At 38.2% G+C, this 576716-nt stretch overlaps 8 protein-coding genes, 6 long non-coding RNA genes and 3 pseudogenes across 40 annotated transcripts in view; 9 read left to right on the forward strand and 8 right to left on the reverse strand.

Moving 5' to 3' along the window:
• Positions 1-6480: 6480 nt before the first annotated feature.
• LOC140642316 (uncharacterized) lies at positions 6481-15652 on the forward strand. Its single transcript, XR_012038794.1, has 4 exons — positions 6481-6652; positions 10848-11025; positions 13709-13973; positions 15439-15652. It is a non-coding gene; the product is annotated as an uncharacterized lncRNA (long non-coding RNA).
• A 57097-nt stretch (positions 15653-72749) lies between these two features.
• Positions 72750-78914, reverse strand: LOC140600303 (uncharacterized). The gene is made up of 2 exons (XR_012003566.1): positions 73588-78914; positions 72750-72992 (listed from the first exon to the last, which is right to left on the reverse strand). It is a non-coding gene; the product is annotated as an uncharacterized lncRNA (long non-coding RNA).
• Positions 78915-80308: 1394 nt separating this feature from the next.
• REL (REL proto-oncogene, NF-kB subunit) lies at positions 80309-123981 on the forward strand. 7 transcript variants are annotated; one of them, XM_072768479.1, is made up of 12 exons: positions 80309-80551; positions 90240-90382; positions 90877-91025; positions 95806-95897; positions 108209-108349; positions 109656-109760; positions 110330-110542; positions 111103-111171; positions 111289-111360; positions 112719-112970; positions 121361-121396; positions 123869-123981. In XM_072768479.1, the coding sequence occupies exons 1-12, from the start codon at positions 80542-80544 to the stop codon at positions 123931-123933; spliced, it is 1347 nt and encodes a 448-aa protein (XP_072624580.1). In that variant the 5' UTR covers positions 80309-80541; the 3' UTR covers positions 123934-123981. The 7 variants fall into 7 exon arrangements, with proteins under 7 accessions (XP_072624580.1, XP_072624581.1, XP_072624579.1 ...); XM_072768480.1 differs by lacking the exon at positions 123869-123981 and adding an exon at positions 123288-123458; XM_072768478.1 differs by lacking the exon at positions 123869-123981 and adding an exon at positions 122750-122899.
• Positions 123982-123985: 4 nt separating this feature from the next.
• On the reverse strand, positions 123986-198084 carry PUS10 (pseudouridine synthase 10). Of its 12 annotated transcripts, none has more exons than XM_072768486.1 (20): positions 197065-197443; positions 196727-196962; positions 196256-196545; positions 192783-192923; positions 189620-189883; positions 188796-188882; positions 154306-154340; positions 150053-150164; positions 147690-147751; positions 147360-147405; positions 145154-145218; positions 143736-143821; positions 142522-142647; positions 136590-136646; positions 135644-135720; positions 135495-135550; positions 134333-134450; positions 130336-130478; positions 127644-127743; positions 123986-125498 (listed from the first exon to the last, which is right to left on the reverse strand). In XM_072768486.1, the coding sequence occupies exons 4-20, from the start codon at positions 192906-192908 to the stop codon at positions 125460-125462; spliced, it is 1599 nt and encodes a 532-aa protein (XP_072624587.1). In that variant the 5' UTR covers positions 192909-192923; positions 196256-196545; positions 196727-196962; positions 197065-197443; the 3' UTR covers positions 123986-125459. The 12 variants fall into 12 exon arrangements, 11 of the variants coding, with proteins under 11 accessions (XP_072624587.1, XP_072624583.1, XP_072624585.1 ...); XM_072768482.1 differs by having other exon boundaries at positions 196256-196582; XM_072768484.1 differs by lacking the exons at positions 196256-196545; positions 197065-197443 and adding an exon at positions 197527-198082.
• On the reverse strand, positions 154566-157550 carry LOC140600304 (ribonucleoside-diphosphate reductase subunit M2). Its single transcript, XM_072768473.1, has one exon. It carries the CDS (start codon positions 157499-157501, stop codon positions 156320-156322), a length of 1182 nt encoding a protein of 393 aa, XP_072624574.1. The 5' UTR covers positions 157502-157550; the 3' UTR covers positions 154566-156319.
• On the forward strand, positions 173165-185236 carry LOC140600484 (annexin A2 pseudogene; annotated as a pseudogene).
• Positions 197610-222294, forward strand: PEX13 (peroxisomal biogenesis factor 13). 2 transcript variants are annotated; one of them, XM_072768494.1, is made up of 5 exons: positions 197635-197784; positions 207439-207541; positions 217904-218598; positions 219111-219236; positions 221533-222294. In XM_072768494.1, exons 2-5 carry the CDS (start codon positions 207525-207527, stop codon positions 221829-221831), a joined length of 1137 nt encoding a protein of 378 aa, XP_072624595.1. In that variant the 5' UTR covers positions 197635-197784; positions 207439-207524; the 3' UTR covers positions 221832-222294. The 2 variants fall into 2 exon arrangements, with proteins under 2 accessions (XP_072624594.1, XP_072624595.1); XM_072768493.1 differs by lacking the exon at positions 207439-207541 and having other exon boundaries at positions 197610-197784.
• Positions 217920-234609, reverse strand: LOC140600309 (uncharacterized). The gene is made up of 3 exons (XR_012003568.1): positions 234349-234609; positions 220844-221049; positions 217920-219390 (listed from the first exon to the last, which is right to left on the reverse strand). It is a non-coding gene; the product is annotated as an uncharacterized lncRNA (long non-coding RNA).
• Positions 234610-234748: 139 nt separating this feature from the next.
• SANBR (SANT and BTB domain regulator of CSR) lies at positions 234749-288874 on the forward strand. Of its 4 annotated transcripts, XM_072768497.1 has the most exons (22): positions 234783-234881; positions 238239-238397; positions 241835-241892; positions 242569-242755; positions 243567-243660; positions 245596-245834; positions 249591-249649; positions 251855-252015; positions 254704-254790; positions 254901-255011; positions 257091-257214; positions 261230-261382; positions 267818-267963; positions 268947-269046; positions 270275-270307; positions 271177-271276; positions 281222-281313; positions 282949-282977; positions 283056-283129; positions 283799-283887; positions 285820-285911; positions 287017-288874. In XM_072768497.1, the coding sequence occupies exons 4-22, from the start codon at positions 242638-242640 to the stop codon at positions 287051-287053; spliced, it is 1938 nt and encodes a 645-aa protein (XP_072624598.1). In that variant the 5' UTR covers positions 234783-234881; positions 238239-238397; positions 241835-241892; positions 242569-242637; the 3' UTR covers positions 287054-288874. The 4 variants fall into 4 exon arrangements, with proteins under 4 accessions (XP_072624596.1, XP_072624598.1, XP_072624597.1 ...); XM_072768495.1 differs by lacking the exon at positions 241835-241892 and having other exon boundaries at positions 234749-234881; XM_072768498.1 differs by lacking the exons at positions 234783-234881; positions 243567-243660 and having other exon boundaries at positions 238269-238397.
• Positions 287466-323288, reverse strand: LOC140600313 (uncharacterized). Its single transcript, XR_012003569.1, has 2 exons — positions 322618-323288; positions 287466-289459 (listed from the first exon to the last, which is right to left on the reverse strand). It is a non-coding gene; the product is annotated as an uncharacterized lncRNA (long non-coding RNA).
• On the forward strand, positions 293606-325684 carry C11H2orf74 (chromosome 11 C2orf74 homolog). 4 transcript variants are annotated; one of them, XM_072768503.1, is made up of 5 exons: positions 323325-323489; positions 323585-323778; positions 324033-324146; positions 324243-324420; positions 324693-325137. In XM_072768503.1, exons 2-5 carry the CDS (start codon positions 323684-323686, stop codon positions 324735-324737), a joined length of 432 nt encoding a protein of 143 aa, XP_072624604.1. In that variant the 5' UTR covers positions 323325-323489; positions 323585-323683; the 3' UTR covers positions 324738-325137. The 4 variants fall into 4 exon arrangements, with proteins under 4 accessions (XP_072624603.1, XP_072624604.1, XP_072624602.1 ...); XM_072768501.1 differs by lacking the exon at positions 324693-325137 and adding an exon at positions 325191-325684 and having other exon boundaries at positions 323327-323489; positions 323563-323778; XM_072768499.1 differs by lacking the exon at positions 324693-325137 and adding an exon at positions 325191-325684 and having other exon boundaries at positions 323328-323489.
• Positions 310053-310152, forward strand: LOC140600584 (U6 spliceosomal RNA; annotated as a pseudogene).
• Positions 325685-335097: 9413 nt separating the features above from the next.
• On the forward strand, positions 335098-339959 carry LOC140600315 (uncharacterized). The gene is made up of 2 exons (XR_012003571.1): positions 335098-337121; positions 338702-339959. It is a non-coding gene; the product is annotated as an uncharacterized lncRNA (long non-coding RNA).
• Positions 336240-341938, reverse strand: LOC140600314 (uncharacterized). The gene is made up of 4 exons (XR_012003570.1): positions 341794-341938; positions 341321-341480; positions 337869-339954; positions 336240-336576 (listed from the first exon to the last, which is right to left on the reverse strand). It is a non-coding gene; the product is annotated as an uncharacterized lncRNA (long non-coding RNA).
• Positions 341939-356961: 15023 nt separating this feature from the next.
• Positions 356962-360246, forward strand: LOC140600319 (activator of 90 kDa heat shock protein ATPase homolog 2-like). The gene is made up of 4 exons (XM_072768513.1): positions 356962-358360; positions 358484-358641; positions 359033-359134; positions 359842-360246. The coding sequence occupies exons 2-4, from the start codon at positions 358570-358572 to the stop codon at positions 359902-359904; spliced, it is 237 nt and encodes a 78-aa protein (XP_072624614.1). The 5' UTR covers positions 356962-358360; positions 358484-358569; the 3' UTR covers positions 359905-360246.
• Positions 360247-360725: 479 nt separating this feature from the next.
• The window catches only part of USP34 (ubiquitin specific peptidase 34), a 244806-nt gene continuing 28815 nt past the window's right edge, over positions 360726-576716 (reverse strand). For 2 of the 3 annotated variants that reach the window (XM_072768504.1, XM_072768507.1), the window contains exons 2-80: positions 566352-566439; positions 553888-554308; positions 548027-548077; positions 547718-547867; positions 524117-524184; positions 520863-521055; positions 518987-519048; positions 509561-509642; positions 509388-509480; positions 493967-494092; positions 493662-493791; positions 492973-493008; positions 492520-492650; positions 491432-492042; positions 488917-489131; positions 484708-484823; positions 484489-484616; positions 479217-479306; positions 476669-476764; positions 471631-471713; positions 468943-469097; positions 467904-468017; positions 466289-466388; positions 465777-465936; positions 463016-463142; positions 462772-462919; positions 456350-456450; positions 455940-456149; positions 452462-452587; positions 451341-451463; positions 451123-451206; positions 450499-450585; positions 442114-442314; positions 439689-439771; positions 435562-435602; positions 435303-435427; positions 433920-434072; positions 432396-432500; positions 430662-430717; positions 430445-430565; positions 422306-422489; positions 421682-421845; positions 418335-418400; positions 416437-416583; positions 416297-416353; positions 416125-416202; positions 415617-415711; positions 411549-411721; positions 409997-410150; positions 408596-408674; positions 406643-406696; positions 406440-406535; positions 402609-402673; positions 402442-402517; positions 402301-402348; positions 402107-402172; positions 399404-399484; positions 397422-397507; positions 396491-396659; positions 396312-396386; positions 395040-395191; positions 391514-391562; positions 391329-391433; positions 391206-391250; positions 390360-390464; positions 388819-388966; positions 383541-384175; positions 381260-381417; positions 378954-379032; positions 377281-377407; positions 376328-376435; positions 375080-375184; positions 374838-374962; positions 373707-373830; positions 365671-365750; positions 363276-363416; positions 363025-363168; positions 362142-362301; positions 360726-361965 (exon numbers count right to left, since the gene is read on the reverse strand). In XM_072768504.1, coding sequence (XP_072624605.1) covers positions 361358-361965; positions 362142-362301; positions 363025-363168; positions 363276-363416; positions 365671-365750; positions 373707-373830; positions 374838-374962; positions 375080-375184; positions 376328-376435; positions 377281-377407; positions 378954-379032; positions 381260-381417; positions 383541-384175; positions 388819-388966; positions 390360-390464; positions 391206-391250; positions 391329-391433; positions 391514-391562; positions 395040-395191; positions 396312-396386; positions 396491-396659; positions 397422-397507; positions 399404-399484; positions 402107-402172; positions 402301-402348; positions 402442-402517; positions 402609-402673; positions 406440-406535; positions 406643-406696; positions 408596-408674; positions 409997-410150; positions 411549-411721; positions 415617-415711; positions 416125-416202; positions 416297-416353; positions 416437-416583; positions 418335-418400; positions 421682-421845; positions 422306-422489; positions 430445-430565; positions 430662-430717; positions 432396-432500; positions 433920-434072; positions 435303-435427; positions 435562-435602; positions 439689-439771; positions 442114-442314; positions 450499-450585; positions 451123-451206; positions 451341-451463; positions 452462-452587; positions 455940-456149; positions 456350-456450; positions 462772-462919; positions 463016-463142; positions 465777-465936; positions 466289-466388; positions 467904-468017; positions 468943-469097; positions 471631-471713; positions 476669-476764; positions 479217-479306; positions 484489-484616; positions 484708-484823; positions 488917-489131; positions 491432-492042; positions 492520-492650; positions 492973-493008; positions 493662-493791; positions 493967-494092; positions 509388-509480; positions 509561-509642; positions 518987-519048; positions 520863-521055; positions 524117-524184; positions 547718-547867; positions 548027-548077; positions 553888-554308; positions 566352-566439 — 10601 coding nt within the window. In that variant the 3' untranslated portion in view covers positions 360726-361357. The remainder of the gene's footprint in view (positions 361966-362141; positions 362302-363024; positions 363169-363275; positions 363417-365670; positions 365751-373706; positions 373831-374837; positions 374963-375079; positions 375185-376327; positions 376436-377280; positions 377408-378953; positions 379033-381259; positions 381418-383540; positions 384176-388818; positions 388967-390359; positions 390465-391205; positions 391251-391328; positions 391434-391513; positions 391563-395039; positions 395192-396311; positions 396387-396490; positions 396660-397421; positions 397508-399403; positions 399485-402106; positions 402173-402300; positions 402349-402441; positions 402518-402608; positions 402674-406439; positions 406536-406642; positions 406697-408595; positions 408675-409996; positions 410151-411548; positions 411722-415616; positions 415712-416124; positions 416203-416296; positions 416354-416436; positions 416584-418334; positions 418401-421681; positions 421846-422305; positions 422490-430444; positions 430566-430661; positions 430718-432395; positions 432501-433919; positions 434073-435302; positions 435428-435561; positions 435603-439688; positions 439772-442113; positions 442315-450498; positions 450586-451122; positions 451207-451340; positions 451464-452461; positions 452588-455939; positions 456150-456349; positions 456451-462771; positions 462920-463015; positions 463143-465776; positions 465937-466288; positions 466389-467903; positions 468018-468942; positions 469098-471630; positions 471714-476668; positions 476765-479216; positions 479307-484488; positions 484617-484707; positions 484824-488916; positions 489132-491431; positions 492043-492519; positions 492651-492972; positions 493009-493661; positions 493792-493966; positions 494093-509387; positions 509481-509560; positions 509643-518986; positions 519049-520862; positions 521056-524116; positions 524185-547717; positions 547868-548026; positions 548078-553887; positions 554309-566351; positions 566440-576716) is intronic. The other variant, XM_072768505.1, reaches the window with a different exon arrangement.
• On the reverse strand, positions 501328-501417 carry LOC140600586 (U6 spliceosomal RNA; annotated as a pseudogene).

Below are 576716 nucleotides of genomic sequence, written 5' to 3' on the forward strand. Positions count from 1 at the left end.
CTTTAGTTTTAAAAAACAATGTATGTGTGTTCAAAATAACTACCTAATAAATCTCCCAAAGCTTAGAATTTAGGTTATGATAATAGTGGTAAGTAGTGCAGGTGATGGAAGAAAACAGGTCTCAATAATGGTAACTATTTCCTTTGGATTTTTTAAAAGAATTGTACAAGATCAGATTCTTACCAAATTCTTTTTTTTTTTCTGGATTTTTCTGATAAACTTTTATATTTGAAGTTAGTTGAACAGACGTTTATCATCAGACTTGCTACAAATTTTAAGCTACTGCTGCATTTTAGCGAGGACTCCCATAATTCCCTTATAAAGTACTTAGGTCTTTGAGGTACATGGTGCTACATCACTCCACAGTATTCTGTAAAACGAACGCTGCAGCTGCTGTTCCTTTCTAGAGAGCTGTTGGTGTAGTTCATATTAATATTTCCTGCCTTTTATTTGGATTGTCTTATTTCTTAGTTGTACACACAAGCCTCACTTGTCTGGAATAAGTAATCAAATAAACTTGCTTTGCTAAATAGGTGTGGATGATTGACATTATTTGGGAGTAACTCAAGACATGTTAGTTTTCTCAAACTGAGAGCCGTTTGGTCACTTACCACCCAGACTCTAGCAGATAGTGGTATTCAGCATCTGCTTAATATGAAAGCAAGCCTCATACTCCATTTGTCTCACAAACATTAAACGTTAGCAAGCAGTAGCACATAGTAGCATCTATCTCAAGTACTAGGGGCAAAATCTTTCACTCTGGTCAACAAAATGCAACCAGAATTCTCTAATGGCTGGACAGAGGTGCATTTAGCAGTCAGGCCTTGGGAACTGTCTACAGAAGTACAAGCTACATAGTATTTCGTTCTTGTTAATTTAACAGAGACTTGTTTTTAGCCAATCCACATATCTTGAATACTAGTACTGAGTAAGATTATTAGCTAGCCATCCGTGGCACCAATGGAAACACATTTGGCATGAAGCTAATTAGCAAAGCCTCCTGGATTTATTGAGCTATGGATAACAGAAGAGCTTCTAGTAGTCACTTGAGACTAATACTGTCTTCTTGCTTGGACTGCTAGCCGACCATCCCTGGAGTGAATTTATAGAGCCTTTACACAGTTACCACTCTATGCTGAAATGTTTTTGTTTTATGGTGAAATGTTTTAAATTAACAGGTGCTTTACGGATCCCAATGCATTAAGGTATTGTGGCAAAATGGAAGTTACTGCTTTTAAAGCACATGTTCTAAAAACTATCAAAGTATATGATCCAGCCAAACTTTTACTTACTAGTCCTCAAAATGGCATACTTCCAAAACCTTGCTTGCCAGTCTGATTGCTGACCTTTGGGGCCCAATGGCTGTATAAAGCCTGATAACCTGGCCAAAGTAAATCACTCTACCTTCCGAACATGTTACTTCTACCTTTTAATGTTTCAATTATTCTAACTCATATAATGTTCAGTTGTTTCCCTTGAAGAGGCTGTAGGCTCTTTACCTAAGAATCTTGATGTAGTGGGTGCCCAGAAGATTCTCAAGAAAACACAAGCCCTGGTTGGTTGGTTGGTTGGTTGGTTGGTTTTTTAATTTGATTAAGAATATTTAGAAGAGAGACCTGATGAAGGATTTAAATCAGAGAGGCAAACAAAACTGAAAATCATTAAGACACATTTTACAAACCTTTGTAACTGTCATGCTTAGTAAGAAACACATTTTACATTGCAAATCAGCACCTGGATACATACATACCTGAATGTTTGTGTGTATATATAATTTATATATGTATGTACTCACATATATAATTAAATTTCACACACACAAAATGCTTTCCTTATTAAGTGTGATACAGGTTATTTTTAAGTGCTAGTGGTGATTTCGCTAAGGATTCATAACCTCTCCTGAGTCAACACCTACAGTTTGAAATACACTGCACTAGAAGTTCTCTCTCCAAAAGTTCATTTCAAACTTTATCGTCTTTCTTGATTCAGTCTATCTGTACTGGGTGCAAGCTGTTCTGGTAAAATAGTACTGAAAGAACAGCATAAAGCATATGGGAGAAGTAGATGAAGTACAGATACTCATTTCTCCCAAGGAAAAATCTTGCCAACAACAACTTTGTATCAATTGATAATAAAGAAAAAAATGAGAAGCCAAAAATCAGAGCAAGAGTTGGGCCATCTGGCTGGTATTTATTTTAGTATTGGTCAGTTGACCTCACCTGGCCTAGGAATGCCCTCAGTCCCTGGAGGGTGGCCTGGGATGAACTGAAGAAGGACAAACATACCTCACTTACCAAATGTCACTCAAGTAAGGTGCATAAGTTACTCGTTTAGAAACTTCTATGTTATGGTGCTGGGAGAGCTGGACAGCTATCTGCAAAAAAATGAAACTGAACCACTTTCTCAAACCATACCCAAAAATAAAATGAATTAAATAAGGCCTAAATGTGAGACCTGAAACCATAAATCTAGAAGAAAACATAGGCAGTAATCTCTTGGGCATCGGCCTTAGCAACTTGTTTCAGATAGGTCTCCCAGCAAGAGAAACAAAAAGCAAAAGTAAACTAATGGGACTACACCAAACTAAAAAGTTTTGACACAGCAAAGGAAACCATCAAAAAAAAAAAAAAAAAAAAAACACAAAAAGGCAACTTACGAAATGGGAGGAGGTATTTGCAAATGACATATCCGATAAGATGTTAATATCCGAAATATATAAAGAACTTGCACAACACCAAAAATAATAATTCAATTTAAAAAATGGGCAGAAGACCCAAATCAACATTTTTCCAAAGACATAGCCAACAGACACGTGGAAAGCTGCTCCACATCAGCAATCCGCAGGGAAGTGCACATTGAAACTTTACCATGAGATACCATCTCACGCCTGTCACACGGCTGAACTAAACAGACACAAGAAATAAGTGTTGACAAGGACATGGAGGGAAAGGAACCCTTGTGCGTGGAACTGTTCGTGGGAACGCAAACTGGTGCCGTCTCTGAAGAAAGAATGATTTGTTTGAAGATTCCTCAAACAATTAAAATACAACCACCATATGGTCCAGGAATTCGGCTCCTGGATATTCACCCCAAGAAAATGAAAACACTAGTTCAAAACAACATATGTGCCCCAATGTTCATTACAGCATTATTTACACTAAGCAACTCTGGAAGCGACCAAAGTATCCATTGACAGATGGATAAAGAAGATGTGGTCCATGTACACACACACACACGCACTGAAATATTACTGAGCCAGAAAAAAAAAATGAAATCTTGCCATTCATGACAACACGGATGGAATCTAGAGAGTGTTAGGTTAAAAGAAATAAGGCAGAGAGACAAATAATGATTTCACTTATATGTGGAATCTACCCCCCCTCAAAAAAAAGGGGCAGAAACAGGCTCATAAATACAGAGAACTGGTACTTGCCAGAGGGGAAGGGGTGGGAGTGGGCAAAAGTGGGTGATGGGGAGTGGGAGGTCCAGGCTTCCAGTTATGAAGTGAGTCACAGAGATCAAAAGTATAACATAAGGAATATGGTTAATGGTGTGGTTGTGACGTGTGGTGACAGACGGTAGCTCCACGTGCCACGCAGGGGACCTCACAGACTTGTCGGATGACTATGTTGTATACCTGAAACCAGTGTAACCTTCTGTGTCAAACTATACTTCAGCAAAAATAAATGAATACGGGGCGCCTATGGCTCAGCGGTTGAGTGTCTGCCTTGGGCTCAGGGGGTGACCCCCGGGTCCCAGGATGGAGGCCCACATTGGGCTCCCTGCGTGGAACCTGCTTCTCCCTCTGCCTGTCTGTCTGTCTCTCTCTCTCTGTGTCTCATGAATAAATAAATAAAATATTTAAAGAAAAAGAAAAAGAAATACATACTTCTTTGACAGAAAAAAAAAAATTCTATTTACACAGCTGTCACATAATATCCGAACATGGACCAGGAACTTGAGACTGCAAGAGAATTGGGGTAAAATAGTAAAAGTATTGCTATCTCCTGAGAAATTTTAGACCTTCATTATGAAAACGTTTACCATTTACTAAGCATTCAGGATATGCCTTTTAAAATATCGGGGCACTTAATCTTTGCAGTGATCCTATGAAATAGCACTCTTCATTATTTTACAAACGAGGAAATTGAGGCTTAGAGAGATTATGCGATCAGCTCCGAATTGCATAACTATTAATTGGCAGACTCAGGAAATATGACTCAAAGCCTAGTGTTCAACTGTGTCTCCCACTTATGAAAGAAGTTGGAGGTGTAAATCCAATCTCTGCCTCCTAGCACTCTTCCATGGAGTCTGGAACACTCATTCATTCATTCCTGATTTATTGGAGAGCGAGCGAGCCAGCACGGGGAGGGGCAGAGGGAGAGGGAGAGAAGTAGGCTCCCTGCTGAGCTCGGAGCCTGAGCTGGGGCTCGATCCTCCGACCTGAGATCCTGAGCTGAGCCGAAACAAAGAGTCAGATGCTCGCCTTATGGAGCCACCCAGGAGCCCCAAGTCTGGAACTCGGGATGTTTGCCTGGCCAGCAGCAACCCGGCCACCTGTGCCAACCTGCAGGGACACTGGCCTCCCGGCGACAGCCCTTGGCTAAGGCGAAGAAGCCCAGTTCTGGGCCCACTGGCCGCTTGCTTCTGGGTGGGGGACACCCAACCCCTCTCTCCCCTCTCTGCTCTCACCCGTCGGAGACACTTGCCCTTCAAACCTCACAGGGAAGCTGCAAACATCAAAGTATTCAGAGACCAGCAAGGTTCTACCAATGGGATGGACAGACAGACAGGTTGTCCCAGAATAACCTCTGTGCAGCATTCCTTAGGTTGGAGCAGGAGGAAAATGGAATTGGTAGAGCCCAGCGGGGGGGGGGGGGGGGAGGGCTCAATCCTGGGACCCCAGGATCATGACCTGGGCTGAAGGCAGACGCTTAACTGACTGAGCCACCCAGGCATCCCTCAAGTAAACTTTTCTAAATGACACGTTAATTTCAGGGAATTGAAAAAAAGCTAAATGAAAATGAAATATTCTAGAGTATATCACATGGCTTGGTTGCGACCCTTCACGTAGTCATGATGATGTAAGTAGAGAATATTGAACTCGCCCCAAACTGCATCTACAGTGGGTGGAGAGTGAAATCCTCATCTTCGGAGGCGGTAAGCAGAAAATATCTAAAACTGAAGTCTAGAATCGTGTAGGCACCTGATTTAGAAATAACAGGAGAAAAGTCTTAAGAATTTGAAATTTTTGAATTTTCTGCTCTGGGGAGCAGAAATCAGGAATGGGAGGAGGAGGAGGAGGAAGAGGAGGCTTTTTCTTTTGTGAAAGGAAGACTTAGGAGAACTTTTGGACTCTCCCTCCGGGATGCAGTAAGAGGACATCGTAGGCCTCGGAACAGACCGGACCTCAGCTGGGTCCCTCCTGCTTGGGGGACCTAAGACTTAAGTTCTGGGGAGTGACTTAAGTTCTTTGGGTTCCAGGTTGCTAACCTGTCAAGGGGGAGCATGAGCCCCTGGTTCATAGGCAAGGAGGGGTGAAGGCTGAGGGGCTCTGCGGTCAGGCTGCCTCGGCCCTGAGTGAGGGGAGAGAGAGCTCGTGAAAATTACTTGGTTTCTCTGCACCCGTCCTCTCTTCTGGAAAGTGGGGATCACGATAGAACCCGCCTCCCAGCGCCGCTAAATGGACTGGGAGACGCAGTGCAGAAGCCCCGGCTGTACCCAGCCGGGTGGGTGCGGCCCAGGCACTGGGTCTGCACCACAACCCATCCGGCCCCCACCTCCCAGGATGGGGTCCCGGGCACCTGGGCGGCCCAGGGCGTGACCCCGGGTCAGGGATCCAGGCCCCATCAGGGGCCTCGCCCTCTGCCTGTGTCTGCCTCTCTCTGTGTCTCTCAGGAATAAATAAAATCTTTTTTAAAAGAAAGAAAAAGAAAAAAGAACGGGTGTTCAACTTGGAGAGCGCGTGTAGGACTCCTTCAACTCTCCAAGCTTTCCCGCTTTCCCCGATCCACTTACAGATGAGCACAGGCCAGGCTGAAAGGAGGCCCCATCAGGGCCCCCCTGTCTGCGGGGCGCACCCCCCCAGGCCCCACCGGCCTGCCTCTGATGTCACATCAGACTGGATCCGTCAGACCGGCCACAGGGGGCCCGGAAGCCACCCCATCCCAGATGCCCCGGCCCCTCAGGACCCCCACCTCCCTGGGAGCCGGACAGGCCGGGCCAACCCAGATCCCAAGTCACTTCCTGCCAGGGCTTCTCAGCAATTCAAAGAACTTCGAAGTGCCGGTTCTTTCCAAACAGATTGGTTTCTTGAAACTCACGAGAAGTCAGAGACCAGAGAAGAGGGGATTTCTGAGAGCCACCCACTAGGATGGCAACTGGTACTCGGTAGTTTCAAATATTAAGCAAAGAAGAAACAATCGGCGTTGATGAGGCCGTATCTAATCTCCCTGAGCACAGGAAGTGCAGGCGAGCCAGCCCGATTTGTAGGAGGCCTTGAGGTTGCACAAAGCAGCCCTCCTCCGGCAGGGCCCACTCACTGCCTGCAGAGACAGGACGCTCTGCCTGCCTCCAGCTGAGCACACCAGAGGGAAAGCACCAGCAAATTCCCTGTGAGCTCTGAGCCAATCGGCTGCAACAGGGTCACCAGGTGAAGGGGATGGGGAAGCGGGACGGAGGGGAGAGGCGCTGACATGGGTCTGACCAGGCTAATCTGATGGGCCCAGCGGGAGACAGCAGCCAGGAGGCCCTTGGTGCCTCAGTGTTCACAGAGCCCCTACTAGTCCCTAGACATCGAACTAGGCATCCGGGCCGCGGACAAGGATTTTAAGCTGGTTCCCCCCACGGCCGGACCCTGCAGACCAGCAGGGTAGCTGGCCGCCCCCGGGAGCACAGGTGGTGTCAGGGAAGGATAACCTCCTGTTGTAGGACACCTGGGGCTTGGGCGGGCAGGCGGCCAGCTGGGGGAGGGGCGAGGGCGGAAAGAGATAAACCTCCCGTGCAAAGAAGAGGGTTCTGGATAGTAGGTGTTGCTGGAGGGGGGTGTGAAAGGCGCAGTAGGTGCATCTTCAGGAAAAGGTGTAAGCAGCTGGAAATGTAGGCAGGCTCCTCCTGGGGAGGGAGAGGGCGAGGCCGGGGGCTGGGGCCTGGTGGCTACCGTGGGCCAGGGGGGTAAGACGGGGAGGGATACGGGCCCGGAGCCCAGGAGGGAGGCCTTGTCTGGATGTCCAGATCTCACAGTGGGGCGGGGGCTGTCTTTAGAAATAGTTGTTAGGGGGCCGTGGGCCTCACGAGAGGGGTTCTCCTACTACAGAGGCAGGGAGGGGGCGGCTTATCTGATGGGTCAGCAGGGGAAGATACCAAGCTGGCCTGGCCCCTGGGGGTTCAAGCCCTGGATCTGCTTGGCCCCACGCTGAGAGGCTCCCCTGGGGCTGCAGCAGGTTGGTCTTTAGACTGAACCACTTGGAGCAAACCTAAACCCACAGCCTCCAATCAGCTTTATCCATAACAGGTAACAGTGAATGTCTTGATCTCCATCTCGTCTCCTACAGACTCACTCGGCTGGGAGAAAGTGTTATTTGCGGAAATCACTGCCAGACGCTCAAACAATATTTTTAAAAATATTTTATTTGAGAGACAGAGAAAGAGAGAATGAGCAGGAGGGGGAAGCTGACTCCCCACCGAGCAGGCTCCCCGATGCAGGCCTCCAACCCAAGATGCTGGGATCATGACCTGAGCTAGAGGCAGACACTGAGCTGACTGGGCCCCCCAGGTGCCCCCCAAACAATATTAATGTATGTTTTGTTTGCTGCACTTTCCCATGGCCTGTGTTCCAAGCAGGTGGTCAGGCCTGTAGGACTCCCTTTCCTGACATGTTTTTGCAGGGTGGAGAAGCCATCGCTGGTTGTCTGTGCTTGGTGTCCTGGGGAGGGCGCTGAGAGAGAGAAGAGAGAGAGAGGAGAGAGAAGACAGAGAGAGAGAGAGAGAGATTGAGAGAGAGAGAGAGAGAGAGAAAGAGGAGAGAGAGAGAAGACATTGGACCCTGGGGCTGAGAGGAGAGGAAATGTCAGGTCCCTGAGGGCTGGGGTCTGGATGCTGCTGTGTCTCAAGCCTCCAGAGAGGGCGACTGACCAGTGTCACTAGGAAGGCTGGACCCTGGGCCCAGGGGCACTCACTTTGCCAAAGATCCGTCTGTCCCAAGCAGCGAGGGTGCTGGACCTGGAGGGACCATGTGGCTGGACCAGGGAATATCTCAGCCACCATCAGCCCCAGCCAAAGAGCAGTGGCTTCGCCTAGAAGGGCCTCACAGGAGGAGCGAGCCCGGTGACCCACCCCCTGCGAGGAAGGGTGGACCTAACAGTTCTGAGACTCATTCCCTGCCAGCTCAGGAGGATGGGGCTCTGTGCAGATGGACGCGGAGTGAGACAGCCACGAAGGGGGCCTCCTTCACCTGGCAGGTGGGCCACTAAGATCCACCACCCAGCCAGTTGTCGTGGGGCCACGGCGGTGCTGGGAGCACTCAGGGTAGGGCTCCAGGAGCCAAGCCCGGACCACCTCAGACTCGGGGGTAAGTGAGGAAAGAGGGGCTGACAAGGTGCAGCTGGCAGGGGCCCAGCCGCCCGCAAGGAGGGCGACCAGCAGGAAGTATGCAGGTGTGGGCCAAGAAGGGGCTGGAAGGTGGCCCCGCCAGCTGGCCTTAGGGGGACCTCAGCAGAGAGGGCCACGGAGGCGGAAGCAAATGCAGGGGAGAAAGGTCATGTTCTCAAGAGTGGGGAGGATCAGGGGTCTAGGTCACGGGGAAGAAGGAGATTCCTGAACCTGCCCTCTGGTGGAGGGGGAAGAAGCCAACGGAGCAACGGGAGAGACTCCAGAGCCGGATGGAGCAGACGGGGCGCTTGCCCAGGTTGGGAAGTAGCCCAGGCCACACGTAGGACGGTGGAAAGGAGGGGGCAGGTGGCCGTCGGCAGCTTCTGAGACAGTTGCCCAGTGACTGCTTGTGTCACCCCCTCCCCTCCACGGGGGCTGGACTCGTTGACTCACTCCCAACAAACGGAAGCTGTGCAAGCGACGGCTGCCACTTGTGATGTCAGGTTATAAAAAGACTGCGGCCTCTGTCCTGGGCCCTCTAGTCTTGCTCTGCCCCAGATTGCTTCTCCCGGGGGGGGGGCGGAGCAGCTGCAGCCCTCTGTAGGGGCCCCGGGCGGGAGACCTCAGAGAGAGCATCCTCCCTCCGGGCAAACACTGAGGGGACTGCAGCTCCAGCCACCTGATTGCAATTTTACGAGAAGGCCTGAAGGAAAGGCGCCAACTAAACCACAGCCACAGCCGGTGTCCACAAACCATAAGACAACAAATGTTGCCTCGAGCCACAGAGCCTGGAGTGTGGCAGTAGATAACTAACAAGAAGCAGAAGGTTGGTATTCGGGGAAGACAGATATCTGGGGGAGCGTGCACCCAAAAGCCTGTTTTCTGTGCTGAGAACAAGCAGACACGAGGAACAGAGGTTTGCCGTGGCCTCTGGAAGACAACTCAGCTGGCCAAGGATGCAAGGGGTGGACCACCGCCCTTAAAGACCCAACTGAGATGGGCAACAGCAGAGTTGACGCTGCCGCCACATGCAGTTAAGGAAATGTTGTCCAGCTACCTCCGCGCCCTGAAATAGGAGGGACAGAGGTGGTCGAAATGACCAGGCCTGGGAGTCGATAAGATCAAGGAGTAGAAAGCCAAAGAGGCGAATTGGTTGAAGATGCTAGCAAGAGATGGGCTGCAGGGGGAGGAATCACATGGAGGTGGGGAGCGGGGGGGGGGGGGGGGGGGGGCGCAAGAGGTGCTTGGAAGGTCATGATTAGCCAGGCAGAAAATGGGGCGCTGGGTGGCTCAGGTCATGATCCTGGGGTCCTGGGATGGAGTCCCACATTGGGCTCCCTGCAGGAAGCCTGCTTCTCCCTCTGCCTGTGTCTCCGCCTCTCTGTGTCTCTCATGAATAAATAAATAAAATCCTTTTTAAAAAGTGGCAGTCTCCATGAAGCCGATGAGCTGATAGGGTAAAGAGTTAGAAAAGCAAAAGGCCCCAGGCCTGGGTTCAGAGGGGAGCGGTTCTAGGTGACCAGATGACTCGGGGTGCGCCCATGGGTGCAGGTCTGTATGATGGAGTGCCCTCTGCCAACTGCCCCTGTCTGACTCAAGCCAATCTGGGTGGCCCCTGAATGCCATGCTTTCCCCACAAAGGACTTCTGTGGCTCTGCTCTTGCCCTATCTGCCAGGATTACCCTCCATCCCACCCCCATTTGTCCACCTCCCAACATAGCCCATTTATTTTACCCCGGCATGTTCCTTTTCAACTCTCAAGCTCCAGCTCATGTTCTGCTCCCTCAGTGAGGGCCTCACAAATCTCTCCAGTCTGAACCAACCTCTCCCTACCCCCAGGCCAGTGTTGCGCCTGTTACCACCCTACGGGATTGACATAGGTTATCATTAGGTTGATGCGGTTTTCAGTTTTCTCCGCTGGAAGATACACCCTCGGAGGGCAGATAGTGCGAGCCAGGATCTTTAAGTAGCTGATGTTCCTAGCAGAGCGGCTGATTCACAGTCCGCGCTCAGCTCCGAGCTGCGTAAAGTAACTAAACGAAAAGGGCGAAGACACTGAGCAGACAGTAAGTCTGCCTGAGGAACTCCGAGATCAGAAAGGCAGTGGCGGGAGGGGAGCTGGTCTCCTGAGCACTTTATCTGCCGTGCATCTGCCAACACTCCCGACAACCGTGCAGGGCAGACCTTCCATGGTTTGGGAGACGGAGGCTCAAAGGTTCAGACCCTTGTCTGTGACTTAGGTCTTCACTCCTCCCTAGGTTCTCAACGAGTTTCAAGACCAAGTTCTGCAACCATGCTGACGACCCCCACATTTCATCTCCAGCCCCACTCCCAGCTGCCTGTGCAGCATCTCTACTGGACTTCTGAATCCTTACCATAGTCAAAACCAAACTGATTCCTCCCATAATATGTCGCCCCCTGGTTGTCCTCATCCTGGTAAGTGGTGACTTCCCTCTACCAGTTAAGACTAAAAAGCTGACTCCTCTCTCCACGGACCCATACGCAGCCATGCACAGCCATCCTATGCCACCTGTCAGCTCCGCCACCAAGGGGTGTCTAAGTTCCGCCACCCATTCTCGCTTCCAGGCCCTGCCCGCAGCCCCCAGCACCACCCACCTGGACCATTGCAAAGTTCCTTCCTCCTCCCTGCATCCACACCTGCACCCCTCAGCCCCTTCTCAACACAGCGCCAGGGAGGATGTTCCAAACGTAATTACAACTGCTTCGCTCTTCTGCTTAGAGCCTCCGAGTAGGGCTCCCATTGGAGTGAGGGCGCAGATGTGCACGAGGGCCAGCAGGTCGGCATGACCTGACCTCCTGGCAGCCCCTGCTCTGATTGTTACAGTAGCTTTTTCAGAATTTAATTCACATATATCTGGGTTACTTAATATGGACAATTGTATGGATCACAGCACATTCACAGAGTTGTGCAGCCATCCGCTCAGTGAATTTTGGAGCGCTTTCCTCCTTTCAAAGAGAGGTCCTGCTTCCTGCAGCCATACTCCTGTCTCCCCTCTCCCTGGGCCTCAGCACCCTTTCTGTCTCCCTGGATTGGCCTACTGTGATATTTCCTACAGATCTGTCTGGGTTTTCTCTCCTGCTCTTGCTCCCCTCCCCCCAGATACCTCCTCCCTTTTCCTCCCCCACCCCACCCCCACTTGAATACTCCCCGCTTGCTCCTTCCACAGGGCCTTTGCACGGCAGTTCCCCTCCCCCACCACTGCACAGCCACACCTTCCCCTCTAAAGGTCTCTGCTCAAGTGCTACCTCCTCAGGGAGGTCTTCCATGGCCTCTACACAGAACAGCCCTTCCACCATTCCCAAACCCCCACACTCAGTTTTTTTCCACTTCACTCAACATTATAGATAATATATATCATAATCATATATATCATATACTTGAAATGTATACTTTTAAATTATGTCCCCCTGACACCCATGGAACAGAAATTCCAGAGGCAGGGATGTTAGCACTTCTGTATGCTCGGTGCCTTGAGCAGTATGGGAAGCGTACTTTATAAATATTGTCAAATGAACAGCAGATCTAGGGTTTGAACACGAGTCTCCCAGACTTCAAAATCTATATCCTTAGACATTATCCACTGCACATCTTAGAGAATGGGAAGGAACTGAACGGGTGGCACAAGGCAGAAAGGTCTACCGCCCACGTCAGTGTGGAGGATGCTGAGGTACATGGCCCAGCTCTCCCGTCAGGATGCGGCCTGCGTTACCCCTGCTGCGGGGAATGTTGGCAGCTGGCCGCCCACAGCTGCATCTTCAAGGTTTGCCCTGACATAAAGAGGCCGCCTCACCCAGGGCCACTTCCCCTTTCCACCACAGCCTGTGACCAAATGGTCAATGCAGGGGTTAGAGCCTTCCCTGAACTCTGTTTTTAAGCCATCCTATATGATCCCGTAATGCCACTCCTGGATATTTATCCAGAGCAAACTAAAACACTAATTTGAAACGATATATACACTCTTGTGTTTATTACCGCATTATTTATAGTAGCCAAGATATGGGAATAACCCAAGTATCCACCGAGAGATGAGCAACAGATAAAGATGTGAAATATATATATATAATAATATAAATATAAATAAATAATATAAATATATAAATATAAATAAAATATTTATTTGTATTATTTTATATATGTGTGTGTGTGTGTGTGTGTGTATATATATATATGGCAAAACAGAATATGACTCAGCCATAAAAAAGAATGAGATCTTGCCATTTGTGACAACAAACTTTGTGACAAATGGATGGACCTAGAGGGTATTATGCTAAGGGTAATAAGTCAAAGACGAATACCATAGGATTTCACTCGTCTGTGAAATTTAAGAAGAGAAAAAAAGAGACAGACAAAAACCAGATTCTTAAATACAGAGGACTGGTGGTTGCCAGGGTAGGTGGGTGGGCGGATGGGTGAAATAAGGGGATTAAATAGTACACTTACCAGGTACCCGGATGGCTCAGTGGGTTAAGCCTCTGACTTGATTTTGGCTCAGGTCATGATCTCAGGATTGTGAGACTGAGCCCCTCATGGAGCTCTGCACTGGGTGTGGAGCCCATCTAAGATTCTCTCTCTCCTCCTTCTCTGCCCTTACCCCCCACCCCTCAAAAAAGAGTACACTTATCATGATGAGCACTGAGCAATGTATAGAATTGTTGAACCATGAGAGTGTACAACTGAAATTCATATAATACTCTATGTTGAAAACTTTTTAGTTGAACTATTTGAGAGAAGGAATGGGGTGGAGGGGCAATGGGAGAGGGAGAAGCAGGCTCCCTCCCAGGACCCTGGGATCATGACCTGAGCTGAAGGCAGAGTCACCCAGGTGCCCCTAAAACCTTTTTTTAAGTGTGGCCTATACATAAATGGAATGTTATTCAGACAAAAAGGAATGAAATTTTGATACATACTACAACATGGATGAACCTTGAAAACCTTTTGTTAAGTGGAATAAACCAGACGCAAAAGGAAAAAATAATAAAAAAGGAAGGACCATCCTAGCTCAGAGCTCCTTGTGGTATTGGCTGAAGCCTTTGCCATGACCGCATCGAAGTTCAACTTTTCCCTGTGTCCATCCTGCTTCCTTCCCTCCCCCCACAGGTGTCGATCTTGAGAGCACTCCCCAGCAAGCCCTGTGCGCACCAGTCTCACGGAGTCTACTTCCTGTGATGCTCGGAACAAATCATCCAGTGGCTTTATAGAAAGACTGAAGGATCACTGGGAAATTGGACACAGAACAGATAAGCTGGGCCCCTGAAAATCACACCCACCCAGCCCCAGATGAACCAATCCTACCTATATCTGCACGAACCCGGCTGTCATCATATCCCTTTTACCAAAAGAACATGGAAAGGAAGAAAATGTGGTATGCACAGCCCATGATTCCTTCCACAGCCCTGGGGTGTCCCTCACGTGATAGACAGCCCCATCTTGGTTAAACAGACCTGAGCTTAGACTGTCTATGCTGTGACCTCACCCTGCTGAGCCAAGTGTACAATGACTCATAAGTCATCAGGCTCAATCAAAATTTCCTCTTGGCTACATACCCCGCCCCCACCCCAAGGCCAGTGGTTATCACCACCTCCCCCTTCTGGAGCCAGGCTGCTGAGTGGGAGAGAAGTGGGAAGGAGGAAACAAGTCAATTAAGAAATGACAACCCCAAGGGGGCAGCAATATCCCTGCCTCAAGTCTAGAGAGGAACAGGCGAACACTATTAAAATCCTACTCGCCTGTCAACCTTTTAGTTAAATAAGAAATTAGGGGGATACCTGGCTGGCTCAGTAGAGCACGCAGCCCTTGATTTCAGGATTATGAGTTCAAGCCCCACATTGGGTGTAGAGATCACATCTTTAAAAAAAATTTTTTAGGGATGCCTTGGTGGCTCAGCGGTTGGGTGTCTGCCTTTGGCTCAGGACATGATCCTGGAGTCCCCAGATCGAGTCCCACTTCAGGCTCCCCGCAGGGAGCCTGCTTCTCCCTCTGCCTGTGTTTCTGCCTCTGTGTGTGTGTGTGTGTCTCTCATGAATAAATAAGTAAAATCTTATCTTTAAAATAAATAAATAAATAAATAAATAAAATCTTTAAAAATTTTAAATAAAAATCTAAAAGAAAAAAAATTAGGGGTGCCTGCCTGTAGGTAGAGCATGAAACTCTTGATCTTGGAGTCATGAATTCAAGCCCCACATTGGGCGGAGAGATTGCTTAAAAATAAAATGAATGAATAAATGAGAGGAAGAAAGAGAGAAAGGAAGAAAAGAAATAGAGAAAGGAAGAGCGAGATCAGAGGGTGGGACCCTCCCTAGTGTGAGAAGAGCTTGAGGGCAGTTATCAATCGCCCTAAATAACAGTAAAGATCAAGGCTCACATAGGAGAGATTGAGCACTAAGCTGTGTTCCCGAGCACTTGACATATATTCACTAGTTTCAAACTCATAACTCCACCAGGAGGGAAGTCATGAGCACCCCCATTCTGCACCTGAGGAGACCCAGGCACAAAAAGCTTGAGGAAGGCTATGGAACTGGCTAGGGCCTCACAGCTCCTGAGTGGGTTTAGCCAGTGTACCACACAGCTGGTGTGTGTCATTCAGGGCTGCAGGCAGTGCCTGGGCTTTGCGGGTCACGCTGTCCCGTAGCCCTCTCTCACAGTTGACCACATGCCCCTCAGGAGAAAGCGAACCTGGTGACAGAGGACACAGGTTAAGCCCCCCTTCTTCCCAGCTGGCGTCCAGGGCCCACTTGTATCTCCCCTCTGGCTTGATTCATGGTGTCTGCTCTCTCTTTGATGCATTCATTCTTTCCAGATTTTTTACTTTCTTTCCATTTGCTCACAAGGGAAAGCCTGCTGGGGCGGAAACATCACGCATGAGTTAAAGGAGAACAATGAGTGCTGGTGTGCTGAGGAAGCCATGAGTGTGGCGGCTGTATTGTGGTTCCGCGCTTCCTCCAAGCAAGATCTGATCTTACACGACGCCCAGCAGGGCTGATGGAGACATTCATCACTTCCTCCCTCAACAAAAGGTGCTAATAAAATAAACTTTTCCTCTCATGGGCCAGTTGACCCCTGTATTGATTAGAGCACGAGTTCTATGGACTCTGCTTATTGACTAGTCCTTTCAGAGTCTGTATGATTGTATGATTGTGTCCCAATACCTACAAGCCCCACCCCTCCCAACACACACACACACACACACACACACACACACGCAGAGCTGTGTTTTCCCTTGGGCATCCCTGAGTAGCCTTGCTTATTCCTTACTTACCTCCTTGACCAGAAACCAAGGTGATCCCCTGAGGTTCCTGATTTTGAAGCTGGAGACCACCCAGGTTTAGACCAATGTTGCTCAAGCTGTTTTCATTATCACTCCCTAAGGAGCCTTATCAGATGTGTTTTCCCCTAATCACCCTTCTCCTTGTGACATTATTATCTATCAGTATATCTCAGATATTACAATGATTTGTATCTCTAAGTCTTTCTCATATACCTCTCTCTGCACCCCCCCTCAAGAAACAATTTTCACCGCTTTGGGGGCAACACCCCCTATTGAGAACACATGAACTAGAATCAGCAACTGAGTTCCCCACCATGGCACTCTCTTCCTTTGGGAGGGGACAGCTGACATCCTGCCCAACACCGCATCTCTTGTTCATGGTTGTATATAAACTCCCATCTACCTACCTCTCAAAGTCATACCGTAAGCCCACAGTGATTTCTCTCCCAGGCAAAACCAAGAGAAAGGAGTGCCTGTGTTCACCAAAAGACCAGTACAAGAATATTTGTGGCAGCTTTATCCGTATTAGCCAAAAATTAGAAACAATCTAAGTGATCTTTGATAAAATAAATAATGATACATTCACACAATGGGATACTAGCAGCAATAAAGAGGAACTACCGCTACACCTAAAATGGATTAATTGCAAAAACATAACGTGAGTGAAAGGAAAACAGACACAAGAGAGCATATACTGTTTGATTCCGTGTCTATGAGGTTCAAGAAAGGCAAAACTAGCCCACAGTAATAGTCAGAATAGCAGGTACCACTAGGAAGACTCCAAGGGCAATTTCCTATCTTGATTGCTACACAGGTGTAAACAAGTTGAAATGTGAGTACTTAACATAAAAATTCTAGCTATACACTTAAGATATGTGTGCTTAACTCTATGTAAATTATATCTTAAAATTTTAGGGGATCCCAAGGTGGCTCAGCAGTTTGGTGCCTGCCTTAGACCCAGGGTGTGATCCTGGAGGCCCCGGGATTGAGTCCCACATAGGGCTCCCTGCATAGAGTCTGCTTCTCCTCTGTCTGGGTCTCTGCCTCTATCTCTCTGTGTGTGTCTCTCATGAATAAATAAACAAAATCTTAAAAAGAAAAAATTTAGACAGGTCCTTGAAAGCTCCTCGAGAAAAATTCAACTAAGGGTGCCTGATTACAATGTAGATTCCAGGTTCCCTTCCAGAAACCTAGCCTCTGGGGTGGGGGGTGGGGGGAGGGCTGAGAAACAGATCTTATCTAACCTCCCAGGTAATTCTGATGCAGATTGTCCCGGAAAAATGCTCTAAAATACATTGGTCAAGAGTTTCCACAGTAGGGATCCCTGGGTGGCGCAGCGGTTTGGCGCCTGCCTTTGGCCCAGGGCGCGATCCTGGAGACCCAGGATCGAATCCCACATCGGGCTCCCGGTGCATGGAGCCTGCTTCTCCCTCTGCCTGTGTCTCTGTGCCTCTCTCTCTCTCTGTGACTATCATAAATAAAAAAATAAAAAAAAAAAAAAAATTTTAAAAAAAAAAAAAAAAAAAAAAAAAAAAAAAAAAAAAAAAAAAAAAAAAGAGTTTCCACAGTAGATACTTACTGGCTCCATTAGCTCCTTGGTATATGCTCCCATTCTGTAAACCTAAAGAACTTGGAGTGAATATAACAAATGTAGCAAAATGTCCCCCTGAAAAGCTGTGAGGAGTACAACAGAGATAGACTCCAGTGTCCTATAAGCTTAAATTGAATCTATGTACAGACAAACTGACCCCTAGGAGTGAAGGCAGTGATGTTGAAAGCAAGGAAAAAAGGCAAAAATAGGGACACTTAGACTACACAATTTGGGGTTTTGTTGTTATTTTAGAAGGGGAGAGAGGGAGGGTGGGTACAGAGGGAGAGGGAGAGAGAGAATCCCAAGCAGGGACTCAATCTCATGATCCTGAGATGATGACCTGAGCAGAAATCAAGAGTCAGATGCTTAACGGGCTAAGCCACCCTGGAGCCTTGAGACTAAACATTTTTAAATTGCTGCAATTGAGTACACTGGTTCCAGCCCACCCTCCATCTCTATGTAGTGGAAGGCAAAGATACTAGCGCCTCCTATTGAGAGCTGTGTGACTTCGGGTAAATTACTTAATAATCCATCTTTGGTTCCTGCTCTGTAAAATGAGAATAATAGAATTTACTTCATGAGGTTGTTGTAAGGATTAAAAGAGAGAAAAAAAATTTAAGGATACTGTGCCATATGTAGGAGAGGAAAATAATCTTTCACCCTCTGTCCTCTTCAATTTTCTGCCTGGGGTCCTGTTAATTAGGCCAACAGAAGACAAAGTAAAGATAGAAAAAGAAACAAGTTTATTAACCAGTACATTGCATATGCAAGAGTACCTAGTGATGAGTAACTCATAGGGGTGGTTAGAACTTGAGCTTATTATAAAAAAAGAAAAAAAGCTTATTAACTCATAGGGGTGGTTAGAACTTGAGCTTATTATAAAAAAAGAAAAAAAAAGAACTTGAGCTTATATAGCATCTTCACAAAAAAGAAAAAAAGAAATTTTTAGAGAATGGACAGGAAAGAGAAGAGGACTGTGAGTTTCTAGGGCAGCAAACCATGGGAAGGCAAACATGTGAGGGAAACTATTGGAAAATAAAGACCAATCCTAAGGCGTGTGATTGAGGTCCCTCTCTGGGGGCCACCGCCAAGCTGATAAGAGGTCTACAGTTGTCTTCATTTTTTAAAACTGTATTTAAATTCAATTAATTAACATATAGTGTATTATTGGTTCCAGAGATAGAGGTGATTCATCCGTCTTATATAATACCCAGTGCTCATTACCTCATGCGTGCCCTCCTTAATGTTTACAGTTGTTTACAGTTATCTTCAGTGATTAACTTCTCTCCCTTTCAGGAAAGAGGTTGAGGGCAGCACATTTACAGATTTTTACCCTGCTTTTTGGCAAATGGAGGGCAGAAAACTTTTCTTGTATCTGTTTCTTCTCAAGTGCCTTCAGCTCAGACTAATTTTTGTGCCAAGGTGGCATATTTCGGCCATTTAGCTATATAGCAGGCAGAGGAAGCGTTCTCCCATCTTTCCTGAAATTATTAAGATTTTTTTTTTTTTTTTGACAGAGAGAGAGCAAGCACAAGCAGGGGGAGAAGCAGACTCCCCGCTGAGCAGGGAGCCTGACCCAGGGCTCTGTCCCAGGACCCCAGGACTATGACCTGAGCCAATGGCAGACACTTAACTGAGTCACCCAGGTGCCCCCAATCTTTTCTGAAATTTAAGCTTCTTTTCAATTTTTTTTTTTTTTTTTTTTTTTTATGATAGTCACAGAGAGAGAGAGAGAGAGAGAGAGGCAGAGACACAGGCAGAGACAGAAGCAGGCTCCATGCACCGGGAGCCCGACGTGGGATTCGATCCCGGGTCTCCGGGATCACGCCCTGGGCCAAAGGCAGGCGCCAAACCACTGCGCCACCCAGGGATCCCTAAGCTTCTTTTCATACTAGCTTCAGCCTCTCAGTCATACATCACATATTTACTGGGCATCTATTTTGCACCAAACAGTGTGCCAGGGGCTGGGGCCAAAGGAACGAACAAGACATGGACTCTCACAGTGGATGAAATGAGTAGAACCACCCGGGGGGACAAGTACTGGGGATACCGTGTGTAGTGCAGGCCTCCCCACCACCACTCCCCCACCCCGGTCTCTGAGAGCTAGGGAAGGCCTCTCAGAGATCCCCCAAGCTGAGTTTAGCAGAGTAAATAGAAGTTGCCAGAAAGATAAACAAACAAAAAAGGACAAGCAGACACCTGGAGTGAGGAGGAGACCTAGCTGTGTAAACTTTCTGGGTTCTCTTTCATGGGGTAACTAATTTGAAAGCCAGCATCCCGTGAGAGGTGGTGTGCCTGGCAACAGGTCAGATACTGTGAGAACCATGAGGATGACTAAGACAGATCACGTTCTCAGGAGGCCCATCATCTCAGTCAAGCCCTCCCCAAACCACTCAGGTGGTAGAAAGCAGTGGGTCCAAATCACACATAATTTCTATTTGTCTATGCTACTAACCAACAACTAGTCCTCAGAAGGGAGGAAGAGATCCTGAGTGCCTTGACCATTTGCTCACAGGATGTGGGGACAGACTCTGACCAGGAAGGAAATCAGCCCCAGCGCCAACCAGCCACTTCCAACCACCTCCATCACCCTCAGGTTACAGCATTTTAGGTGGGCCTGTTTTTTAAAAGTCAACTTCCAGGAAATATTCATGAAATCACGCTCCACCTCGGACGGGTCAGCAGCCATCTCTGGATCCAAAGGCCACCATATCACTTTGTCCTAGCTCCAACCTTTTCAAGAACACTTGGGGTGCTCTGTGAAGTTGAAAAACTTCTGGGGGGCTGGGAGAGGCCATTCATGCCCAGGGGCATGCTAGTGAAAGTTCCACATCGGCTCTCCAAGAGGAAAAATAAAGCCCTGATCTGTTGGCCAATTTTCTTAGTGTAAATATCCCTACTGTGACCAGTTTCAAGCTACCGATGTGAGGCCACTGAGCACAGGCTGAGAGAAACACGTATCAGCAGCCGGGAGCAGAGGAGCTTGCTCTGGCTTGCCTCCACGTCATGCTCCACCTTGACCCCGAGAGATGACTTACCAGAATATCTGCAAATGTTACCCCAGAGAACAACAGCTTTTCTTTCTTTCTTTCTTTTTTTTTTTAAGATTTTATCTATTTATGAGAGAGAGAGCGAGAGAGAGAGCGCGTGCACATGCATAGAAATGGAGGGGAGAGGGGGACAGAAAAGCAGACTCCCTGCTGAGCAAGGAGCCAGACACTGGGCTCGATCCCAGAACCCCCAGATCATGACCTGAGCCAAAGGCAGCTGTTTGTTTGTTTTTTAATTTTTAAGATTTATTTATTTATTTATTTATTTATTTATTTATTTATTTATTTATTTATTCATGAGAGACACAGAGACAGAGAGAGGGGGCAGAGACACAGGTAGAGGGAGGGCTCCCTCCCATGCAGGGAGCCCGACGTGGGACTTGATCCCAGGACTCCAGGATCACACCCTGGGCTGGAGGCAGGTGCTAAAATGCTGAGCCACCCAGGGATCCCAAAGGCAGGTGTTTAACTGCCTGAGCCACCCAGGAACCCCCAGCATATTTTTTGACTTTTTTTTTTTTTTTTTAAGTAAACTCTACCCCCAACATGGGGCTTGAACTCACAATCTCAAGATCAAGAGTTGCATGCTCCTCCGAGCCAGTCAGGTATCTCAATAAAAGCATATTCTTACAAGCCCCAAAGTAGGGTTTGAAACATCTTTGGGCACCACCATGAGCTGTACTCAGAGCCGGGCCCAGGCCTCAGGGACCAGCCCACCTTCTACATGTCCTATAGTTTCTCTGCCGGGTTACCTCCTACTCAGCCCTCCATTCTCAGCTTGAGTCACTTCCTCAAGGAAGTTTTTCCAACACCCCACCCGAACCTAGGTCAAATCCTCCTACCATGAGCTCTCAAAGCTCCACCTACCTCTCTTTCTTGGGCTTATTTGATTTCTATCTCTCTCCTAGACTAATCTCCCAACAGATGGAGGCTGGTCACCACTAATCCCTCCCTAGCACGTGACAGAAACTCAGCATGTATTTACAAATCAATGAAGACATGATGTAAAGAAGTGACTAAACCAAAAGAGCACTGACACTTGGCAGAGACAGAACCACCTTTCAGGGTTGCCCCGTGGCATTCTCTCTCCTTTACGGTCAGTCAGTTTCAAGTTATTGGGCTCTGGTGTCAATTCAGCCCTAGGGTCATCATCCAGTAGAGAAGATAATTTTCCAACTTTGATGAGAAGGCCCTGCAGCTATGGGCCACCACCAGCCTTACATGGCTGTGTTCAAAGTAAATCAAGATCTCTCCTCTAGCCAGATGCAACCAAAAATGCTCTTTGGTGATGAAAAAATGTGACCCCTTCTCAGAACACACAGCTTGGTGGGCAGCACTGAGACTGAATTTTGACCTGCAGTCTGGCATCTTGGTGTAGTACCAAGGTTGAGTACGTAGCATTGATAGTAGCCCTGCTGGCTCGGCCTCCTCAGGAGCCAGCCTTGCCAAGATCTAGGGGTAGAGAGTTCCAGGCAGAATGGCAGTGCAGAGTCCTTGAGGCAGGAGTGAGCTCGGGCACTGAGAAAAAGGAGGCCAGAGTAACTGGGGTTTAATGAAGGCAGGAGGAGATGGTGGTGGAGGGAGATGGAAGGGAAGAAAGGAATCAGCAGAAAAGGTAGCAGGGGCCAGAAGGGGAAGAAGGGCTTTAAGGGAAGAGTTTATATTTTAAGCGGTTGTTGACTTAAATGGAAGTCATAAGATTGGATAGAACAAAGTTTTTCCTTCTTATTGTCATTATCTACTGACAGTGAATGGAGACTAGGCCCTGAGGGAATGTATCAAGGTCTTTCTCTCACTACATACAAGAGTCTGGGGACCAGGCCCCCTCCCAGGACATACAAGCCCTGAGCCAAATTATATTGTGACCCTTCCATCCTCCAGGTTACGCTCCAAGTAAAATCAGGCTACTGTAAGCATCACGGATGGCCTCAAACAGATAAGCATTTATTGTCACATGTATCTATCTCCTCATCTTTCTTTGGAGATTGTTCCTTTCCCTGCTCCAAACATGTGATTTGAACAGAGCCTGCTATGTTCTCACAGACTCTGCTCTTAGTCATAGTTCTGAGATGGAAACTTGGACCTAGCTAAGCTAGTCAGTACTCTTCTCTGAGATTTTTAAAATATGGCTGGTGGGGGGCTGGGGGGGGGCGTTGAGAAATTCCTTTCTAGCGCTTAATTGTTTTTCTTTTGGGGGTGAGCACTTATAAAACTGTGCTTGGGTATTAGGGATACACTGGTAATTAAAAAAAGAAAAAAAGGGACACATCCCTAGTTTATAATCTGGTGGGACAGAGGACAGTCCCTCCTGCTAGACTCTAAAATTACAATGAGGACAGTTGCTATGAGAGAGAGGAGGCTGGTGGTGCTTTGAGAACCTGTAACAGGGGAATTGGCCTGATGCAGCAGGTCGAGGATGGTCCCCTGAAGGAAGTAATGTTGAGGCACCAGGAATGGCAGGTTAGAAGACTAAGTGGCAGGGGAGAGCATGGTGAGTATATGGAGAGAGAACAGTGTGAAAAGAGGAGAAGAGTGAAATGAAGTGGGGTCTGGTGCCCAATGAGGTGGAGGTGTAGAAGGAGTGCATTATATCTGTCAGGAATTGTGTTTGGTTCTAGTTAGACAGACCTGCAATAGGAGTGGCTTCAATAAGACAGAAATTTATCATTTCTCCCTGATAAGTTATCAGGAAGAAGTAAGGATAAGTAAGATAAGTTATAGGAAGTAGGCATCTTTATCTCAGGCCCCTTTCACCATTTTCTCTGCCATTTGTAGTGCTGGTTTCCATCTTCAATTTCCTCATAGTCTCAAGATGACCACTGTAGCACCAGCTATCATATCCACATTCCAGGCAGAAAGAGGAGGAAGGCTTAAGGGCAAAAATGGCAAAACTTCCAGCTGAGTCCGCCTTTTGTGGAGGACTTTCCCAAGAAGCTCAACATCATTACTTCCGCATACATCCCATTGTCCCTCCCAGGCTGCAAGGGAAGCTGGAAAATATAGTCTTTTCAACTGGGTACATTGCCACTTCCAACAATATGGAAGAAAGAAGGGGAAAGTTTCAGATGCCTTTGAGATTCCCAAGGGTAGATGCTGGGGAGGCATTTGGGCACACTGGAAAGCTTGGAGAAAGGTCTGTGGTAGAGAATAAATTAGTGAATCCTCTAAGTAGAGATGATGGTTGAAGCTGTGGGCATGAATGAGATCTCTGAGTTAAGGAGTAAGAGCAACTTGGGCAGGGCCTTGCGGAACTCCAGCACTGGATGGCCAAGTCAGGGACTGAGGCTGCCAGGGAGACAGAGAAAGAGAGGGTTGGAACCTGGGAAGTGTGAGGCTGTGGCACCACCATCATGGGGAGGACCCCCATCAGAAGAGGAAAAGAAGAAAGTCTCCTTTGCAAAGACTTAGCTGGAGAAGGAGGATTGTAGGATGAGGAAGAGGGAGGAGGGAGACACGGATTCCCTGGATCTGTCATAGCTGATGCCCTTGCCCTTCCTGTGGCTGAGCTGCTGAACTTTCTTCCTGTTATCTGAGACTCCTAATAAATCCCCTCTTTCATCTAAGTCATTGGGAGTCTGTCCCTTTATAGTTTACTGCTATAGGCCAGTTGAGGCCAGAGGAGTGTGGAGAAGTCACACCATCCACTGTGTCATGTGAAAAGAGGAAACAGTAGCTGACTGTAGATGAGTCTCAGGCTTTTTCAGCACCTTCGCTGGACCCACTTTGGGATGAGTCCTAAATGTGAACGCTCAGGGTCAGACCGTGTATCCTCCTAATGCATGGCTCATAAAAGTCTCCATCTATTTGAATGAATAATTGTTTATGGGATGAGACCCACCACAGCATGATCATTGTTCCAGTATTCTTGAAACCATTGGCTGGGTCAGGGTTGGTTTCCTTTAGTCATTCACTTTCCCTCTCCTCCCCCCCTCACTCTCTCAATGACCTCAAGGTTGAAGTGCCACATCATACTTCTAGCCTCAGTGACAAGTAGACCCAATGGCAACAGAGAAACAAACAAGGATAAAGGCTGCTGCTAATGGTTGTGATTCTGATTACAATACATATTTAAAGCACAGGGACAGCCTATGTCCCAATGGGAAAAGAAAGTGTTAATTATATAAAATGACATTCCTGAATTTTCTTTAAGATTTTATTTATTGTTTGATAGTGAGCACATGGGAGGAGGAATAGAGGGAGAGGGACAAACAGACTCCATGCTGAGCCCAACTCAGGGCTTGATCCCATGATCCTGAGATTATGACCTGAGTTGAGATCAGGAGTCAGATGCTTAACTGACTGATCTACCCAGGTGCTCCAATATTCCTGAATTTTCAAGATAACGAATCACCTAATTATCTGTATAATAATTCAACAAGCAGAAGTTAACCAAACTCTCTGTCCATATGCCTGAGAGGACTAGCAAGATCAGATCTGGCCAAGTGGAAGAAGGAGCTTTGAATAGTAGGAAAAGGGCCAATAAAACTATTGTCCATTTTTTGGTGGGGTGATGGGTAATGGTTTGAGTAGAGGGCTCCAACAGATAAACCATATCTGATTTCCATGTGATTTTGAGTTCTCTAGGTACTGGTATAAACAAGGATCTGAAACACATACATCGCCTCTACTCAACTAACTAGGCAACTAAACCAATACATTTATATTCATATTGGCCATTACTGGCCATAAGTTTCTCCAAAGCTCCTTTTCCAATCCAATCCAGTTATACACACATGAACCCTAACTTTACCAGTGCTGGAGATAAACAAGGAAAATAACTCAGTCCTCATCCATTTCAACCCAAGGTTGGGGCTCAATCCCACAACTCTGAGATCACGACCTGAGCTGAAATCAAGAGCTGGATGCTCAACCAACTGAGCCACCAGGCATTCCAAGATGGCCATTTAACTCAAGCCAGTCTCAGCAACTGAAATCTTACCTATCCCTGTCTACTCTCTTGAGAAGGAACTAAGCAACAGGGATGAAACTGGAAAAGTGAGCATCTGATTCAGGAAGCATGGTATACAGTACTTTCCAAACTGAATTCTTTATTCTAGGAAGAATTAGTCATAAACAAATGCTGGGTTTCTCATTGGCTCAAAGTTGAATCTAACTAGTAGGTAATTATCCATGAGAAACTCTCTGGTCTTGAGAAGTCTTATCACCATGCACCACGCTTGGGTGAGCTGTTCACACACTTCACCACTTTGAAGTCTCTGCCTGCAAAGTTTACGGCATTAAACCCTGTTGGCTCCCCCCTGAGAGGGATATGAAGCTGTTTGTTCTAGTTCAGTCACTGAATTAGACAAAACTCAGCTATCTCTGAATAAGCCAACTTACTTCCTGAGTCAACTTGAGAAATGTTCACTTATGTCATTAGTATTGGGGAGGTAGTGGGGAGGCCTTCTAATGTACAACCTTCAAAAGCGCAAGTCATTCTCTAGAAAAAAATTAAGAATTTCATGATCCATACCAACTCTTACGCTAAAAAGATGCCTCTGATAGTATGACTAGGTAGTCCCTTATATAGCTGTTCCACTAGGGGCACAGGCTAGGATCCTATCCCAAAATGTTTCCCTCTGTCCCACCCTACCAGTTAGGGTACTCAAAATTTATTGCCCACCCTCTCCCCGCCTCCATCTAAAATGAAAACTCTCCCCAGAAGAGCAATACCTCTACCTTAATCTTACTTAATTTACAGAGGGAAGCACATGAGGGAGGGCAGGTTTTTCTTGGTTAAGATTTCCACATAGACATGCCACTAAATATCAGTGCCTCTACTCTTTTCTCTTGGGATCTCCAAACTATTGCTGCGAAGGAGTTTGGAAAATTCTCTCAAAGGCAGTATTGTGTCAGTGAAGGGCACACATGTACCGGGGTGTGCTACATACTGGCCAGATGACCCTGAGCAGGTAACTTTAAACTTTCAGTGCCTCGGTTCCCACATCTGTAAAAAGTGGATAGCAATAGGACCCACCTTATATACCTGAAGTGTTAGCTATGACATTGATATAAGTCTCTCTCCAGCCTCTTCTTCTCTGATTCAATAAGGACAAACTTCTTTTCAGTTCCCTAAATCTCTCTCCTTTCTGTCTCTAGGTCTTTTTCTCTCTTGAGATGAGTCTCCTAGAATGCTTTCTCTTTTATTGGGACAACCCCTCCTCTAACTTTATCCCTCCGGCTTTACCTAATGCAGTCAGGTTTTGCCTTAGATACTACTTTCTCCTGGAAACTGTTCCTGACCAGCCACCCCCCAGTCTGGGGTGTGCGGGGATGTCTGTGTAAATATTCCTACCACATCCTACATTTATCTTGTCCAGCACCCATCATACTGAATTGTAAATGCCAGATTAAACCACACTCTTCGAGGACAGGCGCTGCATCTTGTCCAAGGCCTGAGCAGAGTTTTGATAAATATTTGTCGAACGAAGGAAGGAACCAACATAGACGAATGTTAGAGGCTTACTAATACCAACTGATGGAAATTCCTATAGACATTTCAATGGAGAGGGTAGGAGAACGCAATGACCCAGAGAAGGGATCTTTGCCATCAAATACAGATTTCGTGCCCAGATGTTACGTACTTGCCTTTTTAAAGCTGATGGCATTTGATGCCAATGGCTCAAAAAATATTGTTTCATTTAATTCATCTGCACGTATGTAGGAGTAATATACTATCAGGATAACCATAACCAGAAGTTTCTTTTAGGTATTTCTTTTTTTATTTTAGCAGAGGACAAACAGGAAGAAAAAACAGGAATTGAATCCCCTAGCTTATAGTCATGTGTTTCTGCTGATCAGAGCCTTGGTTACAGTGAAGATTCGAATGACATTTAGATATGAAGCTAGTGACTTCAGAGCTCAGTCTCTGGTGAAGTAGGGTATTTCCATTTGGTAATCACTGCTCTAAAAACGGCAACAGTGTGTCGTCGCGAAGCTGATCAGAACTCCAGCTCAAAGGAATTTCCCTGGGAGCCCTACTTCAGCCCTCCTCTCTGTCCCCTGGAAGGGCTTGTCTGGTTTGGGTCCAGTTCTCAATGTGAGGTCATCACCATCATTATTGCATTTCAGGATGCTGTCCCAGGCACCAAGAAACTAAAGGGTAAGAGGTAGGCGCCGTGCCTGTCCCGGAAGGCAAGGGGACTGAAGGAAAGGCAGAGCCAGGGAAGCGAATAAGGCTTTGCCCAGGGAATAGGTGACTAGATGGACCGAGGAGTGCATGAGGGAACAGAAGACGGGGTCAAACCAAGACTCTTCCTTCTGACGAGTTGACAGTGAAGCAAAGGAAGCCAAGGAGGCAGGAGTGTGTGGGGTGGCAGGGCAGACCGGATGCACGTGCAGGGGAAGGGCGAGGAAGGCCATAGTCAATGGACTGGCATGCACCGGGAGACAGGACGATCCCAAGATCAAGACTGGGGAGGAAACTGGGTTGAGAGAACTTTTCTTCTTCCAAGACCTAGGGATCAAGACAGACTTTCAGAAGAAGAGAGAAGTATAGGGAATTCTTACTGGAGATGGGCAGTCCTGGGGCCAAATGCTTGCACTGTGACTTGGAAGAGCGAGAGGGCTCTTTACACTTTGGTCCCATCATCTGCAAAGTGGGGTTGGCGACACTGACCTTGTGGATGGAACACCTACACTGCGTCAGCTTGGGGCCTGCAGCTGTGGAAGAAATGATAGCAGCTGTGATTATCTTGTTACTAATCTCAGGAGAGCCAGAGGCTCGGCCATCTGCAGGAGGGAAGGTGGAAAGGGTGGTTTGGGGCCGCCATAGAAGGGAGCTGCCATGGGAAGGCGGCAGACACACAATCAGAAGGTGACCCAAAGGGAGGCCAGGAGGTATGAAGGACCAGCTGAGGCCAGAGGGCAGGAATCTGGGGCGTCCGTCACTACCTCTGGGACTTGAACTGTAGAGTCCAGCAGCTTGGGCGGGTGTGGACATCTCCATCAACACACTGCATTAACATTCACAGCGCTGGGGGTCTTTGCTCTGGGGAAGTGGCTCCTGTGCTCGGGATCTGCCCAACAAAGCACCATTCCAGCACCTGGGATTCTCTGCATGGCTAGGGCCTTTCGGAGCCCAGTGCCCCTGCCAGAGGAGGGCCTCTGTCTCACATCGTGTCCATTAAACCCACTGTCCTAACAGCCTTTGCACCTGTGTGGGTGAGGGGCAGGAGGGGGTAGGAGTGGTAGTCACTGAAGAGCCAGATTCCCGCCACACATAGTTTATGGGGAAGACCAAACTACAAAACAGTTTGGTCTACTATTTGCTGATGGTCCATTTTGACCCCCTGAGTTGTCAGTGATCTGCAGTAAAAGGTATATATCCTGGAACAGAATTTCTCACCATCAGGACCACTGACTTCTGGGGCCAGAGAATCTTTGTTGTGTTGCAGGATTATTTAGCAACGTCACTGGCCTCCACCCACTAGATGCCAGTAGCAGCCCTCCACATCCCGACCCATCTGTGACAACCAAACAAGTCTCCAGACACTGCCAAGTGGCGCTTGTGGGGAATTACCTGTGGCTGAGAGTCACCCCCACCCCCTCAGGTGGACAGGGAGGGACCATCCTTGAAGGAAGCCCTTCCAGTCTCTACATTTCATATCACTTTGGATGTGGCTGTGGTGGTCTCTCCCCTCCTTGGAGGCAGCTCCAAGGCCCTCCTGCCCCATCAGCACACCCCCTTGGTGCTGCACCCCCGGCTGGCAGGGCAGAGGGAGGCGATTACAAACAAGTAAATCCAGAAAGCAAGAGCTAGGGGAAGGCATTACAGCAGGAGCAGACTCAGAGGGGCCGAAATATATAGACTCTGGGAAGCCCATCTTTGAACATTAACACAAAATTGCAGGGTCCCTCTTGGGGGTCTGGAAAAGTCTGGTACTTCAGGGTGGAGCCCTCAACCTCAGGCTTCACTGGTCTCATCATGGACCCCCTTCTACACATGCAAACCTGAGCCTTTCCTCAATCTTCTCTTACCGGAACTTCTTCCAGAATACTAGGTCGGGTGACCCCCACATGACGTCCAGTGTGTTTTTCTCTCATAAACAGATACATAAGATTATCACTTTTGCTGCTTTTTTCCCACAAGTTATTTAAGGTGAAACCATCCTGCTTTTGCAAAAGAGGCACAGAATTGACCAGAGATTGTGTAAAAGAAACCATCTAGGTCTTAATTTCCTAGGCTGCATGGAAAATGAAATTGTTCTACTTATTAAAATAGTCTTTCTTCAAATTCTTGTGACTTACTAAAAATGACCATTAACATTTTCAGTTGGTTCCATTTTGGTTTTGGTCAGAGTTTCTTCTGAATTGAGTTTCACTGACACTTGGGTGACATTTATCCTTCACTTCCTTTTTTTTTTTTTTCTGATGCCTTCTGGGACTGGGGCTAAGGGATGTGCTCCTCTTGTTGGCACAACAGCTTCTCTCTCTGGGTAGGATTGACTGAGACCTAATGCTCCAATTATGACAATAAGTCATAATTTTTCTTTCCAAAGCATTCATTTACTCTTACTGTTAAGTGTAAGAACCTCTTGTGAGCACGACATAAACCAGACTAACTTGGGAATCCATCAGTAGATAAAGCCCTCTCCTCACCTCAAGGAGCTCTTACTGCCATTAATATGGTTGACCTTTGAATAATGTGGGGAGTAGGGGCACAATCGAAAATCTGCATATAACTTGGCTGCTCCAGAAATATAACTAATAGCTTACTGTTGACCAGCATCCTCACCGATAATATAAACACATATTTTGTATGTTGTATGCAGTATATACTCTATTCTTACATAAAATAAGCTAGAGGAAACAAAATGCCATTAAGAAAATCATAAGAGAAAACATGGTGCTGGTAAAACACACACACACACACACACACACACACACACACACACAAGCAGACCTGCACTGTTCCAATCCGGATTTTTCAAGGGTCAACTGTAATCCGAGAAAGGTACTATGTTCCTATTACTATTCAAGCACTTTACAAACCTTAACTCACAAAATGCTGGGAAATACTGGATATACGGTACCAGGACAGATAACAGCTAATGGCATCTGAGGCCACGTTAGTTACGGCCGATGGAGACCTTCCCCGAAAGCTGCGAGGAAAAAGAGGTTTTGGAACTGAGCCCTTGAGATTATGCTTTCCACCGGCTGAGAGGCTTCCAGGCCATCAATCATGCACTTATTTCTTATCAACCCCGTATCTTCTCACACAGTATTTGTAAGAAATGCAGCCACAACAGAATTGCTATCCCAAGACTTACAAGTGCAAAGATCATGTAGGAGAGGACTCTGACTAGTTCTCAGAACTGAGGTAAATAAGTGTCCTGGCATCCTAGGTATGAGGAGTTTCATATCTTTAATTCCTGTGCCAAAAAAACAGATGTTGCGCTGGCTCTAAACACTAAGAAAATTGGCTGGATGCATCTTTACCCAAGGGCCTGGGGAACGGCAGCACAGATTGTTTTCCACAAATGCAGAAAGGTAGCCCCTACACGTGTTTCTCACACTTAAATCCCTAGCTTGTGATGGCATTTCTGTGGGGAGCTGAGAAGCTGTGATCCAAGAATGCACATTTCTGGTGCTTTAATTCTGACCAGATGGAAGGAGAGAGCTTAGAGCAATGCTTTTCAAACTCCAGGGTGATTCCAGGGACCTGGGATTCTAATTCAGTTGACTTGGGTTGGGGCCTGAGGTTCTGCATTTCTTGCAATCTTATGAGGCACCAGTGGCAGTTCTCAGACGTGAGCATACATCAGAACATGCAGATGGCTGGCCCCTTTCTGAGGTGGGGCCCAACATTTCTTTAAATGGTTTAAGATTTTGTTTATTTACTTGAGAGACAGAGAAAGAGAAAGCAAGAGAGAGAGAGAGAGAGAGAATGTGCACAAGCAAGGAGCAGACAGAGGGAGAGGTTGGGAGCCCAACACAGGACTCAACCCCAGGACCTGGGGATCAAGGCCTGAACTGAAGGCAGACGCTTAGCCAACTGAGCCACCCAGGCACCATTTGCATTTCTTAAATAAACAAGCAAACAAACCCTACTTTGTGCAGCTATGATTGACCTACAAAAAGCTATAGGTATTTAACATATATAACTTGATGAGTTTGAAGAGAAATATACATTTGTTGACCTATCACCACAATCTATGCCATAAACATATCCATCCTCTCCAGAAGTTTCCTCCTGCCCTCTTTATTATTATTAAATCTCGTGGTGCTAGGAGTTTGCATTTCGAACATGTTCCCAGTTGATACTCATGCTGCTGACACATATCCCCACAGCCACCACATTTAAGGACCACTGGTTTAGAACATCCCTCATGAGTGTCGGGTGGGCCTTCCCAGGCTTTGCAGGAAAGGGGGAGGAGGGGGGTAGACAACTCAAGATAAAACAACGAAGATGGACCTTCCGAGTAGGTATTTTGTGAGCTTAAAATGAAAAGGGCTCTACATGCTTTCAATAACGAAGATAAGGATAGCTGGCATTTGTTGACATTTTCTCTGTGCACCAAACAAAAGGTTTAACTCACATGTCACCCAGCATCTGGCCTGGGCAGCAGAGTCGGTGTCTGAGGTGTAGTGGAGTTGCTGGTGGCCCCGTGTGCGTGCCAAGAGGTAGCGGCGCATCTTCTGTGCCTTGCTGTGGTCTGCAGAGGTACCTACACGGCTAGGCCAGATCGGCCCTCAGGAAACACCTTTAGATCTGGACAAGCAGACGCTGGAGGCCTGAGTTCTGCTTCACCGGGCTTGCAGGAAACAGCCAAAAGAATTTTGGGGCAGGTGTTAATAATCATCCGTCTCAACCACAAAAGTACCTGAATATAGAACAGAGTTCATCAACCCTGGCGGACGTGAGAAGCACCTGATGCCCAGGACCCATCTGGGGAGACACATTTTTAAGAGCTCCCCAGCCAGGCTTGAGAACTTCTGGTATAGGTTTGATCTGGGGCTAGATGAGTGGGCAAAAGAGGGGAGCAAAGACCAAATTTATCAAACAAATCACCCATTCCCAGAGTGGATCACTCAAGGGCTTGCCAGGCTGGCCACATTGGTTTCACGCTCTTCTTTAGAGCAGGTCTCCAATTTTGGGGCAGATCCAAGTCACCTGGGGAGTTTGTTAGAGCAGATCGCTGGGCCCCAGCCTAGAGTGTCTAATTCAGCAAGTCTGCAGTGGGCACGAGAACGTGATATCTAACACGTTCTCAGGTGATGCTGATTCTACAGGTTTCAGAAGTGTAGCTGCTGTGCTATTAAGACCTTAACTACATAGAGGGGAAGGCCTGTATTTCAGATTATCTACTTCTTTCTCAGTTGTTTTTTTTTTTTTTTAAACTGGAGGAAAAAAATGCAGATAGACAAAAATGAAAACATTGAAATCAACCATATTCCAATGATAAACCACAATGAGCAGCAACTTCTTTTCTTATGCCATAAATTGGAGTACAGATTTTCTCTGAGAAATGATAATGATCATATGAAGAACATTACATCTAAAAAAGATATTTATGCATTCAGTTCTCCTTATATCAAAATCTATAAAATAAAATTTGCGTTGGGCACCTCGCTGGCTCAGCTGGTGGAGTGTGGGACTCAATTTCAGGGTTGTATGTTTGAGCCCCACGCTGGGTGTAGAGATTGTTTTAAAATAACACGTTTCGTAGCACCTGGATGGCTCAGCCGGTTAAGTGTCTGCCTTCCGCTCAGGTCAAGGTCCCAGGATTCTGGGATTAAGCCCCACGTAGGGGCTCTCTGCTCAGGGGGGGAGCCTGCTTCTCCCTCTCCCTCTGCCTGCCACTCCCCCTGCTTGTACTCTCTTGTGCTGTCAAATAAATAAGTAAAATCTTTAAATAAATAATAAATAAAATTAATGAATAAATAAAATATTTTAAATAAATAAATACAAATAAAATCTTTTAAAAAATAAAATTGGCTTCGAGCTTAGAGCTTTAACAAAGTTTTTTTTTTTTAAGATTTTATTTATTCATTCATGAGAGACACAGAGAGAGAGAGGCAGAGACATAGGCAGAGGGAGAAGCAGGATCCCTATGGGGAGCTCCACGCAGGAACTCAATCCCAGATCCCAGGATCTTGCCCCAAGCCAAAGGCAGACGCTCAACCGCTGAGTCACCACGCATCCCAAGTTTATTTCTCTTGATAATGCATTGAATATTTTATGATTAAAAAAATAGTCTTAGAAAAGCCATAGCCTGCTCTTTAAATAAATGTTAAAGAGGCTACAGCCCTGTTAAAATGCTATTTACGGTTGAATTGCAGAGGTATTATTCTGGAAAAGCCTCTGAAAAAATGCTGAAAGTGTAGGATCTCTATGAAGCTGCAGTTTGCCCCATAAATGTTTCCTCTTATAAATTCAGAGTAATAATCAGGAGACACGAAAAGTTTTCATTGTTTATAGCCCTTTTTTGAGTAAAGTGGAGAACAGATTAAGAGTGGGGTGCACTTAGAATTTGCTTGTCCCCCGCTTTGTGGGGCGAGAGTTAGAAAAGCCGCCCAGACCTCCTGGCATGTGATGGTACAGCCTTTGGATGCGGCTGCATCACTTGTGGACCAAAAGAGTATATATTAAAAGGAAGACAGAAGAGACTTAAAACAAGAACTAGGTCACTACAAAGAAAACACAAAAGCATAAACGAAAAGTCCAAATCTGCACAAAGGGCCCGGCAAATGAAAACAACTAAAATCTGCAGCAACCCTTCTGAATGCTGAGCTTGGAATTCAATTCAGGAACCCCTTAAGCAGGGGGGTGGCCCGTGGGCCCTGAAGGTTGTCTTCAGCCACTGCCCCAGGGGAGGAGCTTCACCCTCACCCTCAGGGGGTGTGCCGGGGGGGGGGGCGGTCTTGCTGTTGGCCATCTGCACACAGGGTCCTCCAATTTTCTCACCCCCAGACAGCCAGGTAGTCCCCACGGGGCCCTGAGGCACATCCAGTCAGCACCCCCTGAGCACAGGGCCTTAAGTACCCCTCCTGGAGGGAAGGGAACCAGCAGCAGAGGAGGGCAGTTTCCTCAGCCCTGGATCTGCTCCTGAAAGTCCCCATGTCAGGGCTTCATTCACCGGGGTTTTTTTGCTTGCTTTTTATTTTGAGAAACAGAAAGATTGAGAACACGAGTGCTCATGAATGTGTGCATGGAAGCAGGTGGGGAGGAGCAGAGGGAGAGGGAGGAGAGAATCCCAAGCAGGCTCCACGCCCAGCGCAGAGCCCCATGCGGGGCTCAATCTCACCACCCCGAGATCATGACCTGAGCCGAAATCAAGAGTCTGATGTACAAGTGACTGAGTCCTCCAGGCACCCCTCACCCCAGTGATTTTTCATTGGTCTGAGATAGAAACCAGGCAACAGATTTGTTTTTTTGGCTTTTTAAGATTTTATTTATTTATTAGGAAGAGAGAGAAAGGGGTGGGGGTGAATGGGTGACGGGCACTGAGGGGGCACTTGACAGGATGAGCACTGGGTGTTATTCTGTATGTTGGCAAATTGAACACCAATAAAAAAATAAATTTATTATTAAAAAAAAAGGAAGAGAGAGAAAAGGAGAGCAAGAGGGAGAAGCAGGCTCCCCGCTGAGCTGGGAGCCCAATGAGGGACTTGATCCCAGGGTCCCAAGATCATGACCTCAGCTAAAGGCAGACACTTAACTGACTTAGCCACCCAGGTGCCCCACCGTCTTGTTTTTTAATTGAAGTAAAATACAAAGACAAAAAAGTACACAAATCATAAACGGTCAGCTCAGTGAATTATCCAATGTATATGTATTTTTTTATTTGCGTAACCATCACTGAGCTACACACATGGACATGACCAGCAACCGGAAGCCCTTCTTGTGCCCTCTCTATATCTACCCATTTTGTCTTCTCTAAAGGTCCTGGCTTCTAACACCACAGAGACTCACGATTTTCCTGATTTTCATTATTTTATGATATCTCATATGTTGAGGGAAATCTTTTATGTCAGGTTCCTTTCACTGAATGCTGTATCTGTGAGATTCATCTATGTGGTTGTAGTTATCGCTGCAAACTTTGAATACCGTTCAGTACACCATTATGTGGCTACACCACCACTTGTTAATCCAGTCTACTACTGATGGGCATTTGAGCTGTCTGTGGCTCGAGCAATTGCAAATAATACTGTTGCAAACATTTTTTGTGCAGGTCTCTTGATGCACATGTGCATACATTTTTCTTGGGTATAAACCTAGGAGTGGAATTGCTGGATCACACAGAGATGTTGGTCCAACTCGAGCAGATACTTCTTTCCAAAGTGGTTGTACAAATTTACACTCCCATTAGCATGTTTGTAAATTTTAGTTGCTCCACATCCTAGTAGTAGGGCAGCATTTGTAAAAACTCCCTGGGGGGCTCTGCTGTGCCATCATATGTCAAATACTTTGGAAATGGCACAAGTTCTCACATATCGTCGGAGCTCTGGAGGAGAGGGGGATATAAGATGATATTTTCACAACCAGCCAAGAAACAGAAAGGACAGATGTTTTTATTACTATTTTGTTCATGAAAGGCACTAGGACTCAAAGTTCACTGACTTGCCGGAAGGAATCTAGTCATATAATGATAGTCGGACTAGAACCCAGGGCTCTTGATTTCTAGCCTTTTGTATGTTGTTCCAACACACAACACAACATTATTCATTAGATGTCCAACATATAGGGGTTTGGGCCAAAGCAGATGCCAAGGCAATTTCACTGGCGTCTCCTGACCCAGACTTTAAGAAAGAAAAGAAGTCTCCAGTCGTGATTGTGAAAAGCACACACACAGTCTTCCTTCAGGCAGGGATGTGAAAGAGTAAACATGCCCCTTCGGTGCCTGGGAAGCTCCACTACTGGATGAGTGGTCGGTCCCCTTCGGAGCAATATGGCCTGAGCTTCCCTCTGACTCAGCTCTTCTCTATCCTTGCTGGGTGACCTTGGACAAGGGGCTCGATCTCTGAGTCTCAATTTCCTCATTGGAAAAATGAAAATGATAATATATGCATATCTTATATTTTAAGGAATGAAAACTGTAAAATCTATATTTTACATATAGATTTTATTTTTTTTACATATAGATTTTATATGTAAAAATCTAATACGTGTAAGCATTCAGTACAATGTAGATATGCTTCACGTTGACCAGATAGAGCCGTTTACCCTGAATCTTCCCTTTTTCCCTCCTTCTTGGATCTTTCCCACCACTGTACAAAAACAGGAGTTATTTCTCCTGTTTTCAAAAATCTCTCTCAAGTCTACTTTCTCCCCCAGCTTGAGCCCCACTTCTCTCTTCCCTTTACAACGAATAGCCTTCAAAGCATTGTTCATACTCACTAATTCTGCTCCTTCATTTGTTCTTGAACCTTCCAACAAGACTCACCCCCACCACTCCACTGACACTGCTCTTTTCAAAGTCACCAATGACTTTCTTTGGAGGAGTCTCAGTCCTCATTTTCCTCACTCACTCTGTCAGCAGCAATGGGCACAGTGGATTGCTCCTTCCACCTGGATACATCCTCACCTGGCCTCACCAGGACTTCTGGGCACCATGTTCTCCCCCCTCTCCTCCTCCCTGGCTGGTGCTTCAGTCTTTTCTGCTTGGTTTTTCCCTTCTCCTCAGTCATAAACACTAGACTGTGCCAGGGCTCACGCCTTGGACTTCTTTTCCATCTGTCATCTTCTCAAAAATTTCATCATCTCTTGACTTTAAAAAAAAAAAAAGACTTTATTTATTTATTCACAAGAGACACACAGAGAGAGGCAGAGACACAGGCAGAGGGAGAAGCAGGCCTCATGTAGGAAGCTCGATGTAGGACTCTATCCTGAGACTCCAGGATCACGACCTGAGCCTAAGGCAGACGCTCAACCACTGAGCCACCCAGGCACCTCAATAGATAGTATTTAAGCCAAGAGATGGGACGCCTAGGTGGCTCAGCGGTTGAGCATCTGCCTTCGGCTCAGGGTGTGATCCTGGAGACCCAGGATCGAGTCCCACATCGGGCTCCCGGTGCATGGAGCCTGCTTCTCCCTCTGCCTGTGTCTCTGCCTCTCTCTCTCTCTCTCTGTGTGTTTCAAGTACATACATACATAACACCTATTATTCATTGATGACTCCCCAAAATTTATTTCCAGCCCCAACCATTCTCCTGAATTCCAAACTCATAAATCCAACCAGCCCACTGGGCTCTCCATTTGGATGTCTAAAGGGATCTAGAATATAAATCCCCACCACTGAATTTCTGATCTTTACCCCAGCCCCGCACCCCATTAGTCTTCCTTCTCCATTCCCGGCAACTCCCTTTCCCTAGCTGCTCACGTAAAACACCTTGATGTTCTGTTTGACTTCTTTCTTTTCCTCATACCTCACAACCAATCCGTTTGCAAATCTTTTGATGCTATTTTCAAAAAATGTCCAGGATCTCACCACTCCTCAACATTTCGGTTACTACTTTGGTCTAAGATACTTTCTTCTCCTCCTTAGATTATTGCAATGGCTTCCTAGCTGGCTTCGCCCTGTCCTTCATGGGTTACTCTCAGCACAGCACCCAGAGTGATCCTGTTAAAATGCAAAGCAGGTCGTGTCACTGCTCAGCTTAAACTCTATGGTCGCCTCCCATTTTGTACAGCATAAATCAGCATGCTAACAGGAGCCCCCCAGGATCCTCCGCACACCCACACTCTTCTGGCCTCCCCTTCTCCTCCTTCTCGCGCTCATCCTGTTCCTGGTTCAGCCACACTTGGCCTGCTTGTTGATCCCTAAACTTGCCAGGCGTGCTCCTGCCTCTGGGCTTTGTCATTTGAATCCTTCCAACAAGGTTCTGTCTGGGCAGAGAGTGCTTCTAACCTAGATATTTTCTCCTCGCCAACCCCCCTTCACGTCTTTCTTTTTTTTTTTTTTAATTTTTTTTTTCACGTCTTTCTTTAAACATCACCTTCTCAGGGAGGCCTTCCCCAACCGCCCTACTTTACACCGTACCCTTCTTTATTTTCTCCCTAGCACCTCTCACCAGGAAACAGAACAAGCACACAATGTCATCGTTGTTGCTGTTATTGATCGTGTTTACTGACTGTGTTCCCCAGTAGGACATTACGGGGCACAAAGGCAGGAATTTTTGCCATTTTGGTTCACTCCAATTTCTCCAGCGGCTGCAGCGGTGCTGGCTTATAATACAAGCTCAGCAAATATTGGTTTAATGAAGGAATTAGTCCCTACTCGCCAATGGAAAACAAAAACAAATATCCTTGGTTAAAAGAGATCCTGGGGGAAATCCTCAAGAGTTCTTTGGCCTCTTAGAGAGAAACACAACTTATTCGAAGGGGGAAATGGTTTTGGTTTTCCCCTTTATTTCTGAAAGTTCTGTTTAACAAAAACTAGCCAGGCCCGCCCCCAGGAACACCTTTCCAATCTTTAATATGCCCTTAACAAGGGCACAGAGAAGGACGGAGAAGGGTGAGGAGAGCAAAGGAAGACAAATGAAGGGACCAGGGCTCCAGGGAACACATGAGCCACAGAATCCGGACTTGTTCTTTCTTTCTTTCTTTCTTTCTTTCTTTCTTTCTTTCTTTCTTTCTTTCTTTCTTTCTTTCTTTCTTTCTTTCTTTCTTTCTATTTCAGAGAGAGTACAAGTGGGCAGGAGAGTAGGGTGTGGAGTGACAAAGGGAAACCGGGAAGCAGGCTCCCCAACGTGGGGCTCCATCCCAGGACCCTGGGATCATGACCTGAGCTGAAGGCAGACGCTTAACCCACCCAGGCGCCCCACCCTGGGTCTTTCTGCCTCAACTAGGTCCCGAAGCAGGTTTCCTGCCTGTGGCTCTGCTCCTGGTCCCTCACGGGTTCACCACTCTCCCAACCAAAGAATCCTTCTGGCTGGTTGTACCACTAATGGAGCTTATTCAGGTTATGCCACAGCCTCCCCACTCAAAATTCCCACCATGCGATGGCGTGTATTAAGAAAGAACAAAAAACTACTTATAGCCAGTGTAAACACCACTTCTCCCAGTAGAGGGGGTCGAGAGTGGAAGGGATATTGATTGTCCCAGTGCTTGATAAAGAGGAGGGACTTTGCCTTCCTGACCTGCACACCTCTAAGATAAAAGAATGGCCAAGGGCACCTGGATGGCACAGTCAGTTAAGTGTCCAACTCTTGGTTTTGATTCAAGAGGTGATCACAGGGTCATGAGATCAAGTCCTGCATCAGGCTCTGTGCTCTGCAGGGAGTCTGCTTGGGTTTCTCTCTCCCTCTCCCTTTACCCCTCCCCCCCAAATAAATAAATCTTAAAAAGAAAAAGAATGGCCAACGCCACCAGTTCTGTAGCAGGACCAGCTAGCAAAGGCAGATGTGCCAGCCACTCTCACCTGACACAATTCGAGAGGCACCAAAGACTGTGGCACTACTCACCTGCCATAGCATTTGCCCTGCTTGGATGAGTCCTGCTCTTCCTTTGTGCTGTGTTTCCAGGAGTTGCTTACCAAAGCCCCAGATGCCCTGTGGAGGGCGAGGAGTCCAATCCAAAACAGTCACTCACACTTACCAGTGCAAGAGTACAAATGGAGGCTTATAAAATACATGCTTAAATATTCAAAAGTTGGAATTCAAGCCAACAAAATGATGAACTCTGTTCCACTTCTCCCATCCTAACAACAACCTGGAAGACTGGACTCAAACTTAGAGTTCTCAGATTCTCTGGGCTTCTCTGCCACAACTGGTGGCAGCTCCTGGCTCCCAGCTACACCTACAGCTTCCCTTCTCTTCCCAACCTGGCTCCGCCCCACACTACAGGGCCCTCCTGCATATGCATGTGGACACCCTAGTGCACACTTCCAAGTCCTGTTCGCCTCCCCAGACAACCTCCCACTGGCCACCTTTGGCTTTGGGGTATGCACACTAGGGGCAGAGTCTTCCCTCCAGAGGACCCACATTTGGAAGGAGACCTGGGGCTCTTTGGGGCCTGAAGTTCCCAGAATGTCCTCTGGAAGAAGAGCCTGGGCTCTGGGATAGGGAGAAGGTGTGCCTCCTTGGCCCAAAGATTCCTCACCCCCTGGGGAAAGGCAGGGTGAGAGCACCCCTTTAAAGCACAGGGTTCAGCAAGGGGCCCCTCTTGCCTGGATCTAAGGGCTATGTTGTGCAGTTCTAGGGAGGGAAGGAGAGGACAGAGGAGCATGAGGGAGGGAGAGGGAGGAACACGTGCCCAGCATGAGATGCTGCCTCCAGAGGAGCACATGGTGAGGAGCCCCTGGGTGGCCACGAGGGCCAACCTGAAAGTGAGGAAAAGAAAGTGAGGAGAGGAGGAATGGGAAAGTTGGTGAATGGAAAGTGAAAAGGTACTGAAAGCAAACCTACTTTATAAGTAACCTTGGGTATATTTTATTTATATAAGTATGATGTATTTTTTTAACTGAACTATTCACCATAGTCTCTAGTTCATGGCACGTTATCGTCATCTTTACTCTATCATTGGGTGGTAAAGAACCAGTCTTGTTTTATGTATATATTCATTCCATTTCCTCTCTATTCCCCACTGGCAACAATTCTGATACATTAAAGAGTATTCTGTGGAAAGAGGGCCCTTCTGGTTCCTCTCTCTTCATCTCTGGGTGCAATAGCCTGTGTCTCATGCCTGAACCAGGAGATCATCCCTCTGCAGAGACCTGTTATGTCTCTGAGGTGATCATGTATCCTCCATGTCCAGTATGAGACCTCGACAGCCCCCCACTGGACCTCAGAAGAATAAAACCACAATGAAACTGCCACAAGACCCTGTTAACCCTAGAATGGACTCACAAAGATCACTCCACCTTGGATCCCAAAGGAGAAGTCAAAATCTCATTAGAAGTATTTTCTTTTCCTTTTTTCTTTTTTAAAGATTTTATTCATTTATTCATGAGAGACACAGAGAGAGGCAGAGATACAGGCAGAGGGAGAAGCAGGCTTCCTGTCGGGAGCCCGATGTAGGACTCAATCGCAGGACCCCAGGATCATGACCTGAGCTGAAAGCAGTCAACGCTGAGCCACCCAGGTGTCCCTCATTAGAAGTATTTTCATTTATAAATAAGTCCCTGCAGTTGTCTTGTTCTCATGTTGATTTGAAGCCTATTACATCCAATGTAATATATATATATTTTAAAGATTATTTATTTATTTATTTATTTATTTATTTATTTATTTATTTTAGAGGGAGAGAGAAAGCACCAGGGGAGGGGCAGATGGAGAGAGAATACCAAGCAGACTCCCCGCTGAGCGTAGAGCCCAAACCAGGGCTCCATCTCACTAGACCCTGAGATCATGACCTGAGCCAAAATCATGAATGGAAAGCTTAAATGACTGAGCCACCCAGGTGCTCCCATCCAACGCAATTCATACCTTGTCTGCTAAAGATATTTAATAATTGGTACATTTATTGATAACAGCTAATGCTCCTTTATGGAGGTCTCTTCGTTAGTAATTATTGAGTAGATAGAGAAGGTGAGCCTGTGGCTTCCAAGTACCTGCTTTTGCTGAAGGTCTACAAGGAAGAAGAGCAACGTTTGATATTCAGTAGATAAACCAAACCTAACTGCAGGGACTTATTTATAAATGAAAATACTTCTAATGAGGGACACCTTACATTTTTGTGCAATCATTGTTGTGCTGTAGTCCTAAGACTCATTACAGTGTATTTTTGATATTTTTGAAATGCACTAAATTTTTTAATTCAATAATATGAGCCAGAGCATGTTGCAGCAAATCTATTGTTTGTAAAAAATAACAATAATAAAGAAAATAAAATGGAAAAAATTAAAATAGAATTTTAGCACCGATGTTAATTTTTCCCTTTAATAAGACATTTAAATCTTTTTTCCTTTAATACACCATTTAAATCTTAATGTAAATGAAACATACCTTGATAGTAATATGTTTTTATTTATGGAATTTGATTTATACTATAGGAAAACAAACACATGAAGAAGGGAAACAAATGCTAAGTGATATATGAGATCCTTAGTAAAATTGCCAAACACTCACTCCCAAGTGTACTTACTTTTGTTTTCCAAATTATGTGGGCATATGATAAATGGTTTCGGAAACTAGAAGAGTGTAGAATAGCAGGGAGAAGCTTATCATTAAGAAGTCTCTGATGGTAATATTTCTGTTATGTCAAAGTTAGCAATAATTTAATTGAATAAGTAAGATACTATAAAAAGGGGTTAACTCTATGGTTATCAAAAACTGCCTGGGTGGCTCAGTCAGTTAAGTGACTGCCTTGGTATCAGGTCATGGTCCCAGGGTCCTGGGACTGAGCCCCGAGTTGGGCTCCCTGCTCAGAGGGGAATCTGCTTCTCCCTCTCCCTCTATCCCTCGCCCCACTCGTGTGCTCTAATAAATAAATAAAATATTTTTTAAAAACTGCATCTGAAGACAAGCTCTTAAAGAATATGGGCTCTGAGACTAGGGATAAGAGGGAGGGAGAAACCACAAACTGGTCCAGGGAGCACTCTCCCATCCTAAGAAGTAGAGGCTGATCTGTTAGCTTTGTAGGCCCCCTCATCATTAATCTAAAGCATAGATCTCTTGGGGGAACTAAGGGGTTGTCACAAAGGGAGGGTTAGGACCATTGGATCCTGGTCACTCTTATGAGATCAAGATTTAAAGACTTGGTCAACTGGGACTAAAATAACTAGGGATTGCCAAACTGGAGCTGTCTGTGAACTTGGAGCCAGAAGCCTTCAACTTCTAGTCCTGGCTTCGCAGGTAACTGTGTGACCTTCTATCCTTTATACCATGTCTCCTGTTCCAGCATTTTCCCACCCAAGGCTTCGGTTAGCTCACACTGCATCTTCGTGCTAATGAGGAAAAGGTGATCCGGGCAGACAACCAGAACCCTGTGGTGAAGGTGTCTGGCCCCGAGGATGGGGAACCAGCTATTTGCCCCACCACAACCTCCGCCAGCTCTGAAGGCTGTCATTCCCCATCAGTTTTCAAACAAGCTTCGGCCCTCTTGAAAGATTTGCCCCCTAGACAGCCTCCAAGGCCTACCCCAAAGCTTGGTTCCCCTTCTCATCCTTCAACCAGGCCACCACGGGGCTCAATCTGAGGCACAGTTTTTGTTCTCATTTTATAGGTCCTCTGGAAAGTCTGACCCTGCTGATTGCTCTCTCCTTAAAACGATCTTCCCCTGGCCCCGGTGGCACCGCACACCCCGGGTCCTCCTCCTCCTCTCTCTGGCTTCTCCTCTTGACTTCTCTGGCTGCGACTTCCTGCTTGAAACCACGTTTAAATGTGAGCCTTCCTCGAGTCTCATCCCGACCCTCCCCTCTTCCCATTCTAGACTCTCTCCTGGTGCCAGTGGCCTCAAAGACTATTTCCACAGCCAGGGCAAATTGTATTCCTTCATCCTCCCCCTCACCCCAGGAAGGAACCGTCTGGAGCATCTCTCCCGGCTGTCTCTCCACAGCATACCACTCTCCTCCGAAGGCCAAGTACTTGAGCTGACTGAGAAGGCTGGGGAAAGGCCGCACTAGCTCTGATGACAGCACGGCTGGGCCTGGCAACCTTCCCAGCAGACAGGAAGCCTGGAAACTGGGGTGGGGAGGTTCCATTCACGGTGAAGGTATGAGGAAGCCCAGGGATGGCTGCAGGTTTCCAGCTGCATTTTCTAGTTCAACTTTATCAGCAATAAAATTGGTCTGTTCATCCCTAGTGGTGGTCTGATCTTCTCAGTTATTTCTGAACTTGGGTGAGGGGAGTTGGATTGGGTTCCTCCTCACTGCAAACCCCATGCCTGGCCCACAAGCCAGGAAAGCTTAAGGAACGGTCAGGAAGACGGGGCTTTGGAGCAATAAGCTACACCCAGAGAGAGGGATGCTTCAGGTGCGGCTGGGAAAGGAGGTGTCGGTACTTTGTAGGTACGGGGCTTCTAGGTCCTTGACTGCTTTAAGGCACAGCCCGGGGAGACTGCTGTCCCAGGGCTTCGGCAAACCCAGGCCTTGGCAACCCCAGTGTATACAGGCCCTGCAGGGTTTTACAACTTACAGATCTAAGCAGGTGCACTCAGCATGGGGATTAGATGAGTCTCTCCGTCACTTAAAACATGCAGAATGCCAGTGAAAAAATTCTTTAGGCATTAGTGGTTGGGAAAATTTCTTGCTGCTCCTACCATTTCTTAGCTGGGAACAGCCTAAAGGAAGCTGTTTCACATGAAACTTCCTGTTAAGGGAGCTAAGTACCACGGGGGTGAGAGCTGTGGTTCTTGAACTCTAACATTCGTAAAACTCACCTAGCAAGTTTGTCTAAGTAACTTCCTGGGCTCCCACTCCCTGGGGTAAGGCCTTTGAATCAGCATTTCTAACAAGCTCCCGGGTGGTGCCAGTGCTGCTGAGGACCATTTGGGAACACTGGGTTAGAATGAACTAGTTGGGTGGCTCTAGCTTTAGGGCCCTTAAATCAACTTCCTCTTTATTATGTTGAACTGAACCCAGTTTTAGGGCCAAGGAGTGAACTGTGGTGGAATTAGCCTCCTTGTTCCTCATGGCTTACCTACGGACTCCTAGAATCACCCTCAAGCCCCATCACGTGGATCAAAACTCCTCTAGATTTGTTACCTAAGCTTGGCCACAGCTTGGATCAGAGATTGAAATGAGGGCCTTATTTGATGGCTGGCAGGCCATCTTTTGGGGCATTCATGAAAATATTAGTAAATCAAAGGCTCAGAAAGAATAGTATAAACCCCGTGCCAGGAACATGCTGTCTCTAGGAATCAAGGAGGAGCTAGATTGGTTTAGAAACTAATGAAGAGGGACACCTGGGTGGCTCAGTGAGTAAGCATCTGCCTTTGGCTCAGGTCATGATCCCGGGGTCCCGGGATTGAGTCCCACATCAGGTTTCCCGCAGGGAGCCTCCTTCTCCCTCTGCCTCTCTCTCTCTCTCTCTCTCTCATGAATAAATAAATAGAATCTTACAAAAAAAAAAAAAAAAGAAAGAAAAAAGAAAAAAAGAAGGAAAGTAACTAACAAAATCCTTTCCTTAACCAAACTCTAGTAAGGCTCTTCTGAACTCTTTCCCCAACTGGGCCCTGACTTCTAGGTTTCCAGGTTCATCTCTATATTGTCCAATTTTAGCAAGAATCCTGCTGAGTGGGTTTAACCAGAACCCCACGCCCCCCTTGACATCTGATCAGGTTCCTCATCCTCCACCACCCCCAGGTGATGTCGGGTCCCCCTGGCCTGCCTTCAGCAAGAATCCTAAGAGGTGGGATTAGCCAGATGCTCCCTTACCCCTGATGTTTCCTCTTAGTAATTTTCCATCCACTGACCACCCCCGTATATACACTCTTTGGCTATAAATTCCCACTTGCCCATGCCATATTCTGAGTGGAGCGTAATCTCTCTCCCCTTCCGCAAAACCCCACTGCACTTGTTCCTACCCCTGGATAAAGTCTGCCTCACCATTCATTCTCTAACAAGAGTTACAAATAATTTTTTCTTTACCAAAACTTTGATCTCAGAGTCAGAATGAGAGCAGTTGGAAAGAGAAAGATAAATCAAGGAGCCAGGATGATACTGGAGGGGGTGGTCAGCAGGGGAAGCCCGAGGTTCAGCCAGAGACACACCTTGGTTGTTTGCAGCCAATGTCTATTCTGAGCATCCAGCACTGGACGTTTCCACCACTGCCATGTAGAGAGAAGGATTTCCTTAAGAGACGGGTTTTGATTATGGCGGCCAGGCTAGTCCAATATGAAAGGTGAAATGAGCTATACTCGGACCGAACGGCTTTTAAGGAAGATGTTAGACACCTTTCTGTTTGTTTTAGTTATTACAAGGCCAGAAAGGTTGACCAGGATCCAAAAAACTCTGATAGAGGGAGGTGAAATTTCAGAGAAGAGACTGGAATAATCTAGACCCTGCCACCCCCAACCAGGAAGTACAATTCCAGGAAGATTTTGAGAAGTGTCCTCTTAAAAGGTCAGATAAGGAGTCAACAATAAGTTTAATTGGGGAATCACCCTCTAAAGACTGCGACAGTTCCAACAGGTAGTCATGCAACTGTGGCCAGATTTGAGGGGGTAGATCTGGGAAGATGAGCACAGAATGCTTCTGGCATTACCGGGGAGCTCTGAGGTGGCTCAATTATCACAGGAGGCGACGCAGGCCTGGCGCGTGCCGTGAGGGAACGTACCCAGGAGATTTCTAGAGGAGGGCTCTCAGGAAAGACACCGGAAGATGAAATGAACTGCATGCAAAGCAGGCAGGACAGTGGTAGATAGAGTCCAGGCCTAGGTCCGAAACTGGTCCGGGGCAACACCAACTGCGCCATCCACGAAAGCACAGCCACCCAAGAAGATACATAAAGGAGGACAAGACCTGACACGCTCAAAACTTCATCACTTCATGTTGTTCACTGCGGTGGACCCCACAAAACAGAATCTAAGGAGCATATCAGGAAAACACAAGCCTTGGCTCAACAGCAAAGGGAAGGAAAGAGGAGAGCGCTCCTCCATACAGCAAAGATGGCAGACTTGAAAAAGAAGGAAATGATCAACTTAAGTGAAAATGTTAAAAACGAGGCTGAGTCTTCCTGAAAAGAGAAGTGGAAAGACGGAGGCAAGCAGATGATCAGAGACACGTCCCACTTTGAAGAAAAAGACAGGAACGGTCTCTGCTGCCTTTGGCACAGCTTTAATTCCCAAGGGCAAGGCAGTGGCCTGTGGCCTAGCACATGGCAGAGGGGTGGTCCGCCCCAGGCCCGAGGAAGAGCCTCAGAACCACCGCCACCGACAGAGACGTGCCGACACCCTCGACGGGCCGGGTATTGTTCGAGGTCCTGGGAATGCAGCTTGGACAGAGACCTCTGCCCTCGGGGAGCATATATTTAACAGCAGCTTTGGGTGAGAAATCCGCTGTGAATGGTTCTCCAGATTCAATGAGTGAGAGGACTGCTTTAGGAGGCAGGTGTTAGAGGCCTAAGACATTCCGGACAGGAAGCAACGGCTCCCAGGGGCTTCGAAAAGCGGATAAATATTCAAGGATTTTGCAAGGCCCAACTTTGGTAGTTTGAAATTTCCACGGTGGGAGTACTTACACCGAGGAAATTGGCACCTGCTATATATACATCAGGGTCCCTCCCCCCACTGGGAGCCAGCTTATCAGCACCCCATTGCGACGACTGCTCATAAGAAGAAATGTGGCTGTGTCCTTGGTTTGACGGAGACACAGGGGAAATAGAAATTAGGGGGTTTTAAATATACAGAATGGGGAAGAAAGGAGGCACTAGTAAATCCTGGAGCATCATTGAAAATTTCTAAATTTTTCCATCCCACCGTCCCATCCCAAGAGGGTGGGACAGTTTCAATTTCCAGACATCATAGGCTACATCTAGGCCACAATTACCCTCGGGATCAAAGACTTCTTCCAACACCAACAAGTTCACAGGTCAAGCACTATAGCAAACCGCCCCAGAGGCTCAGAGACATGCAGACAAGGCTGCTATCCACAAGATTTTTCTCTTTCCTGTTTTCTCCTCTTCCTTCCTCCCCTCAGATACTGCAAGGACTCCGCCACGGTTCTCAGCGGGTACCAGTACTATGTGTGTGTTCTGAGGTTCTGGGAACTTGATTTTGATTGAAGTAGATACTCATCTTGATTTTGGCCACCTCTTCCCCCTCCCTAAGAGGCTTGGTGGGAGGCAGAGTCTATCTCCTTTTATAGAAGCAGAGAATGCCATGTACTCACTTTCCCAGTTTCCCCTGTAGCCCTATGACAAAGGGGCAACCACGTGGCCGAGGCTCAGTCGGTGAGACACACTCAACCCAGGACTTTGAATCAGGAGGCAGTGATGTATAGACACGGGCCGGGCAGAGAAGTCCCCGTGGGGGGTGGGGGTGCACAGCTCAGCTGCGGGCGACGGTGTCCTCATGGGGGCAGTTGTTCAAGGTCACACTTTTCCCCCACTCTCCAGAGAACCATCGGTAAGTTCCTTCTCTGCTCAAATCAGGAGGTCAGTTTCTACAGCTCACAGCCTAGGACCAGGACTGTTACGACTGGTCTAAGCACCCCGGGGGGCAGCAGATCCGCTTCCCTGTTCTAAGTTTCTGGAGTGTGGGGCTGGCACTGGGGTCCTTGGCTATATCCTGTTGGCCCTGTGGACTCCCAAAGTGGAAAAGAGAAGAGGACTTTGGCCACCAACCACGGAGGGGACCCCTCTCTCCCCAGGCACCGAGTTCAGGGAGGCTGAACAAAACGAGTTGGTGTCAGAGATCGCTGTGCGCCACCGCGCCTGTGGTCCTTATTTCACAAGAGCGTGGAGATTCCATTTGGGAACTTTGATTCCCCCTTGGGCCTGTAATACTGTATTTCATAACTTTGAAATACCACTGAGAAAGGGGGAGAAACTGCTAATCAAACTTTCACACAACACTTGTCACTTAAGATGTTGATCTTATACTTACTTAACAAGCACTTTTCGACTTACTTAGAGATTCTTACCATATGTTGTTCTTGTGCATACATAACAAGGAAACTATGAGCAAAAAAAACTCCAAGTATTCTTAGAAGCTCTTTGTATTCAGAACCCAAATATTCTGAATCATGTTTGTTTACAGAGTTGGAGAAGAGATTTCATTGAATATCATTTTACTTTTCTCCTAAGGGTTCACACGAGTCTATAATATACTCTGCACACAGATATTTTTATAGAAGACCTCCGTTTCACACAGTGTTCCTCCTCCCCACATTTTTTTTTCAAGCTTTTTTGTTTTGAAATAATTTTGGACTCACAGTAACTTGCAAAAATAGCGCAGAGTTCCTGTGTATCCTTTACCCAGCTTCCCCTAATGTTTCGAATCGCTTTTTCAAAAATTGAGCTATTGTCCACATACCACAAACTTGACTCTTTTAAATTATACAGTTCAATGGCTCTTAATATACTCATAAAATTGTCCCCCATCACCACGACATATTCCAAAACATCTCCATCACCCCAAGAAGAAACCCTGTTACCCATTAACTGTCATCTACCAGCCATTGCGCCCATGCTCCCACCCCTGCAACCACAAATTCACCTTCTGTCTCTATGGCTGAGCCACTTTTTAAATCAGAGTGGCCTGTGTGATCTCAGATAGTGTCACCTTCTGTGTCATCAAGAGCACTGGTGATAGGGGCCTCTGGGTGGCTTAGTGGTTGAGCATCTGCCTTCAGTTCAGGGCGTGATCCCAGGGTCCTGGGGTTGAGTCCTGCATCGGGCTCCCCACAGAGAGCCTGCTTCGCCCTTTGCCTCCTGTGTCTCTGCCTCTTTCTCTTTGTCTCTCATGAGTAAATAAATAAAAAATCTTTAAAAAAAAAAAAAAGGAGCACTGATGATGGAGCATTTTATAAAAGTGCTCTGCTCTGTCCACTGGGTTCTCTTCCAAGCTGCCAATACCCATTCTGTCAGTTTTGATGAACACGGCAGGCAATGACACCGCTATCCTAACAGCTGCCTGGTGAATGAGATTGTCATTTGACTCCCAATTTTAGAGAGGTTAACATGTGAGAAAAAAAAAAAAAGTTCACTCTTAGTATTAATGAAACACTGTAATGGAAGAAGGTTAGTTGGGACATTTCCATTTTATTGGTGTTGCATCACCGTCACACATCATACTGTCATATGTTTATATTGTCATTTGATCCCATTGCATACCTTCTGGTAAACCAGTTGGATGAAACAGCTGAGCAAATATGAGATAGGAATGAGGATAGTGATCCTCTTTTCACCCTGGGGTGCAGTGGGCATTTAATTAAAGCGCTGCCCTGCTCCCATTTCAGAGCCTTCTTGGAGGAAGGGCTAAACTACCCCTCAATGTTTGAAGGAGGGACCTGAAGGAGCTCTGGATGGTAGGGTGCAGGGGTGGGCATTAGGAACAGGACAACAGGCTTCTAACCCTCACCTAACCCTCACCTCAGGGAAGCTCACCGCCACGACTGAACCACACAGTGAGCCCTCTCGCTATCTCTCCAGTCCTTCCCAGCAGCATGCTGGTTATTTCCTGATCGCCCATTCTCTACCCTTTCCTGTCCTGTTCTGTGCCTGGGCAGGCTGGCTGCTACAGATTGGATTCCCGATCGTTACAGTCCCGTAGCTTCCAGGGGTCTGGTGGATGGAAGGGAGTTCAGATGGTGATCACCTTCCCCACACAGCCTACCCTCACCCTGGGGCTGGTTTTGGCCCTGGCTCCTCTCCTCTGCCCCAATCCTGTTGGACAGGACTTCTGGCTTGGCTCGAGCTCTCCCTGAGTTCTGGTAAGTGCTCCCTTCCCTGATCCACACTAGAATTTCCCTGCATGGAGTTCCTGGATGCATCTACATCCTTTGTTGGTCCCCTTAACCTTGCCCACGCCTCTGTAAATAATCCCTTTGCTATATTCCCCTCAATTACCTCTTTGAGTACACCATGTGTTTCCTGCTGAAACACTCAGTCCTTGCCCCAGGAGGAGTGACTCACACCCAGCTTGGGTGCCTCTCCTCTTCTGTCTGTCTGGATCTGTGCCCCCTGCAGCAGGCACCCATTCTTTTCTCCCACATTACACAATTTTGTTGGGTGAGGCTTTGTGTCTGCAATAGCCTGGAGGTCTGTAGTTGGAGGCCAACAGGTTAAATTCAGTAGGAAGATATTAAAAAACCCAGTTTTGTCTACTAAGCAAAGCTGTATTCTATAATCCAGTTTAACCAATTAAAAAGCTGAGATTTTTAAAATAGTAATAATAAAAATTAATTTAAAAATTTAAAAGCTGGGATTTCTTGCTCTGGACTCAGAAGATAAGGGGTCCCCTTAAATCCCACAACCACTCTCAAATTTATTTATATCTCCAGTTTCAGCTCTATATAGAAAACTGTTGTGTTTAGCAAGCTTCTCAGAACAAATATTTTCATGTTGAACTCATGATCCTCCTCTTTCTACCCCAAACTTCTTCTAATGTTCTCTATTTCATTTCATCGTATCGCTTTCTACCTAGTTGCTGGAAACCTGAAAGTCAGTCTTCACACCTTCTTCTGCACTCTTAAATACACAAATTTTCAAATACTATAGATCCTGCCTATGACAGATCATTAGTCCACTCATTGTTTTTTCATCTGCTACAACCTTGGTATAAGCCACCATTAACTCTTGCATGGACCATAATAAGGGGTTTTTAAAAAGTCTTAAGGTATAAACACACTACAAGAGACAAAAATTAGCTCACCTTCTAGCATCTGAGACGTATCAGGAGGCCTCCAGGAAGTCCAAAATAGCTAAGAAACATTCATTCTAGACTAGAATGAATTCTAGCCCTTTTTCTAATAGTAAGTGACATATTTTTATTTTTACCTGGATTTTTTTATGTAACCTCTACACCCAATGTGGGGCTCGAACTTATGACCTCAAGATCAGGAGTTGCATGCTCCACTGACTGAGCCAGCCAGGCATCCCAAGTAACCTATTTTTAAACGAAAGCACCTAACCAGTATCTAAGGGCCCTAAAATAACAAAAAATGATTGTCCAATTCATACTGAATTAGAACTTCAGTATGCTAGGGACTAGCATCCCTATAAGAATAGGAGAAGAAACACAAGCACAAATACAGAGGGAAGGCAGCCACTGGAAGACAGAGGCAGGGATTGGAGTGATCCTCCCACAAGCCAAGGAGCACCTAGGGAAGCGGCAAAGAAGTATTCTCCCCCAGAGTGCTGGTAGGGAGCACGGCTCTGCGACACTGATTTCAGTTTCTAGCCTCTAGAACTGTGAGATAATAGATTTGTGTTGTTTTAAGCTACCGTTTGTGGTACTTTGTTACAGAAGCCACAGGAAACTAATAAACTAGCCTTTTTTTTTTTTAAGATTTTATTTATTTATTTATTTATTCATGAGAGACACACACACACACAGAGAGAGAAAAGCAGAGACACAGGCAGAGGGAGAAACAGGCTCCATGCAGGGAGCCTGACGTGGGACTCGATCTTGGGTCTCCAGGATCACTACCTGGGCTGAAGGAGGGCGCTGAACCACTGAGCCACCCAGGCTGCCCTTAAACCAGCCTTCAGGAATATACTCCTCTAGAGCAGCAATGGCAAACTATGACCCATTGGCCAAACCCATCTCCCTGCCTGTTTTTATGTAGCTCATGAACAAAGAACTTTCTTTTTCTTCAGAGAAAAGCATCTGCAATCAATTTGAGGATAGAGAATATTAACTTTGAACCTCAGTTAAGTGAAATGTTATCTCCCAAAAAAGAATTCAATTCTTGTCATTAATAGAACTGTATTACAAGAAAAAAAATACATGTATGTATATAAGTGTGTGTATATATATATATATATATATATATATATATCCAATTACTATTCTATTTTTATTTTTTAAAGGAGTTATTTATTTATTTTTATTTATGGGGGGGCAGAGGACAAATGGAGAGGGAGAGAGACTCTCAAGCAGACTCCCCTAGGGTACACCTCAGCAACTTTCTGTCTATGGATCTATTCTGGACATTTTTTTTTTACATTTTATTTATTTATTCATGAGAAACACACAGAGAGAGAGGCAGAGACACAGGCAGGGGGAGAAGCAGGCTTCCTGCGGGAAGCCTGATATGGGACTTGATCCCAGGATCCCAGGATCCCGACCTGAGCCAAAGGCAGACACTCAACTGCTGAGCCACCCAGACATCCCATATTCTAGACATTTTGGATTCATGTTCCATGTTACTTTTCTACACTGGCTTTGGTTGATCTTAATTTTTATTTCATCTTTCAATACTTTAAAACAAGAGTAAGAACTAATACCAGAAGCACAAGCCATAGGAGGCTTTGGCATCTCTGACACAAACCTTTCCTATCCTGAAATTTAGCCAACCACTCTGGCTCCACTGGCTACATGTCCCCTGTGGATTAATAACGTCCTGGACTTTCTCTTACAGAAATGTTCTGTGACTAACTGCCTTGAGGTCAGGAAACTGGAACCCAGTGGATACTGAGCCTCCCAGCTTGTGGCTCTTTGAGTAGTTGCGTAGACAAGACAGGAATCAGCCCAAATATCTGTCATTGTTTGCTGGTACAGTAGTCTGCTCCTCCCGTGGTTTTGGCTTCCATGGTTTCAAGCACCCATGGTCAACCTCGGTCTGAAAGCAGATAATCCTCCCTCTGACCTATTGGAAGGAAAAACAGTAGCCTAATGCTAAGTTACAATGCCTCAAGCTTTCCACATCAGTTCATCCCGTAGCATTTTGTCATCTCACGTCATCACAAGAAGAGGAAGGGTGAGTACACCACATAAGCTATTTTGAGAGAGAGAGAGAGAGAGAGAGAGAGAGAGAGAGACCACATTCACATAACTTTTATTACAGTATATTGTTACAATTGTTCTATCTCATTATCCATTATTGCTGTTAATCTCCTACTGTGCCTAACTTATAAATTATGCTCTATCATAGGTGTGTATGTACAGGAAATATAGTGTATATATGGTTCAGTATTACCCATGGTTTTAGGCATCCACTGGCAGTCATAGGACATATCCCCACAGATAACCACAGATAAGGGGGTCTGCTGTAGTATGACTCTCTGAAATAGGAATAAAAAGTGGTAAGAAGAAAATTACTTACACAAATTGTCCTTGAGAAATATGACATAATCTTTAAGCATTTTATTTAACTAAAATGGAGTTCTTTCAGAATTGAGATTTTATAAAGCATCTTACTTGGTCTCACCAATTATTTGCTTTTATTATTGGTAGCAGATCCTTTGACGGGAAACCAACACTTCACTTGGCTTGTCATGGTAATTAGCTCTAATGTCATTAATGGGCCTTTGGAGTTCTTTCCTTGCTTAATAAAGAGCCATCATATTTAAATCAACTCATCTATTGTTCTGGTTATCTGTGGTTGCATAACAAACCACCCCAAAGCTCCTTGGCTTAAAACAATAATCCCTGTATTATCTCTCAAGGTTTCTGTGGGTCAGGAATTCAGGAAGAGCTCCACTAGGTAGTTCTGTCTTAAGGTATCTTGTGAAGTTGCAGGAGCTGGAAGACTGGGCATTGGTAGAGTGTGGGATGCCCGGACATCTCTCTTTCACCATCTAGATCTCCATGTGGTCTGTCCGCATGGGTTAGCTTGTGCTTCTTCATGGGATGGTGACCTCAGGGTAGTAATGCTTTTTACACGTGGCTCATGGCTCTAATTTGGGGCCCAACAAGCCTAAGAGAATCTGCGCCACGTTTTTTGTTTGTTTGTTTTTGTGGGAGGCAGAGGGAGACAGAGAGAGATGAGAATCTTAAGCAGGGTGTGGAGCCCAATATGGGGCTCAATGTCACAACCCTGAGATCATGACCTGAACCAAAATCTACAGTTGTATGCTTAACTGATTGAACCACCCAGGCATCTCTGCACCAACTTTTATGACCTAGGCTGGAAATTCATGTAATGTCACTTCTTCCATAATTTATTGGTCAAACAGTCATTAAGGTTTGGCCCAGTTTCAAAGAAAGAGGCCACAGAATCCACCTCTTCATGGGAGAAGGGTCAAGGAATTTGCAGAAAAGTTTTCTTTTCAATTCCTTGTGTTTTCTTCCCACTTTCATGATCCCCTTAAAATGTTTACAAACTAAAGATTACAGCTTTAAATGTTTCACTTGGGTCTTACGTCTTCTTCAGACAGATTAATTTTTGTGCTAGGTTCAAATATTTCCGGCTGTTCTGTTCTACTCTGTTTACTTCCTGTTTAGTTGACTTTTATTTCCTGTACTCTTTGTCAAAGTTGTAAACTTCCATTTTGGCGTGGGCACTGTGTTCTATTTCTGAATCTGCCAGTGGTCTTAAGCAACAGTATGCATACAGTAACTACAAGCGTAATACAGGAAGTGAAAATTAAAGTACTGTCTTAACTTAATATTGATAGACTTAAATACCCACTTTAAAGAAACATATATTTTAGTGGAGACCATTTTCCAAGATCTCAGACCTCGAAGAGTTGGTTCACTTTCTCAGTAGTGAACTGCTCTTGGCCATTGGTTGGATCATTGAGGATCCAGTCCTAAAGATCTTATTCTATAGCTAGAATTCTCTTTTAGGGACAGTTCTATATTTCTTAAACCATTCTGTGCAGCAAACAGGCTGCAAACAGGAACCTCAACAGGAACCTCAACTCAACTGGCTTGAACCAAACAGGAGTATTTATGGTCTTCCATGTAACAAGGAGTCTGAGGTGAGATGATTCCAACTCAGTAGCTAACCATGTCACTGAAAACTCAGACTACTTCTAAATCTTTCTGCTCTAACATCTTCAGCACATTGCTTTTATTTTTAATTCATGGTCTTAAAATGGCTTCTCTAGTTTACTTGTCACATGCAGACAAAGCAAAGTCCAGTGAATTCCTGGGTATCTCTTTTCATTAATGAAAAAAATGTATTCCAGAATCTCCCCAGCAAACTTCCCCTCCTGTATCAGTCAGAATTGTATCATTTGCCAATTCCTAAACCACTCTTTGGCTCAAGATTATCATGACTGAGTTAAAAACAAAATTGGCATTTGTAGCAGAGATTATCATGACTGAGTTAAAAACAAAATTGGCATTTTTTTTTGGCTTGATTAGCCAAACAAAATCAAGGCTCCATTAAAAAAGGGGCAAGAGGAGAAAGAATGATAGGCAGGGGGCCTTTTACTATTTGGATTTACAGTAATACAAAGGGAGACATTCCAGTCCCCTGGAGTTCTTAGATCATTGACTGGCACCACAATTAATATAGTTGCTCAAAGCAGAAACCTGCCAGGTCTATTTCCCTACCTCCCCAAATATCTTTTTTCCAAAGCCACTGCCTCAGATCAAGCACTTATCTTCTCTCCCTACCATTATTAAAACTATTTTTCTTAACAGTCACCTGTCTTTAATTTTATACTTCCCTTAATCCATCTTCCATATCATTGAGCTGCTGAGTTTTCTCTCATGGATTACCAAGGTATTCTCATTGGAGCTCAAGTGCTAAAAATGAAGTTAGATGCCACTTTCACTCTCTACTTCCTCCAACATGAGTTCATGTATATGGTGAGATTTGTTCTGTGGCTGCAGAAATATGAAAGTGTTCTGGTATAAGGAGGTTCAAGAGGCAGATGGGAAAGCCAGAACAGTAAAGGACGTGGGATGGCATCTGTCACAATCATCAGCCTGATGATGATTTAGAGTCACAGCAGAGGAGGGGTTTAGAGCCAAAAGATAACGGAACTGTATTCATGACAGATTCTGTGAGACTTTGGACATAGGCAGTTCTATCTGAGGCCTACGTGACGAACTGTGATACTATCTTGGACAGAAAGAGAGGTCTTCTGGGCTCAGCAAAGCAGGAGAAAAGACTCCACGCTCTATATTGTATTCTATCCCTCCTATTTCAGCTCTAATTATCTTATATTGGATTGGCAGGTCTGTGTCCCCACTAGCTGGAAGGTCTTTGATGCTCAGACATAATTTCTCCTCTGTATTCCAAGGGCCTAGCACAGGGTTTGGCAGATGGTAAGTACTTAATCATTGATTAATTCAATGTTTATTAAGTTTAATTTTCATTTATATAGATAGAACCCAACAAGAACCATTTAGCAAAATGATGAGACCTAAATCATATAACTTTTAAGGCAAATAATGTATTCAAAACATACCCAGTAGTCTTTTAAATTAATTAATTAATTAATTAATTAGAGACAGAGAGCATGAGAGAGAGAGTATGAGCAGAGGGGAGGGGCAGAGGGGGAAGCAGACTCCTGGCTGAGCAGGGACCCTGATATGGGACTTGATCCCAGGACTCCGGGATCATGACCTGAGTCAAAGGCAGATACTTAACTGACTGAGCCACCCAGGTGCCCTACCCAATAGTATTAAAGTATAATTTTATGATTTATAATATTATCTATCATTTTTAATAATAACTAATTACAGATAAATGTGTATATGTTTACTATAAAAATGGAAAAGTTCCATCCAATATCCAAAATTAGGTTTAAAACATTTTGAACTTCAATAGAGTTTTTGATAGTTGGCTGTAAATATTAGATGAAATATTTAGAATAATTAAATTATTAGATGAAAGTTATGCTTGTCTTCAATCTCAGTTGCTAGGTAACAAATATAAGACTTTCTTTTTCTTTTTTTTAAGATTTTATTTATTTATTCATGACAGAGAGAGAGGAAGAGACGTAGGCTTAGGGAGAAGTAGGCTCCCGATGTGAGACTTGATCCCCAGAACTGGGATCACACCCTGAGTCTAAGGCAGACGCTCAACCACTGAGCCACCCAGGCAACCCAATATAAGCCTTTCTTGTGCTGCAACTTAGAAAGTCCAACTTTCAGATCATAATCTATTTTCCTAACTTTCCCACTTCATGGTCACACAAAATCTGTCTTTTAACCTTATTAAGACCTTTAAACTTTGGAACAATCTCCAGTTTCCTAGGACATCCATTTTCTAGTCATCGTCCTTCCTTACACAGTTAGTATAAAAGGTATGTAGCAGATAAACAAACAAACAATATAACCAAACATACACACACATAAGACTATAACAATGCAGGAAAATATTAATAGTATAACATTGTTTTAAAAAGCCTACCAAATTTTATGTATGTATAGTATTCATGATGGTAGCTATATTAAATAAAGAAAAAAAGGGATCCCTGGGTGGCGCAGCGGTTTGGCGCCTGCCTTTGGCCCAGGGCGCGATCCTGGAGACCCGGGATCGAATCCCATATCAGGCTCCTGATGCATGGAGCCTGCTTCTCCCTCTGCCTGTGTCTCTGTGCCTCTCTCTCTCTCTGTGACTATCATAAGTAAATAAATAAAAATTAAAAAAAAAAAAAGAAAGCCCTTTGCTTTATAAAAAAAATAAATAAAATAAATAAAGAAATAAAGAAATAAAGAAAAAAAATATGTGAGGATATACTCCCAACCATTATTCTTGGATATTTTTTGCCCAGGGTTGGGGGTGAGGTCAATTTAATTGAGTCTCATTTTCTGCTTTAATTTTTTTGCCATGATTGAGTAATAGCAGAGAAATACATCGAAGTTTGCATATAAAAAAGTTCTGGACGGGAACACATACACACTGTGCATTGGTGACATTTGTCTTAGTGAGGTAGAATTACAGGTCATTTTTCTTTTCTCCAATCTTTCTTTTAAGTGTTTCAGATGTACTCATGAATAAATAAATAAAATCTTTTAAAAAATAGAATGTTTTAGATGTATGTTTTCAATGCTGTAGTTTTTAAGAAATATTTATTTATTTATTTATTTGCAAGAGATTGGGGAGGGAAGGGGCAGGGGGAGAGAGAGAGCAAGAATCTTAAGCAGACTCCCTGTTGAGTGAAGAGCTCCATGTGGGGCTCAAACTCACAATCCTGAGATCATGACCTGAGCTGAGACAGAGTCAGATGCTTAATGGACTGAGTCACCCAGGCACTCCTTGATGCTGTGATTTTAAAATAAAAACTTTTAGCAAAAATTAAGGACTTTGAATATTACTAAAGAATTTGTTAACTGATTGACTCAGCTTGCTTTTATGATAGTAATGCATGATTTTGGCATTTGTCATACTCTAATCACTATTATACCTCTCTGCAGGCATAATTATTTACGTACTTCTTTGCAGTCAAAGAGTTGAATCTTGTACCTTTATATACATATATATAAAGATATATATATAAAAGATTTATTTATTTATTCATGAGAGACAGAGACAGAGACAGAGAGAGAGAGGCAGAGACACAGGCAGAGGGAGAAGCAGGCTCCCCGCAGGGAACCCAATGTGGGACTCCATCTGGGGACTCCAGGATCACAACCTGACATGAAGGCAGGCACTCAACCCCCAGCCACCCAAGCGTCCCATCTCATGAATAAATAAATAAATCTTTTTATTTATTTATTTATTTAATTTTTAAATTTTTATTTATTTATGATAGTCACACAGAGAGAGAGAGAGGCAGAGACATAGGCAGAGGGAGAAGCAGGCTCCATGCACTGGGAGCCCAATGTGGGATTCGATCCTGGGTCTCCAGGATCGCGCCCTGGGCCAAAGGCAGGCGCCAAACTGCTGCGCCACCCAGGGATCCCCAATAAATCTTTTTTAAAAAAGATATTTACTGAGCATCTACAATACTCAGGGCACTGTACTAAACCTTAGAGAGAACAAATGATGAGTAAGACACTGTGCCTTTGGCATCCCTGGGTGGCTCAGCGGTTTAGTGCCTGCCTTTGGCCCGGGGACTCCTGGAGTCCTGGGATTGAGTCCCACATCGGGCTTCCTGCGTGGAGCCTGCTTCTCCCTCTGCCTGTGTCTCTGCCTCTCTCTCTCTCTGTGTGTCTCATAAATAAATAAAATGTTTTTAAAAAAAAAGACACCGTGCCTTTAATAAAACATGTTAAAGGACTTATTTTTACTTTTCCCATAGAGATGGTGATTTGAGAACTCTTAGGAAAGAATAAGAGTCTTAAAAGATATAAACCTACAGATGCTAAGCACTCTATATGTTAGTGTTTTTATTAGTGAGATTATGGCTGCAAGTTAGCTACACATATCTTTACGTTGTTTTATGTCTTAAATCACATTTGGAAATGAAATGTGGCAGGTGGGAAAAGACCAAACAAGAGTTTGGAAGTCTAGTTTCAAGTTTCAACTCACCAACTAACCAGCTTTCATGAATATGGGCAAAGTACTTAAATTTTCTGTGCCTCAATTTCTAAAAGATTCCTTCCAACCTTAAAATGTAATGGTCCTCTGTTGAGACATATCAGAAACGTAGGACTTCCATGATGGCTTTATTACCAGTTCTGAAAAATGTTAATTCTAAATCTGTGCAAGTAATTATATTGGATTTCATGTTTGTGAAACATCGGATATTACTACTGTTACAGAAACCAAGTTCATACACTGTGTCATACTTCCAGGCAGTGCTCTATGTGCAAAATTAGCATATATGACACCATCGGGCCTAAACAATACAAACATGGAGATTAAAGAGAGGTATTTTTTTAAAATGAGTGTTTTATGATTGCTTTTTAGCAATCATAACTACTTTAGTAGTTTTCACATACTAAAGATTTCATCTCTCTGGGTGTTCACAAGCCTTGTGTTTCAGTTCCTTAAATGAAAATAGGTGAGTGGGCAGGTTTCTCAGAGCTACAGTCCTTTTTTAGGGACTGTCCCTTGCCTGTAAAGTTTGCTTTAGAAATGGTGGTACATGGACTCCTGTTGGATCGGAAGGACTATAAGCAAAATTGGTGATGGCAGGATCTGGGTCTCCTGCCACACTCCAAGCTATTTATGATTTTTTTAAAGTTAATCTTCCAATTTCCATTTTCCTGCCAGCAATTCCTACTGTATCAGTACTTCTAGGGCTTTTCTTTGCCTCCTGGTTATCCTTCATTCCCTATCACCAGTTGGTCACCAAGGCCTGTAGCTTCTCTTTGTAAAGTCTCTTGATTGTTTTCCTTCCTCTTTATCTTTCCTTCTTTTCCACAGTCAATATTGTGGTCTGTTCAGGCTCACACTTGTTTCACAGCAAATACCTCTTCCTGAAGGCTTTCATGCTACCAGTCTAATTTCCTGAAATACTTGCTTTATCACGGCACTGTTTGGTTTAAGAACTAACAATTTTCTGGGCACCTGACTGGCTCAGTTGGTGGAACATGTGACTCTTCATCTTGGGGTTGTAAGTTCAAGCCCCTGCTTGGTGTAGTTTACTTAAAAAAAAAAAAAAAAAAAAAAAGAACTGCTATTCTCTCCACTGTCTACAAGATAAACCTAAACCACTCCTCCCAGCATTTCTAATTGTTCTGTTACCAAATTTACTCTTATTTCTCTGTTTCTCAACATATATTCATATTAGTTAATGTTATGTTAGCTGCTATAACAGAGACTCAAATGGTTCAGAAAAGACAAATTCATGTCTTAATTTAAAGAGCAGACTAAACAAGTCTGCTCCATGCAGTCACACAGATTCCTTCCGTCTTATTTCTCAATCATAACCTCTATGGAGGACATTGTCCTCAATAATAAATATGAACACAGACTCAGGACATCTTTTTAACCCATGAAAAGGCGTAAAAAGCAGGCTCACTATCTGAAAGTCTCTGACTAGGAATGGGCAAGCACATAGCACCTCTACTCAAGGGAAGTTGGGAGATACAGCACAGTTGAGCAATCACGTACCAAGCTACAGTTAATACAGAAAAAGAAGAGAAGTCAGCCAGCACTGTATGGCACACATCCTCTTGCTTCCATTGTCCCGGTCTCTCCAACACTCAGTTTTTCTCCCTTTCTCTCCTTCTCTTCTCTCCACTTATCCAAATAACATCTACCCTATTTAAGTATTATCTCCTGCTGAGTACTGCAGTCATATAAAAGAATGTTCCATTAGCAGAAAAAAGTGGAAATGATTCTAGGGCTCTTCAAAACTGATTTGTACATCCTAATCCTTGACCTTTATGAGGTATTTTCCCCCTGACTTTAGTCTTTTACACTTCTTAAATTCATGGAAGTGGATTTCAGAGATCTTAAATAATGTTCACTGAGTGCTAAGTAAACAGGGGAGGAGTAGAGATGGGAAGGGGGGAGTTGCCAACAGCACAGGTAAAACCACTCCTAATGGCTGAGTCCAACTACTGCAACTATCTGCCCTGACTTGAGAGTACTCTAACTGGGACTAGAGTGTAGTCTTAAAAAAAAAAAAAAAAAAAAAAAAAAAAAAAAAAAAAAATTTATTTTTAAGTAATCTCTACATCCAGTCTGGGGCTCAAACTCACAACTCTGAGATCAAGAGTCATGTGCTCCACCAACTGAACCAGCCAGATGCCCTGAGTGGAATCTTGATAAGGCTTTATTTCTTGTAAAATAACCTTGTTGCCTAAATTGATGTAAAATATCTACATAAACTGTGCAACAGAGAGAAAGTAACACAGACAAAAGGGGTATCAAAGAGAAGCAATTTGGCAATGTTCATCAGAATTATTTGACGGAGACATTGAATCTGATAAACAGGCTCATTCTGGTTATGAGAGGAGGGTAAAAATAATTGCTTCTATATGCTGAAGTATTTAGGGAGAAGTCTACTGGTGTTGGCAATTGATTTCATTAAAAAAATAAGATAGATAAGTGGTGGAAAGAGGGATAGAAAAATTGCTAGACAGCAAGTGTAGTGAAATATTAACGGTAGAATCTAGTGCGTGAGTGATGAGATGGTCCTTGCAAAATTCTTTCAACCCTGCTGCATGTTGAAAATTTTTATAAAAGAGGAAAAAACCCTGCTAACATTTTAAAAACACTTTCCCTGCGTCAGATACTTTATAGTGATGATGCCATTTCATCCTCAGGACAAGTCTGTGAGACAGGCACTGTATTGTTATTATCTTCATTTTATAGATGAGCAAACAGGCACAGAGAGGTTAAGTGACTTGTCCAATATCCCACCTTTACAACTTGGCCAAGCTAAGATTTAAATCTGGGTCTGTGTTGTTTGTTAAGCCAGGCCCCTTAGTTATGTTCCAGGGATAAGTCAACAGACTTTTTTCATAGCCTCCATAAAATATTATTCAAGATTCTCTCACTCACTTTGCCTGACTCCTTTCCCATAAAGCAGTCTTCCTACTTCCTCTCAAACAACTTGTACCTGCCATAGGCCATAGGCCTATGTTGATGAACTACATGTCTGCTCACAAGAAAAGCCTCTGATCAAATTCTGGAGCTGTGCTTGGTTTTTAACTGGAAAACAGATGTCATCCAGGTGGGGTATTGTGTTTCCATATTAATCGTTAAATCAAGCCTCTCTCAGTTGTGATGTTCACTTGGAAGTGTAGGATGCCATTTTATTTTGGCCCTGTTGTCTGTTTGAACTTCTTGGTAGGCTACCATTAACCTGGGGCTCCTCTGTCTCCTCTAAATACTTTCCCTAACCTCACCTAACACTATCCATTGCTTTTCTGGCCTTCTATTATCACTTGAGTTTTAAGATTTACTTCTGTGTTAAATAGTTATTATAGTAGCAAGAATATACTCAGCAGAATTATTACAATTTTCAACTATTAATGGCATTTTTACTTTTGTTGGTGTCATAAAGTGATAGCAATAAAGTATACTGCCAACAATATGATCACAATTTGTATGGCCTTAAAACATAAATGTACCAAATGAACAGCTCTAAATATAAGGTTCTTGGGGCACCTGGGTGGCTCAGTCAGTTGGGTGTCTGCCTTCAGCTCAGGTCATTCTCTCAGGGTCCTGGGATCCAGTCCTACATTGGGCTCCCTGCTCAGGGGGAGCCTGCTTCTCCCTCTCCCTCTGCTGTTCTTCCTGCTTGTGCTCTCTGGCTCTCTCTCTCTCAAATAAATAAATAAAATATTTTTAAAAATACTAAATATAAAGGTTCATATGGGGTAAATTGGTCCCTTGCCATATGTTGGCTTCTTCATTAGACCACTGTAGTTGAGTATCATGGCTCTAGTGAAGAGCAAAGCTTGTCAGAGTGAGTTTTGAGGGACAGAATTCTTAAGGTAGTCAATAAAAAAACATGGACTCCAGAGCCCTTCCCCTACCTACTGAATCAGAATTTCTAAGATGGGGCTAAGGAATTTGCATTCCAAATAATTCCTCAAGTGATTCTTATGACCATCAAAATTTAAGAACCACTATTTCAAACCACTTGGGATATTTTGGAAATCTATAACCAAATTGTTGGTTGTCAAAATGATTTAGGGGCACTGTGACCATTTACTGTGGAGGTGGTTAGAGGCTACGTGCCCTTCTAGGGAAGTCTGGCACAGCCAAGATTTGGCCCCCATCCTTATGATTTCCCAATGTCTCACAGATATTCACATGCATGTAGGTGAAAAATCTATTATAATATAAGTCTGGAACACAATTTCATTTTACATATAAGCACAATATATTTCTCACATGGTTTTCAGATACAGTGAATTCTCCTAGGAATGCAATTACTATGTTAATCCAAAGATTGTTTAATTGAAAACCTTTTTGAAAGTTGTAAAATCACAATTTTGACAGCTCATCAATATAAAACATCAGCATCAGGCTGCATGTGTGGTGCTTGCATTTGCTATGTATAGGCAGAAACATTTGAAAACCTCATTAAGTCTTTAAATGTAGTCAAACCAAGGAGTGTAAAGAAAAACTCAATTTTCAGGGTGCCTAGGTGGCTCAGTTGGTTAAACAATTAGCTCTCTCTCTCTTTTTTAAAGGTTTTATTTATTTATCCATGAGACACAGAGAGAGGCAGAGACATAGGCAGAGAAGAAGAGAAGCAGGAGAAGCAGGCTCCTCGCAGGGAGCCCGATATGGGACTTGATCCCTAGACCAGGAGTATGCCCTGAGCCAAAGGCATATGCTCAACCACTAGCCACTCAGGCATTCCAACAACTGGCTCTTTTTTTTTTTTTTTTTTTTTTAAATAAAGAATCTAGAAAACTACCTGTCACAGAGTAAACACCTGGAATTTGTTTTTTTAAATCTTTATTTATTTACGATAGTCACACAGAGAGAGAGGCAAAGACACAGGCAGAGGGAGAAGCAGGCTCCATGCACCAGAAGCCCAGTGTGGGATTTGATCCCAGGTCTCCAGGATCACGCCCTGGGCCAAAGGCAGGCGCCAAACCGCTGCGCCGCCCAGAGATCCTGAACAACTAGCTCTTGATTTCAGTTCAGGTCATGATCTCAGCGTTGTTGGATGGAGCCTTGCATTGGACTCCACACTCAGCATGGAGTCTGCTTGTCCCTCTCCCTTTGTTCCTCTTCTTGCTCACTCTCTCAAATAAAGAAATAAAATCTTTGAAAAGAAAAAAACTCAGTTTTCTTTCTTTACTTTGATACTGCTATTAAACCCACAACTTCTGATATGAGATGTGGGATTTTTTTCACAAGCCAAATAATTCTGTGTTACGTCAGCTACGTGTCTCACAATGTAACTCAATTCTGACACTGAGAGAGCATCAGATTCCACAGATTTAAGGGCTCAGTCCCATAAGACTGTTCTGACTTCAGGTGATAAGTAGTAGGTCCCCCAGTTACCCATAACCTCTGTCTGACTTGGCTACATATCAGAAGTTCCCATGACCTCCTCCTTGGATTCAATTGTCTGCTAGAACAGCTCACAGAACCAAGGAAACATTTAGTTACATTTACCAGTTGATTATATAATAAAGGATGTGATAAAGGATACAGATGAATACCCAGATGAATAGATACACAGGGATAGAACTTCCATGCCCTCTCCAGGCAAGCTATTGTCCCAGAACCTCCATGTGTTTCCCAGCCTGGAAGCTCTCTGAACTCCATGATATTGGGATTTTATGGAGGCCTCATTACATAGGCATGATCAATTATCAACTCCATTTCCAGTCCCTTTTCCTTCTTTGGAGGGTGGGGCTGAATATTCCAAGCTTCTAATTGCAGCTAGTTCTGTTTGGTGACCATCCAGGAGCCAACCAGGAGCCCACAAGGAGTTGCCTCATTAGAACAAAAGACATTACTATTACCCAGGAAATTCCAAGAGATTTAGGAGCTCTGTGCCAGGAACTAGGGGCAGAGTTATATATACATATTTCCCATCATTTACATCAAACATATACATATTGAAGTATCTTTTTTATATATAAATGGCTTTTTATTTCTCCTCGATATTGCTGTTAGAGCATTGTTTTTATTTGTTTGAAGATACACATGTGAGGTAGATTATATCTATGTATTTCACTTCAGGATAGTAAAGGGGATGTTACAGATTTAACTTATAAAATAGTGGACACCAATCTGATAAGGTGAAGAATCATTGTCCTTGATACTAAAGAACATGTCAACACATAAAATCAGGAAGTTTTTGATTTTTTTAATGATGCAGCAATCAAGAAGTTACATCTCTCAAGAAAAAAATAAATCTGAGTAGTAAATGGATGTGTTCTAAGTCTATGATCCCAGAAGAATAAGAAGAGTGAGAGATAAAAAAATGAAATTGCTTTATAAGAAAAAAGATGTCTGTTATCAAACTGAAAAGATGTGTTTATAGCAAAGTTTTTTTTTTTTTTAAGATTTTATTTATTTGAGAGAGAAACAGACAGAGATCCCTTTGTAGGGATTATGACCTGAGCTGCAGGCAGATGCTCAACTGACTGAGCAACCCAGGTGTCCCTATAGCAAAGTTTCATAATAAAATCAACTACTGTGGTTCCCAAAAGACTCAGAAGAGCTATCTAAATGCAAGGTGGATGATATACAACACATAAAGACAGACATGATGGGATGCTTAATAACCCAGCCAGGCTCAGGCTCAAGGAACAAAGGTATTGAGCTCTAATCAGGATACTTCATTCAGCAAACATTGAACATCTGCTATATATGCCAGCCACCAGGAGAGTCCCTGCTTTCAAGGACTTTGTATTTTAGTAAGGGAACCAGGCACATGACCAGATAACTGTACTTCATTATAAGCAGGTATGATAGATAATATGGTGGTTTTTATGTTGCACAGATGTGACAAAAGGCTGAAAGGATATGACCACCAGTTGACCTTCAAGCTGGGCAATCAGACTCCTTCCCTCTTCCCTGTCTTGGAATATAAGTTCTACTCACCATTTCCACAGTAGGAGCCATTTCAAGGATTCAGCCTTAAAAGAGTAATGAGCTGTTGAGATCATCTGGACTCTGTATGTGACTGAACCCCATTAAGGTCTCAGTATAAACTTTTAAGAATCTGGCAAGTGGCATGGGGATCTACCTGTCTTGCAGCTGCCCAAGACAAACCTTGTATATAAGTTCTCTTGCTTCTTAAACCTGCAACTTACCAAGCTGGAGTGGTCTGCCTTTCTTCCATCTCTCCTTGCCCTCTGTGTACAGGGGCCAGTTTTGAATTTTCGCTCGGGGAACTACTGAAGTTGCTAATCAAAGACAAAGAAGGAACGCCCTTCTTCCCTATCTGGCTGAGGGAATCTATAAACCCCTCCTGTATATTGAATCTTAAAAGGATTAGTAGGAATGAAACCGGTGAAGAAGTGTTAGGAGGTGGAGAGAAGGGAGATAGATGGTGAGCAGGGTCTCAAGGAAAGGCTATGCAGGTTGTATGGCCCTTGTGGGTCAATAATCACAAATCTATTCAGATACTCTTAAAACCTGACGTATAACATACATAAAGTGTGCAAGTGTTTATACACACCAGTGTAGCTCAGTTTTTAATATATGTAACCCATGTATACATATACAAAGCCAGGGGATCCTGGGTGGTTCCGTTGATGGAGCATCAGACTCCTGGTTTCAGCTCAGGTCATAATCTCAGGGTTGGGGTGGAGCTCTGACTTGGGCTCCGCACTCTGCATGGAGTCAGCTTGTTCCTCTCCCTCCCTTTGTGTGGGCATGAATGTATGGGTGGGTGCTCTCTAAAATAAGTAAATATATTTTTTGAAAAGCTATACAAAACCAGATTCTAGAGTGGTATTGAAAAACGAAGAAAGCCCAGTGTAAACTGAACTCAACTTTGATTTATAAAGAGGCGACTGGGCATTTTCAATGGAGAAGGGGGAAATGAGCAGTCAGGGATGTGGAAATTTATAAAAAATGGAAAGGGGCAAACACCTGCGTTTGTTATCCAGTATTTATTGAAGTTAGGCTCCTACCCTCCCATAAAGACTAGGAGACAGGTATCCTGTCTTTAAAGACTTTTATTTATTATTTATTTATTTGAAAGAGAGAGAGAGCACGAATGGGTTGGGAGCACAGGAGAAGGAGAAACCTACTCTCTGCTGAGCAGGGAGCCTGACATAGGGCTCTATCCCAGGACTCCGAGATCACGACCTGGGCCAAAGGCAGATGCTCAACCGACTGAGCCACCCAGGTGCCCCCAGGCATTCTGTCTTCAAGTGTTGGCTGGAACAAACAGTGAATTCTTTCCACAGTGTTGTGCTTTCCCAAGCAGCAACCTAAGGAAGGCTGAAGAAGTCATCATCCTGGACTTGAGTGGTTAGAAATTCTCCTAGAGTTTGATCAAGCCTCTTAGTATAAGGGTGGGAAAAGGGATCCCTGGGTGGCGCAGTGTTTTGGCACCTGCCTTTGGCCCAGGGCGCGATCCTGGAGACCCGGAATCGAGTCCCACATCGGGCTCCCGGTGCATGGAGCCTGCTTCTCCCTCTGCCTGTGTCTCTGCCTCTCTCTCTCTCTCTCTCTCTGTGACTATCATAAATAAATAAAAAAAATTAAAAAAAAAAGGGTGGGAAAAATAATTTGTGCTAAGAGATTGAAGTTGTTATAGGCCAAGACTGAGGATTTGTCAAAAAGAGGACTCAGAAAAGCCTGACAAGAGTTTGGTCAAGGAAAGAGTTTTTAGCACCCTTCACTCATATCAAGATATAAAACATTTCTAGCAACTCGGAAGGCTCCCTTGGGTCACTTCCTACTAATCCTTTTAAGATTCAATGTATAGGAGGGGTTTATAGATTCCCTCAGCCAGATAGGGAAGAAGGGCGTTCCTTCTTTGTCCTTGGTTAGCAACTTCAGTAGTTCCCCGAGTGAAAATTCAAAACTGGCCCCTGTACATTCCAAAGATACCCAACATTCTGCCCTCCATCACAAAAATTAGTTTTATCTTTTTTGAACTTGATACACAGACATACCTTGTTTTTCTTCACTTTATTGTACTTTTCAGATATTGTTTTTTGTTTTTTGTTTTTCAAATCAAAGGTTTGTGGCAACCCGGCATCAACAAGTCTATTGGCACTATTTTTCTAACAGTATTTGCTCACTTCATGTCTGTGTGTCACATTTTGGTAATTCTCACAATATTTCAAACTTTTTATTATTATCACGTTATGGTAATCTGTGATTTTTGAAAGTAAGCTTTATGACCAGTGTGGGGCTTGAATTCATGACCTCAAGATCAAGAGTCTCACACTCTATCAACTGAGCCAGCCAGGCACACTGCTTGCATGCCTCTCACTTCAAATCAAAAGGTAGAAATCATTAAGCTTATGAAGAAAGCATGTCAAAAGCCAAGTTTTAGTGGTCTGGATGGAAGATCAAATCAACCACAACATTCCCTTAAGCCAAACCTAATTCAGAGCAAGAGATTAGGGAAGTCTTTTCAATTCTTTGAAGGATGAGAGAGGTGAGGAAGTTACAGAAGAAAAGTTTGAAGCTAGTAAAGGTTAGTTCATGAAGTTGAAGGAAAGAACCAATCTCCACAATATAAAAATGCAAAGTGAAGCAGCAAGTGCTGATGTAGAAGCTGCAGCAAGTTTTCCAGAAGATCTATATAAGATCATTAATGACAGTTGCAACACTAAAGAATGGATTGTCAAAGTAGACAAAACAACCTTTTACTGGAAGGAGGTAAGAGTTGAAAAGCCAGAAAGAAGTCAATGTCTGGCTTCAAAGGACAGGCTGACTCTCTTAGGGGTTAATGCAGCTGGTGACTTTAGGTTGAAGCCAACCCTCATTTACCACTCCAAAAAATCCTAGGGCCTTTAAGAATTATGCTAAATATACTCTGTGCTCTATAAAAGGAACAAGGCCCAAATGACAGCATATCTGTTTCAAATACAATTTATTGACTATTTGGCCCACTATGAAGACTTACTCCTCAGGAAAAAGGTTTCTTCCAAAAATATTACTGTTCATCGACAATGCACCTGGTTACTCAAGCATGCTGATGGAGTGCACAATGACATTCATGTAGTTTTCATGTCCGCTAATACGACATCCATTCTACAGCCAACAGATCAAGGAGTCATTTTGACTTTAAAGTCTTATTATTTAAGAAACACACTTCATGATTTGGTTAGTGTTTTTGTAATATTTCACTCAACACTTGTTTTCTAGACCAAATACAGGGTTGGTATGAAGCAAAAAAAAATCTAATGGTTAAATTTCCCATTTCTGTTATTTCTTGAATCCTTTTTTTCAGTTATTTATTTAAGGAGATTAAAAAATCATTGCACTTTGGTAAAATCGTAAGTATATCTTATAAATGTAAAGTTGCAGATGCCAAATTAACATACAGAAATTTATTGTGTTTGTATATACTAATAACTAGGAGAAAAAGAAATTAATCCCATTTACTACTGCATCAAAAGAAATAAAATACCTAGGAATACATTTAACCGAGGAGGTGAAAGATCTGTATTCTGAAAATAAGACATTGTTAAAGAAATTAAAGATGACATAAATAGAAACATAGACCATGTTCATTAATCAGAAGAAGTAATATTGTTTAAATGTCTGTAACTACTCAAAGCAATCTATAGATTCAATATAATCCCTATCAAAATACCAGTAGTATTTTTCACAGAATTAGAATAAATAATTCTAAAACTTGTATGGATCTGCAGAAGACCCGAAATAGCCAAAGCAATATTGAGAAATAAGAATAAAGCTGGAAATATCACAATCCCAGATTTCAAACTACATTACAAAGCCATAGTAAGCAAGATAGATGGTACTGGCACAAAAACAGATCAATGGAACTGTTTTCTGATCTCAAAGGAGATCCTAGGGGTGAAAAAAAAACCCTCTTTATTTATAGGGTCAAAGGAGATCCTAGGGGTGAAAAAAAAACCCCTCTATATTTATAGGGTCAATTGATCTATGACAAAGGAGGGAAAAATATACAATGAATTTATAGGGTCAGGTGCAATTATAGGGTCAATTAATCTATGACAATGAAGGCAAGAATATACAATGAAGGAAAGACAGTCTCTTCAATAAATGGTTTGATAAAACTGGACAGCTACTTGAAAAAAAATGAAACTGAACCACATTCTTATACCATACAAACTCAAAGTGGATTAAAGACCTAAAGGTAAGACTTAAAATGAATCATAAATCTTCTAAAAGAAAACGTCTCTTGGGACACTGGCCTCAGCAATATTTTTCAGGATGTCTCCTCAGGTAAAAGAAACAAGCAAAAATAAACAATTGGGGCCACATCAAACTAAAATGCCTTTGCACAGCAAAGGAAACCATCAACAAAATGAAAAGGCAATCTATAGAATGGAAGAAAATATTTGCAAATGATATATCTGATAAGGGGTTAATAGCCAAAACATAAAAGGAACTCATACAACCAAAAAAAAAAAAAAAATCTGATTAAATAATGAGCGCAGGATCTGAACAGGTATTTTTCCAAAGCAGACATGCAGACGGCCAGTAGACACATGAAAAGATGCTCAACATCACTAATCATCAGGGAAATGCAAATCAAAACCACAATATTACCTCACACATGTCAGAATAGCTAGTCCCCCCTCCCCCCCCCAAAAAAACCCCAAAAAACAACTAACCAAGAAATAAGTGTTGGCAAGGATGCAGAGGGAAAGGAATGCTCAGGCACTATTAGTGGAAATGTAAACTGGTACATCCACTATGGAAAACAGTATGAAAGTTTCTCAAAAAATTTAGAAATATCATATGATCTAGTAATTCCTCTTCTGGGTATTTATCTGAAGATAACAAAACACTAATTTGAAAAGATACATGCATCTCTATATTTCCTGCAGCACTATGTACAATAGCCAAGATATGGAAGCAACTTAAGTGCCCAACAGTAGAGGAATGGACACAAGATGTAGTATAGACAATGGTGTATTACTGAGTCATTAAAAAAAAAAAATGAAATCTTGCCATTTGCAACATGGATGCATAGAAAGAGTATTATGCTAAGCAAAATAAGTCAGAAAAAGACAAACCCCATGATTTCACTTATACGTGTCTAAAAAGCAAGGCAAATGAACAAACAAAAGCAGAGACATATTGTAAATACAGAGACCAAACTTATGGTTGCCCGAGGGGAGGGGACTGTGGGGATGGGCCAAATAGGGAATGGGGATTAAGAGTTACAAACTTCCAGTTATAAAATAAATAAGCCATGAGGATGAAAAGTACAGCATAGGGAATACAGTTAGAAATACTGTGATAACTTGGTATGGTGGCAGATGGTAATTATACTTACAGCGAGCATTTTGTAACATATATAATTGTTGAATCACTATGTCGTACACCTGAAACTACTATGACATTGTGTGTCAATTATACTTCAATTTACATTTTTTTAAATAAAAAGATTTAAAAAATACATTTTGTAAGGCAACTGCTGCCACAGATAGTGATTCCCTTGATGGATATGGGCAAAGTAAATTGAAAAGCTTCTAGAAAGGATGAATCTCTAGATGCCATTAAGAATATTCATGATACATGGGGAGAGCTCAAAATATCAACATTAACATGAGTTTGGAAGAAGTTTATTCCAATCCTCATGGAAGAGTTTGAGAGGTTCAAGACATCAACGTAGGAAGGAACTGCAGATGTGGTGAAAATAGCAGAACTGGATGTGAAGCCTGAAGATGTAACTAAATGCTGCAGTCTCATGGTAGAACTCTAACGGATGAGGAGTTGCTTTTTAAGGATGAGCAAAGAAAGTAGTTTCTCGAGATGGATTCTACTCCTGATGAAGATGCCATGAAGACTGCTGAAGAACAACAAAAGATTAAGAATATAAAATAAACTTAGTTGATAAATCGGTGTCAGGGTTTGAGAAGACGGACTCCCAATTTTCAAAGTTCTACTGTGGGTAAAATGCTCTCAAACACCACTGCACGTTACAGAGAAATCATTCATGAAAGGAAGAGCCCATCAATGTGGCAAACTTCATTATTGTCTTATTTTTAGAAATTACCAGAGCCACCCCAACCTTCAACAACCACCCCTCTGATTAATCAGCAGCTCGTAACATCAAAGTACGATCCTCCACCAGCAAAAAGATTTCAACTTACTGAAAGTTCTCATGGTAGTATTCTTAGCAACAAAGCATTTTTAAAGTAAGGTATATACACTGGGTTTAAAAAAAAAAAAATTATTGGAGTTCAATTTGCCAACATATAGCCTAACACCCAGTGCTCATCCTGTCAAGTGCCCCCCTCAGTGCCTGTCACCCAGTCACCCCAACCCCCACCCACCTTACATTGTTTTTTTTAAAGATATAATGGTATTGCATATTTAATAAACTACAGAATAACACAAACATAACTTTGATGTGCACTGGGAAACTGAAAAATTTGACTCACTTTATTGCAGTATTTGCTTTATTGTGGTTGTCTGGAACCAAATCCATAGTATCTCCAAGGCACACTTATGAATGGAGTCATATGGTATGTACTCTTTTGTGTGTAGATTTTCATTTATAAGATTCATCCGTGTTGTTCTGTGGCAATAATACATTCCTTTTTATAACTGGAGAGAAATCCATGGTATGAATATAACAGTTTATGTATTCTGTTGTTGATGAACATTTGTTTTCATATTGCCGTGTAGAATAAAGATGCCTTCAATATTCTCACCCACGTTTTGATAAATAAAGTACTTATTTCTGTTAGGTATATATCTAAGAGTGGTACTCTTGGAACATACGATACTTATTATTTTAGGATTAGTAGGTACTACCAATTTTCCGAAGTTATTGTACCAATTTATATTCCCACAAAAAATTTAAGGGAATTCCATTTGTTTCACATTCTCACAAACACTTGGTATCGTCCTTTTAATTTTAGCCATTCTGATGAAGGTGTAGCAATATTTTATTATGATTTTTGTACACATTTCCCTTTTGACTGAGCACCGTTTTATACGCTTATTAGTCATTTGGTGATCCTCTTTTGTAAAGTGCCTTTCGGAGTTTTTTCCTTACTTAAAAAGTTATCTTTTTCTTACTGATTTTTAGAGTGAATGAGTAGATCAGCTGGGTCCTGGGGGAGGCAGATACCAATATGAAATGATCAATGCAAGGGATATATTCAGGGTAATACCTATGAAATATAATGGGGAGAGAGAGAAGGAATAGGCAGGAAGAGTCTTCAGATACAGTTCTGACACCTGTGAAAAGGGAAATGGAAAGAGAACTGGGTAGGAATAGAATCAGACTGGCATGCATGTCTAAGAAATTCTCAGCCAGCCCAATAAGGAGTTCTGACATGACTCCCCATAGAGAAGTCCTGTACTGGCTAGAAATAGCGAGCCTTTGTCCCACAACTGTGTTCATAATTGGATAGGTGCTTCCAAGGAAACGTGGCCTTCACTTGCAAGCTGAGGTAGAGCCTCTCTAGAAGGGAGCTCTGAGCAAAGTAACTTCACAGATGCCACAGAATTCTTTACCACATGTATTGTTGCCAAGTATCTTCTCCCAGTACATGGCCTGCCTTTTTATTCTTAGTGGTGTCTGTTAGTTAATTTTAATTAAGTCCAATTTATCTATCTTTTTGCCAGTTATTGCTTATTGTATGATGTTCAAAGTCCTTACCTTAAGGTCATGAAGGTATTCTATGTTTTCTTCTCAAAGTTTTATTATTTTGCTGTTCACATTTAGGTCTATGATCCATTTTAAGTAATATTTTGGGTATGGTGTAAGGTTGGCATCAGCTTTTATTATTTTCCAGATGACAGATTTGTCCCAGCACGAGTAAATGAAAAGGCCTCCTTTCCCCCCACATACCACAGTGAAGACTGTTATAAACAACAGACTGTACATGTATGGCTCTAGTTTCTAGATTTTCTAATCCAGACCATTATTCTATTTGTCTAAACTTGTACCAGTATCATACTGTCTTAATTTCTGTAGTTTTTTTTTAGAGATTTTATTTATTTATTCATGATAGACAGAGAAAGAGAGAGAGAAAGAGAGAGAGAGAGACAGAGACAGGCAGAGGGAGAAGCAGAAGCAGGCTCCATGCCCGGAGCCCGACACGGCACTTGATCCCGGGACTCCAGGATCACACCCTGGGCCAAAGGCAGGTGCTGAACTGCTGAGCCACCCAGGGATCCCCAATTTCCGTAGTTTTATAATAAATTTTGACATCTGGTAATGTACACTCTTCAGTTTTATTCTTCACTATTGGCTTGGCTAGTCCAGGACCTTGGAAATTTTATATAAATTTGAGAACCACCTTGTCCATTCCAACAACAGTATGCTGGGGTTTCAACTGGGTTTCATTGAGCCAATAGATTAATTTGGGGAAAACTGTCACTTAAACAATATTAAGTCTTTCAATCCATGTTCATGTTTCACTCCATGTTCTGCCTAGAAGGGAAAGTAAGAGTAAAGGCAGATGGGTAAGAAAACAGCGTGGCTTACGGAGCACGAGAAGCTACGGAGAAAGAAGTTCAATGTGGTGTTAAAGTGCAAGGCATGGAATACTGAAGGTTAGGCTGAAGAAAGAGGTCTGATGTGCATTCACAGAAGACTCAAGCAACAATGGATTTGAATAGGTTTGAACGGCTTTCAAAAGGAACGAAAGTGTAAGTGGGCAAAATAGGAGACCATTCCAGGAGTTTAGGTGAGATATGATGAAGATATCAAAATGGACAATGGCAATGAAGAAGAAATGGATTCATATTTTTTTATTGGTAAAATCTGCAGGACTTGGTGACTGGATGTTATGGGTTAAGTGGGAGAAGCTGAAAGTCAGATAGCTCCCAACTTCCTAACCTGTTGGTTAGACAGGAATGGTACAAGGAATATGGGGCTCCCAATAGAGGAGCATCTGGCACAGAGTAGCTATTTGTCAAACTAAACACTAACAACAACTGGGGCCCTTAAGGAAAAACATGTGCTATTCTTTTCTATAAACCTCAACAACTAGCGGCTTATCATCTCTACAGCGATAAACTCTTTAAGTCCCCCCTGGTCAAAAATCACTACTTACCTTTGTGGGTTTTAGTCCATCCATCACCTCATCTAACCTTTCTTTTTTTAAAAATTAAACGTATCCCGTACAACTAAAATATTTTCACATTTTTCAGATGTGGACTCAAATCTTTCAAAAGGAGGTTCAGCTTACTTTAAAAAACAGTGAGAGGGACAGCCCAGGTGGCTCAGCGGTTTAGTGTCACCTACAGCCCAGGGCGTGATCCTGGAGACCCAGGATCAAGTCCCACGTCGGGCTCCCTGCATGGAGCCTGCTTCTCCCTCCCTCTGCCTCTCTCTCTCTCTCTCTCTGGGTCTCTCATGAATAAATAAAATCTTAAAAAGACAAACAAAACACAACAGTGAGGGAGTTGCTTGAGTGGCTCAGTTGGTTACGCATCTGACTCTTGGTTTTGGCTCAAGTCATGGTCCCAGGTTGGTGAGACTGAGCTCCAAGTCAGGTTCAGAGCTCAGCAGAGAGTCTGCTTCTCTTACTCTCTCTCCCTCGCCCCTGGCTTGTGCTTCCTCTCTTTCTAAAATAAATACATACATAAATAAATAAATCTTTAAAAAAGAAAATAAAATAAAGGGGCGCCTGGGTGGCTCAGCTGGTTGGGCTTCTGACTCGTAGTTTTGGCTAAGGTCGTGATCTCCGGGTCATGGGATCGAGCGTGGAGTCTGCTTGGGGTTCTCTCTCTACTTCCCCTCTGCTTGCCCTGCCCCTGGCCTCGCTGGCACTCATGTATGTATACTCTCCCTCAATAAATAAATAAAATCTTAAAAATAAATAGTGAAAGGGTTTAAAAAAAAAAAAAAACCTTAAAGAGGTGAGATAGGGGCACCTGAGTGGTTCAGTGGGTTAAGCATCTGCCTTTGGCTCAGGTCATGATCCCCCGGTCCTGGGATGGAGCCCAGCATTGGGCTCCCAGCTCAGTGGGGAGGCTGCTTCTCCCTCTCCCTCTGCCCCTCCCCGTGTTCATGCTCTCTTGGCCACTCTCTCCTTCTCTATTTTATAAATAAAATAAGGTGAAATAATAATGCCAATAGCTTAGTTATGTGGCAAAAATAGCCCTGGAAGTAAATACAAATATGCTGTTCTATGAGTGAGATTTAAATAAGTCCGAGTCTTTGACAAACAGAAGATAAAACTTAATTGGTTCAAAATTCTGTAGTTTCACTAAATCTCTTTAGATGCAACTTGTGATTTTATAGATTGGAGTGGTTTTAGAACAGGTCTGCAGTCTGCAGCTAGGATGGATGGTTTGCTCCAGCACTCTGAACAAACGTTATCCCCTATTAAGTTCAAGAGCTACCTAAGACCAATCAGTTTCTGGAGGTGAAATATAAACAAATGCACACGAAATATTTTCTGTTCCTATTTGTCGTTCACCTTCCTCGTGTTTTTTTTTTTTTAAGATTCTATTTATTTATTCATGAGAGACACAGAGAGAGAGGCAGAGACACAGGCAGAGGGAGAAGCAGGCTCAGTGCAGGGAGCCCGACGCAGGACTCAATCCCGGGACCAAGGGCCCAAGCCCTGAGCCAAAGGCAGATGCTCAACCACTGAGCCACCCAGGCTTCCCTTCCTCGTGGATTCTTAAGTATCTCTGCTCGGTTCTCCCTTACAGCTTTGATATTGGGGGTTGAATGGGTCTAAAACATTAAATTAAAAAGGTAAATCAAAAATTTTCCCTGGCACCGAAAAAGACAAGAAACTTCATCTTCTTTTCTTTCTTAGAAAAATCGAAATTGTAAACGACTTCTTTCTTTGGGATGTGTGCACACCTTTTAAAAAGCTACATAAGGGGTGCCTGGGTGGCTCGATTGGTTGAGTGACTTGCCTTCCTTCCTGATTTCAGGGTCCTGCTCAGAGGGGAGCTTGCCCCTCCCTCTCCCTTTGCCCCTGCTCGCGCTCTCGCTCCCTCACTCTCAAATAAATAAAATCTTAGGGGAGGGGAAGCTAAATAAGTCTCTTAACAATTTTGAATCCGCACCCCCCCACCCACAACCATGGTCTTTCATAGAGGGTCTTGAAGTTCCCTTCTTTGAAATGCAAGTATCAAGGAGGAGGGCACCACACCACCCAGTCTTCATAGGAATTTAAACCTCAGCTTTTGGCTTCCAGATGTAACTTCGTATTATTTTTTCTTTTGGATAAAGACAGCAGGTGCCGTCGTGGATTTTATCTGCCTGGCTCCCTAAACAAATGAGACTTGTTTCGTTTTGGTTTTTTATAATCTCGTCAGTGCATCACTGGCATGTTTCCATGCTCATTCGATAACACGGTCTCAGTGTTTTCCACGTTTCGTGGAGGGTTTTTATATTAGGAGGTTTTTGTTTGTTTTTTTATAATTTCCCCGAACTGGGTCCTCCAGTTTCTGCATTTGTACAGCCGGCTGGCGATCCGCATTCCCTCTCCACAGTTGTTCTGGGCAGCAAGGCAGAGTGGAGAGAACATGGATTTAAACTGTGCTTTTCTTTTCTTTTTTTTTTTTTTGCTAGAATTTCACTTCTCTGAAATATTACCTTTTTTTTTTTTTTTTCCTCTGACGGATTACTTAACTTCTCTGAACCCCTATTACATCATCTACAAAATCGGAATAACACGTCTAAACATGAGGTAGCTGGACACACAGGAGGTGTAACGAAGTTATCACGGATAACTCAGCACACTCGACTTTCGTCCCCCTGCCGACCCCTTTCCCCGTGGGAGTCTATCCCCGTCCCCACCCCCTTCCCCGTGGGAATCTATCCCCCTCCCCCTTCCCCGTGGGAATCTATCGCCCTCCCCCTCCCCTTTCCCCGTGGGAGTCTATCCCCCTCCCCCCTTCCCCGTGGGAGTCTATCCCCTCCCCACCCCCTTCCCCGTGGGAGTCTATCCCCCTCCCCCCTTCCCCGTGGGAGTCTATCCCCTCCCCACCCCCTTCCCCGTGGGAGTCTATCCCCCTCCCCCCTTCCCCGTGGGAGTCTATCCCCTCCCCACCCCCTTCCCCGTGGGAGTCTATCCCCCTCCCCCCTTCCCCGTGGGAGTCTATCCCCTCCCCACCCCCTTCCCCGTGGGAGTCTATCCCCTTCCCCGTGGGAGTCTATCCCCTCCCCACCCCCTTCCCCGTGGGAGTCTATCCCCTCCCCACCCCCTTCCCCGTGGGAGTCTATCCCCCTCCCCCCTTCCCCGTGGGAGTCTATCCCCTCCCCACCCCCTTCCCCGTGGGAGTCTATCCCCTCCCCACCCCCTTCCCCGTGGGAGTCTATCCCCTCCCCACCCCCTTCCCCGTGGGAGTCTATCCGTCAGATCCCGGACGGCGTCTCCTTCACCAAGCACAGCGCGTACGAGGCACCCAACTCGCAGGGCGGCTCTTCCAGAGCCTCAAGAGCTGCCGCAGGTGAAGCAGACAGAACCTCCGCCGGCGGAGGCAGAATGGGGGCGGGGGGCGATCCGGCGGCGGGGGTCCCCAAATGCAAATCTGCGCATCACAGAAGAACAGAGGCGACGCCGCGGCTTCCGCACTTCCCCGCCAGGGCTCACCGGGACGTCCGCGCGGCGCGGGGGCGGAGATTTGCATGTACGAAATTGGGAAGAGGGGGAACCACCCATTGAAAACCCCGGCCCGCCGCCCCCCCCCCCCCCCCCGCCTCGCGCCCGCTCTCCTCCCTCCCCGCGCCCCCCCGCGCCGCCGCCCCGGGAGAGCCGCCCCCCCCGCCGCCCGGCCCGCCCCCCCGCTCCCAGCGGCCGGCCCCCCGGCACGTCAGCGCACCCTCCCACCCGCTCCTGAACTTTAAGCCACGCGCCTCCGAACCACCTGGAGGAGGGGGATTTCTCCGCAGCCGGCGGCTTTCGCACGCTCGGGACCGTCACCGCCCGGCTCCCGGCGTCCCCCGCGCTCCCGAAGCTCCCGCCTCCCCCCGCGGCCCCGACCCAGTCGCGGAGCCCCCCGGGCCGCAGGGGGCGGGGCGGGGCGCGCGGAGGGGGCGGGGCGTGCGCGCGGCGGGCGGGCGGGGGGGCCGGGGGGGCCTACGTCAGTCGCGGGAAATTCCCCTCCCGCCGGGCGGCCTCAGCCTCCGGGCCGCGGCGGGCGCTCGGCTGTCGCGGCGCTCCGCCCCCTGCGCCTGGCTCCCGCACGCCGGACGGGCGCAGCCGGCGATCCCGGACGCGAGCGCTCAGGGGGTGGGAGGGTGTGAGCCGCAAAGCCCCGAGGAGGGCGGGAAGGAGGAGGAGGCCCCGGGGGTGGTCAGGGGCACCGGGGGGCCCGCCGGCAGAGTCCCTCGGCCGCCGGACCGACGCGGGCTGCTCGTGCGGCCTCGGGTCTGGACGCTTGGAGCGGGCGGCGCGGCGAGCGGAGCCATGGCCTCGGGTGAGTGTCCGCGGCGCGGGTCCGAGCTTTCGGGGCGGCGGGGGGCGCGGCGGTCTCGGGGCGCGCGGGCGCCCCTGCCCTTGGGTCGCCTCGGCCCGCGCGTCGTCGGCCTCGGGAGGGCGGCCCGGCTTGCGTGCGAGATGCGAGTCCCGGGCGGTGACCCGAGGCCGTTAGGATGCGTCCCGGCGCCCTGATGGTTTAGGGTCAGAGCAGTTACCGGGAACCTCACGCCGGGAGGACCGAGAGGTCACGTATTGCAAAATGGGTTTTTATTTGAATTGCTCAGGCTTTAGGTCTTAGAACAGGAGTGAAGACCTCAGGAGGGAGTGCTCTGCCTTTTCTTCTATTTCTTCTTTTCTTTTCTTTTTCCTTTTCTTTTCTTTTCTTTTTTCTTCTTCTTTCTTTTCTTTCTTTTCAATTTCATCAAGTGCCAGCCGGTGATCGCTGATGTGCTGACAGTGGCACCGAGTGGCACCGAGTGGCTCGGTTAGGAGCCCCCCCCCGGGGGTGCCCTACCTGGTCCTAAAGGTTGTTTCAACCGAGTGGATGATTTCCACTTTAAAGCGGGTACTTTCTGGTTTACGGAGACGTTATCTTTTTTTTTTTTTTTTTTAATTTCTTCGTTGGAAGGCAGGGGAGTGTCCGGGCTTTCAAATAGGAGTTAGCAATGAAAACTTTGCATCACTCAGGTAACAATTTATTTTCCGTTTATAGATAGATGCGTAGATCTCTTGCTTTGGGGGCAGGGGGAGTGGACGACGAGTTTACCCAGAAAAAAAAAAGTTGGAGGGCAGAGGAGGGAGCCTCCTGTTATTGTTATTATTATTATTATTATATGATATGCAGCCGGGGTTTAGATCTGCCTGTAACCTAGAGGGAAGTAAATCCAGCGGGCTCTGCTCGAGGTGGCCTTGGAGAGGATTCTGGCAAGGTTCATGGGGCGGTTTCGAGGCAGGGAGGCCTTACAATAGAGCTCAGCGCTGGGCCAGGAGGCTGAAGGGGGGGGGCTTGTTTATGCTTCCTCCGCGCCCTCCCAAGACCCTGGCTTGGTGACCCTCGGAGGCTGGTGTCTGGAGAAGAGGAAGTAGAAAGCTTTTTTTTTTTTTTTTTTTTTTTAAAAGAAGATTGAGCAGAACAATGCCATTAGCTGCTGCTGCAGGCCGAAAAGGAAATTGGGGTGGTTCACATGACATTTGATTTCGGTTTGTCTGTGGTTTTTATGTGAGAATACAAGTTTAAAATATTTCAACTTTCTCTTTACCCACTTCAGTGACCCCAAACTTTCAGATAATTTTGTCAATTTATCATTTAAAAGCACGTTGAGATGAAGAGGGTGAAGAGGGCAAAGATGATCTGAGATATTTGGCTGATTTATTGGTTGACAGAGATTTTTTTTGTATGAGAGTCAGAGAGAACGGTGAGCATTATAAGTAAAAAAAAAAAGAAAAGAAAAGTCTGACTGCTGGCAAGTTAACCAAACTTCGTTAATATGTGGCACGAGTGTAATACCTGTGATTCTTTTAAAAGAACCATTTACATAGAGGGTAAGGTAAGACCCCCCCCACCCGCCCCCGCCCCCGCCCCCGCCCCCGCCCCCATCATTCAGCGATGTGATACAATTTAAATTTGTTGAATGGCACTGTATTTTGTGCTATTGTGAGGACTGATTTCCTAAATTGAAGGGGAAAGAATTTAAAGGAATGAAAAGTCGTAGGATCATTATCTTTTTTTTTTTCTTTCCTTTTCTGGAGTTGCATTAGAATGGGAGTATTTAATATGACAAGTTATTTAAATTGTAATTCAGTTGTATGAAAACTGCCAAAGAAATTTTAAAAAAGGAGTCTGGGTGTATTGTTTTTAATCACTTGTAAAGGCCTTAGAGAAAAAGACTCATCAGTAAATTATAAATTCTTTTCCTGTTTTGAAACAGTAGTTAAACCGAAAGAGTAATAGGAAAAAAACTTTGCTTAATTAGTTATCGTTGCCTAGCTTAGATTACTTGTAGTAAGGTAGTATTAAAACCTCAAAAAATATTTTTATTGATTACCAGGCACTTAAGACCATTTCTTCTTTTCTTACCGGATGTCATATGTAAATAGGTATGTGTAGCTGAATATGTTATCTGTAGAATGTAAAAGTTAACAGATCAGAGGCTCATTAGCAAAATTATTTAAGTATCATGAGTAACTGGAAATTTAATATATATGTGTGTATATATCATATGTATGTAAGTATGATTCTAAATTTTGTTTAGGTAAATTATCAAATTAATTATTTAGGGTTTCACAGACCGGGGTCTATTAAGCTCTCTTTACTGCCTTTTTTTTTTTTTTTAACACTTTGATTTCTGTCTTTTGACACAATTAATTAGAACAGGTATTGTTAACAAAAATGTTCCCTGTCTCATGTAGGGAATGGGTAGGCAGTCATTACTCTATTATATTTATAATTCTGTATTGTTTAATGTAAGTAAAATTAGCTATTTTATGTCTGAATTAAAGCTCGTCCTTGTGCCAGTACAAAGTGCAAAGTGTTCTTAGGCACACATAGTTCTGTTTACTAATCAGTAGTACTGTCTTTGGTAAAATATGTTTTAAAATTTAGATAGTTGATATTTATTCACAATTTTCTTTAGTATAGATCTGCTTTGTCATATAATAGGAAGTACATGAAGAAATTGTTTTTGTAAACCACACTACTTCCAACTCTGTGGTGTGAATTTCAAGAGAACTTAAGTATTTCTCTTGAGTAAGAGGAAAAAAATCAGTGTAGGTGTGATGGAGCTTAATCTTTAACGATAGAATTGGAAGCAGGAATTGACAACTAAAGCAAATGACTGTTTTCAAGTAGAGACGACACACTATAAACATGAGGGCTTTTTCTGAAATGCCGCACTTGAAAATGTAGGAGACAACAGCTACCTGTATAAAAGAATTAAAGTGATATATGATGGGGTGAAGGGAATGAGTGAGTGAAATGGCTAGGGAGGAATCGTGATGAATCATTATTGGGATCATCTGGGGTGTGTGTAGTGTCTTTCCCAAATACACTATTAGAGGCTCAGAAGAATTTCCTTGTGTTCCGGCCTTGTCTCCTCCGTGTTCTCTGCATATGATTGGGTCTGTAGGCACGTGACCCAAATACTTGCATGGGGGACATACTTACTCTAAAAAAATTTCTTTAATTCATTTTTAAATAGGCATCCTGTAATCTAGCAGTCTTAATCAGAACAGATGAGTTGATACTGTCATTTATTTTTAAGTTGGTTAAATACCTGAGTAATCTGGGACAGATTTTAAAATTATTTCTCTACTTTTTCATCCTGGAAGTTGAAATTTTTTTCAAGATTCCTTCTCCCCCCACCACAACGGAATGTCTAGCAGAATCTTCTGTTTTTTCTTTTTTTTTTTTAATTTTAATTCTTTTTTTTTTTAATTTTTTATTTATTTATGATAGTCACAGAGAGAGAGAGAGAGAGAGAGAGGCAGAGACTCAGGCAGAGGGAGAAGCAGGCTCCATGCACTGGGAGCCCGACGTGGGATTCGATCCGGGGTCTCCAGGATCGCGCCCTGGGCCAAAGGCAGGCGCCAAACCGCTGCGCCACCCAGGGATCCCTAGCAGAATCTTCTGTTGTCAGACTCTTACATCTTTTATTTACCTTACGCTGTGTATATCAAATATTCATCTGAAAATTCCCTAACTTGAATTCTTAAGACTTGAGAGTCAGCCTCAGATATTGGAATAAATGTGGACTTTAGCCCATAACAAACCTGGTTTTATTCTAGTTCTGCCACTCTGTGATTTAAAAATGGGAATAGCTACCACAGCATCTTGTTTTGAGGAACAACAGAGACAATTCATGCCCGTTAATGTTAGTTTTCTTATGTAGTGGAGCTGTTTGGAGCCTCAGACCCCTAGGAAACAGGAGCTACTAGAGATAGTTGGCACTCGTTATTGTTTGGGTATCTAGACATTCTAGAATTCTGTGAAACCTTAAAAACTTATAATAGACTAGAACAGATGCTAGACCAAAAAAAAAAAAAACAGTCTTTCAAGAATATATGTGAATGTCCATTTACTTTTAAACAATTTGAAATGGTTTTCTGTATTTTTTAACTAGTGGAAAAGAATTTGACAGTGATGTTTGGAGACTGTATCTTTTCTTCTTTGTCCACTTAAATGATAGTAAACATTCTGAAAAGAAGGTAAATAAAAAATTTCTTAGTAGATAGGCTATATGTCCTTCTGCCTATTTGATATAACTTTTCCTTCATTTGACTTCTTTTGCACCTTCTGTGTTAGTCTTTTTTCTATCATGTGGTAATAGGCTTAAATTTTCATCGCCCCTTTTAATTAAATGCTATTCTATGTGAGAAAAGGTAACTATAAATTTAATAATTAGGAAGAAATGGAAAAAGTGTGTTTAAGGTAAAGAAGCTTATCACCATGATTCAGTTGGGTTCCTAGGTTTGAGGAACGACAAATAGATCTTATTTTTTCCCCAAAGTGAGTGAAGGTGATACTTAGAAAAGTGTATATTGTTAGCTCTGTTTGCTCCTTTTGCTCTCAGTGTATTCTCCGGTACTTCTGAGAGAGAGATGGATTCTGCAGTGAGTTATTCTCAACTGTGGTTGACACTTTAGTGTATTATCATTTGCTTGCCGTATTGTAAGAAATGTTACTAATGATAATTAAAATAGTAATTTTGCAAACAATTTACCTTTAAAATAGACCAGTGTGATTGAAGGCTATTCCTATCTTCCTGCCTTTTTCCCTTGCTTGTATTTGGCTAAGCTTTTTAGAGTGGGAGAGAAAGAAGAGTTAAAGTCATCAGAATTAAAAAAAAAAAAAAAATCAGATTTTCTCTGGCTGGTTTGTCACCCAGGCCATACTTGTAATGAATTTTTGGATTGGTTTCTCTGGATATGTGCATTGTTTCTGCTTCTTTGTGTTTTAGGGCGATGGTTCTTAGTCAGGAGTGTGTTAGAATTGCTTGGAAGGCTTTTTCAGAAATATGTCGGGGCTTTAAATATTTCTGTATCTATTCAGCAGATCACAGGTGGGATCAGGGCATGTATGTTTTTTGAAAAAGCTTCCAGAGTGATTCTGGTATATACTCTCACTATGAACTCTGTTCCAGAAATTTCATTGGATCTAAATACTCATTATCTTCTTAAACTAAGTTGTATTTATTTTCGGTTATTTGCTGTAATCAGTTCTTGTGACTTTACCTCCAGCCGTTTTTATGCTTTTTTAAAAAAAAAAAATTTGATCCATTGGGATCCCAGCTATCATATTTGCTAATGTCATTCATAATTTCTTTTTCTTATAACTTCATAATTTTGAACTTTATCATCTATAAAAAGGTATAGTAATTCCTGTTCTGTTTTTTTGAAGATTAAAGTTGAGAGGATGTAAAAGTACTTTAAAGCAATGTTATAATTACTGTAATTAACTTTTTACTGAACAATTAATACTGGTTCCCAGCACTAGCCATAAGGTCTTAATTAATGTGTTTATTTCTGACAATTGAGGCTCCATTTTAAAATTTTATTTCAGTGTAATTTTTTAATCTTAAAAACTCAAATAGCTTTTTTTTTTTTTATTTAAGTGCAAATAAAAACAAATATATCTTGCAAACATTTTGGCTGTATTTGAAATGTTATTATGATCTGTATTAGCATTTTACAATATTGTTAAAAATATATGGGTCAATCCCAGCTTTGCATGGTATTGGTTAAAGAAAAAAGCACCGTAATCAACTTGCTTAGAACCACTTTGAAGAAATTTCAGTACTTTTCAAAACTGTAGAGATTTGAGATAATCTTAGTTAAGAGTACATACTTTCTCTACACTTCCCTGATTTACATTTTACGTTCCTCCACTCTGTACAAGACAAGTGTTCAGCACTCTTATCTTCGGGAAGATTGGCACTTTAAAACACAGTGCTGAGAGAGGAAGTAACTGGTACATTGTACTGATGCAGGATATAAATGATTTATAGCTGGGAAGTATTTTTAAATCATAAATACAGATAAATTAGACTATAAGTAGGGATGAAGATTGGAAAAGTGTAAAGCACTTTTTTTTCTATAGTAGTGGGCCCTAGTAAGGAAAATCAGGATTGATCATTAATACAATACTTTAATGCTTGTATAACTTACATAAACAAAAAGATTTTTAGATTTTCAGTTATTTACCCCCAAGACATTTACAGATATTTACTGCAAGGCACTGATAAATCCTAATTCCTGCCTTCAAAGTAGTTTGAAAAGAAAACAAATAGCTTTTTTAAAGAAGAAATGAAACAGTGAGTCTTCCCTAAATTATAGTGATTTGGAATAATTGACATAAACAAAATACTATGATAATTTAGAGGAGGGGGAGAGTATTTCCATTTGGGGGAATGTGAAACATTACAAGAAAATATCACTTGGTTGATAATGAGACTTTTTACCAGTAAAGAGCTGTACAATAGGAAGAATAGATTTCAAAGGTTTTTAAGTACTAGGTGCTATATAGTAACTAATATTTGTCATTTTTATAACTTTACATCTTTAAAAATTGTTTTATCTTTCAGCAACTGCTTTTCTGTTCTCTTATCTATAGACCTTTTTCACAAACACTTTGTAGTTTAAGGAGGGATTGTGTAGCCAATGAAATATTTGAAAAATCACTATGAGTCTGTACTTTTATTCACTCTTCCCCCCAAAGTTAGCCACTTACCCTTAATGATGTAATTCTCTATCAACTTCCCACGAAGACTTTAAATAAGTAATGGGCAGGGATTTATTTGACCTTTAGTTCAACCACATAAATTATTTATTACTTTAAAAATGCTGTTGAGTGTTTCGAACTATTGAGAAGAAAATTTCTTTTAAATACGCCTGCAACGATATATAAGGATGTGAAATATTCGAATTCACACTGAAATGTGAATTTGAGTTATTCAAAATATACAAGGATATAAATATGTTATATCGAAACACTCGTGCGCCTTACATATTTCGGTAAAATTGAATTAAGTATTGTGAACGTCATAAGGTGAAAGTCAGTTTTCCCTGACTCTCTGTCTTTTGTATAAACAAATAGGTAGTAAAATCAAACAGAAGGAGTCTGAACCAAACAGAATAAAATTAAAGGTAGCAGTAACTTGACTCAGTAACCCAAAGTAGGAACTGTGGAGCCTCAGTGATTCTTTACTTGCTCCTAACCCTAATGTTCAGTCTGTCACCAGGAACTGCCAATTTTATTTAAATAATCCTTCATTCCTGTTATCACACTATATGTCGGACATGCCCTCATCATTGCCCACAGGACTGTATGTAACAGCCTCTAAACCCATCATCATACTTCCTCCTTTCTTTTCCATCTGTCCACTGCCACTAGAATTCTTATTCTAAAATGTCAGTCTAATTGTATGATTCCCCTACGTGAAACCATTCATTGACTCTTAGTCACTCATGGAATGAAATCCAGATCCCTAATGTACTCTGTACAGATTTGTAGATATGTACTCTGGCTTTGGGTTCTAAGGGAGAAGTGTACTCCACTCGCACTGTGGCTTCATTGGTCATTTAAACTCTCCCTCTTCTGTGCTGCCACATCTTTGGACGCACTGTTCCCTTTCCTTAGAATTCCCTCTTCTCTTCTGCATCTTTTTGCTTCATTGACTCTTTTTCCTTTGATACAGGCATGCCTGACTCTTTTGCTCTATCATTTATGCACAATTTTGTTAGCATAAACAAAATTTTGTTCTGTTGGACTCTTCTGTATTCTAATAATTTATGTTGTGTGCCTGTAACATTCTTGCAAGTACCAGTTGTTGTTAAACCTTCGTGGTATCGCTTTAAATTTTCAAGAAAGCATCTGAAATAATAAGACAACATTTACTGAGTTCCTAATAGGCATGATACTTGATAAGAACTGAACACACACTACCTCGAATCCTCACAACAGCCCCTATGTAGTAGGTGCTGTTATTATTATTCCCATTTTTTCGAATAGGAGACTTAGAAGGTAACATTTCCAGGCTCCTCATTATTAAGATATGGCTAAGTAGGACTCAAAAGTCCCCTTCCTCACACGGTACCAATAAGACCCATTGTGTTAGACTTTCTAAAGATTTGCTTGCATTCTAAGACAGGATAAGTCTTTAGTCAAAGAAATGGATTATCTAATTGTGGGAATTTAGAAATCACTAAAGCAATGGAGGGAAGGAAATGGTGGTTGTTTTTTTTTTTTAATGGGAGACATCTTCACACCCCTTAAAGACAGGTTGCCAAGTACGCTACTTGAAAGCACCCTTGAATGTCTTCACTGAACTCGTGATTTCAACAGTATGGATAATAAGGGGTAAAGATGCATGTACTTTAGACCACTTCATTGACATATAAATAATATATAATAAATTGCACATGTTTAAAGTTTGCAATTTTATAACTTTTGACATATGAATGCAACCTTAAAATAAATCATCATCACAATCAAGATAATTAACATATCCACCATCCCCTGAGTTTCCCCATCCATTCCACACCCCTGTTCTTAGGCAATCAGTGATCTGCTTTTTTTGATTATAGATTAGTTTACGTATTCTAGAGTTTTATATAAATGGAATCCTTACGAGATGTGCTCTTTTTGGTCTAGCTTCTTTCAATCAGCATAACTTTTTTTAAATTGGAGTATAGGGACACCTGGGTGGCTCAGCGGTTGGGCATCTGCCTTCAGCTCAGGGTGTGATCCTGGAATGCCTGGATCAAGTCCTATATCAGGCTCCCTACATGGAGCCCACTTCTCCCTCTTTTTATTTTTTTATTTTTTTTTCCGCTTCTCCCTCTGCCTGTGTCTCTGCCTCTCTGTCTCTGTCTCTCATGAATAAATAAATAAAAATTTTTTTAAAAAAGATTAAAAATAAATTGGAGTATAGTTGACACAATGTTACATTAATTTCAGGTGTATAACATATAGGATTCATCCATGTTGTATAGATCAGTTCATTCTAAAGTTGCATATTTGGAATTACATTTGCCATTAGAAAGTAAATAATTTCTTTTCCTCTGTTGTGTCTTCTGCTTTAGTAAAGATTTAGATGGAACTGATTGAAAATTCTGTTGAGCTTAAAATGAAGACTTCTGAAACTTGTTTTGATGTACTATTTATCAATCCTTTAAGATTCCAGTGGAGATACAAAAAAAATATCCTTCTGCAAGGATTTAAATGCATTTTCATTTTCAATTAGCAGTCTTTTAGTCCACTATTAAAAGTTTAATGTAAAATCAAGTAGATCAACTCACTTTTGGAGTAGGATATTGTACTTCTTAAGACTATCTTCTTGACCCTTCTGGGGGAATCTTGAGGGAAATCCTTTTACTTGGTCTGATGTAAGAAGTGGGTATCTCAGAACTTCACACTGGCATTAGCTATGGATATTAAATGATAAAGTGCTAACCAATAAATATGATTTGAGTGATTTGTGTTAACACTGTACAGGAGCTCAATATGAATGGGAGAAGAAGTGCCTTTACCACTCAATCTTGGGTAATTACATTTCAACCTTATTACTTAATATTGGGAGGGAAAATTTTTTAGTCTGCTATTTTGCAAAAAAAGAAACAAAAAACAAAAATGGTTACATCCATTATTACTGCTATCCTAATCTCTTCCTCACCCTTTCTTAAATTTTCAGGTGGGTATAACCCATGTATAGAGATAATTGAACAGCCCAGGCAGAGGGGCATGCGTTTTAGATACAAGTGTGAAGGGCGATCAGCAGGGAGCATTCCAGGGGAGCACAGCACAGACAACAACCGAACATACCCATCTATCCAGGTAATAGACCGTTCTCCTGTTTGTATGTAACTCTTGCTTAATATTTTATCTATAGCAATTACACTAAAGGTTCAGTTTCTTCAGTGTGCTGTCATTTCCACTTAAATATATACTGGCTTAAATATATACTGTCAAGGGATATTTATGGTATGACAGTGAATATAAGAGCATGGCATTCAGTGGCCCAACATCCAAGTATTTTCTCATGCTCCATGATAATATTTTGGTATAACATTTTAAAAGGAAAATAAGCAGAATCAAATGATATATGATCACTTGAAATTAGTGCAGAAAATAATATGCCAAAGAACTGTGAAGTAAATTCTTCCCTTCTGGTATTCTCTGGAAAATTTCATCCAAACTGCATTTGCTAGTCAGTTGGACTTTATTTATCTAGTGCTAACCACGTGATATAAATTGAACCCCATTTGGTAGGTCAGTTCTTAAAATGAGATCAAGTTATGGATCATATATTTAATTTCCCCCTTTTTCAGATTATGAACTATTACGGAAAGGGAAAAGTGAGAATTACATTAGTAACAAAGAACGACCCATATAAACCTCATCCTCATGATTTAGTAGGAAAAGACTGCAGAGATGGCTACTATGAAGCAGAATTTGGACAAGAACGCAGACCCTTGTTGTAAGTACATAGTCACAGGCATCTTGAGGAATAAGATAAGCAGAGGATGCTCCATTTCCTTTCATGTACATCTGATAAAGTAATTTCTCATTCTTCTATTTACTGTTTTGTACATCTAAATTTGCTTACCATTCGCAGTAGAACTACCCTTTTATTCTTTATTAGTAGACACAGCCCATGGTGGTAGCAGGAATACTTATTTATTGCTACTAAAGGTAAACATAAACTTACTTTATGCTGTGATTTTTTTCTTAGTTTGAACAATCTCTGAAAAGTTTTCTTTCATATATTTTTACTGTGTCCTTTCATTAATAGTTAAAAATTACCAGATATGAGAAAACCAACTGGAAAACTGGAATTATTATTTAGAAAAAGACAGGTTATAAAGGTTACATAAGATGGTAGTTCTAAGATAAGAAAAATGATATAACACTTTGGTGTTGGTGAGGGTGCCAGAAGATGGGTCCATTCATCATGTTGGTGATAGTATAAATTAAATCCTTCTGGTAGGCGCTTTAAAAACTACATAGGAAAAGCCGGAAAAGTATGAATGTCTGTTGAACCAGCAATTCTACTTCTAGGAAATTATCTTCAGGAAACAATTAAGCATGTTCAGATATTCTGCTATAGTCATGTTCGTTGCAGCTCTGTTTATAATGGCAAAAAGTTAGAAGTGTTCAGGATAATAAACAAGGGATCAGTTAGATAAACTGGCACATCCGTGCAGTGTAGCCTTAAAAATAACATTGCAAATATCGCTTTGTGTAAAAAGATAATCACACTATGTTGATAAATAGGTTTTAAAACAATATGTGATAAAAAAAATCTTAAAAAAATAGGTGTATACCTATGCTTGGTAGTATATACACTAAGGTATTAATAGTAGTTGTCTTTTCGTGGTTAAGACTGTGGGGTTTTATGTTTTTTTTTAACTTGTGTTTATTCTATGATTCAGTTTTTATAATGAACATGTATTGCCTTTGGAAAAAACTGAACCTAATTACAACAAGGAAAATGTTAGTAGCCTTCTTATATATTAATAGTAACTATCTAGAAAATATACTTTAAAAATATTTTTCTTGCAATAGCAACACAAAACATAGATACCTAATAATACACATATGGCAAGAAATATTTCCTATTCATATCATTTGACCTCCCAACACCATTTTACATCGTAGACCATTCCTTTCTTGGAACCTTCTTATTTCTTGATTTATGTGAGAACAGACTCTTGTGTTTCATTTCCTACTTTTCTAGCTATTCTTTCTCAATCTTAGTTACAGATAATTAAGTTCTTAATTATGTCCAATAATGCCCTTTATGGTTGTCCTGATTCTCTGCCCAGTCCAGGATCCTGTTAAGGATCACACACTGTATTTACTTGTTATGTTTTTTTAGTTGTCATGATTAATAAAGTCTCCTTTAATTTAGAAGAGTTTTGCAGCCTTTTTTGGTCTTTCATGACCATTAACTTTTTTTTTTTTTTTGGTGACCATTAGCATTTTTGAAGAGTCTGGGCTACCTGCTTGAAGATTATTGTTCAATGTGGATTAGTCTGAATGGTTGCTCATTTATATTGATGTTGCTCTGAGTAACATGAGTAGTATTTTCATGTTAACATGAAACATTTTGGTTGAGAAGGCTACAGAGGTGGTATAATGTTATTCTTAAGATATCCCTCAGGAGACATGGGATATTAGTGTTTTCCATTGGTGGTATTAATTGACATTCTCTTGTAAAAAAAAAAAAAAAAAACTTTTCCTTTTCCTTTTCCCCGCTAAAAAATAAATACCACTGCAGACCCATGGAATCTTATATTCAGTGTACTGTAGTCCATTACTGGCATTATTATTTTGATGTTCAGATTGACCAATGCAAGCTCCTTCAGCCTGTTTCCTGTATCTTTTTGACATGTTTCCATCTTTCTTCGAGTACTTCTTTACTTTCTGACACAGCAAGATGTTCAAGACTTACTTGTACTTTTCTTGCTCCAGCTTTGAAATCCGTTTTTTTCTGAGGAGCCCTGGTTCCTTTCAGTGGAGAATGGTATTTGGTCTGATTGTCTTTTTAACATATTCTCTTAAATACATCAACAGCACCTCAAATAGAATATGCCCCAAATCCTGATTTTACCGTGATCATACTTCTTTCTTCTCAATGGGTCTTCCACTGTGCCTTATCTCAGTCATTGCTATAAAAGCTCCCAGACATGGGTATCATCCTTGATACTCCCCATGCAGGCACGCACATTGAATGCATTAACAGGTACCTCCTAAATAGTTCTTTTTTTTTTTAATTTTTTTAAATTTTTATTTATTTATTTATGATAGTCACAGAGAGAGAGAGAGAGAGAGAGAGAGAGAGGCAGAGACATAGGCAGAGGGAGAAGCAGGCTCCATGCACCGGGAGCCTGATGTGGGATTCGATCCCGGGTCTCCAGGATCGCGCCCTGGGCCAAAGGCAGGCGCCAAACCGCTGCGCCACCCAGGGATCCCCCCTCCTAAATAGTTCTTGAATCTCTGCACTTCTCTCGGTGATCTCTGTCATCACCACGCTACCTGTAGTGGATATGTAGGCTGCCAGGATAGCCTCCTGACTGATCTTGCATCAACTCTTTTTGTACCTCTTCCCTCCAGATCTGCTCTCTACTTTATCCAAGATCTAATTTATTTATTAAAATAATAAATTTAAACATTTATTCAGAGTGATCTTTTCAAATACAAATCTGATTGTCATATTCCAATTTAAAACATTTCAATGGCTTTATGTGGCTCTTGGAATAAGGGCAGTATTCCTTATTGGCCTATAAAGTCCTCAGGGTCTGCTTGTATTTCTAGCCTTCTGCTATCCTGTGCGCCCCTTGAAAACTCTGCTGCAGTCACAGAGACCTTCCTTTAGTTCCCTGTGCTCACAGCACTCTTTTGTAAAAGCCTTTGCTTGTTCTGTTCCTTCTGCCCGAAATCTCTTTCCTCTCTTCTTCCCCTAGTTCATTTCTGTTTATATTAAGTACCACTTCGCACAGTAAGCCTCTCTGTCCTTCCCGAATGGATCAGCTCTCTCCCATCACAGGCTCCCATGACATAATGTATATATCTCCTTTATAAAACTTGTCATGGTTTCAGTTTAGCATTTTTTGCCTGTGATTATTTAATAGTGATCAATTTGCCTCACTAGACCAGAGGTCAGTAAACCTTCTCTGTAAAGAGCCAGATAGTAAATATTGTAGGCTTTGCAGGCCATGTGGTCTCTGTTGCATCTGCTTAATTCTGTTGTAGCACAAAAGCATGCACAGACAATATATAAACATATCAGCCTGTGTTCCAAAAAATTTTTATTTAAAAAAATAGGTGGTGGGCCGGGTATGGTCCGTGGGTGATAGTTTGTGAACCCCTGTGTAAGCTCCACAAGGGGAGGGATCGTATGTCTCTGTTACTTTCTAGAGTTTTTGGTACAGAGTAGGAATTCCAAAACTTGTTCAATAACTGTGAATGAATGAATGAATGAATGAATGATTGATTCAGAGAATCTTTATGATCCTTGGTTTCCTCATGGCAGAGTTTCAAAAATCCTTACCACTTCTCATATTCTGTGAATAGCAGTCAAATACCATTTTTCAGATGAAACAAAATTAAGTAGTATATAAATATATTAAACAATTCTTTAAAATTTTTTGTCAAAGAAAAGGTGAGAGCCAAGCTATGAACCCTTCAAAGAAGCAGAGTACTTTTGAGGAAGAGGATTATGGTTTCAGCGTTTTGAGAAAGGATTATGAATTCAAGATCTATTTTTTAATTATTGGAGACAGAGGAAGGAAATGTCAAAGATGTTTTAAGTGATAACAAAATCACAAATGTGGTGAAGGTGAAGAGCGTAGACAGAAGGCACCATGAGCATGGAGAGGAGCAAACAAGGCAGGCAGCCTCCTGGAGCAAAGGGCCATGTGAAGCTTGAACAGATAGTAATGTTATTATAACCAAGTTTTGCTTCCTTATTCACACCCACCTAACTTTAATGATGTCATGGTTTTTCCATGTGGGAACAAGTATGACTGGTGGTGGTAGGGGAGTTCCCCCCACCATCATCTGTGCTACTAATATGCAAATTAGTGATATTTGTAGCTATTGAGAAGTTTTCCATAAATGACATTTTGAAACTTTTGTTTAATATTATTGTTCATATTAAATATTTTTCTAATTTGAAAGAAAACATTTCAGTGCTTTCTTATGAATGATTATTATAACTTCATGTACTATCACTAAAACACTCCTTTGCTACTGGTAATGAAGTCAGGGCTCAGAAATCAAATGTCTGTGGAATGAATCAGGTATGGGAGGACTAGCAGGCCCCGTAGCGAATTGGAGATCCCAGCATAAATGCGATTATGGGTGCTCGGCTCCAACGAGGTGTTCCTGTGGAAGGCTATTGTTGCCAGCCTGTTAGAACATTCAGGAGAAACCGGAATTCTAGATGTTTATGTCCAGTTACTGGATTCTTAAATGTTAGTAGTGTGTGCATGTTTGTTTGTTTGTTTTTTAATACAGGCAACATTTATGGGCTCAGAAAAATATACCTGTGGTCGTCTTTTTACTCTTTTTTGTTTGGGAAGTCAGTTTTAGCTTTTGGTATCACCTTCCTGTTACTTTTCATCTATTTTGGTGTATTTGACATAGGTATAGGATGTACATTTGACTTTGGCAGTATTCTTTGCTAAAACTTCATTTATATGTCTTTGTGTTTAACTGTAATGCAATTTGAAAGTTCTGTTTTTTCCTTCTAGTTTTCAAAATTTGGGTATTCGTTGTGTAAAGAAAAAAGAAGTAAAAGAAGCTATTATTTCAAGAATAAGAGCAGGAATCAATCCTTTCAATGGTAAGTATGTTTGATAGAATTATTTCTATTACTTGAATATTGACCTATCTGTGCAAGTGAATTGTTTGTGTCTTGAACCTGTGCTTTAAAAGCTATATTAAGTTTTGTTGATGGATACCTGTATCTGAGGAATGAAGATTTAAAATCTTTCATAGCGTTGGGGAAAAAATTATCTGACAGACAAGGCTTTCTGGTATCTGTGGAGAGTGCTGTTGTTTTCTATAAGAAAACCTTGTCACAAATGTTCTGATTTCTTTTAGAATGTAGCCTTCCATTTGCCACTCCAGCAGACAGTATACATTACCTTTTCTGAACGTTGAACTGGCACTGTGGTTATTTAAATCAAGGGCATACTCAACAGTGAAATTAAAATTAATCCCAGTGTGGAAGAAGATGTATAGAAATAGTAGAAGTGATACAGAATATTTTCATAGTGTATTTGTGTATAAGGCTAGCTATTTACTAGTTAGTGGGTTTTGTCAGGGATTGTGCAATCTGGTGTTGCGCCTAGCAACTGTAAACACCTCTGTTGTTTGAATAGATGGATGACTGCACCAAGCTGAATGCAGGCATCCTACACTACAGTAGTCTCCACTGTAAAGTCTTCTGCAGCTACTTAAATAGGCATAATTAGGAACTAAATGACTAACATTTTCGAAGAATAGATTTCTCTGTCATATTTAAGACATCCTTATATTGTTGGTTTGTGTTTTTCCTGGATGTATAAAAATAATTTAAGGGAGGGGCGCCTGGGTGGCTCAGTCAGGGAAGCATCTTGCCTTCGGCTCAGGTCATTATCCTGGGGTCCTGGGATTGAGCCCCATGTCAGCTCCCTGCTCATCAGGGAGCTTGGTTCTCCTCCTCCCTCTCCCTCTGCTGCTTCCCCTGTTTGTGCACCCTCTCCCTCTCTCTCCCTTTCTGTCAAATAAATCTTTTTTTTTTTTTAATAAGGGATAGGAAGATAATTTGAGGAATATGTTCATAGCCAAATGCTGTGTTTTTATGAACTGTAAGGTCTGCATCTCTTCTCCCTAGGTCTTTATTTTTTTATAATATTTAGTGTAATGCTCTAAACAAACGTCCCCTTCCCCTTCAGTCTTCCTTATCAGAGCAGATGACTGTTTTTTGGTGTATGTTTCTCCAGAATTTTCTTTATACATGTATAGCTGTCTCCCTGGTTTAGGAATTTATCTCATAGTTTTTATGGTGCAGATTACTGTAGTATAGGATGCCAGCATTTAGCTTGGTGTAGTCACTCATCTATTCAAACAATACAGAGTGCTTACAGTTGCCATCCCCAGCAAAATCCACTACACAGTAAATACACAGCTTATACACATATGCATATATTATTTTGATAAAAAGAATCATGGGTATATTACTGCTGCATCTTTCTCTCCACTTAGGAAAAGATCTTAAACATCTTGCTATGTTAGTACTTATAAATAGTCTATTTTACTTTTTAACAGAGTACTGTATTTTTGGATAGACCATAATTTATTTATCTAGCCATCTGTTAATGAACATTTAGGTTATTTTCATTTTGTTAAAAAAAAACCTCCATTGAACATATATACACTGAGTTCTTGTGTGATTATTTCCTTAGGATATATTTTTCTTTTTTTTTTTTTTTTTGAGTTTTTTTTTTTTTTTTTAAGTACTTTCTATACCCAGCATGGGGCTCGAACTCACAACACTGAGATCAAGTCACATGCTCTTCTGAGCCAGTCAGATGCCCCTAGGATAAATTTAAAAGTGGAAAATTTCTGGGTCAAGAATATGCTCATTTTCATTGCTGAAGTAAAAACTCAATCTTATAGAGTCCATCTAAGTCTAGATGCAGTATAAAACAGGGATAATGTAGTATAAAAAAGTAGATTATATAGGTTACTGTTTATTAAGAAATTTTTGTATGTCAAGGAGTAAATGTTAAGTGCTTTATGTATGCTATTTAAACCTCAAAATTTTAAAAAAAATTTAACCTGGTGGGGAGTGGGTAGTCCAGTCGTCCAGACATCTGCCTTCGGCTCAGGTCCTGGGATCGAGTGCTATGTTGGGCTCCCTGCTCAGCGAGGAGCCTGCTTCTCCCTCTACCCCTGCTCTTGCTCTCTCCCACTATTGTTCTCTCTCTCAAATAAATTTTAAAAATTTAAAAAAATATATATTTTATTTATTTATTTATTTATGATAGTCACACACACAGAGAGAGAGAGAGAGAGAGAGAGAGAGGCAGAGACATAGGCAGAGGGAGAAGCAGGCTCCATGCCGGGAGCCCGACGTGGGATTCGATCCCGGGTCTCTAGAATCGTGCCCTGGGCTAAAGGCAGGTGCTAAACTGCTGCACCACCCAGGGATCCCAAATAAAATATATTTTTAAAAAAGTTTTAAGTAATCATTCTTGCCCCTCAATATGGAGCTTGAACTCACAATCCTGAGATGAAGAGTTGCACGCTCTTCTGACTGAGCCAGTCAGGTGCCCCTTATCTCATTTAATTTTTATAATAACCTATGAGGTAGGGACTATTATTATGTCCATTTTGAAAATAAATTAAGGCATGGAAAAGTTAAGTAATTTTCTCAAGGTCAGAGAGCTGTTAAGTGGGGGTGCTGGGATTTAAACACAGGTAGCCTGGCTACCAGGCTCATGATTTTATCTGTCCTGAGGTGCCTAGGTGGATTTAGATTTGGGGAAGGGAGCAATCCTGGCAGTTGAGCCTTCACAGTATTTGTGGTTTGATGGTGGTTTAGTTTTTTGTAACATCCTTTTCTTCCCCACAGCCCTTTTTGCTCTCACTAATATAAGGATTTATCTCACAATTTGAGTTGTAGGAATCCACCCACCCCCACTCCTGTTAGAGTAATCTTTTTAGAATAGCACTTTTAGCATATCATTCAGATTAAGAAGTTGGAATGACTCCTTTAAAAGTTTAAAAACTAAATGGTCCTAAATTAAAAGTCTTTCACATGTAACTCCCAACGTATTTTTCCTGCCTTCTCTTCCACTGGTCCTCTTCACCCTTCACTCTTGTTCACCCTACCCTCACTGTCTCAGTCCATTGTCTTCCATTTTCCATAGGAATGTAAGCTTACATCATTCGTAGCTTGTAGCCTGGACTACTGTTGTTAGCACCTAAACTTGGGGTCCTGCCTCTATTCTTTATCATCTTTTAAGCACTTTATATGCTGCATGCAAAAATAGCCTGCTAAAACCAGTAGGAATTACTTCAGAATGCTGCTTATCATCCTTCAGTGGCTCTAAATAATTTTCAGCAGTGGTTCTCAATTTGAATATACATAAGAAATCCTTCTTACTTAAAAAAGGTACATTTCAGTTCACATTCCAACCAGTTTGCTGGGTCTGGCAAGGGATCTGGGACTGTGTTGGTTTTTTGTTTTTTTAAAGATTGATTGATTGATTTTTTTAAAGATTTTGTTTTTTTATTCATAGAGACAGAGAGAGAGAGAGGCAGAGACACAGGTAGAGGGAGAAGCAGGCTCCATACAGGAAGCCTGACCGTGGGACTCAATCCCAGGTCTCCAGAATCACACCCCAGGCTGTAGGCGGTGCTAAACCGCTGTGCCACCGGGGCTGCCCTAAAGATTTATTTATTTGAGGGAGAGAGAGCACATGCATGCATGCACTCATGAGCCAGAGGGGGAACAGCAGAGGGAGAGGGAGAAGCAGGCTCCCCACTGAGCAGGGAGCTCAACACTGGACTCCCATCTCAGCACCCCGGGGCCATGACCTAATACCAACAGACTCTTAATCGACTGAGCCACCTAGGCGCCCCTGGGATTGTGATTTAAGAAACCTCTAGCTCTGTGTTTCTTGACTTATTTCACTGTGACTCACAGAAGAAACAGATCTTATTCTTCTACTCAATACATACATAAGCATACATACATACGTATAAACATTAATCTTACTACATGCAATAATATATTATATTCCATACCTTGCACTCCATTTCTTCCTTCCTTTCTCTGTCTTCTTTTTTTTTTTTTTTTTAAGAACTTGCTTATTGAACCCATGAAATTAGTTTTATGGCTGACCAGTAAGTCCCAGACTCTTACCACATGAAATATGTTCTCTATGCTATTCCATTCCTTTCCATTCCATTTGTTTCTTTCTCTTTTTAAGGAAAATGTTTATCCACATGCACCTCTGTTTATAGCAGCATTATTTACAATAGCCAAGATATGGAGGCAGCCCAAGTGTCCATCAGCTGATGAGTAGATAAGAAAGATGTGGTATATATATATATAATAAAATATTATTCAGCCATAAAATGAATGAAATCTTGCCATTTGCAATGACATGGATGTAGCCAGAGAGTATTAGTAAGTGAAATAAGTCAGTCAGAGAAACACAACACGATTTTACTCAGATGTGGAATGTAGAAAACAAATGAGCAAAGGGAAAGAAAGACAAACTAAGAAACAGACTCCTAACTCTAGAGAACCAAGATGGTTACCAGAAGGGATGTGGGTAGGGGGATGGGTGAAATAGATGATAGGGAATAAGGTGTGCACTTGTGATGAGCACTGGGGTGGTATATAAAAGTGTTGAATCACTATATTGTACACCTGGAACTAATATAGCACTGTATAGTAACTAACTAGAATAAAATTTTTTTTAAAAATGCTTATCCAACCACCAAATTAATTTTATGACCAGTGTGGGTCCCAAACTACAACTTGAAAATCTCTACCCCAGATGATTCTGATGCAGCTTTGAGCAACTCTGATCTACTTGGTAGATTCAACTTCTCAATCATGGTACTCAAAGCCCTTCATGATCCAGTCCTTGCTTTCCATCCCAGCTTCACCTCTAGCTTGTATGCTCTGCCTCAACTTCCTGTCCCTCCTTCCCCTAATACTGAGTGCACACATATGTGCTTTGTTTTTGCCATCTGAACTGTTTTGCCGTGTTAGAAGAGCCACATTCTTTTCTTTCTTGCTACTTTGCCTTTATATACGCAACTCTCTATCATGGAGTAGTATGATCTACCTGGTGAATTTTTCCTGCTCAGCCTTCAAATTTAAGGGTCACATCTTTTTTTTTTAATGTTTTTTTTTCTTTAATCTTTATTTATTTTAATCTACGATAGTCACACACAGAGAGAGAGGCAGAGACACAGGCAGAGGGAGAAGCAGGCTCCATGCACCGGGAGCCCGACGTGGGATTCGATCCCGGGGCTCCAGGATCGCGCCCTGGGCCAAAGGCAGGCGCCAAACCGCTGCGCCACCCAGGGATCCCAAGGGTCACATCTTTGAAGCTTTCTGTGACCTTTCCAGATAGAGTAAAGTATCCTGTTTTCCCAAAATGTTGTACATTTTTTTAAAGATTTTATTTATTCATGATAGAGAGAGAGAGAGAGAGAGAGAGAGAGAGGCAGAGACATAGAGGGAGAAGCAGGCTCCCCGCAGGGAGCCTGATGGGGGACCTGATCCTTGAACTCCGGAATCCCACCCTGAGCCAAAGACAGAGGCTCACCTGCTGAGCCACCCAGGCGTCCGTGTTGTACATATTTCTAATACGATTTGCTATAGTTTGTTTGCATGTTACTCCTGCACTGAGTCCTGAGGCTCTGAAGAACTGGCTTCGTTGTATCTCTAACACATAGCCTGCCTAGTGTCTAGCACATGGTAGAGGCTTAATTAAAATCTAGAAAGGGTAAATGAACAAAGGAATAAGTGAACATGCTTTGTTTATACTTGTCTATCAAAAATGTTCAAGTTGTTTTCCTTACCTGAAGTACCGTGAAAGCCTTTTCAGCTCTCTTGAGCCCAAGGTGATATCCTCCTAATTATCCATTCACTCAGCAATTAGTCATGAAAAGCTTTATGACATCTGTTGGATCATTTAATTCTTAGTGGTTGTCTCCTGAGATGAATTTCATGCTCATTGTGGACAGGATCTATGATGGAACTGGGTTATATTTAACTTTGGTACCTAAACAGTATATTTATATTACTGTTAAAATAAATATCTTCACAACCAAGTACCTTAAGGTAAAACCTGCATACCTTCTGTGTCGTAGGTTACACATCTTAGCTACTTATACATTCATTTCTTCAACAGGTTTTTACCTCATTCAATCTTTATAGTCCTATGTTGTTCTAGGTGCTTGGGATAGGTTAGTGAACAAAACAGAAACGTCTGCCTTCAAGAAACTTACATTTCTGTGAAGAAAGACCAACAGTTAACAAAATTATTAGATAAGTGTATTATGTAATTTATTAGACAATGAAAAGTGCAGAGGAGGAAAAATCCACAGTGTAAAGAGTCAGGAATTTGTAGTTAGTTGTTAGGGAGAACAGGTTATAAATGTAAATAGATAGTTAGAGTAGGCCTCATTCTGTATTCTGATGTAGTTTTCATAGTAGAAATAATGATGATTATATACTTTTATTTTCCTCGAATATTGAAATGAAACTTAAAAAGTATATTTCTAATACTAAGCAAAGCAAAATCTAACCCCCCTGAAAAAACTCAAAACACTAAAAACTAATTTAAATAACCTGAATTCAGAGGTAGAATTATTCATTCTTTGGTTGTTTATTTTATTTTTGAGATCTACAAGTTAAAATTCTACCACTTAGAAATTTGTCAGAGCTGCATTGATCTTTTTTCATAGCTGTATCCCTTCACATTGGAAAATTCTGTCTGTAAGAGGCCAGCTGACTTTGTTTTTGTGATATATATTTATAGTATATAGAAACAGAGTTTCTAAGTTCTCCTGGGTCTAAAAACAACAATAACAACAACAACAGAATTGGAAAGGTTTAGCAGAGGGATCCCTGGGTGGCGCAGCAGTTTAGCGCCTGCCTTTGGCCCAGGGCGCGATCCTGGAGACCTGGGATCGAATCCCATGTCGGGCTCCCGGTGCATGGAGCCTGCTTCTCCCTCTGCCTATGTCTCTGCCTCCCTCTCTCTCTCTCTCTCTCTCTCTCTCTCTCTCTCTGTGTGACTATCATAAAAAAATAAAAATAAAAAAAAAAAAAAGGAAAGGTTTAGCAGAATAGTATCTACAAATTCTGGTCCATGGACTGATGCTATTTCATTGTGAGTCTTTTCTAGAAATCAGGTGTATCATGTAAAATACAAAGACTACTAAAAACTATTTTTACGGGGATCCCTGGGTGGCTCAGCGGTTTAGCGCCTGCCTCTGGCCCAGGGCATGATCTTGGAGTCCCGGGATCAAGTCCCACATTAGGCTTTCTGCATGGAGCCTGCTTCTCCCTCTGCCTGTGTCTCTGCCTCTCTCTCTGTGTCTCTCATAAATAAATAAATAAAATCTTAAAAAAAAAAAAAACTATTTTTACTTTGTGTGGGATTATTTGTGTAGTACGTCAACCAGTATGTTATTATAAGGCCATTTCTTATCTTTCTTGCTATTAGTGCTTTAAAACAGGAACTACCTCTTGCAAATAGGGATATATAGCAATCAAGTAGTATTAAACTTGAGGCTTCATGTAAAAATATTTTTCAAATTATCTTAAGATGTGGTAAAATCTAAAGGAGTAAGGAATTTAAAGAAGGGCTTCAGTATCAAGTTTTAATAGTGTCTACTTACCTGGAATAAAAGAATAACAGACTTTATTAGAGGACTTTTACTACAAAAGCTGAAAAAATTTTCAGTTATTTATCATTTTCTAGCTATGTATTTAATAACATTTCAGGAATTCTAATATTCACTGATTAAGATCTATCGGATTTTGACAAAGAATTTGTACTTCAGTTTTATTAGGTATTTTATTATTTTTCAATATACAGAGGACATTGAGTTGTTACATACACTATTTTACAGTTGAGTTTGGGGAATTATTTTATATTGGTAGTCTGAAAATGAAGACTGTTTTATTTTTTTTAAGCTTTTTAAAGAATACGTTTTATTTATATTTTTTTAATAAATTTTAAAATTTATTTATGATAGTCCTAGAGAGAGAGAGAGAGGCAGAGACATAGGCAGAGGGAGAAGCAGGCTCCATGCACCGGGAGCCCGACGTGGGATTTGATCCCGGGTCTTCAGGATCGTGCCCTGGGCCAAAGGCAGGCGCCAAACTGCTGCGCCACCCAGGGATCCCAAGAATACATTTTAAAAAGACAAGTGATCTTGGAATGCCTGGGTGACTCTCCAGTGGGTTAAGCATTGGACTCTTGATTTTGGCTCAGCTCATGATTTCATGATTGCGAGATCAAGCTCTGTGTGGTGCTTCTCGCTCGGTGTGAAGCCTGCTTAAGATTCTCTCTTTCCCTCACCCTAGGCCCCTGTCCTTCAAAAAATAAAAATAAAATCTGGTTTAATACAAGAAAATAAGGGGACACCTGGGTGGCTCAGCGGTTGAGCATCTGCCTTTGGCTGAGGGTGTGATCCCAGGATCCTGGAATCGATACCCACATCAGGCTCCCTGCATAGAGCCTGCTTCTTCCTCAGCCTATGCCTCTGCCTCTTCCTCTCCGTGTCTCTCATGAATAAATGGATAAAATCTTTAAAAAATATATACAAGAAAATAAGAATCTTTCCTCACAACTTAAATCTTAAAAAGCAAGAAGAAGGGTGCCTGGCTGGCTCAGTTGGTGGAGCATGTGATTCTTCAACTTGGGGTTGTGAGTTTGAGCCCCACATTGAGTGTAGAGATTACTACAATATATTTTTTTTTATTAGTAAGAAGGAAAAAAAGGCTCTTAAGTACTTTATTATCCTTTCTTCACTTCACTCACTTTGGTTGTTCAAGCCGTATTCAATTATCCTAGGCAGAACTTGAGGCACTTCTCTTATACCTTCTATACTCCTGAACATACTCCCATTATAACACATTTTATATTACATAATTTTAGTTTACCTATTTCTCATTGTGTCTCTGCCCTTCTCCCTGTGTGTCTCATGAATAAATAAATAAAATCTTTCAAAAAAATAAAATTATTAGTCCTTATATTGTATATTTTTGTCCTGTTGTTTACTTGTGTTTCAGTAATATTTAACTGTATTAGAATTTTGGAAATGTCACACCTCTCGACCTAATAGATGTTATAATTGACGTTAAAAATTTGAATCCCTGCTACCAAGAGAGATACATCGTGGTAATATATTTTTGATAAAAATGAAATTTTTGTACATATTGCTCTTAGAACTAGGGAACAATATTTATTTCTAAAGATAAAGAGCAATCATTACCTTGTTTCCTTTTGATCAAGTATAAAGAAATTTTAAACTAGTTTAAGAGGAATTTAAGAGAATTTGATTATTCTCATACTTTAGATTTTGCTTCTTTTTTTTTTTTTAAACTATACTTATTTATTCAGGAGAGACAGAGAGAGACAGAGAGAGAGAGAGGCAGAGACATAGGCAGAAGGAGAAGCAGGCTCCATGCAGGGAGCCCGATGCGGGACTCGATCCTGAGACTCCAGGATCAGGCCTTGGGCCGAAGGCAGGTGCTCAACAGCTGAGCCACCACCCCGGCGTCACAGATTTTGCATATTTTAAAAGCTGAATAGCACTTTTCACATTGCAGAATAAAATACTGCATTTTGTATTATAGAATGATATGTATTTATTTAAAAAGCCTACAGCAGGCATTATCCTAAATGAAGGAAACATCAGAAGCAGTCACTTTGAAATTAGGAATGAGGAAAGAGGAAATTACTACTTTTGTTCAATGCAGATTATAGCCAATGTAGTGCGACCTGATTGAAAATGCAGAAATAAAACTGTAATTATTGGAAGCTATTATTTATGGTGAAGACTCAAAAGGACATACAAATAGATTATTAAAATAATAACTTTAAAAGGGTGAATGGATGTAAAATTAATATACAAATGTCAGTTGCATTTCTGTATATCAACAAATAATTAAAGGAAATATTGTCAGAAAATATGAAGTACATGGCAAAAATTTAAGAAACGATGATCAAGATTTCTTTAGGGAAAATTGTAAGACTTTATTATGAGATGATAGAGAACACCTAAACTGAGGAGCTATATGTCATGTTCACTAATATCAATATTATAAAGATGGCATTTTTTCCCCTAAATTGATACACAGACTCAATGCAAGTCCAAACTCTTGAGATATTTTTTTATTAAATATGATAAAATTATTTTGAGCAGGAGGAGGAGGATACTTTATTAGAAGAGAAACAGAAGTGAGAAACTGACCTTATCAATATTAAGGTTTATTATGAAGAATTATTAAGGCAGTGTAGTATTGGAATGACAATAGACAGATTGGCCAGTGGAGTAGAATTGTGAGCCCATAAAGAGACAAGAAAATATGAGACTTAAGTCGGATTTTTCTACCTCTGTTATACACAAAAATCAACTGAAGATGGATTAAAGATTTTAGTGTAAATCAACATTTGTTAAGACTCTTAGCAAAAAGTATTAGTAAACAGATTTTAGTCCTTGGCATATAGAAAGACACAAAACAACGTTTTATAAACCGTTGATAAATTTGATATTCTTAATTTGAGTTTATTGTATTTTTCAGTTGTAGAATTTGGTTCCTTTCCTAATAGTTTCAAGTTCTCTACTAAACTCAGTCTTGTCTTTTAACTCCTTGAATGTATTAAGTGTATTTTAATCATGTGTCTGCAGACTTCATTATTTGAACCCTTCGTGGTCTATTACTCTTTTTGGTGGAAGTGGGTCAAAGGGAGAGGGAGGGAGAGAATTTTAAGCAGGCTTTATGCCCAGCACAGAACATGACGCAGAACTCAATCTCACAACCCTGAGATCATGACCTGGGCTGAAAATCAAGAATCAGATGCTTAACGACTGACCCACCCAGGCACCCCTGGTCTATTTCTGTAGGCTGTTGTTTTTCTTTTCTTTAAAAAAGAGAAAGAAAAATCCCTCTATTTTGTCTCCTCATTTGCCTGGTTATTTAAAATAGAATACCAGTCATCGTATATGAAAAATTATACAGATTTTAGGCCAGGATATTGTTATCTACCTTAAAGGTTTTCTTGTGGTAGGTAGTTAGTTAGCAGTCTCAGATTGCCTCCAATCAGTGAGTGATTTAGATTATTTGAAACTGGACTTCATCTCTGTGAGACCTGGTATCTTCCCAGTTCATTCTTAACTCCTAAGGTATAGCTCCTTCAGGGCCCCAACCAAAGTATTGGGCATTTATCAGATCTTCCATCCTGGGTAGAATCTGAACTCTTGTTTTCCACTATAGGCTATTGAGAGTTTATCTCAACTTCTCATTTTCCTAGCTACCTCTTACAAAATTGGCAGGCTCTATCTGGAAAAAAAAAAAAAAAAAAAACAGGCTTCTTATTCTGAACTTGCCTTTCTGGGTTTCTGTGACACTGTGATTTATAATAAATATATAATTGTCTTCACCCTCATTCCTGGCAAAGAGCTCCTAAAATCCTTGCTAAGTGATAACAGCAAAAAAATTCAAAGGAGTGTCATTTGTTATTTGTAATAACCCCTTTGCAGTCACACCTGTTATGTCATATTGTGTTATTAGACGAATACCTGCATCACAGGTGTATTATTTTGACCTTCTAGTTGTACGGATAAGTTCTTTAGAATCTATATGCATTTTTATTAACCACAATTGAATTCTAAAATCATACTTCCTCCTAACATGATGCAACACACTAACCTTCTTCCCAAATTGGCGGAGTCCTATATTTGTCTTTGGTTGATGCTCATTCCTCTTCAGGATGAGTCACACTTTGTCTTTGACATTCTGTAACCTTCCAAGAGAACTTCCAAGCTCATTCTGGTTGCTGGCCAAATTTAGTTCTTTATATAGTGGCAGAAGTGCAGACCCTGTTCCCCTCTGGCTATCAGCTGGGGCTTAGGCTTTGAGCATCTGCCTTCCACTCAGGCTTCTCCCTCTCTCTCTCTGCCCTCCCTTCCCCCGCTTGTATTATCTCTTTCTGTGAAATAAATAAAATTAAAAAAAAAATCAGTTCCTCATCTATAAAATATGGATGATAATAATTCTCATACAGATTTATACTCTCCCTATTCTCTGTTGTGTATAACCTGCAACCCTTTTTGTAAAAATTTGGTTGGTTATTAATATCATTTTGGCATTCTGCTCTAAATTTCAGATGACTTAGGATAGTTACTTCCTGACCATGCACATAACTTAATGAATCCTGTGACTACATGATGATCCTGATAAAAGGCATTCTTGCGATTTTATACTCTTCTATTTTGTTAGTACAGATTGGATGCTACTTAGGGTTATTGGAAATGTTGGGCAGGGAGGAGGACCTAGCAGGGTTTTAGTTCTATGTGACTATTTTACATTCTTTAAAAAAAAAAAAATGTACTATTTAGTCCCTGAACAACAGCTGCTGGATATTGAAGATTGCGACCTCAACGTGGTGAGATTATGTTTTCAAGTTTTCCTCCCTGATGAACATGGTAATTTGACAACGGCTCTACCTCCTGTTGTCTCTAACCCGATTTATGACAACCGTAAGTACTTTATTTTATTGTATTTGTATTGTATTGTATTTATATGTTTTTTAGTTTAATTTTTTAAAGTATTTTGGCAATTAGAGAAAGTTTGTTCATTATAAGAACAATTCAAGCATTACTGAAATAACAAGAAGACTAGATCTTCTCTGATCTCCTCCTCCAAAGATAATCTATATCCTCAGGTACATATTTCACCAGTTTCTTCATATATAAAAACACATTATCACTATCCTTGATACAATATACTTTTAGCAACTTAAATCATCACAGATCCTTTGGAAAAAAATTTTTTCTCTTAGCAATGGATCTTGAGCCTTTTCCCTTTGAGGTACCTTGTTCCCTTCAGTAGCTGCATATTTCCTTATATGGCTGTATCATCATCTTATTAAACCAAACAAGGTATTTGGTTTGTTTCCTTCTTGATTTTTTCTCTAATAAATTGTATTTCAGTAAATATCCTGTATATGCATATTTTGTGCATATGTGTCTCTAGCATAATTTTACAGTAGTATGAATGTTGGCAAATCCTGGATCAAAGGATAGGGATATTTATAGTTTTAAAAGATTATGAAATTGCCCTGAAAGTTTTTGTGCACACGTGTACATATTTGCTCTTATATATGCATCCATTCCTGGTATATGATGGCCTATTTTGCATCTAGAAGCACATAGGCCTATAATGGTAGATCAGGGTATCCTTCTCACGGAGAATTTTGAATTGCCAGGGAGAGTTACTGAAATTATATTCCTAATAAAAGGGAGCGTGAAATCACCTTGTTATAGGGTTATAGTCATGATTTAAGAGATTAATCTGGTGACAGTGTATGGATGGATTGAAAGGATGAGAATTTAGGAACAAGGAAATTTAACTAGTGGACCTATTATTGCTGAGAAATGAAGTCACAAGGCTATAGACCAGGGTGGGCTTGTCGTCAGAAAGGAAAAGGACAGGTGTGAATGATTAATGTACTTAATGTCCTTAATTTCTTTATACACTAAAGCTTTTATCTGTCCTATAAATTGTTTCCCTAGAATTCTCACCATCAAAAAAGAATAAAAATGGGACCCCTGGGTGGCTCAGCAGTTTAGCGCCTGCCTTCGGCCAAGGGCATGATCCTGGAGTCCCAGGATCAAATTCCACATCGGGCTCCCTGCATGGAGCCTGCTCCTCCCTCTGCCTATGTCTCTGCCTCTCTCTCTCTCTCTCTGTGTCTCATGAATAAATAAATAGAATCTTTTTTTTAAAAAAAGAATAAAAAATATTACTAAGACAGAAACTCATTAAAAAATCCTTTTTATTTAGGTGCTCCTAATACTGCAGAATTAAGGATTTGTCGTGTAAACAAGAACTGTGGAAGTGTCCGAGGTGGTGATGAAATATTTCTACTATGTGATAAAGTTCAGAAAGGTATTTATTTATTTGTTTCATTGAATTTAGAATATGCAGATCTTCTTTGGCTTACAGTGGGGCTATACCATGATAAATTCACTGTAAATTGAAAATAATCTTAAATTGAAAATGCAGTTAATACACGTAACCTACCAAACGTCGTAGTTCAGCTTAGTGTACCTCAAACATGCCCAGAAAACACATTAGCCTATAGTTGGGCAAAATGACCTAACACAAAGCCTACTTATAATAAAGTATTGACTATCTCATGTAATTTATTGAAAACTGTACTGAAAGTGAAAATCAGAACAGTTGTGAGTATATCAGTGGTTTACCGTCCTGATCATGTAGCTGACGTGGCTTGCTGCCACTGCCCAGCATCTTCCGAATGTCATGCTGCCTATCACTAATCCAGGAAAAGATCAAAATCTGAAGTACGGTTTCTACTGACTGCATATCACTTTCACACCATCATAAAGTCAAAAAATTGTCAAGTTGAACCATCATCAGCTGGGAGCCATCTGTATTTTAGATTAATAGATGGATTTTGTTTTCCATTGCTGTTCCTTTGCTTTTATATTCATTAGATGACATAGAAGTTCGGTTCGTGTTGAATGATTGGGAAGCAAAAGGTATATTTTCGCAAGCTGATGTACACCGTCAAGTAGCCATTGTTTTTAAGACTCCACCATATTGCAGAGCTATAACAGAACCAGTGACAGTAAAAATGCAGTTGCGGAGACCTTCTGACCAGGAAGTTAGTGAATCAATGGATTTTAGATATCTGCCAGATGAAAAAGGTATGAGTTCTTGGTGGTAAGGTTTTATGTATTTCTTAAAGTTCTCCTAATACCATTTTCTTGTAAGATACGTTTGCATACTGTTAGGTTTATTTATAGTTCACGTTTTATTTCCAGAAAATTTTTCGGTGATTTTTTTTTTTTAACCTATTGATATTTATGCTCTTTGTATTCCTGTCTTTGGAAAGGAATCTAGAATAATTTCAGAGTATCTGAACTGTTTACCAAAATTTATTTTATATTTGAGGTTCTATTTTTGTCCTTATTGTGCCCTTTTTATAGATGGAAAGCTTGCCATTCAGAATGGTCTCCATTTTGGTTTCGTCCTTACCTGCCCTTATTGCGTTAGTTGACATTGTTAACTTATAGGTGTTATGAGAAAACAAGATGAGTATTAGACCCTTTACTACCTACTTGGGACACATTCTGCAACACTTAATAAATCCAAAGCATATACATTTGTTTAAAGCACTTTATGGGAATAAAACACCTGTTTTTTAAAGGAGAAGCCACATAAACCTATGATGATCTACATGTTTTCCTCGTTTCTTTTTAACCAGATACTTATGGCAATAAAGCAAAGAAACAAAAAACAACTCTACTTTTCCAGAAACTGTGGCAAGATTGTGGTAAGAGTATTTGATTTGTATTTAAATAGATTTTGGGTTTTTTGCTTTATTCAATTTTCCAAATTTTAGCTGATGTTTTTTTAAATTGCATTTAATAATGGAAAAACTTTATCACAGCAGTTAATTTTCCTGAAAGACCTAGACCTGGTACCCTAGTATCAACTGGAGAAGGAAGATTCATCAAAAAAGGTATTTTATCCCCCATAGAGAGTATTCCTTAACGGTCAAAAGACCAGTGCTTTGCACAGTATATTGGATTCTATTCTTAGGAAAGGAAAACTGCTTCTTTGCTATTTTCTAGGCTCACAAATTTTTTTGTGCTTTGAATATTAAATGAATTGATCTCAGCTTCTTAAGTTCCTTTTGGGAACTATGATTATGTTTTGGGGATTTATTGTTTGAGAAATTACATTTGTTCATATGGTGGTAATTTTACCTAATTACCATGTGTCATGGAATAAATGGTTTGGATCTAGCCAGTCGCCCATCTTTAAAAATAAAGTTTTGCTGGAACACAACAACCATGCTCATTTGATTACATGTTTTGTCTCTGGTTGCTTTTTTTCACATTATAATGGCAGAATTGTGTAGTTCCAATAGAGGCTGTATGGCCCACGGAGCATAAAATATTTGGCCCTGTACAGGGAAAAAAAAAGTTGCAGACCTCTGGTTTAGATAATTGAACCAGGGTTATTTAACTGGAAGTCTTTTCTTCCCCTTACATTCTTAAATCTGTGCTTTTTTCCTGGTTTAGTATGTATAGCAGTCCTATACTATACATACAGAATCCTTAATTTTTTTTCTGTCTGGAAATTTTGTAGTACCTTAGAATTACATCTTTTTTTTTTTTCTTTTTAGAGAGGTGGGAGAGGGAAAGAGGGAAAGGCAGAGGGAGAGAGAGTTCTTAAACAGGCTCCGTGCCCAGTGGAGAACTCGACACTAGGCTCCATCTCAACTCTGAGATCATGACCTGAGCTGAAGAGTCAGATGCTTATCTTAACAAGTTATGTGTATTTTTCAATCATCCCTAATGAACCTTTCCTCCGTCTCTCCATTTTCTCCTAAGAGTAGTGAATATGAAATGATTTTGGCTATTTAGATTTCCATTAACTGAAATTCTGATTTTTTTTTTTTTTTTAAGTAATCTCTGTGCCCAATGCGGGCTCAAACTCACAACGTTGTGATCAAGAGTTGTGTGCTCCACCAACTGAGCCAGCCAGGCACCCCTGAAATTCTGATTTATTTTTCACTTTCCAAAAATACCTTTATAAGGCCTCAGAAGCTAAATTTTCATGCTTAACTGGAATGAAGCTATCTATTTCAAAATAACTTACCAAAATTATTTTATAGGTATTTGTAAAACACTAAGTGTTACAGAATTCAGCTTTGGACTCATGTAATAATTTTAGTGCTATTTAACATTTTTCTCTAAAATGTTACATCAGTTTGCTTGAAAATTTTCTTAGTGTGGTTATGCAATTTTAATTTAGAGATAGTGTTTTTTATACTTTTGTTTCACTTTGTAAAAAACATTTTCCTCCCCACAGAATCAAACTTTTCTCATGGTGCAGTTTTGACAGAAATGCCCAGGACTTCAGGCATTTCAAGTCAAGCAGATTCCTACTATTCCTCGTCTGTGTCCATGTCAAATGCACTGTCACATCATTCTTCACCCATACCTTCAATGGTGTCTCAGGCTTCTTCAAGCTGGTCATCAGGGGCCCACCCCACCTCACGTGCAGTCAATACGAATCCATTGAGTGGTTTTTCAACAGGGACACTCTCCTCTAATCCACAAGGTATCTCACCATATCTGGAAATACCTCTTGAGAGTGATTTGAATGCCTCTAATGCTTGTATTTATAACAATGCGAATGACATAGGCAGAATGGAAGCGCCGTCCATGTCATCAGCTGATTTATATGGTATTTCTGATGGTAACATGCTGCCGAATTGCCCTATGACTATGATAACACCTAGTAATGACAGCATGAGGGAGACTGATAATCCGAGACTTGTGAGCATGAATCTCGAAAACCCCTCATGTAATTCAGTGTTAGACCCAAGAGACTTGAGACAGCTCCATCAGATGTCCTCTCCCAGTATGCCAGCAGGTGCCAGTTCCAGTACTACTGCTTTTGTTCCTCAGCCAGAGGCATTTGAGGGATCTGATTTCAACTGTACAGATAACAGTATGATAAATGAGTCAGGACCATCAAACGGTACTAATCCCAACAGTCACAGTTTTGTTCATAGTCAGTATTCTGGTATTGGCACTATGCAGAATGAGCAATTGAGCGACTCCTTTGCATTTGAATTTTTTCAAGGTAACTTGTAAAACTTAAATGGTAGTTTGGGACCAAGCTGGAAAGTATCATGAAAGGAAAATACTGAAATAGAAATTTAAAAGGACTTTACTGTTTCTTCTTTTTGAAACATGTGACCCGATACTGTGTGTGGTGGGACTTCTGCTTTACAGTCCTACCCCATCTTCTCAGTACAGAATGAAGAGAATATCAAGACACCTCAGTTCTTCCAAATACACTTTTTTTATACTTCTTTTGTATTGTATTAATGTATTCTTAGTTAAATGAATTAACTGATATTTGCTTTTAAGCAAATTTAAGGTAAAACCTATAATGGCTATGCCATTAGAAAAATGATTTTCTTATTATTTTTGAGACTCATAGGCCAAGGTGACCCCTAAGGGGTTTTCTGAGGTTTCTTGGAGTTTCTTAAATTTGCATGTAAGTCAACAATCTTTAAAATTAAAAATCTAACTCGGGTTGAGGCCTGGGTGCCTAGTGGGTTAAGTGACTGCCTTGGGCTCAGGTCATGATCCTGGGACCCTGGGATGGAGTTCCAAGTAGGGCTACCTGCTCTGCAGAGAGTCTGCTTCTCCCTCCCTCTCTCCCAAATGTGCACTGTTTCTCAAATAAGTAAAATCTTTTAAACAAAAAATCTAACTTGAACAGAAGAGAGTTGAAGTGAGCTCAACTCACTCAACTCAAGGTAGGGAAAGTTCTCTACATTTCAGACCAATTAAATCCTTACCTTTAAAATTGCTTGTGATTTTTAGCTTTACACCCATGTCTTTAAGGTGAAGAGGTTTCCTTAGACCTCTCATCTTTCTTGTGTTCCCTCACTCACTGTGATCACATCTAATTTCATGCTCTCTGTTCCTAAATTTTATCCTTACCTTAGACCTATCCTCTGACCTCCAGGCTTGGAGCTTACCCATGTATGCAAAATTGCTTATTTGACATCTCTACTTAGGAACCTAATTAGTGAGCTCTGACTCAACACATCCAAAACTGAGTTCATCATCTTCCCTCCCAATTTGGTTCCCCTTCAGGCTGCCCCAACTTAGTAAATAGCAGTGCTATGCTTATATAGTTGCTCAGGTTCAAAACCATGGAGTCATCCTTGATCTTTTCTTTCTCTCCCAAATCCAATCCATCAGCAAATCTGGTAGGCCATGCCTTCAAAATATATCCAAAGCTCCCCACCTCTTTTGACCTCTACTGCTAACTTCCTGTTCTAAGCCAGTGTCCTATCACCTCTTGCCTGGATTGAAGCTCTAGCCTCCAGAGATGCTGTCACTTCTTGTGCCCTACCGTCTCTTCTCGCCAAAGTAGCCAGAATGATTATTTGTAAAACAAGTCAAATTGTATCATTAACCTGCTCAACAAAATCCTGAAAATTGGCAGGCTCTTACTCCTCCTATTTCATCTCTTACCATTTTCTTCTCCTCATTCATCTCCAGGCACTCTGCCCTCATAGTCTCTCTTCAGAAACACCAAGTACGCTCATGCCTCAGACTGTCTTTGTACTTGTCCTCTTTGCCTTGATTATTCTTCTCTCAGATAGATACGTGCAGAGCTCACTTCTTAGGATCTTTCAGATTCACTCAACTTTTACTGATCAAGGCCTTCCTCGAGCCTATACACAGCACTCCATGTCCCCTTCTATATATTGGTCCATAGCACTTACCAGGATCTGACTTTTACTAAGCATTTATTTGTTTTGGGTTTTTTTCCCCCTATACTGTAATATAAGCTCCACAGGGATAAAAAAGTTTTTGTGTTTTGTTTGTTGAATCTCCAGTTTGTAGAACGGGGTCTGCCTCATATTAAGCACTCAGTAAATATTTATTGAATGTTCAAAGTACTACTAATAGAACTTTGTTTTTTGAAAGAAAGAAAGAAAGAAAGAGAAGAGAGAGAGAGAGAGAGAAAGAAAGAAAGAAAGAAAGAAAGAAAGAAAGAAAGAAAGAAAGAAAGAAAGAACAGCTTTAATTATTAGATGTCCATTATTTTTACAATTCTGTTTAACGTGACATTGGGTTTATGTCAGAATCATGCATCTTCAGGTCAGGGGTTAATAATGGTAATCCAAACTGTTAGAAAGCAAAGTAATCCCAGGGGCAAAATGATGGCAGTAATCTTAGTTGTGATGGAATTGTCATGATGTTAAGTAACAAACTTATTAAAGACTTAGTCTCTTTTACAATTAGAACGTACCATGAATGTTGGGCATGTTCTGAGCTAGAAACAACATGTCATTTCACTTACACAGTGTCCAACCAAACAAACTAGTAAGTTTACTGGAACAATTAAAATGGGAGATATATTATATGACTGTCATGTAAATAAAAGTTCTGAGTGGAATGAAGGAGGAAGGGAAGGAAATGGGAAGGAGAATAAGATAAGACTTGGGGTTAGGATAGTTTAGGAAGCAGGAGAAAAAGATTAAAGACACCTAAGTACCATTAATATTTCTTAGAAATTATGATTTCAAAATGAAACCTTTACTATATAATTTTAAAAGCCATAAGCATAAGAAGAACTTACCAGGGAGGAAGTAAAACTTAGGAAGCCTCATTTCTTTTCTGTTCAAAATATGAACCCAGGATAGCTCCAGATAGCAGTTGATAGGTAGTGAGCTTTTTTAAAAAATACAGAATTCTATAGTTTTGTATTCATTATCACTGACCAGCTTAACACAGACTATTAAACACTTGTCTTGCAAGGTTATAGATTTGTGCAACGCCCCCCCCCCCCCTTGTAAGCTGAGTGAAGGTACTACTACATCTGTGTTGAGAGTATTTCCAATGGATTTTTCTTTTTTTCAGGTGCTATTTACTGATCATAGAATTTATTTTATAATATAAAAATAACCTGGCAATCTGTTTCTCTTCTATCTCTAAGTGTATTTATGTTTTCATACTTAGTTTCCAAGGAAAAAGTGCCCTCTGCCTTTCTAAACTCTACTTGCATCCTGGACCCTGTTCTTTCCGTCTTGTTTTTGTATCTTCACATCACTATTTAGTGGTGGTTTTCTTTGTATAACTGTGGTAAATATCTTCTCTAGCCTTAAAGGAAACAAAAATCTTAACTACTACCTTCGTCCACCTTCCTTCACATCTAGACTTGGGAAATGCTTTCAGCTTCGATTTCCTCAGGTCCCAGTCATTCTTTGGCTTATTAATCTTTCACCTCCTACTGTTTTTTTTCTTTTTTCTTTCTTTTTTTTGAGAGTGAGAGAGCGAGCATGCGTGTACTCAGGAGGGGAAGGGCAGAGAGGGGGGAGAGAATGTTAAGCAGGCTGCATGCCCAGCGCAGAGCCCAACCCAGGGTTCATCTCACGAATCCAAAATAATGACCTGAGCCAAAATCAAGAGTCAACAGACAGTTAACTGACGGAGCCACCCAGGCACGCCCTCGTACTGCTTTCTTATGATATTCTGGGAAAAATGACCAGAGACGCTCTCCTTGTCAAATCTGGTGTCCTTTTATCAGTCCTCATTCTGCGTGACCCATCCATAACCTTCTTTCCTATTGGCTACTCCCTTCTTGGATACTCCTCCGAGGTTTCTGTGGTAGGTAAGATTCCTCTCTGAGGTTGACTTTTTTCCAGAATCTCAACCTCAGCCCTCATTTGGTGCTATTTTTCCCCTGGGTGACCTCATCAGTGCCCACAGTTTCAGCTTTCTCTCACGCTACCCAAATGCCTTTATAAACTGCCTCGCCCACCCCTTTTGCATTTTCTACTTTCAGTAATGGCATTACCATTTACCCTGCCACCCAAGATATTTAATAGGAACCTCAAAATCCTGTTTTATTCCTTTTCTCCCTCATAGTCATACTTAGTTATAAGTCTTTTAAATTCTGCCTCATGGGATCCCTGGGTGGCGCAGCGGTTTGGCGCCTGCCTTTGGCCCAGGGCGCGATCCCGGAGACCCGGGATCGAATCCCACATCGGGCTCCCAGTGCATGGAGCCTGCTTCTCCCTCTGCCTGTGTCTCTGCCTCTCTCTCTCTCTCTGTGACTATCATAAATAAAATAAAAAAATAAAATAAAAATAAATTCTGCCTCATAAAAATGTCTTGCATTTGTCCCTCCTTTATTCCTAATGCTTCCTTACTATAGGCCTTCATTCCTTTTCTCAAACAGAATCTTCTCTTCTGGTTAAAAATACCACATTCTCCTTGAACCACATTATATATTTAACAAGCTTGGTAATCTTGGCATCGCTGCTTTTCCTGCCAGTTTAAGTACCTTTCCCTTTAAAAAATCATATCTTTGTCCACATTTTTATAATCACTCCTATGTCCGTGAATAGCTACCATTTAGCTACCAATAGCTACCATTTAGCACCATGATGCCATGGACTGTGCTAAGTGATGAAGTCCAAAAGATGAATAAGACAAACCTTAAATGACTATAATTCAGTAAGAGGAGTTCTGCATTGAGGACGCATTCAAAGTGTACCTCAGCTAGGGAAGCAGAACTGCACTTCACAGAGGAGAAGCCCAGTCTTAAAGAAGACGTGTTATAGTCGCGGAGGAACAGAGGCAGAGTAGATACCATGGTGAAGTCATGGATGCCTGGTAACCTGAGAGATTTTTCAAAGAATGCCAACTATGTAATGTGTTTGTTTTTTTTTTTCAGTTGAGACCATATATTTAATAGCGGTGAACATCTGTCAGGCCCATAGCATGTGCCAGGCTCAAGGCCCATAGCAGGTCAAGGCTTTATAAAAGCATCGTTTCTTCTAAACCTCACACAGCCCTTTGGAATAGGTACAGTTTATCCTCTCCTCATGGATGAGGAACCAAAGGCAAACAGAGGAACTCGCTGAGGTCCTCCAGCCATGCAAGAGTCCAGTGTAACCTCAGTCAGCATCCTGGAGCCCCTACTCGTAGTGACTGTGCTGTCCTGCCCTCTCTTCTGCTTCACATCCCCTTTGGCCTTTGCTCTGAAGTGTTTTAATCCATTCATATTGCATGAAATACATCAGTGTGCATTTTACTTTTTTGTTGGGTGTTCAAGTTGCTCCCAGTTGTTACACTGTTAAAATGCTGCTTTCGTGAACATCTCTGTATTTAGAGCATTTCCTGCATTCTGGAATGTTCCTTTAAAGGAGAGTTCTACTAAATTTTCCTCCGTTTTCAAACCAGTCTTGACTCTTCTATCATTTCAAGCCACATAGTTGTAAGTAGCTAAATGTGAACATTTAGCTGCCTCCTGTAATATTAACTGTATTAGGTAGAAATTTTACGGTTATTAGGATTGTTTCACATCTCTGACCTTGCTCCTTTTTCTCTGCTGTATGTGGCAGGTTTAATCTTCTCCCTGTGTGCATTTCCTCATCACCTGATCCTTGCACAGACACTCCCGTATTAATGTAATCAGTCACACAGCACATTTTTTGAATGTCCGGTGTGCAAAGGACCATATTAGGCACTGAGAATGACAGAGGTGAATGAAACAAAACCCTTGCTCTCACTGATGTTGGTCTTTTTCTTTTAAGGGATAATATATACAGTAAAGTACAGAAAGTGAACCAGTTTTAAGTGTACAGCTTGATGAATTTTTACAAATGCAAACAGTCATTTCCAGTACCCCAGAAGTTTCCTTCATGCCCTTACCAATCTACCTACACGTCAAAAACCACTATTCTGATTTCTGTCATTAGAACCTACTATCATAATGATCTTTTAAATAGGTAACTGGATTTCTCTAATAGCTAGATTGTCAGTTTTTAACCTAATGTTTCAGGAAAAAAAGTTAGACTGTCCATGTTAAGAGAGACTTGGAATTGTGATCCCGGCTGCCCAGTAGCACCAAATAATTTGTTATATCATACATTAATATGTAGGAGGATTAAAGAAATTGTCATGTGATGTTAAATAGCATGGAGAAATGGAAAGAAGTTTTTTTTTTTTTTTGTCAAAACATCTGGGTTTGCTCGGCCACATACTCATTACATAGTGTCTAAGAAATCGTGCCTTCTGTGGGCCTCTCTTCTGATACATAATGCAGATAATACCCTGCTTACCTACCTCACAAGATATGTTGTATTAAATAAGGCATAAGAAACTGTAAATAGTATAGTGCTAGTCAAATATTAATAAACATCTATGTGTATTCTGTGGCCCTGATTAATCTCTTAAACCAAACACTCCTAATACATGGCAGAGAGAAATCACTGTGGATTAGATTCTTTAGTAAGAACTCTGGGATAGGTTTCTCTTCAGAGTAGCTATCTGTTTTGCCCAGATCTGGAGGCCTATCTTTTGGCCTTTACTCCTTTCAGAACCAGTTTCCATTATATAGCAAAAATAAGGTCATTTAATGACTTCTAGCTCTGAAGTTCCTAGGCCCCTTAATTTCTTTGCCAAAGTTGATTATGAATTGGGAGTTATAGGACTGTCTTCCTAAAAGGGAACCTCATCATAGCTAATGAAGTTGCCACTGAAAGATTTCTGATCTGTTTTGTTTTCAGGGATTGACTATGAAAGGGGCAAAATTAGGATGCTTTTTGTATCACATAAAATAAAAAAACATCATGCTATTTAACATTATAAGCCCAGGATTGGGCAACTAATCAGAGATATATGTATGGTTTGTTTATATCCAATTTTATGCCTTTGGCTAAGACTCAAATTAATATTTTAACCAATATATCTTAGAGTTTAAAGCACAAACTTAAAATTGATAGGTAAGACTGAATCTCAAAAATAATTGTCATTTTTTCCATGCATACAAAAGTATAGATCAGAAAATCCTCATCATGTCCCTACTACCATCACTATTAAACAAAATACAGATAAAACTTTTAAACAATTATTTCTTCTATTTTCCAAATGTCTATGGCTTTAGGAAAAAATACCACCTGCTAATAATTATCTATTTAAAGAGGGTAAAATTTATCATTTGTCACCTATCACTTGTTCCCACAACTTCAGTTTACTATTGGACTTTCAAAAATTTAAATAATTTTAAAATTTTAATTAAACACCTATGTGTGAATAGTAATACACAATAATTAGTAAATAATGTTGGTGCTTCAATAAATTGAGTTTTCAGTGATATCAGCCTAGTAAATATAAGTTTTTGATAAAAGTAAACATCTTGCCTATTTTTCTTCTTTGTTATCTAATCAAAACAGTATAGCTTTGTCTAAAATATAGTAAGAAATAGGTAAGATGGAGATTTTGTGGCTCTATGTATGAAAGTCTCTCAAGAGATTTCACTGGGGTCATGGTTCAGACCAGATGAACTCTTTAGAGATGACTTATGTTCTTAAAGAATGTACTGAAAAATGACTGTTACCTGAATTCAGAACCTTACAGAATGGCACTATCCTATTTTTTACTGTGCTGTGTATTTTTATATGCTTCTTAGTGACTATAATAAATTTAGAGGCATTGAAAAAAGTTTTTTTTAAAGTTCTCAGTTATTTAATGCCAAATGAGTTTAAAAGATGCAATCATTTGTAAAGTGTTAAAATCCTGTTTGTTGTACATAATATTTTATTACCTTTGTAATATCTTTGTATACAGTGATTTTTTTTGTGATAATATAATAAATGGAAAAAACCTCTAAAATTCTTAAAATTTTGTTGTGATTTGACTTTTATTTTTTATTTTTTATTTTTTTGACTTTTAAAGTATCAGTGAGATTTTGTTATTTATAGCATCCTCCTTTGGAAAGACAGTTTGGTTTCTTAGAAACATTAGGTATTTTTATGGAAAGCTATAGCTGAATGAATATACCTGCATATGTAACTGTCTTTTGAAGTGATAACTTTTGTAGAGTACTAAAATGCATTTTTAAAAGATTTTCATTTCCTGCCTTCCTGACTTATTTCCTGCCTCTCTTTCCCTTCCTGTATAATTCAGGACAAAAGTCATTCACTTATTCTGAGCAAGGTACAGGTAGGTACTGCCACAGGGGCATAAGGGGGTGGCCCAGGGTGGGACTACAGGGTGAAGCCTGAGGAGGACATTTGAGGGTAGTAGGGAGGGGACTCTCAGGATCTGAACTAAGGATGCAGCAGTAGGAGACGGGTTATTTATGAGGGGGACTGATCGATCAAGTAAATATATTAAGGCTAATGGGAGCCAGACATCTGTCAGAGAAGAGTATTACAAGTAAGAAAAGGGAGAAGACTAGAATAAGTTTGGGATTGGAAGTACTGGTATACAACTCCCAATCTTCAATATATGTAGAATTGTAGAATAAGAAACATATTGTGTGTGTGTGTGTGTGCGCCTGCATGTATGCATTTGCATTTGTTAGTAACAAATTATAACCTATTGAATAAAATAGGAAGCCAGGAATCCACAAAAAGGGCAAGTTCTACCTTTCAGTGGAATGCTAACCAATGCATGTAAAAGGAATGGTGGAATTGGAAAATCAGTTTTTGACAAGTCTTCAGTAAATGCTAAAACCACTGGATGAAAGGCTGATGATCTCCTTATAAGATACTTCTCAAGGGGAAAAAGAGTAACTATAAATATAGAGGAGCTTGGCAGACACTGCCTTCATTAATTGATAAAATCTAGTAATCATTAAAAAAAAAAAAAAAGTCCAGAATATAAGAAACATTGCAGAGGATCATAGGGGGGCAGGGAGGGAAAGCTGAATGGGAAGGCATCAGAGAGGGAGAGAAACCATGAGAGACTCTTAACACTAGCAAACAAACTGAGAATTCTTGGAGGGGAAGGTGGGGAGGTGGGGTAATTGAGTGATGGGCATTAAGAAGGGCACATGATGTGATGAGCACTGGGTGTTATATGCAATTGACGAATTACTGAACACTACATCTGAGACAAATGACGTATTATATATTGGCTAATTGAATTTCAATTAAAATCCAGTCATCAGAAACTGTGCAAATCAAAATTGTATGGCACCTGATAAGATGCAAAAAAGGTAATACCTATACCTCTTATGTGGTATCCTCGTGCTAGAAAGGTACAACCTGAACCTAATAATAAGGAAACATCAGGCAAACCCAAACTGAAGAGCGATCTACAAAATAACTGACCTGAAATCTTCAAAAATGTTAAAGTACTCAAAGTCAAGGAAAGACAAACTTTGAGATTGATGGAGACTAAAGAGACGTAACGGTTATGTGCTAATTGTGATCCCTTGCCTATGAAAGTCACTGTTAAGACAACTGGTGAGACTTGAGTGGGGTCTGGATACACAGTTGTAAGATCTGTGTTAACTTCCTGGGTGGATAGTTCTATTGTGACAAGTTAGAAGAGTATTCTTCTTTGTAGAAATTATGCACTCAAGTGTTCGAGGTAATGGAGCATCACTGGCTCAGTGGTTCGGAGGAGAAAAGGTTCTTTGTACTTTTCTTGTAACTTTCCTGTAAGTTGAAAATTATTTCAAAATGAAAAAAGTTAAATGAATAGCATAAAAGCAGTATTTTTTCCATAATAAAGTACCTTTTTTTTAAGAAAAAAGTGAGTTGTTTTTTTTTAAAGACTCACTACCCTGAGGTCAAGACCTTAGCTGAAATCAAAGTCAGACAGTGAACTGACTGAGCCGCTCAGGCACCAAAAGGGTACTACCATTTTTAAAAATCAAAAAAGCTTGCATCAAAATTCACATTTATTTGGGCTTAAAAATCAAGAATAAAGCTTCAAAAAAAGAGATCAGCCTAAGTAAGATATTTCTCTCTTTGGAAATGGAAATTTAACTTCTGAGTTTATTTCATATAACTTCTTAATATAACCAGTTATCTTACTTAGGAAATTCTCCACCCCCCCCCCCCAGCTTTTTTTGGTTTGTTTTTGTTTTTTACTTTTCCAGGTATTCAGAGTTGAGTTGATGTTTTTCCTAAGCTAAATCACAGAATATATTTGGGACAAAGAAATACTAAGAAGTTAAAAAGGGTCCTTTTCTCCAAGTGCTATTGACGACTAAATAAGAATTTTGATAAAAAAAAATAAAGCTATGAATGGGGCACTTGTTATGATGAGCACTGCGTGTTCTATATGTAAGTGACAAATCACTAAATTCTAGTCCTGCAACCACTGTTACACTCTATGTTAACTAACTAGAATTTAAATAAAAATTTGAAAAGAAAAATTTAAAAATAAAGCCATGAGATCACAAAACTAATTTTAAAATAATTTATATATATATATATAATTTTATATAGGCAAAAGTGAAACTATAGTACTTTTATTAATGTTCCCAGTTCTGCGTAAAACAAAGACCTACATTGATTTTTAACAACCTGTGTCTCATAATATATGAACATATGGAATAAGTAAAGTATATACAGCTAATGTTTACTGTTTGCTTGAAATTTTGTATAATGTCAGGAATAGAAATTTAAGAAATAGAAATCTTCTGTTAAGGAAGTTCTTAATTTTTCCATTTTGCAGATTCCACTAAATTCAAAGCTGAGCCAAAAACAAACATGCAAAAGACTATCTCCCAAATTATTTAAATCCTTTTTGTAGCAAAACTTCCCCAGAAATAAAGAAATCTTCACACAGAAGTTCTTACCTTTTTATCAGAAGTTTATTTCTATTATCCCTTTCTCATTTTCTGGCATTGAAAATAGTGAAACTATTATTTGCTAGTATTCATATATGAAACTTCTTCATGTCAATTAAATAATTTTACTGATTTCTAAAATGAATAATACATCTTGGTATCTATGAAGCATGTTTAATGAAGAGATGGGACAACAATCATCCAATACTGTTCAAGTCACATGTGTTCTAAAATAAGCTCAGATAGTTGAATCAGGGTGATAGAAATTACACTTAAATCTGAAATTTTAAATTGTTGAAACGTTTCTTTTAATGACCCATCCATTTTCTTTAGGTTTGGCTTATTTCATGTTTTTCCTCTTCATAGTACCAACTGATGATGAACTTATTAACAAATGGTAATTATATAAGGTCATATGAAGTATACTTGGGCTATATTTTGGCAAGCTCCTTGATTTGGTATATAAATTCCAAAAGTCATTTCTCATGGTTAGTGCATTTAAGTGACATTCTCTGGTGCCTCCTTCACACAGTGGGTGCTCATTCACAAAGTTTATTAAGAAAGGACCCTAGAGACCAGGAAACTTCAGTTTTAACCCCTGATATGGAAGTAACTAACAATTTTAGATAAATCATTTAACTTTCATTCTTTGGTTTTCATATTTATAAAATGGAAATGATAATATCCTATCCACTTGATGAAGATGTTTGAAATTGGATAATATATTGAAGCACTCGAATAACAGCAGATTGTTTAGCAATCTTAATTTTTCAAAATCTTATCCCTGGGTTTGAAGTTACTGAAGGCACTTGTGTCTCCTTATTTAAAAGATGTATGCCTCAATTCCTACGGTTTCACTTTCCCTCCCCAGGAAACGTATTGATATCTTTAAGTTGTCAAAACAGTAACTTGAAGTCATTAAGATTTGTAACAGATTATATCAAAAAGTACTTCTGTTGGTAATAGCTTGCTTAAAGCTTACTGGGAAAAACATTAATGATGTTAGATTTGCATTGGTACCTTAGAATATTATAGGATACTGTGCTGTATAAATCTAGATAGAACTTCTATCAAGATCATTTTAAAAATTTAGAACATGATTTTGAAGGTGGTATGTCTTATGGAGGCAAATTCTGCCAAAAGAAATTATAGCTTCTCAGATTATTAGAGAATGTATCCTGTTTGTGTACTTCTCTAGATGAAAGAATTAAGAGAATGTTTTCATTATTCATAGTTTGGCATGTGGAGGAGAGGGAACAAGAAAAATCATAAGACATCCTTAGAACATTTAACACAAAATATACACATACATAGATCCTGAGATGTTACAACAAATTTTAAAATACGTAGATCAACATGATCCAAATGGTTTCCAAGACACTGTAATGCTGAGTAAAGAGCCATTATACAGTGTATGCTGAATGGAGGTCCACATCATGCCACGAAAACCCTACTCTGTGTTTCCAATTTTGAATGCTAGTCATCCAGAGCAGGGGGCCAGTCAACATCTACAGACTAAAAGGAAGAAAACAAGATATGAAAACATTACTGTTCTAGTAAGCATTTGCTGTAATACTGCATACACTTAATAGTTTTAATATAAGGCAACAGAAGAAAGTGCATTTGAAAAAAAGTCATCGAATACCACAATTCAACACTCTAAAATACATACTAGGCCTTGAGATTCTTGAGCCCAAGGTTTGTTTCTGAATTCACGGAGTATTTGGTCACTCAGCTGGTTATCAATTGTACCTTTTGACCAATAAGAGAGACTAGAGTGCATCTAAATTTTGTAAATATTACTTATGAGTAAAGTAACAAGCAAATTTGGGAAGCAACACCAACTTTCCCTCAACTCTTAGCAACTTTCATTCATTTTCATTTTCCCATCTTACATTGAACTAACACTCAAGTAGTCTATACACTTATGTATGGTGTTATTTGTAACTTAGCAACCAAATGAAAAGTAAATGAGTATGAAAGATCACCTGGAACTAGAAAAGGATAAATGACCATTGTGTATCATTTCAGAATTTTTGTTTCTTTTAAAATCAAGTTTATCTATCTCTACTCATCTGGTTTGGCTCTTCTAGAGAAAAACCTTGATTTAAGTCATAATGAGATTACAGTAGTAGGCTACCTTTTTTTCTCCACATAAACAATCACGTCCTAGGCTTTAGAAGTAGTTTACCCTAGAATGCCTAATTTGAGAAGTTCCAAAAAGTCCACTGCACCCATGTCTTGTTCTGGGTTTTTTTGAGACTTAAATTTTAAAACCCAAAATGATTTACCAAAAGTGATTTTTAAAATTAATCTATGAGTCACTACCAGAATCAGGAAAGTTTTATTAGGAAAGCCCAAATAACTATTTTGTGTGTGTGTGTGTGTGTGTGTGTGTGTGTGTGTATCGTTTAGAAACCCAAGAAGATATTTTGGTTCTGTTTCAGAACATAGCCACATACTGAACACCTATATATAAGCTAACGGGTTGCTTCTCATGCCTAAAATCTAAATATTTCAGATCACAGTCTTGTATGTGTTGAGAGCAGGGGAAGTTTATTTTTTTATTTTTTTATTTTTTCGGAGAGCAGGGGAAGTTTAAAACATTCTACAGGTGATTCCAATGGACAAGCAGGAATAAGGAACATTGGCCTGTGACTGACATTCCCAAGTTGTGCTAAGAATTAAGGTCAAGGAAGTTGAATGCAGTTGAGATTTTCTTTAACACTAGGTATTCTTTCTCAAAATAACAGTCTCTCTGCAAGGCTCCTTGCAACCTTGAAGGTGCTAGCAATGGCTGTACTGCAGGGGCTGTGTAAAATCTAATCTGAAAACACTCAAGAGAATTGCTGATAATGCTCCAGTGATCATGTGATTACCGTAGCTGTTTTCGTATGAGGCAACTATACCTAATTCTTTTTATAATTGATACTAACCTGAAGTGCAAAATGCTAGTCTCCTAATTTTTTTTTTCTTGGTGGGGAGGCATGGGAGAGGAGCCCCATTCCTCCTCAGGTATTCATCAGGGAGCACACACAACTTGTGACTCAATACCTATCGATGCTCGAATGGGAAAAAAAATATTTATGGAGAATTGCCTGAAGGACCTATTCAATCCACTCTTCTAAATACTTAAGAATTTAACCTTGTTTCAATTCAGACTGTAAGAGCAGAGAATTTGTACCACATCATAGGGGTCCCTTATTGAACTGTTTTTATTAATAACCATTGGCTCATCCCATTTTCTATCCCTGTCCTGAATGTATGTTTTTGAGTAGTCTGCCTTAAATTTTTTATAAGACAAAATAGGTATGAGAATGAACTCTGTAGAGTCCAAAGGACATATGAAGGGCTCTTAAGTTTCATTTCCTTGCTCCGTTTAAGGGTTTAAGATCTCATGCCACATGTAAATTAGCTATAGATTTGCAAGGATCACAAAGAGATCTTGTATTTTTTAAGAAGATAAAGATTGCAAAGATAGTCCCTCCCCCAATACAATGCTACTGTGAGATTTTGACCATTTTCAAATACCTATTAAGGTGAGTAGAGATAGATACCTATTTGGCTTAATGCCGCCCCCCCCACCCCCCGCATGCCCAAAAGTATAACCTTGGCTGAATTCAATGTTCAAGCGGGCACTTCCACGATGAAATGGTTTACCTCAACATCCAGCTCAAGAATGTCTGCCGTCACATTCATTAGAGAGCCAATGTTCGGCTTGGTTCTCCCAAAGTCTCCATGTACAAACTCTTTAATGTAGCTGGGGTTTGTTTAAGGAAACAATGGAGATAGCTATGCAGCACTAACTTTGGTGAGATTTGATAGGTACAAGGGAAATGACAGACAAGCAGAAATGTTACAAAGGAGAGGTTATTTCTGAGCTGTGACCTGTGATGTGTGTCTTAAAAAATAAGCTTTGGCAAACTGGTTCCTATCAGCCTTGCAGCCAACAGCAGGACTTGGCACCTGTGTTTACATCAAACTTAACAAAGAGTCATGACTTTCTTTTTCTTTAGCTCATCTTCAAGTGCCAAGGTTTGGATAAGAATTTTCTTAAAGATTTAACAAAAATTTTTTTTAACTAGAATTGAAATTAAAAAATTGAAATAAAAAAAGATTTTTGAAAAGTAATCTCTACACCCAACATGGAGCTTGAACCCACAACCCTGAGATCAAGAGTCCCATGCTCCACTGCCTGAGCCAACCAGGCGACTTTGCATATGGATTTTTAAAATTAACTGTAGTTCAATACTAAACAAAACAAAACAAAACAAAAAAACCTTAGCTACCTTTTCTTTGCCACAAATTCCATTTTGTCATCTTTTTGGTCTCATTTTTTCAATAATGTAAGCTGTCATCTGCCAGAAGATAGATTTCCACAGGGTCACACATGGAGTGACCTCAATGACAGTTTCCTAGTAATGTGACCCAGTGGCACAATAGCAGTAGGATGGGAGGGACAATGAGGATATTTATTTAGTCACTGATAAAGGCCCTTCAGGAGAATTCTCAAAGGACCGAAGTTTCAGCTGTTTGCAACTTTTGCATGGTTAGCAAGAGAATTCAGTCTTTTTTTTTAAGGGGACGATTTCATGTTTCCCTCATAGATCTTCAAATTTTGAAGTCAATGGCTAATCCTACAATTAATTATTAAGATTACATTAACATTTCTTACACAGGACTCTACTACAGCCTTGAAAATATTTATCCAAGATATAATTTTGCTAGCATTCAGTAAAAACTCATTCAGCATTACGTTATGTTCTACAAGCTGGCACTTGGTATAAAAATTTAATTTGAGTAGGAAAAACAAGTTTATTTTCAGATGATAAAAAACACCATAAATATTATGTCCTCCTCATTTTCTGAAAGTATACTCTGCTTTCACCAAATGTTTTAACTCAAGCTTAAGAGATATAATTATCTAGTGACTGCCTTCTTTGCTAAACTCATAATTACTCAACAATTGTCATTCTTTTTCTTTCAAGAATGCTACTTTTGAGTAGCAGTGATGAGGGGAGTTGACCAAAAAGTCCAGAACAACCAGCTAAAAGGGCCAGCATGATTCTTATTCATAGCCAGAAGGATGAGGTGTAAGTCAAATGAACTGGTTCAGCATTATGAGCAATATATGTTGAAACCTCACATACTTCTGTGTATAACCACATGGTATCTAACGCTTACCAGAGAGTTTTCCTTGGCTATGCCAGTAAGAGACATACACAGTTGGCCCTAATAATGTTTTAATAAGATTGAAAATATATTAGTTTCTTCAAAAACCCACTACATTTCACCTTGGCACACTAAGATGAAAGCTGGAATTAGGTTAAAAAAAAATCTATGATTTCTTTGAAATTCCATCCACAGTCCATCTACAGTAGGCAAATGTGCTCCAAACAAAGCTACAAAGGTCTGTCTACTGCAGTCCAAACAAATCATCCCTCGATCTGCACCAAAAATTTAAGAGATTATTTTAAGAGTAAATAACATCTACCTATTTCAGCCTAGCAAATCCTGGTCACTTCTGGGATAGGGTGGGGTGGGGTGGCATGGGGATGGGGAGGAAGAAGGGAGAAGAGGTTGATGGAGGAGAGACAGCTGATTACAGCAACATGGTAAGAATGCTACTTGGTGACTAAAATGACATTTTTTGCAATATGCCCATAAGCACATCACTAGTGTTATACTAGTGAAGTATTTTATCACTTCATCCTATTGGATCACTAAATAATATAAAACCAAGAAACAAATATTGGGAGCACCTTTGAAAAGTAAACTAGAGCTAAGACTCTGGCAACTGCCTGATGTGTTTTAACCAACAACTCAGCTTGGATACAAAACCACACGAAGCACGGCATGATATGAACAAGCGATCATTTCTGGACTATTCTCTTGTTTTGGGCCAGCCACCAAATAAAGTGAAGATCAGTATGTAAAGTAGGGCCACTCCCATCTATCAGCGTTTGGTGATCTGGGGCAAATGCTCAAAATGCTGAAAGGACCCAAATGTGTTAATGAAAATGTGACTTGCAAAATGTATAAAGACACAAATCAATAAATGAATCAATCAAAACTGTTCCCTGAGTACTTACTATGCAGTCAGCATTGTGTGAGACGCTGTGACTATTCTAAAGTTCATGCTCTACTGGCTGCCTCATGGTTTAAGATGTCATTTTGAAAGATACAAATTAAATGGGAACCCCCTTTTCTTCCCCCCCAAAAAGGACTCTTCTCCAACCTAATCCTTACCCTAATCATTCCTAGATCAAGTTGCACCTATTTTTTAGGGCAGCGGGAACTCCTCCGACAGGGTTCTGGTTAAAGTACTGCTATGCAGAAGGTGAAAGGATACGTCCCGGCTTGAGTCTTCAGATAGAGGTGGAAATGATGTTCATCCACATAGCGTGTCTCCATGGAGTGAATGATGCGAGTTCTCACAGCCAGGGGCCTCCGGTGAAGGACCCGCAGAGGTGTTTTCTGGTCGATCTTTAAGTCCTAGAGGAGGATGGGTTACACAACCTTGGAGTCAGCTCTGCTGCCCAGGGAAGCCTTCTCAGCACCTCCTCTGTCATCCATGGCCTACCACAGATGTTTTCTTTGGAGGGCCTCATCTCTCACTGTCAGGGTAGATACCAATACTAAAAGAAATTGCATTCCCTATGGTTCAGGCTCTGTGGAACTTCTCATAACCTAGGCCCTAGTTACTCATTTCCTGGGCCCAGTATGCCACTTACAAAAGGCTTTGAAGCAAATGATCCCCAAGATCTCTTTTGCTCTAAAAACTTAATTAATTAAATTGATTAGGACCCTGGAATTCTAGTTTGTCCTTTAACAGTGGTCCTCTAGAAGACCTGTTCTTTGTTCTCCCCATAACCTAACAGATGACCTAACAACAGGGTGAAAAGTTGAGGTGAGAAATGGCTGTTTGTAGGTGAGACCTCAGCATCCCTGGTATGTATGGGCAGTGTGCATGTTTTAAGGACAACCATACACCCACTTACAAGGTTATTTTTTTGTTGTTTATGAAAAGATGTATCTGGAAAATTAACGGTTACATCACTATAATAATTACAAAGAAGTGTGTACAATAAACCAGGAACTCTCAGTATTGATAAGCCCATTTCAAGTTACTTGAGAATAATAATACTGCGTGCCTTTTTTTACAATTCAGATTTTGTTAGGGGCACAGGCTTGTTTTTCTTATAATTAGAGATTTCCTTTCGTCACATGATATAAATTAAGAAATAGAGATTGATATTGTAAAAGGTCAACTGGTTCCAAGTCTTAAAAATAGAGATTGGGCATAAGGAGAAATGGAGATTAGTAAGAACTTTGAACCTTCTGCCATTTCTTGTTGGAACAACTCCTTCCTCATTTACATGATTTGGGAGTGCCTGCAGCCATGTGAAGAAAAGAAGGATTTCAGTCTGGTCTCCCCTATATCAAGTTCTCCACTAAGAAAGGACGAGCAAGTTCTGACAAAGACTATACTTGAAATGGTGTGACTGTTTTGATCATAGCAGTGAGTCAACGGCCCCTCCTAACTCATGGGTTTTATGATCCTTTCATTCTTTGATTTTAGAAGCACTTTGTTCTGCTGAGATAGGCTGTCTCCATAAGGTTTGACATTTCTCCGGCCAAAAAAGACAAAAAAAAGGACAAGGCTGAGCTGTTAAGGAATCTGTACAGATACGGCCTCTGCTATAAAGTACAGAAATAGCTGGCTTTAAATGAAGGACTAAGGAGTGCTCTTCTCCTTGTTCCCTTTCTGGCTACTCACTCCCAGTACTGTGAACCGTGAACTAGTCAATGGAAGTACTACTTGAGCCAGCAGACCCACCACCGGGCTTCCAACATAACACTCAATCCGCACACACTCCTGTGCGTGTTTTGTTTTCAGTAGACAAAAGGAAACCATAACTCTAACAGTGCACTCTGCTGGCCCCATTCTGCTGAATTTTCAGGAACACATACACATATACACAAAAGATTTTTTTTTCCTTAGAAGTAGGTTGCCCTTAGAAGAGACATAATAAATTTGAAGTGGCTCTTTCTCAAAATGGGACAGTAACTCAGTTTTTGTATTTTTGATGACAGTAGGAATATTAGAAAATACTGTTAACCCCAACACAAAAAAATATGAGAAGTCAGCTAGTCCCATCAGTCTATCTGGGCTGTGAACCATTAAAAGAGACCCTTTCACTGCTTACTCTGTACCTACAAAAATCATCTTTCAGCATTATTTCTGAATTAGCTCTGAGTTAGGCTACCTCCAAATGATGAATCTTTTTTTTTTTTTTAAGCAGGCTCCACACCCATGTGGGGGTTCAAACTCATGACTCCAAGATCAAGAGTCACACGCTCTACCGACTGAGCCATCTAAGGCGCCCCTGAATCTGTTTTTAAAATGAGTTAATTTTCTTCCCAGCATTCTAGAATGACTTGTACTATGATGGAACAGAGGTTTAGATATTTGTTTCGCAATTTTAAAGGTATCTATCTAAAGCTGATCTATCATCCTAGAGGTCCCAGGTAATGGACCAAAAGCCAATAGCTTTTGATATAGAATCACAGAACGTGAGAACTGGAGGCCCTCAGGGGGTGATCTGATCACCCCCCTGGTTAGAGATGGATTTGTCTAAGGGGGTGAATGACTCATATGTTTTCACCAAAACACTCATACTATAAACACTATTCTGCATTTCACTTTCTCATAATGTCATGGGTGTTTCTGTAAGTCATAGATGTAGACCTACCTCCATCCTTTTTTTCCAACAATTTTAGGCATATATACACACAACAACATAAATGAAATGGGGGCACATGCTGTTTAATTTTTTTAATAGCTTTATAATATTCCAGCTGGTTCTGCCATTTTCCTTTTTGAAGGAAACTCACTTCGTTTTTAGTTGTGTTGTTGATTTTGCCACTTTGAATACAGTAAACATCCTTGTGCACATATCCTTATGCACTGGAGTTTTATTTCTTCAGGACAGACTGCCACTAATAAAAGTGCTGGGTAGGAGACCAGTATATTTTCAATTTTTACAGTCATCACTACATTGTTTTCCAAAAACGTTAAACACTTTACATTTCTACTGACAAAGTATCCGACCAGCATTCTCCTCCATGCCAACCAGTGGGAGGGCTAAAGTGATGTCTTGTTCCTTCAATCCAGAAGTGGAACATCTTTTCAAATGATTCTTGGCCATTTGGAGGTGCTCATTTTCAGCTGCTTGTTCATATCCTTTGTCTATTTTTCTGTATTGGGGGTTTGTATTTTTAATAAGGATAAACCCTATTTATGGTATATTTTGCCATACAGTTTGTTTTCTACATAGACATATATATGTGCACACACTTGTGTGTGTGTGTTTAAATCACAATATATCACCCTTTATATACTCTTCATAGCTTGTTTTCTTCCCCCTTAGCATCCCTTAGAAACATTTTCCTTTGTCAATTAATAGTCATCTACTACATAATTTCTAACAGCTGGTAGCAATTGCCCATCATACAGATAAACCATAAGATTAAGCTGTTCCCCTCTAGTAGGTCATCTAGATTATTACAAAATATTGCTCATTTAAACAATGTTGTGATAACTTCACACATCTCTGTGCCCATTTATACTCATTCCTTGCATTTCAGAGTAAATTACCTTTACAGGAAGAGGTGGGGACAGGTGGGGAAGAAATATGCAAATGAATGGGCAGATCCTTGACAGTGATATGCTCCTGTAAAGGAAAATTTAGCAGGTGCCAAAGTATTTGTGCTGTGCATATATTATCCTTCTTATATATTATATAATATATATATTATTATAATATATATATATTATTATAATATATATATATTATCCTTCTAATAACATGTTTTATTTATGCACTTAATCTTAGCATCAATTCTATTAGACCAATTCTATTTTCCTTTTTACATACGGCCAAATGAAATAATAGCATTGCTAAGGTTTTCTAGGTACCAGAGACCGCTTTAAGTGCTTCATATGACTAAACTCATTTCATCCTTCTAACTAATTTTATAGATGAAAAAACTGAAGCATACAGAGGCTAAGCAACTTGTCCAAAGTCACACAACTATGAAATGGGGATCCAGGATTTGCGTCCAAGTGATCTGTGCCTAGAGGCAGGCTCTTCGTCACTAGCAGTGCTGCCTCTCAGGCTCGATGAATTGCGCAGCCATTCAACCAGTAAATGGCAAAGCCAGGATTTGAAAGCAGGTCTTATTCCCCAAAGCCCATGCTGTATGACTTGCTTGTAATAAAGTAAAAGAGAAAGGACTCTTTTATGGAAATTTAAAAATAAAATAAAAAGAGAGAACTTAACTACCTTTATGTCATTTAGGAATTCAATGTCTTTCTTCTGTATGGCTTTATTTGTCCATATTAAGGCACTATAGGACTTGGTCTTTTCTTCTTCACCTTCTTTCATATGTCCTATTGCCTCTCTAAACAAAAACAATAAAAGAAAAAAAAAACAATAAAAGAAAGTTTGTCTAAATGCATAGGATACACACGTCTTACCCCAAATTTCCCTTTCTTTAAAAATAGCTTTATTGAGATAAAATTTACATACAATTCCTGTTCTAACTGTACAATCCAGTGATTTTTAGTGTGTTTACAGAGCTGTGTAGCTATCACCATGATCTAATTTTAAAATACTTCATCACCCTAAAAAAGTAAATTCCATACCTATTTGTAGTCACTTCCCATTCCCCGTTTCCCCCAGCCTTTGGCAACCACTAAATGATTTTCTCTGTATTTCCCTACTCTGAATATTTCATATAAAATAGAATAATAAATATGTGGTGTGTGGTGTCTGGCTTCTTTTACTTCATAATGTTTTCAAGGGTCATCCATGTTGGATTATGTATCAGTACTTTATTCCTTTTTATTACCGAGTAATATTCTACTCTACGGAGATACCGTATTTTATCCATGGCTATTTGAGTTGTTTCTACTTTTTTGCTACTATGAATAATTCTACTTTGAACATTCATATAGAAGTCTTTGTGTGCATGTACATTTTCATTTCTCTTGGGTGTATAGCTAGAAGTGGAACTGCTGGGTCATAATGGTAACTCTATGTTTAAACCTTTTGAGAAACTGTCAAACTGTCTTTCAAAGTGGCCACACTTACAATCCCACAGCAATATACAAGGGTTCCAATTTCTCTACATCTTTGTCAACATTTTTTTTTTCTTTTTGATTATAGCTATCCTAGTGAGGGCAAAGTGAGCTATCAATGAGGTTTTGATTTGCCCTTCCCCAATGGCAAATGATATTGAGCATCTCATGTATTCATTCATTAACTGTGTATCCTCTTTGGAGAAATGTCCACTTAATCATCTCCCTCATTTTTAATTGGGTTGTTTTCTTATTATTGAGTTGTAAGAGTTTTTTGTATATTCTGGATACAATTCCGTCAACAGATATATGATCTGCAACCAAAACTTCCCTTTTGAGATCATCTCCAGTGGGTCTACCCTTACCTTGTGACAAGCTGCAAGTCACGGACTTGGATTTTGTTAGATGAATTATTAATTTTCTGTAGTAGCAGAAAAAGAAAAACAATTAGCAACTCTAGTTCAGTTATAGAGTTGCAGAAACATGACGATTTCCATGTCATGAAGTGGTTTACCTGCTGAAGTTCCTTAATTTCTTGTGAAGTGAAATGTACTCTATGAGGATTCACCAGCTCAATTGCAAAGGGCCTTCCTGGCAGCACACACCCCGTCATGAAACAGAAACGTGTTGATGGAGTTAACATTTGGGCTAATGCAAGAGGGTTAGGAGGTGTGAAAAAACGAGTTGAGCTCTAGAGGACTGAAAGTTTAGTGACATGACTACATCTGGGGGAGGGAAGAATGTGTGAAAGAATCAAGCGGCTTTTTGGGGGCTGCTAAACTCCAGTACTGGCAATATGTGAAAATGATTGCTTTCCCAAAGGTCCATGAACAAGCCTGTGTTAATTACAAAATAAAATCCAAACAACCGCTAATTGATTTGGTTACACTAAGGTAACGTTATCACATATAGCAACGCCCAGGTATACCAACCAAGCTGAACTCCATCCTCCTAAGCCTAATCCACTAGTGAAATGGAAAAGCTGTGATTCCATAACAGAAAGGGACTATTAATCTCAAGCTCAGGATTAACTCTCATCATCTTTTTTTGTAATGCAACAATGTAAAATGAGAGAAATGAAGGCTAAGAGAGCAGAATCACTTTTTAAATGAAGATGTGCATTTTTGAAAACTGTACTGGTACTGCTGAAATGTTATCAAATGGAACAATTAATAAGCAAACTTTTGGAAAAACTCAGGCATTGCCTTATTAATGCATATAAAAGTCCCTTAAAACCTACAAGTATACAGTAAGGATGGCCTCTTAAGAAATGAATCCTGTTAAAATATAATCATATAATTTATAAAGGTAGCTCCACAATCCACAAAGCTTCCTCACCGGGAGAAGCCGTGGGCTCTGCCCACTTTGGTTTTAACTAAGCAACTACAGCGAACCTGCTGTCTGAGAACGATGACAGTCTGAAATTTAGTTCTAGTCAAGTGATGCTGTTGCAATCTTACCATTTCCTAATGTTCTCACATCTACATCTTCTCTTCCAGAGGAGGAAAAATTAAAACCTTTGTAAAGCAGATAAAGAAAAATAATCAGTAACATAATAATCCTAAGACTTTCATTCCCATCCTTTAGTAGAAACCCCATTTGTCAGAACCCCTGGGTGGCTTAGTGGCTGAGTGTCTGCCTTTGGCTTAGTCGTGATCCCAGGGTCCTGGGATTGAGTCCTGCATTGGGCTGCCCACAAGGAACCTGCTTCTCCCTCTGTCTGTTTCTCTGCCTCTGTGTGTCTCTCATGAATAAATAAATAAAATCTTTAAAAAAAAATTTGTCTTGAACAATCTACAGGAGAATTCCAAGGGATAGTCATCCCACCTCTAATCTCAATCTCTAATAAAAATAGCAATGATAATAAGAAACACCATTTAATGAGCACTTATTTTATGCTCTGAGCTAAAATTTTGCATACATTATTTCATTTAATTCTTATTATAATCTTAAGATATAGGTATTAAATAAAAGAACACCAAGCTTCCAAAGGGATAAGTACTTTTCCCAAGATCACATGATTAAATAGCAGAGCTGTTCCTTATGTCAAAGCCAGACCTTAGCTATCACCTGATGCCATCATCTCATCTCAAAGTCAAAAGGAGAGAGTACTGTTTGGAGGAAAGCTCCACTACAACCCTGGCCACAAGCTTATAGTGAAAAATCTATCATTTTATCTTTTTTTCCTTAAAACAAAACAAAGGAAAATCATTTATTTGTGAATTAAACTCTATGAAAAGGAGTGAAAAAAGGGTTTTAAAGCAAATTCTTTATATTAAACAAACTTAAGGTGCGACTACAACAAAACCAGTGTTCATTCTAAGATAGATGGATCATCCTAGACTAAAACGCTGCAAATGTTAGAATGGGAAATGGTATATAAAAAAGGAGAGGGGTTACACCACAGTGTTCTCTTTTTCTTTTTTTAAAGATTTTATTTATTTATTCATGAGAGAGACAGAGACAGAGAGAGAGAGAGAGAGGCAGAGACACAGGCAGAGGGAGAAGAGGGCTCCCTGCAGGGAGCCTGATGTGGGACTTGATGTAGGACCCCAGGATCACGCCCTGAGACAAAGGCAGAAGCTCAACCCCGAGCCACCCAGGTATCCATCCTGACAGTGTTCTCTAGATACAAAACTGATGATTTCACCAGCATTGCCATAGCAAACATTACCACAAGCAGGCATTATTATAAATGCTTCATACACATTAACACTATGAGGTAGGCACTATCATTATACTTGTAAGTAAAGGAGACAGACAGGATAGGTAACTGGCCTAAGATCGTATCACTGGTAGGTGGTGAGGCCAGAATTTGAACCAGACAGTCTCACTCTAGAGTCTCTTAACCACCACAAAGACAGGCAGAAGAGTTTAGACTTGTGCCCACAGGGAAAGCAAGACCAGTTTTCTTAGAGCAGGGATTAGAAAAGGCTGGGATGTTTGGAGAACTCTGGTCAGTCATTAGAGTTTGGCAAGGTGTAAGATCTCTGAACACATATATTGGGGGCTAGAACTCAGATTCACATCCTGATTTATTCATTCAGGAACAAATATCTACAGTGGGTATGTGCAAGGCATTCTGCTAGATCCTGGGGAGACAAACAAGATGGACACAGCCCTTATCTTCATAGGGCTTACTATCTGTGGAAGGGTAAGGAATGTAATATAGTGGGTAGGTGAGGACAGGAAGCATACAGGAACATTCCCGTACTAAGAGCTCAGCTGCAGCATGAGCAATGAGGTTTATAATTTATTCCTCAATGGTCCAGCCACTTTGGAAGGCACAAGATGACGAAGAACAAGATAGCTGTGAGGGACAAATGGGAAAGGTGGAAGGAGAGTGAACATTATTTTGATAGCCATTTTTTTTCCCCAAGGGAAGAGTCTATATGTAAAGGTCCCAGGTAGATTTTAGAAAAACAAAGGTTAACAGGCTTGAAAAGTTCTATGAAATGACACTGAAGATTAGCTCTCTTTTCTAATAAGATATTTAGCTGTGAAGAAAGTAGGATTTCATTCTTCTTTCACCTCTAAGAAATCCCTTTTGTAAACCAAGGTCAACACTTTAGAGAAACAACCTCTGAGCTGTTGTTTACCATGTACTGCCAGGGTCAAGTGGGCTCCTCTCTGCCCACAGAGCCCAAAGCTATGGGTCTCACAGAAAGGAGCAGCCCAGAGCTGGTTAGGTAAGGACTAGATACCCAGGGTAGGCCTAGAATTTGGGCTGCTGCATTAACACTTGAGAACTGGCCAGGCAAGCAGCCATGAAAGCCATAGGGTCAGGCTCTTCTCAAGGTAGAGAATCTAGGCCAGGCAAAGAGTAGGATTCTATGAAATATTAAGTCCCAAAGAACCCTCTATTCCATGTTTACACTCTGTTGTTAAGCTGTTAATAAAATCCATAGTAACATCAGTTAGCTTCTAGTCAGAGTCGACAGACTCAAGAGCAGCACTAACTAGGGGTGGATAGCTAAATGCAGAGTTCAGAATGGCATCTGGGAAGCTGAAAGATACTGACTGCCTGGGGCTGCAATCTGTCTTAAACCTGCCCACCTCCATCTCCAAACCAGCCATAATGTTAGGGAACCAAGGGATCCAGAGTGACTGAGCCATAACCTGTGAGTGGTAGGGGTGAAGGGAATGAACAGGACACAAAGAGGTAAGTCTACCAATGACAGCTAAATTAGATCAGAAATCTCCAGTTCATAAATTAGCCCAGAAAACTTCCATAAATCCTAGCTCATTTGTAAGAAAGAGTTGCAGAAAGCTGGGCTCTTGATATGTCCAGAGAAACATTAAATCCAGACAAAGGAAGAAGAGACATTTATTCTATCTCTTAGAAAAATATTTCAAATATGGACACTACATTCAGAAATCTTCTGGCGGGGAGTAACTAACATTTTATTCCTGTGAAATTACGAATATTAGCTGACGACAAAATTAAAAGGAGTATTAGGAAATATATGTTTAGGGAACCCTGGGTGGCGCAGCAGTTTAGCACCTGCCTTTGGCCCAGGGCGCGATCCTGGAGACCCAGGATCGAATCCCACGTCGGGCTCCCGGTGCATGGAGCCTGCTTCTCCCTCTGCCTATGTCTCTGCCTCTCTCTCTCTCTCTCTCTCTCTGTGACTATCATAAATAAATAAAAAATTTAAAAAATTAAAAAAAGAAAAGGAAATATATGTTTAAAATTTGGCTTTCTTTTTTTTTTTTTTTTTTTAACGATTTTATTTTTAAGTAATTTCTACACCAAAGTGGGGCTGGAACTCACAACCCTGAGACTAAGAGTTGCATATTCTATGGACTAAGCCACCCAAGTGTCTAGGTTGAGATTTCTAAATTCACATTATGCCTTGTCTTATCTCCCTAATCCTGAGCAAAAGGCTCAAAGGGATAGATATTTCAAAAATATCTAAAAATACAAGTGCAAGAATCAGGAACTATCAGCAGTTCAGCTGGTCTGTAGCAGCCATCATACCCAGGACAGACAGATGATGGGATTGACAAATGAGCAGAGGCCAGAGGACAAAGGACTCAGAAGATCAAGTTCAGTAGTTTGGACTTTTATCCTGTATGTAGTCACTGGCAAGTTTTCAGCAGGGAAATAACATGACAGATATTCATTCAATAAGTGTAATAATAAATGGGTTAGGGGAAAATTTCTTTGACACATTTACTGTGAGAGTGTGTCTAAGTTTATTACTCACTAACTAGGGGATTAGCTAGTGGATAATATGATGTACCCATTTAAAAGTGACTGAGAAACAAATTTGTATTTCCCATTTGTATCTTAAGGAATCTTTATTTTTTAATTTGTATTTTTAAAAAACTTTACTTGACATAGAGAAGGCATGGGGGAGGGGGAGAGGGAATCTGAAGCCGACTCAGCACTGAGAACAGAGCCCAACACAGGACCCGATCCCACAGCCATGAGGCTATGACCTGAGACAAAAACAAGAGTCGAACGTTCAACCATCTGAGCCACTCAGGTGCTTCACGGGGAAGGAATCTTTATATAAGTAGCTAGAGTACTTCATATAATACTGCTTATATTCAAAGCTGTAAACCATTAGAGGTAAAACAATCAGAACCATCTTCCCAGAGCTGTCAAACATGAACCACAGAAATAACAAGTAATATATCTGAGATACGTAGGTTTAGCAAATTGATGCTACCGATCAGCCATTTCAAACAACAGGTTTTTATCCCCTAACAAGGAGCCAGTTAGCACAGAGGCTCAGCGGTCTGCTTTTTCTCAAGCAGCTCTTAATAAATTTAAGACACAATTACAGATGCTAAATACACAGTTTGCTTCATTTTCAGTTTGGGTATAATTTTTTCCCCCTCAAATGGAAAATGAAACCACGCTAACTTCATGAAAGATTTCAAGGGGGAAAAATACAGCTGGTTAGGAGCCTCCCAACAGCCCTATTGATAACGGGGGCTTCCTTGGGACCCAAATAATCAAAACTGAAATTTTCTTGAGTCATCTTATAGAAAGAGAGTAAGGGGGACCTAAAAAAGAGTTTGGAAGAGACTTTTTGGGCTAAAGTTTGATTTTCACATCTTCATAATTTGGATAATGCTTATGAGATAACCAGTATGTAAATATTAAATAGGTAAAAGCTCATGCCAATATCCTAGAGTCTTGACTGCTTAGATTTTGGAAAATGTTAGGTTGCTAGGTTAATTTCTTCTTTATTCAGTAAACAATACTTTTTAAAAAATTTTTAAAAAATTTATTTATGATAGTCATACAGAGAGAGAGAGAGAGAGAGAGAGAGAGAGAGAGAGGCAGAGACATAGGCAGAGGGAGAAGAAGCAGGCTCCATGCACCGGGAGCCTGACGTGGGATTTGATCCCGGGTCCCCAGGATCGCGCCCTGGGCCAAAGGCAGGCGCCAAACTGCTGCGCCACCCAGGGATCCCTTCAGCAAACAATTCTTAAAGACCCTTAAAAAGAGGGTCCATGAACCCAATAGGCAACAACAAATTATAAGAAGGATGTAGTTTAAAGCGCTTCTCTTTCCTCTTGACAAGCCAGAGAGCTGGAAGGAACAACAACCATATCTCTTCTCAATCATCTGCTTGCCATTCCTAAAGCAGGCTTGTGTTAAGGTGTTTCAGAGAGAAGGGTAGATATCTAGTTGGTTCCTCAAAAAAGGTGTTCTAATTAGGCTAGGAGACCCACTTCCAAGTAAATCTTTATTTACTGCCTACAGTTTTTCCTGATGTACAACATGACTTTCTGCAACTCAAATCTTAGCCTCTTTCTTCTAGTCTAATCCTAGGTGAAATCACATCTATGTATGCTGCCTGTGACCTGACAACCCTATTGAGACAAAGAAAATAAACCTGACAGTATCTGACTCATCCCACAAACCTGGGCTCATTAATACCTGGAAAATTAAAATACAACATACTATCATTAAATCTTTGTAAAATGATAGCTGTTGATCTATTTTCTCTAATCTTGAACTTTATCCCAGGACAGTTGAGCAGTTAAGATGGAAGCTCCACATCTGCCAATGATTATTTTTGAACAAGCACTACATGTGGAAGGTGTGTTTTAATTTCCTCATATTCCCCCAAAAGAGGCCAAGTCTCAGGTGTCCCAAGGTCAGAGCTCAAGTACCCTCACTTAAAATAGTTGCAATGGTTTTGAATTTGCTCAGGAAAGAATAGTCATCTTGAGAAAGGAAAGAAAAACTTGGCTCAAATCCAGCCTAAGTCAGAGGTGCTAGGACACGGTGAGCCCTGTTCATGGGAAGCTGCCAAGCAAGGAGACCAGATGTGGTGATTTACAAAATTTAGAAATCCTTCCTGCCACCCCCAAGAAATCTATTCATGAATTATAATGTGTTTAAAATATGAATATTATAACACTTACTCTCTGCTTTGAATACTGCCAAAAGATGATCTGAAATTAATTCTTCCACTGAAGATTCCAGCTTCCTTTCTCCATCAATTATCCAAGGAGTCTGTGGTAGATTCCTGGAATATTTATTGTATCTCCCTGCCAAAGAAACATAAGGTAGCCTGGATGGAACGGTACAATTAACACAATAAGATAAAACAACTATTTATTGAGTGCCAATATCCTAGGTGCCATGATATAAAACAATGCTTAGCCTTCAACTAACTTACAATCTAATTTGGGAAGCCAGCACATACACATATAAATACTTAAAAGATTTAAGATAACAGTAGAAGAGATGGCTAAAGATATGATATGAATCATCAAATGGGCTCTAAAGGAATGCTCAATAAATTTATTAATCTGATTGGCTGACTGAACAAGTTATAATATAGAACACACCAAGGATCATTACAAAAAAAAAAAAAAACAAACAAACAAAACAAAACAAAACAAAACAAAAAAAACAGCAACTACTGCTTTCACACCTGATTAATAATACTTTTAATGTAATACTCATTGGTGATAAAACATCCGAAGAGTTCAAATACAGGACATTTTGAAGTTTTTGTAATTAAAAAAACACCACAACCCTAACAATATGACTCACTGCTTTATGAATAAAGCTGCACTAATGGCAGGTAGCTTTTATTACCATGGGCCAAGGTATTATAGTTGAAACTAGAGAGCAATTTCATTTCAGTTATTACTGTGAAATAGATGTAGCTTTCAAAACAAAAACTATTTGCTAGATTACCTCTTGGGAAGGTCAATGTAACCTTTTTTTTTTTTTTTAAGGCAGAAGCTCAGTCTTCAGTCATTTTGCAGATAATATAATTATTTTTTCAAGTTTGCTTTCATGCTCTCTATGGCTACATTTCTCCTGATCAGTTTCGGGTCTCTGCATCTACCCATATTTCTATGGGTATTGGCCATCTCTGGTGGAAACTGTTAAAACCCGAGAAGCATCATTTCCCTTTGGCATGGCATTTTAAAGAACAGAACTTAAGTGGGCCTTAAGAACACCTAAAGACCTAAAATAAGCTTGGCTATCAGTCCTAGTCCTCAATTTAACTAGTCAGAACCTAATAATGAAAATAAGAAGGAAACAGAGGAGAAGTCACTTGAGTTTTTCAGAAAGGAGAGTAAGTTGACAGTGTAAGTATATTCTAGACTAAATGTTTTACCAGCCACAAAAACAGCACCATGAGCACACTCAATTTCAAGAACAGTGCATACAGCCTTTGGTGAGTTTGGAGGACAAGGAAACTGCCTGCAAAACAAAATAAATTTTACAGCTACTATTTTCCAGACATGATATCGAACCACATAACTAGGATGAATCAGCATTGTCTGAGATGCACAGAGCCCAAGTCTCTCGTGGACCAAGCCACTCCCTACCTTTAAGTTTCGGAATCATAAGCATCCTTCCAGCCTCACATACATTTTAATACATGAGAGTGGCACTAAGTAAATCAGGGCTCTGCTACCACCTTTCACTGAGGAGGCCTCATGTTCCCAGATGATCATTTCCAACAGCCTTGAGATTTGAGAAAAATACCTTGTATTTATGAAGTGGATTAGCCATTTAGCTATCTGTGAACACTTGGTGCCAGCTTACAAAGCCCTTAATCATTTGATTAACTACTCACAGGAGTAAGTCCCACCTAGGGGGATAGTCTCCACCATTTTTCTCTCTCTCTCTTTCTCATTCCAACTATGACCTCAGGGCCAGAAAAAGTGGAATGTGGCAGACTCTGACCTTTTAGCTAAGAAACTTCCATCCAACTGAAGACAGACAGGAAAGAGCAATGTATAGCTTAATTTTCTGGCTACCGTCTGGGAACTTCCAAAGCCATGGGCTGGAGTCTACCTATAAATGACTAGATATGGAGTTACTCCAAATGCTCGGCTTGAAAATGTCATTGTTTCCCAAGATGTCTTAGCAAAGAAATCACTTAGAAACCCAGAAACTATTGCTTGTAGAGACTAGCTAACTTTACTTTCTAAAATTTAATAGAAGTATTTCCATTTTCTGAGACTTGCTTTTAGTCAGTAAGATAAATAAAACCTTCTTCATAACTTCATTGTTTGAAATTTATTCAAGGATATTCTGGAAGGATAACTATGATAATATTTTATTAAATAAAATGAACACAATGAGAATTAAAATATAAGGTTTATTGTATTTCAGCATATTTTAACAAGTGAAGAACTCATGAGTCTTTTTCTCCCTCTTCTGGAGATGGATAATACTCAAAATGCAGGATGAGGGATGTATTGGGACCAGCTCTGGGCTGGAGAGTCAGGAACTCTGGCTCTAAGTCCACTCTACTACCCAGTTGATATCTTAGGCAAGTCAACTCCCTTAATATCCTCTCTTTGGATTTGATTTATAAATTCAAATACCAGTTCAACAAACATTTATTGAACACTACTATGTGCCAGGTACCGTGCCAGGGAGTGGGGATATAACAATGACTAAGACACAATTGTCACCCCTGAAATGCATCCAGTTTTGTTTTAGAGATAATCCAGATTATCTCTAACATTCCTTTTGTTCAAAAATTCCATGATACTTCCATGTTTCTATACTTCTACTTACTTGCGGAAATCCTCTTCTTTTATCTTATTCAACGCTTTCATAACTGCCATTCTAGTGAACACTGACTATATAAGGTAAAAATGATAAGAAAAGACATTTTATCACCCAGACAAGAAAACATCAGAGGTGAAACACAGAACATGGTTGGAGAAATTACATCATTTTAAACCATACTTACAGGAGACAAATACTTAATAGCTTCAAGAAAATAAAACATAAGCATTCATACTGTCAATTCTCCCCACAACTCCTTCCAATTTAGTCTATGTCCATAATACCAGGTAGATCTAGAAGAACAATTTAGCAGCAGGTTTCCAGGCTATGAAGTAAATAGAGCCAACCAGCCTGCCCTGGCATCTAGCGACTCATTATTACTCACCAGCCACAGAAAAATTAAACAAATTCATCTACAACAAATGACCCACACTGGACTTTTTAAGATAGAAAAGCCAAACCACATGGTAGATATACTAGAAGAAATTAGTGCATATATACATAGCTTACTATGATAAATCACAATTGTCTCTTCTGTTTTGAGAAATTACACTTGGCTATAAAGAGGCACAATGTAGGCACTTCAAGAGTTTATCAACAAATCAATGATTTCCTAAACCCCAAAATATAGAGTTAAAACTGAAAAATTAGTGCCTATTTGTTAAGATATGAAATCTTAAGCCTGAAAGAATCTCAAAAGGTCATTTAACTTGCTTCCAGCAACAAACACCTACACTACTGGCCAAATGATGTGGTGTCTCATGCTTTGACAAAAATTTCCTTATTCTATTATTTGGTGCTGATACTTGTGCATTTCCTCAAAGATAACAAAAACTGAAATAAGATCTTCAATATAAATATGGCTATAGGTCATTTAGACAGAGCCTTTCAATGGCATGGTAAAGCAATAAGCTGTAGTTGTGCTCAAGATGTTGAGCCCTCTAATTCACAAAGGCAGAGGAGCAGGGCCTGGACAGCAAGAACTCCCAGCCTATTGCTTCCAACTTAGAGCAACTTCATTTGTTACCCTCAGGGCACCAAACGAACACGGTAATGTTCTAGGTGTACCATGATGTGAGAAAGGTGGGAAGCAGCGCTTTAGGCGTTATCTGTATTTGTAATTATTTCTGCACAGGGCATTTGACAAATGTTACAGACTCTTCTCACCCACTCCCCCACCTCCTGCCCCATTCCCAGTTCCAAAAGGCTCAGCAATTAGTCAAAGCAAGAGTAAAGACCAACAGATGTATCTTTGGCAATGAACTTCTATATTTTTTAACAACCAAAAGGATATTAGTAAAACTAAGAATGCCTGAGTCTCTGCATAAAACCAGCTAAGTATCTGTGGCATGAAAGCTTCCCATGATCATTGCCATGCCATTCTATCTTGGCATAGTAGAAACTAGAAGTACATGCTAACTAATTTGCTCATTAACATGCTCAAGACCAGCTCACATCAAATAAAGGAAAGTCAGAATAAAATGACCTTTTGCAAATGTAGCCTGAAATTGGCCATATTAATTCAGACTGTCTTAAGTAAAATAATTTATTTTGGATTATATTTCTTAAATACTAATTCCTAGAAAATGAATATTAGACAAAATTTGGAATGCTAACAATTTTTTTAAAGATTTATTTATTTACTTATTTATTTATTTATTTATTTATTTATTTATTTATTTATTTATGATAGACACAGAGAGAGAGACAGAGAGAGGCAGAGACACAGGCAGAGGGAGAAGCAGGCTCCATGCCAGGAGCTCGAAGTGGGACTCGATCCCGGGACTCCAGGATTGCGCCCTGGGCCAAAGGCAGGTGCCAAACCACTGAGCCACCCAGGGATCCCCGGAATGCTAACAATTAACATGGATTTTCCACAATGATGTAATTTTGAGATTAAAACCTAAAAGTCAAATTTCCCCCAAATGGGTAACAGTAACATCATTGAAACACTGCTTCTAAATTTAACACCAGGGAAACAAGCCAGACAGTGACACAAATATGAGATAGTTTGTGTTATGACTTCCTAGCTAGAGGCAAAGGTGTTTAGAGTTGAAAAAAATAAAAAAATAAATGTAGCAAATAGAAATATTTAAAGAACGATTCTTAGTATAATACACTGCCAGCATTTCTAACGGATATTATTTTGTTGTTAATTTGAATATTCAGCTCAGACAAAACTCAATAAAGAATAAAAAGAAGGAATCCTTACCTGTTTGTTTTTTGCTGGCTTGAAGCACTCTGGGCATATCGCACGTCTAAGTAAAATTCAAGTTAATAAAAAAAAGTCAATCAATTTATTTTGGGGTGAATGTAATTCAAATATATTTCATATATATATGAAACTCAAGATATCAGGAGTAGACAAAATGAATCCCTATACTAGCTGTGCTGGTATGCCTACACCCTTATATTAGCACATTTTAAACCTTAGACATGACAAATTCTGATATGCTCACTACAAAGAGGAATACTATTTCATGAAAACCAGAAAGCATTAACATTGTTATACAATTGACATTGTTGTTTAGTAGCAACTTACAGGAAGTGGCAATCCTCAACTGTTTCTGGGTGAGCAAAGACCACACTTACTTCAAACAAGCTCTAAAAATTATAAAGAGAGTTTAAAAATGAGCAAAAGGAAACCAACATCTAACCACTTATGAATGGAAATAGAAATTGACTCTCAAAGACTGGCTCAGAAAGAGTGACAAGGAAAACTGGAAATACTACTGTTCTCAAATCAGCTTGTTCACAGGACAGGGGGAAGGAAATAGTTTTGTTTTTTGTTTTTTTACTTCTATAGCTCAATCACTAGTGATTCTACCAAAAAAAATTTTTTCTAACAAATTTAAAATAAATTTGTAATGATTTATGTGCATGTATATGAATTTGATGTGAAGATGAAAGAGAATTCAGGGAACTGGAAAGAGATAACCGAAAGAAAAATTATTCCTGTTAATACTATGATTAGAATTATTAGCAAAGCAAAAGCATTTTATACACATGCTTAAAATTAAAATCTCTGTGGGAGCCTTTATTTTTATTTTTATTTTTTTATGATGCTTTAAGAACTCAAACTTCCTAGTGGCTTTGAGTTTCAAAAGAGAGTTCTTAATTTTCTATTACAAAAATGATACATACAAATTATAAAATAATCAAACAGAATGGAGTTTTTTTTTTTTTTAAGATTTTATTTATTTATTCATGATAGTCACACAGAGAGAGAGAGAGACAGAGAGGCAGAGACACAGGCAGAGGGAGAAGCAGGCTCCATGCAGGGAGCCCGACGTGGGATTCGATCCCGGGTCTCCAGGATCGTGCCCTGGGCCAAAGGCAGGCGCCAAACCGCTGCGCCACCCAGGGATCCCCAGAATGGAGTTTTAATCCCACACCACTGAGGTAGAATGTAGTAACAGTTTGGTGTATTTCTTTCTGGCATTTTTATGAATATAAACATAAACATATATACTTCTTAGGATATTAAACATACTTTTGGAAAATTGCTTTACTTAGTGAAGATTATGTTGTGGACATCTTTTCATCTTTTCAACTCTAGGGACTGTTGGACATTTAAGTTGTAAACTTTTCTGTTATTAAAAAATTCTACAATGAACATCCTTGCATACAAAAAAAAGCACAATTTCATACTCTATATATATTAATCTCCATAGAGAACAAAATTCCACATTGAGAAAAACAATAAATGCCATAGCATGTAACAATTTTATCTTTTATTATTTCTGTATATATTGATTGCATTAGATTGTCAACAAGCTTATTAGCTACTCTAGAATCACAATACTGAATACCTAAATTTCTTTTTGCTCTCTAATTTACAAAGTAAAATTAAAGACACTGCTTTTACTCAAGAAAACTTCACTCACTGTGAATCTATTAGACCACTGTTGCATCTTTTGTTTTCTATTTTCTGTTCTCACTGGTTTGACATGTAAAATTACTTGTACTTCAAAACTGAAGTTTGAGGTAAAAATATTTTGCATCAATGACTTCTCTAATTTCCAAAGTACTTTCATTACCTCATTTCCCCTCCATATATGTGTGAAGTGGTTTTATTCTCTATTCTGTCAGTATTCAGTTTAAAAGACAGAATTTATTCTTACTAACAGAGGGAAACAGAGCTATATAATTTTGAATGGTGAAAAAATTTTTTAAATTATTTATCTTTGAAAGATGGGTTTGTGATTTTACTTGAATAGAGGTGTGTCTGATAGTCATGGAATTTCCTTCAAGCACAGTGATGAAGCAATGAGGCTATACTATTAAAATCTAATTTAAGATGAGCTGGGAATATATCCTGTTTCCACATGCCTAAAATTCAGTCCATTCTGGAGACTGAGGCAAGGTCCATTCTGGAACAGGGGAGATGGTTAAGTGGTCTAGTTTCAAAGGCAGTCTTTACCTAAAATTAAATAGAGGGACTTGAGATACCAACAAGGTGGGAGAAATTGAACCCATGTTCACTGTAGTTGATTGATTATATTTGAAAACAAGATTAGCCACAGATAACCAAATTTAAATAGTCTAGAGTTGACTCTATACTTATTCATAGTTACTTATATATTGCTTTTTATCAGTATATGTCTCTCTCCAATTAAACTATAAACATATTAAAGGCTCAGATTTAATTCTAATCTTTTAAAGTCAGTTAGGGTACACAACATTTGTTACACTCATAAGTGTCTTAGATCACAAAGGAGTCTTAAAAAAATAAAATCTTTCTCAATTTAAGACGGCTGGAAATTAATATTTTAAAAGCTTAAAAATTCTCCATTGAGTTATTTAAAGAGAAGATTTTTTTTTGGCTAATCAATACTCTGCCATATAATGAAGTAAAACTGGTAAAACCAGAGATTGAAATTGACGATGTTAATGACCCAATACCTTTCCATCAATGGGAACACCCAGTTCCTCTGAAAACAGGGGGTGAGTTATCCATTTGTAGGCTTCTTTTAGCTGCACTATATCATTTCTTCCCAGCGACAGACTCTGCTTTCTGAATAACATAAAAATTAATTCACTGACATGAAAAATTTCACTTTTTCTAATAAAGGCAAGAATTTATGCAATTATTTTAAAATATTAATTGATTGCCTACTATGTCCCAGGCACTATTTTACACATTAGATAGAAAGCAGAGAACAAGCAGACAAAAATTCCTCAGCTCATGGACCTTATAATCTAGTAGAATCTAAAAACAGCTTTTTAATATGGTATATAAAACAGTTTTCAAACTCCAAAGACAAAAGTATACTAAGGAGTATTTCTGAGCCACCACTGCCAGATTCCAGGATTTACACATCAGAAGCCAGTAAGGTAGAACAGAAGGGATTGTTTATCACTCAGAAACAACACTGTGTATTACAATAATCTCATCCAGACTAAAAAGGTTTGTATCTACTTTCTTCCTGATAATGTGGCTTACTTTTGGGAAGTCAATGTAAAAGCTATACTTAACTGTCCAAGAAGAAACATTAAATCCTAAAGTATCAATGTGCTAAAACGCTTATCAATTTAACATAAGAAAAATGTCTGAATAAAATTCTGACATTCCTCCCAAATCTATTCATGAACCAACAAATAGGTTTGGGAGAGTCTCAGTTATGATCTCTAGGTTTTAGTTTGTAACCTAAAATTGTTATAGAAAGGAACTGAAGAGGGTGCCTAACTGGCTTAGTTGGTAGAGCATGTGACTCTTGATCACAGGGTCATGAGTTGAAGCCCCACATTGGGCATGGAGCCTACCAAAAATAAATATTTAAAAAGGAAGTAATTGAAGTAAAAAGAAAGAAAAACATGCATGGTATGATATTACTAAAACTGCTTTGCTATGCTGAGAATACTATGATATCACTAATGAATTAACAAGTCCACATCATTCAAATAATTAAAATGACAAATCGGTCTTATGGCTATATATAGGTCTGCTTTTAACAAAAGAGATGGTAGGACCAACTTGTGAATCATTTTTTCTATGTCCAATTTCACAGAAATGACTACTTGTATCAAATATTCATTGTAATTTAATTCTTGAAGACAAAATGTCACTACTAACTGCAGGTAGAAAACAAAAAGTAAGTTAGCTAATGGCTAAATTTAATTGATCTAAAAAATATATAAAGTTGACTTTCCTCTAAGAACACAAATTAACAAATAGTTGATGTACATATTCTATATCCAGCTAAGAGTATATAACTGGTTACACAGAATGCTTTCATATGCTTTGGTATTGTAGTTTATGATGAAATACCCAGATAAACCCTATATCTGACAAATAATCAAATTACTCTCTACATTCAAGAACTTTTTGAAACACTGTTTGAGCTTCTTAAACTGTTCTTAATTCTCTATCAGAAACATTTTAAGCATTTTATTTTATTTTTTTAAAGATTGTATTTATTCATGACAGAGAGAGAGAGAGAGAGAGAGAGGCAGAGACACAGGCAGAGGGAGAAGCAGGCACCATGCAGGGAGCCTGATGTGGGACTCGATCCCGGATCTCTAAGGATTACACCCCAGGCTGAAGGTGGCGCTAAACCGCTGGGCCACTGGGGCTGACCCATTTTAAGTATTTTAAAAGACTATCTTGATATTGTATCAAGAGTTCAGTGATATTTGCATAAAATAGCATCACAGTTGAAAAGTAATTAATGTATGAGAACACATTTTAAAGGATAAAAAGTTGAAATAGAAAACACAAGGATAGAAAACTATTTAAACATTCTTTAGACTCTAGAGAGTAAAAGGGTTGCAGCAAAAACCAATCCTAAATATGGGTTAAGGGATCCCTGGGTGGCTCAACTGTTTAGCGCCACCTTTGGCCCAGCGTGTGATCCTGGAGTCCCGGGATCAGGTCCCACACTGGGCTCCTGCATGGAGCCTGCTTCTCCCTCTGGCTGTGTCTCTGCCTCTCTCTCTGTGTCTCTCATGAATAAATAAATAAAATCTTTAAAAAAATGCTAAATATGGGTTAAAACATTATTCATGTATTTAAGAAAACTGGTATTTTAAATCCTTCATAGTCTTTGAAATATATTTAGACACCTTAGTCCAGTTTAAAAAACAAAATAAAACTATAGGTTTTTTTTCCTTCCAGAGAAAAGGGCTAGTAGAAAGAGGTTAATAGACATCTTGGAAACCTTAACCTTCTAAACAAGACAAAAATTTAACACTTAAAATGCCAGATTTTCTTCCCTTTTTTTTTTTTTTTAAGATTTATTTATTTATTTATTTATTCATGAGAAACACAGAGAGAGACACAGGCAGAGGGAGAAGCAGGCTCTCTCCGCAGAGAGCCTGATGTGGGGCTTGGTCTGGGGATCCGGGATCGCGCCCTGAGCCCAAGGCAGACAATCAACCACTGAGCCACCAGGCATCCCAAAATGCCAGATTTTCAATCCTATAAATTCAATGTGCCTTACTAACTTTTCTAATATAATTTCGGGAGTTTTCACAGAGGTCCTTAGCATATCCCTGATGGTCCTAGAGGAGTTAGTAGTCACTGAGGTAAATTCAGTCCCAATTGAGTAGTCAGTAACTACATTTCCCTCTCTCCCCTGTCAGGTAACTACTGATGAGGATACCAACTGCAATCACTTTTGCTATAGATACAACATGACAACCATTCCAGAGGAAAGATAAACCAAAATATCCGAGCACAATTAATTTTTCTAAATTCTTTGAATCTAAATTCTTTGAATTTCTAAATTCTTTGAATTCCTTAATGGCAATTCCTCTACAATATATTTTTTAAATTTTATTTATTCATGAGACACACAAAGAGAGAAGCAGAGACACAGGCAGAGGGAGAAGCAGGCTCCTTGGGGGAGCCTGATGTGGGACTCGATCCCAGGACCCCAGAATCATGGTCTGGGTCAAAGGCAGATGCTCAACCACTGAGCCACCCAGGTGTGTCCTTCTCTACAATATTTTGAATGTAGAATGAACTACAGATACTGAGGGAAAAGATTAGTACTTGCTATTTTTTCTGTGCCAGTATCTCTATATCAAACAGGATCTTTTGGAAGAGCTAAACTTAGTTTGAAATTCTTCAATAAAGAATACAGCAGCAACTCACAACCAATGTCGATGAGAACTGGAAACATGCCTTGGCTATGCTAAGAAATTTCTCAAACATAGGATCAAATTTTATTATGCCAGAATCACAAGCATTTGAGACTAATTTAACATAACCTAACTAAACCCCAAAACCTTGGATAGATATGCTGCTATTACCATTTCAGAAAAGCAGATGTGAAATCGAAAATAAACAAAAAAGCCAAATCAATTACTTTTTAAAACCAAACAAGATTATAATACAGAAATCTATACTTCTCTCTGTGCTTTTCTCTCCAGAGTACACAGGAATCTTCCAGTAGTCACATGGCCCCTTTTTTATATTGGTATAGAATATTTAGTTTCAAAATCCAAAAAGGTCTGGAAAATTAAAGATTTTTTTCTTAACTCAGTTGGCAACCTAACACTGACTTGAACATGTGAGGCTGTTTGGAGACTTTGTGTAACAGGCTTAGTGTGAATATTCATGTTTCACTGCAGAAATATTAACGTGTTTGATTATGGAGTACCACCTCAAACCATGGAGGGAAGGGGTATGTTAAATATGGTATTTCATACCAGATACATTTCTAAAATCTAAAAAAATTCTCAATTCTAAAACACATTTGGTCCCCAAGAGTTTCAGATAAAGGACTGTGGACTGTCTATACCCAGATAAACTCACTGTTGTTCTGCTGTAAGTAGGATTTTACTTTATCTTTCATAGTGTAGTTTTATAATTTAATTTCTAAGACTAGTATAAAATTTATTCTTTTATAATAGGTTGCCAAGTTACATTATATAAGCACCTAATGTATAAATATAAAATATGTACTTACATTCATTTAAATCTACAAAACAATGAATCCACTTTAATAGAATATCAATAATATGCCATTCAAATAAACTAATTAAACAAGGTTGACACCTAAATTCATAAAATAATTTTTTTTTTCTGTTAATCTCTCTAGGAGCTAGTGAACTTCCTTTTAAAAGAGATAGTAGTAGTAAAAGTACTTGAAGATTCAGGTAGCTTTTATTTAAATGATCAATTTAAATTACTTACCTACCTAATTACTTACCCCATTTCCTGTTTTACCAGCAACGATGTAGCATGCTGTAAGCAATTTAGTCACACCCGGAAAAAGAGAAAAGGAGGAAAATGTTCATTGAAATGAAGTTCCAGTATCATTACTAAAGTACTTAAAAATTTGTTAATCAAACTCTCCTCTTAGGGGAGGAGTTAATGTTCAGAAATGTGGCAATGATCTCATTGTCATTTAAAATCAGAAATGAGATAAGATGCCACTTTTCTTTTTTTTTTTTTTTTTTTTTTTCCGACTTCCGTCTGCACCCGACACGCGAGGCAAAAACGTTTATTCACCTTTGTGTTGCACAAGGGTAAGAACCACATTATCTAGATTCACTTCAGGTAACAATAATTTAAAAGACAGCCACCGTTACAGAAATTTTTAAATTGACTATTTGACAATTTATACAATAAATGAAGAAAACTGACAAAAAAACAGGTCAGTGATCACCCAACACAAAAAGACAGGTTAACAAATGTGGCCAAAGGATCAGTGCGTATCATCCACCACCTTCTCGTAACCTCCTGGCTGGGTTTTTTGTTTTTTTTTCTTTTTTTTTTTTTTTTGATGGGGAGGGAGAAAGCAGGGGTAACACAAAGACAGGTTGATTCAAACTAATCCTATTAAGTATATTATTTTATACTTCTTTCTAAAATTACTGTGTGAACAGAACCTGTATTAATATAGCTCATGCAACTCTAGTTTTCTACTGCAGGTCAGGAATCCAACAAGGTAATGCTCAGATTGAGGCAAAAGCTGGAAGTAAGTGCCCTGAAGACTATCTGCTCCAATCATGAACTGCACTAACTGAGCAATTATTTCAAAATATGAACCAGATATAAAAGAACAAAAAAACAGAAGAAATATCTAATTGAAAAAACATGTAGTAGACACAAATGGATTAGGTCAACATTACCTACTTACAAATTAGACCAAATCAGAGAAAATGCTCAACTTTCCGGGGAGCCAATTTCAGTTCTGGTTGTGCCACTTAATTGGAGCAAGATCCTAAGCGGGTCAATTCGTGCAAGGATTGATTTCAAAATCAATTTACAATATTATCTCAGACCCTACAGCTAAGGATCTAAGGATCTTCTTTCTATAAGAACTCAAGGTGGGGGAAAATGTGGTTTGAGAAATAAAAGGATGCTGATCCTCGCACACCCCCAGGCGACCAGCAGTCAGCCTACATCACACTTCAAGCTCTAATGATTTAATTGGAACCTCCTTTCCCCTCTTATCCACAATACTTGACCTGGCCTCCAAAATATAAAACACAACCTGCGTTTCTTCATGGCACCAAGTGGCTAATACCTAGGTATATGAAGGATTGACTTTAAAGTTGATTAAAGAGAACATCAATTCATTATAGAAAATAAACAGAAATAACATGCTTGATTCACACAGGTTTGATGGACTTTTTGGTTACCTAGTAAATTGCAAACTGGCTCCCATTAGTGGTCAATAGAATGCTCTGCATTTGGGCTAGAAACCAGATTAAGTTAAATCAAGCCTTTATTTCAACAGTACAAACTATGTTTATTTGTGTGTAAAGTGCCAGTTTTATATAAAAATCGGTACGTAAACTTAAAAATCTGCTTTGAAGCACAGAGGCTGACACCGCCCGAGGGCCTTAGACTAACTAATTAATCGTGCTAGATCAGACTCACTTGAGTCCCCACACTTTTGAGACCTGACTGCCACCAAGAGCCACTGTGAAGTCAGTGGACAGCCAGCCTGCCTGCAAAAGCCAAACACGGCCAATATCTTTCATTAAGAATCCGAGTAGCTTTTTGTCTATGCTTCTTTCTGGGTGAGACGACTAGCATTAACTGATCAACAGGCTTGCTTATGAGGTAGCTACACAGTTTTAACAATACTATTAATGAACGTTATGGATGATTCATGGTGTAGCTGGTTTGATACACTTCAAGTAGCTGATTTTTTTTTTTTTTGGATGAGAAAGGGAAAAAAAAAAATCAGCAAAGAGCACATCTTCATTCACTTAGAAGTCAGCATCCAAGGTAAACGAATTCTCTGTTGGACTTGACATCACTCCCATCCTCTGATACTCGCCTACTCTCTTCTCAAAGAAGTTAGTCTTCCCTTCCAGTGAAATATTCTCCATAAAGTCAAATGGATTTTCTACTCTGAAAACCTTGCTAAAACCGAGCTCCAGCATAAGTCGGTCTGCCACGAATTCAATATACTGCTTCATTAACGTGCAATTCATCCCAATGAGCTTCACTGGCAAAGCCTCCGTGAGGAACTCCTGTTCTATCCTAACGGCATTGATAATTATTTCCTTCACCCTCTGCTCTGAAGGTTTGTGGACCAGGTGTTTGAACATCAGGCAGGCAAAGTCACAGTGTAAACCCTCATCTCTGCTAATAAGTTCATTGGAAAACGTGAGGCCAGGCATCAGGCCCCGTTTCTTGAGCCAGAATATTGACGCAAAAGAACCCGAAAAGAAGATTCCTTCCACGGCAGCAAAGGCCACAACCCGTTCTCCATAGGTAGCTTCTTTGTCCCCAATCCAACGCAAGGCCCAATCTGCCTTCTTCTTTACACAAGGCATCGTCTCAATGGCGTTGAAGAGAAATTCCCTTTCTTTGGAATCTTTAATATAAGTGTCAATGAGGAGACTATACATCTCAGAGTGGATGTTTTCCATGGCAATTTGGAAGCCATAGAAACAGCGGGCTTCCGTAATCTGAACTTCTTGGCTAAACCGCTCCACCAAGTTTTCATTTACTATGCCATCGCTCGCTGCAAAGAAAGCCAGAACATGGGATATAAAATATCTCTCCTCAGGCTTCAGGGATTCCCAGTGCTGAATGTCCTTGGAAAGATCCACCTCTTCGGCTGTCCAAAAGGAAGCCTCCGCTTTCTTATACATCTGCCAAATATCATGGTACTCGATAGGGAAGATGACAAAGCGACGGGGGTTTTCTCTCAGCAGTGGTTCCTCCTCCGCGCTGGGGGCAAGTACCTTAGTTTTCGGCTCGGCGGGCTCCTGGAAGATCCTCCGGGCGGTCTTGCTGGCCAGCACGCGGGTGCCGCTGAGGGCCGGGGGCGTGTTCTCCTTGTCCGCCAGGCTGAGCCCCTTGAGGGGCGAGAGCTGGAGCTGCTGCTGCTGCTGCTGGGGGTCCGCGATGGTGGCGAGCGGGACGCGGACGGAGAGCATGGCGGCGGCAGGCGGGCTCGGCGGCGGCGGCGGCGCAGGTCCGGGGAAGATGCCACTTTTCAGTGCTGGGTTGCTTGTGGCCTAGGAACTCAACAGGGGTATCTTCCTCCTCCCTACAGATTTCTATCTCATTAATGAGGTATAAGTGTTTCACACAGGTAACTTACTTTTTTCTTAAAATATCTTCCTATTTCACAGACGAAGGCCAAAAGTGACCTAGGATATACTATGTCCCCCAAACAGAATTGAAGGCCTCAGTTTTGTGTTTTAATAGGGCTACCACATTTTTAACTCTAATTAATGATATCCACATGTAAGTGTTTAGAAGTAAAATGTAACAATATCTGTAACTCACTTCAGAATATAACAAAAAGATGAGTGGATGGATAAACTGATGACAAGATCTATAATAAAGGAAATATAGAAAAATAGTAATGACTATAGAATCTAGGTGGGTGTATGGGTGTTCACTGTACAATTCTTTCAACCTTCCTGTATACTGAAAAATTCTCAATATAAAATGTTAGAGAAAATGTTCTGGGAAGAATTAATCAAAAACTGAAAAAAGTTGCTAAAATGGAGACAGTAACACTCACCATCACAGTTATAAGGGTTAAATTCATATAAAATGCTTTACATAGTAAAGTATGTGACACGAAGATTTCTGTTTGCCAATAGGCTCCCAAAGCTGTCACTTTACAGAGAGCTAATGACATGTCCTACCTCAGTATATAGCATTTTGTGAACATGACAGGAGCATACATGTGTAAGTTGATAAAATACCGTATGTAGTCTCTGCATCACCTCTCACAAATGTGGCCATTCATTATTGCTCACATCTACCTCAAGATATGCCCCCCAACACACACACATACATGTTGTGGTTCATATGTAGAATCCTGTCCTTTTTTTTTTTAACTTCAAATGACCAGTAGGGCACTAGACACTTAAAGACTTGCAATCATTTGGAATTCTTAAGTGTATTACGTTGTTCAGACATGAGCCAAGCAGAATAAATTAATGACTGGTCAAATAAGAACTAGAACTGTTCCCAATGCCTAAACATCTCATCAGTACCTTCTGATTCAGTAGTTTGTTTACTTTGTAGCTCAACCTAATGCCACTGATAGTACTAAAAGACTCCATCCTTCTTTCCTTCCATTTACTCAAGCCCTCTTTAAAAAGGATATGGGCATGGTATAATAATACACAAATTATTAGGAGTCAGGAGATCTGGTTTTTAGGCTTTACTAAATTTCTGGCACTCAGTTTTTTTTTTAAGATTTTATTTATTCATGAGAGACAGAGAGAGAGAGAGAGAGAGGCAGAGACACAGGCAGAGGGAGAAGCAGGCTCCATGCAGGGAGCCTGACGTGGGATTCGATCCCAGGACCCCAGGATCATGCCCTGGGCCGAAGGCAGGCACTAAACCGCTGAGCCACCCAGGGATCCCCAGCACTCAGTTTTCTTATTGGGTAAAATGAAAGAGTTTGACTAAGATGAATGTAACTTAAACTATTCTGGATGGCTAAAGGTCACCATTAGTAGGAATTACTATACTGTTGGTTTTTTTTTAAGATTTTATTTATTCATGAGAGACCCAGAGAGAGAGACGGAGGCAGAGACACAGGCAGAGGGAGAAGCAGGGATCCCCAGTATAACTGTTTTAGAATAGAGGCTATTAAGACTTATAGGACGTTAAGATTAAAGAAAAAAAATGTGAAGAATGATCTCCCCAAACTGAAACCTTATAGTCAATATTACCCCACCTTCCTCCAGCCTCCATACTTTAAGAGATCAATAAATATCTGTTTTCTTATCCATAAAGGGATATTAATATTCTCCTTGAAGGGAGATTGTGGGGATTTAACAAACTTGTATATGTAAGGAATCAAGTAAGATTCCTGGCATGTACCTAACAAATAGTTACCTATTACTGTCATTTTTAAAATTAAAACCTTAACTGCAATAAAATTACCATCCCTTAAAAGATTTACAAGACTTGGGATGCCTGGGTGGCTCAGCGGTTGAGCATCTGCCTTTGGTTCAGGTTGTGATCCCAGGTCCTGGGATTGAGTCCCACATGAGGCTCCCCACAGGGAGTCTGCTTCTCCCTCTGCCTATGTTTCTGCCTCTCTCTGTGTCTCTCATGAATAAATAAATAAAATCTTAAAAAAAAATTTACAAGACTTGAAATTTACAATCCTCTCCCTCACTTCCCAAACTGCTCTGCTATAAGAAGTCCCAAAATCCTCATGGGTATGTAAGCTACAGAGAGCTATCTGTCCTTTCTTTAAGAGGGTGAAGATTCTTCTGTCCTTTTTTAAGTGACCTTTCTCTCTCCTTTTTTGAGGCAAATTCTGTTTTCTACAGTCACTTTCAGGTGATGCCATCAAATCTGCAAAGTGTCCTGCCATCCTCTGATTATAAAGTAGGGCAGAACTGGAGGTTGCCAAGGGAAACCAGATTACCATGTGTAACATATAAAATTAAATCAAATGTCTTCAGTACCTGAGATTTGCTAAAGGGTTTTTCCTTCTTAATCCTCCGCAGGCTTTCTGCTCAAGCATGCCAGCAGGTTGGACAGAACTAATCACACAGCAGGGGCTAGGAGGCTGAATCCCAAAGAAGTCAGTGTTGCTCAATTATTCAATTTTTACTACGTGCTAATAATGTCCTGGACCTGCTTCTGCTGAGGAAGAAAAGTACATTTCTCTCTTTCAGGTCCTAAGATAATTTTAATAAATGTTCTATTCCTTAGTCAGTGGGAAAAAAATCATTCTCTAGAGTAAGCAATTTAATTCTTCTTCCCCAACAGAACCAAATGGCATTAAAGTTATCAAGTTTAATCAAATTTGGTACCAAAGGCAGCATGTCACCTCCTGAAAATTCAGGAACCACACAACTTAATCCTGGACTCTGCTGTAACTTTGCTGGAGGATTCTAGGCAAGTACTAGATAGAGCAGTTGAATAACCTGCTTGCTAAAGTGCTGTGTACTCTTGTATATCATGCATGCACACGCACACACAAACACACACACACACACACACACACACACACACACACACACAACCATGGAAAATCTATGCCTGGGAATGGCTTTAGAGCATAGAGTTCTGAGATGGGGGTTCATCAAGCACCAAACAATGAGAGTGTGTAACAGTAGTACCAGAAATTGAGGCTGATTTAAGCAGAGGTGGCAGGAAGAAAGGATAGAGAGACAGAGGCATTAAAAATGGCATGTTGGGGGGCTACAATTCAGTAAAAGCTGGTGCCTAGGGTATTTATAACGTGTGCATAAATGTGAGTAGATGTTCAACAACTAGAGATGAAACTGGAAAGGTCAGCAAGTTTTAAGTGCCAAGCTAAGGCATGACTCCAAAGAATGAAACCATAACAAAAGAAGTGCCACATTTACGCACATGCAAAGTCCCACGGCTGGACAAAGAATGGACAACATTCGATCTTTTTTTGACATTTGATCTTCTGTAATTCATCAAGTCACAATATATGCATCATCTGCATACTATCATTTTTCCTTATGCGTTGGCTCAGGAAAAAAAAATAGCTCTTATACCAAATTACTTCATTATTTTATATATATATATACATATATATATATATATATATACACACACACACATATGTGTATATATATATATAATCCTATATATATGATAATATATAGTGTAGGAATGCAGAGGAGTACAAAGCTGTGAGAGATAACTGAGACAGACTGCCAGGACTTGGTGACCAGCAGTGATACCAAGGTTTCTAAATTACCACTAATGCCCTTTTTAAAACTCTAAAAATCTTTCAAACCCTACACATCTCCTGGACTCATTTATAAATAACAGAGATAGTATAGATTTGTACCAACAAGAAAATGACAATAGTTGTGTGATCAACTAGAGGTATTACTCCTTATTCTCTCTTTTCCCAACAACTACACATACACATACATACATTTAGTTATTCTACTGGCACACAAATAGGCAACTGGGAATTATGCTAAACAACAAGGTCAGTAACAACAGTACCTCTCCCTTCTTCTTCCCGCCCAGGATGCCTCCCTAACCTTTCCTTCTTTCCCTCCCTGTCCCCCAGCCTGCTACAACCATGAGCATCTGCCTCACCAAAGCCCGCTCCTCACTTTGTGTCAGGGTTGTTTGGTGGCAGGCATGGTGGCAGAAAGAGGTAGGTAAGAGAGGAGGGAAGAGAATGCACTCCTATAACCTTTGCTGGTCTCTACCACCTAGCTGAGGTAAAGACTCCTTGCTCATGTCTCCTACCCCTACCACCTGGCTGCCTCAACCTCACTCTTCTTTTTTTTTTTTTAATATTTTTCTTTATTTATTTATGATAGTCACACAGAGAGAGAGAGAGGCAGAGACACAGGCAGAGGGAGAAGCAGGCTCCATGCACCGGGAGCCTGATGTGGGATTCGATCCCGGGTCTCCAGGATCGCGCCCTGGGCCAAAGGCAGGCGCCAAACCGCTATGCCACCCAGGGATCCCAACCTCACTCTTCTTTTCCCGGGTCACTGATGTCTGATGTAATGACTAACAGACTGAGTCTGGGTATCTCTTCTGATGAATGAAACTTATCAGCTATGTTTGAAAACCCACCCATATCCTCTACATTATCTTTCCCTATAGGGTTCAGGGGGGAAAAATGGAGTGAGACATAAATCCTTCTCACTCCAGCTTTTCCTACTACTGCTGGTAATACAATCCTTGGGATAGCATTAAAAAGATTGAACTTTTTATTTTTGACATGGCAAGAGGGGAAGACTAAGAACAAATCAGCAAAGACAGAATGAATCTGTGGGCCAAATTAGGTTGTACAGCTCTAATGACCTAGTTCCCAGGGGAATTCTCTATCTAAGTTGTGAGTTTTAAGAAAGAAAATTTCTCTTGTATTTTCCAATATTCTAGGTGCTGATGTGTGCCTAGCTCTGAAGGATTCAATTGGAAATAATCACAAAAGGAAATTCAGTGGGGGTGGGAAGGTGGGGTAGGAATGGAGGTAGGAAGCGGGATCAGAAAAGACAGAACAGCTTCCATGAATGAAAGGCTCTGGGATAGGGGCACCTGGGTGACTCTGGTTGAACATCTGCCTTTGGCTCAGGGCGTGATCCCAGGGTCCTGGGATCGAGTTCTGCATCAGGCTTCCCACAGGAGGTCTGTTTCTCTCTCTGCCTATTTCTATGCCTCTCTCTTTCTGTGTCTCTCATGAATAAATGTTTTAAAAAAAGGCTCTGGGATAGACATGAAGAGAGGTATCACTCATGTAAAATCTAAAAAAACAAAAAACACACACTCAAATGAATAAAGAAACAAAAGGCAGAATCAGACCTATAAATGCAGAGAACAAACTGATGGTTGCCAGAGGGAAGGAGGGTGAGGGATGGGTAAAATAGGTGGAGGGGAGTGGGAGACACAGCCTTCCAGTTATGTAATGAATAAATCACAGGAAAAAAGGGTACAGTATAAGGAATATAGTCTTATATCATGGTCATATATAATATCATTATGTCATAAGAGAGATGTATCAGAGCAGATGGGAGCTACACTTGCGATGAACATAGCATAATGTATAAACTCATCAAAACACTACATTGTACACCTAAAACTAATGTAACATTATGTGTCAAATATACTCAAATTTAAAAGTTTAATAATAAAGATATGGTTCAGTCTTGTCCTTTAGTGTCATATGCTAATGAGAAGGTGACTTGGCAACTGAATTTCAGGTAACTCTGGAGTTAACAGTGAAACAAAGACATCTCAACAAATATCTGTTAGCCACTGGGTGTGGCTGAGGATGCAAATACTCTTCCTCCTAGAATTTGATTTTAGAGAACTAGCATTCTCACTGACATACAGGTTAACGTAAAGTAACTTTGCAGATTCAAGAGACTTCAGTGTATCAAAAGCTCAATGTCAAGTCAAATACAATTTTGCTTCCAAATTACTAACCAGAAAAACATTTTTTAATAAATGTTAACTTTTAGAATACCAAAGAGACAAATTAATTGTTAATTGCTGAGATCTATTAATTGTTGAAAAAGGTCTCTTCAATAAATAACTCAAGAATTCTATGAAGATAACTATTTAAAAATTATTCCGAGTTATCACAGGAAAACTACAAGGCTGAAATCATTCTGTGTGTTGAACCTGATTTGCTACTAGGTATATTCCTAGGGATAAAAAATTTATAAAAATTTAAAAAAATTAAATTTAGGTATTACTTTTTAAATATGCAAAAGTAATTTGTTATTATAAAATAAAGACTTGTGACTTCAAGGTGGTGGACTAAAGCCCTTTCTGTCTGTACCTCCTTTGAAAAATCATCTCAAAATCAGATGGAGAATGAGAAACAGAAAAAATAGTTCCATCTACAATGAAACAACAACAAAAAAATTACTTATCACCCCAACTCTGCATATATGAAAGACAAAAAGGGACTGCAGGAGTGGAAAGTGGCAGAGCCCAGGAAGCTGATCCTTAAGGGAAATACTTGCCTCTGCAAACTCAGCAAAACCGAGGATTGGAGGAGCCAGACAACACAGGGTGAAACTGGTAACAGAGGGAATGGCTAATGGCTTGTGGAAGGAATGGACAGACCCCCCAGTCCTCTCCCTGACACCAATCAGGAGGAGATTTCTACTCTGGAAACCAAACTAGAGGTTTCTACACTCAGAAGCCCCAGGCAAGATGACAGACAGAGGAAAGCCCTGCAAAGGAAAACAGGAGGGTTCAGTGAGAGTTTCTAGTCTGCCTAGAGACCTGCAGCTCCCTTTCCTACCTGCACTGGGCAAACAGGCAGCCAAACTTATAACTCTTTGGACAGAAGATTAGAAGATTCATCTTTGGATAAACTGGATGGTTTCTGAGGGGAAAACTTTCAGAAATTACATAGGTCTCTCCATGTAAAAAGTCAGTTTACCACCTGTTCTCCTCCAATAAAACCCAGTCAACAAGCCCCACTATCCTGCTCGGCATAGACATAACTCTCAATCACTTTCTAAATGCCCCATGCTTAACAATGAATAGACAAAGATCGCTAAGCATTTAGTAAAAATCTCTAATGTGAAAGGAAGAAAACAAAACAATAAACACAAAAGTAGAAAGAATAATACATGAACTCCCATGCACTCTTTGAGCAGCTTCAAGTTACCATTAGGCCAATCTTGTTTATTCTTTTTTTTTTAAGATTGTATTTATTTATTCATGAGAATACACAGAGAGGAGAGAGAGAGAGGCAGAGACACAGGCAGAGGGAGAAGCAGGCTCCACGCAGGGAGCCTGACGTGGGACTTGATCCCGCGTCTCCAGGATCAGGCCCTGGGCTGATGGCAGCACTACTGGGGCTGCCCTAATCTTGTTTATTCTATCTCCATTACCTTTTTTGGTTTTTTATTTGTTTGTTTGAGAGAGATGGGCTCAAGTTTTTTTTGTTTGTTTGTTTTGTTTTTTTAAAGAAAATCCAACCCCATGAATTCCTTCCAATGTAAACATTTTTTTGAGATTTGATTTTTATTTATTCATGAGAGACAGAGAGAGAGAGAGAAGCAGAAACACAGGCAGAGGGAGAAACAGGACTCAATTCCAGGACCCCGGGATCATGACCTGAGCCAAAGGCAGTTGGACGTTCAACCACTGAGCCACCCAGTTGCCCCAATGGAAACATTTTTAAAAGTGATATGCTTTACTACCAATTCGACTTATAATTGAAATATTTTAGATGTCAATTCAAAAATATGTGAGGGCGTACATATTTTCTCAAAATTCTTTTGGAGGAGAAGGATATAGAAGCAAACAAGTTCGAAAATCACTTACTGCATCTTAGTATAAGCAAACACCAACAGAAATCAAAAAAGGTACTAGAACCACATAGTTGGAGAAGGTTTGGGGTTTTCCCCCTCATTTTCTTTTATTCTTTTAAAATAACATGATAGAAAGTACAGAATACACTGTCATTTATTTTGGAACATAATTTTCTCTGTTTCTTTCTCCACTGTATATTATCTCAACCTCAAAGGTTTTCTGTTTGTTCAGCAAAGATAAAAAGTGGGAGGGCCCCTGGGGGATAGAAGAGAAGGTAGGACCTCCTTCCTCCTATTCACCATTTCTTCCTTTTACTCTGACCTTTGTGTACATATAAACTGCCACTGTTACTGCTGGGGAGACCTGCACAGCGTGGACAAGACACGCTGAATATGGTTCAGAGTAACCACAGCCAGTGGCAGGTAATTGTGCATGCCCATGTGTGTTAGGCATCTCTTAGTAAACAAAGCAGATATAAACTCTTACCCTTGTAAAACTAATAGCCAAGAATGAGGAAACGAACAAAACAAGTAAATTAAGTCACATACTATCTTAATGAAATAAATGCAGTGTAAAGTGATAAATGGAGTGGGGAAAAGTGAAAGAGGAATGGGGAATGGAAGAAGGGATTTGCAACTTCAAAGAGTGTAGCCAGGGAAAGCCTCACCAAAAAGGACACTGTTGAAGAAAGAAATGAAGGCAGTGAGGGAATACGCTATGAGTATATCTGAAGAAGAGACATTTTAGGCAGATGGAACAGCAAACAAAAGCTCTGAGGCAGTTGTGTCTGGTGTGTCCCATGAATAAACAGCGAGGAGACCAATGTTCAGCCAACAGTGGAAGAAGAGAGAAACAAGTGATGAAATCAAAGAACTGAGGTACAGTACTAGGGAAGGGCCAGTATAAGCTCTTGGAGGCAATTAAAGGAATTTGATTTTACTCTGAGGTTGATGGAGAGAATGAAGGAAGGACTTAAACTGACTTACTTTTTAAAGTGATAAGGGACAAGCATGGAAGCAGAGACAGCTCCTAGGAGGCTACTGTAAAAATCCAGGTAATTGCTTGACCTGCCTACACACACTTCAGGATAAAGGGAATGATTTTCAAAAGTACAGCAAGCAGGATTAAGTTTTTTTCTAGTCTGGGATCTCACTGCCTTCAAACTAACTTTTGTTCAACAGTCCATTTCCTGAAAACGTAACCTGAGGTTTTACCAGGCTATAACCCTGTTCCTGGTTCTAATCTTAGCCAGAAACTCTTTGCTTCACACTGTGCTGGATACCCTTCCCAGAAGGAGCTTCTGGTGCACAGGTGGCAGGTAGGAGGTACTGGGCCCAGGGAATTGGACCCTGCAACAGCTCCATGGGTACTGTTAAAGGCAGAAGCTTCTGAACAGTCCTTAGAGACAAGAAGATCAAATAGTCCAGCTCAGTGGAAATGGAGAAGGGAGTGCACTGAGCACAGATGGCTGGTATGCATAGACTGCAGGCCCCCCAAAACATACCAGGCATAGGAGTTATAGTGGCCAAAACTCTGGACCATGAAGCCTCAATCTAGGGATACTTCTGGATTCTTACTTTGAGCACAACATGGGTTTCAAAAAATCCAGCACAACCACCAGTTGGTCTATGAGAACAACTTCCCTGAGGGAGTCTCCCACCCTTCTTGCTGGGGCTGGGAAACCCTATTCTTTTCATCCAGGCTTCCTATCTGAAGCCTGCCAGCTCACAAGTCTAAATCACTTCTGTAGGGGGATCCCTGGGTGGCTCAGCGGTTTGGCGCCTGCCTTTGGCCCAGGGCGTGATCCTGCAGTCCTGGGATCCAGTCCCGCGTCAGGCTCCCGGCATGGAGCCTGCTTCTCCCTCTGCCCATGTCTCTGCCTCTTTCTCTCTGTGTCTATCATGAATAAATAAATAAATATATCTTCAATAAATAGATAGATAGATAGATCAATCAATCAATCACTTCTGGAAACTTGGCCTGTGGACAAAATCAGCCACAAAGAAGACCCAAAACACCAATGAAGCCAGTTCTTTCATCTAAGTTGGGGTTCTGCTCATAAGCACACAAGGATACACAACAAATATGTAAAGACAAAAATGTATGTGTACATACAGATGCAGATATATATACCTGTACATAATTTTCTATTCAAAGATTTCAAGTATTACAGAAGAGTACATACATCCTCAAAAAATTAAATTCTTGGGCAGTCCAGGTTGCTCAGCGGTTTAGCGCTGCCTTCAGCCCAGGGCGTGATCCTAGAGACCCAGGATCGAGTCCCATGTCAGGCTTCCTGCATGGAGACTACTTCTCCCTCTGCCTGTGTCTCTGCCTCTCTCTCTCTCTTTCTCATGAATAAATAAATAAATATAAAATCTTTATAAAAAAATTAAATTCTTAAATCTAGATCAGTGGTTCTCAAACAGTTTAGTTTCAGTACTCTTTAGTGTCTTAAAATTTTTTGAGGACCAAAATAGCTTTTTTTATGCTGGTTATATCTATTAATAATTATAATATTAGCAATTAAAAATATTAGCAATTAAAACAATGAATTTTTAAAATATTTAATTCATTTGAAATTAATAACAAAAGTAATAAATCCATTACATGTTAACATAAACATGAAAAAATACTATATTTTTCAGAAAAAACAATTTAATGAGAATTGTGGCATTATGATACATTTTTGCAATTCTCTTTAACATGTCTTAATAAAAGATAGTTTTATTTTCATATCTGCTTCTATATTCAATTTGCTGCAACAGTACATAGCATATAGCCTCTGGAAAACTCTACTGCATACTACTGAGAGAATGAGAATGAAGAGGCAATTATATATTATTATGAAAATATCTTTGACCTCATAGATCCCTTGTAAGGACCCTGGAGGTCCCTAGACCAAGCTTGGAGAACTACTTATCTGAATGTAATGGACAATTAAGGAAAATACAAATAATTAAAATTTGACTCCAGAAGGAGGAATAAAATCAAATAACTTTCAACTGAAGAAGTAATAAAGATCTACCTTTGTACCCTCTCAAATGGTTTTACAAGTAAAGTCTACCAAAACTTCAAGAAACAAACAAACAAAAAATATTCTTTTGTTGTTAAAATTTCCAAGCACAAAAGACAGAAAGACTGACAGTTTGGGGTGCCTGGGTGCCTCAGTCACTTGGGCAGCAACTCTTGATTTCAGCTCAGGTCATGATCTCAGGGTCATAAGAAAAAGGCCAATAATACTGGTAAATCTCTAGCAGGCCTGATCACAGGGGGGAAAAGACACAAATGACCATCATCAGGGAATAAGATACCACAATAAAGAAATATTATGAAACACTCTATGTCAATAAACCTGACAACTTAGATGAAACAAATTCCTTAAAAGATATGAATTGTGAATGACACAAGAAACAGTAGGAAACCTGAAAAGAGCAGTATCAACTGAAGAAACTAAATTTATAATAAAAAGATTATCATGTTGTAAAATATCTTAAGTCTACAATAAAATTATTACAACTATAAAAAAATTAGGCAAAACTGCGGATCACAAGGTTATAAAAATCAACTGTATTTCTACAGACCAGCAATGAAAAATTGAAAAATGCAATAAAAATAGAATTCCACTTCTAAGAGAACCCAAAATGATGAAATTCTTAGGGATAAACTTTTGTTTTTGTTTTTTATTTTTATTTTTTAAAGATCTTATTTATTTACTCACGAGAGACACAGAAAGAGAGGCAGAGACATAGGCAGAGGGAGAAGCAGGCTCCATGCCGGGAGCCTGATGTGGGACTCCTTCCCAGGACCCCAGGATCACGCCCTGAGCTGATCCTCAACCACTGAGCCACCCAGGCATCCCAGGGATAAACTTTTAAAACATGTGTGAAATCTGTACACTGAAAACTATAAACCAGTGCTGAAAGAAATTAAAGGTCAAAATAAATGAAGAAATGTACCACATTCATGCATTGGAAAATACAATATTGTCAAGATGTCAATATTGTCAAGATTTCTTTTTTTTTTTTAAGATTTAATTTATGTACTTGACAGATAGAGAGGAGCCAGGGAGCACAAGCAGGGGGAATAGCAGAGGGAGAAGGAGAAGCAGGCTGCCTGCTGAGTAGGGAGCCCCATGTGGGCTCGATCCCAGATCCCCGGGATCATGACCTGAGCTGAAGGCAGATGCTTAACTGACTGAGCCACTTAGGTGCCTTCAAGATGTCAATTCTTATCAAGTTTATCTAAAAATTCAATGCAATTCCGGTCAAAATTTAAGCAAATTAAAAAAAAAAATTGACAATTCTAAAATCTGTATGTAAATGCAAAAGACCTAGCATTACCAAAGCAAATTTTAAAGAGAATATACTCAAAGATTTATGCTATTTTCAAGATACACTATAATGATGTAGTAATCAAGATAGTATACTACTGATACATGGATGTACCAATATATCAGTGGTATTGAACAGGGAGTAAAGAAATACATATGTAAATAAACACATATGCTTATTTTCTACAAAGGTAGCAAAGAAATCACAGAGAAAGAAAGGTTTTTGGAACACCTGGGTGGCTCAGTGGTTGAGCGTGTCTGCCTTTGGGTCAGAGGGTGATCCCAGAGTCCCAGGACCAAGTCCCACATCGGGCTCCCTGCATGGAGCCTGCTTCTCCCTCTGCCTGTCTCCTCTGCCTCTCTCTCTCTGTGTTGCTCATGAATAAATATATTTTTTTTTTTTTAAAAAAAGGGTTTTTTTCATCAGAGGGTACTGAAAAAAAAAAGAGAGAGAAAGAAAAACACCAACTTTTACCTCACAGTACATTAAAAAAATTAACTCAGGGGGCACCTGGGTGGCTCAGTCAGTTGAGCATCTGCCTTCAGCTCAGGTCATGATCCCAGGTTCCTGGGATCAAAAACCCTGCAGGTTCCTGCAAGTTCCCTGATCAGTGAGGAGTCTGCTTCTCCTTCTCCCTCTGCCTCTTCCCCTGGTCCATCCCCCACTCATGTTTTCTCTCTGTCTCTTAAGTAAATCAATAAAATCTTTTTAAAAATTAACTGAGGTATAAAAGACAGCTATAAACATAAAAGCTTTAAGGAAGAAAACTTTTAGAATAAAACATCATAGAAAATCTTTGCAAACTTGCAGTATACAAGATTTGTTAGCTAGGACATGAACAGCATGAACCATAAGAATAAAAAGCTGATGAATTGTATTTTAACAAAAGTAGAAACTTCTCCTCTTTGACAAATATCATTAAGAAAACTAAAGAACAAGCCACAACATGGGAGATAATATTTGTAATACATATATACATTAAAAAAAACATTAAAAAACATAAAAAATACATATATACATAATAAGGATTTTGATCTAGAATATATTAAGAACTATTACAACTCAATGAAAAGAAGACAACCCAATTTTTTTAAATGGGCAAAAGATTTGACAAAGTCAAATGTGAGAATGTGAGAAGAAACTTCACATTGAAGAATGAATGGCAATTAACTACATGAAAAGATGCTCAACATTAATAGTCATTAGAAAAATAGATACACAATCTCTACACACCCACTAGATTGGCTCAAATGTAAGAAAGTGACAATATCAGGGGTTGCCAAGGATGTGAAGCAACTACAATGCTCACATAACTACAGCAGGAATATAAACGTAAACTGGTAAATCCACTTAGGAAAACTGAATGGCAGTATCTCATTAGATTAAATATATACCTGCCATATGACTTCGCTATTACACTCTATAATATTTATCCAGAAAAAATGAAAACATATATCCACACAAAGAATTATACTTAAAAGTTTGTACAGGGGATCCCTGGTGGCTCAGCGGTTTAGCGCCTGCCTTTGGCCCAGGGTGCCATCCCGGAGTCTCGGGATTGAGTCCCGCGTCGGGCTCCGGGCATGGAGCCTGCTTCTCCCTCTGCCTGTGTCTCTACCTCTCTCTCCTCTCTCTATGACTATCATGAATAAATAATAAAAAATCTATTAAAAATAAATAAATAAATAAATAAAAGTTTGTACAGAGCAGCTTTGTTCGTAATAGCCAAAAACTGTAACGCAGGACTGTGTAGGAGTGCTAGATATGGTTGATTAATACTATTAATACAGTTAATATCATTAGGCCTAATTGGTTTGAGGTGGAAAAAGCAACACTCTTTTTAATATCATTTTGAGTTAGAACAGATTGCTATAAATAATGTGGTGATAGCTCCTAGGCAGTGTTAATATTTGAGTGGCTTTGTTGTTTTCTATTAATGGGTAGAAACAGATTAGTTTCCACCTGCTGCAACTATGACACTTGAATAAAGTAGGGCTGACATGGGTGTAGGGCCCTTAATGGCTGAGGAAAGTCATGGGTGAAGGCCAAATTGGGCAAATTTGCCAGTTATAGCTTCAGAAAATCCAATTAATAGGTGATTAACATAGTTAAGGTTGAGTTTAAAAATTTGTTGAACATCTCATGACTTTACGTTGAATAGCAATCATGCTATTGATATAATAGATTCAACATCTCCAATGCAGTTATATAGAATAGTTTGGAGGACAGTAGTGTTTGTATTTGTTCAGGTGTATTATTAATTAGTAGAAGTGACATAATTCCTACTCCTTTTCATCCGATGAAATGTTGGAAGAGGTTGCTGGCAGTGACTAAGATTAGATTAGTAATAAGGAATGTTAAGTATTTGAAAAATTGGTTAATATTGGGCTCTGAATGTATATTTCATATAGAGAACTCTATACTTGACCATGTAACAAAATGTGCTACTAGTAGAAATTCTATTGAGAAATGATCTAGTTTTTTTTTTTTTTTTTGAAGATTTCATTTATTTATTTGGATAGAGAGCACACAGGAGAGAGCACAAGGATGGGTGTAGGGGAGGGAGAAGGACAAGCAGACTCCCCATTAACCAGGGAGCTCAATGTGGGGCTCAATCCCAGAACTCCAGGACTATGACCCAAGGTGAGAGAAGATGCTTAACCAATTGAGCCACCCAGGTGCACCGAGAAATAATCTAGTTTAAAGTTAAGCAATAGTTTTAAGGTTTGATTATTTGGTGTCAGTGTGAAATAATTTTTTCTTGGCCTGAGTAAATGACTATTGTGGGATAAAGGCATAGATGATAATTTTTACACAGTATGGATATAGATGCTTTTATACATCTTAGATTTTTATGATTGGTAAAGTTAACATAGTGCACTTAGTATAAGATGTCGATAGATTTATTACCTTTATTTGGAGTTGTACCAATTTTTTGGTTCCTGAGACCAATGGATTATTACTTCTATCTGTTAAAAATCTGAAAACAGGGCACCTGGGTGGCTCAGTGGGTTAAGCATCTGACTTTGGCTCAGGTCATGATCTCAGGGTACTGGGATCGAGCCTGAATTGGGAATCCCTGCTCAGTGGGGAGTCTGCTTCTCTCTCTCCCTTTACCCCTCCCCCCATTTATGTGCTCACTCACTCTTGCTTCTCTCAAATAAGATCTTTAAAATAGAAAAAAAAGTTTGAAAAGCCATATTTTTTATACATGGAGGCATGAATTAATTCTTACATACTTTCTCAGTAAATAAGTTTTGAATTTCTACTATTAGATTCACAATCTAATGTTTTTATTAAACTATATTTACAATAGATGGACATCAAAATAATTTGTGAGTTAAGTGATAAAAGTAGGAAGGGTAGTAAATGTAGGGCTATGAGAGCCTTTTCTCATATGAATGATGGTTAAAATTTTTGAAGTGGCACTTATATTTGCCTCATGATGTTATGGCTAATATAGGGTAGGAATAACAATGTTAATTCCTTAGCATAATGGTAATGTTGGATCATGAAAATGATGATGTAACTACAAATAGTTCTCCAATTAGGCTAATTGTTGGGGGTAAGGCCAAATTGGTAAGGCTCACTAGAAGTCATCATGCTGCTATTAGTAGAAGGAGAAGTCTGTAATCCCCGAGCTAGAATTATAGTTCAGCTGGGAATTTGTTCATAGTTTAAATTTGCTAGGCAAAACAGTGCTGATAATGTAAAGCTGTGGGCAATTATTAGAGATGTAGCTCCTATATAACTTCATGGTATTTAGATAAGAATGGCTACGATTACTAGTGCTATGTGGCTGACAGAGGAATATGCAATGAGTAATTTTAAGTCTGTTTTCCATAGACAGATGGAGCTGGTTATAATTATTCCTCATAAGGATAATGTAAGAAAAGGATATGCATGTAATTTATTAGGGGGTTTAGTGTTGTAGCTTGTAATGTTCTGTAGCTGCCTAGTTCGAGTTGTATGGCTACACAAACTTTGGATCCAACAGCGAGGGGTTTCAAACATGCTTTTGGTAATCAGAGGTGTAGGCCATAGAGAAGTATTTCTACTATAAATGCTATTAGGCATGTTAGTCTTAAGAAAATATTATGTCAAGAACTAGCTTCAGTCCAGTATTGAATTATTAGAAAGTTCAGTGAACCTATAAGATTTTGGATAAAGATTAGGACAATGAGAAGTGGGACTGATCCTACTAGCATATAAAATGAAGTCCTGCATTTAATCATTCTGTTTGGTTTCCTTAGAGGGTAATAATGATTAAGGTTGGAACTAATGTTGCTACAAATAAAATATAAAAGATTAATTCTGTAGCAGTAAAAGTTGTCATTAAGAATATCTGTGGCATAAATAGTATTGTAATATATAGTTTTTAAGGAAGGTTAGTGATTCTTTCATCTAGTGATAGATGAAACTGACTGGTTATGGGTATTAGTGGAAGAAGTCATGTCATTAATGTTAATAAGGGCACTGACAGGGAGTCAGAAAATACGAGTGAAAAGTTAAGGCTGTTGTCATTAAGTTGATTTAGGAGGAATGAGCTAATAAAGCTGATTAGTAGGCTGTAAATCATAGTGTTAATTCAGATTATATTATTTAAATGTATTCCTTATGACTCAGCAATTCTATGTCTGCACGTGTAGAATACGGCTACAAGAATGCTTATGGTTTTACTGTTGGAAATAGCCAAAAACCAGAAATGAACTTAATATCCATTTATAACAGCATGAATAAATTGCAGTATTTTCATGCAGCTGAATACTGTATAGCAATGAAAATGAACAAATTATAGCTCCACATAGCAATAAAGATGAATCTCTCAAAAATGATATCAAATGAAAGAGGCCAGGCACAAAAGATTTATCATGTTATGATTCCATTATTATATAAAGTTCAAAATCAGGCCCATTTAAACTCTAGTTTTACGAGCAAAGACAATACTTACGTGAGAGGAGAAGACCAGAGTTAACCACTGATGAATATAAAAATAAAAACTTATTAAAAAGAAAAGAATATTTCTACTCTAGGATAGCTTTTTTTTTTTTTTTGGTAAGATTTTATTTATTTATCTGACAGAGAGAGTGAGCAGAAGCAGGCAGAGCAGCAGGCAGAGGGAGAGGGAGAAACAGGCTCCCCTCTGAGCAAGAGCCTGATGTGGGGCTTGATTCCAGGACCCTGGGATCACGACCTGAGCTGAAGGTAGACACTTAACCGACTGAGCCACTCAGGCACCCCTCTAAGGTAGATTTCAACTTCGAGGACTCATCATATAATCTGTGTTTACTATAAGCTCACTACTTAAACTATGAGAAATGAAAGACCAAACAAATGGGAATAAGACTTTACCTAAGATATCCAACATGTTAACCAATCGACAAACTATATCACAAGTTCAGGAAAAAAAGTCTATGTGCTAACAGAATATCATTTATCCAAACAAACACGCACTCTTATTCAGTACTCTATACCTGTAGTGAGTGATTAAAAGCTCTTCAGAAGATACTTGTAGTACATTTCAATCCTATTTGCAAAATAACTCAGGTTAATTACATCATGAATAAGAATGCTATCCAACAGAAGTGTCCTGAATACATGTCTGCATATTTAAAAATCTTTTGAAATACCAATTTACCACTCATGCCTGGTTACTGATTTACTTAATAGGGCTTGAGTCCACATGCCCACTTCCTTGATAAGGTGAGGATTTCTGAGATGCTTTCAGAAATGGGATGCAGGTCTCACTAAAATCACTATCTCATGGTTTCTAACGTGAATTTATGGTGATAATACCAAATGAATATCATATAATCATTACACATCATAACATTCTAGTTTCAAAGAAAACAAATCCTAGATGTGAACTGAATTCTGAAAAGAAACCATATTATGACTCTTAATAGAAGCATAAAAGAGCTACCTGTCTTGGCACCTTTGCATCTATTTCATTTTTTCATTTCCTTTTACATGCTTCATGACTACATTTAAATAAAATCCATTTTATTTTTTCCCCACCCAAGTTAGTTCCCCTGACATTATGTCTGCCCAAATACTCACAGTAACATTTTAACAATCACTTCAGAGACAGGCAGATCTCTGAAAAAACCATCAAGAGTTTCAATCATAGCAATACATCAACAGTTACATGAATAGCTTTTAAACTATGATATAATGAAAACAATATATGACTCTTTAATTTGCCATGTATATATTATATGTTTGTTTTAAAATTAAAAAAATTGACTTCTTCCTTCTGCTAGTGACTGCTCTGTAGAGACTGCCATACATCCAGCTGATCTCTAATAATTGTTAAACCAAAATATACAAGCAATAAAAAGGAAGTAGCACTGAGAAATGACACCCCAATGTCCAACTAAAGTCTTTTACATGAGTTTTATAAATAATCAGAGTATCCAAATTTGTTGAAAAATGTTTATAGCATTAAAAAATTGGATAACTATGCATGATAAAAATGACAAAGATTTCATTCATATGTGGAATTTAAGAAACAAAACAAAAAAGCAAAGGAAAAGAGAAAGAGAGATAGGTAAGTCAAGAAACAGACTCTGAACTCTAGAGAACAAATTGATGGAGGTGGATGGGGGAATGGGTAAAATAGACAATGGGGAATAAGGAGTGCACTTGTGATGAGCACTAGGTTTATGTATGGAATTGTTGAATCCCTGTATTTCACTTGAAACTAATACAACATTGTATGTTAACCATACTGGAACTAAAAAGAAAAAAAAATCAAGATTTTATTTATTTATTTGAAAGAGACAGAAAGAGAGCACAAGTGGGAGGGGACAGAGAGAGAGAGAGAGAGAGAAGCAGATCCCTCCTCCAACGCCATGAGCAATGAACCTGACCATGTGGGGCTTGATCCCAGGATTCCGGGATCATGACCTGAGTTGAAGGCAGACGCTTAACTGACTGAGCCACCCAGGTGCCCCTGGAATTAAAATTTTAAAATAATAATAATGGCAAGGAGAAAGACAGTTTTCTTAGAAAAAAATTTCTCAGATAAACATTTCCAAGTGGGCCTTGGATGGTATCTACTCTAGAAAAAGGATTCTATTAGTATTGATTCTGTGTTAATATCAGTGAAGAAAAACAGAGCAGATTTTATTTAAAAGGGAAGATTTGTAAAGATAACTTCCAATATTTTAAGCAACACAACCTATTTTTTTTTAAGATTTTATTTATTTATTCATGAGAGACCCAGAGAGAGAGGCAGAGACTTAGGCAGAGGGAGAAGCAGGCTTCCTGCGGGGAACCCAATGTGGGACTTGATCCCAAGACCCCAGGATCACGACCTGAGCTGAAGGCAGATGCTCAACCACTGAGTCACCCAGGCACCCAAAAAAACCGATTTAAAAAAAAAAAAAAAAGCAGGAACTGGGCAGCCCGGGTGGCTCAGTGGTTTGGCGCCTGCCTTCGGCCCAGGGCGTGATTCTGGAGACCCGGGATCGAGCCCCACGTCAGGTTCCCTGAACAGAGCCTGCTTCTCCCTCTGCCTGTGTTTCTGCCTCTCTCACTCTCTGTGTCTCTCATGAATAAATAAATAAAATATTTTTTAAAAAAGCAGGAACAGCTGTAGCACTACCATTAATCAACACTTTTTAACTGACCTACTCTAAAACTACTTCATTCATCTTTCTTTTATCTAAAAGGGAAAAAAAGAAAAGAAAAAAATAAAAGGGAAGAAAAGTAAGTACTGGCACTATTTTTTAAGAAAGAGGTTTCAGACAAGTCAATAATGAAGTTGGATGAGTCTGACTTCAGGGTGGCACCTTCCACCAGCCCCTCCTCTTGAACATTTGGACATATCTGTGACTTGGTTGAAAACCTTACTGTCACTCCCCTCCCCAATTATTAAGGGACTATAACATCATAACCCAGTACCTCACACCCAGGTGTACCAATCTTCCCAAGATCAAAGGAAAATCCTCACAAAAATTACTGGAAATTCCTCTATTTTAAGATATCTAGTGTAATAAAATATTTGATGCAAAACCTATTCTGCATCTACTCCAGTCATCTGATAAAAAAATCTGAGTATGAGTGTGGTAGGAAAGTCTTTAAAAATGTAATTTTAGGGACTCTTTTATTTTAAAGATTTTATTTATTTATATGAAAGAGAGAGCACAAGCAGGGAGAGGGGTAGGAGGGGAGGGAGAAGTAGACTCACTGCTGAGGGGTAGGGGGAAACTCTATCCTAGGACCCTGAGATCATGACCTGAACCCAAGACAGACGCTTAACTGACTGAGCCACCCAGACACTCCTATAATTTTATTTTTAAAGCCATATTTTTAGAGAATCACCAAATCAACTGGTGATTTATCCTCATTCTTGTTATAATATAAGTTCTGGTTCCACAAGATCAAAACCTAGGCTAAGTCTCTCCTGTAAATACAGCAACACAATAACTCACTTCTGAAATCTTATCAAATCACAACATAGTTAGTAGGATATAGCAATAAACAACAGCATAAACTTTAGAGTTGGACCGGCGAATTTTTAAATCCTAGGTCTGTTATTTATTAGCAATGTGACCCTGAGTTGCAATTTCATCCTGTATAATAGGGATAATAATAACACCAACTTCAAGGGGTTAGGATGATTAAATTATAAATATTACATATATAAAAATATATTTCAAATTATATAAAAATAATAATTTAGTAGGTTTGAATTACTAAGCCTAAAATATGGTGGTGATATCAGAAAGAAAAGAATAGTTGACATTACTTCTCTATGTAATAAGAGAAACCCAAATCTGAAATAGGCAGAGCCTAAATTAGAACTTCCCTTTTTCTGAAACTTAGTTTACTAGGCCACAAAGTCCTAAAATTAATGAGAAAAAAGTTTGATAAGGAACTCAATAGTTGGTAAGTAGCAATGTGATAATATATTGTATCTGATGGGGAAACTGAGTTTTAAAGAAAAATGATTTCCTTTATCTTCTATTCCTTATTTTATTTCTTATATCTTATATTTCTTATCATAAATTTTAAAGATGCAAAAGCGTAACAATTCACAAGGATGAGACTATCCAAATTAAAACAATAAACTTCAAAATTTTAAGGCTGCCTCGTGTTCTTACTGCACCCTGCTACCTCTCAACCATCCACCTGGGTTGATAAGTCACAGCAACCTATACTTAGCTAGGTCAAGCCAAGAAAAAAACAAAGCTAGGAAGTAAATATATGCATATTCATGTATTTAAACATATGTTTGAATATCCACCAACTGTTCCTAAATTCAATATTATGCTACTGTGGTAGGCTTTATTATTTTTTTTTAATTTTAGATTTTTATTTATTCATAAGGGACAGAGAGAGAGAGAGAGAGGTAGAGACACAGGCAGAGGGAGAAGCAGGCTCCACGCAGGGAGCCTGATGCAGGACTTGATCCCAGGACCCCGGGATCACAACCTGACCTAAAGGCAGACGCTCAACCACTGAGCCACCCAGGTGCCCTTGTGGTGGGCTTTATAATCAGTCTTATTCATAGTCCTGCTTCACCATGGCATCTCATTCCCAAGAACAGGTTCCATTCCTCTTTGTTGCATGCTGCAGTAACCTCAGGATTAGGTTTTTGTTTTATATGTTGGGCTCTCCTGTGCCTGCTTCCCTAATAATGGGTTATTAGGCTTCTTCAATACCTGCTGTGACTCCTTGACAGCTGGACAACTGATTCGCCCATCCTAACCAGGACTGGGGTTCTGTATAAAGTTTGATGAATTGCATGTTACTCTTCTTTTCTCTCTTGGAACACAGGTGCCAGCTATGTACTGAGTAATATAATAGAATCCTGAACATACTACCATGTCTAGTCTCATGTTCCTCCTGATGCAGCATCTTTGACTGGATTCATCATTCTGGTGATCCTTTGATCCTTGTTTATGTTGAGTGTATGGCTTAATAAATGTAATAGTTAAGAAAAGGCAATGCCCATAGAGCCAAGGCAATCGGGTAAATAAAAACACGTGAGAATATAAGGTGAAAAGATGGTATGGTCTAAAAACAAAAAAGAGCACAAATCAAGGAGGCACATCCAAATTCCAATATGCCACATTACATGAGCTTTGATTTTTCTCTTCTAAAAAGAAGGATGAGTGTTATGATGAGTGAAATAGTCCCAATCTGAGGCTGAAAAAGAAAATCATCTAAGCATATCTTCTTTCTAAACCACAGATATAGAGGATTCATTGAATGGTCAGAAATTAAAAGGGGATCACCTTAAACTCAAAGTTAAGAACTCCTGGATTCTTCATCAGAGATTCTGAATGGATTTACACTGAGGCTGGGGCATACTCAGAGCTCTGACAAATCACAGCCATATACATTATCATCATTTTTCAATGAGTACCATAAAAAGCTGGGAGCCCTGTTCTAGATCACCAAGGTCTCCTGCAGATCTATAATTCTGTGACTCTAATGATGCAGACCTTTATACACTGGTGTTGTGCTCACAGGGACATGCTTTGAGAGTTACTTTTTTATAAGGAAGATAGGTTTAAGTTGTTTCATGTCCTCTAAAACGTTTTTAAAATTGCAGCCAGTATATCCAAAACATAGCAAGGTTACAATCCCCCCACCCCATTCATGGAGAGTCCACTGAAAGATACTTAACAGCCAGAGACAGTGATCTCTATAATTTTGCCTGTTTTTCAGTGTCTCATTCAGCAACCTTACAAAAATATGTTCTGCGTGATTTAGTGGACCACACAGGAACTGAAGTAAGGTCTACACAACAAACCTAATGAAAACTAGGGCTACAAATTCTGAACACTTCTTAGTAATCTCAGAAAAAGTTTGTTGGCCAAAGTGAACCCTGAGGTGCTTTTAAAAGATAGGTGAGAAAGAACAAAAAGTGATTTAGGCAAGGTGCTTATACAAAATAAGAATCTGAGATGTCACTGAAAATGAACAAAAAGCTGAAAATACACATGCTAAATCAAAGTCTAGGTAACGAATGAGCCTGCATACACAATATGAACTTGGAAGTGTAGTCTCTGTACTTGAAGTCAAAGTGATTTCAACAAATCCAGTCTTTTAAATACCCATTTGTCAGAATTTTTTTTTGATGATTTAATTTATTTATTCATGAGAGACAGAGACAGAGAGAGAGTGAGAGGCACAGACATAGGAAGAGGGAGAAGCAGGCCCCATGCAGGAAGCTCAGGATGGGACTTGATCCCAGGACTCCGGGATCACGCCCTGAGCCAAAGGCAGATGCTCAACCGCTGAGCCACCCAGGCGTCCCCCTTTTGTCAGAATTCAAGAAAAACATTTGTAAATATAAACTGTTACCACAGAAATGGTACTGCTTTTATTTCTGGTTAGATTTCCAGGGCTACGTATAATTTATAGTACTTAGTGTAAAGCAGGAAGATACAATTATAAAAATGAAAGGGAAAAAGTTTTGATTTGACAAATAAAACTCCAACTATATCAAGTTGCATGTCAAGAAGTAGGTGTTTCACAAAACCAAAGTAACATTTAAGAGACACTATATCCATTTAAAGTCAATAAAGTGAGAAAACTGTTTCCACACACTACCAAAAAGTCAAACTGATAGTGCAATATTGCCCTCTACTGGACCATACTAGTAAAGATAAACCTAAAATAACAGTAGGACTAACAGTTTACTTTTATTGGGCTTTAACAGAATGTTTTTTTCCCATAAATGTTAGTTTAGCCTAATATTAGCATAAGTCTGGGTCATTCATTCTATAATAATTTTAGTGTGAAAAAAATAATAATTTTAGTGTGGCATTAATGTGGTATAGTTTAGAAGACTCAATTACGAATATAAGGTAACAAAGAATAACAAATAAAATAAATATTTTTCTTAAAACTATATAGTATCTTGGAGTTGAAAAAGCTGAACAAAGTCTCTAGTCTAATCAACTATATAGTGTATACATTCCTTCTACATATCTCTGCCAAATAGTCACCCAGCCTTGGCTTAAATATTCTGGTAATAGACAACACCATCCCTGAAAACAGTCTATCCTGTTCTGCATAGTTCCATAAAGCTGAAAATTACTTCCTCACCTAATTCCATCTCTGCAGCAGAAAACCCCTTAAATATTTAAGAAGAGCAAATTCATGGGGCACCTGGGTGGCTCAGACCATTAATCATCTGCCTTCAGCTCAGGTCATGATCTCTGGGATTGAGGTCCTGAGATTAAGCCCCACATCAGGCTCTGAGCTCAGCAGAGAGTCTGCTTCTCCCTCTGCCTCTCCCTTCACTTGTGCGCTCTCTCTCTCTCTCTCTCTTTTTTAAATAAATAAAACCTTAACACACACATTTATTATCTTACGGTGCTTTAGGTCAGAAGACCACCACGGGTCTCCCTGGGCTAACACCGAGGTGTCAACAGGGCTGCATTCCTTTCTGGAGAATCTAGGCTAGGAGAATACATTTCTTTGCCTTTCCTAGCTTCCATAGGCCACCCATATCCCTTAGTTCCTTTCCACTGTCTTCAAAACGAGCAACATTGCATCTGACCATTCTTTCATAATCACATCTTCCTCTGACCCTGACCTCAGCCAAGAAAGGTGCTTCTAAGGCCTCATATAATTGGGTTGAGCCCAGCAATCCGCTTTCAACACCTTTCTCCAAGTGAGTTTCAGATCTGCAGAGTACACTTGGAGAAACACTGTCCAGTTTGAAATCAGTTACTAAGCAGTTCCTTTCGGGTATGGCCAGCCAGGTCAACCCACCCAATTGTCTTTACATTCTGCTCATGTATCCTGCCACGTTCGGGAAGTTAACATAAGAAAGAAACCTGCTCAAAGGACTAGCTGAATTCCAGTCACATTGGTGCTACCATATTTCCCTGCTCTACCAGTCCTGCTAATCTTTAAAAGGAAGAAATGATGCAGACAGAACTTGTTCTTTTTTTTTTAAGATTTATTTATTCATGAGAGACCCAGAGACAGAGACAGAGACAGAGAGAGAGAGAGAGAGAGAGAGAGAGGCAGAGACACAAGCAGAGGGAGAAGCAGGCTCCATGCAGGGAGCCTGATGTGGGACTCCATCCCAGGTCTCCAGGATCACGCCCTGGGCTGAAGGCTGCACTAAACCGCTGAGCCACCCAGGGATCCCCATAACTTGTTCTTAATGAGTCTGCTCAGTGTGTTGACCAAGTGCTCCTTATCCTCAATATCTTGCCAAGGTTTTAGAGTCAAGCTCACCAGCTGGTAGTTAACAAAACCACCTGTAGAAAATGGAACTGCCTTCTGTCTCCAGTTTCCGCTACCTTTTAAAGCTCTCAAAGATCATGAACAACTGCAAGTTCTTTCTGAATCCATCCTGGAATGTCATTTATCTAGTCCCAAATACCTGAATCCATTTAGAGAAGCTTCACCACGTGGAACTTTCAGTCTCCCTCACCAATCAATGATCATTCTACCCATTCAGGTTGAAGATCATTCTCCTTGACAAAAAGGATAGAAGCAGAGATCCCTGGATGGCTCAGGGGTTGAGTGTCTGCCTTCCACCCAGGGCATGATCCTGGAGTTTCAAGATTGAGTCCCAGATAGGGTTCCCTGCATGGAGCCTGTTTCTCTCTCTGCCTGTGTCTCTGTCTCTGCCTGTGTCTCGGTCTCTGCCTCTGTCTCTCTCTCATGAATAAATAAAATCTTAAAAAAAAAAAAAAAAAAGGATAGAAGCCAAAGTAAGACTTCAGAAGTTTCATTTTCCCTGTATTATCCATCAGTAGTACCAATTCCAAATACATCCCCTTTTTTGTTTCTTGCTGTAATCATAACTTAAAGCACCCCCAACTCTTCCTTAGCAATTCTTACAAGGCTCTACTCATTCAAGATTTGATTTTCCAGTTGCTATTACAGAACTAAGCCTCCTTCTTACATTTGCATTGCTCTGACTTTATTTTTTCTGTATCTTTTTTGGAAACTGATTTCAATTTGGCAAAAAAAAAATTACAATCGGAGCTGGATGATACACATACACAGGGACTCACTAGGCTAGTCTTACTACTTTTTATATTTTCCAAAATAAAAAGTCAAGTAAATACATATAAATACAAATGTTTATATAAACACAGAGAGAGATGCCTCAATTTCTTCTTCATAGGGATGTATTTTTATCCTTAAACTTTCTTCTGTTGGTTGGGATAATTTGGGTTTGTTTATTTTAAAGATTTTATTTATTTTTGAGAGAGCACAAGCAGGTGAGGGGCAGAGGGAGAAGCAGACCTGTTCAGCAGGGACCTCAACATGGGGCTTGATCCCAGGACCTTGGGATCATGACCTGAGCCAAAGGCAGATGCTTAACCACCTGAGCCACCCAGGCAACACAGGGATAATTTGGCTTTAATTAAAGTCTGAATTACACTTTTTCTGAACCTCACAAACCTTTTAATTTACCTTCCAGCCCAGATTCCTCTGCCATTTTTCTCTAACTGCCTTTTCTTTGCATCGTTTGACACCTATCAAAGTAAAGGCTAAAGGCTCCAAAACTGGGGGCACTTGTAGCTCTTGGCGCCCAGCCCAGCTTCTTTCAAAATGTTTTACTGTTCATGAAATTCTCTGCAAGCTCAGCTTGGAGGGTGATCATTCCATGCCCCCAAATGCATACAGGTGGATGAAAGCATACACCAATTTTGATGCTGAGCATGATGCTCTGGCACTGAAAAGGCCATCAGGACCAAAGATGTGGATGAGGTCACCATTGTCAACATTTTGAGCACCCACAGCAATGAAGAGAGACAGGATACTGCCTTTACTTACCAAAGAAGGATCAAAAAGGAACTTGCATCAGCCCTGAAGTCAGCCTTGTCCAGCCACCTGAGGACTGTGATTTGGGGCCTATTGAAAACACCTGCTCACTATGATGCTTCAGAGTTGAAAACCTCCATGAAAGGGCTGGGGACTGATGAGGACTCACTCTTTGAGATCATGTGCTCAAGGACCAACCAAAATCTTCAGGAAATTAACAGAGTCCTCAAGGAAATGTACAAGACTTATCTGTAGGACATGATTTCTAACACATCTAGTGACTTCCACAAGCTGATGGTTGCCCTTGCTAATGGTAGAAGAGCAGAGGATGACTCTGGCATTGATTATGAACTGACTGACCAAGACTCCTGGGATCTCTATAATACTGGAGCGAAGAGGAAAGGAACTGATGTGCCCAAGTGGATCAGCATCACAACTGTGCCGAGTGTGTGTCACCTCCAGAAAGTAGTTGAAAGGTACAAGAGCTACAGCCCTTATGACACATTGAAGAGTATCAAGAAGGAGGTCAAAGGAGCCCTGGAAAATGCTTTCCTCAACCAGTTCCAGTACATTCAGAACAAGGTGCTCTATTTTGCTGACTGACTATATGACTCCAAGAAAGATAAGGGGACTCTCGATAAAATCCTAAATCATGATCTATCATGATCTTCTGCAGTGAAGTGGCCTTGTTGAAATTCAGGTCTGAATTCAGAGAAAGTACAGAAAGTCCCCATACGACTACATCCAGCAAGACATGAGGGCGACTGCGAGAAAGCACTGCTGTCCCTGTGTGGTGGGAATGATTGAGGCCTATGAAGGCATGAGCATCCAGGAATGGTGTTCCTTGTTTCCAGCTAACAGTTCTAGAAAATATCTTGTAACTAACAGACCCCTTGTACCTATTCCTGTAAGGATGACATTAGCATTGCCCCACCCCATCCTTATTTTGGTTGCCTAAGCAATGCCTGCCTCTCATGTCTAGTCTCTCCTTTTAGCCAAAGAAATGAACATACCAAAGAATTGGAAGTGGATGTGAAACACTTTGTCTCTTGTATATTGTGTCATAAACAGATGAATAGGGATCCCTGGGTGGCTCAGCGGTTTGGCGCCTGCATTCGGCCCAGGGCGTGATCCTGGGGACCCGGGATGGAGTCCCACATCGGGCTGCCTGCCTGGAGCCTGCTTCTCCCTCTGCCTGTGTCTCTGCCTCTCTCTCTCTCTCTGTGCATCTGTCATGAATAAATAAATAAAATCTTTAAAAAAAATAAAATAAAATAAACATGAATAAACGGAATTTTTACTCTAAAAAAAGTGTAGGATATATTCTAATTATGCCTGTTTCTCTCTTCCTATTAGGAACATAAATTTTAAAAAGTTATCAGATTATTATTAGATGAGATTATTTCTGCCATTATCCTTTAGGACAGCAGTTCTCAAAGTGTGCTCCTTTATTATAGAAGTACCAATATCACCCATGAGCTTGTTAGACATACAAATTCATGGGTCCCACCGACCTACTGTACCAGAATCTCTAAGGAAGGGGCCTGGGAAACTCTCCAAATGAATCCTATGCATATTAGAGTGTGAGAACCATTATTTTAGAAGACACTATTCCAATTCAAAAGCTGTCAATGTGCTTTTAACCAATGCGATTTCCATCAAGTGCCTAGATAATGGGAGTCCCTCATACTACTGTAAACACTAAACTTTATGATTATCTTATATCTGCAACTCATCACCTTTTCCCTTGGCTAAAGGTCATACAACACATTACCATTTCTGTATCTATCCCATTTTTCTCTTTTTTATTCTCTTCTAGATGGTGTTCAGCATCCTTTCACTCACAGGATCTCAGATCTCAGTGCAGGTATATAATTTCTTGCCATATCATACTATTCTCTCTCTCCTTTTATCAAATCTGACTCTAATTAAAAAGACATCCTTCCACTGTTACATTCAAGTGGGGAGCCGAAATCAAGAAAGTCATCAAGATGGTCATGATAAATCTCTATTTTTTTTTAAGATTTTATTTATTTATTCATGAGACACACACACACACACACACACACACTCACACAGAGAGAGAGAGAGAGAGAGAGAGAGAGAGAGAGAGGCACAGAGACACAGACAGAGGAGAAGCAGGCTCCATGCAGAAAGCCCGATGAGGGACTCGATCCCGGGACTCCAGGATCACGCCCTGGACTGAAGGCAGGCGCCAAACCGCTGAGCCACCCAGGGATCCCCGATAAATCTCTATTTTATCATTCAAATTTTGTATACTGTTATAAAGACTTTGGAGCCTCTAAGTATTACACCTACCTAGATTGCATAATGTTGTCTTTTCTGAGTCTCCATTTATTCTGCTATGTCTTACTTGATGTCTAACAGGGATATATCAGTTAATCTGCTTGTTTGTCTCCTCTCTAGCAGTATTCAATCTAAAATTGTCCTAACCAGATCAGACAGTTCCTAGGAAAATACACACAGATGCATTGTACAAAATATAATAATGAAAAAAAATCACAAAGTGAGCCATAAACACAATTTGCTAAAGAAATCTGGGTTCCAGGGGCACCTGGGTGGCTCAGTGGTTGAGTGTCTGCCTTCAGCTCAGGTCATGATCCCGGGGTCCTGGGATCAAGTTCCACATCGGGCTTCCTGCAGGGAGCCTGCTTCTCCCTCTGCCTATGTCTCTGCCTCTCTGTGTCTGTCATGAATAAATAAATAAAATCTTTAAAAAAATATATATATATATATAAAGTCTAAAAGGAAGAGTTTGGTGGTAAGATATATAACCACACTTAGAAAATATGCTTATTTCTATTTTTGTTACTCAAACACTGCAACTTTTAATGAGTCACAGCTTTCAGAAGTCTGTTTCTTGCTACCAAAATTGGATCCTGAAAATGACCTATTCATGAGAAATGCTTTGATGACTGACTAGGAAATGACTTCATGTGTTTATAAACCTCTGTACATCATCATCATCCCCTTTATTTGTTCAGTCATCTTGTTATTGACAGAGGTACTACTTAAAATTTTTCTACTCTTTTTCACTTCCCAGCTCTTCACTTTCATTCATCCAGCTTCATCAGGTCTTAAGTCAATCTTCAGCTTTTTGGAGGCTAAAAAACCTATTATTTGCTCCAACATATTTTGCTCACCCAAAGAAAGTGATGGTATGAGATATAATGTTCTTTTTTTTTTTTTAAGATTTATTTATTTATGATAGACAGAGAGAGAGAGAGAGAGAGGCAGAGACACAGGAGGAGAGAGAAGCAGGCTCCATGCCAGGAGCCCGACACGGGATTCAATCCCGGGACTCCGGGATTGCGCCCTGGGCCAAAGGCAGGCGCTAAACCACTGAGCCACCCAGGGATCCCCGGTATGAGATATAATGTTCTGATAAGTCTTCAGATTCTTAGGGAAAAGACACCTTACATATATAAATGGATATATTTAGAACTCATTGTTGTAATTTGAAATTAGAAAGGTCATTTTCCCTGTAAGATAATTTTACATTTTCATGTCATTTTCGACGCACAAGAATGTCATAGTAATGACTACTATTATTTTTATCACTTAACAAAGGAAAAAAGTTAAAATAAACATGAGGCTACTTCTCTCCCTTTTCCTGTTGACTAAAAGAGGTACCCCCTTTCTATATTTTACTCCAGAAAATAAGTAGGTTCGGCATTACTGAAATAACCCTACCCCCAGACCATTATAACATGCATGTATCCACCCCAAAACATCTCTGAAGTTCTCCTCAAATCTCTTTCTCTAACCAACATGCCTCATCCAGATCTAAAGCTTAATGAATATATACTATAGAATGAGGACCTAAAAGAAAAAAAAAAAAAAAAGACAATCCTTTCAATGGCATAAGGAACACTGTTTTCTTTACTAAGTCTTCAAAAAGTGACTTAAACCAGTCACTTTACATGGTGAAAACAAGAGAAATTCTCTGAAATCTCTACCTTTCAATTCCTTTAGAAGACTCCTGGCCTTTGGGTTGTTTTTCATGCTCAAAGGCACTATGCTTTTATTTAACTTCTACAGAAGACTGACCATGTGATATTGTCAGTCCTGCTGATATAATATTAAAAACTAAAACTAAAACAAAAACACACAGACAAAAAAACCCACCAGTCCTATGATAAACTAACTTAATAATTCCTTTTCTCATCCATTCATTCAACATTATTAAGCAGCTATAATGCCATGCTTTCAATCATCAATCATTCAATAAGTACACAAAAAATGAAAAATATAATATGATAAGGAGTATTTTTACATCTCCATTTTTCTAAGATATTTCTAGTATGCATTTCACATATAGTTTCATGCATTTAAATGGTCTTACCTCTCTTACAGATAGCTGTGGTGGGAAGGAGACTGAAAATACCAAGTTGGTAAACTCAAACCCAGAGGCCTCAACTTTTTGGCACACCTAAAAAAGTATTACATAAAAGCATTTTTTAATTACATAAGACAGTATTATATAAATTCTCAGGAATTGCTGAAAATTTTACACTAATCTTCATAACATGAGTTTTTGGTCCAGGAGATCCACTACACTTTTAAACTTTCACCTTTGAGAATTCTCATAAACATCCCAAAATCAAATATTTGCTAACTATGATCCAGAAGACTGTTATCACGAGATGCCAACACAGCCAAGACTCACTTGCAGAACAATCTGTTGAATGTCAAAAGTTTTCTATTAGATCACCTCATAATTTAAAAAATATTTTTAACAAAATAAAGCCAAATTTAGCATTCCTGTCAGCTAGAAACAAAAGGCAATCCCACATTCAATCATGTACCTTCCACAAGACTGTAACACTTGTCTTTTCAAGACACTAAGTATGACCAAGAGCTTTTCTCTAACTCCTTAGCTATGTTAAACAGCAGAGGGAAAAACCATTATATTGTTCTTCAGTTGAGTAGCGCTCATGACTGAAATACATGGACACCTACTACATTAATTTTCAGTTTTCTTGTTAATAAAGAAGCAATTTGAGAATAGTAGGCCTGTTGTTTTTTTTTGAATTAAGAAATGTTTTAATGATGCATTGGTGTAAAGCATGTTGAAATGAATAGTATTGTTACTTTAGATTCAAGACTTCTAAGCTTTAAGACTAAAAATTTTACATAATTGCACATATAATGAAAAAGATTATTTACCTTTTTAATGAATTCTTTTTCACAAAATTCTTGAAGAATTCCTAGACATACATTGCACACATTTAAATTTGAATTCTTGGAAGCAATGTGACCATCTTCAATATTGGAGACCTTTGCCTCTCCATTCTGACTCAGATTATCAATCCTATCAATCCCATCTTCTAGTTCTTGTAGTCGAATTTTCTTGGGAGGTGGGTTTGGAACTTCCAAAATTAATTCATCTTTTTCAGTTTCCAGAAATTTCTGTAGTTCATTGAGCAACTCCTGGAAAGTTAATTTGAAAAAAGTAATAACCCTTTGACAATGCCCTAAAGGTTAAGATGAAAACAGAAGTGAAATTATGATATAGTGCAGATTTATACAATGTTGATTTTTAGCAATTTTGGAGCAATTGATAAATTTTATTAGCCAGCACTGGCTTTCTGGGTAATTCAAAAGAGAATTACCTAACTCCTACATGTGTGAATATTTTTCCAAAAGAGTTTTATATCTTAGTGAAGCTAAAGTCCTGAAAGCGAGGCAGAAGGTGCCATTAACAAATCTGTTACATGCATTACTCTATTTACTCTGCTTGAGTTTATTGCACTTTGCAGATATTGCATCTTTAGAAATGACAGGTTTGTGTATCAAACAAGTATCAAACAAGTCTATCATCACCATTTTTCCAACAGCATTTCTGTCTCTGTGTCACATTTTAGTAATTCTCGCAATATTTCAAATGTTTTCATTATTATACTTGTGATAGTAATCTGTGATCAAGGATCATGACTTGCTGAAAGCTCAGATAATGGCATTTTTTAGCAATAAGTTATTTTTTAATTAAGTATGTACATTTTTTAAACATAATTCTATTACACAATAGACTATAGTATATTATAAACATAAGTTTCATATGCACTGGGAAACCAAAAAATTAGTTTGACTCACTTCATTGTGATAATCACTTTATTACAGTGGTCTGGAACCAAACCCACAATATCTCTGAAGTATGCCTGTAATTTGGTTTGTGAAGGTCATTCACTTGCTAATTTTAGTAAACAAACAAAACAAAACAAAAACAATCAAAAAAACCTCCTTCAAAAAAAAAAAAAAAAAAACCTCCTTCAATTCTATTTATTAACAAATAGAAATACAAACTGAATTTCCACCCTTGCTAGGTTGCTTAATAATTTCACAATCACAAAACATTGTACATTTATTCAACATGAAATCTGAAAAATTAGAGATTATACATCTATTAAGTAAATGTAATTTCAAGACAAGTTACTAAACAAAGGTAAACAGATGTCAGTAATGCTGAAATTTGGCACCATTAATTTCCAAAACCATTTATATGCATTAATTGGAAGAAGCCCTTTGCTACATTCTGGTTTGCCCCATTTCTGTTACCGTTTGTACTAAAATGTTAAAAGTTGAATTCTTTTGAAACCATTCTCATATTTCAGAGATTCTACCCATCTAAATACTCAGAGAACTTATTCTCTGTTTTATCTAAATTATACAGATTTTATTATTCAGTTGTTGAATAGATATCCTTCTGGAATTTACTCAGATTACAATTTACTGACTCTAAAGAAAAAAATCTTTCACTCGAACAAATTTAATTCATTTTATTAGGATAGTAGCTCTATTTCATCTTTAACAGAAATACTAATATATACATACACATATAGGTATATTTGACCCACACAAATATATTTATTACCTAAGTTCTATAATGGCAGTATAACATAGTACATGTATATGTATGTGTACATACAGTTATAGGACTACAAAAGATGAAAATTTAAGTACATTTACAAGAAAAAAATTGTCTTCAAATATTTTCATGTTTATTTACATAAAATGATACAAATAAATGCTGGTAACACTAAGTCTCTTTATATAATATTTAAAATCTTAAAACATATTTTAAATATTAAAACAAATGCATAGAATAATATAATGTGTCTGCAAAATGTCTAAGGAGAGTTATACAAAACCAGTCTTATTACTTCATAGTCATAATGTGTATAAATGAATATACACATATATATTAATCGTCATAGCATATGTACCATTTTCAAAGTGTTTTCACATACTTTATTAGATATTGTCCCTTAAAATCTTGTGAGGTGGATGTTATCATCATTCCCATTTAGAGAGGAGAAAACTGAAGCTGGAACTGGGATTCAAATCCATGTCTTCTAGCTCCAAATTCTAGGCTTTGGATTCAGACAGTTCATATCCTAGCTTGCTCACTTAATAGCTGTGTAACTTTGGGCAGGTTGTTTAACCTCTCTGTGCCTCAGTTTCTTCATCTGAAAATAGAGACAATCATAGTATGTACTTACCTAATAGGTTATTATTAGGATTAGATGAGAGCTTGACATATAATGTTATATGAACACTAGATATTATTTCCAAAATAATAGAAACTAATACATAGGGAAAATGATGGTTATTGCTAACTCCTGAGCAATTTTTAAAAATTGTAAGAAACTGAGTGTACGTGTGTGTGCACATACTATTTATATAGGTATATATATTTACTTATGTATAATTACTGCTTCTAAAAAGAATGTCACTATAGGAATATGTTATATATTTTTTGTGAAAGTATTCTGTTAAATAGTCAAAGCTCTCTGTATATTGCCATAAATGTCAAAGAACCCTCTATATTATTTTTTCTATTATTAATAACAGTAAATAATGATTATGATAAGCATTTACTTTTGGAGGGTTGCAAATACCTATTTGTAAGTACAAATGGTAATAATACAGAAAAGAAAAAGAAAAAAGGCAGCCAAATCCACAATGCTTCCACTTAATAAAAGATCTCAGGACTGTCCTCCTCTTCCTGTCACATCTTATTAACAACTGGCTAGAAGTACTATTTTGTGATTATCTGTGTACTCTTTAGGAGAGGTATATACAAACATTAAATACACTCGGGATTTACACCACAAAGATCCCACTACATTAAATGTTAGATATAATCACTTAAGAAGGAGCTTACAGTTTTACGGTACTAAAAGGAAATTCCAAATTTACCATTATCAGTAATTATTTTATTATAGTTTTTAAAAGTTTAATGATGAGTTATGGATAGATACTTGCCCTCAAATGTACAGGTATTCATTTTAGAATACAGAAACTTTCTTTAGAAACAAAATGAAAATACCTTGTAGGGAAGTTTGTAAGGTGCATGAAAATCCACACCACAGAATCTGAAAATACATCTTGGACAGGTACCAGTACTGAGCAACAACTGGGCCACATGCTTGTTTTCCTCAGTCAGTGGAAACATACTGAATAATAATAACTAGAAAGAAAAAAAAGTAAAAGTAATGAACATCTTTTGTGTTTTACTTTCACAAATATGTCACTTTTATGGATTAAAAACTAATTTTATTTGAAAACATTATTTCGTACCCTCCAATAATATCCCTTTCGCTATATCTATATTGAAACATAAACTTGAAAGACATTTACTAGATGGGTCAGGTAAAAGTTTCTAATTATCAAGGAATTCAGTTCACCATTCTGGATTATGATAAAGTATATCAATATAACTAAAATCAATTAAAATAATCAAGAATGATTATCTCTGAGAATAATAAAAACAAAGAATACAGAGTGAAGGTTTGTTATTTTGCACCATTCAGTGTTGAGAACACAATTGAGTAGTAAATTCAATAAACTTTTCCTATTAGAAATTAAAAATGAGTTTGCTAGGAAAAAATAATCAGTCCATCTATATTTTTTAATGGTCTCAATGATACTTAAGCAGGCAAGTATTCACTTATTTAATTTTTTTTTAAGATTTCATTTATTCATTTGACAGAGAGAGAGCGCAAGCAAAGGGACTGATAGGGAGATGGAGAGGGAGAGACAGACTCCCTGCTTAGAAGGGAACCCGATATGGGGCTCAATCCCAGGACCCAGGGATTATAACCTGACTGAAGGCAGCTGCTTAACCGACTGAGCCCCCCAGGCCCCCCAATAGTCAAGTATTTAAAACAAATTGATCAGTAGAAATAAAATCATCTATTATACTTTGATGAGATAACTAAATGACAACCAACTATTAGCAAAATGAGAAAAATCTGCTCCTTTCATGCACAAGTAAAACCTCCCCCCACCAAAAACCCCCACAAATTACATGCAAAATAATTTAGAGTAATTATCATCTAAAACAAGTTGTTAGTTTTTGCAACTTGAATAAACATCCTTAGAAACAAAAACTAGAGAAGGGGGTAAAATCCAATATAACTCTCTTGTTGCCAGGAAGGAGGTATACTAAAATCAAATTACCTAATCATTCTGTTTTACAAAAATAGGTCTGATTAATGAATCAGCTCACATTACTTTAAAATGAGGAGCTAGCAATATTTTATAAAATAATGATTGTGGTATGGTATAACTATGGTCATACAGATAAAAACAGTGGCGCTTTTTAATTTGTGCAGTTTCATAATTCGAACAAACTTGCTTAAAATTTGTGGGACGGTGAAGCTCTTACCAACCTCTTACAGTGAAGATGTAGTTTGTCTTTTCCAACCCTTTAAAATCCACTACTTTAAGTTTCTAAATATTTGTGGCCACTTATCAGGAGTCTATCCTTGACCCAAAATAATGAGGAAGGCAGGTATATACTTCTACAGAACCCTTCACCATAAAAATCAGTTTAGCAGCCAGGACTACAAAAAACAGGTTGCCTCTGACCGAGTTCCAATTCAGGTAAACATAGAGTGGGAGCTAGCAGACAGGAAGAGAAGAACATCTGACTTTGCCTGGATATGCCAGTGAGAACTTTGAGACACCAGGATTAAGCTTTGATTTAGGGCTGCCTACTTAAAGTTGGGCTCAAGGGCATTCTCACAAAAGGACACAAAGTTTGTGGAGAACATCTTTTACAAAGTAGCTGTATGTGGTCATCATTATATGCAAGTGATTTGGATTCCTTCTGCCAGGCCATTTAATCTGCTAGTTTTTTGTTTTGTTTTTTTTATTCATAAGAGACACAGAGAGAGAGGCAGAGACACAGGCATAGGGAGAAGCAGGCGAGGGAGCCCTATGTGGGACTCGATCCCGGGTCTCCTAGATCAGGCCCTGGGCCAAAGGCAGACGCTCAACCGCTGAGCCACCCAGGCTGCCCCTAATCTGCTGGTTTGATTGGAACTCAGTGAGGGACTGATTATCAGCATTTAAAGTACATCCTTGACTACAATCCCCTCTGGGAGAAACTATTTCTGTCTCACTCTATTTTTTTTTCTCCATCTTTCCATGACTTAAGACCAAAGATATCATTTAATCCAGAATTAATCTGTAACTCAGAAAGAGAAACAAACCTTCCTCCCTGATAAATAAGTGCATGAGTAAGTTTTTAAAAAGAACACTTTGAGGGGCAGCCTTGGAGGCTCAGCGGTTTAGCGCCTGCCTTCAGCCCAGGCCGTGATCCTGGAGTCCTGGGATCGAGTCCCACGTCCGGCTCCCTGCATGGAGCCTGCTTCTCCCTCTGCCTGTTTCTCTGCCTCTCTCTCTGTGTGTCTCTAATGAATAAATAAAAATCTTTAAGAAAATAAATAAAAATAAAAAGAACACTTTGTCTCAAAGATTTCCCTGGGGGGCTGAAGATAAATACTATTATTGAAACGGATGCTTCCTAACGATAACACGGTTCCATTTGGGACAATATGGATGGACGGAACAGGTTGTTACACTATGTGAAGTAAGTCAAATTGAGAAAGACAAATACCATGTGATGTCACCCCTAAGTGGAATCCAATAAACAAAACACACACACAAATGAATAAACAAACAAAACGGATCTCTATAAATACAAAGCACAAACTGATGGTTGCCAAAGGGAAGAGGAGTGAGGAACACAGGCTTCCAAAGGTGGAGTAAGTCATCAGGATAAAAGGCAATGATTTGTGATAGGTTGCAGGGCGGTGTCGGAAGTTGGCTACACTTGGCGTGAGCACAGGATTTCCTACAGAGAGATTGAATCACTATGTTTTACACCTGAAACTCGTGTAACATTGTGGGTCAACTATACTTAAATTTAAAAACAAAAAATTCAATTGGGGAGGGAAAAAAAAAAGGATACTTTCTTTCCTTTGGTTCAAAGACTGTTTATTTCTCCGAGGGGTATACTCTTGGTATGAAGGCTATCACTGCAAAGGCAATAAATGACACATTACAACCTCTTGGCTCTGAGATGTTCCCAACACTGCGGAGAATTCGGAAACCTCTTGGCCTGAGTAATCGTAAGAGGAATGAATGAATGAATGAATGAATGAATGAATGAATGAATGACACAAGACTAAACCCAGTCTTCGGTGTGCATGTGTCGGTGATGGGTCTTCCGAACCCTCCCGCTCTTTTTCACTTTGCAGCAATCTAGCGACTTCTCAAACAAGTTGACAGTAAAAGCAAGAAATGCGGGATCCCCAGGTGGCTCAGAGGTTCAGCGCCTGCCTCGGGCTCAGGGCGTGACCCTGGACGACCCGGGATCCAGTCCCACGTCGGGCTCCCTGCATGGAGCCTGCTTCTCCCTCTGCCTGTGTCTCTGCCTCTCTCTGTGTGTCTCCCATGAATAAAAAATATTTTTTAAAAAAATCTAAAAGGAGGAAATGCGCTCTGCCTTACACTCGGTGGTTTCCTCTTGATGCGCGGCCTTGCAAGAATTCCTTAGGTCCTCAGAAATCAGCCGTCCCCTACGAGGTGTCCCAGCTTTGAAAGCAAAGCCCTAAGAGCTCTAAGGTGGGTCACTGCCGGCTGCCTTCGTTCCGGTTTTGTTCGTTTTGTTTTGTTTTTGCTTCTCCTCTACGTGCTTCTTTACATAAACCATGGGAACTCAGTCATTGCAACAGGACCTCCTCCCACCTGCCAGGATCCTGAACCGGGGTCTGAGTCAGTTCTCCACGGGCCAGCGATGCCTGGAGGAGACGGCGGACTTTCTTTTCACCTCTTGGACTTAAACAGAAGCCATTCATTACAGATGGGGAAGGAGCAGGGCGTGTGAAAACACACACACACACACACACACACACACACACACACACAATATGGCCAAACTGGGTCTCGCACCCCGGGATCTTCCAACGCTCATTTCCATACCGAAGCGTGTGTGTGGTTCGTCTCCCGGCGGCGGCGGAGGACGTGCACTTTTCGAAGGAGACGCTCACAACTTCATCGCGCTACCGTCGCTCTCCGCTGCAAAATCCACTCTAGACGCGTGGAAATGCATCCAGAGCCTAACCTCCAGTCTCTCCTCCGGCCAGGCGAGCCCTTCCCCGGCTGCGGTCGGGTCCGAGGAACTTCCCGCTCGCCCCTTCCTGCTAACGAGGCCGCTCCTGGAGGAAGGACGCCACCCGGTCCATCCACACCTCTGCAGCGCCCCGTCCGAGCCCGCGCCCCCCGGCCCCCGCCCCGCCCCCCAGACCTTCCTGCCTCACCTTCTCTCGCGACGCGGGAGCCTGGGCTTTAACCCCTTCCGGTCCCCCAGAGGGAACGGGGGAAGACTAAAGACAACGCACCTACTGCGTGACGCAATTCTGTTCCCCGAGGAAACGAGAGCTTTGGAACGAAAGTACCAGGCCCTCTCGCAAAGGGCTGAGCGAGTGAACTCTCGCCTCTTCTTGTTTGTGGGGAAACCAGAAAAGCTGCCTGGCCCGCCGCCACAACCCCTTGCCCCCACTGCCAACCCCGCGGGCGGTAGAAGTGCGGGGGACAGAACTCGCAGCGTCCCAGAGAAGCCTCCATAGGACTCCGATGTCTAGGGCGTTGTAGCCGCTGCCAGAAATATCGATGAGCGCCTACCTTCAGGTTTACAATGGACATAATTGCAAATTAAAAGAGAGAGAGTCCCACCCCCCACCCCCCCACCCCCCCACCCCCGGTGGATTAGCAGCAGCGACCTGGCCTCAGGTGCCCTCTGGCAGAGTAGCGCAGGCGGCGCGCTGGCGGCCGGGGTGGGCGGGGGTGGAGAACTCGGTGCTCTGCCCGTTGTGCCTGGCGAGGTGCTGCTGTCCCCGGGCCTGGGGAGTCCCAGCGCGGACCGGGAGGCGAGCGGTGGCGGAGGAGATGGCTTCCCAGCCGCCTCCTCCCCCGAAACCCTGGGAGACCCGCCGAATTCCTGGGGTCGGGCCGGGCCCGGGCCCCGGCCCCTCTTTCCAGTGAGTGTGGGATTCTTCTGGCCGCGGGGCTGGCGGGGCGGAGCGGCGGTTTGGCAGGAGACGGTTGAGGCCGTTGTGGGGCGGAGGTGTCCCCTCCCCCCGCGCCGGGCCCGGGCGCCGAGGGGTCTAAGCTAGAGACCACTCCGGGGCCGCACGGCTCTCTCGGACTGGACGGCTCTCGGTAGGGACGCTCTTCAGGGGGACCCTCCCTGGGTCCCGGCGCCTGCAGGAAAGCGGGAGGCTTTCCTGCCTCCGTTTCCTGGGAGCGGAACACGGCGACAGAACCGCTCGGCCCTTAGAAAAAAATGTTCGACTTTTGGTCTTTGGCAGGTGTGAGTGGCTGAGATTGGCCCAGCCCCAGGTCGCCCCGGAGGGAGCAAAGTCTCCGCCCGGCTTTTACGGCGCCTCTCGGGCAGCTGGTGGAGGCCCCGAAGGTCGCTGTGAACCCAGGTCTATGCACTTTATGTTGTTTTTCTGCATAACTGAGCGACGTTTTGGGTAAAGACCTGGAGAAGCAACTTTCAAGCGGGAGTCCTAAATCCGAGGCCTATATGTAGATGGCCTTTGTGGGTCACTTTTCCAAGGCCTGTGTGTTGTTGTTTATTTATTTATTTGTTTGTTTCTCATCGGTGTCTTTTTTTTTTAAGATTTTATTTATTTATTCATGAGAGACACAGAGAGAGAGAGAGGCAGAGACACAGGCAGAGGGAGAACCCCCCCACACACCCCTCACCCCCATATACTGGGTGTATTCCTGCTGTGTTGTAAGATCTTGTAATCCTTGTTGAAATGTTGAGATACTTGAACACATTAGCAGCTTAATCTAATAATGGTAGATTCATCACGAGTAATAAGCTTTGATTGTACTGTTAAGTTGGAGGGCGACGCTTTCTGCTGTGTTATGAATGATTTGACTTTTTTAAATTAATTAATTTTAAGGTTTTATTTATTTATTTACTTTTATTCATGAGAGACACACACAGAGGGAGCCCGACGTGGGTGGGACTCGATCCCCGGACTCCAGGATCACGCCCTGGGCCCCAAGGCAGGCGCTAAACCGCTGGGCCACCCAGGGATTCCCCCCCCCCCCCCATTGGACTTTTTTTAAAGCCTTGAACAGCAATTTGGGAAGACAGGTTTTATACTTGGCATCTTGTTAAAAGTCCCGTTTATGTAAAATTAACCTTTTTTTCCCCCCCATTTTTCTTCGTTGAGAATTTTAAACACATAGAAATCTGGTAGAGTGTTAAGACAAGGAATACTTGCGGACTCAGGCTAGCTTTAAGAACATTTTTCCAGATCTGCCTCAGATTTTTTTTTTTCAGATTAAAAAAATAATAATAAAACTTAGAGAAAGTGTTAAGCCTCCCATTCTTCTTTCCTGCTATAACTACTGTCCCTATTTGGTGGTTTGTGTGCCCAATTATGTTTTTATAGTTTAGCAGTTTTTGTGTTTTATGTGTGTGTGTGTATCTGTGTGTATAGTGTTTAGTGTGTTTTTAGACTTTATGTTCAAACTATCATTTTGCAAATTTTTTCCATTAAATACTGATTTTGAGGTTTCTCTTGGTCATACTTACATCTGTAGTTCATTTTAATCGCCAAAGGATATTCTATTAAAACAAACTTATTCTGTTGTAGGTGTTAAAGTATTAGCTACATATTAAAAACCGCTAGTGATTTTTTTAAAAGATTATTTACTTATTTGTGAGAGAGAGAGAGAGAGAACATGAGCAGGGGCAAGGGGCAGAGGGAGAGGGAAAAGCAGACTCCCTCAGAGCAGGGAGCCCAATGCCAACTGATCCCAGGACAGTGAGATCACGACCTGAGCCTAAGGCAGACACCCACTGAGCCACCCAGGTGCCTCTGCAGTGACCATTCTTGTGCCTTTCTTCTTGTCCTCATTTCCAAGGTGTTTCCTAATTGTTATTGGAAGTGGAATTGCTTGGTGGAGGGTATGCTTAGCTTCAAGTACTAACTATTGCCAAGTTGCTCCCCAAAGTGGTTTTATACCAGTGTTTACATTTTCACTAGCAAAGTATTGTGTCTCTACATTCTTTCTAACACTTGATGTTATTTTTTAGTTCTTTATTTGCCAACCTAATAGATAAGAAAAGATATTTCATTTTTAATTTGTACTCTCTGGTTAGTAATAAGATTGAGCATCTTTTTTTTTATGAGCATCTTTTTGAATATTAGCCATTTGAGTTTTTTCTGTTGATATTTCTTGCCCACTTTTTTTATTGGCTCCAAATTTGCCTATCAACTTGTTAAAAGTCCTTTATTCATACTTACTCTATTTTTGTATGTTTTCAATATCTTTCAGTCTGTGACTTGTCTTCTTGCTGTATTTGTATTCATGTTCACTTTTGTTGTATAGATACTTTTAATTTAAATATAACCAAAATTTTCATATTTATTGTTTGTGTTTTTACTGTCTTGGTTAAGAAACCCTTTCTGCCTCAGATCAAGAAAATTTTTTTCAAAAAAAATTTTTTTTCTCTATTTTTTAAAAATACTCTGCATTTCACATTCATATCTTTAATCTCCCTGGAACTGACTCTGTTGTATAAAATCAGTTGCAAAGTAGAGAATATAGGTTTTTTTTTTCCCCCATGGGGATAAATACCCCAGTATCATTAATTTATACCATACTAGTTTATAATGCCATCTGCATCATATTAAGCTTTCATAAATGTGTGGGTTCTGTTTGGGAAGCTTTCTGATATGTTCTATTGGTCTTTCTATTCTTATGCTAGCACCACTTTTTTTTTTTTTTTAAGATTGTATTTTTTCATTTTAGAGAGAGAACAAGCAGGAGGAGGGAAAGAGAGAATCTCAAGCAAACTCCCCACTGAGGGACCCCTGCTAATGACCCTGAGATTACTATCTGAACCAAAATCAAAAGTCAGACTCTTAACTGAGCCACCCAGGCACCCCCACACTGTCTTAGTTAATAAGTTTGATACCTGGTATGTGAACAACCTCCATACATTGCTGTTCTTCAAAATTGCCTTTGTTACATTTACCCTTTATAAAAAGACTTACTGAGATTTTTATTGGAACTTTTTGAGAATTTGAATCTTTTTTGCCTTAAATAATGTAACTATCTCAAGGAAGTATTTTTCCATCTTTTATATCCAGCATAATTCAGACTTAAGTTGTTCTGGTGGTTTAGTTGAAATTCTCTTGTGTTCCATGTTGGACAGTTGTATCATTTACAAATAAGCTAGCATAGATAACCATCATCCTTGTATTGCTTCTGACTTTCATTGGAATGCTTCTCAAGTCTCACTATTAAGATATGATGTTTGCTTTTTTTTGTTTTTTGGGGGGTTTTTTTATAAAAAGATGTATTTATTTATTTATTTGAGAGAGAGAAAGAGAATGCACAGGAGAGGGAGAAGCAGACTCCTCGAGCAGAAAACCTAACATGATACTGGGCTCCAATCCCAGGACTCTGACCTGAGCTGAAGCCAGATGCTTAATGGACTGCCCACCCAGGCACCCCTTATGCTTTTTGGTTTTTAATAGATTTCCTTTCGAACTTCTATCTCCTTACCTTGCTCAGATTTTTATTATGAAGGAGTATTACATTTTATGAATGACTTTTATCCATTTATTGAGATAATCATATGTATTTTTTAAATTCGAAAATGTGGTTTATTTGTATCAGTTAACTTTCTTATGTTGAACCATCCATAAGTTTCTGGATGAACTGCTTAATTGTGATTATTTTCTAAAATACAATGTTCAATTCTGTTTTTACATTTTAAGCTCTTTATATATATATCTAGGTGAAATTAGTCTTTAAATTTCTTTCTTTGTACTGTACTTCTTTGGCTTTATATCCAGGATGTATAGCTATGGAAATTTTTCTGTTACGTCTAATTTTTATTCCTTTATAGATAGACTATTTTTTTCTTAGTAGCTTTTAAGATTTTGCCTGATACCTTGGTCCCCTACAACTTTATTATGCTCTATTCAGGTGTGAATATGCAGACATGTATATTTTTTCTTCCTGCTCAGTAGCTATAGTGTTCATGCTCAGCACCCATAAGGTTCACTCTAAGGATTCAATCTTTAATTCAGGAAAATTTTCACTAATTATATCTTTATTGTTTAAGCACTGTTCTTTCCCATCTCTTCTTCAGGAGTCCTGTTAAACATTGTATCAGGAATATTTTCTGCTATAAGTAACTATATGATTTTCAACACTTTGGACTATAAAGACATTTCTTGTTTAGTTAAGGGGTAAGTCTAGAGAGTCTAGAGATCTGCTAACTCAGCATTGTCATTAAGAGACCTACATTTTTTTTGGCTTCCTTTTAGTTTTCTGTAAGCTTTCTGAGAGTTTGATCCATTTCTGTCTTATTCTTACTTCTTTGAAAGTAATCTCGTTTTTCCTCTGGTGGCTTTAAAGATTTTTCTCTTTGTTTTTGATTTTCAGTGATTGTACTCTGTTGGACTTCAATGCGAATTATTTTGTTTGTGTTATTTTGAGTGGGATTCATAGCAATACTTGAATCTGATTTGATGTCTTTCATTCATTTCAGAAAAATCTCAGCCATTATCTCTTCAAATACTGCTTCTGCCCATCATCGTTTCATCCCTTTGACTCCAACTGCATTTGAACTGTGTATTTCACTGTACAGCCCATACCTTAAAGTCTTTCTGCATGTAGTCTTTTATTACTCATGCTTCATTCTGGGTATTTTCTTCTGAATTCTCTTCAGGTTTAGTGATGTTCTTCTTTCAGAGTGTCTAACCTAGTATTGAACCAATCATTAAATTCATAATTTTAGTTATTTTAATTTTTTAGTTTTAGAAATCCATTTGGTCCCACTTAATAGTTTCTATTGTCTACTGAAAAATCTCAATCTTGTCTTTTTTCCTTGACTATTTTAGTCATAGTTTAAAGTCTCTGCCTAATAACTCCGTTATCTGGATCCCTACGGATCTCTCTGTATTATCTGATGTTCTTTTTTGTTTTTTTTTTTTGTTTTTTTTTTTTTTGCATACAGGCTAGTGTTCATATAAGCCAAATTATTTTTTAGTGAGAGCTGGACATCGTATAGGCAATTTGAGGCCTAGAATGCTGTCTTCTTCCTGAGAGTTTTGCCTTTGACAGGCATCTTGTATCACTAGCAATCTAAGGTCTTTAATCCAGTCAAGAATTGAGCCAATTCAAAGCTGTGGTTTTAGTTCCTACAAGGGCTAGCCTATTTCATGTATACAATTTTACCTTTACTAGTATAAGGTCCTAATCTGAAGTGTGGGGTTTTACCTTGGCTGTCCTCCTTAGGAGTTCTGAACTCTAGTTTTTGTCTCTTTAGCACAAGGAGTCTTTTGAAAGCTCTGTACAGCTTCTTGTCCTGTCAGCCATCTCTTCCAGAATGGACCCTTGTCCCTTGAGATTTTTTTTCATATTTACATGTTTTTATTGCATTTCAGTTTTTATTTCATAGACATTATTGCTTCATTGAGCTCATTTACTATTTTAAACATATTGGGAATCTTTGTTAAACTGTTATATAAAATTTGTTTTTCCTTGAATGATTTTGCATTCTTTTTTAAATTTACATTCCATCAATTAACATATAGTGTGTTATTAGTTTCAGAAGTATTAGTATTAGTTTCAGTATTATATAACACCCAGTGCTTATTACATCATGTGTCCACCTTAATGCCTGTCACCCCAGTTAACTCCATCCCCTCTAGCAACCCTGTTTCCTATGATTAAGTCTCTTACGGTTTGTCTCCCTCTCTGATTTCATCTTCCTTTATTTTTCCCTTCCTTCTTCTATGCTTCTCTGTTTTGTTTCTTAAATTCCACATATGAGTGAAATCATGTGAAAATTGCCTTTCTCTGATTGACTTATTTCGCTTTGGATAATACCCTCTAGTTCCATTCACGTTGTTGCAAATGGCAAGATTTCATTCTTTTTGATGGCTGAGTAATATTCCTGTGTGTGTGTGTGTGTGTGTGTGTGTGTGTGTGTGTGTTATACATCTTCTTTATTCATCTGTCAATGGACATCTGGGCACTTTCCATAGTTTGGCTATTGTGGACATTGCTGCTATAAACACTGGGGTGCACATGCCCCTTCGGATCACTACATTTGTATCTTAGGGGTAAATCCCTAGTAGTACAATTGCTGGGTGGTAAGGTAGCTCTATTTTTAACTTTTTGTGGAACCTTCATTCTGTTTTCCAGAATGGCTGCACCAGCTTGCATTCCTTCCAGCAGTGTAAGAGGGTTCCCCATTTCACTACATCTTCACCAACATTTATTGTTTCCTGACTTGTTAATTTTAGCCATTCTGAGTGGTGTGAGCTGATTGTAGTTTTGATTTGTATTTCTCTGATACCGAGTGATGTTGAGCATTTCTTCATGTGTCTGTTAGCCATTTGTGTGTCTTCTTTGAAGAAATGTCTATTCATGTCTTCTGTCCATTTCTTGACTGGATTATTTGTTCCTTGTGTGTTGAGTTCAGTAAGTTCTTTATAGATTTTTATTCTAACCCTTTATCTCATAAAACATTTGTAAATATCTTCTCTTCTTCTGTAGATTGTCTTTTGGTTTTGTTGATTGTTTCCTTTGCTGTGAAAAAGCTTTTTTATCTTGAAGTCCCAATAGTTCATTTTGCCTTTGTTCCCATGCCTTTGGAGATGTGTCTAGCAAGAAGCTAGAGCTTCTCTAGCAAGGTCATAGAGCTTGCTGCCTGTGTTCTCCTCTCGGATTTTGATGGATTCCTGTCTCACATTTAGGCCTTTCATTCATTTTGAGTTTATTTTTGTGTGTAGTGTAAGAAAATGCACTGTGGCTGTCCAATTTTCCCAACACCATTTGTTGAAGAGACTGCCTTTTGTCCACTGGATATTGTTTCCTGCTTTGTTGAAGATCAGTTGACCGTAGAATTGAGAGTCCATTTTCTGGATTCTCTATTCTGTTCCATTGATCTGTGTGTCTCTTTTTGTGTCAGTACCATACTGTCTTGATGATTACAGCTTTGTAATAGAGCTTAAAGTCCTGAATTGTGATGCCACAATTGGTTTTCTTTTTCAGCTTTCCCTTGGCCATTTGGGATCTTTTCTGGTTCCATACAAATTTTAGAATTATTTGTTCCAGCTTTGTGAAAAATGTGGGTGGTATTTGGTAGGAATTGCATTGAATGTATAGACTGCTCTAAGCATAAACATGTTAACAATATTTTTTCTTCCAATCCGTGAGCATGGAACATTTTTTCCATTTCTTTGTGTCTTCCTCAATTTCTTTCATGAGTGTTCTATAGTTTTCAGAGTACAGATCCTTTACCTCTTTGGTTAGGTTTATTCCTAGGTATCTTACGGTTTTTGGTATAATTATAAATGGGATCAATTCCTTCATTTCTCTTTCTTCTGTCTCATTGTTATAACTATATAGAAATGCAACTGATTTCTGTGCATTGATTTTATATCCTACCACTTTGCCGAGTTCCTATATGAGCTCTAGCAATTTTGGAGTGGAGTCTTTTGGATTTTCCACATAGAGTATCATGTCATCTGCAAAGAGTGAGAGTTTGGCTTCTTCTTTGCCAATTCAGATGCCTTGTATTTCTTTTTGTTGTCTGATCGATGAGGCTAGGACTTCTGATATGGCGTTGAGTAATGGTGGTGAGAATGAACATCCCTGTCATGTTCCTAACCATAGGGAAAAAGCTCTCCATTTTTCCCCCATTGAGAATAATCTCTATGGGCTTTTCATACATGGCTTTTATGATACTGAGGTAGGTTTCCTCTATTCCTACACTGTGGAGAGTTTTAATCAAGAAAGGATGCTCTACGTTGTCAAATGCTTTTTCTGCCTCTATTGAGAGGATCATATGGTTCTTGTCCTTTCTTTTATTAATGTAGTGTATCACATTGATTGTTTTGTGGATGTTGAACCACCCTTAAACCCCAGGAATAAATCCCACTTGGTTTTGGTGAGTAATCTTTTTAATATATAGCTGCATTCTATTGGCTAGTATCCTGGTAAGAATTTTTGCGTCCATGTTTATCAGGGATACTGGTCTGTAATTCTCCTTTTTGGTGGATTCTTTGTCTGATTTTTGGGATCAGGGTAGTAATGCTGGCCTCATAGAAAGAGTTGATAAGTTTTCCTTCCATTTTTGTTTTTTGAAACAGCTTCAGAAGAACAGGTATTGATTCTTTATTTTTTTTAATATTTTATTTATTTATGACAGATACAGAGAGAGAGAGAGAGAGGCAGAGACACAGGCAGAGGGAGAAGCAGGCTCCATGCACCGGGAGCCCGATGTGGGATTCGATCCCGGGTCTCCAGGATCACGCCCTGGGCCAAAGGCAGGCGCCAAACCGCTGCGCCACCCAGGGATCCCTGATTCTTTAAATGTTTGGTAGAATTCCCCTGAGAAGCCATCTGACCCTGGACTCTTGTTTATTGGGAGATTTTATTTTTTTAAGATTTTATTTACTTATTTGAGAGACAGAGACAGCATGAACAGAGGGAGGAGAAGAGGCAGAGAGAAGCAGGTTCCCCACTGAACAGGGAGTCTGATGCAGGACTTGATCCCAAGACCCTTACTTAACCACTGAGCCACCCAGGTACCCTTGGGAGATTTTTGATTACTGCTACAGTTTCCTTGCTGGTTATGGAAGGTTTGTCTGGTCTGTTCCAGTTTTCTATCTCTTCCTGTTTCAGTTTTGGTAATTTATATATTTCTAGGAATGCATCTATTTCTTCCTGATTGTCTAATTTCTTGGTATATAGTTGCTCATAAGATGTTCTAATAATTGTTTATATTTCTTTGATGTTGGTCGTGATGTCTCCTTTTTCATTCATGATTTTATTTGGGTCTTTTTTCTTTTTGATAAGTGTTGATCGTATTAATTCTTTCAAAGAACCAGCTCCTAGTTTCATTGATTGCTTCCCTTGTTTTTTTTTTTTTTTTTTTATTTCCGTATCATGGATTTCTGCTCTGATCCTTGTTAATTCTCTTCTGTTGCATAGGCTTGATTTGCTGTTCTTTCTCCAGTTGCTTTAGGTGTAAGGTTAGGTTGTGTATTTGAGACTTCTCTTGTTTCTTGAGAAAGGCTTATATTGCTATTTACTTCCCTCTTAGGGCTGCCTTTTGCTGCATCCCAAAGGTTTTGAACAATTGTGTTTTAATTTTCCTTTGTTTCTGTGAATTTTTAAAATTCTTCTTTAACTTCCTGGTTGACCTATTCATTCTTTAATAGGATGCTCTTTAACCTCCAAGTTTTTGAGTTCTTCCAAATTTCCTCTTCTGACTCAGTTCAAGTTTTAAAGCACTGTGGTTTGGGGCAGCCCCGGTGGCGCAGCAGTTTAGCATCGCCTGCAGTCCGGGATGTGATCCTGGAGACCCCGGATCAAGTCCCACATCGGGCTCCCTGAGTGGAGCCTGCTTCTCCCTCTGCCTGTGTTTCTGCCTCTCTCTCTCTCTGTGTCTCTCATGAATAAATGAATAAAATCTTTAAAAATAAATAAGTAAAGCACTGTGGTTTGAAATATGTTGGGAATAATTCCAGTCTTTTGATATCCATTGAGATCTGATTTGTGACCCAGTATGTGATCTATTCTGGACCATGTTCTATGTGCATTCAAGAAGAATGTGTATTCTGTTGCTTTAGGTTGGATGCTCTGAAGATATCTGTGAAGTCTATCTGATCCAGTGTGTTGTTCAAAGCCTATATTTCTTGGTTAATCTTCTGCTTAGATGATCTGTCCATTGCTGTGAGTGAGGTGTTTCAAGATCTCTACTGTTATTGTATAATTATCGATGTGTTTTTTAAATTTTGTTATTTACTTACTCATGAGAGACATAGAGAGGCAGAGACAGAAGAAGCAGGCTCCATGCAAGGAGCCTGATATGGGACTCAATCCCAGGACTCCAGGATCACGCCTTGAGCAGAAGGCAGATGCTTAACCACTGAGCCAGGCAGGCATCCCATCTTTTTTTTTTTTTTTTTAAAGATTTTTACCTATTTATTCATGAGAGACACAGAGAGGCAGAGACACAGGCAGAGGGAGAAGCAGGCTCCATGCAGGGATCCTGACCCAGGACTCCATCCCGGGTCTCCAGGATCACACCCTGGGGTGAAGGGGGCACTAAACCCAGGCTGCCCCTTTTTTTTTTTTTTTTTAAGATTTTATTTATTTATTCATGAGAGATACAGAGAGAGAGGCAGAGACATAGGCAGAAGGAGAAGCAGGCTCCTTGCAGGGAGCCCAGTGTAAGACTCAATCCCCAGATCCGGGATCATGATCTGAGCTGAAGGCAGATGCTCAACTACTGAGCTACCCAGGCGTCCCCACCCCCTCATTTTCAATCTGGAGGTGTCTTTGGGTCTAAAATGAGTCTTTTGCAGACAGCATATCGATGGGTCTTGCTTTTTTAATCCAATCTGATATCCTTTGTCTTTTGATAGGAGCATTTAGGCCATTTACATTCAGAGTAACTATTGAAAGATAGGAATTTAGTGCCATTGTATTACTTGTAAAGTCACTGTTTCTATATATTATGTCTGTTCCTTTCTGGTTTATGTTATTTTGGGGCTCTCTTTGCTTAAAGGATCCCCTTTAATATTTCTTGCAGGGCTGGTTTAGTGATCACAAATTCTTTTAGTTTCTGTTTGTTCTGGAAGCTTTTTATCTCTCCCGTTTTGAATGACAGCCTTGCTGGATAAAGTATTCTTGGCTGCATATTTTTCTCACTTAGCACCCTAGGTATATCATGCTAGTCCTTTCTGGTCTCCCAGGTCTCTGTGGATAAGCCTGCTGCAAGTCTTATGTTTCTACCTTTGTAGGTTAAGGACCTCTTGTCCTGAGATGCTTTCAGGATTTTCTCTTTGTCTTTGAAATTTGCAAGCTTCAGTATTATATGTCAAGGTGTTGACCTGTTTTTATTGATTTTGAGGGGGGTTCAGTGCCTCCTATAATTTGCTCAAATATACCTTCTGCCCTTCTTTCTTCTTCTTCTGGGACACCAATTATTCTAATACTATTTTGCTTTGTGGTATCCTTGACCTCTCAAATCCTCCCCTCATGATCCAATAGTTGTTTATCTCTTTTTCATTTTCTTTATTCTCCATCATTTTATCTTCTATATCACTGGTTCTTTCTTCTGCCTCATTTATCCTAGCAGTTAAGCCTCTGTTTTATTGCATCTCATTAATAGCCTTTTGATTTCAACTTGATTAGATTTTAATTCTTTAATTCTCCAGAAAGGGATTCTCTAGTGTCTTCTATGCTGTTTTCAAGCCCAGCTAGTATCTCTATAATCATTATTCTGAATTCTAGCTCCAACTTATATCCATATTGATTAAGTCTCTGGAAGTTAGTACTGCCTCTTACTTTTTTTCCCCTGGGGTGAGTTTTTCCATCTTGTCATTTTGTCCAGAGAAGAATAGATGAATGAGGGAACAAAGTACAAAAGTATCAACCACGACCCCAGCAAAATATACACTAAACAAATCAGAAGAGATCAGAACCAAAAAAGAAAAAAAAAGTGGGGGGGAGAGAATATAATGAAACAGGTGGACAGAGCAGAATAATATACTAGGTCTTGGATGTATTTTGGTCTGTTAGAAGAAACTACATCCCAAAATCATATAGAAAGAAAAACTTATATGGATACAACAATAAAATTGAATACAACGAAAGGAAGCCACAAATGAAGGATATATATGTAAATAAAATATAAATGTAAAAATAAAAATTAAAAAAATTTTTTTAAAGATTTGATAACATAGGAAACTAGTTGAAAAGGAAAAAAAGAGGGGCACCTGGGTGGCCCAGTGGTGAGGTCGTGATCTCGGAGTCCTGGTCAAGTCCCACATTGGGCTCCCTACAAGGAGTCTGGCTTCTCCCTCTGTCTATGTCTCTACCTCTCTCTGTGTCTCTCTGATGAATAAATAAATAAAACCTTAAAAAAAAAAAAAGGGGAAAGAAAAAAATATTTAAATCAAAAGACTAAAGAATCATGGGGAAAAACCCCCAAATTCTATATAGTGGGGTTTTGCAATTCTGTGTGATTGGTAAACTTGTTATTAGCCGAATGCTCTTGCTGGTCTTCTGGAGCAGGGGCCTGTTTGCTGATTCTCAGGTGTCTCTGCCCCAGCGGTATTGCACCCTCTTGCCAGGTGGCAAGGCTCTGTGTAAGCAGCTTCAGATTGCTCTGTGTGGCTTTTTTTCCCTGAAAGGTTTCCCTCTTGCTTTAGAAGATGAAAATGGCTGTGCCCTGATCTCTGGCCCAGAATTGAAAATATGTACCCTCTGCTCTTCAGTGAGCCTTCACAGAAAGCAGTCAATCACTCTTGTCTCCCTGGTTTCCATCTGCACTCTGCTCACCTAGTCTGTGACTGAGCATGTTTATCTCAGGCATGCAATCCCATTTGAAGTCTCTAAACTTTACAGACTCTTGCTGAACACAGGTGCGCCATTCCTTCCAGGACGAAGAGGGGAGTATCCCCCCAGTTCTGGCTCTTGCTGGGCCCCTGCTGGGAGAGCAGTCACCTGCAGTGCCACAGTTTACAATTTATGGCAGCCTTTTTCTGAAAGCCCTCTCCTGGACTCACTGCAGCTGGCTTCCCTGCTCTCAGCTTGGGAACTCTGCCGCACTCAGGCATCCCTCTTCTTTCTGTAACCAGAGATCCTGAGACTGCACTGTCCCACCTAGGATTCCACTCCACTTTCAGGCAGGGATGTCCCCCCAACTAGAGCAGATATTTTTTTTTTTTTTTTTGCAGGGGGAGGTTAAACCAGGTTTATTAGGAAATAACAAAATCCAGAGAATCAAGAGAGAACAATTCAGTGAAACAAGAAACAATTCAGAAGTAGAACCAGAGTAGAAATTTTGTTGACAATAAAATTAATGGTAAAAAAAAAAATTATTAAAAAAAATCGATGTTAATAAAAATGCTTATTAACCCTTTGGGAGAAAAATGAAGCTGGATCCCAAACTCACACAAATGAGTAAATTAACCATCCAAACAACTAATCTATAAAATTTCTAGAGTTATACTGTCTAAAATGACAGCCAGAGCAAATTTCTAAAAGTTCCAGTTTTATGCTCTGCTGCTATATCACTCTCTGGTAGTTGACTGAGGCTCCCTCACCCTGTGGGTTTTTTTTTCCCCCCAATATATAGCCTTGGATTCACTTCTCTGCACCTCTTACCTTGCAAAAAGTGTTCACTTTTCTATTTATAGGATTATAGCAATTCTTAGATCCGTTTGAGTTTGCAAGAATTCAGAATGATTTGATAGCTATCTAGCTGAATTCTAGGGACCAAATGAAACTAGGGTTCCCTATTCCTCCACCATCTTCCCAAGAAGCTGAATTTTCATTCTAATTTTTGTGTTTGTTAGTTTGGTTTCTTAGTGTTTTTGTTTCTTCTTGTGTGTCTTCTTGATATGTTTGTTTTGAACAGGCATTTTTGAGTTCTGTTTCCTCTTCTTTCCCTTCTACATTTACTTTTGTCTAGTAGGATTCCTGTTGCCTCTGTCTGCTTCTTCAGCATCCACCCTGTCATATAAGAATCAAGTATAGGGATCCCTGGGTGGCGCAGTGGTTTAGCGCCTGCCTTTGGCCCAGGGCGCGATCCTGGAGACCCGGGATCGAGTCCCACATCGGGCTCCCTGCATGGAGCCTGCTTCTCCCTCTGCCTATGTCTCTGCCTCTCTCTCTGTGTGTGAGTGTCATGAATAAATAAATAAAATCTTAAAAAAAAAAAAGAATCAAGTATAAAAATAGTAGTTTAGATTAAGGATATCAAAGATTAAGTCAGTGAGGGGCACCTGGGTGGCTCAGTGGTTGAGCGTCTGCCTTTGGCTCAGGGCATGATCCTAGGGTCCTGGGATCAAGTCCAGCATCAGACTCCCCCCAGAGAGCTTGCTTCTCCCTCTACCTATGACTCTGCCCCTCTCTCTCAGTGTCTCTCATGAATAAATAAAATCTTTAAAAAAAAAAAAAAAAAAGATTAAGCCAGTAAGTTGCTTACTTGTTTCATTTCCTGTGCTTGAGACCTTAATCAGAGTCCTACCTTTCTTAGTTCTGCAACTTTCTAAAAATCTTAAAATATTGTCTTAAAATAATCTCAAACTTTATAATCTCTTTTTAGAAGCTAAGGTAGTACATTCCAACCCATTGCTTCAAGCAATGAAATAGTTTCATTTGAGTGGAGCACTATTCATTCTTGTTATTTCCTAGAAACCTGAGTCTTGGCTGTCACTGCCTGATTTCACTCAGAATTGAGTAGGCCCATAGCTTTGTCCCGTAATCATTTTGCATTTCTGTTTAGTTTCTATTCCATAAATCTAGATATGCCTATTTGTTCACTTTGTTTTATCTATTATTGCTCCTACTTTAGAACAGCTCTAAAGAAAATACAGTTAGTCAGCTGATCCTTTTTAAAGTTTAACTCCACTTTTTGTGATGTGATACAATATGAAGTAAACATAACCCGTGAATTATTCTTTTTTTTTTTTAATTTTTATTTATTTATGATAGTCACACAGAGAGAAAGAGAGAGAGGCAGAGACACAGGCAGAGGGAGAAGCAGGCTCCACGCACCAGGAGCCCGATGTGGGATTCGATCCCGGGTCTCCAGGATCGCGCCCTGGGCCAAAGGCAGGCGCCAAACCGCTGCGCCACCCAGGGATCCCTCCGTGAATTATTCTTGCCAAAAATGTTAACTTAACTAAACCTTTAGATGCAATGATTAATTTAACTGAAAATCTAGAGAATACAGATATAATTAAAGAGCATTTTAGGGGGTGCCTGGGTGGTTCAGTCAGTTAGGTGTCCAACTCTTGATTTCGACTCAGGTCATGATCTCAGGGTTGTGAGATTGAGTTCCATCTTGGGCTCCATGCTCAGCAGGAAACTGCTTGAGATTCTTTCCCTCTGCTCCTCTCTGCACACATGCTATCTCACTGAAAAACAACATTTTAGGGAAACACAGATCCAGAATGTAAGACATTTTAAAACAAAACTGGCTGGACTCTTCAAAAAGTCAAAGGCATTTAAAAGAAACAATAATTCTAATTTAAAAGAGATGAGGAAAAAACCAAATGCAGTGTATAAACCTTAATTGAATTTTTCTTAAAAAAAAACCCACAACAACCTGAAAAAGAGGTTTGACTCTTACAACTCAATGATAAAAGGCAAATAACCCAAATTTTCAAATGGGCAAAATATCTGAATAGACATTTCTCCAGAGAAGATCTAAAACTGGCCAATAAGCCCATGAAAAGATACTCAATATCATTAGCTGTCAGGGAAATGCAAAACAAAACCACAGTGAGATACCACTTCATACCCACTAGGATGGCTAAAATGAAAAAGATAAATATTAACAAGTGCTGACAAAGGTGTGGAAAAATTGGAACCCTCATGCACTGTTGGTAGGAATATAAAATGATACAGTTGCTTTTTGGTTCATAAACATGGCAAAAGATCTGAGTCATCTCTCAGCGGAGGTTAAACAAAGCAACACTCTGGCTTCTTGTTTTCAGCTTTATTCTATAAACAGGTGTCCTTTTCACAGTTCAGTGGATGCCACATTTTTCACTTTTAATGGATGCCACATTTTCACATCCCATGTTTTGTTGGTGATTTTGCTGTTTTAAAATGGCACCTAAGAATAGTACTGAAGTGCATTGTTTTCCCCAGGAGCAGTGATTATGTATTTGCTAATTCAATGTTCACAGCAACTTTATAGAATATAACTATCGAAAATAACAAGAATTGACTATACATGAGATAACCAGGATAGACAAACCTATAGAGACAGTAATTAGATTAGTTGTTGCCTGGGATTGGGAATAGAACAGGGAATGAGTAGTAATTGCTAATGAATTTGGGATTTCTTTCTGGCATGCTGAAAATGTTCTGGAATTACATAGGTTGATTCTCTGTGAATATACCAAAAAAACACTTAATTTTATACTTAATAGCTGAGTTCATGGTATATGAATTTTATCTTAAAGCTATTTAAAGACTTTTGAGGATAATGGATAGATGTTGAATATCAATTGGATAATAATATGGAATTGTTAATTTTTAGAGATGGGAAAATAATGTGGTTTTGTATGAAATACAAGTTACTTTCAATGGTTCAAGAATTTTTTAAAAACTAGAGAGAAAACGTGACAAAACAATAGCAGTTGTTGAATCTAGATAGAAGGAATGTGGGTATTGTACCTTCGACTTTTTTATCTAAGTTTTTCGAAATGAAAAGTTAGGTCGGAAGACTTTTGGCACATTCAGCACTGAATATACACATCTTCTGTTACTCTAAGTCATAGGCCTGTTTAGTTCTTATTTTGCTGGTTGTAACCAAAAGACAAACCATATGTGGACACTGTACTTGTCTATATGTCAGAAATAGCATTCAAACCAGAGAAGAGGGATCCCTGGGTGGCGCAGCGGTTTAGCGCCTGCCTTTGGCCCAGGGCGCAATCCTGGAGATCCAGGATTGAATCCCACGTCGGGCTCCCGGTGCGTGGAGCCTGCTTCTCCCTCTGCCTGTGTCTCTGCCTCTCTCTCTCTCACTGTATGCCTATCATAAATAAATAAAAATTAAAAAAAAAAAAAAACAGAGAAGAGTAAGAGGGAAACTTTCATTTTTTTCTTATTAAGTATTTACATTTAATTCCTTATAATTTTTAAACTAACATATTCATCAAAATTTATAAAATAGTAGAGGAAATATAAAGAAAATCTGTGTTAATAGTCTGGGTGATATATGTATTTTAAATATTCACTAAAGAGAGACTTAAGCATAGTGTTTGTATCAGTACCTATAATATGCTATGTAATGTACTAGGTGATGAAAAGTTACCCAATCCCAAGGATAACTCCTGTACCTATGAGGAGCTTTCCTTGTAGAAGAGGCAGACATGTATAGGAATGTAAGATGCTATTATATAATGATGGACAAAGAATTGTGAGAAGGACTTCTGATGGCAGAAGAAGTAATTTAGAAAAAAAAAATCCTGAGGACAAATAGAAAAGCTAAGAAGAATATAAGAACATCTTGAATGCATTATAGAGCAAATAAGAAGATAACGATTTATGGAGCCCAGATCCAGAAAAAGATGGGAATCCACAAAGGTGAGAGTGGATTCCCATAAAGCTGCTGGTGAGGGACGCCTGGGTGGCTCAGAGGTTGAGCTCAGGTCGTGATCCCGGGGCCCTGGGATTGAGTCCCCCATTGGGCACCCCACAGGGAGCCTGCTTCTCCCTCTGCCTATGTCTCTGCCTCTCCCTGTGTCTCTCATGAATAAATAAATAAATCCTTAGAAGAAGAAGGAGAAGAACTACTACTACTACTACTGGTGATTCCAAAAGAAGCAGTTTAGATGCTGAAAAGCTAGTTGAAGAACACTTTTGACAGACTCTTGGAGCATGGTTAGAGTCTAGTGGTCTTCCAAGAGAAAGTGCTGAAAAATTACCCATATCTTGTATTATGACCCTGAAAAGATACATCTAGGTATGAGGGTATAAAGGAACCAGACAGCCCTTACAGGAACATAAGCCCAGCTTTAAATCATCTTAGTTCCTGTGATTAGATTAAGGATATCATAGATTGATAACAGCCTGTCTGAAGTAGAGGATAGTTAAGAAACCAGTGTCCAGAAGGAAATATATTTGGAGGAAGAGAATATCATTCAGAGTCTCAAATTATTGCTTCAATTCTTCATGTATGTCTGATGCATGAGCAAAACCAAATAACAGGACCCAGAAGGACATTAGATAACAATAGCAACTAAGTAAAACAACAGATTCATAGGCTTCAGAAAATGGAGTTACCAAAGGGACTTTTAAGTTGAAGGAAGTAGAAGAAAACATAAGGAATTTTGGCAGATATTTGGAAACTATTAAAAGGAAAAGGAATATATAGAACTAAAAATTACAATAACCAAAATTAAGAACTCATTGGGTTTAACCACAGATTAGACATTGCTACAGAGAGAATCAGTGACTTAGAGCATGTTCTGTAACTACTAAGAGTATGGACTGGCTGTGGTTTTTCAGACAATGAAATAGCAGTCTATAAGATAATGAAACTGTGGCCAGGACGTAAAGCAACGTTGACAGTGAGACACTATTTAGTTTAATTGGCATTAAGAATTCACTGAATTACATTATAGTACAAGATACTTATTTTGTGGTAGATTGACTCTTGAATAGCAGTGACTGAAGGATAGGAAGAAAATATCCAACATATTTTTGCACAAGGAGACAAAAGTACGGAAAAGACAGAAGGGAAGGGGAAGAAATTTAGGGGATGAAGCAAGGTATAATTTACAAATAGGGACGATGAATAGTCCTGTAATTATTAAAGCAGTGCTATCTCAGGGCACCTGGGTGGCTCAGTCGGTTAAACATCTGCCTTCAGCTCAGATCATGATCCCAGGGTGTTGGGATTGAGTCCTGGGTCAGGCTTCTTGCTCACCAGGGAGTCAGCTTCTTCCTCTCCCTGCTGCTCCTCCTGCCTGTGCTGGCTGTCTCTCTCTCTCCATCAAATAAATAAATAAATAAATAAATAAATAAATAAATAAATAAAATCATATTTTAAGAAAGAAAGAAAGAAAGAAAGAAAGAAAGAAAGAAAGAAAGAAAGAAAGAAAGAAAGAAAGAAGTGCTTCTCAAAATATTTGTACTTATAGCCAGTACTTTTATAAAATACAGTTAAAATATAACAATTCAGATTACTTAAACAATCTCATTTGTACTTCGCTCATTATAGATCAGTACATATGATTCATAAATTAGCCCTGTCCACAGACAATATTTTAAGTGGCATGATACTAAAGAAATTGAATTCATAATTAAAATCATAATCATGATAGTTGCTGAGAAATCATTTGATAAAATTCAGTGTTCATTCATGAAAAAAAAAACTCTTAGCAAATAGAAATAGAAAAGGAACTACTAAATTTACAACAATCCTGCAGCAAACTTAATAATCAATGGTGAACATTGAGAACTTTCCCTTTAAAATCAGGAACAAGACAAGAATCCCTGTTATCACTTCTATTCAGGATATCAAGCTGTAAGAATTGAGAAAGAAGAAATAAACCTACCATTATTCACATAAAATCTGATTGCAAATCCTTAAGATTTTTGAAAATCCAGAAGAATCAAAAGCAAGATTGCTGGATACAAGGACTATATTCAAGAAATCTATAATTTATACATAACAGTATCAAAGTGAAATTCTAGAAGACACCATTTACAATAGCATCAAAAAATACCAAATATATGTGAATAAATTTAGAGAAAACCTGCCACATGGAAACTATAAAACATTATGGAGACTCAATAAAGTTATTTTTAAAAACCATTATTGAGGAAAATCTTTTAGAGAGCTAATAAATGTTAGTTGAAAGTCTATTATAAAAATGTGACTTAAATTAATCTACAGATTCAGTGTAATCCCAGACGATCTCAGTAGGGTTTTTTGGGGGGAGAGGGTGTAGAACTTCAAGCTCTCATTCTAAAATGTATATGGAAATTCAAAGGGTCAAATAGCTAAAACACTCTTGAAGAACATTGTAGGAGGACTTGTTTTATTTGATGCTAAGACCTCCTATAAAACTGTAGTAATTGGGCAGCCCTGGTGGCACAGCGGTTTAGTGCTGCCTGCAGCCCTGGGTGTGATCCTGGAGACCTGGGATCGAGTCCTACGTCGGGCTTCCTGCATGGAGCCTGCTTCTCTCTCTGCCTGTGTCTCTGCCTCTCTCTCTCTCTCTCTCTGCATAAATAAATAAATCTTTTTTAAAAAAAGTAATTAAGATAGTACCATTTAGGTGCAAGCAAAGACAGATACATAGTTGTAACTAACTCTGACAAAATAGATTGAAGATCTGCTAATAATGCCAGCATAACTAAACAAGAATATAGCAGAATTTAGTCAGCTATTTTACTTGTCCATTTTGTTTAAAGACTGAGATTCTGTAAGCATGTGGGTATTAGACTATTACTTATTCTTATATCTTCAACAAATCTGTCATGAACACTAGATATGTAAAAAGTATTTTATAGTTACTTTGAATTGAATTTATTATGTGCTTTATTTGGTTTTAGATCTGCTGATTTGGGCCCTACTTTATTGACAAGACCTGGACAACCAACACTTACCAGAGTGCCCCCACCTATTCTTCCAAGGCCATCACAGCAGACAGGAAGCAGCAATGTGAATACTTTCAGGCCTGCTTACAGTTCATTTTCTTCAGGATATGGTGCCTATGGAAATTCGTTTTATGGAAATTATAGCCCTTATAGTTATGGATATAATGGGTTGGGCTATAACCGCCTCCGGGTAGATGATCTGCCACCCAGTAGATTTGTTCAGCAAGCTGAAGAAAGCAGCAGAGGTGCATTTCAGTCCATTGAAAGTATTGTGCATGCATTTGCCTCCGTCAGTATGATGATGGATGCTACCTTTTCAGCTGTCTATAACAGTTTCAGGGCTGTATTGGATGTAGCAAATCACTTTTCCCGATTAAAAATCCATTTCACAAAGGTTTTTTCAGCTTTTGCATTAGTCAGGACTATAAGGTATCTTTATAGACGGTTACAGTGGATGATAGGTTTAAGAAGAGGCTCTGAGAATGAGGACCTATGGGCAGAAAGTGAAGGAACTGTGGCTTGCCTTGGTGCTGAGGACAGAGCAGCTAACTCAGCAAAATCTTGGCCAATATTCTTGTTCTTTGCTGTTATCCTTGGTGGTCCTTACCTCATCTGGAAACTGCTGTCTACCCATAATGATGAAGTAACAGGTAAGAGTAAAAGAATGCATTCAAAAACCACATAACAATCTCAAATTTCAAGAATAGATTTATTAAATTAGCATTCTTCATAGTCCTTTGTATTTAATATTTTGATCCAGCTATATTTTCAGTTAAGAACTTGAAAACTGGAAAATGAGTATGTAGCAAAAATAAGTTTATGGATTTATTTATTGTTTGTTAACAAAACGGCACACATTGCCTGACTACTGTTTACAATATACTGAACTTAATACTGTAGAGGATACAAAGATACATAGGACATAATTCCCTTATCTTTCTAAAACTTACTGACCGGGAAGTGGATAAGAATATACAGGTAATTGTAATTTTGAGCTTAAAGAAAAAGAAAGTTCATAATCAATCGATATCGTAGTGAACATATTGTTGGATTTTATGCAGTGTTATAGAATTTACTTTGGGGGGTACTTTTCTCTTGGGAAGTAGATTTATGGAGTTTACAAATCATAGTCATAACTCTTATTTCTTAATTTGGTTTGTAGACAATACCAACTGGGCAAGTGGTGAGGATGACCACGTAGTTGCTAGAGCAGAATATGATTTTGCTGCTGTATCTGAAGAAGAAATTTCTTTCCGTGCTGGTGATATGCTAAACTTAGCTCTCAAAGGTAACAAAACATGAATAAATTGGAATTATCCATGAATTTTTTGAATTTGTAAATGTAGTATTAAAAACTGCAATAAAGGATCTTGTTCATTGTTAGTTAACTCAGAAGTAGTCGCTAGAATTTCTCTTTTCGTGTCAGTTTAGAACTTCCAAACCTGAGGGTGTGGAGGAGAAATGCCCAACAGAGTTGTTACAGTAATATTTCACTGAGATAGGGAAAGATTTTGTTTATATCATCTCTTCTAAACTCAAAACTTGAATTCCAAGCCCTGTTAACCCCTACACAAAAACATGAGGAGGAAAAAAAAACAAAAGACAAAAAACCATGAGGTAAGCACTATGTGTAATAAATCTAACAACCCAAAGAAATTATCCAGTGTCATGTAAGTATCCCTGTCAGTCTTTGCTTGGACTGGTATTGCTTTCTTTTTTATTTGAATGGTGTTTACTTCAGAAACACCAACATGAACATTTTAGGAATTACTGTCATGAATTTTTAAAGAATCTCAGCAAGAAATTTATACATATCTCAGGCTTATTTTTGGACTAGGACACTAATAGTTTTTAATGGCTCCAGGCAAAATAGCTTTTTTCCTTAGCTTTCCCCAGTAATGATGATCAAAATTTTTAATGAATTGGCGATGGGGAGGTTGTGTGTTTGTGGGGATTCAGGTTTGCTAGGAAAAATAACATTTTGTTGGTAAAGATACTAATGACAGTAACAGCTGTCCTTTATAGTACAAGGCACTATAGTTTAGATCCTGCTTTTAACCCTTACAAAAATGATATGAAGTGGGTACTATTATTGTACTGTCTCTGTTTTATTTACAAAAATCTAAGACTCAGAATGACTAAATTGTCCGAGATCACAAAGCTAAGATGTGATGGAGCAGGACTATGAACCTAGGTTTATCTGACTTCAGAACCTATACTTGTAAGGGCCTGGGCTGTTTCCTATGTGATCTTTTAATGGAAACTTGAACCTTTAATTAGTGTAATCATTTTTTATATGGGGAAAAATACCTTCAGTGTGCAAATTGTTTATTATATAAATAATTGAAAAATTTGGGTCAAATTTGCTAAATCTCTGCTTCATCCCTCATACATAAAACCTAGGTTTCTAAATATTATATTTTTCTTCTAGTGAAAATAGCAGTTAACTATTTTGAATTTCAAAAGAATAATTCCATTTTAAGATTTATTGTTAGAATTAGGACTCATAAGAATAATTAGTTTTAATGTAAAGTATAAAAAAGATCAAGTCTGGTTTCTTTCAATTACATATAATATTTCAGGAAAATTTTATATCTAAAATTATTCTTCCACTAATGATGCCTCTTAACACTTTAGCTTTGCTTCTTTTCTCCATTGCTCACGTAACGTACATCTGAGCATTTAGAACGAAAACAGTCACAAATATGGTTCATTTTGCGTTTTTTTTCTCTATAGTAGAGTATTAACACAATGTTATATTGTACCTGACTTATACTGCTGAACTAAAATGAGAGACAGCTTTTTACAGATACTCTGTATCTTTAAAATACCAAAATACAAAATTGAATATATTAAGTAAATCTTTCCTACTTCAAGCTTAAAGTATTGCCTTACCTTTTTTGTCATATGTCTAGAGATAACTGAGGTCTTTGTTTTTCCTCATCTTGAATTAAAATCCACAGCATTCACTATCTTCGGAATTGTTTGTTCATCACAGGGGCACTTGGCTGGCTCAATTGTTTAAGTGTTGGACTCTTGATAATCAGCTCAGGTCTTGATCTCAGGATTCATGAATTCAGGTCATGCCAACATGGAGCCTACTTTAAAAAAAAAAAAGGTTCATCACAATCACATAGAATGAATTTTATATTTTGGCCAAAAGTATATAAAGAATCTGGCTGAATAAAGGTATATATTTTCTATACTTGCTTCTAAGTTCTATTGAAAAGAAATGAGAAATTCATTTCTTAAATTTCAATTTAAAATATGAAAGACACTGATGTTAGTTTTAGCTTTTGGGAGAATGAATCTCCTTACTCTATGACTGGTCCAACTGATATAAACTTCATGTTCTTCAAAGTTGAAAATATATTTAGTAAGTATAAAGTAAAAAGTATAAATTATAAGAAGCGACCCTAGAACTGTTAAGTCTACTCATCATTTGATTTTAAATGTATATACCATTTGTTTATATATTTTAGTGTGTAAATATAACACAGATTTTACATAATATTTTATTATCGATATTGTGTTGGACTCCAAAGTGTGTGTTATAATTACAAGGCTGTCTTTTCTTCCATCAGAACAGCAACCCAAAGTGCGTGGTTGGCTTCTGGCTAGTCTTGATGGTCAAACAACAGGACTTATACCTGCTAATTATGTAAAAATTCTTGGTAAAAGAAGAGGTAGAAAAACAGTGGAATCCAGCAAAATTTCCAAGCAGCAACAATCTTTTACCAACACAACACTAATTAAAGGAGCCACGGCTGCTGATTCTTTGGATGAACAGGAAGCTGCCTTTGAATCTGTGTTTGTTGAAACTAATAAGGTTCCAGTTGCACCTGATTCCACTGGAAAAGGTGGAGATAAACAAGATCTTTGATATCTTTCATGTTTGCCTGCAATCAAACTAGACTTTTTAAAAATTACTTCTTACAAAGAAATTAATCTACAATCTGATGAGCACATTTGTTAATGGCTATTCCAGGTGTTTTGCTGCTAGAAATTATTAAAGTTGTACACTAGTATGTTGGTCTAGTGACCTGGTTACATTTTACAAGTTATTGGACTATGAGGATATTTGTTTCACCTAAATTTTAAGATTATGGAGACTGCTGTCATTTTCATCTTCTTTAAAATCCTATGTTTATGGAAAGTAAAACTGATGAACTATAGAATACACTGTTTGCTACAGTAGGGGTCTTTAATGCTTTTTAAAGTTAGAGCTTAATTGATTTGGAATCCTCAGAAATCGAGCGATAACATAAATATGAGAACAGGCAAAAAGCTCCTTTTTTTTTTTTACAACTTTAAACTGAATAATAAAAATTTTATGATCTGTGTTATATCCAGTCTTGGGTTTGCTTTAGGCAGTAATATGTCTTTACCTACCAACAATTGATACATTTTATTGTATTTTTAAAAACTTACCTTGCAAAGGTCACTAGAAGTATTCTGAAGGAGATGATTCTAGAGTGATATTTAACCCTTAAAGGTTTTCCTGCTAGTAAAAAGGCTGAAATTTATCTTTCTTACAGATTATTTCCATTTCTTCTGAGGATCATAGAACTTTTTATCCCCTTACAATATGCCTAGATTTCATCCTACATAAATCAGAATATATGCAAGATTCGTTTTCTTTTTCTCTAGCCAAGACTCAAATCCTTTGAGTTTGCACATAACAGAATAATCAGTTCTAGCAGTAATGATTTAAGTCTTTTCATGGATTCTCTGCTTTTCCCTAGTATAATTACTTTTTAAATTCCATATTCAAGGTGTTCTTTAAACACTGAAAATGTGTCACATTGCATACACATTTCTTTTAGGTTTAGTTTTTACCACTGAGACTATATATAAAATGTTGAATTGTCATTTAGTGTATGATAATACTATATGACTTGTTTTGTGTTTAATAATGACTTTAAATGCAGTTAAATTTCAGTACACTGAATATTTCCCCCACAAAATTGGAAAATCCATATACTTGCTGTGATCATACTACAAAATAATACTGTCAGGGATACAGGTGTACAAGAATACATTTACAGATATTATTTAAAGCCTGGAACTATTTGATACAGATTTTGATTGAGTATTTTCATCTTCTTATAGACTTTATGTTCATCAAATTAGTAATTCTAAAACAGTTTACACAAAAACATGTAAGGACCAAATTCTATACTCAGCATAGAATTTTAGTAAAGGCTTTTGGGAACCTGTCTTTTGAAATGACAGTATAAGTAACATAATTTTTTAAAATTTTTTATTCATTTATTCATGAGAGACACAGAGAGGGAGAGAGAGGCAGAGACACAGGCAGAAGGTGAAACAGGCTCCATGCAGGGAGCCCGACATGGGATTCGATCCTGGGACTCCAGGATCACGCCCCGGGCCAAAGGCAGGCACCAAACCGCTGAGCCACCCAGGGATCCCCCAAGTAACATAATTTAAATTGGTCATAATTGACCCCGTGCTGAAAAAAAAAATAAGTAAAATTTATCTTAGGACTGTTTTTTAACACCCACATATTATTTACTCTTCAAGTTGAGATAAAGTTTCTTGTATATTATTTTACATTTGTATTCTACAATTAGAGGTTCTGCTTTTTAGTTGTTGTTAATTTATGAAAATTTTGTCCTTGAAATAATTTTCGATAAAACAGATTATTAAATTTGGATTGAGACATCAAAATTGCTAGAAGTGAAGTGGGGATGAAACGTTGAGTCAGCACTATTTAGGTTAGAAAAGGCAAGTCTCTAGGACAGAATTTGTGACTACGATTAAAGGTACATAAGACGAGTATAGCACAGAATGAATGACAAAAACAGTTTCACTTTTCTTAGGGTGTTTGTTTTTTGGCTAAGTATACTAAATTGTGATATCTGTTATCGACAGGTAACTTTAACAGGTAACTTTGGTAACTTTGTTGTCTAAAAATTCCTTTTCTACTTGAACTCTGGGAAAGGAATTTAGAATAAGCAGAGAAGTTTTGTAGCCTTTTTTATCTTTACAGTTTTAGTATAATTTATTAGATGAGATGTAATGTTCACAGCTCTAATATTGTTATTTTCAGGAACTTATTTAAGTACTACTTTACAAAAATTACTGACTGAAGCCAAAACATTTTCAATTAAATGGAAGAGTAAATCACAAGTCACAGTAAGAAAACAGATTTCATGTAAATTATTTTTTTCTGATTGTATTTTATCAGTTTAGAACGGAAAAGGTAAGAGGACTAAACATTTTCATATTTTAACATTTTATTTTGGGTACTTGATTTAGTCTGTCATTATGTCATAATTATATATTTACTTGAATACAGATGTCCTTTATTTTATTCTTTCTTTAATGGAAAATAGAACAGAAGTTGTTCTTCAGTTAAAATTTCATTCTTAATAGATTGTGAAGTTACTTTTACTGGACAAATAAAAATATATTAAGCTTGGTTGACATTTTTTGAAGATAAACTTAACTCTTTTTGCAAGATTGCAATTAATATAAAAAGTATCTTTTTCTTCATATCGTGTGTATTAACTACCAATTTTTCTATTTCTTTGTGATTTAAAGAAAAATAACATTTACATTTATGTAAAAATTACCTAGAAGGTTATAAATAAAAACAAGACCAAAAAAAAAAAAAAAAAAAAAACCAAGACCACAAGTTCAAGTTTTGGGAAACCTAGATGTTAGTCTGGATACCACTATGAACTTACTATAAGATTTAACTACATTAATTTTTAGTTTCCTCAGTGACAACAATGGAGATAGCTGCTACATCTGCCTCATGTGAGAGTGCTCTTAAAAAATGAAAAGCAAAATCAAAAGTATGATGTTACAGCAAGTATAAGTTTTCTAAATCTTTCTGTGTATATCAAAACTTCTTAAATCCTGTAAAAATGTTACAAAGGATTTATATCTTGTCTAGAATTTCAGAATTGCATATACTAAATTATTATTATTTTTTTAATTTTTATTTATTTATGATAGTCACACAGAGAGAGAGAGAGAGAGAGGCAGAGACATAGGCAGAAGGAGAAGCAGGCTCCATGCACCGGGAGCCCGACGTGGGATTTGATCCCGGGTCTCCAGGATCGCGCCCTGGGCCAAAGGCAGGCACCAAACCGCTGCGCCACCCAGGGATCCCGCATATACTAAATTAAAAATCAAAATTCACTTGTACTTATAACTTTGCCCAAAATGTAATTTAAAATTATTTTGCTGAGAGAATGGCCTGAGAAAAAAACACATTGGAATATTTATTCAACACAAGAAATTTTGTCTTTTCAGCATTGCCTTGAAATGTTCTTTCATATTAGTTTTTATTTAGCTTATCTTATTTGGGAGAATGAACTATTTCTTTTAAACTCAGCAAATGCATAAATCCTGTAGAATAGTTACATATTATGCCCTGTGAATAGTTTTTCACATTTAAAGAAATCATGTTTCACCTAAGTCTTTTTTTTTTTAATAATAAATTTATTTTGTATTGGTGTTCAATGTAACCTAAGTCTTAATGGTGTTTCTACTCATGTAAGGTGTTTTAGTTTATAAGGATCTAAGTTGTTCAGAATGAGTCAGTCCTTGATCATATTTTTTATGAAGCCAATATCAATGGTCTAGAAAAGCTACACTTTTGTTCTGTTTTATTTCACATTAATAGTTTTTATTTCTCTCCTGCCTGCAATTCCATACTCCTTATTCCCTACTATATTTAATATTTATCCTTCCAGGTCTTTTCCCAAAATTTAGATATGTTTCCTTGAAAAACTATATATATTATATGTTTTCTATGTAAATGATACTGTGGTATAAATCTCATTTTGCTTGTAACTTCCACAAAATATTAGGTTTTAAGACCTATTCCTGTTACCTTATATAACATGCTTCTGACTGGTGCATATTCTATTGCATTTGCATACCATAGCTGATCTTTTCCTCTAATCATAAATACTTAAGTTGTTCCCAGCTGTTCTGCCTTCTCCAAACTTGTACATGTCTTCCTATGAACCTGCCCTGTAATTTCTGTGGGATATATGTCCCAGAGTAGAATGGCTCAGGTTTGGAGTATATGCATATTTAATGTCAGGTAAGTGATGCTTAAATTTTTCTCAAGAGTGGTTGTACTACTTCACACTTGGACCAGCAAGACGTGAGGGATTCATTTTATCTGCATCTTCAGCAGCATTTGACATTTTCTGATTTTTGTTAATCTGATATGTGTGAAGCTGTGTTTTGTCTTAATCTGCGTTGTCTGATTATTGAGGCTATGTATATGCTTTTTAGTCATCCTGGTTTTCCATTCTGTGGAAAATACTATACTTATAAGTTGCCCTTTTTTTGTTAGGTTTTTCCCTTTCTTGCTGATCATGTAGTACAAGAAATTTTTTTAATATTCTTGACCTGATATTCTCTTGTCAGGCTCAGACATTGCAAATAACTTAGTCTTGTCATTTGTTAATTCTTGTCTTTGGTGTCCTTCATGGAATAGAAATCTTTAATTTTCCCAGTTGTGCTTTTTAGGGGTTGTTCTTCTATCAGATTTATAGTTTCACCATTTACATTTAGGTCTTTAATAGGAATTTATTTTGGGAATTTATAGTATATATTTATAGTATTTATAGTATGTGGCATGAAGCCAGCTTTTTCTCCAGCTAGTCATTAAGGGAGAAAGGTTAACAAAACCTCTTCTCTCTATGTATGGAAAAATGATCTTGGTTTTACATTCTCCTTACTACAATTTCCTTGGAAGTCTATTGAGTCAAGATAAAGATGGAATGCTAGCTGCTTACTCAGCAGCATTTTTCTCTTGTACAGGCTTTGAGACTTCGCTGAGTAAGGTAGGGCTGGTAACTGAGCTTGTTCCTCATTGCAGAGACCTAGAACCTACTGTCAAGGATTTTTACAAGATAGTGGTTCCTGTGGCACATGAGGCTTACCAAGGAGAATGCCTTCCTCTACATGATATGTTTACAGTGGTATATGCTTCTGTCAAGCTAAGTGACCTTGATACCAAGTTATATCCTTTTGGGTCCTGTGACTGTCTGCTGGGCATATAGAGTAGGATTGTAGTCCAGTTCTCTAACCATCTACCTAATAATACATATTTCCCCCATTTCATTATATACCAATTTCCTGTAAACATGAAATTTTGAGGCTCTGCTCTGTTCTATTGATATATGTCAGTTCCTTTCCTAGTCCAACACTGTCCTGATTAAGGTTACTTTGTAATATGTCCTAATATCTAACAGGTGAATCTGTTTTGGCCTACTTTTTAAATTTTTATTTTGTCCTAGTTTGTGAAAATTACCTTAGCTGTTTGTGGATTTTTATTCTTTCAAGTTACAGTTTCAGTTTATCAAGTTTGCTTTTTTAGAAAGGCTGTTGACATTTTTATTGGAATTACATTGAATTTATAAGTTAATTTAGAGAGAATTGACCTAAGGTCAAATCATCCCATTTATTAACATAATTTCTCCATTTAGGACATTATGTGTATGTGTGTTTGTTGGCTTTCTGTTTGTCTCTGTTGTTTTGGTTAGTTCCAAGGGACTTTATAAATTTTGTTACCTTTGAAAATGGTGTCCTCTTATTTCTGGCACAGGAAATACATTGAACTTAGTGTGCTGATCTTGTGTTTCCAGTTTTGATGAATGCTTATTTTAATATTGATTCTCCTGGATTGTCTATGTAAATTCAAATAATGACAGTCTTATTTCTTCCTTTTCAATCCTTGTACTTCTCATTCTCTGTTTTGACTAGGTTGCCAGTCTGTATTGGACAGTGGCTGTGGTAGCAGGCATTTTTATTTTTTTCTACCTGAAGAGTCTAAAGTTGCTCTGTCAAATGTGATATTTGCTGTGAGTTTTATGCTAGTTAATCTTTCATTAAAAGTCTCCCCCCTTTTTTTATTTAAGATTTTATTTATTTATTCATGAGAGACAGAGAAAGAGAGGCAGAGACACAGGCAGAGGGGAAGCAGGCCCTATGCAGGGAGCCTGACTTGGGACTCGATCCCAGGTCTCTAGGATCTGGCCCTGGGCTGAAGGCAGTGCTAAACGGCTGAGCCACCAGGGCTGCCCTAAGAGTTCCCTGTTAGTGCTAATTTAAATCTACATTTGTTTAGATTGTCTTTTGATTTTTCACCTTCAGTAATAGTAATGTGATGAAGAACGTTGATTTTTCTGATATCAAACCATTTTTGCACTCCTGCTTGATACTGGGGGGGGTTTTGTATGAAATAATTTGTTTTATCAAAAATATAAAGGAGTATGAAAGATGATTAATATTAAAGTGAGGTACTAGCATGCAGAAGCCTACCTGTATTAGAAGGCAGTATTGCTAGTGTTTGATGAGGTATCCCAGGAGATGATAAACTGAAAAGAGGCACTGGATCATAGTCGGGCTCCAGTTTCTCTGAGAATTTATGAGAACCTTTTCTGGAGAAGTCACTGGGCAAAGTCCTGGGCAAATCCTGGGAAACCTAGGCTTATCCACAGTTAGTGTATTTTAAAAAGTGTCTGTTATGAAAACAATATCTGCCTGTAACACAATCTGGGCTGCTTAGGCTTTCCTGCTTTTAAGTTCCCTGCTTTCTTCTTTTTCTTGTTTCCTGCTTTTAAGTATCCTTCAGTGCTCAAAAGTAGGTCAAAGCAGAATACTTGTGTGTTCTCAAATGAACAGAGGACAGGGCTTGAAGGAAAACAAGGATTTCTGCACATGATTTAGCTAAGCAAGTACAGCTAATAATCTAGGCCAGGTTCACTCAGGCTCTATTAGATTAAAAATATACTGTAAAGAAGGCATCACTCTATATGTTTTCTTGAGTCATTGTGCACAAGTCTGAACTGGTGGTTTTCTTTGTTTTGAGGTTTCCACTTTGCTAGATAGTCTTTTTATCCCCTGTTGTGAATCTTTTATCTTTCATGATTAATATTTTCCTCAGGTTTCTGCTGAACTTTAGTTGCCTGATTATGTTTAAGAATGAGAGACTAGGAGGGGCGCCTGGGTAGTTGAGCGTCTGCCTTTGGCTTGGGTCTTGATCTCAGGGTCCTGGGATTCAGCCACCCCACATCGGGTTCCCTGCTCAGTGGAGCGTCTGCTTCTCCCTCTGCCCCTCCCCCTGCTTGTGCTCACTCTCTCTCAAATAAATAAAATCTTTTTTAAAAATGATTTATTTATTTATTCATGAGAGACACAGAGAGAGAGGCAGATATATAGGCAGAGGGAGAAGCAGACTCCCTGGAGGGAGCCCTATGCAGGACTCAATCCCAGGACTCCGGGATCACCCCCTGAGCTGAAGGCAGGTGCTCAACCACTGAGCCACCCATGAGTCCCAATAAATTAAATCTTAAAAAAAAAAAAAAAAAAGAATGAGAGATTAGGGGCACCTGGCTGGCTCAGTCAGTAGAGCAAGCATGTGACTCTTGATCTCAGGATCATGAGTTCAAGCCCCACATTGGGCATAGAGCTTACTTAAAAAAAGAGAGAGAGAGAGAGAGAATGCATCTGAAGACCTTGCACAGGCAGGTGGAGCTTGTTGTCTGTGAGCTTTATGTTCAAGCTAGTTTGGAGGCCATGGCATAGGATTTGTTACTATTTCCGTGAATTCAATTATCCATCCAGTGTAAGAGTAACCTACCCAACTTACAGAATGTTCAGGAAAAATCGGACAGCATGTTCACTGTAGGTAAGTGATCTAGTGAGAGTGAAGAGGGTAGAAAACTACATGTGCACAAATCTTCCAAACTCCCTAATCAACCTCTGAGAAGCAGGAAGTGAGAGAAGGTAAGTGGGGAAAAAAAGAAGCACTGTCATTCTGGAGAAATACTTCCATGTGGAAACATGGAGTAGGGAATTCTGTTAGATTGAACAGTGTGTTAGGTTGAACTTTTTAAAGTACTCTCTACACCCAGAGATCAAGAGTAGTCTGCTCTACCAACTGAGCCAGCCAGATGCCCCTGAACTTATATTTTAAATTCATCTTTATATTTGATTGTTTTTTGTTTTTTATTTGTCTCTTTACTGCTTCTAAGTGGAGTGAGTATATTTAAAATCTCCCATTTGATGGGAGGCCTGGGTGGCTCAGAGGTTGAGTGTCTGCCTTCAGCCCAGGGCGTAATCCTGGGGTCTCAGGATCGAGTCCCACATTGGGGTCCTTGCATGGAGCCTGCTTCTCCCTCTGTCTGTGTCTCTGCTCTCTGTGTGTCTCTCGTGAATAAATAAAAAAATCTTTAAAAAAATCTCCATTTGATAACTTCTCATGTTTTTTAAAAAGTTTTTTTTAACATTTTATTTACTCATCAGTGAGAGAGGCAGGCTCCTCACAGGGAGCCCGACTGGGACTCGATCCCGGGACTCGATCCCAGGACTCCAGGATCAGCCCTGGGCCCAAGGCAGACGCTCAATCGCTGAGCCACCCAGGTATCCCGTTTCTCATGGTTTTATCAGTTTTTATTTCATAAATCTCTGCCACCTTATTACAAGTTTTGTATTTACCATGCTTTGGGGTTCTGTTTTGTTTTTCATAGATAATTTTTTTTCCAGGTTTTTTCTTTTTGCTGCAAAAAGCTTTATTGTGTCCATTTGGTCCGTAGCTTGGGAGAGGGCTGCCTCCTGGCCTCAGGGAGAGGCCCCGGCACCTGGTGGGGGAAGGGGGGCCGCGGGGGCCCTTCAGAGGCCCCTGGGCTTCCGAGGCTCCCCTTCCCCAGGGACCCTTGCCGCCCCGCGGGGGGAGTCGGCCGGTCGCCCACCTTGTGGTCCCCCTGTCATTGTGCCTCGCCAGCAAGGCAGGCGGGGCCTGGTAGGCAGAGCCCAGGGCGGGTGCTCCGGAAGGTTCCCTTCGTCGGCGCGGCCGGGAGGAGGGCACGGAGATGCATGGTCAGGAGGCGCTCGGCTCCCTCGTGCTCCTGCTCAGGCTACACGCGAGGGGGGGCCTCGGCCTCGGAGCTCAAGGTCACAGCGGACCCCAGGGGCCGGGCCGGGCGCCCGCAGGCGCTTGGACGGCGGCCTCCGCCTCGGAGGACTGGCTCCGAGGCTCCTGGGAGCTCAGGGTTCATCAGTAACAAAGAGCTAAGCCCCAAATAGGATTTTGGCTGGACCCGGAGGCAGAGGGTGGCTATTGGCTCCGAAGGTTGCCCTGGAGAAAAGGTCGGAAGGCGGTTGGCGGCCTGGAGAAGGGGAGCCCCGGGTCTGTTCGGTCCACACACTGCTGACCCAAGAGACAGACCTGCGACCGTAGAGCACGCTGCCTCTTCTTCAGGTTTGAAAGCTATACATTCTATTTTTATGCTTGGTTTGGTTACTTCTAACTCCTAATTTTATTTTCCTCTACCAGTGTTGAAAGTTACCAATATTGGAGGCCTACAACAACACAAGATTGTTGGCCAACTGTCATCCTCCCTGCTTTCTCCTGCAACCGTTTATCCCTGTTGGCTCTTCCCTCGCCAATGTTGGTATCACTTGAAGTTTTTATTTTAGATTGTTATGGTTAATTTTTTGTATTTAATATTTGCCTAGTTGAATAAATAACTTGTTTGAAGTTACTACTTTTCCTTACTTCATATATATGTTTTATTCATTTACTTATACTTTTAACTATAAAACTACTAAAATTGCATGGTTTTAAAAAATCAAATTGTGATTTAAAGAAGGGGGGGGATAAATTAATCCCCTCCAGACTCCTGATCCCAGAAGTGATCACATTAAACTTTTTTGCTGCTCTATTTTTACTTTCTTTTTAAAAAATTTATTTGAGAGAGAGTGAGCACAAGTGGGGGGAGGAGCAGAGAGAGGAGAATCAGACTCCCTGCTCAGCAGGGAGCAGGACATGGAGCTTGATCCCAGCATTCTGAGATCATGACCTTAGCTGAAGGCAGATGCTTAACTGACCCAGCCACTCAGGCACCCGTTTTTACCTTCTTTATAAATAATGTGCTCATCCTGCTATTTATTACCAATTTTAGAAGTTGTCTTACCTGTCTCCTTCCTACCCCCTGTGAAGAATTTGACTGCCTTACACGACTGTCCCACAATTCCTTTGCAGTCATTTCAGACTTAGAAATGGAAGTACTGTGTCAGGAATGGCAAAGCAGCTATGCCAGTTCTGGAGCACCCACTTTTATTGTAATTTGAGAAAGAAACTTTGTGTTTAAGCCACTGTATTTAGGGTTTGTGTTAAAGCAACTGAGTCTGTACTAAAACTAATAGGATAGATGAGCTTATGAACATAAAAGGGTTAGACTTGGTGAGGAGGGGAAGTAGATGGAAGTCTTAGGTAAAATTACCCATTCTGCATAAAAGGCCTCAGAAGGAACATCTGTACAAGGCTAAAGATTCTTCCTTGGGCAAAGGTCACTGAACCTAATGAATTGGGTATTTGACCTTGAACTTAAACTTTCTCTGACCTTGGAATAAAATAATTGGGGGCATCTGGGTAGTTCAGTGGTTGAGCATCTGCCTTTGGCTCAGGTCGTGATCCCCGATCCTAGGATTGTGTCTTATATCAGGTTCCCCACAGGGAACCTGCTTCTCCCTCTGCCTATGTCTCTGCCTCTCTCTCTCTCTCTCTCTCTCTGTGTCTCTCATGAATAAATAAATAAAATCTTAAAAAAAAAAAAAAAAGATTGAAGGGACGCCCGAGTAGCTCAGTGGTTGAGTGTCTGCCTTCAGCCCAGGGCGTGATCCTGGAGTCCCGGGATCAAGTCCCACATCAGGCTTCCTGCATGAAGCCTGCTTCTCCGTCTGCCTATGTCTCTGCCTCTCTCTCTCTCTCTCTCTGTCTCTCATGAATAAATACATTTTAAAAAAATGATTGAAGAAGTCCATCTTTCAAGGATTCTTTCTTGCTCTGTCATTCTGTAAAGGCCCTCTAGAAAAGATGCGAGTGATGAGAAAAAGCTTCAAACATTAAGTACCTGAATTGATCCCTCAGAGATGGCATAACAGTATGTGGATCAACAGCAAGAGGAAATGTTATGAATGGGGTCCAGTAGTAGAGTTCTATTCTCTAGCTCTGCTTGCAAACTGGTTTTTAACTGATTTCATTTCTTTTTATTGAACCTTGCTAAAAGCAAGGAGTGTCAGCCAGCACAAATTTGCATTCTGACCTTTTCTAAGCTTTCCTCAGAGCTATAGGCTTGATAATCTGCCTTCCAAGTTAACATAAATAACACTTCCCAATATATTTGTAAAAGGTCACCAGCCTTCAGTCCTGCAATATGCTAATACCTGCCGATGTCGTGCATACCTTAGATCTTTGTTATTGTAGCACACCAACTTTCAGGGACCAAGTTTTTTTTTCCCCTTTTAGGGACTACACTAAGCTTCTGTAATAGACCAAAAAATACAAGAGCTGAAGAAAGATAAACACTTTTTTCCACATGTAACAGTCTAAAGGTAGACAAGCAATCTAGGAGCTGTTAGGCAGCTTCACTTCACAAGGTAATTCAGGGCCAAGGTTCCTTCTACCTTCTTGCTCTGCAATCTCATGAGTCCTTATAATCCTCATGGTTTAAACTGGCTCACCACCATCACAACTGAGTTCAAGCCTAGGAGAAAGAAAAGTAGAAGGCAAATAGCTTCTCTTTAAGTAATTACCTAAATGCAGAACTTGCCTAACTTCAATGTCTCTGTGGAACAAAAACAGTAAAAGATTTGTAGAAAGTCAGAGGTGATATAATTAGAAAAACTCATGACATACAGTTAGTCACTTAATCATCAGATCTTATTATACTAATTATTTGAGAAGCAAGCACGGGTGGGGGGGGGGGAAGAGAGGGAGAGAATCTCAAGCAGATTCCCCACAGAGCAGAGAGCCTACCAGGGGGCTGACCCCAGGACCCTGAGATCAGTACCCCAGCAGAAATCAAGAGTCAGATGCTCAACCCACTGAGCACCTCAAACACCCTGTCCTTTTTTTTTTTTAAGATTTTTTTTTTTTAAGAGAAGGGGAGAGAGCAGGAGAAGGAGCAGAGGGAGAGGGAAGGAGAATCTCCGGCAGACTCTGCTGAGCGAGGAGCCTCAGGAGGGGCTTGATCTCAAGACTCTGAGATTACAACCCAAGAGAAACCAAGAGTCACAGCCTGAGTCACCCAGATGCCCCTTTTACTGGCCTTTCTGATTCTAACATGGAGTTTTCTCAGACACATTGCAAGTGGAAATTAAAAGTAATTGCCACGTAGTATTTACCCTACAAGACTGAACCGTGTGTATCTTCCTGGGTTCCCAGTAATAGTATTCGCCCCAGCAACACACGTGCGCAACATATTAATGTTAATGAAAACTGAATTTGTAACCCAGAGCCATTTATATTTTTAAAGAGATGCCTCCTGATAAGGCCCATGCCTCACCCAGGTACTTTTGGTGTCCCTCAGGTGATAACCTTCCCATGCCACCTAACCTACACGGGTGATGTGCTCAAGTGACCTGCACCGCCAACTGTTTCATTCATTCTTTATACTAGTTCTTTTCTCTCCCGTGTTTCCATTTCTTCTGGATTCAGAGTTGGTCACCTAGGACCCGGCCCGGAGGATGCGGTTGCTAAGAGACAAGACGCCGGGAGGGTGGGGACGCTGCACTGCGACAAGCCCGGGAGGGAGAGCGAGAGGGGGAAGGGGAAGGCAAAGGCGAGGCGCGGCGGCCGCCAGCCTCCCGCGGCCGCTCGTCGGGCCACCCGCCCCAGCCCCCGCGGGAGCTCGTTGCTCATTGGCTCCGCCGCTGCGGCGCTGGCTTGTGATTGGCGGGACGGCGGCCGGCGCTGGCCTGTGATTGGCGGGGCGGCGGCCGGCGCTTCCCTGCGCGCGGGAGGGGCGGCGCGTGCGGGCTCAGCGGCCGGGCTCGCGGGCCCCGTAGCGGGAGGCTTCATGGCGCGAGCGCGGGCGGTGCCGGCCGCTGCAGGTGACGGAGGCGCAGCGAGGGCCACCGCGGCCCCGGGCAGGTGAGCGAGACGCCGAGGGGCCTCGGGAGCCGGCGGGGGGCGGGGGCGGGGGCGGGGCGGGGCGGGGGCGCGGCCGGGGGCGGCACCGCTGGCCGTCAGCGGCTTCCCGCCGCGGCCTCCTTCCCCGCCGGCCCGGCCCGGCCCGGGGACCCGCCGGAGCCCGCACGCCCCCGCACGCCCCGCGAGCAGCCCCCGCCCCGCCCCGCCCCGCCGCGCCCCGCCCCGCCCCGCCGCCCGCGCACCTGCCGAGGGAGCCCCGGCCGCGCCCGGCCTCCGACCGCACCTTCCCTCCGCCGCGCCCGCTGCCCGGCGCCTTTGTCCGCGCCCCGGGGCGGGGGAACCTGAGGACGCGCCCCGCGGGGAGCCTCTGCGCCGGGGTGGCCGGGCTTGGAGCGGTCGTCCCGGGTGTCACTTGTGGCTTTATTTTCTCCTTCCCGGTGGAAGCCAACTGCCTCGGCCCGGGTCTGTGGTCGGGGAGCCGGGGCACGAGGCTTCTCCCCCCGGAGCGGGATGACCCCGGTCCTCTCCCCTGTGCTGTGCTGCTGTGCTGGAGGCCTCCGACCTGCCGCCCCGCCGCCGCGCCGGCCCCTTCGTTCCGCACCTTTCCTCATACGAAGCAAAAAAGTCTCTGTCTACAAAAGCCTTTTCCTCTTTTTTTTTTTTTTCAAGAGGAAAAGTCACCTGTCAGTCGTGGACCTCTCTTTGGTCTTAATTAAACTGGTTTTACTAATGCATTTAAGTAAACCAAGGTTGTGGGAGTGGGGGAGTAGGACAGGAGGGGTTTTGTTTTGTTTTTTGGGGTTTTTTTTTAAGGCAGGAGTTTCTTAAAAAGCTAGTGCATTAATTAGAATTTTTATATCTGGTAAATAACATGTATCACCTTAACGTTGAAAATAGTTTATCAGTAATAGGACTAAGATTTAGTAGTAGTGTCATTTGAGCTTCCAATTTTTTTCTTAAGTGCCGCAGCTTTTGAGAAGTCTGTACTTTCTTTTTTTTTTTTTTCCCGGAATGGAGTGCACTGTGACAAGCTATTCCAAGGGAATTTATAAGAATGCCACGTATATTATAAATGAGTATCACATTTGAAATATACATAAAAATGTTTAAGTATTTGATATGGACAATATTTTGATTAGCTAATAGGTGCCAACACACTGCAGGCTACAATAAATATTTATGATTTAAATAAATTTTTAAAAGATTTTATTCACTTGAGAGAGTGAGTGAGATAGCATGAGCAGGGGTGGTAGGTGGGGAGGTAGACCGAGGGGAGAGAGGAGCATCAGCCACTCAGGTGCCCCCAACAATAAATATTTTAGAAATTTTAAATGAATCTTTTTGGAAGTGAAGGAAAAAACAGCACCCAAGTCCTCGCCCTGAATTCTGTATTAGACTATTTTCTACTGAGGTCCAAACAAATTATAAGATACCCTATGTCCTCTAACATACATCTCAAATTGTGTAATATGAAAAGTTATGATGTGCTGGGCATCCAGGTGGAGAATAAAGCTCTGTCTGTAAAATCTGTTTTCAACTGGGTTCAAGGAAGTGTTTCAGAATTACTAAACTACATTTTGTTAAACTAAAATTATTAAATTGACCCTTGAAAATGCAGGGATTAAAAGGTAGTGACCCCACCTAGAGTAAAAAATACTTGTATAACTTTTGACTCTCCAAAAACTTAAGTACTAATAGTTTACTGTTTACCACAAACCGTACTGATAACGTCTATTAACACATATTTTGTATATGTATCAGATACTGTATTCTTACAAGCCAGAGAGAAGAAAATATTATTAAGAAAATCATAAGGAAGAGCAAATACATTTACAGTATTGTGGTGTGGCCAAAAAAGTCTGGGTATAAGCGGACCTGCACAGTTCAAACCTGTGTTGTTCAGGGGCCAGCTGTACTCAGTAACAACTATTATGTGTTCTTTACTCCCCCATGGCTCCCCTCTGCTTTGGCTCTCAGCAAATGATGTTAAAGTTATCTGTTTGACTGCTAGTATCCCTCACCAGACCATGAATTCCTTGAGGACTGGGACCATGCCGTATTTATTTTTGTATCTCCAATTCTGGGCCAATAATTGGACTCACTAAATGTTTATTGAACTACATTGATTTGGGAAGCCATCTAGAGCCTTTTTTTTTTTTTTTAAGATTTTGTTTATTTGAGAGAGATAAAGAGAGCATAGGGGGTGGGTGTGCAAAAGGAGTGGGAGAGGGCAGTGCCGTGGTTCAGTGGTTTAGTGCCGCCTTTGGCCCAGGGCGTGATCCTGGAGACCCGGGATCAACTCCCACGTTGGGCTCCCTGCATGGAGCCTGCTTCTCCCTCTGCCTGTCTCTCTCTCTCTCTCTCTCTCTCTCATGAATAAATAAATAAAATCTTAAAAAAAAAAAAAAAGAGGGAGAAGCAAACTCCTCGATGAGCAGGGAGCCCTGCGCAGGGCTCAATCTTAGGACCCCAGGATCATGACCTGAGCCAAAGGCAGATGCTTAACTGTCTGAGCCACCCAGAAACCCCTTATTTATATACTTTAGAAAGATAGAATGCATGCGGGGTGGGATTGGCCCAAATGGAAAGGGAGAAAAGCAGACTACCCCCTGAGATCATGAGCTGAAATTAAGAGTCAGACCCAACTGACTGAGCCACTCAAGCACCCCTAGATCCTTTTTTTCTTGGTGATTCCATGGCCTGAACATCTTGGACACCCTTGGTAGCTGGATATGTTATTCAAGGGCTCCTGAATTGAACTAGAGGATGTGGTGGGTCGGGAGCCAGGTGACAATGCAAGGGAAGCCTCCACCATGCAGGAGTGAGTGCACGTGTGTGTGCACGTGCGCACGCACACATGCATGTGTAGGTGCTTTGGCTTTTTATATTTGAGTGGCAGGGTGTGTTTGGATGTGTTGTAAGGATGAAATCTTACCAGATCAATTGTCATGTTTTTTCTGAAGACAAGAAGAACACTTCAGTAAAACTTACTTCAAACGTACAGAAATAATAATTATAATTGGTGATAGAATGTCCCACCATTTATAATAATCACGTGGCACAATAACAATGATTATGCTTATCCTACAATGTTAGATTAACTTGTTTTTTTTCACATCACATTTATTATACTTTTTTTCATGTTTCCATCCTATGTATCTATCCATCCACCAATCCATAATATTCAAATGATATGATATTTGAAGAAATTTGAGCTGTATATTCTGTTCATTTTAGGTCAGTTTTATTTTTCCTTTAGAGGTAGCATAAATTCTTAGGAATAAATTATAAATGATTTATAATCATCAGGAAAAACTTGGATTTCAGGTATAAATATGTCTGTTTGTCTATTTCTAGTTCCAAAAGATGAGTCGTGGATATTCAGAGAACAACAATTTCTTGAACAATAACAACCAAATGGTGTTGGACATGATTCTTTATCCATTAATTGGGATCCATCAGACCATCAACTGGGAAACTGTGGCAAGGCTTGTACCTGGATTAACACCCAAAGAGGTAAATAACCATCCCCCAGATTTCTCCTGGAAAAATCCGAAAATGATCAATTTAAAGAAACAGCTATTTATATGGAAATGGAAAATAAGTTATGAATAAAATAGCTAGCAGTGGATTGTTTCATTGTCCCAATAAAAAATTCAGTAGAGTTTTATTGTCAATAATTGTGGATCCTGCAGAAAGTGATATGATAAGACAATTTGGAGCCAAGAGTGCTCATCATGTAAGATTTGGGCATCTCATCCTTACATAGTTATGGAAAATAAACGAACAAGATCAGGAAAACTTAAGATTCCCCAAATAATTGTTAGGCAGATTAAAATAGTTCAGTAGATAAGATGATAAGTCTCAGTAGCAGGAGTTCAATGTTATGTATCATTGTGCCTCACCTCAGAAGAATATCATATAATTGTTTTGAATTAAAATCAGGAAATTGAAATACAAAAAATAAACAGCTACTAAGAAAGGAAAAAAATTTTGAGTTTTACATATTCATATGCATAAATACTGAATGTGCATATATGGTATGTTTTGTCTAGATACAAACTGCATAAATTATATATTAACCCACCTAGTATGTTTAAATTCAATTGTTTATGTAACAACTGAAAATTCACTAATATGTAATTTTAATTAACAGAACTGATACTGTAAAATTATGGGTAGATGAAATTTTTATTAATCAAATTATATGTTATTAAATCCCTAATGCTATACTTCTCAAACTTGAATAATGGACAGACCTTTTTATTTTTATTTTTATTTTAAAATTTTATTTATTTATTTATTTATGATAGTCACAGAGAGAGAGAGAGACAGAGACACAGGCAGAGGGAGAAGCAGGCTCCATGCACCGGGAGCCCAATGTGGGATTCGATCCCGGGTCTCCGGGATCGCGCCCTGGGCCAAAGGCAGGCGCCAAACCGCTGCGCCACCCAGGAATCCCCTGGACAGACCTTTTTAAAGGAAAAAACTTGAAAACTCCCAGTGTTGACTTAAATTATTTTTATTATAATGTAAATTAAATGTGCACTAACAATACTAGGTATAAACACACCCATACACCCTTAAACCAAATTTACAAATTACAGACACAAATGAAAACTAAAACTAACAAAATTCAAACTAAAAATGTTTACCTAATGCTGTAAGTAATAGTGTTTTGCTGAAATTAAATTGGTGATTATAAAGGAAATATTGTATGGTCTATTATGGCACAAAAATTTTTGTATTCAGCCTGTATTGCCACGTGCCTTTCATAGACTTCGTTCTTTTTCCACTTTTCTCTCTTTAACCTACTAGGAGGCCTTATCATGATGTTACTTGCCTTCCCTTGACACCAATGCCTCTCTCCTCTACTGGTCCCTTCCCTATCTTTCTCTTTTTAAAAATTAGCCTTAGACAATTAAAATATTTCCTGGTACAATTTAATTGTAAACAGAAAAGCGGATAGGCACTGAAATACTCTGTCATCCTGATGAATCAGGTGATTTTTATTTTATGTTCAAAATCAAAACTTAAAATCTAAAAGTTCTTACAGGGAATTCTTTGATTTCTGGTAATTCATCTATAAAACCTAGTTTGAGAAACACTGACCTCAGAATTTTTGCTGTTAACAGGAACTAAAATGAGTGAATCACCTCAGAGTTCTCTAGAAGTAGAAATAACATTATTGATTTTCCCCAGTAGATTTTAAGCATGTTCACCCTTACCCTGGTCCATCATATACACTCAATAAATACTTGTGGAATTAGTGAATGAACCAGTTCCACCATCTTCTTTTGCAGCTGAGAAAACCAATACCCACAAAAAATTACTTGTCCTTGGTTATGTTATAGGCTTTGTGAATTGATAAGGGAACTTATTTTTTTAGTATATATTATCACTCCCTAATTTATGCTTTTTCAAACCTTTTGGTTAAGTTTTGAAACTTGTTAGGTTTTAAAATGGGGCAAACCCATGAATTCAACTACTGTTCTAACTTTTTATCATGAATAACTTCAAGCATATAGAAAGTTGAAAGAATAGTAGTACACCCCTGTATTCTTATATAGACGCCGTATCTGCTTGATCTATGTAATTTTCTGTGATACTTAAAAGTGTCAGATACTGTGACACTTCACCCCATAGACTACAGCATACATCTCCTTAAATTAAGGACGTTATTTCATAACCACAATACCATGGTTAAACCTAAGAAATTAACAATAACTATCATATCATCTAATATTCACTGTGTATTCGGATTTACCCAATTATTTTTTTTTTTAACTAAAATACAACTAAATGTGAATAAGACTATATGTAAGTAGTGTTAAATTTTAAATAGTTTTTTAAACATTTTTTTATTTGAGAGAGAGAAAAGGCATGTGCATGTGCACACAGGAGGAGGCAGAGGGAAAGAATTCAAGCTGGGGCGCCTGGGTGGCTCAGTGGGTTAAGCATCTGCCTTCAGCTCAGGTCATGATCCCAGGGTCCTGGGTTGGAGCCCCACATCAGGCTCCCTGCTCAGCGGAGAGTCTTTCTTCTTCTCCCTCTGCACCTTCCTCCTGCTCATGCTCTCTCTCTATCCTGCTTGCTTTCTCTCACAAATAAATAGAATCTTTTTTTAAAAAAAGAAAGACTCTCAAGCAGACTCCCTGCTGAGAGTGAAGCCACTGAGATCTTGACTTGAGCTGAAATCAAGAGTCAGATGCTTAACCAACTGAGCCACCCAGGCATCCCTAAATTGTTTTTTATTACTAAACAAAACATGTCCTTAATGAACACACACACAAAGGAAATAAGTGAAAAATCAGAATAATATCTAAAGTAAGTTGTTAGCACCTTGTATATATCCTTCCAGATACTTTTCTATACATATAAGAATTCTTAAGATGGACATACAACAAATGTACTGTTTTGCTGCTTGCTTTTTCACATAGCATACTATAAACATCTTTGTGTATCAATTAATAGACTTTTGCAAGCTATGAGCTATTTCATGATTTATTAAAACCAGCCCCTTTTGTTGAATGTAGGCTATTATTTCCAACTTTTGGCTACTACAAATAACACTTGTAAAATATCTTATTGTTCTTTCCTTAGAGGATAATACATTTTTAAGACTTTTCTTACATATTGTCCACTAAAAGGGCCATCAGTGTTATATTCCAGTCACCTTAGCTGAGTCTTGATCCCTGTACTTTTTATGTCATGTATTATTTATGTATGTGTGTCTTTTCAAAATTCTTATTTATATATATTTTTAATAAGTGTTATTTCAGTTTTAATTTAATTTACTTAATTTACCTTAACTCCTAAAGAGGTTGAACATTTCCCAGAAAGAAGCAGGCTCCTCACTGAGATATAATGTATGAATCATTACATTTTTCTAATAACGTTATAACATTGGTTTTTCATGATTTGCCCAGACATTCATCACCACTTTTTTTCAGGTGGGAACCAGTCGTGGGGCTTGATTCTAAGAACCTGGGATCATGACCTGAACTAAAGGTAGATGCTCAACTGCTGAGCCACTCAGGTGCCCCTAAAGTCTTCATTATTTAAATAAAGAAAATCTAGTGTCACAAAATAGATTATTTTTGGTTTCTAATGAAGGTTGATATTTGGTCTGATTCCTGGTGGAAACTCAGTTAATGTAAAAATAAAAGCCAAGTGTTTAGCTAGATTATTACAATTGTCAACTGATAATAAATACAAACCATGGGGGAATATGGTTGTAAAGGTGCTTTTCATTTTCCTATCACAGCATAAACATATTGTGCCATTGGGTTAAAGCGTATTTTAAAAAGTTCTATGGGCTCCTGGGTGGCAGCATCTAACTCTTGGTTTTGGCTCATATCATGATCTCAGGGTTGTGAGATCTGGCTTTGCAGGCCTGCTTAAGATTCTCTCTCTTTTCCCCTCCCTCTGCTCCTCATCTCCTCCACCCTCTGCACATATGCATCCATGCTCTCTCTCAAAAAGAAAGTTTACTCTGAATTTTAAAGAAGAAAAAAGTCAGAAGCTTTTGTATATTGAAGTGTGGCTAATTTTCTAGGAATTACCCAGCAGATTAGAATTCGCTTGTAAAAAATGATTATAGAAAAATATCAAATAGAAGGCAAGAAAATAATCTTATTTTTTAACTAAGAGGAACCTGCATTTCCTTCCTTTTATGTCATTACAGTGTGCAAAAAGGTTTGATGAACTGAAGAGCAGTGGAAGTTCGCCTGTTGATAACCAGTATAGTCCTCTAATGGCTGCTGGAGAGAGTCCTGTGGAAACTTTAGCCACATATATCAAATCCTCCCTTCTTGACATGCAGGGAGACTTTCAGGAGACTCCAGTTGGTCAAGATGCAATTTCCAAAACAGGTCAGGTTTGAAAACAAAATGCAATACTTGTCCTTATGATAATTTTACAAACTATGCATTTCAATCAACCTTTTTTTCTTTATTTAAATGCTAATGTAAGCATTACTAGAAAATCTATTAGGATTTGTCTCTTTCTGAATTTTAGAAATGTGTCCTTGCTATATTTGAAAAATGTTGTAATGTTAATATGCAGGTCAAAACACGATCACTATAAAAAGCTTTTTACTATATCAAAATTTACTACTACAATCTGTTAGCCTAGTTATGTCATAAATTTCAAAAAGATTTGACCTATACTTTCTACTTAATTTTTTTTCCTAGAAAATATTGCTTTCTTCTTGTGTTATCTACACTTTTATTGTAGTTAGCAGAGGCTTCAAATGACACAGTGGCAGGATAGAAAAGATGTGTTTTCTGCAGTTACATTGGAAATAATAACTGATTTTAGAAATTCTGAGTGTAGTGAATGATTTGAATCTCAGCAGCAGTAGTCAGAATACTGGTATAAAAATTTGCTTCAGGAACAGAGAACTATACTGTTGGCTTTTGAACATTTGACCCCTGTCCATTCACACCATATCATTTCTTAAATCTTCAGTGTAATGTTAGCAATGTGTGATCCTTTTTTTGTACTGTTTCTTACATATACCTTTAGAAATATTAAGGGAAATGCCACCTAACAAAGTACCATTTAACTAGCCTTGGAAACCATGCATTTACAGTATAACCATTCAGTAAGTAAAAACCCATTCTCAGCTAGACATGCTAACCTCCCCCTTTGTTTTTGTATGTGTTTGTTTCTGTATTTAAGGAAGACATAGTATAGCTTCCACAAGGAATTGTTCTTCAGAAAGTGAAAATTGTACTACTCGTAATGGTGGAGAAAAGACTGAAGAATCTGAAGGGTAGGAGGCTGGTTCTTTGCTAGATAAGATTTAATATGAATATCAACCTTAAATTATAAAATATATGATTGGTGATTGTATATATCAGTTACCATAATTTAGGAGTTTCACAATACACAATTGTTGAAATTGTTAGGATCAGAATAGTTTATATGTTGAACTATGCCAGTGCTTGATAGGTAAACATATGGCTTATTCACATTATAATTAAATTGGACTACAGTTTTCCATTTTAAAAATTCATTTTCATATTTGTAAATATTAGGAGTAACCTCTACGAATAAGTAAGTTTGAAAAACAAATTTTAAAACCTAAAGAAAAATATCTGCCATTTGTTCTCCAATTTTATTAAACTAGATGTATATTTTAGAGCCATTGAAATATAATTCTCATTATAGAAACACTTAAAAATTAGAATACACCTTTCAGTATATTGCAAGTTTTGATTGTTTTATATTTTACATACAATATGTTAGACATATTTCAAGTATTCACCTTGATGAGTTTTAACAAATGAGTTTACCATACATGTAACCATCACTCAAATGAAGATACAGAGTATTTTCATATCTGAAAGTTCCTTTCTGTATTTTCAGATCCAATAGGTTTTTTTGTAACAGTTTTATTCATATATAATTCACATATCATAAAATTTACCCTTTTGAAAAAGTTCTGGAGATGGATGGTAGTGATGATCATATAACAATGCAAATGTACTTAATGCCATTAAACTGTACACGTAAAAGGGCTGATATGACAGATTTTATGTTACGTGCATTTTACCACAATAAGAAGAATTACTCTTTTGAAGTATATCGTTCAATGATTTTTAATTTGTTCACATAGATTTTTAATGGATAGTTTTGTTTGTATAGCACAAAAATTTATCAGGTATTTTTTTTACTGGAATTATCTAGTATTTCATATTGTGGACCCAAAAGCCACAGAACCATTATGCTTCATTATAACAGCCATTACCTATTTATATTTTGACTGTAATTTCTTTGGAAGAACAATTTATGAAGTTATTTAAATTCCTTTGACTTTGACAAGAATATTAGCTTATAATCCTTTTTCTGGTAGTCCAATTTTGTTTCAAATGTATTTTTTTTGTACTAGAAAGTTATGGAATTCCATTGAACACATTAAATTCTTATTGTAGGAGAGTGTGTCTCTATTCTGTTTTGTAATGATGTGAAGGTAGTTGTGGATCACACTAATATTTCTTTTTTTGAGGTGGTATAATTTTCAAGGGAAAGTAAATGCAAGGAGTATATAATTTTTGAAGCAGTCTTTCAGATGCATTATCTGAACTTACTCTTAAATTGTTTTTTAAATATGTTAATATGCACATTGTAGTCTTGAGCCCTTTTTACTATATTTACTAATTTATATTTGATGAATGCTTAGAAACAAACTCTCTTGCTGTTAAAAATAACTAAGTAGCCATGCTAGTGTTTTAATTCTTTAATGAATAATTTTAACTGTTATTCCTAATTATTAGTAATAAAATTTTAGTCTTTAGTCTTTACTCATCATACCCATAACCATGTAAAAGTGCCATTTTATGTTCTTCACAAGAATTAGAATGTGTTATTTAATTTTTTTGTGAATTGGTATTTTTTTTTAATTTTATTATTATTGAAAAATAAACTTTAAGCCATGTAAATTAGAGTCCTATAGTAAAATATTTTTGTTACGCTCTTAAGTTATTGGGCTTAATAAGCTTAATAGCTTAAATAAAATTAGTCAAAACCTAAGATATAGATCAGATTAGCAAGACAATGAAAAATTCTGGATGTCAAACCCTATAAAATTGATGTATGGTCAAAACTTCCAAAAATCTTGTTCTCGTGCTTCCAATAAATGTCAGTATTCTTGGCTCCTCTTCTAAAACTCTAATAATTTCATTTCTGTGTAACATTTTTTATGAAGGCCAAACATGGTGATCCATGTATGCGATGAAGCAAAAAATTTGAAAGAAGATTTTATTTGCCCACGAGATCTTTTGATATCAGAAATGAAGTACTTTGCTGAATATTTATCTATGGATGCCCAGCGCTGGGAAGAGGTGGACATTTCAGTTCATTGTGACGTTCACATTTTCAACTGGTTGATAAAATATGTTAAAAGGAACACTAAGGAGAATAAAGATTGTGAGATGCCCACTTTAGGTAAAAGACAATCTATTGCTTATTTTGTAGTGAAATTTATGTGTCACCTGTTAGTTGCTTCAGGCCAAACATGCAATGTGGAAAATTATTTGGACATTAGTATCTGTGCTGAGATTAGTTACCACCTTTTAGGAAACTGATACCTTATCCTTTTTTAGTAGATTGTAGTGAATGTATGACAAGTGGACAGGTCTCTAGATCAGCAGTTCTCACTGTATAGTACATGGACCTCTGGAATCCTGGAGATATTTTACAGGATTCACAAGGTCAAGACGGTTTGCATTATAATACTAAAGTGTTATTGTCTTTTTCTCTGTGTTGACACTTGTTCAGATGGTACAGAAGTAATGGAAGATAAAACTGTGGGAGCTTTAGCACACATCAGGGCAGGGCACCAAACTGTACTAGTAGTCACCCTATTCCTCAATACCATATGCTCATAGATTAAAAGGAAAAAAAAAACTAGAAGAAAAAATTCACTCTCACTTTAAGAATGTCCTTAAGAAAACAGTAAAAATTATTAATTTTATTAACTCTTGACCCCTGAGTATGCATCTTTTTCATGTTCTGTGTGATGACATGGGAAATGCACTTCTGCTGCACAGTGAAGCATGATGGTTGTCTGGAGGAAAAGCACATGTGCAGTTGTTTGTGTTGCAAGCTAAACAGGCTGCTTTTTAAAAAGAGAAAGCCATTTTTACTTGAAAGAATGATAGGCAAATTATGGTTTTTCAGACTTAGGCATTTGGCAGATATTTTCTTGAAAATGAATTAAGAGACTGGTCTACTAAAGGGAAACAACTGACCATATCTATTGTCAATAACAAAATTCAAGGTTTCACGTGAGAGTTAGAGTTAGGAAACCTTGTACCTGCTTCCACATGCTTGACAGCTTCTCCATATTTGAAGACTTTTCTGATGAGACTAGTGGTAATACTAAAATGTGACTTTTTAAATATATGTTTTACAATGAAATGTTTCAACATTTAGAAGGTCCACATAACTCAGCGAATCAATATTTTTCAAATGATCAGTGCATGTTGTTAAAATCATGTATGGGTTAAAGATCCATTCAAAGTGCAAGATAAATCCTTTGACTTTAAGATAACAGAACAGGAAAAGTTTGTTTGACTTCAGATCCTGTTACAACTAACCTTTAGATATTTTTTTTTTTTTAATTTTCATTTATTTATGATAGTCACAGAGAGAGAGAGAGAGAGGCAGAGACACAGGCAGAGGGAGAAGCAGGCTCCATGCACCGGGAGCCTGATGTGGGATTCCATCCCGGGTCTCCAGGATCACGCCCTGGGCCAAAGGCAGGCGCCAAACCGCTGCGCCACCCAGGGATCCCTACAACTAACCTTTAAAAGAAACTACCAATCATTAAGTTGGGAGTAACATAAGAGAAGACTACCCACACATTGAATGTAGAAACAGATATAGTATCTAGCTGCCTTCTCTTAAGTCAGGCATTGAAGAAATTTGCAAGAAATATCAGTGTTACTCTTCTTGTTAACTTGTATTTTGGAAAATATAACTTTTCACAAAATATGTTACTATGTAATGAGTTTATTATTCTTTTAAAAAGAATTGAGAAGTATTTGAAATTTTTCCCTGTTTTTATGGTCAGTACTGATAAAATAACCTATCTAAACAAAAAAGCATCTTAAGATTAAAAGTTTTAAGAACCAGCATTCTAGATGAAAGGATGGTAATTTCTTAGTAATCTTTAGTTGGGTATAGACTTGTATAGGAAATCACAACTGTGATTTAATAAAGTCTTTTGGTACACTAGAAAGCAGCACCAAAATATTTTTTAATTTTTTATTAGTAAATAAATCTATAGGGACAGTATAAAAATCTCCTGAAGAAATATATATTTCATTACATTGTAGTGGACCAATTTAATGGAAAAAAGTTTCTAGTCGTTCTTAAATAAAATTACAAGATTGCTAAATAAAAATTTTCAGCCAGAGGCTGGAGATTCCAGATCACCCAGAAATGATATGTATATGTGAAATAAATCAAATTATGTAAAGAGAAATAAATATTGTTTGATCCAGCATATTTATGCATGTAGTAAAGATAAAAGAAGTGGAGCAAAACCAATCATTCTGTAATCTTTGACCTTATATCAATGGCTACAAACATAAATTTTTTTTAAAAAAAATTTTTTGAGAGATACACAGAGAGAGGCAGAGATATAGGCAGAGGGAGAAGTAGGGAGCCTATGAAGGACTCGATCCCAGGACCCCGGGATGATGCCCTGAGCCAAAGGCAGATGCTTAACCACTGAGCCACCCAGGTGCCCCAAACATAAATTTTTATAAAAGCAATCTTTGGGGGCACCTGGGTGGCTCAGTCAGTTTAGCTTCCAACTCCTTATTTCAGCTCAGGTCATGATCTTGGGGTTGTGAGATTGAATTCCCACATTAGGCTCCACACTCAGGAGTCTGCTTGAGAGTCACTCTCCATGTCCCTTTGCCCCTCCCTCGACTTGTGTGTGTGTGCACGTGTGCACGTTCTCTCTAAATAAATAAGATCTTTTTAAAAACAAATAAATAAATAAAAACAATCTTTATTCTAACCAGGAAAACCACCAAAATGCTTAATTAAATCTCTAATAATGCAGATGATGAGTCTTAGCTGGAATGGGCTATATTACACTTCCCTGAGGGATTTTTCACTAGTTCCCTCCTCCCTTCACCATTGCTATTTAACCTAGAAATACTACTACTTTTTTTTTTTTTTTTTTTTAGAATTTTACTTAAGGCAATTGTTAAGGGGAAGGTCTGGTAATTTGTTTTTTTTAATATTTTTGTTTATTTATTTATTTATGATAGTCACACAGAGAGAGAGAGAGGCAGAGACATAGGCAGAGGGAGAAGCAGGCTCCATGCACCGGGAGCCCGACGTGGGATTCGATCCCGGGTCTCCAGGATCGCGCCCTGGGCCAAAGGCAGGCGCTAAACCGCTGTGCCACCCAGGGATCCCGAAATACTACTTAAATAAAGATTAGGATTACTTATTTTAATCAATGTCTGCATAGTCCTTTATTTAGAAGAATTGTCTTAGTACTATAATGCTAAAAATCACAGCTTTTTTTTTTTCTTAAACATATCTCACAGGAGATGACTTAGGTTTACCAAAATAATAGTGTCAGTTGGCATTTCCCCTTCCCTGGTTAGGCCTCTCAAGGCTCACTTCAGCCTGCCTTTAGGAAGTAACTTTAGTACTTCAACCATAGTAAATTTTATCTTTCAGAATTTTTAAATTAAATATTTGTTCATAACAAGCATTTTACTACTTTTGAAATAATTTCACTACTAACAAGTGCTTTCATTAATCATTTAAAGGAGTTTCTCACTATGATTTTTTTTTATGTAATGAATTATAGTCTCACTTTTAATTATATTTTTTTTGTGATTTAGGTAAGGAGAAAAGTTTGCATGTGTCCTATCTTTTACTGGAGTCTTTTACTTGATATAAATCTAATACCAGTGCAGATTTACTATGTGCTTTTCCTATACCTGTATCTAAAAACTGGAGTCTTTTACTTGGTATAAAACTATACTCTGTACCTTGTATTTTAACACTACATTGTCTTTCTTTCATGTATCTAAGATATATGATGTAGTATGGTTATAATAAATTGCTCTTATAATGTAACATCCTCCTTTAAGGTGAGAAGGAGCCTGTTCTGAGGAGGTTGAAGTACAAATCAAAAGGAGAATTTAATTTTTTTCTTTTTTTTAGAGCCAGGAAATGTCATTTCAATTCTTATTTCTTCAGAGTTTTTGAAAATGGATTCATTGGTAAGTATTAACAAAATATCCAGGCTCTTTTTTGGGGTGCCTGGGTGGCACAGTCAGTTAAACATTACTCTCAATTTTGGCTCAGGTCATGATCTCAGGGTTGTGAGATTGAGCCCTGCGCTGGGCTCTACTCTGGGTATGGAGACTAATTAAGATTCATTCTCTCTCTCTTTTTCTCTCTTCCCCTCTCTCCCTCCTCCTTCCCCCCCACCTCTCTCCCCCTCCTCTCTCTGTAAAAAAAAAAAAAAAAAAAAAATCCAAGCTTTCTTATTCACCTGTGCTTAATTTAACATACAACTTGATTTTTTCTTCAAGTGTCTAGAAATTTTTAAGACATCTTACTAAAATAGTTGTTAATTCAAAAGTGTGATTCTGTAACTGAACTAAAAGGAATTTCCTCCTTAGTTACAGATAGAGACTACATCAGGTAGAGTTGTCACACAAAGGAAAACTATTTGCAACAAATAAGGAATAACTTCCAAAATCAACTTCCATTACTTCCCAAGCAGGGGTGAGCAGTTCCTTTTATTTAGGGTTTAGGATAAATATCCATAAAGAGGAGCTCTGTCATTGCAAGTAAAGATGGGTCATAAGATACAGGCGACCTATGCTATTTTAGTGAAGCTTGTGCTCTTCTTAGGGTAGAGACTTCAATATGATAATAAAGCAGAGGTAACTGAAGAGGGGAAGGGGTTATGAGCATCAACTGTGTGGTATCTTGGTATCTCTGTTAAGGAATGCATGGCCGACCTTACTTTGGAAACAGCAGAGCATTTACCACCAATTTGTTGTCTCTTACATGGTCAGGCTATTTCCAGGCTGATGGAAACTGTTTTTACATTCCCTTGGTTCCCTTAAAATCCTTAACTACTGAGGTCTTTGTATTTCTTTGTAACTCTGGCACCTCCTAGGAGGTTCTGCAAGAAGTGTGCTTGGGCAAGTAGGACACAGATACAGAAAATAGCGTGGGCCCTAAAATGACTTCTCCTATGTTAGGAAAGTTTTGTCTCATCTTTCTTATTCTAGGGACTCCTAATTCTTTCTGCTTACAATCCCATTAGAATTAACTGCTCTTAAAAAAAAAAAATCAACTGCTCTTTTTCTGTGGAAAAGGGGTTAGACTATTATGTACCATTAGTATATCATGCCTATAAAGTAAATTTATCTTGCAAGGAATAACTATTAAATTAGATGAAACTAAGCAGAATTAGCTTTGATGCGAGAGAGGTTTTGCTCTAAAATCAAATTAAATGAAAATTAATGGAATATATTTTCTAAGTAATTTCTTTAGGCAAGTTTTACTTATTTGTGTCTTTCATTTATAATTCGGTGAATTAAAAACAAATATCTAATTATTACTATAATCGTGTATTTGTAAACCAGATGCTAACATCTGTTGCTTAATAGTAATTGGTAAATGTAAAAACGCAATATGTATATGCACATATCAGGCTCTACATTAGATTTATTTGTTCCTTTTATTTAATTATTCACATGTTTATATATGTTTATGTTAAAGCAGAGTACTTCTTTGCTATATTAACAGATGTGAAATTTGTTTAATTGGGGTTTTACTAGTTCTCCATATTCTTCCTTAGTTGCTCCCCATTTAGTTGTTGGCATTAATTCAGGGAAGGGTTACAGAAAAAAGCAGAGATGAAAAGGGTCCTTAACCTTTGAGTGTTGAAGTCTAAGCCCTACAGCATATTTTTTATGCCATAAACAAAATATTTTGAAAATACGTGAATAGCCAGCACCACTTTCCCTCAAAACCCAAGTCTACCTTAAAAAGTAAGTAAATATACCTCAGGTTGGAGAAGGGAAGAAAATCAGAAAGCAAGCACAACACAACTGAGAAAACCCTAAAGTGACTAAAATTATATCTCAGCCACTCAGAGGTAGAGGCTTCATATTGCCACTGGGTCTAGTGATTGGAAGCCACATACCTTGTATACTTGAGTTTGTTGACTGAGATTTATATCTGCCGCAATTATGAAAGATTGTACTATTGTTTAAAGTATGCTAAGAAAACTGAAGATTATTTTCCTAGCTCTGTATGTGTTTGTACAAATATGGCCTGTTGGCTCACTTTGGAATAGTATAGATTAACCAAGAAGGTTATTGACATGACATGACATCATGACATGACATGATCTTTCATTGCTACTCTTTTCAACATTCATTTTCTATCATGTGTTTTTTTAGGTTGAACAATGTATTCAGTATTGCCACAAAAATATGAATGCCATAGTAGCTACCCCATGCAACATGAACTGTATTAATGCAAATCTTCTTACACGTATAGCTGATCTTTTCACACACAATGAAGTTGATGATTTAAAGGACAAGAAAGATAAATTTCGAAGGTAATTTTCTTAATTTAATTTTAACCAAGTGTCCCTATTAGAGGGAATATATTTGAATTTCATTTTAGTGATATATTCTATTTTTAGAATATTTTTAGAAATATTTCTATTTTACTGCAAGTAAAATAAAATGTATCCAGAGCAAATGGCTCTAGATAAAAATTAGTGCTTAAATTATTTTGTATAATGTATATATTGAGTGTATTGTGTTATTGAAGTATGTTAAAAATAATTAAGATAGGCCTTATTATAAAGAGAAAGAATAGTAGGAGATGAGGTCAGCAGTGGTCATATCATTTAGGTACTGTTTAAGTCTTGGCAAAGAGGTAATATTTCACTGTATATATACATGTACTGTATCTTTTTTTATCCATTAATCTATCAGTGCACACCTGGGTTGCTTCCATATCTGGGCTATTGTAAATAATGAATACACATAGGGATACATATATGTTTTCAGATGGAATATTACTTAACCATAAAAGGATGACATTTGTGACAACATGGATGGACCTGGAGGGCATTATACTAAGTGAAAATTTTACCTAGTTTAAACCTAGTGTGGGGTTGAGCAATTAAGTGGATTATAGTGCCATCAATAGAGGAGATATTGGGGTGATGGGGGCATCAAGAGATGGGTTCAGTTCTTAAGATTATTTGATATATTTAATATGCTTTAGGGACATCCAGGTAGGATAGCAGAGATAGGTGGATATATAAGTCTGAAACTTAGGTCAGAAGTCAGAGCTTAAAATAGAAATACAAGAGTAGATAGATTTGAAATCATGAACGGGGTGAGATTTCTTTGCAAGACATTCTTCACTAAATTACAGTGGCAACTTTACTGTAAATTAGGTGACTGTATATGGGAGATGTGTTTTCAAATTAATGTAGGTTTTTTATTTTTTTAAAGATTTTATTTATTCATGAGAGAGACAGAGAGAGAGGGGCAGAGACATAGGCAGAGGGAGAAGCAGGCTCTCTGCAGGAGCCAGATGTGGGACTTGATCCCAGGATCATGCCCTGAGTCAAAGGCAGACACTCAACCACTGAGTCACCCAGGCATCCCATAATGTGGGGTTTTGTTTTGTTTTGTTTTTGAGCAAATACCCAGTAATGGAATTACTGGTTCATATGGTGGTTCTATTTTCAATCTTTTGAGGGACCTCTGTTTTCCAGAGTGGCTGCACCAATTTACATTCCCAACAACAATGCACAAGGGTTCCTTTTTCTCCGCATCCTTACTTTTACTTATTTCTTGTCTTTTATTCTAACCATTCTGACACTTGTAAGGTGATATCTCATTTTGGTTTTGATTTGCATTTCCCTGATGATTAGTGATGTTGAGCATCTTTTGGCTGTTGACCATCTGTATGTCTTCTTTGGAAATGTGTCTATTCAAGTCCTCTGCTCATTTTTTATTTTATTTTTTTATTTTTTATTTTTTATTTTTTTAAACTTTTTATTTATTTATGATAGTCACAGAGAGAGAGAGAGAGAGAGAGAGGCAGAGACACAGGCAGAGGGAGGAGCAGGCTCCATGCACCGGGAGCCCGATGTGGGATTCGATCCCGGGTCTCCAGGATCGCGCCCTGGGCCAAAGACAGGCGCTAAACCGCTGCGCCACCTAGGGATCCCCTGCTCATTTTTTAATTGAGTTGAGGTTTTTGGTATTGAATTATATAAGTTCCTTATATATTTTGGATATTTAACCCCTTATTAGATATATCATTTGCAAATATCTTCTCCCACTCAATAGGTTGACTTTTTGTTTTGTTAATGGTTTCCTTGCTTTGCAAAAGCTTTATATTTTGATGTAGTCCCAATAGTTTATTTTTGCTTTTGTTTCCCTTGCTTAAGGAGCTATCTATAAAAAAGTTACAAAGAAATTATACTGCCTGTGTTTTCTTCTATGAGTTTTATGGTATCAGGTCTCACATTTAGGTTTTTAATCGATGTGAAGGTTTTTTGTGTATGGTGTGAGAAAGTGATCCAGTTTTTATTTTTGCATGTAACTGTCTAGTATTGATTTCTTTGTTTATACTTGTATCAGTAGCACACTATCTTAATGACAGTGGCTTTATAGTATTTTTTTAGTATGTAGTAATTTGAATTCTGAGAGCTTAATACATAAAATGGGATTAATATCCTAAATCCAGATCTGGCCTCAGGATATACAGTTGGAATTAATGGCATGAGACTTAAAGTTTAGTCACATTGTGCATAATAATAAAATTTTTATTAACATATATTGAATGCTTAATGCTATATCTAGCACTCTTTAAAAACACTGTTTATTTAACCCTCATAAAACCTTGTGAGTTTGGAATTATAAACCCCATTTTATAGATGAGAAAACAAGGTTCAGAGAGGTTAAGTAGTTGCCAGAGATCATATATCAAATTGTTGGTAGATCCAGGATTGTTAAGCTTTCAAGTTCTTCAATATTGAATATTCCAAACAAATATTCTTATAAAAATACATTCTTGATTAAGCACTTATCATTAGGTTTATTTACTTAAAACACTTATAAATATATCATAAATTCCCTAAGAGAGTCTTCCCAAGGATTTATTAATTTTATTTTCTACATATGCAGGTAACTGAGTATTTATTTTCATCACTATCAAGTAACTTTAGTAATATAAACAATAGAAAATTAATTTCTTGGTCATTTGTTGTTAATAGTAAACTTTTTTGTAAGAAGATCGAGAGACTTTTTGATCCTGAATACTTGAACCCAGATTCTCGGAATAATGCAGCAACATTATACAGGTACAGTAATGTGTTTTTCTTTGGTATTCTATACAATATAGCTGAATTCTTTAATTTTACTCCCTTTAAACTTTTCTTCTTGGGTGTTTTTGTATCTTCTTGTGTTATAGATGCTGTTTGTGTAAAAAACTTTTAACAAAGGAAACAGAAAGAAGAATTCCTTGCATTCCTGGAAAAATCAATGTGGATCAACATGGAAATATTATCTACATTCACATAAGGTGCAGTGAAAATAAAATACAGCTTTTAAATGTGAATTACCAGTGTTTTTCTAAAACTTTAACTAGTTTTATAAGGAATAGAATAACATTTTTTTCAGAATGTGATTCAGCTTTGACTTAGATACTTTCAAAAAAAATTTTATATAAAAGCTGTATTTTGTTTACTGAGTAAATTTCATGATATTTTTAAACTTTAAAATAGTAAAAGTGAGTGTGCATTAATCTTGAAAGATATTCTGGCCAGTGCCATAAAAATGATTTCGTTTCATTATCTGATTTTATTTATACAAACATACTGAATTTAACAGAACCAGATTTACTTTCAGGTAAATTTTGGTGAATGAGGAAATTGTCTTTAAAATTGAATATTCCATAATCTATTTATTCTTCATACGTTGTCAGTATTCCATTAAGATATAGTTCTATTTTATTCTGCTTTAAATTCAAAACCAGTTGTCATTCTCATTTGGGGGAAAGAGTATCATAAATTGGTATAATATCTTAGAAAACCAAAAATTCTGAAATGTATATATTCTCTAAAAATATCATCCTGCTAGGAATTTATCCAAAGAGATAATGCTAGATTTGTGAAAGCTCTCAAGAAGAATATTTATTGCTATATTGTTTAAATAGGAAAAAAGGGGAAACATCCAAATGATAAAGTGAACTAAAATAAAATATATCCATGCAGTAGTGTGTGTGTGTATATATATTTTTTTGAAGTGTGTATACATATATATATTTTAATATATGTCTATACATGTCTAGCCAATTTTTAATGTGCAGCCTTTGAGAATAATGTTGTAAGAGTATATATTCTTATGTAGCAAGTTGTTAGCGATGAATTAAGTGGAAAAAAAAGGTCATAAAACTAAAACATCACTAAAATGTAAACTGCAGTGTTACTTTTAAGTGATAATATTATGGATGCTTTAATTTTGTTCTTTTTCTGTTAAAAATGTACAGCACTTTTGTTAAAGGAAAAAAATAGTATAAATGTTAAGTTTCTTATTTTAAACATTAAAACAAAGATAAACACATTTGACTCTAGCACAGTCATGCTTAGGTTTTTTTTTTTTTTAATATTTTTTAAGCTTTTTTTTTTAGTAATCTCTACACCCAACATGGGGCTCAAACTCAAGACCACAGGATCAAGAGTCACATGCTCCTCTGACTGAGCCAGCCAGATGCCCCCCAACAGTCATGTTTAAAATGTTTCATTTTTCTCTTCATACAATATTCATTAGTTATAAACCTGGGATTTTATACTTTTTTGCTTTGAGACTTGATCTCACCTTTTGGAAAGCACTTCCATTCTGACAGCAATAATTATTAACTATGTGAAAAAAATTGATATTGACTTCAGCATCCATTTTTCTTGTTTTATTTAAAGTATTTTCCTGTAAGTCATTTGTTGATGACATTTTTTTCAGTTGTCTTTAATTAAAACATGTGCCTGTGCAATTTGTAATAGCATCATGACATTTTGCTATGTTAAGGACAAAGATAGCAAAAGTTCAAAATTATTAAGGGACTTGGGAAAAATAGGAACTTGAGTTACACATAGACATTGCAAGTAGGGTTTTAAGCCTTAGCTATTTTTTTTAAGTTTATATTAACTTAAAAAATGTGTGTTACCAAGACCTGATTATATATTATTGTGTTACTCAATTACTTGAGAATGCTTTTTGAAAATAATACAAAGAAATGTTTAGAATCACCAATGATTTTGTAACTTATTTTATAGTATGCACAATCAGAATAAAGTATTGTAAGCCTAAGTCCCAACTATTAACCTGCTCAAACCATATTTAATATAGCTTAGCAAAATAATTTATCTAGTTTAGCAAAATAATTTAGCATTTAATATTTCATATATTTTTCTATTGTCCACAGAAAAAAGGAATAAACAAACTCCCAAGTGAAATTTTTTCTACTGCTCAGTATAGTCCATCCCACAGCTATCATTTGGGAGATGTTTCTATAAATAACCCACAAATTTAAAAACATTTGCTTAAAATAATTTGTTTATGTTACTTGCTTGTGAAATAATATAATAATTGAGGCTCTTTTCCCCAGGGATAAGACTTGGGATGTTCATGAGTATTTGAATAGTCTTTTTGAAGAATTAAAATCTTGGAGAGATGTTTATTGGCGCTTGTGGGGTACAGTCAACTGGCTTACTTGTTCAAGATGTTATCAGGTGAGGGTTTTTTTTTTTCTTTTTCTTTTATTTATTTATTTTTTAAAAGATTTTATTTATTCACGAGAGACAAGAGAGGCAGAGACACAGGCAGAAGAAGTAGTCTCCCCATGGAGAGCCCGATGCAGGACTCACTCCAAGGACCCCAGGACTGTGCCCCAAGCCAAAGGCAGACGCCCAACTACTGAGCCACCCAGGTGCTCCTCTTTCTTTTTAATATCTTGCTCTCACGCAATCATAGCAGGCCTTTTTTTTTCCCTTAAGATTTTATTTTTAAGGGGCTCCTGGGTGACTCAGTCAGTTAAATATCTGCCTTCAACTCAGGTCATGATCCCAGGGTCCTGGGAACAAGCCCCACATCAGGCTCCCTGCTCAGTGGGGAGCCTACTTTTCCCTCTTCTGTTCCTCCTGCTTGTGCTCTCTCTCTCTCTCTCTCAAATAAATAAAATCTTTTTAAGTAATCTCTACATCCAATGTGGGACTCAAACTCCCAAGATCAAGTGTTACATTCTCTACTAACTGAGACAGCCAGATGCCCTGTGTAGCAGGCTTTTTAAATATATGCTGCTTAGGGGATCCCTGGGTGGCGCAGCGGTTTGGCGCCTGCCCAGGGCGCAATCCTGGAGACCCGGGATCGAATCCCGCATTGGGCTCCCGGTGCATGGAGCCTGCTTCTCCCTCTGCCTGTGTCTCTGCCTCTCTCTCTCTCACTGTGTGCCTATCATAAATAAATTTTTAAAAAATTAAAAAATATATATATGCTGCTTAATTAGTATGTTTGAGTATATTTGGACAGTATCTGACATCTTTTTAACAAAACTAGTGCCAAGAACAATGATACTATTAAACATTGCTTGCATCTGACTTTGTCTCTCTTCATCTTCCTTTTGTCATAGCTGAAATAATCATACCTTGTTTATTTTTTAGAAAACCAACAGATTTTAAGTGACCAAATCTGTTTTTTCAGTGAGGAGAAAAAAAACAAAATCCTTACTGCCTTCAGTTATTTCAAGCTAAACTATTTCTCTCTTAGCCCATTAATTTCTTTAGAAATTCAGAAGCGCTTTGTAGATACAGTACTATTGGTATGTTCTGTTCTTACTGTAGCAGTTGTGTTCCCAAAAAAAGGTTAAAAGATTTTGTTCATTTTTTCATAAGTGAAGTCTTTAATAAAAGCACAAGAAAGCTTGCTATTTGAAGGTACCTATAATAAATCCTTTTAGAGAATAAATAGATCTTTGTAGGTCACAGTTATTCCTAATCAGTCTTAGGTATAAATCCAGAGTGTTCTACATAAAATTTTTTATGAATCCCTAATGTCTCCCTGCGCCCAGGAATTTTCATCTCTCACTTGATTAACATTTCAGTAGGTGGAAGGAAGAGCAGCTTATCAAAACCATCAGAGTGAGTTTTTTTCAAACTATTTAAGTTTCCACAAATGGACTACCAATCCCCCAAATTTTTTAAATTGGATTTGTTGAGGTAAATATCCGAATAGTAAAATTTATCCTTATACAATAAAATCCATCCTTTTTATGAGATTTGACAGATGCATATGGTCATATAAATACCACCACAGTCAAAGCATAAGCCACTTCCCTCAGCTTAGAAATTCCTCTGGGCACCTTCTCAGTCCCTTCTTCTACACCAGCCTCTGGCAACACTGATCTATTTACTGTCCCTATAGTTTTGGCTTTTCCAGAATGTCGTATAAAAAGAATCATACTATATTTAGCTATTTGAATCTGGCTTCTTTTACATAGCAAATGGATTTGAAATTTATCCACATTGTTTTATGTGTCAGTTTATTCCTTTTTAGTGCTAGATAGTCTATTGTATAAATGTATCACAGAATGTTTATTCACTCACTGGCAAGGGACTTTATAGTATTTCTAGTTTAGGGCCATTACGAAAAAAGCAACTATAAACATTTCTATACAGCTTTTCATGTGAAGATAGGTTCTCATTTCTCTTAAGTTATTACCTAGAAGTAGGATTGCTGGATTGTGTGATAAATGTAAGCTTAACATTTATCTCTCCTAACATTTTCCCAAAGTTCTGGAGTCACTTTGCGTTCTTGCCAGTTATATATGAGAGTTCTAGTTGCTCCACATCCTCACTAGCACTGTTCATAGTTAGGTTAGGTTTCTGTGTTGTTGTTTTTTTGTTTTTTTTTTAGCCTTATTAGGTATGTAGTAGTCCTCCCCACAATAGAGTATCACTAATCATCAAGGATATTAAGCTTCTAAAATCTGATATGTTTAGCATGTCAGAACAGAATATGGAGGGATTTTTTTCACTTCTTTATAGCAAATGGAATTTTGATTTACTATATTTATTATAGAGAGTTTATAAACTCATAAAATAGTTCATATCCAAATATTTGGTGTATGAGTGTGCACCTTATAGCTCTTATCTCAAAAAAATTTTTAAAGATTTATTTTAGAGAGACAGAGACTGTGGGGGTGAGGAGCAGAGGAAGAGAGAAAATTCCCAAGCAGACTCCCTGCTGAATGCAAAGCCTGACATGAGGCCCAGGGCTTAATCTAAGGATCTTAAGATTATGACCTGAGCCAAAGTCAAGAGTTGGCTGCTTAACCAACTGAGCCACCGAGGCTCTCCCAGACTCAAAAATTTTTAATCAAAAACTTTGAAAATCATAATTGGAACTAACAACTAAGAATTCTGAATTATAGACTATCTTTTACTGCTTTTATGTTCAAAACCAGTGCTTAAAATTGTTAATTTTGGGGACACCTTGGTGGCTCAGTGGTTGAGCATCTGTCTTTGGCTCAGGGTGTGATCCTGCAGTCCTGGGATCGAGTCCCACATCGGGCTCTCTGCATGGAACCTGCTTCTCCCTCTGCCTCTGTCTCTGCCTCTCTCTCTCTGTCTCCCATGAATAAATAAATAAAATCTTTTTTAAAAATTTGTTAATTTCGTTTTTTTCTTTATTTTACCATTTATAAACATATCTGAAAACTATTTTATTGTTATAACTTGATAAATTTTTTCACCAATGACTCAAAGTGATTACATAGTTTTCATTAGCATTGGTTCCAAATATTTACCTCTAAAAATATGTCAAAGAGGGGCACCTGGATGGCTCAGTGGTTGAGCATCTGCCTTCAGCTCAGGTCATGATCCCAGGTTACTGGAATTAAGTCCCACATTGGGCTCCCTACAGGGAGCCTGCTTCTCCCTCTGCTAGGTCTCTGCCTCTCTCTGTGTGTCTCTCATTAATAAATACATAAATAAATCTTTAAAAGGAATATGTCAAAGAATAATCAAATGAGGCAAATTTTATTTTATTTCTTCATTGGAAAAATCTTTGATTAGCTGTTTATAAAATCAGATATACATCAAGATCAATTTAATGCATCTGAAATTTTAGTAAAGTGTTTTGTTTTTGCTTTTTTCATAGCCTTATTGAGGTATAATCACCTGCCATAAAATTCATTCATTGTAGGGTACCTGGATGGCTCAGTGGTTGAGCATCTGACTTTGGCTCAGGTTTTAATCCCAGGGTTCTGGGATTGAGTCCCACATCAGAGGGAGAAGCAGGCTCCATGCAAGAAGCCCAATGTGGGACTCGATCCAGGGACTCCAGGATTATGCCCTGTGCCAAAAGCCAGCACTTAACCGCTGAGCCACTGAGGCATCCCGATAAATAAAATCTTTTAAAAAAATTCATTCATTTAAGTGTACAATTCACTGATTTTTAGTAAGTTTACAGAGTTGTTCATCCATCACCACCATCCAATTTTAGTACATTTCCATCATTCCGAAAAGGTCCCTTGTGTCCATTTGCTGTAATTCTCCAATCTATCTACAGCTCCAGGCAACCACTAATCTACTTTGTTTCTCTAGAGATTTGCCTTTTCTGTACCTGTTATTTAAATGGAACATACATTATGTAGTCCAGAGTAAAGTTTTTTGAGATGTATAATTTTATTGTAGAAATAATAATTGATTTTATACATTTCTTCTAATTTTATATATTTCTTCTATTCAGGCTTTTCTCTGTATAGAATTTTCACATTGTCAATATCACTCAGAAACAGTGGTTTATCCTACTACAACAAGTTCACTAAATACTATTGGCACTGGTATTTATCCCTGCTGTAACCAGAAGGTTCTTCGGTTTGATCCCACTCAACTTACAAAGGTGAATTTTGGTTTTTGTTGTTTGTTTGTTTTAAAGATTTATTTTTTTAAGTAATCTCTACAACCAACATGGGGCTCAAACTTACAACTTCAAGATCGAGAGTCTCATGCTCCACCAAAGAGCAATGAGCCAACCAGGTGCCCCTCCAAAGGTAGATTTTGGATGTTGCCCTTTTGTAGTTACAGTGCCCACTAACACTATTTATTTAAATCTTTTCCCCTTTCATTGTTTTTAAAGCATAAAGGTGACACATTCATGTAGAAAAGACTTTAAACAATACAAAAATATAGTTAAAAGTAGAAGTCCCTCTCTACACTACTTCCTTGTTCTGCATCTCTTTTTATAGGTAACCACAGTTAACGATTTCCTTTCAGACTTTGTTTTATACATTGCAGGCACAAAATTTTTTATATTGGAAATAGGATAATACTGTTCATATTATTCTGTAACTTGCCCTTTTCAATCAGCAATATACCTAAGTTATCTTTCTGTCATTTCTTTTATTGTTTTGTAATATCCTAAGCCATGCATATATCACAGTTTATTTAACCATCCTCCTATCAGTGAACATTTAGGTTGTTTCCAGATTGATGTTATTACAGTGTTGTAATGAGCATCCTTGCACATATATCTTGGTACAATATGTGAGTATTGCTGTAGGTTAAAGTTCTTGATCACTAACACTTTTGAAAATGTTATGTAATTAAACTTGCCAGTGATGGAAAAGAACCTAAAGCCCTTCTTCCTCTTCATCTATGCAACAGTTCTTTATAAAGCACCACAGTTGTGTCACACACTGTGCAAGGCAGAGAATAATGTAATTTCTGTAAAATTAGTTTCTTCCTTCATGGAGCTTATAGTTCATGCAGTAGTATCAAAAGGAAAGAAAAAAATGTTTGAAGAAGTATGCAGGGCCATAAATGTCAGTAATAGGCTGGTCTGACCTGGGCATTGAAGTCAAGGAGTTGGTATTCGGTTGAAATCTGAAGGGTGGATAGGAGTATGTAAGAGAAAGAGCACTTCGGTCTGAATACCAAGGCCAAAAGGTACATGGTGAGAGAGACTAAATGAAACTTCCTGTTATAGAAAACACACATATTTTAAGAAAAGGCTGGCAAGGTAAATAGGTGTTAGACCATGTAAGGGCCGGACCTGGTAGGCCATGTTTTCTCTTTATTTTGGGTTTTGAAGATCAGTTGCAGTGTGGAGAGTGGCTTGGGAATATTAAGTGTAGTCAGGTATGAGAGAAGTTACCAAGTAGTGTTAGAGAGAGATGATATGATAGCTTGGCTTAGGGTTGTAGAGATTAATTCAGTATTTAGGAGATAATATGGCTTGATTGTTTTATCACAGAGGAAGGAGTCAAGGATAACTCAGTTTCTTGCTTGTGCTACTAGATACTGGTAGTGTTATTGAGAAGGGAACAAGAAGGGAATTGGGTTTGGAGAGAATCTCATGCGTTCTGTTTTGGACATTTTGAGATTGAGATGTTTTAGGAGGCAGCCAGGCAAAGAATGTTAGATATATGGGTTTTGGGGCTCAGAGAATGGGCTACCTGGAGGTGATAATTTTCAGTCTTCTTGCAAATAAGTAAGAACTGAAACCAGCAGGGATATGTGAGCATAAGAAGAATAGAGAGTCTACAGCGGAGCCTAGAGAAACTCCCGGAATTTAATGGCTGGATAGCAAAGCATGAGCCTACAAAAGACAATGATCAGGAGTAGCAGAAATAATAGGAGGAAAACCAAGGATGTTGTCATGAAAATCAAAGGAGTAGTGTTTGAAGCAAGAGAAAGTGGTCCATGGGGCCAAATGCTGCGAAGAGGTCAGATAAAATAATCAAAGAAATTTGTCCTTTGACTTTGACAATTTGGAATTCATGTGCAAAGATCTGTTTTGATGGGAGTGCTAGATCAATAATTACATTATAGGTATTTGTTTATTGTTTCTGCTTTATTTTGTTTTAATAGGAGAGGTCTTTTTAAAAGTGAGTGGGAAGGATCCAATTGAGAAAGGGTTGATGGTATAGAATTGTGAGGATGCAGAGTAGGATGGGATCATAAGCACATGCGGCAGTATTAATTTAGACAAGAGGAAGGGGAGTTCCTCTATTGTAACAGTAAAGAAAAAGTAGAATGGTTGAGGATATTTGTAAAATTGTGTTTTTGTCATTTGGATGATAAGATTTTCCAATCTAATGCATTTTTTCTTCTCTATAAAGTAGGAGGTAAAACCATCTGCTAAGAATGAAGGGAAAGAGGGATGGTTCTAAGGTTTGAAGGAAGTATCGAAGGTTTGAAATAGTCTTTTTGGAAAATGTGAGTGAATTTTCCAGAGAAAGGTTATAGCTTATTAAGCAATTTGAGAGCCCATTGGAGATTGGTAATCATAAATTTACAGTGAAATCCAACATGCCGTTTATGTCATTCTCTCCTGTAACACTAAGCTATTTGAATGCAAACATGGAGGAAATGGGTCATTGAGCTCATCCAGTTTGGGGTTTTGCCAGATGGGTATGATGAGATTTAGGGCCAAGGAATTTGGGTTATTAGCATGATTGTTATTGAAATGGTGGATCATGGGATTAATGCTGGAAGGTAGTTTGTTATATTTTCAATCAATTACCAACTTCTGTTAGTCAGAAATTTTATTGGTGAGCTAATAGGTTACCTACATATAATGTTTGTTTTTTTTGTTTTTTTGTTTTTTTTCCTACATAATGTTTGTATTTAACATTAGGGGGACGCCTGGGTGGTTCAGCTGTTGGGCGTCTGCCTTCAGCTCAGGGCATGATCCTGGGGTCCTGGGACTGAGTCCTGCATCCGGCTCCTTGTGGGGAGCCTGCTTCTCCCTCTGCCTGTGTCTCTGCTTCTCTCTATGTGTCTCAAATGAATAAATAAATAAAATCTTTAAAAAAACACACACACACATTAGGTAGATGCTTTGCATACAAAGCTCTTTAAATCGGGTATAACACTTTAAGCAAAATGGCATTAGCTTTGATAGGCCTAAAATGTTTAATTAATGGTTATGTTATGTTTTGCAATAACATGATTTTTAATCGTTGCATTTCTTTGTGGTTATGATATTTCTATTTTAACTATCACATTCACATTTTTTTAAACGATACTTCCAAAAGTTGTAACTCTTTGTCTTGCTATTGTCTGTTTTCTGGTTAAATTAACCCCTTATATTTCATTCACTGTGAGATGGTTGAGGAATAAAAAGTAATTAAACTGTATGATAAATCTTATATCTGACCTCATAGATATTGATTGACGTGATTTCGTAGGCTAAGTGAAATCTAAATAGAAATCTAAAATTATATGGTGGTTTATATTTCTAGTAATGGCAGACTGAGTAATTCAGACCAATCCTCCCATCAAAGGCAACTAAAAAAGATGGATGAAATATAAAGATTATATTAAAAGCCTCAAAGAGCTAATCAGATAATGAGGAATTAGTGTTAAGGTACAGGAAATGATAGAAAACCTAAGGGAGCCAGCGCTCAGGGCCATTTGTATTTGCTCCTGAGAACAAATATCAGTGTGAAAAAAAGTAGCTAAGAGGCTGGGCTGATCTTTAGGTGCCCTATCAGAATTTTGAGTAATAGTCAGGGTCCAAGATCTGGAAAAATGGAGTTAGTAATGAATAACATTTCCACTCTTACACTTTCAGTTGGGATCTAACTCAGATCATGATCCTGGAATCAAGCCTGGCATCGGGCTCCCTGCTTAACAAGGAGTCTGTTTCTCCCTCCCTTGGAATTATTGACAGAAACTATAAAATAAATACAATTACTAGTTTAAGTTGATAGAAGCCAAGTTTGGAAAGTTTTGGTAGAAAATCATAAACTATAAAAAATGACAAGGGGGGGGTCCCTGGGTGGCTCAGTGGTTTGGCGCCTGCCTTTGGCCCAGGGCACGATCCTGGAGTCCCAGGATCGAGTCCCACGTGGGGCTCCCGGCATGGAGCCTGCTTCTCCCTCCTCCTGTGTCTCTGCCTCTCTCTCTCTCTCTATGTCTATCATGAATAAATACATAAATAAATTTTTTAAAAAAGAAAAATGACAAGGGGTTCCTGAGTGGCTCATTTGGTTAGGCAGCTGACTCTTGATTTGGACTCAGGTCATGATCTCAGGATCATGGGATTGAGCCCTGTGTCAGGCTCCCTGCTCAGCAGGGAGTCTGTTCCCTTGACCAGTCTGTTCTCTCTGTCACATTCTGCCCCTCCCTCCCTCAAATACATGAATAAATTTTAAAAAAATAACAAAGAGGTTTAAATAAAAACAAATAGGGCACCTGGGTGGGTCAGTCAGTTAAGTGTCTGCCTTGGGCTCAGGTCATGATCCCAGGGACTTGGGATTGAGTCCCTAGCTGGAGGCAGCCTTCTTCTCCCTTCCCCCTGCCCCTCCCTGATGCTTGTACTCTTTCTCTCTCAAATAAATAAATCTTTTTATAAGAAAAAGATAACACCCTGAAGAAAGAGATTTTATTTATTTATTTTTAAGTAATCTACACCTAGCATGGGGCTCAAACTCATGAACCCAAAATCAAGAGTTGCATGTTCTTTTTTTTTTTTTTTTTTTTTTTTTTTAAGATTTTATTTATTTCTTCATGAGAGACACACAGAGAGAAAGGGGCAGAGACACAGGCAGAGGGAGAAGCAGGCTCCATGCAGGGAGCCTGACCCGGGACTTGATCCCGGGTCCCCAGGATCATGCCCTGGGCCGAAGGCAGCACTAAACTGCTGAACCACCTGGGGTGCCCAAGAGTTGCATGTTCTACCAACTTATCCAGCCAGATGCCCTAAGGAAGAAATTTTTATTTATTTGTTTAAGATTTTATTTGTTCATGAGAGACACAGAGAGAGAGGCAGAGACACAGGCAGAGGGAGGAGGCTCCCTGTGAGGAGCCTGACTCTGGACTTGATCCTAGGATCCCAGGATCATGACCTGAGCCAAAGGCAGACCCTCAACTACTGAGCTACCCAGGTGCCCCAGAAAGAGATTTTTAAACTACATTAAACAAACTTAAACAGAGGAGACAAACGCATAGCTAGGACCATTATTAGCAACACATAGCCATAAAAGGTTCGTATTAAGATTTTTTTTGGCTCTTACAAATCAATAAGAAAATAATAGGAACTTAACACAAGAAGACATTTAGCTGTCTCATAAATAAGAAAAGGAGCTTAACCTCATTTGTAATTGGGGAAATACAAATTAAAAGCACAATGAGATTCTACTACACATTCACCAGAATGACGAAGATTAAAATATCTTAGTGGGTATGTAGAGTAGCAAGTCTCACACACTGCTGATAGTAATATAATTTGGTACACATGAGCACTTTTGCACCAGGAAAAGTAAAAGAATGTTCACAGCAATATTATTTGTAATAGCTGCAAAATGAAAACAACCCACACATCAACTATAAAATAGATATATGAATTGTAAATATTCATACAGTGGAATAATATACATTAAAACAAATATTACTTTTACATGCAGTAATTGATAGAGTCATAAAAACATAATGTTAAATGAAACAAGTGAGGCAAAACTAAAGTTTAGAGATATATCCTTAAGTGGTAAAAGGATAAAAGCAAGGAACGAGTACTGTAAAAATCAGGATAAAGATTATCTTTTGGGAGAAGGGAGGGAGTTAACAATCAGGAATGGGCCCATAGAAATTCCTAAAGTGGTGGCAATATTCTGTTTCTTAAGGTGGATGGTAGTAATATGAATATTCTTGGCTGTTTGGTAAGGTATGCATTTATATTTCATGGTCTTTCCTGTATCAGTACTGTTGACCCTTGAACAGTATGGGTTTGAACTGCGTGGATCTATGATAAATATATTTCTTCCTTCCATAAGAGAATATGATTTTCTTAATACTATTAATACTATTTTTCTTCCTTAGCTTACTTTATTCTAAGAATACAGTGTATAATAGTATAGCACAAAATATAGGTTAATCAGCTGTTTATCAGTAAGGTTTTTAGTCAACAGTTAGGCTATTAGTACTTAAGTTTTAGGGGAGTCAAAATTTATGCGGATTTTGTGGTATCTGGGTGGCTCAGTCGGTTAACCGTCCGACTCTTGATTTTGGCTCAGGTCACAGTCTCGGGGCCTGAGATTGGACTCCATGCTTGAGATTTTGTCTCTCCCTCTCCTGTCCCTCCCCAGCTCGTGCACATGTACTCTTTCTCTAAAATAAATACATAAAATAAATAAAATCTATGTAGGGAATCAGCACCCCTAATCCCCATGTTATTCAAGAATCAACTGTATTATTTTTTTTCTTGAGAAAAAGTTGTAAAATGGTTGATATGATGTTATGGCTGGGAAAAGAACAAAAACATACAGTCCTCTTTAAAAGAATATTTCTATAACAAATCTACCTCTCTAACTCAGTGTCTCTTACGTGACAGGGTTGTAAAGTGAAGGAACACGCTGTTGCTCTTCATGATCAAGGTGAAGGTAGAGATTTGCTGTCCTGTCCAACTGCTAGAATTCTGGACGATCTGCACAAACATAAAGATGTCATTGTTGTACCTTATACTAAAGATACAGTTAGGTGAGATGGGTGTGGTTGGGCAGTGCTGGGAAATGCTGTGCTGCAGCTTTATTCGGTGCTTTCCATTTCAGAATCCTCCGAACTCTAGTGCTTCCCCAAATCAATAATGTCAGTTTCCAGATATTCTATCATTTCAGAAAGCTTGCTGAAATTATATGTTAGTTTACATTAAGAACAAGCAGGTGTTTATTTGATAGGAAAAATACTTCAAAATATTGAGGGTCCAAGGGGAAGAAAAACTAATAAAAAAAAGGTCTCTGGTGATTGAAAGGTTGGGACGTACAATTCCATTTTTGAGAGTTTTTTCTTTTCCCAAGTTACTTAAGCCCTTCCTAAATGCTTGATTAATACAACTAGAAAAAAACCCAGTGGTTGAGGTAGGTCATCTTTGCGTAAATTTGAATTACTTGAATTTAATAATTTCTGAAGTCACTTCTGTCATTTTTCAATTGCAGTAGGCTGTCAGGTCAGGGGCTGGGAGACCCTTTCACGAAGGCTGTTTTCACAGAAGTTCCGGTCATAGCAGCCCATTTCACCACCTGGCAAGTGTCACGCTTGGAGTGCAGTGATGCTCCTCTATATGGAGTGTCTTCTGCTAGGGAAGTCATTAGATGAATTAAGAAATGTAAATGTTGGGATCCCTGGGTGGCGCAGCGGTTTGGCGCCTGCCTTTGGCCCAGGGCGCGATCCTGGAGACCCCAGATCGAATCCCACATCGGGCTCCCGGTGCATGGAGCCTGCTTCTCCCTCTGCCTGTGTCTCTGCCTCTCTCTCTCTCTCTCTCTCTCTCTCTGTCTCTGTGACTATCATAAATAAATAAAAATTAAAAAAAAAATGTAAATGTTGAGGTAGCATACCTTATATTCAAGAACTGTTTCTCTAAAGAGCGATTTATAAAATATTTGCAATAAAAAAGATATCATTTGCATTTAACTTCTTAATGAAATTGAACACTTCTCTGTAAAATGTCTTTTTCTTTCAAGTGATTCTGGGGTTGTTTCCTGTGATGAAAAGGGTCTAGATTGTGATGTTTTACTGGAGCCAAATACACCATGGGGCCCCAAAAGTGGGGAGCTCAACGCTGTGAGTAACTTGTTTCACTTATTCTTTCTTGATAAAAAACAATTGATGGATTTAATCTTTGACAGAAACATAATTGGTTTAAACTGAAATTGAAAATTTCACTTAATAAGCACTTATTGACTACTTGATCATAACAAGGTATTATTCTGAGTTAGTAGGACTCTAAGGGCAATAGGACATATTCCTTGCCCTCAACTAATAACTTAAGTAATCAGCTTAAATTTGGGGAAAAAATATAACATGGTCTTCAGAGGTTTTATTATGGACAAGTAGTGATTTGAGGGTTGAAGACAGTATGAATGAGATATTTTGTCCACTCTTAATTCTATAAACATTTTTTGGTATGAAATTTGTTTTTTAATTATAATCAGGAATGCACTTAGTTTTTGCAAGTTTTGAAAACAAATATTTTTCAAATGGTTGGATAGCTTTGATTCCCCTGATTCTTATTACTGACAACCAGGGAATTTCTGCTTGCCTGTGAACTTCCTAACTTTTTATTGGGTGAGGTAGCAGTTACTTGACAAAGTGACATATTCCATGTAAAATGCGTTGTAAAAGCCAAATGGTTACAAATATTCAGTCATTAACTTTCATTTGTGAATTATATACAAAATTATAGATTAGATTTTTTGACTATTCATATATAATCCGGTTCCTTAGTTTATAATAAAATGTGAACATTAAAAAATGATTGAATGGGCACTTGGGTGGCCTAGTTGGTTAAGTATCTGACTCTTGGTTTTAGCTCAGGTCATGATCTTGGAGTCATGAGATTGAGCCCTGTGTCACATTCCACACAGACTCTGCCTAAGATTCTCTCTCCCTCTCCCTCTGTTCCTCCTGCTCATGCATGTGTGAGCATTCACTCTCTCTCAAATAAATAAATAAATCTTATAAAAAAGTGTTTGAAATAGTTAAAAAAATAAGTTATCTCTGCATGTGATATACTCATCCTTTGGAAATGATACTGGGGAGTGTTGATTTTCTTTTTTTCTTTTTTTTTCTTTTTTTTTTTTTTGGTAAACATATGCATCTTTCTCTAGGCAGCAAATATAAAAAATTTGTAACACATCATTTTCAGCCTGAGTTTTAAGTTATGTTTTAACCTGGAAGGGAGCTATCCTTGCAGCTTTTTTCAGCTCTTCTACAGTCTCTACATGAAAATAAGGAGTTCCAATCTGGGTGGATGCAGACTTATTAATCTCTTTATTCCTTTTTCTTATAGTTTTTGTCACTGAAAAACTGGACTCTGCAACTGGTAAGTAAGGAACTATATTCCACTTTCATGGATCTCTTTCAGAATTAAAGTTTAGTTTAATAGAATCTTATCAGTATCTTATTTTACAGATTTTAGTTCATTGCAATTATCCTTTTCAGCTTCTACAATTTTGCACTTCCTGAAAATGCCATTGTTTAAAACAGATACTCCATTGTCTGGTTGCATACTCCCTAAGTCTCCCTAATGACTTTTAAAAGTTGTTTTTAAGACCCATTAGGACATAGAACAAAGCAACAAATCTATTAAGTTCCAGGTATTTGGTTGTTTGGTTGATTGGTTGCTTTTTGTTTGTTTGTTTCTTTACCTATTTGCCATTACTCTGTCATCTGCCACCAATTTTTTGCAAGAATCAACTGGAATTTGGATCAGTGATAACAGAAAGCAGGGTGGGTGGGTAGATTCAGGAAGCTGATACAGATAGGGTTGAGTAATCCAGGGCAACATTTATCCAGGAAATGTGTACCTGTGCTTGCTTATGAGACTACATTAATATTGGCAATTATTGTATTTTTATTTAATCTTAATATCAAGGGACATACATTCAGTTGAGTGATAGAGGTGCAGTTTGACAAATGCTGAGGACCTATTATGTGCCCATGACTCTGCTAGAATATGTGAAGGAAATAATTTTAAAATGTTTAATGTAATATGATCCTATCCTAAATGTAGAAATTCTTAAGTTAAAAAAAAAAAAAGAAATTCTTATGTTGTACTAGGCATTGATTATCCTCAGATCTTGTTTGGCTCATTCATCCAAAATAAATTTAGATAAATGTGTTTGAGAGAGTCCATTAGAGAGATGTGTTAGTACTACATTTTTAAAAGGATTTTTTTTTGTTTTAATTCAGAAACAACAATCCTTGTTTTCAGAAGAAGAAGAATATACCACTGGGTCTGAAGTCACTGAAGATGAAGTTGGAGATGAAGAAGAAATATCCAAGAAACAAAGTACTGGTTGATTTCTAAGATAAAATCAAGTTTCGCTTTTATGAAGGGGTAGCATTCTGAAGGCTTTAATGCAAGGAGTGAGAAGTTAGCTTTGTAAGTCTACATGGTAGGCTACAACATGGAAAAAAAAAAATAAAGGGGGCGCTCCATCAAGTTTCCCTAACCGTGGCACTAACACAGAATAATCACAAAGTTATTTAAAAAGTGCAGTATACTGAGATATAATCCTCCACATTTTCATTTCAGGTGTAACCTCATGGGTTTCCCAAAATATATGACTTACATCAATCAGTGTGTGCCTGAGATTATTTGAAGTGACACTCAAATGAAGCATTATACAATAGTAATGAGTATGATTTTTTTTTAAATGAGAACTACAATTACAGAATGAACTTGGATCAAAATTTTTGAGCTCTTTTTTGAGAGAAATAGCAAGGACAATTGGTTCAAAGAACATTTTAAGACTTAGTATTCATAGGCATTTGAAAAAGGATTTTAAAGAGGACTGCAAGTTAGATACAAAATTGATGTCCTACAGGGCAGTAAACCGATCACCTTTGAGGTTATCTTTTCTTCTAAACAGAAATCATTTGCATTTCTATTAGACACAGAAATCTGCAAGTTAACATAAAACTTCACAGCGTCTGAGCTTTCAATCAACAATAGATAGGAAAGTCAGACACAATGACATTTTCTTTGAGAAATAATTCTTACATGGGCCTTTTTTTTTTTTTTTAAAGATTTTATGTATTTATTTGACACAGAGAACTATAGAGCACACGTAGAGGGAGAGGAAGAAGCAGGCTCTCAGATGTGCAGGGAGCCCAATGCAGGGCTGATCCCAGGACCCTGGGATCATGACCTGAGCCAAAGGATGCTCAACCGACTGAGCCAATTTTTTTTTTTTTTTATGATAGTCACACAGAGAGAGAGAGAGGCAGAGACATAGGCAGAGGAGCCTGCTCCATGCACCGGGAGCCCGACGTGGGATTCGATCCCGGGTCTCCAGGATCGCGCCCTGGGTCAAAGGCAGGCGCCAAACCACTGTGCCACCCAGGGATCCCCCCGCATGGACCTTTTAAACTGTCCTCCAATATGACACTAAAAGGACATGCAACTTTCCCTTTGTCTTTTTTCCAAGTTTTTCATAATTTTCCTTCATGTGTTGAATCCTCTTATTAAAAAAGTTTTTTGTTTTTTGGGTTTTTTTTTTTTTATATTTTATTTATTTATTCATGAGAGAGAGAGAGGCAGAGACACAGGCAGAGGGAGAAGCAGGCTCCATTCAGGGAGTCCGACATGGGACTCGATCCCAGGTCTCCAGGATCTCATGCCAGGCTGAAGGCAGCACTAAACTGCTGGGCCACTGGGGCTGCCCTAAAAAACAGTTCTTTATCAATTATTTTAAAATTATATTTAGTCAAGGAGAAAATGCTGTTGTGTTTTATGTGAGGTTTTTTTCCCACAGTTGATTGAAGTAGAATTTATATGTAATAAAATTCACCAAAAAATAAAATAAAATAAAATTCACCAATTTTTAAGTGTACATATTGATGAGTTTTGGCATATTGTTGGGTAACCACCAAAATCAAGATCTAGAACATCACTCCAAAAAATTATCTCTTACCTCTTACACTCAGTTCCCTTTCCCCAATCTCACCCCCAGGCAACTATTAATCTGCAGTGATTTACCTTTACTCAGGTCTCCTGTACATGAAATCATTGGTGTTTTGTGTATGGCTTCTTTCACTTAGTGTGATGTTTCGGAGATTCATTTATATTGTTGGGTGTGTCAGTAGTTTGTTCCTTTTTATTGCACAGTAGGATTTCATTGTGTGAATATACCATAGTTTGTTTATCCATTCACCATTTCATGAATATTTAGGTTGTTCCAGTTCTTGGCTTTTATGAATAATGCTGCCATGAACATTTGCATGCAAGTGGACATAGGTTTTTATTTTTCTTGGGTAGATACCTAGGAGTGGAATTGCTGGGTCATATGGTAAGTGTATGTTTAACTTTATAGGAAACTGCCATAATGTTTTGCAAAGTGACTGTACCATTTTGCATCTCACCAGCAATGTTTGAGAGTTCCAGTTGCTACATGTTTCTACCAGTACTTGATATTACTACTTTTTTTTAACTTTAGTCATTCTTGAGCATATATTTCTAGGCATCTTCTCATGTGCTAACTGGCCATTTATATATTTTTTAATGAAATGTTTGTTTAAATGATCTTTTGCCTATTTTTTAGTTGGATTATTTGCCTTACTATTGAATTATAAGCATTCTTTATATATTTTTTGGATACAAGTCCATATATTTTGCAAATATTTGCCTCTAGTTTATGACTTGCCTTTTAATTTTATTAATGATGTCTTTTGAAGACCCAAAGTTTTTAATTTCATGAACTCTAATGTTTTAGTTTTGCTTTTATGTTTCATGCTTTAATAACAGATTTTTGCTTATCCCAAAGTCACAAAGATTTTCTGCTGTTTTCTTCTAGAAATTGTATGATTTTAGCTTTTGTATTTAAATCTGTGATTCCTTCCAGGTTAATTTTTGTATATGGTATGAGTTTAGGGTCAGTCTTCCTTTTGTTTTCCTATAGGCATAGCCAGTTTTTCCAGAACCATTTGTTGAAAAGAATGGTCTTTCCCATTGGATTATCTTTATTTAAAAATCAACTGATCATTTACATGTGGATCTATTTTTAAACTCTGTCCTCTTCCATTGATTCATACGTCTATTTTACATCAGTATATCAATACCACACTGTCTTAATTTTTGTAGTTTTTAGTGATTCTTAAGACATGGTGATATAAAAAAAAAAAAAGACATGATGATATATGTCCTTCAAAATTGTTCTTTTATTTTAGATTATTTTGGTATTTCTAAGTGCTTTGCATTTCCTATACATTTTAGAGTAAAGGTCACTGTTTCTAAAAAAATACTGTTGGAATTTTTATTGAGCTTGTGTTGAATTCATATATCAATTTGGAAATAATGACTTTTTTTTTTTTTTACAATGGCAAGTCTTCCAATCCATGAATATGGAATATCTCTCCATTTATTTAATTCTTTAATGTCTCCTAACAATGTTTTATTGTTTCAATATGCAGATATTAAGCATCTTTTGTTGAATTTATTCCTAAGTGCTTTTTTTATGCTGTTATAAATGGAAGTGGGTTTTTTTTAAATTGTTAGTTTTTCAGTTGGAAAATTTTCATTTGTTCCAGTTGACCTTGTTTCCTGTGTCCTTGCTAATTTCACTTAATTTTTCTTTGCTTATTAGATTCCTTTCCATATGTATGCCTTATATTTCTTTGTCTTGCCTTTTTGCACTTGGTAGGACCTCATGTTGAACAGAAGTGATGAACACAGACATCCTTAACTTGTTCCTGCCTTAGGGGGAAAGCATTCAGTCTTTAACCATTAAGTATATAATGTTTAGTGGTTGGTTTCTGGGTTTCTGATAAATGCCCTTTCTCAGGTTGAGAAAGCTCTTTCCTTTTTAATTTGCTGAAGTATTATAATAAATAGGTGTTGAATTTTGTCAAATACTTTTTCTCCATCTACTGAGATGATGAATTTAGGTTTTCTCCATATATCAGCACAATGAATTACATTGATTTTTCAAGTGTTATACCAATCTTCTAGGGTAAACTCCACTTGGTTGTGAGGTATTTGTCTTTTTATATGTTAATATCTTTGACTTGCTGTTATTTTGTTAAGGATTTTTTGTGTTTATAAGTAATATTAGTTGCTTATTTTTAGTTTTTTGTGATGTTTTCAAGTGTGGTTACCATGATGATACTGATCTTATAAAATGAGTTGGATAGTGCTCCCCTCACTTCTCTTTTCTGAAATAACTTGTGTACTATTTGTATTGTTCCCCTCTTAAATATATGTTAAAATTCAGCAGTAAAGTCATCTGGGTCTGGAGTTTTCTTTATGGGAAGGTTTTAAATTGTGAATTTAGTATCTGTAATATTGCATTATTCAAGTCTTCTATTTCTTCTTGAATCTGTTTGATAACTTATGTCTTTCAAGGAGTTTCTCCATTTTATCCAGGTTGAATTTATTGGCGTAAAGTTGCTTATGGTGTTTTCTTATCCTTTTCTGTCTGAAGGATCTGTAGTGATGTCCTTCTTTCATTGTTGATATTGGTTATTTGTGTTTTCTTGATCAGTTTAGCTAACACTTTATTTTATTGATCTTTTCAAGGAACCAGCTTTTGTTTTATTGATTTTCTCTATAGTTTGTCTGTTTTTTTTGTTTTTTTAAGATTTATTTATTTATTCATTCATTCAGAGAGAGTGAAGAGAGAGAGGCAGAGACACAGGCAGAGGGAGAAGTAGGCTCCATGCGGGAAGCCCGATGTGGGACTCGATCCTGGGTTTCCAGGATCACAAACCCAGGCTGCAGGCGGCGCTAAACCGCTGCGCTACCGGGGCTGCCCCAGTTTGTCTGTTTTTATAATTCATTGATTTTCATTCTTGTATTTAGTATTTCCTTCCTTGTAGTTATTTTGGACTTAATTTCCTTTTTTTCTTTTTTAGCTTCTTAAGGTAGAACCTTAAATCATTGGGTTTTTTTACTTTTCCTCTTTTCTAATATAAACATTTGAAGTTATAAGATTTGCTCTCAGCACTACTTTAACTATTTCCCACAGACTTTGCCGTCTTGTTTTCATTTATATTCAATACAGAATATTTTCTGATTCCCCTTAAGATTTTTTGTTTGACCAATGTGTTATGTAGTTGTATGTTGTTTAATTTCCAGATATTTTCAGACTGCCCAGATACTTTTAAATTAATAATATAATATAATATTCCATGTGATTTCATCTCTTACATTTTTTTTAAGATTGATTGATTGATTTGAAAGAGAGCGAGAGAGGGCATGAACAGGAGACAGGCCAGAGGGAGAGGGAGAAGCAGACTCCTCACTGAGCACAGAGTCCAATGTGGGGTTCAATACCAAGACCCTGGGATCGTGACCTGAGCCAAAGACAGGCGCTTAACTGACAGAACCACCCAGGCACTCTCATCCCTTACATTTTATTGACACATGTTCCACATGTGCATGAAAAGAATATGAATTCTGCCATTATTGTTGGAGTGGTCTATAAAGGTCAAGACAGGTTGTTTGGTTGTCTTTTATAAAGGTCAAGACAGGTTGTTTGGTTGTCTATTACAAATCTTCTATAATGATGCTCATTTTCTGACTGCTCATTTCTGACTTCTTGTTCCATTGATTAGTAAAAGAGGATATTGAAATCAATATGTAAATTACATATTTTTCTTTTTCAGTCCACTAGTTTTTACTTTGTGTACAATTATAGCTTTGTGATTAGGCATACATTTATAGTGAATTGACTCTTTTATCATTATGATGTATTCCTCTTTGTCTACAGTAAAACTGCTTGTCTTGAAGTCTGTTTTGTTTGGTATTAATATAATCACTCTAGATTTTTTTAGTGTTTGAATGGCATATCTTTTTGCTATCATTTTATTTTTAAACTCTTTGTGTTTTCTTTTTTTTAAGATTTCATTCATTTGTTTATTTATGAGAGACACAGGCAGAGGGAGAAGCAGGCTCCATGCAGGGACCCCGATGTGGGACTCGATCCCAGGACTCCAGGATCACACCCTGGGCTGAAGGCAGGCACTAAACTGCTGAGCCACCCAGGGATCCCCATCTCTTTGTGTTTTCTAACTTAAAGTATATATCTTGTAGGTAGCATGTTGTTGGAAATTGCTTTTTTTTTCCAGTTTGATTATCTTCACCTTTTGACTAGAGCACTTATTCTATTTATATTTAATGTATTTAGAGTTGTCATGTGATGTTATTTTCTTTTATTCTGAAGAACTTTCATTATTTCTTATAGTGCAAGTATACTAGCAATAAATCCTTTCGTTTTTATTTATCTGAAAAGTCTTAATTTCACTTTTTTAAAAGATTTTTTTTTTAATTTTTATTTATTTATGATAGTCACAGAGAGAGAGAGAGAGAGAGAGGCAGAGACATAGGCAGAGGGAGAAGCAGGCTCCATGCACCGGGAGCCCGACGTGGGATTCGATCCCGGGTCTCCAGGATCGCGCCCTGGGCCAAAGGCAGGCGCCAAACCGCTGCGCCACCCAGGGATCCCTAAAAGATTTTTTTCTTAAGTAATATCTATACCCAATGTAGGGCCAGAACCCACAACCCCAAGATCAAGAGTTGTATGCTCTACCACCTGAGTCAGCCAGGCACCCCTCACTTTTGTTTTTTAAGTATAGTTTTCTTCAATATAGAATAATTGTTTAACAGTTATTTTTTTTAAACTGTCACTCCAATGTCTTCTGGCCTCTGTTGTTTTCTGATGAAAAGTCATTCATTGATATAATTGTTCTCCCATGTGTAATGTGCTCTTTCTTTTTATCTTGCTGGTTTTAAGGTTTTATTTTTTACTTTTAGAAGTCTATCGTATATGTAGTGTGCTTTCCTTTGTGCTATCTTCCTTGATATTTGTTGAGCTTCTTGGATTTGCAAATTAATATTTTAAACAAAATTTGGGGAACTTAGAATCATTATTCCTTTAAGTATTTTTTCTGTCCCATTCTCTCATTTATCTTCCAGAACTCCCATACATGTACGTTAGGCCTTTTGATATTGTCCCATAGGTTTCTGAAGTTTCGTTTCTTTTTCTTCACTCTTCTCTTTATTTTTTGGATTGGATAATTTAAATGCTTAACTCCATATTTCACTGATATCTTCTACCATTTCAGACTTTTTCTTGAGACCATCTACTAAATATTTCCTATGTGTTTATTCAATAGCACCATTTTCCCTTTGAACATATTTATAATAGTTGCTTTGAAATCATTGTCTGCTAAATCCAGTATATAAGCTCTCTCAGAATCAGTTTCTATTGACTATTTCTTTTCTGAGTGATTCATACTTTTCAGTTTCTTCATCTTGTAACTTTTGGTAGGTTATCTGTGCAATTCTGAAATCTATTTTGTTCTGAGGATTGTTGAGTTTTTTGTCCTAGTAGGAAGTCTACCTGCCTGACCCAAATTGCAAAATCTGTCTCCCTTGTGGTATGTAGTGAATGATGTGTGCCTCTGCACAAGTGTTTCTTGGCTGCTAACTGCAACTGTTTTTTGTTTTTGTTTTTTTTTTTTGTTTTTTTTTTAAGATTTTATTTATTTATTCATGAGAGATACAGAGACAAAGAGGCAGAGGGAGAGGGAGAAACAAAGAGGGAGAGGGGCAGAGGGAGAAACAGAGGCAGAGGGAGAAACAGAGGCAGAGGGAGAAACAAAGAGGGAGAGGGAGAAACAGGCTTCCTGCGGGGAACCCAATGCAGGACTTCATCTCAGGACCCTGGGATCATGACCTGAGCCAAAGGCAGACGATCAAACCACTGAGCCACCCAGGTGCCCCCAAACTGCTACTGTTTTAGCCTGACCCCCAGGGTCATACCAGCCTGTTTTTGTTTTTTTTTTTTTTTGTCCTAGTAGGAAGTCTACCTGCCTGACCCAAATTGCAAAATCTGTCTCCCTTGTGGAGTAGTCAAGCAGGATTTTGGATAGATTTTATATTCAGATTTGGGAACTTACCTGCTTAGTGGTTTCCTTGCTTTGTGGGTTGCCCTTTGAATTCTAGTTGTTTTTCCAGTAAGGCTCCTGAAGTTGGAAGCTTGAGCTCTATGCAGTTTGGGAAAGCATTTAGTCAAAGGCACAAGAAATTCTCACCTCTCATCAAGAGCAATTCTGTCTTGCAGTTCCATCCTAGTGTCTGCTTGCCTGTTTAGCTAGATTTCCTTGGGACTCCCATAACACTTTGATGATTTAATACTTATTTGGGCAGAGTTTATAGTCATGTTTTAGATCTCTTTTGTGTTACAAAAGACGTTCTTTTGTGACTTTCTTCCAAAATTTCCCCTTTAAATTTCCAGCTTCTCTTGCTTTGAATTCTATCATCTTTTCCCTGGAGCTCATAAGGCTGTAATTTTCCTCCCTTGGCTAGAGGTATTGGGAAATGCCCTCAGGCAGAAAGCTATAAACTCACAGTTCTCACCTTATGCATATTTTAAGTTTGTAAATTAATTCCAGTATAGTTAACATACAGTGTTATATTAGTTTCAGGTTTACAATATAATGACTGAGCAAATTCTATATGGTACTCAGTGCTCATCACTGTAAGTGTACTCTTTAACCCCTGTGCCCTGTTTCACCCTTCATCTACTTCCCCACCTTATGCACTTTTAAATATAAACACTCACCTTTCTACCTTCCTTTGATTATTTGCCAGTACCTAGAGATGATAGTTTATAATATTTTTGTTCTGTTTCTATCATTGGCTACTTTGGAAGGAATTGGTCTTCACAATCCATTATCAGATCTTACCCTATCATGTCTATTAGCAATTTTATAACACTTGTTTTTTTCCCATTTTAACTACAAACACATGTCAGGGACTCAGGCTTGCCAGCAGGCACGTAAATCTCTCTAGATTGTTAATACTATTTTGTTTTTATTTTATTATTTTAGAAAGACCATGAGTGGGGGAGGGGGACAGAGGGAGAAACTTTTTTTTTCTTTTTTTTTTTAATTTTTATTTATTTATGATAGTCAGAGAGAGAGAGAGAGGCAGAGACACAGGCAGAGGGAGAATCAGGCTCCATGCACCAGGAGCCTGACGTGGGATTCGATCCCGGGTCTCCAGGATCACGCCCTGGGCCAAAGGCAGGTGCTAAACCGCTGCGCCACCCAGGGATCCCGGGAGAGAGAAACTTAAGCAGGCTCCCCACTCGGCTGACTCAGGGCTGGATCTCACGAACCTGAAATCATGACCCGAGCCAAAATCAAGAACCAGATGCTTAACTGAGCCCCCACAGGCATCCCTGTTTTGTTTTTCTTTCAGAATCTTCAGGGTTATCTTCCTTGTAGCACATTTCACGGGTTTTCCATTTGTGGTAGTAATACAAAGTTTTAAATGATAGAGCAAGGGCAGCCCAGGTGGCTCAGCAGTTTAGCGCTGCCTTCAGCCCAGGGCCTGATCCTAGAGACCCTGGATCGAGTCCCACTCAGGCTTCCTGCATGGAGCCTGCTTCTGCCTCTGCCTGTTTCTCTGCTTCTCTCTCTCTCTCTCTCTCTCTCTCTGTTTCTCATGAGTAAATAAATAAATAAAATCTTTAAATGATAGAGCAAAAACTAAACAGGTGGTCTATAAATTATTGATGTTTGGAAACCGGTGATCTGATATACAATCCTTACCTTCAAACATTGACTTTAGAGAAATGCCTCTTTCCCCTCCTTCTTTGCTATTCCTCTCCTCCTACACTGTCAGCCAGAATAAATTCAGACTATTGATTGTAGGAATGCACTAGTCCAGAATACAATTTGTCCCAAATCTACTTCCTCCCAAGATCATTTCTGTCCTACTTCCATTTTTATCCTCATGGCCCCTGCTCCTCCCCAAGCAAAAGACATTTTAGAGATTTTTTTGTGTGTGTGAGTTCTCCACTCCTTCCACTCTCAAAACTGTGTTTTTCTGAGTTAGTTTTATATATATATATATATATATATATATATATATATATATATATATATATATAAATTTGGAATTAGGTGATGTCTCCACTATCAAATTAGATTCAGAGAAATATGTATATAGTTTTTCCCAACATTTTCAACATTTAATTTCATTTGGACTTTGAATTTATTGCTCTAATTTTTCCCCCAAAAGTTTTCACCAAGTAGAAAGAAAAATAATTAAAATGAACCCCTGTAAAAGTATATTCAGTTTGACTTCTCCATAGATTTACTTTTTATTTAGAAATAATTTGTTAGTTTTAAGAAACAATGGTTTTTTAAAAATTGTTTTATTGTTTATAAGTAACAAGTGCATTGAAAAAGTATGTGAGATATAACACTGACTTTCTGTTGTCAGGGAAAAAGGAAAAGCCAAAGAAGTTCACAAAACAACCAAAAAAGCAGATGTCTTCACCCTGTGGTCAGAAGAAAGAGAAGGCATCAGAGAAGGTAGCTCTAAATTACCCATTACTGTTCTAAAGTTCATATTGGGAACTAAGCAGGCAAATACAGCCAAGAAAAATCTGAAAAAGAGTAAAAATAAACCAGAGTGGAATGCTAGCAGTATAAAAATGAACAAAGAAGTTCCATATAAACTGAGATTAAAGATCTCTAAGATAAAAAAAAAAAAGATCTCTAAGATATATTGATAGATGAGAGAAAGAAAGTCCTAAACAGTATGTATATTGCCATACTCTACCATTTGCATAGCAACTGGTAAGGGAATCTATGTCTTTCCTTATGAGTGCATAAATTATCTCCAAAAAACTGCAAAGGAAGTTGATAAAGATTCATTAGCTCTAAAGAAGGGAACTGAATAGGGAACAGAGACTTTTTTTTAAAGATTTTATTCATTAGAGAGAGCAGTGGGAAGGGGGTTCAGACAGAGAGGGAGAAGCAGACTCTCCACTGAGCAAGCAGGGAGCCTGATGTGGGGCTTGATCTCTGGACCCGGCGATCATAACCTGAGCCAAAGACAGATGCTTAACCATCTGAGCCCCCCCAGGAGCCCTGGGGACAGAGACTTTTTACTATATGTGTTATTTGTAGCTTTTGAAATTGGGTTTGTTTTTTTTAAGATTTGTTTTTATTTATTTATTTATTTGAGAGAGAGAGCACGCAAACACACAAGTAGGGGGAGGGGAGCAGACTCCCTGCTGCGCAGGGAGCCCAACATAAGGCTCAATCCCAGGAATCCAAGATCATGACCTGAGCCTAAGGCAGACACCTAACCGACTGAGCCACCCAGGGACCCCATTTGTAACTTTTGAATTTTGAATGAATATTACTTATTCAAATATAAGATAGACTTTGAAATGAGATAAGTAGACTTCATAATTTTATTTTTTTATTTTTTAAAGATTTTATTTATTTATTCATGAGACACACACACACACACACACACAGAGAGGCAGAGACACAGGCAGAGGGAGAAGCGCTCCATGCAGGGAGCCCGATGTGGGACTCGATCCTGGGTCTCCAGGATCAGGCCCTGGGCTGAAGGCGGCGCTAAACTGCTGAGCCACCCTGGCTGCCTGACTTCATAATTTTAAAATAAATTATATTTAATGACCTTTTAAAATGATTCTTATTTCCCCTACCTTTGAAGGAAGAGGTAAAAAGCCCTAGTAGGAATAAGAGCACAGTAATAACCACATTTGACAAAAAGAGGAACCACGGATTCCAAAAATGTGTGAAAGGCTGAGTTGAGACCAGTTATACACAATTATATTGGATAGGTTCTATTTTCATCTGCATGTGAAGTACTGTAAACACATGAATGGGTGAATTCTAGAAGATTGCATAAGCTGGGGCTTCCAGGTCAGACAAATATAGCTGGGTTCAAATTCTAGGTCTGTATCTCTTTGGACAAGTTTCTTAATTTCTCTGAACCTGTTTCATTATAGAGGTAAATATGGCAGCTGTCTCATGTGGTTGTTACAAGGCTTAAATGAAATAATACTTGTAATGCTTTTGGTACAGTGTCTTGAACTCTGTAAATGTAAACTGCTGTTTATTACTAACTGTAACACTAATCAGTAAATGTGTTCTAATTGGACCTTGATGTTGTCTACTCTTTTTTAGTCAACTTCTAGAGATGTGTCTCCTTTCATGTGAGTATTGCTCTTTAATCCAGTCAGATACCCACTCTTAAAGTATCAATGCTGATTTTTGTTTAATTTTTCTAATAGTGTGAGTATGCAGAAGAATAAATGGGATGCCACAAGATCCTTAAGATTCAACCAGGATGCACAAAGGGAAGATGGTACGTTTTAATGTGTACATAACATACAAATTAGGTATAAATGACAATGATGGGAATGTTTCATTTTATGAAGTATGATGAATAGCTTAAAAAGCTTGCTTATTCCAACTAGAATAAGGCCTAGAATTCACGCATTCCCTTTGGAATCTACCAGAGTGTGTGTGTGTTTGTGTAGGGGAGCAGAGGGAGAAGGAGAGAGAGAATCCCAGACAGGCTCCCTGCTGAGTGCAGAGCCTGATGCGAGGCTTGATTTCATGACCCTAAAACCATGACCTGCACTGAAATCAAGAGGCAGACACACTCAATCAACTGAACAACCCAGGTGCCCCTCATCCAGAGTTTCATTAGTAGACAATCCTAGCAGATAATGTACTATTTTATGCACCTGTGGTTTGAAAATGTCAGACTGACTTTTGCCCACTATTTGCACTCTAAAGATGACTGCATATCATGTTTTAGGTTGGGTTACAGTAACCTTAAAAGCAGCATTATCTTATGTATGAGCCATTGGCCACTTGCTGCCTGAAGTTCTTCAAAGATAAGTGTATATGTCTAAAATAGTATCTAGTGGTATTTTCATAAATTCTTGATAATTGAAGTGTTCGTTAAGAAATAAAAGTTATATATACATCCTTATAAAAAGTTAGTTTTATTATTTTTTACCTCCAGATCAGCGGCGGATGTCTGAAATTACAGGGCACCTAATAAAGATGAGACTGGGTGATCTGGATCGAGTAAAGTCAAAGGAAGCAAAAGAAGTAAGAATTACGTGGTAGTGTACTGTGCTTGCTTAGATATACCTTCCTACTTTACTTTCATCATGAGGAGTATAAAGATGTTTTAGGCAAAATCCAAAAAAACAAATTTAAATATATTTGTATATTCTGTCCCAGTTAGCCAGTTCTCTCACATAAATGTTCTCCGTGTTATTATCCATGGTCCATAGGTCCTCTCTAATACACATAATAAAGTAGTTTTTACTAAAAGTGTAATATCACACCAAGAGTAGATTAACCATGCATTGCTGACCAAATGCTGACTACTCAGAAGGTGACGTTTTGGAAGCTGCTGATTTCACTCAACTCTGTAGGCAGTGCTTAGATGTTATTTCTAAAATAAGATATCTTAATAAAAATGACAAGAAATACCTATGTTCTTATTAAAATTATTTATTAATCATAATACTATATATATTAACGTTAGTATGGTATTATGTATTTACAGTTACTCTTGCCCTTATTCTTTTATTTAAAAACTTACTTCCCCCCCCAAAAAAAACTTACTTCCCTATAAAACTTCTAAAATCTTTCTTTTTTTTTTTTATTATAAATCCTTTTTTTTTTTTTAAGATTTTATTTATTTACTCATGAGAGACAGAGACAATGGCAGAGGGAGAAGCAGGCCCCATGCAGGGAGCCTGATGTGGATTCCAGGATCACACCCTGGGCTGAAGGCAGGTGCTAAACCTCTGAGCCACCCAGGGATCCCCTAATTGTAATTCCAATATAGTTAACATACAATGTTAAAACTTCTAAAATCTTTGTGAGCTTAGGCAAATATTTCTTAGCTGTGACACCAAAAGTATGATGTCTAAAAGAAATAGTTGACAAATTGGACGTCATCAAAATGTGAATGGTCTTTTTGAAAGACACTATTAAGAAAATTAAAAGATAAGCTATAATCTATGAGATAATAAAGGATTTGTATCCAGAATATATAAAGAACTCTCAAAACATTCCAATACAAGTTAATGGGCAAAAAATTAATCAGATGCTTTATGAAAGAAGGGATACAGATAGCAAATAAGCCCACAAAAAGGAAGGTGCAACATGATTAGTCATTAGGGAAATGTAAATTAAAACCTCAATGAGATACCACTGTATACCAACTAGAATGTCAAAAAAAAAAAAAAAAAAATGCTGGCCAGGATAGATGGAGAGCAACTGGAACTCTCACATAAAGCTAGTAAAGATACAAAAAGGAATGGCCACTTTGGAAATCACTTTTGACAGTTTCTTATGAAATTAAACATTTACTCACCACAGAGTTCAGTTCATGCATGTTTATAGTGGTTTTATTCAGAGTTGTCAAAAACTAGAAACAACCCAAATGTTCTTTACCTGGCAAATGAATAAACAAACTGTGGTACATATAAAAAGGAAAGAACTACTAATATAGCAGCAACATAAATGAAGCTCCTATATATTAAGCTAAGTGAGAGAAGCCAGATTGAAAAGGCTTCAGACTGTATGATTCTAATTAAATAGTGTTTTGGAAAATACAAAACTATAGGGACTTATAACAGATAAGGAGTTGCCAGGAGCTTATCATGGCAAATTGAGTTGACTTATGAGAGGCACAAGGAGATTTCTGTGAGGTGATGGAACTGTTGTATGTCTCCATTGTAATGATGGTTATATTACTGTATGCATTTGTCAAACTTCAAACGTGTGAATGTGTGACTAAAAAGTGTGAATCTAAAAAAAAAAAAAAAAAAAAAAAAAAAAAAATAAAAAGTGTGAATCTTACTGGATGTAAAATTATTCACATAAATTTTAATTCAAAGAGCCTGAATTTTAAAAATCAAAATAATATTACTTCTAAGCTAAAAAATAATGCCATCTTAGTAAAGCAGAGCTTCTATTGATTACACAAAAATAACAACTTCATTTTGCCCCTTTACTCTGCAGTTTGCAGGAGGTATTTATTCCAGACTTGAAGCGCAAATCAAGGCCTCAGTGCCAGTCACTGCACGGCAGAGCAGCTCAGAAAAAAATACAAGGTAAATCAGCATAAATAAATTCAGAATGTCACTGGCTTTGAAGTGATTTCTTTTTTTCAAGATTTATGTATTTATTTTTAGAGAGCGAGCATGTACAAGCAGGGTGGGGGCTGCTGAGGGAGGGAGCAAGAGAGAATCTCCCACAGACTTCTCATTGAGCAGGGAGCCCCAAGTGGATCTCGATCCCAGGACCCTGAGATCACAAGATTACGACCTGAGCTGAAACCAAGAGTCAGCTGCTTAAGCAACTGAGCTACCCAGGCTCCCTGTGATTTTGTTTTTTTAGGGAAAAATCATGTGAACACTAGTAGTACAAAATTGGGAGTTTGTTTTGTTTCAAGGATTAGATCATCAGGATACTAATCAGGACCAGATTTTAACTTAAACTAAGGCTTAAAAAGGTCGTAAACACAAAATTATAGTATTTTTAAGTTTTCTGTTTATTGAATCAGCCCTGTTTAAGCTAGCGGCAGATAGGAATGTAAGCTCTATTGGACCTGTGAATTCGTAGAATTTTATACTGTTTATAGGTAATATATATTTAAAACATTTAAGTCTTCCCTATTCTTTATCTTATTTCTCTTAATAAAATTAACTTACTGGATTGTCTGTCATTTTACATCACAAGTTTTCTTTTAAAGATTAACAGTTATTGAGATTGGATCATTAATACTACATAGCCAAATGCCTTATCAGCAATTGTGAAATCCAGAAAGCTCAGAAATCCAACAAGACTTTTTTATAAATTTGTGGCAACTCAAACCCAAACTAAGCTACTGCAATGCTATTTATAGTTTTTATTTATCTCACTGAATATAAATGTTCGTTTGTTAAACTGAAAAAAAAGCATTAATGTGTGTGATTATACGGTACTGCTCCAATCCATGATATATGATATATGTACCATGTTATCTCCCCTACCCCCAAAAAATCTGAATTCCAAAATATGTCTCACTCCAAGAGTTTTTAAAAATGGATCATGGGGCTACATGAAGTTTCATTAAACTTTGATACTGTCAAAGCAAAGGTGTAACCTAAAGCAGCAGCCAATTCCTACTGTTTAAGAAGCACCTCTGACCTTTCTTTTCTATTTAAAAAAATCTAGGTCTAAAAGCCGTTTTGGTCCAGGGCGTCCTGCATAAAGCACCTTATCTATAACTAAAAAGAGAGAAGACACACCTCTGGATATCTGAAGTTGCTCACTTCTTGAAGATCTTCAGAACAATGACTTCTAAATGTTTCAAGTTCTTTATTATTCTTGCAAATCGCATAAATGATAATGCTGAGGGAAATGTATAGTTAGATCTTCTGAAATCTAATTGTAAATATGAAACTTCTTAAATCTGATTTTCCTTTAACGTGTTGCTAGGCTATGTAGAAAATTAGTACTTACAAATCTGCATAGTTAAGACTCCTCTTATTTGTTACCCTTTATTTATTTGAAAGAGAAGAGGCCTACACTCTCAAGTAGCTAAGACTTTTTAAGACCTTAAATACTTAAGGGAACACAGCTGTGCATGTGCACTGATTATAGTATGTCTTTTGGGCTGTAAATCTTGGGATAGCATTGGAAACTGTAACTTGTGTGACGAAACTCCCATCGATGCTGATTTTAAGTTTGCATGAATATTAAGGAGTGACAGATCTCAAGACTGCGTTAAATAAAGTTTCAAGGTGTGAGGTATTTCCTGTGTTGGGCAGGAGGGTTAATTTTTTCAGCATTATTCCATAGAAAGCACAATGTTAATCCAACTTGTTTTTCTTTCGATTTATCTATCGGTTATCTGAGCAGAAATTACTGATTACGTCTTCTTCTGTGACACTAGTGCCATTCTGAATTTGTTAACATAATTGTTATAGTTTTAGGATAGTAAAGCATTTTGGTTGTATGAAACACCCACTGTGCAGTTCTCAGGGCTCTAAAACTTAACCATATTTCTAAAGCCATTCAAATAGCCAGCCCCTCAAACAGTTATAGTTACTTATTACTTTAGCAATGTCTAGAAGGAAACATTCCCAAATACATATGATGGGTGAAAAATGGCATACATTCAGTAGAAATCAAACTAAATTCTATTTTATAGATCATGTTTTAATTTTTCTAACCAAGCGGAAAGAGTGCTCAGGGAAAATCTGTTCCAAACCATAAGTATATAAAAAAATTATGTGTTTGGAAATTACTTGTACGTAGGCTTCTGAAAACCTTTAAGATGCACTGTTTCTATTTTCAGTCTTCATTTGTCTTATAATTGGAATTTCTTCAAATTATTTAGGAAATGGACTTTGATAATGTGTAACAGAATGGCAGTTTCTACTGAAACATTGAAGTGTTAAACTCAACACACAGAAATCATTTTGAGTTGTTTTAGTTGATAAATGAAGCTTTAAAAAAAGATAAATGAAGTTTGATGTTATTTAATGTTATGTGTATGGCTTTTCCAAATTTTTTGAACTTCTGTTTGCAAATTTTGTTCCAGTTTAGATATTTTTCAATTGTTTGATATTTTTTAAATAGATTATAAAATTTTTATTTTCAAAAGAAAATGTTTTATAGTACATGATCTGTAAGTTCTGTTAAATACCAGAATCCTGTTTCTTTTACTGTATTCTCTGGCTACAAGGATTTAGGCTTGTACATGTTGTAGAGTGTGGTAATGGTCACAACTAGAAGAGGACGTATGCTCCTTAGATTTTTAACTGATGATAAAAAGACAAATTGCTTCTCCCCTAGGAGGACTGTACCAGTGAATTGATTTTTACAAACCAGAATTTCTCAGAATTTGATTTTCTTCAGAATATGCTTTTTATTTTGTTAATGTCTGTAATATATAGCACAGGTACCAAAAACATTTTAAGCAAACTCTTAATAGTATTTCCTTTGCCAAATACTTTGGAAAGGTTTTTACCTTACATTAATTCTGAATTCACATTTCTTTAATTGAAATAAAATGTTAATGACAAAAGTTGTTTGAAAAATTCCTTGATCTGAATCATTCCATCCTCTCAGAAAAAGTCTAGGTGAGCTTTAGAACACAGGTTTTCTTTTCTTCTTTTTTTCTTAAGTATCTTTTTTCTTCTTTTTTTTTTTTCTTCAGATTTTATTTATTTGAGAGAGACATACAGTGACAGCAATAGCAAGAGAAAGCACCAGTGGGGATGAGAGGGAGAAGCAGGCCTCCTCCTGAGCAGGAGCCCGTCACAGGGCTGGATCCCAGGACCCCGGGATCATGACCTGAGCCACAGGCAGATGCTTAAGCCACTGAGTCACTCAGGTGCCCCAAGCACATGCTTTCGTGAAAAAAATGAGCTCCATTACGAGGTATACTTTATAAATTTTAAGACATTTTTTATTTTTTTTTAAGATTTATTTATTCATGAGAAACAGAGAGAGAGGCAGAGACACAGGCAGAGGGAGAAGCAGACTCCATGCAGGAAACCCAATGTGGAACTCGATCCCTGTACTCCAGGATCATGACCTGAGCTGGATGCAGACACTTAACCGCTGAGCCACACAGGCCTCCCTTAAAACTGTTTTAAATGAGGTTATCCTAAAAAAAAAAAAAAAATTAATGAGGTTATCCTGATAAAGATTCAGCCAAATACTTCAGGGATAAAATATTGCAGAAAAGATCATCTGGTAGCAGGAGCTTATTCCATACTATTGCATCATGGTGTGTAATTTTACCTCTTCAGAACATTCAGCCAGATACCGTGAGATGCACTAATTGCTTTGGAAGCTGAGACAAAGCCCTGTTCAACTAATCTGCTAAGGGCAAATTTTAATATAAAAACAAAAAATTACCTTTTACATCTAATACCTGGGATTAATTCTTCAGCTATCCTTCAGCTATTCATTGAGCAACAGTTATGAATCTCATGTTTTTGTGCCTCCTAGGTACTAGGGTACCTAGGCAATTCACTTTAAATAGGCTAGCTCTCCCACTCTCATTTAAAGCTAATCTGGGGATCCCTGGGTGGCGCAGCGGTTTGGCGCCTGCCTTTGGCCCAGGGCGTGATCCTGGAGACCCGGGATCGAATCCCACATCGGGCTCCCGGTGCATGGAGCCTGCTTCTCCCTCTGCCTGTGTCTCTGCGCCTCTCTCTCTCTCTCTGTGACTATCATAAATAAATAAAAATTAAAAAAAAAAAATCTAATCTGTTGGGACACCTGGGTGGCTCAGCAGTTGAGTGTCTGCCTTCAGCTCAGGGTGTGATCCTGGATTCCCAGGATTGGGTCCCACATTGGGCTCCCTGCAGGGAGCTTGCTTCTCCCTCTGCCTATGTCTCTGCCCCTCTCTCTCTCTCTGTGTCTCTCATGAATAAATAAATAAAATCTTTAAAAAATATATAAAAAAAATAAACCTAATCTATTGGGGAAGATGATGTGATCATATTCCCACCCTTATGGGATTGTTAGAGGATTAAATGACTTAATAGATCTGAAACAATTAGGAAAGTACTTTCTGGCTAATAGTAAGCCTTCCATAAAGGTTAACTATTATTATTGTTGCATTGCTATTTTAGTATTTGGACATAGCCTCAAATTCTTTAGGATGAGAGTTTTATATCCCTCTTATAATTTGAATTGCTAAGAATGATGTGTGTGAGTGTGAGGGTGTATTTAGTGCAAGAAAGAAAAGAGGCACCTAATACTTTCGTGGTTGTTATGACATCAAGTGTTACTTAAATATATTAAAGTTCTTGGCATTATTTAGACAAAGTTAACAGCATTTGAGGGAAGAGGTAGGTAGGAAAACTACTTCCTGATATTGGTAGTGACCTGTACTGTTTTCAGAGGTTGACTGAAGGAGAGAAAGTATGAGCTGCAGATGGTCTTAGAGCAGTCCTCCTTCCAAGATCTATCTTTTCTTGAGAAAATATAGCTAGTTTGGCTAACAAGGCCATTTCTTATCAAACTGTATAGAGGAATAGTTTCTATTTGTTGAATATATATTAAGGATGGTGCTAGCTCTCGTTTATGTCTTTTAGCCTTTAGCCTCACAGGTAAACACCCAAATCAGGTATTATTCCATTTTATAGGTGGGGAAGAAAGTTCAGAGAGATGAAGTAACCCCACAGACTGGAATCTGGGCCTGTCAGCACATTACGACACCCTCTTGAAACAGTAATTACCTTGGATTGCCTAAAACACTCCTGGAATGCCTCCTGCCTCACTGGCAACTCCTTCAGGCTGAAAACAGCTCACTGCCTATAGTTCCATTCATATTTATCCAACTGCCTACTTGCATTTGTATTTGGAATACCAGTTGGTGTCTCCAACTTAACATATCAAAACGGGACTTGTGACATATATCCTCAACACCATTTCCCAACTCCCTGCTTGTTCAAGCCCAATCTTGTTCAATAAATGGCACTACCACCCACCCCAGTGCACAAACCAGATATTCAGCAATTATTCCTTAATTCTCCCTCCTTCACTCCCTACATCCAATTTGACAGGAAGTCACATACATACCCTATGTCCGTTTGCTTCTCTCCATCTCCATTATCAAGTCATTAACATATTTTACGTGAAGTGCCACAGTAGCCCCCTAAGTAATTCTCTGGCTTCCATTCTAACCTGTTATTCACAAAGCAACTATAGTGATTTTGAAATGTGGATTAGATTGCATCACTCCCTGCCCAACACTCCAGCAGTACACCCGATCAAGCCTAGATTAAAATACAACCTCCATCGCTCAGGTTTACAAAGTCTTACATGGCCTAGCCCCTAGGTGCCTCCCGACCTCTTTTAACCTCCTGCTTGCTACATTCCTGTCACATTGTCTACCTGTCCTCCAAAAAATAAGCTCATTCTCACCTTTCAGTGCCTTCATGTTTGCTGTTCCGACTATCTAGAAGGCTCTTATATTTGAGGTGTTGGGTTACATGTCATTTCCTCACGGGAGACATTGTGCCCAATCTAAAGTAGTTACTGAAGTCACTCTCATCACATCATCATAGCTTATTTCTGAACATATCTGACATTATTACTTGATATTTTGGTGATTTTTTGTTTATTTGCAATTTGTCTGCCATGCCAGGAAATGGAATTAAATGCATCCAAATTGGAAGTAAAACTTCATCTATTCACAAAAGAAATTACCTTGTATGTAGAAAATCCTAAGAAATCCACTAAAAAAACCCAATAGAACATACGATTGAATTCAGCCAGATTTTAGGATATAAAATCAATATACAAAAATAGATTCATTTCTATACCCTGGCAGTGAAAAACCTGAAAAATAAATTAAAAAAACAATTCCCTTTCCAGTAGCAAAAAAAGGAATAAATTTGTAAATTTTTTTAATTTTAAAGGAAAAATATATGCTGTAAACTATAAAATATCATTGAAAGAAATTAAGAGCTAAATAAATGTAAAGACATCTATGTCCATGGATCAGAAGACTTAATATTGTTAAGATGTTAATAATTGATCTACAGATTTACCACAATTCCTATCAGGATCTCAGTTGGCTTTTTTGTAGAAGTTGATAGGCTAATTTCTTTCCATTCATTTCCACTTTCCATTCATGTGGAAACTCAAGAGACCCAGAACAGCCAAAACAATTTTGAAAAAGAACCAAAAGATCCACATTTTATGTTATTAAACCTTACTACAAAGCTATGGTAATCAAGACATTGTAATACCATCATAAGGAGAGACAGAACAACAGAACAAAATTGAGAGTCAAGAAATAAACTCACGTGTCTGTGGCAAATTAATTTCAACAGCAGTGCCAAGACCATTCAATTGGGAAGGAATAGTCTTTTCTACAAATGATGCTGGGACAAGTGGATAGCCTCATGTAAAAGAATCAAGTTGGATCCTTACCTCCTACCAAGTACAAAAAGTTGACTCAAAATGGATCAAAAATCTAGATGTAAGAACCAAAACTATAAAACTTGTAAGAAAACACACAAGCAAATCTTCATAACCTTGGATTTGGCAATGGATACTTAGATAAGACACTAAAAGCACAAACAACAAAAGAAAAAATAGACAAATTTCATTTACTCAAAATTAAAAACATTTGTGCTTGAATGGATACAATCAAGAAAGTAAAAAGCCCATAGAATGGGAGAAAATATTTATGAATCATATGTCTGATAAGGGACTTATATCCAGAATATACAAAGAACATTTACAACTCAACATTAAAAAGACAACCAGTTTTTAAAATGATAAAAGATTTGAATAGACGTTTCTCCAAAGAAGATAAACAAATAGTCAATAGCACTTGAAAAGATGCTCAACATCATTAGCCCTCAGGGCATTGCAAATCAAATCAAAACCACAATGGGATTCCACTTGACACTCAGTAGAATGGCTATACCCAAAAAGGAGCCAAGTAACATGTTGCAGAAAATGTGGTGAAATTGGTATGCTCATAGACTGCTGATGAGAATTCAAAATGGTGTAGCCACTTTGGAAAACAGTCTGGCAGTTCCTCAAAAAACCAAAACAAAAACCTCAAAATGAACAAAACCAAAAAACACAGTATGATTTATCCTTCAACTTATCCTAATTAGGTATATCATTTTCTACGTAATCTCTTCTTGTGCGTCTGCATATAGCCATGCACAGGACAATCTATTTTTTGCTTTTTCTACAGATGGAAAAACTGAGACCCAGAGATGGCAACTTGTCTAAGGGCAACAGAAAAGAATGATCTGAATAGGGTGCTCTTGATGACAGTATTGCTGTGTTAAATGAGGTAATATATACAGGTAAAGCACGCAGAATGAGGCCTAACATATAGTAAGTGCTTGAAAGATGCCAGGCATTATTATTAGGTCACATGAAGGACTTTTATTTATTTATTTTTTAAGATTTTATTTATTCATGAGAGACGCAGAGGCAGAGCCATAGAGGGAGAAGCAGGCTCCCCACAGGGAGCCTAACGCAAGACTCGATCCCAGGACCCTGGGATCATGACCTGAGCCAAAGGTAGATGCTCAACCACTGAGCCACCCAGGTGCCCCATGACTTTTAGAAATAAGCACATTGTACTTGCTTTTTTGACCTTGGTTCATGTTTTTCCCCAACCTAGATTGCTCTTTTGTGTTTTGCTTCCCACGGGAACTTTTCCCTTGTTTCAAGTCCCTGCTCAGAATTCACCTCCTCCGTGACCCTGCCAAACTCTCTTTTCTGAATTGTATTGCACTCCCAACATTGCCACAGTTTAGCAGTCAGATGTTCTCACTGCCTTTTTTTGTTGGTCTTGACTCCACAACCAACTCTTATGCTCTGTTAATAAGTTATTTTTTATATGTATACATATATACATATATCTACATGTATATATATATATATATATATATATATAAAATATTTGAAACAAACGTGGCAGTGTTCACGTTTTTTAACTTTTTCCCACCAGTATAAACAATTTCTGTTTTATTTGTTCCCTTTGATGTAGGTGCCCAGTGTCTCAAGCACCGTTCTTACATTTTAAAATGCCAGAGTAAGCATGGATCCTCATTTTTTTCTTATGATTCTAATCAACATATTGCTGTAGGATGAGCCCAAACAACCTCAGTATTATAAATTTCCATCTATTCTTTTTTAAAATTTATTTTATTTTATTTAAGATTTTATTTATTTAAAAAAAAAATTTTATTTATTTATCCATGAGAGACACAGAGAGAGAGGCAGAGACACAGGCAGAGGGAGAAGTAGGCTCCCTGCAGGGAGCCCAATGTGGGACTCCATCCTGGGTCTCCAGGATCAGGCCCTGGGCTGAAGGCAGCGCTAAACCGCTGGGCCACCCGGCTGCCCTATTCTTTTTTTTTTTTAATTCCAGTATTGTTGTTAATATATAATCTTGTTTTTGTTGTGTTTTGTATTTTAGCCGTTCTGACAGGTATGAGGTAATATCTCATTGTGGTTTTGATTTGCACTTCCCTGATGGTGAGTGATGTTGAACATTGTTTCATGTGTCTCTTGGCCATGTGTATGTCTCCTTTGGGGAAATGTCTGTTCATGTCTTTTGCCCATTTTCAAAAGAATTAATTTTTTTTGGTGTTGAGTTGTATATGTTCTTTATATATTTTGGATACTATGCCTCTGTCAGATATATCATTTCCAAATATCTTCTTCCATTCAGTAGGTTGTCTTTGTGTTTCATTGATTGTTTACTTTGCTATGCAGAAGCTTTTTGTTTTGATATCGTCCCAGTAGTTTGTTTTTGCTTTTGTTTCCCTTGCCTCAGGAGATCTGTCTGGAAAGATGTTATAAGAGCCCATGGCAGAGAAATTACTACCTGTGCTCTTTTCTAGGATTTTTATGGTTTTGGTTCTCACAATTAGATCCTTACTCCACTTTGAGTTAATTTTTGTGTGTGGTGTAAGAAAGTGCTCCAGTTTCATTCTGTTGCATATAGCTGTCCAGTTTTCCCAACACCATTTGTTGAAGAGACTGGCTTTTTCCCCATCGTATATTCTTGCCTCCTTTGTCAAAGTTTAATTGGCCATATGATTGTGAGTTTATTTTTGGGCTTTCTATTCTGTTCCATTGATCTATGGTCTGTTGTTGTACCAGTACCATACTGTTTTGATTACTACAGCTTTGTAATATAACTTGAAGTCTGAAATTATGATACCTCCAGATTTGTGTGGTTTTTTTTTTTTTCTTTTTTCAAGATTGCTTTGGCTATTTGAGGTCTCTGTGGTTCCATACAAACTTTAGGATTGTTTGTTCCACCTCTAAGAAAAATGCTGTTGGTACTTTGATAAAGATTGCCTTAATTCTATAGATTGCTTTAGGTACTACAGACATTTTAACAATATTTGTTTTTCCAATGCATGAGTATGGAATATCTGTGTTATCTTCAACTTCTTTCATCAATATAACTATAAAACTATAAACTTCTTTTATAGTTTTCTGAGTACAGGTCTTTCACCTCTTTGTTAAGTTTATTCTTAGATATTTTATTATTTTTGGTGCAATTGTAAATGGGACTGTTTTCTTAATTCCACTTTCTGCTATGTCATTATTAGTGTATAGAAATGCAATGAATTTCTCTATGTTGATTTTGTATCCTGGGACTTTTTGGTGCAATTGTAAATGGGACTGTTTTCTTAATTCCACTTTCTGCTATGTCATTATTAGTGTATAGAAATGCAATGAATTTCTCTATGTTGATTTTGTATCCTGGGACCTTCCTGAATTCATGTATAAGTTCTAGTAGTTTTTTGTTAGAGTCTTTAGTGTTTTCTATGTATAGTATCCTGTCATCTGCAAATAGTAAAGTTTTACTTCTTCCTTACCAATTTGGATGCCTTTAATTTATTTTTTTGTTGTTTGATTGCTGTGGTGAGGACTTCCAATACTGCATTGAATAAGTGGTGAGAGTAGACATCCTTGTCTTTTTCCTGACCTTAGGGGAAAGCCCTTAGTTGTCTCCCTCCCATTGAGTATGATGTTAGCTATGGGTTTCTCATATAAGGCTTTTATTATGTTGAGGTATATTCCCTCTAAACCTAGTTTGTTGAGGAACTTCATCATGAACGGATGTTGTACTTTGTCAAATCCTTTTTCTGCATCTATCAAAATGATCAAATGGTTTTTATCCTTCCTCTTATTGATCTGATGTATCGCAATGATTGATTTGCAATCGGGGAATTCCAGGTGATCGTGATGAATGATTTTTTTTAATGTATTGTTGGATTCGGCTTGCTAATATTTTGTTGAGGGTTTTTGCATCTATATTCACCAGAGATATTACCCTATAGTTCTCTTTATCTTTAGAGTCTTTATCTGGTTTTGGTATCAGAGTAATGCTGGTCTAATAAAATAAAATTGGAAAATTTCCTTCCTTTTCTATTTTTTGGAATAGTTTGAGAAGAATAAATATTAACTCTTCTTTAAATGTTTGGTAGAGGGATGCCTGGGTGGCTCAGGAGTTGAGCGCCTGCCTTCGGCCCAGGGCATGATCCTAGACCAAATCCCACAGCAGGCTCCCTGCATGGAGCCTGCTTCTCTGCCTATGTCTCTGCCTCTCTCTGTGTGTCTCTCATGAATAAATAAATAAAATCTTTTTTAAAAAATAAAAAAAGGGCAGCCTCAGTGGCACAGCAGTTTAGCCGCCTGCAGCCCAGGGTGTGATCCTGGAGACCCAGGATCAAGTCCCACCTTGGGCTCCCTGCATGGAGCCTGCTTCTCCCTCTGCCTGTGTCTCTGCCTCCCTCTCTCTCTCTGTCTCTGTGAATGAATGAATAAAATCTTTAAAATAAATAAATAAAAATTTTTTTAAAAAAGTGTTTGGTAGAATTCACTTGTGAAGCCATCTGGTCTTGGACTTTAGTTTGTTAGGAGTTGTTTTTTTTTTTTTTTTTTTTTTAAGATTTTATTTATTCATTTGAGACCGAGAGAGAGCATGAGTGGGGGGAGAGGCAGAGGGAAAGGAAGAAGCAGACTTCCCGCTGAGTGGGGAGCCCATCATGGGGCCCAGTCCCAGGACCTGGAGATCATGACCTGCACTGAAGGCAGATGCTCAGTGCATCTGAGCCACCTAGGTGTCCCTATTAGGAGGTTTTCAGTCGCTGATTCAATTTCATTGCTGGTAATCATTTTATTCAAATTTGTTTCTTCCTGTTTTCAGTTTTGGTAGGTTCTATGTTTGTAGGTTGTCCAATTTGTTGGCATATTATTTTTTATAATATTCTCTTGTAATCCTTTCTTTTTCCATGGTGTAGGTTATTTCCCCTTTCATCTCTGATTTTGTTTGAGTCCTCTGTACTTTCTCTCTCTCTCTTCTTATGAGTCTGGCTAGAGTTTATCAGTTTTGTTGGTTTTTTTTAAAGATTTATTAGTTTATTCATGAGAGACACACACACACAGAGGCAGAGACACAGGCAGAGGGTGAAGCAGGCTCCTCACAGGCTGCCCAATGCGGGACTCCATCCCGGATCCAGGCATCACTCCCTGAGCTAAAAGCAGAGGCTCAACCACTGAGCCACACAGATGTCCCAATTTTGTTGATCTTTTTAAAGATCCAGCTCCTGGTTTCTGTTCTAATCTTTATTATTATCTTCCTTCTGCTGGTTTGGGGTTTTGTTCATTCTTCTTTTTCTAGCTTTAGGTGTAAGGTTGGGTTGTTTACTTAAGATTTTTCTTGCTTTTGAGGTAGGCCTGTATTGCTATCAACTTCCCTCTTAGAATTGCATTTGCTGCATCCCAAAGATTTTGGACTATTGTGTCATAATCGTCTTCATCTTCTACTTGTTCTTCTTCTTCTTCTCCTCCTTCTCCTTCTCCTCCTTCTCCTCTCCTTCTCCTTCTCCTTCTCCTGCCTCTTCTTCTTAGATTTTATTTATTTATTTAAGAGAGAGAGAATGAGCAGGAAGGATGGGCAGTGGGATAAGGAGAATGAGCAGGGAGCCTGATGTGGGGCTTGATTCCAGGACCCTGGGATCATGGCCTGAGCCAAATGCAGATGCTTAACCAACTAAGCCACCCAGGTGCCCCTGGACTATTGTGTTTTCATTTTCATTTCTCTCCATGTAATTTTTGATATATTTTTTTTATTTCTTAGTTGAGCCATTCATTGTTTAGTTGCTGTTATCTAACCTCCATGTATTTTTGCTCTTTCCAGAAATTTTTTCTTGTGGTTGATTTCTAGTTTCATGGTGTGGTAGCCAGAAAAGATGCATGGTATGACTTTGATCTTTTTGAATTTGTTGAGATGTGTTTTGTAGCCTAATATGTGGTCTCTTCTGGAGAATGTTCCATATGAACTTGAAAAGAATGTGTATTATGCTGTTTTAGGATGGAATGTTCTAGCTATACCTGTTAAGTCCATCTAGTCCAGTTCAAAGCCACTGTTTCCTTACTGACCTCATTTGGATGATCTATTAATTGAGTTAAGTGGAGTGTTAAATTCCCCTACTATTATTGTATTACTGTCAATTAGTTCATTTATGTTGTTATTAACTGTTTTATTATTTGGGTACTCCTATGTTGGATGCATAAATATTTACAATGATTATATCTTCTTGTTTGATTGTCCTGTTTATTATTATATAGTGTCCTTCTTTGTCCCTTGTTACAGTCTATTTTAAAGTGTATTTTGTCCAGTGTAAGTATTGCTACCCTGGCTTTCTTTTGTATGCATCCATTTGCATGATAGATGTTTCTTCATCCCCTCACTCTCAATCTGCGTGTGTATTTAGGTCTGAAATAAGTCTCTTGTAGGCAGCATACAAATGCGTGTGCTAGTTTTTTTTTTTTTTTTATCTATTCTGTCACCTTATGTCTTTTAATTGGAGCATTTAGTCCATTTTCATTCATAATAATTATTAATAGGTATGTATTTGCCCTTTTGTTACTTGTTTTGTGGTTGTTTTTTTGTTTGTTTGTTTGTTTGTTTGTTTGTTTTTTTCTCTGATCCTTCTTCTCCTGCTCTCTTCTCTCACAGTTCACTGGCTCTCTTTAGTGATATACTTGGATTCTTTTCTCTTTATTTTTGGCATATCTATGACTGGTTTTTGATGTGTGACTACCATTAGGTTTGTGCATAACATCTTCTGGATATAGCAGTCTATATTAAGTGGATGGTTGCTTAAGTTTGAACTCATTCTTTACTCCTCTCCACCCCACGTTTTATGTACATGATGTCATACTTTACATCCTTTTATTTTGTAAGTTCCTTGACTGATTTTTATAGACATATTTTTATTGCTTCTGTGCTTCCTACTTTTCTCATCCCTACTTATGGTTTTTCCTTTCCACTCCAACAGTCCCTTTTAATACTTCTTGCAGGGCTGGTTTAGTGGTCATGAACTCCTTTAGCTTTGGTGTGCCTGTGAAACTCTATCTCCTTCTATTCTGAATGATGGCCTTGCTGGATAGAGTTCTTGTGACTTCAGATTTTTTTTTCCTTTCAGCATTTTGAATATATCATGGCACTTCCTTTTGGCTTGCAAAGTTTCTATGGAAAATCCCACTGATAGCCTTATGAGTTTCCCATGTATGCAATTGTCTTTTTTTTTTTTTCTTTAAAAACTCTCTTTCTATCACTACTTTTACCATTTTAATAACAATATGGCTTGGTGTGGACCTCCTTGGGTTGATTTTGTTGAGGAATCTCTGTGCTTCCTGGATGTGGATATCTGTTTCCTTCCGCAGATTAGCAAAGTTTTCAGCTATTATTTCTTCAAAGAAATGTTGTGTCCTCTTTTCTCTTTTTCTTCTGAGATCCTTATAATGTGAATGTTATTACACTTGATGGAGTGACTAAGTTCCTCGAGTCTATTCTCATTTTGCAAATTTTTTCCCTCACCTGCTCAGCTTGATTACTTTCCATTATCCTGCCCTCCAGGTCACTTACTTGCTTTTCTGCTTCCACTAGCCTACTATTTACTCCATTTTCATTTATTGTAAATAGCTCTGCCTCCCACATACACCAGGCATTTTTCAAACTACTGCTCCTATGCTATATCTCTATGGGCTGCTTCTTGTGCTGTCTCTTTAAGGGTGGGAACTTGGCTTCCTCTGTTCTGTCATTGCTGAGCACACTGATATTTTAAATTCCAGGTTTATGCCCTACTGGTTGTAAGAACTCAAGAAACTTGGCCCCTCTAGTTTTCAAAGCCAAATGTTGTGGGCATTTGTCTTCCCCAGGTGAAGGTCTGTTTCTCTCCCTTCTTCATGCCCAGGGCACTTTCCTTCCCTCCTGTGACTCATTTAGGTCCCCCCACATCTCCACCCTCACCACCTTCTTGGTGTGGCCTCTTCTCTACCTTTAGTTGTAGAATTTGTTCTGCCAGACTTTGGGTTGCTTTCTGGGTTATTTACACTTATGTGAGTGTTATCCGGTTGTACCCATTAATGAAGTGAGCTTAGGGTCCTCCTACTCTGCCATCTTCCCATCTATTAATTTTTTCAATATTTTATTTATTCATTCATGAAAGACATAGAGAGAGAGGCAGAGACTCAGGCAGAGGGAGGAGGTGGCTCCATGAAGAAAGCCTGATGTGGGACTTGATCCTGGGACTCCAGGATCACACCCTGAGCCAAAGGCAGATGCTTGACCGTTGAGCCATGCAGGTGTCCCCCTATCTATTAATTTTGAATGGCAGGTATAGCTGTTGGTTGTTTTAGACTCTATGCTGGTCTGTGGTTAGTATATTTTCCCAAATGAAAAAAGCCAACCAAAAGGTATTGATCATGAAAATTATGAGAATTTAAAAGTTAAGAGAGGGGCACCTGGGTGGCACAGTTAATTGGATGTCTAACTCTTTGTTTCAGCTTGGTTCAGGTCATGGTCTCAGGGTCCTGAGAGTGAGCCCCGCATCAGATTCCACGCTCAGCATGGAGTCTGCTTGAGAGTCTCTCTCCCTCACTCTCTGCCCCTACCACTTGTTCACTCTTGCTCTCTCTCTAGTAAATAAAAAAATCCTTAAAAAAAAAAAAAAAAAAACAAATAAATAAATAAAATAAAAATTAAGAGAAAACTTGAACAAGAGATGTAGGCAACTGTCAAAATTATTTTACATCAGGAACAAACAGGAGTTCTTGGTGGGATCTCCAAAGTGCATTTATTTATATATTCTAAAGTGTATTCATTCTTCTAACCATAAGTAGGCATATAGTCATGGAAGAAGTAGACTTTTTTCCCAATAAGTAATAAGTAGTGGAACTGAATATTTGTTAAATGACATCTAGCTTTGTCTGTTGGATCAATGTTAAAGACTTTCTAACAGTGGTTCTGGAGCAGGTAGGCCTAGAGTCACCATAGAGACTGTCAGATGGTTTGAAAACCGTACTATATGACACGATATCTATCTATCTATCTATCTATCTATCTATCTATCTATCTATCTATCTAACTTTATTTATTTTTTTAATATTTCATATTTAAGTTATCTCTATACCCAATGTGGGGCTCAAACTCACAACCCCAAAATCAAGAGTCTCATGTTCCACTCACTGAGCCAGCCAGGAGCCCTAAGGTGAAAATGACTAACACTGTAAATCTCAGCCACAAATGTGTTTGGAAGCATTAAAAAAAAATCAGGAAAGTATAGATTCTGACACCAGAGCACTGCCATAAGGTGGCACTAAAAGTACAAGGAAACCATAGCTTAAATTAAATTGCACATTAAACTTTATACTTTGCCTCCTTACCAAGTGTTCATGTGTATATTGTTTGTAGAAGGAAACAGAATATTGGAAAAATAACTAACAAGGGAAATTATAGGTAAAGTACATAAGGAATCCTAGAAGGCAAATGAGAAAAAGGAAGAAAAACAGAAAAAGAACAAGGAATATTACTTTTCAGATAAAGCTTAAAGTTGATGCCCTTCTTCAGTGCCAAAATTGCCTAATCTCATAGGTATGCTCTTGTATATTTATTCTGCAGGTTCTACAAGCATTTAGAAGTCTACAATAATTCTAAAAAATTGAGAGGGGGAAAATGTTTAAGTAATATGAACAAGATCTTAATTCTTGGTGTTGAGTAAAGTTTAGAAAGTTTGGTCAAGGGGATCCCTGGGTGGCTTAGTGGTTTGGCGCCTGCCTTTGGCCCAGGACGTGATCCTGGAGTCCCAGGATCGAGTTCCACATCGGGCTCCCCGGTGCATGGAGCCTGCTTCTCCCTCTGCCTGTGTCCCTGACTCTCTCTCTCTCTCTCTCTCTCTGTCTATCATGAATAAATAAATAAATAAATCTTTTTTTAAAAAAAAGAAAGCTTGGTCAAGTTGACAACATGCATACTCTTCAACTCATGTGTGCACAAGGATAATGATCAAAAGTTTTAATAGCAAAAAGAAAGTTTTTTTTTTTAATTTTTTTTATTTATTTATGATAGGCACACAGTGAGAGAGAGAGGCAGAGACACAGGCAGAGGGAGAAGCAGGCTCCATGCACCGGGAGCTCGACGTGGGATTCGATCCTGGGTCTCCAGGATCGCGCCCTGGGCCAAAGGCAGGCACTAAACCGCTGCACCACCCAGGGATCCCGCAAAAAGAAAGTTTTAATTGCAGCATTATTTTAAAAGAAAAACTGAAAATAACCTTAGTGTCCACTAACATTTCTAAACTTTTCTCCACAGTTGCTATGCCAGCGTACATTCCTACCAGCAGTATAGGAGAGTTCTTGTTCCATTTCCTCACCAAGCATTAAGACTATATCAGTCAGGATAACTAAATCGTGCCACAGTAACCAACAACCACAGAATCTCAGTGGCTTAATTCAAATCTTATTTCTTGCTCATGCTACAAGTACAGTGTGGGTCAGTAGGGAAGCTCTATTCCTTAGAGTCACTCAGGGATATGGGTGGCAGGGCCTCCAACCTGACACAAGCTTCTAGGAGGCAGGGGGAACTAAAGGGCTTACACTCTGGCTGCTGAAGTTTCTGCACAGAAGTGACACACATCAATTCTGCTCACATTTAATTGGCCAAAATAAGCCATCTGTGACCACACCTAACTTCAAAGATCTCCCACTTCTACATTAGGGTCTGAATATTTGTGAATTGTTACCACAATACTGAGAGACTAGTTTTTACAAGCCCAGTGAGAATATGAAATGTTGTCTTGTTATTTTTGTTTCCTTTTTTGAAGATTGCCTGTTATATACTTTGCCCATTTTTCTTTTTTTCCCTCTCTCTCTTCTTTTCTGAGAGACAATGCAAGTGGGATGGGGCAGAGAGAGAGGGAGAGAGAGAATCTCAAGCAGGCTTCACACTCAGCGCAGAGCCCAACACGGGGCTTGATCTCATGACCCTGAGATCATGACCTGAGCCAACATCAAGAGTCTGATGCTTAACCTACTGACCCACCCAGGTGCCACATCCTTTGCCCATTTTTCTATTGAGTTTTTAAAAATTGATGTTGTAGGATTTCTTTATATTCTGAAGGATACAATCCTTTATGCTTATATGCATTATAAGTATCTTATTCCAGACTGTGGCATTTCCATAGAGCTCATAGAGAGCTTCTTCATTCTTTTTAACAATTGTGTCACATCTCATTGAATAGATGTACCATAATTTATTTAACCAGCCCTCTGTTGATACACATTTGGGTAGTTTCCAACCTCGTGTTACAAATAATATGCAGTGAATAGCTATAATGCATGCATCACTTTGCTCACATGCAAGTACATCTGCAGGATAACTTTCTCAAAGTAGAGTCCCTGGGTCAAAAGTTTAATACTTTGCTGTTGTCAAATTATTCTTCAAATGTACATCTAACAGTTTCATCAGTAATGTGTTAAAATACCTGTTTTCATTATAGCCTCACAGAGTATTGTCAAACATTTGAATTTTTGACAATCTAATAGGTGAAAAATGGTATCACAGTATAATTTTAGCTCAGATTTCTTTTCTTTTAGAGGAGTTGAACATCTTTCATATATCTTATTTATTTTGCAGTGACTGCCCACATTTTTTGCCCATTTTTTCATTGTATTGCTAGGGTCTTCTTATCAATTTCAGAGTTCTTTATGTAGTAAGGATAGTAGCTTTTTGCCCAATATGAATTACAAATAATTTACCTATTTATCATTTGTATTTTCACTTGGTATATGGTGTCTTTTGGCCATCAGAGAGTTTTGTGTTAAGCTACTCAAATTTACCAATCTAATCTTTCATGATTTTAAATTTTGAGTCATATTTAGAAAGACTTTATATATTTAAAGCTATAAAAAATGCTCGTGTGTTTTCTCCTAGAACTTGCATGATTTTATTTTGCCCATCTAAGACTTAATCCATTTAAAAGTTATCATGGTATAATTTATGAAGTATAGATCTAACTTCGGTTTTCTTTTCAAATGACTACCCAGTTACCCATGGTATCAATAACCACAAGTATTGAGGGGCGCCTACATGGCTCAGTCGGTTAAGCATCTGATTCCTGATCTCAGCTCAGGTCCTGATCTCAGGGTCATGAGTTCAAGCCCAACTTTGGACTCCATGCAGGGTATGAATCTACTTTAAAAAAAATAATAATAAGCACGTGTACTAATAGACATCTTTCCTCCACTAATTTGAGATACTATGTTTATCATTTACTAATTTCTAGTTTAAGGTAATGCTAACTGCAAACCCAAAAATTGTTCAAACACAGAAGTTTACCTTTCATTTGAATAAAATCCAAATAGATGTTTCTTGTTGATAGGTAGCTTCCTTTATTGGTAATTTCAAGACCCACATTCTTATCATCTTCTGGTTCTACCCTCTTCAAAACATGGCTTCTAAGTAGCCAATGCTTATCTATTGCAAGTCCAGAGAAGTGAAAAAGCAGAGGTTTACATGTGAGATATTCTTTTTTGTTGTTGTTAGTTTTATTTATTTTTTAATTTTTTTAAAAGATTTTATTTATTTATTCATGAAAGACCCAGAGACAGGCAGAGACATAGGCAGAGGGAGAAGCAGGCTCCTTGTGGGGAGCCAGATGTGGGATTTGATTCCAGGACCCCAGGGTCACAACCTGAGCCAAAGGCAGATGCTCTACCACTGAACCATCCAGGTACCCTACATGTGAGATATTCTTATGGGACAGGCCTGGTTGTAGAGCACATGACATTTGCTCACATTGAATTGCTTTCACCTCAATCACATGGCCACACCTATTCCTCCATTCGTGGATCCTTTTCATTTCTAATTAATATTCCCTATTGCCTTCTCTCTTTCTTAATAAATTTTGTCAGAGGTTAATATATTTTATTAGGTTTTTCAAAAAAAAACAGCTTAAAAAAAATCTCACTGATGATGAGATTTAAAATTATAATTGATTCCCTCCTACCCTCCCAACCCATAGAATTCCAAGCTAGTGAAAGGTTTGGTGAAGACTTAAGTCTTGGGAATACATATTTGCCATCAACTTGCTCTGCTGCCCTCAGAATTGGATTTGGACATATAATAATATCATAAGTAAGGAGCCTTAGCTTGTAATGCAAAAATGGATAACATTCAGAAAAGGACATGTGAATAATATATATACTCTTTGAAGTATTATAGAATCAACAATGAAGCTCATTTTTATAATGAACTTGATATTATAAAAATGTGATTTGGTTCCTGAGCTATTTTTGTATTTTTCTCTCAAATTATTAAAAAAATAAATTGACTGAAAAAGAATTAGAAGAGTCTTCCACAGTCTTAGCTAGAAATGGGCTACAAGTTTTTCTCAAGGTATAGTGCACAGTTGTTCAGAGTAAAGCAGAGAGTGCTTAGCAGACTCTCACTTTGATGCATTTTGTTCATATCTTTAATACTCCTTAAATATATATCAAGAAAAGGACAACTGAAGAGTAGAAATTTATTTTTTTTGAAGAGTAGAAATTTAATTGCATATTTTTGTATCAGTGAAATATATTTAAAGATTAAGCAGTGACTGCAGGCAGATCTCTGTATGTGCTATGTATATATTGACAGTCTTATCATGTGTTTCACATTTAATGGTATTCTGCTTTTGGAATTTTAGCATATGAGTTTGATACCTCACCCTGGTTCTGAGTTGTCTTATATTAATAATTTCATTTTGGGGCACCTGGGAGGCTCAGTCAGTTAAGCATCCAACCCTTGATTTCAGCTCAAGTCATGATCTTAGGGTCATGAGATGGAACCCCACATCAGGCTCTGCACTGGGAGTGGTGTCTGCTTAGGATTCTCTCTCCCTCTCCATCTGCCTCTCTCTCTCTCTCTCTCTCTCTCTTTCTCTCTCAAAAACAAACCTCTTGTGTTTTTTTATAATAAAAAACAAAAGTGATGCCAAAGAAACAAAAACGATATATCATTGTGAAATTCACACTGCCATAGATAAAGAGAAGATCCTAGAAACCTCCACAAAAGAAAAAGAATCAGGTTAAATTTTAAATTCAAAATATAGGGATGGGGGCATCTGGGTCGATCAGTGGTTGTGTCTGCCTTTGGCTCAGGTTGTCATCCCAGGGTCCTGGGATCAAGTTCCGCATCATGCTCCCGGCAAGGAGCCTGCTTCTCTCCCTGCCTATGTCTCTGCCTCTCTCTGTGTCTCTCAAGAATAAATAAATAAATAAAATCTCTAAAAAAACGGGGGGGGGGGGAGGAAAGAGAAGAAAGAAAGAAGAAAGAAAGAAAGAAAGAAAGAAGAAAAGAAGGAAAGAGAGAAAGAAAGAAAAGAAAGAAAAAGAAAGGAAAGAAGAAAGAAAGAAAGAAAGAAGAAAGAAAGAAAGAAAGAAAGAAAGAAAGAAAGAAAGAAAGAAAGAAAGAAAGAAAGAAAGAAAGAAAGAAAGAAAGAAAGAAATGGCATGAACCTGGCATTCTATAATTGTTAAACTTCAAGTGTGACAGCAGAGTGTAATCAGTCCGTGACTCATAGTTTACCTCCCACACATACTTTCTCAGGAAGTTGTGGATATAATAGACACATAAAGGAAAAGGAAAGTGTGGTTACCCAAAACACAAGGGCCCCAGAGGAGAGACATGAAGGAGATCTTTCAATTATGCACTGGAACGAGGGATAAGAAAGTACAATCACAGAAAAGTATTTGGAGCTTCAGTGAACAATGTTTACGTAATCATAATAATGTAAACATTGGAGTTTTTGTTTTCAATGTTTAGAGTCAATGTACGTGGGAAGTACATTTTCATCTTGTCACTGTTTCCCATTCCCTTCAAACTAGACCGTGGTCTCTACTGGACCACATGGTTGATGATCAGATGGAGGTGTGCATACATCTCAGTGAATGCTGAGCTTGGGAAGCAGGCCAATGACCAGACAAATGAATTATATGTCAGGGAAGCCAGCACTGAGATTTATGTGAATCAAAGGGGTGAGTGGACTGAGTGGAGGTTTTAACTTATTGTAATTAGGTCCAGAAAAATCAAATACCTGAATACCTGAATGTTGTGAAGCAAGTTCATAAAATTATAATATATAGTGTATATTCTTTTAACTTTCCTGTATACTTGAAAATAGAGATATTTAAAGAAATATTTAAAGATTATTCAACTCTATTAAGAAGCATAATAGCAGATAATTTTGGTTGCTTACCCAGCAGCCATTCCCTAACTTCTTTGCTAATTTTGTTTAGGTATTAAGTAGTCCAACGTTTTTAAGGAAAGCTGGCCCTTCACTAGTCCTAGAAGATGAGTTTTGTAGAGTCTAAACTAATGGTGATTTATCTTCCTTACCAGTGGTTTATTTAAGAATGGGCACACGATTATGGATAATGAGAAGTGAGAAAATATCTGTTGTAGAGGTTCTGGGAAATTTTTCTCTGATGTTTGAAAACAGGCATGGAGGTGCCTGGCCGGCTGAGTCAGTAGAGCATGTGACTCTTGATCTCAGGGTCATGAGTTCAAGCCCCGCTGAGAGTTTACTTAACAAGTAAACAAATGAATAAAATAAAAATAGGCATGAATAAGAGATATACTCTTCTTTTCCTTGAAGCTATCGGATACTTTAATCTCAGAACATTATGCTTGGAGCTGCTGAAACCATATTGCAATTGTGAGGAGAACCAAGAGAGAAGGACAAAGCTGCTACAGTGAGAAATGAGAGAGGGAAACAAACTAATGAAAGTCTTGGGCTGGTGGGGTGCGTTGGTGGCTCAGTCCATTAAGCATCTTGCCTTCTGCTCAGTTCATGATCTCCATAGTTATTTTCATCTTTGTAATTAATAAATATTTTATGTGGAAATACTTTGAAACTATAAAAATATCTCATTCTCATCTGATTTTTATCTACTGGTATTAGAATCCATTGATGATTCTTTCTTGAATTAATTATTACCATGATAATTGCCAAATGGGTTTTTTCTTCCTAATTCTGTTCTACTGTAAGAAAAAGCTGTCTCTTCTCCCCGTACTTTATTCACTTGTTCATATCATAAATTCTATTTAATTAAATGGGTTATAATGTGTAACTATTATTATGATATTATAATTATCTCAGATTTGGCCAATGGGAACCCCTTCAACCAGATCCTATGTCTTCTTGATAGGGCCTCATTGTTTTTTGTTTTGTTTTGTTTGTTTTTGAGGACTTCCATACTTCCTGGCACAGGATGTTCTAAGCTTAACTTGTATTTACCCTGTTCCCCTCTGGAATTAGCTATTTATTCAAGGAACATTGGTTCCTTTTAATGAAGAAAGGTATTTAAAAACCAATATCATAGTCTAGATGTGTTCATTTGTACCTTGATGTTTCTGCTTCCAGGCTCACTCTGTAGACAGAGCTAGGAAGTGTAAGTATGTATCTTAACTTCTATATCTGTATCACTATCTACCTATATTGTAAACTATTAATTCATATTGGTAATTCCAAATCCAATTTAATACTGCAAGATTCATTCTAATTTTCTCCTTTTTTGTTTTTATATCTCCCTTCCCAGTCAGTGATAAATCTGGCTACCATCTCCTTTTTTGTTTTTATATCTTCCTTCCCAGTCAGTGATAAATCTGGCTACCATGAAACATATTTACTTATTTCTTAATTCCCTGTATGAGCCAATCCCCTGACCCCACTAGGTGGCCCCTGCCACCCTTACCAATGCTGTCCTTGGTTGCCATGACCTGCTGCCTGCCCTGTTCTGATATCATCTTTACATGGATCACCATTACATACTTACTTGTGAAATCAATTGATTCTGAAAATAGTAACAAGGGATGCTTTTTTTTTTTTTTTTTTTCTGTTTTTACGAGAGAGAGTGTGTGAGGGAAGCGGGGCTGGGAGGCAGAGGGAGAAAGAAGGGAAATCTTAAACACATGGAGCCTGACACAGGGCTCCATCTCACAACCCTGAGATCATATTCTGAGCCAAAATCAGTGTCAGACACTTAACCGACTGAGCCACCCAGGTTCTCTCCTATTTAACTTTTTAATATATGAATAATATTTTTAAAAATTATCCAGTGTAGGAACATAATTTGCTTTAAAATAGATTTAAAATATTTTTAAAGTATTTATTTATTTATTCATGAGAGATACACAGACAGAGACATAGGCAGAGGGAGAAGCAGGCTCCATGCAGGGAACCTGATGCAGGACTTGATCCTGGGACTCCAGGATCACGCTCTACGCTGAAGGCAGGCGCTAAACCAGCCAGGCGTCCTGATTTAAAATATTTTGAACATGCAATAGAAGTAACAAAAACATCATGCCATACAAAAACAAAAGAACCCAGATACACAAGAGGTCTTTCCATATTGTGCTTGTTCTGGCAGTGCCTACGTGAAAACTGGAATTATACAGAAATTAGCATGACCCTGTGCAAGGTTGACTCACATTAGGATGCATTCCATATTTTTTGTTATGTATGTTTTACCACAATTTTACTTATTTTTTAAAATTTTATTTTTAAGTAATCTCTGTGTGACTTGAACTCATAACCCCATGACCAACAGCTACATGCTCTATTGACTGAGGCAGCCAGGTGTCTTTCAACAAAATAGATTTTTTTTAAAGATTTTATTTATTTATCCATTCATGAGAGACACACACACAGAGGCCAAGACATAGACAGAGGGAGAAGCAGGCTCCCCGCCAGGATTCTGATGTGGGACTCGATCCCAGGACCTCGGGATCATGACCTGAGCAGAAGGCAGATGCACAACCACTGAGCCACCCAGGCATCCCAACAAAATAGATTTTAAAAAATACTGAAAGTATAGAATTCTAAAGATCTGGAAAGGATCTTAAAGAGTCTGTTTGTTTTTTCAGCTGGTGAAATTGAGACATAGGGAGGCTAAAGTCAACCAATTAGTTGGTTGCAAAGTTAGGATATACTCAAATTCCCAAACTTCCAAATGAGTCAGTGTCTTTCTTTTTTCTTTTTTTTTTTTTTAAGATTTTATTTTTTGATTCCTGAGAGACCCGCAGAGAAAGGCAGAGATATAGGCAGAGGGAGAAGCAGGCTTCCTGTGGGGAGCCCAATGCGGGACTCAATCCCAGGACCCTGGGATCATGACCTGAGCCAAAGGCAGATGCTCAACCACTGAGCCACCCAGGTGCCCTAGATCAGTGTCTTTCTAAGCCAGTCTCTTCTTTCTTGACAAACTAGGGTGCCCTACCAGAAAGGTGCTCTGTTAAAGATCAAATTTGTATTTTTCCTTTCTTTCACAGCACAGGCTAGGATAGAGATTGACTGAGGGAAGCCTTATTTATTTATTTTTTTAAAGATTTTAAAATTATTATTAATATTTTTCAAGATTTTACTTATTTATTCAGGAGAGACCGAGAGAGAGGCAGAGACATAGGCAGGGAGAAGCAGGCTCCCTGCAGGGACTGTGTGATCCTGGGATCACACCCTGAGCCAAAGGCAGACACTCAACCAACTGAGCCACCCAGGTGCCCCAGGAAGCCTTATTTAGAAGGACATGGATTCTGCTCATCCTGGAAGGAAGACATAGCCAAACTTTTTCTGTCTTGATATAAACAAACCGAACAAAAAACTGCCTCATTTTTTGGAAACTAGTTCTCATTGGAGAAAAATTAAGAAATGAGATTCTGGAATCCAGATACACTATTATCCTGACCCAGCCCTCCAAGGCTGTGTGTGATCTGCTGTGGTTGATTGCTGTAAGTGGGTCCCTGGGAGGCCAACTGTGGAACATCCTTGACAAGCTTAGCTTGTCATCCCTCAAAGGGCTTACCTCCCTGCAGGGATATAGATAAGCAAAGGCATCATCAGTAAGCAGTGGACAAACATTGTCCTTTGGGTTGAGTGGGAACAGTCTCCAAAATCGACAATGTGAGATAATGAGAAACTATTGCATTAGCCAGTGATCAGACTCCAAATAAGAAGACAACAGAACCTGCTATAGACTGAATAGGTTATCTGTTGGGGTATCTGGGCAATGTTGGGGTGGGTATCTGGGCAATGTTGGGGTATCTGGCCAATGTTGGGGTATCTGGGCAATGTATGGGTGGAATTTTCCACAGTGGGAAATAATGGGCTTTCTGCTAAAAGGGCTTGTGAGTAATTAAGCAATTGTTTGGAAAAAATAAATGTATTATGAGTATTTGAGTTTGTGGACTGGGTGATACTAATTTTATTGAAAATATTTGTTTATTTCTTCATCAGGATTTATCAAGTATATATCGTGTGCCAGATACTGTGCTAAGAGCTGGTGATAGTAACTATGCTCCTAGTGAGTTTAGGGAGGTATGGATAAGATGCATCACAGAGTAAACTGTTCTGCTAGGGGAAGCAGAGGGTCCAAAAGGAATTCAGAGAAGAAACCACTAATCTACACTTTGGGTAGTGGAAAGAGAGGCCAGGAGAAGACTCTCCAAAGAAAATAACATGTTAGCCTGAAAGTTGAGGTAGGAGCTCTTCCCACAACTGGGATGACACTGTTCCAGGAAGGAGAGACAGCATACATAAAACACTGAAGGTAAGAGGATGCAGCTCTCTCTGGAAAAGATAAGTGCAAGTTTAATGTGCTTGGAATAGAGTGGAGGTAGCAGAAAAAGGTGTGGGTTGAGGCTCTGGAGAGCTAGGTCTTGATCCTAAAGGGAATGGTGAGCCACTGAAGGATGTTAAATGGGGCAGAGCCATGATGAAAGTTTCTAGAATCTTTTCTCTGGTTACTGTGTAAAGAATGGATTGAAGAATAACATGATTTGCAGGGAGACCATTAGGACACTGTTGGAATAAATGAGAATGATGGAGAAAAGTAGATTTGAGTTAGGAGATGCTACCTTGCAGGACATGATTGACAAGATTTGGGGGATGAGGAAGGAGAAAGAAAAAGCATGATGCATATTGGTTCTGATAAAGTTGTCATAACATCATTGTGTATATGTGTGGAGAAAAATGCTCAAGGCATCTTTTGCTATCCAAACTCAAGATCCAGAAACTCAAGTAAATTTTGTAATCGTTTCTTTGCTATCCAAATTCCTGCTATTGACTAGTTGAGATCTAGGAACAAATCAATTTAGATAACAAGGTATTTGGGGTTTTTTTTATTTCCTACTTAAATGGAGGATCTGAAATTCAGGATTCAGCTAGTAGGAGTATTTGTAGAGTATTTGTTTTTCAGTTTTGTTTTTAAAGAAAGCCTTTTATGTTCTTCCTTGCTATTGATTTAGTATTTTAGATAAAAAGTCTACATCATGAAAGAGGAAGTTTATGTTTTATTTTATTTTTTTTTGGAAGTTTATATTTTAATCAGTTGGTGTTTAGGAGAGAGCTCCTGAGATATAAGGTATTGAATGTATTCCTATGGCAAGATTACAGTTTTAAACATAAGTAGCTCTATTTTTCAGTATTCTATTTTTTACGTTGTAGATGTGTTAATAACTAAGGAAATATAATTGCTGTCAAGTGACCAGTTTTGACAAAAATCTATTGTTTTTACAAAAACCAATACGATTTTTTTTTAGATTTTATTTATTTATGAGAAACACAGAGAGAGAGGCAGAGAGAGAAGCAGGCTCCTTATGGTGAGACTGATGCAGCGCTTGCTTGATCCCAGGACCCCAGGATCATTACCTGAGCCAAAGGCTCAACCACTGAGCCACCCAGGTGCCCCCATTACGATTTTTTAAATATTCAAAACCACTCTAAGACTTCAGTGAAGAAACCAAAGCAAATTTGGTTTTAGCAAAGCACTTTTAGGAGAGTTTTTAAATAAATTTTCATCCATATTTACTTCTGGTATAACAAGATTTTTATCATTCTTTTATTTTTTTTTAAGACCTCATTTATCTATTCATGAGAGACACAGAGAGGCAGACGGCAGAGAGAGAAGCAGGTTTCCACAGGGAGCCCCATACAGGACTCGACCTGAGCCAAATGCAGACACTCAACCACTAAGCCACCAGGTGCCCTTTACCATTCTTTGACATATGTGACTGCCATACTTTTTCTCAAATTGATATAAAGTATGTGAAAACAGTGGCTAAATGGCAGTGATGATTCTCTGGTATTCCAGGATAGTTTTTCAGACTCAGAGGTGACAATATATATCAAACATTAATGACTTTTTGAGATTTGTGAGGTATTTCAAGATGTTAAAGCCAAATGAAAATGGTCATAATATTTTTACAAGGTTGGATAATAGGAAAAAATTTCATTTTAGGGCAGCCCGGGTGGCTCAGCAGTTTAGCGCCACCTTCGGCCCAGAGCCTGATCCTGGAGACCCAGGATCCAGTCCCAAGTCGGGCTCCCTGCATGGAGCCTGCTTCTCCCTCTGCCCCAACCCCCTCTCTCTGTCTCTTATGAATAAATAAATTTTTAAAATCTTTAAAATTTTTTTCATTTTAATTTTTTTTCTAGGTAAGAACACCTTGAATCACCTTAACTACTATTCCTTTCTGTAAAGCAAAAACATTTGGTGGTCTGTGTAGTTTATAAATGTAGATTTCAGATAAGCTTAGGCTTGCATACATTTGTCTTCTGCTTTTTAACATTTTGTAACCACTCACTTCTCACAGCCCACACCCCTCTCAGCTGATGCCCTATTTCATTCCATTTTCCTATCAAAAAAAGGTAGACTATTTCATCTCCTTCCACCATGTCTATGATTTACCTACACCTGCAGCCACCCTCTCCTTTTCATCTTGTACCAAAGTTGACTGGTCAGCCACTCTGCCTCTGCTCTGGATGGCTTTGTCTCTCACTTTCCTAAGAACTTCACTCCTTCTCCTGCATCAGCTCTAACAGATCACTCCTGAGGGAGTTCAGAACATGCTACCCCAACCAATGCCACCTTGACATTTTATTTTGAGCTGAAGGCACTTGAAAAACAGCAGATGCAGGAAAGGCTCTCTGACCAAGCTTTATCTACTTAAAAACAGGACATAAAACTTCCATGAGAAAGATACCCTCCCTGTAACAGAGAAGAAAGCAGCCTTATCACCAGAGACTGGGAATCCATGTTGACACACATCTCTACCAACTTACTAAAGTGACTCTCCTTCCACTAGTTTTGCTGCCTCTCCCCCCATTAACTCCTAGTCACTTTCCTACAATTTTCTGCTTGTTGCCCAAACTCCTTGTCATTTCTTCCCAAATGTATTCTTAAGAGCTTTCTGGTCTGGTCGCTTCTTTTGGCCTTCATTCTCTTGTGAAGAATTTTCACATGAACATGTGAAAATAAAACTTGCATGCCTTTCTCCTGCTAATCTGTTTTACATCAGTTTAATTCTTGGACCCAGCTGGAGATGCTAAAGAGTAAAGAAGTTTTCCTCCCTTACACTCCCATCCATAAGCATGCGTAATCTCATACTTTATAACATCTCTTTCTTGACCCTACATTTATCCTTCAGCTACTCTATTTCCGTATCCTCTGTCACAGCCAAGCTTGAAAGGACAGCTCCTTAGTAGTAGTCTTCAAAGTCTATTGCTTACTACACCCTAGAATTTTGTAAAGTTATGTACTTTCTTGGCACATTTTAAGTTAACATTAAAAATTTTTATGTTGTTTAAATAGTTGCAAAAGCTGTAATTTCCAGAATATTGTAAATATTTGTGTTTTAACAGTCCCATCAATCTTTAATCTTTTATTTAAAATAAATCTAAATAGAATTTGATACTCATCATCCACTAAGTCTTCTACAAATTTTACATCATTCCTTTTCTACTTTAACTCCTAGTTCTAATTCATTTCCCTCACAAAAATTTATCCTAATGTAATATATTTTATGCTTCAAAGTCTTTTATTCATTTACCCTATCATACATCTCTGAAAAAGAAAAGTACTTGAAATTAAAATTTTTCCTATGACCAGAAGTCTCTAAAAGTTAATGACTTGTGGATTTATTATAATATTAATATACAACTGATAAAAATCACATTAAAGTAAAATTTTATTGGAAATGCTATCTTAATGAAATGAATGGACTTTTTTCAATTGGCTTTAATTCTTGAGGATAACTCATTGCTCAGAATGACGGGGCTCAGCATCAATAATATCCTGGTTTTTCATTTATATGTGATAAGAAACTTCTTCACATAACTAAGTAGACAGAAGTAGAAGAGATTTTGTTATAGCAATATTAGTCATTTCTTTGGGCTCTGAATGCCAAAACTGACATTGTGTGACCTATCATCACATTATCATCTGCAGACTGACAACTAGGTTCTCCTTCAATCTGGTTGAAAGCAAAGAATAAGAAAACATCAGGATTTCAAAAATAGTTTCTTGGAGTTACTGCTCTCTCAGTTCCATACCAATGTTTTGACCTGCCCTGCTGCTCATCCTCACTGGACATTTTGACACCCTGGGACAATGCGCCATCGTTAGAGGAGGAGGAAGAGAGCAATGCCTTTCTTTTGTAAAAAGGGAGAAAGGTGATGTGAAAGCTGCAGTGGGAAAGCTGTGTTGCCCACAACACAGGCATGCTCTCAGGAAGAGCATTTTTAGGAAAGTCTTTAGCCTAGTTTGAAGGCCACTGAGATACACCTGCTGCTTCTCCTGATTCTTGTTCACTCTTAAAATCCACCCTAATCGCACCTCTGTCTGCAACTCCATTGAAAATACTTTTACATCAGCAGCGAACACTTTCGACTCATTGTGGAGAGTCTGTGGGCACACAGGTTCCTGAGTCTGCACAACCCATCTCCAGTTAGGAAGGGGCTGTTGTGAGCATGCGCACACCCATTTTCCCTTAGGAATCAAATGCACTTGAGCGCACAGGTGTTCGGATTCAGGTGAGACTCTTCCCAGGATGCGCTGGGGGGGTCCCGGCTCCTGTGGACATGGTCACAGAATGTTTGTGGATCCCTCTTTGGCAGATTCCAAATTTGTGGACAAAAGGTTAGTAGACTTGTTTTTGTGACCGGAGTTTAACGTCTTTTCTTTCTTTTTTTCTTGAATCATTTTTTTATGAATGTAAATATATTAAATATTCATTGTAAAACATATCTAACAGCAACCCAGTAGAAAAATAGACTCTCAATCTAAAATTGTCAGGGGGCTAATAATTAAGCAAAAGCATTTGTTTGGGATCAAAGAATTGCAAATTTCAGTGTACACAGATTTTGCAGCTTCACAAATATTGTCCCCCCCAGGGAGCAAAATTAAGGAATTTTAATGTTTTTATTATTTTTCAGGGATGTATAGTTGACACAAAATGTTACATTAGTTTTCAGGTGTACAGCATAGTGGTCTGACAAGTCTATAGGTTATGCTATGCTCACCACAAATAGAGCTACCGTCTGTCACCAAAAGTCAGGGGTTTTTAAAGACAAAAAGGGAATGCTTGTATAGGTTGTTTACAAAGAATTTTGATTGGTGTTGGTGGCAGAAAACTATTCTTGACTAAATGTAATTAGTTGCTAAGGCTATCACTAAGCCAAGGTCTATCACTGTAGCAAGTTGCAGGTGTTGGTGCCTAGTCCTAGAAGTACTTGTGATTTGGCCCAGTTAAAAAAATTCATGGGTCCACCCTCTCAGATGTGCCCATGATCCACTCCTTTTTTTAAAAAAATTTAAAAATTTAAATAAAATGTTTTTTAAAAGTAAGATATCTGGGGCCCTAAAACAGTGAAACAAAGTGGATAAGATTTAAAAGATAGAACCAAAAATAAAAAATAAAAAAAATAAAAGAGGGATCCCTGGGTGGCGCAGCGGTTTAGCACCTGCCTTTGGCCCAGGGTGCGATCCTGGAGACCTGGGATCGAATCCCATGTCAGGCTCCCGGTGCATGGAGCCTGCTTCTCTCTCTGCGCCTCTCTCTCTCTCTCTCTCTCTCTGTGATGTGACTATCATAAATAAATAAATAAATAAATAAATAAGCCAGAAGCCAATAAACTTTTGAAAATAAAAGTGAAGATTAATATTTGTCAGAGTTTAATTAATATATTTATATATAAATATGACCATCAATGCCATTTATAAAACAGTAAGATGTTCAACAATAAGTAAACAATTGTAATGCTTCTATAAACTGGAAAAGTGTATAGGTATTTTAAAAAAAATCATCTTTTCAAAAATTATTGAAAGACATTGGGGAAATGTTAACATTTTGAGGAAACACATGTATTTTTATGACTTTAAAAAACTTAGAATCATAGGGTGCCTCGGTGGCTCAGTCAGTTAAGTGTCTGAATCTTGGTTTTGGCTCAGGTCATGATCTCAGGATCAGGGCATGGGAGGTGCTCCACGTTCAGTGGGGAGTCTGCTTGAGATTCTCTTCCTCCCTCTATCACGGCCCCTCCTCCCCTTGCTCACTCTCTCAAAATAATAAATCTTTGGGGCAGCCCAAGTGGCTCAGCGGTTTAGAGCCACCTTCAGCCCGGGGCATGATCCTGGAGACCTGGGATCGAGTCCCACGTTGGCCTCCCTGCATGGGGCCTGCTTCTCCCTCTGCCTGTGTCTCTCCCTCTGTGTGTGTGTGTGTGTGTGTCTCTCATGAATAAATAAATAAAATATTTTAAAAATAATAATATTTTTTAAAAATTAGAATCACTATATATATACTTTGTTAAATTTACCATGATTATAAACACTATGAAACCAGTTTCCCCACATCTTTCTATATAGAGCATATCGCCAGATATTTCATTGTTTGCCAATCTGATGAGTAAAAAAAAATATCTCAGGGTAGTTCCAATTTGCTTTCTCTCATTATAACTGACTCTAGACATCTTTTTTTTTTTTTTTAAGATTTTATTTATTTACTCATGAGAGACAGGCAGAGGGAGAAGCAGACTACCTGCAGTGTGCCTGATGTGGGGACTCAATCCTAGGATCCCAGGATCACACCATGAGCCAAAGGCAGAGGACACTCAACCACTGAGCCACCCAGGCATCCCTCTAGGCACCTTTTTGTACATATAAGGCCTATTTGTTTTTCTATAGATTCTTTGTTTCCCAGTCCTTTGCCTTGTGAAAGGTGAAATAAAAGAATCAGTTATGTCAAGGGGTTTATAAATGGAGCCAGGGGGCTATTAAGGAGTGTGTTGAGTCAGGAATCCTGGATTGCAGGACACATGAGCCCCACTCAAACCAGTTAAGCCAAAAAGGAAAAGCATCAGTTCACACAACTTACAGCTTCCAGGCCACAGTGAAAAAAAATCAAGACTTCTGGCATGGTTAGATCAAGCAGAGTCATTTGTAATTTGTCTCTCTCTGTATCGCTCAACCCTGCTCTCTTCTTTGCTGGTAGGCTCTGCACCTGTCTTGACTTGGAGATTAACTGAGCTGATTAGATCACATGTTGACTCCTGCACTGTGCACTGTTCTGATGGGCAGGCCTGGGTCCTGTGTGCTCCCCTGGTTTTCACATTCAGGCAGCTGTGATGTGTAGGTCCCCTGAATGTCCTTGCTGTGATCCTGTAATTCAGGGATCATGCTTTTGTTGGAGGAGATCACCAGATTGCATGGGTCAAGGCCTTGGGGAGGTCGCTGGGGACTCGCACACACCATGTACCCAGCTGGAACACAGGGTGCTGCAGATTCGGCCTCCGGCAAGGCCTACACTTTGGCTACTCCCCACAAGGAGCCTGAAGGCGGGAGTGGGGGATAGGGCAGACCGCTGGCCCTAGAAGGAGTGGATATCTGACCCCAACATGGCAGATGCGAGGAGCACTAGAGGAGTCCTCCTTGCTCCAAAGACTCTGAAAGCCTGCTCTGTCTTGCTTTTACATCCTGTTAAGATACCAATATGGAGAAACTTTTAGTGTCTATTGGGCATTATTGGTTTGAAGGATTAGAAAGCAGGTTTTGATAAGAGGAGGGACATTTTTAGGGTTCTGGGAGCTGGAGGATGAGGAATAAATGGGGCAGGAGGTAGGACATACAAAGAGTGTGAAAGACCCTGCCTGCCACTCCCCAGCTGGCCTGCAGCTGGAGCTGCACAAGGCACAAGTTTGGGATGCAGGCAGGTGACATGGTGTTATCACTGAGCTGAAGTGACAGCTGCGAGAAAGCAAGAAGGAGCCCAGTGGCTGGTGATGGAATCATGGAAGAGCTAGTCCAGGGTGGGGAGGTGGGGAAGGTAAAGGGCTGAGGTCGGCGTTGGGTATTCACAGGGGAAACAAACTGAGCAAGAGAGTAGAGATAGAAACAGGATTTCCATGTGCTGGTTTTCTTTTTCCAGAGCTTTTTACCAGGCCCCTTTACAGGTGGCTTCCCTTTCCTCTGTTCCACAAGTCAGTTTTTAAAATTGTGATAAATATATATAATACAAAATTTACTTTTTTTTTTTTTTTGCCATTTCTAAGTATGCATTTCAGTGGCTTAAGGACATTTATGTTGCTGTGCAGTCACCGCCACCATCTGTCTCCAGAACTTTCTCATCATCCCAAGTTTAAACTATATCCATTAAACAATAGCCCACCATGTCCCCCCTCAGCCCAGAGCCTGATAATCATGGTTCTATTTTCTGTGTCTCTGAATTTGACTATTGCAGGTACTTGATAGAAGTGGAATCATACAATATGTTTCCTTCACTTAGCATCATGCCTTCAAGCTTCATCTGTGTGTAACATGTATCAGAATTTCATTCCTTTTTAAAGCTGAATAATATATTCCAACTTGGGTTGTTTCTACCTTTGGGCTGTTGTGAATAGTGCTTCTGTGGACATGGGTGCACAAATATCTGTTCTAGTCCCTCCTTCACTTACCTTTTGTAGATGCCCAGAAGTGGAACTGCTGAGTCATTTGGAACTCTGTATTTAGTTATTTGAGGAACTGCCATACTGCTTCCCACAGGGGCTGCACCATTTTTACATTCTCACCAACCATACACAAGGGTTCCAATTCCTCCACATTCTGACTAGCACTTGTTTTCTTTTCTTTTTAATAATAGCTTTATTAATGGCTATGAAGTGGTTATCCCATTGTGGTTTTGACTTGCTCCTTAATGATTAGTGATGTTGAGCATCTTTTTATGTGTTTACTGTCCATTTGCATATCTTCTTTGGAGAAATGTCTGTGCAAGTCTTTTGCCCATTTTTGAATTGGGTTGTTTTTTATTGTTGAGTTTTAAGAGTTCCTTATTTATTCTGGATATTAATCCATTATCAGACAAATGATTTGAAAATACTTTTTCACCATTGAGTATGATGTTAGCTGCGGGTTTCTATATATTGCCTTTATTATATTGGGGTAGTTTCCTTCTATTCCTAGTTTCATGTTTTTCATCATGAAAAGGATGTTAAATGATGCCAAATGCCTTTCCTGAATCAGTTGAGATGATCATATGTTTTTCTCCTGTTCATTCTCTTAATGTGGTGTATTACATAGATTTTTGTATGTTGAATCATCCTTGCATTTGTGGAATAAACTCCACTTTGTCGTGGTGTTTAATCCTTTTAATATGCTGCTAAATTCAGTTTGCTAGTACTTTGTTGAGGATTTTTGCCTTAGTCTTCATAAGGGATATCAGTCTTTTAGTTTTGTTTTGTTTTTTTTGTTTGTTTTTTTTTTTTTTTGGTAGTGTCTTTGGCTTTGGTATCAGGGTAATGCTGGCCTCATAGAATGAGTTACAAAGTGTTTCCCTTTTTTCAGTTGTTTGGATAATTTGAAAAAGATTGGTTAGTTCTTTAGATGTTTGATAACATTCCTTTGTGAAAACATCTGGTCCAGGGATTTTCTTTGTTGGGAGGTTTTGATTATTGATTCAGTCTCCTTATAGTTCTATGCAGATTTCCTGTATCTTCATGATTCTGTCTTAACAGGTTTTGTGTTTCTAGAAAGTTTTCCATTTCATCTGAGTTATTCAGTTTGTCAGCATTTAATTGTTCATAGTACTCTCTTAGAATATTTTTTATTTCAGTAGAATTGGTTGTAATTTCCCACCATCATATAATTTTGAGCACACACCTATGTGCCAGGTGTACTTTGTTAGGCTCTGGAACCCATCTTTGAATATCATGGTATCACAGACTTACAGTGCAGCAGTGCATTTAAAATGTGATTTAGGGAGCAAAGTCGGATAACCTTCCACTTTTCAGAACTATGTTAACTATAAATAAATTTAAGACATTGATTCCCAAGTCATATTCAGGGAAGGAACGCCCTTATGATAGTCTTATGAGCCCTTACTTGTTGCTAAAGGTCTCTGGCCTCAGACTGTGTCTGGTAAATAGTCTTGGAGACAGGACCCACTAGCAGCGGTGCACTGCAGTCCAGCACTACTCATGGAACCACACGTACTCAAACTCAGTATGGGGATAGGGCCCCTTTTCCATTTCTATTCAGTATAATATCCATGCAGTAGATGACACAAGATACACTAGTCTTAAGGATACAGTTTTCGGGGTTTTTTACATACATCTAGATCTGTGTAGCCAACAGTAGATCTAAAATATTCCCATCTCTCAGAAAAATCCTTTATGTGTACATGAGACATGGGAAGTTTTGGGTCCTAAAAGTGTTAGTCTAGCAGCAGTATAGAGTAAGGAGAATGAGATGGATTCTGAGTCTTCATCTGGGAGCCTTGAGGAGGCATCTGTAAATTCTGCTCACTCTTCCAGGAGTGGCTCAGATGTTGACATGTTCGTAAAAATCAGGCATGGCCTGAGCCCTCCAACAAGCTCTTACTTGTGCTTACATACATGCCACACACAGACCCATCCATTCAACATTTATGGGATTCGTAGGTCCTGACCTGGTGGAGTATCCAAAGGTATAACACCACAGTCCTTGCCCTTCTGAAAGAGAGCCAGTTTGGCTGCAGCCCAGAGACCCCCAGAGCTCATTTTCTCATTTTTAAGATGTGGTTTGCAGCAGCTACCATTTTCTATTGTACCTTCCTTTGCTTCTCAGAAAACCCTAGCTCCTCCCTCCCCCTTCCTGTCATGGGCATCACTCACTGACCTGAAAGTTAGGTTGGAAGTGGGGTCATCTTGACTCTGCTCATCTTGCTCTGCTCCTGCTTCCTCAGCCACGGCTCCTAGAGTTACCAGTTTGCTTATTTGTCCAGGAAGTGGGTCCAGTGATATAGTATTAGAAGGAAATGGGCTCTTTAGTTTGGAGAGCATCCATTAGGAGGTAAGTTGATTACTATTGAGAGGGATTTCATAAGAAGGAAGTGGGAATGGGATGCCTGGGTGGCTCAGTGGTTTAGCACCTGCCTTAGGCCCAGGTTGTGATCCTGGAGTCCTGGGATCGAGTCCCACATCGAGCTCCCTGAGTGGAGCCTACTTCTCCCTCTGCCTGTGTCTCTGCCTGTGTGTGTGTGTGTGTGTGTGTCTCATGAATAAATAAATAAAATATTTTTTTAAAAAAGGAAGTGGGACTAGTTGTTCATTGTCTGTGAAAGAAGCAGTAAGAGAAACAGGCTCGGGTTAAGAAAGGAAACCTGGTGTTTGGAAAGCAGGAAGAAAATCCTCATCTGAAGAGTGGCCAGGATGGTACCACATGGCCTTCACCCCAGCCCTCTGATAGGAGAGGACAGCGAGATGGCAACCCAGAGGAGAGTTTTTTAGTTCTCCTAACTCCAGGCAACAGATAGGGTTGGGCTGACACTCTGGTCTTTCTAACTAAACCGTTCTATGATTCTATGATGTCACTGAAGAGAGAAGAATGGGGAGCTGGGCTTGGCTCCAGCTGCTCCAATTCCTTTCCTCTGGATTCTGATAGGTTTTTGGGGTGAGGGGAGATGAGCTGAGTGATCACACGTGTCCCAGCTCAGTCTCCCCTCTAACCACCTCAGACCCCACCACATTTATGGAGAGAAATTAGCCAGTGTGAGTCAACTTCATCGAAACAAGCACAGCATTTTCTATGAAGCTGATCAAAAAAAACAACAACGAAAAATAGCCTTTTATTCTTCTGTTTCTAGAAAACTTAAAGAACAAGAAAACTACATTCAAACTAAGCTGGAAAAGAATATTTGTACAACCTGTGATTGTGAGAGTGGACAAGTCTTCTAGCTAAGCCTATGAGCTTTGAAACCACAGCAATCACTTTCTTCATCCTCCTTCTAATTTGCTTCGTTTGCATCTTCCTTTTATTGGTGGTTTTTTTATATAAATGGTATAAATCCATGCTGATAAATTGGGATCAGATTTCAAGTCACACTAGCAAATGTATCTAGAAATAATATAAATCAATTTAAAATAGAGCAAATAATGCTATAGCTATTTACTTTTTCCACTTCAGAATTTTAGAAGTTCTAATTTCCTGTTTAAAAGTGAAGTTCCCAAAAAAAAATTTTAAAAAAAAGTGAAGTTCCCTACCAAGTAAATCACAACCATTCTCTTCTGAATTTTCTACTTATTTGTTTTCAGTTCCCAAAGCAAAGTTGAAGAGACAGAAAAAGTTCCTTGTATAGATGGTAATGGAGGTGAAAAATGTGTAGCTGCTGCTAATGTGGAGACAAACAATACAGGAGACCAAGAAAAGTAAGTCTGTATCATAGAATGTGATAGAAAGCCATTTTGGGGTGTGATAATGGTGGCTAACATGCATGAATTTTTAAAATCCTGCTGATTATCTAGGACTCTCGTAACACAAATCATAGACTTGAATGCACCCACAAGGCCTGGCATTCTTGTCCAGAGACGGAGTAAAGACGTGGAGGACACACCTTTAGAAAACAAAGAGGAGATGGAGGACAAGGAAGACAAAATGAAAGAGAAGCAAGAGCCTAAGAATGTTAAAGGGAATGGCGAAGAGGTAATGGGCTTTTCTCCTCCCAAGGTCCAGTTCAGAATTCCTTTCATTAAAAAGGTAGTAAATAATTTGGCTAGGTGCAATGAGCTAGTCTTGCTTGAAACTTAAGTTTGTTTCTAGAAGGAGCACAATGTCTGCAATCATCGAAACCATTCTTCTTAGTTCATGTTATTAAACTAGTCATGTATTCCATCCAAATCTAGATACTTGCTCATTCTTCACTCTTACATTTGTGGTGGTCTTTTAATGATTCCCCTTCATTTTGTTTTTCTCAGAATCCTAGGATTTTAGAGCTGGCGGAGTCCTTGGAGATCATCTAGGGATCCAGGTTTCTCATGTTACAAATGAGAAAATGGGATGAATTGTGCAAGGTCATTCCTCCACCGTGGCCAAGATCAGGATCAGACCCCATGTCCCTGTTCTGGTTCCAGGCTCCTTGTACAATAGCACACAAAGATTGCCCGGACCTTCTTGAGCTCCCTGTCGGGACCCTATGATAGGAACAGTTCACATCTTCCCTCAACACAAGGCCCATGCCCAGAGGCAGAACGATGGTTCAGGGGGCTCTTTTATAACCATAGAAATATGAAAATGAGATCATGATGGATTATCACTGCTTTCCTGTGTCATTTAGAAACACATCTTCTGTTTCTCACAATGTTTCTATATTTAATTTAGAATATAAACGAAATTAAAAATATAATGTTTTTTAAAGCGGAACTTGTTGCCTTCATAAATTGATCATTTATACTGTTTGTTCCATTCTCTTGCAGGATGACGATATCCAAAAACCACCCACACCTCTCACTAAAACTCATTCAGTTGTTGAAAACCAGAAAAGACCTTTAAAAGGAGTGACATTTTCTAGGGAAGTAATTGTTGTGGACCTTGGAAAGGAATACCCCCCGGCACCTCGAAGCTATACTCGAGAACATAAAGAGAGAAAATGAGCTCAAAAAAAAAAAAAAAAAAAGCTGAGAGTGAAAGAAATATAAGCTTAGACTAACAATGAAATGACTGGGGTTACAAGATCATGTTGAAACAGCAAAATATGGGGAATTAAGCAAATACAAATAGTATTTTACCTTTGTGCAGAAAGAAGTGGGCTACATGCAAAATTCTGTGAGTAAAATACCCAGAGTTTGAATATAGTTTTTTTTGAAAACTCAAATCTGAGTTCAAGAAATTGATTGTATTAAGTGTCCTTAAAACAGTGTCTACTCAAACACTGTTCTAACATGTGAATAAAGTTATTTGTGTTTGTGCAGATGTCTGTTAGGTAAATCATATTTAAGGGGAACTTTGGAGATAGTACCTGTTCTTGATGCTCTCATCACAGGTATTCATGACCAAATGACATTACTGCTATTGTCATAGAAACTTCCAATAACAAGGACTAAGATCTACTACATAATCCCTATTGAGCTCAGTCCTCAAACCCTAATAGTACTGACAGCTGCTTTTAGTACTGTTTACTTACAGAAAACAACCTACCACCATCAGTAAAACATCCTGGTACTTTAGGCAAGTCCTACGTTTATACTATTTTTGATTTCAGTAGTTTAAAATTTGCTGTCCCTATGTGGCATGTGACAGGACAAGCCATTAAAGCATCATCCAAACCACTGCAGTAAACGTGTGAAAAGTACAAGGGGCTACGAGAGAGATAAAAAGCAGAAGACATAACACTCGATTCAGGATCTAGCACATGGTCATACATATGACACACACTCGATAAATGTTGAGTGAGAGAATAAGTGGGTGATACAATTAAAAGGTGTGACTAATTCTAAAAGAAGAGTATTGACACCCTTTGGTGTTGGGAGAAGTCCTTGAGTCTGGGCTTTTGTGTGAAGAGCAGGGACTTAACGAATGGAAGCATTGGATAATATAAGCCGAAGGAAGAGTGTTTGTCAGATGGGAGAAGCCAAAGAAAGGATTTCTCTTTCTGCTGCTTGTTAGTGTGTAGACTTCTGTGCATTGATTTTATATCCTGCAACGTTGCCGAATTCCTGTATCAGTTCTAGCAATTTTTTGGTGGAGTCTTTCAAGTTTTCTACACAGATATCCTATCTTCTGTGAAGAGTGAAAGTTTGACTTCTTTGCTGATTTGGATGCCTTTTATTTCTTCTTCTTGTCTGATTGCTGAGGCCAGGACTTCTAGTACTCTGTTGAACAACAGTGGTGAGAGTGGACATCCCCATTGTGTTCCCGACTGTAGGGGAAAGGTTCGGTTTTTCCCCACTGAAGATGATATTAGCTGTGGATCTTTCATAGATGGCCTTTATGATATTGAGGTATGTCCCTCTACCCCTACATTGTGGAGGATTTTATTTTATTTTATTTTATTTTGTGGAGGATTTTGATAAAGGATGCCATATTTTGTCACATGCTTTTTCTTCATCTATTGAGAGGATCTTATCCTCTCTTTTATTAATCTGGTGTATCATGTTTATTGCTTTGCAGATGTTGAACCACCCCTGCAGCCAAGGAATAAATCCCACTTGGTCGTGGCAAATAATCCTTTTAATGTACTGTTGGATCCTATTAGCTAGTGTCGTGCTGAGAATTTTTGCGTCCATGTTTATCAGTGATATTGTTCTGGAATTCTCCTTTTTGTGGGGTCTCTGTGTGGTTTTGGGATCAAGGTAATACTGGCCTCATAGAAAGAGTTTGGAAGTTTTCCTTCATCTCTGTTTTTGGAGCAGTTTCAGAAGAATAGGTGTTAATTATTTAAATGTTTGTTAGAATTCCCCCAGGAAGCCATCTGGACCTGGACTCTTGTTTGTTGGGAGATTTTTGATTAGTGATTCAATTTCTTTGCTGGTTATGTCTCTGTTTGGATTTTCTATTTCTTCCTGTTTCAGTTTTGGTAGTTTAGATGTTTCTAGGAATGTATCCATTTCTTCCAGATCACCTAATTTGTTGGTATGTAATTGCTCATAATATTCTCTTATAATTGTATTTCTTCAGTGTTGGTTGTGATCTCTTTCATTCATGATTTTATTTATTTGGGCCATTTCTCTTTTCTTTTTGATAAGGGGTTTATCAGTCTTGTTAGTCCTTTCAAAGAACAAACTCCTAGTTTTGTTGATCTGTTTCCTTGGTTTTTTAAAAATTTCTTTAACATTGATTTATACTCTAATCTTTATTATTTCTCTTTTCCTGCTGCATTTAGGCTTTATTTGCTGTTCTTTTTCCAGCTCCTTTAGACGTAAAGTTAGATTGTGTATTTGAGATTTTTCTTGATTCTTGAGGAAGGCCTGTATTGCTATATATTTTCCTCTTAGAACAACTTTTGCTGCATCCCAAATGTTTTGAACTGTCATGTTTTCATTTTCATTTGCTTCCATGTATTTTTTTAATTCTTTAATTTCCTGGTTTACCTATTTATTCTTTAGTAGGGTGTTTTTTAAACTCCATGTATTTGTAGTCCTTCCAAATTTTTTCTTATGGTTGACTTCAAGTTTTAAAGCATTGTGGTCTGAAAGGATGCATGGTATGATCACAGTCTTTTTGTACTGATTGAATCCTGGGTTGTGACCCAGTATGTGATCTATTCTGGAGAATGTTCTATGTGTGCTTGAAAAAAGTGTATATTCTGCTTTAGGATGAAATGCTCTGACTATATCTGTGAAATCCATCTGGTCCAGTGTGTCCTTCAAAACTCTTGTTCCCTTGTTGAGCTTCTGGTTAGATCATCTGTCCATTGCTGTGAGTGGGTGTTCAAGTCCCCTACTATTGTTGTATTATGATCAATGAGTTTAAGTTTATTATTAACTGATTTATATATTTGGCTGCTCCCAAGTTAGGGGCATAAATATTTACAATTATTAGATCTTCTTGTTGGGTAGACCCCCTTTATTATGATATAGTGTCCTTGCTTATCTCTTATTACATTCTTTAGTTTAAAATCTAATTTGTCTAATACAAGGATGGCTATGCCAACTTTTTTTAATCCATTCTAATACCTTATGCCTTTTGATTGGAGCATTTATTCCATTTACAATTTACATTCAGAGTAATTATTGAAAGATATAAATGTAGTGCCATTGTCTTACCTCTAAAGTCACTGTTTCTGGGTGGCCCTGGTGGTGCAGTGGTTTAGCGCCACTTTCAGCCCAGGGCGTGACCCTGGAGACCCGGGATCGAGTCCCATGTCTGGCTCCCTGCATGGAGCCTGCTTCTCCCTCTGCCTGTGTCGGTGCCCCCCCTTTCTCTCTCTGTGTGTCTCTCATGAATAAATAAATCAATCTTTAAAAAAATATATAAAGTCACTGTTTCTATAGATTGTCTCTGTGCCTTTCTGGTCTTTGTTTCTTTTGGTCTCTCTTTATGCTCAAAGGGTCCCTTTTAATATTTCTTGCAGGGCTAGTTTAGTATTCATGAATTCTTTTAGTTTTTGTTTGTCTTAGAAACTATATCTCTTCTTCTATTCTGAATGAAAGCCTTGCTGGATAAAGTATTCCTTGCTGCATATTTTTCCTATTTCGCACAATGAATATATCATGCTAGTCCCTTCTGGCCTGCCAGGTCTCTATGGACAGGTCTGTTATAGGTTATAGACCTATAACAGGGTCTTGTTATAGGTTAAAGACCTCTTGTCCCAAGCTGCTTTCAGGATTTTCTCTTTATCTTTACAATTTGGAAGTTTCACTATAATATGTCATAGCATTGACCTATTTTTGTTGATTTTGATGGAAGTTCTCTGTGCCTCTTGGACTTGAATGCCTGTTTTCTTCCCCAGATTAGAGAAGTTCTCAGTTATAATTTGTTCAAATAAACCTGCCCGTTTTCCTGCTTTTCTTCTGGGACTCCTATTATATGGATATTATTTCGCTTTATGGAATCTCTGAGTTCCCTAAGTCTACTTTTGTGATCTTTAGTTTTCTTTCCCTCTTTTTCCAGCTTCATTGTTTTCCAAAATTTAACCTTCTATATCACTGGTTCACTCTTCTGACTGATTCATCCTCATTTTTATGGCCTCCACTTGGGATTGCATTTCAGCTATAGCATTTTTAATTATAACCAGATTAGATTTTATTTCTTTTCTCTCTACAGTAAGGGATTCTCTAGTATCTTCTAAACTTTTTTCAAGCCCATCAGTATCTTAAAATTATTGTTTTAAATTCTAGTTCAGACATATTACTTATATCCATATTCATTATATCCCTGGCTGTGAGTACTATCTCCTGTTCTTCCTTTTGGGGTGAATTTCTCTGTCTCGTCATTTTGTATAGAAAAGAAAAACAGAAAAAGAAAATGACAACAACAAAAGAAACTAGATCCTGGATGTGTTCTGGTCTGTTTGTTAAAAGAAACTAGACCCCAAAATAAGAAAGGAAGAAAATATACATATGTATAAAAATAAAATACAAGTAAAAGGAAACAATTTTTATAATTTTAAATTTAAAAAATATAAGATATATATAAAAATAAAAATTTTAAAAGAAAAGAATTAAAAATAAAATAATTGAAAAAATAACAAAAGACTAAAGAATAAGGACATCTTGGTGGCTCAGTGGTTGAGCATCTGCCTTTGGCTCATGTAGTGATCCCGAGGTCCTGGGATCGAGTCCCACATTGGACTCCCCTCGACCTCGGCTGCCCCTCTCTCTCTCTCTCTCTCTCTCTCTCTCTCTCTCTCTCCTTCTCCTCTCTCTGTCTCTCATGAATAAATAAATAAAATCTTAAAAAAAAAAAAAAAAGGCTAAAGAATAAAAGTATGCAGGAAGCTGGATACTATGCCCCCCCCCGGAAAGGAAGCTGGAAGCTTGGTGAGAGCAAGCTGTGCTGGCCTCCTGGGGGGGCCTGCGGCCTGACTCAGGTGGACCAGCACCCCCAAGGCACAAGGAGGCGGGGCCTAGTGCAGCAGCTGCAGCCTCCACCAAGTCGCGCTGTTTTGCTCCCCCGGAGCCTTTCACCAACATGGGACAGGGTGAACCTGGTGGCACCCAGGTCTCTAACCAGGAGCTGAAGATTCCCACCCCTCACTCTTCAGTGAGCCCTCCCAGGAGAGCAGCAGTCACTCTTGTTTCCCCGGCAGAACGCTGTTCACCCTACCTGTGTCTGAGCATTTTTATCTCAGGCACGCAGCTGAGTCTCAAAGCTCCCAATTTTAGGGACGTCCACGGTGCAGACGTGTGGTTCTTCCCGGGGAGGGCCTCCCCACGCTCTGCCTCCGGCCGACCCCTCCCGGGGAAGCGGTTGCACCACCAGGCCGCAGTTTGCAGTTTATGGCAACACAGAGCAGAAAACCAGCACCTAAACTGTTCTCAGCTGCCGTCCCCACTCCTACACCTGGGAACCTTGCAACACTTAGGTGCCACCCATTCTTCTTGGGACTCCAGGGATCCTCAGAGCATTCTGCTCTGCTTCCCCCATGAGCGCCTCTAAGCCCACTTGGAAAGCTTCTGATTCGGGCTGCACTGCTTACAGTACTTTGTGGTAGCCTCTGTCCTGCTGAGTCCTCGGCATTGTCACACCGGCGACAAGTCTCTGCATCTCTTACCTTCCAAATGGCCGCTTTTCTACTCTCTAGACTTGCAGCATTTGTTTTCTGGAACCTCCGATTGATTTCTCAGGTGTTCAAAATGATTTGATAACCATCTAGCTGTATTTGAGGGAGGAGACAAACTTCGGGTACCCCTTCTCCTCCACCATCATAACCCCTTCCTCTGCCCATTTTTAAATAGGATTATTTGGGGGTGTTTTTTTTGGTGTTGAGTTGTAGAAGTTCTTTATATATTTAGGTATTCTTATCAGGTGTATCATTTGCAAATATCTTCTCTCATTCAACTGCCTTTTTGTTTTGTTCATTGTTTCCTTCACTGTGCAAAAGCACTTTATTTTGGGGTAGTCCCAATAGTTTATTTTTGCTTTCACTTCCCTTGCTCAAGAAGACATATTTAGAAAAAAAATGTTTCTATAGACAACATCAGAGAAATTACTGCCCATGTTTTCCTCTGTGGATTTTATGGTTTCAAGTCTCACATTTAGGTCTTTAATCCATTTTGAGCTTATTTTTGTGTGTGGCATAAGAAAGTTGTCCAGTTTCATTCTTCTGCATGGAGCTGTCTGGTTTTCCCAAAACCATTTGTCGAAGAGACTGTCTTTTCCCTACTATGTAAAGAATTCCTTTACTTTTTAAGCCTGAATAATATCCCATTTGTATGTATATGTCACATTTGGTTTATCCATTCATCCACTGATGGACACTTGGGTTGCTTTTTTTTTTTTTTTCATGTGAATAATGTTGCTATACATATTTAAAAGTTTATCTAAGAAAATTAAGACTTACATAGATGATGATTTATTACTATGTATTCCCATATGGTCTCATGGTTTCATTACCAATATCTGCATTTGTATTTAGGGAGCCAAATTACTCTGTTGCAAGCTGATGAGAAAAGATTAGAGGAGGAATTAATATGTAAACAATGCAACTATGTCAAGTGAAGACCAATTTCCTGGTGACTGACTATACTAACCATGGTTTTGTAAATGCCCCAATAGTAGAAAATGGTGGCAAAATTGGCCATCAGTGCCCATGACAGTACAGGCACATGGAATTTCCAGTAGAACATTGGTGCCTTAAGGATGGGGTGAGCAGCAGAGCAGTCAAAGAACAGCATCTGATACTAAATGTTAATTTGCATATTATTGGTTTTGTGCTTTTGTATTTGATTTGTAAATTTGTTTTGATTTTACAGTTGAATAAGAGCTCAAACAGTAAGAAGTTGATATCCAGTTTTATGTTTCTACATCATAATGGGAGGGGGGGTTGAAGACATGAGGTGTTTCCTCCATGATTAGGTTTTTGAAGAGTAGCAACCAGAAGATAAATGGAGGTGGCTGTAGTTACAGTCTGGATTTGAAGGATGAGGATCTGGAATAGGGAAGTGGCAGCAAACAAGAAGGATGATGAAGAGAGTGAAGAATGTGAGTTTCTGGTGAGATGTGGGAGGAAAGAGAGTAGGACACCAAGATGGCTTCTGACCTTGGATACCTGAGAGATTGTCAGAAATTGGAGTCTAGAGAGGGGACTAATTTGAGAGAAGAGATTAGCTGGGTTTTAGATCTGTTGAATTTGAGGTATTTGCCAGAAATTCGACTGAAGATGCTCAGTGATCAGTAAAGCTTTCAGAGTGTTTCCATCTCCTAAACTGTGGATTCAGTGAAAAGTTGAGCAATTCTCTCTCAGTGCCCACTGGTGCTTCTCTTGCAGAAGTAAGATCAAATTTGCCACCTTTCCTCTTTAATTAGCTGTTGACTTAGGGACTTTCTTCAAATGACTACCTCAAGTAGGGCACATCATCCAAGAGCCAAAGGGGACAAGTTTGATAAATCAAAACATTAAAATAAAACTTCTGATCAGAAAAAAATAACATCAAACACCAACAACAAACTGAGAAGACCTATTTTTAAAAATCATTATTAATAAAAAAGATTTATTTATGTATTTATTTGAGAGAGAGTCTGTGTGAGTGAGGATGGAGTGGGGAGGGGAGAAGGGGAGGGAGAGGGAGAAGGAGAAGGAAAGAAGCAAACTCCGTGCTGACCTCGGAGTCCAACCCAGGCCTCCATCTCATAATCCTGAGATCATGACCTGAGCTGAAACCAAGAGTTTGAAGCTTAATGGACTGAAGCACACAGGTGGCCCAAAAGGCTTATTTTTAGAAAACACATTTTATACCGAAAAAATTTCAAATTTTACAGAAAAGCTGCAACAGTCGTACAAAACTGGGTGCCTTAACTCAGGTTCCCAAGTTAAGTTTACATGCGTTTTATCATTCATATCTTATAAGAATTTGAGAGTAAGACACAAACATGCTATATCATTTACCCTTAGTATGTTAGCCCATATTTCCTAAAAATTGAGACATTTTTCCAAATAACCACAGGTCAACCATGAGTTAAAATTGGTACACTACTGCCATCTACTCCACATTCGAGATTTGCCAATTTTCCCAATATATTTTTATAAGTCCAGCATCCAATTCAGAATAATGCTTTTCATTTACTTGTGGCATCTCTTTGCTCTCCTTCAACTTGGACCAATCCCTCAAACTTTCCTTGAGTTTTCCTGACCTTGACCCTTTTGAATATTATAGGCCACTTTGTAGAATGTCTCTCACTGTTTGGGTTTCTTGATATTTCTTTATGATTAGGTTCAGGTCATGTATCTTTGGCAGAAATAATCTAGAAGTGATCCTGTGATCTCAGTGCATCATATCAGGAGACATGCTCTCTAGGGGTGCCTGGGTGGCTCAGTCAGTTGAGCATCCAACTTTTGATTTCATTTTTTATTAATTTTTTAAGATTTTATTTATTCATGAGAGACACACAGAGAGAGGCATAGGCAGAAGGAGAAGGAGGCTCCCTGTGGGGAGCCTGAGGTGGGTCTCAATCCCACCTGGGATCATGCCCTGAGCCAAAGGCAGATGCTCAACCACTAAGCCATTCAGGTGCCCCCAACTCTTGGTCTTAGCTCAGGTATGATCTTAGGGTTGTGAGATTGAGCCCTGTATAGGTCTCTGCACTCAGCAGTTAGTCTGTTTGAGATTCTCTCTCCCTCTCCCTCTGCCCCTCTCTCCACTTGCACTCTCTCTCTCTAAAATAAATAACTCTTTTTAAAAAAAAAAAAAAATGGGCTCTCAGTTTGTCCCATAGAAATGGATGTAATTTAAATTTTTATCACTTGATTAAGATGGTATCTGTTGGATTTCTCCACTATAAAAATAAGTTTTTACTTCTTTTAACATTTTGCCAATATTGGCATTCTACTAAAAAATAGGCTTTCCCTCCTCTCCGTTTATGTGTTTGTTCATTTAATATATCAGAATCCAAGGTGGAGTGTAGATTGGAACATGCATGGTGCCTAGCTGTGCAGTGTGATGCTCTGGAGACAAGGGTGGGGTGGAGTCACAAATGAGTAGCACATCCAGCCGTTGAATTACTATAGATGGTGAGGCCCACAGGCCTAGAAAAGGAAGCCAGGAGGGAAACAGGAGGAGGAGCAGGTTCAAGGAAGTGGCAGTGAGCCAGACCTTGCAGGTTATTCCCCACATATCCATTCTACCTTTCTTTTTACAATAACAGCCCCCCCCCATATTTTATCTGGGGGGGGGGGGGCATGTAAATTCTGGCCATTCAGGCGAGCACAGAAGTGGTATCTGCAATTTCCAAATCATGCCCTTAAAAGAAGAGCAGCACAGTCTCCTTTTATTTCCCTATTCCTGCAGGTGAGGATCCGGAAGTGGTTGTAAGCCACCTTTAACAGAGCAGATCACTGGCTACAGGAGTTGCCTTGAGCTTGGCTGGGAAACCGAGGCTAGAAGTGTCCTTGTAGGAGTATTTGGAGGAGGTGGCAGCTGGTGTATACACGGGAGTGGAGAAGATCTTCGGGGAGCGTGAGGAAAGCCACTAACACATTTATCAGGTGCTTCCAAGTGCCTGGTACTGTTCTAATAGCTTTGGCTGTAGTACTTGCTTTAACTTCCTGCTGCCTGTGAGGTGGGGTGGCAGGACCAGGCTGGCTGCCCCCGGGATGCTTTCCTTTTTTTGTTGGTAGCAGAACTCCCATGCGTGAGCTGGGCACGTGGCCGAGCAGAATGCGGACTACACTTCCCAGCTTTCCTTGCTGCTAGGAACCGCCACGTGACCCGTTCTAGCCAGTGGTGTCGGAGCGGAAGTATCGGGGGTGTGGCCTAAGGGCTGGGGATGTGCTTCCGGGCGCTGTCTCCTTCCTGCTTCCGGGTCAGCCGTGATGGCGCGCCGGGTGTGGGGCTGGCGGGTGTAAGTTCAGGGCTCTGCCCGCTGCCTGTTCGTTCGCGAGAGGAGATGGGAAAGGCCGTCTTGCTTAGTATTGACTTGTCGTTGCTGTTTGGTCACCAGCAGCTGAATCTGGCTGCGCGGCTGTCTGACGGCGAAGCACGAAGACGCGGGGGCCAAGCCGCGGGTGTCGGGCCCTGCCGGGGGCGCCGCACGCGGTGTACGCAGCCTTCTCCGCGCTGGCCGCACGCGGGCCCCCGAGCGCCTCCCCACGGTACCGGACCCAGGCTCGGGCCTGGACGCCGCTGCTCCTCGGCCGCTCGCCTCCCGCCCTCGGGCGCTGCGGAGCGCTGGCCCCGCTGGGCCTGGATCCCTGCGGTGCTCAAGATTGCGAATCCGAGAAACCACCAAGGAGCCGCCGACACCGATGCAAGCGCACGAGGGTTTATTAGCAAGCTCGAGCTTGGGTCCAAGTATACCCGGCGCAGCGGAGCAGGGACTTGGACCCCGAAGTGGGTTACAGCTGGGTTTTTTATAGGCTGGTCTAGGGGATTTTCAGAAGGGGTGGAGGAATTTCTCAAGTTCTGTTTACATTCTGATATGGGGCTTTAAGGGCATTGAGCTCTGTTCTCATTTTAATATGGGACTTCCTACCTCGGGTGTGGGCTCTGTTGTCTTTCTGATATGGGATTCCCTGCGGGGACACTGAGGACATTCTGCAGTTTACCCCGTAAAGTTCAGCTCTTATTCACAGGGGCCTAAGATGGCTATACTTGTGCTAATGCTAAACTGTAGGTGGGATGGCCTGGATTTTTCTCAGCCTCCACAATCACGACGCCGGACCTGCAGTGGATTTGCTCCCAAGTCTTGGAGAGACTGTCACTCGGCAACACGCCGCTGGGCTAGCCCCCCTGCGCCCCAGGCCTGCAGCTGTTCGGGCATCAGCTCCCTGTGGGGCGGCGTGGGGGGTGCGCAGCCTTAACCTTGGGCCCGGCTGCACGGCCTGTGCCTCCAACTGCTGGGAGGGGAGGAGGCGGTGGGCTGGGACGTCCAGCTGCTCCCCATGTTGGCGCCCATTCTGGGCCCCTGACGACTTTCCTCACTTTCACACCTTTGGTCACCGCTTTCCTTCGTTGGTTTGGACCCACCTCTCTAACCTCTACCTGTGAAAATTCCATCCTTCTTTCAAAGGCCCAGTTCTCCCCTTTCGTATTCCTTCAACCAATGTTGTCTTTTACTCGTATGAATTTGTTCATTTACCCAACATTTATTGAGAACGGTCATGTGCTAGGCCCTGGGGATTCTCCACTATGCAAAACAGATCAACAGGTAGCTGTACACGGCGTTGCCTTTATCTTTGGGTTTGCTATAGCTGTGGCTTTACAACTGAAAAAAAAAAACAAAAAACAAACACCCACCTTAGTATATATAACCCTGACATAACACATACACGTAATGATTTAAGAAGCAATATTTGCCTTTATCATATGTAATCACTCTGATAATTTAAACTCGATTCACTTTCATTTCAATCAGCAAATGCCAACTGAATTGGTTTTATAGCCTATAAATATTTTGGAACATTCAGGTTTGAGAACTATTTCTTCATCCAGTCATCCATACATCTCGTGACATTGCACCCTGGGCTGAGGTAGCTTTGACCCTGGTGTCGAGAGAAGGAAGGCTCCGTCCTCAAGGCAAGTGGGCCAGTGAAAAAGTACAGCTTGAGAACGAAATGCTGTGAGTTATCATGTGCTTTGAGCAGATGTGCACAGTGGTGGCTCAATAAATGTTAGTGGAATTAAGTCAAACTGCAGCATAGGCATTGGAATTATAAAAGTAAATCAGAATAATGACTTTCTCAACAGCAGAATCAGATCTACTGTGATCGGAAGCTTGAATCAAAGTCCTGATTCTCTAATGCACTGCTGGTAAGAGTCAATCCTGGATGCGTACTTTTCAACTTTCTCTAGACACAGAAAGTGTGGTGGAGTTAGTTGTGTTTAGAAAAGGTGACAAAGGGAGCACCTGGATGGCTCAGTGGTTAAGTGTCTGCCTATTGCTCAGGTCATGATCCCAGGAATCCTGGGATCGAGTTCGGCATCAGGTTCCCTGCAGGGAGCCTGCTTCTCCCTCTGCCTATGTCTCTGCCTCTCTGTGTGTCTCATGAATAAATAAATAAAATTATGCTTACCCCAGTACAGACGGGAAGAAATACTTGGAACATTTCTCTTTTCTTCCCCAAAGCCTGTCAGGGTTATCACCCTCACTTTGCTGCAGGCAAGATGCCATCTAAAGTTGTTCCCTCCCCGTCCCCAAATCAAACCGATCAAAACCAAGCTTGGAACAGAAACGTCCAACCGAACCCTTTCTCCTGGGTCTTCCTATCCCAGGTTGACCTCACCTGCCTTCGGACTCCTCTCCCCCCTTTGCTTCTGGGCTTTGCCCTACCACGTGGACAGGGTCTTTTTCCCATCAGCTAGTCCCCATTGGCACAGGAAAACATTTATAGGGACATTACCCTTGTCACACATTTGAGAGCACGCCTCTGCCTTCTCACCTCCCTGCCTTCCCACCTCCTGCCCACAGTGACCTGGCTTCATCGATGAGGGAAACTGCTCAATGCAAAGGGCCCATTGACCCTCTCATAAAATCCAAAGAACAATTTCTCCTCTTACCTGCACTTGCCAATATCCGACACTGCTGACCGCTCCTTCCGCTGGGGGCTGAGGCTTCCATGATGAAATGCCTTCTTTGTTTTCTTCCTCCTTTGGTTGCACCTTTTCAGGCTGCATCTTCTCTGCCTGTCTCTTGAATGCTTATCTCTGGAGTCATAACCTAAGCCCTTTCCCAGCCTCTCTTCATTCTAGTTTCTCGGGGTGATGTTGACCCACCAAGCTGAAAGTCCCAGCCACTGAAAACACTTCCTCTGCTACGCCCCAATATCTGACCTGCTCATGGATTCCACTTCCAAATACCTGTCTGTGGCCTCTTCTCCACCTTGACAAATCTCCTTGCTCCCAGTTTTTACCCCCATGCTTGTCCATTGTTTGAAGTTTCTTTTCTTTTCTTTTCTTTTTTTTTTTTAAGATTTTATTTATTTATTCATGAGAGAGAGGCAGAGCCACAGGCACTGGGGGAAGCAGCCTTCCTCCGGGGAGCCCAAGACAGGACTTGATCCCAGGACCCGGGGATCACAACCTGAGCTGAAATCAGAGGTTTAACCCCTGAGCCACTCAGGTGCCCCTGTTCGAAGTTTCTTACGAATGATTTTTGTAGGGGTGCTGGGTAGCTCAGTCAGTTAAGTATCTGCCTTTGGCTCCGACTATGATACCAGGGTCCAGGGATCCAGCCCCGAGTCAGGCTCCCTGCTCCATGGGGAGCCTGCTTCTCTTTCTCCCTCTCCCTCAGCTGTTCCCCACACTTGTGCTGTCAAATAAATACAATCAAAATCTTTTAAAAAAGTGATATTTGTAAAACCCAAGTCTGATTATGCCATGTCTCCGTTTAGACCATCCGAACAGTTTTCCATCGCCCATACCACAAAAGCTCCTCAGCAAGGCCAACGAGGATTTTCACGTTGGGCATCTGGGCCCCCTTCTATGGCCCCATCGCAGCCACCCCGGCGCACTGTGCTGCTTCGGGCTTCTGGGCCCGGGCGCTTGCTGCTCTTCTCCTCATGCTTCAAATCTCCCTTGAGAAAAGACCCACCGAAGCACCACATTCCCTTGGGTAGAATTAGGCACTGGGTCCTCTGTGCTCCCAGGGCAGACGGTATTGACCATGAAGATGAACTCTCTGGTCTCCTCCACTAGCAGCCAAGCCCCGGGTCTTCACTTTTTCAGCCGCTCCAGTATAGAGCAGCCTCGCACACATAGTAGATGTACAGGAAATACTGTGCTGAGATGTTTACTCGCCCTAGGAAAGGATGCTGACGAAGGGATGGAACCACTGCTTTGATCCTGAAGACGTCTTGACTCAGTTTCCCTCCCAATTTTGATCTTGAAAAAAAAAATCTCAAACATACAGGGGAGTTGCAAAAGTAGTACAAGGAACCCTCAGATGCTCTTCACCTGGAGTCAAGTTCCCAACGCTGCCACACTTGCTTCTTTTTTCCTCGGACCCAAGTGAGTTAATCGCAGACATCATGACACTTTACTCTCTAAATATTCAGCATGTATCTCCAAAGAGCAAGAACATTTTCCTTTGTAACTAAAATTCAGTGCTCAGAAAAACTTAACGTTGACATAGTTATTCAATGTGCAGTCTGCAATGCAGTTTAAACTTCCCCAATTTTGCCATTTTAAACTGTTAGCTCTAGGATTGTGCATTGCATTGGAGTTGTCACCTCTCTTTAGTCTTTTTTCTCTTTAGTCTTCTTTTGACATCCATGAAATGTTTATTTTCAAAAAGTCTAGGCCAGATCCATTAGGCAGAATTTCCCACAACTTGGACTTTTCTGCTTGCTTCCTCATTTCATTCAGATTAAGCACTTTTGGCAGGAATCTTACAGAGGTGATGCTTATCCACGTCTGTTTGCTCCACTGTTGATGATCCTCAGTTTCTTCCTTTGTAAAGATCACTTTTCTCTTTTGTAGTTAATAAGCAAACTCTGGGGATCCCTGGATGGCGCAGCGGTTTAGCGCCTGCCTTTGGCCCAGGGCGTGATCCTGGAGACCTAGGATCGAATCCCGCGACGGGCTCCCGGTGCATGGAGCCTGCTTCTCCCTCTGCCTGTGTCTCTGCCTCTCTCTCTCTCTGTGACTATCATAAAAAAAAAAAAAAAAAAAAAAAGCAAACTCTGTGTGTGTGGTACCTTCATACTCTTCCCCAACAATCTTTTGGTCATTGATTTTTTTTATTGTGGTAAAACATAAAACTTATCATCTTAACCATTCAACGTACCGTTCACTGGTATCGAATACATTCATAGTGTTGTACAACCGTCATTACTGCCCATTTCCAGAACTCTGCATCTTGCGAAACTGAAACTCTATACCCATTAAACAATAACTTCCCATGTTCCCTCTCCTTATCCCCTTGCAACCACTCATCTGTCTCTGTAAATTAGACTAAACACTTCAGAGAAGCATAATCAAGCAGTATTTGTCTTTTTGTGATTGGCTTATTCCACATAATGTAAAGTTAACATTAATAGCATAAGGTGAACCTCAAGCCTGATCCATGTTGCAGCATACATCAGAATTTCCTTCTTTTTAAAGGATATTTTACTATATGTATATGCCACATTTTGCTTATACCTTCATCCGTGAACATACACTGGGTTGCTTCCCCATTTTAGCTATTGTGAATAATGCTGCTGCGATCATGGGTGTACAAATATCTGAGACTCTTACCTCAGTTTTACAAAGACAAATATTTTAATAATAATTACATGAATTCTGAAGATTTTCTTTGTGAAATTACCTTTTGGAACAATTTCTTTTAGGCAAATTTAATTCTTGATTAATTATCTACATAGAATACCTTTTCCATTTACATTGTAATAGAATTTTTCCATTGGGATAAATTCTTTGTATAAATATTACAAACTTCTTTTGTTCATATAAAATTTCAGTGATTATGGCTTCTGCCTTTGTATATTTTCCGACGTCTTATTTTACCCCAGGTTACACTTAGATATACCTAAACCTTACCGTGTAATGTTCTATTAGTAATACTCTGTATGCAATCTCTACCTCCAATTAGGGGCTCAAGGGCAGGACCCTGAGATCAAGAGTGCCCTGCTCTACTGACTGAGCCAGCCTGACGCTTTCTATGAATTGGAAAAAGATGAAACAGTGAATCCACAGAAAATGGTGCCCACTTACTATCGCCCCTGCTATTCTTTTCTTTCTGATACCTTGTGTTCGTGTCCATGCCTTTGGTGAAGTAAAGCTATGAAAGGTGAAATCAACATTTTTTAGAGGGGGGAGTGGAAGGGGATCAAAACACTCTGAACACTTTGTTGGGGACCAAACACTACACAGATGGGATCGCTTTCTGGAAGACGCTGGAACATAGTAGCTCAAGTAAGCAAACACAGAAAATGTTCTCCACCAGTGATTCTGATGAGCACAGAGCACAGGCAAAGGACAGCTCACCCCAGGGGAAGAGAAGAGTCAGGTACCTTCATCCTTTCATTGTCATTTTCCGTTTTCCCTGCTCAACTAAGATCCATAGACACCTCAGTGACATTTTCCGTAGAGTTGGCGCAGTTTTTGCAGGTCCGTGAAAATTCGTGGAAGGAATCATCAACATCCACTTAATTAGTGAAGAACTGCGTTAAGCTGCAATAATTTGCCCTTGCAATTACATTCCGCGGTCACCTCCGGAGGATTAGTGCGTGAATAAAATGGGAACATTCCAGAAATAACAGAACCCGGTAGCTCGTGCTGCCGGCGCGGGGTTGGGAGGCCCCGGAGCCGGGAGAACCACCCGCAGAAGAGGGTGGACGCGGCGTGCACCGCGGGCTCCCCGGCCCCCCGCCCCTCGGCCCCCGGGACCCTCGTCCCCCCCCCCCAGGAGGTGGGGCGCTCCCGACCGGGGCCGCTCACAGCCCGCCCGCCGCGTCCCGATGCCGCCGCCCTCCGGCGAACTTACCGTCCCGCCTGCGAGCACGAAAATGGTCTTTGCCGTAAGAATAAGGAATCCCGGGACGGCGTCCGGGTCCTCCGCTGGCGGCCGAGGCCCCCCTTCGTGCCCCCGCACCTGCGAGTCCCGCAGCCGCCCCCCACCCGGGCGCGCGTCCCGGAGGCCTCAGCCCCCCGCACCCCCCCCCGCCCCGACCTCGCGGCCCCCGCGCCCCAGATCCCCGCGCCACGACCTCGCGGCCTCGGGCCCCTCCCCCCGCGCCCCGACCTCCCGGCCCCGGGCCCCCTCCCCCGCCCCCCCCCCCGCGCCCCTGCCCGGGCCCGCCCGCCGGGCCCCCACTCCCTCCCCCAGGGGCCCAGGCCCGCTCTGCCAGGGAGGGCGCCGAGGTCCCCGGGCCGCGCAGACTAGCCGCGGGGAGGGGGGGCGGCACCTGCGCAGGCCCCGCCCCCCGAGGAGCGCCACCTGCACGGGCCCCGCCCCCCGAGGAGCGCCGCCTGCAGCGGGCCCGGCCGGGCGGCGCAGGGGCGGGGCTCTCCGACCCTCTCTGGGCGCCGCGAACGCCGCGGCCCCGGCTCGGAGGCGGGAAACCTCGCTGCGGAGCCGCACGGCCGCCCGCGCCGCGGTCCTGGCTTCTCGTCCGCCGACGCCGACGCCGCGGGCGCAGACCTGGCCAAGGGGGGCCGAGGCGACCCGCGCTGGGTCGTGGAGGAGCGGGCGACGGCGCCCACGAGGACAGCCGGCACCGGTGCGGCGGGCGGGGCGCTCCTCGGGGGCGGGGCCCGCGCAGGTGGCTCTCCTCGGGGGGCGGGGCCTCCGCAGGTGGCGCTCCTCGGGGGCGGGGCCTCCGCAGGTGGAGCTCCTGGCGGGGGGGAGCGGGGCCCGCGCAGGTGGCTCTCCTCGGGGGCGGGGCCCGCGCAGGTGGCTCTCCTCGGGGGGCGGGGCCCGCGCAGGTGGCTCTCCTCGGGGGGCGGGGCCTCCGCAGGTGGCTCTCCTCGGGGGGCGGGGCCCGCGCAGGTGGCTCTCCTCGGGGGCGGGGCCCGCGCAGGTGGCTCTCCTCGGGGGCGGGGCCCGCGCAGGTGGCTCTCCTCGGGGGCGGGGCCCGCGCAGGTGGCTCTCCTCGGGGGGCGGGGCCCGCGCAGGTGGCTCTCCTCGGGGGGCGGGGCCTCCGCAGGTGGCGCTCCTCGGGGGGCGGGGCCCGCGCAGGTGGCGCTCCTCGGGGGGCGGGGCCTCCGCAGGTGGCGCTCCTCGGGGGGCGGGGCCCGCGCAGGTGGCGCTCCTCGGGGGGCGGGGCCCGCGCAGGTGGCGCTCCTCGGGGGGCGGGGCCCGCGCAGGTGGCGCTCCTCGGGGGGCGGGGCCCGCGCAGGTGGCGCTCCTCGGGGGGCGGGGCCCGCGCAGGTGGCGCTCCTCGGGGGGCGGGGCCCGTGCAGGTGGCGCTCCTCGGGGGGCGGGGCCCGCGCAAGTGGCGCTCCTCGGGGGCGGGGCCCGCGCAGGTGGCTCTCCTCGGGGGGCGGGGCCCGCGCAGGTGGCTCTCCTCGGGGGGCGGGGCCCGCGCAGGTGGCGCTCCTCGGGGGGCGGGGCCTGCGCAGGTGCCGCCCCCCCTCCCCGCGGCTGCGGCTAGTCTTCGCGGCCCGGGGACCTCGGCGCCCTCCCTGGCAGAGCGGGCCTGGGCCCCTGACTGGTGTCCGACTTGCTCTTCCACTTCGACAGCCTGGGACCTTAAGAGCCCCCCACCCCTCCTGCTGTTTCTGGAAGCGAGAAGCAGCCGGTGGGGGGGGCGTGGTCTCGTTTGCGGCGGCCCCAGCAGGAGCCGGATCTCGGCGGCACCTCCGAGGGATGCGCTCTGGCGAGCCCCGCCGCCCCTCCGGGAGCCCGAGCCTCCTCGCCCGCCACCCGCAGCCCGGGCTGAGCTCTGCGCCCGCGCCCCGGGCCTCTCGAGGCAGCATCACCGAGGCCTGTGGTACCTCTCGGCTCCGGGCTGAGGTTGAGGCAGGTCCGGGGCCCCGGCCTCTCGTCCCCGGGCCTTGTCACCACGGACCACACATGGGGGACTTCTCTCTCCTCATCTGCACTCCCTAAAATGGGAACATTTATTTGGGAAGATTGCCCGAGAGCAATCTTGATATGTCTCGATAATTTGTCTTGTTTTGATTAAAACGATGGCAGTCATGACCACCTTTTTTTTGTGGGCGCCAGGCTTTGCCCACCCATTTCCAGTGGGTGAGGTTGCCAGGCGCCCCCTGACCCCAGGATAAGCCAGTGCTTTTAAGACAAAATACTGCTTTACGCAGTAAACAGGATCATTATATCTGAAGGAAGTCAGCAGGAATATTAGTGTTGGGTGGAAATCTGGTCGAAGCAGCACATTTGGAGCTTTGAGGGGGGCGGGTGTCTCGCGGCCGCGGGAGGGGACACAGCTGGTCCCGGGGATCCGGGCCGGGCTTCCCTCCGTGGCTCTGCCTTCCTGGTCCCCGCAGGACGGAGCGGGATGCCCCCAGCGGGTCCACGGGGAAGCTCCGCGACCTCCTGGGGGGCGTCGCGGCGGAGGAGGCGGGCCAGGTGGGCCAGGGAGCTGCAGCAGGTGGGAGCTGAGGCTTCCCGGAGCAGCCCAGGGGAGCGCTGAGCTGGGAGGGAGGGGCTCCGGGCAGGCCTAGGGCTGGAGGCAGCCTTGGGGCAGGGGCGGTTCCCTCCGCTCGTTCATTCCGCAGGCATTTTAGAGCCTCTGGTAGGGGCCCAGCCCGCTGGGGAGTCTGGTGTCGGGAGTTGCAGGTCCCCTCTGTCCTGGGGGCTTCCTTTGTCCAGGGAGCCCCCAGCCCCCAGCTGCTTAGAGCCCCTCTGATTTCAGCAGGATTGTCCGCAGGCACCTGCGGCCTGGGATTCCCGCAGCTGCCCGCTGCCGCTCCTGGGTCCTGCCGGCCCTTGTCCTGAGCGAAGCCACCTGCTTCCGTCCTGTCAAAACCGCAGGTCGCCTCTTTGTACTGTCTCCCTCCCTGCTTCATTTCCCCCCAAGCACTGCTATTTGATATCTTTCTATGGTTACTTAAATATATTATTATTCTGGTTCCCCTTCTGCCCCCATTCGTCAGGGCGGGGGATTTTTAAAAAAATATCAGCTTCATTTTATTTTATTTTTTTTTAAATATCAGCTTTATTGAGATCTGCTTCACATACCGTACAGTTCACCCATTTAAAGTGTGCAGCGCAGTGGTTTTGGGTACACGGAGTTGTGCAGCCATCGCTCCGATCCATCTCCGAACACTCACCTCTCACAAAAACCCTCAGTCACTCCGGTCTTTGGCAACCACTCATGTGTTCGGGATTTGCCTATTCGGGACATTTCACAGGAATGGAATCATGGAGTATGTGGTCTTTTGTGATGGGCTCTTTTTTAAAAATATTAATTCCCGTGTAGTTAATGTAAATGTTAAGTTAGCTTCAGCTGTACAATCTTCACCAATTGTTGTTTCTTGTGTTTCTGATTTTGGCCATTTTGATAGGTGTGAGGTGATACCTCATTGTAGTTTCGTTTCCCCGATGATGAGTGACACTGAGCGTCCTTTCATGTATCTCTTGGCCATCTCTGTGTCTTCTTTGGGGAAATGTCTGTTCATGTCTTCTGCCCATTTTAAAAAATAATTAATTTTAAAATATTTATTTGGGAGAGAGAGCACAAGCAGGGACAAGGGCAGAGGGGTAAGGACAAGCAGACAGGAGTCTGCTGAGCAGACCCTGACATGGGGTTCAATCCCAGGACCCTGAGATCATGACCTGAGTCAGATGCTTAACTGAGTGAGCCACCCAAGCACCCCTGTCTTCTGCCCATTTTTAGTTGGATTATTATTATTATTATTATTTTGGTGTTGAGTTGTATTGGTTCTTTTCTTTTTTTTTTAGTTCTTTTTTTTTTTTTTTTTTTGGTTCTTACCTTTTTAAAAATATTTTTACTTCTTTTTTTAAGTAAGTTCTAAACCCAGCATGGGGCTTGAACTCACGACTTCAAGATCAAGAGTCGCAGGCTCTACCAACTGAGCCAGCCAGGCACCCCTGTATAAGTTCTTTATATATTTTAGGTTCTAACCCTTTCTCAGAGATATCATTTGCAGATATCTTCTCCCAGTCAGTATGTCATCTTTTAGTTTTGTTCATTATTTCCATTGCTGTGCAGAAGCTTTTTATTCTGATGTAGTTTGCCTTTATTTATTTATTTATTTATTTATTTATTTATTTATTTATTTATTGAGAGAGGGAGAGCACATGTGAGTGGGGGAGGAAGAGACAATCCTGAGCAGGCTCCAGGCCCAGTGCACCAGTGCAGAGCCGGAGGTGGGGCTTAATCCCATGACCCTGAGGTCATGACCTGAGTTGAAATCAAGAGTCAGACACTTCACCGACTGAGCCACCCAGGCGCCTTTATTTTGATGTACTCCTAATAGTTTATTTTTTGCTTTTACTTCCCTTGCCTCAGGAGACATATCTGGAAAAATGTTGCTGCATATGGCTCGTTTCATGTTGCACATTTAGGTGACTGGCTCCTTTCACGTAGCATGAGGTTTTCAAGGTTCATCCATGTCGTAGCATGTTTCATCCCTTGTGGTTGAAGGTATTCTGTTGCACAGACATGGCACATATTGGCACATATTGTCCATCTGTTAATCAGTTGATGGACATTTGTGTTGTTTTCATTCCGTAGGTCGTTTGGTCAGGGATGGATTGGTTCGGTTTCCAGGTCCAGATCACTGTCGGGAATACCGTGTGCTTGTTGAAAGAGTAAGGTTCTCCTGTGACGCCCGGTACCTGGCTGGTTAGTAGTCTGTGCTCAGTGAATATTTGTTGAAATAATCATGGATGTGAAGACAAAGGGGAAAAGGAAGAGGAAGAGAGAGGGACAGATCTAATTCTAGAAGATGGTACTGAGTTAAAGTTTGGGCCTCTGCTCAGGAGTCTCGCCCCTTTCTTGAGAGTTGCTCGGAGAGTTCCACGGTAGGCTGGGTTGTCCGCAGCTGGCTGGGTCACAGCAGGGTGTCCGGCCCCAGGACAGGGCTCTGGCAGTCCCAGGGAGGCTCGTGGCCTTGTGCCTCTCTGTCTCCCTCACCCCAAAGCAGCAGCCACCTCCTCAGGAAGGTACGACTGAGCCACTCCCGGGCAGGGGCTGGAGGACAGGCCAAGCAGGGCCTGCCCTGACTGCTGGTGTCTCCTCCAGGTGGCATGTGGGACCCTCAGGGGGGAGTCAACATTCTGTTTTGTTTTTTTTTTTTAAGATTTTATTTATTTATTCATGAGAGACAGTAGGGGGGCAGAGACACAGGCAGAGGGAGAAGCAGGCTCCATGCAGGGAGCCCCATGTGGGACTCCATCCCGGGACTGCAGGATCATCCTGGGCCGAAGGTGGCGCTAAACTGCTGAGCCTCCCAGGCTGCCCTCTTTTTTCTTTTTTTGATTAGATTTTACCTAGTTTTTTTCCCACCTTTATTGAGACACAGTTGACTTATAAAATTGCGAGGTTAACGTATGTAGCAGGATGATATATGTATATATATGTGCGTGTGCGTGCGTGTGTGTGTGTGTGTGTGTGTGTGTGTATTTAAGTATTTGGGACTCCTGGGCGGCTGGCTCAGCGGTTGAGCATCTGCCTTTGGCTCAGGGTGTGATCCTGGGGTCCTGGGATCGAGTCCCACATCGGGCTCCCTGCATGGAGCCTGCTTCTCCCTCTGCCTGTGTCTCTGCCTCTCTCTCTCTCTCTCTGTGTGTGTGTCTCTCATGAATAAATAAATAAATCTTTTAAAAAATATGTTTACTTCCTTAGTAGTTTTTATTCTTTAAAAAATATTCATTTATTCATGAGAGACACAGGCAGAGGGAGGAGCAGGTTCCATGCAGGGAGCCCCATGGGGGACTCAAACCTGGGTCTCCAGGATCACGACCTGGGCCAAAGGCAGAGCTAAACCGCTGAGCCCCCCAGGGATCCCCTCTTAGCAGCTTTGGAATATGCAATATGGTGTTGTTGGCTGTGGTCGTCAGGCTGTGTATCACATCCTCAGAACTTGCTGGAAGAAAAAAAATGACTTGCTGGAAGCTTGAACCCTTTGGTCCTTTGACCACCTTCAACGTCCCCCCTCCCTGCAAGCAGCAGTCTGCTCTCTGTCTGTGCCTTTGGTTTTTCTGGCCCCCACATGCCAGTGAGATCATACAACTTCTGACTTTTCTCCCTCAGCGGGGTGTCCCCAGGGCCCACCCACTTGTCCCAGGGCGGGCCCCCTTCCTTGGTGTGGCTGGGTGACCCACCGTCGTGGGCGGCAAGTGTCCACCACACTTTCCTCATCCGTTGACCCATCAGTGGACCCACGTCGTGGCAACTGTGCAGTGACCCCGGAGGTGCACGTGTGTCTTCGAGACGGTGTACCCAGGGGGGACCGCAGAAGCAGCTGGTGGTGCTGCGGGTCAGGCCCATACAGCCCGGCCGCGGCGCAGCCTCTGGGTTCCCGCAGGCGGTGGTGGGGGGGGCCCTGCTGGGCAGTGGAGCTGGGGGGGCCCTGCTGGGCCGTGGGGGGGCCCCTGCTGGGTGGGGGGGTGACCCTGCTGGGCGGTGGGGCTTGGGGGGCCCTGCTGGGCGGTGGGGGGCGGGGTGACCCTGCTGGGCGGTGGGGCTGGGGGGCCCCTCCTGGGCGGTGGGGGGGGCCCTGCTGGGCGGTGGGGGCTGCAGGTCTGTGCGGGTCCTTTGCCCATTTTTAATGAGACTATTTGGCTCGCTTGCGTCAGGCTTCAGGAGCTCGTCGCGAGCGCTGGGCCTGGGATGAGGTGCAGACGCCGCGTCCCACCGGGTCGATCCTTGCGGGGCCGGGGCCGGGGCCGGGGGAGGGTCTCGCGCGCAGCCGCTTCGCTCTTGCTGCTCGGGCTTTTGGTGTCTCCGCCGAACGTTACGCCAAGACCCGTCAGGAGCCTTTGATGGTTCCAGGTCTATAATCCCCTTCAGTTTTTGTGAGTGATTGACCAGAGGGCTCCGGGGTCACTGCTCCTTGCGGGAGTGTCACGTCTCCGGTACCATTTAGGGAAGAGACGCCTTGGACCCCCGAGGAGTCTCCCCGCCTCCTCCGGCAGCAGCTGAGCCTACGCACCGGCTCATTTCTGGGCTCTTGATTCCGTTCCATTGGTCTCTGTGTCTGTTTTAAGGCAGTATCATATGTTTTGATCAGTATAGCTTTGTAGTAAAGTTGGAGATCAGGAACCGTGATGCCTCTAGCTTTGTTCTGGTTTCTCAGGATTGCGCTGGCTGTTTGGGGCGTTTTGTGGTTTCAGGCGAATTTTAGAATTGTCCTATTTTTTTTTTTTAATATATGCATTTTTAAAAAATTTTTATTTATTTACAATAGTCACACACAGAGAGAGAGAGAGAGAGAGAGAGAGAGAGAGAGGCAGAGACACAGGCAGAGGGAGAAGCAGGCTCCATGCACCGGGAGCCCGACGTGGGATTCGATCCCGGGTCTCCAGGATCGCACCCTGGGCGAAAAGCAGGCGCCAAACCGCTGCGCCACCCAGGGATCCCTCTATGAAAAATTCCATTGGCATTTTGATAACTGCATTTTCATTGCACTGGATCTATAGATTCTTCTTATTTGCTTTCTTCTGCTAACTTTGGACTTATTTTTTTTGTTTGTTTGTTTTAGCTCTTTGAGACACAAAGTTCAGTTCTTTATTTGAAATCTTTTTTTTTTTTTTCCTTGATGTATCTGGTCATCACTACAAACTTCCTGCTTAGAACTCCTTTCGGTGCATCCTGTAGGTTTTGGTGTATTGTGTTTCTAGTTTCACTTGTCTCAAGGTATTTTTAAAATTCCCCTTGTGATGTCTTTGAGCTATTGGTTGTTTAGGGGTGTTTTGTTTAATTTCCACGTATATTTGAATTTTCCAGCATTCCTCCTGTTGTTATTTAAAAAAAATTTTTTTTAAGATTTTATTTTTATTTATTCATGAGAGAAACACACACAGAGAGACACAGAGACACAGGCAGAAGGAGAAGCAGGCTCCATGCAGGGAGCCTGACATGGGACTCGATCCTGGGACTCCAGGATTGCACCCTGGGCTGAAGGCGGGCGCTAAACTGCTGAGCCACCAGAGCCTCCCCTCCTCCTATTGTTAATTTCTGATTTCATACCATTATGGCTTGAAAAGATACTATAATTTCTGTATTTTTAAAATTTATTTATTTATTCATGAGAGACACAGAGACAGAGGCAGAGACACAGGCAGAGGGAGAAGCAGGCTCCATGCAGGGAGCTCAACGCAGGACTCGATACTGGGAGTCTAGGATCACACCCTGGGCTGAAGGCAGATGCTAAGCCGCTGAGCCACCAGGGATCCCTAATTTCTGTATTTTTGAATTTGTTGAGACTTGTTTTGTGTCCTAACATCATTTATCCTAGAAGACGTTTGAGGGATCCTTGAGAAGAATGTGTATTGTGTTGCTGTTTCTTTCTTTCTTTATTTTTAAAGATTTTATTTATTCATGAGAGACATACAGAGAGGGCACAGACACAGGCAGAGGGAGAAGCAGGCTCCATGCAGGGAACCCAGTGTGGGACTCGATCTTGGGACTCTGGGATCACACCCTGGGCTGAAGGCGGTGCTAAGCCGCTGAGCACCCGGGCTGCCCTGGACTGTTCTATATATGTCTGTGAGGTCCATTTGGTCTATAATGTTTAAGTCTGCTGTTTCCTTGATGATTTTCTTGTCTGGATAATCCCTCCATTCTTGATCACGGGATATTGAAATCCCCAACTTTTATTGTACTGCTGTTTATTTCTTCTTTTTGTTCTGTTAATATTTCCTTTATAAATTTAGGCGCTTCAGTGTTGGGTATATAAATATTTACAATTGTACCTTCTTGATGAATTAAGCCCTTTAGTGTTATATCATAACCTCCTTTAGTTCTTTTTTGACTAGATTTTCTTAGTACTTTGTCTTATACAAGTGTAGCTACTCCTGCTTTTTTAAAATTTTTTTATTTTTTTGGTTACCCTTTGCTTAAAATACCTCTTTTCTCCCTTACTCTCAGTTTATGTATGTCCCTTTAAAGCCAAAGTGAGGGCAGCCCCAGTGGCAGAGCGGTTTAGCGCCACCTGCAGCCCTGGGTATGATCCTGGCCCACGTCCGGCTCCCCGCATGGAGCCTGTTTCTCCCTCTGCCTCTCTCTCTCTCTCTGAATAAAATAATAAATAACAAACAAACAAACAAACAAACAAATAAATAAAGCCAAAGTGAATCTCTTAATATAGGCAGTTTGTTGTTGGATCTTTTTTTCCCTCTTTTTAATCCTATTCAGACATTGTCCTTTTTTTTTTTTTTTTTTTTTTAAAGATTTTATTTATTTATTCATGATAGTCACAGAGAGAGAGAGAGAGGCAGAGACACAGGCAGAGGGAGAAGCAGGCTCCATGCACCGGAAGCCCGACGTGGGATTCGATCCCGGGTCTCCAGGATCGCGCCCTGGGCCAAAGGCAGGCGCCAAACCGCTGCGCCACCCAGGGATCCCGCCCTGTCCTTTTTTTTTTTAAAAAAAAAGGTCTTATTTATTCGAGAGAGAGCATGAGCTGGGTGAGGGGCAGAGGGTGAAGCAATCTCCCCACTGAGCAGAGAGCCCGGGGGTGGGTCTCTATCCTGGGACTCTGGGATCATGACCTGAGCGCAGGGCAGATGCTTAACCCACTGAGCCACCCAGGCGCCCCATTTGTGTCTTTTGATTGGACAATCCATTTATGTTTAAAGTAATTATTGATAGGTAAGAACTTATGCTTGCCATTTTGTTGTTTTCTCTTTTGTAGGTCTTGTGTTCCTTCCTCTCTTACCTTCCTTGGTGATCTGCAGCCTTTCGTGTAGTATGCTTTGACTCCTTTATCATAATCTTTTGTGCACCTCCTACAGGTTTTCCTCAGGTGGTTACCCTGAGGCTTACATGAAATATTTTTATATATGCTATTTTTTTAAAGATTTTATTTATTTATTCATGAGAGACACACAGAGAGGGCAAAGACACAGGCAGAGGGAGAAGCAGGCTCCCCATGGGGAGCCCGATGTGGGACTCGATCCTGAGACCCCGGGATCACGACCTGAGCCCAAGGCAGATGCTCAACCACTGAGCCACCCAGGCGTCCCATATAATACGCTATTTAAACTACTAACAACTTTAGTAGCATACAGAAATTTATACTTCTCTCCTGTTTTAGGTTATTGATATTACAATTTGCATATTTTCATATTATGTATCCAGTAATAAATTATTTTTTTTAATTTTTTTCCAGTAATAAATTACTGTATTTATAGTTATTTTTAGTACATTTTAACTTTTAAAGTAGAGCAGTAAGTGAATTATACAAAACCATTGCAATATTAGATAATCTGAGTTGAAGTATATATTTACCATTACCAGTGGGCTTTACACATTCATATGTTTTTATGATGCTAATTTCAAATATTTTCCCGTTCATTTTTTCATTCTTCTGCTTGGTCAGTTTAGCTGTTGGAGCTTTCTGTATAAGTCTTGAGTTCAGTTATTGTATTCACCTCTAGAATTTCTGTTGTGTTACTTTGTGGTTTGTGTTTCTTTGTTGAATTTCTCATTTTGTTCATGTATTCTGCTAATTTTGTTTAGTTGTCTGTGTGATTTTGTGGTTCACTAAACTTTCTTAAGAGATTTATTCTTTTTTTAAAAGTTCTTAAAAAGATTTTATTTATTCATGACAGAGACAGAGAGAGAGGCAGAGACGTAGGCAGAGGGAGAAGCAGGCTCCATGCAGGGAGCCTGATGCGGGACTCGATCCTGAGACTCCAGGACCACACCCCAGGCTGAAGGCGGTGCCAAACCACTGAGCCACCCGGGGCTGCCCTAGAGATTTATTCTTACTTACTGGTCACACAGTTCATGGATCTCCATTTCTTTAGGATGTGCTATTGGAACTTTATTAGTTTCCTTTGGTGGTGTCATGTTTGCCTGAATTTTCATGAGCCTTAATTCCTTGCGTTGGTATCTGCATATGTAAGTGGTTTCCTTTTCCAGACTTTACAGGCTTTACTGTAGGAAAAGACCTTTACCGTTTAGCTTAGTTTGGGTTGCTGGGTGGGTCAGCTAGTAGCATTGTGGTGGGCAGGGCATGCCGTCAGGGTCTCCAGTTAGGTGGGCCACTGCCCATACTCTGAGTCGGAAGTCAGGGCTCTACTGGCTGGGCTCCTTGGTTGGGTGGGTCTGCTGGTTGGGCTCTGTGCTCAAGCGGGGCACTGGGCAGACTCCTTGAGTGGGTGTCGCTGCTGGCTGTGCTCCGTGGTCACCGAGGCCTCTGTATGGGCTCGCAGTTACCTCTGGTTAGAGGGGTAGTCACTGGAGGTGTTCTCTGGAAGGGCAGTACTATTGGTTGGACACTGTGATTGGGCAGGGCTATGGGCGGGTCTCCACCATTGCTCCTGGTTGGGTGGGGTCTCAGGCTATGCTCCCTGACCAGATGGTTCTGCTGGCTAGACTCTGTTCAGAGAGGGCCACAGCGAGGGCTTCCTGATTGCACCTGGCCTCAGGCTGTGCTCTGTGATCAGACCGTGCCCTGAAGTTGCCCAGGTCTGCAGGCGTCACTTCGAGATGAGGTAGCCACAGTGCTGCTGGGCTCTCCGATGGCGATGGGCCTCCAGCTGTATCCTGCAGCTTGCTGGGGCTGGGCTGTGCTCTGTGTTTGGGTGGGTTCACTGTCTGGGCTCTTTCTCTGGACAAGGCCCCAACCTCTGTCTAGCATTTGGGCAGGTCTGTAGGCTGAGCTTCAGGGCTGTTTAAGGTCACCATTTGGGCTTTTCAGTTATAGGGATCGGACACTGTGCTCAGCAACTGGTTAGGGTTGCTGGTTTGGCTTCCTGCCCAAGAGGGGCTGGAGGATGGGCTCTGGGGCCGCCCACATTCTCTGATCAGGCTTCCTTTGTGGTCCAGATGATGGGAGGCTGCCCTCAGCAGTTGAATGGGCTGCATATTTGCTTCCTTGCCTGGGTAGGGGCGGTAGATCGGGCTCCACAGCCGGTTTCAGTTCATTGACTGGATGTCCTAATGGGGCATAATTGCCAGCCCAGCATCCTGGCCATGCAGGGCTACCGGCTAGCTCTGCAGATGGCCAGAGTCTCTGCTCATGCTCTGCTACAAGATTTGAGCGCTGGTTATTGAAAACCCTGTCCCACTCTGTCTGATCCCCAGTGGTCCCTGCAAATGGAGACCCAGATGCGCCTTCTAGGAAGCATCCCCCAATGCCAGGTCCCCAAACGTGGACCTGCATGTCCACGTTTTTTCCCACTGAAGAACCCACAGCTCTGTGCTGGCATGGGAGAGGGGCGATTTAGTCAGTCTTATCACTTCTCTTCCCCTTCTAATTAGGTCCTTTCTCTCTGGCCTGCAAGGGTGCATTCTGGGATTTTCCCAGTGGTGTCTTGTCTATGGATAGCTGCTAGTTGGTTTTGTGAAGGGGACTGAAGTCAGGAATAACCTGTGTTGCCATCTTGATGTCCCTGAAATCGGCACCTTGGTATTGAAAGAAATCCAGCTACCCGGAGTCCAGTGCACAACTTCCCCCAGCCACAACCTGCCTCCCCTCATGCTTTTCATGATTAGAACTCATTGCCCCTTTCTGGCCTCTCATCCCTTGTGTGACTCCTCTTCAGGACAGCCCTTTATCCTGCTCTGACCTGGTGAAGAGTATCAGGAGAGGAAAACAGGAGCGTTGGTTAAAGGTCCTCTTCCTGCAACCTCATGCTTCCACCTGGCCCCTAGCTTTGTGGGCGCTTTCATTTACCCCCGCCTTCCTCGTTTGCTTCCCCCGCTGTGGGCCCTTCGCTGTGGGCCCTTCGGCGGCCTTGTCCTCGGTGGCGGTGGCGGCACCGCTGAGGAGGGTGGGGGCTATTCAGTGAAGTCAGTTTTGCATAAACCACTTGTTACTTTGCAATCGAAGAATGTATTTTGTTCATTTTAGGTTTAAAGAATCTGGTGCAAAGCACAAAGGATTGATTGAAATGCCCAACCTTTCTAAAGAAAATGAAGTAGATGACACCGAGGTGAGGGATCTGCCAGTTTTTTTTTTTTTTTTTTTTAATAAGTCAAGCTTCTACTGTGTATACATGGGGCATTTGAAAAACCGTTTAATAGACTGCGATTCCCGTGTGGTAGTTTTGGTGGATCGTGTCGGGTTCGTTCGCCGAGGTTGCTGTCCCGTGGGTGTGGAACGGAGCGGTGGGAAGGCGAGTAAGCCCCGCCGCCCCAGACTGCCCCCGCCGGGTGCCACGCGGCCCATCGGCACTCGGGGTGGTAGCAGGTAAATCCCTGCGGCGCCCTCACGCAGATGCCCAGCTTGACGAACGGGGTTTGGTTTCTGCAGCTTTGCTGTTTCCCTTTAATAGTGAAAATTCTCAGCTTTTCGCTGGCATCCCCTTTGGCCGTATCGCGTGGGTTTTGGCAACGTTGTCTGCATTGCTTTTGACCGGCTGCCCTCGCTCGCCTGGGAGCTGGAGCTCTCTGGAGCTCCCAGGCTTGGTTTTCGGTGACTGCCCTCTTGCAGCTGGAAAGCTTGGTTCTGGGGAGGGACCAGATGTACCATTTGTCGATTTTCTAAACCAAGATAGTTTGACAAAGGGTCTGATTTGCGAACATATTTAAATGTGAAGTCTAACAAAGAACAACTAAACCACACTGAGCGACATGCCTATGACTCGACTCGCCTTCACGCGAGGTCACAGAACGCCGGCAAAGGGGGCTCAGACCCCCCTTCACATGGGTGGCTGCCCTACTAAGGGCCGTGATTTCACCTGTTCAGATGCTGCAGAGACGTTTTACATCATATTAAATGAGCCTTTTAGATTCATCCTTTGCTGGCTTACAGGACAGACAGATGCACGAGCCGGGAGCAGGCCCAGCTCGGGTAAATCACAGGGATACTAAATAGTTCAAACCGGTACGGCTTTTCATTCTCAGAAGACCACAGAAGCCTTCCAAGAGCGGCATTCTGATGCTTCCCTCTTCCTCCCCTCACTCCCCGGCCCTTTTCCTCCTCCCTCTCCCAATCCCACCCCCCTCCCCACAAAAAAAAGTAAAAAAGTGTAGCCCAAGGTCCCGTTACTGTGGGAGCTTGATTTTTCCTAATTACTCTGGCTTTGGGGTTCTAGACTAGCGCTGTTCAATAGAAATGCAATGCAAGCCACATATGGAATTTAAATTTTTCTAGTAGCCATATTAAAAAAGTTAAAAGAAACAGGTGAAATTAATTTTAATATTTTTATTTAACCAAATATATAAAAAAATACCATTTTAACATGTAATTAATATCAAAATTATTGAGATGATTTTACATTGTTTTTGTATTAAGTCTTCAAAGTCTGTTGTGGATTTTACACTTATAGCACATCTCAAATCAGACCAGCCACATTTTAAGTGCTCAACAGCCAAATGTGGCTAGTGGCTACCATACTGGACAGCGCATTTCTAGACCCTGATAAAAGCCATGGGGTGACTACATCATCAATATAATACATACACATACACGTAACATTGTATATGCAAATCAAGGGTTCACATTTCTAAGAAATCCACTCTAGATTTGGCCATCGACCCAGTCAATGGACCTTTGATTATAAACTCTTACAGCTTCTCAAAGTCTGCGAAGAAACCTGGCACATCTCTTGAGTTCACTTCTTCCCCTCAACATCACGTTGCTTCTCCCAGCCATATGTCCTGATGTCGTAAGAGCACATCAAACCAGATTTTTCTTAGGTATTTTTCTGATTTGTAGGTGAACGTGAGTAAAAAGAAAGGAGATGGGGATATACTGAAGGATCTTATGAAAACTGCAGGTACCTCCAAGGTCAGGGAGGCCCTTGGAGATTACCTGAAGGCACTTAAGACGGGTAAAGAAGGCAACCCTTGTGAACCAGAGGGTCCCTTTTCTATTTACCCAAGTTATGCTCTGTACTGTGGTCTGGATTCCTAGGTTAGGGTGATGTCTGTAAGGCTTTGGAAATACCTCTCTGTGCTGCAGGATAAACTGTAGTCTGGAGGTTGAGAGTCACAAGTAGGACCGTAATTAGTGATGATTGGTACCATACACCTCACAAACTAAATTTTGCCTATGGAATTGCTAAGAGTTTTCTGGAATGATAGTTTTATTCAGTTTGTCTAATTTACTTGTTCAAGGTCTATCTTCTGGAGTGTAAGCTCTAAAGGGGCAAAGAAGGTGTGTGTCTTGTTCACTGCTGTATCTCCAGCTTCTGGCACAATGCTGGGCATATAGTAGGTGCTTATGAATAAATCCTTGTTGAGAGAATGAATGAAAGGCTTTACAGACACAGTTGAAATTTACCTAGATCATACCCTGCATGGAAGTAAGGTTATTCTCTTCTTTCCTAAATTAGAGAAGTCACCTGCCAGGCAAAATGACCAGTGGGGCCCATATGTTTGCACCTCATCCTTGGACTCGGTTACTGGAGTATCTAGGTAGCTGGCCCACAGGCTTGAACACTGTGAGGCCAAGCTTTGTGAGGTGGTGGTGAAGCAATTAAGGGTCTGGTTTTGACAGTAGGTGAAGGTCATAAAGCTAGTAGTAGTTTTATAAAATTGAGCTTTTTGGAAAAATTTTTTTGAAAATATCACTCTTTTACCAAGAACTAAATAAAAGTGAGGCATTTGAAAAGACAGGCATTGGTTGCTGTGGAACTCATGTTCATAATTAGCATCTGTAAAAAGATGATATGGTCTTGAAATTCTCAATGGTATAGAAATTCTTTACAAGTATCAGTTCTCTTACTGTATGCTGTTTTGGACTTTCTGCCTTACTGTTGGTGCTGAAGGGGAAAAAGGTTTTTTTGTTTTTTAAAATCAAAATCACTTCTTGTAGGTTTCTTTATTTACAATGGGAATGATTTTACCAACGAAACCTATGGCAACCCAGGACTCAACAGTTAAAAGGAAACTGAGGGAGAATACCTTGCAGGTATGACCTCTAGGGCAAGTATGTAGGGAGGGCAAAGAAAGTGCTTAATGAGGATGCTCCCAGGCTCTAAATGATGGGGAACCGTAAAGGCTAGTGAGGAGGGCAGGGTCATGCATCTTTACATCTCCTGCCATTTTTAGGGGAAATGATGAAATGAGACTTTCATCCTTGATGGAAACAGGCCTTCTTGTGGGATAAGTATTGAATTTAGTTCAGGACAGTGTCCTAAGGCTGGGTTCTTTGGTTGGCAACAGATTATACAACCAGGTGACTTTGAGGTTCACCTACAATAGAAAAAAACCTCTCCAGACTTTTGGGTTGGGAGGTTTTAGATCCAATCCTTGGCATCTGGTGGTGGCAGTGGTGGTGGGGGTAATTGACACCCTTTGGCCTTACATGCTGTTGTCCTTTATATGCTTATTTTTGTGCCCTCTGGGCCATTATGTCCAAGTAGGAGTTGGGGTATTAAGCTGTGGCCTGCGAGTGGAACAAAGCTGAAGGGCTCACAGGAACAATGAGCGGTGTTTCACAGTAACCAGGATGGGTGGTGCTAAAAGGCTTTTCGTGCTATTTCCATGTGTCTCGAAGGGGTGTGTGGAATTTGGGGACATTTTGGTGTTTTATTAAGAGGGGAAGACAGAATTTTAAAATCTCTGTAGCTGTAACTCTGGGCATGCTAGTTAGTTATCTTTTTTTTTTTTTTTTTTTTTTAGCTAGTTATCCTTTGGAACCTCTTCTTGAGATTCAGGCTTCACCTCCAGTGGGGTGGGTGTAAGGATCCAGGGATCCAGGATCCACTATGGCAATGCACATGACAGAACTGTTTGACACAACTATAGAGCAACTGTACAACATCTTCACCACAAAAGATGTAAGTAACTTCTCAAGCTAGGATCTTCAGTGCTGACATGAAGAGAAAATGTGCCACTAAGAACTAGGGCTGGTTTTTAGTTTCCCATATGGCCGCCATCTTACAATTTAATTGAAGGGATCTAGAATGGTAGTGATAGAAGTCTTTAACTCCTAAAAAATTTAAGAGGGTAAAAGATGGGCACTTGAGGGAAATATATCCACATTTAGGGGACCCATTACTGAGTTTTCTCCTGCTGAAAGAGAGGGAGAGAAAGCTTGTAAGTAAAGGCTTCAGATTCAGGATTAAAAAACACAAAACCCAAATCACAGAAATTAATATTTTGCATTTAGGTTAAAAAGGTTTAAGACAGGCTGGACTAACATGTCTGCTGTTTGTTTTGCTTGTTTAGTTGGTGCAACAATTTTCTATATCTCCTGCGGTATTAGAAGCTGAGAAGGGGGGGAAATTCCAAATATTTGATGGGAACATCACTGGTGAATATATAGAATCGGTAAGTAATCTTTAGGGTTAAAGTAAGCTGGGACTGACTCTTCTGTTAATACTGCTTTATTTTTATCTTTTTATTTAAATAATTTCTACATACTCAGTGTGGGTCTTGAATTCATGACCTCAAGAGCAAGAGTCCCATGCTCTTCCAACTGAGCCAGCCAGGCACCCAAATATTGCTTTTTAAAAATCCATGCTCTTTTTATCTTGCTTTCGGTTTTTATCTGGGCTCACGGAAACTTGAGAATTTTATAAAATTGGTTATAGTAAAAAGTTATATATACTTGGTTGTAGAAAAAAACATGTTACACCTACTAAGTAAATGATAAAGATGAAGACTTATTTGGACAGTAATTATGTTAATGCTTATGGTTCATAATTAATTCTCAGGTCTTGCTCTGTAAAAGTTTCACATTTCTGCCACTAAATCACTATGATCCACGTTGCCCAGTGTTGGTTGCCTCACCCCTTGACATCAGTGACACTAGTAACCAAAATAGAGCTGGACTTCTGTCCTTGATATTGCTGCTGTTGAGGACCTTGTGGCACCCATGAACCATCGGTTCTCACTGGTGCTGCCGAACACCCTGGAAGATGGGTCTGTACTGTTGTTCATTCAGTACCTTTAGTACGTGGGTTTTAACGACAGGATTTCTTGTATTGTTGGGAGTTTTAAAAGCTGTCTTAAGGGAATTTCCCCTTTGTTTTTAGTTGACAAATAAAAATATTGTCATGAAATGGAGATGTGGGAACTGCCAGAAGGTATGTTATTAGTATTCTGTTACTAGAGTCTACACTCAAGCTTGCCCCTGTGCCCCACCCCCCTGAACACTATCCAACAGTTGCACTGAATTTTGTGCCTACTGCAGGGCAAACTGAATTGCAATTAGACTGTAAAGGAGTTCCTGTCTGTAAAGAAGAGAGCATGAAATTCTGTTGGCAGAAGCACCATTTTCAAGAAATAAAAGGTTTACTGCAGCTGACCACCTTTTATAAGGGTATTACTTTTTGTAAGCAGGAAAAGTATCAAGTTTACTTCCTCACTATTTCTCTTTTTAAAAAAGAAAAAACACAATTTATATTGGATGAAATCCATGAACTTACACAGAATTCGAAGCACTGATTGACTCTTTACTACGACTAGACTCTCATTGGGTTAAAAGGTAGCAAGCAACCTGGAAATTCATTATTAATCTTACCTCCCACAGATGCTTCTCTGGGAAGAGATTGAGCCTCTGGGTACAGATAGTTGAAGTTTCCGACTATAGTTGAGCTGTAGTTTTAGTTCAGGAAGACAAAATAAATGGCACGTTGATACTATTCCTTTATTTTACTTCAGGGTTTTTAGGGTCTGTAGCTCTTAGGTTGCAAAGCAGCAGCATGTTGAAGTGAGGTGCATCAGGCCTTCTCATGAGGCTGCTCCCTGCAGCAGTTCCACACTTTGGGCGGAGGCCTGAAAGGCTATGGGGGAAGTTATTTTTTGGGCCATGACTCCTGCTAAGGAAATAGAATATAATGGAGAAGTACCTCCCTCCCATTCAGTTTTCTCATTACTTTCATCTGAGAAGACTAAAGCAATGTTAAATGTAAACAAGTGAAAAGTCATCACAATCCATTTAATTAAGTGCACAGAATAGCAATCAGTCATGTCAATAAAAATAAAACAATTATTTTTACATCAAGTGTGCTTTATTTCCTCCACAGGTATTCTGTTAAATAAAGCACCATTTATATACTGCCAGGCCACAGCTAAAGAGGATTCTTTACAGAATCAAATTTCTTGTGGTTGTTCCGTATACAAGTAAACTTAATTTCGATAATAAGAACCACAGCGATCGGAGGCGATCTGCCTCTATTATAAGGTACAAAACTGGCACAGAGGACACCATATTATACACAGTAAAAATGCTGTAAGTTTAAATTACATTGTACAGGGCCAGGGAGCCCTGTTCCTCCCAGACAGCCGTGTTAGATGAAAGCCACTACAGTGAACTCTTAATTACATAAAACATACCCCTTATCTGATTGCCCTTTAGGAAGTATACTGAAGATGCAAATGTTTCCATCTGGAGTTCGGCCTGACCAAGAGTTAAGCCTATGAATCTATCTTGCCATTCAAGCAGAGAGCACGGGACAAACTGAAGCACAAAAACAGAAATAAGCAAAACTTATACAAACAGCATTGGGGGGAGAGGGGACCTTAAAAGTAGACATGCTACATCTAATGTCAAGAAGCAGCTTGGTTTCCTTTGCCAGATATCCTCGTGACCACATGGATCGTAGATTCAATGGTCCTACACAGAGTATCTAGAATGTCATGTTGCTGCATGTGACTAAAGAGTCCTCTGGAATGGCCACAACTGAGTGATAAAGCAGCCTCGGGGTCCTGGGAGGGCAAAGCTTGACCATCACAGCTTCTCAAGTCAGCTAAGTCAGAGAGAACTGCAGAGATAGAAGTAGAAGGGAATTCAGATTCTTCCTCAGCTAAGTTAGACTCCTTGGAACAGTGGAGGTCCTTAAATTCTTTACAGTCTTCAAATCTACCATCACTGGACTGTTCTTCTGCATGCTGTGACCTGATATTTGACATGTCTTCTGAAAACGAAGATGGAACTTCCATTCGATATTCTTTAACAGAACTATTTTCAGGGGAAGGAAGATCTTGTTCAGTTCCTGGATCAATAATTGAGGAGTCTCTTGTCTCATTGTCTGAAGTGCTAGTTGGGGTTAGGACCTCCCTGGTTTCTGTTTTCATGTCGCTGATACAACTGTCTACGGTGTGTTCCTCGTCACTGCTAACACGCCTTCTTTTAACAGGAGTTGCCCCTTCATCATCTGTGAAAATGAACATCATTCTCTGAAAGGAGTCATTAAGATCACACTGGGGGTTTTGTTTTTAGCACTTCTATGTAGGAGACCCAACCGAACAGACAGCTATTGTAAAGCCAGTTATATGGAGTGCATTCTTCCCCTCTCCCACCCTAAAGGTAATATTAGTCCAGAAAGCTAACCTTTAGTTTTTCTTTCTTTGGCTTCTTGCTCTTGGAGTGAGTTTCTCTGCTGCAGACAAGTCCTACATTTGCTTAAAAGCTCTTGCAGAGTTGGAATTAGAGCTGGGTTTAATTGCTTGGGAGTGTGAACTGACAGGAGCAAAGCAAGTGCCCGCAGATCCTATAAAAGCCAGACAGGAACATTTCAAGTACTAAAGCTAATATTTTGACACCGCTGTTTTGTGTTTTAACACACCTCTACTTTTCTAGGAATCCGTTCTGGCATTTTTAGGGAATGCTAAAACTAGAAAGCCAGCATTAGGATATTACTATATTTTATGGGTTCTAAGTCATTAATACCAATATTTTATGTCATGCCACTAATTAGGTCAAGTAAGTGTTCTGAAAAGGCAAAAAAAAAAAAAAAAAAAAAAAAAAGGTAGAATTTAGATAGAGATTTAAAAAATAAGCCTTGAATTATCCCTGAGAAATTAAGGCCTCCAATCTGGAGATCACAGTTGCTCAAATATGATTTCTGGTACGTATCCAATAGTAAAGTCTTTCTTACTCAGCTATGTAATCTGTTCTAGCATCTAAGCAACATTTTGTTATCTGGGAGGCCACTGTTGGACAGGTGCTAGCATTCCAGGATCGTATGACCTGGCAATCATGGGTATCTATATAATGCAACTAATTCCCTAAATTTTAACTAAAGCCAAATTTAGAGTTGACTTAAGGAAAGCCCTGAAGTGCAGGACTTCCACAGTTCTTAACCCCTTTTATTTATTTATTTAAGATTTCATTTTTAAGCATTTCTGCACCAAGGGGGTGGGGGCTGAAACAACCCCAAGATCAACAGTCACATGCTCCTCCAACTGAGCCAGCCAGGCACCCCAATTCTTACCCCATTTAAAGAAGCACTTGCTTTGGAAATTTCAACTCTGTTGGTGAAATCAGATTGCAGGTTCTGATACTGATTTATCAAGTTTGTAATTAGGGTGCTGATCAGATTGGCACAGTTTGCTTCAGAGAACACTTGACCTTGAACCTGGGGGAAAATTTTTTTTAAAAAAAATCTCCAAAAGACTAAAATAATGAAAACACAACCATTAACTGGTTGGAATAACACAGTAAGTTTCCAAAAGCAGGACATACCTTTAGAAGAAAATGTGTCATGAATGTGTAGACAATGTTGTTGTTTAGAAAAGTTCTTTCATCCATTAGGATACATTTTATATATTCTGCAAAAACAGGATCTTCACACAAAAGCTTGATGCAATTTTTTGACATAGCAGACTACAGTGGGGAAGAAGAAGTACTGATGGTTGAGCACTGAAATAACTGCAAGGCTTACACATTGCTTATGATGAACATCCAAAGTCATTTTACAACCTATGAGAAGCCACTTTTAACTCTACTAATCTTTCAGTCAAGTAACTGTCCTCCCAGTAAACTAAATCATCTGCACTTGGACTCTACAGGTTGAGTGTAAAAGGAAGAGACTTGTAACAGGTTTGAGGGGCAAAACGAAAAAATACATTTCGAAAGAAATTCAACTTTATTGATCTAGCATTAAGAGAGGGAACAAGGACTGGACAAATAAGACTAGCCAAACAGGATAAAAATGTTTTCAGGGGACCAAATTAATGAATAATTAATAGGTAACCAAACTACGTAGAGGAAAAGACAAATTCTAAGAATTAAATTTATTCCCTAAGAGGAGTTAAAACGTTAAGAAATATAATTTGTTAAGTATCCTTTTCCCCCCATGAATACTGCCAAGGTAAAAAAGCAAATCTCAATTACCTCACAAAGATAATTAGTGGGTCCCCAATATATGGAAAGTTTACTAAAATTTGGTTTTCCTGTTTTTAAATGGTCATGGCTCTTAAACACAAGTAGTATGTCTTTAAGTAGATATACTCCCTAGATTATATGTATTTTAGTAATAGATAATTTGTATGGAAGACAAAATGGACTATTTAAGAAAATAGGACAAACTTTAAATATGTACAGGTATATACTTAAAATATCTTATTGGAGTAAAGCAACTTGGTAAGTACACTCAAGTTCATCTAAGAAATCAGGAGTCTAACAGGACCAGGACCCAGCTCTTCAGATCCTTGGTGTCATGAAAATCTGCCTCATTCTACCAGCCAGAGCCTCCGCCTGCTGCCTGTGTTTCTTGATGGCTGCTGCTACCACGCTGGCAGGGTTTTAGGAGCTTTAAGAGAGTTTGGTGGTGTTTTAAAGGAAGTTTTTGGAGATACGGAATTCTGTGGAAAACAAGCCAATAACGGGAAGAGTAAAATGCTGGAGTAGATAAAACAACAGGGAAGCAATAGTGGCACAGTACAGAAAACCAAAAAAAGCAACTACCCAAATCAAGAAGAAGGAGAAGAACAGTAGTAGGGGCAGAGGGGGAAAATGCAGAGACCTGCTCCAATTTATGAAACTGACCACGTAGCTAAAAGAAAAAAAAATAAATCTACCAGCAAGTCATTTTCTCAAAGTCCGCAATATACTAAAAGCCCGGTGATCAATTTAAACTAACCTTTCAAAGAGTCCTATTGTAGAAAACAAAATATTTCTTTAGAGGCTAGAGAAGACTCCATTTCTATACTTGAGGAACCCACAGTTTGTAAGGAGGAGACAGAGAAACAACTATCATAGCACCACTTGACACACATTCACGAGGAGAATAAACAGCATTACAGCCCAGGCAGGAGGCTGCACCAGAGGCATACAGTGTTTCAATGTTTCAGATGCTGTAATTTGGGTAAAGTTTAAGCCAAAGTAAACAAATATCTCTTCCTCTGGGGATGGGCAGCTGCAACCAGGCAGGGAACCAATAGCTTGCTTTTTTTCCCCCCCTGAGTCTAAAAGTGAGGATCTTTTATGCATGATCCAAGCAATGAGCCAAATCTTAGGACCAATTAGGTTTCTCCCCACATCCCTGCCATTCTCCCCAACCCCTGCCCCAATTAAACAAGCATTATTGAGGTGCCCACTTTATTTTAAAGAGTTGGCTCTTAGATACTTAAGATAGGTAGGATACAGTATTTCCTGTTCTCAATGAGACTGCAGGTAAAAGTAAGTGATCAGACTCTTGAACACCTCTCCAAAGTAACAAGGAAGAGGTAAAGAAGACTGCTACAATGGTTTCTGCTAGTTTTAAGAAGGATGGAGGGGAGCAAGAGATGGGGCAGGTGAGGGAGAGCAAGTGGCATATGCCTTCTTCCCGTAAATACACCTCTCTGTTTTCGATTTTTAGCACAACTGTTTACATTAACCTATAAATTACAAATTCAAATTATAAATAGCTCATTTGAAACATCCTCTGGGATACAAATCTACTAAAGTAAAAATCTCAAAATGGCAACTTGATGCCCAATACTCAATAGCTATTATTTCCATTAATCATATTTTACCTACCAAGATTCTAAAACACCAATTTCCAGCTTGTGTTCAATCCACTGTTCCTAAAATTACTGACCAAATGGTCAGATGAGATGACAGACCAAAATCATCTAAAACTCATTTTCTTTACCTGAGTCTGGCATAGCTCAGTCCAAAGTTTGGGGAACAGTGCAAGATGAAGAGGCAAACCTTCATAGGCAACTAGGACACCTAATATTTAAAAAGAAATCAGAATAGGTTATAATTATAGATTACACTACTGAGATATTCAACTCTGCAGGTACAATTCTATAGGCATCTACTCATAACTATTAGTATTTTCTACATGTTTTAGAACTATATAGAATACTTAAAGGGAAAGAATTCATTCCAATGCTTTAACCAGGGAAATATTTTAGAATGCAGTATACTTTGGCGGAATCCACTCACATTCCACACCTCATTCCCATCAGGATCTGAGGTAACTTAAACCAATTCTGCTTTTAAAGAATTAGAACTTTATCTGGGACAATTTCATAAGGGCTATTGCAAGTGGTTCCAAAGCCTTCTTGGATTAAGGTACCATTCTATGTATTAGATAATTTTCATGGACTAGCTAAGTTTGGAGAGGAAGGAGGGACAAGGTTAAAAAGAGGATGTGGAGAATAGAAAACATAGTGTTCCTTTTTCTTTTACCTTGTTTCTCCAAAGCCAGGGAAAATTACCTTTATGGTAGATTTGCATAAACACTGCTCTTGAGTCTAACAGCTTCTAGCCTTGTCTCCAAATTCTTCTGGGTGGACCATACTTAGCTGTATGTCAGTGTCCTATTTGGAACCTCTATTGTTTCAACCTTTCCTCTTCCTATTCCAAATGTCAAAGCGTATCTTTAAGAAATGTATTATTCCTCTACCCTCTGCCCTCCTACCTCTCAAAAAGCACAGAAGTTGCTATACCCACAGGTGTAAGTAAATTTCTCATTCTCCATACTACCAGTATCAGCAAAGCCAGGGAAAATTGATGATGGAGGAGAAATATAATAAAACTATTCTCCTCTAGTTAAGAAAAAATTATGAGTTAGACATGAAGTCAGCAAACTTTTTCTGTAAAGGGCCAAATAGTAAATATTTTAGTCTTTGCAGCCAAATGATCTCTGTTACAACTACTCAACTCTGCAGGGTAGTATGAAAGCAGTGAAAGACAACACCAAATGAATGGGTGTGGCTGTCTTTCGATAAAATTTAAGAATACTGAAATTTGAATCACATGTAATTTTTGTGTCACAGAATATTTAGAATAACCTAGCATTTAAAAATTTTAAACATTAAAAAATGTAAAGATCCTCCTTAGCATGCAGGTAAGCTCACTGGTTATACAAAATCAGGCAGCATGCAGACTATTACTGTTTATTGGACCAAAAATTCAAGAAAATCTTAGGACAGGAAAGTCAGATCAGTCATCCAATTTGGTCATCCAAGGATGCCAAGATTCCCTTTTGTGGTAAGCCTATTTATTTTCCTGTCAAGATTAATCCCTTTGTAGAGAGACACCCCCCCCCCCAAAAGAAATGATAGTCACTCTCCTTTGTCCTAACCTAATCTGGATGGGGATGGAGGCATTTACCCACCGTAAGAGCACAATACACATAAGCAAATGAGGGCATCAAAATTGTTGGGTACAGGAAAGAGTTTCCATGCTCCCTCGTCTCTGCATCATAATTATCCATAATCCATAATTATCATAGACCAAAGGTTGGCAAACTCTGGCTTGCAGGCCAAGTCTGGTTCACAACCTGTCTCTATGGCCATCTGAGCTAAAAAGGGCTTTTGTATTTTTAAAGGATTGTAAAAAGAACAGTGAAGAAGAATACGTGATGCAGACCATACATATGGCCAGCAAAGTACACCCTTTGCAGAAAGAGTCTGCCAACCTCTGAAAAGGCTCTTCTGACCTTAACCCTCTCCGGTGAAAGTATACCGTACATCACAATTTTTTCTTTAGTTTTTACTTTTTCCTCAATTATTCATCAAAGCATAATAATCTTTATTCCTATTTTCCACAACTACCAAAAAGCCAGCACTATCACAACAAACAAAACCATGGAGGATTTCTGTAATCTAAGATCACTTCCAAGTAATAATCTGATACAAGTATCTTTATTTTACAAGAGAAGAAGGAAATAAATATACACTGGCATCTACTGTGCTAGGTCTATCAGATAATTACATTTAATTTTCTCGTCAACTTTGGGAGGCATTGTTTTATCCTCCTTTCGTCTCTACTCAATGAAGAAATCAGGCTGAGAGAGATTATCTGCTCAGGTTCATCGCAAAAGCCAGCGAGCACAATGTCTATCCCAGGTATACCTTATTCTGAAGCCTATAATCTTTTCAGTCATCACTGTATTCCCAAACTTCAGCCATTCATATCACTTTCATTATTGCTTTCCTATCTATCCATCACCTGTACTGTTTACTTAATACTAATCTTTGGATTCACTAATTCTACATTATTAGCCTTAGGCAGCATAACATCTAGGAAGTCACAAATTTGGCATACTAGTTGTATATTTTTGTGACATGGTAAGAGGCATACGTATTTATAATATAAAATTATTTTCCCTGGACCATCTTCCACACTACACTCTGAAAAACACTGCCACCTACATACAGTGAGCCAAAGTTACCTCTCTCACAGTCCTATTTCCTGAGTTGCACCTCCTTTGGAAGGAGGGCATCCTTTCAGAGCAACACAGTTTCAGTTTCTTTCTAGCATTTTCACAAAGCACTGAGGATCAGGTGCATCTTGGCTCTGTGACTCAAGGTAGAGGCCAATGCCATCTTACTCCACACATTCCTCCAATACCTTCTGGGGTGTCTTTCTTACTGGGCACAAAGCACAGGGAGAGGCAATCAAGCACCACGTCCAAGCCTTGTCTCATGAAACAGGACAGGCAGGCCTAAGACATACTGGCTTCTGCCCATCTTTCTTCATCCTGTGACTTCAGACATCCTCACTGGGTTCATATTCTCTACCCCATCCACAAAGGAACTAATATACAATAAAAAAAAAAAAAAACTATTCCAAATATCTTTCCCTCATTAGTAACACTATATACTGAAGAAGCTACTAGATGCATTATTAAATCTTTTTAAAACTGTTTTTGTAGGTAAAATGGCAATTCAGATGATTGTTGTGAGGATGAAATATTTTATATGTATATTTACTAGTTCAGGTCATCTCCTATCTGAACTGTATTAGGATTGTTTGGTTTTCTATAGGAGTATTTAGACCATCCAAGCATTATCCATGAAGTGGTAGCTTCTGCCAATGGATAAAAGCCCACAAGTAATGCTCCACTACGGGACCGAATCATCAAGACATTTTAGAGCCTAAGAATTCACCTTGTTCTCACTCATACACACTAAGCAACCTTCTGCTGTTTATTTGGTTTTCCATGTAGGTTACTGGAAAAAAAAAATCTGTTGGCCCTACCCATGGAATATTCAGATCCTTGTGCCTGTTCTTCCTTGTTGTAAATTAACAGACTGGTAATCAATTGCTAAATTATAGATATATCTATTAAGTGGAATTACTTAGTATAGGCCTAGGATAAATGGATTTGCCCTTGTTAGACTGGCAGAAGTTGCCTTCTGATCTGCACTGAATGACTGGTATATTCATTCACCTTTCTAAGTCGTCTTTGGAAAACAGCTAACCAGCTGTCGTCTTTCCAATCACAATGTACCACACTGACATCAAAAAAGGTAAAGCATGAACCAGAGCTGTGCTTTTTATAATCTGAATTTCTAATTTGTTTAGTTTTACCAGCTGTCGTAATTTTTTTAATTCTAGAAATTTTGAAGATTTCCAATTTTTAGGTATACCATGTTGCTTGCAAAATTTCCTTTTACTATTTTTTACTTTCATTTACCAATGCATTCTGAAAACTGTCAAAAGCAACGTTAAATAGTAAAGGTGACAGATTGTTGTTTTATCTCTGAAAATGAAAATTACCTAGACCTTGAAAGCAACCCATAATTTCATCCTTACACAGCTGGGAGTATGTATATTCCTCTAGGTTTTGTGTGGGTGTTTTTTTTTTTTTTCTTCCACATGTACTAAGTTATTTTTCCTATTGTTGTAGGACTGTGATCACATTCTGCATATTGTTTTCCAATTTGCTTTTTTTCATGTAATCCAAGGTCATTTCCTATCCTCTTAAAGACCATATAATACAAACTATTTAATGACTCTATGATAAATTACAGATTTACTTAACTAAGCTCCTACTAACGGACAGTTGTTTCCAGTTTTTACCCAATAAAAACTGAATGAAAATAAATAGCCTATGTATGTTGTTGGACACTTTTATAAGTAGAGTAGGGTAGACTCTTAGATCTGGTACTGCAGCATCAAGGGCCATGGATAATCCAAATTGGCAATACTAATATGCATCCCTAAACTGACTCCATTGTAACAGCTCTTCTTTCCCCAAACTGTTTAAACATGTATACCATTTAAACTTTATATCATAGTTGGGGGGAAAAATGAGAGAAAAGAGAAACCAACATTAATAAGGAGAGGCAACCCTCCTATGGTTACCAAACATTTAGTAGTTTTGTATGTGTGAAGGAGTTGCCTGTTGACGTCCTTTACTTATCTTACTAACGTTCTTTCCCATCTCACTGAATCCTAAAAATCACTGTATTGACAATACTAGCCATTTACCTGTTTAGAATGCCAGTATTTTCCCCATTAGCTGTACTTTAACCTATGGCATTTTTCAACACGTAGTATTTTCAGTTTTTATGTTGCCAAAATTGTAATTTCTCTTGTTTATGGGTTTTATGTCCTGTTTAACATGACCTTTCAAGTTGGACGGTACTATCTATATGATTCTATATTTTTCTCTAATTTTGTTATAATTTTATTTTTCACAACTAAATCTTTGGGTTAATCTATTTTAGTCTAAGTGATAAGTAGATTAATAAAATTCTGCCCCTCCTCTCCCTACATACGTGATTCCCTCAATACCATACCGTCTCCACAGGTTTGATAGGTCATGTTTACTGTCTTTAGAATCCTCATGTATCCTTATGTTTGTCTGGGGCTGTTTTTGCCCGTGTATGTTTTTCTACCTATGTATTTCCATACCTACAATACATAGCTTTAAACATTATAGTTTACTTTTATGTAAGAAAGGAGAGAATAAACCTGTATTTGCTGTTTTCATGCAAAAAAAGATAAAATTAATATAAGTGGAGGGCAGGCCTGTGAATGGTATGGTGATGTGTACCTTTTGTTATTTTGAATTATAAATTATGATATGTAAGTAAATCCTAAAAAATAAAATTAAAGATTACTGATCTTTAGTAAGTATTTCAGAAATTAATAGTGTCAGGTTCTCCTATTATTCTTTTTTAGAATCTTTTTTGGTTAAACTCTGTTGTTTTTCAATTAATCAAAATACTGTAGTTTCAGACACTTATTTCACATGGCAGTCGTAGCTTTATTCACTCTCCCAAAATTCTTTCCTCCACTTTTGTTTCCCCTAACCCCATGCCCCTAACCTACAATTCTAATATACAATTATTACATACTTCCTTTTTATCTCCTAACAAATCATAAAATCTACTCAGTTACCTATATAAGAATTACTACAAAGTCTTTTCCTCAAAACTAAGTGACTTACAAACCAAGTTTTGAGACAATCCCACCCATGGTCACAATATTGGCCCTTGGATCTAATCTCAAGGCTCAAATGATTAAAGACATAACCAATTTAAATTTACCCTTCCCTTTCTTTGTTACCAAATATAATTTAAGAAAATTACACAAATTAAAAAAAAAAAAAAAGAAAATTACACAAATTAGGGAGCCCTGGTGGCTTAGTAGTTTAGCACCACCTTTGGCCCAGGGCGTGATCCTGGAGACCCAGAATCGAGTCCCATATCAGGCTCCCTGCGCATGGAGCCTGCTTTTCTCTCTGCCTGTGTGTGTCTCTGCCTCTCTCTCCTTCTGGGTCTCTCATGAATAAATAAATAAAATCTTAAAAAAAAAAACTACACAAATTAGAACTCCTTATCAACTTTCTGCTCCCCGTTACAGTCATTAACATGGGCTTAACTTCTTAAGCTTTTTCCTAGTGACTCTCCTTGGAAATAATCATTTCAGCTGAAAGTGGAAGTTAACTTTAAACATTGGGACATACTCTCTTCATTCAGATGAGGCATGAGGAAAGCACTGCTTTTAGGTCTCTGTTAAAATAGTGTCTAATTTTCTGCATTAAGATATAATGAGTTCCGGAAAAGGTGGAAGAGTATGAGGATCTAACAAAAATATATAACTCTGAAAAATTTCTTTTCCTGCTCAATTTGTAACGGCTTTGGTTTCTATTCAATACACAGCCACCAGTCAAATCTGGCTTAGTTAAAATTAAGATAAAAGTTCAGTTCCTTAAATCACATTTCAAGTTCTCAACACTCACATATGGCTTGTGGCTATCATATCATGCACAATGATGCAGTTGGAGAATATTTCCATCCTCAAAGAAAGTTCTATAGAATGGTGCTATGTAGAAAACTAAACACTAGGAGGCAGCATCAACAGTGCTTCATGGTAACAAGAGGAATGTAAGTATAAAGTATTATGAGAGTTGATTCAGCTAATGTTGAAGGCTAAGTGTATGTCCATCCCCTCCCTCTCTCCTCCTCTCTTCCATGTTTAATTTCCTCAAAATTGTGTATCTGTATTGATGAGGAAGACAGTCCCAAACAGGGTAAAACGTTCACTATTTGATCAGAGCTGTTCAAGCAGCTAAAATAGCTCCTCACATAACTTCTGGTATAAATTATGTGAACATGATTACCAAGAACCGTTCTCAAGGTCAGCATTTAGTAAGTCCCCCTCCTTATCTGGGAGTAAAGCTGTGTTACTAGAATTCCTGGACATTTTCTCACACTTGATCACTGCCACTGCTAGGTTTTAGTTTTTTACCAAGTGCCATGACCAAACTGTGTAATCATGAAATGGCCAACCTGAGTATGTGCTCCCTGCCCACCACCCCCAACCTGGCAATTCAGCCGTATGTATATAAAACCAGCTAATGATAACCGATGGAAGGAACAACCTTTTAAATCTGAAGACACTAATCACTTACCAATAAAATGGTTTTTCTGAAGAAGAATTATCCCTGACAGCTGTTACCACTTCCTTCTTCTCCGATAATGAAACCTAAGGTATGTTCACATATCTTGCCCTACTTAAAATCGATCAAAACTTTTCCATAGAAAGAAGGGGTTGTGATTGAGGAAAAGCACAAGGGGGAGGTTCTAGAGCATGGCAATATTCTGTTTCTTGACCTGAGTGGTAATTCCATGAGCATTTCACTTCCTATGCTCTGAAACAAAACTACAAAACACTGGGAGAGGATCCTGGGCCATCCCTAAAGAAGTTAAGATTCAAAGAACACACAGAGTCTGGGAACTCTGGAGGTCCTGGGATAGGGGACATGTCTTCTAAAGACTTATCAGCTAGAAAAAGTCACCCACTGGCAGCAATTCTCTTATAGCTCTCAAGCACATCCTGGAGTAATTTGAGATTTTACCCCTTTTATAATTCACTGACGGTTTTGTTTTCTATTTCTCATATCTTCCTTTTTCAAATTTCCTTTCTTCTCATTCACCTCTCTGTTTCATGAAACTTACCTCCTAATTTACTCACATATGCACCTCTGCTTCACCCTGGCAAGCCCACTCAGTTTGCTCTTGGCATTGCCAGCTCCAAAGCACAGCTGGCTCTATAGATCTCATCTTATCCTCAAGATCAGGGCTGGGAAAGTCCACCTCTCTAAGCCTGCCTCCCTAAGCAGAGTAGTTTTTGGTTTTTGTTTTAAAATTCTGCTGGGCAGATGGAGGAGGACTTGGGCTTCTATGTACAAAAGTGATCAGCCCTACTCCACACTCCTTTATAGGCCAGCTGAAACTCTGGGCAGAACTATTCAATGGAAACCAGTAAGTTGGTGTTTTCTTAATAAAAATAAAAATGTTCCCAAGAATAATTAATATTTTTAAACCGGCACTTTAAAAAAGAAAAAAAGGGTTGTCTCATTTTTGTCTCCCCTTCCTAAGTGGCTAGGGGCTTAAAATAATTCAGTGGAATTTACTGCTTATCTTTTATACTTACTCAGCTTAACTAATGTTTCAGTAAATTTTTCACAGTTGATTGCAACTCGGCATAATAGATGGATGAATTGATGATAAGAAAAGAAGTAGTCTAGCAGCATACGATCATAAACGTCATCTTTGCCCTGAAGGTTAAAGATGATAAAATGGTTGCACTTAAATTGTATAATAAATTAAAGAGCATATTTTGTGCAAATGTAATAAGTTTAACTAAAAAGCTGATTAAATATTTAAATTCTATAAGAACCTACTTTTAAATTCCAAGTTTCTAGAAATGTTAAGATCTTAATTGTCACAAGTTTATTTTCAGTGTGCAAATGCTTATCAATTAAAATTACCCATTATCTCTATATACTTTCTTTAATCAAGTAAAATTACTATAGGATTTTAAAATGTGACACTTTAGTTCTACAGACATCATCAAGAAGAGCTGAATTAAATTTGATTTTTGAAATAGATTTCAAAAGTTTTCTGGAATGGTTACTGCAATGTTAATTATTTTAAATATTTTATCTTATGAGAAGTATATTTAAGATCCAAAGACGGTGGGCAAGGGAGAGTGTGAATGAAGCAGAGTGAAGAAGATAAAGGGGGAAAACTGTTTAAAAAATGTTGAAACTGAGAAATTATCTTGTGTCAATGTACGTTCTTTATAATTTAGAATTAGCATTATTTTAGGATACGCATTAGAAGAGAAGAATCAAGACTACAAATGGTCAAGCTATCAATCAGTGATATTAGGCTTAGGTGAAAGGATTATAATTAAAAGGGCAGTAAAAGAAGTCATTAATTAAATGGCCAAATTTAAACAATAGTAAATACCTAACTTGACTTTTCAGGTTTAGATATATGGCCCAGTTATAATTTAGCCTAGTGACAAATACTAGTAGGACTTTCTATTAGGGTATTTTTTTTTTTTTTTTGAGGGAGGAAAAAACTTACTACTTGTGCTTATTGTTGATTTTGCAAATATTCAACCAACATCTCAGAGCACTAAAAGGAAAAAGTCCAAATGAGTCTAATCTTCTTAGGATCCACAAAATGGTCATTTAAGTTTAATATAACTGCCAGAGGGGAAATTTCAAATTACTGTGTACTACAGAAACATGGTTTTCCTGGCATCCCAACATACCTTACTGGTTTCCACCATTGTGGGCAAGAGGCACATATTGAGTTCAGGGCGCGGAGGCCGAATATTGCTTTTCCCTCCTATTAGCTTGATATTTTCTCGACAAGGGAAATAAGGTCCAAGAGACACTAAGACATTAAAAGTGTACAGTAAGAATAAATGGAAAAAAATAAATCTCCATGTTTCAGTGTGCAGAAAGATTAAATACCAACCACATTCAAGTACTGTGCTAGATGAATACGTACTTGGTATATTACTATGATGATAAGTACAATGGTTGTGTTGTAGAAATGGAACCAGAGTATGAAGAAAGTCATGAGGACTCAAAAGCACAAGTTCCTTGAGAACATCTGAAAATAAAAACACAATATGAGTATTAAAAAACTAGAGTATCTCTAACCTGCTTCTTTCGAACTCACAAACCCTGTTAGGGTGACTAGTGGCAGCATGGCAGGCGACAAGTTTTAACGAGTCAAACTGTTTTAGCTGCTGACACTGGGAGAAATTCTGTCTGATGTTCAATCAAATCTGGATCAGCACACTTACTAACCATAATACAGTCATCATTTAGAAACCAAAGTTTAAAACTATTTATTTGTATTCTATTTATCCAAGAGAAGCGTCACGGAGAAGAGTACACTAAGGGAAATATTTAATGCACATTGATGACATGTCTTCCAAAAAATCAACCAAAGCAACTTAGACGGAAAATCCAAGGTTCAAAGTTCTTTGGATCTAAGATCTAATCCTTAGTCTACTTTTAATGTTTCATGATGCTAGATGGACTAATCACACAGAAGTAAAGCTCGTGATGACAGGCTATTGACAATCAGAGGTTAGTGTAGTATAGACCAGTAATTCCACAGAACATCAGGCCGAAACGTGCCAAAACTTACTGCTTACACATGACAGCCATTCATGTCATTTCGAGAAACTGGTAATAAAGTTACAGTCTCTAGAGAGAATTTTTTTAAATGGCTTCTAAACTAGTAAAACAAAATTCAGTATAAATTTAAAACGAGGGAGGGGGGATCCCTTAACAGGCACAAATTATCACCTTATTATAACTATGTAATCAATAAAAAGGCAAAATTCTTGGGAGTCTAAGAACAGCTACTGTGTCTAGGCAAAAGAACAGGCAGTAAAATAATCTTCCGAACCCTTTACAGTATCAGCTCTCCTTTGCAAACATTTGCATGATCCTACCTTATTTATATAGGACCAGAAGATTTCAGAGCTGGAAGATATCTAGAGGTAACCTAAGGACAAAGAGCCCAGATATACTACATGACCTGCCAGTGATCATATAGCATAATTATTGGCATGTTGAGAAATGTAACTAGATTTTCTAGGACCTGCTGGCCATTGTAACACATAAAAAGGACAAGTGTCTTCCAAACCCTGCATAACTAATACCACATCTTACAAAGAATATTCCACAAAAATCATCTTCCATTAGGTTTTTATACAGATGTATTTTCCAACTAACTTACCTATACAGGCATTTCTAAGTTCTGGAGGACTATAGGAATTAAGAAGAGTTAACAGTTTATGAGCAAACTCAATTCGTTCCTGCCACTGAATTAATGCTTGTTTCACATCTGCAAATACAAAAGTATACATAAAAATGTCATTTGAGTTCAAACTTCCTCACAATTATTTTCTATTATTATCTACAGGATGCTAACACTAAGAATATCTAATGACAAACATCTTTGGTGAAAGCTAAGTGATGATTTTCATGAGATGGCTACTACTGTGAAACTTGACAAATTTCTTTAAGCACATACTCTAGGGATGAGTATGTCCATTTTCTAGAAATTTATATGAAGTTCAGAGTTCACATGCAATTTTACAGGGACACAAGACATGGGTTTTATAGTTATTTCTCTTAAAACTAAAAATGGTCTAACCTAAGCCATGGAGGTTTCCAGCTGGAGAACCTTCACAAAACACCCATGTTGTTACTGTGCTTGGGAAGTGTCTCCCTATCTTTTAAATCTTATCATAACACTTATAGGATGCTTGCCTATTTTTTAGGCAGGCATAAGAGAATAAACAAAAGCACTCCAGCCTTATACCAGGTCATGATGAACATTTCCTGATGGTTAGCCAGCAGCAGCCCCATCTTCTACATAAACTAGAGATAAAGATAAATTCTCTGAAGGATGTGGTCTGAAATCCTTATTTCACTCTTTAATAGTTGGAAGTAACAAAAATAAGGGATGCCTAGGTGGCTCAGTAGTTTGAGTGTCTATCTTTGGCTGAGGGCGTGATCCCAGAGTCCCTGGATCGAGTCCCACATTGGGCTCCCTGCATGGAGTCTGCCTCTCCATCTGCCTGTGTCTCTGCCTCTCTTTCTGTTTCTCTCATGAATAAATAAAATCTTAAAAAAAAAAAAAAAAAAAAGGGAAGTAACAAAAATAAGAAGTAGGAATAATCAAACCTTTTCTCTGAAGATAAGGGCGTGTGGACTTCAAAACCGAAAGGAATATGGACAGAAGTTCTACTAAGTCTCCAGTCACATGGCAAGCTGTGGCTTCATGGTACATCATGTGCAGTGTGTTGAAAGACTACAAGTGATTTAAAAAAAAGGAAAACCTCATTTCATTTTTACTTGACTGAGCCACAAAATGGTAGTACTCATCCTTTATGACAGATGTTTTCAGACCTTATGTGTGTGCATATATGCACAAAGCAAATATATTTGCTGTCTACCTAAAAGTCAAATTCTCCCAAGTCAGATCTTTTATAAAATATAAAAACAGTGCTCACCTTCAGAGCTGATATTTTATGCATACTTTCTGGTCTGAAGGAATAACCTGTTTAATCAGTTTGTTTTTCATTATTCTTTGTTCTAAGACCACAAGCCTTAGAAATTACAAAGCAGCAGGCAACAAGAAGATTGGGTAGAATGGGTGACTGCTTTAACTAACTTTCCAGGGCTTTGGAAGAAAGACAATGGTGAAATGGTTGTCAGCCATACCCAAAACAGTAAATCTGAATGAAGGGAAAGAGCTCCAAAAGGAAGAATTCCTTTAATTTTATTGGCTTGTTAAATCTTTTAATTCCAAATCCTTAGTTTTTTTTTTCCTACTTCATTCTATAAAGGTTTTCTAATCCTCTCGAATCAGTTCCCTATAACCTATAGACCATCCACTATTTGAAGTTCAAAATGCATAGTCTAGAATCGGTGGTAGTACATAATCCGGACAATGTACTTCTGTGGCATTCAAACAGTGTAAGCTGTGACAATAGGAACCATGTCTGCTTATTCACTGCTCCTTCTCCAATGCCTAGCACAATGACTGGCACAGAGTAGACACATTCAAACATCTGGTGAATGAAACAATGAAATTCTCACTACTTTTCATACTTTTGTTCTAGCCAAACAGAAATAATAGCATTTTTCAAATACAACAATACTTTCTTGCCTCTGCAAGAAATTACCAAGTCATTTATCTAGATGCTCTCCCACTTATTTTTACAAGTCCAAATTTTTCAAAATACAGTTTCAAATATGTTGTATTCCTATTCTATAATACTATTGACTGAAGAAAACTATCCTATCTCTTACATCTCAAGGTACTCTTGGCATATACTCTTTTATCTTCTCTCCTTTGCTAGACTTAAGGGGTAAAATGCACCTTTATGGCTTTAAAATCATCTCATAGTTTGTGGATGTTCAAGAATTGTGGGAAGAATGAACAGGTGATTTGAATCACCTCTAACAGACTCAATGGTTTTCTCTGATGAAGCTAATCTCAGTTTCATACTATCAAATAAGTGAGCTCTTGAGAAATTCTGTCAGTGATTAGATCGTATGAATTTCATCTGTTTCTACCCTTTAAATGATATGAATAAAACTAAACTATTTCCAGTGGTTGTTCTAAACACAAAATAGGAAAAGTATGGAATTAGTATGGATAAAGAAAACAGCAACCTAAAAACTGTGACCTAATCACATTTTTGTAATATAGCATTTACTGATCTATATAATAAAAATCCAGACACCTGTAAAACACTCTAGCATAAACTCTAAATATCCACAAAAAAAGTAGTCTTGGTGAGAATATTAAAATAAGATATATCTACAGTAAAATGAATTAAAATATTTACCTCAGTCATTAGGATCAACCCTCGATTAAATACAACAAGAAGTCTATCTTCATCAGATTCTAATAGTATTCTGAAGGCACTAGAAGAAAAAAAAAAGTCCAGGTTGAGAACTTTGAATCAGAATGGAAAACTTTGGTGATAAAAAACAGACAGATGTAAACTGTAATTTAGCTCTTTTCTGCCTACAGGAGAGAGACTGCTATATCTGTTTCCTAGTAATATAATAAAAAGAGTTAATATTAAGAAACCCTCTAAGTAACATGGAAAAGTTATGTCTGCTAGTATCTAGTCAACAATTATCCACAATGGTGGAAGAGAGGTATCATGGAGATATATTTTAAGTTTCAGTATAAACAATGCTTATTTTTATAATGTGTTTTTAGCTTCTAAACTATTTTAAGCTCTAGATAAACAAAATATACTATCCAAGCACTTGTCAGCTGATTCTTGGGAAGAAAGAGAAACATGAGGGGGAAAACATGAAATACATTTTGGCCCTGAAAATAATCTATGTGATAATCATCAAAAGCAGTTAATGGACCTAATTTCATTATTAGGTACTGGAAACTGCTGCTATATGTAGTACAACTGGAATTCCTTTTACTTCAATTAGTTTTGTTTTGTTTTAAAAGATTTTTATTTATTTATGTGAGAGAGAGAGAGAGAGAGAGAATGAGAGGGATGCCTGGGTGGCTCAGTGGTTGAGCATCTCAGAGTGCTGGGATTGGGGATTGAGTCCCACATCGGGCTCCCTGCAGGGAGCCTGCTTCTCCCTCTGCCTATGTCTCTGCCTCTCTGTCTCTCATGAATATATAAATAAAATCTTAAAAAAAAAAAAAAGAATGAGAGAGAGAGAATACAAGCATGAGTTATGGGGGAAGAGGGAATGGAAGAAGAGGGAACTCCTTGCTGAGCAGGGAGCCCAAAGTGGGGAGGCTCCATCCCAGGACTCCAGGATCATGACCTGAGCCGAAGGCAGACCCTTAATCAACTGAGACATCCAGGCACTCCCTATGTTTTCTTTCCTTTTTTCAAAAAAGAATTAAGAAAGCTCAAAAAAAGAAAAAAAAAAAAAGAATTAAGAAAGCTCAAAATCTTTCTATTTCTTTTAGAGAATAAGCTTTAAGTAGTAAACCTTGGAAACAAAATGTATTCAAAATTAATATCAAAACTTTAAAAGAATTCCTTTAGAGGAATTCTGCCAAAAGCATAATTAATTCATTTTGTGTACTAATAAAGAATCAAATTTGAAAGTTTTCTGAAGAAGATAATCTGAAATAACCTTATCTTGGGTTAAGCATAAAATACTGTAATGTGGGCAGCCCGGGTGGCTCTGCGGTTTAGCGCCGCCTTTGGCCCAGAGCCTGATTCTGGAGACCCAGGATGGAGTCCTGCGTTGGGCTCCCTGCAGGGAGCCTGCTTTTCCCTCTGCCTGTGTCTCTGCCTCTCTCTCTGTGTGTCTCTCTCTGTCTCTCATGAATAAATAAATTTTAAAAATCTTAAAAAAAAAATGCTGTAATGTTCAAAGAAGTACTACCAAAAAATGTGTGCCTGATAAAGGACATTACCTCCAAATCTTAGATGTAATACACAGAAGCACTTTAAGAAATTAACCTGGACTGGGCAACCCTCTTGGATCCCATCCCTCTTCAGAAGCTCTGTACTAGCGCTCAATAAACTTTGCTTTGCTGCCCACCACTTAAAAAAAAAAAAAAAGGAAAGAAATTGACCTGGCCTTTATTTCCACAGTTAAAGGGAATTATGTATAATTTGTTGTAGAGTTCCTTTATAACCATTCAATAACTTCTGTAGCTCTGAACAACGATAAAGATGATATTTTGTTACTTTGTCTAATTCTTACAGTTAAAGACAGGTAAATCTGGGCTAGACAGAATGAAAAATACATTAAGTCTCATCCAAAGATGGAGAAAGCTATTTCTGGAAGCTTGTGGAACTAAATCTCCAAGCATAAGGCAGGATGAATCAGAACAGAGAAGAGGATACAAGGTTTAGGCTTAAGACTGTATATTAAGGTTCCTTCCAATCTTGATTCTATGATTGTGATAAAAGATACAACCCAAAACCAAACCAAACCAAAAACTGTTTAAAAGTAACTCATTTTTTACAAGATAAATCTTTCCAAGGTGATTGAATGCAAAAATGCTTCCCTAATTAAAGAATTGGTAAACTTTTGGTTATAAATAATTATAACTCTTTAAGTGTCAAAAGGCTGGTCCCCATTCCCTCACTTGGAAAAACAAACAAATTAAAAAAAAAAACCAAAACACCAGAAAACACCTTTTTACCTTATTAAAGTAGTCCAGCAGGAGCGGCCATCTAAGCAACGTAAGTAACAACTTATGGTTGTTTTCTTAAACTGTTTAATATCTTCTAATTCTTCCTCTCTCATATCTGGCCTTTGAGCTATAAACAGCTGCATCAGGTTAAATAGTTCTTCTACTGCCTAAAAAGGGCAAATAAGCATTATGGTGATCTTTTAACCCTATAACATTCTGTAATGTTTGCTTCTCATTTCTGAATGTTAGACCCACTTGTCAGCTTTTAAAACTAAACAAATTATATCAGATTACACTACCTTTCAAGAATAGTTACAAAATTACCAATGAATTCTATTTTTAAAATTTAATATATTCTTCACTAAAAGAAAATAATCTTAAATTTTTCAGGTAGACTCATTTTTAGGTTCATTTTTAGTCTTAACACTGTTTCAAGCACTAGCTTTGTAACTTCAAATGGGCATCCAGACATGCTACCCTAATCCTTTGCTCCATTTCTTTAATGAGAAAACACAATTTTCATCACAAAATTTTCACTAACATTTGAATTAATACCACTTCTGAGAAAACCCTTTATGCAAACATTTGGAATGTTCTTTCTAGACTGATGAATCGTTAGTTCAACTTTCTGACTGATGAAATGTGGAAACCAATATTTAAGCAAAACCGTTAACTGTGGGTTTATAAATTCCTTTACCATGGGCATGTGGGCATACTTATCAATGAACTGAAAAGCCCCAATTCCAAAATTTCCATGGAAAAAATTGATTTAAGCACCATTTTCATGAAAACCTCCAATAAAGCTCTACAATAAAAGATGTTATATTTCATTGATGTCACGAAACAACATTATCAGATAAATATTCTATCTTGCCCAATACTCATCCAAAGGTATATTTAACCATGGACATCATGTTTAGTAATTAAGTCAAATATTTTTTATGTGAATGTGATTAAGAAAATCCACTGAATCTTGATAATCTTAATAAATCCTGTCCTGACTCCTTTGAGGTCAGGCAGACTCACTTTCGTTTCCTTTGGTCTTCTTACAGTCTTGGCTTTGAATCTTTTTTGGTACTTAGTATACTCACTTTCTTGCCTCTATTCTAGGCACTCTAAATTTCCTGGCTGGAAACCAGGTTATTCCTTCTGGATGAGAACAATTTACTACATCATATCTAAAGGACAGGAAAGGTCCTTTTTACAACAGGAAAAAGAAATATAGTATGCAATTCAAGGATACCAATAATTAAAATATTCTTCAATGGGGGATCCCTGGGTGGCGCAGCGGTTTAGCGCCTGCCTTTGGCCCAGGGGGCGATCCTGGAGACCCGGGATCGAATCCCACGTCGGGCTCCCGGTGTATGGAGCCTGCTTCTCCCTCTGCCTGTGTCTCTGCCTCTCTCTCTCTCTGTGTGTGTGACTATCATAAATAAATAAAAATTAAAAAAAAAATTCTATTAAAAAAAAAATATTCTTCAATGTATTCATTTAATTAAACTCTTAAGCACTGGAAGTCGTCAAAAAGCTCCTGCTCCTCCACTCCCACCATCTCCCATTTAGCAAAAACTTCTCACATTGGCAATTTGTGGCTTCTATATTATAATAGCTTGAAAAAAGTATTCTGCACTCTTCTTCCAACCCTTTTTCTAGATTTATATCCTCTTGGTGTAATATTCAGTTTACAACAGAGAGTTAAGAAGCAACAGTGAAAAGAAATATCCAGGAATGACAGCCATACATGAAGGGGGAAAGTTTTAATATGTAATCTACAAATAGTCTGTAGAAAAAAAGGAATCAGATTTAGACTGCACATATTTGTATCCTGATAGATCCCTTAACCATTTCATTCACCTAAATACAGTGTGAGTATAGTAGAGATACTATAGCTAAGATAAAAATACTGTCTAGCTCACAGCTTAGTAGAGCATGTTAATCTTAATGATCAGTTATCTAAACAGTAAATACTTCCCTAAAACCGTACCACAAAACTGACTTTTTTCATTAGGCACATATAAAAGACACATTTACAAAAAAAAACAAATGATAAGAGCTAAGTTCAATTAGAGATAGAATTTCAACATCAACCTAAGAAAAATTATCCATATTACTTAAAAATTTTATAGTAATATAGCATTATATACATATATTCAAGAAAACAAACACATTAAGTCCTTAATAAAGACTGTAGACCATACCTCCATATTTTGTTACCACTTCCCACAATGGGGAAAAATAGGTTATTTCCAATCAACTTGAAGATACAGATATAATTATCAATTTTACTCACTCCAGGGTATTGGCTGGCATGTGGTGTAAGATTCTTAAAGGCCCATTGGATGTTCTGGTGAGAAGCGAGTTGTCTTGTGAATGCAGGAGACTGTTCACAGCAGAGCCTCAGAATGCCGTAGTAGGCGGGCAGCATCCCACGGTTAAAAAGCACCACATCCTGATCATCATGGTCAGCAAGGATGTAATTGAAGGCAATGTTCTTGGTTACCACTGGGTTCTGAACAATAAGGCGGATATTCTCTGGACAGTCAGCACACACATTGTACCAAAATGAAAGCAAAGCCTGTTTATTGTGATTTGTAGCTATTGCTGGCTCAGAAAGTTTAGGCTGGAAAAGGTTCCACAAATCCATGAAATATGTGGAAAACATCAGCTTCTCAGTTTTGGAAATTAAACAGTAAGTCATAAAGCTAAAATAGGGCACTAGCTTTGTAGTGCCATGAACAGCAGCATCAACATAAAGTTTGGCTCTTGAGAGCAAACCAAGGAGCACGTTGTAGACCTGATGTAGGACTACTGTTGTGTCTGGACTGAGTGGAAGGTCACGGGTTGGGATGTGCAAAGACCTTGTTGACCGGAACATCTGGCGGAATGAATTGCTTGGTATAAGGGACACCAGAAGATAAGCTGCAGCTATAAAATGTAAAACAAAACTGTCAGATCCTTATAAGATATAAAACAGACTGAAGAGCAGTCATTAAACACAAAGCCACTCTTCTCTTTAAAAAATAAAATGAATAAAAATTAAGGGACATGAACATTTCTTAATATCTTTCTGCTCTACCACTGGCCCCAAAGAAACTTTCTAAGGAATGATGAAAACAAACATCTTCCATTCTGTCATTGTTATTTTTTAAGTGGCAACAATAATTGCACTAATAGAAGCTTTCCCGAGATGTAGAATTTTCCATTTATTTTATCATTGCATTTCTTCTCAGGAAATAATATGGTTTAACCTGAAAAGAACACAGCATTTAGAGTCAGAAGACCTAGCTAAGACTGTCTGAACATGGTCAAATCATTCAATTTTGTTAGCATGTTTTCTTCTTTACAAAATAAGGGTAAGTTATTTTGTAATAATTTACAGATTAGCAGTAAAATATAAAGTTATAAAGACAGAATGAAATCTACTTTAAAGTGCATTGTAAGGTGAAGATTTTATATATATATATATGCGCCAATTATAGAACATTAACTGGAAAATCTTTACAAGTCTCCTAGGCTAAATTTGTATTTTTAAGATTTTTTCTTCATGAGTACAGTTGACACACAATGTTGTATTAGTCTCAGGTGTACAACAGAATGATTCAACTTCTCTATATGTCATGCTGTGCTCACCACAGTGTCACCACACAACACTATTACAGTACCATTGCTGATATTCCCTATGCTATATGCTTTATCCCCATGACTTATTCATTCCGTAACTAGAAGCTTCTAGGCTGACTCTGAACACAAATCAAGCATCCCTTCTTCAACATACCTGAAAAATGTTATTAAGCATACAATTCTGAGAAATAAATGACTCATTAGTTGAGTTCATCCACAAAAACAGTTACTGTGTATGCAAAGCACTGAGCTAGGTACTTTAAAAATATTACTTCATTTAATCCTCACAATCATTCTGGAGGTAGGTAATGTTACACTGGAAAATCTAAATCTTGGAGAAGCAAAGACCAAGGTCACACAGATAGAGGTGAAACTCAGATTTAGCCCTGGGAGACAATAATGATGATGGTGGTCCAACAACAAGAACTGCTAACATTTATCAAATGTTTATGCTATTTAATACCATAACTTTATGTAGCAGGCACTAATTCTATTATCCTCACTTTCAATCAGACTTAAAACAGTCAGACTACACCCATGTTACACATCTCATGGCAGAGCTGGAATTCAAACCCCGGTAGTCAGATTCATGAGCTAATGTTCCTAAAAACAATCACCAGAGAGCCTCTTCATGGCTTCCAATTCCTTAGAGTTTTTAACTCTTCAATATACCTATAATTTTGTCTCCCATTATTTTACCTATAACTTGATAATTTCCAGTGTTCTGTCAAAGCAAATAAAGTTAGGGTTTCTAAAATTAATTATAACCTATTTTACAGATTTCAAATTAAACCTTATGCACAATTTTGTGCACAATATTACATTTCTACGTATTTTTTCACCTATTAATATCGCCCTGGTTAGGCTCAATTTGGTATAGGTTTCCAATATTAAAACTTGGCATGTAGGGGTCATCTTGATCAATCACTGTGTAAGTTGCTATTGAGAAAAGTAATTTGTGATTAGAAAAAACTTACTTGGTTACATACTTTTACCCCCAAATCTTAAGAAACATTTTCAAACACAACTCAAGGTTCAAAATACTCTACCAAAGACCCACTTAAATTCTACAATGAACATTTAGTTTTATTATATACCAAACCATCTATTTATTTAGGAGCTATCTGCTTCTAAATAAAAAATAAGGTCTTCTTAGGAGAAATAAATTCCAGGAAGGTCAATATGGAAGAATAGGCTATCACGCTAAACACTGCCTTGCTATGACTAAAGAGTCCCTTCATTTAGTTCTATACTGTAGAGAACTTAGAATAAGTCGATCTCCATTTCTATATGGCAATTCTTCAACTATTTTAAGACATAAACTTATGTCTCCACTTTTTTTAAACATTCTGAAGCATTCCTTAGAATTTTGTAGGATTTAATATACTTCTCAGTAGTTTTTCTTTTATACATGTTACTATAATTCTTATTGTTATATTGATTTCATTCAAATATCTGGGCTTTTTTTCAATTTATAGCAAAAGGACTTATTCATATTACTATTATAGTCTTATAATTTTTAAATGATTGACTGTAATTATTTCCCAACTGAACATCTAGTTTTTAATTTTTCATAAACATAATAAATAAGGCTATTTAAGCACCCATATATTGAATGACTTATTTACAACACTGGAATCCTTGAAATGATATTACTGAATTTATAAAGGGCAAAGCATTTTGAAGATCTTGGTACAAATAGCTAAACTGCCTCTCATAGAGTAATATTACTCACAACTTCAACTGCCATGTATGAGGAGGCCACTTCCTCAGTACATGAAAATTAGGTTTAATAGCTAAAAAAAACTTTTTTTGGGTTCAGGATATATTTTTTATTGTCTTATGGTCAGAAGTCAGAACATAAATGCCAATCAGCATAGGTGTCAGCATTTATAAATGACCCGTCACTATAGGGTTACATAAACTGGCAGGAAAAACAAGCCTATGAGTACCAATGCCAATCCATGCGTACCCAACCAGTACAAGGTATGTTTCCCAAACAAACTTCTTATTTTAGGACAGGCAGAAGAGACATAGTTACCATATTCTCTCCTGACTTTTCTCTTACTATTAACATCTATTGTTACTATAGTATATTTGTTGTAACTAAGGAACCAACACTGGCACATTACTTTTAACTAAATTCCATACTTTAGATTTTATTAGTTTTCCCTTAATGTTCTTTTATTTTGGCTCCGGGATCCCATCTAGGATATATTACATTTAATCATGTCTCTGTAAGCTCCTCTTGGCTGTGACAGTTTCTCAGGCTCTCCCTGATTTTGGAAAACCTTGACAGTTTAAAGATTTTATTTTATTTTATTTTATTTTATTTTATTTTATTTTATTTTATTTTATTTTATTTATTTTATTTTATTTTTTATTTTTTAAAGATTTTATTTATTTATTCACGAGAGACACAGATACAGGCAGAGGGAGAGCCTGATGTAGGACTCAATCCCGGGACCCCAAGATCACGCCCTGGGCTGAAGGGAGGTGCTCAACCACTGAGCCACCCAGGCATCCCTCAAATGATGTTTTTTTGTAATGAAGACCAGACAAAGTTTATATCATATCACATCAAGGGTACATTCTATCAACACTCATCAGTGATGATATTAACCATAATCACCTGGCTGAGTTAATGTTTGTCAAATTTCACTTCTAGTTATGCTACCCACAAACCACAAGAAACTCTTAAAGAGAGAACAAACTGCGGGGTGATGGAGGGGATTGGGTGGGGGATGGACACCGAGGGCACTTGATATAATGAGCACTGGGTGTTTTAAGTGATAAATCATTCAATCTTCCTGAAACAACACTGCACTGCATATTAACTAAAATTTGGGAAAAAAAAAAAGTTACATAACCCATTCCCCATTCCCTACTCCTTGAAAGCAAGTCACTAAACTCACACTTAAGGGGTTGGGAGGTTAAGCTCCACCTCCTTGGAGGGAGGATGGACATATATACATTCAGAATTTTTTTGTATAGGAGATTTGTCTTTTCTCCATTTATTTATTTGATCCTTTATCAGCGTGGATTCATAGGTATTTATTTTATACTTGGGGGTATAATCCAGCACTATGTTAATTTTTCTACTCAAGTTGTTCTAGCTTTAGCCATTGGGCGTTCTTTCAGGTTGGTTCTGTGTCCGTCCGACATACTCCTATCATTTTGTTTTTTGAGTATTTCTTTACTTTCTGGTCCTACTAGATGCTCCAGGCTCATCTTGTATATTACCTGCCCCAGACCTAGAATCAGCCATTTCTTCAAAGAGCTATTATTTGTTTTATTGGAGAATGGTCTTTAGAAACCTACATCTAGGGGCATTCCATGTGCAAGTTGCTATTGCAGTATCACTCATTCTAGGCCCTTTCAGCAGATGGTTAGGAAGTATGATTTTAATGATTAAATTTAATAATTAAATGCATTTTAAAAATCAGCTTTGATTTTTTAATATTACCAAAAGAAAATATATTATTTAACAAGCAATTTTCTAGTCTGTGAAATATCTACTTTTCGCATTTGTCCATCTGTCTTCCAAGATGTTTATTCTCTTCTAGCCTCTGTAAAGGTGTTTATCATTTAACTCCCATGATTTCATTGAATATTTTCTCTCAATATTTTCAATACCTTTTTATTATGTTCCTCTTCAATTAATGCTTATCATGCTTTGTAATCTATCAAGCAAGGAAACAAAAATGGTGGTGGTGGTGATATCAACCAAGACAGGACAGTTTCCTATCCTTGAAACACCAAAAAACACTGGATATTTGCAAAACATTGCCATTTCCAAATACTAATAATGTAACTTTGGCCTTTAAATCAGTATCTCCAAAAGTCTTTGTAATATACAATGGGCATTACTATAATTGCCTTAAAAACAAAACAAAAGAGCAAAACTTGGAACAACAAATGGTTTAAGTTCTGAATATTTAACTTACAAGTCCTGACTCTAGGATAATTGTGAGCCAAAAGAAACCGCTCGACCCAGTTTTCCATATTCTGTAGGACCCAGCTGTGTGCCAGTTTATTTCGGGGTGTCTGTACTGCCAACCAATCCAAACACTGAGAAGGATTGTATTCAATTACCTAAAAATAAAATGACAAGAACAGAGTATAATCCACTAATTGAGGAGTTTTTCTTTCTTTTTTAAAGATTTTATTTATTTATTCATGAGAGACACAGGGAGAGAGGTAGAGACATAGGCAGAGGGAGAAGTAGGCTCCTCGTGAGAGCCCGATGCAGAACTTGACCCCAGGACCACGACCTGAGCCAAAGGCAGACACTCAACCACTGAGCCACTCAGGGGTCCCAGAGGAGTTACTTTTTTACTTGCTTTTGGTATATGCCATTAATCACTTAAAGTCAAGGTAGTTTTTTGAAAACTAGTGTCTAAGTTTCACCAGTTTTTCTTCTTTTTAAATTAATTTTTTTAAGGTAGGGAGAGGGGTACAGGGACCAGGAGAGAGAGAATCTAAAGCAGGCTCCATGCCCAGCACAGAGCCCAACATGGGGCTCAGTCTCACGACCCTGAAATCATGACCTGAGCCAAAATCAAGAGTTGGATGCTTAACAGACTGGTCCGCCCAGGTGCACCTCTCCATTTTTAAAGCTACATTTATCCATAGGAAATATTCAGAAAAATCTGTCATCAGTTTATAAAATAAAAATAAAATAGCCAAGGACTCTAACATAGAAGCAGTCAGGGACCCAATGATTTTTAGATCTCATTCAATTTATAAACTGACTTAAAAGTGCTTCTAATTCTGTAGTTTCTCATCTTTATTTTTCTTATTGTGTGTCCAATCTACTATTGCACATGAGAATGAAAAGTAGTAACTGCATTACTAGGGAGATTTTTTCCCATTGGATAAAGAAATCTTAAGAATGTAGATTTGGCTTTTGGGACAGTTCCATACCCACTCATTTATGTACTGTCTAGATGATTTTACATTAACTAAAATAGCAGCTGAACGGTTGCAAAAGATATCACAGAGCCCACAAAACTTAAAATGTTTACTAACTGATCAGTTAGAGAAAAAGTTTGCTGACCCCTTGGTCTAAAAAGTAGGTTTTCCCACCATTCAAGAGAAATTCTGCGATCTCAGCAGTTATTCTGAAGGAAAGGACATGGCTGGTACTTCCTGTATCATTTCTGTTAACTACAGTAAACATGTGGCTTTTATTTCTAAGATTCTATCACCTTACAGAATTTTTTTTGAGGGAAGGGAATGAAAACGCTAAACTGGCTGAAGACTATTTTTATGACTCTACATACAACAGTCTTTAAATTTGTGGGAAACAAGAACTCCTTTTCTCCCCTAAGTCTCCTGACTAGCAGTATGTCTTCTTCCCTGACTTGTGACCTTCTAAAACCATTTGGATTACCCAAGTAAGATGGTACTTAAGCTGGTAATAACTTTATTAGAAAAATAAATTTCTAAGAAAAAGAAATACTGAAACCTCTATTCCAAGACTTACCTCCCATATCCTCTGTAGAATGTAAGATGCAAAGGGAGGCATTCCTGGAGGTCCACCAGCAAACTCCATGAGCATAGTCAACAATTTAAAGAAAGGATTGGCTGCCTGTAAAACATACATAACTGTGTATTTACATGTACTTGAACCCATCTGTTTCAGGAGAAAAGAAACACATGGAACTTTTCTACACATCACATTTAAATCTATGTTAGGTTAGCAGATCTCAGTACTCCTGCATGTAAACTTGAACTATCATAAAGCAGCAGGATCAACGTGGGATACAAAGTCAATTTGCATGGGCATCACATTTAATAGAAAACATGTATTTTTCTGGATATCAACTTGGAAAAAACCACTCAAAACTTTTATTAATGAGACAACCTTATTTATAGAATAATTCAGGTTAAATGTTTCTTGTGGCATCCCTTTATTTCTAAGGTGTAAATTACATCATTTGATAAAGTGTCATTAATGTGGCTAAAACATTACCATTTTACAAAACTACTTTTGTTTAATACTGTATTATTATCTATGTCTTTTTTTTTTTTTATCTGGTCAGTCTACGTTTTTCTTGACTACAATTATGATACATGCTTCAAATCAAACAATTTTAAAGTTTAGTTTCTATGTGGCATGCCAATATGTTGAACTTATACGTAAATTTATATTTAACTGGGAAAATTACATTTAAGATAGTAAAATATAAAGGAGTAACTCAGCTTATTCAGATTATATAATGAAAAATAAGCTTTGTTATGGGAGATACTTTGGTATTTTTTTTCCAGCAACAATTAGAAAGGTTTAAAAACATGAATTAAAAACATGAATTAACTAATGTGTACATACCTCAGGAGTCAACTTTGCTATTGATGTGAAAAGCATAGACACGATCTAAAACAAAAAAGGGGGATTTCAGAACATTCTTTTAAAAACTACCAAAAAGCTTTAAGACTGTTTCTTAGCACTTACATGTTCTGCTAGCCGATTATTGTATCGACAGAGGCTGAAAATCAGATTACAAGTTTGTCTTATATTGATGCCATCGCGAATATGTTGAAACAAGAAGGGGAATCCCTGTTAAAAGTAAAAGTTGTTCATTTAAGAATCGTTATTATTTGTGGGGTGAGCAAATCCTCTAATATATAAAGTATTACCTTTCCTCCTGTTAATGCTGCCATGTCAGTCTGTGATAATGTCAAATGCCTGAAAGGAAACATTAGTGGAAATAAGTTTTTCTTCCCTCTGTGCTACTGTAGCTATTTGTATCATGACATGCATCAAAACTGTCAATTCAATTACAATGTACCAAGCCACTAACACAAAATGATTTTTGAACATTCTGCTGGCTAAACTTACTTGCTAGACAGACATCTTTTAGATAACTTTTCAAGATTCCAGAATTGATATATAGAAGCCCAAACCTATTTATTTCCCATTTAATTAACTCTATATATTTGTGTACTATAAACACTAGGATGGGTCTGAGTTGTTCTTTTTTTATTTTTTGACATGAGACCCTTCAAAACAAAATGAACTTTTAAGAAATACTAAAGAGTTTGTTACCAGTTTACCATTTCTGCTATTTCTTTACTATAGAAAATTTCAGATACATAAAAAAATAATAAGATAATGGAAGTATCCCATTACTCAGCTTCAAATTGCTAATTCATGACTAGTTTTGTTTCATTTGTACCTCCCACTCACTCAATACGGACTATTCTGAAGCAACTCCAGGTATTCTATCATTTAATCCAAAAATCTATTTATTTCTAACAGATAAAATAAAAAAAACATAACCACACTACCATTTCACACACTTTAAATAAATCCACAATTCCTTACTACCATACAATATCCAGTGTATGATTACCTCAAGTTTCTAAAACTTTTTTAAATAAATTGTTGACTCTGTTGCAAATAAAGTCCTCTGCTGCAAGTGGTTGAAATGTCTTTTAAATATCTTACAGACTACTGGTTTCCCCTCCAATTTTGTTTTTATCTCGCAATTTATGAGCTGAAGAGAGTAGGTAGGTAGGTGGTCCTGAAGAATTTCCCACATTTCCATTTTGCTGATCATATCCTTGTGGTGTTGCTTTAACCTGTTCCTTTGTCCCTGTATTTACTGTAAACTGGTAGTTTAGATCTAGACACTTGATCATATCTAGGTTTGATCTTAAGCATGCTTTATAGGTGGTGATATTGACTTTCATCAGGAGGCACACAATGAAAGGCTGTCTTTTTGTAATATTGTCAGTCATTGATGATCATCTCCTAGATCCATTACTTCATTTGGGGTGCAAAATACAGATTGTCTAATTTCAGCATTATTTGCTTATTCATTAGCTCAAACACCTCCAAGATGGCGAGCTTCCTCTCATTTATCATTTGGTTTCTATGAGGTAAATTCTTGCTTGTAAGACGAATGCTTCGTATCATTCCTTTATTAGTATGTTTCCAAAATTATGTTTTGATTTCCTAATATACTCCAAAGGTTACCAGTAAGTAGTTTCATTTGTTTTTAGGTACCATTACCAACCATTGATTTAAACATCTGTGATGCATTTTAGTCCTCTTGTAGTTATTCTATTACTGATGTTCAAGTTGTCCAATCTTTGACCAGCAGGAATATCCATAATGGGTTCTTGAGTCCTCTTAACACAATCTTAGTAGTCTTTGATAGCTCTCCTTTCCAAAATGACAAAACATTCTACGCTTCCCATTCCTTCGTTGATCATAACCTGGAATTGCCCATTTTTTCAAGGAACTTTGATTTTCTTGCACAGCAAATGATATCTAGGGATTACAATTTAGATGCCAGTAGCACTCACTCATTCTCATTTGGGCAGCATTTCTAAGCCTTTTCAGAAAACGGAAGTATATAAAACATTTTTTGTTTGCTTAAGACAAAATACACCATAGATTCTGTTATTTCCAAATTCAAATTTAAAGAACTTACATAAAAAACCTAGTTTTATATTTGTATTCCTTCTGTCTTTTGCTGAAAATCTTGGGTTTCTAATGACATTAACAGTTACTTATTTGCTTTATTCTATGATATATGCTAGTTTCAGGATAATAATTACAATTACACTATGAACAATATACTTAGTAGAACAGTTTAGGATAATTTTACAATTCTTTATGTCTTCATGTACAACTAGGAATTTACAGTTAAATTAATGTGTTCTAAAGTCATTTTAACGAATTCCTCTCCAGAGGCTATGCCACCAGGTCAATATGTAATTCATTTATTTCAGTCTGCTTTTGATTTTTAGGGATTGCATTTTATTAATTTACTTATCATTATATAAAACATTTACATGATTACATTTAAATCTAAAAAACAAAAACAAAGTATATTCAAAGTCAAGCTTTCATTCCTGTCCTTTCCAGTCTGTTTTTCCCTTCCCCAACCACAGGAAACTTCTTTTATTTTTTGATTTAATCTTCATAAAAAAAATACAGTAAATTCTTGTTATTTGTAGTACTTATGTTCTATAAAATGTTGCAAACACCAAGTTAGTGATTACTGAATCATTGCTCATAAGATAAATACAGGGTGTCAGGTTCTTGTGAACCTCTGGTCACATTTTCTTCAACCAATCAATATGTTACCTTGTTTTAAGTGTGTTTCTGTTTAAAGATACCTTATTTAATACACATTGTTCATTCATTAGCACTGAAATCACAGAAAATTAATACTATTAACTCATACCTGAATGAAACTTGCCTAATGTGCATTTTCTCTAAGGCACATTATGGCCTTCTTGAGCTTAGGAACACTAGATAGCACTTCGCACTATACTTAGCGGCAGTTTTAAACATGAAGTCACCAACAAAAAGCACAAATGTGAAAAACATGGCATAAACCATGAAAAGGACATTTGTTTACAATATGAGAAATGAAACAAGAAGTCATAGTGTCACCCTGTTTGACACTGGCTGGGAAGGTATGTATGTATCAGATAATTCAAATTTTCTGCCACTCTGCACATGGATATTTGCAGTCCACCCATGACTGTAAAAAGAGCCATGAGTACTGATTTTGGGATTGCAATAAATCCCAGCAAGTACACAAATTGCAAACAGTAGATCCATAATAAGGAATAATGAAAATTGGGTGTACAAGCTCTCAATCTCTGCAACCCCATAGCCACCCCTTTCTCAAAAAGCACCATACATACTTTTATCCACCTTGCTTTTTTTGTTTGGTAATATTGACCCTTAAGATCTCTCCATGTAGTACAGATATATTCCATATTTCTTCTTTTCAGCAATAGAATATTGAGTGGATGCCTGCTTTTTTTCAAGTAATCCTCTCTTTTTGGTTATTTCTAGTCTTTTTCTATTATAAACTTAACGCTTCAATAAATATCCATGCACACACATCTTTCTGTATTTGGGGAATAGATTTCTCTAAGTAGCGTTGTCAGGTTAAAGGATGAATGCACATATAATTTGCTAAATATTTTACTGTATATTTCTTCAATGTATATTTCTAACATGACTCAGAGGTACAAAGTCATCTCATACAAAGGACTGAAATACTTATGCCACAAGAGTTGATAAATAGTGGTATTATTGAAAAGGAATTATGTAACAAAATTAGTGATAAAACAATTAGGTAAAAGGAGTAAAATCAAACATGCTTTAACCATTTTGAATGTTGAAACATTTCACCTTTCTGAGCGAGACTGTTCAACCAACAGAGCAACTAAAGCTATCATTTTTTCCAGGGCAGCCGGCCTGTATTTTTCTTCTGCCAGGGAAAGAATATCTTCTTCCTCCTCCTCTTCTTCCCCCTCTTCCTCGGACAACACTTCAACTTGAGGCTAGAACAAAATGTTAAAACTAATATATTAAAATTGAATTATCTTGAAGCAAGAATAACTTGACTGTTTTACAGTCTACCCAGGGTAGGAGTACGTATCATGAAGAACAACCAATCAAAGGCCTAATGCTGACTAAACATCATTCAGGACAATTTTAGATGTAGCAAGCAGAACTGTAAAGAACATGATTCTCAATACTATGACTATTTACACCTCACAGAGGTATACATCTTTCAATATATTTTTTTTTCTTATAGGCAGGTCCTTTGGAAGATAAAACAGGATCAAATTTTATAGGAGCATTATAAGATAGTTTTTCTATTCAGTAAAAATGTAAGTTACACAAATTAAAGTATCCTTATTTGCAGTGTTCAGATAATCCAAACAAGTCTTCCAAAGACTTCTATTGCTTTTAAATTCAAGAGACAGAAATGATTTTATGATTTAACAAAGCAAAAGAAAAGCAGTCTAAACAGGTAGCTTTTTATGCAGGAATTAGACAGGAGAAGTCCACATTCTGAGAAGCATTACAATATAATGGTTAATAGTTTAGCTCAGGATTCTGACCAAAGATCAAAGACCAACTCACTGTAATCTGAAACAAGTTAACCTCTTTATGCCCAAGTTCCTGATCTGTAAAATGGACGTAACAATAGTATTTACACCTCAGAGTTGAGATAGGGTTAAATAAGATAGTATAAATAGAGCATAAGCCAAGGTGGTTACTAAAGACAACACAAAGTTCATGTCATGCTTTAATATTATAAACAGACTAGGATACTTAAATTTTAGGAAAACTGTGACAAACTCAATAGCAAGAACTTAAAAATATGGCCAGTAAAAACGGTCACTGAAACAGCAAGCTACTGATATGACATCAAAGTGGGTTGGTGGCCATTTTACCTAAATTTATGCTCTAGGGCCTTGCTAATGAAATTGATCACTTGATTATTCTCCTGCTATATCCATTAAAAATATCAACCAATCTAAGACCCTTAAAATTACCTACTATCAGCACTGGAAGGGACTTTAAAGGGATCTTATATCTAATGATCTTCTATGATACAAACTTGAAAACATGGCTCCCTAAATCCCCAATATGAGAGAGAGTTATACTTACATTTTCAGGCCCTTTGGTTCCCATGTAAAAATGTACCATTGTAGATATGGCTTGCAAGGAAAGCAAAAACTGGCTCTAAAAATGAAAACATTGATTTAAAAATATAAAACAAAAACAATTAAGTTTTAAATATTGAAAATAGGTACATAATCCCAGAGATAAACAAGATATAGCCTTACCTCTTCTTCACCCATTTTGGCAAATTCATAAAGGAAGGCAAAATACTCTGTAAGATGTTTACTGTGAGGTTTTACACCATGTTCCATAATTAGTAACAGAGTTCTCACAAATCGAGTGACACAGGAACGACCACCAATATCTTCTACTGAGGCATCCATGTCATCTGACCTGAAAACACAATTTAATATACCTTAGAAACAGTATTAACTCTGTGGAAAGATATTCTAGGAAGAGAAATATCCTTAAAAACCTAAATTTCAGGCAGCCCGGGTGGCTCAGCAGCGGTTTAGCACCACCTTCAGTCCAGGGCCTGATCCTGGAGACCTGGGATCGAGTCCCATATCAGGCTCCCTGTGTGGAGCTTGTTTCTCCCTCTGCCTGTGTCTCTGCCTCTCTCTCATGAATAAATAAAAATAGAAAAAAAACAAAAAACAAATTTCTTTCATCCTTTTATAATGAAAACCAATTGCAGTAATTTAAGTAGGTGGATTCCAATTATGGTATCTGGCTAAATCAATCTAAATAAAAAGACTCAGTCATGAAGTTATTTGTAGAGCATTTTGAGGCACTTAATTAAAAATAAACAATACTGTTTTTTCTTCTTGATTTACATTATTACAGACTTTAAAATAGAAGAAATTAAATATTTTTTTTCTTTTTTTTAGAGATTTTATTTATTTAAGAGAGAATGAACATAAGCAGACTGGGGGAAGGGCAGAGGGAGAGGGAGAAGCAGACTCCCCACTGAGCAGGGAACCTGATGTGGAGCTCGATTCCAGGATTCTGAGATCATTACCTGAGCTGAAAGTAGATGTTTAACAAACTAAGCCACCCAGGTGCCTTGAACCTAAATATTTCCATGTGGGTATTTAAAATACTCTGTAGGCAGTCATTAAAAAGCTTAAAATGCTCAAAAAAGGTACTTCTTACCCATCTTCCATTCCTGGCTGTAGATAAAGATGAGCATGCACAGGTCTGAGTCTCTGAATCACATGGATACACAAACGCTGAAACATCTAAAAAGGAAAAGAGCCAACTTATATCAGGTACCAAAGATACTAAAAACTTAACATGTTTCAAAATTCTTTGCCACACATTTCTATTTTCCCCCATAGATTATCTTTTGCCAGAATTCTTTTTTTTTTTTAAATGTTTTTAGGGATTTATTTATTCATGAGAGACAAAGAGAAAGAGAGGCAAAGACACAGGCAGAGAGAAAAGCAGGCTCCACGCAGGAAGCCTGATGTGGGATTTGATCCTGGGCCTCCAGGATCATGCCCTGAGCCAAAGGCACATGCTCAACAGCTGAGCCATCTAGGCATCCCAATCTTTTGCCAGAATTCAATGAGTAGGAGAAGGAAATATGATTTAGGTTTATCTGAGAGAAACATGGATTAAAAAGAGATGGGAGGGGATCCCTGGGTGGCTCAGCGGTTTGGTGCCTGCTTTCAGCTCAGGGCATGATCCTAGACTCCCAGGATCAAGTCCCACATCGGGCTCCCTACATCGAGCCTGGTTCTCCCTCTGCCAGTGTCTCTGCCTCTCTGTGTGTCTCTCATGAATGAATAAATAGAATCTTAAAAAATATGTAAAAATAAAAAAATAAAAAGAGATGGGAGTTCTCTAAATAAGATATACAAATGGCCAGTAAGCAAATTAAAAGATGTTCACTATCATTAATTATTAGGGAAATGCAAACCAAAGCCACAACTACTTCACACTCATTAGGATAGCTAAAATCAAAAAGACAGTAACAAATGCTAAATAAGATGTAGTGAAAACAGGAACGCTCACAGATTTCTGGTGGGGATGTAAACTGTGGAGACATCATGAAAGACAGTTAAGTGTTCCTAAAATGTTAAACCTAGAATGACTCTATGACTCAGGAATTCAACTCTTAGGTAGATAACCAAAAGAACTGAAAAACCTATGTCCACACAAGTATTTGTACATAAATATGCACAGCACCATTATTCAAAAATAGCCCTAAAAGGGACACATCCCAAACATGCATCAACTGCTGAATGAATAAACAATATTTAGTATGTCCATTCAATGGAATATAATTTAGCAATAAAATGAAAAGAACACATATACATGACATGGATAAACCATGAAAACATTGCTCAGAGGCCGATCACAAAAGATCACACACACTGTGTGACTCCATTTATCATTAAAATAGGCAAATCCACAGAGACAAAAAGTAGACTAGTGGCTGCCATTAGTGGCTGGAAAGAAGGGACAGTATAAAAAGGGCAGTGATGGTTAATAGGTACAGAATTTCTCTAGGGGTGTTATAAAATTAGATAATGGTCACACAGTTTGGGGATATGCTAACAACCACTAAATTTTACACTGTGAAAGGTCTTGATGAATTATATGGTGTGTTTTTTATCTTAGTAGTAACTGAAAAGTAGCATTTTCAGATTAAATTTTTGGTTCTGTATCATAAGTGAATATAAAATAATACGTACATTTTTCTCATCTGATTTTTCCAATGATTTAAGGAAAACAAATTGATTCATTTGAGAGTTCAGAATCTCTCACAGAAATGTCATATACTGTTCATTTAACTTTCAAGGTCATTACAGTACCCTACCATGGTTAGAATATCTAAGATTCTGAAAAAGAATCAGTACAATTCATTAAGCAGAGATAGAAGGAAATGAGAGAAAAGGCACATACCTACCTTCCTATAACCAGGAAATGTTAATGATTTTAATCACTTGGTTGGAAAGATAGTTGGTTTGCTAAAAGGTGATTTGCTATGAAACAATAGCAAAATGACTTTTATGGTAAGAGGTCAATCTTTTATAACTACTTTCAATGCTGGGTTAAAATATACTCACAAGCAGATTTAGAATTATTACCTTGAAAGCCATTTCTTTTTCAAATAAATTTTTTCTTACCTGTCTCACAATTTGATTAGGGCACTTAATTAGGATCTGCATTGGCCACCAGTCATCATCAGCCATACGGTCCAAAAACCACTGTAAAAAAAAAAATAGTGTGATATTAACCTTCAACCAATACTTGTTGGATTAAAAAAAAAAAATCACACAAAGGTTTTACTTCTAGTCAATGCTTCAATTATTAAGTTCTTACCAAAACAGATTCTTCCACTGTTAGAAAGTCTAAAACTCTAGGGGGACCTGGGTGGCTCAGTTGGCTAAGCATGTGACTCTTGCTTTCAGCTCAGGTCATACCTTGGGGTCATAGGATCGAGCCTTGAGTAGGCCTCCATGCTCAGTGGGGAGTCTGTTTGAGATTGTCTCCTTCTGTCCCTCTCCCCCTGCTCAGGCATGCTCTAAGAAAGTAAATAAATCTTAAAAAAAAAAAAAAAAAAAAAAAAAGGCCTAAAACTAAAATGCCTAAAGTCATTATCAGGGTCATCTCCTTACAGAATTCCACGAATGCCATTTACATCACAGTGTAACCCTGCAGGATGGCAACCTACAGTCCTTAACATAATAAAATGAAATACTATTTTCCTCTTAGTCCTCAAAGACACCACACTGCAGAACCTTTTGTTCCTATCAATATATGATCTGAGTAGGATTTTCTTAAAGAAGAAATTATGCTCTCTTCATAACAAAAAACACACCTCCCCCCATTTTTTGAGAGAAAGAGAGAGAACAGTGTGGGAGGAGGCAAGACAGGGATTCTTAAGCAGGCTCCAAACCAGTGCAGCACCGACATGGGGCTCGATCTCACAACCCTGACATCATGACTTGAGCCAAAATCAAAAGAGTCATATCTGCATTAACCGACTTAACCGACTGAGGAATCCACGTGCCCCCAAAAAACATCCTTCATGTTAAAACAATTTTTTATTGATTTCAAGATATCTCTTTATCACATATTTAACTCCTATACTGAATTTTACTATGTGTATACACACAATCATTGACGACTGTAGGGAATTTTAACTCTCTGAGAGAATTCTGGAGGCCAATCTTTAGTAAAAACAAAACAAAACAAAACCCAAAAAACTGAAGTGGCAACTTATAAATAAAAACAAACAAAAAAATACAACGAATTATGACCTAATCAACATTCTGGATCAAATAGCTTTAAAAAAAGTCACTAAGAGGGAGGGGAGTAAAGGAACTTGTTAACTAACACCAGGAGGATACAATCAGTCAAAGCAAGCATATGGAGAATTCTGCAGATCAAATGACAAAGTAGCAGAGGGGGGGAAAAAAAGTAACTGTTCTAGATGAAAGCTAATTTACAGGACAAAAGTGAAATGTGGGGCAGCCCCGGTGGCGCAGCGGTTTAGCGCCGCCTGCAGCCCGGGGCGTGATCTGGAGACCCTGGATCGAGTCCCGCGTCAGGCTCTCTGCATGGAGCCTGCTTCTCCCTCTGCCTGTGTCTCTGCCTCTCTCTCTCTCTGCATCTCTATGAATAAATAAATAAAATCTTAAAAAAAAAAAAAAAAGTGAAATGTGGTCCTTGTTTGAATACTAATTCAAAGAAGCCAAACAAACAAACAAACAAAAACATTTTTTAGACAGAGAAAAGTGAACACAAAATGAGTACTGGATGTTAAAGGAATCACTTCGAATTTTACAAGGAGTGAGTGAAATCATGGTTATATATATTTTTTTAAAGTTCTCATTTATTAGAGATACATACTCAGTATTTATGGATGTATGATATGCTATCTGGGCTTGCTTTAAGACACTTCAGCTGAAAACAGGCATGGGAGATAGCAATAGATGAGAACAAAACAATGTTACTGTTTGTTGAAAATTGGGCAATAGGTACCTGACAGTTCTTTATCTTCCTACTTTTGTGCTTTTTATTGAAATATTACAAAGTTTTAAAAAATTATGGATTTGTGTTTGAAATCTACAATGATCAAATTCTCCAATTTCACCGCTCCAAGGCAAAATCAGATAACCTTCTATACAAGAAAAAGTTCTTCAACTAATTTCATCTACTACATACTATGTTATCCCCCACCTCTGGAAATTTTTAAGATTTGCATTCCTAGAAATTCTAGGCTTATAGCATCACTTTGGGAGCTAATCAAAAAATGATAAAACAATGTTAAGGTGGCAAGAGGGTTAAGTGATCATTACGTGTGAGCAGATTATCCTTAGGGATATATTATTATATGGATGTATTAGAACATAATACAGAAGATAAAACTGGACATAAACTGATAGACTAGGATATATGCATTTTTATCTAGGGGAGGGAAGGAAGATACTATTTTCAAGTATTTTCTGATAATACCCACAATTAATTAAGAAATATCTGGTAGTCTTTTGAACTTTCTATATTTAAACCTAGAATGACTCTATGACTCAGGAATTCTACTCCTAGGTAGATAACCAAAAGAACTGAAAACGTATGTCCACACAAATATTTGTACATAAATGTTCACAGCAGCATTACTCAAAATAGCTCAATTATTTAATCAATGTAATGGACAAAACAAATTATAACCTCAGCTGTTAAGTATTTTGGGGAACAACTTACACTGGGATTCCTATGATTTATAATAATGTAAATATATAATAGATTTTGCTGTAGCATCTAAGAATAAAAGAAAATTAAAAAGTGCAGCTTAAGCTATGCATTGTTTAATTATTTCACCTCACCTCACAAGCTGCTTGACTATTATTAAATTGTTTGGTCAACAGTTCAATCCACTGAAGCATGGTGGGCTAAAAAAAAAAAAAAAAAAAAAAGGAAAGAAAAAAAATTCATTTAAGGCATGGACTTCTGAGCTTAAGATAAAGAAAACCAAAAGCCACCCGGTAAATGACAGAAATCCACAAAACAAAACACATACCTTTTCTTTTGAATGTATAAATGTTTCTAGGACAAAGGAGGTGCTTAACTGTAAGAAAAGATACCATTTAGCAAAAAAAAATTTTAAAAATTACCTTAAAGTAGTCAATTATGAAAAATCTATCTAAGGCTTATATCTTACCTTTGCTGTCATTAGGGACACAGCTTTGGGATCTGGTAATGTACTGGGAATACAACTACATAACTGCCACATAAACCTAGAATTTAAAAATAATAAGTTACAATTCTTATAGAATAAATTTGTTTTAAATGTGTAACAAAAAATATATTACTAAATTTACTACTTACCCAAAATATGTATGTTCAAAAATGTTTTTGTCTTGAAGAAACTGCATGTTATCATGCCAAATCCACTGAAGAAAAAGAAAATGGTTAACATTAGATATCAGAAAGCATTTGCTTATAACATTTTATAAGTATTTTTTTTAAAGACAAAACCAGATTTTCTCTAAAAGAAACAAAAAACTAAAAAATACAGGCACTTGTAATTCATGCTGGTTCTTTCCCAGCTATGTGGAATATGAAAATAGTTACTAAGCCTGCTCTAGTTTATCATCATGTATCTGGCTACCTCAAACAATCACAGTTCTTTAAAAATACAATTATAAAGATTTTGAAAGTAAGAAGTCTGAAATCCCATCTGTCTGAAGAGCAAATATATAAATGAATACAGTTATGTTGTGTTCCACTTTGAAAACAGGTTATGAAAAAGGTTATGTTCAATAACTGGCAAAATAAAAACAATTCAGATTGGCAGACCTAAATCATGTTATTTCCTTTTTAATCTTCTGTAACAATTATGAAAAAAGATTATTTCTAATGTGAGCCTTATATAACTGCTCTGCTGACCTTAGTTTTTGTGTTCTTTTAGCTCTCTGAATATCCTAAACATGCTCTAAATTAGAATTCCATAAAATTATTTTTTTTAAAGATTTTATTTATTCATGAGAGACACAGAGAAAGAGGCAGAGACACAGGCAGAGGGAGAAGCAGGGAGCCCGATGTGGGACTCGACCCTGGAGGGTCGCGCCCTGGGCTGAAGGTGGTGCTAAAACCCTGAGCCACCCAGGCTACCCAAAATATTTTTATCTGGAACAAATTTATATTCTGATTATTGATATTACTGCCTGTATTTATCCCTCCTAAATATTTTCAACTACTCCCGGCCTCCCAGCCTACTACTGTAGCCCAGCACCAGGTCTTATAATCACGTATTAGGGCTCCTGCTTCACACAGATACAGACCTAGTCACTGAATGGACTGCTTCAGAGTTCTTAGTCCTCTTGCATTTCTATGCACACAGCTTTCTAGAAAACTGTGGCCTCAAAAACAGTTTGACAGCCTTCATCCATCAGTGCTTTCTCATAGCAATGGAGTCCCATTCCAAGTTTCTTATTTCCATCCAGGAGTTTAGCTCTAGATCCTATGTCACAATTTTCGTCTCCTTTACCTCTCAAGAACTTTTGGCCACCATTATCGAATTTGGACCTAAGCCTGGTAAATTTTGTGGTTTCCACCAGACTCAATGCTTTTATTTCTGTTCCATTTCTGTCCTACAGAAATATTCATCTTGTTTTTTGACTATCCTTTTTAAACATTTTATCAATACAACATATGTGTAGCCACGTGGATGTGTATAAGTGTGAAAATTACTACAGGTATTTCCTATAAACCCATTTAACTTCATCGTGGACCATATTTCATTGCACTTACTATCATCACAGCCTCAGAGGTCATTTTTTAGCTCCTAAAACATGCCAATAATCTATGTCTTTACTAAGGGAATTGGTACATAATCGTTTCTTTGCCTGGAGTACCCTTTCATGTGATTAAGTCTTCACTAACTTTCAAGTCTCAGTTTAAGCTTAATCTGAACTATGTCCTAATCACTTTCCCCTGCAATTCCAATCAACTACCCTTTCTGAGCATTTTGTTTTATCCGTAAGTTATTACAATTTATAATGTTAGCTTAATAAATTTTATGGTTCTAGGATGCATGAGTGGCTCAGTTGGCTAAATATCCGATTCTTGATTTCAGCTCAGATCATGATGTTGGGGTCGTGAGATGAAGCCCTGCTCCACACTTAGCAGGGAGTCTCTTTGGGATTCTCTCTCCCTCTCCCTCTGCCTCCCCTTCAACTCTCAAATAAATAAATATTTAAATAAGTAAATACATACATATATAAATAAATAAACTCCCTAAAAATAAGTTTATGGTTCTAAATTTCCTATTTACTATTTGGGAAAGTCTGCTCCTAGCTATATTTTAACTGTACATATAAAGGACCACATCTGAGATTATACCTAAAATCTATGTTAATAGTAAATAACAGTATTATCATACTTTAATATTTTTAGTAAAGGTATATGCAGGCAAACTCTTTTTCCATTAGTAAGCTAAAATGATGATAGGGAAAATAAATGGTTGGTTTAGATCTGCAATCAAGAATATTCTAAATAGTGTTCAATTTGATTTTCTTGTTAAAGTAGAGCAAAAGTCCGGGATTCCCTTTTGTCACAAACATATATCAGTGGTTCTCAAAGAATGGTTCAGAGACCTATGAGGGTACCAGTGGCCATTTTAGGGTATATATAAGCTCAAACCCATTTTTTAAATAAAATCCTGATGCTATTTGCCCTTTTATATTTGCATTCTCTCCTGAGAATACAATGGAGTTTTTCAGAGGCTAAATGATGAATGAGATCACAACAGAGCAAATGCAAACAGCTATTATGAGACTCCAGCTGTTGTCTATTAAATCAGATATTAAGAAGATTTACAAACACAAAACAGCGCCACTTTCCTCACCAAATGGTTTTGTTCTGAAAGTTTTTTTTTTCATAAAATGGTATTTATATTAGCATGTCATGGCTTAATTTTTGTTATTTTTAAATAAACATAAATTTTAAAATTTGTTTTATTTCTAATATGGTAAATAGATATGGCATTAAAACTAATTTATTAAACTCAAGGTTCTCAGTATTTTTTAAGAATATAAAAATTTTGAGAATAGGAGTCTCAGAACCATTAATGTAAAGAATATACATCATTAAAGTTTTCTTTTTTCATGAAAGTTTTTTTTTTTTTTTCATGAAAGTTTTATATGAAATTTCATTTCACTTCACAAGTGAGCTAGGTTGTCATTAAACACGATTAGGTCATTATCTAGAAAAAGAAATCTAGTGAAACACCTAATTTTGCTGGTAAATCCAATGCAGGGGGTTTAAAAGATGATCATATTCTTGGCTGTTTATCAGTAACATTCTGAGGAGGCAAGATACCAGTTAAAAGTATGTCTGGGGAACAAAACCTACTTGGTTTTAAGACTTGATCACAACAGTGCAAAAATCAAGTAATCAATCAGATAGTAAAAGCTGAATTGTCTAGATGGAAGAGTAAATGTTTATCAGGTATACTTGTAGGTATACCTACAGTTTGTACTTTTGGTTGAGTTTGTAACACTGATACAACACACAGTGAGTTGTGAATATATTTTATAGCTCTTAAGACATTAAAGTAACGTTATCACTTATTACATCATGAAACAAAGAAAGCCTAATTACTACAGACAAGAAAGACACTTTTAAAAATATTTAATACATATTTTAAATGTGTTTCAAATACATGGTACATTTCTACGTAACATGAAGCAAAAATCCAAGAACATTACCACACATACAAGTTAACTGATAAAGCTTGCTCCAATTCCATCAACCATTTTGCTTGTTTTTCTTTAATGTTACTAATAATTCTTTTCTTTTTTTAAAGATTTTATTTATTCATGAGAGAGAGAGAGAGAGCGAGGTAAAGACACAGGCAGAGGGAGAAGCAGGCTCCATGCAGGGAGCCCGATGTGGGACTCGATCCCGGGTCTCCAGGATCACACCTTGAGCCGAAGGCAGTGCTAAACCGCTGAGCCACCCGAACTGCTGACTAATAATTATGTTTCACTCAATTTATATGCACCTGTCCTATGTCTGTATTACCAAGACTATTAGCAAATAACATTAAGGTCTACCTGGGATTACAAATCCTAACACTGCCATAGCCTATTCCTGTAGTTCTATTACTTGTATTAATACTTAACATGCTTTTAAATTGCTAAAGTTAAGTTATACCTCTAGTAACTCTGACGAAACATCAAATTTGAATTCTTTGCCATTTTCTTCCTCTGGTTCCATGCGTTTGTAAAACAGCATATATGCACTGTGTGTCTTTAAGAGGCAAAGAAAAAAAAATTTATTTTCATTTTGACAAATTATAAAATTAGATAATATGGAAGAAAGGAAAAAATGTAAATTACAATGAAACAAAGGATTACCTTTTCAAAGGAGAAATCCATAAATTTATCTGTAACAGAATCATAGGTCTTGGTCTGTTTAAAAAAATAAAAGTTTTCCTTCTTTAAAAAATATATATATATTTATCTCAGTTACATTTATATATGAAATATTCCATAAACAGCTAAATTCATTCTTTATAGTAACTTTATAAATTTTTTAATAGTATTACATTCATTAAAAATCCTTAACAGAAGTTTTTGACTAAGAGTAAAGTTGACCCTTGACCCTTGAATAACACAGGTCCACTTAAAGGCAGATTTTTTCCCCCAATAAATATGAGAGTACTATAAATGTATTTTCCTTTTGATTTTAAAAGATTTATTTATTTTAGAGAGGTGAGTAGGAAGAAAGGCAGAGGGAGAAGAGGGAGAGAATCTCAAGCAGACTCCCAGATGAGCAGAGCCCTATGTGGTGCTTGCTCTCACGACCCTGAGCCAAAATCAAGAGTTAGATGCCCATCCGACTGAGCCATCCAGTCGTCCCTCCTTATGATTTTCTTAGTAACATTTTTTTCTCTAGTTTTATTGTAAGAATACAATATAGTGTAACATATAAGATACGTATGAGTGTTCAAAATAATTGTGTGTGTTCATGTTATCAATAAGACTTCTGATCAATAGACAAAAGTTATACTCATATTTTCAACTGTGTAGGGGCCTGGCACCTTTAACTCCTACATTGTTTAAGGGTCAACTGTACCTAAAAACAAAGATTCAAAACATTTTTAAAGATACTTTACCATAAAACATATAAAGTATAATAAAATATACTTGCAATTTAAGAACTTTTAAGAGAAGAGCTTTGCAAAGTTTACTTGTTTACTTTTTTTTTTTAAGATTTTATTTATTTATTCATGAGAAACAGAGAGAGAGAGAGAGAGAGAGAGAGAGAGGCAGAGACACAGGCAGAGGGAGAAGCAGGCTCCATGCAGGGAGCCCAACGTGGGACTTGATCCCGGGTCTCCAGGATCATGCTCTGGGCTGAAGGCAGCGCTAAGCTAAGCCATCCGGGCTGCCCTTTTTTACTTTTTTTTTTCCTTTTGAGGAACTATCCTAGGAATAATATCTAGAGATACAATCACTTTAATTATGGCACATCAGCAACTTATTCATTACTTCCTTCTACCCATTTTTGAAGTGTTAGCAATTTGCCTACTTCTTTTCTATTCAAAGTAGTACATAAAAGCACCAAAGAGCAATAAGGAAGGTCTTTATTAAAATCCACAATGTGAACAGTGATTTCACAATAGACATGGTTATTAAAATGAAAAATTTTACTTGGGCTTACCTGTGAAATGGAAATGACTAATGCTTGACTTATGAGAATCAAAACAGTATTTTAAAACTGTTCTCAGAACATTGGTCTTGGCTAAAATGCCTATGAAGTGCAGTTACGTTGTTATTATAATACTACTACTCAAACCTAATTGTCTTTTTCATGTCTTAGGGCTAATTATATAACAGATAAGATAGTCTCTGTATATCCTGTCAATAGTCGTAACCAGATTGATGCTATTATTTTGGGGGGGAAAAAAGCACTGAAAGAGTAATTCTTTGAAGTTCAGCTTGAGTCAATTTCTTCAACAAAGATTTTTCATATCAACTCAATAGAGTAACTTCTTTTTGCTTGAATCCCATTCAAGTGGACAACTTTTACCATGTTTCATGGCAATGCCATTCAGTTCCTATCCTATTTTCAATTTTAAGTTTTAACCTTTTTAATCAGTTGAAGGCAGAAATTATAATTTAAAAAGAATTTCCCAGTGTCTGGCATATATGCCAAACAGACTAGACATCTAATAAATAACTGAATAAATTTAGATTTAATCATAGCAATTAAAAGAAAGTTATGTAGTTCTGCCACTGGATTTTATGATACTGCACATCACTTGGAAAGTCACAAACCATTTATAACTTCTGAATAAAACTTACTGTCATCTCTCCACCAAAACATTCAGAGGCCAGCTGAGCAGAATCAAAAGGTTTTACCTCAGCATCATTAAAAAGATACCTAAAACAGAGCACATAGTGTCGATCAACTACATACATACCAAGTACCTGATCAAGTATATACATGCTATTATGCTTATTATAAAAATATATTACATAATGACAAAATTATAAAACTTGAGCAAACTATTTTTAATGAGGTAAATAAACTCTAAGTTCTTATTTTGACAACACTAATCTATTAGAAACTGGGAATATAATTTTACTAATTGTAACTGCCCTAAAATCTGATAAATCCATTTATAAACTAGGAGTACCAGAAGAATTCATGAAAACAAAGAAATAGTTTGCATAAACATAACATGTACAGCTATTGGACAGAAAAGATTAAGAGATGGAAGAACTTCCAAAGATAAAGATACCATCTCAACATTTATGATCAAAATAGATTCAAAATAGATTTATGGAATTTTATTCAAATGGACACAAGGTAAGACACCATGGACATGTTGGCTTAAAGAGTTCAATGCAACTATTCTGTGAAATGGAAATCCATTTACCAATGTACGTTTTATTCAAAGCAATATCCCTAACACTTTTAGAACAATGCCTACCATAGATACATAGTTTCTATACGTGATACTCTACCTAACAACATCTGAAGACTAAAAAACAGCTATTAAGCACTGATGCAATGACTTACAAACATTACCTTGATAAAAGATGATAAAAGAATGTTCAGGTTGGAAAGGGAAAAGTAAGGCGGAGAGAGTGGAGCACGCAAGTAACTTCAAATTGTCATATACAAGAACCTCAAACCACCCTATAGTGGTTAGAGTTGCTCAGTAAGCAGCTCTTGAATGAGTGAGCAAAGAAAAGATTTGGAAGGTGCAATATTGTCTATGAATCTAAAGTTGAGTGCAAAACTTTGTTTCATTTTTCTTAGGAAAACATTCATCAAATACTCAAAAGAAATGTAAGAATAACTGATTTCTACTGTCTAATGAAAGTCAGTATCCTTTAAAAACTGCCTCCTTTTCTAATTTTATTTTTTTAAGATATTTTATTTATTTATTCATGAGACAGAGAGAAAGAGAGAGAGAGAGAGAGAAAGAGAGAGAGACGCTTGGGAACACAGGCAGAGGGAGAAGCAGGCTCCATGCAGGGAGCTCGACATGGGATTCGATCCTGGGTCTCCAGGATCTAGGATCACATCCTGGGCTGAAGGCGGCGCTAAACCACTGAGCCACCCAGGCTGCCTGAGAAAGTTTTTAGAGAAATAAAATCAGAAAACATATCTAAAGCAAAAACAACAATAAATTTATACTCTAAAAACAGGAAAAAAAGTTTTTCAATCCCAAGAACAAAATACTTAAAACTTACCATTTGTTGTTTTTATAAGCATGTGGATTGACTATATCTCTGATGAAGCTATAATAGTGCCCACCATCTGCCGTTCCTGTGTGAACAGTCACTCCTATTAAATCATACTCATAGCTTTCTGTGTCTTTTGAATGATCGCTGACTTCCTTAAAACCTGAAATAAATACATAAAATAATGGTAATAATTTTGAAAACTGCACAGTAACATCTTTGACTCACTTTACTATTTAACATTTTTTTCTTACAGAAACAGGCACAGACATTATATAACAGGTACAAAACAACTCCATCTGCTAGTCATTCCTCACTGATAACCTACAATTTTAAGTGCATTTAAACAAATCATTTGGAAAAACAACCATGTGCAGTAAATATAAAATAAGCTCTTTTTGTTTAATCTTATTCTTATTAAAATAGTACAAAACTTTTTATTCAAGTTTATCTTATTAGGAGCAGGCAGATACAAGATCCAGAAACGTGTTAAGATACTCATGCCCTTTAATCTCAGGTTAAGAAAATGGAGCACTATGCAGGTAGCATGCTTGCAATTGTTTGTTTATAGAAATATTCTGTATTAGGAGACAGAAACAAAATAAAAGACCTTCCTGTCCCCAAATATTTAAATTTGAAAGATATAAAAGATACTAAGGAAAAATTACAGAATGATCTGTAAGTTTGAAGATTTATGACTTAGATCTATATTTCTAGCATCATATACAAAGGATGGCATAATCAGAAAGAACTAAGTGAAAGCTGATTAGGTTAACTAGAGTGCACTCTAAACTGGAAAGTGACAACTGAGGAGAGAAGGAAACAGCTGACAGCGTCTGAGTAGTGACTAAGTTCAAATATGCTAGGATCTGACTCTGAATGTGTAACTTATGGCCTAAAAAAATCCTTCATCTTGGCATGAACTTCTGCTACTTCTACACAAGGTAGCATCATGAAGAATACCAGAAAGCATAATAACTGGACAGTCTTGCTGGAATTTTATAAATTATTTGAGAAGAGTTCTAAAAAGTAGGGTGTATATAAACAATGCCTACTTCTTAACTTTGCCTATATTTTCAAAGTTATCATCTTCTACAAACAAAATGATTTGGCCACTACCTTTTGCCCATCTCATCAACTCTACCCCCACCTCCTACCCACCTAAAGAAATTAGCCATTCCTCTCAATCTATTCCTTACTCAAGCTCTGCTTCAATGATGCCCCTAGATTTGTGATATACTTACCATCCAATCTAATGACATACATCCTGTTTGTAATTCCTTGTTCAATAAAACTTGCCTAATTAGACTTAAGTTCTGTGAGATAAGGAACCATTTTTTATGTTGTTCATTGCCATGTCCCTAATGCCTAGAAGAGTGCCTAGAACATAGTTCTATAAATGCTAAATATCTACTAATGAAATGACGGAACGTGCCATACTGTATTTAAATACATTCTCCTTTCTAAAATTCAAATTCATTTTATTAAATGTATAGCTGGTTATTTCATAATTATGACTGTCTAATAATACAGGCAAGAGAATGAGATAAAAAAAAATTACCTTCTTTCCTATCACTCTTTCCCATTAGAAAATCTTCTGTATAGGGTGTCATATCCAAACGTAATGGGAAGGAAAAGTGTGTGTTCACTTTCTCTTTCATCATTGTTACCATATTAAATGTATACCTCATAGTATTAAAACTCAGAATGCGAGGCAATTTCTTAAAACACGCCCTGAAAGACAGGAAAAAAACAAAACAAAACAAAACAAAAAACACCTTAAAAATCTCTTCTAAAAGTACTTTATCTGGTGTCACTTACATTTATACTATATGTATTTCAGTATTCAACTCAGAGTAAATAATAAATAGTATTTTAAGTCATGCTCTTATTAAATACATCTATACCTATATCTACCTCTTACATGTCTTTTTTCATTCTGAAAGGGTTTTCCTGTGTCTAAGTATGAAAAATATAAATTTACAGTATGCTGTGGTAAATTCCATGAAGATATATATGTAAAGGTGCTATGGAAGCATAAACTTCAAAGGTAAGGGTGATGTCTTTGGTTCAAAATTTTCTTTTCCATCTTAAATAGGAATTGAATTATTTTTATAAGTTAGAATTGCAAAGTTTACTTGTATCATTTACCAGATGTATGATCCTCAACAAGTACTTAACTTCTGAGCCTAATTCCTTTTTTTTTTTTTTTTAAGATCTTTATTTATTTATTTGAGAGACAAACACAGAGAGAGGGAGGGAGGGAGAACAAGTGGGGGACATAAGCAGAAGGAGAAGAAGGCTCCTTGCTGAGCAGGGAGCCCGATGTAGCGCTTGATCTCAGGACCCCAAGATCACGACTTTAAGGTAGATGCTTAACCGACTGAGCCACTCAGGTGTCCCCCCTCTGAGTTTAAATCCTAATTTGGAGATTTATAAAATGGAGATTTAAGTGCCTACTCCCTCCTACTTTTAGAATACTGCCTGGCAAATAACATTCAATAAATATTGCTTGATATTACAACAATAGCAGCAGCAAGATACCTAAATCTTACGGCATAACAAATACTGCTTGAAGTTCAAATTATTTTAAGATTTTTATTTATTTATTCATGAGAGATACAGAGAGAGAGGGGCAGGGAGAGAAGCAGGCTCCCTGCGAGAAGCCTGATGTGGGACTTGATCCCAGGACCCAGAGTAATGACCCGAGCCAAAGGCAGATGCTCAACTACTGAGCCACCCAGGGGCCCTGCTAGTTCAAATTAAACCAAAATTTTAGTTTAAACATATACAGAAGTTTGGATTCATGAAAAATATGAATTTGATTTCTTCAAATTCTTCACTCAACTTAAGATTCTAGAGATTTTGAAATCTTAGAATTTAAAGAGAATCTCTTTAAGAGAGCTTAGTTTAAAAAAAAATTAGGAGGGCAGCCCGGGTGGCTCGGCAGTTTAGCGCCGCCTACAGCTCAGGGTGTGATCCTGGAGACCTGGGATCGAGTCCCACGTTGGGCTCCCTGCATGGAGCCTGCTTCTCCCTCTGCCTGTGTCTCTGCCTCTCTCTCTCTCTCTCTCTCTCTCTCATTAATAAATAAAATCTTAAAAAATATTAAAAAAAATAAAAAATAAAAAAATAAGGAATTTAAAGAGATAAAGAAGGTAGGGAAAGCATTTCACAAGCAGAGAAATTAAGTCTAAAAATCCATCATTACCGATTATTTGGGAGACTGGCAAAATATGCTGTTATGTAAGTACAAAGGACTCAAATGATGAAGGGCCTTCTGTGCAATATCAGTGTATGAACTGCATCCTGAGTTAAGTCACTAAAGGACCTATGGTGGTCCATGAAACCATGCAAGATTTAGAGGATAAATGATGTAATGGAACTAAAGAGACGAGAGTTATGTTACAGACTTATTTAATCTATAACACAGAAGTCACGGTTGAACAAAGCACAACATTCTGATTCAGCTCAGTTGAATTAAGAATCTTAAGATTGATGTTATGGTGGTAGAATTACTCAGTAAAGAATGAATAAACAGAAAAACAGAGGTTTGAAGATAAAGCAAAAGATGATCCTTAAGCTCCTTTCTTTCTGTTGTGACCACTTACTATGTTATCATAGACATTCAAAAGTATGGGGAAAATATAAAAGGACCGAGTAATACTTTGCCTGAAAAATGAGAATATTTCAGAAAACAGCAGAATTGTATTAGCCAAAACAAGGGAGTATCTCACGAAGTAGGAATTTATAAAAAATGACATATTTTCAGAAGCTTATTTCTTTCAACTAAAAAGACATTCTCAAAAGAAAATGCCAGAGTTTATTATCTTTTATTGATTCCTCACTATTCCCCCCTCCACAGTAACAAACCTTGTGTCTTAACTCATACCCTAACCCTAACCCTAATTCTCATTGGATGAGCCTGTCTTATCCCTGTAACTGCTTGCACAGTTATGCTTTCACTTAAGTATGTCTACCGTGTAACTTTTCTCTCTTGCAACCAACTTGACATCTGGAGACTGAGAAAAAGACTAGTATTCCTATCAGTGCAGATTTCCCTGGAAAAATCTTCTATTAAGTATTTTAAGACCTGGCTTTTCATTTTCTGTCTTCCAACATGCTTAGATCTATCCAGAAAAGTCCTGCTTGATCCTTAAGCCCTTTCTAGGTTCCATTTTCCTTATTGTTTTTTTATTGCCAAACTTCTAAAGTTAATGATCTAAACTTGAGGCCTATACCCTAACAACGCTTCTATTGCTACAACCTGAAAAAACATTCCACAAAACTCTTTTTGCAAAACCCAATGCTTTTTCTCAGCTGTCATTTTCCCTCTTTTTTGTGGACTTCGTCAATTGAATACCCTCTTCGGGAGATGCTCTTCCTAATTTCTACATTACCATCCTATGATGGTAATGATTTTCTTTCTTTCCTACCTTCAATTGTCACTTTTTCTTTCTTTCCTACTTTCAATTCTGTCACTTTTTCTTTCTTTCCTACCTTCAATTCTGTCACTTTTTCTTCTGCACTTTTAGGTTGACTTAAGTCTCATAATCAGCCCTTTACAACGGTTATGTTCTTTCTCAGGCAGATATTCAAATGGTGTCAACCAATTATGCAAATAATCCCAAAATCTAGATTTTTTTAAAAGATTTTATTTATTTATTCATGGGAATACACGGGGGGGGGGGGGAGAGAGAGGCAGAGACACAGGCAGAGGGAGAAGCAGGCTCCATGCAGGGAGCCCAACGTGGGACTCGATCCCGGGTCTCCAGGATCACACCCTGAGCTGTAGGCGGCGCTAAACCGCTGAGCCACCGGGGCTGCCCCCAAAATCTAGATGTTAATCATCTTATGTCATTGTGTATTACCAATCAATCATATTTTCTATTACTGGTTAATGCAGGCTTCTTGCACATACAAGGTCATTTCTATTTCTCTGCCTTTGTTCCTAATAACTGCATATGATGCTCCCTTCTTAATCCAATTTCTACTTGCCATTCAACATTCAGTTATAGAATTGAAACCTCTTTACTCAACTACTCTGTCCTAAACTGGCCATCTTATGGTTGGCTCTTAAGAAAAAAAATATCCCACTTCAGAGAAGGATCTCTCCAGTTCATGAGGAGACCTTTTATCATGATTCACTAAGTGCACAGCAAAGGGCTAAAGCAATCAGACCTTGGTAAATATTACCTTGGTAAATAATTAAAAGGACACAAAAATTTGGAAAAATTTAAAGAACTTCAAAGTATACTTGAATAATTGAATGAAATGTTGCCATACAATAATAAGCTTCAGGGCACCTGGGTGGTTCAGTCAGTAAAGCAACTGACTCTTGATTTCAGCTCATGATCTAGTTGGGGGAATTGAGCCCCTCATCAGGCTCTGTGCTCAGTGTGGAGTCCGCTTGAGATTCTGTCTCTCCCTCTGCCTCCCACCCTTCCCCTGCTTGCACTCAATATAAATAAAATCTTTAAAAATAAAAAAAAAAAAAGCATAAGCTCCAAGCAGCTGATCCTAACCTTAATCACATAATTTTTAATAAAAGTTTAACATGAATTCATTGTATTTTACTTCCATTTGACGATGTATCAAAATGGTAAATATTACATTTCAAAAAGCGTACCTTTTTTCAGCTCGTACTTTTTTCCCACAATGAGAACAAGTATACATGTTGTCACCTTCTAAAGTGTCTTTAATAGTTACTTCATCAAGAGATTCCTGTGTATTAAATCAGATTTTAAAGTTTCATATTATTGTTTACAGTAGGCAAAATTACGAAAAGTAGTAATTATCATTTGGGCAGGATGCACAGAGGAAAAGAAACTTTTTAATAACAAAATTCTAAATTTTAGCACGAAAAAAATCCCCCCCAAAACTGACAAGATGCTCCATGAATTTTACTAAATTTTTCAAAAGTACAATTTTTCAAAAAATAAAAATTGTACTAAACATTTCAACTTAGGGGGAAAAATCAGCTTTGTGGTCTACTTTTAATTCTTATTTGATCTGCATAGCTAGAAGAATAGATGAAAACATGAAAGTTAATTTTCTATTGAGATGACAAACAAAACTGCCGTATACAAGTATCTAGAAGCAGAAACAGTCTAAACAACATATACAATGTTACTTACATAAATGTTCTTCATATCAGCCACTTGGCACCTCACAGTATAAAACTCTTCAGCAGTCTGACTAACATGTTCACAATCCTGGTCAATCAACAATCAAATATCAGTAATTTATTATAATAAGCTAAAATATACATTAAGATTTCCAAAAGTAAAGAATAGATACAATACTTACCAAGGACACAACATTGTTTGTAATTACACCTCCAAACAAACTTTTGACGGTATTTTTCTTTAAAAACAAACAAAAGTGAGTAATTAAAATTGGGCAGGTCTGTACGGATTTCAAACTAACATCAGTATTCTGGTACTAACCAGTTCTGGAGACATTTCTTCAATTTTAGTAATGAGATCAGTAAAAAATTCGGTCATATCTTTTTGCTCCCCAGTATTCAGAGGCTGCTTATCCATGGTGTATGTTTTACAAAAGGGTCTAGGATTATATGCTTTGCATTCACTCTCCTGCAAAGGAAAAGGGGGAGAAACAAATCTACGTCTCAAAAAAAAGAACATAATCACAAGGTTCTTGAATAAATAACAAAACAACAAAACAGAGTAAATCTACAAAGCAACCGCTCTTTTCGATTTCATTTTGTATGATTTTCATGGCATTTTCAGTTTAATAGTCTTGGTGCCCAAAGATGCTTAATTATGAAGTCTGTGTTTTTTTAAGTCTAATAATTTCTACGAAGGAGTTTGGGACTCAAGAGATACAGATCTGTACTATCAAACATAAAATACTAATATTTTGTGGGTTAAATAAATTTTCCTACAGACTCAACTTTAGTAGGTATTTATTTATTTATTTATTTATTTATTTATTTATTTATTTTTAATTCATTTGAGGGGGAGAGAGTGCACAAGTGGAGAGCACCAGCAGGCAGGGAGGGTCAGAGGGAGAGGGAGAAGCAGACTCTCTGCTGAGCAGGGTGCCTAACGTGGGGCTCAATCCTAGAACCCCAGGATCATGAGCTGAAGGCAGATGCTTAACAAAGTGAGCCACCTGGGTGCACCTGAACTTTAGTAGTTCTTAAGAATAGTTTAAAACACTCTTCTGTTTTGTCAGTTCAGATGGCATGTTCCAACTGTGTTAAATGGAGATTCAAAGCGGGATGAAGAGTGCCTGCGTGACTCAGTCGGTTAAGCATCTGACTCTTGATTTCAAGTTCAGGTCATGATCTCTGAGTTGTGACACTGAGCCCAGATCAGGCTCTGTGCTGGGCATGAAGCCTTCTTAAGATTGTCTCTTTCCCTCTCCCTTTTACTTCTCCCCTCCCCAAAACAACTGGAATCCCTGAATGACTAGTGAATCTTTTCATTTTGTTAAAAACTTCATTTACTGAATCCTTAGTGTCAGAAGTTGAAAAACACAGGAATAAACAATATAATCTCAGTCCTCAGGATTCTAACAGGCAAGAGTAGCAACTTTCACTACAAGTGGCAGGTATGAGACAGAGTTGTAGAATTAGTTTTCTTAGAGGAGCTGAAAAACAAGTTGATTTGGGAAAGATGACAATAAGAAGAAAAGGGAGAAAAGTGCTAAGGAAAGAGTGCTGCAGGTAGAAGGAACAGCATAAACAGCTGCACAAGTGATGAAGCAACAGTCATGATGGGCTTCCAAGAAAGGATACCTGCTACGGGATGAGGCTGGTATAGGAAGGAGTAAGAGAAGAGGTTGAAGGGGAACCTGGCTGCCTTAGTCTCGGGGCTGTGGGCTTGAGCCCCACATTAGGTACTGAGAAAACTTAAAAAAAGGGAGGGGGGGTTAAACAAAAGGGGCAAAATCAGAAGATATGTGCCATGCTGATCAAACTGAATACTATTTTGTTCGTAGTAAAAAATTACTGAAGTGTTTTAAGCAGGGGAATAATATTGTAAGATTTGTTAATTTTTAAAGATTGATTACTTTTATAGTTTTGGGGGTGGGAATTAAGAGGAACAAAGAGAAATCAATCAGAAAACTCTACGGGGGGATGGAGGGGAAGGGACCAGATACAAAAAGTTCTTTAAAGGACAAATTAACAGTCATCACAACGGTGACTGACATACGACTACTAAAAGTCACTTTGACAACACCAATAACTGACAAATTTAATTTGAAAAATAAGAGTACATAGTTAAGGGCAAATCTAATACAAATGAACTTCATTTAATGTCTGCAGCTTATATAGGTTATAGCTAATTAGTTTTCCATATATAGTTGTCAAACATACCATTAAATATGTAAACATTTTTTGAAGCTCCAGAAGAGTGGTCTTGTGCTTCATATCTTCTGAATACTGGAAATTAAGAGAAATGTTCCATTATAACATACTGATGGTAGCAAATAAGACATTCTAATGAAGAAAGTGTTAAAATGTGCTTAATACCGTATCTGTTTTCATTCTTTTAGCTCTATGTAGAAAAAGTCTATTCAATTTAGCATTTTAAAAATTAAAATATTTTGATATAAATATAGCCATCACTATTATAAAGAAAACTGAATAAAGAAATCTTTTTAAAAAATTGCTTTCAGATCAAAGCTCATTTGGTGCAATACTGTTTTCACAAATTAGTAACTGTGCAAAGAACAGAAAACATCATATGTGTGCAATAAAGATATTTTCTACAAATAAATTCATACATTAAGAAAATTGTTATAATAATAAATGACATCTCTCCATCACCTAGTCATACCTTTATTTTTTTCTATAACAGTAGTATATCCTTAATACTGCAGAAAAATTACTGGCCAAGATGCCTGAAAACCCCAAATATTCAAATATCATTAACTGAGATTTAGGTATCTAACTAGATCCATTCACTAGAGGCTTAGTCATGAACACCACCTTACAGGCACTTATTAGATATAGTCCAGCTCATCCAAATATTTAAAAAAAAAAAACTATGAAATACGACCCTCACTACAAACTACTACCTGTCAAAATTGTGAATAAGCTCTGATAGTCTCATGGAATAATAAACTTCTCTATGCCAGAAGTATTACAGTAGTGTCAATTTTGTGAGGAGTGTTCAGTAATGTGGTCTGCTATTTAAGAGCTTATAATCCAACTGAGGACATAAGGACACTGAAATAGGAATCTATTCAACATATCATATAATTTTGCAGTAACTATATTATGTACAACAGGAACTGAGTAAAAGTAATCAACAAAATTGAGAAAACAACTGTAGTAATATTTCCGAAATATGGGAGGCTTAATACTCCATGAGATTAGAGTAAAAGTCACACAAAACATTTTCCAACACGTAATAGAACTGATACATGTAAACTATACATATAAAACAAAAATGCTCAGGAATAAAGACCTGGATTTATATTTTCATTGCTAGAGAATGAGTTGTTGGCTGAAGAACAGAAGTGACTGAGTTCTAAATTAAGAAAAAGAATGTTTTATTTTACTTAATGTATAAGTTCCAAATATATACTCCACATATGTATTTTCTACTTAAAGAAATACATGTTTGCATCCATTAGGATGGCTATTGTCAAAAAACAGAAAATAAGTGTCAGCAGGGTTGTGAATAAATTGGTACCTTTGTGCGCTGCTGGCAGGAATGTAAAATGGCATAGGCACTATAGAAAACTGGCATGGTGGGTCTCAAAAATTTAAACACAGAACTCCCATATGATCCAGTAATTCTATTTCTGGGTATATATACAGAAGTGAAAACAAAAACTCAAATGGATACTTGGGACACTCGTGTTCATGGAAGCATTATCTAGAATAACCAAAAGATATAAGCAACCGAGAAGTGTCCAATGACAGATGAATGGATAAATAAAATGTGGAACAGATCATATAATGGAATATTATTCAGCCTTTAAAAAGGAAGGAAATTCTGATACGTGCCACAAGGATGAACCCCGAAGACACTATGCTAAGATTGTAGGATTCCACTTAAAAATGAGGTACCTAGCATAGTCAAAATCATGCAGACAAGTAGTAGAACGTAGTTGCATGAGGTTTGGGGGAATGGAGAATAGGAAGTATTTCATGGGTACAGTTTCAGTTGGGGGAAGTGAAAACATTTTTGAGATTGATGGTAATGTGTCAGTGTATTAACTACCACAGAACTATACACTTATACACAGTTAAGATGGTTAATTCTAAAAAAAAAAAAAAAAAAAAAAAAAAAAGAAGATGGTTGGGTATATTTTACCACAATTAAAATACACGCAGCTTCTTTTAAATTTTCTATGAACATCAGAAAAGGAAATAAAAATAACTAATGTATTCAAGTAAATAATCAAGTGTGCATTTGACTAGAGTACTTTCCAAAGTCATGTCAAATTCTATTCTGTTAAGAATTTTTATGTAGAGACAAGTCTAAATTTAGTTTCTAACAAAAAATACTGTTTATGAAACCTACTCCTTATTAGCACATTTAATTGTTTTTTCTGGTGCTACATTTTAATTTCTGAAAATGCTAATGGCTAAACAGTGATCACTGATATTTAGAAAAGAAATCACGAAGTATGGCCATGTTAGCAGCTAGCCAGAAAAAACAAATCACTAAAACTATGCCTCTCTGATCATCCCTAGTTGTATAAAATTAAGAAGATGGGGCCACAAATCTAGACACAAAAATTTCCATATGCTAAATGAATCAGTTATTCAACTATTTCTAAGCATAATCAGTCTCAGAAGATAAACTTAAAAATATTAATATAACTATATTGTAACTTGGAGATTCAATTTGAAGCCTACCTTAAACATATTAAAGATTCATTGAAAATACATAAAGAGTTGCAATACTTTTGGTGGGGGGGGGGGAAGGGTGGGGGAAGGGAGTTAGGACATCAAGATGACATGATGGAGGAAAACAAAAACCCAAGTTCAAGCATAAAGTAAGTTTGCCAAGAAATTATAAAAGCAGTGCAGAAAGCAAACTAAAAAATAGTCCTTGGTTAAAAAGAGTATAAACGAGAAACAAGAAAAATAGTATGAAGTAGATCTTACCCAAATAAACTAAGCCCACACTGAAATTTACTTTGGGATAAAAAATAAAACAAGTTATGGGATCGCTGGGTGGCTCAGCAGTTTAGCACCTGCCTTTGGCCCAGGGCGTGATCCTGGAGTCCCAGGATCGAGTCCCACATCGGGCTCCCTGCATGAAGCCTGCTTCTCCCTCTGCCTGTGTTTCTGCCTCTTTCTCTCTCTATATCTCTCATGAATAAATAAATAAAATCTTTAAAAATAAATAAATAAATAAAACAAGTTATGATCCTGGTATATTCTACTTTGTTTTACACTTTGCTTATTTTCTATGTAGGAAAATTTATATTTATTTTTACTGAAAATATCATTTTCATTGTATACACTGAGTGTACATATTCCACAACTGTGTTTTCCTCTGAGAAATAAATTACATTATGTTAGGAGTAACCTATTGAAATGTAAAAATATTTAAGATATTACAAGCTCTGTAATCAAATACTGTCATTTTTTAAATTCATAAATTATTTTCTCAATGTTTTACGTTGAAATAATCAAGATTTATTAACAAAATTTAAAATTCTTTTATAGTTTTAATACTTAATGTGAAGAAAACTTACCTTAGCAGTGAAGACAGCCTGTCTTGCCTCAGGTATCATATAAAGTTGCTGAATAGTAGAAGCCAAGTAACAAGTAGCTCCAAGGTTAGTTAGGCCAACAAATCTACATTCAGCACGAACATCCTCATGGGGCCAGTAGTCCCACTTATAAGGTGCATGGGCTGCTGAAAAAAAAAGGGAGGAAAAGATGCCCCCCCCCCAAACAAACTATGAAACATAATGTATTTTGCTTTTACTAACAGCCACTACTCTCCATTACTTCAGTCAATATACATTAAACATTATATAGGACAACCTAAAACTAATGTAACATATCAATAATATTCAAAAAATAAATTAGTAAGAACACATAGAAAAACTAGTTCATGCTCTAAGATTTCAAAAGACTGCCAAAATTTAATTTTGACACTAAATTATTCAATCAAAAAATTCCAATACTTGGGATACCTAGAAAAAGTCCTTTACACTTTTTTAAAATCAATGTTTACATTTTTAACATCTTGACAATGATAGTTTATAATGTTAAAAGTGTATGAATAGTGAATTCTCTCTTTAAGCCATGCCCTCCAAAATCTCTTTCCTGCTCATAAAATTTAGAAAGATTAAAAGGAAAAGTATGCTTACACTGCATGTGTTGTGCCATAACCCAGTTGTGTATTAGCCTATAGTTCTCAACGGATCCTTTTACCATCTCTACTAACAAATCATAAGCAGCAGCTCTTGAAGAATGTGATTTGCACTTTGGCTGTTGTCTGTCTTTTAGACTAGGCAACAAAAATAGGAGATTGAAGATATCTCTTAAAAATTCCTGGAAAAAGGAGAAAGGCCAAGTACATTATCTAAAATTACATATTAGTTATATTCTAAATATAATGAATATCTTACATAGAGTAAACTATATGACAATCTACAATTTACTTAAAGGCTATTTAAACATTTAGAGCAGCATCATATACAATCATCTGAAAGTCTTCCTAATGTTCATTTCTCTTAAAGAAAACAAAATGGGTAGAGATCACCTTTATTCCTCTTTATCTCTTGATAGATAATAGGTTCATTCTCAATTCCCATCTATAATCCTATTATTTTCTACTCCATTAAGTGACCAAAAGTTTTTGTTAAAGACTCATTACGTCCTATCTTGACTGTCTTTGCTATTTACTTTGGTTTCTCATTTCACTCTCCTAACAGTAACAGCAGCAGTAGCAAAAGCACCACCATACTCTTAATGAAAAGTTATGATGCCAGATAATACCTCAAGGCCCCCATACAAAAAAACAGAGGAGGCTAAGAACCTTGCCTGGAGTCACAGAGTTGGAAGAAGTCAGAGCCAGGATTTCAGACACCAAGCTCCTAATTTCTATCCCAGTGAAGTTCAAACTCAAGTACAAGGTTCTACCATGCTAGATGTATTCTTCTTTAAATTCAATCTACCTGAGAAAGGGTCACCTTTCCCACTTGCTTTTTATTAATTGGTCCTTTGTTACTTTACCAAAGGTAGTTGTTTCTCCCATGCCTCAAATACTACCCTGGTACATTGTTCTGGGGTATAAAACCTCTCAGTGTATTGTGTAGAAAAGAGGTAATATAGTTAAGACTAACATAACATTCTCTTATCCTTAGAATGGCTGGTTTGTAAGGCTGGCTCCTGGTTGTCATGTGAAAATTTGAATGGCAAAAAAAAAAAAAAAAAAAAATTTGAATGGTAAAGAATTTGTTCCTCTGATATAAAACTTTTCCTATGATAAAAATGACTTATTATGCCTTTTGTATTTGGTTTGCTAAATACTTGCTTTCTACCTGAGAGTCTGGAATTTCAGACACTGTGGTCAGTTACATAGGTACTATAAATGACAACCCCTACCTTCACTCCATCTAAAACTCTTGACTTGTTAGGTTCAAGAGAGTTCATTCCCCTGATAAGACGACACCTCACACTTGTTACACTCATTGCTGGGGAAATTAAGCACATCCTCTGAAACTCCAATAGGAGAGGACTCATAGAAGCATGTACCTCATTTCCACCAGATTAGCTGGATGCTGTCTTTTTGTTGGCTAATTTCATTTTGTATTATTTCACTATAATAAATCTTAGCCACAAGTACAACTAAATGCTGAGTTCTTTGAGCCCCCTTAGTGATAGACTGAACCTGAGGGTGGTCTTGGGAACCTCTGCCACAGGTACTAAATAAAAGACAATTTGAAATACTTTCCCATTATGATCTCACCTCTTCCATCTCGTTACTGTCAAAGAAAGTACAAAGTTCTGAATTTGCAACAAAAAGTTTGGCTAAGAAATATGGAAAGTGAATAAGGTCTACTTCATATAGTTAACAGACTGATAAGTCTGTATCCTGCCTATCTTAGAATTCAGGTTAGATGATATGTCTTGGAGACAAAGAAAACATGTTTACTTCAACTATAAAATAACGGCATACAAAAAAAAATAGGATTGGCTAATAACTAGTTTAAAATGATATTGGGGATAATTCTCTCCCTTTGCCCTTCTTCCCCTCTAAAAAAATTAAAAATAAATAAAATTAACTATCTTTGCCAATCAGTTTGGATCCAGAAACTGAAAGAGCAAAGTTTCCATAGCTCCAAAGCTTTGATGTATTTAAAATGTACTTAAAACCTATGATAAGATAAAAACATTTTATCAAAATATCAGGTTGGTAAAACCCTAATGAAATGAATAATATTTTTATTTTCCTTACTCTGAATTTACCAGAAAAGAAGATCTCTCTAAGCGAAAGGGTAACTGATACACATTAATAGGTCCATTTTTTAAAAGATTTATTTGAGAGAAAGAAAGAACATGCACACTGAAGCATAAGTGAGGGGAAAGCGGGGGGGTGGGGGGGAGAGAATCTCAAGCAGAGTCCCCACTGAGCACAGAGCCTGACACAACGCTTAATCCCACGACTTTGAAATTGTGACCTGAGCCACAACCAAGAGTCAGACACTCAACTGACTGAGCCACCCAGGCACCCCTTAATATATCCATATGATAAATAATGGCAAAACCATTTTGGTATACTTCACAAAAAGAACCACCTCAAACTGCTGAGAAAATACTAAAATTAGTTTCTGATAATCAGTGTGATTTTTAAGATGTAATTCAGAAGAAACTTAAAGATTAATACTGTTAAAATAAAACTTCCATTTCTACTGTACACATGTAAATGTTTACATTTCCATTATGTAAATAAGATTTCCCAGAACCTACATCTATAAATTATAAAGGAGGAAGAGAATTAATGAACACACATTTGACCTTAACAAAGAACATCCACCTGTAACTACATGAATTAATTTTAAAAGACCCATCCTTCTTGTTAATACATTCATTTTCAATTAAGTTTCATTTAATGTCTCATACTTCTTTGGCAAAAGTGAAGGTATATTTGGACTTGCCTATGGTTCTGCAGTAGAATGCATGCGCTGGATTGTAGTCTCTGCTATTCCCAAATAACCCATTTTTGCTGGTAAAATAACAGGCAGCTTTGTTTTTATTTTATTTTTATTTTTATATTTTTTTAAATTTTTATTTATTTTATGATAGTCACACAGAGAGACAGAGAGAGAGGCAGAGACACAGGCAGAGGGAGAAGCAGGCTCCATGCATCGGGAGCCCGACATGGGATTCGATCCCAGGTCTCTAGGATCGTGCCCTGGGCCAAAGGCAGGCGCCAAACCGCTGCGCCACCCAGGGATCCCGGCAGCTTTGTTTTTAAAGGGTAATAACATTACTTGGTGATCAGAAGTGGAATTCAAGGAAGACCCCCCAGCAGCTCCAGTACCCACAGAGCCAACTAGACTCATTGCTTTCTTGCTGACCTTGAGGTTTAAGGCTTTGAGTCTTTTAAAAAAAAGTCCCATTTGGGAATTCTTCACATCCTAGGAGGATGACTTACAAGGAGAACATCAACTTTGCCACCCCAAAAGTTCATAAGAAGGAAATCTCGAAAATCATGTAAGATGACATCCATGCTGAAACAACTTTGACCCAGATATAACAAAGAGTATTTACAATGCATAAAAATAAGAAAGTTTCAGAGAAAAATGAGATATCCTAAATCCATTCTGTTCTTACTAATCAAACTGCAAAACAACAGACTCTATAAAAACGTATCAAGAATATAGTTCCATTTTTGAGACTGAAAAAATTCAAACAGAAAGTTTGACAAAATTATTGCTAGATTGCCAACTATTTTTAACGCTAGAAAATGAACTTTTGACATTTGATGAAGATACAAATTTTCTTCTATAAAATATGTTACTAAAAAGTTTTTAAAGTCTGCTGTGTATATGTAAAAAAAGTACATTTATGTTGCTTTGATTGCCCATGTCCAAATAAACGTAACATAATGATAATACAGAAGGAAATTTCAGGTAACACCGTGAAGTCACAAGAAATAAATATTTTTTTTCTTTTTCTTTTTTTTTTAAAATACACTCTATTTTATATTTTTTTCAAATAAACAAATTCCTGGAAATTATACTCTTTAAAAATATGGAGTTGATGGAGATTAAATAGTGTACTTGTGATGAGCACCAGGTGAAAGATGGAATTGCTGAATTACTATATTGTACACCTGAAACTAATATCACACTGTATGTTAACTACAACTAAAAACTTAAACCAATAAAACAAAAAACAGAGTTGAAAAATCTAGAAATTTTTCAAAGTTTAAAGATCTGTGAGAGAACACCTAGGTTTCCTCTGTGAGCCATAAAAGTTTGAGGACCACTGCACTCTGCTGGCTCTTGATCTGTCCAGATATTTTGCTAAAAGCACATTCTTAACGTTATTTGACTGGATCAAACACTTTGAAGGCCCCCTTTTTAAATCAAATTACAAAAGTAATGCTTTTGTTTTATACCATGTACATATAAAAATAAATTCATGTGAACATAAGAGATGACCATCTAGCTTCCCAAAGTTATCTCCTATATTTCTTCAAACTCAAGTCAAGCTGAATTAACCCCTCAATTTCCTGGACCTACCCAGTGGTTTCCCATGACTTAATTTTTATTCATATTCTTTTCTAGGACTCAGATATTTCCTTTACTTTTCTACTTAAAAACCTTTATTCTGTATTATGAAAACTGTATCCTCTTCAAAGCCTTTCCTAATCGTGTCAGTGCTATGTGATCTTTCACATCCCTGATGGTATTCCTTTAATGCCACTTTTTTTTTTAAATGATGAATGGCAAATATCCTGAGCAGCCATTATTTGTGAAAGTACATACAAATTTTGAATAAGGCAGGTTTCTGAATAATTACCTGCTGAAAAAAATGAATTAAATTGTCCATTCTTAAAAAATACATAAATAATTCTTAAGATCAGGATTGAGTCTTAATCATCAGTTTGTTAAATATATATTTGTTGCTACATACCATGCAATGTAGTAGAGATTAGAATGGGGTTTGTGTGTGTGTGTATTTTAAAGATTTTATTTATTTATTTATTCATGAAAGAGAGAAAGAGGCAGAGACACAGGCAGAGGGAGAAGCAAGCTCCACGCAGGAAGCCCGATGCAGGATTCAATCCCGGGACCCCAAGATCGCACCCCTGGGCCAAAGTCAGGCGCTAAACTGCCGAGCCACCCAAGGTCCCCGGGGTTTATATTTTTAAAAGGGAATTAGAAAACTGGAGAAAGAGGAAAAGTGAACAAGGGAGGAAGAGAGCATGACGAGAAAGAAAAAGCAGTAGAAGCAGTGGTGATGGCGGTGACAGAGACTGTATTTAGCTTGCAGGGCCTAAAATATTTACTAGAAGGCTCTTTAAGAGAAAATCCTCATTCCTGAACCACAGTAAATTCTCAGAAAATTTTAAGAATTCTTAAATAATAAAGTAAAATCATTAAAGTAGAAAATACATTTTAAATACCTAGAAGATAAGGAAAACTTTTTTCTTTTTTTTTAAGATTTTATTTATTTATTCATGGCAGAGAGACAGAGGCAGAGGGAGAAACAGGCTCCATGCGGGTAACCCAATGTGGGACTCGATCCCAGGTCTCCAGGATCACACCCCAGGCTGAAGGTGGCGCTAAACCACTGAGCCACAGGGGCTGCCCAGGAAAACTTTTCTTAATATTACACCAAACCAACTGCTTTAAACACCTCCACTTGCATATACATTTCATATTTAATGTGTCCAAAATAGATCTGATTCTGACACTCCTACCTCTCCTCAAAACTGATCTATCCTATATATATCCTATATCCTGATATATCCTATATATTCTATAAATGGAATTATCATTCACTCAATTTCTTAGGCTTAAAATGGAGTCTTTCTCTCCCACTTCACAATCCTATCCAAATTTGCAGTCTATGAGCTCTACCTTCGTCAATAAACATCCCAAATCCAAGCGCGTTTTCACCATCATCCCTCTCCAGAACCACTCCAAACTTCCTAGCTAGATTCCCAACACATTTGCCCTCCTAGCTTTCTACCCAGAGTCTAGATCAGAGAAAAGATTACACAAAATAATGGTTTTCAAACACCTGCAAAGAAGCTCAACCTTATTCATATTACAAAAAATAAAACAAACCTGGGAGAATCTTTTTTACCTACTGTACTGGCAGAAATGAAATATCTGATAATTATAATGGGTTGGTAAGAATGTGAAGAAATAGGCACTCACCTATATATAGTATAGGTGGAACCATAAACTGGCTCAGTATTCATTGAAAGCAACATCGTTGTATCAACCAAAGTCAACAAGATACATACCCTGTGAACCAGCAATTCTACTTCAGAATCTTTTCCTACAGACTTTCCAAGTGACCAGATACATAAACATCTTCAGTGCAATATCACTTATAAGAGTGTAAGACAACTTCCATCATTAGGAGCTAGTTAGATATATATGTGTGTGTATAGATATACATACAAAGAGTATTATGTGGTTGCCAAAAAAGAATAAATTAACTATATATGGTATATACTGATAAGAAGACTCTAAGATAGGTGAAAAAAGCAAACCATAGAGCCATGTATTTAGAATTTTAACATCTATAGCCAGTATTGCATAGTGGTTAGAAGCTCGGCTAAGTGAAGTGTATGGGTAACTTCAGTGAGGCAAGTTGCTGAACCTGTCTATGCCTTAATTTCATCATTTGTCAAAACAGAGTCTAATAACATCTACCTTATAAGGGCTCAAAACTTTGATAAGATTATTATCTGTATAATAAACAAAATGGAAGAAAAAAATAAGTGGTCTTTAAAAAACACAGATAAGCAAAAAAGAATTCTGGAAAGGAGAGAAAAAGAATAAATTCTCTTTCATATTTCCAAAATGCAGAATTTTACAAATGAGGAAAAAAATGACAAAAGATACATAGACATCGATTATAAGCAGAAAATTCACAACATGAATAGACAGTACATACAGAAAAAGACACTCATCTTCAACAGTAACTGAAGATATAAAACTAAAGCAACAGTGAGACTTGACAGACTTTGCATGTAAGCAATGTCTCAGATATCCCCTTCATATGTGGGAGTATCTGAGAAAAAGACACTAGAAACATTCTAAAATAGTGCAGCTGGGAGAATAAGAAGATATAGCCTTTTGTAAACTAATGAATTAAGATCAAAACGAATCAAATTTATTTTAAGAATAGGAATATATAATGGGACAGGTATGCAATGAGGTTGTTTCTCGCAGTTGCATTTTTTTTTTTGGAAAAGGAATAACAACATAAATGTCAATAAAAAAATTGTTTCCCTCTTTATGTATCTAATTTTTTAAAATATATTTTTAGTGTATTCACTTTTTAAAATAAAGACAGCAGATCACAGAATGGTATTTAATATAAATGATATACTTGAGCATTTAATATGTCCATGGAAACTTCTGGAAGGCCATTCATCCATCACCTAAGCATCATGGGAAATCAAACATATATATGGGGATCTCCCCTTTGCACTATTGAAAAACTTTTTTTTTTTTTACAATGATTTTCACATCATAATGTTATCAAAGAAATCAGCATTATTTTAGAATAAAAGTTATATACTAGCTTATGTAAGATAATACTTCAACCAGTAAAACTAGATCAAATTATTCCCAGTGAGTATAGGAAAAATTTAAAAAGGACCTAGAAAAATAGCCTAAGAAGGGACTTTGTCAAATAGGGGAAGTAGTATAGAATAAGACAGTAAGACTGTCACCTTAAATTTATCTTCAGAATCCCTAACTCTATGCTCATGAGGACTATCCCATCCTCCTGGTTTCTCCTGAGTTTCTTACCACAAATAGTAACCTCAAGTAAATAATCCTCCAAACCAAAACTCCCTCCCTTGATGCAGGCAATGACAAAACTGCTAATGGCAGAGTAAATAACTTAATCTTAATCTAAAGAGTAATCAGACTTTTGTGGGTATAGTCATCAGATTTTATCAAATAATAGATTTTATGTCAAATGGGCTTCTAAAATATGAACCAGTAAGAGAGGTACTCTAATGACTACTTATTAATTCTGAATATTATTAATTCAAAATATTCAACCCTACAGCAATTGGAGTAGAGGTTACCTTTCTGTGTACAAGTCATAGGATTTGTTTCTGCATGCTAAATATAAGCTTAGCATTTATATTTTATTCAATGTTCAACTTTTCCTACCCACAATAAAACTCTAGCAAGTTTTATGTTTGCATGTTTAAGAAAATTTAATATAGCCACATAAATTCAACAATAAATATTCAACCATATTTCATATAAACATTTGAATTTCTTAATACCTACCTGTCCTTCTCTTGAAAATTTAAAGGGTGGTTTGTGTTTAATAACACTTGTTGCAAGCCTAAGGAGTCCTGTAAGCCCATCATCTTCTATATTACCATCTTGATGATCAAGGATTTCCCTGCTACAAAAAGGAACACAAACAAAACAGATAGTTCACATAATTATGTCCTTTATCTTTCCTCAATGATATAAATGTCAACTTCACATCAAATTTTACCTTCGAATACAGTCAGCCAAATGTCGTGCCAAAGCATCTAAGTCGAGGAGTGTGGTCTTAATACAAAGAGAAAATATAAAATTCAAATATAGATTTTTGTGTTTAATAGCCAGAGATTACTAAAACAAAAAACATCCTTCCTTTGTAAATAGTAAGAATTTGGTTCTCCCGAATTCATTAGAATACTAATTAAATTATAAATAATACTCTTATAAGTCACTCTTATAAATAATGTCAATTAATATAATTATAAACACATCATTGACAGTCCTTCCAAAGAGAATCCATGGAATGTCAGTAACAAATTATGATAGTCATAGTAATGTATGGAGAAGATACAAAGGTTTATTGTTTTATTTTCTAGCAATTTTATTGACATATAATCCACAATACCAGTTAATTTGCCCATGAAGGCCTGTTTTTACCACCACCTTTTAAATGGGCTTTAAAAATAAATTTAAAGGGCTAAGTGGCTCCGTCAGTTAAGCATATTCTTAGGGTTGTGAGATTAAGCCCTGAGCCAGCTTTGAGCTGGGCATGAAGCCTGCTTAAAACTGTCTCTCTTTCCCCCTCTCTCTGCCCCTCCCCCCACTGTACCCTACCTCAAACGCTCTCACTCTCAAAAAAATAAATTTAAAGGTTTTAGAAAATTTTAATTTTCATTATAACTGAGCAACAAAATTAAAACACTTCACACACACACACACACACAAAACTTAAAAGGATTCTCAAGAAACTCAGATCTCTAAGAAAAAATTATGCTGACTGGCAACCAAGAAATATTAGATTCCAACTTCAAATGGGCAACCCCAGGTTAAATAAAGAAATCAATGTTTATCTGATTGATATGAATAATCAAGTTAAAACACATTCAGTATTTCTAATTATTTCTCAAATGAAAAGTATTTTAAGAATTCAATGTACCCTGCTCCTTAAAAGTAGAAAGTGGAAATATTATAGGATTTTTTAAAAATGCAAAGTGTATATAAAATGTACATGGATTAAAATACACTTTTTAAGACTTTTTAAGTTATCTTTCCACCCATTGTGGGGCTTGAATTTACAACCCCAAGATTAAGAGTCACATGCTGTACTGACTGAGCCAGGCAGCCACTCTTGGGTTAAAATACATTTAAAAGAGAGAAAATGTTTCATAAATATTTAAATGTATCTTCTTAAAAGTGTTTCTCACTTTCTGAGAACACTTAAGATGTATTTTAGCTTACTCAATTTATGGAGAAGAGACTTACAAAGCAATTCTGTCTTTGAAATTAACTTGTTTTAAGCATCTGTTTAAAACTATTTTAGTCTAAGAAAATTAGATGAGTAAACTAATATTTTTTTAACCTTAAAATAAATTCTCTTTGAATTGCAATTTTATTTTGCACACAAAACTCCAAACCCACATGCTATTACAGAACACTGTATATTTACATCTAAAGTCTAAATTTTACATTCCGAGTCACATTTTATATCTACAAATCTTACTCAGAAGAAATAGAAAATTACTTATAGGTACCAGATGAAGATATTTCAACAAAGGACAAAGTAAAAAAGAAAAAAGAATTCGGGCAAAACAAAAATGTCCAACTACAATAAATAATTAAGGCATTTTCAACTCTTATAGAATGATACAAATGCCCTTAAAAATAAGGACTTCTATAAAGTCTTTAACATATATTTATCATGTTGGATGGATCGTGCACACTTTAAGGTATAATTTTCTGAACGTACCTGACTAGCATCCTTTATATGTATGTTGTCAACTAATTTGCACAACAACCAAAAATACTCTTTACATCCAGGTTTTAACATTGGTTCTTCTTCATAATCATCTATCTATTAAAAAGAATTAAACTTCGTGAAAACATTTTAAAAAGGATAACTTAAAATCACAATACAAAACGACAGACCTTATGAAAAAATTAAATCCATGTAAAAACAGTATTCAAAATTTAACAAAAAATGGAAAGAACACTCTTAACTTCTGTAAAATTAGAATAACGAGATCGAAAAGGGAAGAGTATAAGAACTTTCAGAAAAACATTACCCTTGAATTTCTTATAACCTACTTGAAAAAATTATATAAATAACATTAAATAATGTATTATGAACTAAAAATTCAATGAAAATGTGTCAACAAAAGAAACCTACAAAAGATAAGCATGAATAAATCTACCCATATGCAATGGTTTATTATAGTTTTAAAATCTAAAACATAAAAAACACCTTATATATATATATATATATCTTACAGACTTGATGACAAGTAAATATGAAGGAGGAAAATAGTAAATCCTACAATGCAGGGATCTCTGGGTGGCGCAGTGGTTTAGCGCCTGCCTTTGGCCCAGGGCGCGATCCTGGAGATCCAGGATCGAATCCCACGTCGGGCCCCCGGTGCATGGAGCCTGCTTCTTCCTCTGTCTATGTCTCTGCCTCTCTCTCTCTCTCTGTGTGTGACTATCATAAATAAATAAAATTTAAAAAAAAATCCTACAATGCATCGTATTTCTGGGGTTAGTAAATGAGCTCTGAGTTTTTTATGTTGTAAAAGGCCTTTTTACAAGGCCAGTATATACCCTGGATAAGGAAAGGAAATTCAAAATTTAGGACATCAATAAAGATTAAAAAAAAAAAAGAAATCTATGTGACTGAAGGAGAAGAAAGCTACATTTATGTTTTTATCATTTGATTATAGTAAGAACAAATGCTATCTCCAAAACACAATATCCAAAGGAGACCCCAAAGAGCTGAAATCAAAGAACATAGATTCCATTCCCAGGTATAACATGGACACAGTATGTCCACAATACTGTCACTTTAAAAACTGTATAACTATCCTCTTGGTAAAAACTACATACAGTACACAAGTACTCAAAATTACTGCGAGTATATAATACAATGATAAAAACGTGGAGGCAAGAAAATTGCAGAAATAGGTGGCTCAAGTTGTGATCCCAGGCAGTCCTGGGATCAAGTCCCACATCAGGCTCCCTGCAGGGACTCTGCTTTTCCTTCGGCCTAGGTCTCTGCCTCTCCCTCTGTGTCTCTTGTGAATAAGTAAAATCAAAAAAAAAAAAGAAAGAAAAAAAGAAAAGAAAAGAAAAGAAAGAAAAAGAAAAAGAAAAAGAAAAAGAAAAGAAAAAGAAAAAGAAAAAGAAAAAGAAAAAGAAAAAGAAAAAGAAAAAGAAAAAGAAAAAGAAAAAGAAAAAGAAGAAGAAAAAAGAGCCTCTCCTAAACACAGTAAAATCTTACCCTGATAGGTTTTAGTGCTTGAGCATCAGGAAGAAATTTCAATAGTGTTGAAGCAGCCAATAGCAGAAAAGAGCGATTGATTGAGTCTCCTCCATCCAGCCCTGACAGAGATAACTTATAAAGACCATTGCAAGACTCATGACGGACTGCGGTCTAGATGAAAAAAGCAAGTTCCAAAGATTGAGTTAACTTTTAAAAAGTTAATCTTAAAATCAATTGTCAGCTGAAATAATGTTAGATGGTTTCTTTAATATTTCTTAAATGCAAAGTTCTGATCACATACTAATGCACATAAATATTATCAAATAAAGTACCCCCAACGTATATAGTGCTTTGTATAAACATGTTAGAAATTCCCAAATGTGGACATGAAAAACACCAAATAAATGTAACAATAACAAATACAAAAGGGACAAAGGAGAGGATATTCATAATCATTTATTTATAAACTAAATAAAAAGATAAAATATTTGCAGAACAAGAAGCAATTTAGAAAGTACTTATACCAAAACATTTTAGTTTCTAAGGGACTTGCCCAAATGTCACAATCACTGCCTGTGACACAGCCAGAACAAGAATATATATGCATTCAATTCAGAGTTTAAGTATATTAAGACAGGACTGTCTTAAAAAGATGTAACTATTTTGACTATTGTGGTTAAGTGTTTTTAGCAAGAGTATGTTTCTACTATTTCATTTAGGAATATAGTGTAATATCAAGATGCAGTTAGTGACAATTATACTGACCTTCAGTGTTTACATTGGAATCAAAATATACTTGACTTATTTTTATTATCTCTTGTGTCTAAGGACACACTGCAATTAAATAGAAAAAGGAAAAGAAGCTTCTTCTAAAATATAAATTACCAAAATAAACTCTAGCTCTTCCCAGAAAATGTTCAAAACTCCAAAGCAAAATAATCAAAATTTTATTTCAGAAAAAGAAAAATATGAATGCTATAGACTTTTAACATTCAGTTTTTTCATTTTTAAAATTATTTAAAATTCGATTAATTAACATAAAACGTATTAGTGGTTTCAAAGATAGAGGTCAATGATTCATCAGTCTTATATGATACCCAGTGCTCCTTATATCACATGCTTCGCTAATGTCCATCACCCAATTACTCCATTTCCACACCCCTCTCCCCTCCAGCAAACTTCAGTTTGTTTCCTATGGTTAAGAGCCTCCTAATGTTCACATTTAAGTCTACATAGTTTCAAAAACACTCAAGATCTTAAAGTGTTTAATAAGTACATCCCAGATAATGGGATATACTTATGGAATTATGTCCATTTGTTTCCATTAGCTCTTTAATTATCAATGCTAATAATTTAAAAAATAAGAAGAGTAATAGTACTGATTTTCAGTGTTTATCTTACCTCAGGAATAAGGAGAGTCAATTTCTTTAACCAATCTTGTAAATGGTCACTATCAGCAAGGCTAGATTTCACTAAAGAACAGCAATGCGCCCAACTCACCAAGAGCCACATTGAATAATGTGAAACTAAAGAGAAGTTAGAAAAAAAATATGACTGTAAGGCCTGTGCTGTAAAGAAAACACAATGTTCATTATTAAAGATTACCTAGTTAAACAAATTTTTGTCTATTAAAAATTAGCTTTGTGGAACCCTTACTTACCTTCATGCCTAGACCTGTGATCGGACTGAGCTTTCAAAACTCTGTAAAAGGGAAAAAAACAAACAAACAAACAAAAAAAAAACAAACCACCACTCATTAATTTCAGCAATAAAATATAAAGGACTCAATTTATTACCACACATCCCTTTAAAATTTATACAATGTACCCTTAACAAAAAAGAATAAATTAAGAAAAATATTTGTTCCTATGGTCTTTATCTTTTAACGAAACATGGAAAAAAATTATTACAGACCACTGCATATGACTGTTCAGATTTAATGAACAAAATCTAAGTGAATACAGTATTGACTGAAATAACTGAACCCTCAAGAAGTGCTCATGATGGAGCACCTGGGTGGCTCAGTCAGTCAAGCATCTGACTCAATTTCAGCTCAGGTCCTGATCTCAAAGTCATGAGATTGAGCCCTGCATTGGGCTCTGTGTTCAGCCTGGAGTCAGCTTGTCCCTCTCTCTCTACTCCTCCCCCTACTCTCTCATGCGCGTGTGCTTTCTTTCTCGCATACAAATAAATAAAATCTTTAAAAAGAAGAAAAGAAGTGCCCATGATTTAGTTACTAAAGAGACGCAATATTACAAATAGAAAGGTTATAATGGTTTAGATTCTAAATTTCAGACTTCTAATTTAAAAAAAAAAAATCCTACACTGACATACAATGCCCTTCCTTTAGTATTGTTAATGCAAATTTCTATCAGAAGGTTAAAAGCCAGTTACTAAAAAGTAGAGAAAACTAATTTAATTCTGTATTATTTTACATCAATTTTTCTCCACACATTTAGTTACTCAGTGGAAAATGTATTACTTCAATTTAAACAAAAGTATTAAAAACTTTCATTTTAACAAAACCAGTAAGTGAGAATTATTTGTCTTACAAATAAATTCCGTTTAAAAAAAGAAAAGCACTGATTCCTTGCATCCTTATTTTGTTATAATTAACAAAACACCTTTCAAAATCTCAGAAAGCAACATTCACCCACATTATTGATTTACAGTTAAAAGTACTGGGGCACCTGGGCAGTGCAGTTAAGCACCCCATTCTTGGTTTCAGCTCAGGTCGTGATCTCAGGGTTGTGAGATAGGAGTCCTGCCTCAGGGCTCTACCCTCAGCATTGAGTCTGTTTAAGATTCTCTCTCCCTCTCCTTTTCCCCCTTCCCCCTAAGTTCACATGCACATGTACTCTCTCAAATCTTTAAAAAAATAAAAAGTACCAAGAAGTTAAAACTTATAAATCACATTATCTGTTCATATTTCATGTTTAATTATTATCATATTGGTATAACCAACTTTACCAAAAGCAACCTACCCATCCACCTTTTAAATATGTAGCATTAGAAAATTTTTGATGGGGCATCTGGGTGACTCAGTCAGTTAAGCATCTGTCTTTGGCTTGGGTCATCATCCCAGGGTCCTGGGATGCAGCCTAGAGCCTAGAGCCCCACTCCCTGCTTAGCAGGGAGTCTACTTCTCCCTTTTCCCCTGCCCCCAGCCTGAGTTCTCATGCTCGCTCTCAAATAAACAATCTTTTTCTTAAAAAAAAAAAAAAAAAAAAAGATTTTTGATAACAGGCAAGAAGTTTGTTCTAGCTGCCTTAATTTATATAAACTTATTAGCACCTTATGAACTCAAGGTGGGAGCCTAAGAAAAGGTAACAGTGCATGAACAGGCACAGATTAAGAAATACAGGGATGGGGGTAAAAGAAGGGGGCTTACATTACAAAGATTATAAAAAGTTAGAATGGAACTGGAAGAATGAAAACAAGAACAGCCACAGAGTGAACCAGCAGCTGGTATCAAACCTGCATGTTTATTTTTCCTTGTGTAACATTAACAAAGTGAACATTCCTTAATTCTCAAGAAATAAAAGCAAACTAAAAGTTACTGAATGGTTTTAGTACTTCAATATATCGTGGTACGTGGGATAATGAGCTAGTGCGTGTGTTAGTGAGGACACAGAGGAGGAGTTAAATATGATTTAACTGGAGAGTTAATTGGTGGCTGGGTATAAAATATATTTTATCATACAAATCAAAGACATGTTTACAGTACTTTCTTCCTTTCTATACGTTGTCCATTCCTAAGTTTTACAAACAATGAGATAAGGTATCTGGCACTAAAAATATAATGGTGAGCAAAATGAGATACAGTTCATATAGAATTTAGAGTCAAGTGGGGTAAAGCAGATATTGATCAAGTAAAGAATGTGAATTCAACTGAGATGGAGTCAAAAGAAAGGTAAATTACAAAAGAAATAATCTTAAAATAATCATGCTATTTACATTCAACCACTGCTTATGAAGGTGACTTTTAAAAGCATCTAAAAACAGCGATTAGCCACAAATACGGTTAAGCACTTTCAAACGTGTTTACATCAGCTTTATAAATCATTTGAGTACAATGGCAAATTTCAGCCCAACAAAGCAGCAACAGAATACTTAGAAATTAATTTTACATTCTTTAACATAGCTTATGTGATTATCTAAGGCCCCCATGTATAGTCAGGTCCCCATGTATTAGTCAGCAATTATCACGCTTGAATTTCTGTATTAAAATTTCATACATTATGGCAGCCCCGGTGGCGCAGTGGTTTAGCGCCGCCTGCAGCCAAGGGTGTGATCCTGGAGAGCCGGGATCAAGTCCCACATCGGGCTCCTTGCATGGAGCCTGCTTCTCCCTCTGCCTGTGTCTCTCTCTGTGTATCTCTCATGAATGAATAAAATCTTTAAAAAAATTTTTTTTCATACATTATTTTTTAATCTCTACTGTAGCACAAATAAATGGGATATTACATGCTCAAACTATATTCTTACACACACATTTCCAGCTCTGTCCACCAATGGCCCAGAAGCAAGAGAATCTCAGTAGCAGAGTCCACCAAAAATCCGTATTTTTGGAAGTTTCCCACCAACAGGAACTATAGCTTCTTAAAGAAATGGCTGATTTCAGGGCTAAGGTAGGAAACTACACGCCTTGAAGATCTTACAGGGACAGGAAAAAATAAAAAAGGATGACTCCTTTCCGCTCTAAATAATAAGGCTATGTCAAAAGGACATGAACAAGCTTGAGAAGGTCAACTCAGGTATAATTTGAGTAAAGTGAATAGTGATAGTCATGAACTACAACAAATTGAAAAATCCGTGAATTCAAACTGATACTAACTTAAAGGAAGAGAAAGCTCTTCCTTATAACAGAATGTCAACCAATAAACAGAAAAAGAATGCTTAAGAATCAGAAAATCACTACTTTACATTTACTATATTTAATTCAGACAAGAATCACACCAAATGCTAAAAATCAATAAACAAAAGTTTTATGAGAAATCATTTTCCATAGGTCACTTTTAATTAGTAAAAATCAGAAATTTTATTATAGAGAAACCTGCAGGAAACCAAATGAACTAATAAAAATTAGTATAACTAATAATGAGACCAACTGACATCAGCAGGATATACTGGGAAAGACACATTACTTATGGAGTACTCCTGCTAAAAATAAAAATATATCATCTGAATTTAATCACAAAGATAAAAAACATTAGAATTAGAAAACCTAAATTGGAAGATGTTTCATAAAAGAATGGGCGTGAAGTACTTAGAAATGTCAGTATCTTGAGAGAAAGGCTACTGAAGTATCCCTGGTAAAAGGAAATGGAAGAAATAACAACTAAATGCAGTACATGATCCTAGACCGAGGGGAAAAAAAAGTGTCATAAAAAAATATTCATGGGACAATTTGAGTATGGACCATACATTAAATAAACACTATCAGAGCAAATATTTAAATTTCTATATTTGAGTCTTTTACTCATTATTAAGAAAATGTCCTGGTATCAAAGTGTTATTGGTAAATGGGCATATCTGAAACTTACTCCCACAGAACTCAGGACAATATGTAAGAAAAAATATGGGCACAGAGACACACAGAAAATGCACACTCATGATATGTAATAAAATTGGCAAAATATTGGTAATATGCAAATGAAGGTGAAAGTATGAGAGTTGAGGTACCCTAACAATTTTTCTGCTAACCTTTAAATTTTTTCAAAATGAAGTTTTAAAGCACTATATTTTTGGTACAAGTATATACGAAAATTATGTAAAACTTCATACCTAGGAGCCAGATTATCATACGTATAAGCAACAGACATAAGTCGCTGAATCAAACTGGTTCCTTGGACAAGAACAAGAAATACCTTTAAAACAAAAACATTAAAAAAAATCTTTAAATACACTAAAACACAAAAATGCATTTTTACCACAAAACTCCAAATTACTTTGATTTTTATCTATGACAAGATAAGGAATATCATACTGTAAAAATACTAGTATCAGAAAATCAGAATTTTGTAACCAAACTTAGGAACATAAGCTTAAAAAAAGAAAATTTACAAATACAAAAGCAAAATTATTCTTTATATTTGATCTACAAATTCTTTATGTCACCCAAGTGAGTGAAAAAAATTTATTACATATGTCAGTGGTTTGTTGGGGTGATGAAGAATGAAACAGTTTTTGCTTTTGAAATAGGGGAAAAAACCCAAGCAGTGGCAGATAATCTCAACCATCCTGAAATAAACAGAGAAAAGAATGAATACAGGGCAAAGATTCTATTTTAAAAACCATTAGGTTCAACATTTAGTTTGCATCCTTTCAAGCTGCTTGATTTTAATACATACTTAATTTTTAGGTTCTGGTTCTTCTATATCATGTTCTATATAAGTTCTATATAATGGGAGAAAATAATTTGCTACTTATATAAATAGAGAATTATAGACTCCTTTCAGCAGATCTCAACTCTTCTGGGCACTAATGTTTTAAGCACTGTTTCCATCCTGGAGATGTGAGTCCAGTGTAGCAGATAACACAGAAAGCACTGTAACACAAGTAATACAATGTGCCACTAGAACAAAGAGAGCAGCAACGAAACCTATCCCTTTCAAGGAAAGCTGTTTAGGCTGGAATCTTAAAGTCTGACCTGGAACTTGAACCTTCTGAAAGGGCTTTATGGGCAACAAATGAAATAATTCATGATAGTCAATTATAAAAAAAATTAGGGTTCTTCCACACTATCTACAGGATATCCAAACTGGATAACTTGTCTCTAGAATTAACATAACAAAAATTTGTTCCCCAAAAGCTTAACATAAATTATGATTATGATAAGTTAATGGAAAAATAAACACCTTTTTGAAACTATAAAAACACTGGCATGTGTGAATAATAATACTATTATTAAAATCTCAAGAGGAAATGACTAAAGTCAAAAGCTTTGAAGTTATTTAATGAGTTAACAGAACACAATTTTAGTTCTTAAATTATAACCTAGGAAGACTATTCTGGAGAAAAAGTAACAAACATTACAGCAATGCAAGGTTAAAATAAGTAGTCAACAATATGCAACACTGTAGAACACATTTAGATTACACTGTAGTCCCCACAGTTCTATTTTAATTGTATTAGCTGTAAATGATTTGGAATCCTAGCAGAGGTCACTTGTCCCATTTAATCTCCAAAATTCTGAAAGGGAAATATGAAATATGCATCAGGTTTCAATTTTTACTAGTAGTTTCCAATCTAGGTTTCACTATACTACTTCTCTTATCAGAAACAACTCATTACGCTAGTGTTTCTTTCCCAGCTATGAGGTAAAGTGCTAGTCTCAAAAGGTTACAAATGAATAAGAGATCTCACTAGATCCCAGTACAAAGATGGAGCCATTCAAAGGGCAAATATTTGATCATATGAATGACAGAATCCACAGACAAAATTCTAATTATACTGCTGGATGTGCTAGTTTTTGTGCCATTTTTAGTCAGCACTGCATCTACCATTCTACAGAGTTGCTTTGTGAATCTAGGGCTGGTACATCACAAACTAAATTCCTCCTTTGCCAGTTGATTTCCTAGGAGGTTCTGCTAATCTGGGACAGAGATTACTTCCTTGTTTTTTCTATTAACACTGTACCATAGTTAACCCAGGAGAAGCTATTTAGTTTCAGAAATAGTAGCAGAACCCCTTCCTTAGAGGCCTAAACCCCAGGTCAACAAGATCCTTTCTTATAATCTCCTCATTTCTGATATTCCCAACCTTTTTCTGTATGTTCCTTAAACCCCAGGAGTGGTGAATGGTTACCTGTCTGGGTTACCTCAGTATTTTCTTTTTATATGTTTAGACCTCCAATGCAGACATGTGAAACCAAATCTTTATTTTAAATCTCTTCTGTTGAAACATCTGTGTGGTTATTTCCCTAGGCTCTCACAAATTCAGTATATAAATTACTGAGTGTAAATGATTAAATCCTACAGTTAGAGAACATTAGAATAGCATACAATTCATTCCTGCAATTTGGATAATGAACTAAAAAATATTACTATTTCATAATTACTACTGGATTAAAAAATGAAGGTATCACTTTAGCTGTTAAGTCATATGTGGTAATCTAGAATTGCATTTCTTATGCATTACCATATTCTTAACTTTGTAAAACACAAATAGAATTCATTACTACAATTTAATGGTAACTTCTGTACTTTACCTCTGTTAATCTTGGTATATGAAGACCCTTGGCATGATCACCAGCAGCCTTTCTTGATTTACCAGGCCAAGTTCTTTTCCTATGGCTTTCTGCTATACCAGACCAGGCAAAGACATCATGATAAGCTAAATCCAAATCGGATGGATCTACTGCAAACTGGCATATTAACTTCAGCAAGCAAGCAAGACAGTCTAGCTGCCACTGTGGATAAGAAGAAAACGTCATTTCCCTATTTTGATTAATTTAACATGGCCACTATACAACCTGAAACTAAAAGTAGAAAGTAAAAATAATTACAGCTAGTACTTTATCTATGTGCTAAAGAAGTTTTACTACTTATGTATTCTGTTGAGTAACAATCCAATCTTATAAAAATGACAAAAAATATCTAGATACTAAGAGGTAAAGAAAACATCCAAATGTCATCTGATCTACTGCTCAGATTGTAGTATAATTTTTTTAATTACTAAAATGTAAACAAAAATGTAATTTACCCCAACATGAATTAAGAGACAAAGTATTTATAGTTGTTTCTCTAGCCAAGTAGAGAATATAATCCAATATTTTGGAAGCCAAAGCAATTCTCAAGAATTCTAAAAAAATAACTGAAAATTTTGTACTTTACATAAGTACATTTAAAATAAAAGAAATATTTGGTATAATATTTAGTTTGAAATTTTCATTTCTGATTTAAAGATCTACCTTAAAATTTTAAAAACATGTCAAGTAAATTGATATAATTCTTGTGCAAGATGAGAGTTTCACAGTATTCTCTTCAACAGTTATTTTCCTATCTTCCTAATCTCACTGCCAAATTGTGTAATAGCTATACCAATATACCTCGGAAGGGAATTCAGCAATTCAGATTTTCAAGAAAGTTACAAAGAAATTTCAGTAAGATCAGTCCTTTCAACAAATGGTGGTAGAAAACTGAATAGTAGCCATATTTAAAAAAAAAAGAAACAGACAAAAAACCCCACCAAACCCTCAACCTCACTCTACATATACAAATACATATACAGTGAGAATGGGGAAAATTAACAAGGCAGGAAACCAAAAATGTTGGAGAGGATGCGGAGAAAAGGGAACCCTCTTACACTGTTGGTGGGAATGTGAACTGGTGCAGCTGCTCTGGAAAACTGTGTGGAGGTTCCTCAAAGAGTTAAAAATAGACCTGCCCTACGACCCAGCAATTGCACTGTTGGGGATTTACCCCAAAGATACAGATGCAATGAAACGCAGGGACACCTGCACCCCGATGTTTACAGCAGCAATGGCCACGATAGCCAAGCTGTGGAAGGAGCCTCGGTGTCCATCGAAAGATGAATGGATAAAGAAGATGTGGTTTATGTATACAATGGAATATTACTCAGCTATTAGAAATGACAAATATCCACCATTTGCTTCAACGTGGATGGAACTGGAGGGTATTATGCTGAGTGAAGTAAGTCAATCAGAGAAGGACAAACATTATATGTTCTCATTCATTTGGGGAATATAAATAATAGTGAAAGGGAATATAAGGGAAGGGAGAAGAAATGTGTGGGAAATATCAGAAAGGGAGACAGAACGTAAAGACTGCTAACTCTGGGAAACGAACTAGGGGTGGTAGAAGGGGAGGAGGGCGGGGGGTGGGAGTGAATGGGTGACGGGCACTGGGGGGTTTTTCTGTATGTTGGTAAATTGAACACCAATAAAAAATAAATTAAAAAAAATTGACTCAAAATGCATCATAGAACTAAATGAAAATGGTAACTATAAAACTTAAGAAAAACAGGAGAAAAATCCTTGTGGACTTCAAAGATTTCTTAGATAGGATACAAACTCTGTTAAAATAAAAAACTTCTCTGCTTAATAGACACTGTCAAAATAATGAAAAAGGCAGCCACAGATTGCAAATATTACTATACACACATCTAGCAGAAAAATTTGTCTAAACTGATGAAAGAAAAAAAAAATCCTCTTTACTAAGATCAGAAGGAAAGGAAGGGGTGGGGGGCCTAAAGATAAATATAGATGCTTCATTAAAAAAACGTGGTCACTATGAAACTTGTGAGATGCACTGAGAAGGAGACTTAGTGGAGGAAATTTATAGCTAAAAATGCTTAAAAAAAAAAACCCTCAAATCAACAACCTAGCTTTCCCACTTAAGAACTAGAAAAAGAACAAGCTAAATCCAAGCTAGCAGAAAGGAAATAATAAAGTACAGAGTTGAAAACAGAACAGAAAAACAAGAAAATCACTGTAAATAAAAGTTTGTTCTTTGAAAACAAAACTGACAAACCTTAGCCTAAGAGAACTAAAAAAAAGGAAGAGTGAGGGACGCCTGAGTGATCAGCGGTTGAGCATCTGCCTTAGGATTAGGTCGTGATCCTGGGGTCCTGGGATCTAGTCCCACATCAGGCTCCCTGTGTGGAGCCTGCTTCTCTCTCTGCCTATGTCTCTGCCTCTCGCTCTGTCTCTCATGAATAAATAAATAAATAAAATCTTTAAAAAAGAGTGAAATTACTAACATCAGAAATAAAAGGAGGAATTTTTCTGCCAAATCAACAGAAATAAAAAGGATTTCAGAAGAGTACTTTAAACAACTATAAACCAAAAAGCTGGAAAACCTACATGAAATGGACAAAGTTCTAAAAACACAAAATAAAAGCTCAATCATGAAGAAATAGAAACTCTAAATAGATCTATAATTAAAAATCTCCCAACAAAAAAAGACCTGACAGCTTCATTAGTAAATTCTACCAAACATTTAAAAAACTAATGCCAAGCCTTACCAAATTCTCTAAGAAGGGAACACTCCCAACTCATTCTATGCAGCCAGCATAACCCTGTATCAAAGCCAGACTGAAATACTACAGAAAAACTACAGACGAATATCCCTTATGAACAATGATGCAAAAATCCTTGAAAAAACATAAACAGGATCTAGCAGCATATCAAAAGGATTATACAACATGATTAACTGGGATTTGTTCTCGGAATTCAAGAATGGTTCAACATACAAGACTCAATCAATATTCCATAACAAAATGAAGAGAAAGACCACATGATCATTTCAACTGATGCAGAAAAAGCATCTGAAATAATTCAACACTCTTTCTTGATAAAAACACTAAAACAAACAAAAAAAAACAAAAAAAAAAAAAACCACACAGAAATAGAAAACTACCTAAACAGAACAAAAGCTACATATGAAAAATTCATAGTGAAAATCATTCAGTTGTGAAGACTAAAAGCTTTTCAACTAAAATAAGGAATAAAGCAAGGACATCTGCTTTCTTAATTTCTATTCAACACAGTGGTGGAAGTTTTGGCCTCAAGAATTAGGTAAGAAAAACAAACAAAAAGCATCCACACTGGATGAACAATGAACACTATGAAAAGAAAATCACTATGAAAAAGAAATAATTCCATTTACAATAGCATCAAAAGAATAAAGTACTTAAAAATCAACCAAGGTCATCAAAGACTTCTACAATGAAAATTACAACACAAGGCTAAAGACTGAACATTTATGAAAATATCAATACTACCCAAAATAATCTGTAACAAAATAATGACATTTTTTGCAGAATAAAGAAAAACCCATGCTAAAATTCATATGGAATCTCAAGGGATCCGAGAGCTAATACAATCTTAAAAGAACAAAACTGGAGGACTCATACCTCCTCATTTCAAAGCTTACTACTGAGCTATGGTAATCAACATCATGTGGTATTGGCATAAAGACAGACATATAGATTAATGGAATGGAACAGAGTACCCAGAAATAAACCTTCACATATATGGTCAAATGATTTTTGACAACAGTGCCAAGGCCAGTCAACAGGAGAAAGGACAGTATTTTCAAAAAACTGTGCAGAGAAACCTGGATAGCCATATGTAAAAGCATAAAGTTGAACCCTTGCACACTAAAACACCATATATGAAAATTAACTCTAAGTGAATCAAGGTTGTAAATAGAAGTCCTAAAACAATTCTTAGGAGAAAACAGAAGCTTTCATGACAATGTATTTGGACACATGATTTCTTAGATAGGACATCTAAAGTATAAGTAACAACAACAACAAAAGACATATTAGGCTTCATGAAAATTTAAAAATTTTGTGTATAAATAAGACTATCCACAGAGTAAAATGGCAACCTACAGATAGGAGAAGATCTTTGCAAAGTATGTATCTGATAAAGGATTAATATTCACAATATAGAGAACTTCTAAAACTCAAAAAACCAAATAACTCCATAAAGGAGCAGAGGAGTTGAAAAGATATTTCTCTGAAGAAGATATATAAATGGCCAATTAGCACAAGAAAAGATCCTCAACTTCACTGTTTATTAAGAAAATGCAACTTCACTGTTTATTAAAACCACAATAAGAAACCACCTGACACCCATTAGGATGGCTAATATAAAAAAATCAGAAAATGAAATGTTGGCAAATATATAGAGAAATTAGTACCTTTGTGCACTACTGGGAGGAATGTTAAGATGGTATAGCTACTGTGAAAAACAGTATGTTGGGTTCCTCAAAAAACTGAAAACATAAATGTCATATGAGCATTTTCACTCCTGGGTATATACCCAAAAGAACTGAGAGTAAGGTCTCAAAGATATTTATACATCTATATTCATAGCAGCATTATTCACAATAGAGAAAATATGGAAGCAAGCCATGTCGTCCACTGATGAACGCATAGATAAGCAAAATGTGGTATACACAGCATACAATGAATTATTACTCAGCCTTCAAAAGGAAGGAAATTCTGCAATATGCTACAAAGGTGAAGCTGGAGGACATTTGCTACTAAAATAAGCTAGTCAAAGACAAATATACCATATGATTGCACTTACACAAGGTACTCAGAGTAGTCAAAATCATGGAGACAAAGTATAATGGTGGTTTGTCTCAAGATGGGGGAAGGGAGACTGGGGAATCATCATTTGACAGGTAAAGTTTTACTTTTACAAGATGAAAATAGTAATGGGGATAGAGAATAGTGACAATTCCACTATAAGGGCATAGATATGTAATACCAGTGAACTACACACTTAAAAATGATTAAGATAGTGAATGTTAAGTGTATTTTACCATGATTTAAAAAAAAAAACAAAAACCTACATTGTCACATAAAGCACTTGTAAAAATACTCAACATCACTAGTCACCAGAGATTGTGCAAAGCAAAAGCACCATAAGATAATACTACATACCCAGTAGAAGGCTCAAATTAAAAAGACTGACCACACCAGCTGTTGCTGAGGATATGAAGCAACTGGAACTCTCATATGCTGCATGGTACAGCTGGTTGGGAAAACACTTGGGCAGTTTCTTACAGTCAATCTTATATTTACCATATTACTCAGGAAATTCATTTATTTTCTTGGTATTTATCCAAAAGAAACAAAAATTTATGTACACAAAAAGACTTGTAGATGAATGCTTGTCAATTTTATTTATAATAGCCCAAAACCAGAAACTCCAATGTCCATCAATAAGTGAATGGATAAGCAAGGAGTAGTACACTTATTAAGGGATATACTACTCAGCAATAAAAACAACCAACCAATACATGCAACATTTATCAGCAACATTTATCAAAATACATACTGAGTAGAAACACGAGATACAAAGAACATACTATATTATTTCATTTACAAGGAATTCTATTAAATGCAAAAAATGTAATCTGTAACAACAAAAAATCAGTGGTTGCATAGGGCTGGTTGGTTGGGAGAAGTGGGGGGAATTGATGGTAAAAAAGCAGAGTAGAGGGGAGTCTGGGTGGCTCAGTTGGTTAAGCGTCTGACTCTTGATTTCAGCTCAGGTCATGATTTCAGGGTTATGAGATCAGGCATGGAACCTGCTCAGGACCCTCGCTCTTCTCCTTCTGGCCCTCCCTCCTTACCCTCCCACTTCTCTATACCTCCCCTTAAAAAAAAAAAAAAAAAAAAAAGGCAGGGTGGAACTTCTGAGGTAATAGAAATGCTCTTTATGTTGTGTTGGCAGATTACACACGTATACACATTTTTCAAAACCTAAACTCTACTTTTTAAATGAGTTCACTACCTACTGCATGAAGAGTACATCTCAACTTCATATCACACGCAAAAATTAAAATGGATCAGATACCTAAATATTCAAGAATTAGAGCTGTATAATTCTTTAAAAAAAGCATAGTGATTAATATTTGTGACCCTAGGTGATATACATCCAGGAATTAGCCTTAACATTATGCTAAGTGAAAGAAACCAGTCACAAAGGACCATATACATATTATATGGTCCATTTATGTGAAATGTCCACAACAGGCAAATTTATATAGAAAATAGATTAGATTAGTGGCTGCCCAGGGCTTAATTGTTTTCATCAATGAGGAGTGACCGCTAATAAGTGTGGTGGTTTCTGATTGAGGGGATGAAGTTGTTCTGGCATTACTGGTAACAACTCCACAACTCCACAAATATACTAAAAATCAGCCTTTTTTTTTTTTTTTTAAGATTTTTAAATTTATTTCTGAATGACACACAGAGAGGCAGAGGCATAGGCAGAGAGAGAAGCAGGCTCCCTATGGGGAGCCAATTGTGGGATCTGATCCCAGGATCATGGTCTGAGCCAAAGGCAGATGCTCTATCACTGAGCCACTCAAGTGCTCCTAAAATTCCCTGCTTTTTAAATGGATGAATTTTACTGTACATGAATTTTAACTCAAAAAAATTTCAAAGTAGACTTCAACTAAATTCCTTTTTAAAAGAAAAATTAAATTGTCTAAGAAACAAGAATGATTCTAAATTTTTAAGTATTCTATATGCTAGGATAGATGCATTATAAATGGGGATATTAACTTGAAAGCATCTGTGTCGCAGGCATGCTTAGCATCTCAGGCATTGGCAGGCTACAATGTATTACATGCAGTAGTTAAAATTTTCTCATTAGTAATACTTCATAAAAGTAATCACAATTTCAAAGGAAACACACAAAAAAAACCCTCTAGTTTGTGCTTGATTCCTTGTAAACTTTACTCAAAACTAAACTTAGAGCAGTTTATAAATAAAATTTCTATAGACACTTAACCACTCATTAAAAATTTTAGTTATATTCTCCTACTGTGCCAAAGAACTAAAAGGCACATTAGAATTCTAAGAGATTAATGGGACAATAAGATATGACTAACAATAAAATACATTATAAGTCACAGAACTATAATAATTAATAAATTGGAGTATCTAGTCTAAAAAGGAAAATAACATAGTAAAATAAATAAAACAAAAATGGAAAAATAAGTATTAAAACCAGTGGTAAGAGTAACAATTATCTTAGTACACAGTAATGCATTTTCTAAACATATTTTATTAATTTGATATTAAATCAAGAACACCTGACTTGTAGACTCCAAGATAATTCTAAAACACAAGTATCAAAAAATTAATATTTGATGGCATGTATGATAACGCTATTCTGTTTTGTTGGAAGTGAGGAAATGGAGCATCCTTTCCATTTAAGTTAACCAAATTGTAGTGTTTGGTACAGCAGTATCAATTTTTAATATTTCACAAGCAACTTCATTTTCCTAATATTATAGAATAGTGCTTCTTCAAGTTAATAGAGGTAAAGTATCTTTAACAAAAAACAACTTCCATTTTGTTGGGAACTAATAATTTTGTGAAACACTGTAAAAAATTCTGTAGAATGTTCAATAGCTATAAAAATTTCTGAAAGCTTACTCTCAATTTCATTTCAGAGCACTCACAAATGGTCTGAAAACACAACACGTATTTGAGTAGCACTACTATAAAGGAAGAAATAGCCAAAACAAAATGAAACAAAGAAAAAGAATGTTCTCAAAAAATTGAACACAAATAAACCAGTTTTTTTAAGCATCCAAACATGAAGACTATATAAATATTAACATATAATTTATCAACTTAAAGGAAAAATGTTTATGAATTAGCCACAGTTCAGAGTCGTGAATTTTGGTACTTAAATTTTAAGAGAGTTGTGGGCAGCCTGGGTGGCTCAGCGGTTTAGCGCCATTTTCATTCAGCACGGGTGTGATCCTGGAGACCCAAGATTGAGTTCCAATCCCACATCAGACTCCCTGCATAGAGCCTGCTTCTCCCTCTGCCTGTGTCTCTGCCTCTTTCTCTGTGTGTCTCTCATGAATAAATAAATAAAATCTTTAAAAAAATTTTTTAAGAGAGTTGAGATGAAGAACTCTTCATGAATAGTTTATCAGAGCTCCATTTAAAAAAGATTAATTTTACTACACTCCATAATCTTCCTTACAACAATGAAATGTAGCAAAAGTTATACTTGCTAATGGAAAATGGAAGTGCTTAAAACAGGGTAACTATTAATTTGTTAAAACAGTGAACTTTCACGTACCACAGTCCAGGATTCCTGCTCTTTAGGCTCCAGAATTCCAGAATTAAAAATTTCTAGTAACTGTTGAAGCCCTCCAGCAGCAACAAACTGTAAGCAATTGTGAGAGTACGGATAAGAGAGATGCAGCTACAAAATGTCATAAAAGACCAGCTTTTTGCTTCAGAAACTGGATTTGTGTGTGTGTGTGTGTGTGTGTGTGTGTATGCATACGTACGCATATGTATGCATATGTAAAATACTATATATCTCTAATCTAGGAAATTACTCTGATTTAAATACCCAGAATAACTTCTATAAAAATAACATACATCGTATTGTCAAGAAATTTTTTTAAAAAGACTCTTGCAAAAATCTAAAGATATCTTTATATTCCTTTGACCATTTAATCGCAGACACTAGGATGTCCTAACAAAGTATTCCAATAAAGGAAAAAAAGTGCTAAAAACAAGAGTACCAAAGCATTAAATAATCTCACCTTCTGTGATTTAGAGTTATATGCGATTTTTAAACTATGCTTTATTTTAATAGTAAATTAGTTTAAAACCAATTAATAATTATGATACCTACTTTTGGAAAATTAGAGATAATTTTTATCAATACAATGCATCACATAAATGATCAAACCTTGCAACTCCAGGAATTTTTACTATTTTCCACTTGATCCTCACTTGAATCATCTGAATCTGGATAAAGATCACTGTAACTTCCCTGTGGGAATGGCAAAAAATAATATTAAGAAAAAGTGCAGGAGAAAAAAATTATTCTAGAATTAAAAACACATTCTGGAATTCAGCTCCAGAGAAAACACAAGTATTTCACGGTAAGAATGAAAATTCAATTACCGTTGATTCTCTTCTTATCCTCCTGTTAGGTTTTCCCAGTGCTTCAATAATTTCCAGGGCATATAATAGCTTGTGAGCACTTTTAATTTTGAGAAGTTCTTTCCAATTAAGTCCATCATTACTCTTAAATTTAAAAAGAAAAACAGGTTTTATCAAGCCAACTAAGGGACTCCTTCCAAAAAAAACTTTAAAGAAATTGATACTATATAAGAACTCAAATATTACATATATACACACATTGATATATGTTCAAACATATGAAGACCAATTGTATAACTGGTACTCATGGTGTGCTGAAAACACCAATTATTTGTCAAGTTTTGTTAAAAACCATACGAATAGCAGCATAGGGAAAAAATTTGGCCTGTTAACCTTCACAACAGATCAGGTAACTCAGTATCTTTCCAATGGACACCATGCAGCCTAGAGCAGTAGTAAAGTATTTAATACTTATAAAGTCACATCTATATATTTAAAAGTCATATACAAATACATATATCTTAAAATATTGTTCTTTCTAATCTCAACTTATGAAGTGATATACACACAATGTACATCTTTGACAGCAATATTAGAGCTACTCTGAGTCATCAGGAACCATTTGCCAGGCCAACCTTCTTCACATCTAAGTCATTTGAGATATAGGACCTTCTGAAATTACATGGCCAAGATGCAAATTATAAAAAACCATTAGCACACAACTTAAGGACACTATTTTTCCTTTCATCCTATAGGTGTCCTATACATATCTCCACAAAGTAACCCTTTATCATATAGCTTTTTTTTTTAAATCTAATTTTAACATATCTTTACAAAGACCTCTAACATTTGTGAGGTCATGACCCTATAGGAATATGTTCAGAACATACAGTAATATGAAAAAATACCATTAAAGACAAATTATGTTTTCTAAAGATAATTTTAGAAAACATCCTTGGCCTTGTATTAGGCCTTTATTATTCAACCTCACTAACAAATGAACATTAAAATGAACTGGAGCTTTCAACCATTAAATGGGCAAAATTTTACTGAGGATATAGGTCAACATGCAATCTCATACACTGGATGAAATATAAAATGATGCCATTCTCTAGGAGAGTGAAAAGACTTTGTGGGTTTACCTGTTCATCTGAGATACTCTGGAATGCCATCAACATGTTAGGACATGTAGGAAGAAGCATCAGTAGCTCCCATACACGCCTAGAGAGATTTTCTGCATGAAGATGAAGTTCTTCACATCTTAAGCTCTACACAAATAAGAACAGCTCACTTAAAAAAAAAAATCTAAAGTTCAATTTTTTTGCATAAAATGCTTGATTATCAAATTTGATAATATTTTTCGGTCTTAGTTAAAATATGAGAAATAAATCATTTGTTTCATAGTCAACAATTTATACCTTTTTTATTTTACTATTATTTTACTATTTATAAACAAATACATTTATTCAATAAGTTGATCATTATGTCAAAGTATTAGTTTTCCAACCTGTTATTACTGAGCACTTTTTGGAAAAAAAGTGACCAGTAAATTTTGACACTTTATTCAGGTAACTTTTCAAATAGAAGTGAAAACATCTGTTTAACAAAGCCATTCAAGTTAAGTTCAAGAACATTACACCAATTGTTTCCTCTTTCCAGGTCACTATTCTAACTACGACAAAGTCCCAGTGAATTAAATCCTTGACCTTACATTTGGGAAAAAGAGAACAGCTATTTCTTTTTTATATTGCTAATCCATACCTTATTTTCACTAGAAAATAAGGAAGATAAGCAGATTAAGAGAAAAGCAAACAATTTTAAAGAACCTACTTTTTTCCATTATCTATTAAATTTGAATTCTGTAATACGCTGAGATAATAGCAACCTGAAGATTGTTTCAGAAAGTATATAAAAAGCAGTTAAGTTTCCTTTATTAAAAAAAAAAAAAGCATAACCTCAAAAGGTAAACAGGAAAGCTAAAATTTACAGTTTTAGTATTTTCCAGAGTATGAGTATGTATATTATAATTCTATTAATGCTGCTATCATAATGACTTTTTCACTATAATACAGTCCATGGGATGCCAAAGTAATCTTCATATCTAATAAAACATTTAGTTCTTTTTATATAAAGATATAAAGCTAGTATACATGGAAAGCAAGCAAATCATAGAGTGTCAAAGTATCCTTTGCTTTTCTCAATCCTGATGGAGAGAAGCAACCCAAAGTAACATCATTGATTTAGCTGGGGAAACGGTACTGAAAGTTCTTCAGTAAAACAGAATTTTTTTAACATTTATTTATTCATGAGAGACACAAAGAGAAGGAGAGGAAGAGACATAGGCAGAGGGAGAAGCAGGCTCTATGCAGGGAGCCCAATGCGGGACTTGATCCTGAAGCTCTGGGATCACGCCCAGAGCTGAAGGCAGACGCTCAACCACTGAGCCACCCAGGCGTCCCTGTTTTGGTAATCTTTTAAAAGACTAAACCAGTCTTGAACAACAAAGAAACCCCACATCAACAATGGCATACTTACCACAAAATTCAATTAAGTATCTGCTAAAAAATGAATTCTTCCCCTCCAATTCAGGCCTCGTGTGGACTATTACATAATAATGGCCTATTAATTGGGCTTCCTACATCTAGTCTTTGTTTTCTCTAATACATCCACCATACTAACCCCAAATTTTGTTTCTAATGGCCTATGTTAAAAGCTGTTATGCTTTTATTTTGTTCCTTTAAAACCTTCCATGATGATGGCAATCCATTTTACAGAGAAGAGAGAATCTCATATGGCCCCTTGTGGTATAGGTTCCAATCTCCTTTTCAGTTTTTTGAATTACACTATATTCACATTCCCAGTTTTTCAAACATCTATTCACTTTTCTGTGAATCTGTAATGCTTTCTTTGCTCTCAGCAGTAGCAGGACCCAATTTAAAACTCCCCTTTTGCAAAACCTTCCCCAAATTTTTGTTCCCTATATTCTCATAAAACACTGCTTAACAACCTCCCAGAAAACTGAAAAATTCTTCTAATTATCTTTCTCTCTTTTAAACCACCCATACAGTGCTGACATGAAGTAAAAGGTCAGTAAGTATGTGGGCATACAATACTAACGGTAAAAAAAAGTAGAGGTTCATAAGCATCTGTTACTAATTATTCTACTTGAACAAAAGATTTTTTTTTAAGAATTTAAAAATGAGCCACCACAAGAGAAACCAGGATATGGGGAACAGAGGACTCAACAGCAGCTACCACTGAATCCATGATCAAACAGATTTTGAAAAATGGAAAAAAGTCATTTAACATTCTTGAGAAAGAATAGTAGCACTATTTTATTTGTCATGTAATCTCTAATTCACTGGATGAGACTCATCAGTGAACATTCTCTTGGGATAAGGCTACTTAATTTTAAAATAAAAGTCAGTGGACTAATACTGAATTCTTTAAGTGACATCATACACTCCCGAGTTTAAACCTTTATTTTTTTTAAAGATTTTATTTATTTATTTATTCGAGAGAGAGACAGACAGACAGACAGACAGACAGGCAGAGAGAGAAGCAGGCTCCATGCAGGGAGCCCAACATGGGACTCAATCCTGGGTCTCCAGGATCAGACCCTGGGCTGAAGGTGGCACTAAATTGCTGAGCCACCTGGGCTGCCCTGGAGTTTAAATCTTTACAGTGATTACCCAAACCTTACTTCTCTAGCCCAAACCCCTTTCTTGAACTCCAAACTCATTTATCCAACTGCTTGACATCTCCATTTAATGTCCCATGAGCATCCATTCTTCATCTCAAATGGAATCTAACCAGTTGCTCAAACCAGAAACCTGGATACCATCTCGTTTTCCTTGTTCCTGAACATGAGTCTAACCCCACCCCTAATCCAACACACCACCTACTGTTGACTTAATTTGTCCATTCCTATCATTCTATTCCAGGGAACCATCAAGTCTTCCTTGGATTAGAGCATTAGATTCCTCACTTTTTCTATTCCTGCCAAACAAATCTATTACCTTAAAATCCATATCAAAACGTGTGCTTCTCCCTCTGCTTAAAACACCTTACTGCTCTTCACCTTACTATGAGGACAATAAAAAAAGTTCTACTCACCTTTCCAATCTTGTTTCTCTCATTCTTCCCTCACTACCCTCCACATTCTACTCATTATTAGCCCTCCAACAATTCCTAGACCTGCCTGATTCCTTATAGGAAGGGGCTTCAGGAATGAGATTACTGTATGCAGATAATCTCTCAATTCTCATTTAGTTGGTTCCTTTGCATCCTTCAAGCTCAGATTACATATTGTTTCCTTAAGAGAAACCTTCCCTGACCAAATAATATTTATAAATGAGTTTCTATCATTACTCCCTAATAATGTTAGTCTTAGCAGCTGCCTATGTCTAAAATTTAGCTGTTTACCTGAAACTATCTGCGAGGCCTGTCAATTATTTGTCTCCATCTACCTCTACTCCCTCATCCCATGCTCATGTGCACATGTCCACAGTCTCTATCAAATAATTAAAATCTTAGAATAAAGATTTTACTGAAAAAAATTATTTTCCACTCAACAGAAAGACAAGTATGACACTATAAAAAATGAAATGACATAGTCACCTCACTATCTTCCACTGCCACTTTTCCTGAGGGTGGTTTAAATGATGCAAGCATCTCTAATAAATCAAAGAGAGTAGTTAAATGAGGTTCTTGTAGAAGCAAAAGCATCGGAATGTTGTCCTTCTGAGGAGGTGGTAGGCAGGATGCTGGCAGCTGAACACCTTCCCCTTTCCGTTCTCTCCTTGGTGCACCCAAAGATACAAATACCATCTACAAAAACAATACCAACAAGGGAAAACAACAACACATTAGACATACTAAGTTTTAAATCTAAGTAGAAAATAATTTCACACACACACAAACTCCACATACACTTAAAAGCAATAACTGTTTTTGAAGGATATTTTCAACAATTCAACTGCTGACTATAATAGTTAATAGATTAAAACTCAAACCACATTTGTGTGTACCTGCATATCCTTAAAACCAAGCTCATGAAGTGCTTTTTCATCATAATCTGTTGTTAACTCATGTCCAGATGAAATCATCCTGACAGGTCCCATAAGGCCTCCTTAAAAATAGAAAACTTTAAGTGAACAGTATTATAAAAACTAACCTATGTGATGACACAAATACATGACTGCATTATGTGAGTCTTCCTCCCAACCACTCACTCTAAAGAACCTCATTTCACTAAATTAATCCCTTACTCTACCCTTTCTTTAAAGACTTACTAGCATCTGATATTATATATTTATTGGTCTTGCTTCAAAGAAACAAAAGCCCAGTTCCATAAAGGCAGACATTTTATTACATTCAAAGATCTACTGCCACCATTAAGAAACAGCAAGCATTCAAATTTATTGTTTAATCCAATAAATTTTTTTAAACAAGGAAATGCTTGATAAGAGTAGAAAATTAAGCAAAATGATGAAATATCTGATGGATTATATAAATATTGTTAAATTTTATAAACTGCTTAAAAAAATCCATCAAACAGACACTATATAGCACTTTAGGAATGGGTGAAATAAGGACACTGCTTTTCCATAATGATACAATTCTTCATCAAAACCATGTTAATTTTTAAATGTTTTAAAGCTAGTATTGAAATTCATCTCTATTAATTTTTTAGGTTTTCCTCTCAGCTATTCTGATATTGCTTAGTTTATGCAGCCAGTTTATGATTCAGAGTAATTTCATCAAATTTAAAATTAAAATTCCATTAAGATTTTAGATAGAATAGATCAAGAAATAAATTAGCTCTGTATTTCTACAATATTTGTACAGACATGCTAAGTAGATATATTAAATGAACACTTGACCAAGTATATCATAACAGAAACTATGTTAAACTTCTAATACTTTGGCAGACTTTTATTAAATGTCTTTTCTACTTTATTGAGATAATAATACAATCTATGACTGCTGATCATTTTTAAAATATTGAGATAAAACATCCTTAGTTATGATGAAGTGCTAAGAATTACAGTTGGTTTGGTTCCAAGCGTGCCAGATACTGTAAGCATACATAACTTTGTTCCAAAAGAGAACTAAGATGGCTACTACTTTATTTAGGTTTTTGGATGTGAGACAGGCCTACACGTATTGAGAATTACACATTAACTTTTCATTATAATGGTTCAGTTGGTTCTTAAAATTAACTGAACAGCTTTCTAACTTTTTCCACTTTTGAAAGTATCCTTTTTATCATAAGAATTGCATATTCCTTAAGAGTTCTGGAAAGAGTTACTACTTCTAAAAATATCAAATCTTAATGTAAGTAAATGTTTCAAAACAAAAAAGAGTAACAAGAAATCTGGAAAAACCCTTAGATTATCATGGTATATTTACATATCTAGTTTTTACCCTCTGAAACTCCAATAAAGTAAATTTTTAAAATTTTACTAATACTGGACAGGGGCAAAAGGAAGAGACAATACCAACCAAGTTTGCAAGCCGAAAAGCAAGTGAACTTGTGACAAATAGCTTGCTAAAAAGATAAATCTCAATCTAGAGACAGTCTTATAATCTGTAATTTGATTTATACTGGTTGAATACAGGAAGAAAATCAAGTCTTAAAAAAGTGGGGAAAGGTGCAAGGGAGAGAGAAGGCAAGGAGGAGGGAGAGAAAGGGTAAAAGAGAGGGAATGGAGAAAAGAAAAAGAAGAGCAACTCAGTGATCTGTGAGACATTAATGAAGAGTCTAGGACACATTTAACTAGATGCATAGAAATTAGGTCAAAGGGAAAGGAAAAAGAAAAAATATTTGAAAAAAAATACAGTCGCTAATCTTTTCAAAAGTGATAAATTTTATAAAGACAAAGGCCCAAGAAGCTGAACTTACCCAAAGTGCATAAACACAAAAACACAAGGCACATTAAAATCAAACTGCTAAAAACCAATGTCAAAAAAAAATCTTGGGGCACCTGGCTGGCCCACTTGGTAGAACACACAACTCTTGATCTCAGAGTCATGAGTTCAAGCCCCATATTGGGGGTAGAACTTACTTTAAAAAATTTAAAAACCAAAACAACAGCTGCAAAAAATTTATTTAAAATCAACAACTGTTAAAAAGACATATTGTAGGGGTGCCCAGGTGGCTCAGCTCGGTTAAGCATCTGACTCTTGATTTCCGTCCAGATCATTATCTCAGGGTTGTGAGATTGAGCACACTGTGGGCTCTGTACTGGGTGTGGAGCCTGCTTAAGATTTTCTTCGCCCCCACTACCCAATTAAAAAGGGGGCAGAGGTACAAATGAGTGGCTCAGTCAATTGAGTCAGGCCATTGATTTTGGATCAGGCCCTGATCTTGGGGATCCTGGGGTAAATCCCCAAGCTTGGTGCAGAGTGGGCCGGAGATTCTTCTTCCTCTCTCTTCCCCTTCGCCCCTCCCCCCTTGCTTGCATCTGCACCCTCTCTTCCTCTCTAAAATAAATAAAATCTTTAAAAAAAAAATACACACTATATATACAAAGGATAAAAGAAAAAAAAAAGGCTTTTAACCAGAAACACTGTAAATGAAATGACTATGGGTTTAACTATTTACTAAGTCCTGAAAATAATTCTTGACCTAAAATTCTACATCCAGGGAAAATATCCTTCAAAATTGAAGGCAAAATGAACTTTTTTCAAATAAAAGCTTAAGAAAACATATCACCATAAGACAAAGTTCTAACATTTTTAAAGGAAGTTCAGTATAAAGGGGGAAAAAAGGGGAATGTAATCAAATGGGAATTTTGATCTATAGGTGGCAATGAAAAATGCCAAAATGGTAACTATTTGGTAAAAGAGAAAAGATGAGATGAAACTAATAAAAAAATATATAGATACTTTGCTAAACCTTCTATTTAAAAAGCAGGAACTGGGGCGCCTGGATGGCTCAGTTAGTTAAGTATCTGCCTTTGGCTTGGGTCATGATCCCAAGGTTGTAGGACTGAGCCCCCAAATCAGGCTCCCTGCTCAGTGAGGAGCCTGCTTCTCCCTCTTCTTCTGCTGTTCCCCCCACCCCACTTGGGCTCTCATTCTGTCAAATACATAAATAAAATATTTAATAAATAAATAAAAATAAAATGCAGGAACCATGAGCCCGAATTTTTTTTTTAAGATTTTATTTATTTATTCATGAAAGACACAAAGAGAGAGAGAGAGAGAGAGGCAGAGACACAGGCAGAGGGAGAAGCAGGCTCCATGCAGGGAGCCTGACGTGGGACTCAATCCCAGGTCTCCAGGATCAGGCCCTGGGCTGAAGGCAGTGCTAAACCGCTGAGCCACCCAGGCTGCCCGAGTCTGAATTTTAAGACTCAAAAATTTTAAAAAGTACTAATAGCCTCAAAAAAATATTTCAACCATGAAAATAGGAGTACTCAAGAAGAACAAAGATGTTAGATACTAAAAGCATGAAAACTCAAAAGAAGGAATGCAAAATAAAGTTGAACACATCTCTCAGGAAGTTTAAAGCCAAAGAAGTAAAACATGAAAAAGTAAACCTGGGATACCAAGAGATGAAACATGTAAATATAAAGAATTTCTAGAAAGAGAGAAATTATTAAATGGTAGACTGGAAATCAATAAACTAATTAAAAGAAAATGTCCTCAAAGATAGATACAAGTTGCCAAACTAAAAGTTGCCAACCTATATAGTAAAGTGTCCATCACAACTGTTGAAAACAGACCAAATATCAGAGCAGGTATTACAAGATTTCAACACATCAGGAATAAGAAGACTCATTAAGTTCTATAAAAGAAAAAAATAGAATATGTAAAAATATGTCATAAAGCTAATGGCTTCAGACTACTCAGCAACAGAAATAAGAAATGCAATGCAGAAATATATCTAACAAATATCTGAAATGGGGCACCTAGGTGCCTCAGTCAGTTGAGCGTTCAACTCTTGGTTTCAGCTCAGGTCATGGGTCCCATGAGATCAAGCCCCATGTCTGGCTCCACATTCAGGAGGGAGTCGGCTTAAAAGATTCCCTCTCTCTGCCCTCTCCTCACTCTCTCTCTCTCCTTCAAATAAATAAATTAAAAATAAAATAAAATTCTGAAACAAAATTATTTCCATCCTTGACTTTTATACTTGGCCAAATTATCATTTAAGTCTAGAAACATGAGAAACAAATTTTTAATTATTCAAAGAATCAAAACTTTACTGAACAACCGCACTGTATTCCAGTAAAAAACAAAAACAAGTCAAACAATAAAGAAGACATGGGATACCAGAAACAGGATATCCAACATGTGACAGAGACAAAGAGAATTACCAGGACGACGATAAAGGATACCTACTGCTGTGTACCAGATGTGGAGAGCAATCAGTAGGATGAGTGATAGTAGAGAAATGTGTTGTTGTGGGGCCATCTTGACCAAAATCCCTTCTACCTTCTCAATATTTTCACTGAAGAAGGAATGTCAAGTGGACCTGACCTGTATTCTTAGCTGAACCTAAAATACCTTCACCATACTCCCATTTCCATGTCCTACTACCTGAATCAGGAGAAAACATTCATATCTCACAAAAGAAATTATTCCTTATTCTATTCCTGAGAGCTGAAATAGGTCATGAAAAGATCAGAAACTCTATGACTATGTTTCCCTTGGATATTCCAGAATCTTGCCAAAATTACAGCACAGACAGGTTCTGACTGTGCCAAGACTTAAACTTGAGAACTCTCCTGATACCCTCAGATGAGGATCTATAAAAACCTTTAAAGAGGGACGCCTGGGTGGCTCAGCGGTTGAGCGCATGCCTTCGGCTCAGGGTGTGATCCCGGAGTTCTGGGATTGAGTCTCACATCAGGCTCCCAGCATGGAACCTGCTTCTCCCTCTGCCTATGTCTCTGCCTCTCTGTGTCTCTCATGAATGATTAAATAAAATCTTTAAAAAAAAAAAAAAAAAAAAAACCTTTAAAGACGGTTAAAATACACCCTCTTTAGCTTATTTCCTTCTCTGGTCCTTTAACTAATAACTCTTTCTCTAATCTGTCAAATTCATACTTATCTATTTAACAAAAGTAAATACATATTTTAGGTATATATACCCAAGGTAAGGCTTTTATAAAGAACACACACAAAAGATGATAAACTAAAAAAAAATCAAGATAGTGTTAAGGGGAAGTGGAAAAGAGGATATTAAAGAAGCATACATAAATAGCTTCTAATAATGTTCCAGTTCTTACTCTGGATGGTACTATACATGGACAGTTTTCATCTTTTTATTACTCATTTCATATTCTCTTCTTAATGTACATTTCAATGTAACAAAAGAGAATAAATACCTTTTGACCTGAAAATTCCATAACTAGGTATTTAGCCAATGTTCATTAGATGATATAGGTATAAGGATATTCTCTGTGGCACTGCTTATAAATAGCAAACAAATGGAAAAAATCTATATGTCCATTAACAGAGGAGAAGTAAAATACATCATGGCACCACCATATTACAGAATATGTTGATTTAAAAAGAATGAAGTAATTTTTATATGCACTATAAATGGACTGCTACATTTGTGTCTGAAGTACATGAATAATTCTTATAGTATATCTTGGTATCCCTTGACGAGTATAGAAGAGAAGGGAAAGAAGTGGTTTAGAAATGGACAGGAAGGAGACTTTTCAATATCTATTCTATTGTACCAAGAATATTAATTATCCAAGAACAAAATTTAAGATCTGATACTTTAAAAGATACATATGGTTTCATCTTAAGCATGATCCTCCTCACTAAAAGATGCCAAAGAATTATCATTGCACGAAGGCAGATTAAAATCATGAAAGAAGCTTTTAAACTTTAAAACTTTTTTTTCTAAACTTATATATATAGCTTGTCACATTTTACTTAAAATTTAAAGGTCTCAAATTATAACAGCTTTCATGGTTGTTCCTCTAATTAATTCATATTTTCTGTGCTATGAAAAGACACTACAAATGCTCTACTGGTAACAATAAAGGAAGAACAAAATATACCCTTTGAGCCAATATGAAAAATTCCTTAATATGATACTCTTTTGGAAGTAAGGGGGAGAGGCACAGTGGGATTTAAGGATGTATTATTTTCATGTGCTCTAGAAAAAAAATGAAATATATCAAAATGCCCCAAAAATTTATTGGGTAAAACTAGGTACTTAAGTAGTGCATGGAAAGAAAAGCTTGTAATTCCCACACTGCCCATCAAGTAACCTCAAAAGTAAAATTATTTTAGAAAAATGAGGAAAAATATTTGCAAATAACATCTGAAGCAACTCTTAACACTTCTCTATGATCAATGGCACCCTACCAAAAGGAGGGGAGCCATGAATATGCTTTGTACTCTTAAAAGATGCAAAGGTCCTAAGTTGCTATTTAACAGAACCTAGAAAAAAATTAAAAATTTAAACTGTTGGACTTACCAGGAAACTCTCCTTTTCGACTGCTTTGACCAAACTCCTGAAGCTGAGCTTGTTGATTTATTTGTTCTTTCTGTAAATTTTCATACCAATGAGTTACTTCAGCCCTAAGATCTGCTACCTGGTCACTAGGATACATTTCAATAGTCATCTGAAATATGAGATGCAACCAATTTAAAAATACAACAAGAATAGATGTTTGAACTGGGAAATGTTAACAATTTGGAAACTAAAATTATGTAACTACCTTGTCAGGAAGTCCAGCTGGTTGGCATACGACCCTTAGCGGCAGGGACTGTTTGTCACTCAGTGCTTTCAAATGACTACTAATACCAGTGCCTTCAATTTGCCACTGTCTGAGATGGTATGCAAACCTAAAACACACAAAAACCACACATAGGAAGAATGCCATTTTAAACCATGTTCATGTCAGAGAAGTTTTTAATATTTTACAAAATGAAAAAGCCCACAAAAAGTTCTAGCACATTCCAATGTACTCTACAGCGCTAAGATTCATCATACTGCATTAAACTTAAATACATAAATACAGCTAAGAGTTCCTTAAGATAGTTTACAAGAAAAATTACTGAGGAAAAAATATCCCACCAAGAATTTTTTTTTTTTTAAAGGAGGGGAGGGGAGTAGTAGAGGCAGGAGGAATTCAAAGAAACAGATTAATCCAGAAAGTGAAATGGCAAGTTCCCATTCCTACATTCACAACGGGAAAAAACGTATTAGGAAACATTTTTCAGGGTCAGAAATGTATCCCAGCAAATATATGCTTAACAGAATTTGAGAGCTGATTCCGTGATTACTAAAATTATAAAATAAACCACAAAGACTAATCTCAAGGGTGAAAGGCATCTAGCAGGTCACTCACTAAATACTGTCAGTTTTCTAACTGATTTTCAGTTGTTGAAGACAGGATCCAGCATACCTGAATTTCATTAAGAAAAGAATTATCAATGTCAAAAACTAATAAGCAATTCTAGAACAGAAGGACAAAAAGTAAATAAATGGACTTGGTTTCCTAGAAGGGATCCAATGTTCAGCTTTTATGGCTGAGCAAAAGAATAATCTTAAACATTTTGAGGCTGGATAATTCTTAGCTAGGTCAAGGGGATGCAGGGGAAATGGTCTTGTGCACAATACAATGTTTAGCTGCATCCTGGGTCACTACCTACTACATGCCAATAATACCCCCTTCTCCCTTTAGCCATGGTAACCAAAAGTGTCTCCACACATTACCTAATGTCCCCGGCAAACAAAATGATTCTAGTTTAAGAACCACTCTTCAAATTATAGCTTTTCTTCTTTAAAACAAAACAAAACCCCACACTTTTTTTAATATAAGGAATACACAAAGACAATAATTACTTAATATCTTCATTCTATAAATATTAGGCAATTTTAAATTAGTAGAATTAAGTACATTAAGCACTTGAAATTGTACACTGATAACAAATGTGTGCATGAAAATTCCTGACATTTTTAAACATCTTAGTTTGAGTTTTTTTTTTCTAGTTTCTCTACTTGCCACTCCAAAAATAAATATTTATAGAAATTATTTAACATCAACATTAACTTTAGAGTAAAATATGAATAAAAATATAAAGATTTCTAGCAAAGGATACTACAATCATTTTCCAGGAGTTAGAAAAAAATTATACATCTGAGAAGGGATTTTTGAACTGAAATTCATTCAGCTTATAAATAGCACCATTGAATCCTAGGAAACTTATTTTTAAAGACTTTTAAAATAAATGTTTATTTAAAACACAGGTAACACTGTGTAAGAACTAAGGGCACTCTTTGGTTTGTTGTTTATAGACTCTGTAGCAAAAAAAAATTTTGGAAAAATATATATCATCTCATTAACAATAACTATCTCTAAAAGGAAGAGATAAATTATGATGACTTTCATTTTCTGTGGTATTACCCTTACTATAACATCTAAATTTTATAAATAGTATGTATGAATGTTTATTTAGTCAAAGACACATCACATTTGCTTATTTTAATTTTCTAGAGTGGTAAAAATTATGAGACAGTGTAACGTTTCTGTTAAAAAAAAAATTCTATAGAGTTCCCTAACACATTCTTTAAAAGCACAAGGAATTATTTAAGTATAATTCCCACAAATTGCAACCATAATCAAAATAAAGAATTTTGCAATGCCCAATTAAATCATGAAGCCATGATTTTTATAAGGAATGTGTAGAATACCTCTTATTATTCAATATTTCCTGATAATCTAAATAGAATCTCAAAAATCTTTAATGAATGACTCATTATCAAACTAAACTCTGAAGTTGAAAGATTTTAACAATTTTTGCCAACACAGTTCGTTTTATTTTTTACATTTAGTCATGATTTTTAACAAACAGAATTTCTTAATTAAAACTATCTACTCACCTTTCATTTCAGTCGATATATTCATAAATGTTAATTTGCTTTATTTCTGTATTACACAGGGTATGTCTAAATTAATTATACAGATATTCATTAACACAGAATTTTTTGATCATGTTTCCATGGTAAATGGAAATTCAAAATTAAAATACTGTCTCCTAGTCCAGGAAGAAAAAAAAACAGCAAATGAAACAAATGACTCAACTTGATTCAACTATGAGAGATTATTTGATGTTCTTGGTGAGGGTTTTAGTGAAACTTTTTTTGGTGCTGGTGTTCTGCCTTTCAATCATTGTAATACTTTCCTAGAGGTGGAATTCTGTCTAGAGAGTCTTATTCATGCATATCTTCTCAGCGTTCAAGAATTTTTAAAGCTCCACAATATTTACTGGGAACCTATATTGTCTATTTCATGGCAAAACGATACATATTAGGAATAAAAGTACTTCTATTACTAACCCTTCACTTGCGTTAAGTTAAGCTTTCTACCTGCCCCAACAAAACCTTTACTTTAAGAATATTTTTGTACATGTTAGCAGTAAAACAAAACAAAACAAAAACAAATTCACTGTAATAATGTGGTATAAAACCATTACCTTCTCCTAAATGCTTCCAGATGCGTCTTCAGCATAAGGAGTCCTCTTTCTATAACAGTGAGACTTGAGTGTGATTCCTGTTCAAGACTGCTAGAAGCTATCATGAGACTCTCCATACACTTACTAATAAATTCTTGCTCCTTCTCCAAACCCGTTTTACCTGAAAATCAGATGTTTAGACAGTGTCTCAATCTTCTGTGTTAAAAAAATAAAAAATAAAAAAAAATAAAAGGAATTGCAGCTAAATTAAACATCCCCACATAGGGCAGCCCCGGTGGCACTGCGGTTTAGCGCCGCCTGCAGCCCGGGGCATGATCCTGAAGACCCTGGATCGAGTCCCACATCAGGCTCTCTGTATGATGCCTGCTTCTCCCTCTGCCTGTGCCTCTGCCTCCCTCCCTCCCTCTCTCTCTCTGTCTCTATGAATAAATAAAATATTTTTAAAAAAATAAAAAATAAAAATAAAACATCCCCACATAAAAAATTATCAGACAATATTCCAACTCACTTACCGTTAATATAATAGGAGTTAATATACTGGATAGCTGCTCGACTGACATCACCAGACTGTGCTCTTAGAGCAATGCCCCAAAATTGGTCCATACCACAAAGCTAAGAAAAAAAATACAATGACATCTGTAAATTTTATTGCCAAAAAATGTAAATCATTAGAAGGCTGAAGTAGTTTCAAGTTTCAAAGTCATACAATATCAATGAATTTTAATATTCTATAAAGTATTTAAGGGTAATTCCTGTTAAAATTAAATAAAATGATAAAAGCTTTGAAAATTTCCTCAAGAACTGAAATATACCTGTACTGGTTCTACAGAAAAAAAAAAAAAAGAAGAAAGTATAAAGCAGCTGTTTGTCTTTGTGTATGTGGTGTTTAACTCCAAAGTTGTGACTATATAGTGGGAAAAATTCAAATCCTCAAAACATGCTACAAGTGAATAAAAAACAAAACACAATTACTAGCAGAAAAAAGCTTCAGTGCTTTCATCCAACTTACTTTTAGATATTCAGAGAAAAATTTTAAAATATGCTAATAAACCAAGTTGTTAAATTTTTAATTTTAACTGTGTGATGACCAAAAGAATGTTTTCACTGAAAACTACAGAAAAAATGGAGTCAAAGTTCTCCAAAGTTGAGCAGGCTAAAGCAAGGTATCCTTCTAATAGCGTTCATATCATCCACTACTTTTTAAGTAGTTCATAACACTAAAAAGTAGTGTTACTTCGAAATTAGAGTAGGACTACTTCTTAGGTTAAAACAGATCTGACCAGTTATCTGAAATGACCAAATTGAAATTTGTCAAAGAATTAAGACCAAAATATTAAAAAAAACAAAATACTATTCAAACAAGGAAAAAATGTAGGAAGAGATTATCAAATTACTCTAGACCCAATTAAAATTATTCTTTACCACATAGGTTAATATCAGTTTTACCCATCTTTCTCTTTACCTATTCTCATTAACTTCTAAAGAAAAATTAATGAAAAACATGAGTAGATACTACCTAATTCAAAGCTAGCATTAATAAACTGGAGTGTCCAATGAGGAAGACTATCAAATAATCATCTGTGTTGGGAGAGAGTCTAAGAAATAATGCCTTCAAGAAAACCTAGCAGCCACCTACTGAGGCAAATCTAACAGTAAGCCAGAAATAAGACTAGCAATTTGTGAGTCTTCAGTTAATGAAAAGACATGATATGTCAAGATGATTTAAGGTAGACTGTATTCTAGGAACTCTGGAGCTGTCCAAGAGCAAGTAAAAGGTTGGCCACACAAATGGCTTAACAATCAGACTTTAGATAAATCCACTCCTAGTGGACAGAACTACTTGATTATATTAGCTAGGAGCTTTCAGGGGACTGAAAGAAGACTCAGATGGCCTCTTCTGCATTAAGGAACGTATAGTAAGTTTTTATTAATCACAACCAAGGTTACATTTAGCAACAATGACAACAAGAATCACCAAATGTGCTTTTTAAAACTTAAGAATAACAGTCTTCATAGTAAATTCAATGCCTGGTAGACGGCAGAAATTAATTCAGTAATCTAATCTGAAAAATAAAAGAAAAATTCCATAAAACCTGAACTAATAAAATGACAAGTCTAAGTCCATACCTCAGAGTTTGAACCGCCATCATAGGCACTTGTCGCCAATCGAGCCAAGTTACAGAGATGCTGAAACAGGTTTAAGCCAGTCATACTAATTGTTTCAGGTTTTAGCTGGGGCATCTTAAAAAAAAATTTTTTTTAACTAGTTTAGTGTGACAATACATTTTATCAAATTTAGATTAACAAATTTAACAATTTTATTGAAGTCATTGCAGAGGAAAATGTATCAGCTCAAACTTTTAGTGATGATTTTAAAAATTAAAAGATAATAATTTCATGAAAATCTTATTCAGGTCATAATTGAAATCTTAATATGTATTTTAATTTTCAATATATATGTAGATCCAAATTGGAGGACATGAATAAGAAGTTTTATCACTTATTATATACCAATCCCATTCACATTTATAAGAAGTGTAACTAAATGTACAGTTTGTATATAAGTTAGGGCTTAAAATTAAGATCCTCAAGGATTTGTAGCTTTGTAGATTAAGTGGTTTAGTTTATATGTACCAAAACTTATTTATATATAGTCAATTCTACCAGAGAGAAAATGAGTTTGCCAAGACTCAAAAATAAGCATAAAATAAACAGTCTATTGCTTTATTATTCTCAGGTTTCAAAATTCAAATGGAAAATTATTACCTGAACCAACTGTAGCATCTGATAAAGAACAAAAACTGGACTGAAAAATATCTTTAATAACAACACATGACAGCACCTCCTAAAAAGGATTTTTTGGAATCCACAAAAAATCTGGAGATTGGCTTATCTCTACCACAGGACTGGCTAAAACCACAGCCAACTAAGAGTCATAAAAGGCAGCTCTCATTTATATTCATAGATTAAAAACACTGTAGAAGATAAAATTAAAATCTAAGTGGCAAAATTACATAAGGACTGATGAACAACAGTACACTTGTCTATTTTAAAAACCTATGACAAAAGAGGAAAAAACTAACATTACAGAGTTTATATTTCAAGAGATAATGAAGAAATATGGAAAAACAACATTAGCAGTAAAATAGTCTAGAAATAAAATTACCTTCTCCAGGAAAAGATGTTTGTAGGTTTCCATTCCCATAGCATGCTGATCTTTACTTCGAACTTGATTTAAAAACCAATGGAGTGCATCATCATAACACTCAGCATCTTCTACTAAACAATGCCATAAAATGTCGACTTGCTCTAAACTTAATCCTAGATAAAAATTACAAATTTTGAATCATGATTCATACAATATCTTGGTCCTAATTCAATGTACTAGAAGCACCAATATATGCAGAAATATAAAGAAGATATTTTATAACATTTTATAAAAACTGTTTTATAAGAGTTTTCACATCATTTATGCTTTCAAAACATACTTATATATAATCCATATATAAATCATCTAAAAACACACAACTTATAAAGTATCCTACAAGAGCCGTTTCATCTGGAAAGTCAATCTCATTAAAATAAAAACATATCATTGTATTACAATAAACAGGATTAATAGAGGGAGGTAATCCCAAAAGTTGAGGAGTCAGTTCTAAGGTTTAAGGGTTAAGAGAGTACATGCACATCATGTTCAAAGATCATTCTATGCACATAGAAGAACAAAAAATGCCAATAAGCATTATTTTTGGAACTATGGTGGTGGGGGAAGGATCTGTATAATAAAGTGAAAAGAGAAAACAGCAACACGTCAGGATATTCAATTATATTCAAGAAGTTGATATAATGAGATGAAATCTGTATGGTACTTTGACCCATTAATAAATGATCCCAAAGTCTGGCAGAAAGAAGGCAAAAGAACTGCTCAGAACCAAAGAGAAGGCATTATAGGAAATCACAAATTTGAATATGGATAAAAGGAGAAAATCCGGAAAGGCAGAGTAAAAGCATCACAGGGATTTTTAAAGTTCATCATAAAGGGGTTCTAAAGCCTAGGTTGTTCCCCAGAACCAGAAGGGATAGGAAATATGATACAATCATAAGAAACCTATTTCATGGGAAAAACAGATGAGATCCAGAATAGAAAAAAAAAAAAAAACACCTCAGAAAATATTTACTTAGTAGCAACATCAGTCTACAGACTTTGATCAAAAATAGGTATCCTATCAGTTTCTCACATAACCATACAAGTTGAAGAACTTATACCCTGGAAGCCAACATTTAAAAAAAAAAGAAAAGAAAGAAAGAAAAAAGACTGGATGAATGAATGAACCAGAAACAATCTTTAGAGTACAATTACATTCAATAATTAAGAGAGAAGAAAGCAAAAAGTTGAAAAAACAAACACAGCAACAAAAAAACAGTATCCAGGTTAACTATAGTAAGCTATATCATAAAATAAGTTATCATAAATGAATCACCAATCCACATTCAAAAGGCAATGTATAAGCTTTCATTATTAAGCTTTTTAAAGAATACATTATTGGTATATTAAATAAGTATTCACTCATCAAATATAACTTTGGAGTAACTATTATACCTGACAGGAACCATGCGAGTAAGAGAAAAACGATTATGATGTGGCAGAAAAAGTTTTCAGCTTGATTCCATTTGAAAATAGCTATTATAAGCCTATACACTAAGAATCTACACTGTGCTCCCTGGAATGGGAACAGTAAAATAACTAATTCATTACTCAAATACTGAGAATAGTTAATGGTTTCCAGTGAGAATCTTAATTAAACAAATATGAAACTTCACAGTCATGTGAAATTATTTATGCTGATAATATCTATCTTGGTTTGACTTGTCCATGTATAAGATTTTTTTTATTGTTCATTTCTTATATGTTATCAGTCATCATGGGTATGATAGAAGACCTAATAATATGAAATAGAAGTTCCTATCAAAAACCAGTGTCTCATTTTAAAATCTTTTGGTATCATGTTAGTGGCATTTATTACAAAGAGCTTAACTTGAAGAAATTACAGAGTTAAAAGTAAAATGAACAAATGGTGTATCTCAACCACAGACGTGGACTTAAGAGCCATGATGACATGACATCTCTTACGTTAGCAAGACACTTATCAGTTTGACTCTATTAGCCATAGTTAAAGAAAGAGAATGCCCTAGAACAAAATTTGTTGACATGCTCACACAGAAAAGAGTATATAAAGAGTGAAAAATAACACAAATGTGTCCCATAAGAGAAAAGGAGCTCTGGCCAAAAGGATGTCAGGCTTCCTCCTCTCCTTTGAGAACATCTTAGTGTGTGGATTTAGATATGGTCCATACCCTAAATACACCAGACCAATTTCTTTAAGGTTAATTATTAATGAAATCAAGTTTTAAATTAATTAAAACTAGGGCCTCTAAAAGTCTCTATCGCCTGTGAAGCCAAGCAATTTGGGGTAAGACTTGACCTGATAATAATATGTAGACAGTGGCTATTTACAACTAGAGTGAAAAAAGGATTATATAACTAAAAGAAATAAAAAATATAGCCACCCCTAAACATGGTATCTTTCCCTACTCCAAATATTTTGTTCTTGAAGTGAGCTGTTTATCCACCGAGAAACTGGCATTTTCAGAGACTGAAGCAGAAATGTGTCAGGGTCACGCTCATATTGCCATACATACTGAGGACATTTGGTATTGAAAATATGAATTAAATATTAATTAATCACTATAGAAATCTAAAGGCATGAGCACATTTAACTGGACTCTTCCAAGAGCCAATACAGACCTAAAAACTGATTAAAATACTGATTAAAAGACTGATTAAAAAGCTTACTGAAATGATCAGGTGATCCCAGAGTTGAAAACACACAAGTCAAGAACTGAAGTCGAACTTGAACTTCGGCACTATGGCTGTACCTATATTTAAAAAGTCATTAAAATAATTAACTGAAAGATCCTACTTCTTAATTATTTTTAAAGATTTAAAGGCCCTAATCTTAAATTATACCAAAGAAGTAAAATTCCATCGTAATATCATTAATTATTAAATATTTTAATTACAATTGACCCTCGAACACCATGGAGTTAGGGGTGCCAAACCCTTTGCAGGTGAAGATTTGTGTAGAACTTCTTGACTCCCCCAAAACTCAAGTACTAATGGCTTACTGTTGACCAGAAGCCTTACTGAGAACATACACAACTCAAATATTTTGTATATGTATTAAAGTCTTACAATAAAGTATGCTAGAAAAAGAAGGTTACTATGAAAACTTTAAGAGAAAATACACTTATAGTACTGTACTGCATTAATTAAAAAAAAAAATCCACATGTTAAGTGGACCTATGCAATTAAAACCTATGTTGTTCAAGGGTCAACTGTATATAACTTTGGTTATACAGAAAAAAGGTCATAAAAGCCAAATGGTATGTTTGAGATTTATGTTACTTAATAAATTATAAAAATCTGCAAACAATTAGAAAACATACTTTTAAATTAGATGAGAAAGTACGTAAGAACTCAACAGTGGAACAAAAGAAATACGTCATTTTGAAATTATGAAATATGCACATAGGTTAGAATAAACTGCATCTCTATCCAAAAACTGCATGTTTCCTTATCACTGTCCCATCAGTGACAATACTATATTCCTTAAACAAGAAATGCTAATGAGGTATCATTTCCATAAATCTAGTTCATAAAGAATACAGCTAATACAAAACTGGCATTTTTGAATGTTACTTCAAATCTAAATAATTATAATTCATGTGCACAAAATCAATAGTAAGAGTTGGAGGCTTGTTAAGTAGGTGACTTCACAAAGTTCTCAGGGAATTCAATTTGTAACATGTGCAAAGGAACAGCATTTTAAGAATCAAGTGTTGGTCTGTCAGGGAAAGGGTAGGAGATATATCTGAAGAGGCAGATAGGGGCCAGACTGTGGCCAGCCTAAAGTGTCAAACAGAAGAATCTGGTATTATTCTAGATGGAAAAGGAGATCACTAAAGGGTGTTAGAGGTAGAGGGGACTCATGATCAGGTTTACATTTTAGGACTCCTTTAGCAATCCTGTAAACTACATAATGAACTGGGTCTGTGATACTACAAAACATTCTAATTCCCACAAGCACCTGAGCACCCAGTCAATGAAACTAAATCAATCATGAGTTCTTACCTCTATATTATAAATAAAAGGCTTGTTGTGGATGAATTGCCCAAATTACTTTGCCAACAAAAGGCAGCAGCCAGTCTGAGCCCTGATACTAGGTTGCAGAGAGTCAAAGCACCTCAATTCAACTTCCTATATAATCTTCAACTAAGTGCAAAATTTTAAAAGCTTCCCAAAATTAACTGGTTTCAACTGTTGAAGTTTAAAGTTAAGGTTTTCTAAAGATTAAGTTTGCTGAATATTACTTTTGCTGTCTCATATTAACGTTGGCAAAGAAAAGATGAACTTTCACTTCTTTATTGTTTGCAGTGTCCTTGGTGAAGATGAAAGTGTGGCAAGATGGCAGTTGCGAAGGAGGGATGAGAGTAAGCCAATCACAGACTAGAATGCCATCCAGATAAAATTTAAGACAGCTCCTAACAGCTTCTCATCTCTCTACTAAAAAGGATGATGGGTTTTGTAGCAGAAGCCTGGAGTACAGGTTAAAATTCGAGTTCTAGCTAGCATCCATCAGTTCTGTGATTTTAAGTAAGTTACTATACTTCTCTGAGCCTGAGGGACACTAGTCACACACATAAAGGAAGAATGAAATCTTGTCCTGTACAAAATGCTTTAATTTCCTGCACATTTCTTTCCTGTATTTGCAACTCAGTAACAGACCAACCCTAGAAGGCATGTACCCAGTCCCTTTGTCCTCTTTTCAGCTTCCACAGTTAGAGCCACTGGTTCCACACTTCAAAGGATTCTGCTCTGTCAGGGTATCACTGGCTGCTAAAATCACTAGCCAGGAAATTTCTTGAGATGCAAAACAAAAGTTAACATCAATTGTTGACAAGTTCTCATGGACTCGACTATGGCTTCTGACATTATAGGAAATATAAGACAAAAATAATCTCCCTACAGGCATGAAATTTTAGTAGAGAACTTAAGCCTTAAAAAAAAATTCTGTTTGTAGCCTCTTTGTTGACACAGACAGGATTTTCTCTAGAGGCCACTGGTTCAAGAAAAATATAATGTATCTATTTGGGAAACGAAGTGTTATCTCTCATACCACCAGAATCTTTTTGTCCTAGGTAAAAATCTTAGAACTTGCCTACTAAAATCCCCATGAACAAACGGAAAACAATGGGCTACACACTCAAAAGGTCAGCATGCTTTAACAAAGGGTAGCAAATTTACAGCTCTGTTTTACAACCTGAAGGAACAAGGCAGTTATACCAAGAGGCTAGACAACATCTCTCTGTTTTAAGGTTTTATTCTCCTTTAGATGCCAGGCCACAAGGCAAGACCAGAGGATTGGAAGGATAATATATATCCTAAGAAAGTTTAAAACTCATTCTCCAAAGAGCATTACTCCACTATCTTTTTCACCACAGTAACAATGCTTGTATGAGGCTCCACCTCTAATTCCACTAACAAAGTCAGCAACTTCCCTGTAGCCAATGCTGTGAATAATCAAAACTCAGACCTGTGTTTATTTTTTTGGCACTTAACATCGGACTTTTTCTTTTTGAGGATGATTCACCTTGGTCTTATCTTCCACAACCCTTTCTAAATTAAGCCTCCCATCCTGGTTCATCAAGCCCACAGGCTTGTAGTGGTGGTGAAAGCTCTTTTGTAACCTTAGTGTTTACTTATCTATGCACAGGTAACTTGAATTCTGTCTCCTAAAAATGCTCAAGATGTGGGTTGTGTGGTTCTGCTTATCAATCTTGTGGTTTTTACAGATTTATGGAGATGCTCAGACACAGGAAACCATAATTATCTTTAACCTCTGCTTCAAGAATTAAAAGGAAGATACAGACTACAAAGAACATTTAGAATTTTAATAGCATTTAAAGAAATTTATCTTATGTAGAGATAACTTTGTAAACAAAGCTACAGAATAAATTTAAGGAAATAACTCAGAAATAATTTGATAGGCTTGTAAGATAGGAGGTCTTTAAAAAAATCACTGAGTAAGGGCGCCTGGGTGACTCAGTGGTTGAGCATGTGCCTCTAGCTCAGGTCATGATCCCAGGGTCCTGGGATTGAGTGCCACATCAGGGTCTCCAAAGGGAGCTTGCTTCTCCCTCTGCCTATGTCTCTGCCTCTCTGTGTGTCTCTCCTGAATAAATAAACTTTAAAAGTTTAAAAATCACTGAGTAATCAGTAATCAAAAAGGCAAGGCTGCTTGAGTTTAGATTTTAGAGGGCCCAAAATACTAGGCTGAAGGATCTGGAATTTACTTTTTACACAGAGAAGAATCTAAATGGGGATAAAGAGCAACTCTGTTGTTTGTTTTGTATCATAGTTTGTTATTAGCCAGGTAACTATAGTTTATAGATTATCTATGTGCCAGGTGCAACTTACTAAATTATTTAATTCTTATAAAAATTAATCAAAATAAGATTGAAACAATACATTCATCTTCTAAACCCTTCTAAATAATACATTCATCTTCTAAACCCTTAGTCTGTATGGTTCACAAGCCCAGGTTCTTTCCTTCAATACTATATTACAACTCCTAATATAATGAAGATAAGAAATTAAGGAGTAAGGCAGAGAATGAGGCAAAACAACTGATCCAGAAGTTGGATAACAGGACTGGAACAGCATCCATGGGAATGTCAACTTGTGAAAATACATGAAATATATTTTAGCATTAAGATAACTAGAGATTGATGACAGCATAATGTAGAACTCAAGAATATTAGAGAAAACAAACTACTCCACTATTTATAAAATGTGTGACCTTGGGCAAGTTATTTACCATCTCATAGCTTAAACGTTCTCATTTTTTAAATGAGACTGCCTAATTCAAAAATTAGTTGTTGTATATCTTGAAATTAATACTGAATAGTTAAATGGTATTTGGCATAGAGTAAGCATCAATGAACAGTGGTATTTTTATCATCATTTATGTTTGGAAATGACAGAACAAAACAAAGGCCCCAAAGTCTCCAAGTGTAAGGTGACTGAGAGGATGGTGGGACTCTGAAGGACATAGTAAAATCTGGAGATACAACTAATTTATGGAAAAAATAATTCATTTTTGGATTTAAGTATGCCCTAACGGTCTATTACTTTTCTGAACACTTGCATAGTGTGCTCAGTTTTCATCTATGTAGTAGTTTCTATAGAATTATTTTCTCAATAAATACTAAGGCTAGCAGATATACATTAAAGCTAGTTTTCTCAACCTGGCCATCAACCCCCACCAATTGACTAACAAGCAGAAACCTTCTGAATTTTAGATGTTTCCTTCCAGGCAGCAATTTTCCTGCAAGAAACTTTAAACATACCTATACCACTGACCAATTTCTGTCAATTCTTATCCAAAGTCACTTAATGATTAAGTATTTCAAAATTTCCGAATCAATGCCCTAAGAGAATAAAGCAAGATATTGATGATTTCTGGGGGAAAAAAAGGCAAAAAACTTTTGATCCCCCCAAAAAAGTGACTTTGAACAGAACTCAATGGTGAAAGTTAACCAACCCCCAAGAGTTATATGACCTACATTTCCCTATGTTAAAAACTATAAAAATAACCTTGTAAAATTCTCCAACTTACAAGAGCTTTTCTATCTCTTAAAATTTTTGCAACTAAAGTTTTTATCACATTCATTTACTATATGAAAGAAAAGGAGTAGAAGTACTAGAACATTATCTTTTAAAGGATAGACAATCAAAACTTAGAAATAAGTAACCTAGTTAAGGTACTTACAGTGCATGTTTCTGTCTTCCTTCTCTTACAGCTTGAATATAGTATACCAAATTATCAAAGAAAAGCTTCATCATGTTCAGTTCTTTTTCTGCCCACCTGGCCCAAATGAAAGAGAAAACACTTTTAAAGGCACAGGGTAAGAGAATAAATCTATTCAAGGACAAGAAAAAAAATGCAGATCTAAAAATTTTTCAAAAGCAAAATCTTAAAAAAAAAAAAAAAAAGGCAAAATCTTCCAATTATCAAAATTTTAAAGTTCGATTTATATTTGAATTGTGGAAGATACAAAACATTTTGTCCTAATTTTTATGAGTTTAAAGTATCACTATAGTTTTAAATCCCAAAACACTCCATCTCTGTGAAAAGGATAAAGTGTCTGGCCAGTACTCATCATAAATGACTATCATGAGTTAATATTAAAAATGGTATGATAGGGCAGCCCGGGTAGCTCAGCGGCTTAGTGCCACGTTCAGTCCCAGGTGTGGTCCTAGAGACCCGGGATCGAGTCCCACGTCAGGCTCCCTGCATGGAATGGAGCCTGCTTCTCCCTCTGCCTGTGTCTGTGCCTCTCTCTCTCTCTCTGTGTGTGTCTCTCTCATGAATAAATAAAATTTTTAAAAAATGGTATGATACAGTCCGTAGAAGGATGGACTATGTGCTTTAGTCATTATTTAGTAAAATTTATCAAATGCCTGGCATGTAATACACATACAATACAAATCTGCTAAATCTTTTTTTTTTATTGTAGAATATTTGTTTAAAAAAAAAAAATCAGGTATCAGCTCCAAAACAACCTACAAACACTAAAATAAAAAAATAAAGTAATAAATTCAATCAGAGATCCCAGGATCCATAACACCCATACCAACATCATCTACTCCACAGAATTCTTACTACCAATACATCTACTTTGTAAAGAAGTATTAAAATTCCAAAACTTCTGATATAATTTACATCATGTTTTTGCTATAATGCTTTTTTTCAAAATAAATTACTCTCACCTTGACAATCCCTTAAAGAAGATGACGTTAACACAGAAAAAATCTATTAAGACATGTTTGAAACCAGTTCCAATACACTTGCAACATGGCTCTGGGCAAGTAACCTCCTCTTTTGAAGTCTGTTTGCTGGTTACCTGAAGATTTACTAAGAGGATAAGGAGTAACAATTTCCAGTTTTAAACTATGGGTCTTAAAGAGTTTAAGAGACAATATGTATGAAGTGTTGAGTGCCGCTGCATAGAATAGATTCACAGTGGAAGTTTTTGTTATTATTGTTGCCAACTAGCCATAGGAGCTCAGTGTTCTTTTACATGATCCACTTGAGATTTAGGAAGGAAACTAGTCTCAGATAGGAAATCCTGTGAACTGCCATTAACTGAGCTTATTTATATTTACATTTAATTTAAAGATCAAGCTAAAAGGGTCTCGATTCAATATACTTAGGTTCAGGTACTTGATAAGTAACTGACCATACAGAGTAGGTCACTTCTATAAAATGTTACTTTGTTATTCCTTAATATAAACCTTCTCAAATGGCTACAATATGTCACCAACTTGCCCAAATTAGCTATGAGTAAATCCCTTTAATACTTGAGAATTCTGTCATTCAACCATTTAAAAACTATTCAGAGTCAATGACCTGGATTCACATTCCTCTTATATTTAAAGAATATTAAATGCTTTTCCCTATCCCTCTGTTTAGTATCTCAAGGACCTCCCCTTATATTTAGAAATAAAAATGTCACATGACTCATTGCAATAACAAAAGATACTGAGATGCTCTTCTAAAAAATAGAGGTTCAGGTTAAATAGGCCCCCTTTAAAAGAGCAAAAAAACAGCAAGGGCTACAACTGAGCACTTCATCTATTTAGAACTACTGTGAAGTCTTCAAATAATTTTTCTAAATGATACTCACTTTGGAAGTAAACAAGTACTTTTAACTAATTTTAGATAGAAGGAATAATATGAAAAGCTATCTTGTTTAACCTCAAAAATGAATCCCTCAAAAGGCCTAATTTTTCCTAAAATCTAAATGTCTCTGAAATCCCTCCAAAAATCTATGTGAATAAAGCAAGTAACATTCTTATAGATTAATCCTAAATTCTCTGTAAATGTAAACGAGTAATAGGGTTGTGTCAAGATAATTCCTAACATTATGTAATATCTACAACCAATTTCTAGTAATGGGAAAAATTAAAGGCACCCTAGACTGTTTATTTTAGTGTGAATCTTTTTCAGGAATCCTTTACTGTGGTTGATATACTACAAATATTCACCCTAAAATTAGACCAATTTCTTGCTACAGTATTCTTCTTAAATTACAAAGAATACAAATGTCAAATTTTTTTTTTTTACTGATGCTGGTAAAATCTCCATGGGCTAAATGGCAAAGAACACTCTGGAACATCTAAGAAAACATTTGAGCCACACAAAATTCAAATATGCCTGGTGAAAAAAAAAAAAGCTATTAAGTTATTCAAAACTTTGGTAACTATGATTATTTAAAAAAAATCCTTAAATGAATATTTGTTTCTTTTTTACTTACATTGTAATCCAATGTGTATCATAACTGCTCCCAAACTGCTGAAAAGTACCAAACAGTTTTGGAAGAAGGCGAAGTGAAATTACTACTGATCTGAAACAGCAAAACAGAGATGTATAGAATAAAATAATTTTAGTTACTAATTCTAGTGTTTTACAGAAATTTGGCTATTTATAAATCTTAAATTAAGCAAAAGGATTTTAAGGAACTTTACATTATAAACATATTTCCTACATAAACACTGAAAAAATTTTCCCTAAAGTTTAAATTTTATATAATGGGGCAAGAAATCCAAGTTTTAACATCTCAATCCAAGATTTTTAAAGTAAAATACACTATAAATACCTGAGTATAAAAACAAATGGAGAATATTTAAAAGTACTTTCATGAAATAAAAATTAAGTTGTGGCTGCTTCTGAGGATTTAATCAAGGAAAATGGGGGGAAAGCAGCTTATCTAGAACAGAGCTTCTCAAAGTTTAATGTGCACTTTATTCACCTGGGAGAATTTTGTTACAATGCAAATTCTGATTGGCATGTCTGAGATACTAAGTTTTCCTAAAAGCTCACAAATGATACTTAAAATGCTGGTCTGTGAACCACATTCTGAGCAGCAATAAAATAGCATTTTTCAAACTATACAAATTATTCCTTTCTCCCTAATTCTTACTTAATATGACCTGAATCTAATTTGAAAATCACTTCATTATGAGCCATGTTAATAATGAAAGCACACCATACACTTAAAGTATGAAGGAACAAAAAAGGAAAATCACTCTACAACTTTAAACAGATCTGAGTGTGCCTATCTTGAGGTGGGTGGGGGAGGCGGTATAGGGAAGATAGAGACAGACAAATCCCCTAAGTCTTAGCAGGCAAGGAGGTGGCTGCATGAAGTCTTGAAAGGAGCAGGACAAACTCCAATGAGGTAGTGAATTTTTTTAAGGAACCTAATATTGCTGCATAAAAATTTAAAAAAATATATGGTATACAAGTAAGTTCTCCAAAATACTTCCTCTTTTTTAGAAGAGTACCAGGAAAATCAAAATAGAGAGCTGCACTTCTGAGTATGACAGAAACAATGGTAGGTAATGAGTAGGAAAAATTCATCACCTAATGAATAATTCCTTAATGTGTCTACCACTAGAATGTACTTAATGAGAGCAAAGATGGTCTTATTAATTTAAAAATCCCTGCATATGATGCACAATGAATACATATTAGTTTAAATAATGATCTAATAAAGAATTTAAAGGCAAGACAAGACTTTCAAGTAAGGAGTAAGAAGTACAGTGTAAAATGCTAATACAGTCACAAAGGAGGAGAACAAACAAAAAAATATCACCAGATAACAAAATAAATAGCATGTTAGTAGAGTGCTAGATGACTAAAAACCACATTGGTACAGACTAAGGAGTATGCAATGCAGTTAAGTCATGGAGATAGTAAGTGCCTAATATTCTTTATATATTTAAAAACATTTAAATTGGGGGTCACCTGGGTGGCTCAGCTGGTTAAGTGTCTGGCTCTTGATTCCAGCTCAGGTCATGATCTCAGGGACCTGAGATGGAGCTCCTGGTCAGGCTCTGCACCCAGCAGGGACTTTGCCTGAGATTCTCTCTGGTCCTACCCTCACACATACTCTCTCTCTCCCCGTCACTAAAGAACAAATCTTTTTAAAACTTTAAACTTTTAAATATATTTCTAATAATAACATTTTAAATATTTTTCAAGAAGCTACACATTATTGATGCTTGGGGAAAAGGATCATCAAGAATCAGGGGGAAACAATTGTAGATTCTTTGTCTAAAATCTTTTGTCAAGGAGTGCCTGGGTGGCTTAGCTGATTAAGCAACCAATTCTTGATTCTGGCTCAGGTCATGATCTCCGGGTTTTAAGATCAAGCCCTGCATCAGGCTCCATGGAACCTGCTTAAGATTCTCTGTCTCTCAAAAAACTCAAATCTCTTATCAAAATTTCAGAAACATTAGTAGAGTTCTTCCTAAAAATTAAGACATAAAAAAAAACCAATGTATACGTATTAATTTGACCTAAGGCTTTACAACCATAAAATAAGGACATCACAAAGGAAAAAAAAATAGGAAAATTACATCTAATATCACAAAACAAAATGTTCTTATGTGCCTTATAAAACAATCTGTCTGGGATCCCTGGGTGGCTCAGCGGTTTAGTGCCTGTGCGTAATCCTGGAGTCCCGGGATCGAGTCCCACATCGGGTCCCTACATGGAGCCTGCTTCTCCCTCTGCCTCTCTCTCTCTCTCTCTCATGAATAAATAATTGAAATCTTAAAAAAATAAAACAATCTGTCTGAGGCTAAATAAACACAAAACACAAGTTGTATACCACAGACTATGTAAGGCCTTTTTAAAAAGTGTTTACAATGGTTCCATATAAATGGTAGAATTATGGGTAGATTTATTGAAGACTTTAATTTTTTCAGATCTTTATGCTTCCTGAGAATAAACCCATATTACTGTTCCAGAAAAGCTAAGTTCACTTCATCAAATAAATTGGAATATGACCATAGAAAAGAAAGAAAAATGCTGACAGATCCATAAACCATGGCAAATCAGGAACTGCAAAGAAAACTTAAAACTTAGCATAGAGAAAATAAAAAGTTAAAGCCTCCCTACTAAATACATAAAAAAAAAAACAAAAAACAAAACAAAACAAAACAAAAAAAAACGACATCAGGAAGTAGACTTCTGTATTCTTTTGCCAATGACAGGAAAATAGTAAATGAGTTAAGGTTGTCGTGACCCATTTGTTTCAACATATGGAAGAACTTTTCTATTACTATTAGCATCTTTGCGCAACATTCCTTTTTGATGGTAAACTCAGGGGGCTAGATTTGAGAAAGGATCCTTGCATTTTGAATGGGATTTCTAAAACTCTGAGGTCACTATTAACATTGTGAGCCAGGTAATTCTTTGTTGTGGAGGGGCTGTCTCTGCATTGATGGATACTTTGCAGCATCCCTAGCCTGTAATTATACTTCCAATCCCATTTATTAGACAACCAAAAATATCTTGGTTGACATTGCTGGGGGGCCGGGGGGGGGGGGGAATCACCCCCCTTAAAATCCACTAGTTTATCAGGAAATCCATACTAACGATGTACAAAACTTTTTTTCAAACTTGCATAATAACTTTGGGAAGTTCAGATAGTATACACTTAGATATGTTGCATATTTCCCATACTGAAAAATACCACTGTGCTCTAAGTATTATCACATATGACCATCATTCACTACAAAACTAATATTAAATAGTAACTGTAGGAAAAGTCCAGTTTGAGGGCAAAATTAGCTTAACACAATAATTACATTTACTATATACTCAAAACATTGTATAGGATACAGGAATTGACTTGAATAAATGAAAAATGCTTCATCTTCATTTGGGAGCGAACAAATTAAAGATTAATAAAACAATCCAGATTAACAATTTTCCATTTTTCACACAGACTTTTCCTTTTGTCTCTTTTAAGTTTCCCTTTCAACAGAAAGATATGCTAATAGAAAAACTAGAAAATAGAAAAGCATAAGAGAAAAATAAATCCTTCCAGAAATAACCATTTTACAGTCTCAAATACTGCCTACAATCTTTTTTAAAAGGTAAGCCTGTAAGTAAATGCCCATGTAATCATATAATCTTTTTAAAAATGGACTCTTTAAAGGCTGCATGATATTTCATCTTTCATACTTCTTCATACTTTCATACTTCTGGTCTTCATTGTGTCCTTTTTTTTCCAGTCACTAAAAACCCAACAGTAACCATTATCCTGACTACTAAATACTATCATTTTCCTGTTTTTATGCTTTACATAAACGGAATAATAGTGATATATTCTCCTATATCTGGCTTCTTTCATTCAACATTGTATTTGTGAGATTCAGCCATACTGTTCCATGCAGCCACCGTTCATTCAATGTTACTGCTATAATTTCATTCAATAAACAGTCCACAATTTTTCTTTCTAATCTGTTTTGGCACTTGGATAATTATATAAACACTATTTAGTTATTTTGAATAATGCTGCTACGAACATTCTTGAATGTACCTTTTGGTAATTGTCTGGATGTACTTCTGTAACATACACACTTAGCAGTGGAACTACTGGGCCATAAGGGGTACAGATGCACATATGGGAAATTGATACAAATTGTGATTGTTGGGATCCCTGGGTGGCGCAGCGGTTTGGCACCTGCCTTTGGCCCAGGGCGCCATCCTGGAGACCCGGAATCGAATCCCGCGTCGGGCTCCTGGTGCATGGAGCCTGCTTCTCCCTCTGCCTGTGTCTCTGCCTCTCTCTCTCTCTTTCTCTCCCCCCGCCCCCGTGTGTGACTATCATAAATAAATAAATAAACAAACAAACAAACAAAAAAACAAATTGTGATTGTTAAAATTATATAGCCCTTTAAAAAGTGGAAAATATCACAAATACTTTTTCTAATTAAACTATTAGAATATTTCTATTCAACTGACTAACTGAATGTTAGTTTCGTAGTAAATGATGGTCATATGTGATAATACTTAGAGCACAGTGGCATTTTTAAAGCACTTAAATATTCAATAAAATTAAATATTTATATCAGGTCAAGGCAGAGGTAGGCTGAGAACATTCTATGAGTAAAACAGAATACAATATATTCCATTAGTAACTCAATTTACTATATCAGAGAATTGCATTACCAAAGCAGTATAAGACAAAGAAAACCTGAAATTATACCAATGGAAAAGAACTGAAAACTCAAGAAACTTGTGGGAATCACCTGAGACCCAATAAGAAGTATATAAATATATGGAATTCAAACTAGGAAAAAAAAACCCACTAACTTAATTCTTTATGCACTACAGAAGTCAAGACACAAAAGATTAACCCATTTGGAAGAACAACATCATTATCAAAATATATTTCAGCTTATGTTTATTCAAGTGTAGTTTGGAAACATAGCAGTTACCACTATGTTCCCCAAAACAAGGAGAGACTAAGTATTATTACTTTGTTTCTGTTGGGAGGATATCTAATCAAGAGTGGCAAAAGTGCTGAAAGACAACTGATTAAAAAACAAAAAAACCATGTGAGGTAAAAATCTTCAAACCTAACAGGAAATGCACAATCACATAAAAAAAAAAAAAAAGATCGGTAATGGTACATTAAAAGCTATGAGTCCACCACATATAGTCAAGTACAGAATACACAAAATAAACTCTAATATATATTTAAAAAAATTTTTTTAATTCCCATTTACCTGTTGTTTCCTAAATTTTCAAGGCAACCTTCAATGAATCTCATTCGAATCTGTCTATCCGTAAACCAACATACTAAGGAACAGAGAAGTTTCTCTGCTTCATTTATTAATCCTTCAGAAAGATTAACCTACAAAAAAAATGTATACACACAAAGTTACTGTTTATTCTGATTGCATCTTTGTAATTTTGTCATCTTTTTGCTCTAGTAGGTAACTTACTGCATCATCATCTTGGACTATATCCCACAACAAAGTGTTTCCTTTCTTACAAACATTATCCAAATTAATGTCTGTCACAGCATTACTGTTGAATTGATGTTTATGAACAGCAGGTCCTGAAAGGGCAAAATATAACATGCGCTAGAGGAATGCAACTGATAGAAATTGTGAATTACAGCATTCATAATACTAACAAATCCGAAGTATAAAAATAAAAATACAAGATTAACACAACAGTTGCTTTGTGAACACCACAGTGTTGTTCAGAGTTTGATAAAACTAAAGTTAAGATTTTTCCTCTGTTGGTCTTTTCACTATTTCTAATGCAAGTCAAGAGAACAGTATAATTGCTTGAAACCCAAATTAAGCATAAAGAAAATTTTCTGGAAATAATTCTACAGCCAAAGAACATTCTTCTGTATTATCTTCTGTATAGTGTTTTATATCCCTACATTAAAAAAAAAAAATTGGAGATGATTTACCCATAACATTCAATTAAATTCAAAGATTCTACTATTATTCAAAAAAAAAAAAAAAAAAGATTCTACTATTATAATTCAGGTGCTGAGGGCCATGGTAAATAAATTCTCACTGGTTCTACCAAGCAAAAATGCTTGTCTTTTTAAACAGTTTTGCTTTACCCTGAAACTTCCCCACTGAATCGTACATACACATGGATTTCATTAAAATAAGAATTGTGCCATTATTACCATAAGGTTTAAAACACTTCCACCACCCTAAAATTAATTCCCAAGCCCTAATCTGTTTTTCCATTCCCATAATTAGCCTTTTCTACAAATTTTATGTAAATGGAATTATACAATATGTATGGTCTTAGGTCTAAATTTGTTCACTCAGAAAATATTTGAGGTACTTTCATGTCAAAGCCATATCACTAGTGCCTTCGTTTTAATGACAGAGTAATATTTTATTATGTGGAAATACTACATTTTGATTATATTCAACAGTTAATGGACACTTGGGAGTTTCTAATCTCTGGCTAATATGAATAATGCTGCCATAAATGTCTATGTAACAAGTCAATTCACGGACACATGCTTTCCTTTCTCTTTGGTAAACTGGAATTGGTGATTCACGGGATAAATGTGTGTTTAACATCTGAAGAGGGATCCCTGGGTGGCGCAGCGGTTTGGCGCCTGCCTTTGGCCCAGGGCGCGATCCTGGAGACCAGGGATTGAATCCCACGTCGGGCTCCCAGGGCATGGAGCCTGCTTCTCCCTCTGCCTGTGTCTATGCCTCTCCCTGTGTGTGTGACTATCATAAATAAATTAAAAAAAAAAAAAAAAAACATCTGAAGAAATTGCCAAACTTTTTCAAAATGATTGTGCCATTTTACTTACCCACTAACAGTCTGTTAGAGTACCAGTTCTTGTTCCCCCACATCCCCACATATGTTGCCATGGTCACACTTTTTCATTTTGGCCATTTTAACAGGTGTACAGTAGAATCTCATTAAGGTTTTAAATTTCAATTCCCTAGAGTGATTAATGATGTTTCGTATCTTTTCAGGTGCTATCACTTGTGTACATTATTTGCTAAATTACTAATTTGTGAAAGTTCTTATATATTCTGAATTCAAGCCCTTTATTAGATATAGGATTTGTAAATATTTTTCCCAATCTTTGGCTTATCTTTTAGAGGTTTTGTTGGTTTGGGCATTTATTTTTATTTTTTTTTAATTTTTTTTTATTTTATTTATTTATGATAGGCACACAGTGAGAGAGAGAGAGAGAGAGGCAGAGACACAGGCAGAGGGAGAAGCAGGCTCCATGCACTGGGAGCCCGACGTGGGATTCGATCCCGGGTCTCCAGGATCGCGCCCTGGGCCAAAGGCAGGCGCTAAACCACTGCACCACCCAGGGATCCCCTGGGCATTTAGTTTTAAACTAATTTTATTAAAATATAAACACATAAGCAAGATATAGAACATTTCTATTAACCCCCAAAATTTCCTTTGGACCTTTTACAATCATTCCCTACCACCAAATCTTCAGTAATCATTAAGTAGATTTCAGCCATTACTATCTACAAGGGATAAATAGTATGTACTACTCTCTGGTAGCTTCATTTGCTTAGATCAAAAACATCATTTGATGTTTTTGATATTTATCCATTGTGCTGCATGTATTAGTAGTTCTTTCCTTTTTATTGATGAGTACTAATACACGATGTGAACATACTATAATTTGTTAATCTACCAGTTAATTCCAGGTGAGGTTCTTATAAGCAGCACAGGTATGAACGTTCAACGTACAAATCTTTTTGTGGGCATGTGTTTTCATTTCTCAGGTAAATACCTAGGATAGGAATTGCTGAGTCATATGAAGAATACAAGTTCAACTTTATAAGAAACTGGTAAAATAGTTCTCCAAATTGGCTGTATTGTTTTATACTCCTCAACAGCAATGGAGAGTTCCAGTTGCTCTACATCCTTAGTGTCATTTAATATGATTAGTGTTTAATTTTACCCATTCCAGGGGTGTCTGGGTGGCTCAGTCGGTTAATTTTACCCATTCCAGTAGGTATGTAGTGGTACTGCATTGTGGTATTGGCATTTCCCAGGTAACCAGAGATAGTATCATTCTCATGTATTTACTGACCAATTTTCTGTATCTTCTTTTAACTATTCTAAACTTTATCAATTTTTATTTAAAGATTTTAAGAGGGAAAGTGAACACTTGCAGGAGTAGGAGGAGGGGCAGATGGGGAGATATAGGGAAGAATTTAAGCAAACTCCACACAGAACCCCAACACAGTATTTGATCTCACAATCCTGAGATTATGACCTGAGCAAAAACAAGTTAGACGCTCAACGGACTGAGCCATCCAGGCCCATTTTAAACAGTTCTTTATAGTATACAGTATTACAAAGTAGACTTGGAGAGCATTAATACACATAATAATTCTGCTCAATTTCTCACTTCATATACTAAAAAATACATGTAATACTAAATAAAAGGGAAAAATGATTAAAAATAGTGGTGAAAATTTAGTAAATACAATAAGACAATAAAAAAGTCAAGGTATCCTAATCTATATTATGCACAAGTAACATTTGAAATCAGTAAGTTGTTGCCAAAGTCCACAGGATGAATCTCTAAATTTGATCACGGCTTTTCAGCATAAACTTAATCCATCAGGTTTACTCAGTCTGTAGTGTACTGGCATCCCAAAACCCATTTCCTAGAGTAGTGGTGCTGATAGTACCTTACAAAGCATGAAGTTGGACCTTTATTTTTTTTAATGTATATATATATCCGTTTTTTGTTGGTTTTGTTTTAAGTATACCTGACACACAATGTTCCATTAGTTTCAGGAGGCTGGACCTTTAAAATGTTAATTCTAAAACTGTATTTCCCTCTTAATTTGCCTCTCTTTCCTCTTCTTTGTTCTATTATTCTTTAACTCCTCTAACCTCCATTCTTCCAAGTATGGTCATATCCTATTACTTTTTTTAGATTGATTTGAAGTGATTAAAACCATCTTTTTTTTCAACAATTCCATCACTCCAGATGGAACACCTCGCCCTTTAGCAGTTATCTCTCCGATATTTCCCCCTAACCCCAGGCAACCACTATTGTACTTTCTATTCTCTACAAATTTGACTACGCTAGACATTATACATAAATGGACTCATACAATGTAGGACCCTGTGTAATCTCAATTAGGCTCCTGAGATTTCTAAATATACAACTTAAAACAGCCATGTATTTTCTAAAATGCAGTCATAATTTTATATATATTATTTCCTTTCTTTTTTTTTTTTTTTTTTTTTTTTTTTTTTTTTTAAATTTTTATTTATTTATGATAGTCACAGAGAGAGAGAGAGAGAGGCAGAGACACAGGCAGAGGGAGAAGCAGGCTCCATGCACCGGGAGCCCGACGTGGGATTCGATCCCGGGTCTCCAGGATCGCGCCCTGGGCCAAAGGCAGGCGCTAAACCGCTGCGCCACCCAGGGATCCCTATATTATTTCCTTTCCTAGCTAAATATCTCTTGATGGAAATGCATCCTTTATATTCATGATAGAGTATTCATAAAACTTCATTCCCTAGGAAAGAAAACTAACCACATGAAAGTTACCTGGCAAAAATATTTACGTATCATTAAATGTTAAATCCTTTTAAGAGTATAAATTGCTCTTCTGTTTTAAAGAAAGTAATATATTTTACTTACTATGGAACCTTACCTTGACTAAGATGTTCATGGTAAATAGAGGCTAAATTGGGAAGATGTTGTTGGAGATGAGATGTTAGCTCTGCATGTGAATTAATCTGAACTAGTTCCTCTTCACACCCAGATTCTTCACCATCAAAATCAGCCATATTTTTTTCTGATTTTGCACTGACCTGGGAGCTACTGCAACTGACATCATCTGCACTTAGCATATCATCAACCATATGCCTATAACACAGAGAAAAGCACAAAGTTAAACACACCTTGTAAATCACAAAAACTATCTTTCAAAATATTCAGTACAAGTTACATCAGAGTCTAAAACAAATCCACATTTCTTTTGTAACAATATTATAAGTTTTACCAAAACTAAGAAGCCCACATTGTCAGAACTATACATTATACAATATACCCACATAATGTCTGACCCATCAACGTACTTCACAAAAACAAACTCAAAGAGTAATTTTAGAGATCCGTTGACTCACTGTTACATAATTATTTTATCAACTCAAATCACAATGTGAATCATTAAAATTCTTACAACTGTAGAATCAAATGAAGTTACTACCAGGAAAATACTTCAATTTAAGGCTACAATCTAGATGTAGTTATTAGCCAGGAGAATTTTATATGATACAAACATCTATTAAAACAATAAATACCTATTAACCACTCACTTTAAAAAAAAAATTTGAGAGCGCACACACATGCAAGCAGAAGGGACAGAGGGAGAGAAAGATCTCCAGCGGACTTGCCACTAAGCCCAGAGCCCAACGCCAGGCTTGATCTCACAACCCTGAGATCATAACCCAAGCTGAAATCAAGAGTCAGATCCCAAATAACTGGCCACCCAGGCACACCAGCATTTGCTTCTGAAACCTATCATATTGGGTATTTTAAAGATGGCAAACAAAAAAGAAAAAAAAAGAAAAAAAAAAAAGAAAAGGTCAGGATTAGAGTTTCACAAGTGGTACCTTACAAAGAGACTATGTGAAGTGCTAAAATGAAATGAAAAATTTAATCATTCAAGGCATTGTAAAGCAGGGAACTGCTGCAGGTATGAAAACTTAAAGAATTGCAATGTGTCAAAATGCATGTATCTGACCTCAGTTTAACAAACTAATTGCTTTGTCTGCCCCTGAGCTGTCCTGGGAAGAACTTCGAACGTGTATATGTATAATGTCAGACTATAAACCACTGATTCTCAGTCACAGGTGATTTTGGTCTTCAGGGGGACAACACTGGGCAGCGTTTAGAGATACTTTTGGTTATCAAAACTTGGGAGGTACTGCTGGCATCTAGAGAGAGAGTGAGATTAGGGATGATGCTAAGTATCCTACAATTCATTCAGATTGCTGTAAATTCAAAACACAGAATTTTCTGACCCAGAATGTCAACACTGCCAAGATTGAAAGATGGTATCTTAAACTCAAATGGGTTAGTAATAAGAAATAAAGGCAAAAGAAATATAGTATTAATATATATGGACATGTGGTTCTTCCAAACAAGCATACTGAATTCTGAAAAGCCTGGCAAATTGTCAAGTCCAAAAAAATTCATCCTGATAATCCACATATTTATATTTTATCATCATCAATTCAAATATTACTACTTATAATGACAGCAATAAATAGCAGCTAACATTTATTGAGCTTTTGTTATGTTCCAATCTTATCAGCCCATAAAATGTTCACATTGAAACCCAAGAGGTAAGTACTATTGTTCCTATTTTATAGATGAGAAAAAGACTGACAGAAAAATTAAGTACTTTGCTCAACATTTGTAACACCTAGTGACAGAACCACTTACTTTTAATTATAAATATATTTTACATATAATCAAAAAGCTTTATGTTAAGGCTTCATCCTTATTAGTACCCTGAAATTAGTATGTGTGTAAAATTTCACTTTTCATGATCACACGTTAATGGAAGTTTCCACAAGCAATTTTATGTCTGCTTTTAGGCAATTATTACAAGTAGCTGAAGATCTAGATCTGTGTTGTCCAATATGATAGCCACTAGCCAGATGTGGTCACTCCACACATTGAAAAGTGGCTGGTCTAAACAAAGATGTGCTATAAATATAAAACATACACAGAATATTGAAGCCTTAATACAAAAGAAAGAAAAATATCTTGTTTTTACACTGATTTACATGTGGAGATACTTTAGAAATTACTGCTTTAAATAAATTTATATTTAAAATTAATGTCACCTATTTCATTTTGCTTTTTAAAACATGCTCAGAAGCAAACTAGCAATTACATACTTGCAGCATGGATGTGAATTTACATTATATTCCTATTAGCACTAATCTAGAATATATTCTAATTGAATGAATACAAGCTGTAATTGCTTCCCTAAAGGAAATATAAGCTTTATTCTTTTTAAAGATTTTTTTTTTTAGATAATCTCTGTACCCAACATGGGGCTTAAACTCACAACCCTGAGACCAAGAGGCATGTGCTCTAACCAAATGAGCCAGCCAGACACCCCAATATTATCTATTTTTAAGGAAACTTACCCATCATGGTGGTGATGGTGGTGGTGGTGGTGGTGGTGATGCTGTGGACCAATAAACTGCCGACAATTAAATAACTCATTCCCAATAGTCTCCCCAAGAAAGTCCCCAGTGCGTGTAATACAAGATTCCTGAGATGCTTGTGCTATATGAGCAGCATTCATTTCCCCTGAAATATCATGTTCTGGGTCTTCAGAGTGTGAACAGGCATCTAGCATTCGTATACGATTATCTACTGAAGGCATTGACTCAGTGTTAAAAACCAGGTCCTTTCCTGTTCCATTGCTTGTCCCACTTCTTTCTGATGGGCCTTGGGAATCCCCTAAGCAAATGCCTGCTTGACTTTCTAACTTTCTGTTCCGAAGATCTGTACCACAACTGCTTTTAGTCGGATTATGACCATGATCATCATCTTCATCATCTTCTTTAAGGGCTTCAATATCTGCAATGTCTTCTGACTGTACCTCACTGCCAGGGCTCCCAGCTGACTGGCTGGCATGGCTAGAATTCACCTCATTGCTAGATCCATCACTATGCCCACTACTGCTACCAGGACCACTGCTTCCATCTTCACCACTGTTGGCAGTTTCATCAGAACTTCCCTGCATGGATTCCTGTATTTACAAAGAAACAGATTTAAATAAACATTTAAACTAGTAAAAAAGTAACTGACATTAACACATTGTACTATTTAAAGGCTGCCACAATCTTGACATAGCCCTTTAAGAAATACAAAAAGAATTAAAAACACCAACAAAAACTTAACCTCAATAGTAACTATTTACAAGAAAGGTCTGAATATGGACGTTTATATTCCCAGTTCAAAGGATGTACATAGGGATGCCTGAGTGGCTCAGTGGTTCAGAGTCTGCCTCCGGCTCAGGGTGTGATCTGGGGATCTGGGTTCGAGTCCCACATTGGGCTCCTTGCAGGAAGCCTTGCTTCTCCCTCTGCCTGTGTCTCTGCCTCTCTCCCTCGCTCTGTGTCTCTCATGAATAAATAAATAAAATCTTAAAAAAAAAAATGATGTACATGGCAGAAACCCCCAAATCCAAAAATCTTGTTAAAGTGGGGGGGGGCTGTTTTCATACCTCTGTGTCTGAAAGTCGTTGTTGCACATGTTTCGTTCTATTAATAAGTTGCTCATCCATTTCAATGTCACTGCCTCCACTCTGATGGGTATCACTGTTATCACTGCTTTGAGGACTAGCTGCAGGTGACCCTGTATTAAATAGATCTTTTGTTTTTACTCCTATTTGAATTAACATGGCTTTATCAGAATGACATAATAATCTGATTATTTACAAAAGCTGTACTCTAAATAGTCCAAAACATAATCTGGAAATATGTTAACATTTGCCAATTATTTCTAAAGAGAATAAACATGATCTCAATTGAAAGTAAAATGGAAAACCAGTTAAGGGTTTGTATCTGCTCAAGAAAAAACTTCATGGCTTTGAAATAAATATGTAAAATTAATTCTAGACGACTGTGAAATCTAAACACACATCATCTTGCCATGCATTTTCTAAGGCTCAACTTACAAGGTGATGGAGCTGCTCTCCTGAGCTCTTCTTCCTCTGAAGGAAAATGAAAAAAACAGGAGGGAAATATTCTAAGTGACTAAGCTTCTTTGGAACAGATTATCAATTGTTCTTATTATTATTACATAACAACAAGATACAGACTTAGGAACCTGAAATAACTGAAGTCCCTAACACCTGCAGTAGTTGTAGGTGACTGACTAGAAAATCCTAAGAAATGCGTAGTATATGATGTCAGGAGATTTAAAAAAAAAAAAAAAAAATGGGGTAAAGGTGGTATGGTTTTAAAAAGCCCTGGAAAGCTATACATAGAAAAGCACACACAAAACACCTGAAGTGGTAGAAAACACAGAAATGTGCCATTATGCTGTGCTCTCAAAATTATTTCTAAAAGCATGTTATCTGTTTTCTAATCAAAAGCTCCAAAGCTGTTATGAAACAACTGCCCCCTACCAAGGGAAGAACACTAATGAGAGAAAATCTACTAACTACTACAACTTCATTACTGTTCTTTATTTAAAGGGTAAACCAAAAACATTAGCTAACTCCAATTTATTAGCCCTTTCACAAACAAGATAAATCCCATTTCAAACTTATTTTGAAGTTAATACTGAACAGAAATTACTTCAAATTTGAATGATAAACTTTAGAAAATTTACTTTATAAAAAATACATTACACTTTACTAACCTTTCTTATTTCCAATAGGAAGATTAGTATTTAATAAAGATGCAAAGGAACTCTGTTTAGACAGCTGAGCCTTAGCAGCTAGTGCATTATTCCATAATGCTTTAATTAACATTGATGCCAAGTACAATGTCTTTAAAAAAAGAGAGAGAGATTGAAATTAGTGTTTCAAAACAAATTTAATATCCTTTTGCCTAAATGAAATGCCAACAGTAATAACCTACAAATTAAGTTACCTGAATCACAAATTTTCACTTAAAAAAAAAAAAAACAAAACAAACCTTACCATTATGGTTTGAACATATTACCTGCTCAGTATGAACACTTGGCTCAAGAGCTGAGACCAGATTAAGGAGATGTCTAAGTGGTACTGGATCCAGATTCTTGATGAGTGAAGGAAACAAGTCATGGATATAACGACTACAATGTTTCAACTAGAAAATAAAGGTAGAGACAATAATCAAAACTAATTATACTATAAATAAGCTGACACCAAAAAGTCCTGCAGTTTAAAAGAAAGCAGTTGGAACAGTTAATATTTTTTAATATGTTGGGAAAATGCTAATTACCAAGTGTCATAAATGGCAATACACAAAATGTGAAAGTAAAATTCCACTCAAGCAAAACTATATCTTATTCAAACTAACCACAAGCTTAATTTTCCAACAAGAAGGAAGTCCATGATCCAAGTATAGAGGATTCCAATTAAATTTATATATGTATCACTGAGCTAAAAACAAAATAAGAACTATATTAAAACATAAGCTGTCACAAATAAAATAATAAATTGCAATTAGAACTAACCAAGCTACTATCTTAAGTGTACTATATTTCTTACATTAAACGGTTATGAAATATTCATATAAGATGTTCATTTTACTAGAGTACACAATAGAAACTCCCTTAAAATAAAGGTCTATATACTAATAAACTAAGAGACAAAGAGTCTCCTTTCTTATACTACACAGATTAATTATGAGAGAAAGGGGTGCCTGAGTGGCTCAGTCAGTTAAGTATCTGCCTTTGGCTCAGGCCATAATGCCAGGGTCCTGGGATCAGGCCTGGCATCAGGCTCCCTTCTCAGTGTGGAGCCTTCTTCTCCCTATACCTCTGCTCAAGCTCTGGGTGTCTATCTTGAGTGAGTGAGTGAGTGAGTGAGTGAGTGAGTGATTGAGTGAGAGAGAGAGAGAGAGAGAGAGAGAGAGAGTGTGTGTGTGAGAGAGAGAGAGTATAACATTTACGAGTGACTACTAAATACTACATCGTGTAAAATGTCTTTTGTAGCCATAAAGCTACAAACTACAAAATCGAGATATGCAACAAATAAGCCAGTAATTACCAAACTGAGAGTTCCAAAAGTAAAAATCTGAGGTATCAAGTTTATCTTCGATTCATAAAAATTATATCAGAAAATGTACATTTCTCTATTCAAAAACACTAACCTTTTATTTTTCAGGCAAAAATGATCTGAACTCTCTTCTGTTATATCAGAGTAAATATGCACAACCTAATTTTGACATAAAAGATGAAATATAGGGATGCCTCAGTGGCTCAGCAGTTTAGCACCTGCCTTCGGCCCAGGGCATGATGCTGGAGTCCCAGGACCAAGTCCTGCATCAGGCTCCCTGCAAGGAGCCTGTTTCTCCCTCTGCCTGTGTCTCTGCCTCTCGGTCTCTTATGACTAAATTATTTATTTTTTTAAAGTATATATTAAGAAATAGTGGCTGAAAAACATCTTAATTTGATAGAAGACATGAATCTACAAATCCAAGTTCAACAAATCCAAGTAAACTCAAAGAGACCTAGACCAACCTTATTATAATCAAACTGTTAACAAAGACAGTAAAATAATACTGAAAACAGAGATAAGCAACCCACCACTTACAAGAGATATTCAATAGAGTATCAGCTAATTTCTAATTAAAAACTTTGATAACTAAAGGAAGTGGGATGATAAGGGCTGAAAGAAAACCTTTAGTTGATAATTCTTTAATTGGCAAAACTGTCCTATCAGGAAGAAATTAATACATTCCCAGATAAACAAAAGCTAAAGGAGTTTACTACAACTAGACTGGCACTGCCAGAAATGCTAAAGAAGTCCTTCAGAATGAAATGAAAAGAAGCTAAACAGTGACAAAATAAAGACCTCTGATAAATACCTAGGTAATTAAAAGCTAGTATTGTTTTCATTTGTAACTCCACCTTTTATTTGCTATATGATTTCAAAGACAAAAGCAAAAAGAATTATTACTAATCTACGTAACTGGGCACACAATGTATAAAGCTGATATCTGTTGCATGAATAAAAAAACTGAGGGAGAAGGAGTTATACAGGAGGATAATTTTTGTGTACTACTTAAGTTGACAAATTCAAATTAGACTATAACAATCTCAAGATATTAAATGTAATTTTCATGTTAAACACAAATTATCTATAGAATATACCAAAAAAGAAATGAGAAAGGGAATCCAAACTACAAACAAACAAACAAAATCAACTAGAAACAACAAAAGGCCATAAAAAAAATGATGGACAAAATCACTATAAGACATATAGAAAAGAAACAGAAAAATGGCAGAAATAAATCACTCTTTGAGGAATTTTTTTTAAAGACTATCTGACAGAGAAAGAGAGAGCACACAGAAGTAAACAGAGCAGCAGGGAAAGGGAGATGCACACTCCCTGCTGAGCAAAGAGCCTGACGTGGAGCTTGCTCCCAGAAGTCTGGAATTATGACCTGCACCAGAGGTAGACGCCCAATCAACTGAGCCACTCAGGCTCCCCAAGGAATTACTTTAGATATAAATGGTTTCAGGGCAGTTGGGTGGCTCAGGTGGTTAAGCATCCAACTCTTGATGTTGACTCAGATCATAATCTCAGAGTCCTGAGTTCAAGCCCCACATCAGGCTCCGTGCTTATTAGCTGGGAATCTGCTTGTCCCTCTCCCTCTGCTCCTCCGCCTACTCACACAGTCATGCTCTACCTCATTCTCTCTCTAGAAACAAAATCTAAACAAAACATATGTATATAAATATATATACACACATACATGATACAACTGTATGTGGTCTACAAGAAACACAATATATATCCAAAGACATAATAGGCTAAAAGTTAAAGAATGGAAAAAGATATTCTGTGCAAATAAGCAAAAGAGAGCTGGGCTGACAATAATAAAATCAAACAAGATAGTCTTTAAATTTTTGAAAGGTTACTAGACAAAAAAGAGACTTACCACATTACCCAACAATCCCACTTCTGGGTATATATCCAAAAGAGTTAAAAGTAGGATTTCAGGGGGGGCCTGGATGGCTCATTCAGAAGAGGATGCAACTCTTGATCCTGGGGTCATGAGTTTGAGCCCCACAGTGGGCATAGAGATTATAAACATACATATACACATAAATAAGTAAATAAAAGTAAAATTTCAAAAAGATACTTGCACACCTATATTCACTGGACAGTCAAAAGATGAAAGCAAAAAGCAAACTAAAGGTCCATCAACAAATGATTGTGGCATTTATATTCAGTGGGTTCTAATTCAGCCTTATAGGAATGGCAATCCTGTCACATGCTACAACATGGGTGAACCATGAAGACATTATGCTGAATGAGATAAGCTAGTCACAGTAGGACACATACTATAGGATTCCACTAATAAAATATATAGAGTCAAAATGATAGAACAGTAATATGGTGGCTTTCAGGAGCTGTGAATAAGGAGAACAAGGAAGTTGATGGTGGTTCAATGATTTACTGGATTTTTTTATTTAATTTTTAAGTAAACTCTATGCCCAGTATGAGGTTCAAACTTATAACCTCAAGATCAAGAGTCACATACTTTACCAACAGGTGCCCCTTTGTTCTTCAATGAGTACAGTTTTGTAAGAAGAAAATGTTTTAGAGACCTGTTATACAACAATATGAATATAGTTACTATTAGTACTTAAAAATGGTTCAGAGGGTAAACTTACATGGTTTCCTTTTTCCTACAGTGTTTTTTAAATATTAACAAAAAGTGATATAATTTACTTATAAAAGGTTCAATACAAGATATAATAATTATACTTTATAACCCAAAGCTAAAAGAACAGAAATAAAGATCAAAGGAGCAAAGATATATAAAATACAGATTAGAAAAACAATTGAGAAAACAAAACCAATATAGTTGGTTCTTCTAAAAGACAAACATTTAGCTAGAATGAAAAGAGGGAGAAGACATAAATAGCTAAAAAAAAAAAAAAAATCAGAAATGCAAGTGGGATATTACTGCCAAACTTACAGATTCAAAAAACTTAAGAGAATACTATGAACAGGGCAGCCCTGGTGGCTCGGCGGTTTAGCGCCATCTTCAGCTCAGGGCCTGATCCTGGAGACCCGGAATCGAGTCTCAGGTCAGGCTCCCTGCCTGGAGCTTGCTTCTCCCTCTGCTTCTCCCTCTGCCTGTGTCTTAGCCTCTCTCTCTCTCTGTGTCTCTCATTAATAAATAAATAAAATCTTCTAAAAAAAAAAAAAAAAAAGAGAGAGAGAGAGAGAGAATACTATGAACAATAGTACACCAAAAAATTAGATAACCTAGAAAATAGGGACGAATTTCTTGCCAACTACCTACATTGACTCAAGAAGAAATAAAAAAAAAAGTCAGTAGGCCCTATAATAAAGAGATTGAATCAGAAATTAAACTCTCAACAAGGAAATATATATAATGCATGGCTTAACTGGAGAATCCTAACAAACATATAATAAATAATTAACACCAATCCTTCACAAACCCTCCCAAAAAAATTGAACAGAAGGAAATACCAAATTCGTCCTAGGAGACCCAATCTTCATAAGAATAGAAAATTACTACACAGTATCTCATAAATGACAAAAAAGTCTTCCAGAAACTATTAACAAATCAAATCTAAGACTTTACCAAAAGGACTATTCACTACGACCAAGTAAGATTTATCCCAGGAATGCAAACATGGTTCAAAAAAAGAATTACTCTAATACATATTAATCAATGAGAAAAAAGCCACATGGTCATCTTAATTGATGCCAAAAAAAACCATCGGACAAAATCCAACACTCCTTCATGATAAAAATTCTCAGAACTAAGAAACTCTTCAACATGATAAAGGATATTTATGAAAACTGCACAGCCAACAGCATACTCAATGATAAATGACTGATTTTCCCCTAGGATCTGATATGAGATAAGGACACTCATATTTACCATTGCTATTCAACACTATACTGAAATTCTAGCCAGAGTTATTAGACTCCATCCCCCACAAAAGAAAATTAATGTATCCAAATTAGAAAAGATGTAAAACTACTGAAAAATAACACAATCCTATATACAGAAAACCTGTACATAAATAGCTAGTAGAGCTAAAAGAAAAATCAAATAGACACTGTAACAGTACAGATCAACAAGCAAAATTCAACTATGTTTTCATGTATCAACAATGAATTATCTGACAAGGATTTAGGGTATCAATTCCATTTATAATAGCATACAAAGAATAAAATACAACTGATCCTTGAACAACCCAGAGGTTTGGGGCAATGATCCCCCGTGTAGTCAAAAAGCAGAATATAACCTTGACTCCCCAAAACGTAACTATCAAAAGCCTACTGCTGACCGTAAGTCTAACCAGTAACATAAACCAGTACCTTTAACCAGTATACCGATAAAAAATAATTAATACATATTTTGTATATCTAATATATACTGTACTCTTAAAATAAAGAAAATATTAAGAAAAGTTGAGGCGAAAATATACTTACAGTGGTATACTGTACTTACTAAAAACAAACAAACTACATGTATGTGGACACAGGCAGTTTAAAAACCTGTGTTGTTCAAGGATCAACTGTACTTAAAAATGAATCTCACAAAAGAAGTGAAGGGCACCTGAGTGGCTCAGTCAGTTAAGTGTCTTACTTCGGCTCAGATCATGATCTCAAGGCCCTGGGACTGGGCCGCATGTCCAGCTCTACACTCAGCGGGGAGTCCACTTCTCTCCTTCTCTCCTTCTCTCCCTCTGTCTCTGTCTCTGCCCCTTCCCCTGCTCATGCTCTCTCTCTCTCAAATAATTTTTTTAAAGGTAAAATATTTCTGTACTGAAAAAAACTACAAAAGACTGAAGGAAATTAGGGTTTAAAAAAATGAGAAGACACCTCTCTTTCATGGATAGAAGACTTAACGTTAATACTACCAAGGGGATCCCTGGGTGGCGCAGCGGATTGGCGCCTGCCTTTGGCCCAGGGCGCGATCCTGGAGACCCGGGATCGAATCCCACGTCGGGCTCCCGGTGCATGGAGCCTGCTTCTCCCTCTGCCTATGTCTCTGCCTCTCTCTCTCTCACTGTGTGCCTACCATAAAAAAAAAAAAAAACTACTACCCAAAGTGATTTACAGATTCAACACAATCCCTTCAAAATTCCAAGATCCTTTTTGGTTAGAAATGGAAAAGCCCCAAATTCACAGGGAACTGCAAGGAGTTCTAAAAGCAAAAACAATCTTCAAAAACAACAACAGCAACAACAAACAAAAATCTGTGAAACTTACAAGAAAAGTAGGTTTTAGCAGAAGGACGGATAGTAGACCAACAGAGTATAACACCCAGAAATAAACTTTCACATGAATGGTCAACTGATTTTCAACAACAGTGCCAAGATTATTCAATGGAGAAAGGATAGCCTCTTCAACAAAAGGTGCTGAGAAAAATGAATATTCACAAACTGAAAAATGAAGGTATATATTTATCTTACACTATACATACACAAAGATCAACTCTAAATGGATAAGAGACCTAAACTCAGGACATAAATACATAAAACTCTGCTAAGAAAACACTGGGGAGAACCTTCATTTGATTTTGCAATGGTCTCATCACTAAGACACCAAAAACACAGGTAACACAATGAATAGTTGAAATTCATCAAAATTAAGACTTTCGGGATCCCTGGGTGGCGCAGCGGTTTAGCGCCTGCCTTTGGCCCAGGGCGCGATCCTGGAGACCCGGGATCGAATCCCATATCGGGCTCCTGGTGCATGGAGCCTGCTTCTCCCTCTGCCTATGTCTCTGCCTCTCTCTCTCTCTCTCTCTGTGTGACTATCAAAAATAAATAAAAATTAAAAAAAAAAAAAGTTTAAAAAAAAAAAAAAAAAATATTAAGACTTTCTGTGCATCTAAAGATACTTAGATCATTATTTTAAGTAAGCTCTATTACCAAGGTGGGGCTTGATCTCACCATCCCCGAAATCAAGAATCCCATGGTCTACCAACTGAGCCAGCCAGGCACCTCAGAATCTAAGGATATTTCAAAGAAAACAAAAGAAAACTCAGAGTCGGAGAAACCATATGTAAATTATATATCCGATAAGGGATTAATATCCAGAAAGTAAAAAGTACTGTTAAACTTGACCAAAAAGACTTCTAAAACAACAGAATACAAAAAAGGAAAAAGGTCGTGAGTACACATTCCTCAAAAAAAAGATATACAAATGGCCAATAAGCCCATGAAAGTGTTTCCAGTCATTAGTCATTAGGAAATGCAAATAAATGCAAATTAAAACCACAATGAGCTATCACCACACTACTAGGATGACTAAATATTTATCCACCTATCTACTTATTTATTTTAAATATGGAACATTTCAATCAATCAATAAATAAATAAGGAACCTTTCACATATTTGCATGTCATCCCTGCGCAAGGGCTATGCCAATCATTTTAGTATATGTGCTGCTGAAGAAAGCACCTAAATTATTTTTTAAAGATTTTATTTATTTATTCATGACAGACAGAGAGAGGCAGAGACAGAGGCGGAGGGAGAGGGAGAGAAGCAGGCTCCATGCAGAGAGCCCAATGTGGGCCTCGATCTGGCTCTCCAGGATCACACCCTGGGCTGAAGGCAGCACCAAACCGCTGGGCCATCAGGACTGCCCCAATTTTTTTTTTTAAAGGCAAATAACAAGTGTTGGCAAGGATGGGAATGGGAATCCCCTTCTATTCTGGGTGGGATGTAAAATACTACAGTCACTATCAACAAAGTTTGATAGTAACTCAGATTAGACAATTACCATATGGCACAGCAATTTTTTTTTTCCTAAGAGAAAGAGAGCATGAACCCTCAGGGGGCAAAGGGGGATCCCAAGCAGAGTTCATTCCCAGTGCTGACCCAATGCAGAGCTCAATCTTACAACCCTGAGATCATGACCCAAGACAAAATCAAGAGTCAGAAACTGAACTGATAAAGCCACCCAGACACCCCTATGACCCAGCAGTTCTAACCCTAAGCATATATATGCAGAAGAACTGAAAGCAGGGACTCATATGTATGCCTGTACATTTACATTCATAAAAGCACTACTTATAATAAATAGCCAAGAGGAAGAAGCAAATCAAATGTCCATGAATGTAGAAATGAATATACTAGGGATGCCTGTATGGCTTGGTCAGTTGAGCACCTGACTCTTGGTTTCAGCTCAGGTAGAGATCTCATAGGTTGTGGCATCAAGCTGCTTGGAGATTCTCTCCCTCTGTCCCTCCCCACACATTCTTTTCCTCTCTCTCAAATAAATTTTTTTAAAAAAATGAATATACTAAACGTAGTATATGCAAACAATGGAATATTTAGTCATATTTATTTAAATTGACTTTAAATATTCAAATTTAATTATTAGTAAATATTTTATGATTCTACTTGAGGTACCTAGAATAGGCATATTCATATAGATAGAATGCAGAATGGAAGAAACCAAAGGCTTGGGAGAGGGAAAAACTGACATTGTTTCATGGGTACAGAGTCTTTGCTGGAGATAGTGTCAAAATTTTGGATACAGACTCTGGTGATAGTTATACTACACTAAATGTATTTAATGCCACTGAACTGTACAGTTATGAATGGTTAAAGTGGTAAATTTTATGTTAACATATATATTTGTACCACAATAAAAAAATTAAAAACAAAAATAGGAGAAAAGGTAATTATATGTGTTAAAAGGCATCATCCCAAAACTCAAAACAAGTTAAAATTAAAACAAAACAAAAACACATCAATGATTACTTAACACACGAAAAACAGCATGAGAGAAAAATTCTGCCAATAAAAAATAGTGGGATAATAGCACCTGGCTGGATCAATCAGAAGCATGTGACTCTTGATCTCAGGGTCATGAGTTCAAGCCCCACATTGGGTGTAGTAGGTATTACTAAAAAATAAACTTTAAAAAGAAATGGTGGGATATATACATATCTACATAAAATATTAAAAACAAAAGCAAAAAAATTTAAAAAGCTGTTCAGAGAACAATCAACTACTAATCATATCTACTACAAAGTTCTGAGAAGTAGCTTCGGTATCTTACATTCAGTCAAACACTTCAAGTACAAAGAAAAGAGACATCTCAAGTGTGTAGTAACCCAGAATAGACCATGCACAAATTTCTCTTTAGGGAAAACAAAGGCTACTCAGTGAAATCCACAGGAATAAATATTCATTAATCCTCGATGAGAGAAACAGTAATGAAGAAAATGGACTGGTAGTGAGTCATATACCTAAAGACAAAATTAGCCCTTAACAACTATAGAAATTATGGTTCTAATGTAAAATTTAAAACATATAATTTGATAAGGTACAAATAAAGTAAAAACAGAAACACAGAAAATGAGAAAAGAAATGGTGAGAATTCTCTCATCTTTTCTAGAAGTGAATCAATCATTACTGTATTTTAGAATGAAAAGAAACCCATAAAGAAAATGAGTAAATAGATAACTAGATTACAACAAACTTTTTTTTTTTTTTCAACAAACTTTTCAAAGACTAAAATGAAGGGAATATATTTTAAAGTGTACAGGTAGAGAAAGGTGTAGCTCAGGGTAATTTGTGAGTGAGCAGCAGAGGAAATAAGTTAACCTTCCCAATATAACTGGGGAAGATACTGGACTCAGAGAACTAGATCTGATGGACAGCAGGAGGTATGGAAATAAAAACAGGATTTCCCTGAATACTCTTAATAAATGTATTTGTCAGTCATCAACCAGTCAGAAAAATACAGACAACTTATGTACTCTACCCACACACCAGAACTCTCCCCTGGATAAAAAATTGTATAAAGCCATAGTTTTCAAGCACTGATAATGGTATCCCTTTTCACTCTTATTTATAAGTTCCACAGGCAAAAAGGCTAGTGAATCTAATGAGAAAAGTGTAAGTTGTTTTACCATTACTACCCTAGAAAATGGTGCAAAACAGGAGTCCCATCTGAGACAACATTAAAAAAAAAAAAGACTTCACAACATCCAAGAATACCTAGACATCTTTTTTTTTTTTTTAAGATTTATTTATTTATTCATGAAAGACACAGAGAGAAAGGCAGAGACACAGGCAAAGGGAGAAGCAAGCAGGTTCACCACAGGGAAGCCTTATGTGGGACTCGATCCCGGATCCCAGGATCATGCCCTGAGCCAAAGGCAGAGGCTCAACCGCTGAGCCACTCAGGCGTCCCCTTAGTTATCTTTCTTAAATATGAATGGGTAACAAAGGTATATATGAAGACATCCAACAACATAAAAAAAAAAAAAAAAAGCACAGCTCATATTAAAAGCTCCTAAAACGGCAGGAAGCAAAGAATTGAAATCTTAAGCTATAACACAGAAGGATACTACAGTGCCCAAATTCTAATTTTTTTTTTTTTTTTTTTTTTTTTTTTTTTTTTACGATAGTCACAGAGAGAGAGAGAGAGAGAGGCAGAGACACAAGCAGAGGGAGAACCAGGCTCCATGCACCGGGAGCCCGATGTGGGATTCGATCCCAGGTCTCCGGGATTGCGCCCTGGGCCAAAGGCAGGCGCCAAACCGCTGCGCCACCCAGGGATCCCTACAGTGCCCAAATTCTAACTCAAGTAGAGTAATAACAGCACAAGCTAGTAGTATGCAATGTCTCATAAAGCAGTAACCTAAATGTATATATAAATACACATGCAGAAGCTAATAACCACTAGAATATAGAACAGTGCATCTAAAATTAGTTATCACTAATCCTTCTGAGAAACTAATAACAATTACGTACATAATGCATATCTAAATCAGAAGACACTTAAGTCCTTCTAAATCCTAGAGATCTGACTTTTGTCATTGACACAAAGATCTACCCCCCAAATTAGCTCCATTTTAAGATAAAATTATCTTATATCAGTAATTTCCGTGCATTTATGCAAGTATTCGTCAAACTTGGAAAACATTAATTCCAAGAGTGCAAGAATTCTGAAGGCATTTTTGATGTCCTATGTCTAAAACATTTTATGGTGAAAAGGTGTGTAGAGGGAAAAAAGGTAATCTAATCAAACCAGAACAGTAACTTTAAATGGTATAGAATCATTTAAAGGTCAAAATATTTGCTTTAACTTTATATACTAGTCCTGTATTTACTGAAAAACTAATATACACATGCGAAAGTTTCAAAGTTTACATAAGTATAGACAATAAAAATGAAGTCTTCCATCTATCCTAGGCCACTTGCCCAGAAACAAATCTATTAAAATTTCTTATTTTTCCAAATAGTTCCAGGCATTCATAAGTACAAAGTGCGTGTGTGTGTGTGTGTATACACACACACATCCTCTTTTTATAATTGTTCAAATATACATTGGGAGAATACACTGTGTACTTGGGATTTTCTCTCAATAAAAGATCTATTACCTACGCAGTGTTTAGTGAAACTATTTCTTTTTTTTTTTAAATGATGTTTCCTTTTTTTTTTAAGATTTATTTATTTATTTATTTATTTATTTATATTTATATTTATATTTATGATGGGGGGGGGGCAGAGACACAGGAGGAGGGAGAAGCAGGCTCCATGCCGGGAACCCGACGTGAGACTCGATCCCGGGACTCCAGGATCGCGCCCCGGGCCAAAGACAGGCGCTAAACCGCTGAGCCACCCAGGGATCCCCAGTGAAACTATTTCTTATATATTATTCCACACGAACATAATATAGTACCTTTAATCCTTCTCATGGCTACAAAGCATTCTATTATATGAATTTCCCAAAACTCATTTAAGTGGTCCTTACAATGACATTCTGTATCTGCTAGTATAGTCAATGCTGTACCAGAACATCTTCATGTACATGTATTTACAGAATAAGTTACCAGAAATAGAACTGCTATATTGCTTCCCAAAAGTTATACCACACTCTGGTCAATATAATGCATTACTAAACATAATAGGAACTAACCAATACATGAAAATGCCATTACATTATTTGAACTTACATTTAATTACAAATATAAGCATTTTTCAAATATTTACAAACACTTCTTTTTCTATCAATTTCAAATCCATTTGTCACCTTTGTCTATTTTCTCCTTGGATTCCAGTGTAAGAGCTAAGATACAAACAATGAAAACAGCAGCAGCCAATCCAATTACTATGGGTGAACCGTGTGTGTGTGTGTATGTGTGTGTGTCTGTGTATCTCAGGTGAGCAGTGAGCTCAAAAACTTGCTCCAGACAGAAGAAAAAAAAGACTCAGGTGACACTGCATGAAACTAACCAGACCAAGACACTCTGAAATTAATTATATTTAGTGCTCAAATTTTTAAAAACTCAAAATGTAAAAATTCCTAGTCATTCTAAATCTGTGGTAGTTTCAGAAGTAAAGTAGTAATGAACTGCAGACTCAATTAAATTAACCCTTAAGATACACTTATTTTATATAATCTCTTACAGATATTTTTAAATTTTTGCTCTCACAGATAATATACCAATATTTAATTATTCCCTTCCGAGGTTACTTTAAATTCTTGCTAGGGCAAAATGCTAAAACTTTTAATAGGCCATACTATCTATGATCAATTTGATTAACTTCAGTTTCAATAAAGAATGTTCCACTATTCCTAGCTATTTATTCTGTATTACTTAATGTATCATTGTTCTCTTTTTCTAGTTTTACTGTGAACAAAATAAAAATTTTAAATCTACTAAAATAAGTTAACATTTTCAGAAAATTACGAAAGAAAATTTTCCTTTGTTCTGAAACAGAAAAGTGCTTCTTTAATTTATTGAAATGACATTCATGTATAAATATACAATATCAAATACAGGAAGTAAAAAAAGTGTTAAAAATTAGCACAACCAAAGACATAAGGTCTCAAGGCATACAATTATTATCAAAAATCTGAAAATGTTTATATAAAAAGTTTATGAATATACGCAGTAATCAACTATAATGGAAGAAAGAAAAACATAATGGGAGAAATGGCTATTATCATAGCAATAATAAATGTAACTTAAATTCTAACAATAAGCTTAACATAAAATTTATAGACAAGTAACTTTAAATTGAATCTCACACAAAAAAATAGTTTAAGCAAAAAAATAATAGTTTAAGCTTTAGATAAGAAGACAACTTTAGTTCTCTTCAATTTCATCATTATTACAATTACGATTATAGTATTTTTAAAGAGAGGCGCCTGGATGGCTCAATTGTTGACCGTCTGCCTTCACCTCAGGTTGAGATCCCATAGTCCTGGGATCAACTCCCGCATCAGGCTCCCCACAAGGAGCCTGCTTCTACCTCAACCTATGTCTCTGCCTCTCTGTGTCTCTCATGAATAAATTAAATCTTTAAAAAAAAAAAAACACACACACAGTATTTTTAAATAAGTCAGTGCTAAAACATGAGAAAACAGAAAAATTCTTTAAAAATGTATAAAAAAGAACCAGCCCTGACAGATACCAATACTACCAAAAACCAACAAAAAAAAGGTAAAGACATTAGTATAAACCCACAATCAGCAAATGTTTTCTTAAAGGACTAGACAGTAAATATATTAGGATTGAAAGTGATAAGGTCTCTACAACAAGTACTATACTCTGCCACTACAGTATGGAAGTAGCTACAGGCAATATGCAAAAGAACGTGCAAGGCTATGTTGCAAAAATATTTACAAAATGAAGTGGCCGGCCCAAAAACTTTGTTTACCAAGCCAAAAAAGTCTACCAATCCCTGGTATACAGATCATGACTGCCTATACTGATAGGTCAATCTACAGACTCCAAAAATTGACCTCATCAAAATAAAACTGGTATGTCAATTCAATAAGGAAAAGAACTACTGAACAAGTGGAACAGGGACAACTACATAGCAAAAAAAATGGGGTTAAAAGTTAGGTACATGAAACCTTGAACCAAGAAAAATTCCAAATGGATCAAAGACTAAAATATAGGGGTGCCTGGGTGGCTCAGTCAGTTAAGTGAATGCCTTTGGCTCAGGTCATGATCCCAGGGTCCTGGGATGGAGCCCCACATCGGGCTCTCTGCTCAGCAGGGAGTCTGCTTCTCCTTCTTCCTCTGCTCCTCTGTACCACTCCTCACTCATGTTCTCGCTCTTGCTCTCTCTCAAAATCTTTTTTAAAAAAGACTAAAACATAAAATTAAAACATAAAATGTACAGGAAGGAAATAAAGGAGAACTTTCTTATAACTGTGGACTGGAAAAGGCATTTCAAACCATAAGACAAAATCCACAGGCCATAAAAAAAATTCAACCACAAGTTTAAAACCACAAACATGAAACTGAACAGCAAAAACCACCTTAACCAAAAGACAACATCAAAGTAGAAAAATAGTCATAACTCTTAACACAGACTCAACTCCAATTTCACTGATATATAAAGGTCTCCTACAAAAAAGAACAAGTAAAATCACTGCTAAGTAACAAAGAATATTAACAGAGATTCTCAGCAAAGGAAACAAAAATGGCTCTTAAACACAAGATTTGCAATGTAATTCACATAAACAAAATGCAAATTTAAAATATACATTTCACCCATCAGTTTAGCAAATATCAAGTAGTGTAGGGCACAATGTATTGAGGAAGATGAGGAGGCATTATCGTACCATTATGTACCACATGTAAACCAAACAGATGCTTAATAATTCTCCTTAAAAGATTTATCCTACATAATAATTTTGCACATGGATGAAATTAACATGTTACAATTTACTTTGGCATTGTTTGTAGCAGGAAAGATTGGGAAAAGATAATGCCTATGAATGGGAATTAAATATCATACTAAAACACTATGCTCTCTTTAAAAAAATCGGTGTTTTATGTAGTGATATGTAGCAATAATCTTCAGAATAAAGTGGGGGGGGAAGCCAAGTCCATTTAGTATGCAACATTTGTAATAAAGAGCCCCCCCCCCCAAAAAAAAAGACAAGGAAAAAGCTTACAGGTAGCCACTTATGTAGAAAATATGACGTACCCTAAGAAGATCTGCATTCCTGGGAAACAGGGACAGGAGGGAGGGAAATATATAACATACACTTTTTTTTTGTTTTGAACCGTGCAGATATATGCTTATTCAAAAGACTAAAGAAAAAAAAAAAACCAGTATAACAGGAAAGAAAAATACCAACACAACATTCAGGATAGAATGGTTTACTATATATCAACAAAACATAATAGGTAAATGTCTCTTAAAAAACCAAGATGGTTTCATGTACAATGTCTAATTGACTAATTCTCATTTCCTTCAATTCTACCCGTAATGTAGGAAGACATAGATTGTGAAAAGCCAGATTCCACAGATTCCATACCCAACTTTCTCTATGTCTCAGTTTCTTTAGCTATAAAATTAGAAAAGATCTACCTCATAAGGGAATAAAACACTTAGAACAAATAATAAGGAAGCACTTAATAAATGTGACCAGTTAATATTACCTGTGCTGCAGCCCAAATACAGTCAATATGCTGAGTACTCAATCTCCCTTCCGCTGCCAAAAAGTTCAAAATCACTTGGCACTGTTTGATAATCTGGAAAAGAAAATCTCATTATAGCTAATCTTCTAAAGTATTCTTCTCTTAATAGATCAGTCATATAATTGTTCACAAACCTCAATATGTAAATTTGGTCCAAATATATGCTCTACCACATTGTTGCTGATAAGCCAGTCTGCAAGTTCTTTTGCAATGGACCTAAAATTAAATAATAAAGACAGTTAACACATTAAAACGTTATTATCATTCTTTCCCAAACCTTGCTGTACTTGCTCGCTAGGTTCCATGAGTCCATCAATTCTTTCAGATTTTCTATACAGATGATCATGTCATCTCCAATCAAAGATCAATTTCTTGCTTCCCAATCTGTCCCAACTTTTGTCTCCTTGCCTTGCCTTACTGCATTAGGTAGGATTCCAGTACAATGTTAAAAGACCATGATGAGACCAAATACCTTTTTGCTTATTCCTGACTGGAAAACCTTTGAGGTTCTAATAAAATAATGCTAGCTGTAATTTCTTTACCAAGTTGAGGAAGTTCTCTCTGATTCACTCAGTTTTTACCTTGAATGTTTGAGTTTGCCAAATGCTTTTTCTTTATTCATATGATTGTGTGATTTTTTTTCCCTTAGCCTGTTGATGTGATGGATTACATGAATTGAAATAGGCTTGTATCCCTGAAATAAAACTTACTTGGTTGTGGTATATAGTTCTCGTTACATATTACTGGAGGTGATTTGCTTATATTCTACAAGGATTTTTGCATTTATGTTCATGAGACATACTGGGCTGTAGTTTTCTTACATGTCTTTGGTATTAGGGTAACTTCTTCCTTAAATTTCTTCTTTAAATGATAGAATTCACCAATGAACACATATGGGCCTGATGCTGTTTGACAAAGTCTGTAATGCTTTTTTGGGGGAGTTGGAGGGAGAGGGGGGAGAGAGAATCTTAAGCAGGCACAGAGCCCAACACAGGGCTTGATCTCATATCCCCAAGATCATGACCTGAGCTGAAATTAAGAGTTGGATGCTTAGCCAACTGAGCCACCCAAGCACTCCAGCAAAGTCAGTAAATCTTGATTCAATTTCTTTAATAAATACAGGCTTCTTCAGATTGCCTATTTCTTTAAAAACATTTTTAAATGGCTATTACCAGGGCAGCCTGGGTGGCTCAGCGGTTTAGCACCGCCTTCAGCCCAGGGTGTGATCCTGGAGACCTGGGATCGAGTCCCACATCGGGCTCCCTGCATGGAGCCTGTTTCTCCCTCTGCCTGTGCCTCTCTCTGTGTGTGTGTGCCTCTCATGAATAAATAAATAAAATCATGAATGAATGAAAGAAAGAAAGAAAGAAAAGAAAAGAAAAGAAAAGAAAAGAAAAGAAAAGAAAAGAAAAGAAAAGAAAAGAAAAGAAAGGCTATTACCAAACATTTAATGAAAAAAGTAGTGACAGGTATATTCTAAATGAAAGAAAATAGATTTCAAAACAGGACTGGCCACAAGAGCTCCCACATCTTTCCATCTATATGAATTATACACAGAAAAACTGAAAAGATGAAATAATTTATCTTATTTATCTATATAAGAATTAAATTTAAAAAGCCTTTTAAGTCTAAGGAGGAAAAAGCAAGCTATGAGTTAGGTATATATGGGCTTCAAAAGGGAAAACATTAAAACTATTGATATCCCCTCACATGCACATTCTCTCTAAAAATAAATAAAATCTTTAGGAACAAAATGGGGCACCTGTGTGTCCCAAGACAGTTAAGTGTCCAACTCTTGATTGCAGCTCAGATAATGATCTAAGGGTCATGGGATCAAGCCCCATGTCAGGATCTGTGCTCAGCACAATCTGCTTGTCCCTCTCCCTCTGCTTCTCCTCCCTGCTCACTTGCTTTATCTCCAAAATAAACTAAATAAAAATAAAACTAATGATTTATCTATTCTTGGACATCCCTATAAAAGCTATGATCCTTGAGTCAATTATCTGACCCTCTCCTAAACATACAGAAAGACAATTCAGCAATTATAAAAAAATAAACCTCATTCTTTTGGTATCTTGAAGGATATTATAAGGAGACCCATGGACTTTTGTAAGGATTCAGAATTATAACTACAATTTAGCCAAGTATAAAGCTGAACATTATTTTTTTTAAAAGATTTTATTTATTCATTCATGAGAGACACAGAGAGATAGAGAGAGAAGCAGAGACACAGGCAGAGGGAGAAGCAGGCTCCATCCAGGGAGCCTGACGTGGGACTTGATCCAGGGTCTCCAGGATCACGCCCTGGGCTGCAGGCGGCGCCAAACCGCAGCGCCACCGGGGCTGCCCAAAGCTGAACATTATTAATCACAACTACTCAGGGCTGCAGAAACTTACATATAAGTGGATTCCCAGAAGAAGTGGGATGACCAAAACCAAAGCAAACTACATAAATTATGGCCAAAATATATCACTTTGCTAAAAAATGTTTAGCTATAAAATTAGAACAGATCTACCTCATAAGGGAATAAAACACTTAGAACAAATAATAAGGAAGCACTTAATAAATGTGACCAGTTAATATTACCTGTGCTGCAGCCCAAATACAGTCAATATGCTGAGTACTCAATCTCCCTTCCGCTGCCAAAAAGTTCAAAATCACTTGGCACTGTTTGATAATCTGGACCCCGGGTCTCCAGGATCACACCCTGGGCCGCAGGCGGCACCAAACCGCTGCACCACCAGGGCTGCCCCATCTTTGGCTTTTAACAGTTTAATGAGGAGGCTAGCTGTTTCTCCCTGGGTGTATCTTAGTTGGAATTTGTTGTGGGGCTCCTTGCGTGGAGCCTGCTTCTCCCTCTGCTTGTGTCTCTGCCTCTCTCTGTGTGTGTCTCTCATGAATAAATAAATAAATAAAATCTTTAAAAAATAAAATAAAAGCCAAAGATGAAGAGGAAAATCTTGATATTAGAAAGAGAAAGTGAAATATGTCTAAAAGGGGAACCCCAGTAAGTTTAACAGCTGATTTCTCACCAGAAGCAAAGAGCTATACTGGAACAATGTTTCTGTGTTTCACTAAATTATTATTAATATTTAGGAAATCTGAGGTAAAGAGGAAGTAACTAAGATGCTTACTGTAACCTATAATGCAGCCATTAAAAAAATAATTTTTGAAGTATTAAAAAATCAATGGAATTGGGGCACTTGGATGGCTCAGTGGTGGAGCATCTGCCTTTGGCTCAGGTTGTGATCCCGGGGTCCTGGGATGGAGTCCAGCATCAGGCTTTCCCCCACCCCCACTCCCACCCCGCAGGGGGCCTGCTTCTCCCTCTGCCTGTGTCTGCCTCTCTCATGAATAAATAAATAAAATCTTATAAATAAAAAATAAATAAATAAAATCAATGGAATTAAGATGGTATACTAGGATAAAGGCAATAAAGGCAAAACAGAAAAACAAAACATATAAAAAAACAAAAACAAAATGTTTAAAAGAGACAAATCGAGCCAACAGACACTCAATATCATTCGGCATCAGAGAAATACAAATCAAAACCACAATGAGATATCACCTTATACCAGTCAAATGGCTAAAACTAGCAAGTCAGGAAACAACAGATGTTGGCAAGGATACAGAGAATGGGGAACCTTCTTACACTATTGGTGGGAATGCAAGCTGGTGCAGCCACTCTGGAAAACAGTTTGGAGGTTCTTCAAAAAGTTGAAAATAGAGGTCTCCTACAATCCAGCAACTGCACTACTGGGTATTTACTCCAAAGATACAAATGCAGTGATCCGAAGGGGTACCTGCACCCCAATGTTTATAGCAGCAATGTCCCCAGTAGCCAAACTATGGAAAGAGCCCAGATGTCCACTGACAGGTGAATAGACAAAGAAGATGTGGTGTATATATTTATACACACACACACGCTGGAATACTACTCTGCTACCAAAAAAATGAAATCTTGGAACACCTGCGTGGCTCAGCGGTGAGTGTCTGCCTTTGGCTCTGGGCGTGATCCTAGTCCAGGGATCAAGTCTCACATCAGGCTCCCTATGAGGAGCCTGCTACTCCCTCTGCCTGTGTGTCTGCCTCTTTCTATGTATCCCTCATGAATGAATAAATAAAATTTTTTAAAAATTGAAATCTTGCCATTTACAACATGGATAGAACTAGAGGATATTATGCTAAGTGAAATAAGTCAATCAGAGAAAGACAATTATAACATGATCTCACTCATATGTGCAATTTAAGAAACAAGAGAATCATTAGGGGAAGAGAGGCAAAAATAAAACAAGACAAAATCTGAGAAGGAGACAAACCATAAGAGACTCTTAATCACAGGAAACACATGAAGGGTTACTGGAGAGGAGGATGGTGCGGGGATGGGGTGACTGGGTGATGGACATTAAGGATGGCACATGACATAATGAGCACTGGGTATTATTTAAGACTGATAAGGAACATGCCTGGGCGGCTCAGTCCATTTAGTATCTGACTTCTTGATTTCAGTTCAGGTCATGATCTCAGAGATTAGAGATTGAGCCCCATATTGGGTCCAGGGCTAGGCATGGAGCCTGCTTAAGATTCTCTCTCTTCCTTTGCTCTGTCTCCTCCTCCCCAACTCACAGGTGTGTGCTCTCTAAAAAACTGATGAGATAAGCCACTGACCTCTACCTCTGAAACCAGTAATACCTTGTATGTTAATTGAATTTAAATACAACTTTTTAAAAAGATAATAAAGTAGGACATTTTTTACTGAGAAAAGGATGAAATTATTTTGAACATGACCACTATAAACATATGTGGATCTAAAAAAAATGTACCAAATACATGAAACAAAAACAACAGAATTGAAGGGAGAAAAAGATAATACAGCCAATTCTTGTTACTCTCTGTGGCACACACATAAATCCACTGCACTAAATTAGCTAATACCGACCCCTTGAATCCTTTTTCAAATTATTCTCACCTGCTGCTTTAATGGGTAAAAGTCCTTATTAGCATCTTTATCAACTGCATCATAAAGTGGGTGCTCTTTAGAAGCACTACTCAGTACAATAATGTGACTTTCCATTTGCCGCTGATTGGAAGACTGGATTTGTTTAAATGCGTATCTTATATGATCTAAGTACACAATTTGTTCTACAATCCATATGCAAAATTAATTTAAAGACACGCATTCACAGAACTAAAATTTATCTTGAAGTTCCCACTTAAGGGTGATGCAAGGAAGGTACCCCTTCTGTAAAGATGCCAGGGGCTATGACCTACAACATTTTATTAGTTTCAGGTGTAAAACAATGATCAGTATTTGTATATATTATGAAATGATCACCACACTAAGTCTAGTTAACATCCATCACCATGCAATTACAAAAAAGTTTTTTTCCTTGTAATAGTAAACTTTAAGATCTAATTTCTTAGCAACTTTCAAATATGTAGTACAGTATTACTATAGTCAACATACTATACATTACAACTCTAACTTACTAACTGGAAGTTTATGCCTGTTGAGTCCTTTCACCCATTTCACTCACTCCCCATCCTCCACCTCTGATAATCACCTACAAGCTTTGGTTTGTTGTTTCTCAAGCCCACAAATGAGTTCCTACATCTTTCTCTATGACTTATCTCACTTAGTTAACATCCTCAAGGTCTTATCCATGTTGTCATGGAATGCAAGATTTCATTCTTTTTTATGGTTGAATACTATGCCATTATATACACACAACTGATGGGAAATAAAGACAATACAGTCAATTTTGTTGCTCCTGACAATTCTTTAAAGTTGCTGCACTAAATTAATACTAAAACACTTTCATTTTAAGTCCTAAAACACACACACACACACACACACAACTTATCTTCCTTTTTCTGTTATCTTACAAAATGAGCTTCAGAAGTGTTTAAATGATATGGCTACGGCTGTCCCACTAACCTGTCGGGGTTCACTTTCTACTCAGATGGCCTCAGAACTGAGCTTTGCAACTACAACGCACTGCCTACCATTTCCATTCTTTGGTCACCTCTGTGCCAGCGCTAACAAAAGAAGGCAGAGCATCACCTTGTTTGCCTTCAGCTGGGAATGTGCATGTTGAGCAGCTCAGATTTTTTACTCCTCTCTGCATGTCCACAAATGACCATGAAAAGCAGCACAAGTGTTGATTTGGGGGTTAGAAATAAATTGCAGCAAACAGGCAAATTCACAAATACGGTATACAACACAAAATGAAGATTAAATGGAATTAGAGATTTCAGTAATTACTCTCAGTAATAGAACTAGGCAGAAAGCAAACAATATCACAAACTCATTAGACCTAACAGACATAAACGTCAAAATAAACAGCCTTTTTTTTTTTTTTTTTTGAAGGACCAAAGTCCACTGAGGCATTTTATTTGCACTTCTGTATTAGATCCCTAGAAAACGAATCCCCGGATGTTCCCTTCCATTTTCATCTTATTTCTTTCTGGTCCATGCAATCACCTGAGGTTGTCATTACAATGAAACCAAACTGGCAGGACAGGAGCAGATTTTCTGCCATTTTTCTAGATCTTTGACATGTACATCAAATCTGGGACTGATCACTCCACACTTGTTTAACCTATGAGGTTCAAAACAATTTTCCCAGGCCTGTGCTTACCAATGATTTCATATTTGCCAATGTAAACATGATTCATCATCAGTTTAGAAACCAGAAGAGGACTTTGGAGCACGGCCTAATTAGAACCTGGCGTTTGCCTCTCTTTTCAGTACTGTTAATATTCTTGAGAGAAACTGCCAGGACATTCATGTGCATCATTATGACAGCACAGAAAGAGGGGAGGAAAGCTAAGTATAGTCTTCCTAAGGACCCATGAATATTCTGTAGTAGACATCTTATGCTAGTCCATAAAAAAAGACAATTCAATTAAAAACTAGGCAAAAAAATAAAATGCATAAACAATTTACCAAAACCAAAACAAAACAGGACATAAAACAGAAAGGCAAGTAACCGTATAAAAAGATGTTCACCATCATTAATTAGGGAAATGCAAAATTAAAGCCATAATGAAATATTTCTTTATACCCAGTAGCACAGCTATAATCAAAAACACATAATAACAAGTGCTCCTGAGAATGGGCAGAAACTAGATCCCTCATAACACTCATACTAGTAGGAATGTAAAATGATGCAGTTATGTTGGAAAATATTGACAATTTTTTTTAAAAAGTGAGATAAATGAGCAAACCAGCAATTATACTATTTACCAAAAAAAAAAAAAATTAAGAAAGAAAGAAAACATGTCTATAAAAAGATATGGACATGTATATTTAAAGAAACATCATTCAGGAGGCATCTGGCTGGCTCAATTGGTTAAGCATCATACTCTTGATTTTGGCTCAGGTCATGATCTCAAGGTCCTAAGACTGACCTCACCTCAGGCTCTGCACTCAGTGAGGAGTCGGCCTGAGATTGTCTCCCGCTCCCTCTGCCCCTCCCTGCTGCTTGCATATAGGCACAAACACACACTCTCTCTAAAACAAATCCTCTAAGAAGTAAAATAAAGGACCATTATTCATACTAACCAAAGAGTAAAAATAATTAAAATAGCCAACAACACAATGTTGTATCTACATAGTGTAATCCTATTCTGTAATAAAAAGTACTGAAGTTCTGGGCAGCCCGGGTGGCTCAGCAGTTTAGCGCCACCTTTGGCCCAGGGCCAAATCCTGGAGACCTGGGATCGAGTCCCACATCAGGCTCCCTGCAGGAGCCTGCTTCTCCTCTGTCTGTGTCTCTGCTTCTCTCTCTCTCTCTCTCTCTCTCATAAATAAATAAATAAATAAATAAATAAATAAATAAATAAGTAAATAAATAAATAAAATCTTAAAAAAAAAGAAAAGAAAAAAAGTACTGACGTTCTAATTCACTCCACAACATAAATGAACCTCAAGAAAAACAGTATAGTCAAAGAGTAAATGAAATAAACTAAATGAAAAAGAGGACTATTCTAATTCCATCCATGTGAAATGCCCAAAAAGGAATAATTCTATAGAGACAAAGTATATTAGCGGGGAAAAAATAAGACTAGGAACTGACTACAAATGTGCATATGGGATCTTTATGAAGTGATGGAAATGTTCTACAATGGATTATGATGATTTTCACACAAACCTGTCAATTCCCTAAAATTTGCTGTAAAAACAGGTCAATTTTATGATAGGTACAGTATCTATACCCGAATTAAACTGCTAAAAAGAACACAATTCATAAGCTGCAACAGTAGTTATGGTTTTTCTATTTGTTCCAATTTGCTCATGTTTTAAGAACCCTTGTCTTCCCAATTTGAACTACCTCTACCCACTATTCCTCAAAATTCTGACTCTCCTCCTTTTCTTAATCATGTCTTTAGTATGTATATTTCCTTACACTTCTTTTTTTTAATGGAATTCCTTCCTATCTCTATTTCAGCTACCAGTCCTGGAAAGGTGAAGTTCCTGTATTGATATCCCAGGATATATATGGGGTTTTTTGGGGGGAGGGGGGGCGACAGAGGTATGGGATGATAACTGCATTGGCAAATTTAACATTCTCTCAGGCAGTCTTATGGAGTAAAGAGACTGGGGGAGGGGGGCTACTAAGGGATTAAAAGAGAAATCCAGAGCTGTAGTTTTACAGTGGAGTCTATGTAAGGTCTTGACAGTGGGAAATAGCACTCCAGGCATGACCCAGAATTTATAAAGCTATGACCAATTCTAGGCAACGTATTTTAAGGGGATCACTGATAAAGAATGTTTCCAGAGATGAAAGAATGGCCTGATAATAAATCTAATCATCATAACATATATTGGAAAGATAAGAACTTGTTAGCCAGGAAAAGAAAAAGAGTAAAGAGACATCTTTGGCTTTCCAATTCATGAGGGGTTGGTTTCAACTGAGATTAACCCCATAGGGAAGAAATAAAATCAGTGCACAGAAGTTAGAGTAAAGCAAAAATATGACTTATTCGTATTATTATGAATTTTCTAACAATGACCTACACTATAAACTTAATTTAAAACTATACAACTCTGTTCAAGCAAAAGATATTACTACCCAAATGAGATTTTAAAAGGGATTTATACACTGGACAAACCCCTAAATGGAATACTTGAATAAATAAATATTTCTAAGATACTGAAAAGCCCTAAGCTATAATAACGACTTCTTTCTAATCTTGAACATCGTTAACTTGGTTTTTTCCCATAAAATGTGCTAATAAGGTCTTCACATTATCAGCATCAAATGTACTTTCTGAAATCTATTAATACCATATTCTTTACTACTAAATTCTCCTTTATAAATAGTACCCTTTTGCATTTTTGCGACATTAACACTATGTGTTGGTGTATCTTTTAAAAAACAAATGTTTCAATATATTGTTCTGAAAGCTTTTTCAAGACTGTACAAATGAAGCCACAAGGCAAAGAATTTCTAATAAACACTTCAAACCTAATAAAGTCACAATTATCATTTACCATATAAGCAGCTGCACAGGAAGACAATAAACTTATGTATAAATTAATGCTCCTACTTACGTTTCTGTGTCTGATACCAAGGATTCATTATTGCATACATCATTGAAGGTATGAAGTTGATTCTATAATTAAAGAAAAAATTAGTTTTGTATTTTTTACAAATTTTTTTCTGATATGTTACCAACTGTGAAGAAGCATGATTTGAGATATATAAAATCAGTAACTAGATCAAAATTATAAAACACTAGACAAACAATAAGATTCACATACACACTTACCAATTAGTCTGGTAATTTCCTTTATCATATTAAAATAATTTCATTCTACCAGTAATACTCACGCTTTATTCCACTAAGTACAAGAGAGAAAATGAGAAAGCAAAGCTAAATAAGGGAAAATTACAAAAATCTAATGCAAGCAAACGGTATGTCACTAAAGGAAAGGCACCCTCAATATACACATTTAAGATTTAGTTTAATTTTTTAATTTTTATTTATGATAGTCACAGAGAGAGAGAGAGAGAGAGAGAGAGAGAGGCAGAGACACAGGCAGAGGGAGAAGCAGGCTCCATGCACCGGGAGCCCGATGTGGGATTCGATCCCGGGTCTCCAGGATCGCACCCTGGGCCAAAGGCAGGCGCCAAACCACTGCACCACCCAGGGATCCCAAGATTTAGTTTAGAAAAATGTCAAGTATTTTCTATATTTACAAAGCCCAATACCTGGGTATAATCTACTTACTTCAAGAATAACTACACTACAAAAACAGGCAAGAACTACAAAGGAGTAAAGTTCATGGAGACCTTGGTAAGCCAGAAAAAGCATATTCATCCTAAAGGATTCAGCTATCTACTTAGCTCTAGCAAATTGCTATTATGCAAGAATACAGACTCATGGATACCAGGTCTTCCCATTTCATCCTCAAGACAATAATACATATTTCTATTTAAAACATTATTTGCAAAAAAAATAAAAATTAAAATTAAAATTAAAAATAAAACATTATTTGCTACTGTCCAATCCAAATAAAATATTTTTATTAATCAAATTTGGCCTATGATTCAACTATCTATGGCTTCTGACAGGAACATGAATTAAGTATCTACTTACAATCTCCTAAATTCTTTTCCTCTCCACAAAAAGATCACTTTCTAAATGTACAAAAATCGCATAGTTTAAAAAAAAAAAAAAAAAAGGTGAAAGAATGAGACCCTCAAATCCAGAAGACCAAAGGGCACCCGGCTGGCTCAGTCAGTGGAGCATGGGATTCTTGATTTTGGAATTGTGAGTAGAGGGCTCCACAGAGGCTCCACATTGGGCCAAGAGTTTACTTTAAAAGGAGTTGGGGGGGCAGCACCTGGGTGACTAAATCAGTTGAGAGTCTGACTCTCGATTTCCACTAAGATTATGATCCTGGGGCATGAGATTAAGACCCATGTCAGGATTCCCGCTCAATGCGGAGTCTGTTTCTTTCCCCCTTTATCCTACTTATGTTCTCTCTCTCTCTCTCTCTAATAACTGATTAAATCTTTTTAAAAGGGGGGTGTGGGGGGGGCTGGGTGGCTCAGGTCACGATCCCAGGGTCCTGGTATCAAACACCATGTAAGGCTCCCTGCTGAGCAGGGAGTCTGCTTCTCCTTCTTCCTCTACCCGTTCCCCTGCTCCTGCATGCACATGCTTTGTTTCTCTCTCACTCTCTTAAATAAAACCTTAAAAAAAAAAAAGATCTAAAGTACAAATCCTTCTAATTCTAAGCTTAATTTTCATATTTAAAATAGGGAAAATACTGAAATTATTTATCAAGACAATACAAAGTAACGTATGTAAAATACCTTAGCCTCACATAAGTAGTCCATAAATAACAGTTATTATGATGAGGATGATGAAAGTGTGGAAAGCAAATAAAAAATGACTCGAAATAAGTAAATATAGCTTACCGTTATCTGACTTAGTCCAGCCAACCTCATAGTCAAAGTCGGTGACATAAAGTACTTAAATGCAAGATCTAGGCTTTCTTTATCAAAGCATAACGTTGTATCCAGTGGTTCTTTCACTGTGCTCCACATTAAGTCAGCCATATTTCGAGCCGCGCTCTGTCTTAACTCCTGATCAGAGAGCTTGCATAAATACCTTAAATGATTCAGAAATAAAACATACATAAAAACTTGCAAAATATTCCTAAAGACTCTTCAATAATTCAATAATATTCACTTGCTCCATACCTTCAAAATGTTTAATAAAGTAGAACCTGACATCCTAGGATTAACATTTCTAAAAGATGCTTCAGTGGAAGGGGCGGTGGGGGGGCAGGGGAGGTAACTGGGGGATGGGCACTAAGGAGGGCACTTGATGTGATGAGCACTAGGTGTTATACTATATGTTGGCAAATTGAATTTAAATTTTAAAAATTTTAAAAAATAAAAGATGCTTCAAAGATTGACCTGAGGCGTTATGTCCTTTGCTGAGTCCACTGTAAATCAGAAACTGTCAAGAGCCAAGTAATTTAACATTGGATTCAGATCCTTCCATAAAGCTTTATTATTCTCATAAATGTTACATATACAGTTCCTGGTTTAATAATGAAATTTACCGCTGCTTTTCATTTAATAGTACCTCTACTCCCCACACAGCCAAAACACTTTAAAATGTGTACATCTTAAACATAATTCTTATTTGGCTTCCAGACATCACTGGTTTTCCTCAGGTCTTGCCCATTTTATCTGGTTGGTTCTTCCTCCTCTATCCAACATTTCAACATTAGTAATCTCAGGGTTTGTAATGGATTGCAAAATGGCCCCAAACTATTTCTATCACTTTACATAAAGGTCTTTAAAATACGATTTTGCCATTGTTCCCATCAAGAGGTGTCATGTATTTCTCTACTCCCTTGAATCTGAACTTTGCCATGAAAGCTGCTTTGACTAATGGAACAATAAGAGATGTGACAAAAACAGAAGCTTAAAAAGCCTTTGAGCTTACTCTTTCTTGATGGGAACTCTTTCCTCACTCAGAAAAGGAACACAGGCTATCCTGCCAGATGAAGGAAACATGGCTAATGCCCCAACTAACACCTAGCCAACTGGAAGATGAATAGGAACTCGCCTCCACTTCCAGTAACAATCAGCCTGTCAACCAGAGGATATATGAATGAGGTACTATCCTTTGAGCGTACAGTTCCAGCCAAGTCAGCCCAGATCAAAAGAACTTGTCAGCCTAAGAACTATAAGAAATAATAAATGGCTGTTATTTTAAGTCACTAAGATTTGCAGGTTGTTTTCTTACATGGCAAAAGCAAACTGATAGAGGCTCCATCCTCAACACACTTCTATTCACTTTCTAGATTTCTCTCCCCAGAAGACCTCATTCACTTTGAGGTGTTTAATAAAAGCTTTCTCTATGCTGATAACTCAATTTATGATCCTGTTCTTAATTATATGGTTATAGTCCCAATTCATAAATGCCACTTAAATGCCCCACAGGCATCTCAAAATAAAGTCCTCAAGTTCTTTCAGTCCACATCTCAGTAAATTATACAGTACAAAATAAAAATTGAGGGGGAGTGCTTAAGTGATGCTTACTCCTGTAAATTCCAGAATCACCAATCTTGTAAGTGAAAATAAAATGGACAAAAATTCAATTTTCAAAAATCACCAACAATCCTTGTTACAAGTAACCATACATCATTTCTTTCCAAGACGACATACTAACCTTTCAATTGGTTTCCCAGCTTCTACTCCAACAATCCTACAATTTATGATCCACTTCAAAGCCAAAGTGATCTTCTAAAAATCATCATGACTCACCTGCTTAAAACCCTTCAATAGATTCCCATTACTAAAATCAAATCCAAACTCTTTATAATGACTTTAAGATCCTGAATAACCTGACCTTGCTTATCCAACCTCATATAATAATTATGCCCCCAAAAAAAATAATAATTATTCCCCCTTATACATTATGTTCCATACAGTCTGCTTCTACTTTCTTTAATGTCATATTCTTTCCAGCCTCAAAGATTACATCCTATATTCCTCCTACCTGGAATATGTTCTTGCAATTATCATCTGATTAGCTGATTCATGATCTTCAGATGCCACCTTTCAGAAAGACCTTGTATTTCTAATCACATTACCTTACACTTCCATAGAATTCATCACTATCTGATTATTTTCCTAATACCTTCTCCAAAAACTCAAATAGTATCAGGAAAATAGGAACTCAAATCTTTATCTAAGTGAGAAAGGTATAAAGAACTCAAAAACTGACAAGAAGTGGGCAGCCCAGGTGGCTCAGCGGTTTAGTGCTGCCTTCAGCCCGGTGCGTGATCCTGGTGACCCAGGATCGAGTCCCATGTTGGGCTCCCTGCATGGAGCCTGGTTCTGCCTTTGCCTGTGTCTCTGCCTCTCCCTCTCTCTCTCTCTGTCTCTCATGAATAAATAAAATAAAATCTTTAAAAAAAAAAAAAAACTGACAAGAAGTACAAGCACAGAACTCCTCTAACAGTTCACACTCCAATTCTAATCAATACAATTCTTTCTCCAACCTCTTAGGTTTCCTTCTTTGAGACTTAAACTCAAATGCCACCTCCTCCTTCAATTAGACCTTCTATAACCCCGTATTGTGCGCCAACCTCTAAGACATCTCCTTGGCTGCTACTTTTCTCTGTAATGTAACTTTCCCATGAACTGTATCATCTACTTATTTGGTACAGAGACTGCACAAAAAGAGAAATCCTTCCTCCTCTGCTATATCCCCAAAACCTAGAACATAATAATCAGTATATCTTTGATGACTGCACACTATGCAGTACCGTGTAACCACTGTTGACCTTTTTTCTTTTAATTTTACATGAACATATAAAGAGGGTCAAGGGGAACCTGGCTGTCTCAGTTGGTGAAGCACACAACTCTTGATCTAGTGGTTTTGAGTTTGAGCCCCATGGTAGATGGATGTAGGTATGACTTAAAAATAAAAAAATAGTTAATGAAAAAAAGGTCCAACATAAATTGTTTAAAAGTAAACATTAAATATGAGCCTACACGAGCATAAAAAATAGTATAACCCAATGGTTAATTAAAATTTTCTCTAGAGGACATGAGTAAAAGGGACTTTCAAACAATGTAATTCTACACTATGTTATAAACTATTAAATATATTACAATGTTAAAGGGAAAAGATTTTAAAAACTTACCTAATAACATAGGTCCTAAAAGGGATAATGTGCTGCATAACAGCAGGGATATGTAGCCATATTCTAATCTATAAAGAAACATAAATAAGACATCATTAATGTATAATGATTATGTGACATACACATCACTGTAACTGCAAACAAGAACATTTAGTATTTTGTTGATTCTGAAACTACATATTTTACATTTTAAAAAGGATGAACTAAAAAATAGGATTATACATATCAGGTAAATAATTTAACCAATATACATTTTTAAAACATATACATAAAATGAATCTAAAGACTGTTACCTTCTTGCTAAAAAGGGAGTCCACCTACTTATCCAGGTAATATGATCTTACTTAGGATACTCTATACCTCTTTGTATGACAGTAACGCAAATACCATAGCACTACATTAGCTTTTCAATAAACCATTTTAATTTTTAACAAAAATCCCATCGTTTCATCTAAAAAATATCAAATTATCTGTGATTCCTAGTCATTTCATTATCCATCTAAGGAAAGTATATTTTACAGATTACAGTATCAACTATTTACTGAATTAAACTTTTACTGTAAATACAATTTAAGACTTAATAACTTATAATTTTCTCCATACTCCAACTCATTTCAAAATATGCTTACTTTATAGTTTTATTCTCATAATTAGTAGGTTAAGTATCAAATAAGAATAGAAGTCCTAAGTAAATTATCAAACAAGCAATAATAGTATGCCTTAATAAAGACAAGGGATGCAAATTAAAAACAAATTTGGAAATACAAAATGTATGGCTCCACTCTAATTAAGGATACCTATTTAAGTTCCACAGCAAACACTATCCTAAGGTATAACGTTAAAACTTTTCCTTCTAAGACTACAAACAAAACAAGCAAATTTTTAATTCAAATTGATCTGAAGGCCCTACACAGAAAAGAAACTAACTAGAAGTCCTAAGACTAAAAATGAAGCATTAAAACCAGTGTTACCTAACAAACTAGCAGGAAAAAAAAAATTTTTTTTAATTCCATTTACAATTGCACCAAAAATAAATACCTAGGAATAAACTTTTTTTTTTTAAGATTTTTTAATATAATCATGAGACACAGAGATATAGAGAGGCAGAGACATAAGCAGAGGAAGAAGTAGGCTCCATGCAGGGAGCCCGATGTGGGACTTGATCCCAGGACTCCAGGACCACACCCTGGGCCAAAGGCAGGTGCTAACCCCGCTGAAGCCACCCAGGTGTCCCAACCTAGGAATAAACTTAACCAAGGTGGTAAAAGATCTGTATTATGAAAATTATAAAACACTGATGAAAGAAACTGGAGATAACACAAAAGATTCCATGTTCATGGACTGGAAGAATGAAGTAAACTATTGAAATGACCATAAGCAAGATACAGTTCCAGTGCAATCCTATCAAAATAACAACAGCATTTTTCATGGAACTATATAACAAATAATTCTAAAATTCGTATAGAACCACAGAAGACCCCAAATAGCCATACAAATCTTGAAAAAGAAAAGGAAAGCTGGAGGCATCACTATTCCAGATTTCAAGTTGTATTACAAAGCTGTAGTAATCAAAACAGTATGGTACTGACACAAAAACACACAGATCAATGAAACAGAATAGAGAATCCACAACTGAACTCACAAATATACGGTCAATTAATCCATGACAAAAGCAGCAAGAACACACAGTGAGGAAAAAGTAAGTCTCTTCAACAAATGATACTGTGAAAACTGGATAGTTACATACAGAAGAATGACACTGGGCCACTTTCTCACACCATATACAAAAATAAATTCAAATGTGAGACCTAAAGCCATACAATTCCTCAAATAAAACAGACAGTAATCTCTTGAACATCATCCTCAGCAGTTTTTCTAGATCTGTTTTCTCAAGCAAAAGAAACAAAAGCAAAAATAAACTATTCTTATTACACTAAAATAAGAAGCTTCTGCACAGCAAAGGAAACAATTAACAAAACTAAAAGGCAACCTACCGAATGGATGAAAATATTTACAAATGACATACCTGACAAAGATAAAGAATTTATTCAACACAAAAAATAATCTGATTAAAAATGGGCAGAGTCTCCAAACATACAGATGGCATTTTTCCAAAGGAAACATACAGGTGGCAAACAGATACATGAAAAGATGCTCAACATCACTAATCATCAAGGAAATGCAAATCAAAACCACAATGAGTTATCACTTGTCAGAACGGCAAGAATCAAAAAGGCAAGTTCTGGTAAGAAAGTAAAGAAAAATGAAAATTCATGCACTCGTGGTGGGAATGTAAATTGGTGCAGCCACTTTGGCAAACAGTATGGAGGTTCCTCAAAAAATTAATTATACACACATATACATGCATACACAATAAAATATTACTCAGCCATAAAAAAGAATGAGATCTTCCCATAAGCAACAACATGAATTTACCTAAAGGGTATTATACTGAGTGGCATAAAAGGAAGAAGAAGGGATCCCTGGGTGGCGCAGCGGTTTGGCGCCTGCCTTTGGCCCAGGGCGCGATCCGGGAGACCCTGGATCGAATCCCACGTCGGGCTCCCGGTGCATGGAGCCTGCTTCTCCCTCTGCCTGTGTCTCTGCCTCTCTCTCTCTCTCTCTCTCTCTCTCTGTGACTATCATAAATAAATAAAAATTAAAAAAAAAAAAAAGGGAAGAAGAATACCTCAGGATTTCACTTACATGTGGTATCAAAATATCAAAGCGAAACAACTAACAAAAAGCAAAAACAGAGCCATAAATACAGAGAACTGGTGGTTGCCAAAGAGGATGAACATGGGGTGATGGACAATATGGGGTAAGAGGAGTAGGAAATACAGGCTGTGACGCCTGGGTGGCTCAGTGGTTGAGCACCTGCCTTCGGCTCAGGTCGTGATCCCAGAGTCTGGGGATGGAGTCCCATATCGGGCTCCCTGAGAGGAGCCTGCTTCTCCCTCTGCCTATGTCTCTGCCTCTCTCTCTCTCTCTCTGGCTCTCATGAATAAATAAATAAAACCTTTAAAAAAAAAAAAAAGGAAATACAGGCTGTCACTTATGAAATGAGTAAGTCACAAAAGCAAAAGGTAAAGAATAAGGAATACTGTCAATCAATATAAAAATGGGGTAATATGGTGATAGATGGTAACTACACTTGTGGTGAGCATAGTGTAACATATGGACTTGTCAAAGGCCTCTGTTATATACCTTAAAGTAACACTGTATGTCAACTATATTGCAATTAAAAATATTATTTAGTCTGAGATAGCATGATTATGGGAACAGAAAATCCAAAATACTTTTCATATAAATGCTTCTAGAATTAAATGGTTTGGCAAGAATGCTGCTTAGAAAGCTAATACAAATAATTAATACACATACATATATACACATGTACATATACAAATTATATATGCACATATTTTCTGTATTACCAGGAACAAATACTAAATAATGTTTCATAAATATTCTCCTTAAGGAGCGCCTGTGTGGCTTAGTCAGTTAAGAGTCTGCCTTTGGCTCAAGTCCTCAGGTCCTGATCCTGGGACCCAGTGATTAAGCCCCACATTAGGCTCCCTGCTGCATGGGGTCGGGGAGGGAGCCTGTCTCTCCCTCTCTGCCTTCGCATCTCCCCCTCCTCCTCTCTCACTCACACTCTTTCCACAAATAAACAAGTCTTTAAGAGAAACGTTCTCCTTAAAATAATCTCAAAAAATGTATGTCTGTGAGAACTCTAATAAAAACATGCCACACCTTGGAGGAGGCTGGAAAGGTATCTTACTGTCTTTCCAGGAAAGCCTCCACAAATACAACTAGATAACAAACACATTAGCGAAAATAACCCAGAAAAATAGCCCAAACACTTCTAGACAACACCTCAACTAAAGGTAGGGAAGAGACCACATCAAAGTAGGTAGAAAGGGAAAAGATGTCTGAAGCTAACGGTGTTGGGGAGGGAGCCAGTGGCACAAAAAAGGGCAAAAAACTTTCAATATTTGACTTAGAAAATGAGAGTTCTTAAAACCAGGGGAACTTAAAACTTGGAATTGGTTTTTTAATAGAACAAAAGAGCGCACATTCAGGAGAGAGTACAGGGGTGTAGGGGCAGAGAGAGAGAAAGAGAGAGAATCCTAAACAGGCTCCTTGCCTAGGACGTCTCACAATCCTCAGATTATGACCTGAACTGAAACCAAGACTCTATAAGCTTAACCAACTGAGCCACCCAGACGCCCCAAAGCCTGGAATTTTAAAAATCAGTGGGTTAGGCTAAACAAGAACAGGAAGAGCATTAGTTAGCAGAGTCCCCACCCTTAAAGAGACAGCACCACAAACTGCCCTGCAGAAAGAGCACAGAACCACAAGTTTGAAAAACACTGAGAGCAGACAGGAGTGAGAGGGATTTCCTCATCTCGGATCATGGCCAGAGAAACAGAAACTACATGGAGATCCCTCTGGGAACAAAAGAGCTGGCAAGGACCATTTCCTTCCTCCACCTCCCAGCAAAAAGAATGGGCACCTGCAGAAACCTGCAATAGGGCCGACAATCGTTACCTAACTTGTTTGCACCAAGCTCCTCTTATTACCCCATACCTCTGTTTTGCTGGTCTTACCCTTCAAAATCTCCTTAGCTCCAGCACTGCAGGTCCCTACCCAAAATACCAGCACAAACCCTACCAACACCCCCATCTCCTGATCTAACCTCTCCTGCAGGTCCTCAGTACCAGGGGTAGCTGCAGGGGCAAATCTCACTTCCCAAGCAAACCACTCCCTATCTTGTTAATTATGCCCAGCCCCTGCTGAGGACCAAATATCACCACAACAGAGAGTTTCTGCATATAACTTGCACTGAAGGAAAAAAAGACTAAGACACAATAACAGAGCCCATGCAACACACAAGGACATATTCCTTGAAATGCCAGGCCCTAGAAAACAGGGGATACTGCACTACAGGGCACTATAAAGCCTCTTCTTCATAAGCCTATTATCATGAAGAGCAAGAGAATTAGCTGACATTGAAAACACAAAGAAACAAAAAAAAAATAATAAAAAAGAAAACACAAAGAAACAGACATAGAAGATCAAAATGAAGGACAGAAAAATATCTCCCAAATTAAAGAACAGGACCAAACCACAGAAAAAACAAAATGAAACAAATTATAGAGAATTTAAATTAATGATCATAAGATACCAACCGGACTTGAGATAAGAGTGGAGGACATCACTGAAATCCTTAACGAGATTAAAAAAAAAAAAAAAAATCAGAGATCAAGACAAAACAAATGAAATGTAAAACACACTTGGAATAAACAGCAGGCTAGAAGCAGCACAGGAATGAATTAATGACCTAGAAAATAAGAGTAATGGAAAGTAAACAAGCTGAGTAGAGGAAAAATAATTGTGCAAGTAGAGAATCGTCTTAGGGGATCAGTGACTCCATCAAGCATATTAACATCTGAATTACAGGGATCTCAGAAGAATAGAGATGGGGGCAGAAATTTGATTTGAAGAAATAGCAGCTGTAAACTTCCCTACTCTGGGAAAGGAAACAGATATCCAGATCCAGGAGGCACATATATCCCCACAAATTAAATCCAAGAAGATCCACACCAAAACATATAGTAATTAAAATGACAAAAATTAGTAATACAAAAAAATTTAAAACAGCAAGAGAAGATAGTTACATACAAGGAAAACCCTTAAGGTTATGAGCACATTTTTCAGCAGAAACTGCAAACCAGAAGGGCATGTTATAATATATTCAAAGTGCTCAGAGGAAAAATCTGCAGCCACTAATACTCTTTCTAGCAAAAACTATCATTCAGAATTAAGAGAAATAAAGAGTTTATCAAACATAAACTAATTGAGTTCATGTCCATTAAACCAGACCTACAACAAATACTAAGGGGACTCTTGGAGTAAAAAGTAAAGAGAAAATGAAGACAAAAAGCAGGGGCACATGAGTGGCTCTGTTTGGCTTAGACCATGATACCAGGGTCCCAGTACTGAGTCCAAAGTAGGGCTTCCTGTTCAGCTGGGAGCCTACTTCGCACTCCGCCTTCCTCCTGCTTGGGCTCTCTTTCTCTGTCAAATAAATAAATAAAATCTTAAAAAGAAAAAAGCATGTGAAATATGACACCATATTCCTGAAACACTGTAAAAAGAAGGGTTAGGAAGGGATTTAAACTTAACATATAAAATTATATTATTAGTTTCTGCTTAACTATAACAGAATCTAAAATTTAAGAAAATAAAACCATGTAAATAAACTTAAGGGACATCTGGGTGGCTCACTCAGTGGGATGTCTGATTTTAACTCAGGTCATGCTCCCAGAAGATCAAGCCCCATGTCTAGCTCCTCACTCGCTGAGGAGTCTGCTTAAGGATTCTCTCTCTCTGCCCTTTCCCCCCACTCATGATTGTTTGCTCTCTCAATCTCACTGAAATAAATCTTTAAAAAATAACCTGAAGTGACCATCAACTTAATACAGACTACTATACGCTGAAATTTAAATACAAACCTAATGGCAACCACAAATCAAAAACCAGTAATAAATATACAAACAATGAAATGAAAGGAATCCAGTTATATTGCTAAAGCCAATAAACAATGAAAGAGTACAAGGAAGAAAGGATCAGGGAAAAAAATCTATACAAACAACCATAAAACAAATAACAAAATGGCAATACATATCTATCAATAAGTACTCTGAATGTAAACAGATTAAACACATCAATCAAAGGCACAGAGTGCAGCACCTGGGTGGCTCAATTGGTTAAGTGTCTGCCTTCAGCTCAGATCACGATCCCAGGGTTCTGGAACAAGCCCCACATTGGCCTCCATGCTAAGCAGGGAGTCTGTTTCTCCCTCTCCCTCTGCCCCTGCTCACATTCTCTCTCTCACTCAAATATTACCAGAAAACAAAACAAAAAACAAAACCACACACACACACACACACACACACACACACACACAGAGTGATAGAATGGATAATAAAACAAGACTCCTTCTACACTGAAAGACATGTGGAAATTGAAAGTGAGGGGATGGAGGGATGCCTGGATCTCAGGGTCATGGGATCCAGCCCCACATCAGGCTTAGCACAGTGTCTTCCTGTCCCGCTCCCTCGGGTCCTCCCCCAATTGTGTGCACTCCCCCTCTAAATAAATAAAACTTAAATAAATAAATAAATAAACAAACAAACAAACTAAAAAAAAGTGAGGAGATGGAGAAACATTTGTCATGCCAATAGCTATCCAAAGAAAGCCAAGGAAGCAATACTTACACCAGACAAAATAAGACTTTAAAACAAAGATTGTAACAAGAAACAAAGACACCATAGAATAATACAGGGACAATCCAACACGATATAACAATTATAAATATTTATGCACCAAACATGAGAGCTCCCAAATACATAAAATAGTTAATAATGAACTTAAAAGAATCAATAGTAATATAATAGCAGTAGGGGGCGTTAACACTCCATATACATCAACGGACAGACCATCCAAACAGAAAAATCAATAAGTGAACAGCAGCTTTGAATGACACACTGGACATGGATTTAACATATTCAGAACATTCCACCCTAAGACAGAATTCACATTCTCTTCAATTGCACATGAAACATTCTCCATCAATTGCACATGAAACATTCTCCAAAATACATACGAGGCCAAAAACCAAATGTCAACAAATTTAGAACTGAAGTCATACCATACATCTTTTCTAACCACAATGCTATGAACTAGCAATCAACCACAAGAAAAAATTTGGGAAAACCACAAATACATGGAGATTAAATAACATGCTACTAAATAGTGAATGGGTCAAGGGAAAAAAAAAAATCAGAGGAAATCAAACATTACATGGAAACAAATGAAAATGAAAACACAGTCATCCAAAATCTTTAGGATATGGAAAAAGTGGTTCTAAGAGAGAAGTGATAGGGGCGCTTGGCTGGCTCAGTCAGTAGAGCATGCAACTGTTGATTTCAAGGATATGAGTTCAAGCCCCACTTTGAGTGTTAACATTACTTAAAAATAAAATGTTAAAAAAGGAAAGTATGGAGCAATATAGGCCTACCTTAAGGAGTATGAACAATCTCAAATATACAACCTAACTCTACACCTAAAGAAGCTAGAAAAAGAACAAACAAAACCCAAATTCAGAAAAAAAATTTTAAAAAACCCCAAATTCAGGAAAAGAAAGGAAATAATAAAGACCAGAGTAGAAATAAATGATATACAAACTAAAAAGAAACAATAAAACAGATGAAACCAGGAGATGGTTCTTTGAGAAGATGAACAAAAGAGATAAGCATCTAGCATGATTCCTAAGAAGAAAGAGAAACCAAGGAAACAAAATTAATGAAAAAGGAGAAATAATACCACCAAAGAAACACAATTTTAACAGAATATTATGAAAACCTAGATGCAAATAAACTGGACAACTTAAAATAAATGGAAAAATTCTTAGAGAAACATGTAACTTACCAAAGTAAACCAAGAATAAATAGAAAATTTGAACGGAACAAATACCAGCAATGAAGTTGAATCAGTAATCAAAAAACCCCCAGAGAACAAAAGTACATGGCCACATGACTTCACAGATGTTTCTACCAACCATTTAAATAAGAGTTAATACAAACTATTCCACAAAAACAGAGATGGAAGGAAAACTTCCAAATTCATTCCAGGTGATCAGTTATCACCCCAATACCAAAACACACACACACACACACACAAAAACTACAAACCAAGAGCTCTTATGACTATGGATGCGAAAATCCTCAAAAAAAAAAAAAAAAAAAACCATTATTAGCAAACCAAATCCAACAAAACATTAATAAAAATCATACACCATATTTGAGTGGCGTTTATTCCTGGGACGCAAGATGGCTCAATACTCGTAAATCAACCAACATGACACATCATATCTATAAGAGAACGAACAAAAACTATACGATCATTTCAAGAAGTGCAGAAAAAGCATGTGACAAAGTACAACACCCATTTATGGTAAAAACCGTCAATAGAGTATGTCTAGAGGGAATATATCTCAACCTAATAAAGGCCTGATATGGAAAACCCACAGTCAGTATCAAATTCATTCGTGAAAAACTTGAAAGCTCTTATCCTAAAGACAGGAACAAGATAAGGATGTTCCTCTCATCACTCTAATTCAAGATAGTAGTAGAGATCAATAGCCACAACAATTAGACAAGAAAATGTAATAAAAGGCATTGAAACTGGTAAGGAGGAAATAAAATTTTCACTATTTGCAGATGATATGATACTATACAATTCCCTAAAGACTCACCAAAAAACTAGAACTAGGAAATGAATTCATTAAATCACAAGATACAAAATCAATGTAAAGAAATCCACTGCATATCTATGCACTAATAATGAAGCAGCAGAAATAGAAATTAAGAAAAACCAAGCCAGGGCAGGGCAGAGTCCAAGAGGCAAAAGAGTAGGAGACCTTAGTTTCCTCTAGTCTGAGGAATTCAAATTATCAGCTATCAAATTATTCTAAACACCTGCAAACTCAACCAGAGATCTACTGCAAACTCAACCAGAGATCTACTTCTAAAAGAATAGCTGAAACTCTACAAACAGAAAAGTGACAACACTCTGCAAGAATAACAAGATGGAAAAATGTACCTTAAAAAAGAGAACAAGAGGCATAACAGAGTGCCAAAGACCTAATCAGTATGGGATATGATATAAGTAACAATTTGGAACCAGAGTTCAGAATAATGATAATAAAGACACTAGCTGGGCTTCAAAAACCTATAGAAGACATTAGGGAATCCTTTTCGGGTGAAATACAAGAACTAAAATATAATCAAGTCAAGATCAAAAAGACTATTAATGAGGGTGCCTGGGTGCTCAGTGGTTGAGCATCTGTCTTTGGGTCAGGTCGTGATCCTGGGATCAAGTCCCACATTGGCTCCCCACAGGAAGCCTGCTTCTCCCTCTATGTCTCTGCCTCTCCCTCTAGGTCTCAAATAAATAAATAAATAAATAATCTTTAAAACAAAATGAGGCTACTAATGGGGTGCAATTAAAAAATGGAGGATACAACTCCAGGATAAATGTGGCAGAAGAGAGAAATTGTGATAAAGACGACAACCTGGGCAGCCCAGGTGCCTCAGTGGTTTAGCGCCGCCTTCAACCCAGGGTGTGATCCTGGGGACCTGGGATCGAGTCCGTCGGGCTCCCTGCATGGGGCCTGCTTCTCCCTCTGCCTGTGTCTCTGCCTCTCTCTCTTACTGTGTGTCTCTCATGAATAAGTAAATAAAATCTTTAAAAAAAAATATGGTAACGTAAGAGAACAAAAAAAAGCAGGGCACAAAAAGAGATTAACTACTGGATCATGAGGGAAGAAACAGAGATAAGTGGTACCACAAAGCTAAACGATATTAGAATAATTGGGAGCTCAGAAGAGGAAGGAGGGGTTGGTCAGAAGAATTATCAGAGCAAATTACAGCTGAGAACTTCCCTAATCTGGGCAAAGAAACAGGCATTCAAGTCCAGGAGGCTAAGACAACCCTCCCTCAAGATCAATAAAAATAGTCAACACACCAACATAGGATAGTAAAACTTGCAAATATCAGAGACAAAGAAAAAATCTGAAAGCAGTTCAGGACAAGAGGTACATAATCTACACAGTAGAAACATTAGATTGGCAGCAGACCAATCCACATAGACCTGGCAGGCCAGAAAGGACTGGAATGATATATTCAGGATACTAAATGAAAAAAATATGTAGACAACAATACTTTATCCAGCTAGGCTGCCATTCAAATAGAAGGAAAGGGGATCCCTGGGCGGTTTAGTGCCTGCCTTTGGGTCCAGTGTGTGATCCTGGAGTCCGGGGATCGAGTCCCGCACTGGGCTCCCTACATGGAGCCTGCTTCTCCCTCTGCCTATGTCTCTGCCTCTCTCTCTGTGTGTGTCTCTCATGAATAAATAAATAAAATCTTAAAAAAAAAAATAGGAGACATAAAAAGCTTCCAGGACAAACATAAACTAAAAGAATCTGTAATCACTAAACCAGCCAGCCCTGCAAGACACATTAAAGATCATTTGGGACACCAGGGTGGCTCAGTGGCTGAGCGTCTGCCTTTGGCTCAGGTTGTCATCTCAAGGTCCTAGAATCGAGTCCTGCATCTGGCTCCCCTGGGGAGCCTACTTCTCCTTCTGCCTATGTCTCTGCCTCCCTCTCTGTCTCATCAATAAATAAATGAAATCTTTTTTAAAAATCCTGTAGAAGAGAGACAGGCAGTTTTCTGAATGGAAACAATGCCAATGTGAAGGAGTGCAATGGCTAAGAAAGCAGTTGTTAGGGATCCCTGGGTGGCACAGCGGTTTGGCGCCTGCCTTTGGCCCAGGGCGCGGTCCTGGAGACCCAGGATCGAATCCCACATCGGGCTCCCAGTGCATGGAGCCTGTTTCTCCCTCTGCCTGTGTCTCTGCCTCTCTCTCTCTCTCACTGTGTGCCTATCATAAATAAATAAAAGTTTAAAAAAAAAAAAAAAAGAAAGCAGTTGTTAGATACATCCTGGACTTCAAGCTCTATTACAAAGCTGTAATCATCAAGACAGTATGGTACTGGCACAAAAAACAGATATACATCAATGGAACAAAGGAGAACCCAGCAATGGACCCTCAAGTCTATGTTAACTACTCTTCAACAAAGCAGGAAGAATATCCAAGAAAAATACAGTCTCTTCAACTATGATGTTGGAAAATTAGATAGCCATATGCAGAAGTATGAAACTGGACCATTTCCTTACACTATACGCAAAAATAAACTCAAAATGGATCAACGACCTAAATATGAGACAGGAATCTATCAAAATCCTAGAGAACATAGGCAGCAACCTCTGTGACCTCTGTTGCAGCAACTTCTTGCTAAACACATCTCAAAAGGCAAGGAAAACAAAGGCAATAATGAACTACTAGGACTTCATCAAGATAAAAAGCTTTTGCACAGCAAAGGAAACAGTCAACAAAACTAAAAAGCAACCTACGAAATAGGAGAAGATATTTGCAAATTTCTTCTCAGATAAAGGGCTAGTACCCAAAATCTATAAAGAACTTATTAAACTCAACACCCAAAAGAATAATCCAATCAAGAAATGGGCAGAAGACATGAAAAGACATTTCTCCAAAGAAGCCATAAAATTGGCCAACAGAAACGTGAAAAAAAATGTTCAACGTCACTTGGCATTGGGGAAATACACGTCAAAACCACAATACAAATCAAAATCACAAATCAAAACCACAAGGAGATACCAACTCACACCAGTGAGAATGCTAAAATTAACAATTCAGGATATGACAAGTGTTGGCGAGGACACAGAAAAAGGAGAACCCTCTTACTCTGTGGGTAGGAATGCAAAGCTGGTGTAGCCACTCTGGAAAATGGTAAGAAGGTTCCTCAAAAGTTGAAAATAAAGCTCCCCTAGGATCCAGCAATTGTACTACTGGGGTTTATCCCAAAGATACAAATGTAATGATCCCAAGGAGTACCTACACTCAATGTTTATACTAGCAATGTACGTCCACAACAGCCAAACTATGGAAAGTTCTCAGATGTCCATCAACAGATGAATGGATAAAGATGATGTCACAAACACACACACACACACAATGGAGTATTATTCAACCATCAAAAAATAAATCTTGCCATTTGAACAACATGGATGAAACTAGAGGGTATTATGCTAAGTGAAGTAAGTCAATCAGAGAAAGACAATTATCACATGATCTCATATATACAATTTAAGAAACAAAACAGAGGATCATAGAGGAGGAGGGAAAAAGTGAGACAAAATCTGAGAGGGAGAGGGATCCCTGGGTGGCGCAGTGGTTTAGCGCCTGCCTTTGGCCCAGGGCACGATCCTGGAGACCCGGGATCGAATCCCATGTTGGGTTCCCGGTGCATAGAGCCTGCTTCTCCCTCTGCCTGTCTCTGCTCTCTCTCTCTCTCTCTCTCTCTCTCTCTCTCTCTCACTCTCTCTGTGTGACTATCATAAATAAATGAAAATTTAAAAAAAAAAATCTGAGAGGGAGAAAAACCGTAAGAGACCCTTAATCATAGGAAATAAACTAAGGGTTACTGGAGGTGGAGGGATGGGGTAACTGGGTGATGGATATTAAGGATGGCACCTGATGTACATAAGACTGATGAATCAGCTTTAATAAAACCACCATTTTGCACCAAAAAAAAAAAAAAAAAGACTGATGAATCAGTGACCTCTGAATCTAATACATAATATGTAAGATGGATTTAAATTTTTTTAAAGGGGGGGTGGAACAAGATGGCAGAGGAATAGAGTCCCCAAGTCCCCTGTCCCCACCAACTTACCTAGATAACTTTCAAATCATCCTGAAAACCTATGAATTCGACCTGAGACTTAAAGAGAGAATAGCTAGAACACTACAGAGAGAAGAGTCTGTGCCTCTAACAAGTACAACTCATTTTAAGCCACTCTGCACTGAACAAAATGACTAGAAAGAAGAACTCACCACAAAAGAAAGAATCAGAAACAGTACTCTCTGCCACAGAGTCACAGAATTTGGATTACAATTCGATGTCAGAAAGTCAATTCAGAAGCACAATTATAAAGGTACTGGTGACCCTGGGAAAAAGCATAAAGGATTCAAGAGACTTCATGACTCCAGAATTTAGATCTAATCAGGCCGAAATTAAAAATAAATTAAATTTAAAAATAAATAAATAAATATAGAAATATAGAAATAATCAATTAAATGAGATGGAATCCAAACTGGAGGTCCTAACAATGAGGGTTAATGAGGAGGAAGAATGTGTGACATAGAACACAAGTTGATGGTAAGGAAGGAAGCTGAGGAAAATAGAGAAAAACAATTAAAAGACCATTAAGGGAAATAAATGACAGTCTCAGAAGGAAAAATCTACGTTTAATTGGGGTTCCAGAGGATGCCGAAAGGGAGAGAGGAACAGAAAGCATGTTTGAACAAATCATAGCTGAGAACTTCCCTAATTTGGGGAGGAAAACAGGCATTCAGATACAGGAGATAGGTCCCCCCCCTAAAATCAATAAAATCCGTTCAACACCTCGACATTTAATAGTGAAACTTGCAAATTCCAAAGATAAAGAGAAAATCCTTAAAGCAGCAAGAGACTTATATGGGGAGAACTATTAGATTAACAGCAGATCTCTCCACAGAGACCTAGCAGGCCAAATAAAAGGACAGCAGAATAAGGATGGGCAGAATATATTCAGGGTCCTAAATGAGAAGAACATGCAGCCAAGAATACTTTATCCAGCAAGGCTCTCATTCAGAATAGGAGGAGAGATACAGAGCTTCCAAGATAGGCAGAAACTGAAAGAATATGTGACCTCCAAACTAGCTCTGCAAGAAATATTAAGGGGGACTCTGTAAAAGAAAGAGGATGCCCAAAGAAATAATCCACAAAAACAGGGACTGAATAGGTATTATGATGACATTAAATTAATATCTTTCAATAGTAACTCTGAACGTGAATGGGCTTAATGATCCCATCAAAAGACGCAGGGTTTCAGACTGGATAAAAAAGTAAGACCCATCTGTCTACAAGAGACTCATTTTAGACCTAAGGGCACTGACAGCCTGAAAATGAAAGACTGGAGAACCATTTACCATTCAAATGGTCCTCAAAAGAAAGCAAGGGTAGCAATCCTCATATCAGATAAATTAAAGTTTACCCCCAAAGACTGTAGTAAGACATGAAGACGGACACTATATCATACTTAACGGGCCCATCCAACAAGAGGACATAACAATCATGAATATTTATGCCCCTAATGTGGGAGCTACCAAGTATATCAATTAACCAAAGTAAAGACATACTTAGATAATAATACACTAATACTGGGAGACTTCAACACGGTGCTTTCTAAAAATGACAGATTTTCTAAGCACAACATCTCCAAAGAAACAAGAGCTTTAAATGATACACTGGACCAGATGGATTTCACAGATATTTACAGAACTTTACATCCAAACGCAACTGAATACACAGTGTTCTCAAGTGCACATGGAACTTTCTCCAGAATAGACCATACACTGGGTCACAAATCAGGTCTCAATCGATACCAAAAGATTGAGATTGTCCCCTGCATATTTTCAGACCATAATGCTTTGAAACTTGAACTCAATCACAAGAAGAAATTTGGAAGAAATTCAGACACATGGAGGTTAAAGACCATCTTGCTAAAAGATGAAAGGGGTCAACCAGGAAATTAGAGAAGAATTAAAAAGATTCATGGAAACTAAGGAGAATTAAGATACAACCGTTCAAAACCTTTGGGATACAGCAAAAGCAGTCCTAAGAGGGAAATACATTACAATACAAGCATCCCTCAAAAAACTGGAAAAAACTCAAATACACAAGCTAACCTTGCACCTAAAGGAACTGAAGAACAACAAATAAAACCTACACCCAGCAGAAGAGAGATAATAAAGATTTGAGCAGAACTCAGTGAAATAGAAACCAGAAGAACTGTAGAACAGATCAACAAAACCAGGAGTTGGTTCTTTGAAAGAATTAGTAAGATAAACAAATCATTAGCCAGCCTTATTAAAAACAAAACAGAAAAGACTCTAATTAATAAAATCACGAATGAAAAAGGAGAGATCACAACCAATACCAAGGAAATACAAATGATTTTAAAAACATATTATGAGCAGCTATACACCAATAAATTAGGCAATCTAGAAGAAATGGACGCATTTCTGGAAAATTACAAAGTAGCAAAACTGGAACAGGAAGAAGTAGAAAACCTGAACAGGCCAATAACCAGGGAGGAAATTGAAGCAGTAACCAAAAACTTCCCAAGACACAAAAGTCCAGGGCCAGATGGCTTCCCAGGGGAATTCTATCAAATGCTTTAAAGAAGAAACAATACTTATTCTACTAATGCTGTTCCGAAAGATAGAAAGTGATGGAATACTTCCAAACTCGTTTCATGAGGCCAGCATCACCTTAATTCCAAACCCAGACAAAGACCCCAGCAAAAAGGAGAATTATAGACCAATATCCCAGATGAACACAGAGGCAAAAATTCTCAACAAGATACTAGCCAATAGGATCCAACAATACATTAAGAAGATTATTCACCATGACCAAGTAGGATTTATCCCGGGGATGCAAGGCTGGTTCAACACTCGTAAAGCAATCAATGTGATTGATCATATCAACAAGAGAAAAAACAAGAACCATATGATCCTCTCAATAGATGCAGAGAAAGCATTTGACAAAATACAGCATCCATTCCTGATCAAAACTCTTCAGAGTGGAGGGATAGAGGGAACATTCTTCAGCATCTTAAAAGCCATCTATGAAAAGCCCACAGCGAGTATCATTTTCAATGGGGAAACACTGGGAGCCTTTCCCCTAAGATCAGGGACACAACAGGGATGTCCCCTTCTCACCACTGCTATTTAACATAGTACTAGAAGTCCTAGCCTCAGCAATCAGGCAACATAAAGAAATAAAAGGCATTCAAATTGGCAAAGAAGAAGTCAAACTCTCCCTCTTTGCAGATGACATGATACTGTACATAGAAAACACAAAAGACTCCACCCCAAGATTGCTAGAACTCATACAGCAATTCGGCAGTGTGGCAGAATACAAAATCAATGCCCAGAAATCAGAGGCATTTCTATACACTAACAATGAGACTAAAGAAAAAGAAGTTAAGGAGTCAATCCCATTTACAACTGCACCCAAAAGCAGAAGATACCTAGGAATAAACCTAGCCAAAGAGGTAAAGGATCTATACCCTAAGAACTACAGAACACTTCTGAAAGAAATTGAGGAAGACACAAAGAGATGGAAAAATATTCCATGCTCATGGATTGGAAGAATTAATATTGTGAAAATGTCAAAGCTACCCAGGGCAATTTACACATTTCATACAATCCCTATCAAAATACCATGGACTTTCTTCAGAGGGTTGGAACAAATCATCTTAAGATTTGTGTGGAATCAGAAAAGACCCCGAATAGCCAGGGGAATATTGAAAAAGAAAACCAGAGCTGGGGGCATCACAATGCCAGATCTCAGGTTGTACTACAAAGCTGTTGTCATCAAGACAGTGTGCTACTGGCACACTGACACATAGATCAGTGGAATAGAATAGAGAATCCAGAAGTGGACCCTCAACTCTATGGTCAACTAATATTCGACAAAGCGGGAAAGACTATCCACTGGAAAAAAAGACAGTCTCTTCGATCAATGGTGCTAGGAAAACAGGACAGCCACATGCAGAAGAATGAAACTGGACCATTCTCTTACACCATACACAAAGATAAACTCAAAATGGATGAAAGATCTAAATGTGAGACAAGAATCCATCAAAATCCTAGAGGAGAATGCAGGCAACACCCTTTTTGAACTTGGCCACAGCAACTTCTTACAAGATACATCTATGAAGGCAAGGGAAACGAAAGCAAAAATGAATTATTGGGACTTATGATAAAAAGCTTCTGCACAGGAAAAGAAACAGTCAACAAAACTAAAAGAATGGGACAAGATATTTGCAAATGACCTATCAGATAAAGGGCTAGTATCCAAGATCTATAAAGAACTTATGAAACTCAGCACCAAAGAAACAATCCAATCATGAAATGGGCAAAAGACATGAACAGAAATTTCACAGAGGAAGACATAGTCACGGCCAACAAGCACATGAGAAAATGCCCCACATCACTGGCCATCAGGGAAATACAAATCAAAACCACAATGAGATACCACCTCACACCAGTGAGAATGGTGAAAACTAACAAGACAGGAAACAACAAATGTTGGAGAGGATGTGGAGAAGGGGAACCCTCTTGCACTGTTGGTGGGAATGTGAATTGGTACAGCCACTCTGGAAAACTGTGTGGAAGTTCCTCAAAGAGTTAAAAATAGAACTCCCCTATGGCCCAGCAATTGCACTGCTGGGGATTTACCCCAAAGATACAGATGCAGTGAAACACCAGGACACCTGCACCCTGATGTTTATAGCAGCAATGTCCACAATAGCCAAACTGTGGAAGGAGTCTCGGTGTCCATCGAAAGATGAATGGATAAAGAAGATGTGGTTTATGTATACAATAGAATATTACTCAGCCATGAGAAACAGCAAATACCCAGCATTTGCTTCAACGTGGATGGAACTGGAGGGTATTATGCTGAGTGAAGTAAGTCAATCGGAGGACAAACATTATATGGTCTTATTCATTTGGGGAATATAAAAAATAGTGAAAGGGAATAAAGGGGAAAGGAGAGAACATGAGTGGGAAATATCAGTGAGGGTGACAAAACATGAAAGATACCTAACTCTGGGAAACGAACAAGGGGTGGTGGAAGGGGAGGTGGGCGGGGGGTTGGAGTGACGGGTGATGGGCACTGAGGGGGGCACTTGACAGGATGAGCACTGGGTGTTATGCTATATGTTGGCAAATCAAACTCCAATAAAAAAAATATACAAAAAAAAATTTACAATGGCACCCAAAATAATACTTAAGAATACACTTAATCAAGGAGATAAAAGATTTATACTCTGAAAACTATAAAACACTGACAAAAGAAATTCAACACAATACAATGCAAAGAAACAGAAAGGCTCATGGGTTTGACAAATATTGTTAAAATATCCATACTACCCAAAACCATCTACAATTTTACAATCTACATATTTAATGCAAACCCGATCCAAATACTGACAGCATTTTTCACAGAAGTAGAAGAATCCAGACTATAATTTATATGGATCCACAAAAGATCTTGAATAGACAAAGCAATCTTGACAAAGGAAAACAAATCTAAGTATTACAATTCCAGATTTCAAGCTGTATTACAAAGCTGCAGTAATCAAGACAGAATGGTACTAGGGGCGCCTCGGTGGCTCAGTCAGTTAAGTGTCTGCTTGGTTTCCACTTGGAAACCAAGTGATCTCCAGGTCACAGGACCCACAATGAAGTGTGGAGTCTGCTTGGGATCCTCTATCTCCCTCTCCTTCTGCCATCCTCTAGCTCACACTCTCTAACATAAATAAATAGGTAGCTCAGTTAGCTAAATGTCTGTCTTTGCCTCAGGTTATGATCTCCAGGTCTGAAATCCAGCCGCATGTCAGGAAACCCTGCTCAGCAGGGAGCCTGCTTGAGCCTCTTCTCTGTCTCCCTCTGCTGCTTCCCCTGCTTGTGTTCTCTCTTCTCTATCAAACAAATAAATCTTTAAAAATAAATCTTAAAAAAAAAAAAAAAACAGTATGGTACAGAGACAAAAACAGTCACATAGATCAATGGACCTGAACAGAAAGCCCATGCCTGGGGGCTCAGTCAGTTAAGAGTCTGCCTTTAGCTCAGGTCACAATCCCCATGTTCCGGGACTGAGCCCCACATCTGGCTCCCTGCTCAGTTGGAAAGCCTCCTTCTCCCTGTCCCACTTCCTCTGCTTGTGCATGCTCTGTGTCAATAAAAAAAGTTTTTACAAATGCTTTAGAACAGAAAGCCTAGAAATAAACCAAGTATATGGTCATAAAGAAGACATGAACACAATGGGAAAAAGCCTCTTTAACAAATGGTATTGGGAAAACTAAATAGTTGCATCCAGAAAGAATGGAATTGGACTACTTTCTTACACAATACAAAAAACATAAACTCAACGTGGATTAAGGCCTTAAATATAAGACCTGAAACAACAAAAGTCCTAAAAGCTCTGACATTAGCCACAGAAACATTTTTCTAGATATATCTCCTGAGGCAACAGAAACCAAAACAAAAATAAACTACTGGGACTACATCAAAATAAAAAGTCTTGGGGGTGCCTGGGTGGCTCAGTTAGTTAAGCATATGCCTTCGGCTCAGGTCACAACCTCGGGGTCCTGGAATCAAGACCCATGTCAGGTTCCAGCCCCAAACTGGGCTCCTTGCTTAGCAAGAAGTCTGCTTCTCCCTTTCCCTCTCCCCTCCCTGTTCATGCTCTCTCACTCACTCTGGAGTAAATTTTAAAAAATAAAAATTTTGAAGTCTCTGCACAGTAAAGGAAACAATAAAACAAAAAGGCAACCTACTGAATGGGAGAAGATACTTGCAAATGACATATCTGATAAAGGGTTAATATCCAAAATACATAAAGAACTTAAGCAACACATACGTACAAAAAACAATCCAATTAAAAATAGGCAGAAAATATTAACATATTTCTCCAAAGAAAACATACAGATGGCTAGCAAACACATGGAAAGATACTCAACATCACTCATCATCAGGGAAATGAAAATGAAAATCACAATGATACCACCTCATACCTGTCAGAATGGCCAATATAAAAAATACCAAAAAAAAAAAAAAATGCTGACAAGGATATGGAGAAAAAGGAACCCTCCTTCACTATTGGTAGGAATGCAAAATGACACAGCCACCATGGAAAACAGTACAGAGGTTCCTGAAGGAAATAACAGAACTACCCTACAATACAGTAATGACACTACTGGGTATTTTACTGTAGCATTACTTACAATAGCCAAACTATGGAAGCAGCTCAAGTATCCACTGACAAATAAATGATTAAAGAAGATGTCGAACATATGTAATGGAGTATTACTCAGCCATAGAAGAATAAAATTTTGGCATTTTCAAGGACATGGATAGAGCTAGAGAAAGTATAATACAAAGCTAAATAAATCAGTCAGAGAAAGATAAATGCCATATGAATTCATCACTCATATGTGGAATTTAAAGAAACAACAAATGAGTAAAGGAAAATAAGAGACAAAACCAGAAATTCTTAACTGTAGAGAACTGATAGTTATGAGAGGGGATGAGGGATGAGAGAGATGAGGAAAATAGAGGATGGGGATTGAAAAAGTGTGTTTTTAATGATGAAATAAAATAAAATGATTAAAAAATTATTATCAGGGGTGCCTGGCTAACTCAGTCTGTAGAGCATGCGACTTGTGATCTCAGAGTGATAATTCTGAGCCCCACAATGGGCATGTAGCCTACTTCAAAGAAAAAAATAAATACTGTTAAAAAAAAAAAAAAAAAGAAAAAAACAAGTCTATACAGAAACAAAGAAAATTATGAGAGAAATTTAAGAACACGTAAATAAAAATACATTTACCATATTTAGAGATAAAGAGACTCAATACTGCAGAGATGACCATTCTCTTAAATCAACAGATTCATGGTAACCCAAAAGGTATATATGCAGAAATAAGGCATTGATTCCAAAGAGAAAGTTCCACAAGGAGCCAAAACGCTCTTTAAAAATGATAGGGTATGGCGACGTAATATACAGCACGTTGTCTATAATCAACTACATTGTATTGCATATGTGAAAGTTGCCAAGTAAGAATTAATTCTTAAAAGTTCTCATGATAAGGGCAGCCCCTGTGGCTCAGCAGTTTAGTGCCACCTTCAGCCCAGGGTGTGATCCTGGAGGCCCGAGATCAAGTCCCACATTGGGCTCCCTGCATGGAGCCTGCTTCTCCCTCTGCCTGTGTCTCTGCCTCTCTCTCTCTCTCTCCTGAGTAAATAAATAAAATCTTAAAAAAAAAAAAAAAAAGTTCTCATGATAAGAAAAAAGAATTGTTAACTATGAATAGGAATGGATGTTAACTAGACTTATTGTGATTTTGCAATATATACAAATATTGGTTTACTACATTCTATATCTCAAACTAATATAAGCTATATGTCAATTATACTTTACAAAAAAAAAGAATGACAGATTAATTAGAACTCCCTTTACCAGACAGCAAGTCTGGTTATGAAGCTCCAGAAATTAGGATGCTGGGCAAATAGCTAAAGATTAAGCAAAGAGACCAATGTAGTGTATTAAAAATCCCAGACCCATGCACATAAAACACCTAATTTATATCAAAAACTCATACTGAGAAATGGAAATGAAGAAAGGATTGTCTTTGCTAAAGTATTGGGACCAATGGTTATCTATAAGAAAAAGAAAATTAGGGGCACCTAGGTGGCACAGTGGGTTAAGGGGTCCAACTCTTGGTTTTGACTTAAGTCATGATGTCAGGGTCATGAGATCGAGCCCTCCATCAGGCTCTACACTCAGCGTGAAGTCCGCCTGAGATTCCTGCCTCCCTCCCTCTACCCCTCCTGCTCACATGCTCTAAAATAAAGCTTTAAAAAGAAATTAATCTTGATCCATTACTCACACCATACACAAAAATCAGTTCCAACTGAGCTGTAATCAAAATGTGAAACAATAGAACTTCTAGAATATAGGAAGATAAGTTCATGACCTTAGGATAAAATAGACTTCATCCACAAATGAAAACATAAGGCTACCGAAATGTTTTTGATAAATTACAAACCATTAAGCCTGAGGAATAATAGCTCTTGATGAGACACAGGAGACACAATGAAAAGCAATCATAGTAGGGAAGAAGATAGTAGCAATTTAAGTATGTCAGACAAAAGATTTGCATATAAAATATGTAAGGAATCTATACATCTGTAAGGAAAAAAGCAGATTATGTGATCTTTTCACAACAGATAAAAGACTTGAACAGGTACTTATAAAAAACCAAATGGTAAATAAGCCTATGAAACAGTGCTCAATTTTAAGCCTATGCAACAATGTTCAATTTCATTACAGGCATACCTCGGAAATATTACAGGTTCGGTTCTGCTCCTCCATTATAAAGCTAGTATGGACATTAAGCAAGTCAAATGTTTCTGGTTTACCAGTGCACATGAAGTTGTGTTTATACTATACTGTAGTCTATTAACTATGAAGCAACATATCCAAAAATAATGTAATGTTTAAAATTGAATTAAAATTCTTTATTGTTAAAAAATGCTAACCATCACAGGAGCTTTCAATGACTTGTAATCACTGATCACCATAACAAATATAAAAATAATGAAAAATTTTGAAATGTTCCAAAAGTTACCAAAGTGACACAAACACAAAGTGAGCAAATGCTGTTGGAAAAAATGGCATCAACTGACTTGCTTGACACAGGATGCCACAAACCATCATTTTGTAAAAATCTCAGTATATGGGAAGCACAAAAAAACAAAGTTCAATAAAACAAAAAATCTCTCTGCTACCATACTTATTGTGCTTCACAGTAACTGACATTCACAACATATATGTTCTTTAAAAATGCAGAAAAATGGTAGTAGGTCTTGTAATACAGACCAAAGTCAGGCACATGAGTTCTCTAAGTTAACCATCTTTCAAGTAAAACTCTAAAAACCCAAAAATTTCCCCGCACAAACTCCCAAGCAAGGAAAGTTAGAATCAAGAGAAGATTCTTGTGAATAGCTACCTATATTATATTTTACAAGTAGTAAATGGCTAAATTTACTTATTTTAAATTCATAACTTCTACAAATTCAAAAACACTTTTAAACAAATTCCATTTTTATTATAAGATCTTTTAAAAAAAAGGCTTCTGAAATCAATTTTTTCAATATAATCCAGGAAATGCACCAATTACTCAAAATTTGTCTTTTATGGACATAAAATTCATGTTATTAAAATTCTAGACATTACTCCCAAGATTAAAACCAATTCCAAATAATACTTACATTAGATACAACTGTAATAAATGCATGTGCTATAAGAAATGGCAATGTTTCAGGAGTTCCAAATTCAAAGCAATCCTTCATGAGAGAAAGGCCATTTTTCCCACAAAACAAACACACATAACGAAGCAAATGCAATGGTACTTCTACATCCTAAGGAAAAAAAATATTTTAAAATTCATCAGGAATAATTTTCATTTTATTACCAATATGGAAAAGATACTGATGAGACATAAAACTAAACTCAAAGACCTACATGAACAGAAAACCAAATTTTCCATAAACCTGAGAATAAGAAAAATAAACACTTACATTCATATCACAGAATGCCCCTAATATGTTGCTTTCTTGGGTTGATATATCCTGATTAAAAAAAAAAAAAAAAAAGGTAAACACAATTAGGTTATCCTATGACATAATCATCTCCGAAAAAAATAATTTTCTGTGTCTATTAAAAAAATACAATATTCTAAAGACTTGAGTTTATAAAATCTGAAACAGGTTTTGCAATTGCTTCTCATCATGAATAACAGTATCCCTAACTTAAGCTAATATGGCTCAGTTCTAAAATGTATTTTAAGTCTTCTCTAAAGAAACCATTCTATGCTATGTACTATATATTATCTTGCTTTAAACAAAAATGTTTCCATAAAGAATTGTGTTGTTACAAAAATTTAGTAACTTAGTTACGTGGTTTTAAAACTGAGCTCTGGAATTCCCAAAGGTATACTCACAAGTTTCACAATGTGCTTTATATACATATGATTTAAACTACTCTAAAGCACACTCATCTGCTGTTGGTGAAAATATAAACTGGTATGACCTTGTTGGAGGACAATTTGGCAATATTTATCAACATTTAAAATGCATATTCCCTTTGACCCAGCGATACATCTTCTGGTTATTTACACTAACAACTAATAATAGTAGTGCTGGAAAATGTTTAATGATGCTCAATGAAATTATTTATATTTCAAAATTACCAATAAATACCCATTAATTGGATGGCTAATTCAATTGTGGCATAACCATCCAGTGTTTTATGCAGCTTCCAAAAATAAGGTGAATACCATGATGGCTCTTTTTGGGATGACTGAACAATTCTAAAAATGGAGTTTGGTAATGGTTAAATAACTCTATACATTTATTAAAAGGGTTAAAATTATATACTTTAAGCAATTCATTTTTATGCTTATTTCTTTAAAAAGCTATGTACAGGCACAGAAAGATACTATCCTGAATGTTTTTAAAAATCAGGATTAATACAACCTGATTTTCATTACTTTTTATATGTCCAGAAATAATCTGAACTTATTTCCTAACAATGGTTTTTCTTTTTTGAGATGGAAAAAGAAAGGTTCAAGGCTTAAATCTGTAGTTGTATATTCTGTATTTTTTAGTCACACTGAAAATGTTACTTTTATAATCAGAAAGCTAGTAGATACTTTCACCTGAAAAAAGTTAGCTGCCAAAGAAACCTTTATTCATTGCTGTTACATGCTTTATCTTAGTCCCATTGCTGAAATAAAGTTTGAGAACAAATGATCAAGGGCATCACATAAAATTCTCACATTTCAAAATATCAAAAACTGTGCTAAAACAGGTCAAAACATTTGTCAAAGCAAGTATACTAAACCTAAATCCTTTCCTGAGCTTCTCCTGGTAGAACCATAGATAAAGCTTTAAGTTATTCTCACTGAAGCTTTAGTCTTCAACAAGTCCAGAACGTAAAAACACCTATGGTATTAAACAGAGATTCACGGGCCACATGAACCATGCTACATTTTCAGTCTAGGGTCAAGATTTCTAGTGCCCAACAAGGACACAGCTAGAAACTGTCCTTGGCTCAGCTGGTTAAGCATCTGACTTTGGCTCAGACCATGGTCTCAGGGTCCTGGGATGGAGCCTGCTTCTCTCTCTCCTCCAAGCTCCTGTTCTCCCTATCTCTGGGGCTACCTTTGTATCTCTCAAATAAATTTAAAAAAATTTTTTAATAAAATCTTAAAGAAAAAATGTCCTAACAGAATTCTAATCTGATATGTAAAATGTTGCTCATGGACTTGGTTACATACTCAAACGAACGGTTTTATCATTTCTTGTTCCTACTCTGGCTACATGAAGCCATTATCCTAAAGTATCAATGCAATCTCATTTTAAGTAGTATACAAAAAGTTAACATAGATCTATAGGTAACAATAGAAACACTAGGAAACCTACCGAAAAGCTGAATCATTTTTGTTTAAAAAGTTCTAATGTTTTATGATCCCTAAAAAAAAAAAGCCTTAAAAATCCTATCAGTTTAAAACATTTTTGTCCTTTCACAAAAGCTCACATTTACTAAGTAAAATAACGCCATTCTATTTCCAGAAGTAAAAAAGGAATCTGCCTATTACTTTAAAAGAAAATAGGGATGCCTGGGTGGCTCAACAGTTAAGCATCAGCCTTTGGCTCTAGGTGTGATCCTGGGGTCCTGGGATCGAGGCCTGCATCAGGCTCCTGGCAAGGAGCCTGCTTCTACCTCTGCCTATGTCTCTGCCTCTCTTTGTGTCTCATGAATAAATAAATCTTTAAAAGAATAAAATAAAATAAATGAGTAATTCTACGTCTAATTAAACAAATGTTAAAAAAAACAAAAAGAAAATGTTGCTCCCTGATAAACTATGATAAAAGGAAAGCTAGTGGATTAGGAATATAATTTTTGCTTAAGAAGAAGTCATTAGCATGGAAATCAGACAGTAGTGACAGTTCCCCAACTGTGGGAATATATTACAAATTACTAAACTATATACATTATGAGTGAATTTAGAATTTTTTTAAAGGTTTATTTATTTATTCATTCATTCATTCATTCATGAGAGATACACAGAGAGAGGCAGAGACACAGGCAGAGGGAAAAGCAGGATACTCGCAGGGAGCCCGGTGTGGGATTCCAACCCAGGACCCCTGGGATCGGGCCTGGGCCAAAGGCAGCCGCTCAACCGCTAAGCCAACCAGGCGTCCCTAGAATTTTTTCAATTTAATAAGGAGTAAAATTTGTCAGTGCCAAGTGGCAAGAGAAAACCAAAACAGATTCAGAAATTTGGAACATAATGTACTTATTTAGTCTATCTAATCATACTACACAGATTTAACAAGCACACTGCTTTCTCTTCTTTCTATAATTTTTATACTCATTTCACTTAGAATAAAAACTTAAAATACTGGGGCAATATATCATAGATTTACATATAATGATTCAGGATTAAAAAAGAATGTAACAGCTCCTGCCCCCACAAAAAAAGTTTAACCTGAATTAAATATTACTTATTTCTAATTACATCTTTTAAAATATTATCAACTTTGATAGGAAAGAAAAAAGGATACAGACAGGAAGGGATGGGGGAAGAGAAGGGGCTCCAAGTTCCTATCCTATTACTGACAATAGATTCAACAGCTACAGAGGTTAGTTTGAAGTGATTGAGAAACAGTGTAGCAGAATGACTTGAATTCTACAACTGCCTCAACAATATACTGTGCAAGAGTGACCAAAAAGTTTAACCTGTGTAAGCCAATTCCTCTTGGGGCTCCTGGTTGACTCAGTCAGAGGAGCATGCAACTCTTGATCTTAGAGTCATGAGTTCAAGCCCCATGCTGGGTGTAGATATTAAATAACAAAAAAAAAAAAAAAAAAGGCTAATTCCCTCTTATATGAAATAAGGTGGTTAATTAGGTTTCTTAAGTCACAGCTATCTAAATAAATACTGTTACATGAGTACTGAAATCATTTTCTAAAGCATCTTGGATCTATTCCTCTTTAGAAAAGTCAAAATCAAAATTAAAGAGGACTATTCCCATTTAAACCACATGGCTACTAGGATAGAAACTATAAACTTCAAGTATCTGTAACAGATCATTACTAACATAATAGAAAACCTGGGAAACAGCTCTATTATGAACAGAGTATTACAGAAGCACACAAATTCCATATAAGGAGATTTCAGTGTAACACTATATTACATTATATCTAAGGTTGTTTTTTATTAGAATTTTACCAGAAAGACATCATGAAACTATTGTTTTCAACCAAGTAGTCACATGGAATGACCCTTAAGAACAGTAATAATGAGGCACTTTATTTCAAAAGAGAAAGTAGAGAAGCATATCCAAATATGCTTATATTTGGAGATTTTTTTTTCTAACGATTTTTAAAAATGGTAAACAGTGAGCAAATTGATTTCAGGAAGAAAATAGATGAGACGTGGCATTGACATAATTCTATTGTTAAGAAATCTTAAACTGGAAAATTTTATGAAAAAACTTTGCATGAATTTCATATATCTGGGTCCCTAATCGAATTATTTTCAGTATATTTCAATTATCAATTTAAGGCTTTAAAAACACTATTCACATGGTGTTCAGATTAAATTTTGCTTGCTTGTACAAACAGACTCCATTTGTTGAAAAAGGATTCTGAGCTGACATTTTTTAAGGATGTTTACTAAATATCTCACATCGTTTAAGATTCATTAAAAGATTCTGTATGAAAAAATAAGAAACTAAGAATTCTAGAAGGCAGAGTACAATCTGACTTAAAATAATCTTATGCAGAATTCCAACTGAGGAAATACCTACCTCCTGGGCTGTGTTTTTAAGTAGTCTCAATTCAATATGAAAACATTTTCAGTAAAGGATTATTTTTTTTTCAAGATGAAGAAAGAAGTTTAAGTCATTATGAAAGATATAGAACAGATAAGCCAGAGAAAATAGGCAGATTTCTTTCTTAAAGCATGTGATAGAAATGTTAAAGTTCACAATGAAATGTTACCCCCTCCTACCACCCAGAGATGGGAGTCTACTTCATACCCCTTTGAATCCTTGTTAATTGTTTCAACCAACGGAGTGTGGGAAAATTTATACCATATCGTTTCAGAGACTGGACCGTAAGAGGCCTCATAACTTACACATTCACCTTCTTCGATCAATGCTAAGACTACCATGTAAAGCAGCCAATCAATTCTAGTGGAGAATGCGAGGCCATATGGAGAAAAACCAAGGAGCCCTAAATACCACCCAGCACCAACTGTCAGACATATGAGAATCATGTTGGACCTTCAAAGTCTTCCCACTTTCAAAGCAAAGGTATTGCCTAAGTGAGGCTACATAAAACCAATAGAGGAACTATCTAGCCAACTCAGAGAATAATGAGAAATAATAAATCTCTATTGTTGCAGGCTACTTACATAATACATTACATATAACTGTCTCAATTGCCACCATGTGTACAAAGCAATGCCATCAACTAAATAAACCTAAGGTTGTTTTTAAACTCTTGGAAAAGCTGCAAAAATATCAGTTATTCCATAAGAAAGTACTATCATTTAAAACTATTAGTTCGGGATCCCTGGGTGGCACAGCGGTTTAGCGCCTGCCTTTGGCCCAGGGCGCGATCCTGGAGACCCAGGATTGAATCCCACGTCGGGCTCCCGGTGCATGGAGCCTGCTTCTCCCTCTGCCTGTGTCTCTGCCTCTCTCTCTCTCTGTGACTATCATAAATATATAAAAATTTAAAAAAATAAATAAATAAAACTATTAGTTCATGGGGATCCCTGGGTGGCTCAGTGGTTTAGCGCCTGCCTTTGGCCCAAGGCATGATCCTGAAAACCCGGGATCAAGTCCCGCATCTAGCTCCCTCTTCTCCCTCTGTCTACGTCTCTGCCTCTCTCTCTGTCTCTAATGAATAAATAAATAAAATCTTAAAAATAATAATAATAAATAAAACTATTAGTTCAGGAATAGTTTAAGTTTTTTAATGAAAGGAATCCCTAATTCTGTTACCAATATTTATGAAAATGAAATTCAAAATTCCAGATGCTTCTTTTTCCTAAATTATTACTTTTTGGAAAATTGTCCAGTAAGTAGAGCATAGATGTATACCAGCAAAATGTTTAAATCACTGACAGTTTAATTTTTATGAGTTCAATGTATAAATCTTTCCTTAATAGGACTATAGTGAACAAATGCCAAACCAAGTTGCTGCAGAAATGATCTAGAGAAAACCAGAATACTTTTCCTAACCACAGTGTTTTATAAATTTTTCCATCAACAATACCTCTGTCTTCACATTTATTCTTAAGTGAGAAACTGTCAACATAACTTGATATTACTTAACATTAACAATACCTATGTTTACATACCTCTATAGTAGGATGAGTATTATGCTTGTAAGCAGTATATAAAGGAAACTGGATTTGAAAAATTTTTGCCACACATAGTAAGAGTTTTTCCTTTTCATCTGTACTCCATAAACTAAAAGGATCACAACTCTTTGAAGATTCCTCTTCAGTCAGATTACAAATTCTTGTAGAGTTTGGTTTTTTTTCTATCGATTTTTGTCGTTCTGTACTTCCTTCATTACACTCTCTTTCTATATTCAGTGGTTCTTCCACTTGATTAGTCTCATCTTGCCACGTGGAATCTATGTTAATAGTAGCACAATGTTTACAAAGCTGGTCCCGGAGTACTTGAACTTGGGCAATCACTAAGTTAATAAGTGCACATACTACTTGGTTAAAAATCTCCAAATGCTTATATTCCTTGAAGCAGCATAGACATTGCCTATAAGAGAAAGAAAATGTTTTAATTAATGCTTTCTAGGGAGATAACAATTATGTATTTCAAGTATGTAATACAAAAGATACAAATATAAGCAAATACTAAAGTACTTTTTTTTTTTTTTAAGTTTTTACTTCTTCCTTCCTGATAGGGTAACACCATAATAATTTATAAAGTTAGTATCACACCAAATACTGGTACGTTGGTTAATACAAAGTTAACTAATACTAACCTAATACTAGGTTAACAATTATAGTCTTCAGTTTTATGTGTATTTATCCGCCTTTCTACACAAAGAACAATTTAAAAACAAGAATTACGGCATATATCTTTGCTTCTCTAAGTGAGTACTAAATACTGAGTACTAAATATATGTTTAATAAATATCAGGAACCTGGCTAAAATAAAAACCTTATTAGTAAAGCTAATTATTTTACACAAAGGGATTTATAGTCAACTAATAAAAAGCTGTATTTTAACATTAATAATTCGCTTGAGGGTAGTGGTGCTGCCTCTTGATTTCAGCTCACAGCTCAGGTCATGGTGTTGGGAGTCCCGAGATAGAGCCCTACATTGGGCTCCATTCAGTCTTCTTCAGGATTCTCTCTCCCCCTCTGCCCTTCTCCCTATTTGTTCACTCTCTCTCTCTAAAGTAAGTAAATAAATCTTAAAATAATAATTTGCTTGAAGGCTAACTTGGGAAGGACAATCTTATACTATTTGGCTGATTAAAAAAGCATTTAAGAATAACACATACATTTAACACTATTCAGTGTGTATATATGCGTGTGTGTGTGTATAAATAAATATAGAAGAGTCAGTAATTCCTACACCCAAATCTAGTTCTTAGACATGTTCAATTAGCATAATGCCTGGCAATACTGTGGATAACCAAAGAGTCTGGTAAATCAAATAAATTATACTCAAGTACCAGATTCTAAGAATCACTACACACAGGGGCATCTGGGTGGCTCAGTCGGTTCAGCACCTACCTTCAGCTCAAGTCATTATCTTGGGGTCCTGGGATGAAGCAACCCTGGCAGACTCTAGGGAGGCTGATTCTCTCCCTCTGCACTGCACCCCACCCCCCGCCCTGCTTGCACTCTCTCAAATAAATAAATCTTAAAAAAAAAAAAAAATAGGGTGTCTGGGTGGCTGAGTCAATTAAACATCTGCCTTCAGCTCGGGTTGTGATCCCAAGGTCCTGGGATTGAGTCCCATGTCAGGCTCCCTGCTCAGTGGGAAGTCTGCCTCTCCTTCTGCCCCTCCTTGCCTATACTCTCACTCTCTCAAATAAAATGCATGAAATCTTTAGAAAAAGTAAAAAAGGATAACTGAATCCAATGATGGATGACAATAAACTATTACTTACAATTTGTACTTATCAAACAATCTATACCGTAGTCCAAATAGAGCACCAACTCCCTATATGACCATGTAGACATAATTTCATTTCTCCTAGTGTGGCAGATTTGAAGTATAGACACAAATTCTTTAATATTCTTCCCTTTAAAAAGTGAAGCCCAATTTTCCTTCCTCCGAATGTGGAGCAGACTTAATGACTAACGTCTAAACAATGGAATGTGGCAGAAATGACTGTGTGACATCAGAAACTAGGTCATAAGAGGCACTGCCACTCAGCCTTGCTCTCTTCTGATCACTCACTCTGAGGGAAGACAGTTATGTCGTAAGTTAGTCAAGGAGCCCATGGAGCAGGCCACAGGAGAGAAAAAAATGAGCACTGGTCCCACTACCAAGCAGCACCAACTTGCCAATGAAGCACAGGGAGTAAATAGGACTAAATGAAAGATACAGTTAAAACCTGCTGGTTCCCTAGGGCAGCCCAGGTGGCTCAGTGGTTTAGCGCTGCCTTCAGCCCAGGGCCTGATCCTGGAGACCCGGGATTGAGTCCCATGTTGGGCTCCCTGCATGGAGCCTGCTTCTCCCTCTGCCTGTGTCTCTGTCTCTCTGTTTCTCATGAATAAATAAATAAAATCTTAAAAAAAAAAAAAAAAAAAAAAAAAAAAAAAAAAAAAAGCCTGCTGGTTCCTAACCCAGACAGCCAGGATACAATTTCTACTTGATTCGTGGAAACAATAAAATCTTCCCATACATAAAATGAACAAGATAAACCCTGGAAAACCAGATGCTAAAGAAGACTCAGATAATACAAGAAAAAGAAAACAAGAAAATTAAGTGAAACTATGACTAACTGGTGAACCTCAACTAACCTTCCTTGACTAACAGCCAGACTAAGGCCAAGACAAAGATATTTCTCTTACAGAATATGAATGATCTAAAAGAAAAGCCCATTTACCCCTGGTAATGAAGCTTGCTCAGCATTTTACCATCCTACAATGTAGACCAACATCTGAGATACCCCCATCCACACAGAACTTCCAATCCATCTTTCAGTGCCCATCTCATAACCGTGAAAGGATAACCAATGAGACTTGCAAGGAAAGTTGCATCACCAAGGGTAGATCAAAACAAATGATAAAAAAAAATTTTTTTGAGAAAGTAGATAAAAAGCAAAAAAAGAAAAAAGGTTTTAATTTACATCCTCAGAGACAAAAGATACTGGACCACTGTGAACAAGAACAAAATACCATTAAAATACATTCAAAGTACAAAATAGAGCTCTTCAATGTGTACAAATATATACTGCTTAGCTTTTGCATATGTGTCAGTCACAAATTAAAAACCAATTACAATTATAGCAATTTGACAGAAGAATATACAACTCCTCTTGATCTCAGGATCTTGAGTTTGAGCCCTACATGGGGTATAGAGATTTCTTAAATAAAACTTCAAAAAACTTTTTTAAAGTATACCAATTTGTAGAATTCAACAGAAGGTCCACAAGTAAAATTGTAAAAATCTCTTAGGAAAATAAATTTTAAAAAGATAAGGGGGAGAAAAAAGTGTATCATCATCAATCAAGGACATATATTACCTCACTAATAATACTCCCCAAGATGACAGAAAATATGAGGGTGAGGAAATAAATAACAAAAAATTTCATAACTGAAAAGCCCACCAAAAGACCTATCATGAAATTACTGAAGCAGGGTGGGGGGGGGGGGGAGTAATAGATAAACATTTTAAAAGCTTTCACAGAGAATCGAAAGAGTGACAAGGAAAAGCTCAGGAACAAAAATAGCTAATACTTCTCCAAAGCAAGGGGGGGGGGGGGGAATGGGGGTGTGGGGAGAGACTGGCTAACTCAATCTGTAGGGCATGCAAATCCTGATCTCAGGGTCCTAAGTTCAAGCCCCAAAGTGGGCATAGAGCTTACTTTAAAAAAATAAATAAAGGGGGATCTGTGTGATACGAATGATAAAGCATCCAATTCTTGGTTTCAGCTCAGGACATGATTTCAGAGTCCTAAGGTCGAGCCCCACAACAGCTCTGTACTCAGAATGAAGTCTGCTTGAGATTCTCTCTCGCTCTCCCTCTGACATTCCTGCTCACGTGCGCGCTCTCTCAAATAAAAAATAAATTTTAAGTAAATAAATAATAAATAAAAATTTAAAGCTCTCAGCACACTATCAGAAGTTAGAACACAATGGAGCAGTACTTTTAAATTTCTGAAAGAAAAATACTTTCCATCTAGAATTCTGTATCCAAAAGACTTCAGTAAGATTAAGAGTAGAATAGATACTTTAAGGTCTGAAATGTCTAAAATAATTTGTTCCCCATGCACCCCTTCTCAGAAAAGATGCCATTCTGACAAAACAAAGAAGAAAACCAATAAAAATGTCAACACAGCATCCAGGAAACTGGAGATCCAAAACAAAAGAAAATCAAAAGAAGTTTCAAAGATGATCTGAAGATATCAATACATGGAATAGGAAGATAAAGACCAAAGGAGAGTCAGGACAGGGGAAAGGGAAGGAAATAACAGATCATATGATGCTGCATAAAAATATTAAAAGTAGTACTAAGAAAGATTGAAGAGTTGGAAAGAATTAGTGATTCATAACTAGAAAATTATAAAAAACAAGCCAGTAGACTCTAGGAAACAAACCAACAAAAAACCCACACAAAAGATAAACAAGAATTTATTTCTTGTAAAATATAAAATGAACCAAAGAACCTTTTCTGGCTCACCACTGAGCAGAGTTGTTATTTTTAGAATTATCCTGAGAGAATGGGGAAGGATGAAAGAATGTAATCTTTATATATCAGAAACCAAAGTTCATAGTTTACTTAAAATTGATGAAAGAACAGCAGTATCATAATACCATTTCAGAATACAGAGGTTAATACCAAAGCCAACATCTGAAAGAGTTGAAAGCAGAAGGGGAGCGGAGGAGATAGGGGACAATGAACTTTATTACAGGCCTTTTTCTGTGTTTACTTTTTAAACTGCACACAAGGGTCATAATCTCAGGGTCCTAGGATCAGGCCCCACTTTGGAATCCTTGCTCAGCAGGGAGTCTGTTTCCTTCCTCTGCCCCTCCCCCCTCACTTTGTGCTCTCTTAAATAGAATCCTTAAAAACATAATAAACTATGTATACATTTATACACTAATCTGAGACACACCCCTCCACTACCTAAATTTATCCTATTTTCTCCTTAGTCCTACCGCTATTATTACTAGCATGCTAAGACTTTCTTACCCAATTAGTTATATGCTGCTTGAGCAGAGTATGCTTACATTTAAAGAATATGCTTAGTAGGCTTAGAGAGAACACACCTTATCATAATGAAGGCCTTATATGAAAAACCCACAGTAACATCTTAGCAATGGTGACAAACTTAGGTTTCCCCCAAGATCAGGAACAAGATAAGAATATCTACTCTCACCACTTTCATTTAACATGAGAATTTCTAGCCATAGCAGACAGAAAAAGGAGGGGAAAAGTATCCAAATTGGTAAAGAGGAAATAAAATTTTCACTATTTGCAAATGACATACTATATATACAGTATCTTAGAGACTCCACCAAAAAGCTAGAACTGAAGAATTCAGTAAAATCCCAACATACAAAATCAGTGTACAGAAATCCACTGTACTTCTATACATTAATAATGAAGAGCAGAAAAACCACTCCATTTATAATGGCACCAAAAATATAATACACAGGAATACACTTGATCAAGGAAGTAAAAGACCTGTACTCTGAGAACTACAGAACACTTATGAAATTCAAGATAACACAAAGAAATGTAAAGACATTCCATGCTTATGGGTTCAAAGAACAAATGTTAAAATGTCCATACTACCCAAAGCAATCTACAGATTTAATGCAACCCCTATCCAAATACCAACAGCATTTTTCACAGAATTAGAATAAACAATCCTAAAATTTGTATGGAACCCCAGAAGAACTCAAAAAAGAAAAATCTAAAAAACAACCTATCTGGAGGTATCACAATTCTAGACTTCAAGTTGTATTACAAAGCAGTAGTTAGTAATCAAAACAGTAAAGTACTAGCACAAAAACATAAATCACATAAATCAATGGAACAGAAGAGAAAGCCCAATAATAAACCCACAATTATATGGTCAATTAATCTTCCATGGAGAAGAAATGGAGATACAATGGCAAAAAGCATCTTCAACAAATGGTGTTGGGAAAACTGGACAGCTCCATGCAAAAAGAATGAAACTGGACCACTTTCTTACACCATACATAAAATATACACTCAAAGTATTAATAAGGACCTATATGTTGAGACCTGAAACCATAAAAATCCTAGAAGAGAGCACAGGCAATAATTTCTCTGACATGAGCCATAGCAAGGTTTCTCCAGATACATCTCCCAAGGCAAAGGAAACCAAAGCAAAAATAAACTATTGGAACTACAACAAAATACAAACTCTCTGCACAGCAAACAACCAACAAAACTAAAAAAGGCAACCTACCAAATGGGAGAAGATGCTTGCAAATGATATATCTGATAAAGGGTTAGTATCCAAAATATATAAAGAACTTACACAATTCAACACACATACACACACAAAATAATCTAATTAAGAATGGGCAGAAGGGCAGCCTGTGTAGCTCAGTGGTTTAGTGCCACCTTTGGCTCAGGGTGTGATTCTGGGGACCAAGGATCGAGTCCCACATCGGGCTCCCTGCATGGTGCCTGCTTCTTCCTCTGCCTGTGTCTCTGCCTCTCTCTCTGTGTCTCTCATGAATAAATAATTTTTTTAAAAAAGGGCAGAAAATATGGACATTTATTTCTCCAAAGAAAACATACAGATGGCCAACAGACACATGAAAAGATACTCATCATCAGGGAAATGCAAATCAAAACCACAATGAGATATCACTTCATACCTGTCAGAATGGCCAAAATCAAAAACACAAGAAACAGGAATTGTTGGCAAGGATGTGGAGAAAAAGACCCTCTTGCACTGTTGGTGGGAATAGAAATTGGTACAGCCACTGTGGAAAACAGTTCAGAGGTTCTTGAACAATTATAAATAGAACTACCCTCTAATACATTAACCATATTACTGGGTATTTACCCTGAGAATAAAAAACACTAATTTGAAAGGATATATGCACCCTCCATATTGATTGCAGAATTATTTACAACAGCCAGGCTATGAAAGAAGCCCAAGTGTCCACTGATAGATGGATGGATAAAGAGGATGTACCATAGATATACACACAGCAGATCATTACTCATATTTTTTAAAAAAAGAAGAAAAAAAAGAGGGACGCCTGGGTGGTTCAGTGGTTGAGCGTCTACCTTTGGCTCAGGGCGTGATCCCAGGATCCTGGGATGGAGCCCCACATCAGACTCCCTGTGAGAAGCCTGCTTCTCCTCCCTGTGTCTCTGCCTCTCTCTCTAATGAATAAATAAAATCCTTAAAAAAAAAATCATGGAACTAGAGGGTACCATGCTAATGAAAATATGTCAGTCAGAGAAAGACAATTACCCATATGATTTCACTCACATGTGGAATTTGAAAAGCAAAACAGATGAACATAAGGGAAGGGAAGGAAAAATAAAACAAGAAGAAAATGGAGGCAAACCATAAGAGATGTTGAGCTCTGAGGATTGCTGAAGAGGAGGAAAGGTGAAGGAAAGGGTAACTCGGTGATGGGCATCAAAGACAACACTTAATATAATGAGCACTAGGTGTTATATGCAACCAATGAATCACTAAATTCCACCCTGGTAACTAATAAAACAATATATATTAACTAAATTCAATTTAAGAATGAAAACAAATGAAATCTTGCCATTTGCGATGACACAGATAGATCCAGAGAGATAATGCTAAGCGAAGTCAGTCAACAAGAAAAGACTAATACCATATGATCTCACTCATATGTGGAATTTAAGAAACAAAGGAATAAAAAGGAAACCATAACACAGATTCTTAACTATAAAGAACTGATGGTTACCATAGGGGATGTGGCTGGAGAGATGGGGTGAAATAGGTGAAGGGGATTAAGAGCATCCTCATCTTGATGAGCACCAAGTAACATACAGAAATGTTGGATCACTATATTGTACACCTAAAACTAATTTAACACTGTATATTAACCATACTGGAATAAAAATTGAAAACAATTTTAAAAAGAACATAATACGATAAAATTTCCTAATGCCTAGCATAAAATACATAGTTCCAATTAACAAATTTTAATACAATTTTCATGAGAAATCTACATGTCAAAACTAAACTGTTTTTTAACTTGGATTCTATAATTCCATCTAACAACATCCAATATTCCAATGGATCTGTCTCTGGCCTGTTACTGTGTTACACATGAAAGGACTGGTAATCCACAGTATCCAACCTTAGCAAAAGTTGTTTATGAACTAATTTGTGAAAAGCACTACTTTAAATAGTGGTCAACATCATTATCTCACTGAATTTATCAATATCCCCAAATTTCTTAATGCCAAAATAAAAGGCAGAGCCTTAGAGAGTGTAGAACATAATATATTTGAAAGCAACAGCTTCTAAAACTGTTCATAAAAATAAAGTTTACTGAGACACCTGGCTTTAGTCAATACTGTATACTAGTCTTTTGATCTCAGGATCAGGTGTTCAAGCCCCATGCTGGATGTAGAGTTTACTTAAAAATTTTAAAGTTTATTGAAACAATGACCAAAAAAAAAAAGCAATAGCCTCAAACATTTAAGATCCATGAATGACAGGTATGAAATATACAATTTTTAAAACTGAAAATACAAAAAGCTGACAGAACCTCACCCTTGCTGGCACCTAGAATTATTTCAGAAGATGAATCATGAAATAAAAAGTAGATTGGAAGAAGACAACGAAGAACCTTTTAAATGTCTACTAAGGAATTTGGAATTTACAAGACAGAAACCTAAGCCTATTTTTGTGATGTTTTAAACAAGTCCAAAAAAGGGCAACATAATTCAATGCTTTATCATCCATATTACTTTCACACCTTTATATGCTTTTATTAACTTGTATTCTTTAATTTATTCTCTTAATCTTCTCTCTCCATTTTGAATTAGTTTTCCTCCCATTCTAATTGCACTATTAATAAAATAATGATAACCTTTTAAACAAACATGTAACTTATCTTACAAATAAAATAAGGAATGGCAGCTATACAACTGCTATAGAGCAATTAAAAATGGTATATGATGACATGGAGAGATTAGGTTGAACGTTGAGTATGTATGAAAAGTCCAATTTTATAAAACAGACATGTAGTAAAATCACATTTTTGTAAAATTTTAAACCGTATGATTCACAAGCTTAAGTCAAGGGTATACAAGAAAAAATTACCAGTTGTTACTCTGGGTAGTGGCATGTTTTTGTTTTTGTTTTTTTATTTTTATTTATTTATGATAGTCACACAGAGAGAGAGAAAGAGAGAGGCAGAAACATAGGCAGAGGGAGAAGCAGGCTCCATGCACCGGGAGCCCAACGTGGGATTCGATCCCAGGTCTCCAGGATGGCGCCCTGGGCCAAAGGCAGGCGCTAAACCTCTGCGCCACCCAGGGATCCCATTTTTTTTTTTTTTTTTAAACACAGTTTGATTCTCTATTTTCTCAAAGATTTTTACAATGAGTACATAGTTAAATAGTAAGAAAATAATCTAAAATATTAGTAAGTTGTAATGCTTATCAATATTAAATTCTTACCAATATACTATTTTTTAAGTGAACATGCTCCTTCTATCTAATCATTATTCTAATCAATACATTCGAATAATGATTCTTAACCACTGATAATCTAATGAAAACTATTAACACTTTTCTCCTAGAAAACCTATCAGGAACATTTTGTATGAAATGTCATTGGTTCATTAGTATGTTATGGTACATTTATGGACCTCCATGGTCATGGGCCCCTAAATTAATAATTGCCTTTGAAGATTAACTTATTAGTTGCTGTTTATCACCTACAAGAACCACCATGTTAATCTAGGCAACAGTATTTTCCAATGCCCAAGAAAGAAACAGAGGGAGGTAGTAGAAAGGAGGGGGAGGGGAGAGTAGCCAAAAAATTTTTTATCACTGAACACTGGGATCCACCTGAATATTTTATCATCATTTATCTCTTCTTCAGCATGAACAATGAAAAGTCTAACATTCGGGGATCCCTGGGTGGCTCAGCGGTTTGCGCCTGCCTTCAGCCCAGGGCCTGATCCTGGAGACCCGGGATCAAGTCCCACATTGGGCTCCCTGCATGGAGCCTGCTTCTCCCTCTGCCTGTGTCTCTGCCTCTCTCTCTCTTTGTGTCTCTCATGAATAAATAAATAAAATCTTTAAAAAAAAAGAAAAGTGTAACATTCCACTCTTGGATACTTTTTTACTACCAGCTAAATACTACTATTTATTGACATGTGAATAAAATGATAAAGGTTACAATGTTTTTAGTTCAGCTTTTCACACTTTAGCTTACATAACCTTCAACATGTATACCATCTTCTAAAATAAATTTTAACAATTTTAATTAAGATAGGTATTTATTACTTTTGTCAGGTACTGTACTAAGCACTTGGTCTCTTCACAATCTAAGTAGTGACATCATTATTCTGATTTCACAAATGAAGTAAGAAACTTACAAGCCAACTAATTTGTCATAATCATCTAATACACAAGTGATGAAGTAGGACTTGAAGCCACATCAATCTGGCTCCACAGCCACACTCGTAACCACTATACTCAAGTGCAATAGTAGATAAAAGTAAGAGGATGTCTGTAGTTTGGGGGCAAACATTCTTACACATTCTGATGAAACCTACAAATTATGCCTAAAATTGTACATATCAATATTTCCTTTGTAATTTAATTCCCATCCACACACTCCAAGTTATAAATCGCTGATACAAGAATTAAAAGTATTTATCAATGATAAAAATCAACTAAGAATGGGAAAACGTAACTTCCACCTAACGAGTGGTGAAACGCTAAAAAAATTCTATCATTTCTCTGGATTTCATTTTATTTAGTGGCATAACATGCTGCTACCCAGCTGCAGTTACAGTAAATAAATACAAAGTTATGACTGAAATGCAACATTTCTCAGCAAATCCTTTGGACTACTGATACTAACTTTAAATCATTAACATTAGTGTTATGGAATATCCAATCGTCTACTCTATCCATAACAAGAGGAACAGCAACCATTCCTAAACTTAGCTAAAAATAATTCAGTTGCTCAAGACTCAGAAAAGAGATGCCAATAATGATGTATGTAAAAAAGCTACAATCTTTCGTAGAATATGTGCAAAAACTTTATTGACAAAGAAGGAAAAATCATAAGAAAAAGGGATATTACTGTAGAACAAATGAGATTTGAAGATAAATTCTATGATCAGCTAGACTGTGAGCCTCAGGACATTTACATTAGTTGCATTCAACATGTTCACTAATTGCACACAAAGCTTCAAACATTCTTTACCCATAAAAATTTTATAAGGACTAATAAATAGGACAGGCACATAAGTAAAAACAATCTTTAGCCAAGACCAGCTAAAATCATGTTAAGGGAACAGGAATTTGCAAACTCTTGTTACAAATCTTGATTATAGGGATGCCTGGGTGGCTCAGTGGTTGAGCACCTGCCTTTGGCCCAGCGCATGATCCTGGAGTCCGGGGATCAAGTCCCACGTTGGGATCCCTGAATGGAGGCTGCTTCCTTCTTTGCCTATGGCTCTGCCTCTCTGTGTGTGTCTCTCTCACGAATAAATAAAATCTTTAAAAACAAAAAATTCTTGATTATACTAATTACTGTGTTCAATGAACTTTTATTCTTTATATTCTCAATATATGTATTTCTTAAAAGCTGGTCTAATACACCTATTATGCAAATAGAATAAGTAACAAGTGGCTTTCAGAAGAGTCAAAGTGTCCATTCCCACAGCACTGATTTTTTTTTAATGGACTAAGTTTGTTAAAGGTCTCTAGCTATGCCATTAAAAATTCTTTAATCTCTCAAAATAATTACTTTTATTTTATTTTTTTTAATATTTTTATTTATTTATTCATGAGAGACAAACATAGAGAGGCAGAGACACAGGCAGAGGGAGAAGCAGGCTCCATGCAGGGAGCCCAACATGGGACTCAATCCTGGGACTCCAGGATCACACCCTGGGCCAAAGGTGGCGCTAAACCGCTGAGCCACCCGGGCTGCCCAAAATAATTATTTTTAGAATTAAAGCTCTTTCTAAATAATGCAAGAGTTAAAATTTTTTTCTGTTTTAAAAACAATACCATGGGGGGTGGGGCACTGGGTGGTCAGTTAAGTGTCTGCCTTCTGCTCAGGTCATGACTCCAGGGTCCTCGGATGGAGCCCCACGTTGGGCTCCCTGCTCGGGGGGAGCCTGTTCTCCCTCTCCCCTTACTCCCCTCCCCAAACCCTGCTCCTAGTGCGCATGTCTCTCTCTCTCTTTCTCTCTCTCTAAGTAAAAACAAAACTATGAATGGCCTCATGATAAAGAAGGGAAGAAGGGAAGTTATTAAATTGTCATTTAATAACCACATATAGACAACCCAACATTCTAAAAGGGAAATTTCATGACAATGCCAACTTAAAGTACAACTCACAAAGTTAGTCTTTAAAGTACTTAAAGATGCATACCTCTGTGTCCAGGAATTGATATAAGCAAATATTTTGAGAGTATGTTCCTTTCTGAGCTGCAGTCCATCACCACCTTCTATATCTGATACTGAAATAAAGTAGAAAAAACACGTTTTAATATCAGGAACAATTAACGCTAAACCAGTATTAAAGCCAACACTTAAAAAAAAGGCCTAGACTAAATGCAAATTTTTCAGATTTTTTTTTATAGATGTATTGGGGGAGCAAGAGAGAAAATACTTTGCCAGTTATTCTATCTAGTGTTGTCTACTTCAAATCTTCCTTCTGTTATATGCTTTGTGATGCTGGGGCTCTGGAAGTCCCATATTTGGGGAAAATGGAAGCTCCATTTTTCATTTCCAGCTGGCTTTCTGTTAAGATCTTCCTCCTTGCTTATATGGCACTAGAAGACCAGAAGGCAGGAGGAGACCAAAGACATGTTCACTTTCTATATATGAAAGCATTACTCAGCAGCAGCACAGTTTCCAAGTGGCAGCTTCCAATAAGCAATCTCATGGTACTCCTCTTAGAGGTACCACTGATAGCCAGACAGCATCCTCTCTTTTAAGTCCTACCCCTTCACAGGGCCCACCTCCAAAGTGATTCTAAGTTATTCTTAGATTTTGACAACCAGCTTTCCTTTGTTTCTCCATTCTTTTTGGGAAGACTGGTTGCTTCCTCAGTTATCACAGTTGTCCTCATCATCATCTCTGGGAGTCATCCCGGTTCCATTTGTTCTTTACCTCCAACATTTGTGTAAGTACTTGTCTTTAATAAATTCCCTTTCAATTCCCTGACTGGCGTTTGACTCATGTACTGGCATTTCATATACAATGTGTACTACAATGAAAGGAATCTACAGTAAATTGAGAAAGGAAAAAAGTTTTCAGAAACTACGGTTTGTCCAAATAAATCTTCTAATGTAAAACGTTTAAGTGTAGAAGATCTGGTCAGCAAATTTTTTCTTTAATAGGCCAGAAAGAAAATACTTTAGGCTTTGAAGGCCAAACAATCTCTTGCACAACTAGGTAAATGTGCCATAGTATCTTGAAAAGAGCCACACATAATGTGTAAACAAACAAGCATGGCCATGTTACAAAACAAACATCTGAAAGATCAGGTACACTGGACCAAGGTTTGCCAAGTCCATTCTAATTTTTTTCAGACTTTTTTTTTTTTTTTTTTTTTTTCAGATTTTATTTTAGGGGCACCTGGGTAGCTCAGTCAGTTAAGCTGCCGCCTTCAGCTCAGGTCACGAACCCAAAGTCCTGGGATGGAGCCCCACCTCAGGTTCCCCATTCAACAGGAAATCTACCTCTCCCTCTCATGCTTGCTCTCTTTCAAGTAAAATTTTCAAAAAAAAAATTTTTTTTTATTTTAGAGAAAGCACATGCAAACATGTGACCAAGAAGCAGAGAGAAAGGGATGGACAAGCATATTCCATGCTGAGCATTGAGCCTAACACTGAGCTGCATCTCATGACCCTGACATCATGACCCAAGCTGAAATAAAGAGTCAGACACTCAACCAACTGAGCCACCCAGGCGCCTTGCTAATTCCATTCTAGACAAAGTCCAACAAGATAACATAACCTTTAAGTCTCTGCAATACCTAGGAGTCATATATGTGTTCATTTAAGATTTTTTTTTAGCTCTGTATACACCAAGTAGTAGATACCCAATTGGTGAAAAGGTAACAGTACCCACCTCATGGAACTTAGTCTAGTGATGAAGAGTAAAGACAAAAAAGAGGTAAAGAAGTAAAAATACTCATACATATAGTGATAAATGCCAAGAAGAAATCACGTAGGGTATTGTGTATCAAATAAGCATAACCCATCTTAGAATGGAGAAGTCAGGAAGAGATTCTCGGAGATGATTTTTTTTTTTAATTTATTTATGATAGACACAGAGAGAGAGAGAGAGGCAGAGACACAGGCAGAGGGAGAAGCAGGCTCCATGCCGGGAGCCCGACGCGAAACCGCTGAGCCACCCAGGGATTCCCTCGGAGATGATTTTTAAGCAAAGGCTAGACGGTTAAGAGTTCAGACGTTAAAAACAGAAAGAGATAAATGACAGCATCTCAAGTAAAGAAGTTAACGTTTAAGATCCCTGGGTAGCTTAGCGGTTTAGTACCTGCCTTCAGCCCAGGGTGTGATCCTGGAGTCCCAGAATCGAGTCCCACATCAGGCTCCCTGCATGGAGCCTGCTTCTCCTCTACCTATGTCTCTGCCCCTCCCCCTGTGTCTCTCATGAATAAATAAATAAAATCTTTAAAAAAAAAAAAAGTTCACGTTTAAAGAAAATCCCCAAGATGATGTGAAAGAATAACCAAGTTAGACAACTGTGCACAGATCTCAATAACACTAGTTCAAACAGGATCAAGGGAGTAAAAGTACATTAGGTAAGATGGGTCAGAGGTGAGGGAATTAAATATACTTTACATGTGACTTAGTCTAAAAGATTTTAAAAACACTTCAAGCTTACAGGGCAAACACATATGCATACATATTTGGCAACTACTAAGTATAGTAATGAAAGAAACTGTACAGGAAAAGTAACTACAGTATACTACATGGATCAGCAGTAAGTATTTTACAGGACATTAGTAACAAATACACAATACTAATTCAAAAATAATTGGAAAGGGGAGACAAAGGAAAACTACTATTCTCTTCTTCCGTAATTAGATGAAAACAGACCAACAAATTTTCCATAGAAGAAAGTCAGTGGAAAATGTCTATAAACAGGGGAGGTGTGGTGGCTCAGTTGGTTAAGCAGCTGCCTTCAGCTCAGGTCATAACCCAGGGTCCTAGGATCAAGCCCCACATAGGGCCTCCTGATCAACAGGGAGCCTGCTTCTTCCTCTTCTTCTGCCCCTCCCGCCCCCCCCCCCACTATGTTCTCATTCACTCTGCTCTCAAAAAAAAAGAAAAAAATTAAATGTTTGAAAAAATATTAATAAAAGAAAATATCTATAAAAAATAACATTTTTATTATTTAAACACATAAAAGTAAAGCTAGGGGGAGGGCAGCCCAGGTGGCTGGCTCAGTGGTTTAGCACCACCTTCGGCCCGGGGCGTGATCTTAGAGACCCTGGATGGAGTCCCACTCTCCTTCCATAGAGCCTGCTCCTCCCTCTGCCTGTGTGTGTCTCTGCCTCTCTCTCGCTGCGTGTGTGTCATAAATAAAATCTTAAAAAAAAAAAAAAAAGGCTGGGTGGGGGGAGTAAAAAAGAAAGTACCTCTAGGAGAAAGAAAGTGGGACTGCTACAAGAGACTGCTGTTTTTTGTTACAAGCCTGGCAACACTATTTGACATTTTACATAAGCATGTATTATTTAATAAAAATTAATACAGGGGCACCTGCCTGGCTCATTCAATAGAGCATGTGACTCTTGATCTTGGGTTTTGAGTTAGAGCCCTCCACTGGAGGTAGAAATTATTTAAAACTAAAAGATCTTGGGATGCCTGGGTGGCTCAGCGGTTGAGTGCCTGCCTTTGGCCCAGGGCATAATCCTGGAGACCTGGAATTGAGTCCCACACCGGGTCCCTGAGAGGAGCCTGCTTCTCCCTCTGCCTGTGTCTCTGCCTCTCTCTCTCATAAATAAATAAAATCTTTTAAAAAAAGAAAAAAGAGGGGATCCCTGGGTGGCTTAGCAGTTTAGCGCCTGCCTTTGACCCAGGGCGTGATCCTGGAGTCCTGGGATCGAGTTCTGCATCAGGCTCCCTGCATAGAGCCTGCTTCTCCCTCTGCCTGTGTCTCTGCCTCTCATGAATAAATAAATAAAATCTTAAAAAAAAAAAAGAAAAGAAAGAAAGAAAGAAAGAAACAAAACAGAGGAGCATAGGGGAAGGGACAAAAAAAAATAAGAGGAAATCAGAGAGGGAGACAAACCATAGAAGACTCTTAACTCTAACATACAAACTGAGGGTTGCTGGAAGGGAAGTGTGTCAGGGGGCTGGGATAACATGGTGATGGGCATTAAGAAGGGTCTTGAAGTAATGAGCACTGGGTATTATATACAACTGATACTAAAATCTACCTCTGAAACTAATAATACACTCTATGTTAATTAACTGAATTTAGGGGATCCCTGGGTGGCTCAGTGGTTTAGCGCCTGCCTTTGGCCCAGGGCACGATCCTGGAGTCCCGGGATCGAGTCCCGCATAGGGCTCCTGGCATGGAGCCTGCTTTTCCCTCTGCCTGTGTCTCTGCCATTTCTCTCTCTGTCTATCATGAATAAATAAATAAATAAACAAAAAAAATTAACTGAATTTAGATAATAAATAAATAAATAAAAAACCTTGGGGTGCCTGGGTGGCTCAGTTAAGCATCCAAACCTTGCTTTCAGATCAGGTCACAATTTCAATGTCAGATGATTAAGCCCTGCTTTGGGGTCCACACTCTGAATGTAGCCTGCTTAGGATTCTCTCTCTCCCCCTTCCCCTTTGCTCCTCCTCTCACTCATGTTCTCACTCTCTCTCAAACAAGTAAGTAAGTAAATAAATAAAACCTTTTAAAAAGAAGCAGCAACAGCAGCAGCTGATGAGTTAGGGCTCCTGGCTGGCTCAGTCAGTGAAGCATGTAACTCAATTTAAGGGTCATGAATTTGAGTCCAACATCAGGCAGAAAGATTATTTAAAAAGAAAAAAAGATGCTACTAAATTTAAGGCTTGACTCACTAAATAATACAAGATGCAGTCAGAAAATTCTATAAAACACAAATCATAAATACTTTACAATGTGGGATCCCTGGGTGGCGCAGCGGTTTAGCGCCTGCCTTTGGCCCAGGGCGCGATCCTGGAGACCTGGGATCGAATCCCACGTCGGGCTCCCAGTGCATGGAGCCTGCTTCTCCCTCTGCCTATGTCTCTGCCTCTCTCTCTCTCTGTGTAACTATCATAAATAAATAAAAATTTAAAAAAAAAATAATAAAGTCTCTACTGATTTCTTTAAAAAAAAAAAAAACTTTACAATGTGTCGCCTTAAAGGTAGATCTGGAATTAAAAACACATTTATTTTTTTTATTTTTTTTTAAGATTTTATTTATTTATTCATGAGAGACACAGAGAGAGGCAGAGACACAGGCAGAGGGAGAAGCAGGCTCCATGCAGGGAGCCCAATGTGGGACTTGATCCCGGGACTCCAGGATCATGCCCTGGGCCAAAGGCAGGCACCAAACCGCTGAGCCACCCAGGCGCCCTAAAAACACATTTAAAAGGCTATTCAGGGTGCCTGGCAGGCTCATTCAGTAGAACATGTGACTCAATCTCAGGGTTGTAGGTTCAAACCCTATGATGGGTATAGAGATTATGTAAAAATAAAATCTTTAAAATAAATAAATAAGTAAAAGGCTACTCAAAGGGCCAAGTAAATACATATAAGCAATTAAGAAGATACTATGCATTTATGAACTTGGATGAACTATTGTCAAACAACATTTAACTATTAATATCTTAAAGGTATATTTTTGTATATATTTGAAATTTGTCATAGCAAATTTTAGTAAAGCATCAGAGGAAAAAAAAGATGTTACGTAGAGCAGTAATAATTAAGAGTAAAAGGCAGGCTTCTGATAATAAGATCAGTATAAAAACTTCAAGATGTTAAAATGATGGCCAATCTAAAATTTTATACCCAGGTAAACCTCCCTCAGGAGGAAGGGTGAAATAAAATTTTGGACAAATATGTATACTTACCATTGGCAGGCCATGCCTGAATATAAGAGTAAAAAATAAACAGAAATCAAAAGGTACCTCAAAAGAAAAGGTGGAAGGGGGAGTAACAGGAACAAAAAGGGGAAAAATGGTAATGAAGGAAATAAACACAGATAAATCTAAATATATAAAGTGAAAAAAAATTTTTAAGTATGTATTAGTTTGAGAGCCTTAAAATTCAACTGAAATATGAGACAACATGGAAAATGGCAGAAATAAAGACTGGCATTCTTAAAGTGTCCTGAACTGATACATTAGAGTATTTAAAATATTTACACTAATGACAAAAAAAAAACAAAAAAGCAAACTTCAAAAAAACTGCAAACTAGGAAGCCTTTGCAGGGTAATCTCTCTGAGCTCAAATGAAAGATTAGTGGAAAAGAAATGAAAAGAATGGGCCAAAAAAAGAAAATTGATGCACACATGATTCAAACATATCACTGAACTACTTCTCTTACCAGGTTGCAAAAAGTTTAAATAATACCTGGAGTTGGTAAACTCAGGAGGAAATGGGTATTTTCATACATCAGTGAAAAGACTTTGGCACTATTTACCAAATAGTAGAGAGGGGACAAGGGAGAGGATGGGGGAGAGGGCGGGGGACGACGGGGGTGGCGGGGGAGACAACGGGAGGAGAGAGAAGAAAAAAAGAGTGAAGAGAAAGAGAAAAAAAAAGAGAAAAGAGAAGAAAAAAGAGAAAAGGAAAAAGCTTTTTACCAACTGGTATGAAATAATCTCCCAAAAAGTGAATAAAGGCAAAAACATTTTTAATTACAAAATTTTATGATTCTAAAAAAAAAAACCCACAAATTTTTATGATTCTTAAATTTAAAAAAAAAAGACTAATTGATCATAAATCAAATGTTGAAATTTTAAAGAATTCATTGCTAAAAATAGCAATGGCTGCTGGCATTACAAAAATCACAACATGACATCATGTGCTCTCTGATGGAATACAACAACACATCCTCTGAAGCTGTCTTGCCAAGAAACCTAATCTGAATCTGATGAAGCCTCTAAATCTAATAAATTACAGAAATAGAATAGACTGAAAAACCCATTAAATAATTACACAAAGACACAATAAGCAACATTCAGACTCAAAAACCTCTATGTCTGAATGATCCACAGGATCAGCAGTTTCTTCAACAACTAGCAAAGGAAAAGAAGGAAGATGGGAACCTTGAGATTAAATCAGTCCCAGAGGGCAGCCCGGGTGGCTCAGTGGTTTAGCACCACCTTCAAGCCCAGGGTGTGACCCCGGAGACCTAGGATGGAATCCCACATCAGGCTCCCTGCAAGGAGCCTGCTTCTCCCTCTGCCTGAGTCTCTGCCTCTCTTTCTCTCTGTGTCTCACATGAATAAATAAATAAAATCTTTAAATCAATCAATCAATCAGTCCTAGGGCAGCCCAGGTGGTTCAGTGGTTTAGCACCACCTTCAGCCCACGGTACGATCCTGGAGATCCAGGATCGAGTCCCACGTCAGGCTCCCTGCATGGAGCCTGCTTCTCCTTCTGCCTGTGTCTCTGCCTCTCTTTCTCTCTGTCTCTCTCATGAATAAATAAAATCTTAAAAAATAAAAAGAAAATAAGATAAATCAGTCCTTAAAAAAAACAAATCAATCACCAAGACCACTAAGCTATTCTGCTGAGGAATGACTCCTAAAAATTCTTAAAAATGAAAACAGAATTACTTATTTTTTAAAAAATTAAAGAGATATCATTAACTACAAACTGCAGAGCAGCTACAATCTAGTACAGGCAGGTCACTAAACAAAGCACAAAAGTACAATGAACAAAACAAATTATTCAAAGAGCCTTAAACTAGAAACAAATCAAGTGTCCAACAGTGAATCAATTTATATACACACATATATGAGAGTGAGCGCACAAATGCAGGCATGCGTATCCTCACAAGGAATTCCACTGAGCATTAAAAAGCAACAGACTACTGATACATTAATAAGACAATACCTTATAACCATATGCTAAGTGGGGAAAAAAAAAACAGATACGATTAGTACATAAAGTTTATTTCCACCTTAGTATAACCATACAAAAGACAAATCTAAGTATGGGTGGCATAAAGCATGTCAGCCAAGAGTGAAGTCATCAAAATAGGAATTTTCTACCATCTTCCTCCCAAAGAACAAAGATTTTAACAATCACCTGTAGACAACAGTTCCTTTACAAACATCCGGGAGTCCAATGGAAAAGTTCCAGCACACCACTAGAAACGCCCCCACCTAATCCAATATTGAACACATTGAAAGGGGTAAAAAAAAAAACAGTTTGACTTTACCTGCCATACCCTTTCCCCCATGTCTCCACAGCATAGTGCCAGGAGAGATCTTCTTAATCTGTGATTTCTTCCCTGGGTGTAAGTGAGCACACAGCTTTCCCAGTTGTGTGGGACACTGTCAAAGAGACTCATTTCATTTTTATTCCACCCAGAATACTGAAGTACACTACATAACTGAGGGGGAAGGGAGTGGCTAGAAGAACGGTAGGAGTCTCAGAAGACATAAAATAGGATAAAGATCCTACTAACTGCGATGTGGACTTTATTGGGAAGCCCACCAACAAGCTGCCTTGTCTGAGGATGCTGCCAATTAGTAAACAATCAGCCCTCTCTATACATCTAACCCACACATGCTCTCACCTTGTGGCTAGCTCCCTGTGTTCACCCCAAGGGCAGACAGAGAGGGCACAAGCATTTATAGATAGCTAGTGAGCAAATGCATAAAGCTATCCTGACTCTTCAGAACTGGGAGAAAGCACACAAACTTGACAATTCAGCACTGTCCTACAGAAAGCAAATGAAGAGACTGTCACACTTGTCTTAGCTTTGCATGGTCAAGAGAAGGCATACTAACCTAAGAATACCCTACAAGAGAAAATAAGAAATGACAAACAGGCATACCCATAGCAAAGATCTTGAAAAAACTTCAGATCCCCAACAAGGCTAAGAGAAGGTATAGCTCTCCTGAAGCTAGTCAGTAAAAACTGGAGGGAACATCTTGTCAAATGCAAAATGGCAACTCAAAACTTAAAGCAACATGAACAAGGAAATATTAGACCACCAAATAAACAGTAATTTTTTGTAACCAACCCCAAAGAAATAGAGATCTGCAACCTGTCTGATAAAGAATTCAAAATAGTTGCTTTAAGGAAGCTCAGTGACCCACAACAAAACACAAAACGATAATTCAACAAAATCAGAAAAGCAATAATACACATAAAAAAGTGAAGTTTTTTTTTTTTATTTTTATTTATTTTTTTTTTTTTAATTTTTATTTATTTATGATAGTCACCCAGAGAGAGAGAGAGAGAGGCAGAGACATAGGCAGAGGGAGAAGCAGGCTCGACACAGGCAGAGGGAGAAGCAGGCTCCATGCACCGGGAGCCCAATGTGGGATTCGATCCCGGGTCTCCAGGATCGCGCCCTGGGCCAAAGGCAGGCGCTAAACTGCTGCGCCACCCAGGGATCCCAAAAGTGAAGTTTTTAAAGAGATAGAAACTATAAAAAAGAACCAAACAGAAGTTGTATAGCTGAAGAATACAGTGAATGAAATAAAAATGAAATAAAAAGCAACAACAGGGGATCCCTGGGTGGCGCAGCGGTTTAGGGCCTGCCTTTGGCCCAGGGCGCGATCCTGGAGACCCGGGATCGAATCCCACATTGGGCTCCCGGTGCATGGAGCCTGCTTCTCCCTCTGCCTATGCCTCTGCCCCTCTCTCTCTCTCTCTGGGTGACTATCATAAATAAATTAAAAAAAAAAAAAAGCAACAACAGCAGACTTGACCAAGTGGAAGGAACAAATCTGTGAAGTAGAAAGCAGGTAATCTTGAAATTACACATTCCAAAGTAAAAAGGGTGAAGAAAGCCTATGAGAACTATAAGATACCATTAAGAGAAATAATCCATGTATTTTTGGAGGAGACCCAGAAGAAAGGGAAAGGGGAGCAGCAGTTTATTTAAAAAAGAAATAGCAGTGGAGAACTTCCCAAATCTGATTAGAGATTTGGACATTCATGTTCGTGAAGCTCATAGCTGCAAAAAATTTCAACTCAAAAAGATCTCCAATACATATTAATAATGAAACTATCTCAAAAAAATAAAGAAATAAAATAAAACTATAGAAGAGAAAAAGTTCTTCACATACAAGGGAATCCCCTCATAAGGCTATCACCAGATTTCTCAGAAAAAAAAAAACAAAATCTTATAAGCCCAGAGAGAATGAGATGATCCCTTAAGTGCTGAAAGAAAAAAACTGCCAAAAAAGACAGAAAAAGACAGAAACTGCCAACGAAGAATACTTTACACAGCAAAGATGTCCCTCAGAAAGGGAGAAATAAAGACTTTCCCCTGAAAATAAAATCCTAGAGAGTTTAGGGGCAGCCCTGGTGGCGCAGCGGTTTGGCGCCACCTGCAGCCTGCGGTGTGATCCTGGAGACCCGGGATCGAGTCCCACGTCGGGTTCCCTGCATGGAGCCTGCTTCTCCCTCTGCCTGTGTCTGTGCCTCTCTCTCTCTGTGTCTATGAATAAATAAATAAAATATTTAAAAAAAAATCCTAGAGAGTTTATCACCAATACACCTGCCTTAATAGAAAGCTAACAGGAATTCTTCAAGCTGATATAAA

Source organism: Canis lupus, chromosome 11, assembly GCF_048164855.1.
Source record: "Canis lupus baileyi chromosome 11, mCanLup2.hap1, whole genome shotgun sequence".
NCBI lineage: Eukaryota > Metazoa > Chordata > Mammalia > Carnivora > Canidae > Canis > Canis lupus.

Coding starts and splice junctions, on each gene's coding strand:
- REL (XM_072768474.1), top strand. Junction 110,543..111,102: donor ATATCTGCCAGATGAAAAAG/GTATGAGTTCTT, acceptor CTTTTTAACCAG/ATACTTATGGCAATAAAGCA. Junction 111,172..111,288: donor GAAACTGTGGCAAGATTGTG/GTAAGAGTATTT, acceptor ACTTTATCACAG/CAGTTAATTTTCCTGAAAGA.
- LOC140600304 (XM_072768473.1), bottom strand. CDS start 157,501: ATGCTCTCCGTCCGCGTCCCGCTCGCCACCATCGCGGACCCCCAGCAG.
- PUS10 (XM_072768491.1), bottom strand. CDS start 192,908: ATGTTTCCACTGACTGAGGAAAACAAGCATGTGGCCCAGTTGTTGCTC. Junction 130,479..134,332: donor AATTCCTAAATGACATAAAG/GTAGTTAAGTTC, acceptor ATCCTCCTCTAG/GACTTAAAGATCGACCAGAA. Junction 127,744..130,335: donor CTGAAGACTCAAGCCGGGAC/GTATCCTTTCAC, acceptor AACAAACCCCAG/CTACATTAAAGAGTTTGTAC.
- PEX13 (XM_072768493.1), top strand. CDS start 197,693: ATGGCTTCCCAGCCGCCTCCTCCCCCGAAACCCTGGGAGACCCGCCGA. Junction 197,785..217,903: donor GGCCCCGGCCCCTCTTTCCA/GTGAGTGTGGGA, acceptor ATTTGGTTTTAG/ATCTGCTGATTTGGGCCCTA. Junction 218,599..219,110: donor CCATAATGATGAAGTAACAG/GTAAGAGTAAAA, acceptor TTTGGTTTGTAG/ACAATACCAACTGGGCAAGT.
- SANBR (XM_072768495.1), top strand. CDS start 238,248: ATGAGTCGTGGATATTCAGAGAACAACAATTTCTTGAACAATAACAAC. Junction 243,661..245,595: donor AAGACTGAAGAATCTGAAGG/GTAGGAGGCTGG, acceptor TTTTTTATGAAG/GCCAAACATGGTGATCCATG. Junction 283,888..285,819: donor AGTCAAAGGAAGCAAAAGAA/GTAAGAATTACG, acceptor TTTACTCTGCAG/TTTGCAGGAGGTATTTATTC.
- C11H2orf74 (XM_072768501.1), top strand. CDS start 323,684: ATGAGCTTTGAAACCACAGCAATCACTTTCTTCATCCTCCTTCTAATT. Junction 323,779..324,032: donor GTGGTTTTTTTATATAAATG/GTATAAATCCAT, acceptor ATTTGTTTTCAG/TTCCCAAAGCAAAGTTGAAG. Junction 324,147..324,242: donor AATACAGGAGACCAAGAAAA/GTAAGTCTGTAT, acceptor CTGATTATCTAG/GACTCTCGTAACACAAATCA.
- LOC140600319 (XM_072768513.1), top strand. CDS start 358,570: ATGGCAATGCACATGACAGAACTGTTTGACACAACTATAGAGCAACTG. Junction 358,642..359,032: donor ACATCTTCACCACAAAAGAT/GTAAGTAACTTC, acceptor TTGCTTGTTTAG/TTGGTGCAACAATTTTCTAT. Junction 359,135..359,841: donor CTGGTGAATATATAGAATCG/GTAAGTAATCTT, acceptor CTTTGTTTTTAG/TTGACAAATAAAAATATTGT.